At 41.6% G+C, this 547,606-nt stretch overlaps 20 protein-coding genes and 1 long non-coding RNA gene across 42 annotated transcripts; 8 read left to right on the top strand and 13 right to left on the bottom strand.

Moving 5' to 3' along the window:
- The first annotated feature begins 2,464 nt into the window (after positions 1-2,464).
- On the top strand, positions 2,465-11,526 carry tial1 (TIA1 cytotoxic granule-associated RNA binding protein-like 1). 3 transcript variants are annotated; one of them, XM_034609194.1, is made up of 13 exons: positions 2,480-2,670; positions 3,064-3,160; positions 3,381-3,479; positions 3,605-3,659; positions 3,749-3,836; positions 5,833-5,908; positions 6,177-6,285; positions 7,245-7,340; positions 7,471-7,555; positions 7,818-7,941; positions 8,208-8,254; positions 8,291-8,389; positions 9,014-11,526. In XM_034609194.1, exons 1-13 carry the CDS (start codon positions 2,642-2,644, stop codon positions 9,135-9,137), a joined length of 1,128 nt encoding a protein of 375 aa, XP_034465085.1. In that variant the 5' UTR covers positions 2,480-2,641; the 3' UTR covers positions 9,138-11,526. The 3 variants fall into 3 exon arrangements, with proteins under 3 accessions (XP_034465084.1, XP_034465085.1, XP_034465086.1); XM_034609193.1 differs by having other exon boundaries at positions 2,465-2,670; positions 8,208-8,389; XM_034609195.1 differs by lacking the exons at positions 2,480-2,670; positions 3,064-3,160; positions 3,381-3,479; positions 3,605-3,659; positions 3,749-3,836 and adding an exon at positions 5,093-5,376 and having other exon boundaries at positions 8,208-8,389.
- On the bottom strand, positions 10,288-17,429 carry pkd2l1 (polycystic kidney disease 2-like 1). Its single transcript, XM_034609185.1, has 15 exons — positions 17,077-17,429; positions 16,694-16,807; positions 15,673-15,800; positions 15,319-15,572; positions 15,009-15,233; positions 14,691-14,919; positions 14,433-14,603; positions 14,157-14,338; positions 13,950-14,070; positions 13,765-13,863; positions 13,561-13,682; positions 13,361-13,478; positions 13,083-13,216; positions 12,830-12,971; positions 10,288-12,655 (listed from the first exon to the last, which is right to left on the bottom strand). Exons 1-15 carry the CDS (start codon positions 17,363-17,365, stop codon positions 12,536-12,538), a joined length of 2,448 nt encoding a protein of 815 aa, XP_034465076.1. The 5' UTR covers positions 17,366-17,429; the 3' UTR covers positions 10,288-12,535.
- Positions 17,430-19,686: 2,257 nt separating this feature from the next.
- Positions 19,687-21,129, bottom strand: atoh7 (atonal bHLH transcription factor 7). Its single transcript, XM_034608508.1, has one exon. The coding sequence runs from the start codon at positions 20,537-20,539 to the stop codon at positions 20,108-20,110; it is 432 nt and encodes a 143-aa protein (XP_034464399.1). The 5' UTR covers positions 20,540-21,129; the 3' UTR covers positions 19,687-20,107.
- Positions 21,130-26,295: 5,166 nt separating this feature from the next.
- Positions 26,296-44,777, bottom strand: mypn (myopalladin). 7 transcript variants are annotated; one of them, XM_034608908.1, is made up of 21 exons: positions 44,543-44,777; positions 41,705-42,811; positions 37,254-37,429; positions 37,117-37,168; positions 36,556-37,006; positions 36,397-36,471; positions 36,169-36,310; positions 34,760-34,783; positions 34,229-34,345; positions 33,365-34,136; positions 31,241-32,311; positions 31,029-31,161; positions 30,029-30,106; positions 28,886-29,107; positions 28,643-28,792; positions 28,470-28,549; positions 27,972-28,098; positions 27,673-27,880; positions 27,365-27,530; positions 27,150-27,283; positions 26,296-27,058 (listed from the first exon to the last, which is right to left on the bottom strand). In XM_034608908.1, the coding sequence occupies exons 2-21, from the start codon at positions 42,808-42,810 to the stop codon at positions 26,880-26,882; spliced, it is 5,463 nt and encodes a 1,820-aa protein (XP_034464799.1). In that variant the 5' UTR covers position 42,811; positions 44,543-44,777; the 3' UTR covers positions 26,296-26,879. The 7 variants fall into 7 exon arrangements, with proteins under 7 accessions (XP_034464799.1, XP_034464796.1, XP_034464801.1 ...); XM_034608905.1 differs by having other exon boundaries at positions 27,150-27,530; XM_034608910.1 differs by lacking the exon at positions 30,029-30,106.
- Positions 44,778-45,338: 561 nt separating this feature from the next.
- cacul1 (CDK2 associated cullin domain 1) lies at positions 45,339-49,407 on the bottom strand. The gene is made up of 8 exons (XM_034609246.1): positions 49,077-49,407; positions 48,719-48,845; positions 48,492-48,594; positions 48,305-48,400; positions 47,670-47,772; positions 47,451-47,540; positions 47,113-47,251; positions 45,339-46,644 (listed from the first exon to the last, which is right to left on the bottom strand). Exons 1-8 carry the CDS (start codon positions 49,405-49,407, stop codon positions 46,605-46,607), a joined length of 1,029 nt encoding a protein of 342 aa, XP_034465137.1. The 3' UTR covers positions 45,339-46,604.
- Positions 49,408-50,078: 671 nt separating this feature from the next.
- On the bottom strand, positions 50,079-56,192 carry sirt1 (sirtuin 1). 3 transcript variants are annotated; one of them, XM_034609036.1, is made up of 10 exons: positions 55,748-56,138; positions 55,284-55,406; positions 54,890-55,125; positions 54,622-54,774; positions 53,944-54,091; positions 53,770-53,849; positions 52,395-52,578; positions 51,926-52,294; positions 51,737-51,895; positions 51,004-51,512 (listed from the first exon to the last, which is right to left on the bottom strand). In XM_034609036.1, the coding sequence occupies exons 1-10, from the start codon at positions 56,094-56,096 to the stop codon at positions 51,223-51,225; spliced, it is 2,091 nt and encodes a 696-aa protein (XP_034464927.1). In that variant the 5' UTR covers positions 56,097-56,138; the 3' UTR covers positions 51,004-51,222. The 3 variants fall into 3 exon arrangements, with proteins under 3 accessions (XP_034464924.1, XP_034464927.1, XP_034464926.1); XM_034609033.1 differs by having other exon boundaries at positions 50,079-51,512; positions 51,737-52,294; positions 55,748-56,192; XM_034609035.1 differs by having other exon boundaries at positions 51,004-51,509; positions 51,737-52,294; positions 55,748-56,141.
- Positions 56,193-57,519: 1,327 nt separating this feature from the next.
- On the top strand, positions 57,520-60,509 carry dnajc12 (DnaJ (Hsp40) homolog, subfamily C, member 12). Its single transcript, XM_034609325.1, has 5 exons — positions 57,520-57,844; positions 58,596-58,674; positions 58,969-59,108; positions 59,216-59,339; positions 60,065-60,509. The coding sequence occupies exons 1-5, from the start codon at positions 57,767-57,769 to the stop codon at positions 60,145-60,147; spliced, it is 504 nt and encodes a 167-aa protein (XP_034465216.1). The 5' UTR covers positions 57,520-57,766; the 3' UTR covers positions 60,148-60,509.
- A 3,623-nt stretch (positions 60,510-64,132) lies between these two features.
- Positions 64,133-65,739, top strand: LOC117775109 (cytochrome c oxidase subunit 5B, mitochondrial). The gene is made up of 4 exons (XM_034607968.1): positions 64,133-64,289; positions 64,869-64,939; positions 65,021-65,120; positions 65,518-65,739. The coding sequence occupies exons 1-4, from the start codon at positions 64,184-64,186 to the stop codon at positions 65,628-65,630; spliced, it is 390 nt and encodes a 129-aa protein (XP_034463859.1). The 5' UTR covers positions 64,133-64,183; the 3' UTR covers positions 65,631-65,739.
- LOC117775110 lies at positions 65,521-65,990 on the bottom strand. Its single transcript, XR_004616181.1, has 2 exons — positions 65,859-65,990; positions 65,521-65,823 (listed from the first exon to the last, which is right to left on the bottom strand). It is a non-coding gene; the product is annotated as an uncharacterized LOC117775110 (long non-coding RNA).
- Positions 65,991-67,204: 1,214 nt separating this feature from the next.
- herc4 (HECT and RLD domain containing E3 ubiquitin protein ligase 4) lies at positions 67,205-79,688 on the bottom strand. Of its 3 annotated transcripts, none has more exons than XM_034607966.1 (24): positions 79,599-79,688; positions 77,523-77,799; positions 77,280-77,439; positions 76,726-76,802; positions 75,779-76,000; positions 75,600-75,691; positions 74,555-74,685; positions 74,242-74,387; positions 74,031-74,107; positions 73,729-73,853; positions 73,531-73,590; positions 73,085-73,196; positions 71,629-71,818; positions 71,362-71,534; positions 71,140-71,259; positions 70,946-71,044; positions 70,592-70,759; positions 69,998-70,141; positions 69,642-69,808; positions 69,365-69,431; positions 69,195-69,277; positions 68,424-68,607; positions 68,223-68,325; positions 67,205-68,135 (listed from the first exon to the last, which is right to left on the bottom strand). In XM_034607966.1, exons 2-24 carry the CDS (start codon positions 77,746-77,748, stop codon positions 67,927-67,929), a joined length of 3,135 nt encoding a protein of 1,044 aa, XP_034463857.1. In that variant the 5' UTR covers positions 77,749-77,799; positions 79,599-79,688; the 3' UTR covers positions 67,205-67,926. The 3 variants fall into 3 exon arrangements, with proteins under 3 accessions (XP_034463857.1, XP_034463856.1, XP_034463858.1); XM_034607965.1 differs by lacking the exon at positions 79,599-79,688 and adding an exon at positions 78,681-79,020 and having other exon boundaries at positions 77,523-77,797; XM_034607967.1 differs by lacking the exons at positions 67,205-68,135; positions 68,223-68,325; positions 68,424-68,607; ... (9 more) ...; positions 73,085-73,196; positions 79,599-79,688 and adding an exon at positions 78,681-79,029 and having other exon boundaries at positions 73,685-73,853; positions 77,523-77,797.
- A 2,867-nt stretch (positions 79,689-82,555) lies between these two features.
- Positions 82,556-85,578, bottom strand: LOC117775106 (androgen-dependent TFPI-regulating protein). The gene is made up of 6 exons (XM_034607964.1): positions 85,281-85,578; positions 84,697-84,822; positions 84,511-84,612; positions 84,294-84,409; positions 83,152-83,303; positions 82,556-83,035 (listed from the first exon to the last, which is right to left on the bottom strand). Exons 1-6 carry the CDS (start codon positions 85,431-85,433, stop codon positions 82,998-83,000), a joined length of 687 nt encoding a protein of 228 aa, XP_034463855.1. The 5' UTR covers positions 85,434-85,578; the 3' UTR covers positions 82,556-82,997.
- Positions 85,579-87,056: 1,478 nt separating this feature from the next.
- Positions 87,057-96,280, bottom strand: fam83ha (family with sequence similarity 83 member Ha). 2 transcript variants are annotated; one of them, XM_034607962.1, is made up of 7 exons: positions 95,775-96,280; positions 93,977-94,428; positions 93,711-93,875; positions 92,395-92,519; positions 89,947-92,220; positions 88,185-89,907; positions 87,057-88,088 (listed from the first exon to the last, which is right to left on the bottom strand). In XM_034607962.1, the coding sequence occupies exons 2-7, from the start codon at positions 94,418-94,420 to the stop codon at positions 88,077-88,079; spliced, it is 4,743 nt and encodes a 1,580-aa protein (XP_034463853.1). In that variant the 5' UTR covers positions 94,421-94,428; positions 95,775-96,280; the 3' UTR covers positions 87,057-88,076. The 2 variants fall into 2 exon arrangements, with proteins under 2 accessions (XP_034463853.1, XP_034463854.1); XM_034607963.1 differs by having other exon boundaries at positions 88,185-89,871; positions 89,956-92,220; positions 95,775-96,279.
- Positions 96,281-104,529: 8,249 nt separating this feature from the next.
- mlh1 (mutL homolog 1, colon cancer, nonpolyposis type 2 (E. coli)) lies at positions 104,530-111,355 on the top strand. The gene is made up of 19 exons (XM_034609306.1): positions 104,530-104,802; positions 105,026-105,116; positions 105,489-105,587; positions 105,686-105,759; positions 105,904-105,976; positions 106,066-106,157; positions 106,252-106,294; positions 106,478-106,566; positions 106,683-106,795; positions 106,895-106,988; positions 107,076-107,229; positions 108,061-108,401; positions 109,401-109,540; positions 109,704-109,812; positions 110,293-110,356; positions 110,439-110,603; positions 110,695-110,787; positions 110,877-110,987; positions 111,075-111,355. Exons 1-19 carry the CDS (start codon positions 104,696-104,698, stop codon positions 111,228-111,230), a joined length of 2,208 nt encoding a protein of 735 aa, XP_034465197.1. The 5' UTR covers positions 104,530-104,695; the 3' UTR covers positions 111,231-111,355.
- Positions 111,356-113,766: 2,411 nt separating this feature from the next.
- lrrfip2 (leucine rich repeat (in FLII) interacting protein 2) lies at positions 113,767-134,218 on the bottom strand. Its single transcript, XM_034608442.1, is given in 26 exon segments — positions 113,767-114,023; positions 114,109-114,213; positions 114,310-114,389; positions 114,798-114,968; positions 115,195-115,327; positions 116,512-116,613; positions 118,367-118,459; positions 118,545-118,715; positions 119,572-119,643; positions 120,068-120,199; positions 120,562-120,603; positions 121,042-121,155; positions 121,436-121,507; positions 122,316-122,372; positions 122,522-122,575; positions 122,938-122,994; positions 123,764-123,880; positions 124,679-124,765; positions 124,768-124,893; positions 125,483-125,554; positions 125,755-125,793; positions 125,937-125,993; positions 127,279-127,338; positions 127,784-127,870; positions 132,570-132,730; positions 134,018-134,218. Coding segments are annotated over 25 exon segments (2,301 nt in total). The 5' UTR covers positions 132,660-132,730; positions 134,018-134,218; the 3' UTR covers positions 113,767-113,912.
- A 19,564-nt stretch (positions 134,219-153,782) lies between these two features.
- dact2 (dishevelled-binding antagonist of beta-catenin 2) lies at positions 153,783-158,511 on the bottom strand. 2 transcript variants are annotated; one of them, XM_034609223.1, is made up of 4 exons: positions 158,109-158,511; positions 156,659-156,791; positions 156,235-156,525; positions 153,783-156,103 (listed from the first exon to the last, which is right to left on the bottom strand). In XM_034609223.1, the coding sequence occupies exons 1-4, from the start codon at positions 158,382-158,384 to the stop codon at positions 154,215-154,217; spliced, it is 2,589 nt and encodes an 862-aa protein (XP_034465114.1). In that variant the 5' UTR covers positions 158,385-158,511; the 3' UTR covers positions 153,783-154,214. The 2 variants fall into 2 exon arrangements, with proteins under 2 accessions (XP_034465114.1, XP_034465111.1); XM_034609220.1 differs by having other exon boundaries at positions 156,659-156,773; positions 158,109-158,495.
- A 25,281-nt stretch (positions 158,512-183,792) lies between these two features.
- Positions 183,793-206,149, bottom strand: smoc2 (SPARC related modular calcium binding 2). 6 transcript variants are annotated; one of them, XM_034608922.1, is made up of 13 exons: positions 205,407-206,144; positions 200,087-200,249; positions 197,788-197,894; positions 197,439-197,538; positions 196,604-196,648; positions 194,296-194,376; positions 192,901-192,975; positions 191,314-191,500; positions 189,780-189,862; positions 185,709-185,808; positions 185,279-185,526; positions 185,045-185,082; positions 183,793-184,304 (listed from the first exon to the last, which is right to left on the bottom strand). In XM_034608922.1, exons 1-13 carry the CDS (start codon positions 205,482-205,484, stop codon positions 184,281-184,283), a joined length of 1,329 nt encoding a protein of 442 aa, XP_034464813.1. In that variant the 5' UTR covers positions 205,485-206,144; the 3' UTR covers positions 183,793-184,280. The 6 variants fall into 6 exon arrangements, with proteins under 6 accessions (XP_034464813.1, XP_034464812.1, XP_034464814.1 ...); XM_034608921.1 differs by lacking the exon at positions 183,793-184,304 and having other exon boundaries at positions 185,003-185,082; positions 205,407-206,149; XM_034608923.1 differs by lacking the exon at positions 183,793-184,304 and having other exon boundaries at positions 185,003-185,082; positions 196,613-196,648; positions 205,407-206,149.
- Positions 206,150-209,138: 2,989 nt separating this feature from the next.
- eif3s6ip (eukaryotic translation initiation factor 3, subunit 6 interacting protein) lies at positions 209,139-214,652 on the top strand. Its single transcript, XM_034608904.1, has 15 exons — positions 209,139-209,298; positions 209,806-209,836; positions 209,996-210,206; positions 210,326-210,405; positions 210,636-210,697; positions 210,809-210,878; positions 210,987-211,060; positions 211,339-211,510; positions 211,712-211,866; positions 211,951-212,121; positions 212,921-213,054; positions 213,373-213,546; positions 213,769-213,958; positions 214,147-214,227; positions 214,416-214,652. Exons 1-15 carry the CDS (start codon positions 209,257-209,259, stop codon positions 214,542-214,544), a joined length of 1,776 nt encoding a protein of 591 aa, XP_034464795.1. The 5' UTR covers positions 209,139-209,256; the 3' UTR covers positions 214,545-214,652.
- A 390-nt stretch (positions 214,653-215,042) lies between these two features.
- On the bottom strand, positions 215,043-372,591 carry cdh23 (cadherin-related 23). 3 transcript variants are annotated; one of them, XM_034608223.1, is made up of 69 exons: positions 372,516-372,591; positions 361,433-361,526; positions 355,634-355,708; positions 333,288-333,430; positions 333,031-333,078; positions 332,545-332,637; positions 306,340-306,534; positions 306,010-306,138; positions 302,460-302,538; positions 288,522-288,634; positions 286,429-286,617; positions 282,239-282,388; positions 280,693-280,851; positions 268,247-268,311; positions 267,320-267,557; positions 265,540-265,645; positions 264,843-264,970; positions 261,074-261,146; positions 260,014-260,130; positions 259,496-259,608; positions 259,162-259,269; positions 256,946-257,135; positions 256,485-256,630; positions 256,139-256,358; positions 255,437-255,589; positions 255,100-255,213; positions 254,295-254,443; positions 249,958-250,018; positions 249,476-249,624; positions 248,995-249,130; positions 247,517-247,905; positions 247,045-247,146; positions 246,889-246,891; positions 246,559-246,708; positions 245,588-245,716; positions 245,091-245,219; positions 244,635-244,862; positions 230,893-231,114; positions 230,688-230,807; positions 230,283-230,463; positions 230,061-230,194; positions 229,411-229,620; positions 228,890-228,997; positions 228,101-228,203; positions 227,637-227,762; positions 227,354-227,557; positions 226,668-227,126; positions 226,430-226,546; positions 226,106-226,330; positions 225,427-225,596; positions 224,522-224,659; positions 223,854-223,973; positions 223,289-223,466; positions 222,340-222,551; positions 221,753-221,947; positions 221,558-221,671; positions 221,329-221,458; positions 220,735-220,998; positions 220,493-220,654; positions 219,390-219,646; positions 219,203-219,300; positions 218,912-219,032; positions 218,742-218,821; positions 218,530-218,570; positions 218,354-218,414; positions 217,799-217,928; positions 217,494-217,613; positions 217,122-217,232; positions 215,043-216,803 (listed from the first exon to the last, which is right to left on the bottom strand). In XM_034608223.1, exons 2-69 carry the CDS (start codon positions 361,515-361,517, stop codon positions 216,462-216,464), a joined length of 10,107 nt encoding a protein of 3,368 aa, XP_034464114.1. In that variant the 5' UTR covers positions 361,518-361,526; positions 372,516-372,591; the 3' UTR covers positions 215,043-216,461. The 3 variants fall into 3 exon arrangements, with proteins under 3 accessions (XP_034464114.1, XP_034464115.1, XP_034464116.1); XM_034608224.1 differs by lacking the exons at positions 247,517-247,905; positions 248,995-249,130; positions 249,476-249,624; ... (26 more) ...; positions 361,433-361,526; positions 372,516-372,591 and having other exon boundaries at positions 246,889-246,944; XM_034608225.1 differs by lacking the exons at positions 215,043-216,803; positions 217,122-217,232; positions 217,494-217,613; ... (30 more) ...; positions 245,091-245,219; positions 245,588-245,716 and having other exon boundaries at positions 246,625-246,708; positions 246,889-246,944.
- vsir (V-set immunoregulatory receptor) lies at positions 232,191-243,665 on the top strand. The gene is made up of 7 exons (XM_034608226.1): positions 232,191-232,483; positions 238,184-238,600; positions 238,861-238,911; positions 239,003-239,113; positions 239,353-239,380; positions 240,154-240,329; positions 242,154-243,665. The coding sequence occupies exons 1-7, from the start codon at positions 232,402-232,404 to the stop codon at positions 242,189-242,191; spliced, it is 903 nt and encodes a 300-aa protein (XP_034464117.1). The 5' UTR covers positions 232,191-232,401; the 3' UTR covers positions 242,192-243,665.
- Positions 372,592-388,603: 16,012 nt separating the features above from the next.
- On the top strand, positions 388,604-434,776 carry plpp4 (phospholipid phosphatase 4). The gene is made up of 7 exons (XM_034609245.1): positions 388,604-389,121; positions 411,573-411,681; positions 417,385-417,475; positions 423,356-423,419; positions 423,582-423,706; positions 431,462-431,632; positions 433,025-434,776. The coding sequence occupies exons 1-7, from the start codon at positions 389,033-389,035 to the stop codon at positions 433,231-433,233; spliced, it is 858 nt and encodes a 285-aa protein (XP_034465136.1). The 5' UTR covers positions 388,604-389,032; the 3' UTR covers positions 433,234-434,776.
- A 39,708-nt stretch (positions 434,777-474,484) lies between these two features.
- On the top strand, positions 474,485-528,778 carry wdr11 (WD repeat domain 11). Its single transcript, XM_034608565.1, has 29 exons — positions 474,485-474,686; positions 476,188-476,299; positions 477,792-477,945; positions 478,193-478,366; positions 478,662-478,866; positions 483,542-483,707; positions 486,528-486,630; positions 487,333-487,531; positions 488,619-488,719; positions 493,177-493,353; positions 498,827-498,911; positions 503,020-503,126; positions 506,822-506,897; positions 508,437-508,545; positions 509,275-509,396; positions 510,132-510,279; positions 512,915-513,021; positions 513,607-513,721; positions 514,830-515,001; positions 515,751-515,859; positions 517,905-517,967; positions 518,319-518,384; positions 520,500-520,689; positions 522,695-522,790; positions 523,949-524,114; positions 524,401-524,498; positions 525,252-525,397; positions 525,952-526,031; positions 526,828-528,778. Exons 1-29 carry the CDS (start codon positions 474,601-474,603, stop codon positions 527,028-527,030), a joined length of 3,735 nt encoding a protein of 1,244 aa, XP_034464456.1. The 5' UTR covers positions 474,485-474,600; the 3' UTR covers positions 527,031-528,778.
- Positions 528,779-547,606: the final 18,828 nt, after the last annotated feature.

The following is a 547,606-nucleotide window of genomic DNA, read 5'->3' as shown; positions in this document are numbered from 1 at the left end:
TCTCTGTGTTAGACAAGGGAATCCCAAGTTTCTTTCTTTCATAATAAAAGATTCCTCCAAATAGATGTACTCAGACTCCCACATGATAAATCTTCTCCGAGGGAACTCAGTCTGCAGGTTTGCTATGATTTGGTACACAATTATGTAACTATGTGGTGGCAAGATACAGTGTGGGCACTGCAGTGACACCTCTTATGACAGATCTTAATCACAGGACTACTCCAGTTCAGCTTCATACTATAAGGGACATGTTAGTAAATCAAAGTCATCCTCAATTGGCTGGAAACCACCATATGGATTTGGACATTGCAGCTGAAGACATTTTTTTGGACAACTTACAATGGAGAGGAAACTTACAACAACAGAACCTGCATTGCATAGCCTATAGAGCCAATTTCTATAAGGGTAAACAGCATAGACATAATCTTCCAAAGTCCCCATGGACAGGTGTATGTAAAGGGATATCTCAGCTCCATAAATACTTCCCAATAGCAATAAGATAGGGATTTTATAGGTTACTGTATTGTAGTCACAATACAGTAGCCAGATTAGTATGTTATAGACTATATATCTTGTGTGTGTCTGTGTGTGTGTGTGTCAGTGACACAGTTACACAAACATTTCTTATTGGGATTTCTTTTGCGAGTGGAAAATGTTCCTGTCAGCCCGACATTGTTCTGTTGTATGTGTTAACATTTGATGCCTTTAGTCAGCGGAACAATTAATACAGTGATACATCACATTGACAAATGATCATCAGATTCATCATTCAGCAATGATGCGGAAGTTTCCAGAATATGTTCATGTCATGCTAAGACTAAGGGCATCTCTTTTGCAAGCTTGGCAACCAATGCTGACATGTATCTGTTAACCACTCACCACCTGTCATGCCTTGACCCTTCCCAGAGGGTGTTTTAATGGAGTAAACCTCAGTGTTATTCAACACAAACTTGAACCACAAATACTTGATGTGAAAAGTGACCCAAGAGAAACCTTTAGTGTTTTGATAGAAAATCTCTGAACAGTGACTCAAGAGAAATAAATATTGGTTTGATGAAATTTCAATGAAAGTACCTCAAAATAAAATTACCCGTCACAATATTTGTGGTAAAACCACAGACACTTACTAGAACATTATTTGTATTACTATCTTTGGCGCCCCCTAATGCTAGTATCAAAATGTTTTGCAATACTGACAGCAATGAATGCTGGGTATAAATATATTTATTGTGATAGATAGATTCAACAGTCTTAATGAAATATATTTTCCACATATTGTTCACAATTGTAATATTATTTTTCTTTACTCATTGTATTTCTCCCTTTAGCTGATATATGACAGTGGAAAGTGACAATAACGGGGAAGGAAAAAAATAGGCTTCAAATGTAGATGGATAGATAACATGTATCTATTCAATTTGTGTAAACTTTGACAGTTTTTTGAATTTATTTAGAATCTACGAATAAAATTTGGATTCTGATCTTGATTTGGTTTATTGTCGTTAAATCCATCATTCAACACTAACAGTTTGTTCGGTAAGAAAACACAGAACTTGTTATTCATATCAAAATGTGATATTCAATACGTGCTCACACTGTGGCCTTTACTCTGACACCTGAGCTTATTTTCCTTCCTCGTCCTCCTGCCCGGGTGGTGCTGGGAAAACAGGTGTTGTGAGTTCTGTCTGCCCGTCGAGGACTGAATACACCTCGCGGGAGCGCGCACAGCTACAGCGGAAAGACGCTGCCAGACATAATCTCTACGGAAATAAACTGTTTAGTCTCGTAAATTGAAGACGCATTTCCCCGCGATTGATCTGATTTGTCAATAATTCGGAGGAATAGTTCGCTGGCGTTAAATTGTGGAAAAATCCCAAACTGTCAAACTCAATAAATTAAAGAGTCAAAACAGCCCAAAATATTATTTGGTAATTTAAGAGGAGGATGCATTATTCTGCAAAGCAGATTTTCAGCCTGCTGAGATTTGCATCCCCTCATTTTCTCAGATGAGTATGAAATGTTCAATGTAAAGTCAAAACAGCCCAAAATATCAGCTGGAAATAGTATCTGAAAAACCAAACAAACGAGAAGATATTTTTATTTTTAAATAGTACATTATAGTAGAGATGATCACGTCTGGTATCGCCTTTCCGCTGTAGCTGTGCGCGCTCCCGCGAGGTGCATCAAGTCTCGGCGTGCAGACAGAACTCGAAACACCGGTCATTAAAAACAAGTCTACCCTTGCGGTCCACTTCAAAATAAAAGTCTCTCATTCAAATTACTTCCAGACATTGCAAAATGTGTTAATATGAGTGGTTATTATGTTCGATTCTAAGGCTTTTGTAGTAACTAATAAATAAAATCACCCACTAGAAACACAGCTATCTAAAATAAAGGTATAATTTCCTCTGATTCTGGTGTAACATGTTTTCTTTTATCTTCCTCACCCTGACCTCGCCTGAGCTCCTCATCACCCACGTTCTCTCGGCTCTCAGCGTGACGTATGTCCTGGCGCCCGGTTAGTTAGCTTCATAGCTAGTTAGCTAGTTGTTGTAGTTGACAGCGCACACTGGAGTCGGTAAGCGTTAGCTAACCAGCTAGTAACTAACGTTTCCTGCCCTGGTGACTGTCGGCATCTGCCATGGACGACGATAGCTACCCGAAAACCCTGTAAGTCATTTTATGTGTCCTTAAAGTGTCGTAGCGTTAGCTTCGCTAGCGTCGGCAGCTGGTAGCTAACTTAGCTAGCCGCTGTCATCACAGTCACGGTGGATATTATCAGACAACATTAACATTTAATGCTTTGCTAACACCAGGGTAATACATATAAAGTTGTTTAAAATATGATGTTTAAGTAAGCGGCGCGTCAACTGTACTTAGTGTATGTCAAGCTAATGTAAATTACGTCACATTGATAATTCATTATCGATGGTCACAAGCTAACTCCAGAAGTAATCTGTCTGTGCGTCACTTTGTCAGAATAGTGTCACTGTCTTTACCAGCTCTTTGTGGCCGGCATCAAACTGTAACAGCTCTCATTAAGAAATCATGTTCCTCCTCCAGGTATGTGGGAAACCTCTCTCGGGATGTGACGGAAATTTTGGTTCTGCAACTCTTCACCCAGATTGGACCTTGTAAAAGTTGCAAGATGATCACAGAGGTGAGAAAATGATGTTTAGGTTGTATAATTTATTTTTCTTGTGTGTCCCACCTTTGGAAGAAAACTCAAACTGATACAGTTTTAAAAAATCGGCTCGACTGTTAAGAAATGTGAATACAATGAAAATGGGCAATTGTTTTGATTTGCAGTCAGATCACGGTTGTCTGTAAAATTATGGAACACACATCTTGAGCTGCTGTGTTTGACTCTGTCCCTGCAGCATACAAGCAACGACCCCTACTGCTTTGTGGAGTTCTTTGAACACAGAGATGCTGCTGCAGCCCTCGCAGCCATGAACGGGAGGAAGATACTAGGAAAGGTAGGCCAACTTGTCTGATCTACGATGAAGAGTGAGGATAAGCAGGTCATTAGTGGTCAGAACTCCTCTGTGATCCTTGTTTTCCAACTCTGTCTTGAAATCTTGTCTGTGAACTCTGATTTCAGGAGGTCAAAGTTAATTGGGCCACCACTCCCAGTAGCCTGAAGAAAGACACAACCAGTAAGTAATCACTTATTGATTTCTGCTTCACTCAAACCATTGTATACCAGAGAATAATAAATTGTTTCTGTCCTTTTGTTTCGTTCTAGATCACTTCCATGTTTTTGTGGGTGATTTGAGCCCAGAGATTTCCACCGAGGATGTCAAGGCTGCTTTTGCACCTTTTGGGAAAATCTCGTAAGTTTTTACTGAAAGGGGATATTTCTTTATTTATGTACAGTGCAATAATGTCATTGCTACAATGATTTTGTTGGACAATATTAAGGTTATATTAATATCTCCTGTAAGCATATGCCAACTGGAACTGTGTTTGCATGCATATGGCATGGGTGTTGTCTTAAATGTAAATATAAACTATATATAGAAATTCAGACAGTATGCAAAATTATCATGATTTTGAACTCTGGACCACAAGAGCTGGCATCCTGAAGGTTGTTGTTCCTCAACACTTGACAAGATACTGTCTGATTTCAGATTAATTATTTTATTTTGGGTTAAAAACAATCATTGGGTTTTTAAAAAAAAACATTGGGACACCCTGTCATAGTGGTCAATGCTGAACTACATTGTACTCAATTCAACTCTTACCAAGGACCTTTCTGACATGTCAGCCCCTTCTCTCTCTCCTCATTCCCTCTCATTTAATGTCTCTGATGGCTATCCTATAAAAGCACTCAAGAATGACTGGCGAAACATATTCATTAACTGTAAAGGGGAAACAAAAGCTTGTATTACACAATGAGACTAAAACCACTGATCGATAATAATTAATCTGTAGAGATGGATGCCATTCAAATAAGTACTATATGGAGGCCATGAGAGAATAAATAATTAGGTAGAGAGACTGATATATGAGCAGGTGTGAAGAGGTCAATGGAAAAGATTAGTATTCACGAACAGCTTAATTTTGTTTCATTTGAATGTATATGTCACATTTCTATTATTTGCAAAAGACACCACATACATGCATGTAAACATAGTTCATGATAAACCAAGATACCTTTAAACTTCACGGGAAAGTAGATGAACTCAACCTATTTTTATCATACACACTGTTCTGTCATTAAAAACACTTTTGACAGATTGGAACACACTCATTTAAGGATTAAAAGTTATTGCATCCCAATTCCTATAGGTTTTCCAGTACTTATCTGTGGATATTTACTTGTGGTCTGTTTATTGTTTATATGTTTAACATGAAGTGTTAGCTTTTAGCCTACTCTTGCTTTTCCTTACACATTTAGGGTGTGGTAAGTAAACTTTGCAGTATGTCAGCAAAATGTAAGCTGTATGTAGAACCTGAACCGCTTTTAGTTGTGCGTCTCAGTGAAGTAATAGCACTTTGGTTATTTTACAGAAATGCTCATAGGATTGGACAGGAGCTTGAAGGCTAACAGCAAGGAACTGTGCACTCTGGAGACACAGATGTAGTTTTTCTCTATTTATTCCATTCTTTCCATATGTCATTATTTGTAGATGATATGTATTAACATGACTTAGCTTAGATTAACAAATTCCAATACTCAATGTATTCCTCTAAACCTATGTTTAAATTGTCTCATCTTGATTTGCATAGTGTTGTTTGTAGTGTAATGATCCTCTTCCAAAATTACTGAAAATGTCAATTTCTTAAAATTTGCAGCTCCCCAAACTCCATACTCCATATTGGTGGTAAAGAATTGACCAGGAAAAATAAAGAAATCTGTTAACAGGCCATGTATGCCGTTTAATTCCTTTTTTCTCTTTTGATATTTTCTATATATATATATATATTTCTATTTGAAGGAAGAGCACCAATAGCAGATTTTAAGAATGCATGGTAATCCATAGAATCTGTTCCTTTGTGAATTTAACTCAGTGTTGAGAGCATTGAACAAACAGTGGTGCTTAGAGGCAAGGATCCATTAATACATCAGAATTTTATTTATTTTTATTAAATACTGTAGGCTGCATGTATTTGTACTATTTGGTATTTTTTTTGTTTTGTTTTCAAGTGTTGCTTTGAAGTTACATTTGGAGTCAGTGCTCAGTAAAAAGTCATGATAGCTAATATACGTTAATGTAGGACAGAGTAGAGGATTCACAGTTCAGTGTGTTTTGCGTGGTTCCTTTTTAAGTTTGAAGCATTTCAAATGAAAAGTGCACTGAAGCTGTTTTTAACTTTTGCCTGCAGGGACGCTCGTGTTGTGAAGGACATGGCGACAGGCAAATCAAAGGGGTATGGATTTGTGTCCTTCTACAACAAACTGGTAAGGTTCCAGTGCAAGAACACAGACTGAAGGTTATTTCTATTTTCTGTTTATTATCTTACCTCAATGCATTCAAAGTCATTAAAATAAAAATTATTCACACCATAGTCACTAAAAATCATCTAACATTACAATTTACATCAACATTTTGAATATTACATTGATTTAAAAATAGTAATTTATATCTTGAGAACTGATTGTGGTCACTAATACACAATACAGAGGAAAGTCAAATCCAGTGGTGTAACTGTTTGATTTGGATTTATAGGATGCAGAGAATGCCATTGTCAACATGGGGGGACAGTGGCTCGGAGGACGCCAAATCAGGACCAACTGGGCAACACGTAAACCACCAGCTCCAAAGAGTTCCCAGGACAGTAAGTTTTAAACCCGACATTAATTGTACACCAACACAGGGAATCACACATTTTTTGGGTGATTGCAGCTCTTCTCATGAGGGTGCTGGTGTTTGCACACCCTGTTTGACTGAGATTTTCCTCACTCCCCTGTTAGCTCTGCTACAAATTACACCTTTTATCAGTCCCCTGACCTTACGTAATGCAAAGACACCAAATTGAATCCAGATACAATTCATAATCATAATTTTCAATTCCTTATCTGGTCGTATATGTCTCCAGTGTTGAGATCTGATAGTGATTCGATCGCTCCAGCTCATGTCACATTCTGCTCTTGTTTGTACTGGTCACCAAAAAATATAAGAAAAATAGATGATTGTACCCATCTGTGATGCTGTGATATTGTGTTTGCTTGTTGTTTGTTTGTTTGTTTGGTCTCATATTCGCTGCTTCCTCAGGTATCTTGAATAACGTGGGGATTAAGGGGAACACTGCATTGTGTGTACTGGTTATTGCTACTTTGCTGGTTTGGAACAATGATGCACGACTATTATATCCGCTCATGTAGTTGTTGTATGTGGATTGACAACGCAATTGCATTTACACGTGTCAATGCGTCTCTGACCAACTCCGCAAGTGTTTTCGCTAATCGGATCACGATCAGTCCTCAATACATCTTGGTCGCATTTACCCCTGTAGTTTCGACCTGAGGCAAGTGTATAGGGTTACAAAATGAGATAGCATTAACTCGATTTTATTTGACAATATTTTTGTACAGCTTTGAGAAGATATTTGTATACTAGCGTTCCAGAGATCTTTGGTTATTTTGTTTTTATTTATTTATTAGGACATCAAATATGGATGTAGATCATTTTGTCATATATTTCATTAAGCACAGATTTGACATAGGTTTGATTATAACCCCTTAAGATTGTGTATAATGATTTGAACCTTCCTTGCATGTTTTGTATTTATTTCAGATTGCTCAAAGCTGCTGAAGTTTGACGACGTATTGACTCAGTCCAGTCCACAGAACTGTACCGTGTACTGTGGGGGGATCCAGTCAGGATTATCAGGCAAGTGCCAAGTTCTCTGAGGAGCCATTGTTAGAACCCTTAGTCGTAGTAGTCTGAGTACTTGTAGAACACTGTCATCAAATAGCCACAGAACTAATCACATAAACCTGTTTCTGTTTTATTCCACCAGAACACTTAATGCGACAGACCTTCTCACCCTTTGGTCAAATAATGGAAGTCAGAGTTTTCCCAGAGAAAGGATACTCTTTCATCAGGTAGCATTTCAGTCTGTTACAACATTTGGCCTCTAGATGTCAACACAAACACTTGGCATGACTCAGTGACAGGCCAGTTAATTCCACTCTCAGTGACAGTGGCCTTTTTTGTCGTGCTTGTCTTCACCGCTGTGCTTTTACAACAGATCAGTTACATCAGAGTTTTAATGCTTTTATTTTAATTTATTTTAATGCTATTTTATTTTCTGAATTGCCTGATAGAAATGCTGGGAGATAATTTCTACTTCTTTTTCTTTTTAAGGTTTTCTTCCCATGACAGTGCTGCCCATGCCATTGTTTCCGTCAATGGCACAGCCATTGAAGGACATATGGTGAAGTGCTACTGGGGCAAAGAATCTCCTGATATGGCGAAAAGTCCACAGCAGGTAGGGACAGCAGGAAATCCTTGATGGTGGTTTAGATCTTTAATTAACACTGTCAGAGAAACATTGGTTTTTAGGCCAGACTATGACACTGATATATTATCAATCCCAAGATATGCTTGCGGAGTTAAAAGATTTAGCAAAATTACTTTTCTTGTATTTATATTATAATCATCTTGCAGAATTTATAATATTATCTGTTCCTTATTAATCGTAGAGGTCACATCTAATAGGACATATGTTCACCTTTTCTCCCTGGCTTCACTCAGGTTGAGTACAATCAGTGGGGACAATGGAACCAGGTCTATGGAAGTCCGCAGCAGCAGCAGCAGCAGCAGCAACAGCAGCAACAGCAGCAGCAGCAGTATGGTCAGTACGTGACCAATGGGTGGCAAGTTCCCTCCTACAGCATGTACAACCAGACATGGAACCAGCAAGGATTTGGAGTAGAGTGAGTTTTACTCTGTAGTGTGTGTATAAATAAAAAAAATATTATATATATATATATATATATATATAAATAATATTTTTTTCATTTACTATATTTATTTTCAGTTACTATATTGTTACCAATCTTGGAGCCCTTCAGTTAACATCTGATGATGAATTAGCCTCTGGGGTAACAGCAATATTTCCGTTGAAGACAGTAATTATCCAGGCCAAGATTTTTTAATGGTGTTTTAGCTCCAGATTACTATTAACAGTTATCTGCATATGAAATAAAGATAAATTAAAAAGCTGATAGCCGATGCATTCCAGTCAATATGTTCCACTTCGTTTGCTCTCTTCACAGAAGGGATTGGTCGAACTACAAACAGAAAACAGAAGGCTTCTAGCCCCAAAATCTTGTCCCCCACCTTCAGATTCTGCATATATATGTGATAAATCTGTTTATAGAGATTTCATTGTACAAGCTAGTAGAGTTACACCATTAAATACCTCTGAATCCTGACTGATGCTAACTCTAAGATATAAATGGAGGGCTTTTCCTGCATGCAGATTTATTTTAAAACACGGCTCATCTTTGTACACAGTGGCCACAAGTCATACTAACTGCTGTAATCATGTATTTCAGGCAGTCCCAGTCACCAGCCTGGGTGGGAAACTTTGGATCTCAGTCAGCCCAGGCTGCAGCCCAACCTGCTCCAGTAATGTCCAACTTGACCAACTTCAGCATGGCTGGCTACCAATCACAGTGAGCTGGCTCTAAACTAAGTGTAACACCAAGGAGCATTTGTGAAGCCTTCAGACCACACAGCACTCTTTCAACTGGACATCTTTGGTAACAGAGGGACAGGGGCCATATTCACAAAGCCTTTGTAGCAAGTAGTTGCTCCTGCGCTAGTAAAATGATTCTTTTAAATGACTATGCTAATTTGACTTAGAACTTCTTTAAAGTTTATTTGATGATAATTAAGAGTTCTGCTATGGAAAAGTGCTCTTGGGCGTCTGAAGTTAATCCAAACCACCTGACTATCTGTCCAGCCATGTAAATGTTTGGCCCTATGAAAATCATACCTGGTCTGTGACAAGAGGATTTGAAGCATTAGCATGTTTACAGGATAGGTATCCAACAGACAGACTCTTTGGTGCTTTTCCTCTCATCACATCATATAAATTGAAAAATTGGCCAAACCATAAAAAAAAAAGAGCAACACTTTTTCTAAAGATTATAAAATCCTAACAAAACAGATTTTATTCTGTGGAGCTAAAAGCACAGTTAACTACAAGCCATCGTGTTAGTCCAGCAGCTCACTGGAATATGATGAGGATTAAAATCCTCTGAAACCTCAAACTTTATAACATGTTAAACTATTAAACTATAGCAATATCTGCCCTCACTTTGCCAATATGGTTTTGTAATATTTCTGTGAAAATATGTTGGTTAGTTACAGACTCGTCAAAATATTTACTTGTCATACTTGGGGCATTTTTCTGTCATTTTATACGACAGAGGACAAATCCACACATGTCTTCATACGTTAATTTTTGTAATATATGTCAGTTTTTTAAAAGGCATACAGTAATGACAGTGTTGCACAGATCAAGCACGTATGATCAGTTATCATGAATTTGTGCAACATGATCTGCTTCAGTTCATACAATATCTATAAATTCAGTCCTGTTTGATACATTAATGAAAATGCTTTGTGAATAGAGGCCCTGGAACCATAGCTTACCTTTCCAGTACATGTGAAGAGACTATTTGTACAATAAACAAGGCTTTAAAGGAGATTATAGCGCAAATTATAGCGCAATGTGCTGTCTCTTGGGTAAATTTTGTGTATTAAAAAAAACGTTCACCTTCATGGCTCTCAAAGTAAAAACAATTATGTTTTCATGTTTTGTATCAGAGTGATCAGTATGTTCTTTGCAGACTTTTGATGGATTTTACTTTACACTGAAATGTAGCCTAGATAAGACTAATTTATAATCCTGTGTCTCAAAGCAAAGGCTATTTAGCACATGCTCTCTGTACAAAGAAAATATTGTAAAAACAGTGCAACCCCCAAACTTTGTAAATTTCACTGATTGTGTGTGCAGCTTCTGGGGCTGGTTTCCTGGAGGAATATTGAACTTAAACATTTTCTTCCTTATCCCTTCCTCTTGTTAACCTCAGTTAAATTAAAGTGATTTCTTTCTGATGGCTGTGAGAGTTTGCAAAGAACTGAAGACTCAATTTTTCACTAAAACCAGCCCCTAATGACATTGCATTATGTTTGACGACATTCAAAACATTTTCAGTGGCCCTGCCAAACGTTTACACACACTATAAATTGGGATTGTTTTAATTTATATAAATTTGGTGGAAGTGGAAGGTTTTCTAAATGTCATTCATTTGTCAGGGCCGCATTCACTTTTGCCCCTTTTCTTCATTATTTAGAAGAATATGTTCATATAGCCCAGGTAAACAATAAAAAAAAGAAAACTAAAATAACAAGAGGATTTCTCAATCACATTCTGCTATTTGGATTTTATTTACATATGTGCCATTCTGTACAGTGTACCACACTCCCTGTAAGCTCACTCTACTCCTCCTGTCGTACTAGCCAACATACTTGATAATGTTTTTGTTACTTTATTAGAGCTGGGGATGTTCATTTAACAAAACAGGGTCATGTTTGCTGAGTGTAAATATAAACCTTGATCACAGACCTTCATGAAACTTAATAAATAATGTACATACTGTAGGTAGAATGTTATGAGATAAAATGCCATCATTAAATTTCAACAATATTATTTATGCATAAGCCTTAATTGATGTGCTGGTAAATTCAAACTTTGTTATTTGCGGAGGCTCCATTACAGATCTAAATTCTTTTCAACCGTGGATTTCCCCATTTTTAAGTCTGTGTGCCATTTTCAGGACGTAGCAGGAGGCAGGTGAAGTTTCAGCTCGAACTGCACGCTTATGACACATGATGTATTTCTTGCTTAAAATAATGAATGTATTGGCAATTTGCTTTTATGACGATAATACATGTACGTTGAACAACAGAAGTGATGTTTGGTAATAAAGGATGAAAACAGTTTTCCATTGAACAGAAAATATCAAGTCACTTCAAATAAAGAAACATTTCAAACTGCTCATTGGTACATTAATTATACACTAATAAATTGAGCTTTACACATTAATTCACTGTAAAATTGTCTTTACAGGGATTCTAACAAACATAGTAACTACTATTAAACTCAGGTTTGTGTCATCTGAATGATTAATTGACTAGACAGCATGAGTTTTCTATACATTTGCACAAAAACTCTTCTATCCTTTTTATTCTGCAGTACCATTGGGTCATATGAAACCTGAAAGATGACAACCACATTTCTTAATATCCAGTCCACTGGCACAATAAATATGTTCCTGATCCAGACAGATTTTAATGAAGAGCTATAGATGCTGTCACTCATCACGTTTGCCCTGTTACAACATGAGGTTGTTGGAGCTCAGGAAGTTGATGAATAATTACCGACTGATCTGTATATGAACTTAATGAACTTAAAAAAATATATTGTAAAATTGTTTAGTAGACGTCTCACTAAACTACATGGGGGTGATAGTTTCTGAGGAACTGCAATAGAACTTTAACATACAGAAACATTACGTGACAAAAGCAAGGCAAACATTCATGTCCTCAGATGTAGAGTGGCATCTGCACTAATAATAGATTATATTGCATAACTTTTTCCTCTAGCCTACAGTTGAAATAAATTGATATTCCACAACACTTACAATATGCAGATTTACCTTCAGGCCTCACAGTGTACATTGTAGTCCTCTGTAAATCTGAGCTTTAACCACTCCATTATATAAGCTCTAGTGCAGGCACCTAGGAAGCAAATTCAAAAAGTATGAGTACAGTATTTACATGTGACCATAAAATGAGTGGCTGAAGGAAAGTGCTACATTTTGTAAGTCATACTGTCCGTCGTGTATTGTTCTTATCGCCTAATTGTTGTTTTCAAAGTGAAGAACTTTTACTTTGAATATAGAGAAGTTGTGAAGCACAAAATATTGTTGGTGTGTGACCCATATACATTCGCGTGTGTCAGCTGACTTCCAGATAACCAAAGATTTGGTTTCCCAGAGGGTTGATCACATATGACAGTCGTAAGTGGTGTTGGTACGAAGTGCTGGTCTCCTGAATGACAGATCGGCCTTCGTACCTCTGTCCACACAAACCAGGACGCTCCTATCTGAGGCAGCATCATCACTCTGGACAGGGTTAAGTGAAAATTAAACATTATTTATTTATTAGAAAAAGTTTTTTATGAGGTTAAGACATTTTCCTTATAATACGGCTACAGAGTTTAAACATCACTTTGAGTCTACTTCATGAATTTTATACAATGAGGTTGAAGAAAATCTAGAACTTATTTCCATACTCACATCATTATTGGTTGCAGACGGTTTCCCTGCAGTTTCGTTCCCATTGGTTTTCTCCTGTAATCCCAGTTTCTCCATAATCAACTCCATCCTGGTTGAGATGCCTGCCACAGAGCTTTCCAGTTGGAGAACCTGTCTGACCAGTCTTTCGTGATGATAGAAAGAAAATTCAGCTTTTGGTTAATGTCCTTTGAATGAAATAAGTGACTAAATACTTCAAGACATATCATAGGCAAAATGTAAAAACTTCTCCCACTTTAGAAATTGTTCCTGATCCACAAAGATTTGACCGGAGTGGTTCTTCTGCTCACTGGTGGTCACAGCAGGCTTCTCCGGTAATTCGTTTCCGTAATTCATTCCAAGATTGTTGAGTTCAGCGCTGAGAGCATCCTGACAAAAAATTGGAAAAGCCACTTTGAAAACAGCCTCGTCTGCATTTTTTCTTAATCTTTTTTACTTTGTCAAGCTGGATAAGAACTGAGTCAAAAAACTGAATGAAAGTGTTTTATCACATTTATTGTGTGAGTCACAAACCCTCTTTTCCTCAAGCTCGATTTTCATCCTTTCTTGTTCGCCCTCGTCTAGAATTTGGTTCCCATCGCAGTCAAACCGCGAGAAGGCTGCTGAAATGTCATGATCGGCATGTCCCAGCCTATGAGATCATCGGAGCAGTGAGGGTTAACTTTAACACCAACGCTAACACATGCCCTTCTCTTGAATATGTTGTTACTCACTCTTTCAGAGTTTCTCTGAAGTCCTTGAATTCAATTTCTCCAGATCCAGAGCGCAGTGCTTTCTGAACATCTGATATTTTCTCCTTTTTGAGTTTCAACTTCATAAATGTCTTCATATAGCTCTGAATTACAAGAATAAATATTTTTTGGTGTAAAATTGTATATTGATAGATTCTACTTTTACATTCAAGTCATCGCCTTTACCTGTTTGATGATGTCCGTAATCTGCAGCTGGTCTTTTTGGGATGAGAGCTCCTCCTTGACCTCAGAATATGTGTCGTTGATGATGGCCAGAAACATGTTCTGAGAAACAAGTGCATGGAGAAATGATGAGGCTGCTCATTTCTTCTGTTTTAAAGTCAGACGTCTTATAAAACGGAACCACTTACCAGCAGAACAAAGAAAACAAAGAACACATAGGTGACAAAGTAGATTGGCCCAAGAACTCTGTTGGCACGGTCGATGGCATCATAATCAAAGTCTCCGAGAATAATCCTGAACTGTGTGAAGCTGCGGGAGGAAAAAGAAAATAAATTCATGCTCATTCAGCCAATTTAATTCTTTCCTGTTGAGCTGTCGTGATTGACACAACTTACATGCACTTCACAAAGGTGCTGAAGGAATCAACCTCTGTCCCAAAGAGCAAATATCCAAGCTGAGCATAAGCGAAGAAGACAATGAAGAACATGATGGCGAATCCCAAGATGTCTTTGGCACATCTTCCCAGTGTGGAGGACAGCTGAGTCATGGTCTTATTAAAGCTGATGTACTTGAAAACCTACAAGGACAAGAGGAATACACACATTGTTCGGGATGACACCAAAGCTGGGTAACACTTCCAAGTAAGGAGATGAAGTTAAAGATGTCTGTACCTTGATCCATGCGAAGAACAAGTTCACAGCATTCATGTTGTTGTATTGTGTTTGCCAAAACGCCAGAAATTCAAAATCAGCATAGATTCCAGGTTGTTCCAGGAGTTTTCCAAGCAACTTGTCCACTTTGACGGTTCGGAAAATATTGAATACGATGGCAACGATGGCGAGCTGGGAAGGAGAACAATTTTCATATTTTAGGGCCAAGCTCAATCAGAGAAAATTACATGTTTGATTCAACACATTACATTTACTTACCATTATGACAACAATGTCCAGTATGTTCCAGATGCTTCCGAAGTAGGATAACTTGTGTATTTGTAGCTCAAGCATCTCTTCCACAACATAGTAGAGGATGAACACACAGAAGACTGTCTCACAGCCCAGGATGAAGTAATCCCAGTAGGTGATGTAGCGAATCAGTTTGACCGTTCTGATCTGGTAGGAAGGGATTGCTCCACCTGTGGCTGGGAATTCAACTACCAACCTAAAAAAGAAGCAGATGAAACTTTGATTAACCAATGACTGGGTACCAAATAATGGGTAAAGTTGCTGCTTTTACTTGTGCACTTTTACCTGATAACGCAGAACATGTTGATGTTTGCATTGTAAGTGGAGAAGTCGATGAAGACTGCTCTGGTTCCTCGGTCCAGCCATAGGTGGTCCACCAGTTCCGTCATTATGGCGGCGCTCTCCTCTTTGGTCCGACTCAGGTCTTGATAGTATCCTGCTCCACTGTAGGTGGTCAGCAAGCCCCAGTGAGAGGAGCCCTTGATCTCTTTCTCTTTGTGGTAGGTCCAGCTGCAGAGGAACAAAAGGGCATGAAAATAACCAAAGAAAATAGAACAGCACAGTGTCCCTGTAACAATATTGAAGAGGGGCTTACGCGGTGCCGTTAATGAGACCGAAGCCGAGGTCGTCCTCCTTCTTGTCATTGTAGACATCAAAACATCCAGTGATCTCATCTTGGAAGTCATTGTGGACCTTGCAGGAGTTGTTCTTGATCTTGATCTGCCTCATCCTGGGAACTCCCAGCAACATATTCTCATAGTAGATGAAGGACTGGTCTCCGCTCCCCAGTGATTGGTTATTATACCATTTAGTCCAGTAGAGGCCGTCCAGCAGTGGGCCTTGGGCATACTGTTCATACAACGACAGGGTGGATTCACACAGACTGAAACATTTTTGTACTTTGGCACTGTGATGACAATAGAGGAAATTAATTTGGAGGAAAACTCACAATCCAGAAGTCGGACATGGTGCCAATGGACTGAAACCTAACCCCACTTTCACCGGCTGTATTCACAAACAGGTCCGTCATGGCTTTAGTGTAATAGTAGGTGCTTGAATTGGTCATACCGTACGTCACTGAAAGACAACGTGATGACACTGTTAACATCCAATCACTGATTGCTATCGGTCTTTGCTCAGGCTCAGCTCTAAACGTTGCTCTATTGAGCAGTCCAAGATAAGACAGCTCAGAAGCAGACACGCAAAGCCTCAGTGAGGATTTGTTTGGCTGCTGTAGAATAGATCCAGATTAGAGGCTGTAATTTGTTTGAGGAGAGGGCACGCTGGCCTGACACAAATGGCCTAATCAAAGAATGTAAATCTAACCCAAACAAAGCAACAATAGACGAGGCCTAATGCTCTTATCGCTAAAAGGCAAGAGAGCAGTGTCCATGTCCCTTTCACTCCTAATGCTCAGTTGGACAATGGCTTTCAGGCAGAAGGATGGGAAGGGCATTTGTGGTAGGCATTAAAGCAGGGTGTATCAACAGTCCAAAGTGCCCTATACAGTAGCATCCTGCAGTGATCAGGGTTGCTGAAAACAATAGTTGATTGAAACATACTAAAGTAGGAATAAAGTACATAAGTACACAAACAACAAAGAAAATATTTAATTCACGTCATTGGGAACACTGTAATGGAGTGTTTTTCAAACCTAGAGACATATTTTTATTCTCTTTATGGGTAATTAATATGTTAAAATCGTATATTGGGGGGTGGTGTGTGGAAGGGATTTCAATAGGTAACATTATGCAAATTAAATCCAGGAGAGTATTAAAGTGTAAACCTAAATCTAATTTAACTATCAGAACTTAAAATAACATTTTCTAGACGTAGAAAGACACTTTCATATGTCATTAACTGGGTGGAATTACTTTCAAATACTGTTTAATCAGGCCACTGTTCGTAGTTTTGGAGTCAGTATCGATTCCTCACGATAGATGAGAGACAAACATGAGTAGATAACTTACAGAGGCATATGTCCACCAAGAACACCAGATAGACCAGTAACTCCCGCAGCGTGGTTCGGACAAACAGTTCCCTGTTGTCAGAGGTGTTTTCGGTCAATGTTGTGCCCCACAACCCTAAACACAAAATATCAATGTAAGTCATCGGTTATGAACTTTAGACCCAAATGTATTTTTGTAGGTTGTTTGTAAAGACCTGTCACGAATAGGGTAACTTTAACGGAGGAAAGCTGATGAAATTCTGTAAAAGACCTACTTTATTTAGTCAGCTGGACAGTTAAGACATTTTAATTAAAAAGAAAATTAAATATCAATGAAACTAGTAGTACAGTTAATATTCAGAGCGTAAAGTTAATGTTAAAGTCAGCAGAGTGACTTCTTCGTACCTTTGATGAAAGAGCAGCAGCCTCTTTGTTTCTTCACCAGACTTTGCTCGTTGGCTAGTGGTTCCTCGGGTGGATGCTGGAACGGGCTGGGGGTGTCCACTTTGTACATGCTGTCCATGGAGCCTTGGAAGAGAGGCTGAGGGTTGTAGATGGTGCTGACAGCTCGGGGCAGGGGCGGAGGAGAGCCACAGTAGCCCTGGTTCACCCAGGCACCATTGCCCAAGTTGTCCAACTCGCACTCCACCTGCCCAGTCAGGTGGCTGTCGGCCCGGTTGTTCAAGCACTTCATGCCGAGATCCGGTGGCGTTTCGACTGTATGAACTGCTGAGGTGTGGGTCAGAAGAGAAAGTGAATCACAGCAGTGTGGGCAGCTTCTGAACACCTGCTGGAGGGATGGTTATAAAGAGTCGGATGACATAACCTTTGTTGAGGGAGGAGCTGCTGGTCCTCGGCTGGAGCTTTTGTAGTCTTGACATTGAGCCCCAGTTAAAACACATTTAGGTGATAACATGGAAGGTGCTGCTGTAACGCAACATTGTGTTAAGATGTGTCCAGTTGTTTATGGACACATCTTAACACAATTTAACCGATAAGATCTCATCCTTGGCTGTTCCAAACTTAGGGATATTTTTAGATTTTGTTGTACATCCATTTGCTTTTCATCTCTAATAAATTATTTATCATCCCAAAAAATGTTATATAGATTTTATGCTTTGAAATACAATGAAATAGAACATAAAAAGGGCTGAAGTGATCACCTGTCTCACTATCAACCCCCAAAGAGCTGAAATGACAAAAAAGACATTACCAGATCTAAGTAGCTTAATTCTATAGCGAATATTGCTACAATATTACACATCAAACTATTAATGTGATGGAAATGTCTTGTAAAGAAGAGCATCCAGTCTCGTTGAAAGGCTGACTCACTCAGCAGTTAAGACATATTAATTTGTTTTACCCTCTCAGTTACTCACATGCTGAGCACATTGTTGTCACTATTGATGAACAACTCATCCACTAACACGCTCCTATTCAGGAAATCAATTAATCGCATGTCGATTATATTTTCTGTCACCAGCTGTTCACCACTTGTGACTGAATTAATGAAGAGCGTAATTGCAGTGTCAGTGATGGTCTCATTATGATTCCGCACTTTTGACTCTGCCCTCTATTCATTTTTGACATGCCAACTGTCAGAGAGCATTCATCAGGTATGCAAACACTCAACATGGCAGATGAATCATAAAAACCATCTGTATCTGTGTTTGGCATCGAGAACTCTGTTAGCATGGCCCCTTGAAACACTTAGCACATATGTATGTCTTGGCTAATATCAATAATTAATCAAAGAGATTAACTAGTGAATAGTTAAGCAATTCAAATTTGTTTATTCTGTGCAGCATTTTGATTTTAAACCAAACAGACGGGAAATTGAGATGATCTAAAAACAACACACTATTCCACATTTCACCACCCAAATCAACAGTGTGCGTGCGGGTAATGTAGTAGCAGTTGGACAGCACAGTCCATGCACTGCTGTGTGGGCCCTCTAGTTAATGCAAATAGAGTTTGGGTCCAGCTATGGCCCTTCACGCCTCAGCGGCTCTGAACACAGCCATTACACACAGCCATTAACACACAATAGAGTTTAATTTCTGCTCCCCCGCTGAAGCCATGGCAGGATCTGGCACACAGGCTTCCTTAATCTGCTGCGGCTTGTGCCACCATTCAAACTTTTTCGAATCTGAAACAATCACTTTTCAGTGGCTGATTATGCCATTTAAATCTGTAGCCGCGTGGCTCCAACAACGGACGGTGGCGGATCATATGACATCCTGGTTTATCTGTGCTTACACTGAACTATCCTGCAGCACAATTGAGTTTAACACTTTAAAAAGGTGTCACTTTTATAGGGAACATTTTAGAACAGAATAATTAATTGTTTGTACTTTGTCCTGAAAAGGAGTCTAATTATCAGTGTTTAGATTTTGGTTCCGCTCTTGACGCAACAGTGTCTTATCTCAGAGCCCAGGAGCTCAGGACAAAAGGCTGATTTATTCCCCCGGGTGCAGATTGAGGCAATGCAGCGGACATGACCTGCCATCGCTCCCACTGAGAACCTGACAACCACAAAACAAAGACGGTGCTGTAAAGTACACGTTCTCTGTGGTAACCCGTGTTTTGAGTCAAGACATAGGAGACAAGTGAGGGTTTAAATACCCAAGATCTCTAACTAGAGTTTTTCCTAAGATGAGGAAATTCTACTGTAAATTTTTCTGTTGAGTTAAAAAAAAGAAAACATGGAATATCAAGTTTTGTAGTATGTCAGGTTAATGAATTGCAAATTTAAATATTTTTGAGCAGTAAAGAGGAAAATTTTGTTAAAGAAGAAGGCTCATAATAGTAAGAAATACTAAAAACGAATACTTCACACTACGCAAGTAACAGAAAAGAAAAAAAGAAATCTGATATTTCACCATCATACTTATAAATGACAATAAAGAACAAAAGAAATGTTTTTCATATAAAATAGTAATTTTTATTTTGGATCCAAAACTATAATAATAACAAAATAGAGGTTTGCATGTGAAAATAACATCTATTTTTCAACTCTACAAACATTGTTCTTACACTTTGACAGAATAGTTACATATTGACTTTAACTATGCAACTAAACCACAATAATTTTCTCACAATCCATCTCACATTGCACAACATTTTAGGGCTCTATCAAAATAACTGATAAAAACACACCATTGTCTTCAATACAATCTAATGGTCATTAAAATGACACTAGTGCTACACTTTGAACAAAACGCTGCTCAACATGCGGCTGGGTTTCCTAGCAAAAAAAGACCACAGGCTTCAAACTTCAACAGAAACATTTTTGATTGTCAAAGAAATACTATATAAATTAAAATAAAATAAAATAATGCAATACACATGTATTTACTGTCTCCTAGATTGGAGGAGAAATAATTCACATTGTCACACGCAACATGACTGATTATAACCAACAAATGGCTGCAGTTTATGCTTGGACCTGATGTCCGTCAAACTGGTACGAGAACGATGACTGGATGTACTCCTGTTCCGTCGGGGAGTCGTACCTCATGAGGCAGGGGTAGCTCTCAGGCTGCACACAGTCAAACTGCAGGTCCAGCCACTGCCTGTGAGGAGCGTTGTGCCTCCTGGCGTCTGTCAGGATCCGGTTGAGGGCCATGATGTAGCTGAGGGCCATCTGCAAGGTTTCATACTTGGAGAGTTTTTTGTCCTGGCCCCACTGGGGGACCACTTTACGTAAGCGATCAAAGGCCGTGTTCAAACCCTCCATCCTCTTTCTCTCTCTGGCGTTGGCAGCCGACCGTCGCCTGGTGGTGGTCTCATACTTCTCCGGACTCTTGGAATCTAGTTCTGAGGACTCTGATCCGGAGTCGGTGCAGCTGGGCCGGCGAGACTTCATGATGTGTGTTTGAAGAATCAAACCGGTGACTGTCCTCGGATAAGAAAGACACAAGCTGTGAGTTGATAGATTTGTCAACGAAGTCTCCAGGTCTGTGTCAGGGTTCCTCAGAGGTTCTCCTCGGTGTGTTACAGCCTGGATGATGTCCAAGTTGTGTGTCCTTTGTGTTGATTTTGAAATGATTGTCACCCCAGATAGTGGACGGCCCAGACAAGTCCAAGGTGTCTGTGATCCTGGAGACAGTGAGGGAGCAGCTTTTATAAGATGGAGCAGATGAACAGGTGGCAGCAGGTGGGGTCCCTGCTCCCCCCTAAATATTGCTCATAAAGAAACACACCCATACAGACTCATAAACAACCACACCCACTCTTAACACACACATACACACACGTACACAGAGGCATATATACGCACACTCGATGCACACACAAACAAAACCTTAATGAAATTCCAATTATCTTGGGCTGGGCTCTCTGGCCGTGGCTTCACTCAGGGCCATGTGTCACAAACACCAAAAGTGCACCATCTGGTAGCTCAGCTCACCACAGCTGATGCTGCAAACACACTTTTAAAAGGCTGAGATTAAGGATATTTCCACCAACTTTGTTAAATCATTAATATTGGCCACAGGTTGAAGACTTCAATTTGAAAGTAAAGAGAAATATCAACAAATTATGCAATAAAAAACATCAGGTACAAGAAAAATAAATAAAACAGAAATGTTACTTAAAATGGCAATAAAAGCACTGGCATCATTTGAGCTGATTTAAATGTCACACTGCTGTGTCAAAGAAATTTGATTTTATATGAAAATATACAGTATTTCAGCACATTTTACTATTAAATGTTTTTTATAAGTATATATGCTTTTTCCATTTATAAATGTCATTTTATGCACGGTTTGGAAATTAATTTGGACTCAATCATTGATACATTTAGCCGTGTCTCAGAAATAAATCTGTAGATATCACCTTTTAACATTTCATTGAGTTAAAATTAATTATGAAATATTTGGAAGCACCTTGCCAATTAATTCATCAGGTTTTATTACATAAGCCACCAAGAAGTCCCCTTTCACTTCTCATGTAACGGGTGTCCGTGTGATAATAACCATAATCTGAGATTAGCCTGAGGCAACAGAAGTGTAAGTGTGGTCTGTAACCTGAGGGAGTTTAGCAGCACATCAGGGGATTATGAGCCTGCAACAATATGGACCAAGATGGTGATAAGATTACTGGGACATCAGAGGTTTAGAGCCTGGTCTCTGTGCAGGTGTACAGATATTACGTTCTGCAGAAATGTCTTCTACTTGTGAGTACTCTGGTTTGTATCAGTGAGGGTGTTTATCAGTGCTGGGCTACTAATGACTCACAGTATGTGGGATGCATTAATGTTCCTGACCAGTGGAGAGCACATGTGAAATAAATAATTGATCTGTGTAGTCGGCCGAGAAAATGAGACAGACAGAATAATTTGTCTGTCTGTCCTTTCCATCTGGCAACATTGAATTCTGTAATACAGGAGGGTCGTCTCCTTTGACACACACACACACACACACACACACACACACACACACACACACACACACACTGAAAACACACTACTTATTGTCACTCAAAAAGCCACACAGATAAGTTCCCTATGCTGCTTTAATCATGCTTTGCTGTTACGCCTCTGTAAATTCAATTTATTGATTATTATTTATTAATTAGAAACTGCTTTAAAACAACTGTACTTATTATTGAAATATTTTAAATTATATAAAACTAATTACATTTTATTGGATTTTATCCTCATACCTGGCCACTTTTTGGAGAGTAATTAATTTCTATTAACTTTATCCATTTATCTCTCAGATGATGTCACTATTGCATTGTAAATTAAGTTTGATTGTTATAAGATAATGAGCTTAAGAGTAATATAAAGTTTTTACAAAATACCCAACAATATACAATGTATACTGTAATTTACATGATGTTTGTACCTTATTATATACATAAGAATAATAATACTTAATAGTACAATGTAATTATATATATCACAACCTTGCACTATAAAAAGGATCCATTCTGAAAAAGAAGTACTTTTAATACTTAGAGTAACATATTTAGAATAATGCAGGACTTATACTGTGCATGCAGGACTTTGACTTGTTATAGAGTACACAGTGTTCCTACTTTTACTTAAGTAAAGGATCTGGATACGTCCTCTTCCGCTGCTGCTTTAATCTCTGGTGTCGTCCTTTGTCAGGACGGACACAGCTCCTGTCAGTGTGTATTGACAAACTGAAAGCTTGGGTGTAGAGGCAGGTTATGAATGATTAATAACTGTCAGAGGCCCTGAATAATGCCCGTCTCTGGTATTGGGTCATGCACAAAAGCTGATGCTGTCTGGTCATTTTGGGATGGACTGGTTAGCTGTGCAATTAGGCATATAATCCCATCTACCAGTTGGTTCATTGATTACAGATTGATGTAGTTTGCCAGCTGCTGCTTGTCTTGTCTGAGGGCCTCGTCTGAGACGTGGCCCGGACCTTCCGTGTCTTCCAATCTTCTTTTTTTTGCAGCAACCCCTCATTTGATTGGCTTGTCTGAGCGCTGATGGGCTGAACCATTCCCTCTGTCAAAAGCCATATGTCACAACTGAGGAGTGACCCGTCTGCTGTGGTGGAAACTTGTATCCTCATAAATCCACATCTCCTTATGGAGAAATAGAGATTAGGCTGCAAAGCGTATGTTTCAGTGTGGGAGAAAGTGCAAATCTCATTATCGTCACGGGATTACATTTAAATTAGCAGCTCGTACTTTCTTTTAATAAGCATTCGGAAATGTGTGCTGATATTTTGGTTTCAAATGTTTTGACTTTGATAATCAGAAGTTAAAAATTGCAACCAGTTGTGTTACTCTAGTCAAGTAGAGTAAATTTAGAAAATGTAAAACATAATTTAAAACAGGGAAATTATCAGTATCCATCAACTAGAAGTTCATAAATATGTCAATAATTTGCACTAAAATGTGTTGTATTTAAGAACCAGGAAAATTACATTAACTTTTACTGTGTTGATATTACAGTAATTAAGTGAATCAAACTTAGAAAATATAAAACATAATTTTAAACATAATAATATTCAGTATAAATCAGCTATATGCTTATAAGCATATACATAAAACACATCATACAGGTCTTATTATATTTGTTTCAAATGTGTAGATTTTGCTAATCAGGAGTTAAATTGCAACCCAATAATGTGTTGATACTGCAAAGCTCAAGTTGAGTAAACTTAGAAAATATAAAACATAATTGTAAATATGGTAATATTCAGTATAAGTCAGATATAAGAAAAGTATACGTAAACCCCAAACAAGTGTGTTCATATTTTACTTTCAAATGCGTACTTTGGGAATCTGGACTTAAAAATTGCAACGAATTACTATTATTGTGGTGATACTGCAAAAATCTAGTCGAGTGAACTAGACCCTAACCCTAACCCTTGAAACATGGTAATATTCAGTATATGTCAGCTTTAAGTTAATAAGCATACAGATATGTACAAAATGAAGGTGTTAATATTTAGTTTTTAAATGTGTAGACTGTAAAAAACCAGACCTTCAAATTCAACGACAGTTTCTTTTATTGTGTTAAAACTGCAAGAAACAAATTGAGCAAACGTAAAGTATAAAACATTATTTGAAACATTTTCCACAACACTGGATATTTCCTCCACAGATATTTTCTACTTAACACAGCACCAGTTAACAAGTAGGTCTGGCAGCTGGTGAGACGAGGCTGGGAGTATAATTAGGTCACGTAAGGTGAATGTAATTTTATGCCTATTTGAACTCTCTTCCCCTCTAATTGGACTGATTAGCAACACTTAATTGGCTTCTGAGCCCTCCCACTTGTTTTGAAGTGGGCATCAGTTTAAGCTAATAGGAATCTGATCAGTGAAAACAGGACCTCTATGATGCCAGATGAGTTTAAATGGCCTGATACTCTGGAAACTCATTATTTTCATGTGTGAAGTAAGATAAACGTCAGGAGCAGTGAAAATGGTGCAGAATGAATTGACATGCTGTCAGTGCAGCGTGCAAACAAAACCACTTGTTCCAGCAAAGCAAACATATCACTCACATTAATAAATAGAACTTTATTCTGAGGAAGGACAAAACTATTTTACAATGTGCAACTTTACATCAGGTGAATATGTTCTTTTTTTTTTTCCTTTCTCCAGTGTGTTTTTAAACTGACTTTAATTTATTCAATCATAGTCCATCAAATACATTTGACCTTTTGCTGTCATATGCGAAAGCAAAGCAAAGCCCTGTCTTTATCCCAAACCAAACTTTCTCTGACGATACATCTCATAAGTGTTGATGCAGTTACGGAGACAAAAAAATAAAATAAAGTGTTTCAGTGTTTCAACTACAAACCAAGAATTAGACTCTCCTAACAGCATACTAGTATCATGACTGTGAGCAGACACAGTGTTTCTATTTGTTATACAATACTGTGTGTTGGCATGCACATGAAAAACATGGTGCAAATCTGTGAACCTGTGACCAACAAAAAATAAATAATTTAGTTCAGTATAGACAGAATTCCTCCTTTAATGGAGCCATTTAAACTGATCTTAATGGCACATTCAAATGTCTGTTAAAATACGCTTTAAACTGTATCTGATTATTAATAAACAATAACTTATGACTACTCTATATAAACCTTCAAAGAAACTAGAACTACCAGTACAGGTTCAATGGCTTCAGAAGGTATTCAGACCCATTTCATTTTGCAGCTCTATGCAGCACTCCATCAATCAGGCTCTTATGGTACAGCACATTGGATTAATAGGCATTCGACGGCCTGCTTTAAGTTTGCTAAGCTGCTTTTAAATGTTCTCTGTCTGATGAGACACAAATAATTTGAGCAGAAATCCAAACACTACGTTTGAACACCAGTCCCTGCTCATCACCTGGTTGATACCATCCCTATGGTGCAGGATGGTGGTGGTGGCAGCATCATGCTATGTGTCTGGGCTTCTCAGCAGCAGAGACAGAGAGACTGGTCAGAATTTGAAATTGTAAATGGTCTGTATATATATAAAAATATATAGAGAGCTTTTCTAGTCTTATCAACCGCTCAAAGCACTTTACAGTACAAGCCACACACGCATTCATACAGCGCTACTATATGCTGCACTTTTTCTACCACACACCATTCACACACTACCAGCAAAGTTGTCAGGGCAAATTTGCGGTTCAGTATCTTCAGTTTGGGGTTTAGAATCTGGTCCAAAGACACTTCAGTTTGCCGAATGGAGGAGCCAGGGGGGGGATCGAGCCACCAACCGTCTGGTTATTGGGTCAATCAAACCTGCTCTACCTCCTGGACCACAGCCACCCCTTGTTTAAGGGGAGGACAATGTGAGACCGTGGTGATGTTTCACCTTTCAGCACGACAGTGACCCAAAGCAGCCAAGAAAATTCTGGGGAAGCATTTCTCTCTCGTCTCATCTCGTCCAGCTAGAGCTCAGACTTCCGCCCATAGAACATCTGTGGAGAGACTTGAAGGTGGCAGCTCACAGACACGTCCTATTAAATCTGAGCTTGAGAGAATCAGCCAGTAATAATGGGATCAACTGCCTAAATCCAGGCATGTAAAGCTGGACGTGCCCAAGATCACTGGAAACTGTAACTGCTCCCAAATGGTTATAATTTTCCTTTTTTTTTTTTCTTTTTTTATAAAGTTGTAAAAGTTTCTAAAAATATATTTTCTCTTTGTCATTATGGGTTTTAAGTGAAGATCAATGGTTAACAACATCAAATGTATCCATTTAAAAGACAAATAAAACAAAGTGCAAAAAGTGAAGGGGTGTGAATACTGTCAGAAGCCACTGTACATGTGATTTGCAATAAAATAAAACAAAAGTGGTGTTAACGCCACTTTGAGAAGAGGACTAACTAATAAGAACAAATGTTATGATCAACATTCAGCAACAACCGCAGCACTGTAGTTAAATATGATGTAGAAAACAAAACGTGAGAGAACAATATTCAACTCCACTGATGGCTCATGAGCTAAGACTTTGCAAATCCGTCATTTTTCTGCATGTGACTTCAGTAAATAGGAATGGTGACAAAGCCACTATCAGTGCTGATAGGTTTAACGCAATAATTCTTTGCCATTCTATTCTGAATGTACTTCACTTCATGTGCAAAAAACACAAATCACATGACAATCTGCTCAAGCAATCAATCCCCTTAAAGTCTTCTACTGTTTTCCGACCTCAAGGAGGTCACACATCCTGCCGGGACGCCTCAGAGTCCCCGGGCCGGTGTGTCGCTCACAGCTCCTCACTCTCCAGCATGGTTTCGGGAGGGGAGCTGGAGAACAGGAAGGGGCTGTTGTCCGACGTGGGGAAAGCAGACTTGATGTCGAGCCCCTGGTCGGTCAGAGCGGCGTAGCGGCTGCCTGTGCGCGGAGCTTTCTTCATGGGGGCGGGGATGCTCTGATGCCACTGTGCTGGAGTTGCAGCAGATAGCTAGTATTACTACCTCAAGTGTTGTGCTGAAAATGTGGCACATTTCTGTATCAACCTATACAGAATATTTACCATAGATATCAAGTCTGCAGGTGCAAGACACAATTCCAGCCTCGTTTTTTGCCGACACTGTGTACCAGCCGGCATCATCTTTAGTTGTTGGTTGGATGAGGAGACACACATATCCTGTGGCATCCTGGGTCATGCTGAAATGAATAGATAATGAAGAAATTTCATTACGTTGGGGCCTGAAACAGCTACAGGAGAACCATGGAACTCCTACTAACCTGATTCTGTCCCTAGTTCTAGGAATGGTGTCATTGTCTTTCTTCCAGAAGATGGCCGGTGGGGGCATACCCACCACCCGACAATCCAGCCTGACGGGAGTCCCCTGAGGAATACCCATGTTCTGCAGCTTCTCCACAAACTGAGGAGGGAGCTTCGTCTCTTTCTCTAAAGTGAAACAATTACTAGGATTATTGGAGCTTCAAAACTGGGCCCAGGAAAACACGTTTAAATGTTCAACTGAATCCTAAATGAGTATAATTCATTTTTGTCATTAACTGCAGGGTATTTGTCTGTATCTAGTCCTTACCCACAACATTCAGTTCTAGACTAAAGGAGCTCTGCCCTGCTTTGTTGCTCGCTATGCATGTGTATGTGCCACCGTCATTCTGCGTCAGAGGGTCAATGACCAGGGAGTGGATGCCATTCTCCCGCACCAGCAGCTTGTGGTAAAGGTCCGGATAGATCGGCCTCCCGTTGACCAGCCACATCAGCTCTGGGTTGGGCAGCCCACTCACCTATAAAACAAAGATGGCTGACAGTAAGGTCAGGCAAAAAAAATACCGTATTTTAGTGATTGTATTACAAACCAGGACGTGCCATACCTACCTTACAGTCTAATCTGCACAGTCTCCCCTCGTGAGCCAGCATGTCTCCTGGAGCCTGGAGGAAGTGAGGGCGAAAAAAGCGCTCCTGCGTTTGCTCACCTTCAACTTGTTGTATGCGAGCTCGTACCCTTTAAGGACAGGAAGAGGTGAGCACAGCACACACTTGGAAATTAAAGGTAGGGTTGGTGAGTTGTTTCTGAAACAATATTATTTGTTGAAATCCTCTTCACGTCCTGGTAGGTCCCTCGGCTTCGATCAGTTGTCAGACAGTGCTCGTTCATGTGTTTTGGGGGCGTAGCTTTGACAAGAGGGCCAATGGGAGGGGGTGGGATGTATCGGTTGCATTATTTCAAAGTGTAGCCTGCCGTTTCTCGCTATTCCAGGATTACCAACCCTAGCTTTAATCCATGTTCATCTTAATTGTAGTGCAAGTTAGTATTTTAACATCGATACACAGAGGAATTCCTCGGTAGATCCCACTGCACACACTCTTGCTCACCTCTGAGAGTGAATCGGGGTCAGTTGGTTGCGGGGAGGTCCCGTTTGGACGATCAAATGACCCGAGCAGCTGATTCGTCCCTGGTGATCATTAAATATCAAACACAGGTCAGACTTTGCTGCTGGAGAGAAGATGCAGACAACATGAACGGGAACCTGAGCGTGAAACACTACCTGTGGATTAGCTGCCATGATGGTGTAGTTGCCATCATCGTCGCTGATCGTGGACTCGATGTGTAAAGCGCAGGTCCCGTCCCCCTCTCTTATCTTCTTGTAATGGACGTTTTTCCTTAAGATCTGCTTGCCATCCTTGAACCAGTAAACCTGAGGAGGGACGCCCATGTGAAAGATAAATGGTGAGTGGTGAAAACGAAAGTGCATGCTGTCGTTTGCACAACACAGCTGTTGACCTCTGACCTTTGGAAGAGGGATTCCCACAACTTTACATGAGAAAGTGACAGGCACGTCCTCCATGGCCTTGAAGTTCTTAAGTTTCTTGTCAATTATTGGCGCGATGCATTTTCCCGTCGGAACGTCGTCGTGCTGCACCTCATCATCCGACTCCTCCACTGGCGTTCGCTCCAAGCGGAATTCAATCTCGCTCATTAGTCTCTGCTCAAATCTGGACACTTTGTACTCCTGGAAACGGAAAACCACTACATCAAAGCAATCGCTGCAGTCGGTGTTGGATTACTGCATGCACCATCTGCCTTTGTGTCTTTGTATCTCATCAAATGTCCATGAAAATCAATGAGTACAATAACATGCATGCAGTATATTGTACATAGAAGCTTAAAGCATTGAGATGAGCAACAAATAGTCTTTGGGAGCCATGAGACGACGTGCTTCTATTCAGTGGTCTTAAAGTAACAATCTCTATCTCAAATCTTAGAAAGGTACAGACTGTGACTTTAAACCAATTGATGACAAGGATCATGCTGTGGCATCTGTCTGACAGGTTCACTACTGGTTGGTAAAAAAACCCAAAATCTGCTCGTCCAACCAAACAAAGTAAATAAGGCTGAGGGTAAAACAGAGAACAGACAAAGCTGAAGTGTAGAGGGGAACTGCAGAGATGAGACATTTAAACACCTCATTTGATTCATGTTAAAAACCTCTTGGTAGCTTTTACATCTGTTGGCTAGCAGAATGATACAAGTTGTAGGAGATTATTAAAGTTTGTGAGATGTTAGGGACAATATGCAGGTTTATGAGGTGAGATTTTTTTCAGAAAAGTGAAATAAAACCAAGTGTCGTATTAGCCTTTTTGTGAAATCTAAAATGAAAATCGGTAAGATAGGGCTGCAAGCTTCAGAGGGAAAAGTGTAAAATCAGTTTACATATTAGCCTAGTGAATTAAAACACAATAGTATGTTTAGATTATTCATGCAGGTTATATATTAGTTAATAGAAGCTTGAATTCTTGATTAGAGTTATTTATTAATCATGGTTTAGATATATGAGAATATTGAAGGTTTTATGATCTCGGCCTGACACAGTATAATAATGACCCAGACAGCCTTGAGCAAAGCAGAGCTTGGGACGGGAAGATCCTTGTACCTCATCATAGTTAAAGACAGTAGCAGGAATTTTTGGTCCAAGGGGTCTGCTCGCTGTTTTCCCCTCATTACTCAGCTTCTATGAGAGGATAGGGATGGATGATGAACACTAACAGAGACACACAAACTCTACATACACACATATGCTGATGGAATAACACACAAGCTATTGTTACTCGCATGCAAATGTTGTTACAGTGCAATGACGCACAGTGATGAATAACCATGAATGACAGGGAGGGAGTGATGGCTGCTGCTCTACTGAACTAATACAAGTTATTAATCGGCTCTGAGTCGGCCTCAGTGATATTATGTGTCTTTATCATTTTACATTGTTAAATATCCAAAATGAATACACAAGAATATGGAGCTATAAAGTGTTATTAATTAATTAACTAAGAAATAATTACATTACAATACTGGGGAAAATGTATAAGTTTAACAGTAATTTGTGAAATGAGTGAACGATTTCTCAAAACTCATCCCATTATTATAGATCAGACTATATCGACCTATAATTTTCATAATGAATGTATCACAGAAAACTTTGGGGTTCCATAGGAGACAAGTGATACTGCAGTAGGGCAGAGCAAGAAAACTAAATCTCTAATTATCGCAGGATTTGCTCAGGCACAAAAAGTCACCTTTAAACCTAAAAGCAGACATTATCAATATCGACTGATATTGATTTTTTTATCTTGATATAATTTTTGGCCATATTGTCCAGCCCTAGACTGCAGTAAAGTCTGTGGTTATTAAAAAGTAAACTTTTAAATCCTTAAAAATTTGTGATCCATACCAATATGTCAATAAACTGATCATTTATTGATATTCATATTCATCAGTGGTCTAGTATGTAACTCAGCAGTGGTGTAACTGACTAAGGCCTGTGTTGATCATTTTTCTTGATAGGCTATTTATTCACAACTACATCACTGCAACTTAGAGAGTCAAAAAAGAAGCAATCAATGACAGCAGCAGAGCTCAAGACCAACAAATACCTGTTGATGTGCAAACTGTGGAGTATCATCTTTAAATCGAAGCTTTCTCTCGATGTCTTGGAGGAGAATTTCTCTGCTCCCACGAATGTCTTCATTTGACGGCAGTTGCACCTTGGGTACCTTCTTTTGTAGCCTGAAGAGACAGATGGGAAAAGTGCTTTACATCATGTGTGAGCGCAACAAACTCATGAGCACTGTCAGAGAGGACGTACCCCGTCGGAGCTCCCTTGGGCAGTCCCATTGAGTTTCTGGGCTGACCCAGGCTCAGCGACGGCAGGACGGAGCTGAGGAAGGCCACAGGGTTTTGGATTGGGCTGGGGGTGGAGCTGCTGGAAGTGGGAGAAGAGGCCTGAAGGGGCGACTGGGCTCGTAGGGAGAACAAGCTGTTGGGGAACTGCGCTGATCCCGGTGTGGGCGAGGACATGAGGGAAGGAGGGCTGGTGGGAGACTTCAGCACCCTCGTGGGGAAGATCCTAGGTAGTGGGGAAAATGGCGGGAGAGTTGGGGAGCTGGCTGCGGAGGAGTTGAGCTCAGCGGCCAGCTCATGGAGGAGGGGCACCGGGGATTCGGTTGGGGAAGGACTCCTCACTGGTGAGAAGGTCTGAGCAGCGATGAACTCTTTAGGCCGGGTGTAGTTGAAGGTGAAGGAGGTGGCGGTGAGGTTCATGAGGGAGGCGTGGGTGCTTCTAAGCAGAGGCGTGGGGGAGATGATCTGCTGGGAGGCCAGAGTTGGACCTGTGGGCACCGTGCTGAGCTTCGGTGCGGGGGGAGAGGAGAACTGGAACGTGGGTGTATGTTTGGCGAGAGCTGCAGCGGACAGGTTGAGGTGGGAGGCGTGGATGGTGTTCATCTGGGTTATAGTAGCTGCACTGAGAGGAGGAGCTGTGTTCAGCTGTGGGGGAGGTGGAGGTGACGTCACCAGTGTAGACATCTTCAGCTGAGGGAAAGATGGAGGGGAGCTGAAAGGAGGAGCAGTGTTGAAAAGAGGTGAAAAGGTGGTGTTGAGCTGTGGAGCAGAGGTCAGTGAGGGAGCGTTAGGGGTCTGCTGAGGGGGAGCTGTGGTCGTAAGTTGGGGCTGGAAAGATGGTGGATGGGGTTCGTGGTGCATTCTGGGTGACCACAGCGGAGCATCGTGGGAACTTGGGACGTCGGGCTCGACCTGGCTCTGGAAGGGGGGGTGGGACTGAGGCTGAGCGTGGGTTGGGGTTTGGCTCGGGGGTTCGGTCTCCTGCTGCTGCTCCATGAGGACTTGGTTGTGCAGAAGCCGGAGCTGGGCGGGTTCCCTGTAGGTCAAGCAAAACCAAAAAAACAGATCAGCCACAAAAGAAATGACACTATACATGGTGAGGATGAGAGAGGCTCTGTGCAGCGCTCTCATAAATTAAGTTCACACAGTAAACCCCTGCAGGAATGAGCCAAAGTCTTTCCTTTTATGGGCCACTAACAAGTAGACTACAAACATAATAATGCTCCTGCTCAAGACACTTTCAGCTTTCGTTCTAAATAGGTTATTTTATTAACATCAAATTAATGCAATTTGAATTAGACTAAACAAAACAGGAAAAATTCCCATATTTATCTTTGTTGTTCGCATGATGCAAACTAAGAAAGCAATAGTGAACAGCTGATCAAATCATGCAACATTTCATTTACAGCTTTATCTGAAATATTAGATAAACATAACTTACAGATAGAAAACACCATCCTTGGTTTTAGAAAGGCGGAAAGTCCACATCTAAAGTCTGCATGCATTCATTTATGAATAGCAACTGATTACAGCTGCTGGTTGAGCCAGAGGAGGAGGAACCTCCCACCTCAGCTCATCTACTTCACTGTGTTGTAGTGAACGCTCAGGACATGATTCGGATCAGTGGCAGATCCAGGATTCCTCTACATCAGGGGCCATAAAGGGGCCACAATTTACAAAGGGGGGGGGGGGGGGGGGGGGGGGGGGGGGGCAAACTATATGTCCAACATCCATTCACAATTCCTGATTCAGTGAGGTGCACATCTATGTCATTCGCTCTATCGCTTTGATTCAAAGCCACACGTCTTTGAATATATTTAGAAAAATGTTCCTTAGTCAAGCACATTGTGTTCAGCAACAAAGCTTAGAAAATAATAATTCCAAACAAATTCTCATATTTATTACCAGTATTGTTAGTGAGTAGTTAAAACAAAAGATTACTGGGGGTCAGTGGTCAATCAGATTTCAGCTAAGGCCCCTGCCCCCTGGATCCGCAGCCGAATTGGACAAAATCCTGTTTCCTCTCACTGTATTGCAGCTTTGTGTTAGTTTCACTGTCAGTCTGTTTTTTTTTTTTAACTGTACTCACAGTTTGGGTTTAGCCCGCACCGGGGGGGGTCCTTTGTTGGCTGAAGCCAGAGCGTCATCTTCATCATACTCAGTGGATGCTTCGCTTTGCTCTTCCTCCTCATCCTCGGGCAGTCTGAAGTGCACATGCCGACCGACTCTGGAGCCGGAGCGCGAGTCTCTATGGTTCGTCAAGGTGCCCGACTTAAGGCAGGAGTTCGGAGGAGGGTCGGGGAGGGGGACCACAACGGGGCTCCCATTCTGATGGTTTGGAGTCCCCTTAACTTTAGCACCTGTGTCAGACGATGTCAGCCAAGGTCGGGAGACTTCCTGCTCAGCTGGAGTTGCAGCACTGAAAGGTTTCAGGTGTGAGAACACCTGTGCACCGCTCTGTGGTTCTGGATGTGCTCCACTGGATATGGGAGTGTTCTGGTAGAGGTGGAGAGGATCTAAGTTTGGGGTGCTGCTGCTGTGAGAGTTCAGGTAGGAGGTGCTGATGCTGCTGCTCAGGCTGGAGGGTTCCAGACTGGGCAGGCTGGTGCGAAATGGGTCCGGACGCAACATGCTGGAGCTCTGGGGATCCAGGCGAAAGGTGCTGGTGTTTAAGGGATCAAGGCGTAACGTGCTGGAGACGAGTGGGTCCAGGCGAATGGTGCTGGAGTGGGGCTTGATGCTGTTGGTCACCTCTGGTTGAGGGTTGACACTGGGAGCTGATGGGGAAGGCTCTTGGATTCGACTGGGATCCACTGTTAAACGGCTGACAGGCCTCACCTGGTTGCTGTTCCTACCATTGCCTGATGAGAGTCCGAGAGATGGACATACAGACATTTTAGCGAACTTTTATAAGAATATATGGATTCGAATATATGATAACTGTTGGTGTTACCTCTGACCCTCAGCGCTGCAGAACTGGACACGGTTCCATACTTGTTGCTTGCTGTACAAGTGAACACTCCTGAATCTTCCGGAAAGACTTCAGCAATGACCAAAGTGCATACTTCCTCTGGAGGAAATGATAAAAAAAAAGGAGGGATACTCACATAATCAGGCTGGTGTTGTGCGACTGCTTCATATTCATTTCTAAACTAGAGAGCGTCTTATTGCAATGAGGAAAGAAGGATGAGTTGTGTTTTCTTTTTTTCACTGGGGCAGAGAGTCTCTCTGCAGCCCAGGCAGGTTTAAATGATCTGCCATGGTGGTTTGACACAGGATGAGAAACTGCCTTATATGGTTCAGAGTCAGGGAAAACCAGCTCTGGCTTATGTACAGAGGAACAGAAGCCTCCGCCAATGACTATAAACACTTCAGCACAGTAATATGTACACAGTGCAGCAGCATATACAGACAGACAGCTGCTTTAGGGCAGTCAACACTTATTTTATTTTGTGATACGATGAGGATTGCATGAACCACCTACCTGGTTCAGCTGGAGATCTCGGCTCTGGAATGGAAACAAGCACCCAAATCATTATGGATACTAATGAAGAGCAACCGTTTTAGTTTAAGCCTAATCAGCACTCGTTTCATTATTATTTATAAATATATTTCACAATCATTTGAAGCAACATGACTTCTATATGCTATTTTAAAATGACATTTAAGAAATATAATAAATTATTTTTAGAATCATCTGTTGATGAAAGACAAATATCTACTGAAGATATTATTAGAAGCCAGTAAGAAAGCTGCAACACAAAAATGGCTACAGATGCGTCCTCCCACAGAGATGAATGGTGAGATAAAGTGAGAGAATTACTTTTTCTTTTTTTAAATGTGTGCTGGAGAAAAGGATTGTGTTTGTGACCACATAGTTGGATCATTTAAATGTTATTATATGAACTGACATTATTTCTATCAGTAATCTGTATGAATGTGGATCAGACCAACATTTTGTTCCAACATGTTTGGTTGTATTTCTCTTTCCTTAAAAATGAAGTATAAAAAAATAAATATTTATGTCACAATTATAAAAATAATTTAGAGATGAATGTCAAAAACGTTGTTTTTACAAAATGACACCACTGACAGTATTTAATCTGCAGTGATTTTTAACCTTACTGAAATGTCAAAATTATTCATCTTTTAGTGGTCATTTAAATTTACACTACTGGACTGGATTTAATATAAATGAATAATACATTTTTAACATAGGAATTTGGTTTTATATCTAACAAGAAAGGCAATCAGAGAGTGTATATGTCCGCCCAACAGTCCCTTTATGAAACCACATTTAAATTCACTAGATTTCGATTTTTACTTGGATTTGCACCAAATTGCACTCACTCATAAAATATCAGTCCCTTAAACATGTCTGATTTTTTTTTATTGAGATCCAAGAATTATTTTCTGAGAAATCAAGAAAAACTTTGAAAAATATCATCTCATATCTCACAATATTAAATACAGTGAGAAATAAATTCCGGGATCAGCCCCCTGATCCAGATTCACACTGAAATTTGATGGGTTCTTTCATATCACATGCTTCCATCAAGTTTCGTGGTAATCTGTGCAGTAGTTTTTGCATAATCCTGCCAACTAATAGACAAACAAACAAATGAAAAAATTACCTCCTTTGCAGAAGTCATAAACTAATAAAGATATTTCTTTATCTGCACACCAAGAATTGTAAGAATTATTAAACTGTGAGAACACTGAAATTTGAGTTAAGCTGAATTAAACTCACTTATCTAAGATGCAGTTAAATCTTGACTTCTTGCATTGTAAAATACAAGGCATGTCCGATGTAGCTGCAGCATAAATAAATAAAATTAAAACTATATCAAAAGATAAAGCTGGCACTTTTAATATGTCAGCAGCAGAGCTTACTTTTCTGCAGGATCCTGAAAGCAGGGGAGTCCTCTATGGGTTTGCACTCTCTGTACCAGTCCACTCGGGGTGACGGTGTCCCTTTCACATGGCACTCTAGCACCACCAGCTGGCCTTCTGACACAAAGAGGTCTTGCAGGCTCTGGTATGGAAAAGACATGCATCAATAAATGTGGAGTAGGATATAATGGACTGCAGCAGTGTACAGGCTTTTGAGAATGGTCCTACCTTTGTGAATACAGGGGCAGCCATCACAGGTTGCCCGTTTAATCCTTGTAGATAGTTGAGGTTGGAGGTTTGACACTGAAGACAAAAAAATAGGTTGAAATATACAAAATGAATCTTAAAACAAACATAGTGAAAGGAGGTGTTTCCAGCTGTTGTTACCTCAGGTTGTTGTGTCTGAGTTGGAGCTGCCTGGACAGGATGCACTGATGGAGCCACTGGGATCAGAGGCAGGGATGAGACGGTCTCTGGCTGCTGGGTTGTGGATGTGACTGGGACAGACGCTGACACCTCCTGGTCTCCTGAACCTTCTGTGACCTCTTGAGTCAAAGTAGGAAACACCTGGACAGGTAACACTGTGGTCGTCTCCTCCTGAGCAGGCTGCGCTGAGGATGCCACAGACGCTTTGGAGAGCTCTGGGACAGAAAGCACTGTGGTTGTTGTCTGGACCAGTAGAGGAGGTTGATGAGTTGGTGGAGAGGAGAGCTCCTCTGTTGGTTCCTCTGTGGCTGCTGCAAGTTCAGGTGTCTCAAACTCTTCCTCCTCTACAGAGACCGTTTGGCCCAATGATGATGGTAAAGTTGCAGATGACGTTTCGGTTTTGTTCTGCAGCCTTTGAAAATCACAGAAGGAAGCAAGGAAAGATGATGTTTAGAAATGTAATAAAGATAGTTCCATTTATCTAATTCCTTAAAATGAGACTAAATAACAATAAAAACTCACTGGTCTACATGTTCAAGTTGCTGCTCCCCCTCAGAATCTGAAGAGGAAGTACCTGTAGGACGAGAGAACAAAGACATGTACACAGGTCGTCTCTTTTACATGTAAAACTGCTAATATGAAAAATAAAATAAACCTACCTTCGACGTAGATCTCTGCCGACGTGGAGTCAGTACCATAGAAGTTAGACGCAAAGCAGGAGTAACGTCCTGTATCCTCCTCGAAGGCCTCAGCGATGATCAGAGAGTGCAGCTCTCCGTCGGTGAGGATCTGAATGTCGGGGCTGTTCTCCAACTCCTTGCCCTCACAAAACCACCTGTGAATAAATATATAGCAGAGAAAACTGCTCAGTGCAACTTAAGCATCATACGCTTTTTCCAGTGCTACAGTTTAAAAAGGTCCTGTTATTCTTTGGAATAACAATAAACTGGAGTTTATAAACACTAGTGTTGCAATAGAGCTACGTTTTTATGAGTGAGTCCAAGTTTGTATCGTGTTAGAATGTGCACAAAGTGAACATATAGTATATTAGTATAAGCATGGGGGCAGCTGTGAAGAAGAAGAATATTATTGGCTAATAAACATGGGTATAAAAATGCACATTAAAAATTTTTATTTAATTGACATTGCAAACGATAATAAGCAAGGTTCAGGGTTTGTCAAAACTTGATACATACAATAGTAGTTGTCGCCTGTGGGTTATGCCTATCAATGCAAATACTTATAATAATACTGTTTGAGCAAGATTATGATGTGATTACAGGAGAATCACACTCTCACAGGACCAGTGAATCACACATGGACTGTTAGGTGGTGTGTATTTGTAATAAAATGGTAACATTCATTCAACATTTGAGTTTTCATCCTGTCCATATGTACAAATGGGTTATGAATCAAAGGAAAGACAACATTATGTCATGTCACAGTTAATGTTTGGGCTCCACTACTGTTGAATGAGCAGAAATTCTCCATGTCTGTGGGACTCAAAACCATTATAACACACTCATTTAACTGGGATTTATATGGGTTTCGATCTATGAAGGTCAAATCATTTGATTAACATCATTTTCATAATGCAGTTTCTCCACTTTTGGAGGTTTTTCCTTTCACTTGTCAGCCGTCTGTAACTCCCACTGTTGTGACAGAACTATTATTTCATTAGGGTATTTTAAGACTCTCCTGCCCTTGATTTACTATTTAAAACCCCGTCTTTTACACAGTTCCCTTTTCCTCATATTAACCTTCTGACATGGTTTCTCTGAGGCTGGTACTATGTGGCGTCTTTCCCACTTCTGCCATTCAGCTAGAGTTATGCAGGCCAAGAGGAAAAGGTTTTGATGAGCAAGGCCTATCCCTTTCCCTGTAAGACGAGACCCAACACCAGCACGCCACGTCAGTTCGAGGCCGCGTCGATGGACTGTTGATATTATGAAGGTATAGGGCACAACATATTACATCTATAGGCACTTTGAGTAATGTGTTGAAGTTAATAAAATGTGTATAAATTTAATTATCAAATCTGGGTTTTAAATTTGTTTACTTTACATATGAGAGATAGATGCAACAAGGATTCCTGGCTGGATTCCCACCAGGTTACATCAGGTCAGCAAACATCCTAGACCTAATGAATATTGCAATCTATAATTTTACTCTGTTAGTTTAGGAATAAATGAGCAAAACTGATATTAAAATATGATAAATTTCTAAGGTGGTATACGGAGGTTTGAGACCTCGGCAGCAGCTGTGGGTTCGAGTCCAATCCGGCCCTTTGCTACATGTCTTCCCTGATTCTTCTCCCCATTTCACACTTGCTGTCTTACTGTTCTATCAATAAAATAAGGCAAACATGCAGTAAACCATGATAAATGACAGCATGTGAGTCGGCCCGGCTCACAGTCTTTCTTAGTAACATCCCATGGAGGTTGCAGCTGGCCACAGTCTATTTTTTCATTGTAAAACTATAATAGTAAACTTTCTCTGTATCCTGACCAGCAACATACAGAGCAGCCTCTATGTCAGGGTATGTCTATTTTGAGAGGATGAGGCCCTGATGCTTTAATAAATCCAGCCAATAAACACACAGGAATGAGGCGATGTGTTACCCTCTGGCACAACGTCATTATGCAATCATAAATCATGTTCTGTGCTTTCATCGAGCTCAGATCACCAAGATCATGCTCTTTTTGTAGCAAATACTCATCATAGAAAGGGAATCCTCAAGACACAAACCAAGCGCCTCTTGGCTTCTCCACTAGTCTGATCTATAGAGAGATTTACACTCTCTGATACTTGCTGGAAAGCTGCTGGAAAGTTCATCCATGAATCTGGCTTGTGTCCTTTCTAATGAGTAAAGGTCTAAATTGAAAGCATGAAGTCGTAGAGGAGGTTGCTGCTCTTGTGAGTCAAAGCCCCCCCACCTCACTGCACCTGTCAGGGCTATTTTCCCTCTGGAGATCAGAACCAGAGAGGAGATTCCCCTGGAGCCGGGGAGCTCTGCCTGGATGACCCACTCACATACGCACAGACACTAAACATAGATTTAGAACACACACAATGTTATTCTGTGACACACCAGAGACAGCACTAAACTGGAAAATGATGGGAAATATGAACCCTGACAAATTTTGACCCCTCTAAGTCACAGTCTCACACACACACACACACACACACACACACACAAACACACACTAGCTGCATGGGCAGAGAAAACAAGGATCAATGAAAAATCCTCCATGTTTACAGAATCAGAACCAAGCTTGAACACGATTTTAATGAAGTGGAAACCATACAGAACGAACCTCTCCTCACTCTTTGCATATCAATGAGACGCAAGGTCCAAAAATAAACCATATCAACTTATACACCAAACTACTAAAACTGTACAAATCATCTTACCAGACTCCTCATGCTATCTGTCAAGAGCACGGTCGCTTCCATTATCAGACGAGACCACAGCTCGCAATGCCAGTCCAGTCTAAAAATGGCCGAGAGCTACATTCTCCCAGAGCAAGTATATGTTGGTGGCTCAACAATGTTCCGCAGGACAAACAAGCCCCTGCCCCTCTATAGTCTGACAGCTCAGCCTCACTCATCCAGGCCGCTGTCGTCCTGGGAGGGAAACTGCACATCCAGCCATGAGGTTTAATACATATCTAACGGATCTAACATATCTAACCCTGAGCAGTAACAAGAGAGTACACTGTGCAGTTGAATGAGTGGACTACTGTACGTGAATAAAGGTATCCAGTCATATGTAGGTACATTTTAGATGATCAATAATTAAGATGGTACCAAGCCCCCCACACTTTGGAACTGTCTGCCCACTGAACTCAGACACTCCACCTGTGTACTTCTTTTAAATCGCATCTTTAAACCTCTCTCCTTCTGAAAGCTTGGAGGAATGATTCATTTTTAACAGTTTTTATAGGTTTTATTTATTTATTTTTTATTGCTTTACCTCGAATGTGGCTAATGTCTTTTAAGCCAACTGTCTTGTCTGACTTTAAGGTTTTACTAGATGTGTTTTCCCATTTTTAAGTAAAGTGATATGTTTAAATAAAGGTTATTAATGTTGTTATTATTATTGTTGTTATTAATTAGTATTATTACTATTAAATGCCAACTGCAACTCTTTTTGAGAATGACAGAAAGACTGATGTGATAATTGTCCCTGACATATCACTGTCCACACACACACGCACACACGACATTCAGAATCAGCTGTTGGCTCTCATCACATGTCACATCTGTTTGTATCTCCCAAAGAAAAAGAAAGAAAACATTCTTCATCTTGACTCCAAACACTTTTTTAAATTATAGACAATTATCTGAAGCCTGAACACACCATTACTCATAATGAGTCACAAATGATTACATATTAGTTATACGACAACAAAACTGTTATAAGGTTGTTTCATCTGCAAAATGAATATACTAATACAAATTATATATTAAAGTGTATGCTTAAAAGTAAATTAAAAATTGCAATACTGCATACTAAAACTACTTATGCAGTGTGTCCTGCAGTGAAAAGCTCACTTAATGTGATATTTATTTGAAAATGTACTTAAAGTATCAAAATTAAAGCACTTTAATTCATAAAAATGCCACAGTGAGAGCTACACTATTAGATTTCCTATTATTTGATTATTGATACTTTTGTTTTAGTTTTTTTATTATGTATTTATTATTGCACTATTTTATTGTTGGGCAGTTAAATCCATAATGATGCATTTATTTTATAAGCTCATATGTTTTTGTGTGACTAGGTTACTAACGTAACTAGGTGTGAAATATATTTAGTAGTTTCTCTCAGAATTATTGTGGGATAGAAGTACCTCAGATTTATACTTGAGATCAGCACTGGAGTAAATCATTCATTTACAAGGTCCTGTGACATCCTCCCAAAACAAACAGGTTTCCTTCACTTCACTGTGGAATCTCCAGCTGACACGACCCCACACTGGGCATTTAGCCTTTCAATTACACCTTTTTCAGTGAAACAAGATCTGAAAGCCTGGGAAAGTCTTACTATTCTGCAAACTAAGAAATATGAGGACGCCAAAGAGTAGAAACGGACAGATTGTCTTACCGGACTTCAGGCATCGGGAGTCCTCTTACGATGCAGTCTAACTGAACCTTGCTTCCCTCTGCAACCTCCCTGCTTTTCAGTTTCTGGATGAAATGAGGAGGTTCACACGTGGGCTCTGCAGAGAAGGGTGTTTCTGTCAAGGCACAGGTTTCTGTCTCCTCCTCCTGTACCTCCTGAGAAACACAGTGGTACTGCTGCTCCTCAGTGACCCTGCAGTCCTGAAGCTCCACATGCCCGGTACCAGGGTCCAGTTGGACCTCTGGTGGTTGGCTCACAGCAGGACTGGGTCTCTCCTCCTCCTCCACTTCCACGGGCATGAGAGCACGCTCCCTGTTATCAGAGCCGAGGGGATCAACCGTCCCTTCGTTCTGGCTCTTGTTCTGACCCTTACTCCTGTGTGACTTGCCCCCTCTTGGTCGTGCCCGTTTGGAGCTGTTGGCCTTGAATAGAGAGGAGAGCTCCTCGATGAAGTCCGCTGCCTTGTTGAGAAACTCCTTCTTGGACTGGGTCTCCGGACCGTACGGCACGTTCCTCGCTGATGTGTTGAAGTCGTTGAATCCTTCACCGGAGTCCCTGCTGTTCCTGGTCATGTTGTCCAGCCCCGTGGAGGCTTTAAGCATCTTTCTGTCTGATGTGATTGTGTGTGTCGCTGGCAGTTCTTTGAACACAGGGGCAGGCTGGGTGAAGGGCACAGTGGAGGGGGCAGCAAGAGGAGCAGGAGATGGGTTTGGGAAGGGAACAGAAGGGATTGTAGAGGAAGATACTGAGACTGAGGAGATGTTGGAGGGGGTTAACGGTGTGACAGAAGCCTTGACCTCTGCCCTCTCCTCAGGATGCTCATGTCCGATGGCCTGGCAGGCCAGGTTCACACTCTTATCCAACTCTTCCTGGCTGAGGAAGGCGGAGAGGTCTGGCAGTTTGGGGTCATTACAGCCCACAGAGTCCTCAGCCTTGCCTTTGAGGGACCCGTAGATCTGAAGGCGTGTGGACGAAGCGTCTGAGCGGCTCATCTCGCTGTGGCGCTGCTGGGCTCTGGCTTCTGCCAGGTAGCTCTCTCTTAGGAGCTGAGCCAGTGACGGTGGCTGCTCAGGGTCGTTCTCCTGCATGCTGTGGAAGGGATCACAAGACGTTCAATTACAAATTCACTTTCCGTCTTACAACACATGCCACAGCTTTTCAGAATTAACTTCTACCTCCAAAGTACGTCAGTTGCAGATATTAAGAAATCCTGAGCAGTATATCACCTCTACTCACTTTGAATACAGCCTTTCAGTTTTGATCAGAGTTACAGTGATATGACATGATAAAACAGCCAGTTTTATTATTTGAAACCTTTGTTATCTAAGATTTACATTCAAAAAGCATTTAAAGATTTTTTATTATCAAACCTGTCACAAATTCCAAGCTACTTGTATCTAGAAGTTGATTTTAATACAGTACTGAAAATTAAACCAGTAGCTGCCTGAAAAATAGGACGTTTAAAATCTAAACACATATGGTACAATAAGTAGCAGAGTTGAACTGTTTCGGCAATTTATTGATTAATTGATCGAAAGGAAATTAGGTTGGCAACAATTTCAATGATAATGTCCTTTTTTTAAGTAAAATGTACAGGTTCCCCTGTTCCAGATGTGTAGATTTACAGTTTTCTTTGTATTCTCTCATAGGAAACTAAATAATTTTGGGGTTTAGAGAATTTTTCAGACAATTCAAGACGTCAAATTGAGTTCTGGGGAGATTCTGATGTGATATTTTTACATTTGTGACAGCAGATATAATTGCTCATCATTAATTGCAGCCCTATGAGCAGTAGTACAAAGTATGTTCAACTTGCAGTAGTTAGAATAAAATATAAATGTCCCTTACAGTCACTAACATGTCTAACAGACCTTTAAATACAACTAAAGGAGGAATGACGAATGTTCAGTAAATGAAAAATGCAATCTGCAACAAAAATAGTTGATTGAAACATGGACTGATGTTTACCTTACATATAACAAGTGTAAATATTAGAATTATATAAAAAAATTCCCTTGTGAAATACACTTGTGAAATTTAGAACATGAATACAGAAACTGTAGATAAAAGCAGGAGAGCAATGGTGTTTTAATTTAATTTTAACCTAATTTTCATTTGAACCTTAGTCCAGCCTTCCTCGAGCCGAGAGGGTGTCCGGTTCATGTGCTGACACCAGATCTGATTGGCTACAGGCAGGCTCTTTTGGCCCTGTCCGCCTTGGACCAACACCCGCACGACGTTTTGTCTTTGCACAACTTTTCGACGCAGTGAATGAGCAAGTTGTTGAATCCTGACATGAGATAGGGAACACATATGCTACTGACACTCAAATCAGCTCAATTAAGAGAGACAGCAATGCCCTTCCAACAGACCTGAAGCTGCAGCTGTTGTGTACATTAATCCTGTGCAAACAGCCTCCAAGCCCACCAAGTCATAGCTAATAATAGCCAGGGGTCAGTTTACATGAAGAAAATCAACAAAAAAAGCAGTGCCGCTCACCCTGTGTCCTTGTTATCATGACTCTGATCAGTCATTACACCAATAACACAAAGAGAAGTATAATTATCAGAAATGGGGCAGTGCTGGGTGAGGGAACACACAGTCCTGGCCCAGACACATGAATGGTCCCCTGGCTTAACACAGCATCCAGGCAGGTTTAGATAATTCAATTAAATAGGAACATAACATTCAAACAGAAATAGACTCACGCTTGACTGAGATTCTCTGAGGCTATACACAGCGTAATAGACTCATGCCAAGAGACCGCCAACAGGACACTGTGAACAACAATTGAATTAGTGGGGGGGTTTAGTGTTTTACCTTCAGTATAAACTCAGCTGGCCCCCCCGTGAAGGACTGGTAAATCCTCGGAGTGCACCTGTGCTGAGAGGGGCAGATTCTGGTCTTCACGTTTGCAGCCACCTGGGGAAATCTTGGAAACGGGCAGCTGCCCCAGCCTTCCTGGGTTCTCACGCACAGAGTCAACCTTGGAGTTTACAGGGAAATATGGAGCCGAGTAGCTAGGGTAACCCGTCACCGGTAAAAGTAGCAACATTTGTCAGTGCAGTGGTCGCAGGTTATTTTTGGGGACGCCTGGCCCATGTGTCTGGGTGTCATGCATGCTCATTGGCCGGGCAGCACATGCTGTAAAGGGATTCCTCCTCCAGTGGTCCGTCAGAGACCCTCCGTCCTACAGAATTAGAAGCCCCTTGTTGATCCTCTCAAAGACTAATGTTAACACAACAGATTAACAGTGATAATCAATTCTGAAACAATTGGATAGTGTAAAGAAAATACAGGTGGTAAAACATCCGGCAACAATTATCTTGATCCGAGGACTTTATGGTTTTTAGATAAAAAGATTTGTTCAACGGTTATTTGAAGCAGCATTGGAGCCAAGTAAAAATGTTTTCAGCTGTTTCAACGTGAAGATGAAGGATCTTGTTGCAGCAGGTTGAAGAGAAAGTGACAGGAGTTTTATCACATACATGCACTGACTCTGTTCTTGTGCTTCATTACCTTCATGATAATGCCTACTTATTGAAGGAAACATTTCTCAACATTCATATTTGAAATGTTGAATGGTGAAAAACAAAATCATCTGTGTCAAATGAAATGAATGAAATTTGTTTATTTGAAAGATGAGGAGAACCATCTCCAAGACCACAGATGGAAACAAAAAGCAAATCTGAGCATCTAGTTACACTTAAAACAGTGTTGGACCTTGTATCAAATACTTCTATTCAAGTAAAGCAAGAGCACTATGCAAAGAGGTCATGAACAGGCTACACGTGTTAGAAAAAATTTAATGCACAAGTATTCCAGACTCGGGTTTAAAACAATATTTGCATATGATTTGTTTAATTAAATCCTTGAAGCATCAGGTTCAGTATATTTACAGTTAATGGACGATTTTGGTGAGTTGTCAAAAAGAAAACTGAAGCACTATTAGAGAGTTCTCAAACACTATTGTGTGGCTGTCTACGCTTTCTGGCACTCTGTGTAAAGTCCTGGATGGGGATCCCTGCCACTCCTACATACAAGGCTGAAACAAACCAGTCACATTTAACGTTAGAATCGGACTTACATCTTAACAAAAGGGTCAAAACTTGTTAGTATAAAAAACCTAAATGGCTCAGTGACTCAGACAGTATACAACATTAACAATGTCAGCTCGAATTCGATGCGTTATATATATACATATATATAAAAGAAAAAAAATAATAAGTACTGCAAATCCTCTTTGGCGTAACTGGAAAGTACAATCCGGTTTACCAACCCAGTAAAGGCAACATGAAGAAGAGAATCATAGTTGAGGTCAATGACTTAGTTCCCATTTCTTTCCTCACTCATTTTTGTGTTGACTGTAGACACTGGTAAACATGGGATTTGTAGTATTAACATAAGGACAGTATTATTAGCAGCAATAGAAAGTCTTGATTAGCCCAGTTTATAGAAATCGCACAAGACACTTCCATGTTAAAGGTTAGGAATGAGAAACCCTCCATCCAGCCTATCTGCTGTCAGGACATCTGATCCAACAGACACCATGAAGGCACTGTTCACATGAGGAAACAGTCTGAGGACACACGGCAACATCCCACAAATACTGAAGCTGGATGCATCATAGTCACAGAGGAAAGCACCATAATGGAAGTCTGTGTGCTTGTGTTTTCTTTTAGTGCAGGAAGATTAAGCTTCTGCTCAACAACTCAACATCATGTTCTCTTTGTTCTTCACAGTGTGGTGTGACCTTGAGTCGAGAGAGATGAAACTGACACATTGTTAACATTGTACCTAGTGCAGTGAGCCAACTTGTGATAAAGACGTAGGAGGCACAGTAATCGTTCCGCAAACCCATGTGGCGACGCCGGTTCGGCTATCAGGAGTCCTCGCTGGCCCGCTTGCGAGACTGGTCCCCCCTGGAAAACAGGGAACAGTCCATTAGTGGTTTGAAGTAAAGTGCAATAACCAAAGCCGCCTTATATTAATGACCTGCGCCCCTGTCTGTTTGTTTGATTGTCAACCAGGAGAGAAGCAGAACTACTCAACTGATTTTCCTGAAACTTGGTAGAAAGATGGGACGTAGGCAAAGAAAGAAAGTTTTACATTTTGGCGTAGATCTGGACTGAGGGGTGGATCCAGGGATTTCTCTTCACTTTCTTTAATATTATGGGATAGGGGATTTTCTTTACATTTTCATAGATTTCCCAGTGAATAATTCATGGATCTTGATGAAACAAATCAGGCATATTTTGGGGACATTTGTCTTTTGACTCAATTCAAGGTGAATGTTGGGCCTTGGCGGAGGTTTGTGCTCTACTGATTCAAGCATTCAAGTTGAGACTGGGATCAGTTGATATGTGAAACTGAAGCCTTGGAAAACTAACCGTGGAAATCCATTCATGGAGAGCTCCATCTGTAGCTTCTGGTCACGAGCAGCGTAGTCTGACAGCAGAGACTCCACAGCAGGAGGGTTGATTTGGGGAATAAACCCAGAGAAGAGAGCCGGGGCCAACTGGGCCCAATCTGCAGGGGGAACCAAACAATCTGTTACACAGAGGAGCAAGTGTAGAGTAGCTGATTCTGCTGGAGGAATAAATTGAGTTTTGTTTGCTGTAGTGGAGGCAAAAAGATTGCATTAGCGTGAAGCTTAAATGACATCAAAGCAAATACATACAAAATCTTTCTGGCAGCCTTACAGATACAAACAATGAACAATGCTCACCTGGTTGGAGGCTGTAGAGGCCATTCACTACACTGGCCATTGTAGATGGCTGCACTTTAAAGGGCATGGAATAGGCTTCAATGAGAAGAGCTAAACAAGAACCAAAAAAACCACATCACAAATATATCAGAACTCATTTGTTTACCAAGGTGCAGTTTCTTTACAGATTCACAAATACAAGCAAAGCCGTCAGGGCTACAAATGAAGTAGGACACTCACGCATCAGTGTGTTCACATGTTTTTCTGCAACGTGATCAGCAAACAGCTTCATCAGATCGTCTCTTAAGTCTCTGTTCAGCTTTGACTCGATGTAGAACTTGTTCTGAAAACATTAGATATGAAAAACATTGAGAAGCCGGCATATTAGTGGATATGGGTAACACTCTAAGGTGCGCAACAGAATGTTTATATCATAGTAGAGGTGTTCCAATACCAGCATGGAAAAGGGCTCTTATAGCTTCAGCTCGGGCATCGGTGAGTACTCAAATATATGTACTGACCCAATACCACGTCTTTAAAATATATTAGTTTCACCCAGTTACAACTACAATCTTCTTTTCTCAGAAATACCTTCTTCTTAGCCATTCCAAGTAAAGAAGGCAAAGTGTACCATATTCAAGACTTCAGTGCCGAGGGGTGGCACTAGTGTGACACCATGATACCAAGCATCACTTCCATCAAGCGTTAGTAGCTTCAAGTAGTCAAAATATGATATACAAGTTATTATCTTTTTAAATGCAATGTATGGATTGGTACTCGGTATCAGCTGATACACAAGAAAACTATGGTATTGGAACATATTATAGCCCAAATTATACATTTATATTTGTTGAATATATAAAAAAGATGCATACCAAGTACATAAACACAGGAACTATACACTGAAGAGAAGCTGTGTATTGGGTCAGTGCAACGTTGAAGGTCTCAATGAAGTCCTCAGGGGTGCTGGCCTGCAAAATAATAATAATAAATGTGTGAGTTCAATAAATCCTTACTGTATGTAACGCATATGATAATCTGCTTATGTTTGGATTGACTTACTTGTAGACGTGTGGAAACGTGTTGCAGATGACTTGTTATTTTTGACGTCAAATCGTTGTAGAGCAGCTCAGAGTGCTGCTGACACACACACTTGTAGATGTAACTAGGAAAACAAAGTGGGATAGAATCTTAACCCACGGCAGCTTTGTGGATCTCTACAGGAATCACACACACTGTAGGAAAGGACACACGTGTAGCTCGGGTGTGCGTTTGTTCAAAGGTCTCACCTGTATATCTGTGCATAGGAAACAGAGATGTGGTCTGTGGGGTTCTGAATCAGCAGACGATCAATGGCCTTCTCCAGGTTTGGCCAGTGGTTTTTCCTGTAGTCCTCAACTGCCATGGCATTCAGGACTGTGAGCAAAGAGGGGAGATGCATGATGGGAAATGTACTGAAGTCTGGTCAAAGCCATCAGAAAACAGCACTGTGGGTGAAGACTCACTTTTAGGGTTAGGGTTTGGAATTAGGGGATGGATTTCTACTACGCTTCTCTACTGAGAATCAATGGAGGGTGATCAGTGTGTAGTGAGTGCAGAGTGACTACAGGACACCAGGCCCTGCTGTCTGTCCACAAGTCAACTTACGGAACTTGGAGGTAGAGTCGAGGGTGAATTTCCCCTCTACAGCCGGAGGCAGAGCCGCACAGTCGGTCTCGCTGACCTCGCTGCTCTCGCTCCCTGAATCCGAGTCCATGAACTTTGATCCCCCGGTGGTGGTGGTGCTGCTGCTGCTGCCGGACCACTGCGTCCCTCGGCGGCTCCCCGCTTCTCCCCCACCCGGCACCGGCTGCGGGACCGGCGTAACATCCGACAGACGGCTGCTGAGATACGAGCGAGCTTTACCGCTGCCGCTCGCACAATAGTTGTGGTTGTGGTCGTCTTTCACGTCCAGACTGTCGTCCTCCATGGCCTCCATGTTCACAACAGGACCTGCGTGCCGAAGCCTGGCGTCACCAGGTGACAGAGAACATGTCAGATAGCAAAATACCGATAAAGAGAGGAACTGTCAGGCGCGTGTGGTTGTGTCCATCTCGGTGTTGCTGTTGTTGACTGATTTTCTTTACGACATGTCGTAACAGCGGACAGCTGACACAAAGCAGGGGGGCTGCTGGGAAATGTAGTTCCAAAGACTGTGCCGATGAATCAAGTTCTCAGGCCTCATTCATGTAAACAAGTGAATTGTGAATCTTAACGAACCGACTTTTAACCATAGGATGTTTGTAAGAATAAACAAAATGAATCAATAAATAACTAAATGTACAAAAATAATGTCTTTATATACAGTATGCTGTAAACAGATTGGCTTGATACTACACAAGTAGGACGCCCAGATAGTTACATCATACTTGATTTTTCTTTTTCAAAGGTATTAGTCAGTGACTAACATGAAATACTTAAATATTGCACTGTACTGCTGTTATAAGCCAGTTCTCTCTGAATGTGTCTTTGAACGCACCATAGTGGAAAGAGGAACTGTCATGGTGAGTTCACGGACACGAGGTGGCGCAATGTTCCCGTCTTCTTGACAGCACTGAGGACTTTTAACTGTGAACAGGTGTATTTGACACAACACAAATGAGTGCTCAGTGTTTTTCATCCTTGCTTTTACTGAGAACTCCAGAAGAAACAACTATAATGATGTAAAAATGTCTCATTTCCTTGAACCGTAAACAAAGGCATAACCTTGTAAATGGCATGTGAATGTTGGTGAAGACATTAGTCCAACACATTGGCTCAAACATGTCTCATCTACCAACAGGAAATCTTTACAGGCAGCAGACTCCTCCGTACGAAGAAGGAAACCGATTAAACTTTATAGCCTATGAAAAAATGACAGAAGCAACACAGCCAGTTTTGTAAGGAGGAAATAAAAAGTGCCGCATTTCAATGTGAACACATTGAATATATTCCTAAGGCTTAATATGACAATGTAGTATAACTTTGTACAGATAAAATCATCTACTCTTTGATGAGTATGTCTCATATCAGAGTATAAAAATAAGAGGCTTGACCATAAAAAGTAGCTGCCACATATCTGAAGGAACACCGTGTCAATAGTTTGATTTTTTTTTCCAAGATGACAGGTTAAACATACAAAGCTTATGATGAAGTAGGAGCGTGTGGATTAAGTGTTCTTTGGTCTAAAATTAAAGTACTGTTTTTCCCAGCATTCACCCACGTGAAAACAGCAGAGCTGAACTGCTTGTATTGCGAGTCAGACTATGACTTCAAATAAACCCTCTGATTTATGTATGTGTCTGAAACTCATAGTACCCACTAGTTAGCAGGCAGTAGGTTTACATATTTACATGTTTCCCAGTGGTAACATAACCAACTCTACAACACATCATTTGATTACAGTTGACGTCTACGGACTGAGATTGACATGTCTTTGCTTGTAATTACTGCCATTTAGGAAATAAAGCTTGATCTAGTGTTGCATCTGTGTATGCTGCGGTAGATGAGAGCATCAGCTAAATTTAGCACATGGAAAGAAAACCTTGAAGACAAAACAACTACTGCATTCTATTTAGTAAGTAGCATACAGTATGAGGTTTCAGACACAATGCATGGGACCAAACAGGGCACAGAGAAAAAAAAAAAAAAACTTGATGCATAATCACACAAAGTTGTCACACAATTTCAACTTTATGAAAAATAATAAGATAAAGTCAAAAATATACGAAACATATATAGACAATTAGTGCTTTGTTGACTATGTACTTTACATTTAAAGGTGGGTGGTGCTTGGAGTCTTTTCAGAAGTATTGTCTGTCTGCACACTCGGTTTGGCCTTGTTGGCTATTGTGTGTTCTATTGTGTCTCTGAGGCACGTCTCGCCATCCGCTGCTAGTGTGTCGGACTCCTCTGGCTCGCTGTCTTCTTCCACCTCGTCAGCGCTGCATTCAGACTCGTCACTGTCGCTGCCACACGAGCTCGACGTCTCATCCTCAGAGTCGGAGTAAACCTCGGCGCCGTGGAAGACATAGTGATTTGGTGTTTGAAACAGGTACTCGCCTGCTGTGGGAGACAATACAATTTACTGATGTGAAATCAATATTGAAAGAAAATCTACCATTGTCTATCTAGCTTCCATCTACTCAGTCATAGGCATTTATATTTATTTGGATTGTAGCATGTATCTGAACAATGAATGAGGGAAAAAAAGATACTAAATATATGTAAAAGTATTTGTATGAAGTTTGGTAAATACTCTGGTCTCTCTACCATGGTCTAATGCTTACTCTCAAGGCGTTTGCTGATTGGACTTCTGTTGATTCGACTCATCCAGCATCGTCTTCGATATTCAAGGCTGGAGGTTTGGTTTTTCACATCAGCGGCCTCCTCTTTTGGTGTGTCTTCTGCTGGTAACTCTGACGACTCAGCCGTCTCCTCACTGGGAGGAGACGACTCAGCCATCTCCTCACTGGGAGACTGAGAATTTGGACAAGGCTCTGGAGGTGTAACATTATTATGAGCAGTCTCTGTGGCATTCAGACTTTCTGTCTCCTCTGAAGGCTTAATTGCTGAGTCTGTGCTGTGCTGCCTCTGCTCCTCCTGAGCTGCGTCGCTGGAAGCAGGCAAGGCCTCGCTTGGTGGCTGTTCGGGTAGCCGAGGGGGTTTCTCTGTGATCTCAGTGAGTCTTACAGTGTTGAAGCAGAGCTGCTCAAAGTCTCCAGCCAGTCGATGACAGAGCTCATTGACAATGACATCACAGTCCCCAAGCAGCTCCACGTCAAAGTTGAGGTGAGGCAGCTGTTCCCTATTGATCAAGACCTGAGGCACTTCATGAGGAATGGAGTCTGAGGAGGATAAATAGAAATCAGTTATAGATTGTATTCTCAGATTTACTGGTTATTGCGTGCACCTTACAGAAAATGTATTTATCTGATGAAAACGTACTTGGGATGAGGGCAACTGGTCGGACTTTAAGAGAAGAACCGATGACAATCAGGAGATCGACCTCATCTTTATCCTGCTTCATGGCTCTGTGGAACATTTCTGGAAGATTCTCGCCGAAGAAGACGATGTCAGGTTTCATGATGGCCAGTGGAATATCTGGACACCTTGGACAATGAGGGACAACCTGCAAGAATAATTTATTTTATCAGCAACAGGCCAAATTCCATTCTTACTCGGGTACGGGTCGCATATCTATAAAATCCACAGTACTAGCTAATGTCTTCAAAGTCAGGTGTACTGCCCTGACTTTACTTCCACTATTGACTCATACAGTTTTATAGTGATGGGTGATGTTAAATCTTTCAGGAGAGATGTCCGTGCACTGTATATCTCATTTTATTCTTTTCGTCTGAGATTATAAATAGTCAGTTTGACGTGGAGCTGACCACCTGGATGTCTTGTTTTCAAGTGTGTGCATGACATTACACCCAAATTGCAAAATAAAAAAAACAATTCACATGTACCGTCTCACAACTGCAGATATCTAGTTATGCAAACAGGTATGGTATTTGACATTTGCTGCTGCAACTACTGCTGCCCAATAAGGTGGAATTTAATGACATTTCAAATTTGATTGAGGATTATCTGGCCCACTACACGCATTATTTAAAGCATGTTAATGAGGATGGACAACCTGCCTGAAACACCTCTCTATAATTTAATTAACACCACAAACTTAAAAATGACTACAGAGACGATGATTGATGCTTATAAATCACAATGTTTAAAATGCACCATGTTTGGATATGAAAAATGACACTCAAAGAGATCATAATATATATTTAGGAAATCAACATGTCTTTTTGATGTAATAATATTATTCTTTTATTGTTTTATTATATTATATTTTTTTTACTGAAGAGAAAGTGATTCCTCAAGTTTTTTTAACATCACAGCTAGAGCCCATAACTTGTTTGACAGGTCAAAGAAGTTATAACTGTAAAAAGGGTTAGCTCATTTTAAGTTTTATATCTTAAATTGCTCCTTCTGATCATCTTCAACCCTGCATCAGTTTTAAAAACCATTGCCTGACTTCACAGATCTGTTTCTGAGGCCATAAAAAAGCATTCATTATTTTCTGCATTATCTCTGAAATGTAAGATGTTACTACTGGGCAACACAGTGTGTTGTGGATTTTTCCTCAATGGTACCTTTTTTGTTGTAATTGTTGCAGAAGTTGCTTAAAATGCAGTGTATGTATATCTGTGGGAAATACTTTATTGAAACTGAAGTGTCTTGTGACTTTTATGATGCAGTTTCCAATAATACTGAATGTGAATATGTTATACTGGATGATTTTGTAATAAATAAATACCTGGTTAAAGATGTCTTCCCTTATAGCCTCACAATCCACTGTGTGTTTACAGACGAGACAGGATGCAGTTGCGAACGACCCTGAAATAAAAGACACATTAATGGTCTTTCACCACCAACCTGGAGAGAAATGCATAGAAAAAAGGCAGGATTCGAGATGAACAGCTTCACTTACCATGACACTGGATAATCCGCTGAACTCCAGCCACTTGTTCTAATGTGTCGATGTTTTGTGTGTAGTTGCGCAGAAGCTTCCCTCGCTTGTCAAGCATAGATATGAATTTATGACAGGGTGAAGGCTGGAACTGACCAGGGTAGATCTCCTGTACGAAAGAGGATGCATTGAAATAAGTTTACTATAGTCATGTATATCAATCCTTTTCTACACTGTCTTTTTAAATCTTTTTAATATTTATAGCCTAAATAAGTTTAGTCTTAGAACAACAAAAAGGCCCTTTAACTTGAAACAAATATAACTACAGCTCAATGGATGAAGAACTATTCCTGCTCACTCACAAAGTTTAACCTTTTGAGAGCCGATTATTCTGGATTTTCAAAACCCTCATATGTTCTTTCCAACGAACATTTGTAAAATAATATCATAGATTTAAGGTAAACAACAACATTTTCAGCTGTTTCAGTAGCTTATTTCCCTGTATGTAACAAAACCCTGTGAAATAATAAAATGAGTGTGCAGATCCAAGTGAGTGTAAACTGACATATTCATGAATAAATCTGCACCAACATGAAAAGATTTAATTGAGCATATTAAGTTTTGAATGCTTAACTTCGTACCCCTGGATCTTTTGTCAGTGGCAATCAAATCATGGGTAAATGGACACAATGTACAAACCTTAGCAAACTTGAAAAACGGTCTTGGGTCCCGTCTGAAGTATTCAATGTCAAACATAGCTTGAGGGTCTGGAAGATCGGGGAAATCTACAGCGAGCCGGGCATAAATACCATCTCTGGAGCGAAAGTCCGGTATTCCACATGAAACAGATACCTGCACAAAAAGCATAAAAGCATGCTGATTTAATAGCATGGACACTGAAACTACACATTAAAAACACATTGTATTATAAATAGTACAGCTGTAGAATACTACAATTAACACATACCCCAGCACCAGTCAGCACAAGGATCCTTTTACTTTCATGTAGTAGCCTAACCACATCTTCCAAGGTGTTAATGTCCTTCCGCTTCTTTCTTTTTGGAGGTTCTGAGATGTTGATGATGATCTGCCACAGTGTCATGTCGTCTAAATCTGGTGGGAGCACAGTCTCGGGAAGCAAATCCCTCAGAATGGTCCTGGGATCGGTGTCTCTGATGTGTTGCTGGATGAAGCTGTATGAACCTGGGCAAGAATACAACATCTCAGCCTCACTTGTACTCAACATGTACATATTGTACCACTACCTGTAGATACAATGCGGTTTGCAGAGTTTCTCCAGTGGAAGAAGATGCTGCAGGGAAGGTTCATTTGCTAAATGCTTCAGAGATTCATGGAGTTACCTATCTGCGGTTGAGGGGTCCAGTCGCTGGAGCTTGCATGTGAGGATCTGTCATCTTCGTCGTTGTTGTGGTCCGGTGTGACAGCCAGACCGTTCGAGGGGAAATCAGCGTGCTCGTGAAAATCTGAGCACACAGAAATTCGGGCGAATTAACTCATAAAATCTAAGATAAGTGGTGTCGAACGTTAACTTCAGAGGACGTTAGTATGGAAACGGCTAATAAATGCTAAGCTGCTAACAAAGTTTAGAAAGGGAATAAGTTTGTTCATTAGTTTTCTCTCTGTCAGAAATGACTCAAAAAGTCAAAGTGTTGGTCAAGAGAAGAACTCGCCTCTCAACATTCACATATTCTACTTTATACCGTGAACTTCTCGGGAGTGTTCCACGTTAAGCTAACTCGCCGGTGAAGTTGGTCAAACAAGCTGATGTTGAGTCGCTGAAATAAGAAACGTAGTGTTGTCTCACCAGCTCCCTCCTCTGTAGTCCCCAGCACCGCGCTGTGGTCGAGCCTCACGGCGGGTCTGTGCTGCTCGGGGAGCACCAGTCCATTGTTGTCTCCGCCTAGCGCCGCCGCCGGGGCCTGCTCTGCTTCTACCGCCATCACCGGCTTCGCTTCCTTCTCTGCTGGCTGCGGACAATTCACCGCCGCCTCCAAGCTCTCTGTGCCCGCGGAAACACACGATAATTGGTCCACGTCGGCGCCTTTCAGTCCGCAGTCGGTTCCCGGACTCATTTTGGATCTTTTCGCGGCAGGTTCGTCCATTTCGGAGGCGCTCGAAAGGCCCGTTCCGAGGCTGCTCTCACCGTCCGCCATCTTCAGCCGCAGAGCCGCTGAGCCTTCCTCCCGGACAGCTGGCTCATTTGCATAGAGCACGTGACCCGCTCTCCACCAATCGTGACGGCCGGAACGTCCCTGGGTGACGTCGATGACGTAAAACCATAACAAAAATATTGCTGCCTTCAAAGACCGTCCGGTCAATTTCATTTAAAGGAGAAACGGAGCCAGAGAGCCCCCTCTGCTTTAGACCTACTCACCAGAAATCCACAACATTTTTGAGTATTGGCTGGTTTAAGAGGGAGAGAGAGAGAGAGAGAGAGAGAGAGAGAGAATGAGATACTGAGCGGGTCTATTGGCCTGCTCAGTATGAAGTATGGTGAAATCGTTCATCTTTGCAACTATCTAAAACATCAAATATTCCTTTGATATTTGACCACTGACACTGTCACTCGTTCCTTTGATGAAGGCTCCCATTGACTCCCATTCAAATTTTTTCCCGCTGTTTCAAAAGTCAGATCAAACCATTCCCGACCAAGCCGCAAGTTCTGATGTATTTTTTTGTGCATGTGCAACAAAGCCATTGTACAAAAACAATAAGCCCTATCTCTGAAATAAAAACACCATGAGAATCCCAAGACTTTGCTGAACGCACAGATATATTTTTTATTGGTGAGAGTGAAGAAATATGACCGTGGGAGCGAGTTACAAAAGTATGACTTCAAGGCTCCTTCCAGACATTTTCTCTCAAAATTTACATTAAAGTCAATGGACAAAAAATCAGACCAACTTCTGCTTTAGACCTCATAGAGCCAAAAGTTTAGGTCTGAAAGGTTTCATAAAGACATTTCTGCGAAGCTAATCCGTTGTATGACAATCATGTATGACAACCTCCATTTGTGGCTTTGAGAGCAGTTTAGGCACAGAAAAAATGGCTGAAATCAGTCATTTTCTCACTCGTTCCTTTGATGTATGCTCCCATCGACTCCCATTAAAAAAATTCCACAGTTTTTCGGAATTTACGAATGGTGTTTTGCCAAACAACCGTTTGGCAAAAGTCGTAGAACACCATTCCTGACCACGTTCTGATGTAGTTTTTGTGCATGTGCGACAAAAAGCGGGAGGAGTACGCTGTCGAAATTTGAATAATAAGAAGAAGTATTGAGAATAATAATATATGTGCAATCCATTGCATTACTGCACACATAATTAAAATAAAATAAGTCAGCTACATGAGAAATTAATGTAATACTAAACTAAAGTGCTAGTAAATAGTATTGATAATACGAATGAGTAATATTACACACGATATTGAACATAATATGAATATTACACATGAATAGTAACATCAATCTATCACAATGTCAAGCTTGTGTTTTCTAATTATTTAAACTTGCTCTATGCCATTGTTTCATTCCTCTCGCGAATCCGCGAAAGTGGGACTTTGAGCTGGGCACTTGAACGCACCACACGTCATATGGTTAAAAGGACAGCTCATTTTTCTCCACAACTCAGGGGAGAATTGAACACTTTTAATGTTTCTCCACCAGTCACGTAGCTCTAGCTGACAAAACAATAACAAGCTACACTTTGGCAAAATCATCAGTGAGTTAGCAGCAGGGTCAGGAGCCTATTAGTCACACAAGCTGTGATTCAGGGTGGAAGACAAGCTGCTCCGTTAGAAAACACACATTTCCACCAACACACTTATGGAGGCTGTGTTGAACTGCAAACCAGAGGACCTGGAGGATTACTACGGGTTACTGGGCTGCGACGAGCTGTCCTCGGTAAGTTCTGGCTGGTTGGTGGGTGGGTCTGGGCTCAGACTATTTTCTGGGTGACATAATAATGATGGTTCTAGATGTACAAACCAAAACATACGTGGTGTATGAGTTGGTAAATACAATGCTGGATGGACCCAAGCGACCGGCCACATGTGTGATACTGTACCAAACTGATCATGGATTGTGTAAACGCCAGAGAGTAGTCTGAACCCACAGAGACCTGTTGATGCTCCAGGAGAAGAGAAGGAACTCATGCGTCATCAATTGTTGAACAATTACAGTATGAGTCATTCATATTTCACTCTTCACCATGTGTAGGGACATGTAAAGCACGCACGGCAGTATATTTAGAATCATATAGTTATCAATGCAAGGTCTGACTGGAGCAGCATATATGATGACGACGTCAGTGCAGCCTAATTGTGATGATGATGATGATGATGATGACGATGATGATGACGATGATGATGATGATATTCATTCATTAAAAATGTTGTTGGCAACACTAAGAACGAAGCTTGTGTCATATGAAGTTAATGGTGCTACAAAATAAAAGGATCAATATACTTTTCAATAAAGCATAAAAAAGACCAGTCTCCTTTACATGTTTTATGTACAAAATTGGTTTGAATTCTTCAATTCTGAAAGTGAAAACTGTCCCTCCAAAATAGAATAAGTGACTGATTCCTGAAGTTGAAATGTTGACATTGGCAAAAGATCATTATATGTATTTGTTTATTTTGTCCCCTTTCAGACTGAACAAATTCTAAATGAATACAAGTTCCGAGCCTTGGCGTGCCACCCAGACAAACACCTAGACAACCCGAGAGCAGGTAAATCATGTTTGTGGAACGTGCTGTACCACACTGGCGTGTATTCAAAAGAAATTTATCAAATTCATACAAATAAATGGAACGCTTTGCATAGCCGGAAATGTGATTTGTAGACAAGAAGTACCCAACTTTAAAAACAAAAATGTTAATACCTTCTTTAATTATGTTTTTTTTATCATTGTATCTCACTTTTCTTACTTAGACCACAAATGCCTCTTTAGTTTCTGTCTTCATTTCAAAGCAGATAATGTTAATGGAATCTACTTGCCCTGATATTTTCTTTCTTTATGACAGTGGCAGATTTCCAAAAACTACAAGAGGCCAAAGAGGTTTTATGCAATGAAACCAAAAGGAAGAACTATGACCTGTGGAAAAGAAGTGGGGTTATGATTTCATTCCACGACTGGCAAGCCTTGAATGACTCTGTGAAAACTGTATGTAATGTCTTTTCTTTGGGACAGATTTACTTTAAAATACTGATATATATAAAATCTATATAACAAGAATTCCCACTGATATGATTGGTCCCCCATTTTTTCAGTCAATGCACTGGGCTGTGAGAAATAAGAAGGAACCGATGCTGGAGGCCTCAAAAGCAGAAAGGCCCGTCACTCCCCAAGCAGAGGACGTTCACTGTGAGCAGGAAGCAGCAGGGGTCTCCTCAAGTAAGTCACATTTCAAAATGTTCTCAAAGCATTAGACAGAAAAGAAACCCAAATGTGTTTTTATTCATAATACTTGAAGTGCAAAGTAGCACATTGAATAAAGTGAAAATACAGGTGTTGAAGTGGCCATTTAGGGCATAGATAACCTGGATTTAAACAGTAGCTTTCTAACATATTTATTTTCTGTACTTTAAGAATTCAGATTCCCTCTGGCTATGCAGGACTGATACCTACATACATGCTAATACATTTCATTCAGTTTTGCACATTGGTGCAGAGGGTTGCATTCATACCTGCAGCTTTTGCTCCAATGGACTGATTTTAACTTGGTTTAGAGACAAAATCCTGTTTTTTTATTCATTTAATCTTTGTTTAATCAGACAGTCTCATTTAGATTATAAATCAAAGAACAGGGGACATTCACAATCAAGTAATACCACTCAAAAATATAACTATTACTAGTATTTCAATTAAATATAAAATGTCCATGTGTAAAGGGTCACATTAAATGAAATGATTTCTATCATGTTGATCTACTGTGAATAAATTAAATAACTTGAAAGTGATTACATGAATTGTGTTTAATGTTCAAATGTATGTATACGTTTACTATATTTAATGAAATCACTCTTAAATTATTTGATTTATAGGTTTTATACCTAAGAATTAGGTGTTTGTACACCATGTCCAATGAAACTAACAGACTCTCTCTCATCGCTGTGCAGGTGATTACTGCCATCGGCGTTTCCGTTGGGCTGCTGACTCTCCATCCATTCTCCTGCAGAAGTTCAGAAACTATGAAATCTAAATATATCAACAGCTCACTTATATTTTAATGTGTTTGTGCCTTATTGTACTCACGTGTTGACTTGGGACCCTGTTCACTGTGATGTCACTGTTTGTGAATATGGTCTGGATCTAATTCCACTAAACTTGCAGGAAATCATTAACTCTAAATGTGTCTTGTTGCATATCTGTCGTAAATCTGATGTTGGGTATTGTCTTCTGTGATTATGTGAGTAATGTATGTTGTTATATGTCTTGCTGCTGATTATATTCATTCACACACAGTAGATGAATATGTTTATGCCTGATACTGATGTAATGTGTATGTTTGTGTTGCAGTTGGGTTCATAATGTTGGAAACATAAAAGTGAAACATGTCACGTACAGTTGTGTGTATTACTTAATTACTAAAATCATTATTTCTAATGGTATTAGAACATCCTGTTTGCTACTAGTGTGCATCTGCATGGCATCATTACACCTAACTGTGATTTTCAGTTGAACTATAGGACCACAAACTTCCACCTTTAGTAACTCTGAACTCTATGAGTTAGTACTTAGAAATATTTCAAAGCATCTCAAACCTTTGCTCTAATCATAAAATGAGTCAATGAATCTAATGAAATGGAAACTGTATTCCAAATGTTAAGTGTCAGAGGTCAATTAAATGAATTGTTTCCATTACTTACTGTATCAGTGATTCATTGTAAGGATCATTTAAGCATCGGTCTCAAAGTTAACTGTACTGCAAATGGCCTTAAATCTATAAAGGCTTGTTCTTTTTTTGAAAAAAATAAAAGTAGTTTAGTGGCTTCAAGGGCCTTGAAGAAATCAGAGATTACGTTGAACTAACCCACTATCACCACCATTAAAATACAATACAATATAATTGTATTATTTTAGTTAGTTACCAATATTATCTTCATCGTGTTCTACATTTGAGCATCAGACAGGCTACACAGAAATACCATCCATCCGTCCTTAGTGCAGCTTATCGTTTTGGGTTGCCAGGGATTGGAGCCAATTATACACTGAAAGTACACCCACACACTGTAGACTGTGCAGCACTGCAGGGCGTGTGGACCTATAGTTGGGCAAATAAACTCAACAGCACTTTCTCATTCAAATGGTTACAACACCAGTCACCATTACTACCGATCTTTATGTTTATTTGATTTTTTTCAAATACACTTACATCTGCTTTACCATAATTTTTACAGGCTATGTTAGTCTAATACACAACTTAGTATAGCGTCAGTTATTTATCTTTGAATCTGTATTTATATTTGGCCTCAATGCTCTGCCTCGGTTACCTGTGTCTTTCAATCACCTTATACTTCGAATATTTGTATTTTAAATATCTCCATTAGCACATAGTGCATTTTAATTTCCCCACTATGGGACTAATAAAGGATTATCTTATCTTATACTTCTTTACAGTGGCAGCTTTGTAGTAGTTCTGGTGGCGAGACTTTCATCTCACTGCAGTGAACTTATTCTTGACTCATTTTGGCCATTTATTATTCTTAAGCTCATCAGGTGGTTTACTGTTTTGTTTGCTACTGGATGCCTTTGTTTCCACCGGCATCAATAAACTATCTATCTATCTATCTATCTATCTATCAGTCCATCTGTCTATCTAACTATCTAACTATCTAACTATATATATATACATCCATCAACCTATCTATCCATCTATCTATCATGCATGAACCTCACCACCAGGTGTCACTAGCCTGCTTGCTGACGTCACTGCTGTAGAAGCTAAAAGCCCATAGAGAACACTCAGTTCTCGCCGGGTGCGGTGGCGCGCGCCTGTAATCCAAGTTACTGGGAGGCTGAGGCTGGCGGATCGTTTGAGCTCAGGAGCTCTGAGCTGCAGCGGACTATGCCGATCGGGTGTCCGCACTAAGTTCGGTATCGATATGGTGCTCCTGGGGGAGCCCGGGACCACCAGGTCGTCTAAGGAGGGGTGCATCGGCCCAGGCCGGAGACGGAGCAGGTCAAAGCCCCCGTGCCGCTCAGTAGTGGGATCGCGCCTGTGAATAGACGCTGTAGTGCAGCCTGAGTAATACAGCGAAACTCAGTCTTTTTTGACCGTTTTCACTCAACTCTATACAACGGCGACCAGTACCGTGTGTTTACGTGACTCCACGGCAGCTGTTAACGTTTCTTTATGTTTCCTGTTTTCATGGAGTAGTATCAGAAAGCATGGTCTCCACACTGCCTCCACCTGGAGGAGAGGAGCAACGACCTCCACACACACACACACCAGCCATCACAACACACAGCAAGGAGGGTGCGGCAGTAAAACAGAAACTGAAAGCCTCAAACAAATTCAAAATCATTTCAGGAAACGTTCATCTCATATTCTACAGTAACATTTTGAGAATAGCATTGTAGCAGCTCTAGCATTGTAGCAGCTCTAACCCTGTAGCAGATCAACCCTTTTTTAAATAATATTTAATTTAATTTTAGAAAATTCTGTGGGTTCTCTGTGGATTTTATACTTGGTTGGTATTAGTGGGTCTAATGTGTCTCAGAGGTTAGCTGATTGTTTGTTTTTCTAAAACTTGTATAAAATGTTAAACAATTAGGGCTTGAAGCATTAAAATACACCAGCGCATATCAGTTTGTGACGATACACGTTGTTATATTTTAATGCTTCAAGCCTATTGAAATAGAGGCCTTTTACATTTTTCAAACCACTTTGAGTGCCTAGACCTGGATTCTTCACGCCATTATTTTTGGACATAAGTTTTCCTCTAATTCTTCGACATCTATTCTCTTCCATGAGCACCAGTGGTTTGAGGGACCCCACGTCCTGTATAAAATGTTGTTGGTCATTCAAATAAAAAGGATTATATAGACTTGATCTAATGCCATCACTGACTGCCTTCCAGTGTCCGTGTCACACATACTGACAAACTCAGTGTTTTCTGAAACGCACACTTTTCTCTGTGTTTTTTTCACTGCATTTAATTTAAAGCTGCTACTATAGTTGAAAACAAACTATAGTGTATATCAGTTTGAAGAATATAATAAGATGAGATAAAAACAACTTTTTCAATCAAGTCCCAAAAAACTGAGTGAGGACATTTGGTAAAAGTTGGGGTATTTGACCAGTCCTCATAACTTCAGAAGGCTGTTTAAGGATGAAGACATCAACAACAACAACCAGTCTGACAGAGTTTAAATATGATGGTAACACTACTGCTCCTGGTCTCTCGCTCTCTCTCTCTTCTCTCCCCTCTTTTCCACCCACCTCTCTTCTCTTCCCCTATTTTCTCCACTCACTCCAACCGGCCGAGGCAGAAGGGTCTGGTTCTGCTAGACGTTTCTTCCAGTTAATGAGGGAGCTTTTTCTCTCCACAGTCACCAAAGTACTTGTTCATTGTGGGGACTGTTTGGTTTCTCTATTTTTAGGTCTCAACCTCAATATGTTATGATTTGGCGCATAAAATTGAATTGAATACCTTTTACCATTCGTTTTTTTGCCATGTATTTTGTGAAGCACTTTGTAACATTATTTAGATACCTGCTATACAAAAAGGTTATAATTATTATTATGGTTTTAGTGTTAGGTTAATAAACATTAGGTTAGGTTTACGGTAGGGGCAAGGCTTTTAGTTTTGATTGTTAAGTTTAGGGTAAGGGGCTGGGTAAGTATTTAATCAGTTATTAATTAGTATTAGTTAATGAGTGTCCTCACAACTATAGAAAGACAAGAATATATGTGTGAGTTTGTGTGTGAATTTCGAAGAACAAAATAAAAAGAGATAATGAAAAACATTTTCTATAAATACAATGAGAAGTGTGAGTCAATAAAACAAAAAATGAATGTGAGGAAATAACGTTTCTCTATCTTTATAGCGCTCAGCAGTATTTCCCACCTGTTCCTCTTTGCGCCGTCTGCTCATTGGTTAGCGCAGCCGCGTCTCCTCTGTGATTGGTCCGGGCGCCTGTCACTCAGACGGTTGCTGGGGTCATTTCAGTCCATCTGACAGCTGACCCCGCCCTCGAGTCAGTGTGGGTACCTGCGCGTGCGGAGCGGGATCATGGCGGGACGTCTTCTGCACCGGGCCTGGACAACATCACTGCGGATCAGGAGCAACGTGGCGGTCAGGCCGATACACCGAGCCGCTGCCCTGGCCTCAGAGAGAGGTACGAGTCGAGGAAATGAAATTGTGACAGCAGCAGACAGTGGAGCAAAAGAGAAAGTGACACGGGTCTCAAGTGTAGGAGGTCATGTGAGGTGAAGTATGGCGGAACAAAGCAGTATTTTTAGTTCACTGTACGGTCTGCAGTGTTAAAACGCTTCATCGCGCTCTAAGTCTGACTTGTTACTGCCCAACATGTGCTTTAGTTATTAAAGAGGTTAAAGATCATGGGATTTTATCACATGATATTAATTCACAGTGAAAGTATGTGTTGTTTGTGGTGTCTTTACGTGCTGTGAGGTTGTTACATGTCAGTGTGTTCCTCTGTGTGACTATGAATCCAGTAATGAAGGTCATTTGGACTTCAACTTGAGCACAGGCCTTTTTTTTTATTGACCCACCTCCTTTGGTTTGATGCCAGTATCCTGATAGGGGAGAGTGTGCTGTGCGTGTGGGTGGAGTCCATTGCAGACGTGCAGCTTTACTGGCATCCAACTGCAGGGACAATCGCACTGTAATAATGCGCCAAAGCACATCTATGTGTTTTGTATTGATGGAACCCTCTGCCGTGTTTGTTTTTCAGGAATACCAACAGATGAGGAGCAGGCCACTGGACTGGAGCGACGCATCCTGATGGCCCTTAAAGAGGGAAAGGTAGGCAGCTCTTCACACTCACACACAACTGCAGTGGGTTTAATCTGACATGTACTAACTGTCTTTAAATATAAACGACAGGATCCCTACAGTATACTGAAGCCCACATACTACCCAGGCACCAAGGAAGACCCTCAGATCGTGCCATGCACTGGGAACAAGAGGCTGGTGGGCTGTATTTGTAAGTTATGTATATTTAACACAAGAATGTCACTCAGAAGAGCGCATACCTCCGCCAAGGATCAACCGTCCCCCTATGAAATTGATTTCATCTGCACCAAATTGCACACACTCATAAATATCATTCCCCTAAACATGGCAGATTTTCTTTTCAAGAGCCGTTCATTATTCTATGTGAAATCAAGGAAAATATTTTAAAAAACGGCCTATTTTGATATGCAAAAGAAGTTTTTGGGGGGTTTGCTCCACATACTTTCATGGTTGAGTAGTTTTTGCATCATCCTGCTAAGAAACAAGCAAGCGCTGACAAAAACATCACCTCCTTGGCAGAGGTAATAAGTCTAATTTATGAATTCTCATGTCTATATTACAAAGCAGGTGTTTTGTATTCTCTGCAGGTGAGGAAGACAACACTGCGATTGTGTGGTTCTGGGTTCATGAGGGAACTCCCCAGCGCTGTCCTTCCTGTGGCACCCACTATAAGCTGATGCATCAGGACTTGCCTCATTGAAACTTAAAATGCAGAAATGGGACAACACAGAACTGTCCATGTTTGCCTTCTTCATGTGCATATCATTTAACATATACAGTTGATCATTAAAATGTAAAGCTGAAGTGAACTGTCTGGATAGAAATCTGTTGTCACATAAAGAACAGACCAACATTCATTATGCTTTGACAAAGGACAGAAAGCTAAACTGAGCCTTTTACGACCCTGAGGTCGTGTGAAATGTTCTACACATCGGTGTATGTGCTTTTATCTACTGTGCCTGTGGTGTGGATCTCTCTCCCTCTTGATCTGTTCCTTCTTCTTTAGCACCGGACAATCAGCGATCAAATGTCCACTTTCATGGCCGTAGAAACAAGCACACTTATCACGGGAAACTGGCGCCTGGCGACTGGCACTTAGGACTCCGGGGTGATTTTGTCTTTCACATAGAACCGCCCCATCACGGGACACAGATGAGGAAAACACATTCTTATGTGTCAAGGCAAATTCATCGGCCAACACGGCTGCTCGCGATAAGGTCAACACCTTTTGCTCATTTAAGTACACCACAATATTTTCAGGCAAGCATTTCTTAAACTCCTCAAGTAGCACAAGTTCCCACAACTGAACAAAATCCTTAGTTTCAGTAGCCTGACAGCATTTATCAAATATTGTGCTCTTTCCATGTGCAAACTCACCATAAGTTTGGTTGACAGTTTTTTTTACAGTTCCTACATTTCTGGCAATAAGCCTCAGGAACTAACTCATATGCACGGAGAACGGTCGATTTTACCACCTCATAATCTAGGTTCTGGTCTAGAGTAAGACTATTACAGACTTCCTGCGCTTTACCTACTAGTTTGCACTGCAACAATATTAGCCACACATCCTTAGGCCAGCGTAAAGCAGATGCAATACGCTCAAATGCACAAAAGTAGTAATCTACCTATGTTTCTCTAAGGTAGTAGTAGTAGAGGTTGTACACTTATTGATATTTCATACAGTGAATGATTCATTTTCAGCTATCATATTTGAATTCCATAGTAAAGCTTGCTGGACTCATCCGATGAGGATTTATTGTCTTTCCAGTGTTTAAGTTGGTATATTACATTGCATTTAAAAAGTTAATTGTTCTGAGGTAAGATTACTTTTAATAGTATTTCCAAATGCTTGATCCATCCATCCATTATCTATACCACTTATCCTTTTGAGGGTCACAGGGGGAGCTGGGGCCAATCCCAGCTGACATTGGATGTGGGGCGTGGTACAACATGGACAGGTCGCCAGAGAACCAACATTTATCCACAATCAAACATTCATACTGAATTCACACCGAATTCACACCTATGGTCAATATAGAGTCTCCAATTGACCTGATCCCTATCTGTATGTCTTTGGACTGTGGGAGGAAGCTGGTGAAAACTCACGTAGACATGGGGAGAACATGCAAACTCCACACAGAAAGACCCCGGCCAAACCAGGAACCTTCTTCAAATGCAGGAAGTTGCAATAAAGGATCAGCGGAGGTCGGTATGTGAAAATGCCATTACAACAATTTTTTATCCCCAAAGTAACTTGTTTATTTCAGTGGCTTTGCTTTGTTTTTTTTATTTGTGGATTGTTTTAAGGCTCACAGCCAAGAAATCACACTGTATCTAAAGCAAACACTTTGCAATGCTCTCAATCAAATGCCACAATAGAACCTAACATGAAGAGAGTTAGTTTACATTGTCTGGGCTCAAACATCAAATGCACAGGGAGTGGACACAACATCATTAACTCCTGTAAAATACAGTCTGAGCAGTTACTACACCGTGGAGATTAAAATGTCTTTATGTCGTCACCGTGTAAGGTTATTATTGATTTAACTCTGGTCATTTTGTGGCCACAGTGTTTGTATTTCATGTTTCTAAAATATTTGGGCAATGTTAAAAACAAAACAGTTAACAGGTAGTGCTGCTTCATGTCATCATATTTTACAGGCGTTTATGTTGCTGTCTTCATGCCCTGTAAAGTATATCCCAGTAGTTTGCTTCATCTTACTCGTCGTATCCAAACATGAATAAAAGAATATATACAAGAGCAGTATCAAATGTGATTCAACTTGTAATAAGCATCAAATACTGTGATGGCATGAAAAAAAAGCTGGAAAATCAAACTCAACATTAATATGTAAGCCTAAATATCCAACTCTATATCATTTCTAGTGTCATGTAGTTTCATCTTTCCAGCCAGTGTTCAAGTCTGTAAAACAATTTGGAAAATGTGGATGCCATCAACAGTCTTGACATGGAGTTCTAGGCATTTCTGTTTATTTTTAGGCAAGATTAAAGCCTTGGTTGTGATCTATAGCCTGCAGGAGCTTCTTTCGGAGTGTTTCTAGACTCATGTACTTGGGCAGGTCCAGCAGGTTGAAGCAGGTGTGGGCCACAGGTAAATAGTGCTCCCCTCCACCGGTGGGCTGGATCACCAGCTTCAGGTTTTTCATGCCCAGGATGGGTATGCGGTCACTTCCTGTGAGGAACACTGGTAAAGGCGAGAGAGGTTTCTGTTGAGCAGTTGAACGTGAATCATATCAAATACACACAGATGCTTATGGGCGGCACCACTTACAGAGGAACTGTTTTTTCTTCTCTAAAGGAAGACTGTGGAACACCTCCCAGAAGAGTCTGATGGTCGGATGGTCTGCCCAGTACTCCCCTTTGTATTCAGTAGTCTGAAGAGTGGAGACAAAAATTATTTGTACTTTTGACAACTTTGACAAAAAGGGGGGGGGGAAGACATATTTTTCTTCATCAATGTCTGAATTGCAACCTTTTCGAGCTCCGTCCAGTCATAGTTGGTGTTGCCAATGACCATGGCTTGTAGTTCGTTTGGCTGGAACAGCTCTAAGACTTTTCCACCGCACACTTTGTGAAAGCCTGCATAGAAGCACTCAAACAGAGGGGCCACGGATGTGTTGAAAACGTAGTCAACATAGGCGCTGACAAAGTCCTGCCTGGAAGAAAAAATGCTATATTTAGAGACATGTAAAATGCAGACAGAAATATGACAAATAGGAAACAATTCAGAGGAGGATGAAACTGTTATTCTCAGAATCAGCTCAAACTATTTACAGGTAATGATTTAGAACACTACCACAGAAAGCCATGTCTGTGTCTGAAAGGAATATTTCAACATTTTGGAAAAAAATGTTACACTTCAGTCTAAACCTGATTACGACTCTTTCGGTGACACAGCATATTTTTTTATGTTTCCATTTGAATTGAACATGTTTCTGACCTCTGCCAGTGCCTGCAGCTCTACCTACATTTGTCACCAGAACGATCTGGAGACATTCACACACACGTCATTGGCTTGGAAAACGAGACGTGAGGTTAGAAGCGACACTAACTGTTGTAATCAATGAGCTCCAGAGGTGCTGTTAGATGGATTTGTTTACCTCTGTACAGAGCCAGGCTAGCTGTCCCCCTTGTTTGCTTCCCTTCTGCTAAGCTAAGCAGCTACTGAGTGCTGCTACACTCTTACTGCTTAGCCATCACAGTGGTATCAATTATTCAAACAGGACAAGCAAGAAGACTTTACCTGTTTGATTTATTTACATTGACGTCTTCGCCATTCGGTACGAGTTCCAACACCTCTGTGGCCCCATAGTTGTCCTCAGTGATCTGAAAAAACAGACAGTGTTTAGTGATTTGCAGATACCAACTATTTAGTTTATACTTTAAGAAACCAATGTTTGACAATTATCTTACTGTGAAGTTCAAACAGAACGTTTCCTCGAGGTCATCTTCTGTGTAGTCCAGTAACTGTTGTAGACTCCTGTTTTTACAGGACACACAAAAAAAGATCAGTATCTGTCAATATCAGTTTATTGGTCAATGTTGAACACTGTGTGGTACTGTACAGTAATCACAACATTGAAAAATTCAACTTTAGCTGCCCCCACAAAAAGAACCAAAACTAAATAAAGTGACATCCATACACATTTCCTTGAATAGAAAACCTCAGACGACTGTTCCATGAACTGACCTTCCCACATCTGGCATTAGCTCTTTCAGGTCGTCAAGCGTCGGCTTCCTCTTCAGAAGCTTCTTGTAAAGGGCCACGGGGAAGTTGAGCTCCACTATCGTGAGATTGTAGATGGCCAGACCACAGATGACCCCGATGAGGTTGAACAGGTCAATGTCTTCAAAGGTCTGCGAGGGACAGATAGTGAGTTAGAACGGGGCAGTTTCTCATCGATCACATTCAGGTATTAGCGGCTTTGCTGTAAAAGATATGGTGATTAAAATACAACCACTTCAGTGTCTTTATTATGGGCATTCTAGAGTGCACTTGGAAAACGCTGCTTTATTACACAAAGGTGAATCATGCAGCAGAAGTACCTTATTTGAAAACCAGATGAGCCTGGACTCCTCGTAGTAACGAAACATGCCGTATTTGGGATCCAGCAGCTCTTTCATGATCAAGAGGAAGAACTCCTTCCTCACGCCTCCTGCATCGACCGCCTCTTCTCCTACAAAGATCACCTGCCATGGATGTCGCAAACATTAGTAGAACGGCAGTGGTTTTCATTGAATGGTAGATATTGTATATATCTTAGTAGCAAAGCAGTATAAGCTACATAATATTTGAAGAAAACAGACATCCATTCGTGACAGATTTATTTAATTCATGACATAAATCCATAAATAATCACTAAGATTTTTTTTAATATAGTGTAACTTAACTCATTAACCTGCACCAGCAGCTTGGGACCACTGTGCCCCCCAGTATTAGATTCTAAAGGTTGTTTGTGAATTTCCAGGGTAGAGCCACTTCAGCCAAAACTTATGGTTGAAGTTACACTTTAAAGGCTCCAAAGAGCTCAGGGGAACTTCAGTCAATAACAAATCTGTCACTCTGTACAACACCTTTCACAGACAGCACAGTTTTTCCTCCTTCATTACCATGAAGACATTAGTAATAGTTGCTTTTACCTTGAGTGGTTTCTTGTAGTCAACATTCTTGGACTTCCCGAGGACTTCCATGGTGTCTCCGACTATATTTTCCCTCCGGACGACGAGGATGAGGCACGGGTTGACAGATTCCACTGCTGGCAGGAACATAGAGCTGAAATTTTGCATCTGTGCCTGGTCCACTGCTATCTATCAATGCAGCGAGGGAGCGATGGATGATGAAAACATTTTAATATTTTCACAGGTACTATAAAGCAGTTGGTATGGTCCCAAATTACGTGACTGCACTAGATTCAGCTCCTTTACACAGAACGAAACCAAATCGATTGAAGGGGAAACCGCAGCAGATGAAGGTAGAATTTTTCTGTATATTACCTGCATCTGTATGACAGCATCAGTTTGAAGCAGAGTGGTCTTGGCTTGGGCATCAAACACAAAGGGATACCTGCACAGAGTCACCACACCATCATGGCCCTGAGGATACAGACACATCAAAAATTGATCATACTAATATCTACACAAAGACAAATATAATTAAGTGAATCATGGTGCATCTGCAGCAGACTCACCATTGGATACATCTGCCTCTGAATCCATGTGACGTAGTCGTTTCTGATGTCTATCAGGTCGTCCAGCTCATGGATGTAGAATTTGTCGTACTGAATGATGTGTCCGGCCCGTTCACTCACCTGAAGCATCAGGAAAATGGATCTTATCAAGTGTTTGTCACAGTCCTGCATGATTTAATGCAGGAATTTGACATGTAACATGGATTCTATTCCAGTTCTCACCACATGCAGGATCTCCAGGAATCGGAGGGACGTGTCCAGGAAACAGGTGAAGATTCTCTGCTCGACTGAAGGAATGCCCACCTTGTGCATCTGAAGCAGATACACCACCACCTCCTTGTACACCTCGACCAGCCGCTGGAAGACTCTGGGCTCAAACCTAGACCACCAGTTTCCTGACGCAAACAGAAGATGAAAAAAGATTGAAAGCAAAACTCGACAGAGAAACTGGTGCCTCATGTGTTGCATTTTAAAACATCTCCATCCTACCTAGCACCTTAAGTGGAGCCTCCTTCAGGCTGAGGAGCGATTTGGCAAACGGGATGGCAATGGTCACATAATTGTTTCGGTCATTGAAGAGAGGGCATTCTGGAAGAGTGAGGTAGAGTCTCAGGGCTTCGATGTCTGGAGGAGAGTTGCTCAGTCTGGGAATTAAGTGCTTTTCTAGACTGGCAGCAATCTGAGGGAAACATTGGAAAGATTATAGGTCTGTTATGATGAATATATTGATTCCAAGTTCCTGCTTGTTTCATAAACCGTGTGAGGCAAAGTCTAACAATGACATATTCAGGTGGGGCAGGGTGCAGCTCATAAAGTGGCTACTAAAACTTATTTTAAGTTAAGTAGAGTTTCAAGTTATGTTACTTCCCTGCTACAACAGACTGGGTTGGTGCTTGATCGAAACTACTTAATTTTTATTCTGCCAATAAAACATGACTAAGAGTGACGCCTTTGTCAGTGAAGGGGTGAGAGAAAGACTTTGTCTTCAGGCCTAAAAACTGCGGAGGTACTAAATGTTGTATAAAACCTCACAGGGAAAACACTGAGTGGAGAAAAGAGGCCTGAAATATCCATTTCAGATTGAGCATGTTAACAGTCTTAAAAGTGGAGTAAACTCTAATAACCACTACATTCCGTTTTAAGCAAAGGCGCGACAGTGGGTGTTTTTAAAAGGTAAAAACGGTTTAGTGACGTTACTAAAGGGACCAAGATATCCGTGCTACTCCAATGACAGTTACACATCTTAAAAAGAAATATTTTTGGAGGGCTGCAGATAAAAACTTCCTTATCAAAGCCAATGAGACACAGAAACACAAATTTAAGATGATGGGTAATATGACCTAAAATAGGTGATGTGGCATAAAAGTTGTTTGTGATATTTACTCAAATGTTTCCGAATCTACACTTGGGCTGCAATTGACGATTTCATTACAGATTAATCTGTCAATTCTTTTCTTGATCAAACGATAAGTTGTTTGGTCCATGAAATGTCAGAAAATGGAAAAAAAAATAAAATCTGTGTGTTTATCTGTGTTTCCCAAACACCCAGCCTCCTCAAATGTCTTGTTTTATTCACAAACCAAAGATATTATCTTTATTGTCATTAGAGGAGCAAAGAAACCAGAAAAAATGCACATACAAGAAGCTGAAATCTGAGAACTGAAACCAATTAATCGATTATCAAAATAGTTGGCGACGAACTTAGTAGTCGATTACTGATCAATTAATCAATCATTACAGTTATAATCTACACCTATAGTACACACTGTGATCCATTCAACATGATCCTACTTTTTCTTCCAAGTACATTAACAGCAAATATAAAAAAATATATATATATATATATATATATATATATATATATAATATGAATCCAGCAGTGTAATATATGAATAAACATAAATATGGTGCACCGACGAAAGGATTTTCGTTTTTGAACACCAACCTGCTGAGTTATCTCAGGGTGATCTTGTTGGATCGCTCTGTGAAACAGGATGCGAGCTGTGTTCATATCCACTCCTGAATATTTGCTGCTGGTATTGAAGTGATCTGGATGACTGTGGAAAAGAGACAGACAGTAATTAAGAGAGCCGACAGGTAGCCCTCCAAATATTCAGACCGCCTCAAATTATACCACAAGACTGCTGATTACAGCTCCAAATCAATGTCTCCTTGACAGTCTCAACAAACACTAGGTCTGACACTTACTAATAAATAGCAAGGACACCTAAATTTTGCTGTATGCTGGTGGTAAATAGTGTGAAGAAGGAGGATCAGATCAGTGAAGAAAATGCTATGGATCTGACAATAATGAAAACCGTTATTAGAGATGAACTAAGACTGTTGGACATAGATGTAGATGACACCTGACTTCATCTAAAATGTGATTACCTCATTGACAGAAAAGATCCATTGAGGCAGCTCGCTGAGGAGAACATGAGGTCAATCTCACTGAGGGAATCATAAAAGGCGAGTAATTAGTGCGACATTTTTCTGCAAGTCATGACACTTTTGCAGCTGTGAAAAATGACTACAATGAACTAACAATAACATCAATAAGGTGTGGTCAGCCATGGCTCTTGACTTTACTTGGAGATTTCCAGCGGGAGTCGTCCTGGGGAATGGTTCAACCATTTGTGTATGATATCTCCATTTAAGGTGCAAATCCGTCCGTGGTGATCTTGTTTCCTCACAGCATCTCTGCTCTGCAAGATCTAAAAAAAGATTAAAACCATTAAAAACAAGACCAAAGTCTATCGATTGTCCAGGAACAGGTCAAGCAGTTCAACTAATTTGTTGACAAGATTTAGACCAGTTCTAACAATTTATTATAAATGTGTAAGAAATGAATCATCGATATGGGAGAATTCCCTTTACTCCTGAACCCTTACATTGGCAGTGCAGTAGTGAGCAAAGCTCTGATCTCCTCCAGCATAAATCCTCTTGACACAACAGCCCTTCTCTGAGTCTGCGAGGAAACGGAATGAAAGCAAGAAATAAATGCGAGGGTAGTTGCGGTGGGACTTTTTCTTTCAGTCCTCTCGACCTGTAAAAAAATCACTTTGCCCAGATTTATATATATATATATATATCGTGTTTCACCTGCCAGTGCTCCAGCTACCCAGGGGCTTTTAACAGGGGCGGGGCTTTTCCTGTTACACGTGGAGCGTGTACCAAGTTGCCCGTTACCGCCAAGCCCGAATGAGTCCATCTTCCCAGAGGAGGGTGTGAAAGCCAACGTGTGCTGCCTTAGAATTAAACAATAATTTGATAGATAGTTGATTTATGACACAAAATTCAAGAAACACTGTATTGATCTTTTTTACTCATTCTTTAAAATTAAATAGATACATAAACACAAAAGAAATGGAATAATGTTTGAGATAAAATGTGACAAAATACACACTGACTTTACCTTCCGCATGAGATCTGCGTAACTACACTCCCCATGAGCTCAAACACTTTCCTAGGGTTGATTTCATGGTTTGTGGAGTTATGTCCAAGTTGTCCGTATCCGCCCGCTCCAAATGTAAACACACCTCCCTCCTGTAAAATCAGCAACATTTATTCTAACCGTCCCACAGATTGGCCTAATGTTAGCAGACACAGGAGATAGGACTGGGACAGACAGAAAGCAGGAACGATTAAGTCATGTTAATAATTTCAAAACAGTTATTACCCACAAGAAGTACCCATAATACTAAACTCCTGCCCTAAGAAGGATCCTCCACTGTGATGTGAACCCTCAAATGAAACAGAAACTTACTGCACTCTGGATACCTGCATAGAAATGGGCATTTTCATCCATCAGCCATGAAGACTTTAAAATTCACTCCTGCACAAACTACCACAAGGCAAAGAAAAGCTTCTGTTGGTAAAAGATAAAGGTGGTTTAGCCCCTAACACCCGAACTGCAGTGGTCACTTAAATGAAAAGACATTTTCATACAACTCTTTAAAGTTGTGTCTTTTATTCATCATACTAATTATGATAGCATTAGACCCCACCCCAAAGCTAGGGTTGGCAATCCTGGAGAAGCTAGGAAGAGCAGGCATCACTTTGAAAAAATGTAACCGATACATCACATCCCATCCCCTCCCATTGTCCCTCCCGTCCCTCTAGTCAAAGCTACACTTAATCGATGGCTATCGGGACGAGAGAAGATTTAAAAAAATAAGCTAAAACGTGTTGGAGAAGCAACTTACCAAGCCTAACTTTAATTTCTGAGATGAAGGGTTAGTTTCACCTTCTTTCATTTCATTTGTTTTAAGCCTCACTTCCAAATTTGTAACTTAGTAAAACTCAACTTGTTAAAAATCTGTCAACAGTGAAAGGTTGAAGCTGTAAAGCTCTGAAGTCTTTGAGATGTTGGCCTCGTTTCCCCACATCTCAGCACATTGATTCATGGTCGGTCACACAACACTGCAGGTCCAATAAATGAACAAAAAGTAGTCACTTACCTTGGTCAGTGCTGCTGTGTGATCTTCTCCACAGGAGATGTAAATCACTCTCTGAGACCTAAGAGACTTGAGCAGAGCTGGGAAACATCGATCTGGAAAAAAAAAAAAAGACATTCTGACACTTAGGTTGAATTAAGGGCTTGAATGCTCACATGTTCTTAAGGGGTTTTACCACCCACCATTAGTGTCATTGAGACCCAGCTGACCAAACTTGTTGCGCCCCCAACCAAACACAGCTCCTGAGAGCGTGAGGGCAAAGCTGTGAGCACCACCGGCCGATATCTGAGCAAAAGGAATGCCCTGCAGAGACTGAATGATTTGTGGCGTGGAAACGCTCTGTCCCTTTAATCCTAGCCCAAGTTGTCCATATCGACTCTGGCCCCACGAGAAGACTTGGCCTCCTGTGTACAGAAACATGACATTGAATGGCCTAACGTGCAAAACATAGTAAGCTGAATGAATAAATGTGTATGCTTTTGGCCCTGTTCAGACCTGGTATTAACATACGTCCTGAGAGATCTGATCACAAGTGGACAGCTCCAAGTTTATCTGTTCGAACCTGACATTAAAATGTGTCTTGAATGTATTTCCTGTGACCGCTGGTGATCAGGTCACACTTCCCTGCTCTAAATGCAACTAAACACATATGTCATTATAATTCACGAAGACCCAGTCTACAGATGTGTCAGATGACAACATTCGTGTGTGTCTGTTTGTCTGCGGAGTGAGAGAGCGCCATCAGGAGGGGCTTCATGAATGAATGGGCAGCTCTACTATGAAGAAAGATTTTATCCATTTGAAAAAAGCATCAGTCATTATGTGGTTGTCAGTGTTGATATTGTGGTGGCGGCTACAGACCAATCAAATATATGGACACTGAAAAGAGGAAAAATACTGTCAGAGGGCATCAGGTGAGTAGTTGGTCCTTCATATGTGGCCCAGGATGGATTTGCGTTCATTCCGCGATTTGTTGAATGTGGTCTGAGCGATTGGATCTCAGGAACCAATCAAAAAGCAATTTGGTGCATTCACACATGTATTCAGCGGTGACTGCTTGTGATCAGATCTCTGAGGACGGATGTTGAAACCAGGTCTGACCGGGTTCAGCGGTACAAACCATCCTCACCTCTTGAAAGTGCATGAGAGTGCCAATACCCACAGGCTACCTGAGTGATTTGTACATCTGACAAACTCTTGATGTTTCTGGCATTTTAGAGACAGAGAGATACATGAGCATTATTTATATGAGCCTTGTTTGAGTTGCAAGAAATAAACACATTTAAATACATTACATCAAACAATACTCAACCAATTTCAATTCAATTTTGTGTGTGTGTGTGTGTGTGTGTGTGTGTGTGTGTGTGTGTGTGTGTGTGTGTGTGTGTGGGGGGGGGGAAGATCCCAATAAACTGTTTCTGTGGATCCAGGAATTTACTTTCCCTGTTTTTAACATTGTGAGATAGGGTGTTTTTCAACATTGTCATTGATCTTTCTCCTCTAGATGAAAAACAATTTAGGGTACTGATATTTATGAGAGTGTGCCAGTCAGGGTTGAATTTAAATGTGGTTTCATACTGGGACTGTTGGGCCTTGGCAGAGGTGTGCTCTCTACTGCTCTGCAAAGCAGTTAAGAAAGACTTCATGTTGATCAGATATTGTGAAACTAGTGGCTGAACTCACCGAGGCACACGAACACATTCTTCCAGGTTATTTAAGCCCAGCTGACCATCTGAGCCCAGACCCCATGAAAAGAGCTGACCTTTATCATTCAGGGCGAGAGTGTGAGACTCTCCACACGACACCGCCACTATGATCTGTGCATCCAGGGCCACGACCTGTTCTAATACAAGACAAAGACAAATGTGTAGTGAATGATTTGATCAACTACTGTCACACACACAAAAAAAAACAAAAAACACCAACCTGGTTTCTTCCTGGACTTCTCGTGGCCCAGCTGGCCCAGGTCATTGCAGCCACAGGTGTACACTGTCCCGTCCTGCAGCAGGAAGGCTGCGTGTCTGCGGCCACACCCCACGTCACACACTTGCTTCCCGTGGAAGAACTCGCACACCCGCGGCTCCACCACGATCTCCTCGTCGATCCCCCCCAAGCCCAGCTGTCCGTAGGAGGCATTCCCCCAGCACAGCATCGTGGCTCTGCCCTTCGGCTGTGCGCGGCGGCAGGATCCCGTCCCGTCTCTGTGGAGAGCAGGGACACAGCTCGGCTACTGAAGCCACTCTCACTCATCCACTCTTTGAGCTGTACACTTCAGCCTGGAACACCTAGCAAGACAGCGTGATGGCTAAATAACCGCGTCCCGACAAACAGAGGCGTGCACAGCGGCCAGCTCAGCTTGTGCCTGTAGCCCGGAGTGATGCATAAAGTAGAGCATAAGCAGGATGAACTCGCAGATGTCCAGGTGATTTGTAAACAGCTTAGCCGAGTAAGCTACAGTTAGCATAACGGTTGTGAATGAGTAACGTCTGCCGAAATCATCCGATAACACCACTTCCGCTTTGGGCAACTCTAAAATAAAACACACGAATAAACGCGTGTATTTCTAATATCTTTGTTTAACCAACGTAATAATACGTCCAATTAATCTCACATATCATACAAAAAAAGAATTAACATGCTGCTTCTAAAAATATATATGAATTTGTATATAACATTCACACCGGAAGTACTATTCTTGTCCTGACAGGAGGTCCGCGGATACGACAGCTAGCATGCAGCTTGACGGTTCTGTGCCAAGATTAAAAGCGAGACGGGTCATGACTGATGTAACCTGCTCAAGTTTATTAAGCATTTTTGCAACGTAACGATATCCCACTTAGCGACGGTGGCTAACGATCTACAGATACATGTGCAGTGTAAGCGTAGCGACACGTGGTGACACTGACACAGAGGACCGATCCCCCTCAGCAGCGCAGTCACATTAGCAGGCTAACGCTGTTCATGACTAAATGAAGCTAACAGCTAACACACTGAAGGGGACTGTGTGGCAGCTCTGTTCTTCTTCAGTGTGAGCGGTTCAAAGTTGCAGCCCTTATAGCGGTATCGACAAATAAGCAATCTTACCAGAGCCGCCAGACCTGACAGTGTTAGTGTTCCCACTGTTAGCTTGTTAGCTGCTCCGACCGTTAAACACACGCGTCCCGGCGCATTTCAGCCGTTTTCTGGCAACTAGCAGCTAGTTGCAGGAATTCCTCCCCAGTCCCTCCAGTCCTCTGTCAACAACTGCTGCACGGGGCTGCTGCGGAAACCTGTCAAGTCACCTCAGCTAACGTCTGCATGTCCGGTTCTTCTTCTACAAATACAACTCGTGTGGGGTAGGACTGTGGGGCAAGACCATGCAGCTGCGTGCTCCACTTTCTCTTTATGATGTAAGTGTTGTGAGTTTTATCTGAATATCTTAGTTACAATGTGAAAGGTGGATGTTGTGCAGCGTAAATACGAACAGGGGGAGTTTATATTTGAAGGTTCGCCCACTCAACCGGAAGTTCTTTCGTTTTCTTTTTACACACTTGACATTTTGATGGCGAAGAAACGTCGCGAAACTTCCAAAGTGATCCGGATCCCTGACGTTAACTGTGCACACAAACTGTGTGTTCAAACACACACAGGCCACATGTGTACATGTTGTATGTAAGTGAGGGTGTGTAAATAAGAGGAGGCGTGAAAGTGTCAGAAATGGGAGTAAACTCATAAAAGTAGTTTTGAGGCTCGATATTCAACCAACACTTCATAAGAGTTGTGTATAAAGACCCACAAAAATAGTTGAATAGACCTATTGAAGTGTGTGGTGTATATTATATACATAGATTCAAATTCCATATTTAAATTTTTTAAAGTGCCTGTATTTATTATTGTTTACTTTATTTTTGTCTACATGAAAAGAAACATGGTAACACCACATTTTAGTAATTTTTGAAATGAAGCTTCATAATAAGAATATTTGAAACATCGATGTGGAAATATACAAGGTAAGGCTTAATTTTAATGGATAATAAAAGATGAGAAGACTGGAACTTCTTTGCTCTTTTCAAAGCCCACTAGTCAACCTGTGTCAGTGGTAAATACTAACTTCTGGCTCCCTCTAGTGAATTTGATAAACAAGTTAACTCCCTCGCAGTGTGTGCTTAAAGGGGACATATCATGAAAATTCCACTTTGTTAGTGCTTCTACACGTTAATTTGGGTATCTGGCATGTCTACCAATCCAAAAACTCTGGAAAAAAACCACTCGCGCGTTTTGTACACCGGACGCGCAGCGCAGCGCCGTTCTCAAGCGGGCAGCCGCCTGGCTGTTCACACGGGACACGCATTTCTCCGCGCTGGTCAGCCCCATAGACTATGTATATAAGGTCAGCTCGCAATTCTGCTTTCTCCGCTTGTTGTTGTACCCGTTGAATGTCGGGGTTCGGGGGTAAATGATGGTCTTCATAGCCCCCCCCCCCCCCCCCCCCCCTCTTTCTCTCTCTGTCTATCTGCTTGTGTGCTTGTAGTGGATGGGCAGAGGGGGACATTTAATTATGTGATTGGGAAAATTAAAACTCCAGGACAACAGAAAGGGAATACAAAGTATGGGATGCATATTTGATCATTTATATCATATAAAATATGTAATTTATATCGTTTAAAATCATGGGGGGAGAGGGGGGAGGGGGGAGCTGGCTCACTAGCATTTAAAGGAACAGGCACTCAAAACAGGTCACTCTGTGGAGGGCTGTTTTATACAGGGTAAAAAGGGTGCTGTTTGAAATGATCCTTGTGGTATTTTGACCAAAGTATGTTACAGACATTTCATTAAGACCCCAAGGAACCATATCAACTTGTGGTAAAATGGGCATGCTATGTCCCCTTTAACAAAACCGCACCCTCTGTGGTAGGTTGCGAAACTAAGTCATAGTGAATCATATCCCTTCCACAGTATCCGCAACTGGAAAAACTTATTCACACCCTTTACTTTAACAGATACATAAAATAAAAAAAGAATTGAAAAAATACCACAACTAAAACCATTTAAACAAAATGTACTAGTAACAAATCACAGTAATCTAAATGCTAAGAATATGGCTTTGGGGGATTATAAACTGTCATAAAATATTTTATTGAACAATTGACCTGGCCTGTAGCAGATCAAGGTAGAGCCAGACTGAACTACTTTTTAAACTGTTGGCTTGTTTATAACATTGTAATGTATGATATACTCTCTTTTATAACATAATCATATTTTGTTTGAAAAATCTGAATAGGCAAAGTAGATAAATGAACAAAACTATTACCATAGTCCTTCTTAAATGCACAGCCAGGATGCAAACGAATTGATGTTATCAATTTGATGAATACATATATTAATTGGTTATTTTTGGTTATACTTTTATATGTATAATCTGTATTAATCCTCAGTAATACTACATAAAGCATTTTATTTTATTTATTTATTAGATTGACAAAACAATATCAGGAAGACAAAAAAGCTCAAAGACACTTGACATATAGGATAAAAACAGAGCAAGCGGATAAAGATGAATGACGTTAAATATAAAATACACGTCATAATCACACATATAATGGACAGGCGGGGATTTATTTATTTATTGTATCTTCTCAATGCTGCATCATAGGTCATGGGCCAGTTACAACTCTTCTCCTTTGTTGGTATTTAAAGGTGACAATAGAGACATAGTTTAAACTGCGTAAACACTAAAAGGGACCTGTCATCTTTTCACAACATCAGCCCATCTTACGCAGACATTTACGTATCCTTGGTCTCGTGGTTAGCACCTTCCAGACTCGGCGCTTCCTGAAAATGTGGTGTGTCCTGTTGTGCTGGTTCTTCAGGGGTGTTTACCCCCGTGACAGTGTCAGAGCAGGAGGAGCACAATTGGGGCACATAAAGTGACAAACCAGCATATGAGCAGGAGGACAGAGCCAAGAGGAACAAACATGCTGCACTTACTCGGAGTAAGTTAATCACACCTTCATATATATCACTTCAGTCTTTTAGCAGAGGATGAGTATCCATGTTAAGTGTTTGTGTAATGAGGACTGTGACTGACTGTGTGTTTTTGAATTTGCAGATCATTGCTGGCCTTCTCTTAGTCATAATGTGCTTTTCAAAAGGACTTAAAGACGTGAGTTCACATTCACAGTGGTTATCTTGTACACGATGGAAGATTTTCTGTTCTAAAATGTAATTTAGATGAATATTTAGACATAAATCAGCCATAAGGAAACAGACAAACAAAGACAGCAGTGCGCCTGCTAAAGGAAGTGAGCACTGACGGGAAGAATGAAAGTGAAATGATTCATTATGTTCCACAGGGAAATAAACCTAAAAAAACACAGCTGCTGGAGTTCACCACCAACACCACCAACAACAACAAGAAGGTCAGTGATCATATACAGTTCAATTCTGTACTTACTTATAACAGTTATGAAATACGATAAATATCTGACTTCTATTTCAATTTATTAACAGAAGGATCTGAGTGAAGAGGACGTGCATTTGTTGGCCAAGATCCTCTCCCTTGGATTGGTGGATGCAGACCCCAACTATCTCCAGCATCTTAAAGGCTACAGAGACTTGCATGTTGGCTGATTTCAGCTCAAAGAAAGAAAGAAAGACAGACAGACAGAGAGAGAGAGAGAGGGACACAGCTGTTCCTGGAGATCTCAGTGGACTTGGGATGACATTGTATCAAGGCTGTTCATCATTGAGTGATGGATTATACCGCAAGTCAAGCGATTCTCGCAGATGTTTCATGATAAATGATGCGCATGCACTTTATTCAGGTCAAACGTGGCATTGGTAATCAATTAGGAATATTCTGCCCATTGCATAGAGGGGTGATAACACTGATGCTGGATCATCACTGCTGGTTTATTGCCTCACTAAAACCTGGATGTGGAAAGAGCTTCTGACACTTTATATTTATTACATTCTTTTTCTTTTTTTAAATCTAAAATTCTTTTGTCGGTGACACTTGCTTTATTGGGCCTGTTTTCATGTTTGAATTACATTATTCAGGGATGCTTTGCAATGATAAATACTGCTGGTTAGTAAGACAGACTATCTTACCATAGCTACAATTGGCAGACACATCTAAATGTTGAGGTACTGTTTAGTAACTAATGTAACACAATGGGAAGAGTCATAAAGCCAGTGAATATGTATTATACTATCTATTAAGATTTGCTCACATAAGCCACCACTGGTCAGACCAGACCAACAGATGAGAGTAATAAACTCAACAATGGTGTATTTGATTGTTTTATATATTCAACTCTTTATTTGTAAGAGCAAGAATTTGTAAATGCTTTGCTCAAAAGTAAGTATGTTCTTGCTTTGGAGGATTATTACTATATTTAAACATTTACATCCTGCAGAAAGTTACTTTGTTTTTGCTGCCATTTTGTTCATGTGCTTACCTGGAGAGACAGACAGACAGATAGGCAGACAGAGAGACAGACAGACAGACGGATTAGGTGCAAGTTAGCTCAAGTGCAGGTATTTGTCTCCATTCATGCGTGTCAAGGTCACTTACTCCACACGTGGCTGTTGAACTTGTCCCCCAGCAGGTAGAACAGGGTCACCACAGACATGTTAAAGAAGAAGAAGCCCAGCAGACCAGACGTGCTGAAGTGGCCGAGGAGGGGATACACCCAAATCCCTACTGACAAGTACACCCATATAATCCTGCAGAACGTTTTCAGAGAGAGAGAGAGAGAGAGAGAGAGAGAGGTTAAAAATAATAAGAGCGTTTCCTGGTATCACCGTATCTATCTTGTACTGTCTTGTCTTCACGGGCCGTGTACTGTTCTGTCTTGTGCAAATATTCACTGGCAGAGTTTCCACCCGTTGACACTGATGATTATGTCAGAAACACAATAAAACAAATCTTATCATCATCCAACAGTGTTTTTACTGTTTGCTGCACGAGACAGGTGAAGATCCACAGGCAGAGTCACAGTTTGTGAACCAGAAGGAACAGAGGTTCAATGCTATCAGCCTCAAACTGTTTGTGTTTTTGAACTATATATAAAGATGGACAACATGACTGCTGACCAAAAGTGGAGCCAAATTAGCTTGAATGCCCCCTTGTGCTTGGCTGCATTATACATAATAAACACTGCCTCCTCCATGTTAGAGGATGGGACATGGACCAAACTGAAATATGTCAAATAATACGTCAAACTGAATTTTCTCGAAAATGGCTTCTGTTATTTTTGGTAGTTGTCATCACACTGATGTATGTTCAAGTGTTTTCAGCTAAGTTTGGTCTTAATTAGTTATTCGATGCTATAATCATGGGATGAAATGACATGATCCTCCACGATCAGTACTGCACAAACTCTGGCTCCTAATGACGTCAAAATTGAAAATAGTGGCACCCGTATACTGGATATATAAGTTTTGTGCCTCCGGAGGAAGTGGATAAGACATGTTGTCCATCTTTATTTACAGTCTATGGTCTAGACAATCCATAGTAGAAACTCTGACACCCTGAGACAATGCTGTGCTTTTAGAGTCAGATGTGAAAAAGAGAAGGATTTTGTGTTTTTTTGTGTGTTACTTATTTAAGTAACACACAAAAAAAACACAAAATCCTTCCTTAATTGGTATTTACCAATTAAAGTTTGGAAAGTCTCATCATGATTCTGCTGCACATGCTGAGTCATCTCTCACCAAGATAAATAAGCCAAGCCCACTCCTCCTAACGCTGCCAGCGCGTGTTTCGTCTGTGGGTAGATGTGTGGCTGCAGCATCACTTCTCCAAGTAAAACGGGCAGGACAAACGTATGCTGAGAAAACAGTGGTGGAACAACTCATCATGTGTTTATGACTATATATATTATATCATATATAGTAATATTTAATTTACAAAGAAAGAAAGTTTACTGACCATAGCATGGTTTATCCACGGAGGGAAGAAGGTGTCGATAGTAGCAGGGTAGACTAACTCTCTGTCATAGGCAAAGATCATCCAGAAAAGCAGAACAACAAACTAAACAAATGCAGAGAAGAGAAAGTTAATGCATAACGATAATTAAAATTTTGCTTTTAAATGTTATATTTCTGTATTTCTCACCATGCCTACAGGGAAAGCAAACACAGAGAACAGGAGGTCTTTACATCTGCTCAGAGTATTCTCAGATTTTTTACCAGGCTGTAGATCGTTCACTGCTGCCAGTCCAAAGAAACACATCTGCAATAACTGAAATATAATCAAGATTATTACTCTTCATCATCCTTTTTACCTCAGTCATGGAGGTTATAGTGTTCTACTGCTTGTTTTGTTTGTCTGTCGGTTAATCAACAGGGATATAACAAAAACTACAAAACAGATTTCCATGAAAATTGTGGATATGGTATGGGTCAGAAAAAAACATTGTTTCTCTAACATTGGGAGATTTTTACACATTTTTCTCTGAGAGTAATTCATGGATCTAGGAAAAAATCATGCATATTTAGGGGACTGATATTTGTGAGTGTGTGCAATTTGGTGCAGATCCAAATAAAAATCATATCTAGTGAAGTTAAATGTGGTTTCATAAGGGGACTGCTGGGTCTCAGCGGAGGTATACACTCTACTGACAGTCCCTCTAGTTTATATTTGCAATATATATTCATGTAAGCAGATGTATTACAAGTTAATAGAGCTATTGTACTCACCAAATTCAAAAACGTGAGGTACTTCCAAGGTCCTCCATAAACAAAGATCCCTGCTGGTAACTCCTCTCCATCCTTGGCAGCGAGGGTCTTCACAACAAAAGCATACCAGCTGAATGCAGTGAGGTGATACACTCTCCTCAGGGTTGAAGACATTCTAACATAAACTTATACTGGTCCCCAACAAACAACCAAATAAATTGAACACAAGAGAAAAACTAAAACTACTCTTTAAAACTGTAGCTTTTCCCTTCAGTCGTGAGGAACCTCCAGGCAGTGCAGGTTCTTTAAAGATTAGTGTAATTCAGTGTGAGCTTATAAAGACATTTGTGAGCGATGGAGGCAAAGCAACACTTCCAGACAAGAGACCCACTGTTTCTTATGAAACATAGGAAGGAGCCCTTTGTTCATTACCGTCGCGCTGCAGCATGTGACTGTGGGAAATTTCCTTCATAGTGACAGCTTAATCGCTCTCCTGGTGTTTTGCAAGAGAAGCCCCCTAATGTTAAGTAAAGTAAAGATGATTATGACAGGAGAGAGGAGAGGAGGGGCACAAGTTCTCCATCTTTTCAATAATACGAGCTTGTGTGGTGGCAGAAAGTGACCTAAAATACTGAGGTGAGCATCACACTCAGTCCCACCTGTGTATGGAGGGGTAGAGATACTTACAGAGACCTAAATGAATACTTGAATATCCTGCTCAAGTCTTTATGAGCTCATAGGAACTTGAAAAACGCGTGAAACTTGGAATTCAGGCTAAAACCACAGTTTTGGTTAAGATGGTGAGTTTCTCATTCACTCGGTCTCACAAAATGCAGAAAAAAGTTTCAAACAGTGAAATAAGTTAATAATTGCACCTTTGGTTAAGATGGAGGCTGTCTTAATCAATCAGTTACATAAACAGCAGAAAAACTTGTTTGTGTGTGTTTGGGTCAAAACAGCTCTGAACACATAATAGTCCCACATGTATCATGTAATGACAAAAAATAACATTTGTATTTCTAAAATAATGCAAAGTTGTGTAAAGAGAGTGAAACTAGATGAGAAGCTTATGTATCTACAACCATGTTTTTGTGCTCTTGTCAACATGGTCACAGATTAGTGCTGCAGTAACATTTAGCCTGAGGGGGGTGCTAGAGCAAACGTCATTGAGGTGACACATTCATGAGACCTTAGTGTACACAGGTTGTGTAACTTTGGGTATGTTATAATGATGTAACCATATGTTTCTCCTGATGTAATCCATGTACATATGATTCTATAATATGTAGTTCATTGCAATCAACAAAAATATGTGCAAATATGTGCAAACTATCTGTGAAATGGCAAAACAACTTGCTATAAAAAGAACAAGGCCAAAGATCAACTCAAGAAAAGGACACATTCAGTAATATACACAGTAAATGACCTTCAATCATGTCAAACCAAGAATAATTTGAAAAGGTTTTTCATGTCTGCAGTGTTCAGAAATACATTAAAACAAAAGTAATCAGTTTCCACAAAAGTATATGATAAGAAAAGCATGGGTGTAAATAATAAGATGATGAGGCTGAATTCCATTTAGGATTCATTGTCCCTGAATTGTGCATGTTGGCTCACTGTCACTGTTATGGTGGTGGAATAGAATGGAAACATCTAATAACAACTAAAGTCACAATATCTGCTGTGAAAAACACAAATCATGATACTGTATGTTAATTATGATACTTTACTGATTTAAATGAATAAAGAACTTTGCTTTTGTAACATCAGGCACAAACGAGCCAGAAAAAAAACATATTTGTAAGAAATTTTATTTACAAATGACAAATGTTGCTGAGGACAGGCATCATGAATCAGGCGTCATAAACCAGTCACACACTCACAAGTGTGTAACTGTTGTACTCTACATACTGTTCAAATTCAAGGAGATTTCAGAATTTCAGGTATGACAGCTTTTCGTTTAAAAAAAAAAATCACTGGGTCAAGAAAAGAGTTGGTTGCAGCACAATACAATACATGACCTCATAAAAACTTACATATAACACATTTTCACTTTTGTGTTTGTTTCACAAATCATCTAAATAAAAATGTATTAACTTTCCTATGTAACAAATACTTTGGGTGATTTGGCTGAACAAGCAGGTTTTAAGACCGACATTAAACCTCCTTTAAGTTAATATTCTGTAGAAAACATACTGTACAATGTGTAATGATTAAACAGTGACACTGCAGGTAAATCATGTTTAAGCTGGTATTCTGCTTCAAGGGTTGAGTCAGATGACAAAGAATTTAAGTTACAGTTTATTTACATCAGAACAATAACCGCCTATCATGGATACGGGTTTACAGATCCACCTTTTACACAACTACATGTCAAAATCACCCTCCTTTGTTTAACACGATAGAGAAATACTATCATTCACAACAGTATGTTACAGTTTTACCAACTTAAAATCACCAATTTACCTAAACATCACATTTACTGTAAAAAAACAGCTGACACTTATGTCAGTGCTGTAAAAAAAAAAGGCAAGGACAGGCATTGCACTTTACCCATGCAGTCAGTAAAATACATTTGATCACACACATATTCTCAGTCCATGTGCTTTTCACACTGGTAGCAACGTGGAGCTTCCCCACAGTAAGTTGTCCTTTGGTACATGTCATGTGGCAGCAGGATCGTTTTCTTTAGTATCAGTTTCACCGTTTGAAAGTTTGGGTTTTTGGTGAGAAAATGTCTCGGCCATCATTCACACTTTTTTTACACGAGTTCACCTTCTTTCTACTTTATTCTCTTCAGCAATCTTTGGATACCAGTTAAGGTGCCATCTGGAAAAGATGCAGAGACATGACATTTCTTAACACAGATGCATCTAAATGCATTTAACTAGGTGAGGGTACCCGTGGTGTTGTGTGTATTCATACCTCAAATCGACTGTAAACTTTCCTCTCCTTCCTCATGCTCTGCATCCTCTCCAGCAGCTTCTCCTTCTCCTGTGTTGACTTGGACTGTGCTCTGCTCAGCGTCCCTCTCTCTTTCTCCCGCTTGGCATTTTTGTCAGCTTCATCTTCTTTCTCGTCGTCGGTGACAGGAGCCTCTTTTGTGGCCTCGTTCCTGCTCTGGCTGTTGGCAGAAATCTGCTCCAGGAGCAGCTTTGTGTCGTCTCGGAGGTTGCTGCATGCGAGCACGTTGGCTGTTGATGACTGGTAGCGAGACTGGCTGGTTTTCGGCTGCTTGGACTGTTGTGACGGAGGAACGGCTTCGGTTGATGTGTTCTCCGGGCAGATGTTTTGGCTCAATTGTTCATTTTTCTTTTCACTTCTGACAGACTCCTGCGTTATACCATTATTGACTTTGTTTTTGGCCTCGACATTCTCAGGTGTTTTCTCACCAGGGTCGGGCAAAGACCCTGAGTCTTTGCTTATTTCCCTCTGCTGGTCTAATTTACTATCTTCAGCAGGTTCAGGCGGCTCTGAAGGTTGGCTTTCTAAGGTCACAGATTCAGGTGTTGGCTCTGGCTCTGTTAAAATTTTTACAGTTGGGCTAGAAGTTTCTGCAGTATCATTTGAGTCTGTCGCAACCTGCTTTGGAAGAGAGAGTGTGCCTGAGGAAATGTTGGTTTCTGCTTTTTCAGCCTCAGGGGACAAAACTGCCCCAACTGACTCACTTAGAGGAGAGGAAGGGGATGGTGTTCCAACAGGAGTGGGAGTGACAGATCCTCTCAGGTTAAGTTCAGATGGTGGGGTTGCTTGTGTCAGTGCATCTTGTGGAGATGCTTTTGATGTGGACTGGGAAGCATCAGCAGTGATGTCTGGTTTGACAGGAGAGCATGTTTCTGATGGGGTATCAGGCAGGAGGTTGAGAGTAATAGTCTTAATTTGATCAGGGCTGGAAGTGGAGCTTTTCAGATCAGATACATTAGGTAGAGCTGACTTGGGTGATAAAGGGCTAGGACTTGGAGATGCGATATCAGATTTGACGTCCTCTGGTGATGCAAGAACCTCAGTCTTCTCTGCAGCAGTTTCTGATTTACCTACATCTTTTTCTGGAGGTGTGGGAGCACATGATTCCTCAGAGTTTGTCTCTGTGGTGGACGTTAATGAGGATGTGTCTGGTTCTACACCAGTGGTACATGTGTCAGGAGAAATTTCCGATTCCAAATTTGCAGAATCCACTTCTGAAGGGGTCTCAGAGGACGTCAACAGGGAAACAGACTCTACAGACTCAGAGGGTGTTGTTTCTGCAGTGGTTTCTTTAACTGTTTGTGAGGTCTCACATGGTGAGGAGCTGACAGATTCCAGTTCTTCCAATTTATCCGATTTTGGAGACAATATGCTGGATTTGGGGGTTGAGCTGGAGTCCTCTTGGGTAACATCAGAACATAAAGACTGTTCTGGAGTGGAAAGAGGAGCAGAGATAGAGGTTGGAGGACTTGGACGGATCTGTGCACCAGAATCTGACAGGATGGGATCAGAGGAAGAGCTTTGAACTGAAGGGTGAGAAGAACTGATCTCTGATCCAGTTGGTTGTTTGGATAGCGGTGCAGGTGAAACCTGTACTGGTTCAGGTATCTGGGTTTTAGAATCCACTGCAGCTGATACCTCCACTGAACTGGGAGTGAGAGAACTGGACTCTTTTGAGGTAAAATCACAGCTTGAGATTTCACTTTCATCTGTACCCTGTGCAGGAGAGGAAACATCAGCAGGTGCAGCGTTTGTTGATGTAGGTGGATTACTTAGGCTACTCTCTGGTACAGCAGGTTTTGACAGCTTTGAGTCTTCAAGAGAAGATTTAGTCTCTGCAGAATCCAACAAAGATGATGCTGGTGTGCTGATTTGTGGCTCTTTCTTCTTTGAATCAGTAGAAACTCCCGTTTGTTCCTCTTTACAGCTTTGGAAAGTGCTGGGATCATTTTCAACAAGACTATCCTGCTTCTTAGTCCCATCACTGGCCTCTAACGACAGACTGACTGATGACTCACACTCTTGTGCGGATACTGTTTTCCCTGCATCATCTGCAGTAACATTTTTTTCAGACACACCCTCAGATGATGACGTATTAGTCATCTTTTCTGGAGCAACTTTTGGACCAGGTTCCTCCTTTTTAACAGTGGTCTTGTTTTTGAGATCAGTTGGATTCATCTGAGCCTTTTCTTTGCTCTTTTCAGCCTCTGCAGCCTTTTCTGCTTTGCGCTCTGCTGCCAGCTCTTTGAAAAACATGAACCTTGCATCAGGATCATTCATATCTCTATATGATGAAGTGCTGAGCACAGATTTGGGTGATTGTGCTGGCAGCTCAGCATCAGGAGGCTCCAGCACTGCACTGTTTTCTGAAAGATCCTTTGAATCTTGTACCTTTGATGGATCTTTATCATCCGCTTTACTGTTTCCATCCTCTGTCTTGGACGTTTCTGTGGCTGAGTTATCAATAGTGTTTGACTTTATGTAACGGCTCCATTCAAAAGGTTCTCTCGCAGCAGATCGCCTTTTTCCCAAAACCTGTGAAATAAAAGGCAGTTTTGTCTGTTCTGCTTCGTTTTTGTCACTTTCCTCATCCTGTTGCCCTTGAGCGGTTTTGGTATCTTGAGGAGCGTGCTGCTGATCAAGTGAGCTGAATATCAGAGAGGATCGTAACCTGGAGCTCCTTGGTGTTGCAGCGTTGTACTTTCTCCGGAACGACTCCTCCCTTAGAAGAGGGGTGGGTTTGGGCTCTTTCAGTTCCACTTCCTCTGCCTTTTCCACTTCTGCTGTGGACGATGACTCTGAAGATGTTGGTGTGGTTTTGGTTTCTGCTGCCACTGCAGGAGGTTCATTGGGCCCTTTTTTAGGCTTCTCTCGCATAGTGGTTTTGATATAGCTTGGCATCTGACTTGCCCTGGGTATTGCAGGTACCTTAAACTCTCTGACGTTAGGGATTTTAGGAAATGTTAAATCTACGCCTGTAGATGTTTGCTGTATGGGGTATGAAGTCTCTTCAAAAGGGTCTGGTCCCTGAGGTGTTGCCATAGGCAGGCCTTCATCTCCCGGATTGTCACATGCACTGAGGTATGAGCTAATCCTCCAGCTTCTCAGCCCTCGTTTCACCGAGGGGTCCTTGCGGTCAGTGTTAGGCCCCCGGGAAAACTGCTTCTGATCTGTTGGGTTTGAGGGGGTGGGAGACGTTTCACTAGCATATGGCTGACCTAAACTCTGTCTTCTATGGTGAGGTGAACTTAACGGTAAATCTGCTGAAGGTAGTAATTTATCCGAGCTCTGGTCAAAGTCCAAATTTCTGGTGGAGGATAAATAGTTAAGCACGGGGTCAAAGCCATCAGGTGGTTGTATCTCTTGTGAAATAACAGGTTCAGAGTATTGATCTTCTGAATTAAAGTCTTGATTCCAGAACTTGTCATAGTCTGCTTCTGGTCCTGGTATAGGCGCTGGGTAGGGTTGCTGCCCCCTGTGAAACTGCCTTCCCTGGTTCTCAGGCTCCTGCACTCCCTGTTGCTGCAGGAACGGGTGAGAGAAACGACCCTGAACACCTTCAGCGTAACTGTGACGTTTGAAAGCAGGATTGTCGAGCATGGTTATCCTGGAGGGGCCCTGATCATAAGGCTGTTCCATGCGAGGTTGCTGGGGGGAAAATCTACCTGAAGGGCCCTGTGGGGCTTCCTGTCTTTTGAGCGGCATCAATCTCCAGTCCACGTCCATACGTTCATCAAAGGAATGTCTCGTCCGTTCCTCTAGATGACCAGTGTCCTGCGGTAGAAATTTCCTGGGCTCTCTGTACAGTGCAGTTCTTTCACTTAGGTATTGCCTCTTTTGTGAGCCAAAATCTTCCATTGGAGCAAGCATTTTTTCAAGCATCAGCGGCTGAGACTGAGCAAACAGAATCCGAAACTCTTCATCAAAGGTCGATACCAGCTTTCCTAGGAAAAGGTGCGCCATAGAGCGGTGGAGCTTCTCAAAAGACCACATGAAGCTGGACAAAAACAATAAGTGGGAGTTAATAGAAGCACTTCAATCCAGTTTTGTAAAACAAACAGATGCCAATTGAGTAAATCCATGAAACGCGGGGTTTTTTTTTTTTTTTTTACAAATGTGTGTGTCAAATTCTAGAGGTGTGGCTTTCTGTGACAACTTTTAATATCTTCACCTGTAGTTTCCACTCAGCACAGCCCTGCAGTCTGTCAACAGGAAGCGATTCATCATCTGACCCTTGAAGGTTTTCCCTGAGCGACATTGATACGTGACGCCGGACACTGTTCTCACACGTAGGAACTGCAACACACACATGAAATCACCCAATCATGACGCATATTGAGACGAAATAGCACATCTAGTGGCGTTATGTGTTGTTAATTACAATTCAAGCTAGGTGGCAGCATTGCATTAGCACAGCCTTTGAGATCAGGAGATAGAAAATGGCTGCATTTCAACTTCTCTTTTACAGTCATATGCAGTTACTGTGATTTCTTTGAATCTATTCGACTGTCTATATTCACTGTATATATCAGGGACAATACATATTTTTTAACATGAATGTGAAGTAAAGCAGGAACGTAGAAACATATATGGTTAAAAAAACTCCACATTAGTGCTACAGGCATAACCAAGAGCCACAAAACCCACAAAGTGAAAGCAAACATGCAGCAACTGACAAACACAACAACTCAACACACAAGACAAAACATCAAATGTCCTTATGACGGTATATAGTAAGATTCACATTGCCTGATGTAGCAACATGAATGTGTAAAAATTGTACATTCACTGTAGTTTGTTCAATAACTGTCCATCAAAATTGTGTAGTAAATTTCTAATAGTCAGGTCAGTTGGAGCTGGTGTGTACCTCCTGTATTTGTGTTTGTCATGAGTGGAGAAAAACCAGTAAGAGGTAACATAAGTAAAGTTCTATATTTATCTTAGTGGGCAAATAGACGCAAGAAAAGCCCAAAAGCAGCCATGTTTCATCTATGTGTGACTTCCACATTCCTGTCAGAGCCAGAGCCAGAGCCAGTTTATCAAATAAGAAAAACAGGCCGCAAATATGTAATTTTACTTCCCAAAATATTTGGGCACTATAGGTTTTAGCAAATATTGGTCAAACTATGTATTCGGTGCTCAAGTGAATGTTTACAGCAGCAACTCGGTGTACATGAAAATGTCTGTGACTACAATGTCCATGTTCGTCACAGTCAGTGGAGCAGTTGTTTTTGGAGCTTTATGACGCAGAGGAACCAACAATACCAGACTTAAGAAACACACAATACTTGCTAGTAGTAGGATCAGTTCATTCATGTTTTTTTTTTTCAACTTTTCATTGAATTTGTTTATAACAACAAAAATAAAGAACATCACCAGACATATACTTTAGTAGTTCAAAGTACAAATACGCATATTTTGTGTTTTTATCTGCTAGTCAAACTCTAGTCAAAGCTGTGATTAGTGAAGTAGTGTTAAAGGACTCACTTGAATGCTCTGTAGATCGACCCTGCAGTTGGTCACCATGTTGACGAAGTGGTGTGTGTTCTGCTCATCTAAAATGATGTAGACGGCAACATTCCTCATGGCAGCATTGAGAATATCCGCAAATATGTCAACATCAGTAAATATGTCCATCACCACAGCAATGACCTGAGAAGATAAAACCACAAACAAAACCAGTGTGAAAACAAAACTGGATGACTCAGTCTGTTTGGCATGAAGGTATCTCGTAGAGGAAGTGAGAGGCCGACCTGCTGAGCGTTCTTGATGAGTCGCCGTGCCTGCTCCTTGATGCTCGGCATGTCAGGCTCAGGGGGGCTGACCAGTGTGGTGATCTCCGTGGGCCCGACGAAGTGATGCAACTGAGGCCAGCCGAGGTCCAGACCCGGGACGTCCAGGTCCGAGTGGATCGGCCAGTAAGTGTCTGAGGAGCCATCTGCCCCGGTCTCCAGAAAGTGTTGTTCAGGGTGGTTGCTCTGATGAGGGACCTGAACAGAGTCCTGGATGTACTGAATCTCTGGCGTGGACAGGAAGTCCACCACATCGGCAAACTGGAGGAACTTATAGTAACCTTCCAAATCCTCCTCAACCAGTGAGTCGATAGCTAGGCGGTACTCTTCCCGATAGTGAGGAGGGAGGTAGTTGGGGTCCAGGGGGTTATCCCCAGAAGAGGAACACTGAGAGCGTCGTGCCATACTGAAGACTAGAGAGGGCGAGAGGAGACACAGTGAATGAATTATCTCGGCCAACAAGGTTGTTTTGTTCACTTGCTTGTTTGTTGGTTGGTTGGTTTTTTAATCAAGATTACACAAAAACAACTGGATGGATTTCCACAGAACTTGTTGGAAGGTTGCAGCAGACCCAGGAATTTATTTTCACTTTCTTTAACATTGTGACATATGGCTTTTTTTCCAACAGTTTCACTAATTTCTCAGAGAAGCAAAAAAAAATCGGGCATGTTTAGGGAGTGTGAAATTTGGTGCAGATCCAAATAAAAAACTGAATCTGAGGAATCTAAATGTTTAAACAAAATCTAAATTCATACGGGAACGGTTGGGCCTTGGAGGAGCAATGTGCTCTACTGAGTGCCATCCTTATTGAATATAGAATAAATCATTTCCACACCACACATTTGTTTCAGCTGGACAGTGTTGAACTCAATTCGAGCTGAAATCATCATCATCGTTCATCAAAAATCTGATCCTCAGTTACAGTGTTGAATAAGAATGCAATAAGAGGGTCAGATTACATTTTGAGGACGTCACCTTGAGCTCTGGGAACCAGCTATGGGTAGTTTCTGACACTTTATGAACCAACATACTAATCAGGAGAGAAAATAAACAATAATTGAGCATTGGCCCTAAATTAAATGTCATTGTTTATTTTCTTTGAGAAGATATTTCACTGTGACACATCATGTTGTCACTTTGCTCAATTCTATGGTTGAAAAATCAATGCTTCAAAGTTAATAAAAGCAACAAAATACATGACTGCAGTGGTTTGAGAATCAGTTTGACTATCTAATGGGTTTTTGAACGCTTTAGCCAAATGGAGATACAATGTCAACATCGGAAATTCTACAGCTCAAGCCTCATTAGAAACTTCTGAAGTCGGTAGTTTGAGCTCATCTTGATCTCAGATCTGCAAATTCCAGCCATTATCTCCGTGATCAGACTCGCAGCAGCAGCTCGGGGAGAAGCAGAGGAATCTGACCACAGGACAGATGATCATGGGTGCGGCTCCTTCTTCTCAACCAAATAACCAAAGTCTTCATTTGCAAGTTCACGTACAGCCACAGAAATGAGGGCCAAAGGAAACGACGCGCTCCAAAGAAAACACACGGGGGAAAAAACAGAAAAACAGGAAGAAGGGATTCAGAGAGTAAACTACCGACGGAACGGTTTAGGTGGAGGATAGAAGAGTTAGAGCAGGAATGTACTGACTTGTTTCCACAGATGTGTCACGTCACAGAGCTGAAACGCAGGTCTGCGTGGATCCATATGTTACACGTCCCCTCCTCAACTTTACATTCAGATCACACTGACTCACCTCAGCGATTCCGTGGATGTGTCAATCTTCTCCTCCCTCAAACTTCGAACCCGTCATCTCATCTGGTCTCTTCCTCCATGTTTTACTTTTCCTCCCGCGGTTGCGTCGCTCCTCGAGTCCACCGGGGACTTGTCGAAAGTGTCCGTGTTACGCCGCCTTTCCCCCCCGTCGTCACCAGCGGAACCAGTTTGCTGTCATGCTCGAGGCATGTTGGCGAGAATGTGCTAGAGACTCAGAGGCTCCCAGCGGCTCTGAGGGAAACTTCTCTGTCGACACACTTCGCCCCGCCTCGACCGGAGCTGTGCAGTTTGCGGAGTGTCCATGTTCCGAGTCCCGAGGCAGCGGAGCTCTGCACTCGGGTTACTGTCCCACCGGGGATCCACTGGTCTGACCTGCGGACAGTAAACCTGCTGCCTCAGCCTGTTTGGGTTTGACCGGTCCAACGCACCTCATTAAAGCTTCGCTCACTCATGTCTTATTCACACACTCACCTGTCCTGCACGTGTCGTGCACCAGGGGCGGATCGAGGATTTGTCTACATCAGGGGGCCACACAGGGGCGGGGCCAGGGGGGGGCGGCCCAAGTTCAAACCTGATTGGCCCCTGAAGTTCCCCTGTCCTGTCCTCAGTCTTACAAAAGAGGAAAAACTAGTCAATAACAATACTAACAATAGATGTGACAATTTGTCAGGAATTATTTTTTTCCAACCTTTTTTAAAGTTCACCCTGTGCTTGCAGAAGGAATAATTTTGTTAATATTGTCAATGATGTAAACAAGGAAAGATGTGCACCCAACCGAATCAGGAATTTTGCATGGATGTTGGACATATAATTGGCCCCTATGTGTACATTTTAACCCCTTAATGGCCCCTGATTTAGAAAAATCCTTTTTGTCCAATTATATGTCCAGTTTTTTACTAAGAACTATATAAATAAAGTGTATTATTATTATTACTTTTATTATCAACAAGTCATGACAAACAGCCTTGGGGTCCCAGACCCATAGGGTCCTGCAATGCTCCAGGTTAACCATGATTGGAGATTCTTTAAATGTCCATTCTTTTTCATTTTGCTTCTTTATCTGCTAATTTAATAATTACTTCTTTATCTGGTAATGGTTCAACTAAAGCGAAAAATTATATTTAGGTATTTTTGTGGAGGGGTCATGAGTTAAAATCTAAAATGGTGAACAGATTATGTGGTGTTGTTCCAGTCTCATGGACCACTTAAAGTGCTTTACAGTACGACTCAAATTCAGATACACATTCATATCGAGCTTCTTCTTCAGAATGCAGAACAGAGGTATCGAACCACCGACCTTCTAAATTATGGACAATGTTCTCTACCTCCATGGGGCAACGTCAGCTAATTAACCCAGTTGTGGTACTAAACCTTTTGTAAATGGTGACTCATTAAACAGTAGTTTGTAAAAAGGGTGGCACTCTGGCATTAAGAAATTATACCTAATCATAATTAAATAGATTTCTTACTATGATGCCGATGTCAATAAACCACAATGATTGCAGAGATGATTTCTCAGCAACAATCCTTTGATGGAGGTGACGTCTCGTTACACAAACAAAACAGCGGAGCAGCACAAAGTGACCAAGACAAAGCCTGAGTGAAAGGCTTCCTCTGCAAACATGGTGCCATTCATTCTTTTCTTCATTGACAATCTTCTTACAGTATTTACAGTAGAGGCCATTGACTGAGGTAATGACAGATCGGCTATGTAATCTTTACTTTGTGGTTTATTAAGAGTGTGGAAGCCTGTGAAGTTGGACGAGGGCCATGTATTCCAGGAAAAGAACCTTGTATCTCATGTTTTCTTAAACCCTGAAAGGAGAGAGACTAAATACATTGCTTTTCATTTAAGGGTTGTTCCATGCTCACAACTAAAATAGCCTGATCAGGATGGAATCCAATGTTACTGTAAGAAAGGGAAGTGATGCAACATAGCGGCTCGAGTGACTCAAAGACAATCCCTTATTGTTCCATTTAAGCACCACCCAAGGCACACAGAGGAGAAGTTGCACTAGAGGCATCAAAATGAATACACAGTCCATAGATAGTTGCTACACGACATACCATTCATCACTGCTCTCGTTTAACCCCTGTGGCTTGCAGAAAAAGAAATGCAGAGCTGGTGTCCTGGTTTTTGGTTTTGTGACTAACAGCATTTCATTATGAAACACACTGGAGCCATCCCCCTCCATAAAACATCTCCAGGAATGTATAATTTCATTGGCCACAGAACCTGATATGATTTATGTGATAACACAATGTCAAAATGAACCGTTATTGTTGAAGGGCAGCAGAGGCTTTGTATTGCCTGTGGTAAACAAATGGTAAAAAAAAAAAGGAGTTGATAAGATTCAAGCGATAACATTGTCTACATGGGGGCCTTGTAAAATAAGTCTGGCTCACCCAAAGTATTAAGATACAACTCATGCCTGCAGATTCATCCTGTCTTACTCTTAAGTGATGGGGTTGCTGCTCCACATTGAGTCATATGTACTGTTATAAAGAATATGATCCTGTTGACTAATCAACATGATCATCTGTAGATGTGACTAATGCAACCTGAGAGGTTTGGTCTCTAATGATCGTGCCATGTGTCAGACCCTCACCAGCTCCCATGTATCAGCTGGAACAAGCTCAGTAGATAACACGCTCTTGATGAAATATTTAATACTGCACTTGATTGAATGAATGTGACTCTGTAAACTTTTGTTTTAGTTGAATCGACAGTAACACAGCAGAGGGGGATATTTAAATTCAAGGCTTGAACAGCTAACAGAAGGAAACTGTATGACTTCAAAGTAATAGCCGAGCACTGATGCAGCTATGATGAATATAAAAGAATTGCTGAAGGTGTAGGGTGAGGCTGCACAGGTATTGGCAGGTTTTTCTTTCATGAGGGAACTCACTGTCTAAACTTGTCAAGTAGCAAAAAAAGATGATTTTTAGCCACGTTAGCTGTTTAACTCCATGACTTCAGCATAGACTGAAATAACTTGTTACAATTATTGTAAAGGTTGGCCATGAAAATGTGAATATATATTCATGTTCCCCAGACGATAAATCCCACTGAATGTGATGATCTCCAGACTTTTCCTCTACTACCAGCATGAGGTTGACAATGGTTTTGAATGAAATGTCTCTTCAACTATAAGATGGATTGCTCTTAAATTTGGTTCAGACGTTTATCTCCGCTCTCAGAAGAAATGCAGGCCTGACATCATTTGTTAACTTCGCTGATGGCTCAAATCTTCATCTACTTTGTCCAGTATTTTGGTTCAGGGCAAAAAATCATACCAGCCCCAACCTTACTTTGTGTTAATGCTAATTAGATAAAAATGCTACACTAAGATGGTGGACCATGTAATCATACATTTTCTAACGTCAGCATGTTAGCATTGTCTTTGTGAGCGTACTTATCTTAGCTTTCATCTAATTTTAGTGACTGTAGAAACTTGATCAACTGTAATTATGTGTCTGTGTGTGAACAAAGTAACTCAACAACACATGGACAGATTTTCACCAAACCTACCCTCTGGAGAAATATTATTCCAGAGGGTATCACCAGATGATAAACATTTGGAGCTGATCAGTCAAAGGACAAGGTCAAGGCGAACAAAATGTGATCCTCCAGGCAATTTCTTTAAAGATATCTTTACAAGTAATGATGCTTGAGAGACAAAACTAATGCTTGTAATGATCCAAAAAATTATTTTATGATAAATGATAAGTGACGTCATGTAGAGGTCACATCTTATACAATTACACCATGCATGGTTCCCAAAAAATTTGAGATGTCTCTGCATCATAAAAGGCTAGAGACAACCTAAAGCTTGTATAGATGGAAAAATATTCTCATGATCATAGGAAAGACATCATTGTGACATCAACATGAGGATAGGAAATAATGTCATATAAATTAGTAATTCATTAACTGTTGCAACCAATAACATAAGAGATGCAGGTTACCCAATCGTTTGTTGCCATAAAATGTCAATTTTATTTTAGCATTGCCTGATTCAAGTCTAACTTTACAATGTGTGTGCAGGGTGTGCATCACCCCTGTAACAATTTTAATTTGTATCTTTGGTCAGTAGAACTACAAACAGTTGCTCCTAAAGTACTTCAATTCTCCAGTGACCAAACTTTTTTATCTACCTGGGAGAGTTCATCTTTTGTTTATAGCATGGGGATTTTGTGATGGTGATAATAAGGCGAGAGCAGGAGGAGGAAGAGGATGAGAAAACAGAGGAAAAGGGAAGAGCAGCAGCTGGAGAATCTATTTCTGCACGCACCATTTGAGGGAGAGGAAGAGGAAGACTTAGCAGTTCTCGAGGAGGTGAGATCAGCCCGTCCTGTGGAGATGATGGAGCGGGAATTAAGAGGATGACTAATCTGCACCGTCTCAAACAAACGTGTCACTACACTTGAACTGGACTGATGACTTGCTCTAACACATAGTTAATACATTCTTATCAACCTGTGATTCAGCTGAGATTATGAAATTCGTACATATTTATGTATGAGTCAAAAACTACAGGCCTGCCATGATTTGATTTTAGATTTAATCTGACATTTAATCTGACATGATTTTATATTCAGAACGTGTGAGAGACTGCCCTCATCATAGAGGAAAGACAGGCTGGACTATATTTATCACTTGGAGAGGCCACGACAAATTCCACAGATGATTGTATACCTACAACATTTTGTGTCTCTAAGAGATGCTGTACACGATTCAGTGTCAGTGATCGCTGTGCAGTCTTTTGTCAGAGGAGGCAGGGGCTGTGAGCCAGAGATCATTACCTCGCTGGTTGTGAGAGGAGCAGATATAAACACGTAGGTGAGACAAAACCACACCAGTACAAACAACAGGCTCCTGTCAGTGTGAAATGTATGGACACACAGCAGCATGAAGGTGAGGAATGGTCCCAGGTTGTGTTTAAACCGAGGTGAGTTTGAATGGGCTCCTTTGGTTTAACATGTATTTGGAGGCCATGTTGGGTGGTGCACACTTTGCTGCAACTGGATACTGACCTCACTTCACACAATGGGTGTACTACTCGGCAGCAGGTGTGTATTTGTATCTGATTTGAATGGCCCTTTTTTCAGTGTTTGCGTATATTAAAATGTTCCGTGTGTAACTCCCATGTGATTTGTATCAGGGCTTATTTTCTCTCTATTTCTGAATCCACTTTAGTTACATTTTGGCTTTCTGTTGTAAGTGCATGCATGTTCTGAAAATTTACCTCAGGTTCACCAACCAACCGAACGGACAACAAACGTCCCTACCTGCCTCCCTCCCTCCCTACCGACCTACTTACCCATCTTTTTGTGTATACCTGTGTGTGAACAATTGCATTAGCTTGCACACTTGTGTGTGCCTGTCATCGGAGGTATAGCAACAGGAGAGGCCATCCTTTGAAATCCTTGTAACCTGAGTTTCAGTGACACTAAGAGAACATGTGAGCACAGCAGTGGAAAAAGCAGAAATATACTTTGTGCCCTGAGAGGTACACAACCAGTTCTGACCCCACCCAGCCTTGAACCTGCCATTTAACAATGTACATGTACACAGACTAGAGGGAGAACAGCTCTCTGCAATGACCTCATGATTGCTACCTTAGAGTAAAAAATATTAAAAAAAAAAAAGAAAACCGACAACTTTGCATTTTGCTATAGGCCTACTGTCTGGCTTACATCAACTTTTTTTCTTGCATGACCAGTTTCCACCTCTATTGTATTGTATCCTGTTGTATATCCTGCAGCTGCAGCACATACTGGAATGTCCTGCATTGAGACAAGGACACACGTCCCATGCAGGACAAACATCATATCCCCTCAATACATCTTTGATGCAAAGACACAACAATTGTGGTTGTTTTTCCTCAGCCGATAAAGGAAGCACTGGAGCAAGAGTGAGAGCCAGGGAGAGAGAGCGTGACCAATGTATAACCAAGGATGACATAACCAAAATAACAAAAAATAGTACTCTGTACTCTGTCACTGCCCTCTTTCTGGTTGAACCCTGTGGTTCAGGTGAAAAAGGAGCCTGCCACATGTCTGTCAGTGCTAAGCTGGCTTCCTTTCATACTTCCAGTGACCTTTCAGGTTGTGCTGTTTGCTTTACTGCTGTGTGGTTAGCTCGTTCGTGGAATTGAAAAGGTGTTGGCAAAGATCAGCACTGCAAAGCTGCTGAGCTACTAAACCATGCCAGGTTAGCTCTAGTGCTGCCAGAGGGAGGATTCATATGTGATGTACATTAGGTATGTGTAGATTAGGGGTTATCTAGCCAAGATTCTCTGGGTCAGGAATGTGGCCAGATTTACCAGATCAAAAAGGATATAACCGGTCGGAGGAAGGATGTTACTGCATGAGAAGATGAGTTTGGTCCACCAAAGTTTCTATGTTGTTTATCTGCTGCATTTTTTAAATCTTTATTAGGCTCTAAGTGACTCTTAACGACAGACATGGAGCCTGAAAATGGACAGTGGCTTTTTAAGGGGCAACCAGGTTACAGGTTGCCCCTTTTCATATGAGACACATTTGCTGTGTATAAACAAGGACTGTGGAATAAAATAAAATAAAGTATTTGTGGTTTTCTCAAATACAAACAGGGTCGACATTCTTTGTTTCACTCTAACATCCAACGCACACATTGAATGGAAAACGTAGGCTTAATAAAGACAGGTAGATCTCATCTTTTTAATTTTTCACCAGCTTTCTTCAGGTTATTTGTTTTTCTTCATGCAGGCACTTGAGGATAGTGTGTTGTGTTATATCTATCATTTAGCCAGAACCAGGTTCAGGTGGGACTGCATAGAGATTGAGACTCTCTGCCTGGTCACAATATCCAAACAGCGCCACTCCCTGGACAGCCTAGTCATAGCATTTTATTCTGTTGAGGTCATCCTCGCCTGAGGCCAAAGTTTAGCAACCTAGCAACATAATTTTGGCAATGTTACTGTAACAGTCAGGGAGACTAAGTACAGCACAGGCTTTTCTAAGCCTTATAAAGTATCTCTGAGAACATTTCTATTTTTGAAGATTTGGGATTTGGGACCACCACTTTTACGCTGAAAAAAATCCCCACAAAAACAAAGACCATGTGAGGTATGCAGAGACGGCAAGAGTCTGACCAAGTATGTGCTCTTTTGAAGATCACAGTGAATCCCTTACAAGTCAATGTGCAGAGGACTGTACAATATCTTAACACTTTACTCACACATTTTCATGTTTTTCACAGTTTTATAAGTAAAATCATGGGCTGTAGTTATAATTTTAACTTGAATATACACTGCATAATACTCAGTGGAGACCTTTTCTGCAGTGGTTAAACCCTCTGGTTGGAGTAAAGTAAATTTTCATGCAATTGATTTCTTTTGAGTGTTGTACCAAAAGATCAATACACCTGCAGTTTGGACTTTTCATTGTGTCAATGATAAACACTGCTAATATGTCCATATTGAAAGAAACAGTAAAGCATGTGACCAAAGGTTCATTCTTTTTTCCCATTGTTTTACCTTTAAAAAATCCCGTACTGAAAATACTATCGTTTTACATAAAGGCTGAAGACTTTCCTGTTTGCCACCACCTTTTATTAAATCATATAATTATCAAATTCTTGCATTGCACTGTTACTTTCATTCTATTCATTTTTATTTCAATTATTTATTCTATTCTATATGAAAATATTTGTAATTAATTTTAAAAGCTTTTGTTTCGTATGGTTTTGTTTCTTTCATGATTTGTCATGATGCCTTTTATAATTTATGTAACACAGATTGAATTGCCTCGTTCTAGAAATGTGCTGTACAGTGAAACTTGTCTTGTGTTATATACATATGTATATAGTTACTCTACAGCAGGCGTAGTTGTAAGGAGAAGTAATGTTCTGCATTTCTTCTTACATCTGATCTTTGTGCAGACTAAACAAAAACACCTTCCCTAAGGGGGAAAATTACTTTATCTTATCCTTTTCTATTAATAATTAGCCACTGGTCTATTGTTATTACTTTGTGGATTAAAGGTTCAGTGTGTAGAATTTAGTGACATCTAGTGGTGAAGTACCATGTTGCAGCTGCATACCTCTATCCTCACCCTCCCCTGTTTAGTTTGTCCAGACTGGACTATTACAAAAAACATGGTGGCCTCCGTAGAGAGTAACTGCTCCCGATGTAAATATAAAGTATTTAAATATAAAGGGCCCATTCTAGGGTAAACAAAACAACAATTCATACAATTTAGATGAAACACTACATTTCTGCCAATAGATCCCTTTGACCTAAATCTTACACACTGGACCTTGAAATTTGATTTTTTTAAAACAGCAGTAAAATTACAGTATTGGTGATTGTTAACAAATTATGTTTATGTGTAAAAAATACCAATTTGTTTTTCAATCGTTAGGGGGCGCTGCAAAGTTTATCGAAGGCACAGAGCTGCAGAATATTTACCAGAGAAGAAGACTATCAGTTGGGGCCCCGCCCCCACGTAGTCTCCCCGCGCTGTCATCAAAGATCGTGTATGCTTAAGAAGACGAATCACTTTAAGAGTAAAGAGCGGCTCAGACAAAAGTGTCTTTTCGCCAACCACATTTGACATAAAACGTGATTTTAGCCTTTTTCTGATAAAATAAAACAATTAAACATTTAAATAAATACAAAGCGTTTAATGGTCAATTTTAGCGAATGACAGAAGTGATATCTTCCGCTGACATATTGAGGGAGAGTGAGCCCTCCTACACGTCCCGTCTCTGGTCCCATGCTTCCTCCGTGCAGCCTGAGTTGTGTGATGCTACACCATAACTCAGGTATACAGGTGTTTGCGTGTTTATCCGCGTGCTCTCAGTCGTTAGCGGCCGTGTATCTGCTCTGAGACTCGGCGAGCAGCACCGGGAACATGGCGGGAGTCATCCGGAGGCTCGACGAGACAGTGGTGAACAGGATCGCAGCAGGAGAAGTCATCCAGCGTCCTGCCAACGCTGTGAAAGAACTGATAGAAAACTGGTAACTCAGCCCCACGGTCACAGTTAGCTCATGGTAGCTACTCAACTGTTAACTAACCAGCAGTTGAACCATAAAAGTCACGATGTCAGACAGGAGACAACTTTGTTTACATCACGTGAAGCAGCTCGACAACACCAGTAACTTAGCAACAGTCCTGTGATCTGTTCTGTTAGATACAAGATGGCTGTATGATAACGACAGACTGCGCTTCTTTGTGTTACAGTTTAGATGCCAAGTCCAGCAGCATCCAGGTGACGGTGAAAGATGGAGGACTGAAGACGCTGCAGATTCAGGACAACGGCACAGGCATCAGGGTGGGTGACAGGGGCGTACACACACAGGCTGTGGTGCCCAGGAGGGGGGCAGCGGGGAAAGTCCCCCTCTCATCGGAGTGACTGTAGAAGTAACTGCAAAGATCCTTCAGTCTGTCAATTCACCATCGTACTGACAGAAACTTCACACAGGAGAAAACAATAAGTGGGATATCTTCTCTGCTCTCATCAGATCTAGTTCAGATCTGTGTGTGTGTGTGTGTGTGTGTGTGTGTGTGTGTGGATATATTTAATTAAATTATTACTTCCCCTGTCATTGTGGGGTCAGGGGACTAAAAATTGTTCTGAAGGGGGGCATGCCAGAAAAAGTTGAGAACCACTGATTTCTGATTGGTCTGTTTTTCACTGGTGCAGAAAGAAGATATGGAAATCGTCTGCGAGCGTTTCACCACCAGTAAGCTCCAGACTTTTGAGGACCTGTCAGCTATTGCTACTTATGGATTTAGAGGAGAGGTGAGCAGCGCTGCCAGCTTTGAGCCCTGCCCTGCTGCAGTATTACACTGTCGGATATTAAATGCTGACATACTCATACTCTTTGTTCTTCGATGCAGGCCCTTGCAAGTATAAGCCATGTTGCACATGTTACCATAACGACCAAAACAGCTGATGCCAAATGTGCACACAGGTACAATATCATTTGAAATCCTTCTTCCCCCATCTGCTCTATTGCCTCCTTATTGAGATTACATGCACGTGATAATAGATCAAAATTGAGCAGGAAGCTGATGCTCTTGTAATGGATCTATTCTCTTATTCTGGTTTCATGCAGAGCCAACTACAGTGATGGCAAAATGAAAGGTCCACTCAAACAATGTGCCGGAAACCAGGGAACACAGATTCTCGTGAGTTCATTGAACACATCGCCTCTGACACACGGAGGGTGGTGGATACTCGCAGACCTCTGACAGTTCTCTGCTCTCCCTGACCGCAGGTGGAGGACCTCTTCTATAATGTGTCCACCAGGAGGAAAGCTCTAAAGAGCCCCAGTGATGAGCACTCCAGGATCGTAGAGGTGATCAGCAGGTTGGGGCTATATTTCTTATGTCTCCGAATTCCTGTATCTTTGTATCTGGATTTCTCCCTAATCTGTATTCTATGTTCTGATGTTGATTTGAAGGTACGCCATACACAATTCAGGAAAAAGCTTTTGTGTCAAAAAGGTGAGATGTGCCTTTGGTTTCATTTGTTCGTGCACAAAGCTTTTTGGGGATATTTTAAGGAGGTGAACTGACTACAACTGGCTCTGCATCACCAGAAAAAACTTTTCTTTTTTCAATTTTCTTTAATTAAAGGACAATGTTATTAACAGTCAGATTTTTACCGCCCTTATTTTCGTTTTGTAGCATGGACAGACTGTGGCAGATGTGAGGACTCTTCCTAACGCATCCGTAGTGGATAATATTCGAGTCGTGTTTGGCAACGCAGTCAGCAGGTATTAACCAACCAACCACGAAAGACAAAAATAATCTGCTTTGATTTTCTCTGTAGCTTTGATCTTTCTTCATCTTTAACTTTAACGGCATGACTGGCTCTGTACCACGTCCCCAGGGAGCTCATTGAAGTTTGCTGTGAAGATCAGAAGCTCGCCTACAAGATGAAGGGCTACATCTCAAACGCAAACTACTCAATGAAGAAATGCATCCTGATCCTCTTCATCAACCGTACGTATTGAGGAGATGTTAGTGCATAAGTAACTCATCGGCGAAGATAAACCGCTTAGCGCTTTGTTAAAATGGAGATTGTAATCTGTGATGTCTCAGATCGTCTGGTGGAGTCGAGTGCGTTGAAGAAAGCGATCGAGGCCGCTTACACCGCTTATCTTCCCAAGAACGCACATCCTTTCCTTTACCTCAGGTAGCTAACTTTGCCTTTATTTTTTACAGACGATTCTATAGTTGTTAAATTCATTTTATATTGACCGGGGCTTTCTGATCACCGCAGCCTAGAGATCGCCCCACAGAATGTAGACGTCAACGTTCACCCCACCAAGCACGAGGTGCATTTCTTACATGAAGACAGCGTCATCGAGAGTGTTCAGAAGCACATCGAGAGCAAACTGCTGGGCACCAACTCCTCACGCACATATTTCACACAAGTATGACGTGACTCAATTACTATTTCTGTAAATATACTGGTACTTTCACTATGGGAATAAGTGACATCTCCATTTGTAGTATAGACAGACACCCTCTGTCAGGCTACGTTCATACTACTGCGTTTTCATTTGAAAAAACGGCATTTGAAAACTAAAAAAATCTCTGTCCACGTGAGCTATTTGACTCCGTATCGATTGTAATCCTCATCCATATCACACTTGAAAACGAATATCATGTGACCACTCATGTACACTGGGCATGTGAATTCTAGTGTGAACAGGAAGCATTCTGTTGTTAGTTGCATAAAGAGCTAAGCTACAAATGAGAAGCAGCAATAAGTATCGTTGTAAAATGCAGAATCTAGCTGCACAACAGCTGTTAGTAAAGAGAACAGAGTCAGAAACGCTTGTGATTTTCCATGTTGCGTTCTACTTTGGTAGCTGGCTGTTTCTTTCTGAAAGGGGGTCATGTGACAGGAGCCTGACGAATCAGAGAAGGCTACATCGTGACTGAAAATAACCAATCAGCAAGCTGTTGTGAGTGTCATCGTTTCCAAACATACCAGTTTATCCCAGTCCAGACAAAAAAATTTTTAAAACTTCAACAGGGTGAGCAGGATTTGAAATCTTCTGTTTTTGCGGTTCTATAACTCTGGAGTAGTGCGAACGCCAAACGTATCTGTAGCAGAGTTGGTACGTTTTCAAACAAAACGCAGTAATGTGGATGTAGCCTCAGTTTTACATTGTAGCTATTATTGGGTCTTCTCTCCTTTCACAATGAAAACTTGAGGTGGTAGTTTGTGTTATGACACATACTCTGTGTTTGTGCAGACGTTGCTGCCAGGCCTGTCGATCTCAGGTGGCACGGAGGTGAAGTCCTCTAGCGCCACAGCAGATTCTACTGAGCGAGTCTACGCGCATCAGATGGTGAGGACCGACTGTCGCGCTCAGAAACTGGACGCATTCCTCCGGCCGAAAGAGAAGCCATCCCCTGACCCAGAGGCAGCTGGTCCTAGCTGCAAAGAGGCCGCGAACAAAACCACCCAGCCTGACGGCGCAGAGTGGGATGGGACGGGAGATGCAGATATGCTGGAGGCCTTGGCTCAGCAGGAGGCAGAGGTGCCAAAAGGCGAAGAAGAAGAAAGCAGTGTCGGCAGTTTTGATGCTCAAAGGTGATTGAATCCTTTTAATAAGTGAACCACGCCAGAGCTTCAGTTGTTTGGTTAGGTGGGTATTCAGCAGAGGATTTAGAACACGCATCATCACGAACAATCAAGATGTGGTTTGTGCAAGTCAGATCAGGGCAGGTCATGGGTGACTGTTTAGTGTGAGGATCAGATTAAGAAAGCAGGAGGAAGAATACAAACATAAACATGTATCGTCCCTCGTGAATCATGTCTCCACCTCCTTGTCAATCAGTAACTGATCAGAGTGTGATAACCTGCGGCTCACCTTAAATGAAATGCCGTCCGGCAGTCTGTGTTGTTAACAGATTTGAGATGCATGATTGGGCTTTGATACATTTTTTAAGCCCCACCTATCATTCATCGCTATTTTTATTATTTTTAGAAATAAACTAGTCACTGTAATGAACCCAAAAAGCATGATCAGCCTACGGCAGCTCTGCGGAGCGTGTTTTATCTCAGTGTTTGGTTTACAGCAAATAGATTTACTCTGGTTCGGTTTCTCAATAATCCAGATTTCTGCAATAAAAGGTAAAATGAAACATAGAGACAAAGTAAAGAACCAGCAGGTGAAGAGAAGTCAAACATCCAGGAAGTTAAAACCCAGATCTTTTTCTCAGTAGTATGAATCAGGCTTAAAGAAGAGGATAATTCCTGGAGTTGTTTTCCTCAGATGGTAACAATAACAACTCGGAATAAACGCTGACGCTGCTTTATATCTGCTGGATGTGTTAATTCTCTGCTGAATGAGTCATTCCAACTTCATCACGGAATCCATCTGCCCCCATGTGGCCAGAAAAGTAATAGCAGTCTTATCTCTACCTAAGATAAACATAACTCTTTCTCATTAGTTGTGTGATATAATGTGGAAACATCCACACAGCCTGTGAAGTCATGAAGTGGGTCAAGTGTCTGTAAACATGCAGAGGTCCCACTGCAGGAGGTTGGTCGGCTGTGTGTGAGTGTGTTTGTGTTATTGTAACCTAGGAAGCGACCGAGGAAGGAGCAGCAGCTAGAAGAGGAAGAAGACGCGGACCTGACGGCTGCAGCCACGCCCAAGAGGCGAGCCATAAAACTGAACAGCATCAAAGAGCTGAGAGCCGAGATCACTGAGAACACACACAAAGGTAAACACAACATGTATCATTATATAATCCAAGTAAACAGCCCTCATACCCCCTTTGTCTGAGCAGTTTACACAACACAGTTGACAAAATAGATCAAACTTGTAGACAGTTGTTTTGTTCTCGTGTGTGTGTGTGTGTGTGTGTGTGCGTGTGCGTGCTGCAGGTCTTCAGGAAATGCTGCAGAGCCACTCGTTTGTGGGCTGCGTCAATCCGCAGTGGACTCTGATCCAACATCACACCAAACTGTACCTGCTCAACACGACCAAACTCAGGTCAGACTCTGCAAACACAAGGCTCATTTCTATGGGATAGATATCAGGCCATAATCCTTAACTGCAAAAAGGCGTTGAATGTCGGTATTTGAAAGCTTGAAATCGAATGAAAGAGTTGATTTGCAAGCTTGCAAATGTGTGGGTGTGTGTTTTCTCTGAAATGACAGACTACAATAAGAGTGCAGGTCTAAGTCCACGTGCACCAGTTTTCAGATCACCATTTACAAGGTTTCAAACCGGGAAAACCAACAAATGCACAGGATTGAAGCTGAAAATGTGTCGAAGAAACACTCTAAAAAGAGTGCTGCGGTTTTGAAGAAGGAAAACTTCAAAACATGCAAAGCTTCCAAACTTAGTTTCTATCAAACATTGCGTTTCAACCCTTTGCCAGTTTCCGAATACAGCATGATTGTTATCTAACACATTTCCAATGTTTGAACCTGCAGTTTTTTATGTCTAATTCATTCTGTTTGGTCACAGTCAGGAGCTTTTCTACCAAATACTGATCTACGACTTTGGGAACTATGGCGTACTAAGACTATCTGTGAGTAAAGTCTGGACTGGGATGGTTGGAAAGATATTGTGCAGATGCAGCATATTTTTAATGACGTATTCTGTGCACTCAGACTCCGGCTCCGCTCTATGACCTGGCCATGTTGGCTCTGGACAGTGAGGACAGCGGCTGGACTGAAGAGGACGGACCTAAAGAAGGCCTGGCTCAGTACATCGTGGACTTCCTGAAGAAGAATGCAGAGATGCTGCAGGATTACTTCTCCATGGAGATAGACCAGGTCAGGTTCCAGGTTCATTTCTGCAATGACCATGACATGCTGCTTCTTCCAGATAGGCCATGCTTGTAACTATGAGTTTCATGAACTGTAGGAAGGGAACCTACGAGGGCTTCCTCTTCTGCTTGATAAGTACACTCCTGTCATGGAAGGTCTCCCCATGTTCATCCTGCGCCTGGCCACTGAGGTGAAGCCTTGTTCTGTCTCTCCAAACTTAGGACCAGATTGTGGACACCCACTGTATCTGACGTGTTCTGTCTCTGTGCTGTTTTACAGGTGAACTGGGACAATGAGAAGGATTGCTTCAGAGACTTCAGTAAAGAGTGCAGCATGTTCTACTCCATCAGGAAACAGTACATCCTGGAGCCCGAGCCCGGAGAGGAGCAGGTGAACACTTAGAACTTGTTCTGCTGTTGAGTACATGATACATTCATGACATGAAAAGACAAATGCGATGTGCACTGTTTGTTTCAGGATGATGAGGCCAACTCGTGGCGTTGGAAAGTGGAACACATCATCTTTAAAGCTTTTCGAACCCTCTTCAGTCCGCCCAAGAAGTTCAGCGAGGACGGCACGGTGCTGCAGATCGCCAACTTACCTGATCTCTACAAAGTGTTTGAGAGGTGCTGAATCTGATGATCACATCTGACTGGGAAAAAACAAACCCTTCACGCTGCTCTTTTAATACTTGATGTAACATTTGTGCTGTAAATAAAAACTATGAAACAAAACTTCAGATTTTCTTCTCAAAGTGAAGTAGAAATACCGCACTGCAGTTGTATGCCTCCGCCAGCCACTGCCGTTTCTGGGTACATATTTTACTTACTTATTTTCCAGGTAACTGTAACCATTACATTTAACAGAAACATAATCACTTCATCTTTGAGTCCAAGTGACAGCTGATCAAAAGTTGAAGAAATTCCCTCAAGCAGTCGAAATATATTCAAGAGGCCAAAAATGAAACAGCCACCCTGACCTTTGACCACTGAAATCAAATCAATTTATCAGTGTGTCCAAGTGAATTGTGCCAGATGTAATGAAATTCCTTACAGGCAGTCCTGATATGTCACATTCACAGTAACATGAGGCCACTGTTACCTTGACCTTTGACCTCCAGGCACCAAAATCTGTTCAGCTTTGAGTCCAAGTGAAAGTTGATGACATTCCCTCCAGCTGATCTAAAGATATTATGTTCAATAAAAACGTGAGGCCACCGTGACCTTTGACCTTTGGTTAGGCAGGATTAAATTCAAGCTCAAGTGAATGGTGAAAAGGAGAAGAATTCCCTTAAAAAAAAAAGGCTTTGTGACATCACCGTGACCTCTGACGACCAAAATCGAATCAGTTCATCCTGAAGTCCTACTGAATATTTGTACCAGATTTGAGGAAATTCCCTAAAGGCAAGATATCGCGTTCATGGGAATGGGACGGACGTGGAACCCGAAAACATAATGCGTCCAACCACTGGCTGTCTCCGGCACAGAGGCATAGAAACCATCTGCCATGATGCATAAAGGCTCCACTCGGTCACAGGAAATCCTCGCTCTGAATGGCCTATTTAAAAGTGCAGCGCCTTCACATGGTTTTCTGAAAGAGCGGGTTGGGACACGCTGCCAGGAAAAACAGAATTGCGTCATGATGCCCAAAATGTGGCAGAACACCAGCTCCACTTTTATTACTTTGACAATTTCCCCAGGAACTGTGAGGCGTGTGCAGCGTGGAGGGATCAGAGCTCAGCGTGAAGCGAAGTAAAACCTTCACTTGGAAATACCTTGTGGACAATTACAAGTTCGTAACGTCAGTATGGAAACTGAAGGAAGCGAAGGAAAAACCGTTCAACCATTACTGCTGTAGCATAAATGTTCCAATCTCTGCCTCAGCCACAGAAGAACTCATCTGGATACCAACGAGTTAGGAAGAAAAGAGAAAATGATCTCCTCTTCTATGTCAGTTATGTCTACTCCCATATTTAAATATACTGCATGTATATCCGCAAAGTACGAAGGCTACAACTGAACAACACTCACCTTATGTTTTGACAATGCACATACATACATTTAGTTTTTTGACTCTGACGACTTTGAGTTCAAGTGACATCGCATTCAAATTTGAAGGAATTCCCAAAAGACGGACTTATGAAATCATGTTCAAGGACAAACATGTAAATTGTCAGGTCACAGTGACCTGGACCTCCAAATTTTGATCAGATCATCCTCGAGTCTAAGTGAATGTTTGTGTCAGATGTGATGAAATTACCTATGGGGGGGGGTTCCTGATATGTCCCGTTCAAAAAAATATGGCAGTCACAGTGACTTTAACTTCTTATCAGTTCATCTTTGACAATTACCTGGGACAGACGGATGGACAACCAGAAAACATAGTGCCTCCCACCACTGGCTGTTGTCTATTCCATATTCAAATCTGGACCTTAAGTGAGATTAATAATAATAATAATCTGAAATATCACCAGGTATTTGAAATCTACACCCATATTTAAATATAGTGTATGTATACAGGAAAACTACCAAACCTTCAAATGAATAACATTCACACCTCATGTTTTGACAATACATATTTAGAAATATACACAGTTGTATACACAGTTCTGTAAATTACACATTTATTTTCAAGAAATCTTTTAAATATTTGAAAAAATTTCAATGAAACCGCAGCAGACAAAGTTGGTTCTATATATTTTCAGATGACGGCCGCACCTCTTCTTAAATACATCATTCTGTACCTGTTAAAACTATTATTGTTTCATGGAGCGGCGCAGACCCCCTGTCTCCTAGTGTGAGAAGGCACTTCACTGTGTGAGGGGAAGCAGAGAAGGTGCAGGGCTGGAGCAGCTGTGAGGGTTGAATAGTTTAAAAAGCATCATTATACTCATTCATGCAACTTATCAAAAAAAAAAAGAAAAAAAGAATAATAAACAAAACAATACAGCCAAGCACCCAGCCAGAGGGAAAGAAAATCTCCTGGATAACATGATGTAGTACAAAGGTCAGAAAAATTAAGTAGTGACAAGAGATCTTTCCTCGGTTGTATCTCCCAGCAACTTTAAAGTTTTATTTAGAGTCATTCCTCCCAAAACACTGGCAGCTCGCCAGCTCAAACCAACACTTCAGGGTTTTAAAAGAAAACAGACACAGTTCCGTTTTGTTTCTCTTCCTGTGCTACAAGTGTTTTTTTGGTTAGCTACAAATTTTAAAGTGTTACAGTTGAAAATGGAAATGTGCTCCAGATGCAAATATGGCAGTCAAGAGGTCTGAGGTGCGAGTTTAAGGGCTTCTGTGGTGACGCTGCCTTGCCTCACTGCTGCGACAGAAGGGCGTTCCTGTTGGCCTTCATCTTCTCAAGGCGCTTTACTAGGTGGTTGTTGGTCATCTCCATCTCCTCGTTCTTATCTAGAGCCGTGCGTAGCTGTGGGGGGGAACAGAGGAGAGTCATCACATTCAGCCTGCTGAGTTTTTCTCGCTGGGAAAAATAAGTTTTTCGGCGTCGTTACCTCTCTTTGAAGTTTCCGTTTTTCCGCTTTAAGTTCGTCTTCTACTTTCTCCGAGTTATCTGAAGCTGTCTTGTACCTGGACACTTGCCCTTCAAGTCTATTAATCTGAAAAACAGACACAAAAGGTTATAAAGCCTGTGAATCATGTTTCTTTAATTTAGTGCAAACTATCATGTGGTTTGTCGTTTCTTTCCCACTCACATTTTGCTCCATTGTGCCCATTTCCTGTTCTGCCTTAGAAAGCTTGAACTTGTATTCGCTCATCTGTCTGTTGGCGTCTCCTACAGAGAAAACAGAGACAAGCAGAGTTATTCACACATGAACTAGCTCTCAAATCTCGTTGTCTTTCCAAGTTGACATTTTCGTCTATGTCTTCTACACGAGTTTTTTTTTTTTTCAGTCTTGCGTCTGTTGCGTGTTAGAGCTGTCATTGTCAGCCGGAGAATCTCCTGCTGTATTCTAACATGGGCTCACAGACATTATCCAGAGGTTTTACAAGGGGGCTGGCAGGAGAATCTGCAAAGAGTGTCCGGCGCAACTGACTCAGACATTTGTGCTCTCACATACAGCCCCGCTGGATAATTTCAGGAGAATATCTGGAGTTCTGTGCATGTCTGATAGCAGCTCAGGTTTGAAAATAGAGAAAATGTTCATCAGTGTGTGGATTCATAATTATAAAACCAACTTACTCTGCATCTCAATAACGTGCAGGTCAGTACCGTTCTCCATCCTCTCCCCGTCCGTGAACGTACTGTCCACCTTCGAGTGTTTCTGTCTCTCTTCCTCCAGCTGATTCTTCAGCTTCCTGATCTGAGCCAACAGTTCATCCTTCTCCTCTGCCAACTTCCGTAGCCTGACATCTACACAACAGATGGAAACTATTTAGAACTGACGCAGTTTACTTTGAAAAGCAGAGTCAGTGTTTAACAATTGAATCCTGTTGCATATGCGTTGTTTGGACAAACAACAAATAGAATAACAAGATCACTCAAACGTACAAGGTTTTCTTCTCATTCCAAGCTTTGGTGAGTGTAAATACACGCCTCATCAGATCTGCATACTTATCAATCACATCCTCAGACTCACCCAGCGGTCCGTCTCCTGCAGACTCCAGCACCTGGGCGGCCTCCTGGGAGACCACAGTGATCCCCGAGGACACGGGCTCGTGGTTGACGTCTCCGTTCGGTGTGCCGTCTGGGATGATAACCAGCCCGTGTTTCTGTGGTGAGAAAAGGCCAATTACTGAGGAAACTCTGTTGCCACAACCTTTACAGTAATGAAGTTATAAACTGATGTCACTTCTTCCCATCATACCACCCCCACTAAGTGACCAAACAAACCAACAGCTGGCAGTCATGAACACATGGAGCTTTGATAATAAAAACAAAAGTTAAAATCTTGAACAGTAAAGGCCAGTGAGTGGTCTGTGGGTGATAACATGTATCATATATCCATATAACAAAAGTTTCAGCCCCTGACTTTGCCTCATTTAAACCTGAAGGCACAAAGTGAAGCAGGATGTGTCAGGATTCGTCCGCTCAAACTAACAAAGACAAAGACATTCTGTCTCTGTTCAGACATGTTTGCAAAAATACTTCCACTCTCATCACAACCATCTTTTCCAGTTAACTATGTGAATGTTGCTTCACATTGCTTCTTTAGACCTTCGGCAGTGTATAACTACATTCATTGTTTTTGAATGTTTGAATGTTGAATGTTGCACAACACCTCTGACATTTTCCTTTCTTTTACCATGTGTTTGCACAATAACAGATGCTGACTTGCGCATTTGTTAATACGGGAAGTTACTGTGGTGATGTCTATGAACAGTGACATTGAGAGCATATGTCTTTGAACAATAAATCCATTCATTTGTCATTTGATGTAGTGAACTGAAGTCATGGTCATCTACAGATCAATCTCGCAGCCCAGAGGCTAATTCTGATGACGAAGTATATTTAGGTGCAGATGACATTTTGGCTAATCTTTATTGACAGATATCTCCATATGAACGCAGATAAATCAAAAAGCAGGTAGTTGAAGCATTTCAGTCATTGTGTCCCACCTCTGCTGCTCGCAACACAGACTGTTTACCTGGAGGCAAACAAAGCCTCCTTAAATGCGATCAGTTAAATCTAGAAACAAAAACCAGAAGGCTTCCAGCCCTGAAATCTTGTCCCACAGATTCTGTATATTCACATGTTGAATCGGTTTACAGATGAACACTGCACCAAGAAAATATAGTGGGGAAATAAACAAAAAGGCAGAATTTAAAAGTACACAGTAACAGTTTTGATCAAATTCAATGGCTTCTACCCAAAATGAAAAAGTATAAAATGTGGTTGTTTGGCCGTAAACTCATTCCTCTAACCTTATGTCTTTTCTGGGACTTAGTGGACCTACCTCTCCTGCTTTGGCCTTCTCCTTGATGTCAGCGAGCTCATCTCTGAGCTCATCTCTCTCATTCCTAATGCAATCAAAGTACTCTTTCTGCCTCTCTAGGGCCTGGCCACACAGATGAGAGGAGACAAGAGAGAGAGAGAGAGAGAGAGAGAGAGAGGAGAAGAGGCAGAGGAGAAGTTGGATAGACTCAGACACAGACATGCAACACATGACACAGCAAAGACACGCTCCATGCACAAACATGCACTGTGCATCTCAAGCCACCGAAGAGGAGGAAGAAACAAACAGTACAAAACAGACGAGGTGACATGCTCATAGAAAATGATACTGGGAAAAGATATAGGACAGGTACAACACAGAGGCTGATAAGTTTACAAGGAGGGAGATTATGGATTTATTTCCTCTTAACTTTATTCAAGTGCGTGTTCTTTCAGTTTGAGAGCAAGATTTTGTAATACTTTCACTCAAAACCCTGTACTTGCACTCAAATAGCCCCTGCTTGTACTTCGATTTTCTCTGCTAATGCTCAAACTTGTGCTCAGATTGTTGCTTGGACAGATTTCCTTCGCTCCAGCTTCAGCTCTTCTCGTGCTCAAGCTGCTTCTGTGCATGCAGGAAACATATGATCTTAATTTTTTTAGCAACAGGTCAGTGAAAATTGCCCTCCATAGCCTTCTTATTACTTCTGCTTCCCGTTTTTGTGCTTGAATGGAAAACACCTTTATGGAACAGGAGTCCAGTAGATCGCTGGTCATTCTATTGGTTGGGGGATTTCAACAGAGCTAAAGCACAAGCAGGAACTATTTAAGTGAAATCAATAAGTCCTGCTCTTAAAATTAAAATCCATGGTCTTGAATAAAGATAGAAAAAAACAAAACATAGGAGATGATGTACCTCTGATTTTGCACTTTGTGAAAAGCTACATACTAATTATTATACTTCCATCATTAGGAGTCTGACTTCATGAACTAACAAATGAACTGATCCACACGTGGAACATGCATGTCATGCTTAAGAAGATATGTAATCCAAATACTTATGTTAACATAACAACCCTAAAGAAAAACATCTGTATTTTACAGGCTGTCCACTTGTAGATTTAACACAGGGCCAGTGCACTTGTTTTGTTAGCTGACACGGCAGAACCCAAACTGAAAACCCTGTTAATTTGACATGCAAAACTCCAAACTGTGAATATGGATGGGTCCAGGTATGTGCTAATGCCTAAGGATATCCATCATGCAGAGACAGCACGAGAGGTTAGAGAGCTGCACACGGTGTCTACAGGCTGAAAAAGTGCAATAATCTATGACTCTCGGTTTCTGTCGGAGCAGCCACATGGGGCCTCCTACCCCAATCTTTCTGTCCTTCCAGTTTATAGTTTCCTGCAGGTCAAACACCTCTCTGGTGAGGGCATCTAACTTAGTCTGCATTCGCTGGCTCTCCTGCAGCAGCGTTGAGCAGTAACGAGGTGACACAGCACAGGATAAAAGCAGAACAGGAATAAATTGAATGAAAGAAGACAAAAGAAGTGAAAATGCACATAAATACATAGAGATACAAAAATGAGAGATACAGACAGGAAGAGAAGAGAGTCATTTGAGGAGATAACACTGAGAGAGGAATGACGGATAGTGTTCAGAGTCACACAGGACAAGGAAACAGCTGAATGTCCCAGCAATAGACTGGGAGAGGACCTAGAGGCCGGCCAGTGCCAATCAACCCTTATCAAAGTTCCTGCAGAACAAAGTCTCCTCTACAATCTGCACCAACACCTTTCAGTTGATAAAATATCAAACTGATGTGTTCACACTGGCAGAAGCAGTTTGTTTTCCTAATGCATGGTCAGCCTTACCTCTATAAGCTCATCTCTCTGGCGAATTCCCTCCTTCAGTTCTTCTTGTTTATGCTGCAGGACTGTACATGTGTGCTTTTGCCTTTCTAATTCCTGAAACCACAGACAGAACTTTTCAGCCACAGCACGGCCACATATTTTGTAAAATGACTTTTCCTTGATTGATCAACAATGTCACCTTTGACTTTTCTTCCAGCTCTCTCCTCATCTCGGACGTTTGCTCCTCCATCTCTTCTATGACGTCCTTTAGCGTGTCGACTTGATAGATGAGGTTGGCTTTGTCGTTATCCATCTGGGCGTTCGATACCATGGCTTTCTTATACTTCTCCTCCACCTCTGCAAGTGACTCCTGATATGGGTGGAAGCCGGTTAATAAACAGAGTAAACACGTTTAAAGCACAGCTCACCTACATGCATCCAGTGGGCTTTCAGGTGCAACAAATTTAACACACCAAACATGCTACAAATATATTTTCTTATTTCTAAATGTCATTAGACATAATTCTGAACACCTTTTGTGGTATTTCACCATTTTAACCGCTCACTATGTGATGTCAAAGAGGTGACATTGAACAAACAAAAACAAGAATGCGTAGATTCACTTTGAGGAGTGAAACAAGGCAGAAGTGTGAAAAGGGGGATCTGACAGAGAGAGCTACAAGTGAACCAGAAACAAGATGGTGAAAAGTAATCTAGCTAAAGTGCTTCAGATGTATTCAATTCTACCAAGAACAAGCCAGGAGTCAGGTTTGTTAGTAAACTACTCATATACATGAGATAAAGGGTATATTGTCCTTTCTAAGAGAGCAGGCAGCTGTTGAAGGTTAATTGAGACGTCAAACTAAAGGGCCGACACTGAGGCTGGTTGGAAGAGGAGTGTTGAAATTGAGAGAACTGCTGTTATCTGTCAGCAGGTGGAGCATGTTGCTCTTCTTCTTCTTACACCTCTGAACTGTGGGAGTGCCTTCACTTCAGGCCACAACCAGTGAGTTGGATCAAAACAGGAAGTGAGGGAAGATCATGCAACAGAAAGGGTCATTACGCAATTCACACTGGGAGCACGCAGAGACACAGTTGTGGTGTTAGAGAGCTACAGGAGAGAGGGGGGCACAGAAGGGGTATGAGTAGGGTTGGGGGGGGGTTAGTGAGGCCATACTGCTCCCAGCGGACAAGAGAAGGCATGCTGCGAGCTCAAGCCCCTCTACCTTCAGCTCTTTAAGCCCTTGCATGTAACGCCCCTCTACATCCTGAATCTGGTCCTTTAGTTCATAGATATCCTGTAGGGCAGATGGAAGGAATGGATCGGGTGAGCTGGGGCGTCAGAGAGGGTAGGGGAGTATCAAGGAGAGATAACAGAGCACCCGTGCTTTCGTCTCAAAGACAGTCTAGCTGGCATACACATGACCACCCAGCTACGCAGGACACATGACACATCCAGACCTCCCGTGCATACTTGAAGAAAAACGGTTAAAGCAGACACTTAAAACAGCAGGGAGGAAGGCAATGCTGTGGAAGGTTCATTCATACACAGAAAAAGGAGTTTATATAACTGACTCAAACATAGAACATATGGGTTTTAAACATTTTGAGAATGTAATGATGACTAACAGAGAAAACACAGATTTACTTCATATAAATCACATTTCTATTTAAACAGACACATGTAGAAAGAGTCAACACTGTGCGTGTAGTTCCCCTTACCCTAAGCTCACTCAGACTGGTGTCAGCATCATAGACGCTGCCGGTGTCTGTGCTGCCGCGCCGTGACGAGGTGCCACCCAGTGATGCCAACGTGGCTGCTGAGAGGCCTGGGGTGGCACAGCGTGAAGACGGCTGCGGACGCAAAACGCCAGTCAGAAAAACAAAAACGCAAAAGTGCAACACAACTCCCAACATGTTATTCAACACCAACATCCGATCCTGCAGGGCTCTTAGTGATCCTATTCACATCCTCCTGAGGGAGGCATTGTCACAAACATGTGCTGAAGTGTGTTTTATGAACTTGACAAACGATTGCGTTGCCATAGTAACACTGTAATTCAGTAGTCAGTGTAAGATTTTACCTGTTGCTTTCGAGAGTTACATTCTTGATGAATTCTCAAACAGTGGTTTCTATATGTATATATAAACCTACTCTGGTGCTTTGTGAAGATACTGAATGAATTAAGTAAAATACATAATAATAATAAACTCACCCGACTGTAATCTGTATACTGCTTGTCGCATTTGTCATCCAGCTGCAACAGAAAAAAAATGTATTACTATAGAATAAGTTGCACAGTTTTGAGAACCATGCGTCCTGTGTGGTTATGCTTTGAGCTGAGTTCTTCACCTGTAAATCAGGGAGTTAGTCCTGGAGACGGGTTAATACGAGTCAGGGAGAAGTGCTGCATGTTCACAGATCATACACAGTTGTCAACCAGAGTGCAATGCTCAGGGAATCACACCAGTGTTAAAAATCACACATGACAAGTCCATGCTGTTACATCGACTAGCCTTATATCAGTCTACTCTTTTATAAGGTTATCAATAAAACATGACAGCAGGATGTAGGATGAGTTTTGAAAACCAAAAAGATATTTTTCAAATCATGCATCAATTATAAAAAATATTCAAACATTGTTGTTGCACTGCATTTGCCAATCCACTGTTGCGAGCTTGGTTTAACCACTTACAGCGTCCAGATCTGGAATGCTCAAATCATCGAGGTCAGACACAATACTGCCCCTTCGGTTGGAGCGGCTGAAATAATCAGCAGCTGACTCACTAATGTCTGAGAAGTCGGACGACTGCTTACAGGACACACAGGAGGAAGATGGTAGAGACATAGATGATAGGCAGAGAAATAAATGATAACAGGGACCAAAGTGTAAAAGTCAGTTAGGAAAAAAGGACAGAGGAAAAACATGACATACACAATGCAGCCAGAGGAGTTCATGGTCAATGCATTAAAAATGTATAATAATAGGTATGAAGGTGATGCAGTGACAGAATCGTTGAAAAATCTTTGATTATATCAACTACAATAACAAAACAGCTTGGGTCTAGATTATGTTCCCTACAGCTCACCACACTGTCCCTGCGGCCTCTGTTGAAGCGTTCCTGGGACACGCTGCTGACAGTGTCATCATCTGAGGAAGACTGAGAGGAATACGCACACATACAAGCACACAATGAGGCGCCAAAGTAAAGAAGAAGATGGCTGCATGCCCGAGGCTCTTTCTGACACACACGTCTTGTTCAAACAGCAATTCCTAGATGTTCAGTAGCACTGTCTGTTTAAAACAGGTTATTGGATTACTCCAAAGACTATAAACCTAGAAAGTAATGCCAATTCATGCAATTTGGATAATTTAGTCAACTGGACCAACTGGAAGCAAGTCAGACAACCCTGATTCAACACCTTAGCCTGCACAGCACTGCAGAAGAAATTCTCAGTTCACACGCTTCAAGGATGCTGCTCTCTTAATCAAGCTATAGCCAGTTTGGTATGAGAGGTCACAGAGGAAATGTTTATACAGACAACAATATTCTGATATTAACCTGATTAAAACAATAGTCTGAATAAGACACTGTCATGTAAAAAGTATTTTCTAATTACCTTAACACAAATAAGGTCATACTCCAAAAATTTTAAGAAGTTGTATTTTTTTGCTAAATTAGAAAGAAAACCTCCCAAATGGTAAAAACTGCAGCATTGTACACTAAACTATTTCAGCTCAGTTTAACATGTTCACCGGAAAAAGAATGGAACATCATAATCTAAATAGTATCTTGTTGAGAATAAGCTTAATACTCTGAATATTGGTGTCCATGTAAACATAGTCACCGTCAATATGAGGAAGGATGTGTGATGCAGAGAGGGGGGGGGGCAAAGGGGAGTCTGTCAGTGTCTGTGTGTGGTGTTAGCTGATATCATGCAGGATGGTGGTGGTTATAGGGTGCTCACCGCAGGGCTGCTGCGGGTGGAGCTGGCACCAGAGGAGTACCAGCTGTATTCAGAGGGCTGTGGATGGGAGGATGGGAGGAGGAGGAGGAGGAGGAGGAGAGGGAGGAGAGGATCGGTCAGGGGATCCACATCAAGTCAGATGTTAGGCCAAAGGCAAAACAGTATGCAGCTGAAACGCTGGTTCGACAAACATTCAGAAGACTCACAGCTCTTGAACTGTAGCCCGAGCCGTAAAGACCCGTGTTGTCACAAATAGAGGCCTGGAGGAACACGTGGGAGACAATGCAGGACTCAGCAAAACACGAGAAGGAGCATAAATCTTTGAGGCATTGGCTGAATAGGTTTCGTAGGAGGGCTTTCTTTGCAGCATGCAATAATATGAAACACCATTTCCAACATCAGTTTGTTTCAGTGGCCCTAGCTTCACACAAGCTCCTGTTTTAACTAACTAAACTACAAATTTCTGGCCACGCCACATGCTCAGACTGTACAGGAGCTAAATATAAGTGACTGGGGTATCCTATCACATGTATTTGGCCTCAGGAGAGGGGAAAGGTCTGCTTCTTAAGATAACTAGAGGCATGCAGAGAGATGCTGCCCACTCCAGTGAACAGAAACTGACCATACTGTGGCTGCGAGACAGCCCTGTACCCGTGGTGGAGGACGAGGAAGTGGTGGCCTGTGGAAGAGGAGGGGAGCGGGGAGAGGTCAGTTTAGAGGACAGAGGAGTGCTGTGGCGGGAATGTGAGGTGGAGAGAGATTTAAGAGCTGCAGCGGGTGGAAACAGGATGAATGTTTTGCTGACCCTGTAGCATTCAGAGTGTGGAAGTCAGGTGAGGTGACACTGTCCTTGTCCGCTGTGCTTTTTCCGACTATACCTTGAATAACATTTTTAAACTAACAATTTAGTAGCACTTAAATGGCAATTACTTATAGCACTTTGTAGTTTTGCTTTTTTGAAGAAATTGTACTTTCTCGATTCTTGTTGTTCTGGGTTTGTACCCTCATGGTTGAATGCACTTATTGTAAGTTGCTTTGGATAAAAGCGTCAGCTAAATGAAATGTAATGTAATGTAACACTGGTAGAACACCACTTTTGTCAGCCAGCTATAATTAACATGAATTCAAATAAACACAATAACTGTTTTAGAGTGGATAGATACAGTATCTCCTCAAAGGGCAGTTTTGTCTTTCTGCAACATAACTAGGCAACTCATTATATACAATCAGCATGTTTCTCCCTTAATCTTTGATACTTTTATCTCAAACAAACAATAGCCCATATTGCAGCCATATAACAACTATGTTAGCAATATAAATGTCCAATAAACTGAATCATGCAGATAGGAGTATGCTGTTCAAACTGGAGTCCAGTTTCATTGGGTGTCCTTTGACTACCAAATAAAAAGGCTGAAAGTTGGACAGGCAGCACTCAGAGGAAGACTGACCCGAGGCTGATAGGTGGAGGTGGAGGTGGAGGGCGGAGGCTGATAGGAGGAGGCAGAGGACAGAGGTTTGTTCTTGGTGAGGCTGGTGTAGTTCCTTTGATCATGGTACAGACCAGTCTGGAAGAGTAGTAACATTTGACCTCAAATAATGACCAACATAATGAATTTTAGTGTCAGACTAATATTTCTGATACATTTAACACAACTTGATAAACGATAATTATAGCTGTTTTCAGACATGAACTCTGGACAATGTCTGCACAATGGGTCAATTTGCCTTTCACATATGAAGAACACAGCATGAGGTTCTCCAGTTAGACGCGTAGGCGACAGAAAAATCTCTTTCAGGTGGAGGGAGGAAATATGCATAAAATGTCCACTACGCAAATCACGCGTTTTTGTTTACAGCATATCAACACAGACATCGGTTCTTATCCCCAAAAACTCTGGAGTCTCAATGTCTTTCCAAGTTTACATCTTGTCTTCTAGCGCTTGACACCTCTTTTTCATCCTGAGATGAATTGTATTCCTTTTTATTTTGTGCCCATCACATGTTTTAGATGTGATCAACACACCCCCTCGCGTATGGTGAATCCTCTGGCTAATCTCTTGCTGTGTTCTCACATGGGCTCACTCCCCCAGTATCTGGAGGCTGGCCGGAGAAACTACAGAGAATGTCCGGAAAAAACTGACTTGGATATTTGTGTTCTCACATACAGGCCCTCAGGAAAATTTCAGGAGATTGTCAGGATTTTTGTGGATGTCTGAAAGCAGCTTTAGTGTCTTTTTTTTTTTTTTTTTTTAATCAGGGGTTAAGTTGTTCACCAGTAGATCATCACCACCACTATCGTTAGTCTTCACTGCCTCCATGCTTGAGACTGCAGAGACACTAACACTGAGAAAAAAAACACTGACCAGCAGGTCCTTCCTCGAGGAGCTGGATGAAGCCTTTTTATGGCCATGAAGGTCATTGTACACAGAACTCTGTTCAGCCCAGAAAAAAGGAACCTTGAGTAAGTCAAATGACTGGAAGGAAAGCGTAGAAGCAGCAGTAATGAATTGATCGATATACGTGTGCATACAGTGGAGCGGGAACTCCTGAGGGCAGAGCTAGTGGAGAGGCTGTCAGACTGAAGAGAGAACAGGAGTCACAGGAGTTATGATCAAGTATCTGAGACATGCAGCTGGTTCTGCCCAGTCAACAAACGTTTCCTGTGTCTCACTAACACCAGGTTAGTTGTTCAGGTTAAGTAACATAACACAGCAATTGACAAAGCAAACCATTTATTTCTACACATCCTATCAAGGCCACACAGAGGGAACAAAAAAATTAGTCACAGACAGGACCTGCCATTACAATGACTGTGTGATGGAAGTTAAGTAAAGAGATATGATGTCGAAAATGCAAAGACAACCCAAAGATAAGCGTTTTGTAACAGCGGGTGCAAATGCAATATCAGCCCTTCTATGCTCTACTACTGGCAATGTGTTCAAGAGCATCTATACTGTTGCACATAACTCAGCACAGGTTGAGGGGAGAAAATCTGTAAGCTTTGACTGCTGCTGAGCAAACACTTTGGAATACAAGTTAGTTCTGCTTAGCACAATAAAGTTATCCAGAACTCTGGTTACATGCTGAGAATCAATCAATATTAACCTGTTGCCAGACTCCACACATGGTACATTATGGTCTCACACACATGCACACACACAACGCACCAGGGCATCTTTTCTACGGGAACTGGATCGAGTTGTACTAGAACCAAGGTCGCGTACTGCTGATGAAGTTGACTTCAAAGTAAAGAAACAGACAAACATTAACATAAATCTTCTCCAGGACAACTAAAGTATGGACTAAGCTCAAAAGAACATAAATGTAATACTGCTAAGTAGTGCTTACTGAACAAAAACTATTGCTTTCACACGTCATCAGTGTGCCCTTATGAAAGCCAAGTCTTAATAAAACAGGCAGGGGTGTATTATGTACGCACCCTGTAGCTGCGGACTGACATGACATCATCATCCAGCCCCTGTTAATGTGGAAACATGGAGTCACAGCAGAGAAGTAGACAGAGGGGTATGGGTGATGAGAGATTAACTGCAGGATTAAAGAAGAAAAAAAGGAGAGGAAATGCAGGAAGACAAAGAGGAAGTGTGTGAGGGAGATACAGACCCGGTGACGACTGCTGGACCTACTACTACTAGAGGTTCTGGCTTTTTCAGAGTCAGCCTGGAGTCAGGGAGGAAAGTTGATAAGAGTTACAGAGTGAAAGTAGAAAGGCTTCACAAGGGTGAATAATGTCACTGCAAAACAGTTGCTACGTAAACCCCAAACCATGCTGTACAACTTCTGTCCTCATGTTTATAACCAAATGGATAAACATCCACCACGGTTACTCACTTCAATCATAGCAGCAAGATTAATGAAAAACATGAATATGTTATTCTTCCGTATCTTAAATCAAGAGTGTGGCCTTTCAGTTTGAGAGCGAGACTTATAAATTTTACGTTCTGACTGGTTAATGTTTTCACTCAAAACCCTGCCCTTGCACTCAAATAGCCCCTGCTTGTGCTTAGATTTGCTCTGCTTGTGCTCAAACTGTGAGCTTGCATTCAATGTATTTTGCTGCTTGGATGGATATCCTGCTCTTGTCCTTGTTCTCAAATTACTACTGTGTGAGCATGAAACATCTGCTTTTGAATTTCTCCTACGAGCTTGGATTCTTTCTATAACAAGTCTGTCAAAATTCCCTAACCGATAGAATTTCAGTTTACCAGTGTTGACAAATAAAAAAGCGCCGGGAAGCCAGTGTATTAATAAAGCCGTAGAGGGTGGCACTGCATGAACCTGGTTAAAGTAACCGCCCATGCAAGTGCAGAACAAAAAAATCCAAGAGCAGAAGCTGGAGCACAGGAAATCAGCCCAAGCAAGAAATCATCTGAGTGCAAGTGCACAGTTTGAGCAGCAGCTATTTGAGTACGAACGCAGGGTTTTGAGTGAAAGCGTTACAAAAATCAGAACGGGAAATCCTGCTTTTCAAATGAAAGACCACACTGTTGGATGAAGATACAAGAACAGGTAATATGCAGCAAATTTTTGTCTCATATATTCTCATAAAAAGGCAACAAAACAGAGCACAATCTAGTCAATACAACGATGCACACCCAGATTAAATCCATGCAAAACCAGCTCATTAACCTTCAAAACCATCCACTATATATAAAGTAGCTGGAGGTTTGAGGATTGCAGCTAAACGTCCAAACTGCCCTGTTTCATGCAAATTCAGCTTCTCTAAATAAAGTCAAAGGCCATAGCCTGGTCTACAGATACACAGATTAGGGTGTCTCCAAAGCAAATACACTGCTGAGGCATATTTCCATAGTGAGGTACAGTGTAGTCTGTGAGTCAAGTGTAAACTGTCAGGGTTGACCGGGGCTCAGACACACACACACACACACACACACAACAGGCTGTTAGTGGACTGCGAGGCTGCAGCACGCGCTCGCTCGCCTACCATCCACTGGTGGATCTGACCCCACTTTCTGTTGCTACTGCCAGATGAGTGGTAAGAATGCTGGACAGAGGGAGGAAGTGCAAGGAAAACATACAATCATATTTCACTCTAAAATATGAAAATATAAAAAACAACATTGGGTGACATTTGCGACAGGAATAGACATGTTGGTCTGTGGATATCTGTGGACATGCAGCACTTATTTTTCTTTCTGTGGTTATGGTTTTGTATATGAACTCTCAGATTAATCTGAAAGTTTCTTTCAAGATGTAGAGTCAAACGCAGTCTCCTCCAAACCAGTGACAATGGAGGCAGATTGCAAAAACTGTAAATTATTGTAGCAACTGTCAGGAATTGAAGTAAAAACAGTAAAAAAAAATGGGAGAAAACAATTTTTAACGTTCATTCTACAGTTGATTTGCAGTTACAGGACATTTACAACTCGTTGGGTTGAATAATCATCACAGTGCTTCTTTGCCAGTTAAGTTCAGTTTGTTTTGTATACCTCTTTATGCTGCCGTTCAAGTTCCCTCATTCGAATATCCCTGGCCTCCGCCCTAGCCGCCCTCTTCGCTGCCAGCCTTGCCTCCGCCTGTGAGACACAACATGAATACACTTGTCAGCCATTAAAAGGAAACAGTTAAAAGATGGTAAAGAAAAACAAAGGCAATGAGTTCAACAAATCACACAGTAGAACATGAGTATATTTGGGCACTCAAGCCTTCCACTTCCTAAAAGATTGATTTAATTAAATTTGATTGACTGATTTAATTTCTTTGAAGTGACAGTATCATTATGAGAGCTCAGCTTCTTCCTGGAGCTAGAACCAAATTAGCCAACTTTTAGATGATGGCATTGACTTTGCAGTGTTGCTGCAAGGTGTGGTGTATTAAAACTTTTTAACAAATCCTAGAAAATTTAATTTATTTTCTCAGCTATGCACAGCATTAGAATAATATGTAACAATATAATATGTATTATTTAATACATTTCCTAGCACCAATAGCATACAGATTATACTTCTATAAATAACAAGAAATTGCATTGTGTTAATTAAGATACACTCATTTGGCAGTTTATTAGTGTGTATACTTCAGTACACTTTCAAAAAAATGATAACCTTGATGACGGTAGGATTTATTGTTGAGCTGTTTTTTTTAAACTATTTTAGGGAGGTTCTAATATCAACTTTATACTCATTTTGGAGGATGTACTTCGTAGTGCTAACAAGTGTATTGTGTTATACAAAGAGCTGTAAAGTCATTTAGCCTATACTCATTGAAAAACATTACTACCTATACAATAAGTTCTGTAAAATAAAACTCTCCTATGGGTGAAAAGTGAGAGGAGTCATGAAATAATTTGCCAGAATATGGACAGCAGCTCATTTTACAGAGTAGCTCAGCACAGGGAGCTAATTTAGGCGAGCCCCTACCCAGCCCTGAGGAGTCACACAGGTGGCTATGAGGCCAATCCTTCTATTGCACCCATATTACTAATTCCATACTATACATGCCTACAATTTGAACACACCAAAGAATGGCACACTTGCTCATGTAGCCCAGCCCTTTATCTGTGACTAAAAGACAGTCCATAAATACTGTGCATGCTGCTGTGTACTGTATCTCACTGCAGACAAACACTGTCAGCATTCCAGCAATTTCTTATCTGCGCTGCCAGAATAGACGGTGTCTCTCGCTTGAGCTGTTTTGCTAATAGCCTGGAGTGAACAAACATTGTTTTATATTGATGCTGAACGACCACCCCAAACTCAATGTTGTTTTTATCGGTACATCTAGTGTGTGACAGGGAAATCAATATCAAAACCTATAGTATGAAAACAGAAAAACACCCTTGTGGTGGAGGTAGACTTTAACTGTAGGAGGAAGTAACTTGTATTCACCTGAACGGACTACAGTTTTATTTAACAGGAGAATGATCTTGACATCCCAATAAGTGAAAACCATGACCCCGGATTGTACATACACGGGAAAGTTGAGATGATGAGTAAGATAGAATAATGACCCTCATATAAAGAGGCATTTCTGAACAGCTGATAACATATCATTTCATCATTGCTGAAGGTTATGGTCACGGTGGGGTGTTAAAACAGTATCAATAATTATCACAATATAATTTTCACTTAAAGTTTCTAAAAGTACAATATATTATATAGTATTTATGCATAATGTAAACACAGTACACAGGTCACCATTTACTTCAATTGTATTGGATTTGGCTGCAATGCTGTTTACCCCTGAAACTCAAAAAGTGTTTTGTGAACACTTCACCCACCCCTCTATCGTCATAGTGGTGAGTAGCTGCATGCATATCAATTTTGGGGTGAACTATCCCTTTAAAACCACAACATTCACTCAGAAGCAAAAAAAAAAAGACTTTGAACTTAAAATAATTAACAATGTGACATTTAATCGTAGTAATTATCAATATCGACTGATATAAAAAAATTGTATCTGATATAATTATTGGCCATATCTTCCAGCCCTGGTGGGACACTTTGTTATCGTTTCCTAGTGCTACTCTGAGTGATTTTGGAGTCTAACCGATGGTCAAAGAATGAAACGCGCTTTTCACAAGGTGAAAAAGGATGTGAAGTTGTGAATGTACAAGGGGAGCACGCAAATGAGAAAGACGGAGAGACGGCCGACCCTGTGCTGTGCTGCACCTGTTGAGCTGTCTGACAGTGTGACCTGCTCTGCACAGCAGCACAGCTGAGCTCTGTCTCTGTCCTATCTATAGCCTGGCCCATCTGGCCCCAGCTCTCGGACAGCCTCATCGTGTGGGGCTGGCAGAGTAACCTGAGCGGCTCGCCATCAAACGCACCTCCAGCACTATGGACAAATAGTAGTCCACCAATCGATCATGAGATCACCTGCAGCTTTCAGAGTCACTGAGACTGTGATAAAACTCAACTTATAACTGTAGATTATTTGAACATTGATATTATGGGTTTTGGACTGTTCTTTGGACAAAATAAGCAACTTGATCACATCTAGAAAACACTCTAGGAAATACTAACAAACTAAACAAGAGTACAAACTTATAATTAGAAAGCACAATAAGGCATCTCCAGCTTCATTTGTAAGATGTAAGTTGACAATTAGTACATTAAATGGAGGGTGCAGATAATTATATAAATGCCATTGAGTGGAATACTTTGTAAATGTAGATTTCTTTTATAATAACCTCTGTCAACTAACGATATCTAGCTCCTCAATATCAATAGATTTAATGGGATAGAAAGACTTACAAATAAGCCAGTACACTCATACTAAATGCACTTAAATTAACTATGTAATTTAAAGGACAAACCTTGAAAAAATATTAAAATTACATCTGACTAGTCCCTGGATATGTTGATTTCCTTGTGTTTAATGTGGTACTTTGAACAAGAAATACCTTTTTTTTATGTCAAATAAAATACAGGCTTGCATTATTGGGGTATTAAATTAGATCACACAGACAGTGGAGAATGTTCTCTGCAACATAAACTACTGTGGCATTTCTCATTGTACAAGTGACTTACAAATAAAATTATATGGACTATGAACTACAGTTTCCACAAAAACACACCCCCTCTGTACACTGAGGAAAGTCAATGATTGCCTTGTTCAAGCACCATTAGCTCCCTTAGATCCTAATCTGAGGCACATCGGGTATGAGATGATCATCTGATTCAAACACTGTCAGATTTGTAAGCAAGCTTCTGGTATCCTGGAGGACTGACTGCCCAGTAACGTAAGAGGCCGGTGACGGTTCAGGCTCAAATTCACAGTCATTCGCAGCAGTGATCCGTGCCAAGCACAGGCAGACAGGCTTCAACTTTTCTACACCAGGAACAGACAACGTGAAGCAGAAGCTGCACTGATTTGAAGGGTTGTCCGGGAGGGTGGTGATATGCAACAAGTTACACACCAAACTCCCTGCACAGTCGATCTAATCTCTAGTTTGCTCCATAAAGAGATTCAGATGTAGGACCTTACTGGGAGGGTCAGATGACTCATGTTTCTATGATCAGCCAGCATGACTATAAAGAGAGCAAATGGAGCCTTGTGCTTAGTGCCCGAGAATGAGGCACTGCACAGCTTTGAAACAGCACAGATAAAGTGAAGTGGGCCAAGACAAATATGAATGAAAAGCTGAAAGATCCAGAATTACATTTCCACATGTGAATGCAAGAAATCAGTTGACTTGATCAGAAACAATCTAAAAAAATCTGCAGAAAATGTGGCTATATTGCCTGTGCCCACCAAACTTGAAAAAACCCTGAAACTCTGAAAAATTATCTTTGCAAGCTGTGTTCTTAGCCACCACATTCTGAAAAAAGGCAAAGGAATGGCAGCTCTGCTGTGGAACAAAATGGAATAATCCCATGGCAAGTTGTTACAGGCCAGGCAGCTTCTCTGCTCTGCCTGTGTTTTCCCCCCCAAACAAAAACACTCTAGTCAATCTCTCTGTGGTCCAAACCAGCTGTCTCTCTCGCTCGGGCTGAAACACTAACAAGTAAAACCTGAATATCCACATAGAAGTGTATGTTTCCGAGGCCGATTTGCTGACACAACTTTGACCATAGCACTTCAAATCTAAATAATTGGTTGCGCAACAGGTTCAGTACACCTTTCTGCCAGTGGTTGACTAAACAGTTAGTTGTTTCAAAAGCAAACCTAAAGTCTGACACACGACACAACATCAGATCTATCAGAATGTGCACATGGTGATTATTAACATTCTAGCAATATTTTAAATTTAAAAATGTAAAAATAATATTACAGCTGATTATTGTTTCGGCAGGCTACTCTTGTCCTTTTTGTTTTTCATTGTCATTTCTTTGTTTGTCAGCAATTTTCGTTAAAAACTACTAAACTGATTTACATGACATTTTGCAGAGGGGTGGGCTGGGCATGACTCCAGAAAAAAAACACATTTTGAAGCAGATTGGGATAAACGGGAAGATCCGTGAATTTTTTAAACTTACTTTAACAAGGTGAAACAGGGCGTTAGCCTTGATGGAGATATGCACCCTACTCGACCTTTTAAAATCTGATGCTGCTTCCCACATCAACATCATAGATTTATAAATTCACCCTCAACCTATGCTTGAAGAGCCCATTATCTGGAGGATAAGTAAGAAAATCAGAGCTGGAGAAAATCTTATTAGCAATGATTCAGCGACACATGAATGGATCAATACAAAGAGAATATAGCCCAGGTTTATCCCAGTATTCTCCAAAACAGAGAAACAAGTTGTATGTGATTGGGTATGAACTTACCTCTCGGGCAATGCTACTCAAGGTCTCATCCTCCGCTGAGAACCGGTCTTTCAAAGGGGCACGCTTTCTACCAGAGCCTTGTGTCCCCATGTTGCCTCTGCAACTGTAGCTCTACCGATGATGTACGAGTCCAGAAAACACACAAGACAGTGCGTAAACACCTAGTGGGAAAAAAACAGAGGCAGAAGAAACTTCAACGTGGCCGTACACAAAGTCAAGTGTTGAGAATATTCAAACATAAGCAATAGGGCAGTGTCCAGTTTCAACTACATTTCACTGCTTTCATATACTCTAATCTCCCTAACAACTCATACACTCCCTATCTCTTACTTCCATTCCTGCAAAAACAGACAGTCACTCATGTATGGCACCTACAAGGGCTTTGGATAAACACTTGTGGCTGACATGAACCAGATTTAAACGTGACATGCAGGACCACTGCAGGCTTGTAAATCAGGATTTTGAAATAACATTCCAATGCAGGACAGCCAATGGGCTCCAGAGGAGGATGACAACAATAACCCCAACATCTGAAAAAGATCAGAACCGATGACTGCACTGATATGTCTGGTATTAACAGCTGGTATAATGGTGTTACTCATCACCAACATGATGGTGGCTGATGAACATTCAGGCATCGTAAGGTAACAGATCACAGACGGATCCTCAGTGTGACTGAGTGGCACAGACAGGGGGAACACGCCTAGTTTAGGACCCAGCTGAGTCAGAGGACCGAGCGAAGAATGAGCTCTGCTTCGAAACGTCTGATGATCTAAACCCCGTGGATTCTAGATTCTAAATGAACAGTGTGACCACCACAGAAACACCGAGTGTAACATCTATTCATTCATGTAATTATTGATCAAATAACAGCAGGTTGGTGCGTTATTGTTAGTTGACGTGAATCGAACCAACTTCAGCTACCACCACATTACTGAAACATGAACTTTTCCACTCACCAGCGAAGCTAACATTACTCTACCTGCACTATGAATATTAAAGACATTGTATGAGGAGTATAAGCTATGTTAAAGCTAAAGTTACGCCGGTGAACCGTGTGGTTAGCGTTAGCTTGCTAACCACACTAGCGTTGAAGTTAACTGAGGTTAGCCTGGTCCTGGTACGCTAACTACAAATGCTAACTAGAAATGCTAACTAGCACGTCGTCCTCCCGAAATTCCCATTTGAAAGAGTCCCCTTTAAATGTTATTCTTACAACAGTTCCAGTGAAGCTACCGCTGAACAGCAACGACAACAACCACCCACACGCGTCCTTCCCTCGGCGATGACCCTCAGCACCGAGCACAATCACCGGGAGCCGGGGCTAGCTCAACTGTTTAGCTGGCTGGTTAGCTTGGATAGCCATCAGTGCTAATCTCGACTCTCCGGAGAGACAGACGGGGCAAACTGGCACCGATCCTCCCCATCCCCAAAAAATATGACCTCACCTCCGCGACACCTTCTAGTAGTCCCCGATACAACCGAGGCGTCGTCCCGTCCGCGCTGGAGGTTCAGGGCAGATCCATCCGGCTCCTCTTCAGAGATCCGTGGTGTTTTTGTCCGCACTGACAGCTGTCATCAACCCGCCTGTCCGCCCTCCGCTGCCCTGCTTACCCACTTTCCACACGCCGCTCCGCTCCCAATGTCCCGGATGTTGGGAGAAATCTGGGCGTGATGGTGCCTTCAGGGACCGCCGGACAAATCCACATGTCAGGAGCTGTGGCCTGCAGGGGGCGGGAGAGAGGGCTCCTCCAAACACAGACATTTAATAGTTCTTCATAACCACACACACTTTCCAAGCTTTTAGAGGCTGACAGCATGGAAACTGTGCGCGAGTACTGACGCACACTGCTGCTATTACTGCTTCTATATTTAAACACACTACTGTAATACACAATGTGTGTGCTCCTGTTCAACTGCAGTCTGATCCCATTCAAACATTCATGAACCTCTCTCCTTCATGTATGTTGAGATAAACGTGTAAAAGTGTTTAACTTTAAATGTGTTCATAACAATACATGTTTAAAAGTGTTTAACTTTAAATGTGTTCATAACAATACATGTTTAAAAGTGTTTAACTTTAAATGTGTTCATAGCAATAAATGTTTAAAAGTGTGTAACTATAAAATCCATTAAAAAATGAATCTGTATGAACAGTGTCTCGAAACAGAAGTTTATAAAATTTATTTTTAAGCTTTAAGAACAGATTTTATTGTTCTTTTTCTTTCCCCACATTGTACGATTTTCAAATGTACAAACAATATGGCCCTTAGATCAATTGACTGTATGAAAAACAAAAAACAGAAATGAAACTTTAATATTGAAAGGTATAAGAAAGAAAGAAACTAATTAGAAATGAAATAAAATGAATGAATAAGTTAAAATTATAAGGGCTGGGGCTTGTCAAACAATATTCCTCAATAACGTAGAGAAAGTTCATTGCATTTTTCTTTTTCATATGTATAAGGAGTTTACGGGCTTGGATGTAAAATTTAAAAAAAATTAAATGCTTGGATTTGTGAACATTAATTTCTTTTGTTGTCTTTTGGCTTTGGATCCCCTCTTTCTTTCACTTCATGTCATGTCCTGAATTCATCTTAGTCTAAGATTTTTAGGCTTTCTACTTTTAGCTTTTCACATCAGAAAACTATCTATTTGAGATATTATATAGGAGTATATTTCTGACAAAATTACTGAGTAGGTTATTGGGAGAATATTTTCCCATCAATAAAGGGAACTTTATTTTTGCATATTTCAAGTTGAGGTAATTACAGCAGGCCTACAGCACCCAATTTTATTTATTAAAGCTGATATATTATTTTGTCACCTATATATGGAAGCCCATTTCCGCCACTGTGATGAAGAAAATAAAAATCTGTATCTCATAATTATGAGATACTAAGTCATAATTATGAGATAGTAAGTCATAATTATGAGATAGTAAGTCATAATTATGAGATACTTTCTCATAATAATGAGATACTAAGTCATAATAATGAGATACTAAGTCATAATTATGAGATGCTAAGTCATAATTATGAGATACAGATTTTTATTTTCTTCATCACAGTGGCGGAAATGGGCTTCCATACCTATAACATTGCATAAAATGTAAATAGTTTGTATGAGTAACTAACACAGATTCCTATTAGCCAGGTCACCAGTGGATGGACTGTGACTAACACACAGACACACACACACCAAGGACTGTAAATAACACACTCCACCCTCAGGGACTAAGGCACTATTTGTAAATGCATTTTTTGCACTTTTGTAAATATGGTTAATCTTCTGTATATAGTTATTTGCTGATGTTGCTTTCATCGTTGTTTTCACCCTATATTTTAATACAATTTTACACCCATATATAGATATATCTAGGAAAGTGAAGTCTCTTGCAACCTGAGTATGATAACAATAAAGATCTTGAATCTGTCAGTCTACTCCTGTATCGACTATATACATTTTGTCCACAAGAGGGCAGTACCGGATAACGAGTTCTTCTAGCTTGTTTTAAAATGGCACACTGTCACCACAGTAACTAAATAGGCCCAAAGAGAGAATTGAGTTTCAAAGAGTTTATCCTCATTCTAACATTTAAAGTTATGTTAAATAGTGTGACACATAAAGAAATTGCATACAGCTAAAGATAATACAAGTATTTAAGGATCAAAGACAGCTGGAATGTTTCTGTTTGTACTTTACTTGGTAAACATAAAAATAGAAGAAGAATGTCTGTTGCTAACAGTATGAACCCTTATTTATTTTTGTTTTTAGGTGGTGGAGCAACTATAAGAGGGATTTTCATTCAGAGGACCTACAGGACCTGCATGGGAATCCCCTGACTCACACCCATAACACAGGTTACATGGAAGCAAATACACACACACACACACACTCTGCTGCTGTTTTATTATTCTCCCTCATTACAGGAAGCTAATGACTGTTTTGACTCTGATCACCCCTCTGTTTGCAGCCATGCAGACAGGGTTTACTGGAGTCTTAACCCAAAGACACCCTCAGCCACACAGTCTCCATGCCACCACCCCATGTAAACTTTCCACATAGTCATCATTTTGAGCGCTAATTAACCATCTTTCACAGTCATGATGATAAAGGATCACATCTAAATAGACAAACATGTGCATAACATTGGACTCAGTCATGCGGCGGATGATCAAACTGCAATAGCAATAATTGCAAATCATTGCATTGCATTTGCCGTATTGACAGATGGGAAGGTTAAGATAAAAAAATGGAAAAGAAAATAATATTCAAAATGTTGTGAAATCTGCTGTTTGTCGCTGCTGGTTCTGTCTTGTTAATTTGTCTTGTTACAAAACGACCACGTGATTTGAATTTCTGCTGTAAGAAATGAGAAACATGCTTGCATAATGGACGGGCCATAACAGGGTGTTATGGAGAAGAAGGCCTAGAGGCAGCCAGACAGTGCTTAAGTGTATTTGTCTAGTTTTATGGCCCTTTTAATTCACAAACACTCAGCCCCTCGGCTTGTTTTCCTGGGATAGACAGGTGTGTACTCAGCTGCACCAAACCTGAAAATGTCTCCTCGTCTTGCTCTGCAGTATCTTTTGTCTTTGCCAGTGATCTCCTCATCTGTTACTGTCAGCAAGTAAACACGGAGCTGCAGCATGTGTTTTTGTGTGTGCACGAGGGTGGATTTGTATAATTTTGGATGCCATGCACCACCAGTCGGTGATCAGCGGTTGTGAAGAGCCTCCCACTGCGCTAACAGGCCTGAATGAATTGTTAGCTGTTCTGTCTGTAAGCCTCTGTCTCTCCATAGAAAGGGAGTCGAAACCATGGAGCCCCCAACTTGTAATTACCCCATGGAGGGCAATGCTGCTCCCTCTCCTCATCTCCTCTTGAGCTCTTTGAAGATGCCCCATAGGGAGTTGGTTGTAATCAGGACACATGACTCATTGATTACTCCTTTGCAGTCTTCCAGGAACACAGCACAAGAAGTGGACGCAGCAGGGGGAAGGCGGTCGCCTCCGAGTGTGCAGATTCTGGATGGACAGCATGGACACAAATTAGATGCTGTAAAGAATCGGATGTGCATTGTTATTCTGGTGGTTAGCTCAGTCGGCCTGTTAAAGTGGCTATTCATTAGTGTCTGGAGCGAGGGTGAGAGACCATATGCCAAGTTACAGTCTACAGGTTTCCATCGCAGCCAAACTCATTAGTGCACAGATTAGTCTACATGTCAGCCAAGAAGAGGAGGAACTAATCAGTCGATGCACCTGATGCAAGGGCTGGTTTAAATAACACCCATCATGCAAAACCCACAGTGTAAGAATTTCATATTGTAAAACAACATCCTTCCACCAGGTTTTGCGATGGTCCCTTCTGTAGTTTTTGTGTAATCCTGCTAAATAACATAACATAATTCATGGTTTTGCGTGATCATATAATCTTTGTGTATTATTTCTTACATGATTATGGCGAATATCATACACATTTAGTACAAAATGCTCACGTCATATTTTGGATCTGCCACTTTAATACCACATAATTATACTGCAAGCATGTGAAGGGTAGTTCTGCAAATAATCTGTTTAAAACTGGCCATTTTTACACAAGATGAGTTCTCATAGCTTTTCACGGGGGAAGAAGTTGAAGAAGGTCGCCTCTCCCAGAAACTTATAATTAGTAACATAACCTGTACTTTTGCTTCCCTCTCTCTGCCACGTTTCTTATATTGTTTTCCTACCGTGGATCTGTTGAGCGTCCTAAAACAGGGATATTTGACTCATTTCAAACAGCAGAAAAGCTGGGCGAAAAGGCTACACTGTATAATAACAACAGTGCAATTATCTCTAATTCGGTGAAACCAGATGCTGAACATCTGCATAGCTGGACTGGCAGGTCTCTTTAGAGGATGCTTCATTTAGCATTGAGAAGGACATGATGGGCAAACAGAATAGGCAAAGCGAGTAGACCATAAAAAGGATCATAAAAGATGTCTTTTGATGTTTCTGGGCTTGCACTCTGGACACCTGTGGGGTTGAACCCAGTGACTGGCTGTCTTATAAGAACACGTTAAGTCGAGGTAATTGGGTCATTGCTTGTCAAGAATCTGAATTAAAGCCTGAAGCAGCGGTGAAAATGTGTATTAATTGCATTGTGCATCAAAACCATGCAACAAATTCTATGATAACCACCTTTTTTAGTTAGAATAAAAATGTCAGAGAGATTTATTTTGTGCAACACTGTCTCTATGTGAACCTCTGCCTTCACCATAGCACTAACAAATACAAAATAAATACTTCTTCAGACAGCTATCATGAATGATAGATGCTATATGGTCTATTTTGATTGAATTGTCCTTTGGCAGTCAGGCGTTGTGGATGTCTTGGTTTTCTCGCTCAGGTCTGATGCCTCCTGCCTTCCCTGACAGAGCATTAAGTGATGTGGGGTGTGTCGTTCAGGCCTGTTCGGATCACAAAAACAAGAATCAGGGGAGCGTTCAGCTGCAGACTGTACACACACACACACACACACACACACACACACACACACACACACACACACACACACACACACACACACACACACACACACACACACACACACACACACCCAGGACATTGTTGATGACCACACCAGGGCAAAAGTCTCGGAGTGGCAGAATGGCCCTGCAGCAGAGAAGGTTCAAAAGCCAAAGAAGGAATGCTGTCCACTTATTTGTGGAGAGGCTCGTCGGTCACATTGTGTCTTTATCTTGTCAGAGATGAGGATCTTTTGTGCTGCAGATGACATGTTAGTGTATTTCCACTACTTGTTTGTCTCCATTCAAATTGTGATCGCTGGATGATAACGTTTTGAGCTCTTAAAAGTCTGCGTTTTTGTGCTAAAAGCAAACCATAAATAACAACAACTGTCATGCAGATAGTGTGTTTGTGTGTTTAACTTGTGTATTTGCGCGCCATCTTCTGCTTCTGTGTGTCCGCAGGATTTCAATTGATTAGTATTGTGTAGGGTGGCAGCCATTTAAGGGACTATAATTCTTTATTTGCCTACATTTAGCATCTTCTTGCCTTCCGTCTGTTACAAAGAGAAAAGTAAGCCTAATCAGGGTCTTCTTAGGGGGTGGGCTGGGCCTATTTGCCAATTGACATTTGGTGAAAGGGTGTTAGATGAAAAAAAGCACCTCACACCATGAGGTAGAAGCCTCACACCAAAACTCATTCAGACACGTTGTGTTTGTGTGTCAAGAGGAGCTTGTGTTTGTGTGTAAAGAGGAACTCGTTTTACCGCTGTCTGCTCAGAGCAGGACACACTCTCTCTGAGCCATGTGAAGTGGACTGATCCACAATACATTGAATTTATTCTTTCGCTTTTTTTATTTAAAAAAAATGCAACATGGAGAAATCTGCCTGTTCTTATTCGTTGTTTTGACAGCATGATGGCTGTAATTACATGGCCATCACCTGTATGTGGGACCTGTTATCTTCCCATTACCATTAGAATATCACTAGGTGGTTGCATTGCTTACCCTGTAATTATTTAAATGGGACAACATTATATAATATGAACTACAAGGCCTCCATGAAATGTCTGCTCTGCTTTAGAAATGTGTCTCAGACGTGGTTGCACAAAAGATGACAACTAGTTTTTGATCCAATTTTAAGGATTTGCCAATTTTCCACTCACAATTTGACAAACCTGATACATTTACATCATCATGAAAAACATCTGTATCCCATTTTAGTTGATTTGTAGGATAATATATATATATATAAACAGAGCGGTTACTGGTCCTTCTATTCCTGCACATTTATACCGACAGCAAATCAAGTTAAATCAGGACTTCTGCCAGTTCAGTGGTATGATGGTGCGGCCTGAGGCTGATTAAGTTGAATCGCTTCTTGCGTCACGCTATAAAGACTCAATCATTCTCATGCACTTTATAATGACGAAGCACTTCTCAGAATAAAGTGACCAATTTTTAAGATTAACGCTGTGCAGGAATGATGCCTTTCTCACCGACTTTGTTTTGATTGCCCCGGTGCATCCTTTGCTATCTAGCAGTGAAGGAGTTTAGCCTCCACTGAGTTCCCACAGCGCTTTTCTTTTTCCGACCACTTTGAACAAGTTAAGTAGAGAGAAGGAAAGAGACTGAACAACATGATGGCAAAGACAGGCTGTGGACAGTGGTGAAGTAATGGGTCCGAATCTAAGCCCCTCATTAGACAACGGGCTCATCCAGGGATGAAGGATGGGACTGTGCAGGGGGCTGCGATGTCAGATCCGCCATGCAGAAGTGACAGGGCACTGGGAATGTGCAATGAAGTAAAAGTCACATGACTGCTCTTTGAACTGATTTGCCTTTAGCTGTGCATTGACATTGCTTGTCACCATGTATTCACAGATTGCAGTTACTTATTGAAATGAATTCACATAATAGTTCCTGTACAAATATTAGACAAGAAAGGCTCAAGTTTTATTTGTGGTTTGTGATTAAAATTCCCTCAGTTGTACCTAAAAGCCAATTCTAATTATTTTAAGAAAACAAAAAACCAAGCCTATCCTCTGTGATGCTGTACACAGTGGTTTTGAGCTAAATGCTGACGTCAACATGCTGGTAAACTAACAATGAATTTGTTCATCATCTTAGTTTAATGTGTTAGAATGTGAATATAGCTAATTAGCACTGAATGAAAGGTGCAGCTAAAGGCTGATGGAATACAATTTATTTGCTGATATTTCTGAATATGCAACATAATGTTAACATGGTGTCGTTTAATGACAATCTAAGGGGTTGGTTTTCAAGGTTATTACAATTCCTGTTAAAAAAATAAGAATGTATGAACCAAAATTGATTCATTCACTATAGCTCTTGTGACATCTCACAGAAACATGATTTAAGTCAGTCGAGCACAAAAGTCACTTGGGTTAATCTTCAGTGGGCCATGAATGTATGAACAAAATGCTGTACAAATCCATCCAGTTTGAAAAAGATGTAAAATATTTCATTGGAAAAGTGTAAACCATGATCTGTTGGGAGGAAAAGAGAAGACAAAGGGGTGAGGTTCATCCTCTGTGTGTTGAGACTGACAAACCAATAGACATCCTTTGAGCTAAAACACTAGCATTGCTAAAATAGATCCAAACGTTATACATATAATGTTGTTGTTTTTTAGCTTGGGTCTATTTTCTCTTTGGGTTAAAGTGATTATTTAAATGTCTAAAACAAAAAATTATAATAAAATACGAAAAAAATAACCTTAACCTCTAACCTCTAACCCAATCAACATCCAAACCACATGTAATAATTCAGCATTAATTAAAAACAAATAGAGAGAGATAATCAGTTCCAGCATGGCATGAATATGTGTTCTCCAGTGGGAGCTGTAACAAAGCCACCATATTGGCTCTGCGTTAGAAACGGCCTCACCAGTAAAGATCTTTTCATCAACAGGGGAGCGGTCTTGCCCTTTCATTATGCTAAACACCAGCACACATCACTTCTTAATTGAGCTGATGTAAACAATAGGTGACTGACGACAGTTATTCCCCTGCCACCACTCCGGAGAGCTCAGTGGTGCATTAAGGATTTACAGTATAGCCCATTTACTTGTGCATATGCGTGCATGGTGACAAGAAGCAATGTTTGGAGAAATTGATCTCACACCTGGAAAATCCACTTACACTTCCAACCCAGATGGCAGTGGACTATATTAGCTGTTGTCGGGCTCAAACAGGTCAGATTACTGTCCTCTGGCCAATGCTTCGATCCTTCTATAAATACAGCCTGGTTTCCTGGTTGACAAATCCACTTATGGCACACAGAGATGTCCTAACGTCTGTTTCAGAATGTGCCAAATGGTGTGTCCTGCATATACTGATGTGTTGGGTGAGATAAGAAGCGATGGGGTGGAAGGGAACGAGTGGAGAGGATGATTGTCATTAGCCTCCGAGCCAGTACGATGGAGTAAGTGACATAACAGCTCAGTCCCTTGCACACCATTGTCATACGTGATTAGCTAACCCTCTCTGGGTGTGCTGGATCCAAAGACTCCTCTGTTGAGACCCGGCATCCTGTGCCTCACTGCTGGATCGCCCAAGACGCTTGGTAAACATGGGAAATACAAAACCCCTAAATACATCCCTACTGTGTTTGGAGGACTGCCATGACAACACAGTGGATCTCCCGGAGAGCTGGGGTGTTTGTTAGGTGGATACACACTGAGATATGCCCAGGCAGTGCCCTTCTATGCAAGAGCATGCCGTTTTAGCTCATGCACAGTCTGTCACACCACCAGAAATAAGAAGCTTCGCGCCGCAGGGACACACAATTTGTTTGAGACATGGAATCCACTCTTGGCTCTCACAGCATGCCTAATTCTGCAGGAATGTCAGGATAAAAATCTCAACCGAATGTAAGCACTCTAATCTGCTCTGTGGATCTTTGCACTGGAGTCTTGAGATAAGGCCAGATGAACTGCTCTGTGGGTTTTCTTGACACAGCGTTCCTGCTCTGGCCTTTATGTTGCATGGCTGAGGATCTCCAGACAGCTTTAGATTAGCTCCTGTCTTTCCAGAAACAACTGTCAAGGCTAATCTCCCCTGCAAGCACAGGTCATCTGGACGCCAGATCCACACAGAGCCGCAGCATCAAAGCTTGGCTCTCTCTCTCTCTCCCAAACTGTCTCCACCTCATCCTTCTCTTTCTTTTCATCCCTTTTTCGTCATGGCTTTCAGAGCCTCGCTGACCAGAGAGGAGGAAGTGCACTTCATCCACATCATATGCCCGTCCTGCAGAGGATATATTCACTGACATCGATCTCACTGAGGGAGGATATTCTTTTGATTGTAAAGGGTAGTAAAAAGGGATGGGCATTGATCCATCTTAAGCACACCCAGGGCTGATCAATAAAATAGATCCGCTGAGGAGCCCTGAGCGTGCTGTTGGCAGACTCTACTAAATGAGGCTTTCAGAGGCTCCGGTCTGAAGAGCCGCCTGCGAGGAGCCTCTGAAAGCCTAATGTCACTCTACCTGTCATCTTTTGTCGTATTTATTTAATGATTATGGCATTTGTTAACTGGCGCCACAAGCTAGCGTGACTCCATAATCCCAAATGAGGTCATATTGTGCAGAGTTCCCATGGAAAATACTATAATTGTTGTTTTGAAGTGGAACACCTCACCACCTTAGCATATGAGAACCACAAACCTATATTGTTGAAATTAGTGCTTAATCTAGAAACAAGCTGCTTCATACTGCGTCATACTAGTGCAGTGCCCATTGTAAACTTGCCTGTTTCCTTGGCCTGTTTTACTGCTCTGGAGCTACTTCAGAATTATTCCTTATCATTAGTTACAAACTGTCACAAATATTATATCACTTTTTTATTGTTTGGGTGCTGGACGTTAGAAAGTTAGAAAACTCTGTGTTCATCCTACCTGGTTTATCTACAGTGAACACTTTGAAGTCAATGTTTGTCATTAAATAGAATTGAATTTGCTTTATTAATTTCCATGTATGGTTTAAGTTTACATGATTTACTTGACTGTTGTTATTATTTGCTATTTCAGAGGTGTGTTCAGCAACCAACACAATCTTCAGATCCGAGGTCACAATTCTCTCAAAAGTAAAAGCTCTGTAATTCAGCTCGATATAAAGCATTGCTGCAATAAAATAAGTATTGTGCTTGTGGCTTGAACTGTCAAACAGGAGGTGACTCTGTGAATGTTGTTACCATGACAGAGACGACCACCTGTCGTGGGTCAGTTCGTCTATATATGTCTATCCGTTTCTGTGTCAGGCCAATGGGGTGAAATAAAAATAACAAAATGATCAAAATGATCCGGCTGCAATTTGACCTGCTGTTTGACCCAGTTGCTGACCGCTGCTGTAGTTGAAGATGTGGAAGAAGACTGACTGACTGGTACACTGATGCTACCGAGCACTGGTCGCCTTTTTAAAACATTCTTTTATTAATATTGAATGTATCACATGTCCAAATTGCACCAAACTCTGCACAGCACTTACTTGATACATTTTCATTTACACATGCCAATTGTGAAGCAGATTTGGTTTCCGAGATATGCATTCCAAATACAAACAGACATTTATGGAATTAGTAGGGAGATGTTTGAAAAACTCTGTTGGCCTCTGACTTACAGTACTTTGTACTACAACATAATAGCGATTGTGTTTTATGGCTCTTTCACACCCTTTTACACTGCTTTTATCACAACACTATCATGTACATTTGCTATGAATAAACATGTCATGTAACCACAGATTTTTATCAATTCACCTCTTTTCTGTGAAGTTTGTAGATAGTCGAGGCCTATCGCTTCCAACTGAGTGTATGTTAACTGAAGTTAGATAGAGTTTCAAGGATGCTTTGATGTTCAAGCTTGACCTCATCAGGAAACATGTAAAAACTCAACGCTCAAATCGTTCTTGCTCGTGTTTTGATACACGTGATCCTCATCTGTTTTGATTTGAATGTAAAACACATGCAAAAAGAAGGGAAAAAAAGGATGAGGGGTCTCAGTTGCAGACTTCTTCTGAGAGCCTCAAAATCCTCTGTTCTTCATGTGCAAATCCCTCAACCAACTGGCCTCGAGTGTCACCCTGGGTTGTCCTGTTCAAAGGGATCTCTGGGGGTCAAACCTGCCAGGTCAGCCGCTCTCAAAGCGACAGAGTTTACCCCTAAACTCGCCCCCTTCACTCTAAAAACACATGGGGCCCCCAGATAGACCCTCGTCCTTCCTAGCACTACAGTCCTGTGGTGATTTACTGCCTCGGTACACACCCCATATAAACATATCATCCTCATGTCATCATCCAGGCCTCTGGGGGGGGCGGTGGGGTCTTCTCACAGAGCTGTGGGCCAGATCTTAAAGATTTATCCACTTCTCTGCTGTTAACATGATGAAACTTTAGCTGAGGCCAGCGTGTGAAAGCGTTTCCCTCAGAAGTCCCTTCATCTTTGCCACCAGTGCATAAATCAAAATTTCTAATCTGGGTTTATCTTGAAGCACATTCACTGTCAGGTGTTAATGTTTATTTTAGAGCCATAAAAGGAAGTTCAGTTGCCGCCACTTTAACATATTTATGCCAGGAAGCAGTGGTGCTAACAGCCAGGATCAGATAAAGGGAGGCTGGCCATATGTTGGCTCTAGGTGTATCCCTGTGAAAACAAACTCTCAATCCATTCAAAATCAACATAATTAATGAAACAATAGTATTTTGCATTGGTTTCCTCTAAAAAAATCCTCCCTTAATGCCATTTACCCCGGCTCACAACAAGATCCGTTTCATGTCTGTAAGCCTTCCTCTTAAACTCTCTCTAATACCCAAGTAGAAAGGGTTAAGGCCAGCCCTCCCCCGGCAGTTGCTTTTGTGTCATGTTTCAAAGACCCATTCATCAGTATAATATACACAATGACAATTACATGCAGCATTTCATACTTTTGCCCTCTTCAGCCTGAAAATATAACATTTCACATGACATGTACATCTATTTCGGTGTAAACTGTCCCTCCCCTGATGATTATAATAATGTGCATGAATGCCAACATTAATTTTCATGTTCGTGTTAATTTTCATTCCAGTTATGATGAACTAAACTGGTCCTGGTGAGACTAATAGTGGCAGCTGTTTGAACTTGTCTGTTCTCATTGTGTTTCCTGTAGGTGCAGAGACTTGATAGCCCATTGGAGGATCAGTCTGTTCCCTGCATGACCCCCGACCCCCTGTGCAGAGAAAGGGGCCGGCCTGTCCAAATCAGTCCAGAGACAAGACCTCAGGGTGTCCCGCAAAGTGTTAGTGGAGCCAGCTGCAATTACATTTGTCTGCTCCTCGGTTTCGTATTTAAAAAAAGAAAAAAAGAGTACAATGCTTAACAGCGGGATGGAAAGGACGTGCACTGTCCTATATGTCTGAGTGAGGGTGTGTTGAGGACAGAGCCTTATTATCATACACAATTTCTCAGTGTTGAATCTTTTCCATTGCACCTGCGAGCTGGGACCTGTCTTAGATGGGGGTGTGCAAGCTAACCACTAACTATACCTGGGAGACGAAGGCAAAACAAACCAAACAGCAAGCTACTGACCCCAAGGAAATGCTGCAGTTTCCCCCATAACAAGCAATTCCCCCCCCTGCTGAATCAAATTTAATTGGATTGTCTCTCATGCTTTGGAGAAAATAAGAATGCGTATGGGATTTATTTTTTTTCATTTTAATTTAGATCATTATTTCCACACCGCTCTTGTTGATCCCACAATGCGAGGAAGCAATTAAAGAAAGAGCTAAACAGGATAAATTATGGAAATGAAAGAGGAAAGAAGAGGAGCCGTAAAATGGTGAGGTTTCCAGAACAGGGTGTTTCCTGCTCATAAAATTAATACAATATTGACTTTCTCAGACACGCCAGCTGAGCCAGCTGAGGATTTAACTGGAGCACATCCAGCAGAAAGAGACAATTGGGATCCTTTTCTCACATATATTTTTATAGGTGTTAGACGACTAGCGTCCATTAGGCTCGGAGCTGTAGGAAGGTGCAGCTTTCAAGTGGTCATTGTGAACCCACTCCCAACGGGTTTATGGCGTCTTGTAGAAGAGGAGCAGTCACACACGAAGGGCAGACAAATACTGAGGAGGTGATAAGTAGAGGAGATACCGAGTAAACTAAGATAAAATGCTTGTGTGGCTTCATGGATGAAGAAATATATACACACTTTTAGCAGACATAAAACACGTAGACATTGGTTTTCACCATTGAGGAGGTAAATGCCTGAGGAATTGACATGTTGGTAGGTGAGGGACTTGTTAGTGCAGCCATATGGGAGCAGCAAGGAGGGTGCTGGGGCAGGAGGGAGGTACCTGTTGGGTCCCATGTTCTCCTGTCACTCTGATCTTATCAGGGGGCCCGACCAAGAGGAGGACCAGCTGTCACTCTCGCCACTCTTTTGATGTGGTCCTCCAGAGCTCACACACACACACACACACACACACACACACACACACACACACACACACACACACACACACACACACACACACACACCACTTCAGAAGAGTTGAGGCTTGTTTTGTTCATAATGAGAACTGGTGGCTTCGCTGGTAGAGCCACTTGACAAACCCCACAGAGGGAAAAAGCAAGATAAGGCCAGATAGTTACAGCTCTCTGAGGATGTGTGGGGCTGGGGTGGTTCAATTTAGTTGTTTAGAGCCCGAGGCCTGACAAAAGAGAGTCAGTCCTCTGAGCTGACACAGGACATCCTGCTCATAAAACAGCCAGGACGTCCTCATGCAGACACTGGGACTGATAAAGAGGGGGAAACACCAGGTATTCTTCCTCACAAATGCACTTGCCACTGTTCCTCCCCATGAGCTCATGTCTTCTTCTGAATGCTGCACACTCCCGGTGAAGAACAAACAAAGTAAGCCACAGGGAGATTGTGCAGTAATTATTTTTGCTTACCCAAGCACGAAAGCTTGATCTGGCTAGTGTTGGCTAGACTGTTTTTTTTTAGTTTAAGACTCAAGTAGCATGAAAACGTTTAAGACAAAAAAACAAACAAGGTCAATTTACGTCTTTTCGGGGATTACCGGATTACTGCTCTTATTTTTTCAGATCCAACTCATTTGTATAATATTGTGGCTTGACTCTTTAAATGAGACCAAACGTGAGTCTGTTGTTTTCTGCTCGTCCTACTTTACAGTTTTCAGCATGTCGGCCTCCTATCAACACACACTTGACACTCATACTATCAACACAACAGTAATTTTAAGTGCTTCAGGCATGGAGGGATTCTTCAGGCCTGCCAGTCGCTTATATCAAAAATACATATCATTTTACCTCTGTCAAGGAGTTTATGTTTTCATCTGCGTTTTTTTGTGTTAGTTATTAGGCAATTATGCAAAAACTGCTCAACCAATGTCAATTAAAGGAACAATCCACAAATTTTGGTGCGGCTCTGAATCAAGGAGCAGATCCAAAGCATTTTTATATATAAGTATAAATCATGGATCTTAGGAAATAAAATCAGGCATATTTAAGGGACTAGGGGACTGATATTAATGAGTGTGTACAATTTGATGCAGCTTGATTGTATGTAAGGGGACGGTTGGGCCTTGGAGTGCCATTCTAGTTTTATTCCTGTTTTATGCCAATGTATTTGGCCCATCCCTTTATTAGGATTACAACATACCCATTATTTACAAAAACGTACATCTTCCTCTAGCATTACATGTTTAAAACATGTGGAAAATAGAAAGAAGTGAAGACACACGGTAAAAGAGAACCCAGAATTCCAAATCAACTTACGCTTACAGAACTATTACATAACTTTAAATTGACTCGATAAATCTTTGTTTTTCTCCCATCCAGACGTTGCTCTGGCTAATTTATAAGTTTCGTACTTCAAAGTTTTATACATATACAGCTAACTCAATCTTTGCACATCATCCATAGTTAAATAAAATCAATATCTTTTTATCTTACGAAACATATATTTACGCAGTTCATTTAAAGGCACAGTAGTAATTCAAATGAATCTCAATTTCCACATCATTTAGACAGAAGATAGAGCAGATTCGCTTTTCTTTCTCTAAATTAATGAATCATCCAAATTCCTCAGTCAAAGGTAAATCACTTTAATCCTTAATGTGACGTTTTTTACAGACATTCCTGATGCCCCCAAGATGAATCCAAACCCTTGATTGGTCCACTGATAGTAAACATGGTAAACATTAAACCTATTGAACATCATTGTGTGCATTTTAACAGGCTACCATTAGCCTTTAGCTCAAGTTTAGCCTCAGCAAGGTAGTAGCGTGGTTGTAGACTCTGTCTTGTTAAAATGCTATGTGGTATTCAGAATGAGAAAATGATATAAAAATATCCTTGCATTCCTTATTATATGATTGTGCTTCAGTAAAACAGATCAAATGAGATAAATCACTCTCTTTCTCCTATCACATTTATTGGTATTACGTTGTACAAGGCATGTTTAAGTGCAGTGTCGTCCAATTATCTCTCCTCACAGGGAGTAACTGATGTTGGCCTCAAAGGCTCCGACCCAAAGACTCCTTCTCTTGCATGCACAGTCTCTCTCTCTGTCCCACACAATTGCTTGGCAGGGGCGAATGCACTCACAATGCCCTCTGTTACTGTGAGTGCATGCTCTTTATACACTGCGAACTTTTGAACCACCTCTTGACCACAGCTTGAAGGGAGCTGAGACAATGGTTAGTAAACACACTGGAGTGAATGAAGGGATTAGGTATTAAATGACAGGATGTGCTTAAAGAGGAGCAGGTGGTGGTTGAGGAAAGGGCGGCTAAGCCTCGCAAGAGGGGAACATCGTGCATCTCCATGTGGATTTTTCTCTGCGTCTTCGTCGTCCTCGTATCGCTCCTGGTATTTCACACTTGTCCTGTGGTATCTCTTCCTGGTCATTTCCCCTCTGCTTTCTATCTCCTCATCTCTCTGTGCTCTATCTCTATTGTCCACCTCAACACAACCAGAGAAGCCTGCTCCTTAACTCAGGCCCCAGACAATTGACATTCATGAGGTTGGACATTCCGGTCCAGCCCCATTCATATGTACAGTAAGCCAAGGAACAAAAGCCACCTCACACACAGTGTAGAGCCTATCCCCCATGTGGGGGTCGCTGGGGGAGCTGGGTGAATCTCAATCGTTTCAATATAGACAAATTTACTAGGTTATTTATTTTTGAGGAAAATCTACCGTCCACATGACCTTGCTGCTGACCTTTCTCATGCTACTTAGCCAACATTTGGAAATTTAGCCAATTCCAAGTCATATCTTCCAGCTAGTATTTCATCTAAAAAAGTTATGATACCAAAAACTGCAATAATGTTCATAACTTTCATAGTTCTGACCGAAAACAACGTGTTTGCAGCCAATAGGGCAACTGAGTCTGTCTGTAACTTCATGTGTTTTTATGAGTAGATCTGATTTGGTGTGCATATATAACATGTCAAACTAATAATAATCCTTCTCGCCTCGCAGAAAAGTGGAATAGCATGACCCCTTCTCTGTGTTTCCAGGGATGCATTGTGGGTAAGGGGGCCGAGAGCTCCTCTCATCGGGGTGGTAATGAGTTTCTGAGCTTTCACTTGTCAACAGGGTAAATCCACATCTTATATCCAAAGCCCATGCAGCTCCAACTCTCTGTCAGGGGGAAGCAACATCGCCTCAAGGATATCCGGGGAAAAACATGAGAGTACGAGACACTGCAAGAGGACGATGTGATTATCAATGTAAAGAGAAAAACCAGACAGCTCGGTGATGTATTTTGAGACAGACTGGAAAGGGCTGGTGGGATTTGGGGTTTTGAGATTACCTCATGAACACGTAAGAGGAGAACCCCTCCTCCAACTGTGACCTAATGTGAACCAAGTCAAAGTTTAAATAGTGCCTGTCTGTGGCACCCCCACCCCCCCCAGGACCCCTTTTGTTCTAACTCCTTTTGCTGCTCTCTCTTGCTTTGGTTTGCTACGATTTTCTTGTTTAACAGATATCCCATTGTCCTGCATTTGTTAAAAATAATAAAACATTGCAAAATTCGATCCATTTTCATCACTCCATTCCTCGGATTACTTTGGATAGAACAATCTGAATGAAATGGTTGTCAATGAGGTGCGACGCGTGCAGAGAAGCAGAGAGGTTCGCTGATCTGATCTGTAATAAGATCACTGTCCAAAGCGGCTCGGTGGCATGCGATCACGGCATTACCTCTTGTGTTTACCTGTCCCAGTGTTATGGGGAGTTTGGCATGACATTGGGCCTATATATATATCTTGATGAACACTGACATGCATGCTATGCTGCAGCCTGATTAAGAAAGTGCGTGTGAAGAAAGCTTGGAGGGCGTGAGTGTGAAAGTCAATGAACAGTTTATTTCTACTTTTCTAGTTAAACCACTCACTTTCTGCACATTCTTTGCTTGGAAAGTGGGGTAAAAATAAAAGACGGAAAAACTGTAAGATAAGCCTTTTTTTTTGTGGATGGATAACCATCTGTGGAAGTCATCAAGGTTCATTCTTTGTTTTGGTTAGAAGACGTCATTTCAGATCTTTTATCAGCAGGTGTGGTGTCAGCGTCTATGATCTCGATTAGATGAGACCATTTGCCCATATGCTCTCATGTAAATGATGTCAGAGACACTTGAGCCCAAATCTGTGTAATGAGATCCTACCCGACATCTGCAGTCTTTCACTCTGACTCCACAGACATCCATGGGGAGTATTTTATAAAGCACTGTAACGATTACCTCCGCCCACTTTAAACCCCTTTAGAAGATCACCACCAAATCCTTTTTGCAGGTGTGCGTGCGTCCATTCACCTGCTGCATGTGTGATCCCCTAGTTTTCACTCTTCTGCCGTCGAGGTTATGTTATCAACCCTGTCTGTTTGTTGGTTGACTTAGTTTGTTTGTAAGCAAGATTACACTAAAACAACTGAACAGATTTAAATGGAACTTAGGTGAAAGGATGTTTTATTTTTTTTAAACTCTCTTTAACATTGTAAGAATGGTAGTTTTTCAACATTTTCACGGATTTCCCAGGATATTATTCACGGATTTGATCAAACAAATCAAGCATATTTAGAATACTTATCTGAGTGTGTGAAATTTTGTCCAGTCCCCTTAAATTGAATTTAAGGGGACTGTTGGGCCTTAGTCTTAAACATAGCACCCACTTGCACGTTATGTAGTCATGGCACTGACTGTGTACTGACTGTGTTTAATTTGACAAAAATAAACTTGGGCGGGGGGGGGGGGGGGACCAACTGACAGGCATGCTGAACATGGAGTAATACAAAAAAAGACAAGGCTATAGACGGCAAGGGTACAAAAAGGGCCCTGACCCCTCTATTGTGGTGAGATCAGAGATGAACCAGCTCTACAGCTGGAGAGGTCAGCAAACCCACAAGGTCAAGCCGACGCAGACCTGCTATACTCAACATCAAACACAAGTCCAGGGCCCGTCACGCTCCCTGTGAGCTGGGTTGAAAACTGCAGCACTAATCCCGCTGACCACTCGCTGTTGCTCGTACAGGGAGGACAGAGGTCAGCTGGATGTACAAATCACAATCATTTCAATCAATTGTGGCAACTTGCTCAAATTAAAATGCAATCTTTGATGTGCATCGGGTTAGTTGCCCTTTGGACCTGTCTGGAGTTTGATGAATAGGGAGAAGGATTGAGCTGAATTAACATATTCCCATTAGTGAGCCCTTTTATTTAAAGAAAGATGCCTTTTCCTCTTTGAAAGCAGATTTAATGTTTCTTGTTTGAGGAGACTCAGAGAGCATCTTGCTAAATGAATGATTCATGAGTCTTAAAAAATAATGGTCTCTGCAGTGGATCTACAGGGAACACAACTTCAAAGTGAAATTGGATGAAATGCTGAAAATGTTTGTCGGCCCTGTAAGCTCCTTAGTTGGGAACTTGAGGGTCACGGTGGCTGCCTGATGGGAGGAAATATTATTAGGTCCGACCACGGGAGCGAAGGCTAATGTTTGCAAGGACGGTCACCCGACTGCTCACCTTCACGAGTGGCCTTTTCCTCACCCCGTCTTTGAAAGAATTTTAATGGAAAGATACCGAGGCAGATTCTGGAAACGAGATTATTGGGGCGACTCTTTGCAGCTGCCCACCGTCTAATCTCCTCGTGACAGCTCAAAAATCAGGAGCCTCTTATCATCTGTCATTCCTGCTTAATCCCACGTGCCACGTACACCAACTGTTTGAAAACCTCAGATCTCAGAAACCCGAGCTCCCACCCCTGTCATCTTAATGTCTGTTTGTGAAACCGAAGGAGTGTGACTGTGTGCTTTAGTACTTCAGTGCAAGTATGTTGACTTACATTTAAATGTCTCACCCGCTAATCAAATACGACTGTCTGGGCCGATTGTTGAAGTCGCAACTTATTAAGCCAACAGCTGGGCAGAAACCAGATAAGGAGCTGTTAATACTGTCTGTGCCAAACTGGTCGTCCTCAGTGGGGAGTTTGTAAAGACATAGTGGACAGCTTTTTTTAAACACGTGTGATAAACAGTCTCCATAATAAGACTAATGAAGAAACACTGGGTGCTATTTATACCACAGTTAACTCAGTGGACCACACTCTGTCTGTCAGTCTGATTGTTAGAGAAAAGAGGAGGATGCATAAAAACTCACTGCAAACTGTCCCAGTATTGATTAAATACCAGTTTATTGTAATAATGTAACTGTGGTGGTTATAATCAATTAGCAAAATAAATCAACAGAAAATAAACAATTATTTGCGTAAAATTAAAAAGATTGCTTTTATTTTTCAGATACAAACAATTATATGACAGAAGTGTAAATGAAACGGTGGTTATATGCCATGAGAAACTTTCATTATAACAGCATAAATATTTACAAATTAAGTGTAAGTGTAATAATTGTGTTATACATGTTTTTATACAATGCACCATTTTCACGTTCAATAATCGTAAATTCCTGACTTTTGTTTTGTTTAGACAAGCAATCAGTGCACAAATGCAGTCCAGTTTTATGGCTGCTCTCAGTGATGATTAAGGGGGCTGTGCTAAGAGACCAGGTGAAGCTGAACTGTTTTCTTTCAGCCCCGGGGGAATGTCACTATACCAGGGTCATGACCTTCAGGGAGGCAGGCTGAAACCGCCGGATCTTCTTCTTCAGGGCTCGGGAAGCTTTGATCCGGCAGGCTGACGGCTCGGGGCGTGGGAGCTGCTGCAGGAGGCTGGGAGCTGCCGCAGCAGTGGGCCCCACAGCAACATCGGCCCACACCAGGCCTCCCTCCCCGTCCACCTGGTCCTCCTCGTCCAGCGACAGGCTGCTGTCAGAGTCCGAGTAGGACTGGGAGCTCTGGCTGGACTCGCTATCTCCGAAGCGGTTGGTGGTGTTGTCACTCAACTCCCCCTCGCTGCTTTCTGCAATGGTGGAGTGAAACAGGGAGGCGCATTCAGCTGAATACTCTGACTCACATCTGGGTGGGTAAAGGCTGGACATGTGGAAAGGTGCTGGAGGGTATCTGGCGTTCAGATTGTGGAGGAAGGAGTTAGAGGACATGGAGGTTTGGAAGGGACGAGGGGGACCAACCCACTGGCCTGGCTTGGCACTCATGCTGCGGACCATCTGCATGCTCCCTGGTGCATGACCATGGGGCTCTTTTGACCTCTGATGCTGAGCACATGAGGCCTGGAACATCTCCACATTGGACGGCCACTTAGCAGCTCCCTGCCTCCTCTTCCTCTGTTCTACAGCCTGCTCATACTCCACGCACTGATGTCTGCGGCTTTTGCTGGACTTCGTAACAGCGGGGATGGGTTGAGGCTTGGGATGGACCTTGTGGGTGTACATGACTCCCGGGCTGCAGTGGCTGGAGTCAGAGCCTGAGCCCTGTCTGCGCTCCTCTGTGTGACAGGTGGTACATTTCTGGGTCACTTTTCCCTTTCCGGCCTTTCTCTGCTCCCCCTTGGTTCCACCACTGGCCTCTCTGGTCCTTTCACCAGAGGAGTATCCATGCTGCAGCTTCGTTGCTCGAGACTTATCGCTGCTTTTTCTTCTCAACTTCACGGCTTTGGTTTTACAGTCTGCCCGTCTCACCTTGACCCTCTGGGATCCAGCAGGGACGAATTTGGCATGGACGAACTCAGGGGAAGCTGAGTGACCAGCGTGAACCTCAAAGACTTGACTCTCCTCTGTGCTGGAGCTGTGGGACATCACTGGTCTTTGTCTTTGACCCTTCCTCTCTTGTGGTCTTGACTCCACGTTATCCCCACATCTCCTCTCTGAATGGCTTTTCGCTACGCTTGCATATTCTCCTTGGGGCTTATCATTCTTCTTGAGGGTTGATGTGGTGACCTCATCAGAGCTGTACTCCTTCATGGCAACAGGATAGGAGTAGCGGTATGAAACCTCTTGAGTTCTCGCTGACTGTTTGTGGCTGGTGTTATCAGCTGGTTCCTGGCTGGAGTATGTCATGCAGTGTCTCCTCTGGTCGGTATCCAGTGGGATGATGTTTGTGGTCTGAACTGGAGAAGGCTTCAGCATACACACTTCTTTCTGAGCCACTTCATGGAAAACAGTTACAAACTCAGTGGGATTCCTGCGGTAGTCACTGTGCATCTGTAGAGTCTCTGTGCCCGATTCACTCTGGATTTTGCTCAAGCTGCGCTGAAGGAGCTTGTCAATGTAACCCAGGGTCTTGGTGTCATAGCCCACCTGTGCCCTCTGAAGGGTGTCAGATCCATTCCCCGAGGGTCCCAGGCCCTCTAGAAGTCCAGCTGTGGCTGGGTTGCCTCCATTGGAAAAAATTGGACTCTGCAGAGCCACGGCATGCAGGGGGCTGGGGTAGTGGTACACTTCAGTACCACTGCGGGACACCAGGTTGCTATGAAACTTGGGGTCCAGTGCAGAGGTCTTCAGGTTTGGGCACATGGAGGGTTTCTTTGCTTCCCCAGATTTGAAGTAGCTTGGACCTTGAGCCATCATCCTATCAAGATCACCTGAAAGGCAACACAAACAATTCCATGTTATTACACAGCAAAATACATATTTATTTGCATAGCAACCTCATTTGAATGTTTCCTATTACCAAACAAGAGACACTAAATAAGAGATTGAAAGATGTGATTACCTGTTGAAACAGGTCTTGGTCGTGACTGTTCAGGGCCTGTAGTGCTTGCTCGGATCCTGCTGCTGCCCAGATGGAGGCCCGTGGCCCGTGGAGGGTGGGGCTGAGCCGTGCTCTCATCGGCAGAACGTCGGCGGAAGACATCGACTTGAGATGGAGGGCTGACGTAGGAGTTAGCAGGGCTTAGTGGAAGGAGGAAAAGGCTTGTCTGGGACGATGACAGACATTCACTGTAAACAGAGGTGCAGGAGTTGGACAGGGAGCAGGAGCCGCCATCGCTGAGCTCATAAAACCCTAGAGAGATTGGGAACGATGACACATAAGTATTTATGTCAGTATATAACATCGTGTGATTGTAGTTTGGGTGTAGGCTTTATTACTTGCTATAAACAAGGTAAACAATTTGTGAGTGTGTGAGCCTCCACACCTGAACTTGGCCTGCTGTCACTCTCCAGCTGCTCGGTGGAGGCCTTGTTTACATCCAGCTTTAGCTCGCTGATCTGTTGGTCCAGCTGCTGCAAGTGCGACTTCAGGCCCACATCCTGTTTCCGAAGACGAGACTGTAAAACAGGCAGCACACAACATTTAGGCCAACCCCCTAAAACTATGTGGAACACAACCTAAACCAGACAGTAAAGTCTAATTAGATTTTCTCAGGAAAGAAGGGATTTATGCAATAAAGCTCTACTTGCAAACACATGCACACAATTACACAGACATTCTCTGGAAAAGTGGATTCACGGGCACATTTAACATCCGGATGTGTGTTGGCAACTTTATAAATTTATGAAGATGGGGTCTGTTGTCGTGATAAAGGATGCTCTAATGTAAAGCCGTCAGAAAAACAAAGGCGGCTCAGCTGTGGCTGATGATTAACCCCAGCAGGACACGGGGGAGCATGGAAGAAGCAGTGGTGGGTAACTCATTTCTCCCCCACAGCGAGGGCCTGGCCATTGTGTAAACTACTGGAGGAGAAAAGCTTGGGGGTTGGGACTGAGGAGTGTTTGCTTTGCAGCTAAGGCTGGGGCATTTACTGTTACAGTGGTTCTTAAAGAGAAGACTGGAGGGCATTGCCTGGAAACGTGTATGGTTTAATTAATGTTCCAAGTAAAGACATTTGAGTGACCTACTGTCAAAGGTTAAAACCTCTAGTCTACTTGTGTCTATCATTGTGATTTCAGGCTGCAGTTGCTGTATTTAAGGTGAACGTACAACACAATTGTCGACATCTTGTTGACCAAGTGTTTTTAATATATCCTTCAGTGCATGTGCCCAGTTCTGCAGAAAGTCAAGCATAGTATCTAAATCCCTGCGCTTCCTCTGAGAGCCCCTCACAGCAGCCTGCATGGAAAAAGCTCGTCATAGAAAACTCCACAGAGCCAACAGTTTCCATCACCCTGGAGCCCCTCAGGACTGTAAGACTCCAACTGGGCGTCTTTTACAGCAGAAATACCCACCTTTAAAAACACACCAACCTTTTTTTTTTTATTTCCTGGCATTAGTGGTTAATGATTGAGGCCCCCCCTCCCTCCCCACAGTCTACACACACACTGGCTACACAACTCAAAGTCCTCGTGAACCTTGATTTATGACACCTATCCTACTTCCTACCCCCAGCTGAGAGCATGAAAGTGTGTCTGGTAATAATTGAAGAGTGTAATGCACATGGGCATCAGCTGACGGCAAAGGACGGTGTAACCCAAGGACAATTAAACCAGTGTTAAAACCATCCTTATAAATAACAACCAGCCTGTAATAAAAAGCAGAAATACCAAGTTGACATCAAATTGCTGCACATGCACAATATATCAGAGGGCTGTTTTCACGACACTTTAAGAGTGTTTATGTTTGTTTAGTTTATATGACTTCCTTCCTACCAGCTGTTGCTTCAGGGCTGTCAGGGTCGCCTCCAGCCGCTGCTCCTCGGCCCCCATCACCGCCCTGGCTGCCTCCGGGCCTGCGTGCGCGGAGGTGACCGGCTCCTCTCGGTCCATCCTCAGCGCCCAGCTCACCATGTCGCCCTGTCTGTCCTTCAGCAGATGCAGCTCCTGCAGCCCGGCCAGCGCCGCCTGCAGCCTCTCCCCGACCCTGCTGCGGTCCACGCCGGCCGCGGCGCTCATCATCCCGGCACAAGACCCCTTCCTGCTCAGCATGCTGGAGACGAAGCTATCCGGACATTATCCCCCACCAAAAAAAAAAAAAACTGCTGTGAAAGTCCCAGCTCACGGGACGAGTGCTGGGTTGGTGGTGATGCTGCTGCTGCTGCGGCTGGTGTTGGTTAGTTTTTAAACTACCTGTTAGAATGAATGTTGAGCAAAGGCAGAGACACTAAGCCCCTCCCACACACCAAATGGTCTCCCTTCCTATTGGCTGCGGCCTCTGCGTCCCGATGAACATCTGGTTCTAATCCTGCCCATTCAGGTCCTCAGCTGCCCAGGCATGTTCTCAGCTCATCTGCATACGATGGACATGTTATTATGCTGTTTCCACTATTGTTGTTATGATTCCCTCCGCTGCTGAAGGGATTTAGACTGTGTGCTCAGCTTTGTGAAAGTGTAATACTCATCTCGAGGAAAGTAAATGCACGTTGAATGTTTTTCTCATCATCGTGACTTCATCACCAACCAAATAAAAATGTACAAGAACCGAGCTTGTAACCGCAGCTCAATGTAAAACCCGAACTCATAAAACACATTTAGGCTACAGGGAATAGACATGTGGCAGATAGATCACTTATCTTATTTCAATCAAAAGTAAATGAACTACTTCCAAACATACTGATTTTGTAGTAATTTTGCTTCGAAAACAGTCACTTGAAAGAAAAAACTGAAAAATCTATCCTGGAGATATGGACCAGTGATAGATGAATGACGCCCCCCTGTGGCTGTAAAGATTGCTACAGTTTCATGGCAAGTTTTGTTTTACTTCAACATCTAACGTATAAACACACGTCATTGCCACATCCCTTGACCAAGAGAGTAAATATAGTTAATCAGTTAATCAATGAAAAATGTGTAACTTTAGGCAACTCTACAGTTTGTTGACACACACCAAGAAGCATCAGACCACTTTAGTTCCTGACCCCACTGCAGGATCTTCACATTCAAGTCAATGCTTTGTGGCCAATGGAGAGAAATTAAACCTAGGGTATAACTGACTAAATATTCAACTGAAAACTTATTTTGAGAGTTTTTAAATGGGATATGTGTTGAATTATAGTATTCTACATAACATGCACCAACTAAATATCATGCATCATATCGCTCATGTTCATACAATGCTTTTAACTTGGTAGAAGAGAGGAAAGTGATATTTAGAGCTGACTATAATCATTGTAGATAAGATGTGGAAAGTTCTGTGTGCTGCTCAGTCAGATATCAATTGGTATTTATGAAAAGAATCTGATTAGAAGTTCAAAATTGGGTTACTATTGTTAGCATTCGAAAACACCTCTGTGCTTTAGGAGCTGGATTGAAAGAAAATCATTCAATGTTTCAATGTTACCCAATATTTTGGAAACTCCAGCACAACTTAAAAGAGAAAGTTTGAAAAAAAAGAATACCCCATTTGATTCAATGTATTATATAGTATCTATAGCTTTTTTTTTTAATGTATATATATTTTCAGCAATGATAAGTCTCTATGTTAGTTTCAAGTAAGAAATATTAACAGTCACTTAATACCGAGATTACAGGGGCCATGCACCTGTCCTCTTGGGGTCATGGGATAGTGCCCCATAGGCTGGTTCAGTAATCCATACATGAAAGAAATATGACCCTAACCCTAAATGTGCAGGGCCTTGAACCACACAACGTAATAATGTGAGGCAGAGCATCAAATCCTCCCCATTCAACAAAATAAGCCTAAATAATGTGATAAAATAGAATCAATGAAACTGATTTGTTGTAGGCCCATTGTTTATCATGTAATCATTAACTACATGTCTCATAAAACCATATCACTTCTCAATATTTTATCTTTGCTGTTGATGTTCTTAGTGGGAATCTCTGTCTTCTGAACAATATGACTCATAGGTCAGGTATTCATGTTCTTCCAAATGAGATAAATGAAGCTCTTGTGTTCATTGTCAATTATCTGATTACAAATAAATAAGGGAATGATTGAGCCCTCATCACGGGCCAAGGCAACATGAGGAGGGCTACAAACTATTCACCTACAGTGCTGTATGACAGGTTGGGAGATTCTTTCATGCTGATATCTGCAGCTATCTTGAGGTTGCAGTTCAAAGGAAATACCAAAATACCTGGAGGAGTGTACACCTGTACACACACACACACACACACACAAATACACACACACACACTCATTTACGTGTATCTTAGTTAAGAAACCCATTGACATAAAGCATTTCTTAGCCTTTCAACCTAACCTTACCATGTCCATGACATTACATTGACATTAATTTGAAGGAGACTTACTGTAACCTTGACCATATAGTTACCACTTACCTAACACTAACTCTTAACCTAACCTAAACCTAAATCTTAACCTTAACTTAAACCTAAACCTAAACCTAAACTTAACCTTAAACTAACCTATTATGGCGATTTGATACCATAAGGAAGAAAGTCCCCATAATGTAATAAACAGATTTAGGTTCCCACAACATGGACCACACACACACACACACACACACACACACACACACACACACACACACACACACACACACAAACACACACACAAATGCACACACATGCACTTCTCTCTATAGTTGTAACCCCAATCCAAACCTAACCTAACCCTAACCCTAAAATCAAATTGTAACCCTCAAACAGCCCATTGAGTTTGTGAGGACCAGCCAAAATGTCCTCACAACGTCAAAATATCCTCACAAAGATGGTTTTGAACGAAAATTGGCCCTCTTAACTACAGAAAGACATGCACAAGCACACACACACACACACACACACACACACACACACACACACACACACACACACACACACACACACACACACACACAAGCACACACAAAAACAACTTTAAATTATAGTTTAATAAAAAAAGATCTTCCTGTTTATTAATATGATCATTAAATGCAGTTTGATTAGTATTTTTGTAACTTAATTTTCAGTTGAAAACAATTGTTCAATGAATTTAAAACCATCAACTCTTAGACACTAGAGGGCAGTGTCACACTACTTCTTCATCTTGTGAGCTAAGTCTCATACTATGATATAAAATTTCCAGAAACTGTAAATTGAAACATTCAATGTTCAAAACAAAACAGTTTTACTCTTTTATCATAAAACTGATCATAGCATTTACAGATTTCTGCAGATACTGAGATAATCACTTGTTTACTCCTCCCTGATGAAGAGCATATCCTCATCACTTTGATGGGGCACTTTGGCAGGCCTCTCATCAAGATCTTCACAATGTAGCAAATGCACAGTGCATTGTGAAGCTCACTCCTCACAGGGATAGCGTCATGTCCTTGTGATGCTACTGGCACACAACACTGTATTGTGATGCCTGGATGTCCGTCTGCCCCCATCCCCTTCAAAGCACTTCCTCCAGGGTGACATCAGCTGGGGTGCCGAACGTAAAAAAAGGTGACCTCTTAATCAAGTGTGGGCTTTGTACAGGATTCAGCGATGCTCTCTCAACCTCATCCGCACACAAAAAACTTTTTACTTTGGAGGTTTATCCTTGCGTGGCTTCTTCTTTGTGCTCTGCATTCATCACCAGAGTTTCCATCCTCCCTCCTTCTTTTTTCCATCCACTTAAGAAATGATAAAGCAGCCGAATGTTGATAACAAAACAAAAGGGATCCCTTTTTTACTGTATCCATGAGCAGCTCCATTGGAAAAAGCTTTTGTACCTGCTCAGGTAGATACAGACGGGGGAACAATGGAAGATGCTGCCACAAACAGGATGCGTGGGATGGAAGTTGAAGGGGTAAACATGGTGTGTTGTCATATGTGGGACTGAGCGAGTGTGTGTGTGTGTATGTGTGAGAGACGGAGCCGCAGAGTGATTGTGTTGTCAGCTCTGTGCACATGGCAATGAAAACAAGCCGTTCACATGTAGGCATTATGAGCTTACAACTTCAAAGCAGCAAAATCTGATATCACACATAAGACACTCTGAAAAAAGGCAGAATTCCTCAGTTGGGTGTTGTTGATTTTGAGCCTTTTCCGGGGGTTTGTGGGTTTGCACATATTTCTCGGCGTGTGTTGCGTGTGAGGGGATCCCCATGTAGGTCCTCTAATTGAAAATCCCTTTCCCAGGTATTCTGTCATCAACGAAGGGAAAGATTTTCAGTGCTCAAAGTGACCTCCTGTGTGTGACAACAGAGCCTCCCTCGCTCTGCCACCTCGGACCACTGCTGTGCTACGACACAAGCATTGGTTGTTTAAATGAAGAAAGAAATCTTCTTTTTGATATAATTCGAAGCCAATAACAACACATCTTCATCTGCTCAAGCGTGACAGAGAGAGATTGTGGAGTTAGATTTTATTTCAGTGAGTTTTAAAGCAAAGAAGTGCATCTGCTCTTTATCTGCTGTTTTTTTTATAGAGATACTATATCCTTTTAAGGAAAGGCCCGTATTGAATTCATCTCTGTGGCTTTGGCTATTTTGAAATGTTCAAATAATTTTTAATGCCCCAAGTGATTTCTAATCTAAAAAGCTCCAACTGTATCTCACCCATGAGACATGTCAGGGATTCCAGTCGGCTGGTTGGCAAGTCCTCAGTCTGAAACCCTGAAGAAGCAAGAAGAATTCCCATTTGTTATTTTAAATATCCTGACTACAGGAACCATGTGAGACTTGCATACATTGTGAAAGTTCCCAGGGTTTTTAAATGGTATCTTGAGATATGTTCTGCTTCATAACAGGTAGCGCTTAGAGTTACTGTCAAACCTACTTGAGAGCCCAAGGCGCAGACAGTCGCTGCACAATCCACCATGTTATTTTCCAATTCATTCTCAGTGGAGCATTTCCAGGACTTATCTGCTGATGAAATCCCCGATTAGGGGCTTGTTTCTGTGGGTTTCAGCTTTGATTGAGAGTCGTTCATGCCAGAAAATGTTGAATGAACTGTCTAATGTTGTTGAAATTGTCTTCAAGGTTACTTAAATTAATCCAATAAGGATGTTTGATTAAATAATACAATGGAATATCCTTAAAATCTGTCATAAAATTGTAAAGTAGTTGTAATGTACCTGTAATGATTTTTGAGTCAGTTTGAAATGACGAACTAAAGGTTCAAGAAGGATTTTTAACCAGCATACTGTTTTGTTGGCACAGAGAGGCCTGTCCCCCCCCCAACGGTGGGCCTGACAAGCCATATCTCTCTGTCATCTTGTCCACCGTGAGCTGAACCACCTCTTCAGACTTTCAGTTGACTTGTCGTGCTGCATGAGAGAGACCTTTATGCCGTACGCTCGCAAAATTATCTCCTCATCAAATTTTATTTGAGCCGAACAAATTTTTGTTTATTCAGCCAGTGAGGGAGACCGGCTTCCTCACCGTACTCCGTTAAATCATAAAGACATCAGTCTAAATTATCTGATTTAGCGTTGCCTTACCTATTAATGCAGGGTGCTGCCTTCAGCCAAGTTCCAGTACATGGCCCATACCTCTTGTGTGACAAGCTGGGGGAGCTGTTTGGAAAATGATTTTCCCAATGTAACCTCAAGTGGTTTTGTCAAGGGGCACAGTGTGCCGCGCACAATTGCTATAAATGTGACATGAAGTTTTTATCATATTTATATGTTTACACCTGCTTCACCCACAAGTATGTTATGGAGGTTTGAGATAACTTATGTGTCTACAGTATAAGTGTCTGTTTGGGCTTCAGAAGGAGAAAAACAAAATTAACTAGATACAAGGCTGAAAGACATCATTTACCTGAGGACGGCTACATTTCAGGCATGGATGTAAAAGTGTCAACGTCCATACAAGGGAGACTTATCATGGTGGGTCTCAAATGGCCCGTATCTTTTCATAGGCAGGGAGACAGACGTCTGAGCTGTGTAAAACTTGGACATCGTACTTAACGGAGCCTCTCTGCAGAGCCCTGGAGACCCATGCTACTTTGCAGCCTCTGCTGAGGGGGGAATAAACCGAATTCCACATGTGCTACTAAAAGGAACACTATTACGCCAGTGCAAATCAGATTAAAATGATGAAATAGTTTTAGACTGACCACACAATATCACAGTCTCTCAGGATTTGCTTGCTGTCTTTGTTCTGCTTCTGCCCGAACAGCAGAACAGAGCAGGCACTTATTACTTCTACGTGGGATTTATTATTGCAGCTCTCAAGGTGGTACTTTGCTTTTAGACAGAATTGAGCAACAATCTCAGCATGTGAACCGAAGTGAGACCTACTGAAGGACACTGGCATTTCTTCCCCTGGTCAAAGATTTTCATTGTGCAATAGCGGTTGAGTCAGCAAGTTTTTCAACAACACGGCTGTGGTTCAACCGAGCCGCCAGGAGAGAGGCTTTGTGAAATTGTGCATAAAGAAGCGCGGATCTGAGGGCAGGTTTCTGTTTTTAGCCCTAACTGTTATTCCAGGGTTGTCAACGTTTGCCTCAACAACTACTGGATGGATTTGCATTAATCACAGATATAGGTGATGTGCAGAGGTTATACCTTTGTCATTCTGGTCATCCTCTGATTTTGTCTGCAGAAGTGCCACCATGAAGTTCACATTATAATTTTGAGTGGTATATCTCAGCAGCGATTAAATGGATTGGCATGAAATTTGGCAAATACATTGATGTTCCCCTCGGGATTAACTATAGTACCTCTGGTGATAATCTCTTTTTATTTAGCTCCATCATCAGGTCAAAACTTGATTGTGACTACTGAGTCCCCTTAAATTCAATCAAGATGCACCAAGTTACTCACACTTATGGGAATCAGTCCCCTTAACGTGCCTCATCCATTAATTATGGCCTTAATAATTGGTGAAAATGTAATAAAACGTCCTGTATAAACTTAATAGGTTGTTCCCTGATCCATACCCCCCCCCCCCCCCCCCCCCCCCCCCCTGCCCCCCCAAATTTCGTGGGTAGTTTTTTGTAATCCTGTTAAGAAACAAAGTCTTAACTGTACTTTATGTTGTAATTAGCAAGTGAACACACTAAAATAAAATGAAAACCATGGTAAGTCATTAGCTTGGTAGACTCTGACATGGTTTTGAGTCTTGCTTACATCTTACTCACTTTCCAGTAGCCTCATCTCTGTGTTTACAGAAACGTTTCTGTCCATAGACATGCAATTTATGACATACACACCCTGAAATGTCTTTTCCTTTTCCTTTTATTGGACCTGGACATGCAGACATTGTTAAAAATGTCAAGAACATCATTGAACCAAGTGTAGAGGAAACAATTGAAAACAAAGAGTCCCTTATCCACCCTCTCTTACGCACAAGCGGACACACACATTGAGAGGAAGCTTGAGCATCAGCGAATGGAAACTCTGCTGTCATAGAAGACTACAATACAATGTCAGCTGTTGTGTTCTTTGTCCCGTTTGCACTGTTTATGTAAGTTTATCAAGATGGTGGCAGAGACATAAAAGCTTAGTTTGGCTGCGACAGCTAAATCTGCTCTCCCCTGTCAGAAGCAGCTATTTGGACGGAGCATGTTTCTTCTTGCACACAGGAACCCCAGCAGACGTGGCTTTAGACATCCCACCAAGCTATCTCAGAGCAATTTGCAACACAAACTCCAGAGAACCAAACCTGCCTTGTCTAAACTTCCCTCATGTCTGATCAGCATCTGATTCTGGCATCATATCACCCTGAGATGAGTTTGTGTTGAAATATTCAAGCATCAAGGTTTTGGTTCAGAGGGATATAACCACAGGCGATACAGGCTGGTTCTGAAATGTTGTAACCTCCGACTCCATGCAGGTGTGCACATTTAAGAGGCCTTTTTTAATTTGCAGAATCACCTCAAGTTTTCCACCTGCAGTGTGGCGGAATTAGCCTTTCCCCTCCGGGTGCCATTATCTGTCTGTCCACACAATTGTTATCTATCAAACTAGGAAACACACAACCACCAGCACTCCCCTTCCCCCCCTTAGGAAACAGAACGAGGTGGGGCCCTGCTCCAGCTCTCTGTTTCCAACACATGAAATCTTTGCAGCTGAGCATTGATGACAACTCAATGTGCTCTGTGGCTTGTGACCGCCACCCCCTCGACCCCCAACCCGCTGACCCAAAGCAAAACAACCTCTCTTGCACTCACCAGGGAAACTCCAGACTCAGGTGATCCTGTGCCCCCCAGACAAGGAGAATTCCAAATGTGCGAATGTGGCCCAACTGAGGCTCATATCAGTTTAAGCCAGTTCAATCAAAATAACACATCAGAGCACTTTCATTTGTACAAGCGAGGAGATCAAATGCAAAGCCCTGTGCTGACCCCTGAACACTTGCTCCTGAACCCTTCACCCCCTCCTCTGGTGCGCTAATCCTCCTGGAGCCCGGCTCATGAGGCCCGAAGGAGATGGACCGAAGGAGGATGAGGCTGACAGCACCAACACAGCTGGCCTGATAGAGCCCCCACGCTGAGCTGGGAGTGGAAGCCTCAGAGAACCCACTGTCTCAGATGCGAGGGTCCCCCGTTGAGGAGGGGAGCTCACTTGTCCTGTCTGACATGTGCTCGCCACTTCAGAAACCACTCTCCACGGCAAACATTGTGTGAAGGCCAACAATCGCACATCAGTGGGTTTCATTAGACAAAGGACCACACAAGACTGTTGTTGGGTATTTCCATAAACACTGGCAATAAAAGGCTACATTTATCAAAGGCACCAGATTAAAGTTTGATTTTGCACAAACAAAGACTCTGGGCCGCTTTCCCAGAGCCACCATCGAGCAAAAGTCCAGTGAAAAATGTACCTTTTGTTTTTGAGATAATTCCCCACAACTTTTGCCACTTGCATGCGATTGTAGTTATGAGCTGACGTCTCAGGGGCCCATACAGGGACAGATTCACTGCAGAGTATTTTCTTTCCCATGACTGTTGTTTTTTTTTTCTTCTCATATACGCCAACTCACAAACATCAAATCAAAAAGTGTATCTGTCATTTAAGGTACAATACCTCCTCCAAACGGTGCCTGGCTCAACAATAGAAACATTTGCTGTGAATCTCTCCCTGAGGAGGAGCAATTATCTCTTCGTCCTATCAGGAAAAGAGTGAGGATTAGCAATGTTTGTAGCAAGATAATGTGCAGCAAATGTTTGCAAATTCCTCCACATCACTCCTCACGTATGTGAAGCATGAGAGCTCTGAACTGGACTGGCAGATTGTTAGAGACCTGTTTCATTCTGAATGATGTCCTCCTTTGACCAGGACACGACACCTAATACAGAGGGAGCCAGAGGTCAAGATGCGGAGCACATGGAGCCATTTATAAAATGTCAGAGAGAGGTAGTTGGGGGCTGTGGGAAAAGTTTTATCTGCTGGAGGGGCTTAAATCCTCTTTCTCTGCTTGTCCTCCGCTCTGAAGGTTCAACTCGCATTATGTTTATGGAAGTTGGGAAAGAAATCAAGGCTGTTCTGGGTGAAAGGAAGACATGAGGGATGCTGGAGATGTCATGTGCAGGGATGGTAAGAGGTCTCTGCTGCCTTTATTGGTCATATATTTCCCCTGAAAAGGCCTACAGAGCACTTATGTAAATCCTCCCAGCATCACATGTCAGCTCAGGTATTTGAAAAGGTACAGCCAGACAGCTATTTAAATCAGCGTCCCTGCTCTGAATTGATTTATCACTGTGTTTGGATGGCGAATAGATGTTGATGGAGCGACTGATAGCGTTTCTGGACACGAGCGAGTGTTGAGTTCCTCGACTGCCTCAGCCAAGATGTTGAGATGTGTGATTAGATGGGGAAAGTTTTGGGGTGAAATAAAAAAAATAAAACTCCATCGCCTCCATTTTCTCGTGGTGAAAAAGTTGTGAACTACAGGGGAGAGGCAGGGGCCAAGGCCCAATAATATAGCCCTTCTCTCCAAGGCCAGGTCTGACGCAGGGAGCCCGACACGCCGCAGGTTGGGACAGAGCGGGTCTGTGTGGCGAGCCAACCACAGAAACCCTGTCACCTCTCGGCTCGGCGTGGAAACCCCTGTGCACTGTCGCTGACAGCGTCCCACACCAGCCACATGTTGACTCTGTTAATTTGTGAAGCATCACCTGCATTTTGTTTCAGGCATCAAGATGTTTACAGACTATAACTGTGACCGACTTCAGAACTTTTAGTCAGCCAGAGGTCACATGATTGAAAAGTAAACTTAACAAATCTGTAAGACATTTGTTTCATAATTGTCCTGCAAATGTACAATGAAAACATATCATGTAATGCTTATGAATATTTTGGTGATGCTGAACGTCATTATAGGAATCATTACTTTAGTAGTGAACTGGTGAGAGGTACTGATGATCAGATAAAGCCTGGCTGCTGTGTCCTCCTTGTTTTCCATTAATAACTTCAGTTAACTGATGGCAAGCGGGGGTGTACACCCTGGACAGGTCTATCACATGGCCACAGGACAAACAACAATTCATGTTCACATTCATTCACACACATTTGGCACCAATTGTTTTATCAATCTACAGTAATGTCCTCTTAGGATGACCCATCTTCTACAAGTAACTTCTGATGATTCTGGTGATTCTCTAACTTGTGATCTAGCCCTGGTAAAATATTAATTTATACAATACATTTATTTATGATCACACATGTAATTCCCATCAATAGAGGTATCTTACAACCCAAGATGGTGAATACTCTCTGAACATGCTGGCCTCATCAACATATTGATGTCAGCATGTAGCTCAGAGCACTTCACACACAGCTGCTAATGTTGCTGTGTTTACAAATACAAAAATGACTTTGTGTACGACAAGAGAAAAGTTATATCTTGAATAAATGTAAATTGAGGGTGAAACGGCACTGAAAAAAACGTTATTGTGAAATGCAGCCTCAACGTGGGATAAAGGCAGTTTTGTTGTGATAGAATCTATCCCACATGCTGAAGATCCTGTGAGGTCCGGCTCACGTCAGATACCGCTGCCAGTTAAAACCACCATTTACTGATTAGTTCCTATCAGCCCTCTGTTTGACGGTGATGTGCACAGCGAGAGGCCTGGGTATCTCTCTGGGTATCTGAGCTATGTAAACTCACCGCTGTGGGTCATGGCGCAACAACTCCTTCCCCCGACCTGCAGAAGGAGACAGTGGCCCCGGTAAAGAATAACAGATCAATCTTACCGCTCTGGTGAGCCACAGATACTGTCATCACCGTGAGGAGACCGGGAGGGAAGTGCCAGGATGCCAGCTTCTTTATCAGGATGACTCATCGCTCACTCAACGGCAAGAAGAAGCAAGAAAGGTTGGCAAATATTTAGTGTAATAAAAAACATGATCAGATTATTCCATCATTGGTGATTGCCAAAACCAGGAAAGTCACGATCTTGTTACAACTTGTTAAAAATGATTTCATCTGCTTTTGTGTCAGTTTAATTGTACACGAACGACAGCATGTTGGGTGGTTCAGTTTCAGCGCTAAACTAATGAACACATATCCAGCTCAAAACACTTTACACTTTCAATATACACAAACGATTTGTACCAGAGTTTATTCATGTGATTCTGTTTAAGGTTTCCCAAGCTGTGAAAAGAGGGATTGTGCCACACACTCTTTGCACCGTAGCATCGAAAGGTTTCTGAGTTACGCTCACTAGACGGACGTGATGGCATCTTTTTTACAGGGAGCTTGTGTGGATGGAGGAGATACCCACGACTACAATCGAGAGCATGGAATAGGGGCTTTGCATATAAGCGAATAGGGGCTTGTGTTGCCAGGAGAAGGAATAAGCTCTACCCGCAGTAGGTTCAATTAAAAGTTGCATTCGGATGCTCTGAATAACTTCTTAAATTCTAATGAAAAAGTATTAATGACATGCAAAGACAAATATCAGGATTGGAAGCCGAACTGTGGAGCCAGACATAACTAAGTTACATATAAAAAGCCAATAAAAACTTAGTAAAATGAGCCATGAATGCTTTCTTGTGCCACCAAACAGATTATGCAAGTTATCCTTTCAGAATGCGAGGAGGGAACGAAGGCCAAGTCGTGTCAAGCCATCAACTCCTTTCGCCAGCTCGTCGCTTGCACGGTCCCCGCTGTTTGTGATTGATGACCGCGGCTTATACATGACCTGGCCCAGTGAGGAGCCTTCCCAGCACTGACCAACACCGAACACTGCAGGATTTCACTCAGCTTACATCATGGTTTTGAAGGAGCCATGATGTAGCCTCATATTTCTTAAATGTTGATGTTTTCTTGAGAGCAAATCAAGTCCACACCTTGATACAGTGGGCTCGCACCCAGAGTACTGTCTGTATGAGATGTCCGTTCTGAACTGGATGGATTAAGTGGAGAATTTAGGAAAACAGTTTTTATATTTCAGCTGGAGTTTGCCAGACATTCTCTCAAAGCTGCAACATAATCCACGTTATGATGTTTTTATAAAGATAAGCCTTCGTTCCGCCGCGTTCAGTCCCAGCATGGCAGCAGCGAGTCTCCATCTTCAGGTGCCAACTGTGAGTGTTCCACCTGATTTCATTGACAGGTAGATGGTTGCTTTTCATATAGTGTGATTGCTTCAGTCAAAAATATCGTCTCAAACCTCGTGTAACTGTCGGGTGCAGCCTCTAAACAAAATATACACACACAAGGAAGCATTTGTGGGTACAAATTCCAATGCTTACACTGCAAATGTTGTCTTTAATAATCTATCTACTAATTCCACAAACGTCTGTCTGTATGTGGAATGCATATCTCACGAACTGCTCATCTAAGTGACTTCACACTCTGTAAATTGCCAAAGGAAGTGCAGTACCCAGTTCAGTGCGATTTGGACAAGCGATACATTCAAAATGAATAAATACTGTATTTGATAAACAGGCGACCGGCACCCTGTAGCAGTCAGTGGGGGCGGGGCGGCATGCTAACACTACGTTCATGGACCGAGTTGAACGTGTCTTCTTTTACGTCCTTGGATACACTACAGCAGCAGCCGGCAACTGTGTCAAACAGCGGCTCGATATCAGATAATATGATTATTTCTGTTTCACCATATCGATCTGATACAGACCTTGATGGGTACAGATCTAGAGCTGTGACCTTGGGTCTGAAGATTGTGTCGATTGCTTAACAGTCCTCTGAAATAGATGACATGAAATGAAAGATATAATAACAACAGTTCAGTTCATCATTCAAACTTATATATAAACCACACACATGGACAGTGATGACCAAAATTCTGTTTCATTCTATAAAATCTTCCCTGCAGACAAACCAGGTAGGATGGACACAAAGTTTTCTAACTCTGCACCAAAGTTTTGACCATAATCTACGTTATAATATAGATATATAAAGAGCTCTGCACACAACGTCCAGCACACAAATAGAAACTGACAGCATATTGTAGAACTGTTTGAGGACAACTCACTAATGACAAGGAATAATCCATTCACACAGGACAAGAGAACAGCCCATTCCAAACAGGCTGGTTTACAATGGGCACTGCTCTAGTTTTAGTAAAAGTGGTGTCATGAAGCATTTTTTGCAGTGGAATTCTTTCGGTGGATTCATTTAAATATGACAAATCACTGGCAGAGGATAGAGACAGTGAAATAACAGAGAAGTACCGAGAGTGTGGGAAGGGAAGACAAAGTGAGAGAGAGTGGGCAGTGCCTCTGAGTGAATGTAGACCTAGTTATGCAGTGGGGGAAGTTTGAGCTCTGAATTATCTACATTGTTTGAAATCCCCATCCCTCTTGTGTCTTGGCAGACAAGGCGCAGGCCGGGTGTCCATGAGGGTGACTGTAAATGAAACATTCCGCGCTGGGTTCAGGACGGGGTTCCTCTTGACTCATCGTCCGTCATTGAATAAAGCTCACTCTCTGTAGTGAAGCAGCCCATTCTTCTGTGCACGTGGATCCTGGCGGTACATTTTCAGGGCCCTCATTGTTGAAAGTCCCTTAGATGCCGGTATCTCCTTAATCCACCTCTTGTGAACATCTGCAGCGATCGCCGCACAGCGCACAACTGTGGCTCAAGCATCTACGCTCACCTCAGTGACGCTGTAAACAACCTCAAGTGTCTTATCTTACAAAGTAAACACCTGCCTGAGCTTTGTCACTGACACAGAACAAGTCTCTTTGTGTTCTGCTGAAAATGAAGATGAACTAAATCAACTCAAAGCTACTTGTTCTCAGGCAATAATCCAACATTTGTTAATTTCACATTTATATATGTAAGGTCAGGTATTGCTGAGTGTTCATGCTCTTTCCAACAGCACCTTGCTTCACTTTTTGTGTAATTACACACATTTATACCTGGGAGCTTCCCAGCACAAACACCGCTGTTGAATACTAAGTGGCTGTGCAGGGATACTGTTCAGAGCCTTGCTCAAGGGCACTCAGCGCCGAAAGAGGAGAGAATAAAAGTCATTCAAAGATATTAAACTATGCACATTTGCAGGGATGACTTGCCAAGAAGTTTGTGAGTTTCTGAGCCTGACTCTTAATTTGCAGGTGTTTATGTAACTAATTCTTCATAATGCATTTTGGAGAGGAGTGAAAAGCTCTCCCCGGGGACTGAGCGGGCCCAGGTAGCCCTCACATCTGAAGAGCGGCCTAATGGAAAAGCAAACACAGTGATTACCAAGGCCCCTTTACAAGGCGCAGCCTGCAGTGAGAGTGGAGTGCTGCACCTGAACAAGCATGTGTGTTTATGTATGTGTGCGTGCACGTTCGTGTTAATGTCGTGCATGTAGTTGGAGTTGAATGTGTGTATGCAAAGTTTCTTCACTTTAGTGGTTTTGCCTTCTATCTATGATACTTCACTACACAGTTCAATTCTTTAAAAGTTATGTGCGCTGCCAGTTTTTGTATTAAAGATCAACTGTTGTACACTCTTTAAGATAATTTTTTCATGCAAAGAGATATTACCCGGATCCTGATTTCATTTTGTTTTCACTTTCTTTAACATTTTGGGGTGTTTTACAACACTTTCATTGATTTCTCAGACAATAATTCATGGATCTTGATGAAAAAAAAATCTGGCATGTTTCCATCTTGAAATTTTAGGGAAGATTTGGGTAAGATAACAACATCTGGATAGATGAAGATGGTCATGCTGGGAAATTACCTCATGTTTTTCTGCGATGACCTTTGTGCAACACAACTTAGAGTCAAATGGGGTAAAAGTTGTGAATCAATGTGGCTCACAGTCACGGGTCAAGCGGTGATCGATTCTAGAGGAATTTAAACTGTTGGCCTTGTAGGTGCAGGACCTGGCTAAACTTGCACATTAAAAGAGACCCATGCCGTCAAAAGTATCTTTACAGAAAATTAATGTTTTTAAAGAAGAAATAGGGAAAATAAGAGCATCCAATTAATTCAAATCAGGTATTATAACAGGAAAAACAATGGTCTGATGAGGAGACTAGCAGATCAACATAACAATAAGAGATTTGGATTAAATATTGCAGATAGATTTGTGCCTTCACTAAAGTAACAATGAACCATATTGCAAACAGCTGATTGCATCTCATGAGTGATAAATAATAATTTATGTTGATCAATAAATATTCTAAAGATATAATTTACAATATATTCATTATCTATTAACTTTTCTATTCAAAAACACACATTTTGTATTAATACTTTTATTATTTTAAAAAGATTCCCAGCTTGGCTCTCATGTGATGCGGTTGTGCCATGTCTCCTCAGAGACCACGGCTGTTGCACAGAGGGGCTTTCTCTGCAGCACACGGGCCCTCTTCACTCTGTGTTGACTTAGTAAATTACTTGGGATGTCAGGGCCCAACCACAGCTTATCCTCAGAGGGGGGAGGATTTGATGGAGGGTACACGATGTGGCTGCGAGACAGAAAAAAAAGAGTGTGAGAGAGAGGCAGAGAAATCATTGTAGAGGCCTGGACGCTTCAGGTGGAAGATAAATTGTAGACTGAGAATAAAAGGCCTCTCTGTCTCGGCAAAATTACATAGAGCAGTTCAGCTTCATGGGTGAACTGAGACTCAATGACATCTGTCATTGAGTAAAGCAGATTAAAGAACATTCAAAGTTTGCTTCTACAAATAAGAAATAGAATAGAATAGTTAATTTGGCTCACAAGCAGCAACATGAAGACAATAAGCGACTTTGGAACTTTCTAACAGTGCTCAGAGTTGGAAATAGCAAAAAAAAAACATGACCTGTTTTCGAGTCAGGAACTATATTATACAAAACATGTAAACCGGTAATCCCTGCATTATGATCCGCAAACACGTTAATGGGAAAGGGCCTTTTCACTGTGTTGTAATGTGTAATTTTCAAAACAAAGGTTTGTTGGGTGTTTCTTCTCTCCAGGCGGATGGAAGAGGCCAGTCAGAGAAAGAGAGAGAGAGATAGAGAGACACAGAGTCCTGCAGGGCACGCGGTTGTGTGGTATGCACGCCGGGCGCTCAGGGCTGTGCCTGTGCCGCGGCCTGTCTGCAGTCAGGCGAACACACTGCACACCTGTGGCCCCTCCGCTTACTCCTGTTTGCTTTGACACCTCAGATGTTGTCTCCTTCAACAACACATCTTTCATCCGCGCCATCCACCTCGTCACCACCTTCCCCCCTCAGCCATGATGTGAAGTCAGGAACAAGCAGCTTAAAAGAGTTTGATTTTCTCCTGTAAGATTTATCTTTTCTCATATTTTTCTGCTGTCAGAGAAATATACTGTGATAAGGAGTTTAAAATGTGTGCAACCTGACGCAAACCATGCTGCAGGTCTCCCTCTGACAGTAGAATTTCTTTTCTCTCAGCTCTGCTCCATGAAATGTGTTGAAATATGGGGTGAAACAAGCTTCTTGTTTGATTCATAATGGCCTGGTTCCATCAGCGCCATTCTCAGTTACCTCACACTTCATTGGCCTTTTTTTCTTCTTCTTCAAAATCACATTTCCCCCTTCATCTGTCCACAGATCACACTAAGCCTTTGATAGGGATGGGGGTGGAGGGTTGAGGGGGCATGGGAGCAACAGGGGACGGAGGGCGATGTGTGATTGTGGGTCGGGGTGTCAGTGGCTCCGCAGGACCTGCTGTGAAAGGATGTGACTGAATCCCTGGCCAACTAAAGGAGGAGAGGGAAAAAAAAAATCTCTCAAAGAAATGCTTTGTGTGCAATCATCAAGCCATGATAGTGCCACAATCGCCTTGTCTAATTTGTCATAACATGCTTGGCCATTTGCTGACATGCCTCGTCCAGCCTTTAAAGGGAGGTTTCACCACTTGGCCACACCTCTGCAGGTCTGTGAATGTGACTGGTGGTGGGTGAGAAGCAGGTCTGGGTACTAATGAATGGCATGTCATAACAGTGAGAAGACATTGAAAAAGACGAAAAGTCTCAATTTGTCTTGAAATTACAACTCTGTTACTCAAACTTTAACTTGCGCCCTATAAAAACCTTTTACATGATAAAATTGACCAAACTTTACACCATCATCATCATCATCATCATCATCATCATCATCATCATCATCATCATCATCATCATCATCACATGATTGTGGATAAGGGAACAGACAGGGTTGAGCATGAATGAGTTCAATGAACGGCGTTCATCTAACCCACTCAGACCCATAGCATCCTCTAAGGCGGTTTCAGTGGAGCTGCAGGTAGAACCTAAATCATGTTTTGGCTTTGCAGCTGTTGAAGTGGACAAGCATCTCTTTCAGTGGCATCCCAGCATGGAGCTCAGCTGATAACTGCTCCCCATGTCCCAACGTGACCACAAGTAATAAATCTACCTTATGTACCTTATTCAGCATTGACAAAATGAGGGAGGGGGATCAGAGCAGCAGGAGAACCATGTGCAGAGGCTGCAGGAAGAAGGAGGGGGCAAGAGGAAGATGTCATGTTCACTGCCTTACTTGCAAATATTCAATTTGGGATTGAATTTACATTTCACCAAAGCAAAGTTTGATTTAAATCCAATGGAAAGTGTTGCAGTGTCAAATCAGAGCGATAGACTCTCAGTAGAGGGCACCATACTTCAATTACAGATGTGGTGTTATGGAGGATTAATGGGGAAAAGAATTCAAATATGTGTTCAGCTTTTTTGTGAGCCATGTGATTTAGAGACGCATTAATCTATGTCTGTATCCTGGTTGTGTGCAGCGAGCGACTGGAGGAGAGTTACTTGACGAGCAGCTTCTCTCTGTCCCGGACTTGGAGCTCAGCAGTCAGACTCTTCCAGGGAAAGTACAAAGCCTTGCCTGGTGGTCTGCACACATGCCTGGATGATCTGCCCAAAACAGCCTGGATGGTGGGGTGGCACAGACACACCTGCTTTGTCAACACCGTCTTCCTCACTACTGTGGCCAAATGAAAATCCATCCTGTATAATTGCAAAGACTGTAAGGCACCATAGATTTGGAGCAGCCTGTGTTTCGGTAAACGGAATATTTAATCTGAATACTCAAAGTAAAGAAGAGTGAATTTGATCCGGGGGTGGAGATGTTTTCATTTCCTGTTGCTTGCTCCTCCACAATTGAACGAAGAGTATTTGATACATTAGGATGAACTGTATTGATTTCAATAGGGAAATGTGGTTATTGCATTAAGAAGAGGAGTTAAATTTAAAATATGTATATATATTATAAATATTATAATATAAAAAGTGAGAATTAAAGATAATAAAGTTAAAGAATGACTCAGCAGTGTATTAGTAGTATTCTGTACCATATGAAAAACCTACAGCAATGCAAGTGGCTCTGTCAGGCTACACACATTAATTGGAGTTGAGAATAAAGTCACAATATTACAATAACTAGAATAGCACTCTGTAGATTGCATTCCTCCGCCGAGGACTGTCCCCATAAATTCAATCTAGCTGCACTAAATGTCACACTTACATGGATACATACAGTGTTAAAAAAGTCTTAATATTACGGGGAGTAAATTGTAATATCACGAGAACAAACTTAAGCTATAAAATAAAGAGAATAAAGTTGTAATTTTAGGATCAGTATTAGAAGATCAACCTTGAGTCAGTTTTTGAGGACGGGTTCTCGTTGCTGCTTGTTTCTTTATTCTTTTTCTTTATTCTCAAAATATTATGACTTTCCTCCCAATGATGGAAGATTGTTTTCATTTGTTTTTTACTGTACTGAACAAGTCAAATTATTGATAGTCTGGCTAGAGGAACAGTCAGGGAATGCTTACATTGATTCAGATTCATCCTGAGGGTAACATGAATTTATGTGTGTATCATAGCATCCAGTGGTTATTGAGAAAGTTCATACAGAACCACAAATGGCAGCATCAAGGTGAAACTAGAGGAGAAATTAAGAGACTACCCACTAAACCAGTTGGGTTTATCCTCTGGGGAACATCTGTACGTCTCCACATAATTTGATGACAATCCACCGAGAAGTTGCTGGACACCCACATTTTAATTTATGTGCAGGTAGAAATATTTACACCTCACCTGTGTTAGGTTTTTTTCATCCTTAGCTTTCCTGCCGAACATCCACCTGGTTGCCAGAATGACCCGTCTCGGTCACCTCTGACCTCTCGGAGACTGGAGTCCTGCCACCTGAGCAGCGTGTTGTCCCCTGTTGCTCACCCCATGTTTGGATAGACTACCTGCTTCTCAAAACAAGACATGACAGGGCAGGTCACCAGAAGACGGAGCAAAAACAAAGAGTCAGATTTCACAGACACTCTATCAATCAAACATCTTAGCAGCACAATCGCACTCTCAGTACCTACAGGAATCCCAGCGGCTTCAAAGGGACGTGTGAGGGATTTTGTTTTTCCTCACTCCTCCTGAAAGTGGGATTGTTGGAGATCAGCAGCTGTGTTTATTGTCCTTCGTTGCTACTTGACGTAAGCAGAGGATGAAACTCAGCCTGTGTTGCATTTAACAATGTCAAATATATGCCCCATATAAATAATAGTGCAGGAAATTAATCCGTTGTCTTCCATTTCTGCAGAGTAATACTTAACGCTGCACAGCAAGCACGGACAGGCTCTCGTACATTCCCAAACATAAATTATGGCAGGACAAATGAATTCACCTACTGTTGCGTGTGTTACTAAACGCTGTCATGTCTGCTTTGTACACAGTGCGCTGATTAAATGACCGTACTGTGATACACAACTATTGTTCTGCTGTGAGGCTGATCTGTAACATGCTCAGTTTGCTTGCCTCGCAAAGCTCAGTATTGTTTTTTCAGATTCAGCTGACTCTTAAATCTGCTTAGGAAGGTGTTTGTGGGCATTTCTACTCAGAATCATGACTTTTTAGTGTAGGATGAATTGTGCAATAATCTTTATTCGATTATCTATGGGGATAGATTCCTGCTTTCAGGTGGTTTAGTATCGCTACCGGTTTTGCACTGAAACGCTCCAGAGACTATCTTTGGCCAAATTGTTTATTGATATATTTGCCGGTCCAATGCCGACGTAGGGAAGTCTGTTTTCCTCCTCGCCACCTCAGCCAGCCTGTCTCTCCCACCCACCCACCATCAGCCTCGCCGCGGCCGTGCACCTGTCTGTAGCAGGCAGCTGTGGGTGGGCGGGCCTTGGCTGACAGTGGAACATTCCAGAGGAGAAGTCACCCCGTTAATCCCTCGAGTTTAGACCCGACAGCCCCCCGTCCCCTCCCTCACTACCTCCACTACCCCTCGTTGCCTCCCTCCCTCCCATCGTGGCTAACCCTTCCTCGCCGCTCTCTCCTCTCAGCACTGGTCAGGCTCAAACGGGATACGGCTATGTCAAAGGTAGACACTGTGAGAATGAGATTAGAGGACGAGTGCCCCCGACATGCATGCACCCACCCTGCGGCTCCCAGGCCCCAGAAGTTTTAATCCCCCCAAATACTCAAGAATGAAAGCAAATATTCTTATGTCCAGGTCTGCGGACGTATTTTCAAGGGGAAATGTTGCACGGACACAGAATTTATCACTGTAAACTTGTGGTGGCTCAGCAGAGTCTTTAGTTTCACACCCTGTTACTATAAAACAATGAAAGAAGTTTAGCTAATTCTCATGTTGGATTTCCATTCTGTCTAGTGAGTGTGTGTGTGTGTGTGTGTGTGTGTGTGTGTGTGTGTGTGTGTGTGTGTGTGTGTGTGTGTGTGTGTGTGTGTGTGTGTGTAATTAGTGGGTATTTGTAGGTGCGGAGGCCATGCACACTTACACAACTCTGTCTCTTGTCTACTGGATATTTCACTCCTCTAATTGCCCATATCAGTCTCCCAGTATCACAGTTTTTTTTTCTCTCCCACTGTCTGTTCACTGTGATTCAAACAAGAGTCTCTTTATCACCCCGGGAAATTCTGATGTCAGGCCAGATCCTTCACTTGGCAGCCGCCCCATTCAGCTGGAACACATAAATGAGAAAAGCTGCACAATTCGCCCCGCGAGCGCAGAAGAAGACGTTCCCTTCAGTTTTCCCTCGACGCTGCAAACACTCTATCTCGAGTGGAACATTTTATCTTGCTCAGTTGGCTGTTTGGCAAAAACAACTAATGCTGTTTGTGTCCAGCTAAGGAAGGTTCATATGACTGTGCAAGTGGCCTGGACAATAACAGCAGATGGTGTGTATTGTACTGTTGATTCACTGTGAGGGAAAATATTAGCTGTCCTGGTCTATAGCGATGCAATGCCTGTTATAAACCTGCCTGTTCTCTTTTCCTGTGTTAATGCTCCAGACTTACTTCAGAAATATTCCTTATCATTAGTGAGTCCTCCTCAAACAGTTCTACAATAAATGGTCACTTTTTATTGTTTGTGCGCAGACTTTTAATAAACATTTTCTGGTACAGAGTGAAGTTAGAAAATGTTGTGTTCATCCTACCCGGTTTATATGCAATTAAGATTTTATATAGAACATAAATAGAAAATGAAACTGAAGTTGCTTTATTACAGTTCAGGTGTGTCGCTAACAAGTTTGAATGATTTACCCAACAGGTGCTATTTTGTCATACATTAATTCTAGCTATTTCAGAGGTCTGTTAAGCAATCGACACAAAGTTCAGACCCAAGTTCTCAACTTTTCAAAGTAAAAGCTTTGTAATTCAGCTCAATATAAAGTGTTGCAGCAACAAAACATACATTGTGCTTTTACTTTGAGGACAAACCAGTGTTGATTGTTGAGTGAATGTTGTTCAACGAGACAGAGATCTGTGCCTGTCTGTGTCAGTCCAATATGGTGGAATAAAAATAATTTAATTATCAAAATGACCTAGCAGCAATTTTGTGAGCTATTTGCCAACCATTGCTTTAGTTAATCTGAGTAGGTAGAAGAAGACATGCTCAACTCTATCCTCCAACTGAAGGCATATTGCCTCACCCCCCTGACTGGTCCAGAGATGTGGACTCCTGTTTATTACATTACATTTTTATTAACATTGAATGTGTCTAAATCGCACCAAATTCAGGACTGCACTTTCTCTGGCAATTTACAATACACTTGCCAAGTGGGAAGCCGATTATATGAATGGTTCGCAAGATATGCATTCCATATAAAGACAGACAATCAGAAGTTTGTAGAATTAGTAGGTAGATATGTAGCTGGTATAAGCAGAAAGTACAGTACTGTGCTTTTTGCCAGTTGGACCACACTCTTGTAGTTAGTAAAATGGTTCAGCTGTGTTTGCTTTAATAGAATAATTCAACATGTTGTGAAAAACGCTTACTCACTTGGAGAGAATTAAATCCTCATCTCAGTAAAGTAAATATGAAGCTACAGCCAGTAGCTCAGCATAAAGACTGGAACTACCCCGGGTCCATCTCAAAATTCCCCTTCCAGCACCTTGAAGGCTCAAAATAATAGCTTGAATCTTTGTATCCCTTTCGTTTCCTCCATACAAAAACCAAACAGTAAAAACATTCAAAAGGGTTGTGGTTTTCAGCAAACATGTGAGGAACTATTTCTTTTTTTGTCAGCCAGGAGCAAAAACTTCTCCAGGCTGCAAGTCAAAAATGTCCTGCAAAATACCTGCATTTTACACCTTCACTTTTGTGAGCGGTAAGATGTTAGAGGTGTTTATAGGCAGCTGTGAGTGTTACCCTTTGGACAGAGACAGGCAGACTTTGACCCTAGTTGCAGTCTTTCTGGTCTTTGCTAAGTTAGTAAGTAAAGTGATTAACTTTAATCAAATAAGAGCAGAAAGTGGTGGTACACAATACAAATATGCAATGAAAACAGAGAAAAACACAACACACAATACAAATGCATGGATTCAAACAATACAGTGCACAGGGTGAGACAAAAGCCAGTCTGAAGAAGTGGGTTTTCAGATACTGCAGAATGTAAATCTATAGGAGTTTTATTCCATAATGATAGAAAACGAGCTGCTGAATGGATCTTATTGACGGCAAAGACACAAGAGTGATATCAATCCTCTTACTCAGCATATTTAACAACAAAAAAATGTATATTTAAGGAGAGATGAAGATTCCTTCTGTGACAGCACCCAGTCCCATGCAACACTCAACACCCTGTTTTTCTTTTGCACCCATTAAAGCATCACACCACTTGTAGCAATTAATTTTCTTGAGTGTAATGACTGGCGCTGTCCTGTGGCGCTGGCTGGACTGCTGTGGTGCTTGGGCCACACCAGGGGAAGCAGTAAGAGAGCAAGAGAGAGTCCCAAGGTGCAGGCCGTCCTCGCTCTCTTTACCCTCAGGCCAGAGCCCCTCGAGTCAGGGGGAAGCCAAGGCCGGGCCAGCGGCTGAAGCCATGATGGCTTCTGACAGTAATTTCTTCATGAGTCCGCAGCCCACGGGGGCCTGCCAGTGGTGAGATCGGGTGCCTCCTCTTGCCCATTAAAGCACAGAAACTGTGCCCACAAATCCCGCTCAATGGTATCTCTGTGCTCGGGGAGTGTGTTTGTGCATGTGTGAGCGAGAGAAGTGAGGAAGCGGGATTGAGGGGACAGAGAGGGGGAGGCCTCGCCAGTCGTGAGACAGACCTGGCAACACGGCCAAAAGGTTTGGGCGCTTTTCTTCAGCTACCCCATCAGTTCAGGCAAGAGTCCAAGTCATCAGGGGAACATACTTGCAACCATGCTTTGTCAACGGGCCAAATTGTAAAAAGTGTTTACGTGCATCTCAGCCCAGGGGAGCTGAAATCACACATGACAAGGCTTAAGCATTGTGTTGGGTGGAGGTTGGGGCTTCAGTCGAGGGGGTTGGCTTGAGGTTTAGGTGAAAGTTGAGGAGTTTGCTGGATGAGGAGAGCGGCAGTGAGATGTAGCTTCTGTGCTGCTACACCTGTAACCAGCACGGCCACATTAACAGATTACATGGCTGTTTGAGAAAAGCAAATGTTGATCTGGGCTTGGTGCTAAAATCACCTTCAGTGAGACTGAGGCCGGGTACATGTGTGGACATTAGGGATGTTGCAAAATGAGCCAAATTTGGGGTTTATAATTAGAAGACTGCAAGCAACAAAAGGGACCACAAATTGTTTTAAATGCACAGAAAGCTATTTTTTTAGCTACATGTATGAGCTGGGTTTTTCATGGGGAAAGAAAGTTATATATCCCTACTGCTTCAGGAGATTTAACTTGTTGTGGATTGAGAAAATGCTTAAGAAGGCCAGAGGTTATCCATCTCTAATCCACCATCTTAGAGCAGACAGTCATAATCTCTCCTCTGTGTTCCCCTGGGGTGTTAAAACCAGACCATTGGGCTGGATTATACCACAGAACGGAAACCGATGTGTTAATCATAAGTTAGAGGCTAAGCCTGGGCGAGCAGGTCAGTCTGAGGTCAGTCCGTCTGCACTATAGGGGACTTGTGTGAAAAGCCACAGCTTACCACTTAGCAGCCCCAACATAATCAGGCAGGAACAATGTACAGTACTGTAATGTGCCAAGTCGACCCTGAGCCCCGTGTTGTAAAGAAAGAATGTATTCAATCCCCACTGACTCTTCAAGTGTACATTCTCTGCATACATGTAAGTATAACTTATGCAAATATACACACACACACACACACACACACACACACACACACACACACACACACACACACACACACACACACACACACACACACACACACACACACACACACACACACACACACACACACACACAGGCTCATACAGTGCCCTGTTAATGGGCACTCATGTGACACACAGCTGAGATTGGTCCATTTATCTGTCTTCAGTCTACATTGGACATGTGTAACGAGAGCAGAAATAAGTACCATCCGTTTTTCCAATTCCAAAATGTTGGCCTCAGGGGATCTGGCATGCTGTCTGAAAATTGGATGATACACGACCTTTGCTATGTATGACTAATACTTGGCTCCTAAAGTCAACAAGGTGCTTTATGAAAGACGCTGAAAGAAAACACAAAACAGCAAAGACATTTCAAGATTTATATAATGAGATGGAAAATATAGACGATTAATTGGATTAGAGAGAAACAAAGGAATTTGCTGACCTAATTAAACGTCTTAGACACATTCAGACTGGCAGAGCACAGAATGTATAAAAGAGTTCTTTATTTCTAATAAACATGAATACATGTGAACATGTAGGACGTTGTTATGATGCATGTTTAAAACATTCTTTCAAAGTGCTGTACAAAGCACAGGAACAGATGCTGTAGGTCAGGACGTGAGTGATGGAATGATCTAAATTATTGTAAGCGGTGTGACATGAAAAGTACAATGAGGGAAGGAGGCACAAAATGTAACATCAAACATTAAAACTTGTACAACTCTGAAAAGTACACTTTTTTTAGACACACAAAGGACACATACATTGTATGTGTTAAATAGTTTTTGTTTGTCAGGACATAAAGAGCTAACTACATCATTCACAGATTCAGCAGTCTGTTTAAATACCTTATTTCTACAAAGTGAATTTACATTTTTTTTAAAGTACAAAGTGCAAATACTATGGTTTCCATTATTGCCGATTGGTGAGGGCACGTTCTCCACGCAGGAGGGGGAAATCTCAGCGGCGACTTAGCCTTGCTTCTTCGACTGATTCTGAGGAGAGGAAATAAAAGTGGCATCAGTTTGAATCATTCACTTCTTTGTTTGCACTTAGTCTGACAACTTTTTTAATAATAATAACAACTTTATTTGTATAGCACTTATCTAAACGAGGTTACAAAGTGCTTCACACAATAGTCCATGGCAAAATTGAAGAATCGATTGTAATAAAAGATATTCTGTTCAGTCTAATTTAAGAGCCGAATCATGCCATAATAAGGTCGAGACCTTAAGTTTGTAGAGAAAACCCAACAGTTCAGTTAATGGCTGATGCTACATCCATATAACTATGTTTTCAGTTGAAAACGCATTTTCATACTAATGCTCCTTATCAGTTTTAATCCCTGTACACACTAACACACCTAAAAAAAAGGCATATTAAATTAACACTCATACACTGGGCATGCATGTGTCAGTGTAAACATGAATTGCTCGAATAATAGCTCATCTCCTATTGTAAAATGCTCAATTTAACACAACACAACACAACACAACAGCTGTTAGCAAAGACAATAGGGTCAGCAATGCTTGTAATTGATGATCAGTGTTGCGTTCTACACTGGTAGCCGAGGCTAATGCTTGAAGGAGGTCAAGTGATAGGAGCCTGACATATCAGCCTATGCTACGTTGTATCCAAACAGACCCAATCTGCGAGCCCTGGAGACAGCAGATCTGACCACCACTCTCTCTTACAGACATTGTATCCATTAGTTTGTGAGGAGTAGTTTACTTACTAGTTTACTGGAAGATAAGCCTTCTCCTGGTTTGGCTCCTGTGAAACAAAAAGTGATTTAAACCACACCAACCTTGATATGAGGAATACTGCAGGTTAAATAAAGCATCAAATCATGACCCCAACTTTAACAAACTCTCTGCCCTTCTGTTGTTGGTAGATCGTATTTGCTGTAGCTGTAGCTGTAGCTGTAGCTAAGCCATAGTTAGATATTAGTGTGTGTTATTCAGCTCACCCTCTTCTTTGGTCACCCCGAGGCAGCCCATCAGCTCCTGCAGAGAAAGCGCCTTGTCGTTGCTGATGTCACAGTACTCCACAAACTTCTTCACGCACTTCTTGGGCTTGGATTTCTTGCGCAGGAAGCGCTTGAAAGGCTTGATCTCCTTCTTCCCGATGTCACCACTTGAGTTTTTGTCCAGCTGACTGAAATACCAATGGACCACCCTCTCCTCCAGGGTGTGGCTGGGGTCAGGCTCGGCCATCCTAAACGACGGAGATCATTTGATCATCATTTTGAGCCTATAAAGGCTCCTCCATCTCTCTAGCCAGCTGTCTAACATAACTTACGTCACTGGAGTTCAATCAATTGTCATGGGTCGTGCAGTAATCAGCTGCAGCACACAGTACTTTACTTTTGTGCCTTTTGTAATAATGGTGAGACATACCTTCCGGCAGATGCAGGATCTGTGACGGCGTGCACCATGTCTGTCGACAGCGCATCAAGAACACTTGTCAGGAACTCTGTTTTCTTTGCCCCAGGACAGCCTGGAAAATAAACCACAGATACATGAATGACTGTGTGTGTGTGTGTGTGTGTGTGTGTGTGTGTGTGTGTGTGTGTGTGTGTGTGTGTGTGTGTGTGGGGGGGGGAAGTAAGTGCACACATGTGTCAGCAAACACAGAAAAATGCATTACAGCATTAAAACATGCGTTGTAAAGTGGAATGCTGCCGTCATAGGTGGCCTGAAAAAATGTTTGGGGAGGGGCGTCATAAACAGGCGGCGTCGTTTTTACGTGAGCAGCAGGTAAAGACGGCAGAGGAGAAAATAAACCCAAACAAGACTCTCACAGTTGTCTTTAACTCCCTCTCATAAAGTGTCAGACCTCCCCTCATCTGGAGCAGGAAGAGAGTTCCCTGCCAATCATCCCGGAGGCCCCTGAGTGGTTTTTGACAGCTGGAGGCACAGGAGATGTTACTGAACATTGTGTGTGTGGACAAGAGGCTCCATTCAGCGCCATTCAGAGACTTTCCTGAGACATCAAGGGATCAAATACTGTCCTGACAGACGCAACGTTACGTAGGAATTTATCTGAGGGGTCCCTGATTGACGGTATGCATCTAGACATCGATAGACAGCTGATAAAAAGTGTATATGGGATTCATATTCATATTCCCTATATCAGCCGCAATAAGTCCATAAATCTATGCGGTTAAATATATCATTAACCAGCAGACTAAAACCAAGAGAGAAGCATTACTTCATGCAGACTGATGGGAGGGGGGTTGAAATGAGTGACAACTGGAGTGGAATGACCCTAATGATAGTAATTGTAATTGGCAATGGAGGCCTGAGAGATTCCTGGATTCCTCTCCCGGCTCTGCTCTGCTTTCTCACAGTCCAACTTCCCTCAGCTATTCTGCCTGTGGAGGAAAAGACATTCTCTGCAGTTTGCTGTCTCTTTTATGGCCCAGGCCTGCGGGGCCAGATTCTCTTGTGTTGGAGATAATAGCATGCTTCGCCCCTCTCTAACAGGTGGCGACCAGCATCGGTGTAAACACCCAGCACCCAGCCTCCACTCCACCTTTCCCAGGTAGCACAGGGCTCTAGTGACCTGCACAGAGATGAGGACTGAAGAGTACACATGTCCAAACTGTTCCACGGCCTCCTTTGCATGTTGAACAGACTTGCACTTAAGTTTTAGTAGTAAGACCCTCCCAGGTCTAAGCCCAGTAAAATATCGGACCCACCTGTGAAGGGCCAAACTGGTGCCTTGCCGAGCCTCCTGTGGTAAATTAGTCTAGACAGTCACACAATTGCACCTTCAGAGCGCAAAGTGTTTTTATCTGGCTTGTGACTGCGGAGACATTTGTGGGATGGCAGTGGGGCTCGTTAGAAAATGAGTGTTTTTCATGGAGCACACATGTCCTCTCCATAACGCTGCAGGAATCTGAGCAAGTCTGCTGTTCATTCAAATGGGAAGCCATCAGGTGAGGCTGCAGCGCTTTCCTCTTGGCAGCAGAAGTGTTTCTTACGGGGGCGGGACAGATCGGCTTCTGTCTGTCTGGACACTGTTTCGCTGAGGGGCAGGACACAAATGTTCCTGCTGTCATTCAAAGGAAATTGAGTCTGGCCATTTTCCGTTCTGTTCAAGGCTGCGGCAGTAAACGTCTGCTGCCTTACTCCATAATGATTATAATTATGTAATGTCTGCGTTTGACAGATGCGGGATGGAGTCAAGTTGAGAAAGCCTCAAATCATTAAACTTTTCTTGCTGAAAATCTCAACATCGACTTTTCATGCACCTCCCTATTTCTGCTGCCCTTAGAAAGTTGGCTGGTAAGTGTGTGTTTGGATGTGTGTGACTGTCAGAGAGAAGCAGTGTTTTTCTATGGAGCCACATGGGGCAGAGCCCTGTCAGCACTCACAGCCGCAGCTCCCAGAGTCCGCCCCAACGCGATCCCATGAGTCTGCTCTGCAAAGAAAGCGAGCCGAACACTCCGCTCTCCTCTCCTGCTGCTTTCGGGGCAAGTTGTTCCTTTCTTGCCTCTCGCCCCATAAACCTCTCAACACCTGCGCTTCAACAGCAAATAAGCTGCGGCGACGTGAAGGCAACGTTTATAATTACCGCCGCTTCATACAGTAACAGGGTTTACAGCTGTTGATGCAATTGCTGGCAAAGAAAACAAGATGCTGTGTTTTTTTGACTGTGTAATAATGGGAGACCAGGATGATACGGTGCAGGTTTCCTTTAAAGCTTTAGAGAGCCTGTGTGTTTGTGTGAGCGTCTGTGTTAAGTGATTGTATGGCTGAATAAGTTGATTGTTTTCTGTTCAGCAGCGTGGGGTTTACGAAGGTGTTTTGGTGGGTTCAAGGTCTTTCTCACGGGATAGTTGTATTTTCCACCTCATTGCCACAACACACTTTCTGCTGACAGACACAGCCATTTTTCCTGCTCAATGGATCAGCAGTAATATACACCAGCAGTGCCACTGAACGGCAAGGACGAGGAATATATATTGGTGTAAGGAGCATTCATCGATGAGCCTCGATCACACTGTTTTATAGTCACCATACAGGAGACAGAGTGCTGCTCTGCTGCTAAATGCAGCACCTGCGAGCCGAGAGCCCAGCTCTGGCCTGGCAAACGCTAACATAAACAGTTATGGATGGGACTTGAACAGTGGCAGCCCTGTTCATATGCTGCTGGATTATTAACATGTTTACCAAACCACCGAAAAACTGCGGGTTTGCCAAGAGCCGCTCAGCTTTACACTGTGATTTGGCTGTAAGCAGCGCCCGAGAGCTATAACTCTGCTTAGCGCCGGTTTTATGACAAGTCATGCAATCACTGAAATTAAATATGATGATATTTATCATCTCGTATTTATAAGTGAAATGAAAATAAAGCTGAATGGACACCATTCACTGCATTGTAAAACACTGTCCGTGCAAGAGTACGGTAAGTGGAATGGGTCAAAGTTGAATATGGAAGAAGCTCAGCAAAATCAAGTGGACAATTATAACAGATAGTTTGCAGAAGGGTTCGTTTCCATATATTTTGTTGTTGAACAGCATCATGTAGATTGATATATTCCTTTTACTTCAATGGAACAAGCTCTTGCACCAATTTTATTTTGTATGGGACCGTAAAAAGCAGATTAACAGTTCAGACTGGGCTATTTTTAGTTGTGGAATAACAACTTGCAGTGCATACTTAGTTTTTTGTCATATTTGTTTGTATTTAAGAGAAGATGATTAAATACATATAAATGACAAGTATTTTAAATTTTATTTTTATAAATTCATTATTAAATTAATCAAATAAAAAATGTATTGTTATATTAATCGATAAAAAAATTATCGATATGTGCAGCCCTATTGTTGATTGTTGGTAGGAAACAGGAATAGCGAAAATTGGTTGTTTTGTTTCCATATCCAACCACTCCTCTCCTCCTAATCTTGCTCTTTCTATCATTTCTCAAAATCTGTGACTAACAATCTTTTCATCAATCTTCATTTCTAACCATTTGTATATTGGACTCAGATATATCTAAATCCTGACAAGCAAATCTAACACAACAAACACAGTCTCACCTGTGCCTATAAGCCCACCCCATGACCACCAGGCTCAATTTACTTATCTACCCAGATGTCACTCTGTCTATCACTACCTGTCTCTGGCATCCTATTATCCATTATCTCCACCTCTCCTCCCTGCTGTTTCTCCTCCGTGCTATCATCCCTCTATCCTCCATCTTCCGTGTCAGTTGAAGATTAATCCTGCCCCCGATCTGTCTCTGTCTCCTTGCTTATTGACCAGTGAGGGGCAGTATCTGGCAATCCTCAACTTGTTATCACGCATTTCCTTGACCAACAGTGCTTATAACACACACACACACACACACACACACACACACACACACACACACACACACACACACACACACACACACACACACACACACACACACAGTTGGAGGTCTACTGCTGCTTCACTGTGTGGTCTGAACCTACCTTGAAGATGTCTGCTTCTGTAATGATCCTTAGGTTTAGTTGGGTGGGCCCTGGCATTGCCATCACACTTTGGCTGCTCATACCTATAACATAAAAATACACCGTGTGAGATAGTACCAATTCATTCAGAGAGTAATGGGTGAAATAGATCGTCTTTAACAGTAATCTATGACAGAGAAATTCCATGTTTCCCCAATTACTCCCAAACAGTTAAATCTCGGGGATTCAAATAATTGTTTTGTGGCAAACCAGCGGCTGTGAAACAAATCCAAAACGAGGGGAAGGATTTGGGGCTGGTATGAGGACAGAAGGGGGGGGGGGATGGTGAAAAAGTGTGAGATAGAGGGAGAGAGGCGGACAGAGAGCGTGGGACACAAGGAAGCTTTCATGGCCTCCCTTGTAGAGCTGGTGGAGTCCAGACTGCTGCTGTGCGAAGGGGTGCAAAAGCTGGTCTGGGACAAGGAGAGAGACGGGGGAAAGTCCATGCTTCCATATGTGTGCTAATGTGCTGCCTGGCACTCTGCCTGGAGACTTGTTAATCTGATACCCAGCCTCGTCGCTCAATAAGAGAGCACCAGTGCCTCGCTCTGCCAGTCTGACTGACCTCTGACCTGCCACTTACCACACCACTGAGCCACTCTGTCTCATCAGCAGCGGAGCTGTCTGTCCGCATGCTAATGTAAGACTTTTTAGAGTCTACAATATAGATGATTCTTTTTGTTGATGAGAAGTCATTTTTATTTCTTTTAAATTGTGAATCTTTTTATGTTTACATGATTTCAGACCCTCAGATGAACTCAGGAAAGTTAAAGCTCTAATTTCTTCAAGGGTACTTTACTGCAGAACATATTAACTGACCAAGGGCGTGAAACTGGATCGTCCAGTTGAACAGCCTTTCTATCAGCTGGTCATTCTTCTGTGTTACGGTGGCTAATGATCACCTGCTCTGTGTAACAACTGTCTGGTTTGTTTCCCACAAAGAACCAAGCAGTAAATTCCAAGAATCTCCGTAAATTAGGGTGAAAGTACCATATAGATAAGGACCCAAGTAGAGCTCAACAGCAAGGTTTCAAAGGGTAAAAATCCCAATTATTTTCTAACTAGAAATTTTGAGTAGCAGCAATAATATTTTAACCATCTAAGGTCGACTTACCACAAGCTACGAGACTATGAAACCACGTTACATGCCCCTATTTTATTTAATTTATGTAGTACTACACAACCAACAATCCTCAGATGTAATAGCGATGTCTCCGATTGGTGGAGCTGGTTGTTACCATTGAAATGTTTACAAAAACCATGAAAATTGAGGAATTATGCTCAGTCTTGTACCTTAGCATTGTTTTTCCGTTTTCTATTATTATTTTTCTCTGAATCAAATGCTTTAAGGTTGCTATTCATACTCCAGGCTTAAACTGTTTGTATCAGGATTTTCTGAAATGTCAATGGAGAAAAAAAAATTGAAATTAATTTCCAGAACCGGAGCGAAAAAGTGGGTCATTGTTACGCTCTAAAAGCATAAAGTCTCTCCCACCTGGTGGAGGTCCCGGGGATGGGCCGACCGGTGTCCACGAGCACACACCAACAGTAGCCAGTGGAGGGGTGGCACTGGACCGGCTTGTACAGTCCTCCCAAGGCACAGTCTGGTACGAACACGGCGTCGTTCTTGTGCTGCCTCGCCTCCTCTTGGGCCGACTGCTGCTCCTGATCACACGAGGAGGCTGGAGAACGAAGTCAGAGGTTGTTTAAAGTCAACATCCCTGCAACACATTTTCAATTAATTCTTCATGCAACATATTTGCATCAATTGCTGTTTAAAAGAGAATAGAGGCCCACAGCTGCTCTCTCATTGCACTGCTCCCAGAGGTGGAGGAGGAAGAGTGAAAGGGAGGAGGATGAGCAGGAGACAGTGTGTGTAGACTGCTATATCAGCCCCCCGTGGCACTGTTTACGGACATTAACGGGCTAATGACTACTTACAGCTCCCTTTGCCCCAAGTTAAGTAAATATTTGGACACTCAACTGCCCTCTGTGGATGTGTGTGACGGAGAGGGAAAAAGACGGGACAAAAGCAGAGCAGTGGTCACTGAGGCTTTTTGCTTTCACACACCTACACACAGTGAGTCACGACCGCTGGGTAGAGTGAAGTACCAGGGATCTTTATGTTTACACATTCAAAATTCCTATGGAAAAATGCTTTATGAGCTTCACTGGAAAGACTGGGTTTTGTGGAGCCTCAGCAGGATCTAATCAGACGTTGTTTTTTTTCTTTCTTCTGTGCAGCAGCCTCCGTCTCCGCAGCGCAGTTCTCCAACAGAGATTTGAGTATTAAACTCAAGGATGGAAGTAGAGCTCTGCTGGCCATGAGGGCTTTCATCACCAATCCGTCCCTCTCTGTGCTGCTCGCCTCAAGGCTCGGAAGCTACTGTGGGATTATGGATATCCTTTTTCTTTGTTTATTTTCATTAGAGATCTTTAGCCACACAAAAGAGACCAAATGAAATGCCTCCCCTCTCCCTCCGCCGACTCTCCTCGCTCCAGTTCCTCCGTATGGGCTCTCTTTGTTGGGGCGGGTGTTTTTTTTTTCCCTTTCACCCCAATACCCCAAAGAGCACATGGTAATCAAAACCATCAATGCTGCATTTCTCCGGCTTTTTTTATTGGTTGTAAATTATGATAATGGGATTCACACAAATGCACATATGCACGCAGGGTTCTCGTCTGTGGGATGGCCTCAAAATATATGCATAAAAAGCAACATATTTCCTAAAAGTAGAAAAAAAAAATCCAGTGATCTGTGGAACATAAGCTCCTGCATGTGTTTAACAGGAGAGTAGCATGGAGCAGCTAAAAGAATGGGACATCCTGTGTTTGTGCCATGTGCTGATAATTAGAGATACACGGCAATGCAAAGAACCACAGAGCAGCAGATCCTCAAAGCCTGCTGCACTCCAACACCAAGATGTATTGGTTTCACATCCCACCATCTGTCCTTAAAAGACAGGAACAGCCTCAAACCATGATTGCTCACACAAGTAGGAAAAACAGAGCGTGCTTTCAGTTGAGGTTTGCAAACACCCGATCGCCATCATTAAAGGAAAAAGTGGTCTTTGAAACTCACATGGTGCTCTGGTTCTATTGTTCTGTCGGCTGCGAACCTGCTCCGTCCACAGAGTGGGGTACTGGGAAATGATGTCTGAAAGAAATCACCAGGACAGCTTTATTAGCTTCAATTGAAAACACACTCATCTTATAACCGAGCCAAACCTGGTGGTTCCAAAACTCACAGACTATAAAATGCACATCAAGGTTATCGTCTCTCAAACTGCTGGAGTGGATGTGGAGAGTGAATTACATACGACAGCTGGGAAAAGAAATATGGTAGCGAAAAGATATTAAGTAAACTATGACTATGAGTCTCCCCCAGTCTCACATTAACATGAAATCATAAAACACTGTAATAAATCTAAAAGTACTCAAATGCAACTTTACAACATGTGTTTGCTCCCATTCACAGTGATGGATCATTTTCATTGGATTTGAAAAGAAGGAATTTGCTTTCTTGTCTATTTTAAATGATGTGAATGTAGCAATAACACTTTCAAAAACAGCACTGATGTTTCAGCAGCAAAACATACTTTATGTATTAAAAGATAAAAGTACCCACTTGGCCGATTTGTTTCTTTCTGCAGATCATAGCATTGGATTATTGATGATGCATTAACATGGAAGTAGGATTTTAATGTTGCCGCTGGTTGACCTTGAGCTATATGCTGTTGGCTACTACCTCCACCGAGGAGGTAACGTTTTCATCTGCATGTGTTTGTTTGTCAGCAGGAATACACAGAGACTACAGGACGGATTACCACAGCACTTGGTGGAAGGATGTGGTATGGGTACAACTCATTACATGTGGTGCAGATCTGGAGATAGGTGGTTGATCCAGGTCCCCCCCCCCCCTTTCCCCTTTCTTCAACATTGTGAGAGTTTTAAAATATTTTAATTGATTTCTTAGAAAATAATTCATGGATCTTCATGGAAAATCAGGCATTTGAAGAGACTGGTATTTATGAGTTTGTGCATTTTGTGGCAGATCCAACTAAGAATCAGGATCTAGTGAATTTAAATGTGCTTTCAAATAGTGGGCCAAAGAGTGCCATTCTAGTTTCTATCTAAACAATACATCACATTTTAAAGATGTGTTTTTTTTATTAAATATTCTTACATGCAAAGTAACCATTATTTACAGCTGGTAAAGTAGTGGAGTAAAAAGTATGATACTTGCCTCAAAGCAGGGTATAAGAATAAAATACAAACAAACAATGGAAATAAGAAATTGTCCTCCTACATTTTGTACATAAAATCAGGTGAATCTTATCCATTTGAAAATGTTTAGCATCACGATTGAGGCTGTAGCTGCCTGTCTGCCAGGCTCCTTTTTCCCTTCAGTCAGCAGTGCCTCAATAAACACAGGCACAGTATCAAATAATGTTTTGACTGAAGTATAAGAGCTCACCTTCTTCATCGGCAGCAGGCTGTGGGTCCACCACTAGGCCGGTCTCATCTGCATTTAGAATGGAGAATATTTGCAAGGAGACTACAATTACGAAAGAAAGCTAGATTAGAGAAAACTTCACTATTGTAAGATTTGCACATTGCCCGGTCAAGAAGGATGGAGGCAGAAGTAGAGGTGAGGAGAGTTAGAGATGTGTGTGTGTGTGTGTGTGTGTGTGTGTGTGTGTGTGTGTGTGTGTGTGTGTGTGTGTGTGTGTGTGTGTGTGTGTGTGTGTGTGTGTGTGTGTGTGTGTGTGTGTGTGGAAAGCTGAAAGGGGTGACTCAAGAGAAAGGAAAGAGGAGGCAAACCAGAAGTATAGTGGTCATATATTCCCATGGCTCCACTTCATGCAACAGGGGAGATCATTATAACACACAGGACAGATTGAGGTCAATTATAACGAATGAGGAGAGGATGAGGATCAGTTGTCCCCGATGCTCTACTCCATCCTTCCATTGCCTGCATTTGTGAAGGTGGGTGACACACAAGGGGTGAAGGATGCAGTAGCCCAGTCTGAGACGGACCAATTAACAGTGGGAGAATCAAGCTCGGTGTTTGTTTGGTCTCTGTTTGTATGATTTGCGGTGGGAGGGAGATGGGGACTGAGGTTTTGAGCAGCTTAGAGTAAAACCACGGCCGTAGGTGTGGTTAACCTCAGTGTGGGTCACTCATTCTGCACAAAGTAAAGCTCTGTTAATGCATGAGTCAGGGCATCTCTAATACAGTAGGTGGAATAAGCTTAACGTCTTTTCTTAGGCAACGAATTCTCCATTGCAAAATCAGGATTTCACATTCAGTGTTTGTGGAGCCAGCCATTCATCTTCTCAAGTATGCTCGCTGAATAAAAACATATACAGTCATTGTGACTGACGGAGGCAGACATGTTATTACTCTGCTCACTTAACGGATGGAAATGCCATTTCAAAAAGTGTGTTTATGATTTGGATTTACTATAAACCACTAATGACCTCTCTTTGCTTTGCAGCCTTTTACATGACTGTAACACCTCTTTTAGCATCTGCCAGGAAACCCCCGCGCCATTTGTGGTCATACGGCTTTAGTTTTACTGCTGTTTGTCAGTCGTCGGCTGCGTACGATTCCAGCATGTGAATGAATTTGTCATTTCTTGGGTTCATGTTAAAGCATTTTATGTTTGACTTTACCAATATTCTGAAAATAAAAGTGCAGCAATGGCTGCTGTGGAATACTTGACGGGCTTCTGCTAAATCAGAATATTGATGCAATCACTGCTATTTTCAGTGCTGGCACACCACAATACTGAAGTTTATTCTGCTTTTCACCACCCTGTTTATTCAACCAGTTCAGATTGAACCACAACCCCCCCCTTCCGCCCTTATTCCCTCTCCCACCATCCTTCCTTCTCTCTCAGATTTTTGCATTCCCACTTGATCTGTGCGTAATGAGTTGGCCGGGCTCAGACAGACACTATACCCAGGACTGTTTACAGAGATAGAGGCGTAGACATAAATGTCACACCGACAGGAATAACCCATGTGACAAACATGAGAGGGTGAATACACACCCTTTCATCACATGCACACATTCCAACACACATACACAATCACAGAAGGAATCAATCTGAATCAACCCAAATTACACTTTTTTTCTTTCGGGGCCTTCAAATCAAAGTTAACATCAGTTAAACAAACAGTCTCTTAAAATGAGAGCAAGATATACAGTATCTGAGCGGAGTGGAGCCGGAGGAAAACGTAGTGGTTATATATCTGGAAGAGGGTACATGTTGACGAGGGACAGAGAGAAAGTATGGTGCAGGATAAAGTGTGAACATGGCTTTGTCTCTCATGACACTGTTGCTGAAAAAGAACCAGATGAGGAGAGATGAAGTTAGAGAAAAGTGTCTGATGTCACTGGTCCTCCATTCTGGCTGCTTCCTAGAAGTTTGGTAAAGATAACAGGCGGTCATAGGCGCTGCAGCTGCTGGCGGTGTGCATTAAAACTCACCACAGCCTCGCTCCTCAGACTTGTTAGTAACAGACTGCTTTTATATCAGCCTTCAGGCTGCTCGCACTCTCTTGAATTGACAAAATATTAGAAAGACAAGCTGTAACAGGCGACGCGCCCTGCACAGCTCCAACACAGATGCAGGAAAACACACAGAGATATAAATGAATACACACAAGTGTACATGCATATTTGGATAGGTACACACATGCACATGGACAAACATGAAAGCACACATGCAAGTATAAAGGAGTAAGTATGCCTCTTCCTTGAATTACCGTCTCACCTGCTTTACCTGGCTCTCTTGTGGTAGCTCTCTCTTGTTTTGATCCTGTAAAGCAACAGGTTCAAATTGATTAAAAAATCCAGCACCACTTTCTTTCATCTGTGAAAAAAGACAAATGATGACAAATCTTTGGCCTCAGTTTGTGGCACAAGAGCAAACAGTCGACACACAGAAGTCTTTTCTGACTTTTTATTTTAAAGTCATTCATTTTAATTGATTCCAGTCAATGGAGATGTATTTTATGGCATTTCTAAGCTTTATATACACAGCTGTAATTAAAGTACAGCTGGTAGTTACATCTACTGCTGCTACTATCGCTGCTTCTGGAAACTTCTCACTATTGAACAGTAGAAAGGCACGGAGACGCACAGGGACGACATGTGGCATTGGTTATTTGATTGTTTGGCAGACGCCATCTTCCAACAACACTTACATTCCTCACAGTTTAATTTTGTTGCTAAACTCCGCTGCAAGGATTTTCTACTGGGCTTATTTACACCACAGCCCCATGCCTTGAGCAATACTCAGTCCTCGGGTGGCCCTCAAACCCTGTGGCGGTCAGTCCAATCACTGACCACTTTCCCACTGGGCGAAAGATTACACCCCCCACACAAAGGGAATGGCATGCTATGCTGAGTGGACTTCAATTCTATCATCATTGCTTCACAAAGTTATAGAAACCGCATTTGACTACAAATCAGCCGATTTAAATACATTGGGCTTGCTGGAAAATTAGATGCCTGTAGTGTAGTGAACTGCAAAATATAATGTGTTTAGGTGTAAACATTATTAAAGTTTCCCATTGCAAGACAGGTTGAGGAATTATTTCACACACCTTGGCACCGAGGTTTTTTATTGGCCACTGCTGAGCCACTGATGGGTCGGCCATTGGGTGTAACACACCAGCAGTATCCAGTGTAGCTGTGGCACTGAACCTGTAATCAGAGCAGCATGTTAACACAAAATCAGCACATTATAAACCAGGGATGGCATTTGTAAAAAATGAATTGTGAAGGAACAGACTTAAAATCTCTCTAACAATTAAATAACAATTAAATTAAATCAGGAGAAAAGATCAACTATTAGAAGAAGTGGACTCATGGTGCAAAAAAATGTTCTACTCAGGCCTCCTAGTCTAGTGCAGTGCTTCTTATTCTTAAGAGTATTATTAGTGTTTTTTTTACCTCGCTGTATGTACCATCAGGGTTGCACACAGGCACAAAGACCTGCGGGAAGAGCTTCTTGGCCTGCTGCTCTGTGTACTTCTTCTCTGCTACACATCTGGATGTATCTGTGGAACGCCACAAATCACCAGAATCATGACACATCACAGAAACCTATAATTCAACCCACAGCTCGACTATGTTATCTTATGCTGCACGACAATGAAACCAGCATACGTAAGGAAGTCAGGAGAAGATGTAGAACCTCACAGATGATGAAGAATGAAAGTAAAATGCAGGGAGAGACGAAGAGGAAACAATTCAAGACCTTTCAGGGGCGGCAGATACTTGCTGTGGCTGGGAATAGAACCAACACCCCCGGTCTTATTAGGAGCAAGCCAGGCAAGCCTGCACAGTGCCTGGTGGTAAAGCCATTACTGAGCGAGGCAGCTCGTGCTGCTACTGTAGGACATTCCAGTCACCCAAGAAAAGGGCTGATGCACGGGGAAAACCTGACCCTTCCTTAATGTCTCTGAGTTTGTCTCACTCTCCTCTGAAACCTCGACCGTCTCCTCAGCTCAGCCCGAGCTGTCCTCTGAGGATTTCTTGATAGAAATGAAGGTAAGCAAGACTTCACTTAAAGTCCAAAACTGTAAGACCACTTTCATGTGAATGTCTTAAAGTTTGAATGAATGGGACCCCAGTGTACTCACTCATGGCTTTTCACATCCTTCTGTCAGAGACATACCTCATCCTGTCATTCCACAGCTGTTTTCATCTCACCTGACCAACTGCTCCAGCTGCTCAAACTCTCAGGAGATGCTGGGTTTAATGGGAACTCGTTGTGACACATTAGTTGCCACGAAGTGCTCATCTAGCAGGTTCAAATCACATTAGAGCACTGACTCATGCTAAGTTTAAAAACATTCACTTTGGTCAGGAGGCTGCATGTCGCTGGCATGTCTTTCAGTAGACTGTCCATTAGTCACATGCAGGAAAAAGTGTTCTGTTTTCGCTCAGTCTGGTGTGTGTGTGCGGTGTGTGTGAGTAGTGTGCGTGTGTGTCACTGTCACTGAAGAGGAGAGGGGGGAAGATGCTGGCTGTTCCGGATGAGGGGGAAAACAGCAAAGTGAGGAGCGTTAAAGTTAGCTCCGGTGGAAAAAACCCAAACCATCGTCCTTCTCCAGGGGGCTCCGACCAAAAAGCTGACTGGAAAAAATGACAGGACACTTGAATCATCTGAGCGCAGTGATAGAAAACAAATGTGGTGCCAGTCTCACCATCCTTAAACACAATCCCATCTCTGTGCTTTTAGGCAAGATCAGCCTTGTGGTTTATTTCGGTGCTGACACGGCTGCTGCTGCTGCTGCTGTGTCTTTCACCCCGGCCGTCCAGAAGCAGAGGGGGGTCCGAACCCTTATACACCCAATGTTATTGACACATACAATAAGACTTTCATGGACTCTCGTCCCTTTCAGCTTCCTAGCTGGAATCCTCCATTCTGTGTCCCGGCGCAGTCCGCCACATCCAGATGTCTGCTTAGAGACGTTGCCATAGAGACACAGCACGGGCATAAAATCGTGGAATGCTTTTCCATCCTAAGAGACTTCTTTTTAAGCAAACCCATTTGCTCACGCTCCCTGCATTTGTGATCTAATATTGTAATATGTGAGAATGGGGCATTGTCCCCAGTGTGTAGAGCAATGAACTAGTAGAGCTGGTGAGGAGGGTGGGGGTGAGAGGGTTCAGGGCTGCAGCATCGGGGTGTATGGGTCCTTCCTTCCATCCACCACTAACAATGAAGGAGTCTGTGAGATGCTTGACCTCACTGGCTCTCCTTCGCCTTTTGCTTTTCATCTCAAGTCCTCCATTGCTCACATACGTGTAGCTTTGCAGCTAGTATCATGAAAATGAGACCATTAATTCTTGTCAAGATATTTCATTGAAATGCCGTCACCTCTGTATAATAATTAGATCTCACAGAGCTGAAACCATTTCAAATCAGTGGGGAAGTTGTTGGTTCCATGACGCCCTCACCCATGTTCTGTTGTACCAAAACATGAAATCAGTAAAACAGATGAAGTATTTTGACTACTATGTGTATATTTCCTTCATCAGTACAAATAGTGTGAAATGATGAAACCAGCCAGGCAGCTAATCCCCCCCACCCACCCACTTTCAGCATGTCAACCTCACTCGTCCTCCCAGCACTCAAAGAATCAATTATGCTGAAATGAATTTAACCCACAAGTTTCTACTGTGACCCTCTCTGCACATTTGAGAGCGTCGGGCGGCGCTGAAGTGTGACTCGTGATCTAACCTTTGCATGGCCCTCGGATGACCTCTAGCTGGGGGTCGCGGCACTTGGCTCGGAGGAACTCGCATCGAGATGTGAAGGTCCTGCCGTCGGAGGCACATAAAGGTTTGCGAGGAGCTCCGGTGCATTCCATGTTGCACTCCTTATCCTGGTCCACCCGCAGGAACTGCATAAGTGTGAGAAAATAGTAGATAAGCAGAGAAAACATTTGTTAAACGAGCCATTTCTGCAAATCAGTTAGCTCTGCACCAAAACTCTCCCCGAAACAGGTGTGACTCTGGAGGGATTTATGAAGACAGAGGGTGGAGCTGCTTGTTTAAGGTCAAATAAAAAAACTAAAAAAACAGGTGTCCATCGCCATCCTTGCAAAATGTAAATTCTGCATTCAAGCTTTTAAGGAGCGTTCCTAAGCAGGTGCAGCTTCCCTTGATAAACACACTTTAATGCACTGAGATACAGCACAACACTAGGATTAAGGCGAGGCAGTGTCACCACAGGCCTGTCAGGGTGCAGTCATGATTTGTCTTTGTCTAAAGGGCTGGAGAAGACTGATGCTCTATCTTTTCTTTGTCTGTGCCAACACCTGCACAGGTATTCACCTGGAATCTCTCCTGAGGATGTTTTCCTCAGCCATGAAAAGAGTAACAAGGACGGAGACTCCTGGCTGAACGCATCGGATCACCTGTGTCAATGCAACCATTGTATCTTTCACCGTGGTATGAAATCTCCTCGCCAGGCCACACAATGAGACGGTGGCGGTGGTGTGTGTGGGGGGGCGGCAACAAGCTGTGACTGCTACAATGAATGAAAAAGCACTGAATGATAGAGTGACTGAATAAACTAGATGTCAGGGAGCTTTGTTCTGCTACAGTGTGAGCGTTGGGGCTTCATGAAGTTTGCGTGATTCAGTCAGTTCAGTTGAATAATGGGTAGAAAGGAGAAAACAAACGCTGTACCCAGGTGCTGTTTTCAGTCATATCCCAAAATAAATACCTCTCAAAACTCTTTTTGTCTCCTCTTATATTGAAATGCTTTGTATGTATGAAACCATTCAGTTTATGTTTTTGTTCAGTTCTTAGTGGATGCATGGATATCCCAAAATCTGCCCGAATGACCTCAGAGACTTTCCCTCTTTCACCCCCACACACATACAGTGGCACAAAGCAGAGAATCAAATTGCTTGAAGGTAATCCATAAAAAATCCCTTAGGAGTTATGAAAAGAAAGGGCATGGCAAGATCGAAGAAGAAAAGACGTGCATTGAGGAGGAGGGCGTGATGATCGGCAATAAAAAAATGTGTTGTGTCTGACATCCAACAAATGAAGTGGGAGATGAGGTTTGGTGGCAGCCCCCTGCCTTCAGACGAGGAGGGCTTCGGGGCTCCATGCACCTGGAAGACGGTTGGTAGGGAAGGAGGTGTCGCCCAGGGCTTTGGGGGTGGGAGGGGTGGGGTGGGGTGGGGGGGGGGGGGTATACAGCCCACTCTGTCAACCCTGCTCATAAATCTTCACTGGGGGATCAGAGAGGTGAGGCCCGTTCAAACACATCGGAGGAGCAGCCGCAGGGAGGGAAAATTAGTCTTCGGGATTGAATCAAATTTTTCAACAAGCATTCTCCTTCTCAGGCTTTTAAAAGATTTGTCTACCACAAATAACTTAGCATAACACAAACAGTATCCTGACACCGTAGAGCTGGGTGTTGCTCATAAGTAGAGCCTGTTTCCATTCTTTATCTTTTTAGTAGAAATATGAAGAGTTGGTAATTTGCTAATTAATTTGCATCAGGGGAAATCTAATGACTCACTCTCTTAAGCAAAGAAAAACGTATTCACCTTGGATCCCAAAAGTGTCCAAGATAAACACTAGGAAAAATTATATATACATTTTTGTCTAAAAAAAAAAATCAATTCCATATCCACATTACCGTCATAACCTGTAATGACAGGTCACAGACAGGTTGGGCACCACTGGCCGACAGTTAGACTGGGAGGATTTTCTATTAAAAGTTTTCTCTTTTCCATTGTAACTCAGTGGGGGAAGAAGATGCCACTTTGCAGAGAATCGCTGAATTTAAGCGGGATCGTTTTTGGATGACTTCATTCCTTTACTCAAGTGGTTCCAAGCAGAATCCAGATTGGCACCTGTAACTTAATAGAACTATATTTTGATATTAACTGTTAAAATATAAAATTGTATGATTTTCAGTAGATCTAGTTGAGTTGGATTCTCTAGTTCTCTTTGTCCTGACTCCCTATGACGTCCTCCCTTCACCCTCCACTCCGTCACTCACAGCTCACCCTTTCCCGTAAAGTCCAGCAGGCGTGACAGGTTGGTCTGAGGAAGGTTTTTCGCAGACGGCCACAACCTCCCAAAGCCAGTGACTGCTCTGATAGTGGCCAAGTGACTCCAGCCACACTTGGTGGTGGACCGCCAGCCTCGCCACAGCCCACGCTGACCACCCCAGTGCTCCACACCACACCAGCATTATCAGCATCAGCCCTTGCCAGTCAGCTGACTGACAACTCAAACAGAGTCATTGTGCAGCCCAGCATCCTACTAGATGTCCACTGACCGGCAGATAGCAGAGCGCCAAGTGCCTGCAGGTTTATGATGAAGCTCCAAGAACACAGCATGGAGACACACAGTTACTGTAGCCATGAAATCAGCCACCCATGAAATCAACCACCCAGATTCACTATCAGCCATCCAAGTCTTTATTTCTCAGTCAAAGATGGCCGGACTGCAGCAGGAGAACAAATAAGATGTGAAAACCAGTGAAAGGACGAAGCTTCAAGAGACTGTGATGTGTCGAGGACCTCTTCCTCTTGTGTCCTCTTAATGGTGGTTGGCTGTCTGCTGCAGCTCTTTGTGTGTTTGGCCTGTGGTGATGGATGGGTGAGGCCGAGGTAGAGCCCTGACACTCCCCTGATGTCTCATTCCAGCCTCTTCTACGCAGCAGCATCATCACGCAAAGCAACCTGGTCGAGAGTCACTGGATGTCCCTCACCTCAGCTACACAAGCTTCCCACCCTTATTCATCACATGAGTTTCAAACAAGACAGAACACATATTATGACTCAAATCTATTTATTGCTTTAATCCTTTTCTTGTCTACATCCAGACAGCTGCCTCTTGCTTTCTGTTTTCTTTTCTCTTTACTTTGCCCTCTTTTCTTTTCATTATATCCTCTTTTCTTCGCTTGATCTGTCTTGGAAGATGCTTTTCGCATCTGCTCAAATAATACAAGAGGTTGGCAAAGGAAGAAGAGACAGGCGAGAGAGGGCGAGACGGGTGGAGTGTTTTTTTTCCAAGACCAACCAGCATACACATCAAATCCTATTACCTCCCCTTGGCTCTGCTGCATTGTGGGATTGAATAGAGTACGGAGGAGGCGAGTCTCCAGCAGAGAGCACATTGTAGGCTGATAAGGGCCTTCTGGGCTGGGAGGCCCCCGCTTCCAGCACTCCAAGAGGCCCCTCACACCACGGCCCCGCAGGGTCAAAGGGGGCCCCAGCTGAGAACCGTGGCAAATGTGTTAAATGGCCTTGGCGGGAGTTTCCTGCGTTGATGCTAAGATGCAAAGGGGATCATTAGTTTCCAGCATGGTGGAAAGGGAAGAAAGTGACAGCCTTTAACCAGGCTACTAACTCAATCAAAGGAAAAGGCACTTAATTGCTGTGAAAGAGGTTAAAAAGAAAAGGAGGTGGTGTGAAAGGCCACGATTGGTCATGTGACAATAACAAAAGTCTGTTCGGGCAGGTGCACAATTATATGAAAGCATAGGGGGCAATGGAGCCCATATATTATACCAAATTTGCATTGAAGGTTTGTAAGAGGCAGCCAATGCTCTGTGCCCTCATCTTTTCATACAAAATTTAATATGTCCATAAACCATGGAAAAAGTCTGCTTTATGAATAACCTGGGTAAATTTCCCATTCATTTAACTGCCTGTTTGACCTAAAATATAACATGGGTACATTTTCTTAACTGATCACGTGTCATTCAAACAAGAAGCCATCAATCACTCATAAAGTCCAGTAAAAGTAGTGGTCTGGTGCTCCATGTGCTATTCCAATAAAGAAGGTCTAATAAACCACAGTGGGGAGGTTGGACACAGACACAGTTACCACTCAAACATGCAATGAAATAGAGAGGTTTTTCATTTCTGGAGTCATAGCCCACACTACAGACAGCAGCATTCGTAGGGTAGCCTATCTGCAGAGTAAATAAGTATGTAACACCTATGGCCATTTAATAAAGACACACTCCCATTATCTGAACTCAAACTATGCGTGTGTAAATGTATGTATCATGGTGAAAACTAAGGGGAGCTTATGCTCAGTGCCCCACTTACTCCCACATTCCACAACTCAATAGTGCCATCAGGGAGAAAGGATCTCCAACCCTTCGCCTGCAGGTTAACAACTCATGGCCATTTGTTTCCAGTTGGATATTAAAGCATCTTCACCCAGACCATAAATAACAGTGCTGGAGGAGGCGGCTGTCACTTGGACCTCTAAATCAAGGGGGAAGCCTCTGACAGTGCACATTCCGCTCTCTGTTATTCCTCCTTCACCACGGTACCTGCACTTGATCGTGGCAATGAAATTCCCCTCAGCTGCATGAGGATGCTTTTTCTCCTGAACTTTGAGGAGAAATGGGCATGATGTTTACACTACTGAAAGAAATGCCATGTGATTTTGTGCAGTAGACCCTCTGACACTGTCGGCTCACTCTCTTAAGAGCCACTGGTGCCAGAGTTAACGGGACAGAGGGGCGGTCAAGCAATGAAGCTGCCAGGCAGGTACATGATAACAGACCAGACTTCTCACAGGCAGGCTGGCATGCAGCTTTGCCATCTCAGAGACACTGTGCAGGTACTAATTTCCCAAAATGTTACAGTGAAAACCTCTATATTTAAGTTTTAATTCCATTTAAAGTTGAGCTTGAATTTCTGATAAATATGAAACAAAACTCAAAAAAAAAAAAAAATCTGAAATCTTAAAAAAAATACCTGGAGACAAATGACATCTAAAATCATCAGCATGGGTCATGTTAAAACTTCTGACATTTCTATGCTTATCATGATTTATATATATACACACATTTGTGATTATTAGAAGAAAAGCACCTCAGGATGACACAAATATAGGATGACCCACGCCGTGTTCATACTGACCATTTTTATCAGTGCGAATTTAACTTTTACGCATGGAATACGAAGAAAAGACATGGAATACGCCCACATATAGTTGATTTAAAAACAATATTTACACATGGATACGTATGATATGTGTTCAGGGAATTATGTGGCTCTTCCTACCGTGAGAGCGGAGAACTTTTGAGCGCGTCCAGCGCACAGTAGGCAGAGGAAGACCAGCAGAGGACAGACGCGCATCATGACGCAGCGCGGCAATAAACTCTCCAAATTACGCACGGTCCAAACTTCAGTCTGTGCTGCCTGGACTTCACCAAAGCCCAAAAACTGCTTCTGGAAGAGATCGAAAAGGTTCAAAAATCCTCAATAGTCCTTGTGAAAAAATGTTGCCAGTGCCGGAGCGGGGCTTGCTGGTTTATTTCACTTCGTCTCCTTGGATTCGTCTGCCAAAGCGTTTGTGTAGACACTCTCCTTATTTCTAGCAGTGCGATAACCCCCCCGTGTCCCTGACCTTTTCCCCTCCCTCGGTGTCTCTTCTCCCTCTCTCCAATACGACTTCTTTTCTCCACACCCCCTCCCCTCCACACTTGATTTTGTGGACTAGATCCCTTATCGGATGCAGGCAGCTCCCCGTCCGGTGGGTAGGTAGGTGTAGGTTTAGAGGGACTCCGTCTGCTGCTGGTAGCTGAGGCAAACACTTAAGCTATTCTTCTCTTTCACCCTTTTCCTTCTACTTCAAAACCACAACAAGAAACCCTTTCCCCTGGGGACCGTGTGATGAGGTTCTGTTGGCAGAGAGAGGGAGGATGGGATGAGACAGGCTACTGTCTGTTTCTAGAACCAGCAAGGATAAGAAACGCAGTCTGAGCTCATACCCTCTTACTGCTACACCCCCTACCCCCTGCACAACCCCCCGATTCCCTCTCCGCCTCATCCAGACAATCAAAGTTCTGCAAGTGAACACAAAACACAACATGATACAACTTGGTGCAAATTCTAAAAATAAATAAATGAATCATCTGCCCTTCTGACAGACTCACACACATTATAACACGCAAAGTAATGGACACCAAACTTATCGGAGTGGGGATTTTAAATAAAGGAATTAATGTGCAGGTTTGAATGAGCATGGTAAATTCATGCATGTCTTCATATGTCTACTAAACTGACAAGTCTTTATCGAAGCAGCAGCTTGCAACTATAACGCCACCTATGGGTATATACAGGTAGATACACATTGTTACAGTAAAATGAAATCGAGTTTACAGTAAAAACTGACACTGCATGTGTGCTTCTGTTATGTTTTATTCACGAGTGATGCAGTAAAAGTTAGGTCACGTTGTTTGGAAATTTGAAGTTGATGAACCGCAGCAAAGCGTTTGAGTGACTTACAGGCTTATTCGTCCGACCTGCTTACAATATGCCCCAGAACTTACCAAGGTGTGCCTGTAGCCCAGCCTTCATGCCTGGGGTGCTGGAGTCAGCCTTCAGATGTGTCTCACTGTGGAGCTTTTGGCTTTTTACCCGCATACCACATTTGATTTATGGGCATATGCCAGTGTTCTATTCGTGATGACTCCTATAATATGGGTAATTGTGACTTGTCAAACACTGGTGTAATTAATAGTCTAGCATTATGAGTTAATTTGTGGGAGGGAGATATCATAGACCCTTTTACAGCAGATAGTTTGACAGGTAGGACTGATATTAAAATGATTGTTTCCATTGAGGTGTATAGGCCCATGTGTGGTGCATACTGGGCCACACTGGCTTACACCTAAATGGAACAGAGCTATTGTTAATGTCTACACCTGTGCAGCCTTTCCTGTTACGACAAACCAAAATGTTTTTAATGTTATTAGTTCCAAATGTTGCCACAATGTCCAAGTTGATAAATAGCTGCCACAGTCCGGCTCTTTGCGCAGTGGACATTTAACTTTGCTTTGCACGGTGCCTCATGGCACACGAGGATAGGGCACAATGTTTTTATTGACAGAGCTAGGCCAGATATAGTTAGGGAGATCTTAATGATGGTTTCTAAATTGGAGAGGCAGGGAAGTAGTGTGTATTTGTTTTTATGGGTGCCAGCACATGTTGGGGTTGAGGTCAACAAGGTGGCGGATCGGGCTGCAAGGGCAAGTTTGGGCAGAAATAAAGTAGATATATGCAAGTGATATTTGGAATGATGGAGCGTCGTAGTATCATGTGAGAGGCTGAGTCCGATAGCACAACAACGCCACCTGGGGGGGAGATTGGAACCCAGGATGCACAGTTTCAAGGTCCCTCTCTGGACACCAATCAACAACGCGAGTTCTTACTGATAAGAGGCAGAGACGCATGTCCTTATTAACAAAGAATATTTTATTTAAACAACTTAAAACAGGATTAAAAAATGTTCTACATTACATTACTGTAACATTGCCATAAGAAATCCCTTAAAACTACAAAAGTCAGTCCAACCTAAAGGAAAGAACGGGGGATGTGAGCTGAGGCCATGTGTGGAGGGGCAGTCTAACCAAAGGGGGGGCAGTCTAACCAAAGGAGGGCCCAGGGGTGCCACCAGATACTCACCTCAGGTGCATCACAGCAACAATGGTGCACACACTCGTAACCCAGTGCTCTCACTCACATGCATCAACGTGGGGACCTCACCCGGAGTGCCATAGCCTCCCAGCAGGGCTGCACTCAGCTGCAATGAAACAATAAAATGGTAAATGGTTTTGTATTTATATATCGCTTTTCTAGTCTTGATGACCACTCAAAGCTCTTTACAGTACAGTTTTACATTCACACACACATTCATACAGTGCATCTATTAGCAGCACTTCGTTGTTCTATGAGGGGCAATTCGGGATTCAGCATCTTGCCCAAGGACACTTCGGCATGCAGATGGGGAAGACTGGGGATCGAACTGCCGACCTTCAGATTGGAGGATGACCGCTCTACCCCTCAGCCACAGCTGATAACAATAACTATTGTAGAAATTTAGAATATAACCATAAATAATATATCTGTAAACAATATATCTGTAAACAATATAACCATAAACAATATATCTGTAAACAATATATCTGTAAACAATATATCTGTAAACAATAGAACCATAAACAATATATCTGTAAAGAATATATCTGTAAACAATATAACCATAAACAATATATCTGTAAACAATATAACCAATAATGGTGTAACCCAGTTCAAACAAACACAGATAACAATTCAAACAAACTAAACAAGTAAATGCTGCCAAAAAGGAAGATATTAGATACCAATATTAACCAAGAAAAAACAGCAGCAGGTGAACCTAACACAAAGAAAACACAAGAATTAGCCAGGCTGACCATGCTGCATGAAAACACATTCAATATGGGGACGAGCACTACTCACCACCTCCAGTCTGGGGCCTTAGCCTGTGTCTCTCGCAGCCAGGACAACAGGGCACATGCAGGCTGGAATGGAGGCCGTAGATTTAGTGTGCAGGCCACAGAAAAGGAGCCTGGCAGGGTAGAGAGTCACCACAGCCACAAACCTGTACAGCCAGGGGCCAGGGGCCAGGGCAGCACACGGCTCACAGGAGCTTCATACAGCCGGAGGAGTCAAGGCTGGGGTTCATCACTGCTGCACATGTTCTCCCACAGCGAGGAGGCTTCACCACGTGTGCCAAAGAAAGGATGGAGATATCTATAGCAGCAGGCAAACTGGGGACTACAACATGTCTGTAACAACACTGCTCTGCGATAGGAAGTATCAAAGGAGAGAGCTGGGGAGGTTTAAACTGCAGTGATGATTCCCTGCCGGTGGGGGGCAGCAATACACTTAATAGTGCCTAGTCTGCCGGAAAGAAGAAGAACACGGTACACATTTTCCCATAATGCTTCACTGCCTGCTACGTTCCACTCGTACGTCACAGCTTCTTTCTTCCGTTTCCGCCTCTCCTGCGCCGGTTGCGTGCTTTAGCTGGGTTAGCTAACACATCACACGTTCTCCTCCTTTGCTAAGCTACGAGCTTAGAGCAATGACTACCCCCATGTCGTTCCACGAAGAGGAAGAAGTCAGGGTAAACAGATTCCTCTTACACATTTCAAACCTTTGTGATCCCAACACCGACACGCTGGTTAGCGGTAGCCTGCTAGCCAGCTAGCTGCATAGCTAACACTCCCGATAGAACAGTAGCTTGTGATGAGTTAGCATGATGTCAATAAGATCCGGGACAATGCATCCAAAGCACAGTCCGTGTGACGTCAGGGTAACGTTATGTCGCTTCTTATGTCCGGTAGATGATAACTAGTGTTTTTCAATGAGTGACCTGTCGTCTCTCCATGATGTTGTACAGACATGACATCTGCCTCTGGACCTGTTGTGTCCTCTATCCTTTGTAAAGTATTGCATGTGTCTGTATGTTCTATGTTTTGGATTCTGTCTGTGATATATAAAATAAATACTAAGTTAGGCAGATGATAACGTTTTAGACCAAACAAGCTGACGTCATCGATAAGGGCCTGTCTGACAGACAGATGTTAGTTTTTCAATAGTAATAAATGTGTGTCTGCTCTGTTTCCCCCAGTACGATCCTTATGACTGCGACCTGCACACTGGTGAGTGTGCACACGTCTCTCCATCCAAATATATGATGTCACATTTCCTGTATAAACTGTTCTCTACAGTCAGAACTCAGCTGCACATTTCTTGAATACTTCATTTAGTGGAGTGACGGTGCGTCAGTGTCTCCTCCTCACGCTCCCATCTCCCTGCAGGCGACCCGAAGGCCGACCTGGCCTACGAGAGGCAGTACGAGCAGCAGACCTACAGCGTGATTCCAGAGGTGATCAAGAACTTCCTGCAGTATTTCCACAAGACCACCTCAGACCTGATCGACCAGAAGGTTTACGAGCTGCAGGCCAACCACGTCTCCAGCGAGAGCATCGAGCAGAAGATCTACGAGATCCAGGACGTCTATGACAACAGGTAAATGCAACCCCCCCCCCCAACCCCTGCTGTGGTAATGTTGTCTATTTCAAGAGATACTCTAAAGCTGTTTGTGGACGTGATCTGAGTTTCTTATGTCTTGTTTTGTTGCTCTACAGCTGGAACAAGTTGACGGAGCGATTCTTTAAGAACTCCCCCTGGCCAGAGGCTGAGGCCATAGCAGCACTCGTCGGTAACGGTAAGTGTGTCATCCAGCATCAACACTACCATTTGTTTTTCCTTGTAGAAATTATTTAATGATTGAATTTTGTCTTAAGTCTGCAGTATAAATGTGTCAAAGGATCGTTCACAGAAAAATGAAACTTCACTCATTATCTACTCATCGCTATGCCGATGGAGGGGGAGTGGACTTCACATTTTCGCTGAACTATCCTTTTAATGTCAATGTTTTCCTCTCACCTCAAACAGATGCTGTGTTCCTTATCCTTTACAAGGAGCTCTACTACAGACACATCTACGCTAAAGTCAGCGTGAGTAACTGCTCAATACAAACTGACATCAACGTCCTCCTTCATTTCTGAGAAACCTGCTACAAACCCCTCTCCAGTATTAATTACAAATGTTGTTTTCTTGATATTCAGGGCGGGCCGACTTTGGACCAGAGGTTTGAGTCATACTACAACTACTGCAACCTCTTCAATTACATTCTCAGTAAGTTTCAACAACATGTGTCACATTTTTCTCCCATCAGTAATTATTTATCTAAAAGAGCCAGCGATGAAAAGCGAGTTAAAGGAGAATATTTCTGACTGTAAACAGATGCTGATGGCCCCGCCCCTCTCGAACTGCCGAACCAGTGGCTGTGGGACATCATTGATGAGTTCATCTACCAGGTATAGAAAATTATATTCTTCACGTTTCCTCGATTGACAAAACTTGCCCATAACAAAGAGACACATGTAAGAATTTGTGCTAAAATTAAGACCAGGTCAAATAGTTGAGCCCAGACATTTTAAGGTTGTTTTTAATATACGAGGAGAACCAGATAGATGGGATATCATGATATGTCTTTTAAACATGGCTCATAGGGGTAACTTCTCTTATCTCTTTCCTGTCTAAAAGCCCATAGACAGTGTGTGTAAATGCCTTTAACACGAGTACCTCTCTTCAGTTCCAATCGTTCAGTCAGTACCGCTGCAAGACGGCCAAGAAGTCAGAGGAGGAGATCGAATTCCTGAGGAACAACCCGAAGATCTGGAACGTCCACAGCGTCCTCAACGTTCTCCACTCATTGGTGGACAAGAGCAACATCAACCGCCAGCTTGAGGTGTACACCAGCGGAGGTGAGGAAGAATGTTCTGGAGATACTTGTTGTTTTAGGAAGTCAATAGGCTTCACCCCTTGATCAAGTTAACCAAAATAAGTTGCAGTGCGTAGTTCTTTGCTTTTTTGGAGTGAAGTCAACGTCAGCATATTAAGCTTAGGTAATATATGAGACATGTAGCATATGTGAAACATGTATGTGCCTTGTTTGCATGTTGCAGGAGACCCGGAGAGTGTGGCTGGAGAATATGGGCGTCACTCCCTGTACAAGATGTTGGGTTACTTCAGCTTGGTGGGGCTCCTGAGGCTTCACTCTCTGCTGGGGGATTATTACCAGGCCATCAAAGTCCTGGAGAACATCGAGCTCAACAAGAAGGTGAGACTCAACTTACAGTAATGGATGCAGAGAGGAACACGCCTGAGAACGACCAGTGATGAGGATTTGTTTCCTGTCTCTCAGAGCATGTACTCACGCGTGCCCGAGTGCCAGATCACCACCTATTACTACGTGGGATTTGCCTACCTGATGATGAGGCGTTACCAGGACGCCATACGAGTCTTCGCCAACATCCTGCTCTACATCCAGAGGACGAGAAACATGTTCCAGAGGTCAACATATAAATATGAGATGGTGAGTCAGAGCAGTGCTTTCTTTGATTGCAGGATCAGTGTTTCCCATTAATAGACCTTTTTCAAGGCAGCCATTTTGATATGAAATAGTAGGTAAACACAGGTTTTTCACATTCATTGAGGCTTAATCTCTGTCTTTCTGACTGACAGACACCCACTCAGCTGACGTCTAGGACCCGCTGCAATTTAATCCTTTATTAGTTTGAAATGACGCCACACTATCAACACCAATCACCACATAATGATCATTTGCCTCAATGAGTGAAACCTTTCTTTGTAGCTGCACATTCATTCATAATTCAGCTCTTCCTGACTCCACTCGCTCTCTTTCTCTCTCACTGACACACACAGTGTAATCGGATGCATTTGTAAACTCGCACTGGGTAAAAATACCAGAATAGGTCAGCTGGCGTGGTGCACTCGGTTTGGCTCAATTCTGTTGGCAGTAGGGATGTTAGGAGAACCGATACTCGTGTGTGTGTTCAAATATTCTTTATATAGTGTGTGTTGAAGTAAATAGGCTTTATTGTTTAGTTTTTTGCCATGGTATTGAAATGGGTATTGAGAATCGTGGAAATTTCATGGTATCGTGACATCCCTAGTTCAGTGTGGAGCGAGACTAATGGACACATTTGTATAGGAACAGTTCTTTGCCAAGCTTTTTGATCCATATAAACGGTTGATCACTTATGTTTCCACTGTATAAAGCAGAGAGCCTTCTCCTGGTTGAAAGCTGTCAGTTCTAAAGAGGATCTTTTCAGAAGTGCTAATGACGTCTTGATATTTTTATTCATTTACAGATTAACAAACAAAATGAGCAGATGCACGGTCTGCTGGCCATCGCTCTCACCATGTACCCCATGCGCATTGATGAGAGCATCCATACCCAACTGAGGGAGAAGTACGGAGACAAGATGCTGCGGATGCAGAAAGGGTAAGGAACATATTCTTCACATCACAGGGGAGCAAATGTATTTGATGAAGAGGATTTTCTCTGATTTTATTTTTGGTTTTCCCTTACTGGAGGGAAGTTTTTTTTATCTTTTCTGTTTTATCAAAGATGAGCATAAAAGTACAGAACAACGGTACAGTTTTACTAGGATACTGTGTATTTTCTTCTGGTGTCTTTGGGCCAACTGTAGCTTCATTTAGTTTGGGGAATTTAGTTCCATCTTTTTGCATCTTTCCCTGCAGTGCACTGTGGGTAGCAGGTGCCGTGTTGAATGAAGTGTTGTGTTTTTTTCCATATCAGAGACCTGCAGATATTCGAGGAACAGTTCAGCTTCGCCTGTCCGAAGTTCTTGTCGCCTGTGGTGCCAAATTATGACAATGTCCACCCCAACTACCACAAAGAACCTTTCCAGCAGCAGCTGAAGGTCTTTACTGAGGAAGTGCAGCAGCAGGCGCAGCTCACCACCATCCGCAGGTAGAGCATACTCTCAACTGTGAGCGGGTCCCAGTTATATATATATCTGTATTAGGTGGTATTAAAACTAAAAACATTTAGGATTCATGTAGTTTAGTTTTTCTTTTATCTTTCCTAATCTGGTCTTTCAGAAACAGTTGGATTATCTCGAGAAGCCTCTTGACTTGAATGTGGTTGCAGGATGTCTGTACACATCGTCTAAGTCTCAGTTTGTCCCCACAGCTTCCTGAAGCTCTACACCACCATGCCAGTAGCCAAGCTGGCAGGTTTCCTGGACATGACGGAGCAGGAGTTCCGTATCCAGCTGCTCGTCTTCAAACACAAGATGAAGAACCTTGTGTGGACCAGCGGCATCTCAGCTCTGGAAGGAGAGTTCCAGTCCGCGTCTGAGGTCGACTTTTATATCGACAAGGTGTGTAAAAGTCTGCTCAGTCTTTGATGCATTTCAAAAGATACAGTAGAGTTCAGATGGATCCTGTTCTTCTTACAGCAGCTCCACGTTGTCTCACATGTACACAAGCTGTGTATAAAATACATAATCTGAAAGGGTCACTGTTGCACGGTGTTTGAAGGTGTTCTATGTTTCTATCTCTCCCACAGGACATGATCCACATTGCTGACACTAAAGTTGCTCGTCGGTATGGAGACTTTTTCATCAGACAGATCCACAAGTTTGAGGAGGTGAGTAGTGATATGCATGTCTCTTGATGTACAGAAGGTTTGAGTTGCTTATTTTAAGGGATTACGTTTTTTTCCAGCATGGGAAAACTGGGTAATGTGACAAATTCTGTCACTAGTCTTCTTATGCAATCATTGGTTGGTAGGCTGCAACCCCCCCTACTGAAAAATAAATGTGTCTTTGCCTACAGTTGAATAAGACAATGAAGAAGGCACCGGCGGTCGCGGGCAGCACCACCACCACCGCCGCCGCCACCACCACCACCACCACCACCACCCCCACCACGACTGCAGCAAGCACAGCGATCAGAGCAGTGTGAGCAGCAGCGGAGTCGTCCGCCCCTTCAGCCTCTTGCAAGCTGTTTGAGAAATATTACTGATGGAAACTTTTCTATGTAACAATAAAAGGATGGAGTGATGTGCTAAAACCTCTGAGTTTGATTCTTTTCTTCCCACAACCACTAGATGGGAGTATTTACCAAGCCCTCAGCTTTGTGAGTTTTTGAAAACTTTTATTGTCAAGGGAAGCGCCATTTATAGACATGCAAGGATGCAGGTATTTCTGGCAGGTCCCACCAGAATTCAGTACACTAATATAATAGCCATATTTTTATTAGTATTGGTCTGTTTCTCTTGAAAGGTCTGCTCAGATTGGACCTTTGAGAACAATAGAAATCAACTGGAATCATCACGGGGACAAATATATAGTTTCATGGGTCATTAATTTGTCTCAGACTGTGGGTGTCTGCTTGGATTTTATTTTACTGCATCGGTTGCTTCACTGTTTCTGGCTCCTCTCCCACCAACTGAGGTCAGAGGTCATTGCATATTTCTTTTATTATCACTTCATTCAACAACATTTCCCAACACAGATCTCAGGGCTGGTGACAATAACGACAAAGAAATAAAAACTTACAAAATGAGAATATAAAAAAAATATTTTAAAAACACCACTCATCAGAAACTGTCAATTGTCATATAAAGGAAAATAGAACAACATACATGTGTCACCATAGCACGATATACACGTAGTCCAAACATCCAGAGTTATTCTTTTTACCTAATTTGGTAAGCCAGCATTTATCTTCAAAAATATCTTTTGATTCCATCACATTTTCTAGAAAATAAAAAAATAAAGCAAACGTTGACTCTTACTCCCTCAGTTGGCAGTGTAAAGTCTCTGTGGGCACGATGCCATCTTATTAATGTCTATAAAAACGGGATAATTCATATTTATTTAAATTCCATCAATAACTTCAGCCTTCAATATCAAATTAATCAAAACTGTTTTTTTTTTCTCTTTTTCTCCAGTTTGATATGATGTTCGTCCACCTTCGTTAATCATCTCAGGAAGGAGTCTTCTTGTGCACAACTGGTTCAGTCCATGCTAAAACCAGAGTAGGATCACGGTGTGAATGTTCACTACTGCTCTGCAGACTCGGAGTGTTTAGACTTTTTGCCGTTGATAAAAAGAAAAAAAAATAGTCTTTCACCAAACTACTGGCAACATTTTACAGTGGTTAGGCTCCTTTCCATCTTTCTCCTGGTGAAATCCACTCCGTAAGCATCACTGGGGGAAATATTCAAAGTGCTCTTGTCTGCATTAAATGGCCATTGATAACTCTTAGCGACAGAAAGTATCAAATACCTGAAAGAGAGAAGTCTTCTGTTCCAGCCTCACTCCTTCCGCACTGATATTATTATTTTTTTGCATTACAAAAAGTATTCGAACACGATCAGGAATTGTCTCATTAGCTCAGTGTTGCATTGATGGCCATCTGCTGGTCTGTGTGTGTGTGTGTTGGTATGAGTGTCTGCAGTCCAGGTGTCTTCAAAAGGAGAAGTGGGAATGAGGCACCTTCAGTTGATTTTAAGGTCATAGATCAACAAGCTTCTCCCACAGGGAGGGTTCATCTTTCTTTTCCACTTAGCTCTTTGGATGACAGTCGATGACACCAGTTGATTTTGTCTCGCTGAGGACCAGTGCCCTGCTTGATTTTAAGTTTCCTACAGGTCTTTTGAATGAGCCTTCTCTTGAAGCATCAGAAGTGGGACCATCTTCAACATGCCAGAGTCAAACCTCTGGTCTCACTGATGCAATGAGGTTGGCCGATGAGGTTCCCTAGACTACACACACTCCTCCTCCGATCCTCCCTTACCTTGGCAGGGTGGCGGCGTGGAGGCACAAGGACACACACGAGTCATGATGGCGCTCAGACCAGCGAGGCCTCGGCTAGTCATAACTCTGTGATCTCCAAGGGACTCTCTGACAGGGTGTCTCCGTCCTTGTGACGGTGCATCGGGGTGGACTTTGCAGACTCTGTGCGGGCGTTGCGCTCACAATAAAGCCCCCCGTCTGAATTCAGCGCCTCCATGGAACGCGCCAGGGCCCGCTGGTCGTCCTCCGGCAGGCTGTTGAGGTCAGAGGTCAGGAGGGTACCTGTGCTGCCGTGGACCACGTGCACACCTTCGGGACCCTTCAACTCGACAGGAAGCTTGTGCTTGAAGCGCAGAGTGCCACGCCCTCCGCCCATGCCCAGACACTCGTCCTCATCGTCGTCGAGGTCGCTCTGGATCAGCTTTTGAAGGAGAGGAGATGAGAATGAATCAAGCTTTCGATTAATAGCGTTTATATGGAATACAAAAGATAACAGGTTTGTAAGGAAGAGCCTGGAGGAAGAGCTGGATAGAGATACACCAGAGGGAAACTTTTCAGTAAGTTTGAAAAAAATCAGGTTCAGTAAAAGATGCAGTGAGACAATAGATTAGCAGAGAGAAGGTTCCACAGCAGCCGACAGGACGTCAGAATGGGAAATCAAAGGAAATCAGGATCAGTGTCCAGCGTTGCCAGAGAGGAGCAGTAGATGCAAACAGATAATCCGATCTCCCGAGCCCACCTCAGTGACTGATGAGATATCTCCCTGGCTGGTGGACACAGTCACGAGTCGAGCTGCAAAGAGCGTTTTCAGCCTCAGGTAGTCATCCAGGACCACCTTCAGCAGGGAACCCTGACACGACAGCAGTTAGGATCAACACCTCACACACTCTCACTGTAACAGTTGTTAAATATGGTAATCAGCAGGAATCTAATCCTCTGGATCTAAACGGCCTATTTAAAGTCCTCGAATCCACCTCTCCTCTTCTCAGGACTGACTGGAGGAGGTATCCTAATGATGTGATGAGGCTTGAGGGAGACAGTAGGTTACCAATGACAGAGTGATCATGTGTGTGAACGTTTCCCTGGATAATCTCACATGCAGGTGTCTCACCTTGATAGGCCCCTCCCTCATGATCTGGCCTAGTTTAGCGATGTTGTCGTACTCCTGAATGGCTGCTCTCAGGTAACGATCGTCCTCTGGCTTCGCTTGAGGCTCTCGACCGAATGTACCCTGTTGGAAAACACACTGGTTAGAAAATATTGTGAGGGTACAGCTGTGCAGTGGGGTCGACTCAGAGAGCAAATAATGTTCGAGAATACAGACTTGTGTAAGCAAAATATAATCTATGAACATCTTCAGAAGTAGTTGTGAGATATATATATATATAATGAACTCAGATTCCTGTTGGTACTGACATGAGTGCGTGCAGGGCTGTTCCACAGGTCCGTGATCTCACTCAGGTTCTCAGGCAGGTCGTCCTCGTGGTCAGCCTGGGCGGCCAGCTCCAGGTTACGGCAGAACGGGTCCAGCCACACGGGATTCGCCCTACGAAGGCAAATACAGTAGTATCAAACACAATATTAACTGGAAGAATAATAATGGTAAGATTTACAAAGAACTTGAAGTTAGATTGTGTTACAATAATCTTTTTCATTTCTTCTATTAGATTAGTGTTATAGGCTCTAAAGGTCAAACAGTAGACTAAAAGCATTATTTGAAAAAGTAATGTGTGGCATTTTGAGAAACGCATTACAGGATGGTTAAAAAGTTTATATTCTGGAAGTATCTCTTGGTTAAGTACTTTGACCTCCCAGAGTCTCCAATGATTCCTGCCCTTGAATCTTCAGACAAATAATCATAACAAGTGGAAAAACACTGAATGAAATTTTTCGGGAAAGCAACACAAAGTGATATTTGGAGGGAATTCCCTCGAGCGCCCTAGAGCTGTGAAAATGAAGCCGTTATCTCACCCCTCAAAAGAGTACTTGTTAGTGTTGGGCATGTCCAGGATATCCATTAGACCCTGGTTCCCTGGATGGTGCAGGACAAATAATTGTATCAGTACAACAGCCTTTCTACAGTTAACATGTTATACAGATCTTGTTACAGCTGGCGGGGCGGTCCCCTTAATGAAGCTTCCTCTCACCAGTCGATCCGGAAACGATGGCTTTCAGCTTCCTCTGGTGTCTGCACCACAAGAACACAGACAAGTCGAGATGATAAACAAGTTGATATCACTGCTCAGACTGGGAGCCTAAACCGCAGTCAATACCTGAGCAGGTTTCAAATAATTCAATCGAAAGAAAAATCGCATGTCAACACAAATGGCCCTTTTATAGAAAGCTGAATGATTCTTACACTCTACGATAATGCCAGTTCATTGTGACAAACAGAATTCCTGCCAAGCACAGCAGCACAGCCAGGATGATGATGACCAGCTGTCAACGAGAAGCAGAGAGAAAGTTTTAAAGCATCAAAAAAACATTCACGACAACCTGAGGGGTTCTGGAAGTCCGAGCCTCACAGACCTGGAGCGTGGAGATGTCGTCAGGGAGTTGGTCACTGACAGCCGGCTGAACGTCCACAACGTTGTACGTCCTGAACAGGCTTCTCAGCTGCTCCTTGTTCTCATCGATCATCTGGATCACCCTGCAACACATGAAGCACCAGGACACATGTAAACTCGTGTCAGAATAGAAGAGCGGGAGACTCCTACATATCGCTGTGAAAGTAGAGGACAGCTCTAATGTAAATACAGTCAGTGTTATCATGTAGCTCTGCAGTGAAAGATCTATTTCATGAGGGAAGGAACAGTCTACCTCTCAACATCCAGGATGGTGTTGGTCTGATTGTTGACGACATGGATCATAATGTCCGTCTGTGCATAATTCACTCTGCCTTTTTTGTCCACATGGAACTGAATAAAAGCAAAGTGAGACAAAAATGTCAGATGTGTTTACGACATACGCAAACAAGTTTAAAGCTTACAATGGAAAAGCTTTGTACCTGTATGTCATCTAAGTTGACAGTAGCTCCAGTGATGTTGGACAGCAAGTTGACAAAGTCCTCCTGGTTTTCTCGCACCAAGTCCGGGATCTCGTTGAAGACTATCTTGACCCTCTGGTCATCGCGGAGAATATAGATGTTCACATTGGTTGTTGTGCTGTGTCCGGCAAAGTCGCACGCCAAAATCTCCAGCTGAAAGTAGCCTGGATTGTAGGCGGTGAAGAGGTCGTAGGTTCTGATGATACCATCGGTCAAACCTGTGGAAATCATGGCAGAGAATATTGTCTCAGTATAGGACATGAATTTGACTCATTGCAAAGACAAGCTCTCAAAACAAAAAAAGTTAATACAATATGGAACTTTATTCTGTGTGATGTGTCAAAAAAACACACAGGGTTTCATTGGAAGATAAAGAGAATTACATAGTAGGGAGGCGCAGGCAGCAAAGACATGTCTATTGAATGACTGGTATTCGTTCTTAAGTCAGATTTGTGGAAGCCATTTCAGTTCAACTCTGCATTTAAAAAGAAAGCATTCAATTCAGATTCACAAACAAAATTGTTGCATTGTTGTATTTGTATAAATTTGTACATTTAATTTTTGTTTTTATACTTTTCTTGTGAACACATCCAATGAAAAACCAAAATTTCCTGTTAACAAATATCTCCTGTGTGTCCAAAGTCTGATGGGTTTTGTTTTACTGCCATAGAGCTCCAGCACTGTCCAAAAACTAACATTGAAAACAACCCCAAAAAGAATGAAAATCAGAACAACACATCAATGAGCCTCATTTGAGAGAAACACACAGACTCAAATACAAACTACTGAGACACAGACTACAGACTTTTCATGAGATTTGGTGACAGTGAAAAATATCAAATTTGATCGGCTTCACCCTTTTAAATAATGTCTAACCAGCTCTATATGAAGTTTCTTTTATTAAGTATTATGAGATATTTGAAGTAAAGGTGATCCTGGCTGCAGTGGTAACTACAGGTAGCTACAGTTTTGATTTACTTTACAATGTACATACTGTATGGGCTGTATATCTTCACTATATGTTTCCAGACACAATAATGAATACTTTAGGTAAAGACGCTCACCGATGGTGAAGATGCTGCCAACGTCCTCACTTCCGTTGCTCGGTGACTGGAAGTAACGGATGGTGACGATGTGGTATTGGACCAAGCTGTTGTTGCCTATGTCGTTATCTATAGCCACAACCTTGATCAACTCTGAACCCACTTTGGCGTTTGCTGCAACTCCTGGAACAGGGAAGCAAAGAAGGAGGGTTATGGTGTTTTTACACAATAGCACATACAGTCAATGTAAGAGAGTAGATTACCTGCAGTGTACTCTGCCTTAGTGAAGCGTGGTTTCTGGTCGTTGATGTCTTCCAGTTGGATGCGGACTTCCAGCAGGCTGGGGTCACGGGCAGGGTTCAGGGCTTTGGCTCGTGCTGCCCTCTGACCCCTGGGAGGAGTCCAGCTCCTGTTGCTGGAGGCCTTGATGATGATGGAGTAGACTGGGATCTCCTCCCGGTCCAGATCCTTGTGCAACTTCAACTGTCCGTCATGACTCAAGCCAAAGATGGCATCGCTGTTTCCCGCTGCAGGAAGACATGGAAACAGCTAACGTTCAGCTATCTAAAGCACTAAAGGAATCAGCTTCAAACAGAAAGAGTGAGAGACTGATATAATCAAACCTCCTCATTAATCCTTTCAAGTATGAGGACTTTAATGTGACAATGCATAACAGTCCACAACAGCTTCCACACAAACTGCACGGTCATGCCTAAAATCTTCTAGAATCACACAAAAACTTAGGCTAAAAGAATATAAATACATTCTCTGATGGGTAAAATATTTTCATTACATTTTCATCATGAACAGCATTGTGTGTCAAAGCATGTGGCCATGTGTGAAGACCACAGCGTCACCTGCAATGAAGTAGTAGACGATGGCATTGGTGCCCTCATCAGCATCCACAGCTCTGGTTATGTTCCCCACCACAGTCCCTGGGGGGGAGTGCTCAAGCACTGTCAACAACTGGTAAGGCAAGCTGCCACGCTGAGGTGCACACACACAAAGAACAAGACAGCAAATACAATTACACAAAATTAATAGAAGATCTCATGTACACATAACCCCATTAGAGCATATTCTCACCGGTGGTTTGAGGAAGACAGGTTCATTGTCGTCAATGTCCAACAGCGCCACCTGCAGAGGCTGTGTGGTCTCATAAGGCACTGGCTGGCCCATGTCACGGGCAACAATGATAAGCTGAGAGACATGTTTGGATTCAGTTAGAGACATACACAGTTACGTGTATCGACTGCACAAACTCACAGACAGTTGACTCACGCTATGGAGGGTCTGTTTTTCTCGGTCCAGTTTCACAGTCGTCGCGATGACTCCAGATATGGGATCGATGTGGAAGTTCTCCCAGTCTCTGTTGCCGGCTCCCGTCTGCAGGAAGGCGTAGCGGACCTCTCCATTCACGCCCTCGTCAGAATCTGTCGCATGCACCTCATACACAGGCAGACCGGGAGGCTGCTCCTGCACGGAGGGCAACGAGAACCAATGTGTGATTGTGTGAACAAACTGTGTAACTGGAACACTTTTTTTGGTGTTCATGTTCGAGGTGTTAAGTAAAACCACATGTTTATCAAATGGTAGAACAATTTATTAAAGCCGATAAATGTAGGGATCAGGTATCAATTCCTGATACTGAGCTTAAAATGCCGAATGACTCATTTCCTGAGCACCACAGCCGTCCCCAGTGTATTATAATGGTTCGAATAGGTCATACACAGGGAGGTTGCTCTAATAGGGATTTGTGAAAAAGAAATTAAGTGAAAATTAAAATGCTACGGTCCCACGATGAAGTGGAACACGCACGCACACATGTACCGACAGTGAAATACATCGAGACACATTACAGCTGATACCTCTGAGATATGAATGATGGTTCCATTAGCTGGCCTGACAAACACAGGTCTGTTGTCATTGACGTCTATGACTGTGATGATCAGGTCTGCAGTGCCCCACAGGGGAGGACGGCCCTGGTCGGTGGCCACCACAGTCAGGTTGAAACTTTCAGACGACTGAAGCAGACGGCGAGAACGCACCAGCCCTGTGTTTGGGTCCAGTGAAAATGCATCTAAAAGGAGAGAGGACGTTTATGGATCAAGGAAAGTTTAACAGTGACTTCAGGAAGTATTCAGACCCTGTCACTTTTTTCACAAGGCACTGCTGTAGATGGATTTGTAAATTAATACATTTGCCATGTTTACCCATACATATTTCAAATTTAAAATACATTATTACTCATTTACACAAATATTCCTTTATTATTACTCTATTCTACTTAATACTTTGTAGAAGTGTAATTCCATGTCAAGACAACAGAATTTAGGTATTGTATTGACTGACTACCTACGTGAATAATGACATTATACTAACAACTAGTGTGAAACAATGTTGGCAGGTTATCAAAATTCTGCACACTAGTTGTTGGATACAGTGACATTATTTACATAAGGTAAAAAGTAATTCCAAGATGGACAGTTGGGAGGCCTCAGTTCAACATGGAGTTACCCCAAAGTCTCTATGGCAACAAATACAGCTTCCAGGGTTCTTATTCTTTAAATGCTTTGCACACGTGGATTCGTAGCGCAGGTCAACAGAGGTCCTTGGAATTTATGGCTTTGTGGTTTTTGTCCTGACAGGAAAAGTGAATTGTGGCACTTACATACAAATGCCTCTCTAAACTGCATTCAATCAATGAATTTTGTCATATTTGGACCCCAATCCAGTTGTAGATGCATCTTAAGGATAATTAAAGCAAACAGGAGGCGTTGAGTGACCCCCCTGAGGCTTTTGAGGACATATTTATACCTGAATGTGGTCCCAACATGCTGTAAAGCACCGCTCCATTCTCTCCTTCATCCAGGTCAGTAGCTGTCACGGTGATCACAGACGTACCACTGGGCTCGTTCTCAAACACGCTGTTGCTGAACACTCGCTCTGAAAAGCGTGGCCGATAATCGTTGACATCGAGAACCGTCACCAGGACCTGATGTGCATCAACAGGCGGATGACGTATGAGGAGGAAGTCAATCACTGAACATTCTTGACACATGGTTATAATCCAGAAAAGGTCCTATTCAGGATACATAGTGGAGGCCAACTCAAACATCAGCATGTATCAGTCAGTAATAATAATCAGCTGATTTTTTATCACAGACAGAAACTTTAACTATGTCAAACAAGGTTCTTGCATGTTCCATCATTGATCTTCTGGTTTTTCATTCTCATGGAGTTTAGCCACTGGGAGCCACTGTAGATGGTATTCGGTGTTAATGTGTACTTACTCTGTGAGTGTAGATTAGTTAGACAAATATTCAAGCCAGACAGCGACGTCAGAAAAGATCATTGTATGATTACAATAGGTGATCTTTACCTGGATAGAGTTCTCACGTCTGTTGCTGTGGCTGCCACCGGGGTTGTCACGAGCGACGGCAGTCAGAGTGTAATGGTCCTTTGTCTCTCTGTCCAGAGGAGAGAGGATGTAGATCTCTCCCTGAAACAGAGGAGACGGGATAATTAGGAAGGAAGTACAACTACTGAGGGGAGTGATGGTTAGATCAAGACATTTATTCGGTGTGTGTGTGTGTATGTGACAGAAATGGAGCAATGGGGTTAAATTATTCAGGTCGTATTTGATCACATTCAAATTCTTTGTTTAAACTTTCATTTCCAAGTTGGATTCCTTTCTGTGTTGACACCCAGCACTGCTGGGAGAGAAAACGCTTAATGACGCCTGAATGCAGATCACTTCTTACCTGTCAGTAAATCTTCATCAAAAAATAAATGTCTGTGGACTTTGTTCACATGTGGATACTGTGCTTTAAAGATTATGAGCCTCTTTGTTTTGGCCTTTTTGGCAAAATCTCAAGCAATGGATTTGCAAACACTCTATAAATATCCTAAAAGAAGCAAACATTCTTCAGTCATGAATAATGAGATTGTTGTAAATTCTGATTTTGTTAGAAATTATCATTAGTAAAGTAAAAGAAACAGAGTGCAGTTATTTAAGAACTCTCTGTGTTGATGTACGGGTAAACTTACGGTAGATGGTTTGATAGCAAACTTGCCCTCTCCGTCTACCAGGCTGTACTCAATGACAGCAAAGAGGCCAGAATCAGCGTCTGTAGCACTGACACGAACTATGGTGGTGCCCAGGTTCACGTTTTCAAACACAGGCTCCTACAAACATAGATAAACAAACACTTTGGCTCAGAGACACTGAAAGAAAAAGATTGTTCTTAGATTATATTGTCAAACCAAATAAGTGGAAACTAAACTATCTAAAGGATATATGAACTAATTCATATGCTACACTACTGACCTAAAGTTGAGTCAACCGTTTGAACTGCAATATTCTCCATATTCCCAATATTTCACATGAAACTAGAATTACTGCACGGTGGTTATATGCCTCCAACAACCAGTGCAGTTTCAATCTACATACATTTTTTTCCAGACCCATGAGGTCACCATGACCTTTAACAGATTACATATAATCAATTCATCTTTGTGTCTAAGTAACAACTGGTTAAAAGTTGGATGAAATTCCCAAAAGCAGACTTGACAAATAATGTTAAAGAGGACAAAAACATGTTTTGTGAAGTCACTGTCACTTTAACCTTTGACCACCAAAATCATATAAATTAATCCATGAGTCCAAGTAAAGGTTTGTACCAAGTTAGAGGATTCCACAGAAGCGTTCCTGAGACGTGTTCAAAAGAATGGGACGGACGGACAGATAACTCGAAAACATAATGTTTCGGGCCACTGGCTGTTGCCAGCACGGATGCATGAAAACTACTTGACATAGAATAAAAAGTGGGAGGTGCTCCAATAATAAATCTTAAAAAATACGTATCTCATCAAATAAAACAGCACAGAAAGTATATATATATATGTGTAGTATACATTCCTGCTCATTTGTCTCTTAACAATCTGTTCAGTACCTGATATGAAGGTTGTAGGAAGACAGGGTTGTTGTCATTGACGTCCACGATGCGCAGATAAACTGGAAGCTCAGCTATTCTGGGAGGAGTTCCATGGTCCCTGGCCCTGATCGTGAAATTCAGCCACTGTACCTGCTCGAAATCCACCGTCTGATTGGCCACAATCTTACCTGAAAGGTTATTAACACAGTGACAGTTCAGTCAGACAACTCATGTTTGAAATGTTTATTGCAGCAGCAGAACATAGTTAGAGTTTGGCTTCTAGGCATCGACTTCATCACTTCTCAACATATGATTACATTGATATAAAAGGGAGTGGTGAGCTAATATCTTTAACCCCTCTGTCAGAGCCTACAAGTGGTTGCTGGGGTGTGGAGATGGTGAATCAACGGGCAGGGATACTGACACAGGGCAGCAGACTCCGCATTAGGAGGGTGTGTATGACAGAGAATTGTGAAGGCTGAAGCATGTCACATGATTAGAGCAACGCTCAAGTTAAATCCCTGAACTAGCTGGCAAATGTCGCTCCATTTATGGTTTTGATTCACCTGCTCTAAATCAGCATGGCAATAAGAAAAGAATAACACTATACATATGAAATCAAACTAAATGTAACTTTGGTTATTTTGAGAGTTTGTGATCTGCGGCCTTCAGCAGCTTGTTGCTATAGGGGTCATACCAACAGAGGGGTCCTCCAGTCTAACGTATCCCCCTCGGGGCAAGTGGAGCAGCTGGTAGATGACCTGGCCGTTGGGACCTTTATCGGGGTCCACAGCTGACACTGACAGCAGTGTTGTGCCCGGCTGAGCTCCTTCTAAAATCTTCTCTGTGAAGTTGGAAACGCCGAAAGGCCGGAAACGAGGAGCGTTGTCATTTACATCCAACACGTTGATGGTTAGCCTCGCTGAGAAGAGAGAGCGGCGTGTTGAGAAGAGAGACAGGGTGTAAATACGTTAATATAAATAAAACTGAAGATAGGTTTTGATTTGGGGAATGAACTCACCGTTGGGAACGCTCCCTGACTTGTCGATGACATCACTAGCATTGTCATGTACCGACACAATGATCTCAAACGTAGCTACCTGCTCTCTGTTTATCGGGTTGCGTACAAACACTGCCCCTGAAATTTTAAAGAAACACATATAATTATTGTACCAAAAGTAAGAGCATATTTAATCAATGTATTGACTAAAAGGCTTTCTAAACCAAGATATTAAAGGTGGGTAAGCTCCATGACTCACCAGTGTGTAAATCTATGCCGAAAGACTCCTGCAGGCCCTCCACTGGGTTGTTCCCATCATCCTTTGCCTCCACTGAGATGATGTAATACTCCAGCCGGGGATGCAGATCTTGGTCCTCAGCGGTCAGCGTGGCCACCACAACGCCAGGTGGTGTGGACTCATTGACGCTTATCATGGTCAAGGGCTCTGTAAAGCGGGGCCGTGAGTCGTTTACATCATCCAAGATGACTGTCAGGGTGGCAGTGCCCGACATAGGGGGTGTGCCACGATCTGTTGCCATGACAACCAGGCGGTAGGAACCACGCTCCTCTCTGTCGAGGGTGTTGTTGCCTACCAAGACAGCACCGGAGAGCGGGTCTACCACAAAACGGTCCTGAGCACCGCTTTCCAAACGGTACATGAGCCAGCCATTAGAGCCGGAGTCAGCATCAGTGGCGGACAGCTGAGTCACCACCACACCTGAAAGACACAGAGTAATGAGCGAGACGCAAACAAACAAGCATGAACAGGCTTGTATGATTGTGAATATGTAAAGCCTTTAACCCTGACCCTAATCTAAGTGTAGATAATCACAGGATGGGACTTTAAATGGGAATTACCTATACTTTTCTGTCAGTGATTATATATAAGTCATATTCCTCCCAGCACACGACTACACACAGATCATTTGGGCACAATCCACGCACCAGTGGGGCTGTTCTCAGGGAGTCGAACACTGAAACTGGATGGACTGAAGACAGGAGGGTTGTCGTTCTGGTCCAGGATGGTAACTGTCAGAGGGACGCTGCTGTTCAAACCTCCTATGTCCTCCGCAACCAGAAACAGCTCGACGCGAGGCTCCTGAAAGGCCTCGCGGTCCAACTTGGCCCCCCGACGCACAAGAATCAGACCTGGAGGCAGATACAGAGACATTACCAGCTGCACTGCAGGTTTCCTCTGTGTGTGCTTCCTGAGGAGTCATAATGTTACCAGTATTGGCATCCACAGTAAAGAGGTCCACTCTTGCTCCCAGCAGGAGATACTTCATGACAGCGTTAGGTCCGATGTCTTTATCCTGAGCCAGAACGGGCCCATTCAACACTGTTACTGTACTGCCTACAGGACGGGCAGAGACAAAGAGGTGACAGGAGTGGTAAAAGGATCAGGTTTTGATTTCTTTCTTTTTTTCATTTGGCACCTGTTGATGTGTCTCCTACCAGTTTGATAACTGATAAAATACAGAGTTTATGACTCTATGATGCTCACTGCATCTTCCTTTGAGTTCTTGACAACAACACAAACGTCATCTCCCCTCTCAACATTCAAAGTGAAAAAACACTAAAATGAGCCATATGCAAACGAGGGCAGGAAGTAGAGCAGACAGTGTTGCAGACAGTGTGTTTTCAACTCAGTGCTCTGACATAAGGTGACAGCCACACTAGCTTGGTTTGTACCTGCTGCAGAGTTCTCAGTGATTTCAGCCCTGTAGCTGGTCCTGGTGAATATGGGCCTGTTGTCATTCTCATCCAGAATGGTGATCACCAACAGGTCTGAATCCTGGTGAAGTGGGGAAAAAAGAGGGGGATAAAGAAACAATGGTGGTAGGAATGGATTAGGTGGCATAGCATGAAGGTGAGAATGTTAGTGGGGAAGAAAGAAGAAGTTAATCAGCCCACAAACTGTTTCACAGCACTTCACCACAGTGGAGAATAATAAGCTGTTTTCACAGAGCAGACAGTTCACTTGTTTGCAGCTCTCAGCTAAAACAGTTTCTCAACTTTTGCAAGATGAAACAAACACGTTGGAGCTTTGAGAGAAAAAACTTCACAACCACATTGTTGTTGATTCTCATTCTGTCATTCAAAGTAAATTGTGTGTGTTGGATTATTGTGAGTATGATATGGAACATAATGCCAGAAACCACAACATTGCTTAAAGATAGGACAGGTAAGGACAGAATTGTCCAATAAAGTAATGTAGATTTTTAAAATAATTTTCTGAAATTAGCTTCTGCTGTGGAAAATCAGCAGAATATCCTTCACATTTTATGAGTAATGTGTATTTATCGACTTAAAGCAATGACATGTTGGCTAAATTCACGTTATGATAAAAGATTTTGTAGGAATTGTTACATCTTGAGCCTAAAAATTCAAGATGCCACTGGCAGTGATTTTTCTGATTGTTTCAGTGGACTTTATGTGAACTGCCTGTGTGGAAACGGGTGAACAGTAGAGAGGGTTTACCCTGCGAGCGATGCGAGGGTTCTCAGGGTTGTCTTTGACAGTGATGGTGAGTCGATACTCAGCCACTCGCTCTCTGTCGAGCGGCCTGTTCACTTGCACCACACCTGTCTGAGAGATACAGAGAGGAGGAACCGAATCATGTGTGTGCTGAGAGTTCCATTATTAATATAACAATATGTTTCATCACAAATTAACTGCGGGTACAACCTTGTCATACTACATAATTCATCTTTTCAACCTTCCTTCTCTAAAGAACATGCAGTCTTTGTACACACTGTGATATATTTATGCTGCAAATCCATAAATGTGTATAACACCAAAAGCTGCTGTAAATGTATCTGCATTAAGGGTGTACAAGCGAGAAATGCTGACTTTACATAAGATGGAGCTGTAGCACCTGTCCCGTCACATGCTTTCCATTTCCAGGTTTCACTTATTTCTACCACCTGGTCCACCTTCACCACATCAGCAAGTTGCATTTTTCTGTTTCTTTCTGCTAAAACCACATCCATTTCTCTCACTGTGTCATTGATGTAGAAGGCTCCGTCCTGGTTGCCAGCGGTGATGTTATAAGTGAGCAGTGCGTTGCGTCCGCTGTCCGCGTCACGTGCTTGGACTCTGGCCACAGAGGTGTGTATGGAGGCGCCCTCGCTAACGCTGGTGTTGTAAGGCAGGTTCAGGAGAATCGGGTCGTTGTCGTTGATGTCTCGGACCTGGACCCCCACCACCACCTGAAGAAACCAGTCAGAGGTAACATTAGTGGTTCATGATAGGTTATGGTTAAGTTTTATGCCTCATTTACATGGCCTGTTTTTAATAAGTGTGAGAAAAAATAGGCATTTGGAACAAAATAATTAGTCAATAAGTTGATGTCACATTTTTAATTACACAAACATGTAAAATTACGACCTGTGCCAAACACTTTGTTAAATCAACACATCATGTTGAGCTCCAAGGCTCCTTTTAAAGATGAACTGTTTAGGTTTAACTACCATGTGAAGATTGTGGATCTGGTAGAGGAGTATAGTTTGTGAAAGTGGTATTAGTTATTCATTTGTTGGTAATCAAACAGTTCAGTATGCAGTAATTGTCCATGCAAGCCAAATTACAGCACAGGAGTGAAGTGAAGCTTGAAGATCCTAACTGTTAATATTTGTGTTTAAAGACCCACCGAGCTGTTGCGAGACGGGGTGCCCAGATCTCGGGCTGTGACAGTGATGTTGTAGAAGGCTGTGGTCTCTCTGTCCAGCTCCACATCCTTCCTCACCCGCAGCTCACCTTCCACTGGAGAGACCATGAACTCATCTGACAAAGAGAAAGAGAAAAAGAGGCTCAGAGGTACAGGATTTAATAATATATCACTATCCACACAGAAAAACAGTGCGGTACTCACTCTGGTGGTCTCCACCGGTGATGCTGTACTCCACTTTGCTGTTGAGTCCAGAGTCTTCATCACTGGCTCTGAGTGTCCAGACCCGAGGTCCTGGCTGGCCCTCAGTGACCTCGAAGGGTCCCTCATAGGCTTTGGAGAAAGTTGGCGTCACATCGTTCACATCTAGGACGTTGACGAGCACCTAAAAAGGGAGGAAGGACATTTTTAACACATTCATCAACAGAGAGGAGAAGTATATATTTATCAATTGAAATATTTTTTTTAAGTTGTTAAATAATTTCCTTTGTCAGTGACAAGCACTGGATTCTTGTGATAAGTTTAAACCACATATATTTGAAAGGAAGAGATCACTTTGGAAGAGATCACTTTGAGAACTTTGAAAAAGTATACTATTTGTATCATTACTGTTGTGCTGGATGTCAAACGAAGAGCTGGGTTTAGACTCTGGTCCGTTGCTGTGACAACCAGTGCATAGTGTCCATTGCTGATCTCGAAGTCCAGCTCCTTCACAGCAGTGATTCTTCCCTAAACACACACATCATACACAGGTGGTCAACATGTTGTTTTCTGATGTGTGTAACACCACAGTGTGCTGGTGTCCATGTCGTACCGTGATGCTGTTGATATGAAAGGTCTGGATCAGGTTGCCATGAGCGATCGCATATCGCAAGGTGCCGTTCAGACCCTCATCTGGGTCGATGGCTGTTACCGTGGCGATGGTGGCACCCACTGTGTCCGGTCCCTCGCTCAGCACGGTGACATACTCCTCCTCAGGAAACTCTGGGGCGTTATCGTTCTCATCCACAATGTGGACATTGATGGTGGTTGAGGTCTGTGACAGAAACAGCCAGAGAAAGACTTTTACAGCTGCACCTACTAGTTATGACTGACTGTGTTAAACTGTACAACATCTGTGCCAGCTCTGAGTCTGAGTCATTTCATCAACTCACTCTGGGGGGAAAAAAGGCAAACCATTAAATGTAAGTAAAGATGCATAAATACATGAGTGCATCCTAAAGGAAACCACTTTGTCGAACCACTGACAGATTCTCATACATAATCAGAAGTTAAAGTAGCATAAAGAATTAAAGGTTGAGTGTTGCTGCCGCACCAGTCAATGATCTGAGTTTCCCTTCCAGTGATACTAAAAGGTGGATCATCTAACAACTGATTATCCAAACATCACAGCAGCTTAACCTGATATAATATATGTTAATCCACTGTAACCAATTTCATTTGGATATACAAACCAAGCCAAACAGTGAAGGGCAGTGACTTTGCACATGAGTCACTTTTATATCGGTCTGGAGGAGTTTTGTCAATCCTGAGAAAAGATCCCTTCTGTTTTAGCTTGGAAAAAAATCTAATGGTTAACAGAAAGCCATCAGGGTTGGAAAGATATGGACATTAACCATATAATAAAAAGGATTTATCAGGCTGTATTATTGGAAGATTCAAGATATTTGTCAAACCGTTTACAACACAAACGAGTGAAAAATCTTTGTAGAGAAGCTCCATTACCAAAAAGGGTAGTAAAGTGAGTAGTAAATAAAGAAGAAGCAATAACTACAGATACTAGTACTACAAAACTATAAATAAAGTAATAATACAATAATAGAGCAGGAATAAACAAGGAGTACTTGTATGGACATAATGGAACATACAAACACACAATATGTGGAAAGTGTATGATCCAATGACTTCTTTGTGTGACTCATACTGGGGCAGGATTAAAAAAAAAAAAGTAAACCAACATTTCTGAATAAACTCTAAATCAAACTAATATTTATAATGGTTTTAATCCCAAAAGATAATATGCAGATTACAGGGTATAAAAGGTTAAATAAAGTTGTGGGGACTGGTTGTTCCACAGTCTCGGTCCTGGGGGGTGGGGTCAGACAGAGGAGTGTGACAGCGGGGGAGGAGCAGTTCTCACTACGGGCTTGTTCTTGTTGCATCCGCGCTGCAAAGTTCAGGAGGATCAAGTGAAGTTAGACAGAGACAAGAGTCCGTCAACAAACTCTCTGCTCAACGCTGAGACTATCCGCCTCGTCTCTGAGTGAAGGGAGAAGACGTTTGAACACAGCTCTGTTTCTCTGCGGCTGCACACAGAGACACGATGGAAGCGGGATTACTGTGTCGCTCAGCACTGAGCAGGATGAAGCTCGTGGTGTGGCTCTGCTCCGCACTGTTTTCTGCAGGTAAGACCACTCACATCCACACATCCACCATCATGACCTGAGGTTTCATCCCCCCCGACCAGGAAGTGTGGCAACCTGATCACACTTTTCTTTTGAGTGACAAACTCAGAGACTGATGGAAAACACAGTTTTATTAGTGAAAAGTGGAGTAAAGTGATTCTGTAAGTTTGTGTTGATAAAAACCAAAGTGCACAGAGACATAACAAGGCTGTAATAGAGAAGGTCATTTGTTGAATTGTTTATCAAGTTTCTTTTTTACCGATGTAAACCCTGTGATATACATTCATGTAATATTAACAGACCTCAGGCTATATCTTTGGTACTCCATGGTCTTAACTTGTTTTAGTTTTTTATGTATTTTTTATTTAATGGTTTTCAGAAACAGCTGCACGTCTATCCTTGTCTCAGTAAAAACTAGTTGTAGGGAACAGTTTCATGTGTCTCCAGACTTTGGTTTGTTGCTGTTGTTGTTTGGAGAGGGAACATCTGGTGTGAAGCTGTGTTAAAGCCCCTCCCTGGGGGATAAAGCTAACTGTAAATCCATTTTAAACCCACCCTGTATAACATAACCCCCAACTGCAGAGTGGGCCTTAATGTTTTTATAGTGGCACGTCTGAAAATGACCAGGAAATGTCTGGCTAATTTGAAACTGTGAAAAAAAAAAAGTCTCATCAGAAATGGTAGTAAGGAAGCCAGCCCTCGTGTGCAGGAAGAGTTTGATGAACTATCAGTTAAGTAACCCACATTTACTTAACAACACATTTACTGGATCTTTTTCATTTAATTTTCGAGTGTTGACGCCGGAGCTGCGATGAAGTGCAGACATTTTTTTCAAGGCATGGTTTGAGAGCTTGTCGGCATCTGACTTTGGAGGAGAGAGGAGAAGCAGCTGTTGCCTCCAGGGCGCAGAGGGCCTCACTTCAAACACTGAAACCTCGCAGAGGTTATCAGTTTTTGACTTTTGGATTTGGTCTGTTTAGATGAACTCACATGATAAATCTGTCGAAAATCCACAAGTGATGTTGACCGAACTTTCAGGGTGACTCAAATCCAACCAAAATTCTCAACATGTTCATGTTTCAAATGGAAAATAAGAGATATATTCAACATAAATAAAGTAAAATGTGTTGCCCGGGTTTAAAGCCTTTGATTTAGTCCCACAAAACTTCACAGCTCCAATAAAAAAGCTCCTAAAGTCTAATGTGTCCCTTCAACCCAGTGAACTCTTCTTTGTTTAGAGGTTTCCTTCCTTTCAGCCTCTGATGAAAACAGCTGTTTGTGCCACCAGCAATAATGGGTTCCTCCTCCCCTAAACATATCTTGAGATAAACACAATAATCGGTGCTGTGTTTCCGCTCAGTCGAGATAAGCATGGAAGGACAATGCCACACGGTCAGAACTGGTCAATCAAAAGCCTCCATCTCTGGGCCGACTACTTTCTCCTCCTGTTGTGTCTGAGCTGGTGTCCTGCATTGATTCCCCCCTGTCCTAAATGAATAAATCATTAGTAGGATCCAGCAATTAAAAATGGCTTCCTGGGTCAGGCTCATCGACAAGAACAGGCCTGTATGTTGACGTGCAGCAGCTGTGTGGGAACATGGTGCATGAGCAATAAGGAGACGGTGGAGGAGGGGGTGCTCCCTTCTTCTCTCCTTTTTGAGGGTATAACCTTTTTAAAGGTCTGACAAACAGTTGAAGATGAACATTTAGAACGATGAGTCAAAAAAAATCCAGGGACCTTCATACTTGTAGTGACGATTTGTCTTCCACACAAGGCTCAAGGATACAGCATTGACCACCACTGATAAAGCCATGACTCAGCTTCTAGTCACAGCAATAACATAATGTCCTTTAGTTTGTAAAGCTCTAAAACATTTAACTTCAAAAGAAACAGGACAACAATGCAGCTGTAAAGTGCAAAACCGGAACAACCCAGTGAGAGAGGAAGCAGGTGAGCTAGTGGATATTTAAGTAATTTTGTCAAAATTATGTCATAATCGCTCTTTCACTGTTTCAACACAATAAAAAGACCAATTTACACTTTCAAAATTACAGTGAAATGAAGAAACTCTGCTGTAATTATGTTGTAAATGTGCTTACGAAGCTGCGATGACACAACCCTTTAGTCACAGAGCTAACTTTATGAAGACAATTTAGAGGAAGATGAAGTGGAAGATTCCTGGATTAAATACAGTACATTAATTAAATAGTTTGCATATGTTGCCTCAGTAAATAATAAAAAATGATGAGATCCATGAACATGATTACCTACATCACTGACTAACCACTTCCTTTTATGAGCGGGAAGTGTCTCAAATTCCACAGTTAACACTTCCTATTGATGAGAAGATGCCTGAAGCATCAGTACAATAGAGGCTTCAACTGAAACTCTCCACTTTCTGTGTGTGTGTGTGTGTGTGTGTGTGTGTGTGTGTGTGTGTGTGTGTGTGTGTGTGTGTGTGTGTGTGTGTGTGTGTGTGTGTGTGTGTGTGTTGATGGGCTAATCTGGGATCCTCCTGCTGGTTTCATCAACACCCTGTAATGGGCTCATCATTACCATTACAGGGGGTGTGAAAAAGGGTGGAGTCTGAGGTGTGTGTGTTCGGGGAAGCAGCACTTTTACAAACACAGGTAGAGACTTTGTGCAAGTGAAAGGATACCAGATTAACCAGTAGGGTGTGACCAGTAATCTGTGTTCTGTTAGGATCTTTGTAATACAGAAGGATGGAAAAACTGAAATACTCAGATAGTCTAAGTAGCTGGTGCAGAAATGAAGACATGATTAATTAACACAGAGAAAGCTATATATGCTGCATGTCTGAATGGGAAAAAGAAAGCTGGCTGTCAAAGGCAAACATGTCCTTAACAGGTGGCATCCAGGGTTAAAACAAAGAGGGCCTGTTTCTTGGCCCTCGGGGGCTATCAGGATCCTGAGAACAGAAATCAAAGGAGGAAACTTAGATCTATAATCGAGCCAAAACACAGATGTCTGACCGCACTTTCTTACATATGAAGGAAACCCTGTATGTGCCAGAGAGAGCAGAGTGTGCTGTCTGTTTTTACCTGTGGTTGCAACCACATCAAGCTCAGATAGTGCTGACACTGTAGTAACACCACCCAATTGGCACCAAAGACGAATGCTAAAAGATCATACTCATTGTCTCTAAGAGTCCTTTAGTGAGGTCTGGTCATGTCAGTGCGTTATCCCAGCCCAGCAGTCAATCACATTTTGGCTCTTTAATCTGCAAGGTAAATGCATATTTGGCAGAAATCTACAGGGTGAGTAAGACCAGAGAAACTGGGGAATAGTTGTCAGAAAGAAGGGCAGAGGAAGGCAGGGCGAGTGTGAAACAGGAGAGGAGAAGGACTTCCCCTCCTATTGTCCCACCAAACAGACAGGAACAGCTACAGGGGCAACAGTTTCACTTTAATCACCCTCCCTGCTCTTCCTATTGCTTTTCCGAACACACAATGGGCCAGTGAAGAGTTCAGCTGCCCACCCAGGAACGTGGCACGTATACATCGCACTCTGTGTGAAACATGCATGCGCAGGATGCACACACACACACTGTGTATACAAACATGCACAGATAATGAAAAAGGAAAGGTCACTGGCTGGTCAGCTACTGTGTTTCTTACTCAGCACAGAGTGTAAATCAATCAAATCAAGGTTTTGACATTTAGACTAAAACTATTTATGTGCTTCCTCATTTATATTGTAGCTGACCCAAAAGACTAGTGCATGGCGAAACATCTGACCCCCCATTGGTTTGGAATCACACAGCTGCTTCCCCAGCTCCCTATGTGTTTTAACACCTAGCAAGGGGCTAGCAAATCTGTAACAGTGCATGTGTTTTGCCTTTGACAGTAGATGGGAAACACATCCAGTGGCATTGTTGCTAACTGGGAAATTAGGGGTGCAGCCTGCTTGAAATTTTGAGCCAATGAGAAGCTGTGCAGCAGCAGCAGCAGCAGCAGCTGCGGAGCCCTTCTGAGAATAGTAAGGAGCCACACAGGAGGAGCAGAGTGAGTTGTGTTCGCGTGTTGGGACGAGTCAGGAAGGAAGTCCACTCCTTAAATCCTGGCACTGACCAGTTACCCTCAACAAACACGCATGCATGCACTGTGAAATCTGTGATCAATGCAATACACTGTTGCATGTATAGTTCTCTTTTGCTGCAGTACACACACACACACACACACACACACAAGCTTCCTGTCTTTGCATTGCAAAATCCCACACAGCAAACTTTTACAAAGAATGGGAATAATCTATTTGAGTGGAGTAAAAGTTGTTCTGGTAGTTTACATGATGGTTACATGGGAGTCATTATTTAAGTGTGTCGATGCTGTACCGTTGCTGCGTAGTGAGGATGCATTGAATAGATTATGTTGAGTTTGCAATATTATGTTTTTTGTGAGGCTGAGATTGTGGCTTCAGGCTGCTGAGCCTGACAATATGTTTGTTATGTTGTGTTACTGCAGTGAAATAATCATTCAGAGCAAACATTAAAGAGTGTTTCTACTCGTGTGCACCACTGCTGCAGTAAAGTGAGAACAGGATGTGGTTAAACATATTCGTTTGAGGGTGAGAGAAGAAGAAGGTCTAATGCAACATATAAAGAAACATCTCACAGCTGTCTTTTCAGTTTCAAGAATGTACATTAAGTTATGTGGAGGATCCGTGTCAGTGAACAGTCCTATGAGAAAGAAAGGGCTATCTCACCACAGTCACAGAGCAATGATAACGTACAGCAAAAGTGGTGTAAGCAGTGATTTAACAAGACATCAGTCAGATTTCTACACAACCTTAACATAACATTTATGCATTGGCAATTGACTCTCTCGCTTTAGCTGTCCAAGAGGATCTCGAGATGTAACTCCCACAAAAATAAAGAACACGAAAGATGCAGCTGTCTGAATGTGCTTAAAATCCAGGAAGCATGTAGTGTGCACAAATAGAGCTAGGAAAATATTGGACAGTGGTTTTAAATTAATTTTACATTGGTACTGTGGTTATCTATGTTATGACAGGTGGTGCCGGGCCGGAACTTAATCCTACTCAATTTCAGCTGCAAAACCATTTGAAAAGATCTGTGATTTAACCTTCAACTTGCATGGTTGTATATATAACATTTGGATATCAGGCCTATAACCTTTTTAAACTGTAACTGTAAACCAATATACAACTAAATTGAAAGAAAGCTGGGATATTGTTGATGCACCTTCATTAGGTTTTCTACATTATTCAAAATTAAATTATATCACAAAACAAATACAAATAAAAGTTGTATCCTAGTTGTATGTAATGTATCATGTCCCTACTGAATATGAAATTCTGCTACTGCCATCATAATAAACCAAACATGTGACTGTAATATTTACTTAACTAAAAATACACCTTTTTTTCTTGTCATCATGTTATTTGTGTTCCCTGGGTTGAGCTTCTCATGCACTTCCCATAATTTCCACAGTAAACAAATCCCAGCTATGTCCGAAGGAAACTGGCAGACTTCAACCCGAACCACAGCGACAGCCACAAACCGCATCATTTCTAACCTGAAGCTCCAAGGTTACAGATTGGTGGAGCTGGTTTGAGGTTATGTTTAGAAAAGGAAGGACTGACTCTAACTTGAGAACAGTTGCGATAAACTATGTATGTGCTAACAGTATTTTTCCATATTTGCTTTCTTTCTCCAGCCAATGGGGAGTCGTCCCATGGCCACTCCACAATAGTCATTTCTGCCCCCCACCTCTACTACACCTGTCCCGAGGGTGCAACCGCCAAACTGGTGTGCGCCCAGAGAGGTGCTGCCTTGCACAACACTGATATCTTGAGGCGCAGCTGGCTTTTCACGCCCCATAGTGATCAGCACTGTTCGGGAAAGGAGGGCCCACGCCACACTACCTCCGGCGGTCATCCCCATGGCAACCACAGCTTGCCGGCAGGGTTGCAGTTTGGATATTCGGAGCAGATTTTCTGGGCGGTTCTGCAGAACGTGACCCACGCTGACCAGGGCCGCTACTGCTGCATGGTCCTAGATATACAGGTGGTAAATAAACATCCCTCCCTGCTGCAGAAACCCCACAGTCACATTCTCCTCCAAGTTACACCACGTAAGTAAATATTTTACTGTGAATGTGAAAATAGAATTTGATTAACTAACAGGGGAAGGCATTAACTTAACATGTCTGTTGCAAGTAGGACAAGATCAGTATGTTAGTTCCCCCTAAATCTATGTGATGTTGAATTACCCACTGTAGTTGACAACTATGTGCCTAAATGTCATATTCTATGAGCAGACACTGTTGTGTTAAACAAGCTATTTACTGTGATATACTGGATGAGAGAGGTAATGCATTCAATCTTTTTCCAGGGAGAAATGGACCTCAACATTGCACTGTCTGGGATCCCACACCATCTGGAGGTACATCACCTTATTCAAGGCTTCATGGCCAATTGATGGCTGGCCAGTTATTTCATTTATTTAACTCTCAGTCTCTCTGCTGCTTCCCCAGGCACCGTGCCAGTGGCCTTGGCCATAGCAGCTTGCATCGTGGCTCTGCTCTCTCTGCCTCTTATTCTGGTGCTTGTGTACAAACAGAGGGAGAATGCCCAGTCGAGCAGACGTATGTATGCACAAACAAGCACGCACGCACACACTCACATTTCCAGGTCGATTCTATGGATCAGATATAAATCTCTCACACTTGGTCCCTCATAGTGTTTGGCCTGACTCATATTTCCTGTCACTGAGGTGGATTGAGTGCATTTCGCACAGTAGGAATCACATCCAGCTTGTATCTGTAGTGCTCCGCTCTGTTTCAATTCATTCACAATGGCCCATTTCCCGTTTCCTCTCTACCAGGTGCACAGGAGCTGGTGAGGATGGACAGGTGAGTTTTCCCACACTCTACTGGGCAGCTGATCTCATTCATCAGCTTCACAGCTGCACTTTAGAATAATAACATTGTTTACATGGATATTCTGCCAGTATCCAGTGGTCACATCGTTTCTTTCACAATAGGTAGTTTCTGCCAAACAACTTTGATTACACTAGATGTTGTTAAAGCTCTGCTGGTAATTTGTAAGGACATTTGTTTTCTATAAATCTATATATAACTTTAAACATCAATGATTAATCACTACTTTAATTTAGAGACATCTATCTACTAATTCCAGAAATCTATCTCTATCTGTATGTGGCTCGCATATCTCTAGAACCGTTCATCTTATCGGCTTCACTATTGGCATTTGTATTGTTAAGGTCTGAAGAAAGTGCGGTGTCGAATTTGGTGCGATTTGGAGACGGGATATGAATGAACTTTGAATACAAATGTGACCAGCAGCTCGAAATCATCGACATAAGTGAAGTTGTCAATAACAAACAGCGAGTTTACGACAACAGGCGTGTTAACTTTATGGCTCACAATATTCATTTTCTGCATCCATTAAATAAACAGAAAACCTTATTCAAAGTCCATTACAGAGCCATAGACATCAGGGTTTAAAGCCACGCTTACTGCAAGAAATACATAGGAGCAACAGCCAAAAGCCTTCTAAATGTTGAGCAACACATAAGTGTTGCAACCGTTTATTGGGTAATTTTGGTAATTTCTTACTCATCTATATGCTTCCCTTTCTTGTGTGTGTGTGTGTGTGTATTCAGCGAGGCCCTCGGCCATGAGAACCCAGTGTTTCTCGGGGGATCACCACAGATTAAGACCCGCACCGTCTCTCAGATCATGGCCCGACAGTCCTCTGAGACAGGATGCCACCTGTTGTCTGAACCAGGAACCCCTCTCTCTCCTCCTGCACATGGGAACGTGTTCTTCCCAATAGAGGGTAGGAAACACAAAACTATACATCATGACGACACAATGGCGGGTTACACTAAAGGGAACACAATGTTCAGGCCAAGACAGAGAAATTGATACAAGGGACATATTATAGGATCGGAAACAATAGCAGTCTACAGATGAAAAACACTAAATCATTCTGCACAGGCTGAGACATACAGGTATCTAACCCATCTGTTTTGTTCAGCTTTTACCCGCTGGCCTCTCTCAAACCTTAATCTGGCCTGCCCCAGAACACAAAGAGAGCTGAGTATGAGTTAGCTCACTCTCAGGGGACATCAATTACAAACTCGATTTCCCAAAATTTGAGACACTATGAAACAGAATCCTTTGGACATGTATTCAATTTAAAACAGTACAAAGATGATTTGACGTTTTAAGCTAACTTCATTGTTTTTGTAGAAATATGAACTTTACGTCAGCAACCATTTACTTCCCTTCACATTAAAGTTTGATACCTATGTGGCATGTAACTATATTACTCAAGCACGTAGTTCGGAACAAACCTATTTCAAAATCAGTTTAGTAAAAGACTGATGCAATCACAGAGGAACCGTGTCTTTGCTTTTGCTGTAACATCCTGCATCGGTGTGACGCTGGCGGAAAGACACTCATACTGTCGTGCACGCTCGCACTCAAAACAGCTGGGCTGAGTTGACGTGATTAATAAAATATTCTGCGCTGGGACTTTAATTTCTTCCCACAAATGAAACCACCTCTTTTTGCTGTCATCATCTGAATACTTCTATTCTCCTCCCTCGCACGTCATTCTCCACCCATCAGCACTCTCATTTAACTCTAATGGCCCCTTCGACCGTTCTCTCAGACTCAACTTGAAATAATATTGAAGCATTAGTTACGGTGAAGGGGTTCAATCCTGAGTGTTTTTCTACCGATTCCCGGGGCACCTGGGCAGACATTCCAGGCATACTGAAGTGGATTGCCCCGTTTTTCTGGAAACACAGTCAAAGGACAGAAGCAGGCTTACTGAAAATCCACTCTGAACCATCTCAAATGCATTAATATGACCTTGAACAGTTTACTCAGCAAACATGGACAAGTCTCAGAAACACTGATTGAAGCTTGTCCTTTGACAATATACTTTATGTGAGAACTGACAAACTAAATCTAAAACTGGGCCACAACATATAGGATTATGGTAAATGTTTGAAAAACCTCTGCTTAAAGTAAATGATGGCCTCTCAGTTTAAAACGTTGCCTTTACTCTGAAAGGAGCCACAAACCTTGATGACACTGTTAAAAAAAAGAATACACATTTGTCAAAGTGGAAATTCCCTGCCAAAGGTCATTTCTTACACTAGTCTACAAATGTTATGCAGAGTACAGAGCCTGGTTTCCCATGTGAGGTTTCATGTTACATGGATAAAAGCAGCACTTCAGCTTTTCCTCTTCATCTTTTTGGTCCACTGACCTTAAACAGAGCGGAATTTAACCAGCAGCAGTTCCCTGTTATCTTTGACGTGTCGCAACTTAGACTTAAGACCGCCCTGTTCCGCTTTTTAACGGGTTTCCAGCCAAACACATTTTATTCTGTGAACTCTATCAGTCTTTGCGTGCGTTTGTACTTTTCAAAGAAGTAGGAGGTTTGGAAAGACAAATGCTGCCGTCTGTCTTTTGTCAACATCTGTCTGCATTTTGGGCAGGAAGTGAAATTTTAAATGAGCCAACTCCCACATATTGAAGTTTCCATGTCAGCACAAGACATGAAAAGTGCATTTTTTGTGCAGGCTGATATATGACCTGTTATTATTTCTTTGCTCTGACTGACCTGCACGTCTCTCTGTTCCAGACACCATTGCTGAGTCTCCAGACTTCCTGCAGATTTAAAGTGGGGGTGAGACCTCATTCACTGCTCGGACTGCTGGCCTGGAAACAGTCCTGCAACTCTCTTCCTCTTCTCTCTGCCTTCAGAGCGACGTTGCCCCTGTAAGCTGTCTCACAATAACCTCTGCTAGGAGAGTCATCTGTATATTGTCTGGACCGCAGGAGGGAATGAATTATTTCCACCTGCAACAACAGCTGGAGGCCAAAAGCGAACTATTGCTTGTGAGCACTTGTGTTGTGGCGGGGGGCCGGGTTTGTGTGTTACGTTCCATCTAAACACTGTCAAACAGCTTGTGGGCCAACAGGCGCCTCAGTCTGGAGAGGCCCACTGCTTGAGATGAACCCAGAGTGCTGAGGGTGAAGGTCCTGCGATATGCAGGGGTGGCATGTTGTTTGGTGCAGTTCAAACTTGCATGTGTAATTTGGCAGTTCCTTGTAAAATATAAGAACATACTGACCAGGACCCCCTGTCATGTATATGTATATGTACATCATGTGTACACGTCTCACTCCAGAGCTAATTTAATAAGAAATCTCAAACCAGACAGGGACTCCAAAACAACACAGTTTAACTGGATGTCTGATAATGACATCTCATCCCTGTTCCCTGTAACAAAGTGTTGTAATAGTGTCAAACCGATGGAAGCTCAATCATCAGAAAAGTACAAAAATTCTTGTACAAATGGACATGTGTTGTTTTATGGCATTACACTGTTTCTCTCCCACAAATGGCCTCAGCTTCTTACCCCCTCCCTCTTTGCTACCTCAGTTACTGTCAGCTCTGTTGCTTTAAATACTCTCCTTCCTTCCTGTACTCTCAGAACCACAGCACTTCACAGTGGCCTTAGGTATATGCATTAGGTGCTAAACATTTCAGTGAGTACAGTATTTAGGGAAAAAAACAGTTCTTGCTGATAATTGTTAATGAATGTTAGTCATGCTTGTGTACATTTTGATGAATAAGAATACACTGTTTATTAATGTTTTGTGAATAATTTTGTAATTTTAAAAATTTATTTTGGGATGTGCCTATGAATCTTCATTCTTATTTTTTGTGTGCAATGAGACTGTTACAAACTAAATATTATTTAGCATGTCTGATAAAAAATGGTCTTGAAATGAAAACCAAACAATCATCATATATATACATATTAAAGTCCATTAAAGAAGTCTGAGTGATTGTGTGAAACCACTGGTGTTTTTTTCATGTTGAGGTAAAATTTGAGCAGGTATCTAAACGGAAATCATCTTCTTTTGATCTGTTGCAGGTATATAGGACAGGGTATGATGTATTTTATTTATTTTTCTGTTGAAGATTTTCACAAGTAGTGTATCTGTATGTGTGTTTCATACAGTAAAAAGCTTGTATTAGACATACAGACAGAACAATGCTGTGAAAGCATGTTTGCTCTCTATATTGCATTTAACTTGTCCTGGTTGTAGCTTGGAAATAAAGTGAAGCTCTTAGACCTTAAAACCTTGCGTCGAGTTTATAAAATCACCGGTCCTTTCCACTGGCGGGTCTCCAAAACTATCACTACACAAGGACGTCGTGCACTTGCTGCCAAGGGAACCATTACAGTTGGAACAAGGTTGTTCCACTTGCGTGCCTGTAAGATGGTGCACACCAGAGGGAGACTGGCATTGAGCAGAGAAAATGATAAACCAATCTTAGTATCTTATTTTATGAGAGGAGACAGAGGGCTGGATGGGAGGAGGGGGTGCCTGGTGCTGGTGTCCTCTCACCATTGCTGTTTTTGCAGTCTTACATTAACTATATCATCTATTAGCCGCTACATTATTGTAAGTTTGCACTACCATTAAAATATTGTCACATGTGATAATGCATGCACCTGTAACACACAGTACTTAATATCTTTATGTTCATAAATACATTTAAAAGATTATTTAAATGTGGCAACTATTTTTAAACAGAAAAAGCGACAACATACATCTTCCTTCTTTTGGAAACACTATGTCTTGTGGCTTTCCTGTTTACAGATGAAGCTGTTTCCTGTTTCCTTCACAGCTCAACAGTTCATACTGTAGACGAACCAAACTGTTTGAATCATGTGTCTATTACACATCGGATTTGTATGTACATTGAATTAAAGCAGGTGGATAAAGAGACAGTAGACAGAGGAACAGAAGGTATGCTTGTTTGTAGTACGGTGACAGACCAGAAGAGGGTTGTTTAAGATGTGGTGCTAAATCACCCAAATGACCCCTGTGTCAAATTCAAGTCAGCATGACCAGATCTGATTAGATTAAGTATACGCTTTAGTAGAGGTTACTGCACAAAGAGGGTTTAAAAACAAATTATTTTTCATCATTATACCAAGCACTGGCGTAAAATAAGATTTTAGAACATGCTGGACGAGATATATTTTACAGCACATTATCAGTTAATCTGAAGTTGAGACAGATCTAGTTTACAATATCCTACCGACAGAGGTGGCGTCCCATCATCTTCCACAGTGACAGTAAGTCGGTATTCTTGCTGGCGCTCTCGGTCAGGAGGCGCTGGCCTTGTCACCATCTCTCCTGTCACGCGGTCCATGCGGAAGGTCAGGTCCTGGTTTCCAGCAGTAATGTAGTAAAACAACATGGCGTTGGGGCCAATGTCTTGGTCAGTGGCGATCATACGGAGGACTGACGTACCTCCTCCAACATTCTGCAATTCACATTGTAAAAGACACCCCAGTAAAGAACAAATACAAACCTGAGACTGATATTCAAATGTTATGGTACAAACTGAAAATCACCACATGTGCCACTATTAATCACTTTAATAACATGCCCAGCTTTAATTTATTAACTACACATTAACAAAACTACAGGAAGATGCAAATCCAAGTCAAATGACATGTAGATTATGTGCGATGTGCATGTTTGTCCCTACCTCACTTATGCTGACGTTGTAGCCCCTCTGGCTCTCAATGACAGGAGCATTGTCATTGATGTCCAGGATGTTGATGGTGAGGGAGTGGTCTGTGTGTCTGGGAGGTGAGCCATTGTCACTTGCACGTACCTGCAACAACATACACATGCATCGTTGTGTACTCGTATGTTGTGCTGAACATGTATGAGGACATGGGGAATACAATCACAAAGAGGACAAAGTGAGATCAGCTGTATTCATGTTTTTAGTGGTGCTCCTGGTACTTCTTATCAGCTTAAAACCTAAAAATGATAAATAATTTAATAATCACATGACTATGATGTCATAAAAGTCAATATATTTTATATGAAACACGTGGGACTCGTAACCAGTTAAAGTATTTGTGCTAAGGTTAGAAATCGAGACATGGTTGTGGCTGTATGCGTGAGAGCTATATTGCCACATATATTAATTATGTTGTGTAAGATGTCATTACTACATGTGGATTGCTGCCTGACCTTCAGTAGGTAACGGTCCACTGACTCTCTGTCCAGAGGAGCATTGACATAAACCACCCCGTAAGTGTGGTTCACTGTCTTGATTTTAAACACGTCCTCCATGTTGCCTGCCACCAAAGTGAAATTGACCTGAGAGAGAAAGAGAGTAATGAGTCAGAATAAGTCGACGACAATCATGTTTTCTTTCTTTTCTGCCAGAAAGAGAACATCACCCTCAATGCACCAGCTTAGGTTCAGCCAAAAGCTTTCATCATGAAGTTACCTGCAACGTATAATGAGTTTAAAAGTTGAATTTCAATGTGCAGCTTCTAAATCTTAAATAAATCGCAGCCCGTGCTAAAGAATCAATGAGCACATCCGAGACACCCACGGAGCATCAAAAACAAGAGCAAATAAATTTATGATTAAGAAAGAAAATTAAGAAAACATAAGCGAGAGACAGGAGGGGATGAGTTGGTAGAGAAAAAAAGCACAAATAAGGCATAAAGGAAAATGTTCTTCAGGAACTTAAGTGGATCACGACACTGACACGTCATAATTACTCAGCTTTTGTGAAACTGAGACAAGCTTCATTTGACTTATAATAATAATCACACAATATGAAAAGACACACAGACAAAAATGTGAAACATGACGTCTAAATGCGATATTATTAAATATATATATATATATACATATACATATATATGTATATATATATCATAATATTGTTCATACGTCTCACATTATTAATAAAAACTGATACGTTGCGCCACTTTTCACTGGAAGAACATATTTGTGTCATAAAGTGAATATGTTTGGTGCTATATAGCTGTGTAGAAGGTTTCCTGTCAAATCAACACAGGATGTGTCAGTTGCCCTATATAATTGCACTAATTAGTCTATTATGGCACTGTGGTGATGTTTCGTGCTGCAAGATCTAAAAACGAAAGTTATCTTTTGGATGTCCATTTTTCCCTCTCGACTCTCACCAGTCCATTCAGTCCGGCATCTTTGTCCCTTCCGAGTACGACTGCCACTTTTTTTCCCATGGGCGCGTTTTCTAGGATGTCCACTGAAGTATCAGAAGTGATGTCCAACACTGGGCTGTTGTCATTCTCGTCCAGAATGGTGATTGAAACCTGTTAATAATAGGTGATATCAAAAGTGGGCTCTGCCACACATCACTGAAATGATACTTACCTTCGGTTTGAGATTAATCAAACCAAGGCAACAAATCTAAAGATAAAAGATAAGCACTTCACATACTGCAAATAAACATATGTCATGTTGTACTTTATAAAAAGAATGTAAAGTTTTACCTTCTGCAGTCCCAATGAGAGATGCAATGAATAAAAGAGGAATGCCATTAGGTTTTCTACAACAGAATAGATACAACATATACTGTTATGCATTCAAAATTGAACAGGAAAACAGAGATGGGGCTTCAAATCCGAATTCACATTGAATCAACATACCACAGTGGAGTCCTTTTTAGGCCCTCCATCATCAGCTACAACAGTCAATGTATACATATCCCCCTTCTCTCTGTCCAGCAGACCTGTCACTGTGATACGGCCCTGAAACATCAAACACAGCAGCGTATCTAGATGGAAATCTTCCTAATGTGACAGAAAGTGAGCGAGGTAGGAGAGACTATGAAGTTTCATAGAAAACAACAAAAAGTCCCCCTGTCTAATCTATCAGAGAAAGACTTCAAAGCAACACGCTCTCTGATCAGCTTACAGTCATGCAGCAACAAGCGCTCGAGCTTAAATCACAGAGGAAGAGGTGTTATCAGACCACACTGAATGAAACACATTTGACAGAGGGTGATAGTCTGCACAAAATATAGGCAGGTACACTGTGTTCTTACATGTAATGTAATGTAATGTACACTGTGTTCATATCTTCATTGACCTTTCTTCCGCTGCTCCCTCTCTCACTCACCGTGACACTGTCGATCTTAAATAGGGCCAGAGCTGCAGGCGACGTGTCGGGGTCGAAGCGATAAGTCAGCTGGTTCAAGTTGTCGGCCGACTGGGCCTGCACCTGGACCACCTCTGTCCCTGTGGCGATGTTCTCACGCAGAGAGGCCTCGTAGCCGGCGGAGAAAAAGGCCACAGCCTCATCCAGCTCATTAAGCAGCGTCACATAGACTGTGCAGTAACCTCGGTGGAAAGGTGGGGCCTGGTCAGTGGCTGAGACATTCATTAGATAGGTGGTCTTGGTCTCGTAGTCCAGGTAGTCCACAGTGGTTACCAGGCCGGTGCTTACGTCCACCTCAAATTTGCGATCTGAGCCGGACACGAGGGCATAAGCGACAGCTCCACCATCACCTTCACAGGAAGAAAGAGGTGGTTGGCAGGAGATCACTTACAATAAACTTGTCTTTTCACGAAATCTAAACAAGGAGAAGAAGCCTTTAGTCGTTATTCAGCACAGCACTGGAACCAACTGCCAGATGGTTTTAGGAATACCCTATCCAATAACTGCAGTTATTAAATCAAAATAGAAAACTTATTTATTCACAAGTACCTTTAACTAAACTATTTAACAAAATTTAAGATCATAAAACCATTGTATTCTATTTTATTACTATTTCTATCTATTTGTATTAATTTACTTCAACCTATTTTTTTATTTATATACAAATATATCCTTTTAATTCTTTTAGCTCTTTTAATCTCTTTACCTCTTTTACTTTGCTTGAAAATTGTTTTAGACTTTGCTTTCTGATTTTGGATTGATCGATTTGTCTCTGTATTGTTTTTAATGTCACCGTACAGCAACTTGAATCTGCCTCTGTGTAGTAATGTGCTTTATAAATAAAACTGACACCTGCCTTGGCTTCTCAACTACTGTGAGTGTGTTAAATAGTTAGAGAGAATCATTGACATCATAACATTTTTACATTGAAACTATAGTTACGATTCTGTGTTCTATTTAGCACTGCTGTCGACACTCTGGTGGCTACATTGTGTTTATTTCAGTTTCCAGACAGCTCCAATGTTTTGGAAAATGTATCTCATAGTACCAGAGGCATCTTAAGGCTTCTGAAAAACACTTTACAACAGGGGAAGTGAATAGAGGAAGTTTGAACCCGTGGAGCAGAAGTTGCCGATTTAAATGTACGCTGCAACGTGTAGGACTTGTTTTTGTTTGCCACTGTCGTGTAACAGGGTATAAACAACTCTGGTCTGTGATGTGTCCCTTTGCAGTGGTGCCCACTGGTGTTGAGGTCGATGACCTGCAAACAACTGACTGGTGCCCGCAGAGCAGAAGTGAGCAGATGTTTAAACCTCAGTTAGCTCAGTTCTCTGTGTTTATGTTAAGAAAATTAACCTGAAGAGACAGTGAAGAGTCAATAACCATCGAAATCCCGTCCCTCTGCTGCCACCCTTTCATTGATCAGAGATTAAACTCACCAGTGTCAGGGTCTGTGGCCCGCACCACAATCACAGAGGTGCCGATGCCAGCCGTTTCCCTAAGACCCAAACGGTTGTATTGTTGTTGGGTAAACACTGGAAACTCGTCGTTGGCATCATCCACATAAATTATCACCTGCAGGGGATATTTGTAGCAGTAAATCAACTGTACATATTATCTTTGAGGATGAAAAGAGTCTTAGGGAAAGGGTTTGGTAATTTGTATCCACTCATCAAGAAATTAGACTGCAGACATATGATCCTAATCTGCGTCCCACATAAGGGGCTGGTTCCTCTAAAGTCCACATCTACCGAATGAAAATGTCAGCTGCTGGCAACAAAAATATCTTCCATTTTTAAACTTTGGAACTATTATACAAAGACAAACTACTTCTGCATACAGTGTGAAACACAGCAATTAAGAAGTGCAGGTTGGGCAATTTATAGCATCTCCACCAAACGAGTGCATTTGTCTGCTCACCCTCACGGAGCTCCTCATGCTGCCCTCGTCACTGTTGTAGGCCTCCACTTCCAACACATGGGAGCTGCTGGTTTCTCTGTCCAGAGCCCTGAGGCCTCTTGTCAGCAGCCCGGTCTGTCGGTCGATGCTGAACAGCTTGTTGCTGTTGCCTGCATGACATCACAAATAAGAGCATTAAACACACACATGCACACACACAGAGATACCATGACAGAAAGGGACAGTTTAAGTGACTTTATTACACATTTAACGATTGAATCTAGTCTCGACAGCTGCCAGTTGGGTGAGATAATTTTAGTTAATTTGAATGCACATTACTTTGTTTAAAGAACCCGTCATAATTGGTATTTTTACTTTGACAACATCTGATTTTTTTTACTCCAAGACAAGTGAAATTGCTTTGGAAACAAGTGGAATAATCAAACCCGTGTAACAACACAATTGGACAAAAGAGGACAAAATGCAATGACGGTAGGCCTTACCAGTGAGGACCCTGTACAGAACTCGACCGTTCTCACCCTGGTCTGCATCTGTAGCTTGAACCTGTACAAACACACACAAGCAGAAACTATGCACTTAGATATGTGACGCCAAAAACACCAAAATCGACAATGACTTACAAACACAAACCATCTGGCTCCGTACAGGGAAACAGAAATGTCCTTATTCTATCTTTACAACTGGTACAATTGCAGAGTTAAAACTTTTACTTTTTTTGGGCAGTTTGAATATTATGATGGCAAAATATGCAAGAGCCAATATTACATGAAGAGAGATTTGAGCAGTTGGATTTTGATTCCAGTGAGTCTGGATGTTCTGTGTTTACAGAGTGATTTTCCTAAGCAGTTACATGACAGACAGCACATTTCTTACGAGCTTTTTTTGATTTGGTGGTTTCTATTAACAGATGGACAACTCAGTAGACTTCCCCATTCACCACACATTCACTGGTGCCCAGTGTCTTGTTGCCACAACAACCCCATCATGGTTTGGCAGTGAGAAATTTGCTCGCTCTCTCACAGGGAAATCACCAGAAGCAGCCAAAAAATCCAAACCCAGCCCAGACTGCATGGCTCCGCAGCGTACACAGATAAAGAGTGGAGCATGCTGGGCTGCTGGTGAATGGGCCATGTCCTAAGACTGACTTCTGAATCCACAGAGGCACAGAGCCGCTGGCACTGGATGAGGTGGAATCAACCCACTCCACTGCGGATGTGTCAAAACCTGTGGAGATGCCTACAAAGTGCATATTCAATTGCATACAGAGACAAACACAGGAAAAATTAAGCACATGTATGTGCACTCAGGTTCACACAAACACACACAGTCACAGCCACTCACAGTCACTCTCTCTCTCTCTCTCTCTCTCTCTGCCCTGTGTGTCCTCCTTTGCTCTCTCTCGCTCCCTCTATGAAGAGAGGCCCAACTTCAGTCTCATTAGCTTTATAAAGAGATGTGGAGAGGAGAGGAGAAAGAGGAGGAGAGGGGAGGGGAAGACGGGAGAAAAAAGACGCTGGGGGTTCAGATTGGAGAGTGATGAATAGGGTATTACACAGCGGACTGCACCACTTAGGCCATACAAGGGGGTGTATAAAGTGTAAGAATACATTGTAGAGCCAGATGTTGTAAGTGTAAGAATGTGGAGTGGAAACACAGAGAGATTACTCGCTAAGCCTCTGCTTGGCTCAGGAAATACACTATTGTCTTTGGCTCCCTGGGATTAAAACAATAGTGAGATATTTCAACCATGAAGCTGTTACCCAAAATTTACCCCCTTTGCCTCCGTGTTCCCGTCTTCCGCCCCAGCATTTCCCCCACTGTCTCTGGGAAAGCAGCACTTTTAGGGGGGAAAACAAGTGTGTGGAGCCAAGAAACAGGTCTGACCTCAGTTACTGGGACGATTCAAGTTGCTGTTTTAAAGAGTCTCTAAAGTGTGAGTGTGAGTATATATTTTTGAGGGTTTTCTTCCAGGGTACAAAAAGTTTAAATATGAAAAACTAAATGTTAATAGTATAGCGTTTTAAAAGAACATAACATAATTCTTGTTTTTTTCTTCAATCTTGAGGCGAAAAGATTACTAACCATCTAATGAATGTCTCTTACAATGTGTATTTCATATCTGCTGTGAAGTTTCATTTGGACTGCAACTCCTAAAATTCACATTTTGACATGTGAGCTGCTTGACATGTGCTTGAGTAACAGCACATTGTCTAAGGGAGCTTGTTGAGGCTGTTACATGCATTTAGTTTAGTATGATGTATTTGGAGCATTAGTGAAAGAGGATGAACTGTCTATACCAAAATAGTTTTTTCTTCCACCATGTAGATAAAACAAATAATATATGGTGAAAAATACCAGATATCAGAAACAAGAGGCAGTAAAAGGCAAAGAAATCCAATAAGCAGTTGCTTGTGCTACTTAGACATTTTTGCAGAACTTGTGAGCGGAAAACTGGTCAAACTTTGCAAATGTGAATAAGTTAGACACAGAGGTTAAGGAATGACTTCATTGTTTTAAAACTAGCTGAGCAGTCAGATCTGGAGGAGCAACAATGTGGGGTGATAGAGAGGGAGAGTACCTTACAGCTAAGCTGCCAAGTTTAAGAGCAGCGTGCCTAATCACCAATATGTGCAGTGCGGTCCACAATATGTGTGGGTGAGGAAGAAAGTTTGTGTTTGAATAGATGTGTGAGTATGTGTGCGTGCAGTGTATGTACTTGGAGGCGCTGACTAATGAACTGACTCTCTAACGAGCCATCCTGCTCCAGTGGCCTTTTCACAGCTTTCCTGGCATTTGGTCTTAAAAATAATTTCACGTCCCACTGTGTTTCCCTTAAACCGATAAGCCATGCTTTGTCTACGCTGAATTAGGGACATTGACATTTACAAATGTTACTATACCAAAGATGGGGGCACACAGAATGAGGGGGGATAATTGGAGACTGGGGTAGAAGAGGTGGGCGCCGTGCATTTTACAAGGGGCATTTTAATAAACCCAATTTGTTTTACATTGAAGAAAGCCTGTCAAGCATTGACTGTTTTCTGGTCCTTGATTTAATAGCTACATAATTGCCGCAAATGCCAAACACTCGCCACATCCGCATGTGCATGCAGGCATTTCTGTGCAAATTTGCATGTCTGTGTCTATTGTGGTGTGCGTGTATGCATGGGTTGTAAGCCTTTGAAGGTGTGATCCCAATAAAGTGAAAATAAGCAACTTAATAAACCTACTCAGCTTGGTTGGGCTTGGCTAGTGAGGTAAAACATGGGATATCAAGAGAGCTGCTGTGGCACTTTGATAGAGGCTGATCTCACACACACACACACACACACACACACACACACACACACACACACACACACACACACACACACACACACACACACACACACACACACACACACACACACACACACACACACACACACACACACACACACACACACACACACACACTCACTCACTCACTCACTCCCGGGGCATTCTTACATGTACCTCCAATCTAATTTCCTTTCTCCTTTCAGGTCCAAGACAACATGAACACCACTGAGTCAGGCTCCAACTTCACCCTACCCTCCAACACAGAAAACATCACTCTGTCCAGCCTGACAAACAGCACCATCTTCTCCACCATCTCACAGCCTCCATCCTACTCTTCACACATCCATGACCCAGAATTCACCATCATGGTGGTGCTGGGCTTATCGCTGTTGCTGGCAGGGTTCGCCGCCTTCCTGGCTGTATGCCGGTCCTCCGAACAGGATGGGGACTCGGACGCGAGCTGTGGCCCAGGAGAGAGCTTGACCACTGGACGAAGCCGATCAAGTGAGCCCCAGCTCAAGGTGTGGAAGAGACTGGGCTCGTATCGGCGTTCGTACAACCTGTCTTTCAGACGGCCGCCACACCGCAGACCACATGAGCGGGAGATTATAAACGCATCGCAGTCACCAACAGGACAGACGCCACAGTCAGAAGCCGGCAAGGAGCCTCACCTCACTATGCCATGTCTATTTGACTATGTCACTGAAATCTGAGGCTGAGAGTTGACTGACTGCTCCCAAAAATGTGACACACTGTATTTGGATGAATGTGGATGAAGAGTAAATGAGAAGATTTTATTAATTTGAATTCTAGGTGGATGAGGTTTGCTACAACGTAAGTGCTAAAACGTAAGCCAATCAAAAAGACAGTCTGACAGGTTTACATGTTTTTTGAGACCGACCACTTTACCTTCAATATAGTAGCAAGTAACAGTGTTGGGCAAAGATGGTCTTTTCCCATCACCCTTCTGCAGTGTATCCACTGGAGGTGAATATGAATTAATCCCACGACTCAATTTGATTACAATTCTCGCAGTAAGGATTTGATGCTTCATCAAATCTGCCCTCGATTAGATTTGGTCTGATTAGATTGCATCCAAGTTTTTCCTAGGAGTATAACAGCAGTTTAACAGACACAGTGGACCCAACACGAGCCTCAAATGACAGCAGCTCAGCTTTATTATCTTTTTTTTAAAATAATTTTTAATTTTCACCAAACATGTTCAAAGTCTGTGGACAAGCGTTGTTCCTTTGCATCACTGCTAATAGTTCTGCTGCTGTAAACCCCATCAATCTGGTGATTCATGCAACTGAAGACAAACTATGAAATATTAAATAGTGTGATTTAATGTAGGTTTCAAAACATGACTTGTGAGCCAAACAGAGACTTTCTTTGTGTTTTTTGTTTTTGTTACGTGAAGAAATAAAGTGACTTTTAGTGTGACTGGTGAATGTGCAGTATGTTTCCTGATGTGTTTAGCATTATGTGTGTTTGCCACCTGAAGGACGCTGGTTCCTCTGGGCACACTCTCCAATATGCTGGTCTCATAGCTGTTTTGGAGGAATATGGGTCTGTTGTCGTTGACGTCCTGCACCTCGACAAATACAGTGGCCGTGCCTGTCCTCCGGCTGCCCGCTGGGCCGTTGTCTGTGTGCAGGAACATTCACAAACACATAAGTTGCAATCATTCAGGTTAATGCCAATTTTAGGGTTGATGCCAAGAAATGCAAAACAGACACAGCTTTCATTGGATGGCTGTACCAACATAAATGAAAAAAGGTAAAAATCTGCACATATAGAAATGGAATCGCTATGTTACATTAAACAATCCATTAATCGAGCAGAAACCTAAAATAGCATGTTGTAAAGAAGTAAGACTGGAACATCTTCGGCTTACCAAACCTTCATTTTTAGCTGCTTGTGAATTAGGACAATATATGTAAATCTGCTCTTTTGCACAGTTTTACATTATCTCAGCCTTTTTCTCCCCTCTCTTGTGTCTCTGGCCTCTTTAGCAGATAAGCCACTCTGACTCAATGGTTTCCAAAACAGGAAAACCTCAGAGTTTTTGTTCTTTCTTTTCAAACAGGAACAAAGGCGGTTGAGCAACAGTCTGAAATCACTGCAGATGTGCAGGCATAATTGTTTTCATCATTGCCATACACAAGTAGAATGGATAAGCTTTGAAGCAGCAAGAATACAAGCTCCATGATAAATACAACCAAAGACTATGTAAAAACAAGGACAGTAAAAGAGGATTGAGGTATTTTCTGTCATTTTCAAAACATGAATTCATGACACACCTATAGCTTCTACAATCAGAGTGTAAGCTGCCTGGTTCTCTCTGTCCAGGCCAACTACTGTCCGAACAACTCCGTCTCTGAAGCCCACGCTGAATTTACCGTCCTGATTACCATCTAAAAATATAAAACACAAACATATTTCCAAATGAAAATACAAACTATTATACACAGTGCAGCAGTAATACTAAAAGTAGCATGCATTGAAGAGGAGCTCACCTCATACAAATTTACACAATGATGGATGGATGGACAAAGGAACCAAACATGCACATAGTCCGAAAAACTGTACAACACTGTAGCCCACAAACACATCACACCTCCCACTGTGACCTCTGACCTGTGATGAAGTAGCTAAGCTCGGCGTTGAGGCCAGCGTCGTTGTCAGTGCAGCTGAGGCGTGCTACAATGTGGTCTCTAGGGACACTCTCCTTCAGGGAAACATTGTACACTCGAGGGCTGAAGGTGGGTGTCTCATCATTTACATCCAGAACTGACGTACGCACGCCGACAGACACACAGAGAGACATGAGGACACACAAATAGATGTACATGAGGACAAATAAGGCAGCAGGGTGGTGCAGAGTAGAAAGCCTTTCTGATGTTAGTGCTGTTCTGACTGACCTCTCACTTCCCTGTGAAGTTAAGCAAAATGAAAACAGTTCAAAATATTTTGATGCAACCGACTCATTTGATCCATTTTTGAGAATCCTTAATTTGAGAAATGCCAGAAATTGAAACTTATTCAGTTTTTTTAGTCCTTGTTCAGGATTACTACTATTTTCTATTATTACTACTACTTTACTTTACACCAGTCAAACCATTTAGGATTTTTCATGTTTCACCAGCAGGTGGTAGCATCCTTCTCTGCAGAATCTTGGGATGTGTCAGTGGTTAACTATATGCCATATTGAAGTAAACCCTCGCGTCACTCAGAATCCAATCACACTGTGGCTCAGCAGTTCCATACGTGGGATAATTTCAGTGAGAGCAAAGGGAAATCAAAGCCAGCTTCTCATCATCATGAGCCACAGACTCTCACCTGTGATAGTGAGGGTTGAGGTGGACGTGCGCGGGAACTTTCCAGCATCATAGGCGATAATCCTCAAATGGTACAGTCCAATCTGCTCACGATCCAGGACTGCCGTGGATGTGAGGATGCCAGTGGTGGTGTTCAGGTAGAAGTCGAGGCGAGGCATACCCATCTGTAAGGCCATTGTGATCACGCCATTCTTATCCTCATCCGGGTCCTCTACCTGGACCTAGAGGAGCAACATCACAGACAAAAATCTTTCAGTGCTCTTCTGACACTGGTTGGTGAAAAATAAACGAGCTATATTAATTCATGCTGGGTTTTAAATGCCATCATATGTAGTCTTATGTTTTACCCTAAAAACCGAGGAGCCAATGGACAATCCCTCTGGCACTTCCGCCACAAAGGGCAGGTTGAGGAAGGTTGGGTCGTTGTCATTAAGATCCAGCAGGTTGACAGACACCGTGGTGCTTGCTGTTGCACGTAGTGAAGGCGTACCTCCTAAAGAGGGCGACAGAGGGACATATAAAGTCAAACACACGCAGGCACACGCACGCCCACGCCCACGAACACACACACAAACACACGTGACAGAGTTTATTAGCCACAGTAAAAACTTTCATGGTCGACATAAAACTTGAGAAAGAGGCTAATCGCAGAGAATTGAAAGCTCTCTACTGAGAATGATATTATGCAATTTGAGCTTGCTTACAGATTGTTAAAGAGTTTCATGACTGAGACAAATTCACACAATAAAAGGCAAAGAGAGCTGAAAACAGACATGGACATACCATTACAAACATCCACACTACTCACGGTCGACAGCTGAGATGATGATGGTTCTCATGAGTGCTGCATCCTTGGGGTTGGAGCTTTCTCTGTCCAGGGTAACCCCACTGGTGCGAATCTTCCCTGTGCTGCTTTGGATGGTGTAGAAGGGGTTTTCTGGACTGATACTGTACTCCACTGTCCCATTTTCTCCATTGTCAGGGTCCACTGCCAACACCTGGAGGGGAAGAGTTAGGAAAGACCGTTATGAATATTTTCTTTGGCATGAGTTCCTCCTAACAAGAGGGAACTTGCTCATCCATAGCTCGACTATATAAAGTATAAGAATCCTCAAGTTACAGCGTATGGCTTAATAAAAGTGGATTAACAAGAAGACCTTAAACGATATGAGGACAGGAAGGATTTAAGCCAGAAAAGAGAAAGGGGGGAAATGATGAAGAAATTAATATGGGAAGGAAAGAGAACAACAGTATTTTTAATAATGAGGGTAATAGCAGTGAAAAGACCCAGAGCATCTTCACACATGCAGCCCATTCCAACTGCTTTAACACATCAGTCAGCTGAAAGAAAAATGGTAACGTCTCTTATCTGACACACAGTGGCAATGGGTGATGAATGCGTGAAGCCGCAAGCCCGACTCAAACACTGGCTGATTTCTAAAGAGATGATCAATTATTCAGTGCGCTGACTAAAAACGCTAGAAACTGGTTAATTGGTCATTAGAGGAACAAAGGTTTTGCAGGTATTTAATTATTAAGGGGACATAGTAGGCAGGCATCCCAGAGGACCATTGATTAGCAACTGCACAGACAATGGTAGGTGATATAAGATGTGGTGGAATGTCTCGCTGAAGCCAGTTGGACTGATCAATTCTGACCCGAGCGGAGCACATTAAAAGCAGGTGCGACAGTGCATTTGACTAGTCTTTTGAATTGTAGCTCTGGACTGAATTCAGATTGGCAGAAAAAAGAATCCGATTTTGAAATGAGGTATTAGAGGAGTCACTGTGTTTGTGTGTGTGTGTGCATAGGTCTTGGAGGTAGGCTGCAGCAGCGATGGTGGAGTGCTCTGAGATTTGAGTGGGCTGATCCTTGCACTGGGCACAGCTACCAAATTCATCGGCTCACTGGACACCTCCAGGAGGACTCAGCAGGTGGCCTCTTGTCACCATGGAAACACTGGCTGGGACAGGGCTACATTGGGGCCAATTACAGGACTGTAAGCCTGGGTGGTCCGATTTATTGAAAAATGGTCGGAGGGGCAACAGTGTCTGGCCACTGAGTGCAGGGAGTCACATACCATATGCATCACATCGCTGGATGCACCATGAATGAACTCGGCTGAAGAATAGGTACAAGAGAACAGGATTAAGTGGAAAACCTGGCGACATTTTAGCAACGCAAGGCGTGTAGCTCTCGTTTCTTTCCTCACCATTTCTCCATTCTACTTGCTCACTCTTCAAGATGGGGTCTCGATTCCTTCTCTGCCTAGCAGCTGAATAATTTGGGATGCATATGACTGCAGGCTACATTTTAATTAGCAATCGGACTCCCTTAATTACACTCACTGACGCCTCTTTAATTAATGGACAATCAAGGCTTAATTAACAACAACACACTGCCAAAGACACCAGCAATGAGAGAAGTTGGGGGTAATATTAGAGCTTTGTGATTACTTACACAGTAATAACTATTTGTTCATTAATAACAGAGGACTATGCATCAAGACGGTGTGTCTTCACCATGTAATTTCATGTACAGTCTGACAGTGAAGCTTATGACTCTTTGATCACTCTGCCCTGGAACAAGGCATTTTTATTAAAACCACACCTTTTGCCTGACTCAAAGAGGAATCGAATTGAGCCACAGACTAAAATCAATCAAAACAGATAAACCCCCACTAAAATACTCACGTTCTCTCTGCTTCACATCTGGGTAGAAAACTATAGGCAAACATTTCAAATAGTTGATTCCAAATGCTTTAAACACCACCCATCATACTCAAATTAAGTAACAAATTATTATTCTGGCATATTCATTTACGGCCCTGTGATAGACTGACGACCCCTGTCTCTCGCTCAATGTCAGCTGGGATTAGCTCCAGCCCCCCCGCGACCCTTAGAGGATAAGCGCCACAGCTAATGGATGGATTGATGTGTTCATTTGTGTTGTTCACATTACCATTTAATTAACTGCGGCAAATCAACCAGGTAAAGTTCACAGAATTGGGCGAGGTGCACTCACAGAGATAACGTCTGTGTTTATTGGGCTCATCTCCACTACATTGGCATGGTATGGCTCGTCCCTCCACAGGGGCGCGTTGTCATTGATGTCCAGGATGGTGATGTTCACCTAAACACAATAGGAGTGAGGGAAATAAAGGGAAATGGGAAATAACTTCTTAAAATCAGTTAAGCAAAACACTTTGGCCCATCATGGTTTTGTAAGCAGTAAAGATATATGTACAACAGAAAATAATTACACTCCAAAAGGAGTCTGGTTCAACAATGGAGAGCAAACTAATGTGTTCTGTGAGCCGTGTGTATGATCAGATGAATGATGGCTACAAAGTTGTTACCGTGGCGATGCCAGTTTTCTGCTGAGGGCCCACCCCTCCATCCACAGCTCTGACTATCAGGATGTACTCTGACTTCAGTTCTCGGTCTAGCAGGGCTGTGGTGGTGATCTCCCCTGAAACACACATGGAGTCAGTTCAACGATTTAAAGCACAAAACAACCAGAGCATTCAAGTGACAGATGTCATTTCAAAGCAGCTCTTCATGTCAGGATGAATTGAGTTAAAAGTCAGAATAGATAAAGTCAAATTTACTAAAAGCTCTTTTCAGTTTTCAGACAGTGGTAGAGATCAAAGTATGTGCAAAACCCAAATATAACTTGCATATAAGCAGTAGATCTAAATAAATAGAGATGCTTAATAGTCTGATGGAAATAATTTCACAATTGAATTCATTTCAACAGTATTGTAAAATGATTTAACAGTAAAGTAAAATGAAATCTAACATTTTTAATCTAAAAAAAATCGACTCTCAGAAACTACCCCCACTTGCACACACACACACACACACACACACACACCTGATCGCGAGTTGAGACGGAACTGAGAGGAGCCCTCCAGGGAGTAGATGAGTGAGGCCTGGCCAAACTCCCGCGAGGCGTCCAAATCAGTAGCATTCACAAGCAGCACAGTTGCCCCTGTGGATGGGAGGGGGGGATGAAGGGAGTGAGCCAGAAAGAAAGTTACAACTCACAGAGAGAGAGAGAGAGAGGGGGAAAAAAAACTGAACTGAGAGACAGAGTCATGGGGAAAATATATGAAGTCTAGTGAAGAGGGGAGACAGACAGGGAGAGACAGACTGAAATGGCATTCACAGAGCTAATTTCTTCGCCGCCCCCATCCACAGCTCTACTGATGGCCTGGCAGTGAGTGGGTTTATGGATTAGTGGATTATCAGCTTGTTTGGCACAGCCCATACTTGGCACAGTCCTGATCAATACCCGGGCAGGACGGGGGATGAGAAGCTAGCCAGAGCTGCAGGGCTAGCCCTGAGCTCAGCCTGGGAGCCCAAGCCTTAGGCCCTCGGCTCAGTCGAGCTCGGCCAAGCACTTTAGCCATAGTCTTCTAAACCTCAGCCCTGGCCTGAGCCGCTCAGCTATGTGCTCCTCCAAATCAGGTCCGAGACACAAAAAGTGCCCAACATCTGTCTGATGGAAGGGACCATCCCTTTCTGAGAGAAAGGGATGGTCAAATATCTCAATTCCCTCTAGCCACTGGAAACTAATCTATTGTCTGGGATAAAAGAGTCCTCTGACTGCATGAATAAGAATGAATATAGCAGCTAGTGAGTTTGCCTTGAAAAGTCAACATGCTGCATTCTGTCGGAGCATTTATGCAAAGTCAAAATAAAATAAGACAGTAGAGGCCAGAGGAAGCAAATGAAATAAAATATAAAAAAAATATACCCCCAAGAAAGCAGAGCTATTTGTCGAATATGCTAATAGTGAGGCAATTCAGGTAAGAGGAGAGTATATGTGCTCCTCACAATCTTTGAGCTGTTTGGAGTGTTTAAGTGCGGTGCTGGTTGTGCAGAGCAGAAAATGTATTCCAGAAACTGAAGTGTAACCCCAAATGACTCACCGGCAATAATGTTCTCTGGGATTTTGACGATGTAGGACGGCTTGCTGAACTCTGGTGGGTTGTCGTTTTCATCCTGGGGGAGGTATACATATCAACAACAGCTCAAATCAATGAGCTAAACAATGAGAACATGCAATTTCTAGAACTAAAAAAGGGTTTTGAAGCTGCCATCACACATTAGCACTGAAATTAATTTAGACACCGAGGAGCACAGAACGTTTTAACTAGTAAATCAGCGGTAGCAGTATCTTTTTAGATGATAACCAGTCAGTCGATAGAAACAGCAGATTACCCCAAGACCTGTAATGTGACAGGAATGAATGGCTACCACATGGAACCACAGCCAATGTTACACAGACTTCACCAGAGCATTTATGTTTCTCACAACCTCCCACTCATTGAATTAGACTCCATTTCACACCAACACATCCAGTTGTGTGGCTATTCGCAGAGAGGCTCCCTACTGTGTGAGCCGCTGAGAAATGTTAACACTTAAACAACAGTCACTGCTACCATTATCTGTCTGGGCTCTGTGTTACGCTGCTGCAAAGCATTGTGTGTGTGTGATGCTGCCAGCGCCTGATAAACCCCTGTGGTGTGAGTCACGACACTGTGGAGGACAGAGAGATGGATGCAGACACAGAGAGAGGGAATACAGAATTGTGCATATGTCTCCCTGTTGGTTTTTACAAGAAAAGATCTCTTCATTGTTTTACAGAGTATTTCTCCCTCATGTAGGATGTGTACAGATGTGCTTATTGTCCCTGCATATCAAAGACTGCTCCAGCCGGATTCATCTATTCTACTCTGTCATTTCTTCTTTTATGACCAGAAACTTACATGTATAATGGATGTCTATCCAGGGAAATGAGTAGAAGTATGTCTATGAGCTCTGCTTGCTCATTATGCTGTGTTTACAGTATCTTTGAAAAGATCAACATTCATCTTTACTATTTACAACAGAAAAAAGCAGACAAAAATTATTTAAAAAACGACACCTAAACCTTGTAGTCTGTTATACAGACTGTCGTCAGCAGTACAGATTTTGTAGGTTCACCCCATTTACATAACAAAAGATTTAAATGGATTCCATCAAGATCATTGCCGTTTGCAGCGTAAGATTTACACTGTGCAACAGAAAAACAATATATCTTACGGAATCTAATGATCCAACTTCTAGTGTATTTACAATACATTTCAAAAAGATTATACAAGAGTGTGCAGGATGTTTTTTTTCTAATATGTTCCCTAAATGAGACGGACAGGGGTTGCAAAAGCAGTGATACATTATGGTGGTTTATGTTATCGCTAATAGCGATTGGTACATGATACATGTACAGGATTGCATATTAATGGGGCGATGCATAGGCAGTCAACCAAAAGATTTCACATCTCTCCCTTCGCTTGTCAATGCCTCTGCTGCCCTGCGTCTGTATCACTGCCTGTCGATTCAGTCCCTCCACCAACCCAGCATCCACCTATAGGCTCTGACAGGGGGCTTAAATATATTTGCTCATCCCTCCCCATTACTTCATGGTAATAATAGGAAGTGATGAAGTCGGAGCCTAGACGCCAAACTCCAACTAATCCTCCTGCAATAAATATTCGTAACATGAGTTATCTGACTGAACTGTTGTAGGACAACAAAAAAACTGTATTCAAAAATGTATCAAAAGCTAACTGCACAAAACATATCCACTATCCTATACAATATATGTAACTAGTTAGGAACTTGTTGAAATGTTTCATGTTCATGGATTAATTGATCATTTGGATATAAATATGGAAAATCATGATGTGAGAAACAAATTAGACTATGTGCATGGGATGGTCACCATGAGAAAAGAGAGATGGCACATTAACAAGAAAGAAAGACACATTTAATTTTATCAGGTTGAAACAGAAACAGCAGCAATATCTTGTAGAAATAGGACCCACAACCTTGAGCAAGTCTTTAAGATATTAAACCATCTGTGTGAGTGTGTAGATGAGTGTGACTTTTTCCACTGCCTGGAAATAAGACATTTAGAGATAAGACTGACAAACCCAACTGGAAGCTCAGATAGCTGCACAGTGTGTGATAAAAATGCAAACAATGCTGCAGTCAGACATGAAATCAAACTGTTTAATTCAGACAATGAGGAAATACTAAAACCAAATATGGGAGTGAAGTGGAAGGTGTGAAACAATCCACTGTGATCTGGCTGGTCATATAAATCAACATTTAGACAAATAAAAACAACTTAGTCTGTATTCACAAACGGCTCCATAATTCCCCCTCCCAGTGTCTCAAGCCTCACACTTCACATCTGAGGGGAACTTAAATGAAAAGATTCCTGTAAAGGTTTGGAGATTGTGCCTTTGAACGTGGGGAGACTGCAAGGATTTTGTCACAGGGTGCGTCTGTCACAGCAGCAAGAGTCATTAAATACTTAAATACTCAATCCAAGCTTGATGATATATATATATATATAAAGAGCAAATTAAAAGGATTTAGGTTAAGACAAAAAAATTGTTTTTAACTATTTAAGCAACCCGAAAATAAAAAATTGTGTTACATCATTTGAAAGAGTCAAATGATTTTTGAAAATAAAAGTATTAACTCTCGCAAAACACACGGTAATGCTACTGAAATGTAAACACATTCAGCAGCCTGAATTACAGTATCAACAATAAATATATAAATACAGGCCCGACCCCCTGAGCCATAGCCGCCGTATAAATATATTTACCAGAGTTTACGGGATGAAGTTGCGTCCTGTGTCTTACCACTCTGCTGGATGCTTATCAGTTTCCATATTTACATTCTATTAATTAAAGATGAATTCAAATTTATTTATAACATTTAATATTTTAAATTGTATTTTTTCCAAGCAGTGCCTGGGAGTCTTTATGAAGGATTCATCTCGAAATCATAGAGCATGAAATGTTGAATACAGTTAAATCTGTAATGTACTTGACTGAGGGCCACTGTCATACAAGCTAATAGAATGTGTAGACAAATACAGTTGTAAATGTGTCTACAATGTTAAAATATTGTTCTATCAGGTGAACATGGTGATTAAATAAATTAATGAAAAAACTGGACATGTGCTCTGCTGGTTTTTGTTTTGGTCAGTCTGTCCTGACCCCTGTGACCTCTTTGTGAGAAATGGAGTTACACTGGACTGGCTGAGGTTTGACTCTAACACGGTTTGGGTTTCTAGGAAAATTCCTCCAACCCTCTGATCCATGTCAGTGACATTAAACATCAAACCAAAATCTGCTCGTGGATTTATATCAATATGATCAAGGACAACACAGTAATGGTCTCCCTTACAGGAAGTCTTCATGATTTTCCTGTAAGGGTGTGGTGATACTGTACAATATATACTGTAAACTGTAAACTCAATATAAACTGTTGTGATATGAACAAATCAATGTAAACTGGTAAGACATACACATTAAGAGTAGTTGGGTCTTTATAATGTGTTTTAAACCTCATACTTGACAAACCGGAGTTCAACATTTTTAATAGGAAGAGCAAACAAGGCTATATGTACTGTTAAGAGTTTGCTTTACTTTTGATCACAGTATGAAAACTATAAATATCGAAAGCTGATAATTTTGGGCTTGTGGCCTTAGGTTGGTGGCAAGTGTACTACAAGTGACAGAGATGTCCATGAAAAAGAGACAGATGCAATTGTAATTTTTGCATTGTATTTTAAATGTGACCATTTATAAATGTACTAAGGTTTGTGTGTGTGTGTGCGTGCAGTGTTGTACTTACTATCACCTCCACTGTGACAGAGACGGTGTTGTTGAGGGCTAGGTTTCCTCCATCTTTGGCCATCACTGTCAAGTAGATCATCCCTTTGGGAACCTGCTCGTAGTCCAGAGGCCTGGTCACACTGATCACTGGTGAAAGGAGGGAGAGGCGGACGCAGAAAATGGAGCTTTTGTATGTTGGAAATATTTCAGCAATATTACTTGGATGTGTGTGTGTGTGTGTGTGTGTGTGTTTGTAGAGTTGTGTAAATGCATCTCAATCTCTGTGTGCTTAATCAGTTTTGTAAATGTGTATCTGCAAATGCGAGCAAAGATTTGCTAATGCTTACAGGAACCTGCAAATGTGCATAAAGAATCTGTGTGTATGTAAACAGATTTGTAAACGTGTATAATCTCTGTTAATGTGTAATGTGATTTGCAAGTGTCTTGAGTTTTGTACATGTGTAGACAAATCTGTAAAAGCATGCATAGCTCTGCATATGTGTAGATAAATCGGTAAATGTGTACATTAAAATTAGTGGTCGAAAAGGCTAAGGGTTTAACTATTCTTCAGTTACAACTCAGTTGTCGTTTTTCACAAAGTTGTGGGTCGAATGACAAGCAACAACCAAAAGTATAGAAGTGTAAACAACTTAAAATGTGTCTAATGCTCAACCATATCAAATACTGTGGCTTCATGCTCCTGGAGGTGAGTGTACCTGCGTAGCCCTCCACCATGGTAATGCTGAAGTACTCGATGAAGGCCGAGGCTGAAGTGATGGTGTATGTCAGGAAGTTGTTGGGAGGAGAATCATCATCTGTAGCCTGTAGGTGAGCAGACAGGGGTGGGGAAGTGGGAGTGCCTTTAACATGTGGCTCTGTGACAGTCCACAGATAGAGGAAGTTTTGAGTGAGTGAGACAAGACTAAAGATGCTCCAGCCGGCAGTGCTTATATTTATGTGTGTGTATGTTTCCGCAGCATGAGTGCATCTGTGTGTCTGTGTATGAGTGCAGCAGGGGAGCTGGCAGTCAGTGATGACATATTATTGGATAGATTAAAGCTGATGCTAGCTATAAGTGACGCAGGCGTCAATACTGGATGAACACCAACTGAGCCATGACAAGCCAAGCGGGCAGAGGACAGATGAAACCATACTTCGCAGGGCTAATCCACAACAACATCAACAACAATGACGACGCCCCCTCATTATTCTCGAGTTGGCAGGAACTTAAAAATAAGTCCTCCGGCTGTGAGGAGGGTCTACTGGGCCTCACTGGCATCATTAGAGGCTGGACAGGTTGTCAAAACACTCACTTATATCTCTCCATTACACGCATATATCTACTCTTTGATTTGATGCCAAAATGTTGAGTAGGCGATACCTTTCTTTCTCACAACCTATTAAGCTGTGTTTTTCTCTCCAGACTGTCCGCTGTGATAAAGAAATATTACATTTCAACAAATAGTTTCATATTAGACTGTCATTTACCACTCAGAGGTAAGACGAGTCGGGGAAAGTAAATCAAATAGACGAGTGGCAAAGGAAGTAATGGAATCAGAAGTGTGAGAAAATGAAAAAAGGTTTAGTTGGAGAGCTTAAGCACAGTGGTAGGAGGCACAAACCTTGCAGGCATTGTTTGGAAAAAGAAAGAAGCAAAGTGCTGAAAAACTCTCTTTTGCTTTGTCTCTCAACACACCCTCTCCCATATATTTTAGCCCCTTTTCTCTTTCCTCCTCTATAATGCCTCTATACTGTGTGTGTGTGTGTGTGTGTGTGTGTGTGTGTGTGTGTGTGTGTGTGTGTGTGTGTGTGTGTGTGTGTGTGTGTGTGTGTGTGTGTGTGTGAGGTTCCAGGGCATATCGCTGACACACAGAATTGGGCGACTGCCTTCCCCCAGCTCCTCTCGGGCAGCGTATTAATATCAGCAGCGTTTAAGGTTAGCTCAGACTAATCAAACACAGTGAGCCAAGCGTTGAGCCCAGTCATCAGCTCAACTCCCTCAACGTGAACACAAGGCACCACGGTGCACTGGGGCAGGGTAAGCCACCGCTGCAGCCGCCGCCACGAGGGACGTAATAGTCTTTCTCTCCAGGGCGCAATCTGAGGAAACGCTGAGCCATTAGTTACCACTGTGCCTGTGTACCTTTGGCTTTTGTGTGGCAGTGAGTGATGGCCAACACACCAGAGTGACCTGTTCCTTTTGGATACAGTGCACACCCACACCCACACCCACACACACAGTCACTCCATAGTCAATCAGAGGAAAGATGGAAGAGCGATGCAGCAAAATCAAACGCTTGTGAGTTTGATGACTGGTGGTATTATAATCAATTGTAATCAGGTAGAGATCCTCAGTTGCAAAAGTGGTCTTTATAAGAATAAACTATATGGGAACACACTGTCATGAACAAAAGTGTTGTAGGTTTAATTTACTCTTAAATCAATAATTTACTCTACAACTATAACCATATGTGCATGTTTTTAATCACGTCTCACCCTGACTCGTGCCACCGGCTGTACAGCCTGCTCGTTCTCTCTCAGCGAGCCCACATATGCCTCCTTCTGGAAGAGCGGTGCATTGTCATTGACGTCCAACACATTCACACGGATCCTCCCTGTCGTCTCCTCGCCGCCGCCGTCCCTCGCCAGCACCGTTAGCGTGAAACGCCGCATCAGCTCGTAGTCCAGACTGGCCCGCAGAGTGACCCAACCAGTCTCATCATCTAATGAAAACCTGGACACAAAATCAGTAAAAGAACCATTGGATAAAATGTCTGTGGTTGGGAGGTGTTTCTGATTTTTATTTTTATTTTATCTGGTAATGAGATGTACTGAATAGTTTATGGTTTCTTAGAGGCTTAATAAAATGTATATTACAATTCATCACATAACGACTGTCATTCTAGTTAATGGTTTCTGTTATAATAAAGAGAAAAGCTCTTTGTTACAACAGTGTAGGTTTATATGTTTAGATAATACATTTAAATAAAATAAAAAAAATGTAATGATTATATTACAACAATGTTTTTCAAATGTTTGCATCAATTGGGGCAAACACTTGCATAGAAAGTAACTATAATAAAAAAATACTGAGATAAGAAATGACTAAATAAACCAAACAAAAACGTACAAGTTACAGAGAAACAAATGGGAAGCAACACAAATTGATACAGTGAAGATATTGAATTAATGGATTAAGTGATAGTATGTCTTTGTATGCGATTGTGTATATTTGTGGCTTGAAGAGAGCAGACGTGAGGAAAAGTGCCAGATATCGTTGCAGCTCAGCTGTCTCCGGCGGGGCTGTGTGGCTCAAACATCGCAGTGGAATTGTTCACAAGAGGCCATATAAATGAAAAATTAATGTGGTTGTATGTTTGTGTTGACTGTTTGAGTGTGTGTGTGTGTGTGAATTGATCTTACTGGTCTGGCTCATCACTGAAGTAGTAACGCACAAGCCCAAATGTGTCATCATCTCCGTCTGTAGCCTGTGCAGAGAATACAGGGAAAAAGAGTAAACTTTCAAAATCTCATCTTTACTTCCTGATGAAGGTTGATGAGAAATTCTGCTTTTGTTGTCCATCAGTATTTTATCCAGATTTTCATTTATTTCTCACATGCTTTTGGTTTTGTTTCATTTGTTAATTCTCTATGATCTTTCAGGAAAATGGAAAAAAAGGAAATTCCGAACACTTAATCGAGTTGTTGTCCACTTTAGTGAGTGATTATTTGTTTGCTGCTGTAAAAACTGAAGGGAGGGGAGTTCATGACATGGTTTTATCACAGGATGTTTCAGGTACAAAGTTCTATGACTTGGTTGATAATAAGTACAATTAAATTAGACAACTAGAAGTTTCAGACTGTGTTCATAACAGCAGAGTAACAGATATGTTTCTTTTTCATTTCATGTTCATGTAATTGTTATTTACTTTTTATCAGCATACATTTGAGCCTTTGTGTATTTGTGCACAAGCCTGTGTGGTAAACAACACTGTATTTACTGACATGGTGCACCCAAATGGCTGCATCAAATATTCTGTCATGACTGAGTTTCACTCCATTTCAAAAATGTGTCATTCTAACAGCTGTGTGTGACTGTATAACTTCATTTGAAGACATGCAAGCCACACTTCACTCTCTCAGGTGTTGACTGGATTAAATCTGATGGGAGAACCGATACATTTTCTTCACCCACATGAACCACCGCAGCCTTAAAAACAGCAACAGCTGCTGACATATGTTTTGTAGATAAAAAGGGTGTCGGAGAAATGCCACATAAAGAACAACACTTACAAGAAAACTTGTACATTATGAAATGCCACATTAACACCATTTGTCTTTTTAAACACATGCATGCGCATGTGCACACATGCACTGATGCGTACACGCAGGATGTTGTGCCAGAGCTGATGGATCGTGCCTGGAGAGGCTGTTGTAATAGAGTTTCACTTCAGTGGCTCTGCAGTCAGTTGAAGGGCCAAACTTGAACGTGTCTGCAGCCTGCTCTGTCAACCACAATGCTGGTCACTGTGATTCAGTGATGCCCTAAAAGCGACCTTATTATGAGGGCCTGTGCGTGAATGTGTAGCGCCTGTGCTTTTTTGCATTTGGCTGTGACTTATGCAAAAAAGCTGATGTTGTGAGAGTAGTGTTAATATGCATTGAAGAAGAGTTAACATGCATTGAAGAATTTGGCTGTAACTAAATGTGGATGTATGTGTGCACATTTACGTGTGTTCAAGAATATATATATATATATATCTGCCTTCTAAATCAAATGCATTGATGGATATGTGTGCGTACATCTGTGTGAGTGTGCATCTATGATTCCTCTCAACAGATGGAACAACGGCTGCAGCTATCAATGTTTTTTTTCCACCCCTCTAAAAATTACACCATGCTGTTTAGCTCAAGCCCGGAATTTCACAGAGAGCTTCCACCACAACGTTCTGGATAGTGAATCAGTGTTTCTTTTTAATGTCCAAATGGCCTTCACTTTGTTGTTAGGTGCAGCGAAGCACATCCTGCTCAATGAGCCGAGAGTGGGACGCTAAATACTTGTGAGGTGTTTGGGACCTTAGTCTGGTTCTTATATTAACCTTTGAGTTTTCATGTGTCGTGTCTCAATGACCGCATCATTTAATGCCACTCAACTGCTTCTTCCCCTCACTCTTTTTGCAACTTCCTGCCTCCTCCCTCTCCTCCTCTCCCCCCTTTATCTTTTCCTGTCTTTACCTCACCCTTCTCTCTGCATCCTGAGCTACGCCTGAGTCTCCACTGTCTCTTTCCACTCTCCTCTACATATCTCCCTTGGCACACTCTTCCCCCCTGACACCTCCCTCCCTCCCATGTGAATGACAGGCCCATAAGTGCTCCAATGATAGTGATGGGGGTGTTAGCGTGACAGCTATCGTGGCAGTGACAGGAGCCAGGCTCAGCCTGGAAGCTAATGCTGCCTCTGCCTCTATGGCCAAGCCCTTCACACCACGGCGACAGACAGACGTGGAGAGAGACAGACAGACATACAGAGAGAGGAATAAAGAAAGACGATAGCCACCCTACCCCCCCAATTCCCTTCATTCACTGCTCAAACAATCACCCTGACAGTACGGCACAGTCACTTTTCTAACTGCTCACCAAAGACTTTCAACTTTAGACACAGACGGCCGGCAGCAGATGGATGGGAGTGATTGTTCAGGGATTTGCAGTAACTTAACACCATGGGGTTGGGTCCTTGACACCCGGGTATGGGTACATTTGCCCCTTGTCGCCATGGTCGCTTGAACAGCTTTTTGGTTGGACAGTTGGACAGTGATGGAAAAGTTGATGAAGTGGGTTGCACAAAGAGTGTGTGTGTCTGATTTAATTAGGATATGACACAGAAATGAAAACTGGATGTGCCTCAATGACAATGATTCAACACATGATTCACAGGGATCCATAGTTTTCATGCCAAACGAGCAATGCTAATGGATTCATAAAACAGCGACCCTCCAAAATAACTGAGTTCAAAGAACCAACAGAACTATGGATGATGATGTAAATTGCTATTGAACACGATTCTACAAAACCTTGATGGTTAATTACCTGTTCTCTGAATGTCAAGTTACCAAGACATAATGGCAGTATGTGTTGTAGATAATTACTGGGCACAGAGTGCGGTGGTGAAAATCTGCAGCAGAACACTGAGATATCAGGGTTAGTGTTCTGATCAAAATCCAAACTAAGTTGTTAAGAAGTTTCTGCACAAAGAGTCAGTGAGCTGCTGATTGCCAATATAAACTCTGCAACCCCTCGGGACCTCAGGCAGTAACTACAAAAGAGAAATTAGTTCTCAGTTGACCAGTTTGGTTAAATGATGTGTTTCTTTCCATCAGAACGGAGAAGCCGGCAGGCAAACACCACTGTGGGTGTGGGTGTGTGTGTGTGTGTGGTACGGATGCTGGTGTACCTGCGTACCGGTGCATTCATATGTGTCTGCATGCCCGTTAATGCACGTCTGATGATTGGATGCATGTACTGAATGTCTTTGTATGAAAAGTATAGTGTGTGCATGGGTGCATATGTTTGTATGCACACATAGACAGAGACGCACATGTTTTCCAGGTTCATAAACACACAACCCAACCACTTACAGTATAAACTCTTATTATCACACTCAATTGATTTCAAGAGAAAGCGGAAATGAGTGCTTCCCCCTGTGGGTGACAGAAAGACAGGGGTAGAGTGTGTACACAGGTAGGCTGGGGTTGGGTTGAAGAGGGTACAGGAGTAGATTATCATCCCAGCTATCCTGTGGACAGCGAGGGAGGTTAAAGCTGCACAGGCTTTTCTATCTTGAGTGAGCTGGAATTTGAATTGATTGGCTCCTAAAATTGCTTTTTCTGCAGGAGCTTTGAGAGGCATGGAAAAGGAAACCAATTACTGGCTGTCAAAGACTGCTGTCAAAATAGAGATGACCCCCAGTCCAAACACAGGCAACCTCCCGTGTCACAAGCACAAGGAACAGATAACATACACGCGCACACACAAACACACACACCCCACCAGAGTGAAGATGTTCAGTTTATGACAATCATTGTAGGGGAGAAAATGAGGAAGACATGGTTGTCAGGTTATCTTCATCAGCTCTTCTCATGTGGGCTGTTGTAAAGGCTCTGTGTCGAACTCTCTCACATTTTCTCTATCCACGACAAGATCACAGATCGATTGTTACTAATGCTGTACAAGTGTGATAAGTTATATTCAAGCACCGCTTCATGTACACACTTTGCATATTGTACTGTACAGTTAGGTGTGAGATGCACAAAGCAGATCATGTGTCAGTCATGGGAGACATTAAGTGCTGTACACATTTGCATATTTAAGTTGTACATAATTTCAGAGTGTGTTTGGATAAGCAGTGTGGAAGTTTGCAGCTCCAGCTGCACTCACAGTCACCATGGGAGTCAAATGCAAATTGAGGAAGATACACACGTCCTCACAGACTTCGAATCACAGTTCTCGAACTCAGGAAAATAATTTTCTTCAAATCATGTCCGCTCGTTTATCATCAGTATGGGGTCTAGTAGAATAGATTTACAATATATATAATGTTTAAAATACCCTTTATTTGTCTCATGCCCAATGTACACTGCTGCAGTGCCTCTTATTACCCTCTGTCTCAATGGCTCTGTTTTAACGCTTGGCTCCCTTCCCAAAAAGCCAAGGCTGCTCTGATTGGTCAGCTGGCCCACTCTTTTGTGATTGGTTCAGCATGTGTTGGAAATGTCAGGCCCCAGAGGTCGGGAACAATAAACACCGCAGTAGGCACAGTTGCAATGGCATTGATTCTGCCAAACTAACTGGTGGGTTAATGTTACATGTTACAGTTGACGTAGATGGCTCATAAAAAAGAAAATGTGTTCAAGTACTTCAGGAGCAGTGTTTTATTTGGGAGAGGAGGACTCCCTTTACTGAAAACTTAATTCTTATTCAAGTAACTTAACGCAGCTTACATGAATAAGAAAAATCCCCAAACAGAATATGGGCACTTGAAGCATGCGCCACATTGGTAATAAGTCTGTCTTAAAACAATACCGTGATGCCCGTTTATACATTAATAAATGGACCATATTTATGGAGTGTTTTTTTCAGTCTCATAGACCATGCTTATCACTTTGCATTACAAGAAGCGTTGACCAATTAACAAACACATTCATAATTCTGTATTCAGCGCTTTCATTTTCCATTTTTTCTATTTCACACCAATTATACAGTAAGGCGTTCAGTCTCTTGCCCAAGAACACTTTGAAATGCAGACTAGTTAGTGGACAACCCTCTGTACCTCCTTGAGCCACAGTCTCTCTTGCTGTAATTATTCATATTGTCTACAGTGGCAGCAAAAAGATCCCTTTCTGACACTATTTCATGAGTACGACATGAGAAACAAAATCCACAGTCCTCATTCTGTCTTCTAAAGCCTCACATTTGCATTGGCTGAACTTTACAGTGCATTTTTGCACTGAAGCACTGTTCCCTCCTCCACTGGGGCTTCCACAGATCAAGTGGATTTAAATTATCAAGCATTTGGTTTTTAAAACATAGTCAAAAATTGTATTTGGGTCGACAAGTGAAATATATTACAGGTGTTGTCAAACAACTAAAGGTATGACTAAAAGGAAGAGTTTGAATTACATTTAAATGGTTTTTTTGTTTCGTTTTTCCACAGTGTTGGTCTCCCCTCTCCTCTCAGTGATTAATTCAGTCTCTGTTTCTATGTACACAAATTTCCACGGGACAAGAGCCTTTTTTTAATCTCTGATCAATACGACAGAACAAGACTCAGAGCAGAGCAGTGGCCTGGAAAAAGCACAGACACCATGTTGGGGCTATTCCGAGACGTGATGTGTCGTGTTAATGATCACATATCCTGAACAGCTCCTCACTCGGCACTCCTGTGACGAAACTGATGGGTGTTAATTTATATATTATCCTTAATTTTCATGCATATGCAGCTAAAGTAGAGTGAAATGACGCAAAAAAACTCCAACCTCTTGAGTAGAAAATAAATGATTAAAAAATCAATATCCCCTCAAAAACTTGGATCATATGGGGACCGATGGCATCTCTCGCCAGTTCCCCAGCTGTGACCTAGAGCACCTGCAGGGGTGGATGGGAGCTGTGTGTGTTTTTACTGCGGACACTTTAGCATAATGGCGGTGGCGAATGTACGTTTACGACTGCTTTATTTCTCTAAACCATTAACGAGCAGGTGGGGGTGCTCACAGCGACTGCTGCCTGCCGACAGGATTGAACAACCTGTTTCGATTATCTCCCGACTGCCCGGGCTGGCGAGACGGAGGGAGAGTAGGGGAGAGAGAAACAACTTTTTTAACAATGGATACTTTTGTGAAAGAGGAGCTCAATAAAGTGGAGTGGACGTCTTTACAGCACACACTGCCAGCTTGCAAGATAAGTTCTACCGTTTGCATGTGTGCACAGCCACTGCATAATTATACCAACCACATGTGAAACACTCGAAAAAACAGCTGTTACCTCTGGAATATGAAGAGAAGAGGAGGAGAGAGAAGGAGAGAGGACCGTATTGTGGGCATAAGCTTTAGATATTCTGAGGTGCCAGTGAAAAGGCTTAATGCAGAGCTCTCTCGTTGGCAGCCTCACTTTGCCGACAGGCCTGAGTCCCACCCCCCACCCCTCTCTCCCTCACACACACTCTCTCTCTCTCTATGTGTTCTCAGTGATGATGAAATGAGAGAAGCACAAACACAGGGAGGATGTAGAAAATGATGACGTACAACACAGAAACACACCGACTATAAAGGAGTGGACTGAACAAACATGGGCAGATGTTTTTGATATCTATGGTCGTGTGGTAAGGGAGCAGGGCTGAGGTCAAGAATATAATCACATACGGTGAACACTAGTGAACATTTCTTGGTTGTAAAGTTCCTCTTCGGTGGCCAAAGCGTCTCATACAAGTGCTTCAATGGAAAACACAAATACAAAGCTAGAACGGCACCCACAACGGAAGTGAGTGACAATGGATGATGACCATGAAATGAGCAGAGTTACTAACTGTGGTCAAGTGAGCCGTCGTTTGTGAAAACCTGGAGAAATCAGTCGACGCTTAAAATGAGATGCTTGTCTATTCAAGGTGTTACGGTACAGGTGCTTCAACCTCACATGACTCAAACATCCATGACATGACCATGGTAACTTCTTATTTCATTACTTATTTCATCAGTGTCAGTGCCTCACTGTTCACTTTCATTATGTGTGAACGAGGAGGCGAATAAATGATTTGCTTCCTGTTGTGAGGCAAACCGCAGTGTGGCATGTGTGATATATGTGACCGTGCCCTTATGATGATATTCTACTTTTCTGTGTTTTATGTCAATGGATCTTTATAAATAAATTTGGGTTTTGTACTGTTGGACACAGAAAATCAAGCTGTAGAACTCATCTTGCCTTGCACATTTTCACTATCTAAACATTTTTAGACTTAAGATTCATCCATTATTTTTCCATTTACGATGAGAAAATTAAATATTAGCTGGACCAATAGTCATAATTGCAGAGTATTTTTTTTCACTTTTTAATCTGTATAATCTTAATCAAATAGATTAATGGATCAGCAGCAGAACCAACTCCTAACCTCATGGAGACACTATATTCCATAACTCTTCTTTTCATCTCATTTGGCATTTGCATGTGTCTAAAGAGCCGATAGTGAACCCTGAGAAAGTTCAGACGTTTCACTGGCCTCAGCTCCAGCCTGTTTGTCCTCTGCCCTGCAAAACTATTCACATCCCGTCTCACAATGTCAAAACCCTCATGATAAGCCCCGCATTATTAACAATGATTCTGTGTGAGCTACCACTAGTGAGAAGGAGAGAGCTGGTCCTCACCCCTTTAATTACAATAATGAATTATAATTACTGTTGTGACTATTACCCCTGTCTAAACAGTGGCGGGAGCAAAACATCCTCCACTCTGTAATTTATAGCCTTCTGCTGTAAGCATTTATCATTGTGCCTTAGCTCTCAAACATACTGCATCTGCATCGGGCCCATAAAACACACAGCACGGCACCAGTAGGAGACACAGACCCAAAACCAAGAACAATGTTGAATCTGACATATTTCATTGAAGTAAAATCAACTTTGAGTAGAATGGTATAAGTAAAAGGAAAGTGTATTATTAAAACTGCGTGCATCCTAAACATACATATCCCCTAATGTAGAGTCTGATGGGTAGTGAGAGTTTAATCTGAGCAGAAACAGACGGGTAACCACGGAGTGAATCAATGCAACACCTGAAAACCATTAGCTATCTAATGGTAAAACAGACAAAAGGGGAAAAACAACAATAACCGAGGGCATACTATAAATAAGAAATGAAAGAAGACAAATTTTCTGAGAGCCAAAGAGAGAAAATCAGAGTGATTCCACTGATACGAGCAGCTGCTTGTGTCTAAAGTCTCCAGGGTAAGGAAGAGACAGAAAGAGAGAGTTGAAGCGAAAAGGACCCAGACAAAAGAGTAAATCACAATAAATATTTATAATGATAAGTAATGCTGCGGACCATAAATATTAAACAGCAACAGCCTCTGTGTGTTCGTGTGTATACGTGTGTGTACTTGTATGTTAAGCAGTGTCTACAGGGATGCAGGAGCCGGCACTGAGTAATGCATTGACTAACATTGTACATAAGCTCTGATCAGATGAGCTATGAATATTTACCCAAACAAAGCATTTCAATTGCATTATCAGATTGCTTGTTTGGCGTTTTCTAAAAACAACCGGGAACCAACAAGTATAATTTCAATTAGCATAGGTATAAAGTATTATATAAACATCTTTACATCCAAACCACCTCCTCCACGTTATTCATTCACTGCATGGATAAATTCTTAGAAAACAAAAATGTATCAAGATCTAGGAAATGAACCTCTATATCGTGGCACTGAGGGTCAAACACAACAATACTTTACCCAATATGACATTTCACAAAACATTTCAAAGAAACATGACGACATTTCACAAAACACAACATTTTCTTTCATGAAACATGTTGTGTTTTATGAACTGCTATGTTTTTTATCCTCCCTGTTTCCTCTCTGCATTGTCATTGTGCCCCTATGCAAAACTCTCTTTTCAGTATGGCCAACCTATTTTCCATGATGGTATTGTCTCAAACTGTCACCAGTAACAACATCAGTAATGATCTCGATATCCATGCTGCTTAAAAATCACGAAGAACATAAAGACCTTCAACACTAATTCAAGTAACAATTTCACAATTTGGGAAAGATTTTGAATCCCTTTCTGTCTGAGGGCTGACGTGAAGATTGATTCACTAAAGAATGGAAGCAGGGCTAAACAGACAGCTAAGCTCTGTCCAGAGATAGGAAGAAACCCTTCTACAGTAACAGCACATCAAAAGCAGCTCTCTTAACACAAAGTCAAAGCCCCAAGTTGTAGTTTCACAGGGAATTTTACAAGCATTAGCTTTAGGTGCAGGGAGGCGTTCTTAACTTTTTCCGCTTTAGTGTCATGGTTAATGCACCAACATGACAACTGATATCAATCTTCTAATGTAACTCTGGGCAAAAAAGCAAATGACAATATTTTCAAAAAAGGTCCAATATTCCTTTAATGTGTGTGTGTGTGTGTGTGTGTGTGTGTGTGTGTGTGTGTGTGTGTGTGTTGTTTATTGAGGAGGGCAGGCCAGTCCACAGTGAGAAATAAGAATAAAAGAGTTGTCCTCCCTTTTCGTACTACAGCGTAATCTGACCACCTCACATCTGACAGAGAGCACAGAGAGGCTCGTCTCCTTATGGTGTACTGCCCTGTTCACTGCAGTTAGACAAGCAGACAGTTGGAACTTGTGGAAGAGTGAAACAGTGAGACAGGAACATAGTGTCAGTGGAATGAAAAGGTGCCTGTCATTTGACAAATCAAATTAAAAAGCACAGGCACTGGAAGCTGTAATATAAAGTAAAGAATAAAGTGAGCTTGAGGTAAGTAGAAATGTAAGCCCTATAATAACAGAACCAGTCATTAGGGGCCTCATTGACTTTATCACAATTAATACTTGAGCTCAACATGCTCTTCTGCTCTTGGCAAGTGACATAATTTGTCCTTATCGGCTGGGTGACGGACAGGTTAATTTTCCTTTTTACCTGGTGCTGACTCACAGGAGCGGGTTGAAAGGTGCTCGCTGAATGTGATCAAGAACAGTTTTACATTTACGCACTCTATACTTTAAGATGTAGCCAGAACAGGTGATTTCATATAAAGAAGTATGACTGATCACTGACAACACCCCCTTCATCATTTCTTTCCTCGGCCCTCCTTTCTGCATGAACACTTTGAAGCAGCAGTTGACTTCTTTCTATGCTTCACTACAGACTTTACTAACTTTGTGCACAGATGCAATACCTTTTCTAAAATAAATTACTCATTATCCACACAAAAATGAGTGAAGCGGCCGCAGCTTGTTTGATCAGACTCCAGCAGATAAATAAACAATCTACCACCTATTGTCATTGGATAACAAACCTTGTAACTTACAGTCTAAATTACTAATGAACTAAATTATGACAGACCCACATAGGTAAACAAGTCTGTGCAAACACATTACTGAAAACACACACACCGGACACATATATATAATAAATAATCTTATGGGATAACAAATGGATAAAGGCCAGCAATGACCAATGACTTTGTCTGGTTTTAGCCTTGTGTTGACCTTGCCGGTGTGAGTGTGTGTATATCTGTGCGTGAGTGTGCATGTATTCATTTCAATTTTCTCAGCCCCAGATCCAAACACAATTATTGTGGGAACGTCTGTTTAATCTGTATTTTGTCTCCAGTGGCATCTCATAGGGCTTGTGTGTGTGTGTGGTCCAGGCATTACTCATGTTGTGGGGACCTAAATCTGCTTACAAAGTCACATTATGCGACATTGTCTTCCTTATGGGGGAAAGAACAAGTCCCTAAAACGTAAATGATAAAATTTTAAGTTGAAGACATGTTTTAAGGTTGGGTTAAAGTTTTAGGTTTAGGTTAAGATAAGGTTAGGCAGGTAGTACCTATGGTTAAGGGTAGAATAAGTCTCCAAGAAATCAATGTAAGTCACTGTAATATCCTCTGAAGCCACAGAGACACCACTGTGTCTGTGGCTGTGTATGAGTGTGTGTTTATTTCAAATTCTCAGCCCCAGAGCCAAACTGAGAGCTTAGTGTGGGAAATATCTGTTTAATCTGCATTTTGTCTCCAGCGGCATCACATAGGGCTTGTGTGTGTGTGTGTGTGTGTGTGTGTGTGTGTGTGTGTGTGTGTGTGTGTGTGTGTGTGTGTGCACATGAGTGCATGTCTGGCCAGGTCAGAATATCTAAACACTGATCTAACATTGTATAATCTACGAGTGCTGACATCCATGCCAGTGCAGTTCTCACTGTGTGCCGTAGCATTTCATTCTATTTACAGCCAATTCTCTCGCTACATTCAGCAATCAGGATTCCACGGCAGGCTGCACGCTCCTGCACGAGGCCAACATCAGCCTGGTCTTATCGGGTATTAGACTGCCCTGCAATCTCCATTTCATGAGCACCCAGTCTATAAACACTATTGATTTTCACACTGTGCTTTTTGCACTTGTATCTAGTGGATTGTAGGTGTTCTGTCACAGGAATGACAAGTAATGAATAATAATTCACAGTTATAGAAAAATGTTCGGAGAATTTTTCTGATCTAGTTAGAGAAGAGACTGCTGCTCAGGACGGCTACTGAGGGCGACTGGATGGTGAAGAGGATGAGGAGTGACCTCAGACACACGTTAACCGTGAGAAACTAAACAAAGACTAACACTGCTGGAGGTGATTAATCTACAATATTCTTTTGAAAATAATTCCTAAACCTTCGTTTTAATGGAGTCGGTCACGTCATTATAATTTACAGATGTGATATTAATCCATCCTAAAAAGCAAGACCTTTTAAGATTTCTCTGATAATAACATGATCCAATTTGAACTGATAGTTCTGTAATTCTATAATTCGACTAGCAAATAAGTTGAAGTGTATGAAACCTCATATGTGAGCTATGAGCTGCAATTTGAGAGTAATCACCAACTTTGACCCAATACAATCTGTGAATGAGTTTTTCTTCTGTTTATTTGTGCTTTTTTTTGAGGCACCTTAGCTTGAGTCACCATAAATCACAACTCATATGGTAAAGTCTCAAGAGAGTGCCGGGTCACATGGGGCACGCAAACACACCAAGATTTCATTCCTAACAAAAATACCGGCCTGTGGTTGAATGCATCCGGCAGCCAGTGCAGTTTCCATCTACATTACTTCTGTTCCCAGATTCATCACCGTGACCTTTACCTTTGACCTCTGAAATCTAATCAGTTCATCTGCGAGTCCAAGTGACAACTGATCAAAAGTTCAAGAAATTACCTCAAGATGATCTTAACATATCACCTTCAAAATAAAACTAACCATACTTTGTGAGGCCACCGTGATCATTGACCACCAAAATTGAATCAGTTCATCCATGAGTCCAAGTGAATGTTTGTACCAAATTTGAAGAAATTCCCTCGAGGCATTCTTGAGACATCACGATCACAAAAATGGGACGCACAGACGGACAGACAACCGGAAAACTGGGTGTCACTGGAGTGTAGGCATAATAAAACAAGTCCTTTAAATGTAAGTAGTGCAAGTCAGGCGTTATTGTGCTCTCTTTGGATTTCATTTAAATTTCTCTTTGCAAATAAATCACAAGAAACCACCCTGCGAGTAATTTATCACACTCGACTGTGGAAACACTGCACAGTGGTTTTCTATGTTACTCACCAGGATTCGTAACAGTGAGGTACCGGGAGGCGTGTTTTCAGGAAGGCTGATGTTGTACAGTGGTTTGCTGAAGATGGGCCGGTTATCATTCTCATTGATTATCTCAATGAAGATGCGGGCAAATCCCACATGGTCAGACATGGACTCATTGGCATAGAGCTGAGGAGAGACAACAATAGAATGACAGAGTGCAGCACATACCCCCACCAAGGCCCAACAGTCCCCATATGAAACCAAATTTAAAGTCACTAGAAATCTTTTGATCTGCACCAAATAGCACACTTACATTTCAGTCCCATAAACATGCCTGATGTTTTTCATCATGATCCATTAATTAAAAATTGTTAGAAAACACCTTGCAATGTTGATTAAAGTGAAACAAATAATCCAGGATCTGCCCTCTGATCCTGATATGCACCAAAATTATTTTTTCCTTGACACATGCTGCAGTTAGTTTATGTCTAATGCTTCTAACAAACAAACAAACACACCAAACAAACAACTGTACAAGGGTGAAAACATGACCTCCTTGGTGGAGGTAATTAAGATTTACTTATAGCTTCAGATATTACTACTCAGTCCAAGAGAAGACAACATATGTAAAATACTGGTTTATGTTTAAGAAAGATTTCACATTATTGGCTGGCATCCTAAAATCTGGAACAATTTGTTATTCTATCAAAGAAGTAGCTTTGGAGATCTTGGATTATACTAATCATGGCCCGCTCTGGTTCTGTAAACCACTCAGAGGTAAATTGAGGTGACAAAATACCAATTTCACTGTTCAAACAAATGTGCAGTGTTGAGAAAGTGATACAGCTACAGTCTGAATGAGCGTTGTGTCCAAACAAAAACAAGTAGCAAGAAACATTCAGTCTTGATGATTGGAAATCAGGTCCACAATTCATTCAAGGGCAGTCACACGGAAGGACACTATAGCTGCTTTGTCTTCAATAACTCAATGTTTGGTCATCGAAGGGAAATCTCCTTTTCTTAAACCATTTCCAGACATAAACAGACCCAATTATTCAGGATTTGTCCGGATTTTGCCTTTCACATATGGACAGAGCAGCAGGCGATTGTCTGAGTCAGTCACATTCACAACAACAGCTAAATGTCCGGAACATTTAGGTGAAGGGTGGAGGAGGGACATAGCGTATAAATCCGCTGGCGGAAATCATACATTTTAGTTTAACATTGGCATTGGTTCTTATCACCAAAAGCTCTTGAATCTTGTTGTCTCGACATTGTGTTGCAAGGTGACCTCATCGTCAGTGTCGTCCATGTTACGGCACCTCTTTTGTGATGAGTTCTCCGGACATTATGCTCCTCTTTTTTAACATGGGCTCAGTGGGACATTTTACACGAGGGCTGGCAGGTTATACTCCAGAGAATGTCCGAGAGAGAATATTTGATTTCACTAATCACACCTTGTGATTCGTTGCTGAGTGACAGGGACTGCATTCCCTGTCATGTTAATGTTCAAATGCACACTATGAGAACACAATGACACAGAGTTGAAAGATGATCGCAGTTTGAAACTCACAGAGAAGCTGTATCTGCGAATCCGTTCATAGTCCAGCTGCATGGCCACCCTCATCCTGATGTCGGCACGCCCCTGCACCGCTGTGGGGGAGATGGTGAAGTACTCCGAATTGTTTCCTGTCAGAAACACCTGGAACATGCTGTTCACCCCCTGCCGCAGGAAGGATAAGACAGAGAGAAAAGTAGCTGTTGAGAGAGAACAAGTGCAGTGTGCAATATATATTCTGCGTCTAAAGTACTAGTGATGAATATAGACGATACAATTTATGCTACAGAATATCCATGGAAGTTAACATCCTTTTAAGACAAAGCTCACAATTCATGACAGAGGTAGAGAGACTGTAAAAATACACAGAAAGTCAGAGCTGACACGACACCAAACCCCTGATTTGCACCAAAAGCTCCATTCACTCTTATCAGTTATGAGCAAGATGTTTGGTTTCTATCTCTGCATCTTTTTCGCAAGACTTCTCCCGTCCTTCAATATCTTTCTGCACATCCCCCAAACACTGTTTCCTTTCCCTTGTCTGTCTGTCATTCAGAATAAGTGTCAGAGGTCAGAGCTGTTTACAAAGTGGCACTTTAACTTTCAGAGTGCTATACACACACATCCATGCCAATAAATCCGCAGGGTTCAGTACATGACGGATGGGCCCTTGGTTATTATAAATCCCATACTTCTGTTTCTGTGTGTATTAATTTGCTGGCAAAAGTCTGTTACTGGAGGTGTTGAAGCAAAACCTTATAGAGATGTTTCAGATATCACTACACATGTGATCTGCTGAGCGGCACATTGCAGGGAAGGAAGAAGAGAAAAGGCAAAAAAACAAAAACATAAAAATTTGTGGTATGTGTTAAAATGTGTGCTGAAAATGTATATGACATGGTTAGACAGCAAAACAGATGTAAGAATCAATTTATGGCCTCGTATCATCTCCTCATTTGAATTCTTCTTTATCTCCACCTCATAAACCCTATGCTGCACCCACAATATGTAAATCGACATTTCTGCAACATGAAGCGAATCCCGATGGACTGCCCACAGAGATGTACACAGTACGTCCAACTGGGATGATTAGCGGTGAAGAAAGGTTGAAAATATATGATTTAATTATGGTGGTGTGTGTTTTATGGGAGGAAAAGAGGAGCTAATGTGATCCCAGATGACAACCATGACTATCTACCTCAGTACAGATACAAACGTCTGGGTTTTGTGTAGTGTCCTATACTATTTGTTGCCAAAACAATCTTATATTATGTGAGCAAGAAGTCATGTTCTGTATTACGTGTGACTGTATGGTCAGGTACATCTATTGTTTGATCAGTGGTTATATCAAAAACAGGAGCATCGACAAACCTCTTCTATCTTTCAATTCTCTTTCACAGAGAAATCCTCAAGTGCACAGGCATGATGAGTAAATATAAACGAAGTGAGGGTCAAAATGACATTACAGCTCTGAAAAGCCTGTAGCTGTCTTTTGCTGAGAAAACTGCTCTAGATGCTTCCTGTCTCAATATATAAAGCTGCGGGGCGGCCAATCACGCAGCCACTGTGGCAGAGAGAGGAAGACGGGTGCGGTGGCTGATTGGCATTATGCTGGTGGTTGAAATAGCCCCCTTGTTTTTGTTTTCATCTCTGGGAGAACCATTGTGGCTGATGACTCCTATTTAAAAGACCATCCAATATGCAGGGATGTCACCTCAAACTGCCCATAAACGTAATTGCCTGTCCATTTGCTCCTGCCTTTAGAAGCCCCCAATAAAAGCACCCTGTCAGATGCAACTGCCACAAAGTTTAGTGACAAGTTCCCGCAGCAAAAGTTTTTTAAGATCCTAGCCGAGCAGAAGGGAATATGAAGGCAGCGACAGACAGACAGAGAGAGAGAGTTAACTACCACTTGTGTCATCGTCTAAAAAATGAAACGTCTGCCTATAATCCCTCACACTTGGAAAAAGTGAGATTACAGCACAGGTGTAGCGGAGTGTGAATGAGTGTGTACTGGCACTGACATGCAGGTTTTAAAGGATCAAAACAGCAATACAAAACTGCAAGACAAAAAAAAAAAAAAAACGTCTCATGGATTTTGCTCTTTGGAATGGATGTATTCTCTATATGGCAGCCGTCTTAAAATGCAAGACTGGGGGAGAACAGGCAATTTCTATGTCTATGCGCACAATTTGAGGACACTGTATTTGACATAGTCAGCTTTTTTTTAAAGGTATTTTGCTTTCAATGAGCAGAAAGCTGTGGTTACTAATAGCACAGAAGGAGGGATTTCTAATGCAGCATATCGGTGAATCTAGTTTTGTGATGAGCTCTCTTAGCTGGAGATGCTGGAATGTTAGGTGACTGGGTACCTTTCCGGACTGAGTGGTAGTGGTAAAATGCTGGGTGCTAACCTACAGAGGGACCTCTAATCACATGCCAGGTGTCGGAGTCCTCAGCCCACCTGCATGCAGCGACACGCTCGCAGCACTCCCCTGTCTGCCGGCAACACGCCGTCCTCGGAATGAATAAACAGACTTGCCGCTAAATGCTCCTGCTATCGCTCCTTCAAGTGCTTTCTTTCTCTTCTGTCTGCTCATCTCGCAGTTTCTTCCTGCTCCACCAATTATTCTGACTTTTGGCTTTGCTTCGATGCAAGCTACTTTCTGCTCCTCTCCTCTCCTCATGCCTTTCTCGCTTTACTCTCCACCCTTTTCTCTATCCACTTGACTTGCAGTTATCTGTCAAATTCCACCCCGGCAGCTACTGTGCCTAAATCAATCAGAGTTGACTAGCTTTCGTCTTATCTACACCCTTGGTGATTGATTTTCCTCGTTAGGTATAATTTGATGCTCTATCCCATCTCTTCCAGCGCAAATTAAATTGTAGTCGAGTCCAATGCACTGGTGGGAGCGGGCATGTGCGCATAGGAGGAGAAGGAGAGAAAGAGAAAGTGAGAGACAGGATGGCAGAGCAAGCGTCAAGTGAAAAAGTGTTTGAGTTGCGTGTGTGTGTTGGGGAGTGTGACGGTGTGTCACCACATTAGGTTGATAGATCCAGCTAATGGGAAGTGACATACTGTTGTACACCGTTGCTGACGGTCCTCACACACACACACACACACACACACACACACACACACACACACACACACACACACACACACACACACACACACACACACACACACACAGCTGCCATGTAAGCAGTTTCATCCTGAGGTTCTTTTTAGCTGCTGCATTTATAGACAAGATGATTGTGAACCTACAGACAAAAACATCCCAACAACTAACATGTAGCAGTCTGAGCTGACTTTGTTTAAAGATCAAATTAAGAGTGAAAAGTGTCTTGTGTCACACCCAGCTGTTTGCCTCTGTACCTCCTTAGTCACAAACATCCCGTTGTTAATTCATGCAAAACTACCCTAATTTGTATTTAGGCTGATCAATTAAATATTAATCTGATGCACTGAAATAACAGCTGTATACTACCTTATACTGTATTTCACCATCAACTATATCAAAACGTCATTGCTCAAAACTATTACTTTTATCTTAAAGATTGATAGAATATAAATCAAAGTTTAACATGAGAATATGACTCCTGATATATAATACGATCCGCAATAGAGAAGATGTATAACTGCTGGAGTTGTGGGAACTTCGAAGACTTTGATTTAAAGAGTGCAGTCTTCCCTCAAATTGTCTTTGTCGGACAATGGACACAGGCTGCAGAGAGCACCTTAATCAGAAGTTTAATTTAATTTACATTACTTAAAGAAATAAGATATTTAATAAAATAATAAGAGTATTAATGTTAATTACAGACATGGTGGTGGGTACTGGTTTGAGGTTTAAGCACTGGATAAAAATGAGAAGCTACAGGCTGAATATTTTGTGAATCTTTATGTTCTCATAACCTCTGCATTTATATTCACAACCAAAATTAATTAATTTTCACTTTTATATGCAGTGAAGTGAATCTGGTACAGAGGAGCAAAGCTGCAACACTAGCAGGCTGAGGGGGACAAAACACAGAATACATAATGCTCTTATTCAGATATGGCTGCAGTTCAACTATGCTGTATCTGATGTTGATCAGATACAGCATAGTTGAACTGCAGCCATATCTGAATAAGAGCATTATCCTGTCGAGAAATGTTGTGACTGCTGTTAACTGTGACTTCCATCATGTGAGCGACTCACCTCATCCTTATCTTCAGCCTGGATGAAGAGGGGCAGGGCGAAGCCGACCTGGGCCAACTCAGTGATGCGGACTCGATACTCGGAGCTGTTGAACTTTGGGGCATTGTCATTCTTGTCAATTAGCAGAATGGTGAAGGTGGTCATCACTGTTGCATCTGATGGACTGCGATCTTCTTTCAACTCTGTGGCCTTATAGTGAGCAAGGGACGGGGAGCGGCAATCGTAGAGGGAGAGAGATTGAGAGAGAGAGAGAGAGAGAGAGAGAGAGAGAGACATGAGATGCATTTGATTGCACTGAAAATGTCATTTTGGATGGAGGTGGTCACCAAGCAATCTCAGCCAGGTATTTACAGCTGTTCATTTATTGGATCAATAGGTGGAAAGACGGACTCAAAGCAATCATAGAAATAGGCTCAAAGTGACGCCAAAAAAGGGGGCGAGAAAATGTACATCCACACATGCACACGCACGCACACACAATGAGATTTAGGAGAAAGGAGTCGCATTTAGAAGACACAATCGCACACACACACACACACACACACACACACACACACACACACACACACACACACACTCGGTCTCTGGCTGCCAGAGTATCAAAGATGTAAGGGGTGTAAAATGAAAAAATGAGACAGAGGTAGGACTGGGCAGGTGTGGTCCCTTTTATTGATAGAGTGGTGTCACAAGCAGTAAGAGAAGAGGCAGCTACAACATGCCTCTGCCTGGGTAATCAAGGAAGTTTAGCCTCTCCCGTCCCGATTCCACTGAATCATTTGACCGCGACCTCCATATGCTCAGCACTATCTAAGCTGCCTGAAGTTGAGAAATTTGTTGTATTACTATGGCACACCGCAATCAATAGCAGCACCACCTAAGAAAGCACAAGTAGAGAGAGGCAGAGAAAATGTAGAGGAAAAAAGAAAAATCCATATCTTATAAATACATTTTTGGGCGACATTTTTTCGTTTTCAGCACTTTCACTTATTCTACCTTTTTTCTATGTAATTATTGATTTCAATTAAGAAGATAGAGTGAGGCTGGGATATGTAAGGCAGAATCTCTTTTGTATTAAACCTCAGAGCCAGCTGTATCTCAGCACGCTTTCATAAAAATGTCATGCAACCTGCTTTTTATTAGCATTAATAGCAGCTGAATGAGGAAACACATGAGTGCTAGTGAGGCCATTAGCTGCTCTTTAAGGCCATTTATTGTCCAGTGCAGGTGCAAAAGATTTGACTAGACAAGCCATCAAAATCCATGTAACATTACAGTTACACAGCAAAAGGTGCTCATTTGATCGCAGATCCTTCCACTTTCATTTCACGCACCCTCTCACACCTGGTGGGAGCCACTCGGTGTGCGACACTGAAAGAGAAGAAATGACGGCAAAAGAGAAAGTGGCAGAGTGGACAAGGTGGGAAGATCTGTGGGTGGGGAGAGATTGAGGGTGAGAGCCCAGGACTGACATGCTAAAAAGCCAAGTGAGATAGATGTTAGGCTCAGTGGAGGGACAGAGGGATTTGGAGACTGCACCTGCTCCAGACAGACAAAAAGAAAGAACCAGAGGGAAGAACAAAGGAGCCCTAAGCAATGAAGAGCACTGTAAATCCTTTTCCTTTATCTTGTCCTCCTCCGCTCCCTCTGTCCTCCCTGGCTGCTGACAGTTAACTGAACACAGGCCTCTAAATGGGACATTATCATAGAATCAGAAACACAAATGCCTTCACTGAGAAGCCCAGTTAACATACTTAAACTGGGACATATTTGTGTGAAGGCATATTGACACAACATCTATAGACACATTTAATATTATTTAAATAGTATTTAATCAGTGTTGTACTGACCTTGAAATCTTTCTTAATTGGAACAGTGTGTATCGTCAAAGACTTTTATGTGATATGTTTAGTACAAGCAAGGGCAAAGTATTGCATTTAGCAGGTCCTTTGAGGCAGAAAGTGCATTGATTTAATACACTATCATATCAAAGCTCTCTCTTGATCCACTGGCGAAACAGATTTTCGATTGCTTGTCTGGGTTGTGACAGTCCCTCCACCCCCCCCCCCCCCCCCGCCTCACATTCAGAGGCTCACCTTGACAGTGAGAGTGAATCCTGCTGAGTAGAGTGGGTTTTCTCTGTCCAGCTGGCCGTTCACTGTCAGAGAGCCGCTGATGTAGTCCAGGGCAAAAACGCTGTTGGTGTTCCCTGAATGGATAGATGGAGAGAGAGAGAGAAACAGAGATAAGAAAGTCAGAGGGACAAAAGAAACTGGCGTGGTGGATAATTCAGCACAACCTCTGGGATGCAGCGAGGTGCGGCTGGAGAGGAAGGCGGTGGATGAGCAATGTGCATGTCTCTGTTTCATGCAATATGGATTGGGCTTTTGCTGTGCTTTCTTTTGTCTCTCTACCTGCCTTAGGCTGACCCACCACCTCCAACCTGTCCACACTCACCTTCCACTGCTTCCACTTCTTCATCAGCTACCTCCTCCCACTCAACTTCTTTAGGGGATGTTAGGGTCAGAGTCACTGTTTATTCACATCCACTGAACATATGTTGTATTGTATAAGTGTTAATTCCAGTTCAGTTCAAGATGACACTCTCAGTGATTATGAGTATGATACAAATCCCAAGAACAACATACACATCAGTTCATTACTCTGTGAAGCTTTTGAGGACCAGTAGGGCTTTTGAGCAAAGTTTTATGTGTTTTATGAATAGACACTTGTTTGTATTGTGTATATGTGTAAGCACACAGACAGCACAAAACTCCTTTTTAACTTCTGCTGATGGTTTATGTTATTCTGCTATAATATTGTGCAAAATTTGACTAAAAATAGTGTGTGCTAATATTGCAATAAAGGCAATGAAGAAGACAATTGTTAAAAAGAAACAAAAGCTTTTTTCAGACATGAACTCATGTCAATTGGGTCCGGACATTCTCCGGAGTTTGCCTTTTCACACATGAACAACGCAGTAGGAGACGCCCTTCTCAGACGCGTTCACAACACCACAAATCTCAGCAGCGTTCATGTGAGGGGTGGTGCAGCAGGCAGAGCTGTTTAAGATATTTGTACTGTTTTTTCTTTTTTTCATATGTAATTTGTTTTGAAGGGTCATCAACACACCACTCGCTGGTGGTGAATCCTGCAGAGGATCTCCTGTTGTGTTCTCAAATGGGCTCATTCTGACATCCTCCTGAGTTTTTACAAGTGGGAGGAGAAACTCAAATTATGAAACAGTGTATATACAAAAGAAGTGCATTTTCCTTTGTAATATCTGAGTAATAATAAGTAGATAAAAGCCAAAGGTATTTTAGGGAGATGGATATATGTCATGTATCTATCTATCAAGCTCTTCTCCTGTGGAGTCATCTCCCAGTTTCTGTTCAAAAAGCAGACCCCCCCTCTACATTTTAGAGTCAGCCTAAAACCTTCCTTTTTGATTAAGCTTATAGTTAGGAGCTTGTCTTTCCTCCTCTTCCTCTTCATCCCTTTAATGTCTCATAAATACATATTACTCTCTCTTTTGGTAGTTTTTTGTAGTTTCTCTTGCCGAGGGTTAAGGGCAGAGGATGTAACATCTTGTTAAGCCCTATGAGTCAAATTTTATTTAATGATTAGGGGTTATACAAATCAATGATTTGATTGATTGAGAATCATTAATTAATCTCTTTAAAATTCAGTTGATAAAACAGCCTCATTAAACCCTAAATTCAGATTCTTGCAACCATGTGTTTAAAACTCAAGACAATGCGAGTGCATACAAGACTGACTGCTGTGTTGCCAGACTGCACATTTCTCCTGCACTACATCGCTTCACATGGGCTGATGGATTGCATTAACTTTGCTATAGTCTGTGCACTTCTTCAAAGACGAGCATTTCAAATTATAAACGCTGCACTGTTCTCATTAACAAGTTTAAGTGTGCCTGATGTTCTCTATTCACTTTAATTATACAGGTTAAAATATTAGACTGAGACCCACTTGAGTCCTAAACTCATATACATTTCTAATTCCCCCACTTCCTTTTCAAATTACTGTCCTACTTGTTAACTTTCTCACCTCTCCTCCACTCTTCTTTGACACGCTCTCTCTCCCGCTCTCTTTTAGGCATCATGTGGCAGTTGCCTGCTAATTACACCCAGCAGATGGAGACAACTAACGAAAACACACCCAACTGCCATTTTCATTCCTATTCCTGGTCTGTGCCACATGTGTTGCCTGAGACCTGAAGCGGCCGCTGTGCAATCTTCTGACAGTATAGCAGTTCATGCATTTTAACACTATCAAAGCAATCTGCTCAGTGAAAGGCAAACAATGGAGCAGACAGGACTGAATGAGAAGACTCCTGATATTCAAGTCCACCTGAAAGCTCTGCTCTGACCAGCTGAGAGCATTACAACTGGTGTATGATAAAAAGGATAATGTCAGGATGAAAAAGAGAAAACATGCCTATTGAAGTCATTCAATGTCTAGATAAAAATAGATTGAAGACAAAATATACACACAATACACCACAAGCACCTAGTTGACTGATTGATTGAAGAGACCGGGAGTGTTGTGTTTTTAAGATAAAGTAAGAACCACACTGTAGTAGACATGCCAGGAAATGGAAGTCTTGTAATAAATATAGAGAATGGATATCATTTAAAAAAAACACATGCTGTTGTCCACACTTGTCCACTGCAAAATAAATGATTTAACTTAATTTACTTTTGTGGCTTTTTAAATTAATTTACCACTGATGCTTTGTCTGCCAAGTATTTTTTATTGCTGTCTATCTATAAGCATTTAGTTAAATCACAACAGGTTTAGAAATAAATTATATAAATGTTAGTAACATAAATCATAAATTTGGCTGAAAAAATTAACATTTTTAGGCTTTGGTTCAATCTTGTCATTTAGAGATTATTAAAGATGCACAGAGTAGAAACATCAGTTACAGGTCGAGGTGTTATTTAATTTAGTATCTGACAAAACGGAGCTTTCAACGCTAAGCTAATTTCTTTTTGAGGACTACATCCACCGACGTCCTATTATCAACTAATCAGCTTTTTGTTTCTGACATAAAATGATCATGCGTCTCTCTCTGAAATGCTCAAAAGCAACCACTGTTTTTCAGATCGTAAATGCAACTTTTTGAAATAGGCAAGTCAGACGTTATTCACATGATTTGGTTTCCTCTACTGTGATTATTGTCTTCATCACTGATATGGATTTGTAACTGTCTGCACATACAATCTCTTTTTACGACATGAGATAGTAAAGACTGACTTAAGTATGACCTTAAATATGTTAAAAGATTTTTTTCCTGCATGTAGTCACTTATCAGTGCATGTCACAATATTAAAAATATTGCTTTTTTTCAAAGTGCGCCAATTAGGAATCACTCTCTTTCTGAGAGTCTATAGTATTAGCTGAGGTCTTGACTCCAGAGAAACATGGTCAGATGATAGGTCTTCAGTGCACAGCGGCTAGGGTCAACAGATTAACCCTTGCTTGTGTTCCATACTCGCTGCTCTGTTATGCCCACTACCACAGCCTGGAATAGATAGGAGGCAACAACAGAACAAAGAGCACAGAGGGGGGGAAGGAGGAGAGGAGGCAGGCCGGCAGAGAGAGTCGAGACCTTGGGTAATTAGACTAGATTGAGTCCAAAAGGTGGAAAGAGGGGAAGGGGGCAAGAATGTTACTGCTACTGCTGATTATGTCCATTACATTATCTATTCAATTGAGCGAATTAATGAATGAATTCATCAAGGCATTAATTAGTGCAGTAGAACATACAAGGGATATTCCCCATTTTGTCCTATGTTCTAAAATGGGATAGTGTTCAGGTTAAAAAGGGGCTTGGAGGTAATGATGTCTGATCTACTGAGCAGGCAACACATGGCTTTCATAGTACTGCCATACAAGCCAGTAAATAATTTACCATTAGCCTCAGCGTACCCTCAACTTCGGCCTGTATCGTTGATTACAAGGCCAAAACACTTAATGACGCTAAGGTGCACAACGGAAGTTATGACCCTAACATCCACTGGTGGCCGCTAACACCTTCTAACATCTAATGGCAGATGGTAACTTAAATTGTGCAGAAGAATTTCAAACATACAAGGGATATTCACCATCTAGTCCTATATTCTAAAATTACTTATAATCTCAACATCATAAAACGTAAAAACATAATTATAATACAGACATGTTGGCACAGACACTCCAAGAAACAAGAAGATGATTAATAGCATTACATGTTCTCTTGGAATATGATGACACTTGGTAATCACTGCATTAACCTTAATGTAACTGCTAGGGTCAAGTTGTTTATTAGGTATCATCTGTGTCATCATAAGATTGAACATGGGGGGGAAAAAAGCCATTTTGTGTCATGCACCAATGAAAATAAGCTGACACAGCGTTCATTGCAACATTCCTCTTTTCTCCTCTGATTGGAGGGCCAGGCATGAGGTTGTTGTTGATAATGATTGGTTGTGGTGGGGGGTAATGTGCATCAGGGACTCTGACCCACTCCGTGTGGGCATCATGCTTCTAAATTGGTTTGTCAGCTTCAGTGGCCTGACTAGAATGCCAATCTATCCAACAGCCGCTCCTTACCCGGACAACTTGGTGCTCACCTGGCCAAGCAACGACTGACATGTGTACACACACACACACACACACAGACACACACAGACACACACTGTCCCGTCTTTCAACATACATGTGCAACAGCAGATTGTTGGTTTAACACATCCGTTAAAGAGGCTTTCCACTGACTGACCTACCCACCTTAGCTGTGTGTCACGTTTTACCAGAGAGACTGACTGAAATTACACAGAGTGACTCACAGGTCCCACTGAGAGAAGAAATATAATCATATTCTAATTGCTGATAGAGAGTGTTCTCCAGTGATCTGCCAGGACACTGCGATTAGACCCCAAGGGTGTGAAAATTGCTACACACACACACACACCAAATAGATATACAATCTCTATGATATTTGTGTCGGTGTTAAGGTGTCAATAGACAGATATTTCAATTCTGAAATTGCAAAGTGTGTGTGTGGGTGGGTGTGAGTGTGTGTGTCAGAGGGCAAGTGGTGCTAACTGGCAGAGTTTGATACTATGATGTGAGACTCCAGGGGGATTAGCCATGCTCTCACATTACCGACAGTATTGGACTGGAAAATGAGAAACCGTGTCATGATTCTGTCTACTGCAGGTTGCACACACACACACACACACACACACACACACACACACACACACATTCAGAAAATATTGTGGTGCAAGGAAAGATAATAAATAATCCATATAATTTGCCACTTTGAATAACCTCACTATTACCAAAGCTTATAGAAAACACGTCTATTGACAAACACATTCATTCTTCCGTCATGAACAATGAAGTGAAAGCACATTTACCGTGAGAAGCTTCCTCATTGAGATTCTCTCTTCTTTCAAAGAGCAAAACAGTGAATGCAAACACAGAGAAGGAAAATAGAGTGGCGAGAAATGAGAGAGAATACTAAGCCTGTTCTGTCGGGATTGCCCGACAGAACAGGAGAAACTAGGAAATTGAGCTGGTGAAGTCAATCGAACATGCAACAAGTTGATGACAATGACTTTTCTCCGAGCAATGAGCTTTTGAGGACAGCTGAAGAAGGAGTTCTCCAAGTGTAATCACCATGACTAAGCTCGTGACAACTGTTTTCTCTAGTTTGTGACAACGCCAAGGGGGCGCTGGAACATTCTTGTAATGTGATATGGCATCCAGCCAGTGCTCAGAGTCTTGGGGCTAAGATTTCGTGTACTTTGATAAATGTACACAAATTAGTGTCACTTTTAAGGATCACGCCTACAGGCAAATCATGTTGATGATGAGGGTTAAGTTATTGTCAGCAAACTTCTCTCACTCTCTCTAAATCTAAATGAAAAGCTTTTCACACACACTGTGCACGTGCTCATCTGTGCACTGACACACACCCTTCAGTGTGTGACAGCTACCAGGGCATATGCTTGTGTTTTTGTGTGTGTGATGCGGAGTGATAATGGCCCTGTGGGCGTCTTGCTATTGGCAGACGAGCTGCATTTCATGAATACTCAATGAACTACTTTCATCAGAAGTTTTTTTTTCAAAAAAAAGAAGAGGTTCAAGGACAAATATTCCAAGACAATGTATGACAGATGAAAGCAACTTTTTCGCCCAGGTACCAAACAGCTTGATGCAGCTAGTTAGATACGTTTCCACTGTTTTTGAGGAGCCCCGTTGCCTCAGCTTTGACTAGCAGCTGATCCTGCTGCATCTAGAACAGCTCCTGTTGATCCCCCCATATTTCTGTTGAGCTTGGAATGGAGAAGTGTTTCATGGCTACATCTACCTTGTGACAAATGATGTTTGAGTTTTTAAAGCAAGGAGCGTCGCACAGGATCCATGAAACATTTTTCAGAAGAAGTCGACTTTTTCTTTAAAGACTGTGGTGATGATGATGCAAACTGCATAAACTTAAAATACGCTGACCCCAAATATATAGGTTCAGTGAGAACCCAGCATTAACAGAAGGCTGAGTTATGATACAAATTATATTAATGTAATAGTGAAGGAGAAATTAACTTTCCCTCTAACTTTCAGACTAATTTATCTTATCTCTGTTACTACAGGGACTTGAGTAAAAAACATCAAGCATGTCAGAGAGGATGTCGGACGATTTTAGAAAATTAGTTGTTTTAGTTGAGTCTGTTTGTATGCGTGGGAAATGAGTTACTTAATGCTCATCTGATTCCTAGTTTGAGTACATAGATGTGTCAATTTGTGTGTATGTGTGGGTATGTCGAGAAAGAGAGAGAGAGTGCATCAGGAGGGGCTGAGTGATTCAATGCCCAACCTGCAGCTCTATTATGCAATAATAAAGTTTTACCTGAAAAACTCATTATGTGATGATCAGTGTTGACATTGTGGCCACAATCCAATTAACTTATGGACACTGAGAAGCTTCAAAATACGCTTAATTCATTGTGAAACTGTGGCAGGTAAGAAACATCAGCTGAGTATACCGTCCGTAATATGTGTCCCAGACCACCTCCATATGTGGTCTGAGCGATCAGATCTCAAGACACTTTGAGGACAAATGTGTAGAGCTGACAGATTTTGATTGGATCCCTCAGGATAGATGCAACTGCCATACCTCTACCTGCAACTAAACATGCAATGATGAGCAGGGAAATTATTTAAGGTTTATACTTTTGGCCACAAACATGCATCTTACAATCTCTTATCGCTGAGTAACAGGCCACTTGTTACAGCTCTTAAACTGTAGTACAGATCTGAGAGCTGCCTCTGTTGATCACTGATTCTCTACCTGGTCACAGACAAAAATATCGATCGACCATCTTCATGTCTCGAGCAAAACAATCAAACTTAGAGCTATTGATTGCATTGATTACAAGCTTTGATCTGTGGGCTCAAGATGTCTTACGGTCTTATCTCTTTTCACAAACACACCAATTAGCCACAACATAAAAGCCGGTTGTAGTGTTGTGGCTGATCAGTGTATGTGTGAGAATTCGTGTCTCTGAAAGTAGACTAGCGTACTTGGGATTTCTCTTCTATCTGATATTTTTCTTGCAATTTGTTAGATGATACAAAATCTGTTTTAGTACACTCTGTACACACAGCAGCTGGCTGGAAGACAGCAGCTGAGGAAATAGAGTTTGACATCTGGAAATGTGCTTGTTCAGAAGCAGATAGCTATAACGATAACATTTCTCAAAGGCAGCAGCACCCCCTTTATTCCACAAATAAACAGAAATAGAGGAGGACCCCCTCTTACCTGTAGATAACATTGATAATATATATATGCTGGGAATGTAATGTTGCTATAAATAAGTGTTTTCAAAAGGACATCAAACAATGAGACCAAGAGTAGAATGGAGGTTTTATTTTCTAACAGCGGTGTCTGTGTGTTGTGAAGAAAATCATGTGATCTCCGCTGTAGAGTTAATTTGACACTTCCTGCCTCTGTCTGCTGCACCCGGCTGCTCCACCTCTTGACTGAATAATGCAGAGGATTCGTTGCTGTTGAGAACGCGTCTGTGCAGAAAACCTCCCGCTGTGTTGTGCATGTGGGAAAGGCAAACCCTGGGTAAACTCCGTTGCCAATTCTCAAGATTTTACCCGAAGGTCATGTGTGAAGACCGCTTGAGTATATAGTATGAAGCATTAAGTGATTGTGACCATGTGGAGCATTGGCTGACTGAAGAAACCATGATTCGTTTGGATTAAGCAGATTCAAAAGAGGATATAAAAGATCAAATGGAGGAATACTACTGACTCTTATAGAGTAAGTCTTATACAGTAAATCATAGTCCGTGAGGCCTGGACACAACAGCTATAGACTCGACCAGCATTTGGATTGTGATCACTGTGCCGCAGAATGAATCTGCTTTCTCTGAGAGATTACATAGCAACAGGCCCCCGAGAGCCTCGGACCGTCTAATTGAAAACCAGGAGAAATCCCAGCGATGTGGCAGTCACAATAAGAGTTCCCCATAGAATAACAGGTGTGAGCCTTGTCCATATTACGGCGTACCCGCTGAAACGAGTTAGGCAGTCGCAGCGTGGAATCAGAGCATCAGGGTGCAGCACTACTGAAGGATAGAGATATGTTTGGAGAGGCAGACGAGGGGAAATAATCGCCTTTACTACTTATCGGTCTATCCAGGCAGGAAATGACGGGGCCCTACCTGTCTGACCTGTATGCAGGGAGGAGGGCCACTGGAGTTGTCTGTCTCACTCTGTGGCAGTGGCAGTCAGGGTGTTCACATGCTACCCCAGACAAAGGCCATGGAAGTCAGTGGCTGCCTGTGGCTACACTGTCTGTGTCTATGCCGTTGTAATATGTGCTCTCAATCCGCAGCCTCTGACAAACTTCATTCCACTGCAGGATTTTGGAGTAAATACAACTGAAAAATCAAGTTATCATCTTTTATCAATTTAGACAATTATTCTGCTCGAGTTGATGCAAATTAAAATCCAATGCAGGCTGATTCTTTGCTGCAGTTTTTTTTTCAACACTGAGGCGATGCAATGAGTAAAGAAGAATCATCTAAAAGGGGAGAAAAGGACAGAGATGGAAAAGGGCTTAAAATGGGATTAGTTGTGCTTCCAAGTGACAAAAGAGATAGAAACAAGCACACACTGATAAACAAGAGGCTGACATGAACGGCTTGGAGGATGTCCTTTTATTCAGTAAGAAGCTGGGCTGAGTTTCCTTCCGCTTGTCCTTACACTATTACTCCAGCACAGTAGAGAGGCCACAAACTTTAAACAACGGCTTAACTCTTATCCTGATGGACAGTAATACTCTTGGACAAGACTTGTTGGCCTCTAACTCCGCGATACAATCTCAGATAGACAAGCTCCTTTTACAAAGGTAAAGGTGACCGGAAAGAAGCTATTTTCATGTTTCTGAAGAAATATATTAGTTTTTTCCGTTTTTCTTTTACCTGTTTCCTGCTTCCATCTCTGTTTGAATTGGAGGAAATCCATCCAGATATGTGTGCAGGCAGACATCCTCATGTGAGTGTGTTTTGTGTGGACATTGTGCCAGACTGAGTCCACCTGGGCTTTGTGTCAGTCAGTCCCTGAGGTTGTTAGTAGCAGTGAGACTGTCTGCCTTGGTTGTGCTCGGGAATGGGTTTGAGTGAATAATGGCTAGTGTTTTAGGATCGTTTGTTGCTGGAGCTGTTGGCCAAAAGCTGTGTAATGCTTGTGCAAGGCCCTGTACATGTGAATACAAGCTCATCACACTGAAATTGGTTTTGTCTGGAAAAACACTCAAAGCTAGGGTTGGTAATCCGGAAAAAGCTAGCAAGAGCAGGCTACACTTTGGAAGTATCCAACTGATACATCCCACCCCCATCGGCCCTCTCATCAAAGCTACACCTCCAAAACACCTGAACGTGCACTGCCTGACAACTGCTGGAAGCCGACTGACTCCGTAACTTCTGACTCTCATCTCTGCCTCAGCTGTACACACCTCGCCGACTTGTGAGGACTCTGGTCATGCACGTGCAGGGTCCATGCAGGCAGTCAGGGCGGTTAGTGACAGACAGGTCATTTCATTTCATTCTGTCTGAATTAAATGACTTCTCTTGTTTACAGTCCTGTGATGGCCACAGACACTGGCTTTTTATTGTTGGTAATCAGGATGTGAAGAGCATTTCAACAAAGGAGATACAAAGTGTTTCAAAAACAACTTACCAACCCTACCATTGACTTTTATATTCTATTTGCCTATTGTAAAAAAATGTCTCCCTTACTATCAGGTGATTTTATTGTTCTAAAACATTTGAGGACTGGGGCCACGATGCAGATCACGATGGTGTAAGACTGTCACAGTAAAAGGTCATTTATTATTCTCGACAGCGACTGGAGTCATAGCAACCAGTGAAACAAGACTGAGCAAGCAGATATTTGATTCCCTCGCCATATGGTTACTGCTAAAAAGAGATACCTGAACACCTGGCAAGTTATTCTGCTATCCTCCTCCCTGCATTTCTTAATGAGCCAATTTCCAACATGAGCCAAAAACTATTTTACTTTTTTCAAACAGGAATATTTTGAACAACTGTAAAAACCATCACCTGATATAATGTTGGCAGTGGCCAAATTCGACTCACTAAATAAAATTGAATGGTGATAATTCGAAGATCCCATTTCTGTCACACAGGCCATGTGGAGATTCAGATCGGGGACAGTGCATTTTGATTCCATACGATTTTACATATTTGGCTGAATACTTGCAGCACCAGGAGAAAAACTAGGTAACAGCAATTATCATCAGGGTATCGATAACTTGTATGTAATCAGTGAGGATTTGTCACTGACTCTTCACAATCTCTTAGACCCATGATTTAATTTCAGTCCAGCAAGCCTCTCAGCAATCCAAGGCAACATGATTACTGCTGTATTAAAGAAGAAGAAACTATTTTTCCCTATCTTGTTTGCGTTAATGTTTTTACAGACACACAACACATGGTTAATGCTGCTTTTAAGTTTTAGGCTTTGATAATTATCCTGTAAATCACAATAGAGATTCGCAGGGGGCCAACATCATTAAGCACTAAATGCAAATGTGGATGGTGGATGTCACAAAAAAAGGAAACACGAGGAAAAATTATAGCAGAATCTGCAATAAGTATTTGGTCATAAAATCAATTTCACCTCACCGATGTTTGTTTATCTGTTTATTGTTTGTTTAGGGCAACAACCACTGAGGGCATGTAATTAAATCCTTATTTAATTATCCAAGTTAGGAGCGTTTTATACAAGTTTAGTAGCAAACCTACAGAATGCACAGAGCAGAATCAGGTTATGGGAAGAGCTTATAATGAGAGCAGTAGGTCAGAGGTCCAGTAAGGGACACATAACACCCTCTGGGCCAGGGATTTACCACCAGAGCCGCCCCCTGAATCTCCATCATCCAAACAAAAAATAACATCTGCAACATTGGAGGCAGAGCTCTGCCGTGATGTTATCGCTTGTACACATCAAATCCCTGATCTGGCCTCTCATTGGAGGAGGGAGGAGAAATCCTCATCTTGAATCCCACAATCATTAGCATAAATCACTGCTGCAATTAAAACCTCGTTTATCTTAATTACTGAACTAATGAGACGAGTCCCGCAGGAGTGAGCCGTGATCTCTGAGGACACTCGGGGCGAGGAGCAGGAAGGCAATAGAGGCGCTGTGCAGAGTCACACTCAAGTGTGCCAACAAGAATGCCCCCCTGTTAATCTGACTGCAGAACACATGGCAGAGACAGACACTGTACATATGTGCGAGTACACAGGTACAAGCACACACATGTACACATAGAAAACACAACACACACAAAATGTATCATCTGACAACCTCACCCTCCCACCTTTATCTCCTGGCACTGCATCACCCTTCAACTTCAATTATCTATAAAACTCATAATGATTTTATCAAGCCTACAGGCTTCATCTCCATAAGGGCTTAGTGCGGTGCTATAACTCTTGATTTTGCAACGAATGGGAATACATCGCACCACCTAATTAATGTCTTTTTAATGCTCTTCTCCTCTAGAGCTTAACTCAGCCCTTCAACTTTGCTACAAACACAACACACACAACAACACAACGTGTGGCAGCAGGCGGTAAGTAAGACTGAGTAGGTGTGTGCACTGAATGGGAGCCGAGTGTTTATGGTGAGCTCAATGAAGAAATGGACTTGGCTGTGGACTGATTGTCCGGACTGTACAGCAATCAAGTGCACACGTGCATTAAAGCACATCCCTTCACAAATAATACATGACTGTGCACATGTGCGCACACACACGCAGGGTCAAATTCCTTACTTAGGCTGTGAGGTCAAGCAGTGACTCAGCAGATGGCAGAACAATGAATATCTTTATCACCCAAAATTCCCATGGTGCACCAAGCTTATCAAGCAGTGCCAGCCCTTATCAGCCAGCTGGCAACACTGGAGGCACCGATGTCCTTCCATCCTGGCCATTCAGGGCTCGACAGGGGGCATGCAGAGTTTAAAGGATACAGTCCGCACACGGCTGTAATCCTCCCAGCGGGTGTTTATTTTCACCACATATTTCAGTGTTTCAGTCCTGAAGGATCTTGGCGGGATTGTTCGTCTTTCGGGATTGAAATGTTGATTGTGGTGAAAATAAACACCCTATGGGGGTATTAGGGAATATTATTAAAGCGGCGCATGAACTGCAGAGTCAAAACTGTTTGTGCTTTTTATCTTAATAAGAGTATGGAGTATAACAGAAGAGGTGAGCCAAAGCCACAGCAAGGAGAAGCTGCAGAAACGTGTTCAAATAATTCAAAAGAGCCACCTAATGATCATTTGTTGAAAAGAAAAAACAGAAGATAAATGGATCAATTAAGTAAATATAAGGTGAACAAGAGGTTGGTTTTCTGTAACATCTATGTCTACAATAAAGAAACATTCAGTGTCTTTAATAAACACAAACAACTCCAGGCACCCAGATATGAGTAATATTTTGAGTGAAACAATTTCTCCAGTTATGGAGTTATTTGATTGCCAAGGTTATGTCAAGAAGAATGTGTGGCTGCCATGAAGATAAAATATTAGAATCCGATTTAGGGAAACAGGGGACTCACTTTGAAAAAAAATAGCTCCACTGACAAGTGCGCTTTTCTCACTTGATGAAGACATTATTTTGTCATTAAGAGTTTCTGATTTCTTCATCCTACTAACTTACCAAAAGGACTTCCTGCATTTGCATACCATTACAGAGATAAGGCTATGACAAGATATGTACATGTTAGACAAAATCAAACTTTGAGCTCCTTGTCCGTGCACCAAGTTTCATGGAAATCTGCTCATGGGTTTTTGAGATATCCTCCTGACAGACAGACAGGTAAAGTAACTGGCAGGCACAAACATCTCATCCTTGGCAGAGGTAAGAAAACTCGGTTTAGGAGCATTAGAGCAGGATCAGTGCTACAGTCTTATCAGCATCATACAAACTGTAGCTACCTCTCTTCCTCTTTAAAGTTAAACACTCACGTATAATTACACCAACAGGTGATGGATTTTTAGGAAAACACCCAGCATGGTGATAATTATCACTAATATTTTATGATCTTTACCCAGAAAGCCTGTGTGACAGATGCAATAAAACAACCGTACACAAGAATCAACAGAGAATCATGAGATCATCCTCTTCTGCCAGGGATAACATTTGTCACTCTGACAAATTAAAATCCTCTTTCTGATGGCACAAGCCAACTTGTGAACGATAACACAAACTGAAGGCTGACTTCCACACAACTGCACCCAGCAGTGATTAATAACTGCTTACAGGCAAGTCTATTCTCCAATTCTGAGGTGCTGCTCTCTGCTGTTATTGATTGTTGTGCTTGATGAGACTTGTCTATTATTGCTGTGGGATTATGATAAGAAGTGATCGATTCCCCCTCTCTGTGCTGTAGATGTCAGATTGATTATGTGACTCAGACCTGAGATGATGGTGTAGCCGATGCCTCTTGGTCGGCCAAGATCCTGGTCAATGGCTGTTATCTTCCGTACTTCATGTCCCTGCAGAGAGAGAGAGTGAGAGAGACACACACATACTGTATAAGCTGCATGAAGTGTTCACAGTCAAATTTTTAAGCTTTTCCATAGTCAATTTTTAATCTGACTTGTTATCAGTGGCAAGAAACCTAGAATCATATTTTGTATAAATCTAACCTATAGTGTTACATTTGACAGTAAAAATGTTATATCACATTTTAAAGGTGAAAAATATAACATTTACTTCATTATAAATCTGATGATTCTGTATGGTAAGTTTCACATGCATTAATTCAGAATGGAAAACAATACATCTGATTTAACAGGATTTTTATATTAATTGAACACAATGACATTTTCATTGAACAATAAGAAACTGTCTCCCCCCTCTTTCTTTTGTTTTCTCTTCTTTATATTTATGTTATATATCATTTTTGACAAAATGTATGTACATACTGTTTGTTAAAATAATGTTTTTATCTACATTATTTTCTGTGTCGAGCACATATTTGCAATGCTTGGTTATATGCACGTTTGTGAATATAGTTGTAACAAAAAACCTTGTATCATAGTAAACAGCAATTGGCAAATGGAATTATCTGATTCATATTTTGGCCTTTGCAATTTGCATAAAATTATGATTGTGACTGTAACCATAGTTGTTAAAAAAAAGCATTTTGTCCTTTAAGGTTGTAATTAATGAAATCTATAACTTGCAGATGTAATTTCTCAGTCAGATTCATTATCCAGTCAACACCTTTTTTCCCACATAGGAAACCCAGTCAAATTTTTAACATAAGACGACTGGATTTCCATGTCTGAAAGGAAAAAAGGAAACAAAAAAGCATACGGCGTCACAGCAGGCAAATCAAACAGTAAATCTTTCATTATAGAGTGTGTTATTATAATTTCATTGGGGTTTATTTCTCCTTTTATTGTTTCAAAACTCTCCAGCTGTGCCAATGAGTCTCTAACTAGACAAAACCACAGTGTGACAGTTGAGAAAAAAAACATAAAAAGAAAGAGAGAAAGCTATTTGAAAAGTCTTTGATCCACTGAGCTTTCTCAGCCTTCGTGCCTCAATCAGACACGGTGGTGATACTTAAAAACCCCTGTGCTGCAGTGAGAGATGGAGAGACCCTCCATACTTCCGATCCCTCCCCCCCTTTAGCTCTCTCACTCACACCCAAGCGAGGCACCTCCCATTGATCCTGCAAATTGTGTCTGAGGCATCTTTATGCTCCATTTCTGCCAAAGCATCTCCTGTCATTGACCAATTACAGCAGAATCAATTACAAGCCTTTTAGCGAGACTGATTCACACCAATCACAAGCTGCGAGGGAAACACACAGGCACACACACAAACACACACACACACGCTAAAAGATTTCGGGACAGACTAAAAGAGAAATGAGGGACGGCGAAAGCGAATGAGGTGAAGAGCCGATGCTGAAGTAATATGAGCAATATTCTTGAGCTGTCCACACAGCAAGTGGAATATGTTCAATCAAGCGTCACAGATACAATCCTCATCCTGGAAACACACACATGTACACACATATGCCAGCGCATCTCCCCCAAACCCAAGACAACCCGCCTCTCCCCCTCTTCATCCTTCATTTCTAGCTATACAGTGCATTACTCCACAACCCTTTCTCCTTTTTCTCTCTTTCCCCTCATTGATTTGACAGCCAAATTGTGTTTGTCCTAGAAGGAGCTTAAACGTCAGTCCAAGCAGCATGGATTCACAGCAATAACAGCCGCCCTGTGATTTCATCTGAAAATAAATATATATATATATAATGCTTCTACTCCTTTGTCAAAGTTTTCAGTGGATGACGGGTTCATCGGCTGGAGAAAAAGAGAAAGACAGACACAGCGAAACAAACAGGAACTGAGAGAGACAGAGGACGACATAGAGGGTTTTTTATGTGTGAGTGAGTGTGAGTGTGTGTGTGTGTGTGTGTGTGCACACTCACACCTTTGAGAAATGACCTATGACAGTTATCCAAGTTTGATATCCCTCTACATGTAAATGTCATGGGCCTTGAGAACTGTTGACACTCGTTCTGTCACTGTACGCCCTCGGCTTATCACCACCAAACACTGCCTAATGGAGATGACACATGCCTGTTAGAATACTACATGAGGGCATTGGAAGTGTGTGTCTGTACGAGCACAGTGGCACAGCTGCCTTGTATTTCTGTATCTCACTTTTAAGCACTGTAGTTACCCTGTCTGAATCTGTCATAGGGTCAAAGGGGCTTAGTAACACATTTTGGTTACATGCCTGTTAGGACCTCGTCTTACATATAATTGGATTATACACTGCCCCCTAGGGTTAGAGGCAAGAGCTACAGCACTCCGGGGCAGTATTGCTGAGGCTTAACACTGCTTAGTTGCTGCAAGAAACCAATATCATCCGTTTGATGCAGCATAATGGCGCTCCTTTTAACCCTCTCCTCTTGATTCTTTGTCTAACTTTGCACGTTGCCTCTTCCTCTCTCTTGTTGCCTTCACTTATTTCACTCCAACATCTCTTTTTACCTCCTCAGCACCACCACAACTACCTCCTCTCCCCCCCTACTGTGACCTTCCTGGTGACAGTTGATGAATCAGAGAGTCAGAGAGACACCGAGCGTCGACTCCGTCATGCCCCGTTAATATGCATGCAAATGTAGCACTTGACATTTCTACTATGGCGCGTGCAGGCCGGGGAACGAGGGATGTGCGGTGTGTTTGAGTTTGAAAGGGGTGGAGGTGGAAAGGGGGAGGTGTGGGGGCCGGCGGAGGGAGAACAGAAGTAAGGATGTACAGTAGCATGCACCTTTGTGTAATTCCCTAAAGGTAAACATCAATAGCTAAACTATTAGCCACCTGAGAGCTGAGTTTAGAGGACGGTATTAAACACCTATTACAAACCTACTTGCAATAACGACATAGTAGGGCCATGTTTTGACCCCACTGCTTAGTACTTCATTCGATACATGGACTTCATTCTTCACACACACTCAGCAGTATGAGCACATGAGGGAGTGTGGTGAGATAAATCCTACAGCCCCGCTGACCTTTGCTAGAGGCCTCACATCCCAGAAGCAAGGTGTAAATCTCCCACAGTAATTACAGTCTCAAACACCTGCAGTCCTGTATGGCGGGGCCCTGAGGGCTGACTTGGGGGAGTGTGTGTGAGTTCCTTGGGGGTGGGGAGACTAAGGAGGGACGATGAAAGGTGAGACATCCAACCCTCCTAATAACTCAGACCTCCTCCTTTCACCATATTTCTCTCGCACCTGCTCCAAACACCGTCTGAATAATCACTGAGAGGATGACCGCAGGACAATAGGAGCCGGATATTTGCAATGAGGAGAAATATAAGAGAAACATGTTGGCAGCAGAGAAGGATGTGTAAGAGAGAAATGTACAGATTACAGGGAGTCGTATAAAAGCTGCATGGAGTGGACATAAGATATAACAGTGTAGCATCAAAATACTGACCAGGGGAACGTCCTCTTCTATGTTGGTGCTGTAGGGCAGATTAGTGAAAATGGGGTCCATGTCCTGGACATCGGTGATGGTGATGGCCAAGTTTGCAAGCCGGGACAGAGGTCGCGTTTTATCTTGATCCTGATAGAAACATACAAAGGTCAGTAATTCCCACATCCCCATGTGGAGCTGTGGTGCATTTGGATGAGGGTGCGGATTGATTATTGTAAACACACATGCAGCATGCTCTCTTCACTGAGAGGTGCAGGTACACAGAGAGGCCAGGTGTTCTGCTATGTAGCGCTAATGTACACAGAAAGCTTGTGTTATGCGTGTACTGACCGTGGCATTGACAGTGAGCTGAAAGGCGGAGGTCGCTTCGTAGTCCAGAGGTCGGATGACGGTGACGATGCCTCGGGCCCCGTCAATTGCAAAGAAAGGAGAAGGCGGCTGGAAGGAGAAGAGAACACTGCCCCCTGTGCCCTGGTCTGGATCTGTGGCGTTCACCATAAACACTGATTTGCCCACGGGTGTGTTCTGAAAGACAAATTCAAAAAGAAAAAAACACAATCAATGGGATTGAGATCACCAAACAGCAAGGTAGACATGATCCAAGCACATGACCTGATTTACACTCTGGTAGACTTTTTTCATTATTACACTCAAAAAGGTTCAGGATGAATATTAATATACTAAAGTAGAGACTGAACTTTTGACCTCTGTGTGGTTTACACAGAAGCCTTATGAAATAAAGAGACACAGAGGACTGTATAATTTAATCATATTTTTTGGAACACAGTGTCCAAGTTGCGACTGTGTATATTCATCCACATGACTGCAACTAAGAAGAGATTATAGGTTCATTTGGAGAAATAAAAGCAATAGCAATGATTAAGATGAAGGCTTTGATCACTCATCATTGGTTACTGGCCAGAAAATATCTGTCACACCTTGTTGTTCATTTAAATATAAGCATTGCCTTTATGTGTTATGCCCTAAAATTGCCTTGGGTGTCTAAAAGCTAAGCAGTAAGAAATATCAACTGGGCAGAGCACTGTTTGTCGTGGTCAATGTAGAAATCTGGCAAGGGGAAAAAAGAGAATGCCAAAAAAAGAAAGTGAGCACATTACAGAGCAGCAGTGGAGGAACATCTTCATTAATTGGAATTTTATCTTAAAAACACACACACACACACACACACACACACACACACACACACACACACACACACACACACACAGCCTAAAGATAGGACGTGGTAAACATCCAGGTATATCGCTGGAAAGAAACACCTGCACACAGACACTCACCTGTGTGCACACAACACACAGTGTGTGTTTTTGTTAACTGCAGGGGGGAGTGTGACCACATGGGGAAGTGAGGGTGCTGAACTGAGCTGAGTCCTGAGCCAAAGCTAAAGTGACACAGTAAGAGAGCAGTTGACCCCACAGTCTGTCTGCACTGTTATAAAGTGAGTGTGGAGGTGCATTTGCATGTGTATGTGTGTGTTTGTCTCTGTGTACATACTAGTTGTGGTATTGTCATGTCTAGTTGTAGTTTACCCTCATGGTTGAATGCACTTACTGTAAGTCGCTTTGGATAAAAGCATCAGCTAAATGAAATGTAATTTAATGTAATGTAATGTAATGTAGTTATGTCAGACACTGTTAAACTGTGTGTGTGTGTCTGTCTGTACACGTTTCTTTTGTTTAGACAGCACAGACATGTGTGATGCGTCTTTCTGTGTGTATGTATTGCTAATTTATTTCGCAAACAAAATGTGTGTGTCTGTTGTAGGTCATTTTGGGGACATCAGACTACTTAATTGTGGGTGGTGTGTGGAGTTGGGGATAAAAGAAGTGTCTTCAATTGGTAATTATGCTCAGGGTCAGGATAAGTCTTCGGGAAATGAATGTCCATGTTCCATGTGTGTGTCTAAGAGGTGCTGACTCACTGTCTTTCTGTCGAGGAGATGAGGTCGTCACCCAGGTAACACAACAGCGTAAGAGCAAGGTAAGGCTAACTGCCTCCGTCTATATGACTCTTCATTACAGCTGCCACACATTCAAAACACTCCCCTCATTTTCCCTGCTTCTGACATTCACTCCCTTGATCCCCCTCCCATTGGTCTCTATGCATGCATGAGCGGTGCTATAAACTGGTCTGTCTAACCGGATTAAGCTAGATTGCCACATGAGAATTGAGGGACAGAAAGAGGAGAGAGATCCAAGTAGAGAGCTGCAGGGGCAGAGGAAGAGAGCAACAGATGCCAGGGAGAGCAACAGATATCACAGGGTTCAGTTTCTCAACCCTGTAGTTGGAGCTCCCACTGTGTGGTGTGATGCCAACAGGGTTGCACTTAATTTCTGATATTTAGATGTATAGTCTAATCTTTGTGAGTTAAGTAGACATGTGAGTATAAGAACCATCTTTTGGTCAAAGTAAAACATCTTGTAGAGGGAGAAAAATAAGTAAAATATAAACTAAACTTAAGCTACATCCATACATACAATTTTGTATTTCTATGGATACACCTGGCTTCCACACTACTCTGCAGTTTTGGAGCTGCTAAAACAGAGAAGTTTGGAAATACTGCTGGCCCCGTTTTAGTTTGAAAACTCCAGGGCTGTGTTTAATTCTGGACGGGCAGACACAGACATATATGGAAACTATGATGTAGACACAACAGCTTGCTGATGGGCATTTTCGGTTATGACGTAACCTTTGCTTATTCGTCAGGCCCCATCACATGCTGGAAGAAAAGAACTGGCAGTAGCCTTGGCTACCAGTGTGGAACGTAACACGGATAATCATTAACAGGCATTGCTGAAAATATTGTCTTTACTAACAGCTGTTGTGCAGTTAAACTACATTTTGGAATGATACAGCTGCTTTTATGTTTATAGGATATGAGCTCTTATTCGAACAATCTGCTACAATTCTGCAACTAACAACCAAATGCTTCTTGTGTACACTATCACACACATGCCGAGTGTACGTGAGCGGTTACTATATATGTTTTTAGGTGTGTAAGTATGGATGGGGATTAAAACTGATACATAACCAAATAAAACTCAGCACAAAATGAATGTATACAAACAGCAACATTTGTTGTAATTTCTTCTCTTTCTTTGGGCTTCAAATCTCTGCGTTGAATTACTTGATTCTTTGTAGGGACGCATATAGTGTTAATGTGATTTTTTGAGCAACATGCCTCATATCTTATTGCCCAATGTTATGTTGTATAAAGGAAAATATCTAATATAAATTGCAAACCAAAATCTGAGTGGTAATCATAAAAAATCCTTGCTTTGTGTGTGTGTATGTGGCACTGGAGTCTGCTACATCAACTTTCTTTGGTTGTCAAGGAGGCAGCCAATATTTGAGCATTAGGTAAGTGTGTGTGTTCGTGTACCTCTCTATGGAAAGGGAGGGTGACGGAGGATGAGATGTGGATGTGTGGATAAAGTCTGTGAGATGACGTATCAAATTTCCCCCCTAAAGCATGTCAGTATCTATCTCTCTGCACAGTAGCCTGGGAAACAATGATTCATTAACGCCGCCCAGTGTCAAACGCCACAAGGTTTGGTAAATAACGTCACACGCTCTAATTCCAGTACATAAACACACGCATGCAAACAGATTTGAGTGTGCCACACTGTTCAAAGCAGCTCAACAGTTCAAAGCTTTGCCGGATGACCAACTCTCTGCAGCACATGTCAATGTGCCAGTGTGGTTCTTCAGAGGTTAGCAGGCTCGGCTGTGTGCAGCTGAACATCATCTTTGAGCTGCAATTACACTCTGGAGGCTCTTAAGGAATTACAACATCACCATTTTCCGTTCAACTTATTTATTCTTGTTTTCTTATTTTCCATTTATACCCCCCCTTGAAGGCTCTGAAGGTCAGGCTGCTCTATTTGCTACATTTTAATACTAAGAGAAAACCCTCAAGAAACCTATTCAAACAGTTGCCTTGGATCATCAGATCCTCATGGTGAATTCCTCTGCATTTCAGCAGTTCACCACCATAGAGAGAACTGCAGCCCGTCCGATAATCTGCTCATTGCAGCTCACTGTGGGGCTCATCAGAGAGCACAGAGCCACCAGACTTATAGTCTTCTGCTTGGCCTTTTCTGCCGTTCTCAATAGCCTCACCATCAGGCCATTGATTGGACCTGTGTGATGCCAATTATAAGTCATTGTGGGTGGCGAGGCGCAAAATGCTAGACAGTGAGTCTCTGTTTTTAATAGCCTATAAGACTGTCCAATCACCTCTCCATAAACCAGCAATGCAATAAACAACGCCCAGCAAGGACTGACCAGACCAGCGGCTGCTTGACTGGATACTCCAGGATGCTTGTTGAGATGCACTGTGCATGTCACTACTGATTCCGTCTCAAGTGCAAAAGCCAGTTGGTAAGTCACTGCTCATATTCCTGCATATGTGCCCTGAGTAGGGTTTGGTAGCTTTTGAATAAATGGGGCTATTTCCATTGGGAAGCAGAATGTTAAGTAGTGAGATGGTTGGAGAGGGATGAAGAGAGTTTCCTGCTGCGTCTTATCTGAAGTGCACTGCAGGAATCGCCCTCTTCTCTCTCTGAGAGCAGCTTCTTATGGAACGAGAGGAGTGACATACTCTACACAGAGAGAGAGAGAGAGAGAGAGAGAGAGAGAGAGAGAGAGAGAGAGAGAGAGAAGAGATAGATAAAGGAAGAGCATACTGTGTTTTTGACTTCACATCCCATTATGTGTTATAAGCATTTTTTGAGATTTAATTCAAATCTTTCAATCAGTGATAACTTATCATTTAACACACATTGTGCAAACTTTACATCCCATACAATTAAAAAAATATACATGTTTCACTATTTTGAACAAGAATTGGCTATTACACTGTCAGTTGATGTTTTTAGTCCTCTTTTATTTGATTACTATCAAAATATGGCCAGAATAATCGGCACACATCAGCATATCCAAAGTTCACATCAAGAAAAACCTGAAAGACTAGGGGCCCCCGCACCTCGCTGAGCATTTCAATCTGTCCTGTCCAGTGTACTAATGCCATGCCAAGCACACACTTTCTGAAGTGTGATCAGAAAGAATACACTACTACAGAGATTTTTGAAAATCATGGCTTATCTTAATCACTTCACACCAAACAAACAAGTCTCCTTTAAATGCCACCATATTTATGCAGTGAAGGGGGAAATAAAATGGCATCTGTTGGCATCATGTAATGTTTAACTCAGTCCACAATTGGCTGTTTTACATGGGAAATTATTGCTGACCATGTGGTTAAGTGGTTGCTATCTTCACATTGTGACAATCATGATCTGGAGGAGGCTGAAGGAACGAGATCATTTTTAGTTGATCCATGATATTTCATGAGTCTATATAAATTATTTTAATTGCGTCAGTATCTAATGTGCTGTTGATTTGCAGTAGTGAAGTTAGAATTCTGTGCCACTGTGTTTTGCGCTGTAGATGTCCAACATAGAATATCGTTGAGGCAGAGATGCTTGGAAGAGTGAAACACATTCCCGACTTTCCCAGGAGCAGAGTGGGCATCGTTGTGAACAAGTCAAGAAACACCATGATTCTTCAAAGAGCTGGCCCTTCAGCCAAACTCAGTAAATGTGCAAGAGAGGCATCAGTCCGGCAAGTGACCAACAACCCAGCGGCCACTGCAGCAGACCATCTGACCTTCTCTGCAGAGATGGTAGAGCTCCTCAGAGGGATGGTACCTCTGCAGCATAGAAAACCACTGGAGACAACTGCAGACCGATAATACACTGAGTCCGATGTGACAGAGCTTGATGTATTATTAAAAGGGAAACTGAAGGGATGTCAAGGAAAGCCAACAAATCGCTGTCAATGCTTGTTTTAATTACACGAGTAAGTGATAAATAAAAGGTCTGAACACCAACAGTATCTCCTACAGATGATACATCTGTTCATCACTTCATCATCATAGACATTTGCAATGAATGTTGCTATAATGAGTGTATGAATTCTTGAGTTATGAGCAACATTGTGTTTATGACATCACAGTGTCCTTGACCTTTGACCACCAAATTGAAGAAATTCCCACACAGCATCCCTAAGATATCACGTTTACAAGAGTAGCTGATACTGACACACAACCCGTGACACACAATGCCTCCAGCATTGGCTGTAGAGGCATAGAATGGAGAGTCCAATTACTTTCCAAACCCTCTGCAGGCACAAAAAGAACAAAAATGTCAGAAATGAGAGAGGGAATTACTTAATACAATTTGCAATGTGAATGAGAAAAACAAAGACAGCGAGAAGACAGACAGTGAAGGGAAGAGAAAGATGGTGAGAGCACAGTTGTGAGCGCATGTAATATTCTGTCACTAACAGCCATGACACATCTCTAATAAAGAGGGGACTCCCAATGTGCTTTTAACTCTGCCTACGGTCTATAAGTTTGGTTTTAAGCAGCTGTCTTTATTGACTGGGTCCAAGGGAGCAATCGTGTCCTTTTCTCCTGCGAGTCAAATTTCAGGTTCAACATAACAAGGAGACTTCTGGGGCTCTGGACCATCGAGGCTGGCCAGACCTCAGGACGACACGGCCATGCTTCTGTCTGGGACCAGGAGGCATGACGGGAGACAGAGTCCAGTGAGTGCTGGAGCACAAAGTGTAATGGATTCCAGTGGTTAAGCGTCAAATCTGACCTCTGGAGAGATCTCTCTATATTGCCATTGAGAAGACCCTCGTGATGCTGCCTCTGCTAGTTTACGCTGAACCAAACAAGCTGGCATATTGCCATCTCTGTGTGTGAAGAAGCCATTTGTGGTCTAATTCACTCAGGCTGCAGTGTGACAGCAAATTATAATCTCCAGGTGCACAAGCTAAAAGCCCCAAATTAGTGCATGATCTGTTGAAAAAAATGCAAATCACCCAAACACATCTCTAACAATGGGGAAGTAAGTACACTGCGATTGAAAGCAAAGTGAGAGAAGACAGCGAGATATAAAAATAGAAAGTTGTTGCATTCTACATAATGTTTTTTCTTAAAAAGAGCAGCCATTATCAGCCCAATGTGAAAGATAAAGGGGTAACAAGGAGATTATGAACCTCTTGCACTGGCAGCATGACGCTCATTTAAAAGCAGACTACAGAGGTAATACCTGCACTTTTCCTCATCTCTGAGGAAATGTAGATTGGTCTCCAACAACAATGGAATTTATGCCATAATGTACTTTTTGACAGGCATGGAGGATAAACACTTTTCCATTATAGCGGATTAGTATTTTTCTATTCATCTGCTAAGTGCATATAATGGATGGATGCATTCACCACCATTTTTTGACAATCAAACTCTGACTAAGTTTATTCATCAGCCAAAAGAATGAAATTAAACAGCAATACGATTCTGTATCCATGCCAGCATTGATTTTGTGCTCAGAAATGATGTATTCAACCACAGATATTCTAGTTATATGATCTACATTGCTGCTCTGCTTAAGAGTGCCATAATGGACGTGTGTGTGAAATTTGAAGATTACTTGACAAAAATTGCAAATGCAAAAATTTTATTTGGCAAAAACAAAACACTAAGCAGAGTCGACTTATCCCAAATCCCACCCACAGATATGCAGACGCAAAGGCTGAAAGAGCCACATTGGGCTCCAACAACTTCTGTTAAACTGGTCTTTGGTTGTTAGAATGCTCAGAGTTGAGCACCTACGTTTGTGTTTATGTGACAGGGATTGTTGTAAAAGTAGCTCAACTGAATAACACAGTCCCACAAGATTTCAATCAGTAAACCAGAATGGCATTATCTGACATTACTTTGAGGCATACACCATAATTGATAACAATTCTGTGGAAAGGGTTTTCCTATAATTTTTTCACTATAAGAATTGAGTTTGGAAAATATCTGCTGAAAATTAATTAATTGAAAAGACAAAAGCTTAAGAACTTTAGATGATGACATAAAAAAGAAAAGATGTATTGTTCAATTGATCAAATAATTGATGGTCGCCTGATGAACTGACCCACTAACTGAAATCACTTAGGCGAATCTTGTAGGTACATTCAGCCCTGTCGCTGTTGATTTAGAAATAAAAGTCAAAAATCTCCGCTAAGCTATTTTTGCAATTTGAACTCCAATTTACTTTTTGTCCCACCAGGTAAAGCCCACAGACTTTTGAGTAAAGTGTTCTGCTCTTATTTTGTCAGAAATGTTTAAGATGTGGTGATTTACAGGGGCAGTGCGGGGGCTCAGGCCCCCCTGCAGCTCACAGCTCCAGAGGCCCAGCTGTTCACTACAATAGAGCCATGATTACACCTACACTGCTCGCAAGGTTCTCAGTTCCTCCCCGGCTGTCTGCTCTCCGCTTCCAACCCAGCAGGTATGTGATTGTACCAGCTCCGCTCACACTCTCACTTCCTGCCTCTCACAGCCTCTGTCCCTCCATCACTGCTTCCTACATGTGGAGCCTTGTCATACTGCCACTAGTATTATTATTCTAACCTGGTCTATAAGTGAGGGAATGTATGAAGAGAAAGTGAATGAAGTACTTGAGTGGGAAGTGAGGGAGGAGACAAATGTTGACTAAAGAAGCTTTCAGCAATCATTGCAAGTCAAAATAATTCCATTTAGCCAGAAAAGAACCAGTATTTTACTTTTTTTCCCAGTAATATGTGAAAACAAAGGTAAAAAAGAATGCAAAGAGATGAAAACTGCACATGACCTCACCATGATGATCATATCATGAAGGTGAAACTGTGTATAGTAGGGAATCTGAAATTCATTATGTCATTACTAAAACAAATAGTTTCAACGTAGCCAAAAAAATACTTTGTATACAGCAAGTCATATTGAATTAACATAAATTAACTTTATTATCTTTATTATCATGCAGCATTTTGCCAGCAGCAGCAGTGTGAGGCAGCGACAAATATAGCAGGGATCAGTGAGGAGACGGTCATATTTAAATGGTCCGCCGTGAGAATGCTTGTGATTGGTTTGTGACTGAATGGACTACAATCAGTTGGCTGTCAGCTGATTACAGCTAGGGCGTACAACTTCCTTGTCCTGCATGAACTAACTCAAAGCTTCATGAGGTGCAGGACACTCAAAGGGGCATAAATGACTTGAATTTGAATTGCAGCGTGTCTATGGCTATTACTACTCTGGGAGCAGATTTGATCGAGACCTTTCTTTAAGGTGTTCATTCCGCATTCGGATTAACAACCTCACTGCATGTTATTAAGTACCACAGTGTGAAGAGACTACAACATGAGGGAATCTAAGTGAGACAATGAGGAATCCTAAGCTTTTAAACCTTGAAATGTCCATCTGCCTCCTTTTGTAAAAACCTTGGCTTAACCAGTTCTGTGTTCTAATGTGTCACTTTCAATGCTTAATTGCTGTTTAAAGACACAGTCCTTAAAATAAGGGTCTAATCAGCCATGTGCACCCACTGTATGCCTAGACAACAGTTTGACCTTAGGGCAAGAAAGACTTTAACATAACTGTTACCCAGTGCCAGTGGTTTAGAGGTTTATATGGGGTTCACTGAAACCACAATCATAACATGAGTAAAAAATAACTTGAATTACCTATATACCCCAGGATCATCTGGATCCATCAACATACAGTATATATTCTTAAAATATATACAGCTACACAATTACCTGGTGGATATGTAACACAGCCTCTCTAGTGTAAAATGGGTGATGATTTAACAGTGTGCAGCTTTGGGAGAGATGCTGAGGCAGGTGAATCATGAGAACGCTTAAATTAATCATAGAGGTGACACACAAAGCCATATTTCACATTTGAAATTAGCTTATCAATAATTCACTGCTATTGAAACAAGACTAAGTGTCCTTCATCTGCAAGGCCCCAGCAGTAAATGGGGGAAATTATACAAAAATGATTTATACTGTGCTGAAAAGTCAGAGTGTGGTTTAGCCTAAATAAACAGTGTGTGTGCGGAATCTGTCGTTTTGGTTGTGCACTGAGAGTGCACTGTGTGAGGACAGGGGCTTCAGGACATGCTAGATATAGCCAGATGTTGTGTCAAACACACCTGACACTATAGGAACAGTGGCTGTAGAGGGCTGCAGTCATCTTGTATGTACCTGTGATATTGCAGTGGGGCTGAGGAACAGGTATGAAACCTACCTCATAAAGCCCTTCAATCTGAGCAGCCCCAGTGGTAAAGCCTAGGTGGCTGATGCCATCATTGCAAACCTGATTGTTGAGTGGTATCTTGAGCTCAGTTTGAGCCAAGAGACAGGCTGCCTGAGTGACAACATGCAATCTGTTGATAGGCACGCTTATCAGTCGTTTAACTCCAATTGCAGGAATGATGCATTATTGGAAGAGAGATTGCGGTTAGGGAGCTTTGCTGTGAAACTAAGGGGTGGCAGGTGTGAAAGCATCCACTGTGCTTGGTTCACAACTCACTGACATTCCAGTGATTAGCCAGTTGTGAGAGATTTTCATTAAAAGGTGGAAATAAAACTTATAAAATAATATTTAGTTAAACAACTAGAAAACATGAAGGTGTAAAAACCCCTATTGACTGCAAATGGAGGTGAAACTTTAAACCAGACAATAGAAAATAACGCTCCAATTTATAAGTATGGGATAATCAGAGAAATCTTGCATCGAGCCCATGCTTGACTTAGTATACTCTCTTCCAACATTACAAAGTCTACCCTAAAACGTAGTGCAATTTGAAATGAGCAAGGTTTATGGAAAGGAGTGACGTCATGCAACATTTGTTGATCAGTCCAGTCACTGTGCCAATGAAGGACAAAGCTCAAAACTGCTTCCTCATTATCGTCTGAATACCTAGACTCCATTTAAACCTGATATTAAAATGTCTTTCTAGAAAAGATTTCAACTTGGTTAAACTGTTATGTGTTCTTAGTGTCCACGATGATATTTGATTCAGATCTGCTGGTATGGTTTGGTTAGTGCCGATGCGACATTATAGTGTTTGCATGTTTTTCGATTGATCTCGTCCTCACTCCATCCATCGGTATCTTTAATAATGTGATGAATGAGGGGAGGGCTGCTTCCAGTGTTTACTGGCCAATGGCATCTAGCTGGAGCTACCTCACTTTTTGAAACTGGTGTGAAAAAAATGTATATTTCCACCTAGTTGTTTTACATTGATTGACAATTTAAATTCCTTTACACTTGTGTTCATTGTGGTCACAATCCATCGGTGACCACATGCAGTGTTGGTTTGTCTGATCAGATCAATCTGTCTTCAATTCAATCTTTTAAGATGCACTTACAGCCGTAGTGTCATCACACACTGCCAGAATGCAATCCAGTCACCCAAAATGCATTTTAATGTCCGGTGTAAATGGAGTAAATGTTTCATGACACCCAAGTGCACGGCATTTGTTCAACACCTGCACAACCTGTCTATAGTTTAATAAGTTAACTGTTTATCTATCAAAGCATCATTTCATTATCTACAATGCTCTATTATGAATAGCTAGGCAAACAGTGGAGTTAAGGTTTATTCTTTACACCATACAGTTCCCTTTTCTGTCTAACTTGGGACAAAGAAAATCTGGTAAATACAATTTGGTCAACATGTCATTTCTTGAGCTGGCAAATATTCCCTTTGACTGTGTTTTTTTTCTGTACAACTCTGGGCTATTATTGCATTTCTGTATCTCTGTCCCAGACAGCATCAATCACAAAAAGCCACCTGGCTCTCCAAATCACTGTTTCTTTCTTTTCTTATTCCCTCCAAGACCCGAGGATTTCTGTGCTGTTGGCACCAAAACAGGGGGAAGTGTGAGAGGAGCTGATGTTTAACGATGTGAAAGAGTTACGCCCACTCTTTAAAAAGACTAATAGAAATGTCTCTACAAATGACAGGACACGAGAGCAGGTTGAGCTATCAGTATTTCCAATCTGATGCAAGTCTGTGTTTTTTATCCTGTAACTTTAGCACTTTATTGGATTGATCTTGCCAAAAAATCAATGCATCTTCTGACTGGATTGACAATACTGTTTGTATGCTCTTCTCTCACATGGCTACCATTCATTTAGCCATTACAGTAGAAGCCTTTTCCTGCCAATTCATTTGACCTCCTGTCCCCAACGAATTTCTGTTAAACTGGTCATAATAGACATAATACAACACGTATGGAGAAAGTCTTTGTGTGCTACACAGAAAGTGATGGCAAAAATGTGTCACATTATAACCTCTTTTCATTCCATCTTGCTCTTGCACTGCTTTCCTCTCTGTCCACTCTGTGACCTGGCTGAGCGATGGGTGATTTTCTGGAGAAGCACTCAGCCAACAAAATGATCACACCAACAGACAGAGAGGAGCCACTTTTTTAAAAATGTGTGCGTTTGTGTGTTTGAGTGCATGTATTCATTTTGTGATGCTTTCTGTATTTTTCAAAGGTCCTTTGGATTGGGACTTTTGTCAAGCGTAACTCGTTTGTCTAGCACTCTTTTACTGGCCCTAAGACATGGCATTTGGGTTAATACATTTGAAACTACATAGGTTACAGGATCTAGATAATGGTAACGTTGGAGGTGGTAGTGATGGTTAATACAAGGGGAGAGGAAATCAATATAGCCAATGAGGGGTCCCCTTGAGGACAGGATATGTGTTTGTGTGTCAGTGCGTATGGACAGGGTCTTTTATCTGCAGAGAAAAGAAACAAATAACGTCTTTATCTTCTGATCAGTCTTCTTCCCCAACTGACTAAACTTAGCCTCCCTGTCAGAGCTCATGGCTGAGTGGCTCCAAAGAGCCACGGCTGTTTGTTTAAATGTAAAGGTAGTCAGGCCGAGCACGCTGCAGGGATCCACAGAGACAGATAGAGGCAGATGGGCTGATCCCACGGGAGGGGTACAAGGACAGGCCACATCAGCAAGACCTGCACCCTCTTTCTACATGTTATGGGATGTTTTCCCCCTCAGTTGAGAATAGTCCAAGTTTAAGAGATTTTTATTTTAGCCTTTTTTTTTTTAAAGGTGCAACATGTAGCTATATTGTACTGGAGGTGCAGTGTTCTCATACTGCTCTGTGCGATTAAGCAACCTCCATTCAGAACTATGTTAAAAAGATTTAAAAACCCTTTTAAAAAAGGGTAGGCAACCAGTCCTCTCTTTGATGGCCTTGTTTTTTATTCAATTATTTATCGCAAGAATATAAATCACGTCTCCAAAGTAAAAAAAAAAAAAATCATATACTGTATATACCCAGAGCTGGGAGATGCACAACACTGCTATGGTCTTTATAGGAGCAGATGCTATAGGCTCCAAGAGCCACAAACGCTGCCTTGAAAAACAATAAGCAACAGATTAAAGACATATTAAACTGGGATAAATTTAGCCCATGTTCAAGGAATTATGTGATTAAAACGTGTAAAAAGGTATAGTCAGCAATTCTAATTCATTACATTTTATCCCAAATTTAGCAAACTAATGTAGTGCCTGTTCTAAACCCGTCTGTTTGGAATGGGCTGTTTCTTTGGCCTGTGGTATTGCTGGTTGAATAGTTTCCTTCTAAAATTGTAAAAGTGACCTGCAGTCTTTGAGCTAAACAAGTAAACACTCCACTTCCTTTGGCCATTAGCAAAACACATGCCAAGTGTGAAGCCGATAAGATGAAAAGTTCTCAATATATGCAAGCCACATACAGACGTTTGTGGAATTAGTGTGTAGATATCTCCTCTGCTAGCTCTGTGTGTGTGTGTGTGTGTGTGTGTGTGTGTGTGTGTGTGTGTGTGTGTGTGTGTGTGTGTGTGTGTGTTAAAATAGTCTGGATCTGTAAATGTGAATCAAAGAAAGTGGCTTGAACCCAGCCTCGGATTACTATTGTAATGTATTCTTTCCAAATCAGCAATACAGGACGTTTGTGCTCGTGCAAAGGAAACAGTAAAGAAAAACAAAGAAGGGAAGGGGCAGGGAGAAAACTAAAACATGCTAATGTGCTCTATAACAACATGTGATTGGCAGCATGCTCTCAGGCAGTCCCCGAATGACAGACACGAATGACGGATTGGCAAAAAAACACAGATGCAGCAGACGGTGGGATTTGTGAAAGGTAAATGATGTCTTGTCCTGATACTAAATTTTTCCAGTTTTTCTCCCCTTCTATTTAAAAAAAAGCCATCTTTAATATTGAATTAGAGGGATATTAGAGTGGAGCTGATGATCATAAAAACGGCTGTTGCCGAGAGCAAGACTGACTTTATTTATTTATTAAGTCATATTTTTTACAGTTCCCCATAAAAATGCCTTTAATCAGCCCACATATAATTTAAAGACATGGGGGAATCAGGGAGCAGTTGAAGCGTTTTTGTGCGTGTGCGTGTGCGTGTGCACGTGCGTGTGTGCGTGTGAGTGTGTGTGTGTGTGTGTGTCTGTGAGAGAGAGGGCAGCTTGTATGCATGTTTGTGTGCATTTTGAGTGATAAATAACCAAAAGCAGAGAAAGGAAGTGAGATCAACCTGCAGCATCCATCGACCTGTACAGCTTCATTAGCATCATGTAAACTGCTCCTGTACGAGGGAAATCAGCTGTGAAAAGGTACACATCTGCAACAACATTACAAAGCTGCATAATCCAATACTTAGTGGTCAATTTATGTAGCGGTGGAGAGGCTTTTTATAGCAGCTGGATTATGTTTGCATGCAGTCACTCACTGGTACAAGTGGTCTGATTTGAATTCACTGGGAGTAAGGGAAACATTCTTTGGTCAATTGCCCAGAAATAACATGGAGGGGAGAGATGGTGCGAAGGAGCGAGAAGAGATTTAGAAAAGAAACTCCCACAGAATATAGAGCCGAGCAACACACGAGAAACTGAATGCGGACGTGCAAATGTTTGTGTTTGGTGCCAACACTTGGGATTAAGGGTTGATTGTGTTTTAATTAACCTGTGAGATGTTGACATGTCACTCAGAACAAGTCATTGTACCAAAAGGAACACATTTTTTCTACAACCACCTAAAAATGTGACTTCTGACACTTTGAGGTTTGACAAAGGCTTCTTCAGATGTACAGTTTCTGACATCAAGGGGCACAGTCACTGGTGTCCTCTCTCATTACCGTCTCAACTATGGGCCACAACAGTTTGCCCACAACACCAGAACCAGACTTCCAAGATCCTTAAAAAAAGAGACCATATCGCTAATTCTTTGTATCTTGTCACTCTTGAAAGTATTTTCATTTGGCTGATGATAACTGAACATTAATAGGCATATTCCCCTAGTTTTGAAGTCCTTGTTCCGACTTGAGTGTGTCCATGTGTTTTGAAGCAGCAATGTAAAAAAAAACTAAAAAACATGGGCGTTTTCAACACTTTGTATTTGTGTTTAGAGCGTTTAGACAACACCTTGACACCTATTTCCAGTATTTGCATAGTAACAAATAGATAAGAAAGAGGATCAGGTGTGACAGGAGTATAAATTATTTAAAACACATGCAAGGTTTAAAAACAACAACTCTGTATTGGCTAAAAATGATGATGTTAGGCGCTTGTGAGAGATGGACATAAAGCCTGCAAGTTGAAAAAATGTAACATTTGATAAGATAACAGTTGAAGCTACTATTAGTGCTGATTATAAAATGATGTTAATTGGTTTATGATGACGTCAGCAACTTGGCAAAGTCAGCGGACCTTCTGAGTTTTTGTTCCGACTTCAAATTAAATTTTCAAGTGACTTTTAAAAGTCAGTCATTCATTTCATTTTAACACCACTTATGTACAATAATACTGAAAAAGCCAGCATGGTATTTATGTGAGCAGAAGCATGGCTATTGCTAGGATTAGATAACTTTAAGCCTCGCCTTTTGATCAAATCATTTCCATATGCCAATTGAACAACTGTTATTCAATCATTTATTATTTTAAGTTGACATATAATAACCTATATTCAGTTGCCATTATTCCTCCACTACAGAAGGATTATATAGTTTTGATTGGCACAATGTCAGAGAAAGCCTGCGTTCCCCTGCCACTTAGAAGAATGGATGAATATGTTTTTGAATGTCTTTCCCCTGTGCAGGGTTTTCTGAACTCTATAGTGGTGGCACCAGACGTGGCCTGTAATAAGAAGTCTCTCTTAATATCAGAAGAAATTATTTATTTTCTTGATTATATATATTTGCTGTGTAAAGCTCCTGGGAAAACACATAGTGATGCTATGTCACAAAGAAAATGCCACATACATACATCTAGTAACTACATTGATAGCAGGATTAGATGTGCAGGTTTCAGCTCAGCAGGTGATTGATTGGTTGAGCTTATTATATGTTCGCTTCACAATTAAACAAATAAAAAAAATCAGAGCAGCACATTGCAGTGCTGGAAAAAAAAAAAGAGTTGCCTGCACTGCTGTGGTTACGAAGTCTGTATAATCTGCAAAGCATCACATCATAAGAATACAGCACAACAGTTAAAAGTCACCTTTTATTTTAATTTGTTAGCCTTTCAATCCAAAAGGTGATTTGCTTTTTCAGGTCACAATTTTTCTGGATCATTTCTATTGTTTGTCTCAATACCTTCTAATTACAATTACAGCCGAAACCCTTTGGTTTTGAAGCTTTATTTAAATAAACATATCTTTATTTGTCCGTGTCAATTATCACACCTATAAATATGTAACAGCACCGAGTGTTTGAAGAAAATGACCAAGAGGAGCCAGACTTTCTCATCTCAGCAACATCACATGGGATTCGATACTCTGCTGTTTTGAATAGATACCCTCCTCTCTGCTTGTATCTCTGTGTGCCCTTGTTTTCCAGTCTTTTGTGCGTTTTGACCTCATTGTAAACTCTGTACCACTGAATCTCCTTGGTCAGGTAATCTAGGTCCACTGCGCTCTATATCAACGTCTCGTCCTATCTGTAGCCTCGGGTATGGGGTATCGCAAGGGCTCTACTTGATGTCTCAGGTGCCCCCCTCTCAACACACAGACATATAAACATAGACAAACACACACACACACACAACAGAAATGTACATGCTTCCTGCCCAATGCATAATTCACAGACTTCAACCAATTGCACACACATCTGACTACATATGAATATGTTGACTGCCTTTCTCCTGCACTATGACCCCAGGGGCCTTTTTTTCTCATGCATTATTCCAGTGCTTGAAGAATGACAGTGGTTACTCCCCAAAGTACAGTGTGTGTGTGTGTGTGGGTGCGCATTTTAACTCATCACTACTATCTCTGACTTTCAGCAGTGACCACATAGCCAGGGTATTCTTATTAAAGGGCTCCCTTCTGCTAAGGAACACTGATAGGACTGTGGTGTGTGATGATCGTAGAGCACTGGGACCTGTATTAGTATGCAGACATTTTTTGTCGCAACTGTAATTGCGAGAGAGAAAAAGATGAGAGGCCAAGAAGATGGCAGGAAGATCAGCCTAGTAGAAAATATAAGCAATTAGAATAAATATTCCATAATAATTTAAAGAAAAATTCCACATAATATCCTCCAAAAACTTTTAATCAACTCGTTGGGATGTGTCACTTTACAGCATATATATCTATATTAGCTGTTCTGGTCAATAATATAAGTTATCCCATCCGATATGTGATGTTTTGACAATTGACGACTATTAGATTACACTGAGCTCGGTATTTAGAATACAATCACAGTTTACATGTATTATGTGTGAATTGGAAGGCTTCATATTGGTGCATTACAGAGTGGTATTTCTATGGTATACTTATATAATGTTATGCTTGCAGATACTATAAATTCCACTCCTGTGTACTGTAGCACTAGATATTGCGAGTATGGGAGATACCAGTAGTCAACATAGGACAAAATATTTACACAAACCATCCCACTGATCTCAAACATCCTCCCTGAAGCCAGATTGCAATTTGAGCTTTATCTCAAACGCAACTGAACTGATCTGAACTAAATGTGAAAGTGACATAAAGAAATACAAACAGATCCGAGTCCTTACAGAGAAACCGCAGCACTACTGGGTTCCATTTGCAATCACTCTATGTAGCTCTGCAGCAGAGAAGAGCGGGGACACAGAGATAAGAAGCCAAAGAACTGCATGTAGGTAGAAGACTGATGTGAACAAGATGTAAAAAAAAGATAACTTTAGTTTATTATAGTGAATTATACCTGAGGTTTACAGGGTTTAAGCTGTGCGCCTGTTGTATGGTGATAGAGGAGTAACAAGCACCGGCAGCAGTAATGACACTAATATAGAATGGCGACATGTATAATTATCTCCTGCGTGAAGTGATCATTACGCGGCAAGTGGTGTTTTCCACAACAGAGCAAATATCCCACCCAGGTATTTCCACCATTTTATTCCCCTTTCATCTGTTTTTATCTCAATTAGTGGAATGTGGCATTTTCAAATGAGCTTACATCTTGTTGATGAGACATGGCACAACTTATGTAGTGTTCAACAGGAGGAGTGTCAGGGAACTGTCTGTGTTTTCCCTTTGCTCAAGTAACAACATTTGGTAATAGAATTTTATTGATTCATTTGTAGCAACTCCAGCGATTTCGCCTAAGGTTTGTATTAGTAGTAGCTCTTAGCTGCCTAACACTTTTCTTATAAAGTAGCCGTGCTACAATCCAATAGCCCTACGCCTGCCAAAATCTCTCTTTAACGCAATGTCTCAATTTCCCTCCCCTCTCTTGCTTCCTCCTCTTTTTTCCTCTCCCCCTTTAACCTACCTTTTCTATAAGCTGAGTCCTGGGGGGCACAGAGGAAAGAGTGGAAGAAATGGGAGGGGGGAGAGGTCGAGTGCACAACTCAATTATACATCAAAGTACTTCTGTTGGGGACACAACAGAACAGGGAGCCAAGGAGGAGGTGGAGAGGACGATTGTTGGGGTTGAAAGGCTTCTCTTCGGATGAGGAGGGAGTTGACGGGCTCCGGTTATCGGCACTGGTTGATGACAACAGGGAAAACCTGACCTTGATTACTTTAGGGAGCGGACAGAGAAGACATATTGACTCTTCTCTCTCTTTCTGACAATAAAACGGAATAATACAACACACCAGAGCCTCATTTCACCGTAGGATATCTCAACTATTTTTTTTCTGTCCAGGCTTGCTAATGAACAAAGTTAAAAAACTACCAACTTCCCTGTAGGTGAACATGAAATTACAAACTCAGTATGTTCTGCTGTACTCCCTGAGGAAAGGAGAGGCTACCGCACATATTTCTGTACATTTCCCGAGTTCATTAAAAACAAGATAATGGTATAAATTACATAAATGTTTTAATGAAGAATGCCATGAGCTTTCCTTAAAGCTTGATTACTGCTTACATTTTGTGGGGTTTATTTACTTAACAGCTAATTTCCTTTTGTTTTAATGCTCATTAATAGTTTTAGAACATTCATCGAAATCATTCATTGAAAAGAAGGCTTGTTTTTACGAGGTTTCTTAAACTCCATAGCAAGATAGTGAAGTGCAGAAACAAGAAACACGTAGACCAGTTTAAATGAACACTGTGAAACAATTTAAACTGGCATAAGGCAGAAAGGACAACAAAAGAAAACAAACTGCAATGTAAATTGTATCTGAAAATATACAGAAATAATACAAAGTGATTAGCAATGTTGTAAAAAATAAGAAAATAACATGACATGATACTTTCTACACTGCTTCTTCTACGAGGACAGGGAATGTAATCTCTTGGCAAAAGTCCTTGCAATGACATACAGATTCCTGTGTACACATTGGCTCTGTACATTGCAGCGTGTTTTCAAAGATTCAGTCAGAAAACCCTAAAAAACATATTTAAAGTTGAAAGCAGCAATTCTCTGTGCAGCCTGTTAAACTGATGGTACAGTATCATCCTGGGAACCACAGTGTGACAGAACGACCAAAATCACCATCCTCAATCTCCTCAGCTAGTTGGGCGAGAGGGCTTGTTTGTTCTTCACGAGGAAAAGCCAAACGAGACACTGCAAGACAACGTCAGATAGACTGGAATGACAACCTGAAAATGAGGCAGGGATCTGACAGAGATGGGCTGCGAGTGGGAGCTTAAACATCTGTTTGTCACCTTAATTAGTTTGAGTTATTTGTTGAGGTTGTCATGTATGTCTGCTGTAACATAGCTCTGCAAAACCTGTGAATTGAGGTGCAAATTGAACAGTGTGGCTAGTGACAAAAAAATAAATAATTAAGTAGCACATTTAATTACCAGATGAATCCAATACAGTCGTGCGTATTGTAATCTACAGCAAACTTTTGTATTACTCACTATGTATTGTGAAAAATAACTATGAGCCCTACTGGTACATTATTATACTGAACATTGAAAAATACCAACAAGAGGAGGGAAAAGTAGGTTGCCACAGTATTTCTTTTCCTGTTCGACTTTCTAATACTTCTCCATAATACATAATTTCTCTTTAATGCCTCTCTCCCTGCCATCTCGATTGTGGAAGTGACAGCCAAAATAGATTTGAGCAAATTGGAAAGGCTATAAAGCTCTATTAAGGAAAAATCGAGCCACGGTCTGAGGAACAGTGATGGGGAAAATCGAATGGGGAGGGAGGTGCATATTGAGACACCGAAGACAGAGGGAAAGAATCGTCATTTGCAGAATAAAGAATAAGAATTAAGGCATAATAATTTGCACAATGTCAAATGGAGTCGTGGTGAGGTTTAATGCACGACTTGTAGCTGAACACATTTTTTCAACATATTCATTTTTTCCCTCTTTCAACTGAACATTGTTCCCATAACCACGGCATCATACACACTGCAAAAAGCCCTGAGAGTTAGTGGTCTGTCTCCCCTCCTCTCTCCCACAGACATAAACACACAAACACAGGGATCTGCAGAATAGGGAAGGACTGACAAGATGCACAACTGTCTTCCATGCTCGCAAAACCTTGTCAGAATTCACAACTCTACCGAGGGAAGGAGAGCGCCAAAGGCGGGGTGGGGGTGGGGATGGAGAGGTGGGACCCACACACTTGAAAGAAAGGGAGAAAGGGAACGACAGGTTGATTTATTCAAAGAGTGAGGAGTGGGTGAATCAAACTTTAATGGCTTTGGGGAGTGCAAGCCGTTCTCTCTCCCCTTCAATCTTGCCCCTCTCGCTCACTCTTTCTCCCACCTTACCTTCCTTACTTCTCTCTCTCCCCTGCTCTCCCTCTCAGAAATACACTTTTCGATGGTCACTCACAAACAGGAGCCCTCCCGTTTTTGACAGACAAATCCACACCCATCTCTGCATAGCACGCAAATCAAGGTGCTCTTCATGCTCAGTGGAATAAAGTAAATGACAGAAACATAAAGAGAGGAAGAGGATGCGATTTACCTTCATGAGTGGCAGCGTACGTAATGCACGGTGCTTGATGCGTTAACCCCTGGACTGGAAAGGATGTGCAGAGAAATTGTTCTACAAGCCCGACATCCTCTTTGACAACTAACTTAAGCAGCCATTTAACCTGAAAGGCTTGTTGAGGTCTACAAATGAATCCTTGTTCGTGAAAGTGAATGACAAGACTCACGCCTTAAAGAATGTACTCTCCACACATTAAAACAGGCTGCAGATGTGTAACACACGCACGCACACACACAACCACCGGTAAAATGTGGAAACTGAAATTAGAGGACTGCTTCCGTTGGAAATATATGAGAACAAACAGCTGGTAAAACATCCCGGGCCTGTATCTAAATTGGCCATATGTACTCCCTTTGCACTGTGTAAAAAATTGTGTAGTTATCGTCTGAGTTAGATTAGTTTGTAGAGCATGATCATATATGTTCATCAGAAACGGCCAGTTGATAAAAAAAAGTTCAAACCTCCGAACAGATTAGTGTTTCAACACTTATATACCACTTATTTTGAATTGAACTCATGATTTCATTATATGGTATAAAGATATGATGCAGAGGATCTTTTTCACATGACATGACAAACCATATGGAGAAAATTCTTCAATAACGATCCCTTAAAAAAAAAAAAACACACAAATGTTGCTTCTCATTGGATCCTAAGCACTAAATCTATGTCGGAGAAAGTTATATATGGAGCCTGAGGTGAGTAAAATATTGACTGCTTCCCATTTAACCTTTTCACTTTATCCATCGTTTCCTCTCTTTCTCCCTAAATCCCTCCATCCCTCCCTATGGGGCTCAGGGTCTTAGTGTCAGGCAGAATTCTCTTTGAGGCCTGCGCCTGTCAACCAGCCAGCTCAGTAACCACTAGATTCAATTACACTACAGGAGAGACCAGGAGAGATGATACTGAAATCATCATTGGATAAATCCACCTTCTAGGAGGCAATGTGTGCATTTCTAAGTGTTTTGGGTTTCATCAAAAGGCTGTGTGTTTTTTGGCTTGTGTGCTTTGTAATTGAAGGGCGACTGTAGAAGTTAAGTCACAAAGACTTTACGACTGTAATTTCAAAATAAATATATTCCACTATAAATAAGACCAGAGAACCTTGCAACAACATCCATATAGTGTAGGTGCCGTCTAGGGCTAAAATATTTGTTTGTAACCTGGTAAACAAATAGCCTTTAAATGCTGTATCATGCCAAGATACGGGTCAGGAGGGGAGAAAAGATTAGGGACTGAATTTCAGCTTTCTAGGGAACAAAGGCAAAGAAGAAAGGGATATAACAAATTCATCTATGTCCTACCTGACAGAGACAGAGAGCACATCAAATAGCAGATGCCTTTGTTTTGCTGCCAGATCCCGCATAAACCACTAAACAGCTCATTCACAGGCGTAATAGGAGCTCTCAAATACCCTCTGCCAATATTATCTATAATATGAGTGCATATGTGTGTGTGTGTGTGTGTGTGTGTGTGTGTGTGTGTGTGTGTGTGTGTGTGTGCGATGCTGTTACGCTAATCAAGTCAAAATTGTTTGGAGGACGCAACAGCCAAATTTTATGAGCTAACATGATGCTGGTTTGAATTTCGCTCTCATACATAACTGTCCTCATAGTGACTGTGAGGAGTTGATGCATACATATAATTATCCAACTAAAAAAGTCACAATCAATCCCAACAACAATAGGACAGACGTTTGTTCATGGTCGTATGCTATGCTAAGAGCACAAATAACTGTTTTAATATTAATTAATAAGATCAGATGGGCTCTTGTTTCTATGTTTCTATTGAGGAACAACTTAATGCAATTTTAGACATAAACTCAAGAAATTGTCGGGACAATTGTGTTCGCACTTTCTCCAGACTTTGCCTCTCACAGATGAAAAATGCAGCAGGAGATTCTCTGGGTCAAATGCGTTCATAACAACAGTAGAATCTCCAGAACGTTCAGGCGCCTGGTTAACGCTTGCAGGAGGCAGGACACGATGTATAAATTGCACCTCTGAGATCACGTGTTTTTGTTTACAGCACATCAACACTGGCGTCAGTCCTTACCAAAAGCTCTCAAATCTCATCATTCCGGGGTTAAAAAAAACAAAGCAACATCAGAAACTTTTTTTAGCTTCAAACCAGACTAAAGTGTCTTTCTTTCTCTAGTTGCTTGACTTTCAAATAAGGTGTTTACACCATGGGTAGCCATTTCTATAACATCAGCAGGAGTTCATCACGGCTTTCTGTGGGTTAGAGAGGGACAGTGAGATATGGCTGATAGAAAATAGCAGCTGAGGAGGGATTTGCTCACTTGCCTGACAAACCTGATAGACAGTAAACAGATGTAGTTTTGATTTCTATCAGTTGGAGCCTCTTGCCTGTCTGCCAATAAATTTAATCCTTCTATGTGCTGCATTACAGCGCTGGTCTGAAGTCTGCTATACAATCTGTGCATCTGTGTTATCAAAGGTAGGATTCCACCGCACTGCGTATCTACTACAGGACAGGGATGAATGAGGAGGAAAATGAGATGGAATTTAAATTCAAACAAATGCAAAATGTGGAGGAACTCAACCAAAAAACAACAGACTTATACCTTTCTAAGGTCATGGGAAAATGTCTACACTATATACACAATACATTTGAACAGGCAGTATATCCAACAAAAGCAAAAAGACTGTTTGCATGTGTAGAACAGAAATCAGCTGGAGTAACCAAGCGAGTTTAACAGAAACCTGTTTGTGGTCAGGGGCAGCTATAAAACCACAGGAGATGGCACCTACTGGGCAGAGTTAGAGAAGTTGTGTTGGCATTTGATATCATCACAGAGGCGCTGGCAGACAGACGGACTGCCAGGGAGTGTGGGGGTCAGGCAGATGTATGTGAGGTGTGTGAGCGTTTTGGGGGGAAAGTTGTTCTTTAAAATCATTGATGGTACCACAGCTGATGAGACAGCAACTCTGTTTTCCACAGATTCTGACATTTAGCCAAACATTTTGAGTTGATCAACGTTGGGGGTTACAGAATAGCTGACTACCTGTCGTGTTTAGGGAATATGAAAAACACTTCTCTGTCACTGCATCAGCTCATCCATTAATGGATTTGGGGTTGTGGCCCATCTGCTGTTCGATCAAAACATTATTTCTGGTGATTGTCGTTGCTCTTTGAATTCAATGTCTGCTGCTGGCTGCTCGAGTGTGTGGATGCTGTAAATCTGGCCAGCTCATTAGCATTGACAGAGGGAATGCTAGCAGCCCACCTGCTCCCCTTCACCCTCTTTATGACTCTACAAATTAAAACGACATTCATTTACACTCCACCCCCTCTCTCCACACTGTACTGCTCACGTTGCCACTCACATTGCTTCAACTGCTCTCTGTTGAGTTGTGTCAGACCCATATTGATACAACTCTGCCTGTAACTATTCTTTTTAAATCTCATCATTTGAAACCTTTGTCTTTCTGTCATTGTTCCTCTTTTACTTTAACTATCCTGTCATGCCATCAACCTCTCCAATCTTTTTCTCTGTGCACTAAAGTTCAGCAGCATTATCTAGTAGCGCTGATGGGCCTCTAACCCCCAGTTACTGGGGCATGTCCAGTGAGTGACAGCATGATTGAGTGATGTCGCAGCATGTTTGCTTCGCCTGCTGGAGGTCAGTTAGTGTCACAGAGGTAATGAGGCCATAAAAATGCAGGTAACGCAAGTTGTGGTAAACAAGATAAGATGGAGAAAAGCGTGGAGGTATAGGACAGGGTACAATGAGGAAGAATGAAAATGAGCAAAGTTCCCACACAGCTTTAAGTGGAAGAGGGGGAAGGCTTTAATGAAGAGCTTTCTTGTACAGAATGGACTGTGCTGCATTGTTATAACAACACAGAGTCATAAAAATATGAATTAATCTGCAGTATCTCATTTATCAAGTAAGGCACACAAACAAATAAGTTCATAGAGATTTGTGATAAAAGACATCCCACCTGCATTAGTCTCACACTGTGCTCACATACACAAGCTTTGCATAATTTATTATGACTATGTTATGTCTCATTGTTACAGGCTGCAGCTGCTTCCAGTGTAAAGAAATGCTGTTGAATTACACTCACAGCTGTGTGTAGTGTTTGAGAGAATCAGATCTATTACCACATCCCACTGCCTCAAATAAAAAAGCTTAAATTTTATAAGCACTGAGAGAGCAGGACTGACATACGCAGTAATTCACTGAGTGATTCAAGGAAACTAGCAATATGTGAGTGACTAAGGGTCAAACACAGCTCAGTTTAATGGCTTTCTGGGGGCTAAACTGAAGCCCATTGTTTGCAGAGCTTGGAAAATCTGTATGTGGACTATAAGTGAGTCCCACACGACTGAGCCGTGGTTGCTCTGGCCTGAGAAAACCTTCCCTGGTGGGTGGTCTAAACATCCTCATCCAAACAGTCCTCCTTTCTCCCATTTATTTGCCTGACTTTATGGATTGAGAAGAGAAAAAGCCACTGGCTTTGAAGATTTGGTGAAGACTCAGAAAGGGGTTTGTGCTCAATATATACACAACAAGATATGTGGACGTGTGTCTGTTTGTGTGTGTGGATTTCAGCCCCTGTTTGAAGTCCTCCACTCCCCACTCTAGCAATTACTTCATATCAAGGATTAGATGAGCGAGAGGGCAAAGAGGAGAGAGAACGATGGAAATAAGTGAGAGCTGAGGAGGGAGGTAGAAGACTCACAGAGAGGACAGAGAAGAGGCAGAAACGAAGAGGAGAAAAGAGATTGAGGTCTCCACTGCAGTGAGTGTTTTTCTTCCCTATAAAGGAGTCCGTTCACGCTGAACATGAGCTGGAAGACAACTCCTCAAATCGTGGGAAGATCACAGCTGCAGAAAAAGCAGCTATTTCCAGGCCAGCAGAGACGGAAAGCAATATGAAAAGTTGATGATCAGTAGTAGTCGCCGTGCAATTACTACTGTTGCAACAGTCAAGATGGGAGGCATTTCATACATGCTTTTTCAGAGGCAAATGCTCGTTGCCCAAAGCCCATTGTAGTTGATTGTTTAGAGGGAAATACTCTGTCCTATATATGATTAATTTCATTTTTTTTTTTTAAATGATGTGCGGAAAGAGATCGGGTACATTTATTAAAAGTGCATCCAAACCTCTGATTTGCACATTTAGCTAATACCTTGAATTAAATTGGTTAATAATAACTGTGTCATCCTTACCTCTGGGATGTGGACGGTGTAGGGCTGCCCATGGAAGGTTGGAGAATTATCATTCACGTCTCCAATCTGGATGTTTACCGTGTCTTTGACAACCTGAGGGAAGAGACACCAAGATAGAGGTGATCCAAGGCCACCTCCACTAGTTACCTGGCGGAGCACCGTAATCACTGGAAATGTGTATTAGCCACAGCAAGCCAAGATTCAAAGTGAAAGAAAACAGGACAAGTGTGTGACAGATCACCCACAGGGGAGAGTAGGTTGAATGTCAGTATATTTCAGCAACTAAACTGTGTGGAGTGAGACAGGTGTCAGAATGATTACATGTGAGAAACAAGAGAAATAAGGGTGAGAATGAAAGCGAGCGACTCAGAGAGAGATGGACTGAGAGAGAAGGTCTCTGTGTGACGTGTGGTCAGGCTATATCCAGGTGTCAGCGTGTGACTGGAGGTGTCATAACTGCGATCACAGTGCAAATCTGTCTCTTACCTCTTGAATGTCACTCACGTAGAACTCAACCTGCATCTCTGACTTGGTCTGGTGGAGACACATCAGCACAAACTTTGCATGAACACGAGCAGAGCAGAAAAGCAGAAAAGCAGAACAACACAGAAATGGCACACTGGCCTCACTTTCTACCTTTTTTTTTTAAATTGTCCTTTTCTTGTGTGTAGAGTTTTTTGTTTTGATAATATGTAAGCGAGTGCAGTAGCTTGTCAGTATGCGTGTTTCTTTGCTGCTCTTACTTCACGGTCGAGCTGCTGTCGAAGCCAGACAACTCCATTGTCTGGGTTCACAGAGAAATACTTCATGGCCTCTTCTCCCGAAACCCCGTACATGAGGGGCTCCTGCTCAGGATCTGTTGCCTTCAGCTGGGCCACTGATGAACCTGCCAGACACAGAGTCAAAGGTTAGAGGTCAAGGCCACCATGTCTAACAAGAATCTGTTATGTGACCTCGTATTTATGAATTTGAGGAGCAACATATTGAGAGAGCTCACACTGTTACTGCGCATCCACTCAAATGCAATATTTTCTACAGTCCCATTAATCGAAGTGAGCCACATAAAAAGATATATCAGCATCATAAAAACACATCACTGCATTTTCTACATTTAAGAACTTGTATTGGATAAAACCTTTTTTTCTGTCACTGCAAATGCCACTTGGTTGGTTCTTAAATGAAATGCCAGTAATTGGCTACTCAGAATTCACAATTTAATTATTTGAAGTGTATAAAGATTACCTATTAAATATACACATATGGAGAATATAACAGATGTGCAGAATTTTCACAGGTGTCAAAGGCACCTCTGACAACCTCGTCTTTCAGGAAATAATTAGAAAGAGAGATGTCATAACTATAAAAACATACACCTACAGGACAGCAGTGTAACACACATCATCGTCAAAGTGTGGACTCTTATGTTGAGGATGAAAACAGTGTAAAAACACACAAACGCAGGGCACATTCTAACAGACCCGCATGTGAAAGGGTTGAGGAGTAAAGAGTTTTTAATTGGAGCAGCAGTGGTTCACAGGCTTCATTCATCACAGACACTAGAGCTCAGACAGGCTGGCTAATCAAAGGCAGAGGTGAAGTGGCATCAGGCTGGCTAATCCAACATGCTGGACAGATGTGTCGAGAAGGGCGAGGCTGAGGTTATAGGAACCACATAGAGGACAGCGTCAAGACCCAGCGACCCACAGGGACAAGGCTCATTACTGGCCGGGGTGAAACTGCTCAAGCAGGGTACTGTAAAGGACCGAGGGGAGGAATTGGTATAATCACACACAATGGATGTTATAAATATGTATATATTCTCTTTTCCATCCACAAAAGATTAACATTCAGACAGCTTAAATATGGACGTAGATCCCTAAACCCTGACTCTTAGGGCGGTTTCTTGACCAAGGTCCAAACCAAGGTTCAAGGTTATTTTTGGTTTTACATTGTAATTTAGGGAGTTAATTGATTGGTTTGAAGATGGCCGGTCGGTTTTAAGTTTGCATGTTGTATATCCGGCTATCGTATTTGCTAACTTTTGGTTTTAAGTCTGCATGTTTTATATTTGGCTATTGTATTTGATAATTTGTTTGAATAAAGTGCATAGGAAAAAAAGTAGTCTTTCTCTTTGAATGGAGAAAATGAATGAACCGTTACGCGCCATTAATTGTATTGCCACTGTAATATCATTATGGTATTACTAACAGTGAAATGAAAATCCCCCTTCTGCAGCTTTTTCTTCTTCTATTGTTTAATGTCTTAAATTCCTGCAATTGGTCCGGAAGTCCAAACTATCCCCCAAAAAATGTGTTATACTGCAAATGATCAGAACCATGATTCACTTGATCTAGAAAAAACATTTGGTCGTTTGTCCAGACAGTGGACTGAGGCCCCTTTCACACCTGCTATATTGTTTGGACTTAACTGGAAAGTCAGAAGGTTCGACACACACTAAAACAGTTAACATTCATATTAATAAATCATTTTATACACGTTCAAAACCATGACGACGACTGTTTTGGTTTTTACAGAGGTGTGAATGTGAATTTGAATACAATTGTCTGTGTACAGATCATACACACATGCAACGATTGCAGGTTAACTAACATGCGCACGCGCGCGCACACACACACACACACACACACACACACACACACACACACACACACACACACACACACACACACACACACACACACACACACACACACACACACACACACACACACACCTCTCCCTCCCTCCCTCCCTCCCTTCAGGAACTCGTCAGACAACAGAGGTGAAGCCAAACTAAATCAAGCCTGTCAGTTGCGCTCCAAACTGCTAAACACAACGACCAATTAGGCTTCACAATCACACACCCCTCTCATTTTATTAATACACCCCATTTTCCTATGAAAGGGTGGAAAAAATGACTAATTAATATAACGATTTATGAACCCCTCTCATTGCGTCTAATGAGATTTATGCAAATTTAGCTGCCTTCAATATGAGTTATAATTTGGTTGAAGACAGTGCAAATTACGCATTTTACCTCATAGTCATCAATAATAACAGATTTTTTTCCTCCTCCTTCTGGCCCTTTCCACTGTGGAGGAATTGTCTACTCCATGTGTGCAGACATACATTTGAGTGAAGGAATAAATGGTCATTTTAGACTAAACACTATATATGGGAGTCACAGTCTTGTGGAAGATTAACTCCTACTTTGGAAAAGACCAAGTCATTAGGCATATGAGTTAGATTCTGCTCAGATTAAAAGTATGCAGTATGGAGTGCTGCAGATGTGCTGGACCGAACACTAGTTTATCTACACCAGTCAGAGTGCAACTGTGACTTTAGATGGAGATGTGGTATTGCTCTATGTGTAGGAATTCCATTTAATTTATTGTTTTTTAGTGTTTCAAATTCCGTCAGGTTTAATTTCATCATCATTTTTTTAGTTTCCCCAAAGTTAAACGCAAACAGAGCCAAATTGATGAAAATATGTAAATAAATTAGGTAATTTGTCCTTAAATATGGAAATGTCTAGCCTATGACACACCTTAGGCATTACTGTCAGGAAAAACAATAAATCTGTGCATTTCGGTGAGGTGTAAAATATGTTAATGAAAAAAATGATGGGGTTTGACTCCTGAACAGCATTAATGAATGATGAATGAATAGTGTCATGTTAAAACTGTGGTTTCAAATCTGTTTTGGACTCTTCAGAAGTTCAGGCTCACAACATCTTAAAACTATGCTTTCACATTTTTGATAGATGTGTATTTTTCACTGTATTTGTATAAATGACAAGAGTTCAGTACTCAATTTGATCTTATGATTTAAGCCAGGATTTGGTTTGGGGCAGCACAATTTTAGTTTTAGGGTAAGAATTCGGAATTTGGGGAAAATGTAAGATCCGGGTAAACATAAGGGCACAGAGTGCTGAGTTTTTGTGTGTGTGTGTGTGTCCTCTCATGCTTATCTGTAACTCTGTGACACCGAGCCCTTTCCACTGACAAATGATACTATTTAGCAGCAAGTGATGCCAGTATTACTGTTATGAATGATACAGTGCACATTAACATTGCCCCTCCCCATCTCCTCTACTTTGCACCACTGCGCTCATGACAAGAGCGATGGGCTCGAGGAATCATCTTTCTACCTCCGATTTTTCTCTCCCATTGTCCCTCGAACCTCTTATTCTTGCAGCAAACTCAAACACTGCATCCTTGATGTTCCCTCTGTTTTCAGACAGTAAGGTCAAACCAGAGCGAAACAAAACTGCACCCATGACAACATCTGTTAACAGAACCAGACCATCTGCCTACTGTACTGGTCTTAAATGGTTAGAGAGAGCGTAGAGTGAGCCAAAAGTAAAAACATGAGGCAAAGCTGAATGAGAGTCAATTTAAACTACAATCATCACCTCTTGGTTGTATGTCTCCATCATCAGTGAAGGAAATATAATCACAACCTTCCCTTCTGTTCCAGGGTTATCATATCAGGGTTTATGCAGGTTTACACAAGTTCAATGTGAGACTTCAGGCCATATATAATGACATTTAAGACCTATGTCAAATGTCAGAGTCTTGGAATTACTTACACTTTCCCATAAATGAAAATAAGGTGAAGTAGCCGAGCAGAGAAAAACCCTTAAAACACCACTAGATCTCTCAAACTCCAGAAAGAGACAGCAGTCTTTACAACAGCCAAGCAGAGTGCACTAGTGTTTGATCCATTATCAATTCCACGTCGGTCTTGTTTTGTAGTTTTAATACAGTGTACTAATATATGTATCGTTCACTAAGAAATTTCAAAACCCAGTACTTAACATTTTAACGTATTTAAAATGCCTACAATTCTGATAAAAATGACTTTTAAGACCCTTTGGAAACCCTGTATGTTGAATAATGGCCAGAAATAAGTTTTTGCAGAACATCATGATGTCACAGTGAAGCTAACCTCTGACCTTTTGGATATAAAAAATAGCCACTTCATAATTGACTGAGATGCATTCATGAGACTGCAGGGACAGACAGGTGGCTAGAGATGAGTTAATAAATACACTTTATTTTCCAAAACACTGAAGAAAAAAACATCAGCAGTTCACCGTGGCCATGCTGAAAAAAAGCTCTGTCATAAAACATTACGTGACAAAGCATGGAGAGGCAGAAGACTGAGAGTGAGGGGGAGGAGAAGAAGAAGAAAAGTAAAAAGACTAGCTAACCTATACACAGCAGCAGCCACATGCTTTTCTCAGCCCAACCTTTTAGGAAAGGCACGGGGCCAATGGGGCCGCTAAATCAGTCGCTGGAAGACATCAATCCCTGCTGGATCAATAGGAGTCGCGCGTGTGAGACGAGGACTAGGCTCAGCCCTGCCCTGGGGCCTCGGGCTTGAGAAAGAACAGGGGCTATAGGCCAAAGCCCTGTTCATTATGTTGGTGACATCTCCAGACCTCTCGTTCATCCAAGCACTGATTCAGGGGGACAGGCATTGTCAGGACTGCAATTTCAGGCATGTTGTGAATTATAGCTTTGAATTTTATGGTACACAGAGGCTTAATGGGTATATGGGCAGTGTTCAGTACGCTGTCAAGCAAAGCATTATACGAAAAAAAAGAAGAAAAAAAATGAGGCCACCTCAAGACAAAGATTGACCGAGAGAATCTTGATCTTTACCTGCTCTGAATAAATACTTGATGAATTGTCTCGAGAAAGGGCTCAAGCCTGAGTCTGATGAGTCAGTGCGGTGCCACTCATGTTACCACACTGTCCATCCACTGACAAAGAGAGCCTTCAAACACATCAGCAACGCCAAGCTGAAGCCACGCTGCCTCACATCAATCACTCTCATCAAAAATTCACGCAGGCAATACTGTCTTCTGCTAACTGGCAGCATGAGCTCACTCAGTACACTGTCTGTATTTTGTCCCCTACTTTAAAGTGTATTGTCATGTGAAGAGAAATTTTACAGTATAAACTCTGTGGTGAGAAGCAGTAATGGAAAGCCTTCACATCTGTCACAGATGAGTTGTGATTATAAGACTGTGACTCTGTAAGCATAATGCTGTATACGTTTCATCATCTGATCCATTAGGTTTGGGATAACAGCCACGGCGCTAAAGAGTGAGCAAACAAATCCCCGTCCTGCTAATTGACCGTGTGCAATAACAGATTCCGTTTGTGAAGTACTGTGTTGGCATCTGTTTGAATCCATGCACTGAAAGATTGATGCAGTCAAACTGGTTGACAATGGTGCATACTCGTGAAGAAATGCGATTTAAGTTTGTTAAAGTGAGAAACAAGAATATAGCTGTTAAAGTTGTTCACAGTGCAAACATCAAATTAAACAAACATCAAATTAAACTATTAAGATACAAGGCGGAAGTGAACTATACTCGCCAATTAATGGATGAAGGGACAAACTATATGAAGGATATTTGTATTGATCAAGCAGGATGCAGCTCTGAGACAAAATCCTCCGAAGTCAGACCCATATAGGGCCCCAACTGCTTCAGCTGTTCAGACGTGGCTCATATGAAGCACTTTGAGGGTAATTTATGAGTGAGATTCCATCAGGAATTTAAGTCACTCTTTCAGGCTCATCCTTTTAAGAGATCTCTTGGGGGCACATGCATTAACTTCCTCACCCTCACTTCCACTCAAACACACAATAAATTAAACTTTATTCTCTTCCTTTAGAAATAAGATGGAAATGAGTTGAAATCATCTCATCGCTGCCTTCGCTGCCCACGGAGCTATGTGCTGCGTTAATGTCAAGACAATCAGGTTGCTTCTGGGAAGCCAGTTGGACGTGGAAATAAACCCAACAGATCTACCTGGAATAACAATAGACCAGTGGCAGGTAACTGAGTGCTTGGACCCCTATTTCCATACAAAGAGAGGTGTATGTGTTCAGGGGGCATCTTTAATAGCTGAGAAGAGGATGCATGCAGATAGGATATTTCTCTGTAGGATGAAGGCAGCCGTGGAGACTGACAGTAAAGCGTTTTTCCTCAGGGAGGTCAGTTAGACAGCCAGCAATAAAAGAAAAGATGGAAAGAGAGATTATGTTTATGGTCCGATTATGTTTTCAAGCCTTTTTGCTATGAATAAAAAAATGCCATTTCTTAAAACTGGCAAAACTGTTGCAGATGAGTACAATTGACCGACTAAATGACGTGCAAATTACAATTATGATCTTCAAATGACATTATATAGATATGTTATAAAAAGCCAATTCATCACATAGAAATCATTAGATTTTACTGGCTACTTTGAAATAAGTCATTTACCCTTTTCTATCAAATGTTCCTCTCATTTAACCTCTCTTTATTTCTTACTGGCCTTTTCTCCTTTGTGTGTGTGTGTGTGTGTGTGTGTGTGTGTGTGTGTGTGTGTGTGTGTGTGTGTGTGTGTGTGTGTGTGTGTGTGTGTGTGTGTGTGTATGACATCATGACATCAATAACTGTGATGGGGAAGAGAGCCAAAGACAAATAGTGCCTGGAGTCTGGCTTTAAGTGACTCCTGTGTTTCAACAACACACACCACGAGAGTCCTTGGGAGGCTGTGTATTAATCCAACAGATTTATGACTAAATCTGTCACGGATGGAAGGAGAACACCCTCTGTCTTTCCTTTAGCCATTCCTGAGAGAAATGCACACCTCCACGACCACACGTCCTGCTTTTAAATAAACTGAGACACATTGATAAAAAATGTAATAACACTGAAACATGTTTTAAGATATAGACACAAAGACACAGACTTGTAAATCACGTACACATTTCCTGAAGGTCATCCTGTATGAATGTCAAGTTAAAACTCTCTTAGGAAAAAAAATAAATGGAGATTTGCAAGTAAATCTTATGTTCAGTGAGCTTCTCTTGATGAGAGCGACAGTGAGTACAGAATAGTTTACTGTATGCACTGTATGGCTGTCTTCAACAGAGAGGCTATGGCTCGTGGTACGACTTAAAAAGCCCAAATGGGAAGAGTAAAATGTTGACAACAAATGGTTTATGTACCTTTAGCTTAAAATCAAAATCCTCACTGTGGAAAACAAAACACAACAATAAAGCGAGGTGTGGAGTCTGTTTTCTTTTGTTCTCCTAAGCTTGCAGAAAGGCAGCAAGATTTATCCAAGAAGTTATACAATGATGTATGTCATCAGAAATTATTCTCTGAACCCCTTATAAAAGTGTATTTTTTAAAAGGTTAAGCAAAACAAGTTACATAGTGGAAAGTCTAAAATATAGATTACGGGACGGCTTGAAGTGCACACAACATATCAGAACATTTGGTGATCAGAGTACATGTGAAGTTGACGCTGCCGTCCAGATATGAATCATCCATTTGCCCTTAATCCAATGAGAGCGATTCACCTCAGTCTAAAGTGAACTGAGGCAGACGAGGCGTATGATTGGATGTCCGGCTCAAGATTGGCTTTCTAATACACCCAAATGGCGAAATGATGTAAACACTGAGTGACAAGGCTGTGACTAACCAATCACATTGCGGAAGTCGGATGGACAGTGAAGGACATTAGTGGACAGTCATCCCACACAATGGTGTGGAGGGGCAGACCTGTCACTGCATATTCACACGCAGCTCCGTTCACCCCCTGATCACACAGGAAAGTTCTTTGCTCTTGTTCTTTTCCATTCCGTCCCATCACAGTCTTGCTGTCCTCCCGCTCGCTCTCTTTTTCATTTTGTCATCCTCTCGTCACGCTCCGTCCCGCTTGCGGAGGTCAGACAGAGGGACACAGGCAGCGCTGATAGGACTGGACAGGTGGCTGTGTGCTGCTGAGGCTTCCGTAGTGATGGCTGAGCCAGTCTGGCCTGTCGTCACAAACGCAAACACCCGCCCCAAACACACACGCACCCACCCTAAACTGTGCCACTTCTACAAAGGCGCCAAAACGTCCATCAGCACTGTCAATTTGGAACGCCTGGCCAATTCTTCCCTTTTCGTTCCAACTTCATTCCTTGCTCTTTTCCTCCTGTTTTACTGCTCACCTCAATTTTTAATTCAGTTATTTGCCTCCCTCTTTCACCCACCCGACATTGCCTCTCTCTGACTCTGGCCCTCTGCTGACCTCACCAGGGCTGACTGTTACCTGAGAGTGAGCTAAATCATGGTCGGGTAATGGAACATGCCACAGTCTATGAGAAGCCACACTCACACACTAAAACAAAAAGCCTCTCCCTTTTGGCCTTTTTCCTTTTCTCTCCGGTTTACATGTTTATCATTTGGCCCCTGTGTGAGTGAAATATAAGGCTGATGTTTTTTCATGTCAGCCCTGTGGATGGGATTGCTGCAGAATGGCAGGCGCTGGGGTCAAGAATGAGGCTGTGGCCACTCAGTTCACCTCCAGCCCTGGCTGTCATTGGCATGGAGAGTGAAAACAGGGACTCCTTCTATCGACAAATATAGCTATAGCAAAAATGTGAACGCTCGGAGAATCAGCAACCATATCCCTGTTTTGATGAGGAGATCGTGAAGAGGACAAAAGCATGAATGTTTCATCAAGGCATAAGAGCAATTTAATAGCAACTATACCTTCAGATTTATTTTTTCATTTTATTGGTTGCCAGGATTGTGTTACAAGTCATATAATTTATCTCACCTACTGATAACCTGACAGACAACGATTCAGTTTTTGTTTTATTAATAAAGGACTACAGTTTGTTCTTTGAATAAACCCCTTAGCTGCGTGCTGGCTGGTGTGTACACTGAAAAAAATGAGAAATTAATGGCTTTTAAGTAATAAGAATACACGAGAACAAAAAATATAGAAAGGAGTAACTGCCAAGCAAAATCTCTAGTCTCCCAAAGCAACTCAAGCAGCTACCAGTGCTGACTGACCAAGTCAAGGTTATTCAGAGTTAGCTTACTTGAAACCAAACATTTTCATTCTTATGCTTCTGACATTTAAACATGCTGAGCTAATAGCAGAATTATGTTGGGGTGTTATTAAACCAGCAGACCTTATGAGGGCCTTATTACTGCCACATGTACCGTTCATAGAATGCTGTTGTTAGTATGTTATTAGTTCCAGTTGTGATAAGACAAGGCAAAATGTGAAGCTCTACTCTCTTGCTAAAACCATAATACATTGTTATTATACTTATAAATCATCTCACTTTGGGTTGTCTTCTTTTTTTTAGTTACATGAAGTGTACTACCTTGTCTATACAGTAGTTATATAACAAAAAAAGCCCCACCCTGCCACAGCAATGTTAAAATCAGAACTTCCTAAAGAAAGCAGTTATAGGCCGTGTTAAATGTGCTGACAGTTAAAACATTTTCTCGTGCGTCTTTAGCAGTGCTTTGTTCCTGTGATGCTTCTGCTCATGTTTGTTTTTTAACTCTGCATTTTAGGTGAGTGAAAAGAAAGAGAAAAAAAACAGCATCAGTGGCTTTGATTTATTTGAATTGACAGGATGAATCCTGTTGCTGCAGCAGCCTATTCTGAAATAGCAGATGCTGGCCCTTGACAACAGCACAGGAACAACACAAATGGTTGGTACAAATACCGACCAGGACATTTTCCTCGAATGTCATTTAGAGTTAGCGTTAAAGCTGATCTGCTACATTGGTCAAGCTAGTGGCAAAGTTCGGCAGCAAAATTTCACTTCCCACTGTATAGCATTGAGGGCCTGTGCCTTACTAAGCATTTTGCCCGTCTCATCACATTTGAGTGGTAAAAACTAATGTAATGATTTGTTCCAATTTTCTCAGATAAACTATCAGGCAACGCTTCATTAAACTGCAAATGTACAATATGCAACTTCAGCCTCTAAGGGTCTCTTAACTAAAACAATAACACAAAGCTTAAAGCTTTGGTGATCAGATCCACAGTGTTGTTTCACAAGTCCAAAAGGTGTAAGAGTTTTAGAATTGCACCGTGCTCCGCAGGCCACACTAGCATGTTGGATCCTGGTCAGGTGCAACTAACTCCATACAGCCCAATGACTGTCCAGGCCAGGCCAAGGCCAGCTGGGCTTTATCTATATGGGCAGAGTCACTTGTGCATCTCTATCTTCCTCATCTCGGCTTCACTCTCTTGTATCCATCTGCTGTGAAGTTCCTATCACCGCCCCATTCCTCTCTGCCAATATCTATTCCCTTCTCAACTTTCACATCCCTATATATATATATAATTTCTTCCTCCCTAGCTTTTTCTCTCTCTCTCTCTCCTCTATTCCACCCCCCTTACTTTCTTTTGCATTCTCACTAGTTGTTTCTTTCTTTCTGTTGTCAGAACTGAACCCATGCTTCCCATGAGACGGGCAGGTAGTGGCAGGGACAGAGAGAAAGATGAATAAAAAGAGGGGACAGACATAGATACATGAAGAAGATGGTAACGGTCCAAAAAGCTAGGCTGAAAATGTGCTAAAGCTGACCAGCAGATGCAATGCAGACATGCCAGAGTCTAAAGTAAGTGTGTGTGTGTGTGTGACAGAAAGAGAGAGAGGGTAAATGTGTGAGTGTGTGTGACAAAATGCATGTGTCCAGATTGTTTGCTATGCCGCTGCCTTAATCTGATGTCCGGCTGCCACCGTTAAAGCTTTTTTTATCCCGTAACACACCACACTTGTTTTATGGATTATAAATGAACTCATTATCTGTAGCGCTCATTAGCTTCAGGTCCTAATTAGCCAAAATTAATATTGTTTCCTGACAAAGACATTGGCACTGGCAAATTGGCAATTGACCTCCTTGGTCAATCTGGAGAGAGGGACAGAGTGATGGAGGGAAGCATAAAAAACAAGGGAGGTGAGTAGGGGAGCTGGGCAGTGACAGCTGCTTTGGTTGATCAGTTTTGGACTCATCTCACACACACCCTACTCATCCTCTCTTACACTGTCCTGAACAAACTGTCTCCCTCCACCAAAAAGCAGCTACTTAAGCAGATGTGTACCCTAATTACTTTCTTCTAAGAACCGTGAAAGATTTGATTTAGGGGTACAATACAAGCAGCTCGGTATTTTGTATGTGTAGTTTGTGGAAAGTCAGTGGAAAATCATCAGCTAGAAAAACCGCACTATCTCGTATGCACAACGCCTGACAACAGAAAAGCCCAGGAGTTGTTTGCAACCGACTTCTCGCTGCAGACAAACGACTGCACAGAGGAACAAATAGGGGAGAGAAAGAGACAAAGAACAGGAACGTGTGCTTGGCGAGAGAGAGAGTGAAAACGAAAGACAGATTGGAAAGAGGACAGACTAGACTGCCTTATTCTTTAAAAAAAAAAAAGATCCGTGCTTTTAAGGAGGCCTGTTAAATGTCAAACACCTTCTTGGCTGTGAGATAAGAGAGAGGAGTTCAATTATACCTCACTCTCTCCAGCTCACCATCCCACCAGGGTGGAAAACCACACACAAACACAACACGCACAGTTTCACATGCTTTCTCAGCCTCTCACTGTGTCTACAGCTAAGCGCTAACATGCATGAATTTAGAAGACTGACACATATAAGACATTTAGAGAAACCAAATTGACAACATGCTAAATAAGCTATGAGGCTACATTTCCTCACCTCGCAGTGAATGGCGACATACTGGGAGCATAATGAGACCGTAACCAAGGTGAGAGGAGGTGAATAAGTGAGTGAGATCATTCTCCGCGGTTGGAGAAGACAGAGAGATTAAGACACCACAAAACAAAAGCAGATCTGCACCACAGACTGGTCTGTAAATGGGGGACATAGAGTGCAGTCACCCCACTTGTCAATTAATCCTATCTGGCACCAGCATGCTGGCCTTTATGAGAACAAATGTCAGCTTTCAAGACAAGGACGAGATAACCTTTCTTCATAGAATGTACACCAGCCTCAAGTGACCTAAGTTGATATTACACTGCAGGCCTCTAATTTAACACACTTTCTGTTACTGCCACAAGTTATATCCCAGCAAATGCTAATGCAAAGGAAAAGAACAAATTCAGCTAATATGGACACTAGACTCGCACCGTATATCAGGGAATGGGTTGCAAGTAAAGCAGCAATGTCTGGTAACAATACAGCAATATATAAATATATTTATATATAATATAAAGTCCCTCGTGTTGTCCTCGAGACCTATAACCTTCTGATTTTCAAAGAACATTTGGAGTTTTCCTGTTTTTTCTTATATATTTCTCTGTAATTGGAAAAAAGCTTTTTTTTATATGCTAAAAATACTTTCAGTGGAATCAAGACCTGTATAACAAACGACAGCAATATATTGCTTCCAGACAGGACACTAACCACCACATGCATGTCCGTCATCAAAGGGGCACAGATGAAAACATATGCAAGAAACATACCCAAACAGACTCACAGACACAAACACACATACACAGATACCCCCCCTCCTCCTCACTCCTGCAGCTTCCCTGCAACGAAGCAGAGAGAGGTGGTCGCTGATGTGAAACATCAATTTCCAGGTTAGCTGCTCTGTGTGGCTCAGGCAGGTATCAGCCGTGACCCACCTGGGCCAGATAAACAGCTGCAAGAAGCTGATCTGCCACCCAGCAATGCACCTTTCAGTGCTGGAGAATGGGGTAATGCGTGCTCACAAGCAAACAGGCGCGCACACACACACACACACACACACACACACACACACGCACACGCACAAACGTAAACAAATAGTAAAAACTAAAACAATGCATAAATATTAGTGATAAATGGATAAACAGCTAAAGAAAAATCATTTCAGTAAATTAATGTGTTTGTTTTTTAAAACATTTGTCCGAATGAGGTTGGAAATACACAAAAACAAATACACGTTGTGAAGCCCTTTCAGGTGGATGGTTTACCCTCTAAATACTTTGATCATCTGCTGGTACTCCTAGGATTAAAATTGGTTTAAACCTGAGGCGTCTCAAAAACGACACACACAGACACACACACACACACACACACACACACACACACACACACACACACACACACACACACACACACACGTCAACAAACTGGACTCTGAGACGATACTCACAATTTGGGGTAATGTAAAAAAAAAAAAAAAAGATTTGATTTGATGATTCTACATGTCTGATCTTTCTCTTTTACACACACACACACACACACACACACACACACACACACACACACACACACAGACACACACACACACACACACACACACCAGAGCAATTATGGATCAGTGTCTACCCCAGAAACAAAGGACGGAGTGACCAGCCTGGATGCTAAAAATCACATCGACGGACGCAGACAGAGTGCAGGCGTCATTTGGAGCCAAAAAAGAGTGTTAACCTGTATCAGTGTGGAAGAGCCCAGCTTCAGTTAGTCAGGTAATCTAAACGCTGCCACCATCGCAGTGACGCCTGTCAGCACAGTGCTGTGTGCCTTGGCAGCGCTGCTCAACCTGGTGTCACACCACATTCCCACAGACAATTTCAATTAACTTTTACAACCTAGAGAAATATCACACACACAGCCAAGGGCTTTTCAGCATGTTTCCCCATCTTTGTTTCTGTCTCTTTGTATTCTCATTCTATGTCTGGTCAAAACACAGGAAAACTTGAATAGAATGGGCCACACCACAAAAGTAGTTGGAAAGAGGATTGCTACAGTGTGAAGTGTCTAAGACAGATTCTCTGAAAACAAGTCTTACATAAGATGTAAGACTGTGCTGCTGAAACTGGAGACCATGTTGAACACTGATATATCACCTCCCCAGGGTGATGTTTTAAAGGTGGATCTATAAGCACCCAACAACGACTGCTATAAACTGTAAACCGACAGTATCAGCCAGTCAAATGTGAAGGTGCAAGGTCATGGTTGGGTTTCCCCTAGTTGTAATTCACATTGCAAGTGCCTAGTCAAGAGGCAGTAAACACAGTAAACTTGTCTATTCCTCCAGCTCCTGCCACATCAGATCACTGTCTCAGCCGTCACCTTACAGCTTCGCAATATCCTCAAAAGACAGAAATGGGCCAAACTGTTTTCAATAACACAAACACCAAAACTGTTGTTCAAACGACAAAAAATGTTTTCTCTACATGGAAGACAAGCAGTGATTGTAATCACCCTATAAAGAATTTTGTATGCCCAAAATTAAGTCTAAATATTCAACAAATTTTTATAAATATAGTTTACAATTTTATATATTACAATGTAGAAGGGAGTTGAAGAGTGCATACATCCGGCAAGGCTAACAGCCCAACTCACCATGTTAAAGAAAGAAAGAAAACAATGCCCGTTTACCTGGATCCGCTACAAAGTTTAATGGGTTCTTCCTTTGGTCATGCCTGGCCTCTCCAAAAAATGTCATGGTAATTGGTTTAGTAGTTTGTTTAATTCTGCTAACTAACAAATTGACAAAAAAAAAAAATACACTTCTCAACATGCAGTGAATCCCCCTCTTTGAGCAGGCTGTGTCTAAAAGCATGAGAGAGACATTCCCTACATCAGTGTGTTGCTAAAGGATAAAATGTTCTTACGAGGACAATTTACTGTAATGAGTTTTTGCTACACCTGCAAGAATTCAAGTTCAGTGGTGGAGAAGAAAAGTTAATCAACTTAATCTTTGAGGTAATTGTATATAAATATTACATAAATATAAATAGTTCCAATGTGTGCTAATTCATAGTAATTTTAGGTACGCAATTACATGGCTTCCATACTGACAAGTCCAAAATGTATAGTGCAAATGCATTATATCAAAATTGGATTCACTGTCATTGATTGAGTTCAACTTAGTTCCACCTCACTGCAGCAATAAAATTCTACCAACTACCCAACACATCAATGATAAAAATCTAATTATTGAATGCTTATAATACTAAAGTCTGAAAATGAGCTTTACTGTAAATTAATTAAATTGTTGTATTGATGTGCAAGCAAGCAAAACATTATCGGGTATGTCACTCACTTTGCAAAATCAAATCAAAAACACACCCTGAGAGTTCACACCTGTGTCATGTTGTCAACTGTCCATGCAGTTTGCTTGTAGGCATATAATGTCACCACACCTCAAGTTAACGTAGCTGATTAGAAATGCAAGACAGGTAAAAAATGAGACCATACAGTGACAGGGGGCAAAATACAGACACCACCAACATCACAATATACATTTATTTGCTACATGTGATCATCCTCACTCATGTGGAGGTAGATTGGCCTCGAAAAGATAGATCTTACAAGAGTTTTATAAATGCATTTTTGAAGGATGCAAAATATTGTCAAACAAAGTCCCCAAAATATCTAGGAATAATTTATTGTAAATATCTTATGTGTGCAATGTGCAGTGTTTCTGGAAACCCAAAAGCAATGTTGCAGTGAGAGGCCAGAGTATTGTGATTTTTTGCATGGGCCATAATAACACTAACACATCACGTGCCGGGTAAGTGCAGACAATATAATGCAGTACAGCGTCATGATGGATGGTGTGTTTGCAGACACCACTGAACCGTGGACCCCATTATTTCCTGGGGGGAGGAAGGGGGAAGCAAGGCACCATGGGGGAGAGATAAGGCATGATTGACTAAACCAAAACAGAGGTCCCTCATGGATGGAAGACTGCTGGCATTATTGGGAGCCACTGTGGGAGTCAATGCAACAGCTCAATGACAGCAGAGAGCTGTCAGAGGAAGTAAGAAGATCAAATGTATCCCCTTCCTAAAATGAGGTAGGCGAGGACTCTTCACATGGAGAGAAAAAACTTCCAGTCATTATGAATATCTCCCGGACACGTTTGGACTCATCTCCTGCTGAGATCAGGTGGTTCAAACCTCAACACAGAGGGACACTTCATTTCTGCAGCTGGTAGATAGGATTTATACAACTAAGATAGACCGGCACAGACAAAGAAATAGTCACTGGCATACACATCCGCCAACTCAAACTCACAGTGACAGATGCAACAGCCTTTGCTGGAGATGCAGAGAAGGACAAACACATTGAATTCCAATTTGGCTAAATGAGGGCTGAAAGTAGGAGCATCAACAGGCCTGTGTGCAAACAAATCTAAAGCATGTATGCTGCAAGAAAAGACAGCCCTGAATATCAGTCAACATTCAACAACACCACATCAAATATTGGAGGGACTGCCCCCTCCTCCTCCTGACAATACCCTGATTACCACTTCATTTTATCTCTGCTCATTGGTACTTATTTCTCTTTTTATGTTTCTGTTTCTGCCATCTGATCTGCAGCAGTGGAGAACAGATAGTATTCTATTCGTCTTTTGCAGAACAATCTGCCAGTGAGGTAAAATTTGAGACATTTTTAAATGTCAAAAAGAAGGTTCCCACTCATTCTGAATATTTGAGTCTAGACTTCCACTCCTAACGAATAAAACTTAATATCAAGGGGAAAGTTTTAGCCCTTGGGCATAAAGCAATGAAGGAATATAGCAATTCTCCACATGTTTTATGTTTGTTTTTCTTATGTTAATCTTATGTCAAAATTGATGGATGAGGTCCCGTCATTGCTTTTGGATATTTTGTTGCAGCAATTCTCAGCATGTGTTGTTTAACACATTCTTTCTTGCCTTTCCAAATAAATGTCATATTTACTAACACTGTTCATATAAATCACTATTGGTCATGTATCCAAAAGTAGGTTTATTGAGCATTAATGATCTTCTGCAGGAATAAACTTCCACTTGATGAGTTTGACACATTCACACACAGAAACCCAGTACAAGTCTGATTTGTTGTTCACTGAGCACCACCACTTACCATGGCTGCCCCCAAAGAATCCAAATGTCGTTACTGGGATATTTCAATGATTAATGTCATCTAGATTTTCAGATCCAGGTACATATTTACCTCAACGTATTTTTGATATTTGTATTATTAATATTTAATTGTTTTTCCATAATCGAGTACTAAATTGATGACAATGTGTCTGAGTGAAATAATAGAAAATAGTGCAATGGGGGAAATGTATTGATGTTAACAGAGCGAGTTTTCTCTAAATCTGAAATGTGTTTTATCGCTCATTGATGAAGCAGCTCACGCCCAACAGATCAAAAGGGGCATGCTTGGCTCTACTCAGCAGTCCTGGGTAAATCAGCCGATTTGCAGCGAGATAGTCGGATATGTAGGAGGCTCTACCACCAGGTAAAGGTCTGACCAATCAATTGATCTGCAGCAGAAAAAACTCCTCCGCTTAGTTAAAGGTCCTTTATCTCCAGCCAAGTGTCATAAACTGGGAATCAAATATGGGTTCTCAAACACTAAAGGCAAAAGCCTCAAACCAATATTTGCAGCCTTTAACATAAAATGTTCAACAGTAATGTCTTCTAAAAAGTGTAGCGATACATCACATTTTATCACATTTAAGTTGATATAGCAAACCAAAGTTGCCCATTACACATCTAGCAGTTATGGACGACCATTAGCTTTTTATTTGGAGTTGTGTTTCTTGCCAACTGGTAAACAGAAGAGTCACTTCTTTGTACTCTGTTTTTGGTCTCCATCAACACCTGAGGGAAATATTTGGCTATTTCCCTATAGGTAGGTGTGGGTGTAAAGGTGTATTAAAAACAATAAATACAAAGCAACACAGCATAGATAACAGCCAACAAAAATAAATATATTGTGCTCATTATGTTTCACAATTTCATAATAAAATAGATTATTAATGTATTATTATTTTGCTGTATCCTTTATGAAATTGTCAAATTATAACAATTATTTTATTGAATTATTATCTATTTTATTTTAATTGTAGAGCAGACATTGAATGTTTAAGAGGGGGTAGCATCTCTGTAGTGTTAACTGTGTCTGTCTGCTGTTTGCTGGGGCGTAGGTACTATACGGTGGGTGTTTATGGCTTTTTAGATAAAAACAGCTTCTTGCAACAGCTAAAAACAACACAGTGGAAGCAGTGGGGAGTGGCAACAAATGTAAATGTACAGACTGGCTAGCTATACAATGAGCCAAAACTCAATATAAAGCTCAAAGCAGTATAGAGCTGCATAATTGGGTGATGAGTCACTGTAAGTTCATCACTATGACCGCGTTTACATTTTTTCCACTTTTTTATCATGTAATTTGATACATTCTTATTGTAAAATATCTGTAATGATGGCTTCAACAAATTATTGCATGTTGCACAATTAAACACATACTTCATCCACAGTGGATTCGTTTAGTTCCTCAAAGGGATTACTGACAAATGTATTGATTAAACTGACTAACTTCATTGAACTCAAAAATATTTATGCTTCGTCACAGGCAACTTTGCTTTCAAATATTGGATGAAGCTTCAATATTGGGATGCATTTGTCCTATCACGATAAATGAGTACTCACATCAGCAAACCATAAATCTACAATAGCTAGCAATAGTTATGAATGCTGCTTTGTTTATGAGGGCGGACAAGGCGAACATCGTCAATATACTGAATCAGGAAGCTGTGAAAGAGAGACAATATCCACAGGAGGCCATAGTTGATGTAGATTGCGCTAGTGAGCCAACAGTGGGGAATTGGCTGGGGAGAGAGTACGCCGACATTATCAACACGTTTAGAGGAAGGCTTTAATAAGTCGTTCCTTGGGGCTACTTCCTTCTCCTTAATTGTTATTGAATTAGGAATGTTACGGAGCTAAATTAAAAGTGCAAGGTATTTATTGTGGCAGGAGAAGAATGTGAGGGAGCAAAGGGGAACACGGAAACAGAAAAGGAGAGAGAATAAGTTCTACTTGTTTCCCCGGTATATTTGGCTAAAATTCTAATGCACAGGAAAAAAAAAAAAATCTAGCTGGCAAAAGAGCCCTGCCTCTGAAGCCTCATTTCTCTACAATCTTAAAATAATATAAGTAAGAAAATATACTGTAAGAATTAGAAGAAATAATACGGTTGATTAGGGCTCATACAAGAGGTGGTGTTCTGCCTGGTTATATTGAAACGGCTAGTTATGCCTTTTTGCACATCTGATATGTTACATTATCTTAGGGGGGAAAAGGGAAAATTAGTACCATTTTGTTTCCACTATGCCTTTCTGTTGAAAATGTGCATATGGACATTAATGACTCACAATGACTAAAATGACTTTTATTCATGTAATGAATAATGAATACAGCCAGAAACCTCTGCTCTAGAATGCTTCTTACTTTCTCTGTTAAAAAAAGAAGAAGAACTTGAATGTACACAATAGCTTATCCCCTACAAATGAAAGAGTTGTAATAATGTTTGCACAATTTAAACTTTTTAATTTCATCAGACAGTGAGGCCTTATGCTCAATTGGCATAAAATAACAGATGAGCAGGAACCATCCCAGCAGAGTGTGGAAGTTTCTTATATTTAACAAATGTTGTGTTCTTTCCACAAGTTAATTACTCAGTAGAGAGCTTAATCTGCCGAATCAGGGCAAAGTGGATTAGGAAATGAGAGCGTTTAATCAAAGTGTTCTCTCAGTCTAATTACACATCCCATTTCCTGACAACACATACTGTTATCTGCCACTGCATTTAAACATCAGCTCCTCTGTTTAGCTACCCCCCCTAAGAGTGAATGATCCCACTGCCTGGATGTGACAAAAATACATGAAATGTAAACACATCAATGCACTCAGTGAAATATTCTTATACATATTGAAATAAATCATTGTATCACTGCAGCATTCAACATAACACTAATGTAGCCTAACCACACTTCCCAGGCATTATCCAGGCAGTGGGAACTCAAGACTCCTCTTAGGTTTATTGGATCAAAAAGAGGTTGTTGTTTGGAAGACAGTCAAAATGTTGGACTCAGAGGTAAAAGACAGCACATAAGTCAGAGGTGTGTTCATGCTGAGTGAGGGCCTTCTCCCATTGTGTTACATGTGCCTTTAAAAGCACACATCTGTGCAGCATCACTCAAGCACTTTGTGTTGGTTCCTGAACCAAACCCCTTGCTGGTGAGAGGAGGAGACGGGTGGGCGCAGTCTCAGATCAAATATCCATGCTGTGTTTGGATGTGTTCCCTCTACTCTCTGATAAATAATCATGTGCTCCTGCCTGCCATACGAGCTGAGGCGATACTGGCTCCAAGGTGATGAGCTGAAGTCATTGATCTGCTGCCTAGCAAGGCCAAAAGTGCCACAAGTATGTGCACATATACACGGACCAGTTTTAACTGAGGAAAGACTGCATTCTAATCTCTAATATACAATATCAATAGCTCTGTATGTGCCAGTCAATTTGTTATTAGACAAAATAGCACAAACTGGTGTCACCTCACGCAACCTGCAGACACGTACCCTATGATGTTACATCATCAACAAGACTTAGCCAAACAACCTCAATGGTAACTGAATGCGACCAGTCAAGGTGGCTGTAGAAACCTGATCACTGTGCTCAAGTCATGTAGTTTGGCTTTCAGTCAGTCTGACAGGTGCTCATGTATGCTCTTCAAATTTGTGGTAAAATAAAATAATGGCCTAACAAAATATAGAGGATGGTCTGAATCTTTGAATATGATTAAACCACATCCATTGTGGCCTGAAAGGTCAATTTAACAATCCTTTATTCTTTGGACAATTATTGCATCGAACCTTGAGATGAGAAAATATGTATTTTTAATCTGCTCTTTCTTCACAAATCAAGAATAAGAACGATTTTAGTACTGAAACTGTTTCTGGGCTGAGTGTTGGATAGTAAGAGGTCTGAGGAAACGTGTGCACGTAAAGGACGTTATACCATTTTTCACTATGTAATATAGTGCAAACTATAATACAGTATCGTACAAACACACACAAACACTTGACTCTAGTGTGTGCTTGTGTGAGAGAGACAGAGAGTGTGTGGGTTTATGAATTAGGGGGCCACCTATACGAGGACATCTGCTGAGCTAATAAACAATAATCTTGACAAATTATCACTGTCCAATCACTCAGGCCGACCTCATGATCACACCACTGAAGAAGCCATCACAGACCGGGCCAGGGACATGACTGACAGCCCTCTGGACCGTTGGAAGGTGTTGCTGGACTGAAGCCCAGAGGACACAATGATTCATGGGCAGAGGGCAACCTGGACAGAGTGGTTAGGGGAATTAGCAGCGCCACCCACCAACACACCCATGCCCTTCATTGGTCAGAACACCAGCTGACTGAAGAGATGGCCCTCTGCCAGAAACTGCTTAGTGCTGCTGGACAAAGATGCCAAACCAAGCAACTATGAAGGCAATGTTGTTTGGCATGGTGATGATGATGATTTACAGTGGGCTCAGTGGGATACTGCAACCTTTCCTGGGTGCAGTACAAACCATTCCACTCAGATGATAATGATACAGATGATGCTGAAGGCAATGGTTGAGTGGGATAGTGATGCTGATGGACGCTTGGTGGTGTTTTTAATGTTCATGACTCCAAGAAAAAAATGTGGTGAAGATTAAAATGATACGTTGCCTGTTCCTGTGACATGTAACCAACCGACGATTTTCAGGGTGTAGACATGGATAAGCAAGCGCTGCACGATTTAGACCGGGAGTGTTGACAGACTGGCAGAGTGTAAAGGTCATATGATAGAAAAAAAACAATCTTCTAGAAAATCAATCCAATATTACGGATTTTAATTCCAAGTCACTGACACCCTCAGAGATGATGAAAGCTAGACATCTCCAAATTGCCCTGTCAATCACTGTGACCAACAAAAATGACAAAAAATAAGTAAGAGGAGGGAATAATAGATCCTGGAGGAATCTGACTCAACCGTGTTTGGTGTTCATACCATAATCCCCAACCACCCCTAACAGCACTGGGACACAACATATAAGCAAGCTTATAATAGAGTGGAGATATCAAATCTGGCTAAACTCTTTCATCTAAACATCAACAGCTGGGCAATATATCCAGGGCATCCAGGGTTTTTGTGACAGCTCAGCTATACTGTATATTATAGAGACTAACTCAAATGACCAGGAGTTTCCCTTGCATCCATACACACACCCTGATAGAGGACATACATTTCCATCACTGTCAGGGTCTATTATGGCATCTCTCTTTTACTTGTTTTTTTACTTTCAGTTTGCATTCAAGGGATACAGACAAAAAAACATTTCTGTGCAGTGAAAAAGCCATTCACACAGACAGCTTGACAATATAGAGATGTCAAATACAACATGCTGACAATCCACAGAGACTCACCGATGGGCATGTCTTCATAGATGAGAAGGTAGGTCGAGAAGAAGTAGTTCAGGAAACGTGGTGGGTTGTTGGAGCCTGTGATGAAGAGAAAAAGGATGAACATCATTCACATTATAGCTTGAAATTATTTATTACAATTGTTTAAGCTGTTAAAGCCATATATTGACTATCATGTGTATTTATTTCACATAATTCAAACTCTCCCTGGTACTGAAAGCTTTTTCACATGTTGCTCTTGGTGTCTGATTGGTCTTTTGTGCATAGGAAATGATGCAGCAAACAACAGTTTACAAAGTTGTGGAACTGTATGGAAATACCATAAATATAACTGAAAAAGATGGCATCATATTGTGCATATCATGCTAGTGCATACACTCTTGTTCTACTGTTTAATGAACACAGTTTACACACTGCTTCGAAAAAAACAAAAACACATTGCCTCTACCTCCACAAGGGGGCTGTAGCAAATTCATTCAGTGTATTACACCATAGGAGGGGTGGCTTACCGTAAAAAAAGACCAGGCAATATTATTAGAAGCTTTCAAAATGGAGAGATGTCAAGTACTAAAGGAGATTGATAAAGAGAAGCTGTTGTGATCATGTTAACTTTCTGTCTGTCTTCAGTCTGTATTACATGTTTCTGAAGTTATCCACGCATTAAGCAGGATTATTGTTTTTGCAGAGCAGACTATTACCCATCGGCCAGTTTGAAGACTGACATATTTAAATATTCTGCTCTTCTGTAATTGTTTTTTCCGATCCTACTCTACCGACTGTGTCTCTGTCAAACATACTTCTGCAGCACATCAATTACAGAGAGACAAAAACGCTTTGCTTCAATATCAAAACAGTGTAAGCAGTGAACATCTATTACACACAGAGCATTGTATTGTTGTCAGTTTTATGGATTAATATTTTCAGGCTTTAACTTGAACAAAATGTTTACATGGTCTGTCTGTAGTCATTTATGCCTCAAGAGACCATGACAAATATTCATAACCATGTTAAATCTTTAGTCTGAGAACTCATACTTGTGTTTTTTTGCTTTTTCATTTGAATGACATTCAGATATTTATTTGGATCTGCATCAAATTTCACTAACTCATAAATATCCATCCCCTATATATGTCTGTTTTTGATGTAGAACATGACGCAGTATTGGAAAGAAACAGGGTTTAACCGGGTTTAATGGCATTTAAAGAAACCTACATAAACCTGCTAATTTCTTTAAAAAGAGGTAAATGTTGAAATAAGTGGATCCACCCCCTGATCCGGAGAAGCACCAACATTTAACTGGTAGACCCATACCACATCATTCCACCAAGATTAGTGGTAATCCATTCAGTAGTTTTTGTGTAATCTTGCCAACTAATTAACAAACAAACAGGGATAAAAACATAAACTCCTTGGCGGAGGTAATAGCAAATAAATGGGGACTACTCATTACCTGAGTTTGTTTTAAGAATGTACTTTCAGGGTTAGGGTTAGTGGCCTGTTAAAGGGGACATAGCATGCAAATTCCACTTTGTTAGTGCTTCTACACGTTAATGTGGGTATCTGGCATGTCTACCAACCCAAAAACTCTGGGGAAAAAACACTTGCGCGTTTTGTTATGGTTCCTCTAAGTCAGAAACGTCATGCTTGAGCGACTCGATTGAGCTTCCTGGGTTTTGTGTCGTAACAAGGCACTGGAAGTCTCCCTACATGGCCTTGGCCCACCCCCCCACCGCATCCCCCCCGCCCCCCACACTCGTTATGCCGGGTTTACACCGGACTCAGCGAGGCTGCGAGGCAGCGCAGCGCCGTTCCCAAGCGCGCAGCCGGGCTGTTCACACGGGACGAGCATTTCTCCGCTGGTCAGCCCGCGATTCACTCACATGTGGCATTTGTCTGGATCGTTGGGACTGGGAGGCTGCAGCAGTTGCTCGGGCACGACCGCTCGCTCTCCCATGCGTGAGCTGGAATTTTTGTCAGCGCCACACAGCCAGCAGTGTGGAGGACTTCCGCAGTGTTCAGCACTACTGTAACACTGGCCAAACACACCGAGCCCCCCCACCTGTTACGCCGGGTGTACAGCGGACGCGGAAGCGCCGCTGCAAGGCAGCGCCGCTGCGAGGCAGCGCAGCGCCGTTCTCAAGCGGGCAGCCGCCTGGCTGTTCACACGGGACGTGCATTTCTCCGCGCTGGTCAGCCCCATAGACTGTATATATAAGGTCAGCCCGCGATTCTGCTTTCTCCGCTTGTTGTTGTACCCGTTGAATGTCGGGGTTCGGGGGTAAATGATGGTCTTCATAGCCCCCCCCCCCCCACCTCTCTTTCTCTCTCTGTCTGTCTGCTTGTGTGCTTGTAGTGGATGGGCAGAGGGGGACATTTAATTATGTGATTGGGAAAATTAAAACTCCAGGACAACAGAAGGGGAATACAAAGTATGGGATGCATATTTGATAATTTATATCATATAAAATATATAATTTATATCGTTTAAAATCATGGGGGGAGAGGGGGAGGGGGGAGCTGGCTCATTAGCATTTAAAGGAACAGGCACTCAAAACAGGTCACTCTGTGGAGGGCTGTTTTATACAGGGTAAAAAGGGTGCTGTTTTAAATGATCCTTGTGGTATTTTGACCAAAGCATGTTACAGACATGTCATTAAGACCCCAAGGAACCATATCAACTTGTGGTAAAATGGGCATGCTATGTCCCCTTTAAAGAGTTAATGCTCGTCTGTGTTTGGGCAGTGTCCTGTGGTGTCAGAAGCGAGTGTGGTACAAGCTGTTTTGTTGGGAAGATCAGGGAACAAAGCTGACGGTCTTTGATCAGCTGAGCTGGGCAGCAGACCACAGAGACACAGGAGTGAGAGAGGGGGAGGCCAGCCTGTTTGAAGTGAGAATGCTTGATGGAGTGAACCGGTGCTTTGAAAGAGAAAGCTTTTCATTCAGTCATGTGCCTGTCTGCGCAGAAGAAGATGCTCATCTCTGGCTTGCCAGCGCAGCTCTTGGTGGGTGACAAGGACACGGAGCCCACTTCATGGGTGGTGGAGAGGAGCATCTCATCTCCATTTGTGGCTTAATTACTGCATCAGGCTTATATAGTGGAATGCAGATAGATAACAGCTACAAAATAATCACAGGCATGATCATCAATCTAATTTACTGGATCGCCAAGGTAATGCTCAAGAGGAGCACAGGGTCAGTGTGCTAATGGGTTACTTAGAGAAAGAAAAGGAGGGGGCCAACACAAGGTGTGAGATTAGAGTGGGAGGCGAGAGGGAGGACAACTCAAGAGATATGAAAGTCTTGATCAAGTTATTGTGCTTGATGGAAAGAGGTTGTGGCATTCACTTAATAACTCTCCCGCTGCTATTTTTGTGCGAGTTGTTTGTGATTGGAGGTGTCTCCTGCCCGTCACCGTGAAACAGTTACCGTAGCTTTTGCAACATCATGAAGCTCTCACTCTCGAGCCCTCACAGAGACATACACAGCAAGGAGGCAAATATTTTTGAGTGCGTTTTAGGCTGAACAATAATGTTGAGACATAATGCAAAACAGATGAAAAGAGAGCCGAAAAAAAGGAGAGCAAGAGTAAAGGAATGGAGAGGGAAGAGGAAAAAGAAAAAAAGAAAATAGACCAAATACAGAGGCTGAAGGAAAAGGCTGTACAAAAAAAAGGGAATACATGATGTGTAGAAGGTAAGACAGTGAGACAGAAAATCTTTTCAGGCTGTAAATAATGAAGAACGGAGAAGTGGGAGAGGTACTGTGAAATTCTGCTATCAAATCTTACTATAGCCTGGAAGCTATTCATATTTTATCAAGTCACTGATAAGTACACTACAAAAAACAATTTTATTTCCCATCCTGAATTTGACTAACAAAGGATGTTTATGGCCAATCGCTGATGCCACAGTGATGATTCTTTATTCTGGGATGTTTGACCGACTGACAATGACCCTTTTGAATTATTCTGCTTCAGATTCACACTGCTGCACAGATTTACTACCAGAAAAAAAACTCTACTTTTTACTTTCTGCCACCAATAAGCGACACAGGCATAAATGTTGATAGGTATTAATGAACATTAAAGCTGGGGTTGGTAATCCTGGTAAAGCTAACAAGAGTAGGCTACACTTTTAAAAAAATGCAACCGATACATCCCAGCACCTCCCATGAGCCCTCTAAGTCAAAGCTACGGCCCCAAAACACATGAACGAGCACTGACAACGGCTAAAGGCTGCTACACACTAGAGGCTTTTTAGCTCTCGACCAATTAAACACCAATTTGTTATCTTATAATCATCAGAACGCACACACTCGATTTGGCCAGAACGTAAGACCACACACACTTGCTGTTTGTAAGACACAATTTCACAGTGGCCAATTTTCTTCTTCAGTTTTTTTTAGGCGCACTACCGCCACCTTCTGAACAGGAGTGTGGAAACCCTCGTGATTGAGGGTGCCTTCAGAAGAAGAACATACATGGAGGAGGACCGAAGTCGTGTGTCTGAAAAAACTATGGATGAAATCATGGCTGAATTGACTTATACATGTTGCAGCACAAGCTTGAGGTTAGTTGAAAATGTATTGTTGTTTTTAGTCACAGCTGTTCAAGTAAGCAACTTCCGGTTGGTGACACTTCCCAGTCAGCTCGCTCTCATTGACTATTTCAGGTTTCTGTTGGAGCCTATTTGAGCTAGGTGAGGCTCCGACTCAATCAGTAGCATCAAGATTATTTAGTAAACTCTTCACCCTTCAGGATTATTTGGGCAGATAATCGACACAGACTCACCTAAGGTCAGGAACACCCCCGCAATTGTCAGAAGGGGGAAATCAGGTCCTAAATCGGCCCGATTATCCTCTGTGTGCAGTGTGCAGAAGCCTTAAGTCGACTTTTCTGTGAGTTTTTCATTAACTACTGGCTATCTCTGTCTCTGATGTAGTGGTGTTTGTCTCTCCAAGTGAAGACTCATGTCATATGCAGTGAGAGCAGAGGCAGGGTGCACACAGGCAGGCATGTCAGTTAGTGACAGACAAGTACACCAGCCAATCATTTCATTTGGTCCAAATTTTCCCTTTTTTCTTTTTAGTCAGAAGACTTAATTGATGGCTATCAGGAAGTGAAGAGAATATAAATTACCAACGCTTCCTTTAATCTTGGCTTTACAGTTGTATAAATCAAGAGTGTAAATGACTTTCCTTCACAATCATAAAAATATGTGCACTGGTATATACAATAACTGTCCTTTTATTCCAAAAATCATAGATAAAGCAAGGGTAAGTCCATATAATAAAAGCCGTGGAGGGCGGGAATGGATGAACCCGGTTAAAGAGTAACCGCCCGCACGGGGCGCTCTGAAGTTAAGCGAACGCGCACTCAATGAGCCTGGGATCATTTCATTCATTTCATTGGTTGACCAGTCGTCAACACTACACCTGGCATTCTATTGGTTGGGCAGGGTTGTTGCACAAAAAAATCCAAGAGCAGATGAGAAATCTGAGAGCAGACGATTCACAAGTGCACAGAAAGCAGCCAGAGTGCGGAGAGAGGCTGAAGCTGGAGCGCAGGAAATCCGTGCAAGCAACAATATATGTGAGTGCAAGCACACAGTTTGAGCAGAAGCAGAGCAAATTTAAGTGCAAACAGGGGCTATTTGAGTGCAAGGGCAGGGTTTTGATGAAAAGTAATACACAATCTGAACATAAATTCAACAAGTCATGCTCTCAAACTGAAAGACCACGCTCTTGAATAAAGATAGGAAAAAAGCTCCATACTGTTCTCTCTTAATAGTCAGGAAGACTCACCTTCACACACAGAGTGGAGAATGAGGAATGGAAGAAGGAATTTGGCAAATGTCATCCTGCCGCCTAAATCCACACTCCACGACATCACCTGCACCTGAGGGAACAACAAATACAGAGTACAGTCACAGTTATTTGATTGGCTGATTATCAACATCGCTGTTTCAGTCTAGCCACAAAATGTCCAAAGACATTTCAGCTCCTTTGCGTTGGGTAATTATAGTGTAAGTAAGCAGATGTGATCGGTATAATTAGATGACAGGAAAAAGATTCGCTAAACACCATGTTTCAAGCAGGTGTTTTCTGTGTGTGTGTGTTTGCTTGAGGGTGGGGTGTTGGGGTGAATGCTAAATTACAGCAACAACTCATTTACAGTGCTCAGAGCTCAATACCATAATCAAGACGTTGCACTGTTAATTGTCTGATGAAACAGAACTGTGTCCTGTGCAAAAAGGAAATGTGTAAATGGCCTTTTCATGATGTAATGGGGCTGCTTCACTGGACCAATTATGAGGTCAGAATAATGATGGCAAACAATCACATGTGGAGAGCACAATGAAGATTTTTATTGCATATCCATTCACAGGTATTTACTGCCACTGTTGGAAACCTTCAAAGACAAACTAGTTAACTGCAGCTTTATCACCGATATCTTAATCTTACATTCTTCTAAATATGTGCTCTATGATATTTCCCTCCTTCTCTTCATCTCCCTCTTCCCGCTCCCTCTTATTCGTTCCTCTCTCTACACTGTCACCACATGTCCCAGCAAGGTCTCATTGGTCAGCAAACCCATTCACTGGCAATTTAATTTTAAATGGTAATGTTTCTAAATTCCCTTTCTCCCCCAAAGCCCACTGTGCACCAGCTCATGGTAAACCTGTGCTGAGACAGGTCCGCTTGTCCTTCAGGTATATGTGATGGTAGCAAAAGCTGAATAAACTACAGAAAACCAGTGTGATAAGCAGTGAAATACAATACATTGCTTTGTGTAGCTGCTTGCTGTCCCTGTCGCTGTGTTGCGATTGCAGATGTACAGAACGTGGTGAATTCAATTCTAACAAAGCAGCTGAAATGTACAGGTGAGTGAGAAAGAGAAGCAAGGTAAAGAATAGACTGTCATTGCTTATAGTATATAAATATACATGTGTGTATGTGTGCGTGCGTGTTTATATTAGCTGTGCATGTGTGTCAGTTTGAATAGGCATATTTGTTTTCATTAGGATTCTTGTTTCCTCAGCATTATTGCATTTCACTTTCTGTAACAATGCAACCTGCATGGGTATTTCAGTTACTTATTTTTTACTCCATTTCCTCCTCATCTCCTTTCCTCCTCTGTCTTTGCTTATACTAATTCATTTTTCTCTCTAGCTGGGCCCTGAAAACTTTGTCTCCACCTATATGCCCTTTCCTCATTTATTGTCCTCTGAAATACACAAGTGGTCCTTTAGTGAACGATATTATATTGACTCAGTAGGAAGCTCAGATAGAAAGCTGTTGATAACAGACAAAACAGAGTAAACATTTATACAACTTGGCAGAATCTATTCCCTTTTCTCTATTATCATTTTCTGTGTATCTAAAGTGTTGCACTTGGATACCCCTGAGCAATTAAAATACTGCCATTATCCAACCTATAACTACAACACAGAAAGCAACAAGACCTAAGTCTGCAAAGTCTGTTTCCTGTTTGATGATCTGTGTTAATCAGTCTGGAGGAAGATCAATAAAACTCATCTATACTAAAATAAATAATATTTTAAACTCTGTTGAACAAAAGCACATTTCACTGAAAATTTGTTTTGTCTGTACCTTGTGCATGATGTCTACTGTTCTAAATAAAATCTGACCATCCCCTATTGATTTTAAACAGAGAATCATTGGGTGTCATTGGAAGGATCATCACTGTTGGTACAGGATGTGGTACAATTGGATGCCTTTAAATTGAGTGATATGCTATATATATACACAGTATATATATATTGCATTACACACACACACACACACACACACACACACACACACACACACACACACACACACACACACACACACACACACACACACACACACACACACACACACACACACACACACACACACACACACACACACACACACCACACACCCACTCCTGTCTCTTCACCATCTTTCATCGAAATGCTAAAGGACACTTGTGAGATGACAGAGCAGTGAATATGAGTGAGGGATACAGGTTAAGACGTGTTGAGATTGAGAGAGCTGAGGCAAACACAGCATTAGGATCGCTGCTCTCACCAAGCGAGGATTTAATAAAGAACATTCTCACATAGACAGCACCACCACAAAGTTACAGATGCACTGTACAATAAACTAGACCACTAGGTGGTCACACCAGTCTGCATCTATAACCTATTTTTTCTGCTTCCAAGTAAACAGCAGCTCTGAACAAATTACAAACATGACTGTTATTGATAATAATGTGCTGAATATTTTATAATAGATCTTTTATTTGTAGTCAACATTTAATCGTTTCTGTATATAATATAGGTTGATTTATTATATGCATAGTATTTATTTAGATTTCACTTTGTCTCTGCTGACCGGTTGTTTTTTGGGAGAACACAGCAGTATTTAGCCAAGTTTGAAGATCAGTGCTTAAAATTGTAAAGACAGTAATTTTCCATTTTTACTCTGTGTACTTTGCTAAGATACATGTGTTGGCCGAGGTTTATCCTCCGCAGTTTTCCGCAACTTTACCATTTTCTATTACTGAAAGCAAGTCTTTAACTTTGCATGAAAATTTAGAAACTTAAAGAGAAGCATTTTTTTTCCCAGAAAGACTGTATATTGTTGTCAGTAGTTCTCCCATTTTGTATTGATCTGTCCAAAGTGTGACCATATGCAAAAAGGACATTGTTTCCGAAAAAGACTAGTGAGTTTGCTAAATATCATTTAGTATCTTAAGCACCACAAACAGAAGTCCATTTTGTTGGTGTATGTTGGCAGCAATCACCTCTGCAGATACTGAAAGTCAGAGTCCCAACAAATCAAACTATCTGCATGCCAACATAAGACTCACAGCTAAGTGGAAAAGAATTGTTTCTGTGACTTGGGTGAACTGACCCTCTAAAAGCCTGGTCTGCTAGTTTGGTGTTACTCAGTTGACTATATTCATAATTCCTCTATTGTTATGTTTTAGTACCACTTAAAATGACATTATTGAAAATTGAATTTTAATTAGTTTCTTTTCGAGTTTTTACAAGGGTGACTCAGGCTATTGTGTGACCATACAATGTGGCACACAGTATGTACCACTGCAATCACTTCAGTATCAATGTGGTAAAAGGAGAGTGGAAAAGGTGAGGGCTGGCAATCAAACTGTCAAGCACACCAGGAACAATGGACCCAGTGCTGGCTTCTTTGATAGACTTCATATGAACTATACTTAAACTGCAGCCAATTTCTCTGATTATTCACTTCATTTTTCTGACATTTAATATTAAACTGAAGAAACGACAGGCCGGCTCAAATGAAAAGTAAAGAAACTTGTGTAAGCACACACATTTTAACATAAACAAACGTAGCAATTGTTTTACAAGGAGTTGTCCATTAATCAATCAATTCTTAAAATGATTCTAGGTTTTTAAATAAGACTCTTAAATCACAGACTGTGCCTTTAAGAAATAGAGCAGGAATGCTATTGAGCATAAAGCAGACAAATTAAATTAAATTAAACTCCTTGAGGTGGAGGTAAGTTAATAATTAGTGAAAAAGCATGATCTCCCAGTCAGACAGTCTGAAATGCTCCAATTAATCAGTTATGGATGAGAAGTTAAACTGCTGAGGACAGGGCTGAGCCAGAAGGGGCCGCACTGTCCCACTCAATTGGATATACTGTCACCATTTATCAATCTCTCACTTTCTTTAGCTCCTTCTTCACTTTGTCAGGGGACCTTTAAACCAGCACCCTCATCTCACCCACTTCCATTTCATTTGCATGTTCATGGGGAAGGTACGCCACATTAAGTGCTATACCAAACCAATTAGCAGCGACTACAGGCAAGTTATGAAACCCTCCAAAAGTGAGTCTACATCTGCGCTGACTTTACTTGTGCACAGTGCAAACCATATAGTATTTATAAGGAAGGGCAACATGTCGGCTCCCCAAAAGTGAAGCCAAAGTGTCCCGATCAGGACCTTGTGGCTGGCTGCTGTGTAGGTTATAAACCCTGCCTCTTGATGTTAGTAGGTAGGACATGGACCAAACTAAAAGTACATGGTAAATACTTTATCCTCTACGATGGTTTCTGTCATTTACAGTTGTTCTTATCATTTTGATGTTTGTTCAAGTGTTCATTTTTCCTAGAAATTTGGTTTTAATTACTTATGCGATGCTATAAAAACAATGTCGTAATTGACAGATGACCCTGACTCACTGACTCGTGAAGTTACGACAGTACCGTATAGACATAGAGAGGAGACTTAATCTCAAAGCATGCCGCATACTTTTTAGCTGAGTGTGACTACAAAAAGTGTTACACAGAGTGGGAGTGGGGAGAGTCTGGTTTGAGAAAAGGCCCAGAGTCACTGCTAATCCTCTTCTCATCCCTCTCACCCACAACATCTCGCACCAGCCTCTCACTCTCCGTGTGCCTGCCTTTTTCTGTCCGTTTCCCTTTGTTTTTCCACTCGTTTTAGTCATTTCAGTCTCTCTTTCCTGTTCTTGGTTTTATCTACATTGGCTCATGTCTCTTCCCCTTTAATTTAGCACACAGCTTGGATTGTCCATATATATTTCCGGTAGTCATTTCAAACAGTTCTTCTCTGTACTGAGCTTTGGCACATAATTATGTCTCCAGTGTCCTGATGTAAAATGTCAACAGAACAAACACATGTCTTCTGTGGGCAATGTATCTGTTGTGTTGTCTTTTTATGCGTGAGTACAAGACAAATTTGACTACACTCGAAGACTAATGTAACAGTAAATTGTATCTTAAGTTTCTTTAGGATAGCCTTTGTTTAGGTTACAAGACCTATAATTCACCTGTGATAAATCACTGTCTCACGCATGGGCAGCAGGATTTTAAAAACCAAAACTATGTTGTGTCCATTAAATTATATCCAATGTTTACACCTGTAATTCTTGTCAACATGCCCTAAATCCAGATTTAAAGTTGGACTATTTTAAGGCTGTAAATGACTCTTAGGAAAACATTCAGCTCCCACTGGGCAAAGCTTAGGGTGGCTGAGATCCAGGTCTATTTAATGAGTTGTGGTTGTATAGCTTATCTGACAGTAATGTGTGATTAAGGCAGTGTAAAGTGAAGAGTAATATCTGGACCTGCTGTGCTCTCTCCAGAGAGAGCCTGCCTGCCCACATGGCTGTATCTCCCATCTTACAGCACTCAATATTATTGATTACATGGCAATTGTGTCTGACTTGCCTTAACCTCAAAGGCACCCTGCTCCGAGTGAGTGGTGGGCCTCAGCCGGCAGCCAAATCTGGATTATCACAGCAAATCAATGGCAGATTTCTGCCCACACTCTGTCCTCATGAAAAAGCCATCACTCATTAGCACAGTGATCACAGACAGATTAGCAGGCATTTGGCTTTGTCAGGGTGGAGCGAGGGACAGCACTGCTCTGATGAGCTGAGTAATGTCTTCTTTCCCGCCCTCCTGATCTCTTCATCTCCAACATGACATGACTTTCTGAAAGACTGACTCAGCAAACCTCACTCACAGGATGTTATTTGGACTGCAGAGCATGTAGTGCTTTGAGTGGAAATGTTAATCACACTGGCACTGTGAATTGATGCTGAGTAAACTGTTGACTTGGACCAGGTCATATGTAGAACTGCTTGGGCTGATGATGTCCCACTTTCTAACAAAAGTAACTCTCTCTCTCTCTCTCTTGGACAACAACACACATGTCAAACAAACACAATGCTAATCACCGCATGGTGGTGGTTTGTTTCCAAAGTAGCAACCAAATCTCAACAACCATATAAGGAGTCCTCTAACTTAACTTCTTGCACACCTAACCAAATATTACTAGATGATTTAAATGTTAATGAATTGGAAAATATGAGCTTCAGTCTCAGCAAAATTGAAGCAGGTCTCTGCTGATAAGCTTCTTCAGAATATAGCTCAATAAAATATCACTTACTCTCTGTCCTGCCAACAGAAGATAGAGGACTATAGGACACATGCCAAGACAAACTCTGATATTCCACTGGAGATGCTGCCTGCATCTTCTTTGATCCTGTATGAACTGATAGTAAAGCTTCACAAAACACTGTGGGAGAGACAGGGCAGCTTACACAGACCCTGGGGAGACAGTAATTATCAGGAGCAGGATGGGAGCGCTGCGAGGTGCCACATAACTGCACCCGGTCACAAAACTCTTGAGCAGGAACAACACACATACACACCCCTGTCTGTGTTGACCAACACCATGATGTGGGTGTATATGAGTGACATGGGCCCTGAGGAAGGGCTGGTGGTTGATAAGTGTTGCTTGGGAGTACAAAAGGTAGCAAGAAGCCTCCTGATATGCAACATACTGAGACACTGCAAAGTAGAGGAGTTAATAGGGAGAAGCTGTGTCTGCAACATGAAACCACAATTAAGACTGATTAAAGATTGATGGTACAGTGATGTGAGGTAACATGTTATTGACACTTCATTCTGTGGAAAAGTTACTATACTTTAGTTCAGTGTATGTGCATAGTGCTCAGGTAACATGTGGAAACCATAGGGAAGCACTTATTTACATAAATTACCAGTCCTTTATGAAACTACATTGTTAAATTCCCTCAACAAAAATTCAAAGAAAAAAAGTCCATACTTTCCATTATTTGTACAGTATATGGGATGAATGTTGTATTCCTTTTAAAACGAGAATTCTTGGCCAGTACGTTACAGTGTCAAAGTTGAGAGTCAAATGTAGAAACAATAAGTCACAGTAAATGTTTGTTTAACCCTAAATGGCTCATTCTGTTACTGGAACTGCTCACCTCCTGGCCAGAGGACATTTGGATACATCCGTCTCATTCATGTTATTTGTTGTCACACATGTTTAGACAACACTGATCACTATTGGCCTCCATTGTACATTGTACCCTGCTCAATTTAAGATTATGACTGAGCAGATAAACTACTTTTATGGATCTACTATACTACAATTTTCCAAAATAGTAAACTACGATAACAAATAGGTTTTATGTTACTTTGCAAAAGAACTGAGACAAAAAAGAAATCACTACATTTATTAATTAAATTACTTTAACTGGTGTAAATAACAAAAAAAAAGAAGAAAAACAGGACATACCAAAGATCTTACAAAAGGTGTGTAGGAGGTGTAGCATGTCTGCTGCTGCAGACCTCCTCTTTGCCTGAGTGCAGACTGACAAAACAATCTCTGATTTTAGGCTTTTAGTGGTTTTGTGGACAAATAGTAGTGAGAACATAATGATACACTCCATGACTTTTTTCTCTCATCCATCTACTGATAAAAACAGCACAGATCAATATGCTGTCATGTCTCTCTTGTACTCTTCTCTATTTGTATTATACCGAGTCCCAATGTTTTTAGCTTCACCCCTCTTTTTCCATGCAGACGGTCTCCAACAGTTTTTATGAGACAATGAGATGTACCATTAATGAGATCTCCCTGTTTTACACTGTGATCACAGCATTAGCATGCAATTTGTCTCAATGTATTTGCCTCTACTCTCCACTACCCTATTATTTTTCTTTCTCCCTCACTCACACATTATGCCACTAACCAAATTTAAAGCCTCCATAATGTGGACTGATTGCCTCTTCCCCAAATGTTTATGTTTGTCTTAAATGTCTGTTTCTTAGCCAGACTTGCTTCTCACTTGGCCATTACCCGCTGCAATGAGCTTGGCAAAGCTGTCCCAGCAGAGACGCGTGTGTATATCAGACAACATAAACACAGACAGCTGTGTCAGAGGGCAGCCGATAGGCTGTAGAGACTCATTCATCTCCCTTTGTCTCTCTCTCTGTTAGGACACAGTCATTCCACCCCACCAAAAGCTGACTGTTTGTATCTCAGTTGAAAGATCAAAACACACCATTTAGTAGCTCCTCTTCAGCACAGATGACCTTTGCATCTCAACACTTCACCTCCCTCCTCAGCCCTGCCTCCCATTTTACCTCAGCCACATTGTCTCTCCTCCCGTCCCCTCTCTGTACTGTCTCCGTACCGTTTCAGCCCCACTTCAGGGCATCATTCATTCCATGCTTAAATACCAACAACAAGGATTTGTCACACAACAAAGCTGCCATTAAATTGCATTTTTGTTTGTTTTACATGGCATGGTTTATTTCCAGGAGCGAATATGATTTGATATGGTAAATTCAATTGGCTTAGCTATGAATCCCCAGTGTTTTAACTGTAAGAAAAGAAAAGGCTCCATGCATTCCTTGAGGAAATTTCAATTTCCAGATTTCCTGCATAATGGTTTCACATTTACACAGTGATACTGGGATTAGTAGGAACGGACTACGACAGGATTATTATGGATGGCTGGGTTTACAACCATCTGTTTATGACATCTTTACAATGCAGGAAGTATGAATGATCAGATCGTCTGAGCATTTTCCCCATCATTTTGAATTCAGAAAAGCATGGCTACACATTCATTACAGCTGCAGGCACAAACCAACAGTTCACCTGTAAGGCAACTTTCTGAGCAAAATCATGCTCTTCCTCTTCTTCTCTTCGACCTTTTCTCTGCAGTTGTGCCTAACTGCCTTGGCTGATTAAATGACCACACACAGAGAGCTGGGTGTAGAAATGGGAAAAGTGGAATGTGTACAATGATCACGATCAGAAGTACCAGGAATGTTGTGCAAGCATCATGAGCAAAAAAAGCGGAAAAAGCAGAAAACGAACATTCACAGTTCTGTGTTAAAAGCCATCATATAGAGACATGTGCTCAAACCATAGTAGAGCATAATTCCAAGAGAAAAATGCATCACTGTATAAATACAGTTGCAGTTAATAAATATTTGCCACAGCAAACGGATAAAGAATATACTGTATGTATACGTGAGGATTTAAATAAATGCACAAAAGCATAAATGACCAACTTGAAAATTTACACAGGTACACAGTATAGACTTTTCAGATGCTTTCACTGCCTGTAATCAATGCCAACACCTTTCCCAGAGGTTCCACTCCATTTCCACAGATTGGCTGAGTTACAAGAGTTATGACAAAACAACAGGAAAAAATGAGATGCATCCTTTTTACCATCTACCACTTTTACTCTCTCTGCACTGTCTTCTTGTCCTTTCTGCTTTCTTCATCCTTGACCATCTTCACACTTCTATCCTTTCTTGTCCTCATACCTTGCTCTGCTGCCTGTCTGAGACCTCATAGGATTGTCCAGAAGCCACTGTATCTGCAATTCATTCCTCTATCCCTCATATTGGGTTTCATTTGAGCCTGTCAGTCAAGGTTTCTGTCAGATATGGACTCTCCATTTCAGAATTTTTTTTCTTCCTTCTTGTATTCTCAATGAATTCAGAGAGATTGACAGACACTCCGAAAGGGCAACTGTCAGAGGCATGCTCTCCCCACATATTGCATGAAAACCGCAGCAGTTTCTCACATACATAATATAAAAGATCTGATTCTTTTAACATGGAATGGTTAACTAAAAATATATATTTCACAACTTTGGCACCATATGCACATTTTTTGCGTATACTTTGACTTTGTAGCAGCACATCAGCACATTCCTCACTGGTGGATCCAGTGAGGATGAGTGTGAACCTGCAACATAGGATTACTGAGGCCAGAATTTCCATGCAGCATATTTCAACAGTGGTGACAGCATTTCCTCTGGGACAGAACAAGCTTGATCACTCCTTCAATAATCTGACAATATCACATTAGCCTTACTCAGAGTGAGAAAAAATTAGGAAACTACTAGTGATTTTCTGCTCATGGGTATGTTTAATGTATGCCCACAGTTCAAGCTGTAATGAATACTAATTGGTTTCATCATTAGGGCGTTCACATATTGCACTAGTGAGGAGCATATAAAGCAACAGTGAGTCAAAGCATTTTCTGATTTTAAAATATTATGATGTTCACTTGCTTGTTAGTTTTGACAAATCTTAAAGTGTTTTGCTCAGTCAATTAGCAGTTTTCCAAATGTGGTAAATCAGCCTCGCTAGGATAAATATAAACATCACAAAATAACTAAACTTACTGATGTGGTACTTCAGTATGTAGTAAACCTATTTCGCATTTAATTGTAGTTTGAACAATAATAACCAAAATCATCTGCAGTGCATTTCTCTGCAAAGGTGTTGTCGCCTGAGCTCTATGGAGCACCATGACATAAAATATTTAACAACTGGAGTTGCTGCATTTACAGTGTAATTACAGGGAATAGCGATAATCTGATTATTGTATTATTAACAGTAAGATTTTGAAATTGAGTGGTATTCTCCTTTAACCCTTGTTGACTCGCCATGCCGCGTTCAGGTGACACATGAATAAATAAGTGGGCACCCAGGCGCTTCCCAGCAGGCACCTCAGGAGTCGCGCGGGCTACCTGAGATAACTCTGTACACCTGACACCTCTGCATAAGCATGCACAGCACCTCACATTTACTGACTGCTTAATCACTCTGATGAAATAACATGGGATGGAGAATCAGCAACAGTTGGAGTGGACCATTAGAGGAGAAAGCACAACTTGAATGAAGTGATCTCAGAGGAGATTTCACGTTTCTCATATTGTCCATGGTGCTTCCAGAGAAGTGACAGGTCATCAACGCATTAATCAACCATTATCCATCAATCAACTACTTCAAAAACTGGCCATTCGTGCGCAAATTCAAAACGCGATGCACCACACTGTGCGCCAAAGTGAAAGAGCACTACGCGTAAAAGTCACGAATTACGCACAACTATGGTTGGTAGTAAATATTACACTACACAATAAAAAACATCCTTTATGTGATGAAAGTGCTCTCTGCCGCAGTCCTCCCTCTCACATTATCGCGTCACTATGAACTTATAGCAGGGTGATCATGTCATTATCATATTATCCTACCTTCCTCGTCCGTGTCCGTCGCTGGCTGAGCGCCTTTAGATTCGATTGCCTGTCCTGCTGTGATGCGTTACCAAGTATCTGCTTCCCCCTCTCTTTCTCCCTCCCTCCCTCCCTCCTTCACTCCTTCTCTCCTCTCTCTCTCCCCTGTTAGTTTTACTCTATCACTACCGACGCCCTGGTCGTCGCTAATTTGTGTTACGAACTAGCCCTGCAAAACCCACCAGGCGCGAGATAGAGCTTCACATGTGCGCAACTGCCACACGATGTCCCGTAATGTTTGCTCGCCACTCGTCGGAAACCAGGTTTAAACTCCAGCAGCTCCAGCACTCACAGATTCAGCCCCATAGCCTGAACACGTTGTTCCTCAGCAGTGTTATTCTATCAGTCTCAAAATACTCTCACACACAAATTCTGTCCGTGCATGCAATCTAAAGTTATCCATATGTTTCCCATGGTCCGGCTGCATATGTGTCAGCCAAAAATAATGACACTTCCACGTGTAGACAAATGACCTGCAAGCTTCACGGAAGAGGCTGCATTCACTTAGATTACAGAGATGTATTTATGAGCATCATTAATAAGCTTATCAACTAATATATTGCATAGATTAAATGTGAAATTCATCATTTACCACAGGGTTCATGGATGGGAAGAGCGATGGTCAGTGTGAGACCACCACCTAGTGTTATAAATAAAAAATACAAGCAAAAAGCCAAACGTAGACAACCTGAGACACAGGGTGGAACACAGACAGGGAAATGCCCTGATGTCTGCTATAAATTACACAGCTTCAGGATCCTGCGCTATGATTTTAACAGGGTAGCCATTAGCCAATCTGAAGTTAGTTCAACATAAGCACATTTCATCAGAGAAGCAAATGATTTGACTTAAAGTATCAATGACAGGATTGGCACAGTGTGTCCTTACTAACTCCTTCAAGATCTCTGGTTCCTGAAAGCTGAACTGCTCATAAATAAGCTTTTAATCTGCACCTCACCATGAGCACATGTCAGTAAATTAGTGTTCAGTGTTATTGTTTTTCTTGAGGATGTAAAATGTTATGCAGACAGTAGGTTGATTAACTTGTCTTGGTCTTATAATTAAAACCTTTAGGGTCTTTTAACAGAATGATTATGGTCTGTTTTACAGGTTAAAGACAGTAAGATCTTTCTAAGGGGCAAAAGATGCAGGACACCGCAACTGTCAAAATACAACAGCTGTTTTCTTCCTTTAACTCAGAGGCCACGGGGCTTCTAGATGAGAATTGTGTTACAACATATCATTTCTTTAGTAATATCACTTGACTATTTGTATATGCAGTCATGTCAGTTTTGTGAACATTTGTGAGTTGAGTAAGTTGTTCTTTGACCCATAAAAATGAAGCAATTTGACATACAGTAGGAATTGATATATGTGTGAATGTGAAAAAGAGAATTCAAATGTATTTAATCTCACATTTCCTTAAAGTGTAGAAGTGGGAAAATAATGTCTGAACAAGATTTGAAGATGTAAAAATCACCTACCCAGTGGAAAATATGATTATCTGCTTTAAAAGTTCTTTCCACTTCATTCTAAACCAGGATAACACTCTTGATATCAACGACTTCTGTTTTTATTCATACGAATGACAGATATTTGTTCCTTTGCCAATAGCTGAAAAAAATCTGTACAATTCATGAGCTTTGGGGAAATATCCTGCTACTGAGGAACAATCTGCTCACCTCTTAAAATCCTAAAAACATATTTCCTGAGCCAGTCCATAACTGAAACTGTGACAGTTATACGGTGCATTCCTGCTTTATCAAATTCAGTTATGTCTGGATGACAAATGGTGACCAAACAAGATGAAATGAGATTCTAATTTACGTCAGAAAAGAGCAGTAATACGCTCCCATGCTGCCAGTTTTTGAACTGTGGCTTCTAGCACCCACACTGTGTGCTGTTAGAAAGGACACTGATCCCTTGCTGAGGACAAGACGCCTCGCTCTGTAAATATCACCGCTAAGAAAGAGACTCACTGAGGGGAAGACACTTTTTTTTTTTTTATATTAGATGCTTAAGCGCAACTGAAGGTGCCCACATACGGAGGTGGTGTGAGGGAGCAGACATACTTTCAAATGAAAACCAGTTTGAACTTCAATACTATAGGATATTATATAGTTTGCAGGTAAACAGAAAAAATATTCGACTCACAATGACTGCTGGTGTTATGAGGCCTTCAGGATGTAAGTGGTACAGCTACAAGCCTGAAAATGCAAACAAAAATGTGTCATAGCTGCAAAATCAGTTCTTCACAAGTTGTAGTTATTGAAACAACTGATAAATTACCTAACAGAAAAAAAATCTGTATATTTGAAATGGGAATTTTACATTTCTTTGCACTGCTGTATCCTGCACCTCAGTACTTGTTCTCAGTACAAGTAACATCAATATCAAATACTGTGATAAATGCTGAGAATAAGCATACTTATGAAGAGAGAATTGAGAACTTTGAAGTCATAAAAAGAGATGAGATATAGGCTACAATGAATCAAAGTGATAATTTGCTGCTCTCTGGTGGATATTTCACTCAACTGCAGTTTAGTGTTGCGCAATGAGGTGCCAATCAAATAGCACTGAAGTTTTAACCATTTTGTTTTAGGCCCAAATAAAAAGGGCTACAAGATGTAACACAACATCAAAAATAATAAAACTACAAGAATACACACAATAGTAATAAACGTAGAGGCCAACAGTGTCTGGTTTCATGACACTCTCCCTTCTACTTTGCACCAACGTATGGATACAGATATTGTTTATTTGACATATTGTTAAGAGGACAGCGATATTTCAACTTTGGAGATATTATAACTTTGGATTTTTCCCTGCTTGGCAGCCAATGCAGTATTATTTTTCACCTCCTACACACACACCATCTCTGATCCCAAAAGCTTGCTCCAAGACAGAGCAGTTTGCGGAGTGAGAGACATTTAAAACTTTATGAATATCAATGTACGATGCAAATAGTTGCAAATACACACAGAGACAGAAACCATGTTAGGTAATTGATAGTTGGTTGGTAATGGGATAGCATTGGAATGTGCAGTGTAGGCCAAACTTACTGGAAAGCTACAACAATGACAACCTCATTAGCTAAACTGGCTATCTTTCACTGCCATTGTAAAGGTAACCAGTTTGGTCTTTTTGTTTTACTCCACTGTATCAAACATGTACGATAATGATCATATTGGAATGATAATTTTGCCCTCTGTAGGTTTAATTTCCAGAACGTACAATTATCCCAACTTTTCGTACCTGCAGTTTAAATAGGCCATTAACCCTATGTCTGTGATTACGCTTGTTTTGATGATGTCTGTGATTATGGATCATGTGTCTGTCTGTGTTTTAGGCATCTCTTCTCACGTGGCGTCTTTCCAGCCAATAAAAATGCATCTGAATATTTGCTTTGTGCTTCATGAAAGTATAATTAATTTATAAACAATTCAACTGTTGTGTCTGTGTCGTTATTGATTTCTTAGACATGACTCATGTACAATAATATCCCCCCCAGAATTAGATCATTTCAAGCCTCTCTGGTATGATACTTGAACATTTCCCATCTGGCAACGCAGTTCAAACACATGGTTCCTTGTCGTTAGTGAACAACCTAATGTTCAGTGAACCTGCCAAAGTAGTAACAATGGCTAACAACACACCTGTGGACCCTGAGAGGAAGGTAACTCAGCCAAACTTTCTCATAACTAACACCATGTTTATGCTAATATTGGTAAATGCTCAATTAGCTGAACAGGAGTTATCACGTAAAATAACCGTTATCATGTCAAGAGTGTAGCCTGGTTAGCATTAGCCAACAAAGCTGCTGTTTCCTGTTGTGTTGTTAGCAAACAGCTTTGCCTCAACAACTTTATAAAATCTTCACCAAAAAGGTAAAACCTACCTTTTAGTGTTTGCTAGAGGCCTGTTGGTATTTGGCAAATGGCTGCTGTGACTTTTTAAAGTGGCTTTGCAATAGTTCCCATACGTGGCAGCCATGTTGGCTCGTCACAGCAGAAACACACAGGTGTAGATAATGACAGCAGTGATGGCTGTGTTCTATTTCGATGTGTCAGTGGACTTTACACGTGAAGCTACGAGGAATTCACTTGTATTTGGGATGGAATGCTGCCATTATATATAATAATAACTGTGTGTGTTGTAAAATTGTCCCGTTATAATACTGCAAGTGATTTCCTCTCTTAATGACCCTGTGGAATGGGTGGTATTTAACTTTTATATAAATAGCCATAATGGACCAAAGGCTGGCTCACTTGAAATAGCACAAAAAAATATTCTCGTAAAATCTAAGTGTGTAATTATATCCATGTAAACAGAAATGTCAAGATGTTGCCATTTCTCTATGTGTAATCCTTGCCTATCTCCAATCTTGCATTGCTGGTTTATTGTCAGATTTATGGTCCTAATATCTGCAACTTATTTTTATGAAGCGCCATAGCAGTGCCAGAGACTTTGTATATGCTACAGCCTCACAAATCATGATAGTGGTGATTTATATCAAATATTGTGATTAGGTGTTCTGACTATAAAGAAGATTTGCAGAAGTTTGATGAAGGTCCCTCTTAGGGTTTTGGCTTTGTGACAGTGAGCAGATGTCCCAAAAAGTTTTTCCCCTTTAAACTAATTGGTATTCATTTCTAAAACTGCAAGCCTTAGAGGAGACCTGTAGCAAAACATGATTGAAAACATCATATTTATTAGAGCCAAGTATGTGTCCTCTGAACCTCCTTCTGACATCAAGCAGTTGTAGCTTTCCGCATCATGTGAGCGAGGTCCTTTTGTGTTTTGAGCAATGTGGTGGTGTGCTAATGACTCCCCAGCTGTCATCTGGGAGAAGGTGGTGCCAAAATGTGCAGGAGGGTGAAGAAAGCTCAGCCTATTACACTTGCGCCACCATGGCAGACTCCCTTGGCAGTCATGAATACCTAGACAATTTCTGGCCTAGGTTAATGTGCACCCCTCTTAGGGACAGTTCCCTAACACCTTTGGACGGACTCACTGCAGGACCGTGCCAAGTAGCAATAGGCTTGCAGTATCCTTCCCAGTGTCCCATCATTCTTCTCTGCTAAAGGTGTGTCTTCTGTCTGCTCCACAGAGCTGCTCATGCAGATACACTGCTAAGCTCCTTTTAGTATTCAGGAAAGGCTATTAGTAAGAGACAATGGAAGTATTTGTGGTGGCAAGAGATGATGTAGAGGATGAAAAGAACAGTAGTAAAAAGAATGAAGTGATGATTTGCATGGTGAGAAGTTTCTTGTCACTCCCTGAGTTGGTGCATTGATATCAAATCTCTAATGATAATCACTCACTCTGAGGTTTCAACATTTTTTCCCCTGTTGAAAGGATTTTCAACAGGGGAGAGGGTGTCAAACCTTGTTATGCCCTATGAGGCAAATTGTGATTTGTGAATATGGGCTATACAAATCAGATTAGATTGTTTGTAATAAGTTAGAAAGTCAGACATTGTTCAACGAGTCCTGACATGATTATAGACTTTATATAAAGATGGATGACATGACAGCTCCCCAAAAGTGAAGCCAAAGCCTTATGATCACCACCTGGTGGCTGGCTGCAGCATAGGTCATAAATCCTGCCTCTGTGTTAGCACATGGAACATGGAACAAACAAAAAAGTGAAATTACATCTTTCTCAAAGCTGGATTCTGTCATTTGAAGTACTTCTTATCTCTCTAATGTGTGTCCAATTGTTCATGTCTTCGATCAGCAGCTCCATCCCCCAGTTAATATTGCTACTACTGAGCAGCATCTGGCCCCAAATGCACAGAATGTCAACATTTGAATCTGTGCTCGTCTTGGCTTCATTCCTGGAGAGTGGGATGAATTGGAGACACGTCATCCATTTTCTCTGCAGTCTATGGTTTTAACATGACAGGTAAAAGACCTGCAACACATGTTTCCACTGAAGACATTTTTGCATGTAAGAGCAGGAAAAGCACAAGCGTAAATTATGGATATAATGATGCCTGAATCCATTAATGCTATCATACCTTTGCTTTTCCTTGCCAAAATTATTATAAAAAGGCCTATTGTGTCAGCCACACTGACATTATAGGAGGGAGGCAATATGAAACCTCACATTGAATAAACAATAATTTGATAATAATTAAATTCTAAGAGCAAAAAAATCCAATAATATTTGTGTAGAATCCCCTAATTAGTTTTTCATGTTTCTCATCTGCATGTTGAAATGTTTGCATACAAACTAAGGAGAAAAAATATTTCTTTTATAGAGAAAGTGTTGAAGGAGATAAATACGGTAACTGATGGAGAAGAAGAGAGTGGGTAAAGCTGACTCTGGGTTTCACAGCCGGTGGCTGCATAGGCAAGCTGGACTTCAGTCAGTGATAGGTAACCCAGCTGCCCTCCAGTTTGTAACATCCAGCATTGCAGAAATGTAAATTAGAATCCCTATGAGCTTGATGAACATTTGTTTCTTTTAAATTCATGAATAACAAATACCTGATATTGAGCCACGTTATTTTATTCCCTTTCATTTTATTACCCTATTTGCATTACACTCAAGTATGTGTGCAACAACATAAAAACAGAGCATTCTCAAATGTGTGAACTTAGCCTTGTTTGCTATGACAACCTAATGCGTGCTCAGAGCTGCTTTAATGATCAAACAGGCCTCAAATACAATGACCCCCCGATTCTAATGAGGCACTTTTTGGCAAGAAATTGTGAAATCTTGGAGTGTGGCACGGATGCACAAATGTATTTCGCTTTTTTTTTAAATAGAGGAATCTACATCAGAGTATAGAAAACTAATTTCTGACATCAAAGAACTTGTAATAGAAACGATCAAACGACTTCTTGCATTTCAGAGTTAATTGCACTTGTACTGTCTAATGTCATGCATCCTGTAAAGCAATTTCCGATTTCATTCAGTGTATGTGGAATTGGTTGAGGCCTTGTATGGGCATGTGGAACATAAATCACCTCTAAAAAGCATGAAGGGCAGTAACTTGATGCTGTTTGTGATGACGGGGCCTTTGAAACTGAAGTGGCTGACCATGCAGCAGGAGAGTAATACATCTGAGTTGGGGTTTGACAGACTTAGATGTGATAACAGATGGCAGGTTGAGTTCCCATGAATAACAAGGAGCAGGGTAGACCTTGGCTTGTTTCTTTAGAATCATATTAAAATAGAATTACTCTGTGCTGTTTGGCTTGAAAGTAGAGATCGTAATTTGCTCAGAGGCGAGAGGGCGCACATAGCTGTGTTTGATACTCACCCTGCTTCTTCCCTTATTTTACCTTATTACACACGCTCAGGCATCCCATTCTTAATGAAGTTTTACCATCGCCGGGGACTCAAAATTAGAAACACACTTCCGCAATAACTTTAATTGGACTTCTCTGCAAACACAGTGCTGTTTTTGTTTGCCTTTCTTTGCTCTTGGTTTTACCTTTGTGTTTGTGTGTGCGTGTTTATATTCATTCAGTTTGTTCAACCTTTTTAAATGAGGTTTATAGGATATGTTTTTGGCTTTATTACGGAGGCAAATCCAGTAGATAAGTGGAAACATGGGGAAAGAGAGGGGAGGGTACGACCTCTGTGAATAACCTCTAGAACACTAAAGCTAAGCTTATTAGCTTAACATATTAACTTATTATATGATATTATACCATATGAAACTGTGCCACCTTGCTTTATCTTCTTGACAAAGTGCACCTTTGTTAAGTCCACAGACTGTGTAATCATGCACAGTATATAAAGATGGACAACATGACAGCTTGCCAAAAGTGAAGCCAAAGTGTCTTTGTTGCCACCAGGTGGCTGCCTGCAGTATAGGTCATAAATCCTGCCTCCTTGATGTTTGTGGATGGGACAGGGACCAACCTAAAAAGTCAAGTACTCGTCAAAATTTTTTTTGTCAAAGATGGTTTCTGTCATTTTAGGTAATTTTAATCACACTAGTGTTTTTTCAAGTATTAATGTTTCCATTAAGATTTAATTAATTATTTGATTCCATAAATACAAGACAAAATATCATGATTGACAGCAGAGACTAACTCACAATTGGTCAAGCATATATATCCGCTGCACCTCGCTACGGCCGCTCCATCCCCCGATAGCAGACACTGCTTCAAAATGTCTAAGATGGCAGCGTTCCTATCCAGGATATTTTGACTTTCTGGATAGTGGGAGGAAGTGGAGACAAGGCATGAACCTCTAAAATTACAAAGCTTTTAGCACAAAGCTAGTGTCATGGGGCCTTGTTAGGATTTTTCTGACCCTGGTGTCATTGCAGTTTCCCATAGGTGATCATAGAATTTAAGGGGGTTCTCACAAATTGTCTTTGCTCTGGACTTATGTCATGAACCGTTCTCAGGGACCCCCTCTCAGCTCGGGGCCCCAGGCAGTTGCCTGCTTTGCGTACCCTGTTGCAATGGTCTTGCATACAGATAACTAAATCATTTGAAGTCCCAGTGCCGACAGTGTCAAACATTACTGCATACAAATACATTCTCAGGGCCTGAAGCAGCAATTAGACTCTAGTGACTGGTTGAAGGTAATAGCGGCGTCATCACCGACCTTTACCGAATTTGCAATATCACCGAACTGAGATAGGATTCAGGACCTGTGTTGTTCAATAAATTAGAGAATCGTACTGTTTCTCAATAAATGTAACGATGGACAACAGGAGACAAAGGCCACTTGTAGCAGCTGTAATCAGTCATTTCTCAGAGCACTTTACTTTAGTGTTCTTAAATTACACTACTTCCATCCAAAAATCCATTTTAATGTGTCTCTCTTCCCTGCTTATTAAAAGGAATTGAGATGTTTCTTTTTTATGATAGTTTGGAAGGTAAAATTATGCATTCAGACCTCAGACAGAACGATCACAGTCACATGAACTGAAGCAATTTTACTTACCAGATCTCAACGTAAGGCCAAGGACATCTTGTATAATGAGAATGTCATTAGACAAATTATACTTTACATGTAGTATGCAAAGGGTCATCTATAAGCACAAGCTAAAATATCACTTTGATGTTCAATAATAGAGTTAGAAGTCCACACACACACACACAGGCACATTTTCAGTTATTTCTCTGTATCTGAGCCAACCTCTGCTTATGTGGATTGATAATGTTGGTATTTTCTCGGCCTTGCAGATTAAACTATGCTAACAAGACAGTCAGGGTGACCCTGCTATTATACGTTTCATTTATAAACTATGATGCAAAGTCATTATTGCTTAGATTGCAGTCCTTGGTGACTGATTTTCTTGTATGAAAAGTGCACACATAAAAATGATACTCAGGAGAAATGGTGAGTGCACAAGGCACACAACACAGGACTTGAAACAGATTTACGTCCTGAGGCCTGCAAGGTTTTGATCATGGATCAAAAGCATTGTGATGAAAGATGTGGGCGATTTCAGTACAAATCGTAATAAGGTAAACATGTTGTGTTTAACACTTTTGATATTTAACATTTCATTAGAATTTCGAGTAATAACCCTGTCTCCTAAGAATTACCCACAAGCATTGGGGCAGCTGTGACTGCTGAGGTAGAGTGGGTTGACCCCTAACCAGAAAGTCAGTCTGCATGGTGAAGTGTGCAAATTGCCCCTGACGGCTGAGCTGAGTGTATGAATGGTATGTGACAGAAGTATGTGTGTGTCTGTCAATGGGTTAATGTGATTTGTACTGTAAAGCACATTGAGCGGTTGATAAAACTAGAAAAGCATTATATATATATATATATATATATATATATATAATATATAAATAAAGTCATTCAATCAAGAACATTTGTCTAATCAGTGATTACAGTCGTCAACAAAATCTTATTAGGAAAATAATTGTGTTCATAACTATCATTACTTTGGGGCTTGTTTCTAGTTGTCATGTGGATGGCGGAGGGTTGATGTGGTGGATGGGGCTGACAGGAAGGTGTCAGCTGAGTGAAAAGTGTCTGTGGCGGCACTTTTCACCTGCTTGAATATGATTTGCCGATCCTAGTCAGCTGGTAGCCAGGCAACCGGTGAATGAGTTAGTGGAGCATGAATTAATTAGGTGATAACAATTATGAGCAATATATCATTTGGATTGTTTAGAAAGTTTGGTGCATTTCACATTGAGTATTTTTCCCATTTAAAAGAAAGCAATACGTAGGAGTGATTAAAATGAAATAAAAAAAATGTCCCTGTTGTCCTCGTGTATCCAAAGTGAGGTTGTGAGGTTTTCTTCATGTAGAAGTATACTGTACAAGACATAATGTATATAATTGTCTAAATTCCAATAGAGAGTGGTGGCAGGGTGACATGGCCATTGAGACGTGGAGAACATGATGTGGAATCACCAGTAAATCGTAGACTATGTACTCAATAACAAAGCAGCCCTAGGTGAATCAATACATTTTCTCACTCAACAAGAAAGTAGGCTACATCTCAAGGGTAAATCAATATTTTTTCTCTTGCCCTTATTTAAATAAAGAATTTTGGATCTACTCTAAAATCTCAATGATTTTTTTGCTTTAGGTGTTTAAGGGACTGATCAATGACAATATTGTCACTTGCATGAAATTATTTGCTTATCAGGGAAGCTGCAGCACTCGAGCCAGTCATTAGGAGAGAGGTCACACTTTGTATGTGTGTAAATGTTGTCTGTAAATAACAGCACGGGAAGACTGTGTGACTGTTTATGGACATTTCTTCGCAAACATCCTCAACGTGTTGCGAGCGCGTGACATGAATAAACCAGCCCTCCAAAAATCTGCAGTGATTCCAGCTCTCTCGGCTTTCCCTCATCGGCTCAAAGACAAGAGATGTATCCATGCACCCAGAAGTAAAGCCATCTCTCTGCTTTAGCTGTCCAAGAACTCACATTACTGTTAGAAATTATGACACAAAATAACCCACAGTAGGCCTGGGACAGATAAAAAGAGCTGAATCTTCCTATTCTTGTTGCGGTTTAATATTTCAACGCAGTGTGTCATTTTCAAAGGCAGAACTAATTGCTGACATTAATTATTAATTTCATTTTTGGCATTAGCACTGATCAGTGTGATGATGATCTGATTAGTCAAGCTGTATTATGCTTCGAGACACAGAGCAAGATCGTGAGGGACAAAAGTCTCTTTTTAAAAGGAAAGAGATATTTCTTGAAATCTATACATTTTTAAAATGATCTTTATATCACCTGACTTCTCATCTTTGCACCTGTTTTGAAACATTTAACACATAAAATGGACTGTGAAAAGTCTGATTTTATACAACAATTTTCTAGTCTTAACAGCCACTCAAAGCACTTTACAAGTCACATTCGCCTGTATGCACCTACACCTACATTCATACAGTGCCACTATATGCAGCAGTTTTCTATCACATACCATTCTAACACTGCTGAACAGACTTCAGGGTCAATTTGGGGTTCAGCGTCTTGCCCAAGGACACTCGAACCACCGACCTTCTGATGAGTGGAGGAGCAGCCATATCTCCTGAGCCACAGAATCAATGTTAAAGACAAACAAAAGACATATTTCTGTATCCTCACTGTGATACTTCACATGATCAACCACACATATCTTACTCGGCTGGATGATATTTTTTTGTATTCCATGTGTCCAGGTACAGTAAGAGAAATACATCCCTGATTAGACAGAGGTTCACTATTTTCTCTCAGCCAAGGCCCCGCTACGAGATGGAAAATATTCTGGAGGCATATGTACCTTTACTAAGGCTATTTTTTTCACACTTCTTGAAAGAGCAACACAAGAGAAATGTCTTAGAAAGATATTTTCGCGAAGTCAACAGAATTCCCACATCATCATTTTAATGGATGAATCTGGAAAGTTCTCAGGGACCCCCTGACAGTGTGCCACAGGCACTAACACCCAACTAAAAATACGGTCTAGACTCTAGAGAGTAGTAAGCAGGAACCAATCAGACTCAAAATGACTTGTATGTCAGGACCTATTGTTCATTTTACTGCTGCTAATCAATATCGTTGAGTGTGTTGGATGTGGAGAAAAACCTCACCATGGCGTGCTTCACAATTTATGAGAGCTTGTGACAGCTGACATTTTAATCTCAATGTGGTTTGGTCCACTGAAGCTGTTTCACATCTTAAATTGAACCCCTGTCTCTCATTACACGGTGTCGACATCTTTGTCGGACAGACGGGAGGAAAATTTGATTTCAGCACAACAGGTCAGGGCCTTCCCTTTTGTTTAGATATGTCACATTTAAGTAAAAAGTAATATGTGTCAAAAAACTACAAAGAAATTGTAAGCAGAATGGAAACCTGCTTCAAGCCAAACGTTTGATCTTCATGTGGGGCAGCACTGTCACCTCACAGCAAAAGGGTTCTTGTTTTGGCAGGGGCATTTTGCATGTTCTCCCCATGTCTGTGTGAGTTTTCTCCGGGGACTCCAGCTTCCTCCCACAGTCCATAGACATGCAGATAGGAGTTCGATCAATTGGAGCTTTTAAATTGACCATTAGGTGTGAACGGTTCTCTCCATGTCAGCCCTGTGATACTCTGACGACCTACCCATTTACTCCAGCCCCACCACAACTCTCAAAAGGATAAGCGGTCAAGATAATTGATGGATGGTCATCATGTGCTATCAGTTAAGTGTTTTCACCATAAACAGCACAGTATATCATGGGAATCTTGTTGAGCATTATCTTAACCATGATCTCTAAAGAAATAATTCACTTAATTTTGCCCAAACCAAATCATAATTTACTTGAAGTGAACTTTGGACTCAGGGTCTTCTGTAATTGCAGTGAAATGGTGTATTGATCTCTCTCTGCTCTTTGCTTTGGGTGATTAAAAAAATCCACTCCCAGGCAGTGATTAAACCAGAGTCTAATTCCAAAATAAATTGAGTTTAACATATACTCTGGATGCAATTAGCTGGTGCAGCTCTCTGTCTGCCTACCCAGCCTTTTTAAACCACACTGTAGGCTATGTAAAAAGAAAAACAGCGTAAACAGAAACAAAAGATTAGCAAAGATTAAAGAAAGGTTACAAAAACATTGTGTTGTTTGGCAGAATTCGATTTTTTCATGCAGCGTACCTTAATAATCATTTAACAACCACTCCAGATTGAGCGTGAAATGCCCCGCAGTTTGGTGGAGCAAAATTTACATGAATGTAATTATTTTCCCTTCATAATTGAATTTAGACGTTTATGTAACTTGATGTTTTCTTAAATTTCTTGTACCCCTAACTACTAACTTCAAATTAAGACATTTTATTAATTTCTCCTCTTACAATTGAAATTAATTAAAAAAACAAAAACAATTAAACAGTGTTTCTGAATTCAATGCACACGCAGCTACAGCTTCACTTGGTCTGTGATGGTTGATTTGGAAAATTGTATTACTATGGGTCCCTTATTCACAAATCACAATTTGCCTCACAGCAAGTGACAGGTAAAAATCTGTACATCCTCGACTGGAGCAAGGAAAAACTACCCCTTGAACGTATGTGTCCTCCTGGATTGAAACTGGGTGATGATTCCACATATGCACAATAAATGTATGTAAAATGGATACATTCCAGGCAGAGAATGAACAGGTGACGGTTTGGCTATACTTTTCTAAAAGGGATGGATGAAATCTTGAGCTAAATAGCAGTAAAAATATGACTCCTTATCTTTTGAACGGTTTTGGGTTGCGCTGTTTGTGAAGTCATTGCACAGATGATTTGGACAGAACCTTTTCTCGTTATCTGAAGTTGCCAAGAACAAAAAACACCAAGTTCATGAAGGTGATAAGATGACAAAATTGTTTTTGGATGACTTTCCCCTTTTATTGAGAGTGCCACACTGTGGATGAGGGATGCCTCACGACGCCTACGATTCTGAGTATGTATCTCTCCACTTTGGGGATTTGTTGAATAATAAGACATGTTTGACAATTTTGGCTTGAGTGATGAGTCAGATTTTTAGTTGCTAATTATAGCACTACCAGTGGATAAGAAATAGTGGCGTTCTTCTTTCTGCTGTCTTTTTCTGAATAAAAAAGGTGAAAATAAACTTCAATTCTTTCAGATATACATCTTATTCATCCCGGGATACAATGTTCCGCGAAGGAGTTTGCTATCACATGGTGGGTTTATAAAGCAGCATCAAACTTTACACTCCCTTAGGTAGATCAGCATGTAAAAATGCTGCCCACATTCTACCATAACTCTGTATATAAAACACGAAAGAGGAATGTTTTCCTATAAAATCTGACCAAGAGGGCAATGAGACGTCCAATAAAGTCTTGAACTCAGGGAGCAATGGACCAATCCCTCTGTAGCATGATGAGTCACTCTGTCGCAGAGACTATCCTCTACAGTGAAGAGTACATGCGCCCGTACCCATGGAGGTGATTAGGCGTCCTCCGTAACGATGCATTCAAGGTTGATTTATTGAAGTACAATCTACTTTAGAGTGTGCCATATGTCTAACTTTGCAGTGTATTCACAACCTCGGGGAGTATGACTCACGGTGCACTCTGCAGAGAAGGAAAAAGAAATCAGGCATGCAGGTCAAGGAAACATAGAAAAATCTAATTGTAATTAAAGTAGAGATGAAAAAGAAACATATACCTCTCTTACATAAATCTTACAGTAGGTTATGTATGTTTTTTCACAACAAAGAACAAGTCGGCTTGGTGTTAACCAGAGAGACCAAAGTGATACTAAGTGATAATAATTACGTTTTTATGTGGTTCTGTGCGGATGCTCCCTGACCGGAGTGAATCCTGACAACTGTGATGCTGGGAGTTAAAACCTCGTTGATAGCTTTAAAAAAACATGCCACGCTCTCTTAAAGCTGAAACGTCTGATGGCTGCCAGGAAACTTTGAAGTTGGATCTCACCCCCCAACCTGCCACTGTCTCTCTTCTCCTCTTGTTTTGTTTTGCTCTTATTAGGGAGCTGGCACAGACTTCAGGCACATTAGCTCGAACTCGACTGCACGAAACAAAAGAACAGATCAAAACCTCTGTTGTGTGTCTGGGTGTGTGTTTGTGAGTGTGTACGTGGGTCATCTTAGTAACTATGTTGCTTGGATGCTCTATTAACAACTAAGAATACACTTTTTTTTTTATCAGTGCATCTGCAGTCAGTCTCCAGCTTGCCAGGCCTCTGACCTAGAAAGGCAGCAGAAAAGTTTTTGGGTCAGTGGCTTTTTTCCATGATGGTCTCTCCCTCTCTCCAGTAACACACATGCAGTAGCCCTACATACACTCAGACACACAATTACACACATCTTGGACTGGCAGGTAACGCAAAAAGGCCAGTTTTAGAGGGCATCAAAAATTCATGTGAGTGTATGAAGTGCTGGCTAGGTTTCCCTGCGCTCAGGTATGCTGCTGCCTGTGCTCCTTTATCACTGTCTGGCTGTATGGGCCCAGAGGCGCTGGATTTCTTTGTAGTGGTGTGATTGGAGAGTGTGGGGAAGGGCCAGCAGGGAGCAATGGCTCCCCCCTGAACTAGCCTTCTCTTGGCACAGTAATGTAATATCATGCATCAGGCTGAGTGTTGAGGCTAATGCCTCCGTTGATGGATTAGTTCCAGCAGCCGTTAGATGGTTGTGACAATGAGCGCATACCCATGGCCGCGCCAAATGGGTGGTTCTCTGCGCTGTTACTGTCACATTTACTGTGACTGCTTCATTATTTATGAGGATTTATTTGTGCGGGAGCAATGTCTCTTGCCTTCAGATGAGTCAAGAGGCATTTCAGTTCATAGCAGTATTACATTACTGGACACCAGGGCTGAACTCAGTCATCTGGTTCTGAGGTCCTGTTCCCATGTGATTAGAGAGAGAGAGAGAGAGAGAGAGAGAGAGAGAGAGAGAGAGAGAGAGAGAGAGAGACTCACACACTTGGTAGAGAGAGAGAGAGAGAGAGAGAGAGAGAGAGAGAGAGAGAGAGAGAGAGAGAGAGAGAGAGAGAGAGAGACTCACTCACACACTTGGTAGAGAGAGAGAGAGAGAGAGAGAGAGAGAGAGAGAGAGAGAGAGAGACTCACTCACACACTTGGTGACGCTCACTGTCTCTCCCTCCTTACTTTGCTCTCTTCCATCACTTTCCCTCCTCTCCAGCTCACAGAAAACTCCAGCCCACATCCCACTTACAGTAATTGATTGATGGAGTAGCTGGGGGAGACTTTGACTCGATAGAGGAGCAGGTTGTCAGCCACACAGTTGCAATAAAAAAGAAAATCGCCCGAGGTGCCTGAAACAGAGGCACAGTAGGAACGGAGACGGGCACCGGCGAGAAGGAGGAGTAAGAGGAGGAGGAGGAGGGCAGACTGCTTCAGCTTGGCCGAGTCGCGATGGAGACGCGCGGCATGAGTGATTAGCGAGCAGCCGCTTGTGGAAAGCACAGGTTTGGTCAAGGTGGAATACAAAGTGAGGATCATCCAGAAGTTACCGGAGCCGCATTCATTCCGTGTCAATACGCGGATTATCTGACAATCATGAACGTGCCGCCTCCAGACCGCAGGAAAAACATGCGAGAACTGGCTTTGGAGATTGGTATCCGAGTTCTGCTCTTCGGAGTTTTTGTGTGAGTACGACAGAGTTTTTTTTTGCTTCCTGTTCCCTGAGAAATGTAGTGAGGCTTCGTCTGCAGTGATCCCGACAGTGTGTTCAGTTTCCTGCCTGAGGTTTTCCATGTGCTTGGTGGTGTATTCAGGTTGTTTAGCCGCGGTGTGGTGCTGGACGAACAGGTCTCTGCTGAGCCGCAGTTCAGCACCATGGACAGATCTCTATTAAACCGCTATAGGACGGCGGACACACGCCGCGTTAACAGGTTGTAAAAAAACAAGTTGAATATCCGGCAGCATTTTACTTCATGTTATAAATCATCACGTGTTGCCATTATAGGACGATAAGCTCATAATGTTATTTTTCATTAGAGATTATTAAATTGTTAGGTAAAGAGATCGATTCCATAAGAAATTGTGCTAGAGGGGAAGTCTCATTAGGTGATGTTTATACAGAGTACTTGTACATGACACAGTGAGAAGGTTGTTCCTCACATGTGCAGCCTTTACAACTAACATAATATTAACGAGTAATTGTTTTTTCTAGCCTGGAGGCATATTAAACCTCGTTTGCACCATGATTGTGTTTTTTATTAATTTGCTGCTTAATGTGTTTTTAAAAAAGCTGAAAGGACTCACCTTGCTTTGGCTTTCACAATATCTCTGAAAGACAGAAAACCAAAAATCAGCCCATGTGATATGGATTGTGAAAACTGCCTGCATATATATATATATGCACATTAATATTGCTATCTGGTGTAGGTCTGCTAAAAGGGATATACATGATGATGCTGCACATTTACAGTGTCTGACATGGGCAAACTCAACTGGAGGGATCTGACCAAAGAAGCGATTGAGGCATATTGTTTTGTTTGTGTGTGTGTGTGTGTGTGTGTGTGCGAGCGTCTGAAATATTCATATTTCTTGCTGATTTGCTGCAGCATGTCAGTGCTGGAGGCCATACTCAAAAAATTGAAAAAAACAATTTCACAAAATATCATATCATCAACTAACTGCTGTACTCTACCACAGAAGCCTCAGCCACAAAGTCCTTGATCACCGTAATGAATTGAGTTTTACTACGCACATTTCCTCTTCTGTAGTCTGAACAGAAAACTAAGGCTAATAAACTGTGTTTGTTATGGAGCCCTGTCTGTAAACTCAATCTGCTTTAAACTCACAGCAGTGCCCCTAAACTGAGATTCATTTGGTTACACAGTGACATATACAGTATATACTTCTCGTATGTGACCACGTACAAACACTTAATGCAACAGTCTTCATGTTTAAACACACGCACACATGTCATCTTGATACCAGAGTCTAGACATTTTCAATGGGGCCTGGATAGAGATAAATATTGCTGTAACAAGGAGCCCTAATTCCATTATTCCATTCTATTAGTCCAAAGATGCATCATTTCACTCTGATATCCTTTACTGTTTATAAATAATGTTTCAATCATGTATCTTGACAGAGGGATCTTTTGCTATCACACATTTCTTTGGGGCTGGCAGTAATTGTTATGTTGAGCCCAGCAGATCAGAGAGAGTCGCCGTCTGGCCCTGAAGGGCAGCAGTTTTCTGTTCTTTTCTCACCTTCAAGCCTGAGGTGAAGGCAGGATAATTGGGGTCAACTAGAATCTGTAGGTTTCTTCACTGGAGGTGTAAAATACATTTTTATTAAGCTGTCACTTTTTTTGTGGAAGTGTAGTCCAGTGTAGTTTCATTTTAGGGAAAGAAATAGATTTATCTGCGTATCTGAACCATTAAGGCTCTGTCTACACTGCAGATATACTTTTAAAAAAATCCCTGTCCACACGACCTTCATTTTACAAATAATGTCCAAACGCACAAAAATCACTGCAAGCGACAAATGCTCAAACACGCGTGCCAGTAAGTGGCGATAAAGTCTACATCAACGATCAGCCAAATGCCGGACAAGAACATTGTTAGCCTGCTCAGTGAGCTTATTCTCCTGTCATATTTTGTTGTTTTTAGCGCTGGGCATGTGCAAAATAAGCTGTGACATCATGATTTCCCAAAGGCTCTATTTAACATGTACACAGGTAAACAGAAAGTGTAGTAACAGTTTTTCTAACAGGTTTTGAAAATCTGAGTTTTAGTGACTTAAAACACTGTTTGCATGTGGACGAGAGGCCCAGACGCATAGAAAATGTTTGATTCACAAAATATCCACATTAGTTTGGACAGGGTTTAAGACTCAACAAGAAGCTCTTAAGAAGATAAGAATGCATCAGAGAAAGATATTTGGTCAGAAATCTAATGCAAAGTCTGACCATTTTTTAGTCTGTGATACTGATTGAATAATGCAGATTGTAAATTTAATACATACAACTCATTCTCTGTAGACTCACCCACACAAACTGAGAGCCATGAATTCTCAGTTTATTCACATTTAAAGTTTTGCCAAAGATAAACTGCCTCAGAGGGAATATTGCATTTCATTTGTGTGTGGTTGCCAAGCTGACCTGTCTGTTCCATGCCTCAGGAAAGTGCACTGACCTCAGCAACAGGCCAAATATAAGATGTTCAGTTCAACCTAGAGTTATCAAATCGCGAAGGGCATTCTGTCATCATAGCTTGATAGTCACCCCCGGAGCCACACATCACTCAAAAGTAACACAAAAAATGTAATCTAAATGTAAATGGATCTTTGACATTTAAGCGGAAAAAACAAAAGCGGACAACTAAATCAGAAATAGACAGAGTTTCTTTCTGCAGTCAGCTACTTAACATAGAAAGAAAGGATAATGAGATTGATGCTATTTCACTTTCCCTTGTAATCCAGAGCACAACAAGCAGGAGCTTAGACAAATACCAAGAAGTAATTTCTTCCTTGAGTGGTTGTGTTGAAGAGATCATGATCTCAATCAATCAACCAGCTCAGTGTTCAACTTTCTGTGTGTTTTGTTCCAAAGCTCATAGTTGGACTTTTGAATAGGCAGATTAATTCCATTAAATATCAGATTATTGGTTCCGTGTAGAAGAGGAGATCATGACAGTGGAGGGTAAACATGCGGTTAGAGAGCTCTAATTTGAGATTTAACAGATTAAGGCCTGAGGCCGAACAAATGGAGACCAAAACCCCTCTGTGAACTCCAATCAGCGCAATCTGAAAGCTTCTTGATGGAGTGATTGGCTGAAGAGAAGGGCTGCGTTTTTTTGGGCGGAGGTACACAACAAAATATAACAGATTTGTTGTCAAACAGTTTGGGCCTGCAGCAGCATGGACAATTTTATAGCAGAGTTTCGTTGGTGATATTTATCTTAATTTCAGCAGTGCAATGCTGTTTACACTGCTGTTTGCATTGTATAAATCATTGCTATTTTTAATATTTCCTGGTGTCTATATTGCGTGTTTACTTATTTATTGCTTTTAACTTACTTACTATCCCCGTTGCTGATATAACAGCAAAAAAGGGAAAAGTGTTAAAGCATATACATGTAGTCTTGCAGAATATCCAGTGTGTGATGGGTTAAATACACTGGGACACTGACAGTATGTTCGGGATAATGTTTGATAATAGTGTTGGGCTCACTCGTTTATTTGCAGCCCTGGGACATCGTCCAGAGCCTCGGCATGTCTCAGAAATCCTTGTGAGATGTTGGGAAGAAGTAGAGGCCTTAGCCTGTCTGAGAGTAAGCGGATTGTGGAGCTTGCACATTAGGGATGGAGGCTCTTGCGCTCTGGTTTTGTGGAGAAAATCTCTTTATAGAGAATTGGTTACAGAGTCATCGGGACACATTGTGTCTGTGGATGATATGAATAAAAATGTACATGTAATATTGGAAAATGTTGGTTATTTGTGTTATAGTTATTTGATTGATGATGAAATAAAATGTAGCTAAAAATAAAGGTGTAATCCTTCAAATTTGTTTGGCAACAATGTCCATGATTCCACCAAGTCTACTTTAATGATACTGTACAATACAACTTCTTACAGCGGCTACTTCCTGAGAAATGAAACAGGAAAGCAACAAGTATAACCAGTGTAACCAAAACACAGTTATATTATTAGAATAAAGAAGTCCGCTAGAAAAGATAACAACCACAATGTAAATTCATTCTGCCCAGTTATCTGCACATTAAGCCTTGGTGGAGATGGTTGCTAAGGAGTTGGATGAGCACAGCCTTTCACCTGCAGCTCTTCAACCACTGTAACAGCTCACTGGGACTGCTCCTGCCTGCTCCATTAGCTCCTCCATTGCAAACTAACAAGGCCGTGGTTCAAAAGCTGTTATGTAGCTATTGACTGTGAAAGGTCAATTTGCAAAAGTGGAGACATGGTTTTAAACTCTTGTGGAACTGCTGTAAACAACTGCTTTTAATGGCAATTTGTCAAATTCTGCTTGGAAAGACGCTCACTCAGTAACGACGCATTCAGCGGACCAGTGGTGTTTATCACTCAGTCACATTTATTTACATTTATAGGGCTGCCCCGCTGTTGTGTTTCAGCCAGAAATGATCCACTAATTTAAGAAAATGCCCAAACTTACAGTTGCATTGTTGTTGTAGATGCATTTCTTTTTTATAACTGATCAAAGTTGACACTAACAATGGTGACAGGATGTCCCAATTGCATGAGCAGTAACTTAATCCAGCTCTGGTGTTGTGTAAAGAGAGTGAGCAGTTTACAGTGAGGCTTATACCACATAATGAAATACAATTCATACAATTGAGCTGGATTACATGCATGCATTGTTTCATGTAAGTCCCTCATGCTTTGGTAGGCAACCGAATTCAGAATGTCAGACTCAGCCATGTCCAATAAAAACAACAATGCAGAGAGAGATTGATTAAACTGTACATTGAATCTGACTATTGCAGATATAAAGTGATCAAAAAGGGGGGTTTGACTTCATCTTAAAGATTATAACTTTACAGGAACATTGATAGTGGTAGTGCACTGACTCGGATGTACATATTCATATATTGTTGTGACTTAATTTAACTGATGTTTGTCGGAGGGGTTGTTAATAATGAATATGTAAAAACAGCTAATGTGAGAAATATTGAGTTAAAGTAAAGTTTTATATTTCATCTGAATATTTGATTTATGAAGTAGGTACAGGAAATGATTTAGAGGCCAAATGCTACATTACCCATAATGCTATCGGAGCAGAGAGTGGAAACGGCAATGCTGTGAGAAGTTAGTTTGTTGTTGCTGATAGCAGACAAGTGTAAAGGATTCTCTTATCACACATGTATTCATTCGATTTTGTTCTCAAAAGAAAATCTCTGTTTTAAATCTGGAGTCTCGTCTCGTCATTTTGAAAGAAGCTGGGTTACGCTATGATTTACATGTTATCCTAAATTCAATCCACAAAAAGCTAAAAGAAGTCTCATCTCAATGCTGCTGATCGAGGAAGTCCAACATGCACACCAGTGTTGCTCCGTGTTTCCTCACACACACACAGTGTTGCTTCTCAGTTTGCGTTCGAGCCTTTCCCTTCTCTTGTGCTCATGAGTCATTTGCCATGTGTTTACTTTTCTTTATTTGTGTATTCTCTCTCTTCATTTTAATTTAACCATCAGCAGCCTCTGAGGCACATAATCACAGGTCATCCAATCCGCAACCCTCATTATCTTAGAGATGAAGAAAACAATTTCGTTTACAGGCTTCACAAGTAAATTTGGCTGGAGGGACATGAAAACACTTTCAAACCGGATGCTGGTGGGATTAAAAAAACCAAACAGTGTGACCTCTAAGATTTGTTCATTTTTCAATCTTTGTCCTAAGAGACAGTAACCATTGTTATACTTGATCATGTAAAATCAACCTGATTAATTACTCTGTCCACTCGGAGCTTATGAAAAGTCTATTCATGGATGTTCAATTAAACTAAACAAACAAATGATAATTTGACAAGTCACAGTTGAAAGCCTCAATGATTTCTGTGTTTTCTGCCAGATTTGATGGGTGTGTGTGGTGAATTTAGTATCTGAAAGGTCAATGAAAAAAGATAGAATGATATTGCAATATCAGATGGATTAAAAATGTACAAAAGGCAGAGGCAGATAGAAGATTTATGTGACAAGAAAACTGGAAAAAAAAGAAAGAAAATGATCAGAATGGAGGTATTTGTGTTTAGCAGCTGGACAGAGGAGGGGAAGCAGAGGAGGGGAGGAAAGTGAGGATCAGCAAACGCTGCAGGTGATGTGGCAGAAATAACTGTGATTCCAAAGACAGCCAAGGCAGCTGACTATCACAGCAAGACCAGGGGTTCCCTGACGGCTCAGTATGTCACTGCTCTAAGCCTCCTGGCATTTCACTCTCCACAATCAATTGATCAGCTCATTATGTCTCGCCGTCCCTTCTGTCATCTATCCAACCTTATCTCTTTATTTCTCTGTGGGCAGCTCACCGTCTGTTCGCTACACCGGTTCCTCTTAAAGGAGTACACCAAGGTTTTTTTGCCACGTTCCTATTAGTCAACCAATTTATTAGACGATGAGAATTTACTACAAAAAGTTACACATAAAACGTCTGATTCTGTTGCTAGATCGTGTTTACCAATAACAGTGGTGACAAAAAGACTTTGTTTTCTGTGACCTGGTGTTCATTTCCTGTTTCATACTGATAGCCAGTGTTGTTTCTTTTATCCATGACCTTAGCTGCATATTTATCATTAGAACCATGATGATAAAATTTCTCCACCTGACTATCATGCGAGATTTCCCAAATTTGAACAAGATGGTTATTTTTACGAATCCGCCACGCTTCCACAGCCTCAATGGTGTGCTTATTTTTGTTTCCTTGACGACGAAGGTCAGTATACACTCACTGATGGCACTCCCATATGGACTGTATTCTTGTTACTATGACGACAGAGGTCTGGTTATGTTGTATCTGAGGGTAGGGATGACAGACAACCTGCATGGTCACTCAGGGTGGAGGATTTATTAGAATGTAACACAACCAATCGATCAATCAAACTTTAATTGTAAAGCACCATTCATGTTAGTACTTCACAATTGACTGACGAGGAAAGAATAAGACAAAAAAATGCAGAGAATAAAATACAATGAAATATATTTTAAAAGCCATATTAATAAGAAAATCTAAATATATATAATAAATCTATAATAGGGGAGATAAAACTTTATAAATATAAATTAACAGATTCAAATTTAATAAAACTGAAAGAAGAGAAGAGAAAATATTTCAGGGAAATTTTATACAAATTGTCTGGTTTGATAAATCTCATGTTGTTCATGCTATCACACAAACAAGAGAACGACTGTCTACTCACTAAATGTGTAAACTATGCCTATATGTTGTGTCACCTGGTTTACTATGGCTGCTGAAGGTTTCCTAACTACGACACTTAACATCTTTATTAGCTGAAAGCACTGACTTTCTGAGAGGACTCACTTCCAGGCTGCACTTGTGTTGCAGAGACTTCTGGGAGAATTCATTAACCTCAGGAGAGAAACAAATTAGATTCAGATAAAATGTATTGTGAACAGAGAAAATAGACGTTGGTGCTTATAACGCCAGGTGCTTTGGATATGAAGGAGACTTCCCAGAGAGCCTCGACGCACAAATTCAAGACTTCTAATGAATGTTTCTGATTGGACGGTTCAAAAGATGACCCAGTATCCAGAGTTGAGTTGGTGCAGGGGGGTGGATTGGTCATTCAATGATTTCAGCACTGAACTGACAACTGAATGACAGCAGGTAGAGAGAACATTTTAAACTTTGACAGGTGATTGGCTCAATGCGATTGTGTCAGGTTGTGATTGGATGGAAAGAGTGAAGGCGATAGCGAGAACTCTGCATCTGACTTAAGGCTGGTTTATAGTCGCTGTAGTGTTGCTGGTGCGATGGTGCACCTTCACAAGCCTCTTTACAACTCGTCCTGCAGAGACCACAGAGGCAATCAAATAGTGCTGACATCCTGGGAAGAGATTGCCACTTCACTTGGCAGATACAGGGACGCATTTTTCCGGCGAGTCTGGAAGACCATGAGAGATCGCTTTGTTAAAACCAAAATAAGGTATTCTGGCAACACAGGGGGCAGTCGTGCTGATTCTGGTGGAGCTGAGATGGCTGTGCCAAATCATCAAGCACAGAGAGCCTGAAAACAATTTTGATGGTGTGCATCATTTTACTAGGCAGCCTACTTTGCTTAATTTCTTGTGTCTTTATCCACAGCCTATTTTCTTTTTACGCCCACTAGTGGTTCGGATCATATTGCAGCGCGTTGACCATAAATGCCTCTGTGCTTGCGTATAGTTCGCGTTCTACGTAGTCTCATGTGAACAATGCTTTAGGACACATGTGCAAGAACACAGCCTTCATGACTGAAGTTAGCTTTATTTTGTAGAGCTGCATTCTTCGTCCTAAATATGAATTAATTTCCAGCCAGTACTTATATCTTTCATTAGAAATGAGACAAGAATTAAACAAAATTTTATTGATGAAATGTATCAATATCAGTTCCAAGCCCAGGAGATGTGAATAATTGCTACAGTATTATAGAGATATAGTGCATGATATTTTATGTATGGTTGTTCCTGTATTTACTCTATTTGTCTCCAAATGTTCTGTAAAAATTCACCATTAGCCAGTAGAAGAAGAAATATCTGAACCATGACTGCAGCTCAGTAGCTGGACGCTGAGTTGGGGGGGTGATTCTGTAGACCTTGAAGTTGTAGACTCAGTGTCGAGGCAGAGAGGAAGATCCCCTCACTGTTTTACACCTCTTCCCATCACAATGTCTCGCACCTCACTTTTCCCTCCACAGTCCCTTTCTCAGGTATATTCTTAGATCTGCTCCGTTACTGTCGTTTCTTGAATCATACTCTTACCTGTACAAAGACAGAAGAGAGGCTGAGGAGATGAAAGAGCCTCCCTCCAACTGACACACACACACACACACACACACACACACACACACACACACACACACACACACACACACACACACACACACACACATATTTTGCAGTCCCTTGGCCGAGAGCTCAAAACAAGCAAGCCCCTTTCCTTCTGGAGAAGCCTTCATCGCCACATGTCTGTATGTGTGTGTGTGTGTGTGTGTGTGTGTGTGTGTGTGTGTGTGTGTGTGTGTGTGTGTGTGTGTGTGTGTGTGTCCCTCAGGCCCCTGGGTTCTGCTGTCAGACCAGACTCTTTCCTTGATGACTCCTCTGTGGTTTCCTTGAGAAATGCACTCCAGAGTGATAGCTCAGTTTTTTGCCACAGCACAGGGTGAATCATACATATCATTCAGACCCTTTTCACTTTTTGTTACACTGCATTGTGTTGTGCAATCAATTTCAAATTAATTGAAATAGGCCTTAATGACAAAACATATACATTCTATGTACCACCAGTGTGTGGCAGAACCCAGTAGTTTTACGTGTGATCAAGCCATCATTCACTTCAAACAAGCTGCTGGTAAGATGGTCCTGAGGGAGCTGATATGCAGGGTTAGTGACATTATTCTGTCAATTTTCTCACTTTGAAATATGTTTGAAATATGAGAGTCTTAGCTGAAGAGATGCACACCACATACAATCCAAAACCACATGACTACATCCAGGTTTCAGAATAAGGTGTTATAGCAAAGCATATACCAAATAGATACTGTACATGTAAGATTATTGGATTACACCCAAAGGAAGTTTAAAATGTGCTACCTATGGATCTTATAAATAAAATAAATACCTATAAATTGTGAGAGAAAATACTTTATTCTTTCATTTGAGCTGGAAAAACATAAAATAAATAATTTCTGAATGTAACTGGTACATCTGTGTCCAGGATATTTGTTTGATTTCATCAAATTAGATATTTTCACGTGTACATTTTTTACATTTATACACTGAAATGTCCCCCATAGAGAGGATGAGGAAGAAGTATGTAAAGGGCCCATAATAGGGTACAGAAAACAAAAATCCATACAATTTAGATGATTACACACTAGGATTATTTTATATTCAATTTCTGCCAATAGATCCCTTTATTACACACTGAACCTGTAAGAGTACTTGGAAAAGTGTGTACAGTGTAAAGTCGACCCACACACATATTTTCTATTATTTTGGGCTAAATCGAGCTCTATCCAAGACTGTGTGGGTGTGTTTAGACAGGGACTGACTGACAACTCCCTCACTCTCCTGTTAGCTTTGATTCCTTCAACATTTATATCAGTGCTTGGAGTTTGGTGACGTCATGTCCGGCCACAGAATATCTTAAAACACCAGTGGGTGTACAGGGTCTGTAAGTTATACCACTAGCTATACACTCAAAAAAAAACTTTTTGTAAACCACATTTAAATAAATTTGAAAAAAGCATCAGGTTTGATCATTGGTAGCTATGAGACAATGACAACAGGGACCAGCTTGGATGGCTGAACAGATTTAATGCAGTGGCTGGGTCCCACTCTGTGATTCCCTGCTGATCCAACTTTTGTCTGCCAGCATGACTCCTCCCTATTTTTCTCTGAAAGAGATAAAAATCAGAGAAAATAAGAAGACGCTTCAACGTGCATTGTTGTGCATTGTGCATTGTTGGGATTTATCCCTGTAGTTATTTAGTTTGCTGAGTTCTTCCTACTGTGGGTATTGTCCATTTACACATGTTATTTAATATTTTTGCAAGTATGACAAACAAATCCTTCCATGCTTCATCCTCTTCAAGAAGATAAGAAATTGAAATGAAAAAGGTTTATTTTCTGGAAAGACACTCCAAATGATATCTAAACTCATTCAGTATATACACTTTACAGATCAGCAGATGTATTTTACAACATTACAAATCCATGACAATACAACATCACTCTCTAAAAATGTTTCTGCTTATGTGTAGTATCTATCTTTGGTTATGTCAGATGTTTGCATGTGCTTGAAAAGATGGCGGCTTGTATGTTGCTGTGCATTACGTGCACATTGGCTTCGGAAGCTAAAAGTGAAGCTCATACTAAAGTGTAAATTGTTCCAGTAAATTTGATTTTAATTAGTTATTTGATGCCTGTTGCACGAAAAACAGGCTGAAACGTCATATTGAAAGCTTAGAGTAATTTACAATTGGTCAAGCCTGTGTATGGGTGGGACCGTTAAACTAATGATGCCAAAGACACAAGAGGGCGGCACCTGTATTGAGAATACGGAGGGAAGTGGACATGTGTTGTCCATAAAGATGGTGAAAGATAGGTGAACACTGAGCATTACAACACTAATGTCAGCCTTATGTCGCTATCTGTTTCCACAGCTTCACAGTTGGTGTGAGTGATCAGGCTGTTTCTGTTTAATTCTGTCCTGCTCCTCTCCTATCTTTACCCAGTTTCTTACTATGACACTTACAAATTTACCTTCATGCCCTAAGTCCATTAACCTACACGCAAGCAAAGACACACATATACCCAATAATACTATAAATATAAAAGAAAATAAATAAATAAAAAAAGTAGCACTTTTTGGTGTTTTTTTCTTATTTTTTCATTTGTCACCGGTCTGCACCTTCTGTTTAGAAACATCGGGTGTTTGGTCTGAGCTGATCACAGATAAATCAGCGTTTCTCAATGTGTTTTTCACGCCCCCTGTGGGGGATACAGACTCATGACAGGGTAGGTGCGAATTAATGCTTTGATGTAGAATCCCCCCCCCCCCCCCCCGTAAAAATAAACAAACCATGCTTCAGATTAGAAATGGTGTTCAAACAGAGACTCTGTGGAGACATATTTGATGGGGATGAAAAGAAACAACAGACACCGCTTCTGAGAAAAACAAGGCAACCGAAAACCAAGTCAGGGAAACACAACAAAACCGAATTTGTTTTTTCTGTTCACGGTGAAAGTGGTGGGGGATGAGAAGAGACCAGTGGGTATTTTATGTCGGAAAACTCTGCAGGAACATCCCTTTGTAAAAGCTGCATCGGAGAAACAACAAAGCACTGACGGCATCATACATAACCATGCACAGAACTGTCCAGTGAAAGAAACCAACAGCGGAGGAGCTCATGCCCCCGCAGCTTTGGCTGTGGATTCAACTACGACAACACCACATAATTGAAATCTGCCCTTCTGTCAATCACACACACTTATGTGACTGATTTCAAATGACCTTGAAGAAGTCACTGACAAAACTGAAAGACAAACCTTCTACAAATGGATGAGGCTGCTGACAGATTTGAAATATGCTTGTATATTGCTTATGTTAACTTGAGGATTTTCTGTTTCATAAGTGTACTCCAATTAGAGCTGGGTATCTTCAGGTTTTTTACGATGCAGATGATAAATTGATACTTTAAAACGGTTCCGGTGGTTAAACGGTGCCAGAACTGATACTTATTTCTTTAAAAAGGGACAAAACTATGGTCGACGAAAAGAACAGCTTTTTTATTGCCAAGGCAAATTAGAAGTTTAGATTGAACATATTTAGTTTGAAGTATACTCATACTACAAATATACAAATGTAAATTGGTGCAAAACAAATATACATAACATCATCCCATAATGAATAAAACAATAATAAATAACAGTTTCATATTAAACAGGTTTAAATGTATCTCACCAGGTGCTTCTTTGGGTTTGTTGTGTTCCTCACTTTACACAGAATTGTTTTAAAACGTTTTGCTGCACTTCCCAGTGTCGGAATCCTTTCAGTTATGACTATGTTGAAGCACCGAAATCAGCTTGATCTGGTCCAGTAGGTACCATGTGTGTAGGATCTGATGCCTGATTGGCAGCTGATTTCAGTGCCCGACATTAATCCCAACAGAGTGATAGCTGCTGAGCTCTTTGGGCTTCTTGACTGCTACCTGTTGAATGGAAGAATTGTGTGGGTGTTTGGACGGATGGTGCACGGACCACGGCAGGGAAAAGGAAGGGTTCACAGGCACTGATCAAGAGCCACATGTGCAATGGATGCACTGTGTCATACACAGAAAAGCTCCAGTATCAGAGCAGATTAACCTTGAGCTAAACGAGGTTGACTGATGTTGTAAGCATGGTTTATTTAAGCACGGCAGTTCCCCACACAGTTCCTGTCTGAGCTCAGAGAGGAAACTTTGGAGGAGGAGCGTTTGTTTGACGTGCAAGTTAAGTGACAGCCTCTGGTGAAACTGGCCTATTTCAGCGATATATTTGGAAAGCTGAATGACTTAAATCCACAGCTTCTAATAAGAGACAAGCACCTTCCTCACCTGACAGACAAGATCAGCCTGTTCACTCAGAAGCTGGAGAAGTAGGCCATGTGACTTGAAGTACTGATTCCTTCGAGAATCCGTGCAAAGTTGATTGTGGAGCTCCCTCAGTGATTCCACATCTGAAGGAGCGTACATCTTCTCTGATGTGATTCCTCCAAAAATACTTCAGTGCTCAGTCTATCTGGGTGATAGATCCATTTAATGCATTCAAAGCACCTGCTGATTTCAGGTCTGCAGAAGAGGACTAGTTCATCGAGGTGACATCTGACTCCGACCGGAGGCTGAGATTACAGCTGAGACTCTGAGTGGAGAGGCAACATCCTCTCACAGAGCAGAGGGGAGAGGGCTGTGAGTATTTGGCTTCCCTTTGCCACTTCCTATTTCTGTGAGATGGGCTTATCTGCTTTTGTCTTACTAAAAACAAAGCACAGATCTAAGCTCAACACTGAGCACGACCTGAGAGCGAGAAGCTAGTCATCCAATTTTGATCAAACGTGCAGCGTACAACGATTTATTTCAGCCTCTGATGTATTTGTAGACTCTCACTAATCTTATCTTTATCATATATCTGCCTTTGTGCATTTTTTAGGACAGACTGAAACTCATTGTTTTTGTTTCAGCAAAGTGATTATGTGTCTCTTCCCTGCTCTCGCTGTCCGATCAATAAAGGCAAAATGCCCCCAAATATGTATTTTATTTTTTGGGGTCTATTTTTGTAATCATAGAATGATGGGTGATTTCGCAAAATTTGAGAAACTTTAAGTGAAAGTTGCTTTTTGGAATATTGCCGTGGTAGTGAAGGCATGCATTTTTTTCCCCAGTGTAAATTATTAAAAGTACTTGCTGAGTGTAGCCTATTCCCTAATATAACGGTCTATTAAGTCAGGAGGGCTGAGTCTCAGTCAAGGCGGTGGAGTCTCCGCTGCTGCAGGCCAACTTTGCTCTTGTTGAAGGAGGCGGGGTCTAATCTTACCTACTTGCTCTGATTGAATCGGTGAACCAGTTCCCCTCTCGTTAATAATACATTTTTAAAACTATAAAAAACAATGTGAACATGGAATGCAATTCATTGAAACAAATGTAGTGGAGTACAAGTGATAGTACCTGAAATATAAATGTACTTGAATGAAGTACAGCTATGAAAAATGTACTCAAGTAACTTTATATAAATACAAACCATTTAACAAAGTATATGTACTTTGTTACATCCCACCACTTTGAGCGGCTAAATAGCACGGAAAGAGCATCCTATCCCTCTGTATCCCTGCACCACCAGAGCTCGGCCTGGTATTTTATTCTTTCTGTCCCCTTTAGCCAACTTGAGAAGAGACCTCTCCGGGGAATTCGGTGCTGGCAGAGTGTCACTCAGCATCTATCTCACTCCCCTCCTCCCCCACTCCCTGCCTCGCATGTGACAGGACCAGTGCTGTGCATTCCTGACACACTCGGTCAAGAGCCTGACTGTAAGCGCTAACGCAAACAGAGACGGAGCGAGCCGGGGATGTGACATTTATTGGACTCGCAGGATTCTGACTTGCATTGCATAATACATAATGGATACCTGTAGGAAAATACTTAATGTCCGTCCGTACATTCCAGTAATTTTATTTATTTAATATGATTACATTAAAATGCTGTTTGCTGTCATTGAGATGAAGATTTTAATGTGATTTTTTTTCCCCCGAGAGCAGGTGGCTCTACATTTTCTTTTCTACAGAGTAGCGATGATTATATTGGAAATGGATATTAGAATTGATATTCTTCTCCTTAGAGGCACCAGACCCGCAGTCCCCAGGTCTCAGTTCTGTCTCCAAGCTTCATCCCATTGCTATAACCAGCCACAAGGCCTCACCTTCAGGCCTAATACCTTCTGTTTCCTCACTTTTCCCTGCAGTCCGGTCCTTTTTCAGCCAAAAAGGTATAGCCTGAAATGTAGGATTTCAGTTTATGGTAATCTGGCAGGTAGATTAATGCTATAGCCTGATTTAAACGCACCTTTCTAAAAAGAGCAGTTATCTCCCAGCAAACAGTCAACACCCCACATAAGCACCCATTAGTCGTCAAGGCAGCAGTGCTGTGCTCTGGTCCACAGGTCCAATAATGAATGAAATAAAGTGGCATGATTAAATCAATAACGTATCCTCGGTCTGTCAGTCGCCTCCCTTCTTTTTCCACTGTGTCCCGTTCCTAATCGAATTGCAGCAGCAGCGCTTTATTAAATCACAGATATCCGGTCATCTTTATTTTAATCGAGCCATGCCAGAGAACTTAGATTTGATTTTGCAGGAATAGCAATTGCAGGATTTATTTTTTTCCTGTGTGGAGTAAGAAATGGAAACTTAAGCAAAACCTTCCAGCAGTGATGAGTGTGTAAGTTGTAGATTTGTGATTAACTGAGACTCACCTGCTGCGGCTCTTATTCATCAATCATTGCAGATTTTTCCTTTTTGTAAGTGAGAGCATTGTGACAGCACATTTCCATGCAGCTCTGGGAAAGCTGATGTGCACTGTGGTGATAACATATCCATTTAGTGTGTTTCTAATAGACTGCAGGTAAAAATGTGCCTTTGAACCACTACCAGGCTTTTTGAGTACACTTCTTCATTGTAACCCAATACAGATTCAAGTGATGTAACCTCATGGTCGCTTATTATGATAAGTGCTATGAGTTTTGACAAATGATACAACACATGTGCCAAAAACGTGTATTTTAAACAGAGTTGAACATTTTTGGGAAATTATTCTCTCTTTTTTTTTTTGTGGATGTGAACAAAATGTCAAACTACTCATTGTACATTCATTTAGAGAACTGAGAAGGTTAGTAACGCTGTCGGTACTGTTTTAGTTTGAAAACTCCAAGGTTTGCTTCGTAATCTGGACAGGCAAAAATTGAAGCATTTAAAAACACTTTGCTTGTACTGATTCTGTGCTTATATGACTCGACTAACAGCAGTGAATGCAAAATGTTGTAACCATGTACTGTCAGAGTTCCACCTCGTCGTTGGTCCAAGGAAATTTCTCTCTCGTCTTTCTTTTCACCATTGCTGTTACACAACCAACTGCAGAGTAAACAATCTGCTTTCTGTTTACACCAGCATGCACATGACCAGTGCATGTGGAAGGTAACGTGATATATGTTTTCTATTAGTGTGGAGAGGGATTATTACTGATGCTGAGCTGAAATGCTCTACAGATAAAGATTTGTTACAGAGTTCTTTACTCATCAAAAATATAAGATATCCCAAAATAAACACAGAGAGCTAAACGTTTTAATACAATCTTCTAACTTAACACATACTGTTGATAAAGCATGACTTATTTGATAAGACTAAAAGTGTATTTTGGACATATCCTATCAAGGTCCTTACATTTTTCTGATGAATTTTCTCATTAAAAACTAGCTTGTGTTATTTTTGGCTATTTTCTGTTATCCCACCACTGGGACATAACTCAGCCAGGAATCAAAGAGCAAGCAAACAGTCTGCGCCACCATTCTGTCTCTTCTTATGTCTTCCCACTTCTTTTCTCTCTCTTCCTCACTGTCATTTCTACCGATACGTATTTTTAGATATAAAACATATCAAGTCCCAAGCATTGATTTGATGGCAAGTAAAAAAGGAGGAATGGAACCAGTGGATGCACTGAACAGAGGAGGATGGGAATTTCCCTCAGGACTTAACACCTGTAATCCTGATGACTTTTAAATCTTATAAGTCACTTTGCTGTAGCTCCCTGCCATTTGATTAAATAACGGGAGTAATAAGAAGTGGGTGACATGTGGATGTTATGATGATCGCCTACCTCTGATCTGATGGGAAAAATCATTTCACAGTGTGTCCCAGATCCGGCAGATGGTCCGCTCTAGTTTTTTTCCCCTCTCAGTCCCTACACTACACACACACATATTTGCACACACGCACATCTTGCTCCTGTAGCTCAGCTGCACCTCCTGAGAGTGGAAATGCAATCAAACGTAAGTGGACACAATGCCCTGCGTGCTTTTGAATGTGTCCCTGGATGGCAGCAGGTGCCCTAACAGTCATAACCTGTGAACAGCTCTGGTGCAAAGTGCGACAAAGTGAGGAAATCGGCTTAACCCCTCAGCACTTACCAAGGACAGGTCTTGCCCTGAGCTAACTTTAAGGCATCCACACAGCAGCTCACAGTGCGCGCTGCTTTGTGCCTCTGTGTTGCAGACGTTTTAAAGCTCCGTGATCTTTTCCATTCCCCTGAGAGGTGAAGGTCACCCGGGCTGTCTGCTAAGTGAGAGGTGCTGTGCGAGTTCTGCTCTGTGGCCTCCTCTACCTGAGGATAAATGCTGTCTTATAATGGCTCTGGGCGTTTGGCTCCGGCTCAGCCAACCCCTGCTAGCACGACATAATGTGATCAGTATTGATGAAAACGCCCGGCTTCTGTTTCGATGTATCTGTGATAGGCTGATGCAGGAATACACCAACACAGACACATCCACACAGAGCCAGCCAAAAGATTACTTTCAGACTTAGTTTTGTTCAAATTAATCCAATAAGCTATTCCATTCATCTGTATACCTTATTGCTTCACAGCATCTCTAACTAATTAACTTTTTTAACTTACTGTCACGATGGCACAGCAGACGGTGTTTATTCCCAAGGCCACAGCCACAGATTCTGCCCACTGTGCATTGTAAATCAAGAACTTTCAAATTAACTGCTCGTATTGTTCTTGATGCTGTTGAGTGCTAAACTCTACGATGTGTTTCAGCAGGGGAGAGAGAGAGAGAGAGAGAGAGAGAGAGAGAGAGAGACTCACTCACACACTTGGTGACGCTCACTGTCTCTCCCTCCTTAAAGGAGGAGAGGGGAGATCTTGAGAAATAATTCAGTTTTATTTCCTTGGCTGTGGCTGTGCAAGACAGATTTAGAATATGCATCTAGTAGAGATGGATTGGAATTGGTGATGATAAATTGGCCCAGTTACAGAGCTCCAATGGAGAGGAACAGGGAAGAGACAAAGAGATAAAAAAGTTCCTGAGTTGGAAAAGGTCAGATGTAAAGTATTAAAGCCAAGAACATAAAGTAGTCATGTTTGCTCTTTGTGGAAATTAACGTGGAAAATTCCGACATACCCTTGGTCCACTGAGCACAGAAAATGTATACTCAAAAGTTTTGGTGCCACCATCTTGGAACTTCTCACAGCTTCAGAACTTCACAGATTCATCTTCAGACCTGCTCGGTTGTGGATGAATATATAACGCTGGAAGCCTCTATGTGTTTGCAGAAAAATGCCTCCAAACAAATCAAACACAAGCTGTTGAAAACTGTAGTTACTCCCCTGGCAGCCAGCAGGCAGTCCTGTGTTCTGGGCCTTTTGTGTATGGGCACGTAGAAAGCTCATCTGTTTTGTCCAGAGATGGTCAGAGGGCCACAAGTCTCATTGGAGCTCTGATGACAGTCTGTCTTTGCAGAAAAACTGTTTTCTTCTTACACTTTTCTTTTCTGATTGTGTATCTTTGTCTCTTCTCACTGTCTCTATAGGCTCTGTCATTTATTGTACGGTAAAGGGTTGCAATCTCACAGGTTTTAGGGTTGGAAACAGGAGGTTGGTGGATGTAGGGTTTTTCTAAATGAGGGGCCATAGAGGGGCCACAATTTATAATTATATGTCCAACCTCTATGCACAATTCCTGATTCAGTAAGGTGCACATTTAAGTCATTATATGTTTAGCTCCTGTTAGCTCTATAGCTTTGAGCATAGCCACACATCATTGAATAGATTTTGAAAATAGTTTGTTTAATTCAAAAAGCAAGGTATTGTTAGTAAGTAGCTTGTTTATTGAAACCAAAATAAAAGACTACTGACAGGACAAATGCAGTTCAGAGGCCAATCAGATTTCAGTAGGGGCCAGTGCCCCCCTGGACCCTGCCCGTTGATCCACCCCTTGTTGGAAATGAGGAAAAGAATGAGGAGCAAATGTAATATAAATCTTTTGATGATACATGTAAAACCTCTTATGGCTGTTAACCAAATATTTTTACCAGTCTAAATCTGCCACTTCATCTCACCCTCTCTGCCTCTCTCTTTGAATCAATGTGATTACAATTATTTCCCAGCAGGGTAACCTGGACTACATGCAGCGTATGTCATTACCTCTCCAAGCTCTACTAATGTGTCTAATCCACATTGTCCTTCCTGCTTCACACAGACAAATGCATCCGCTGTCAGCAGCCTGTAAATGATGCACTTCCTACTGATTTCATCTCGGCCTCTAAATTACAATAAAATGAATTCCCTGGAAGAGCAGGCACTTCCATCCACAGAATCAAAGATGAACCCTTGATTAATTCCAACTGTGTGCTTGAAGTTTGGAGCCTGGAGGCCTTAAAGCACGCCTCAGCCTTATTGGAGTTTTTCTTTTCATAACATTTTTTTTCTTTAGTTGCAAAAGAAAAGATGAGTCAAAAACTCAATCTGAATCCTTTGAGGGCAGTATTGATTTGATCGAGGAGATTTCATACAAATTCTCCAAAAGAAGAGGAATATTACTTCATGTCCAAAAGGCATTTTAATTTTGAGTTTATGAAAGTGATCATCCCTCGCAAACAAAGGGATGGTGAAAGTATCTGAAAATACAGTTCTGCAGTGAACAGCTGGATCGTTCCCAATTACATTTCTTCATGGCAGGTCAAACTATTTTTCTTTGCTGCTTTTTTTAGCTGTTATTGTGAACATTAAAGATCATTAGCAGTCAAGCTTAGGTCTCAACAACCAACACAAAATAGTACTGTATATACAGTATATGTAGAACTAACGGGATTGGTGGGTTATTTTTTTCCACCAATTCTTTAACATTGTGTTTTTCACTGTTTTCCCAGGCGATAATCAATGGATCTTGATGAAATCAGGCACATTTAGGGGACTGATATCTAAGAGTGTGTGCAATTTGCTGCGGCTTGATTGAATTTAAGTGGACTATTGAGACTTGACTGAGCAATGTGCTTTACTGATTGCTTTTTTAGTTACAGAAAGTCAATGCACTGACTGACTGCATTTTTTTTCATAAGGCAGCGAGTTTGTGCACACGACTCTGAAACCAAGGCAAATATTATGAAGATAAATTATATGTATGGTTACCTTGGGGGGAGAGGAAGCCTCAAACTCATTAAGACGTTCCGGGTTGGATGCAAGATAAGCCTTAAAGAGTGACTGGTAGACCACTACAGTATTAAATTACCTTGAAGCTGTGTGTGTACGTGCGTGTGTGTACGTGTGTGCGTGCCTGTGTGTGTGTGTGCGTGTGTGTACGTGTGTGCGTGCCTGTGTGTGTGTGTGCGTGCGTGTGTGTGTGTGTGTGTGTGTGTGTGTGTGTGTGTGTGTGTGTGTGTTCTATGCTCTATGCTCTATGCTCTATCTGTCCGCTTTTAATCCTTGGTACAAGAAAATAACATCCTCTGTCACTGATGTCTGAACAAGAGCTGAAGAGAGAACAAGCCAGGGAGAAATGGGGGTAATTCATGAAGGGTACTGTGTGTATCATTAGCGCAGTTTAATTTATTGTGTGTGACACATGCCGTAAATGTAATGCAGCTGAAGTGAATCATGCACACGGGCGCAGCAAGGTGTAAAATGAGCTGGTACCGATTAGGCCGCTCCCTTGTGAAAACATCGTGACACATAGTTATCAGCGGACCAACAAACAGACTTTCCACACTGGGTAATATGCTACATGTCTTTGACAGCGATAAAGATATATCTGATATTTGTTCCTGTAGCTTTGAAGCAAGGAGGAAATAAGAACATCTGTAGTACACAAATCCGTATGATTTTTTAATGTGGGAAAGGTTTGTAGAAGATTTGTGTGTCTTTTGAGCCATCGGCCTCCTCCACATTCCTACAGTTGGATTCACACTGAAAGGCTGCACAGGATCCAGGAGCCAGTAAGCGGCTTCAGTGAAGCAGACATGTGATAAATGTCTCGCTAAAGGGCATGTAGTTGTATAGGGAGAGCATTACTCAAGCGCTATTTCCCCCCAGATTGAAACTGTTCATCTGGGGAAAGAACTGCTGGACCCAAAGAATCCCTCCACAAACCTCAGGCAGCTGCCCAGCTTTATTATTTAATGGGTTATTTGTTTGTTTGTCTCATCCATGCACCCACTAGTTGGAAATCACTGATCTAGAATAAAATAAAATGATTGAGCTTAGAGTGTATTGTATGAACATAACACAGTGAGTGTGCCATTGGCAGGGAAGCTGAGGAAAGAACCAGAGTTAGATTCAAGTCCTGCAAAATGCAAACAATTTAAGATATTTTCCATTTTAAGGCCTTAAGTTATTCTCTGGATTCCCGAGCGAGCAGCACTTTTCTTATCTTTTTAACCTAAAATGGGCTAAATCTTCAGTTAATCACTGTAAGGCACACACACTCTGCGAGATCAGAATATCTGTATTAATGTTTTGCGTTTTGCTGCTAGCGTCCCATAAACACTGTGAGTTTAATGGTTTAAATATTTTGAGCTCTCTGTGGCTGAGGAGGTGTCTCGCAGCGCAACTGATGTGCAACAGAGCAACGTACTGAATGTTTCAACGTGCAGTGACAAAAATACTTTGTTGAGACAGCAGAGAATGAGGTTGTATCAGATAGGCCTCTGGGCGGCCAGGCCGGGCAGGAGGAAGCAGGAGAATGCTAAGTTCTTCTTTTGAGTGTGAGACAGCAGCATTGTTATATGAAGTCCACCTTTTCCACAAATGTGTCTTTTTATACTAATGGAAGAATCATCATGTCCTCTTTTACTGAGCCTACAAATGCATAGCACGGCGGTCCTGAGCTGTTTGAACCACTGGTGCGTCTGGCCAGAGAGGATGGGGGACGTCTCTGATTGGTAGATGATGTGGTGGTTTAGTTCCAGCACGGATTTTAAAATGAGCGCAGCTTTTCAGGTTCCCAATCATGAGCAGTCGCTGGTGGCAGGGGGCCTCTCACCTTTGATTAGAGGGTGTTAACCTTATCAAATATTATGAGGTGGAGACATCTCAAATGGTTGACCCTACATAAACACTAGGTTAGGAGCCATGATCAACCCATAAATGTAGATTTTTTTAAATAAATATGTTAATAAATGGGATATTAACATCAGCATTAATTAATGAAGTTTTTAAGTGTGCAGAATCACTTAAAGAAAAATGATATTGAAATAATCACTCATATCTCAAATGTATACACATTACATGGTATGCTACTCTTTGTATAAGCCTCCTCTGAATGTCCAAAAACAAGTGACTGATCAGTGCACATTTGTTTTTCTTTGCCACAGATTCACAGAGTTTCTGGAGCCGTTTGAGAGAGTGATTCAACCGGAGGAGCTCTGGCTCTACAAGAACCCTCTGGTTGAGTCAGACCACATTCCCAAGAGGGTCATGTTCGTAAGTACTTGCTATAATTATGCATTCCTCTTATAACAAACTTGATGGGTACGTCATTATTCAGCCCAAAGGAACCATATCCGCTGCTTAGTTGAGTGAGGTGACCTCAGTGAGGTGCAGAATCTTTCATTCAGGAAAATTGTCACTCTGCTTTCCACCGTCAAGGTGAGGCTTGAATCTGATAGAGAGCTATGGTGATTGGTGCCTCCAATGTAAATATAATCTCTTGGACAGAAATCGCTGGTACAAGGTTAAGACGGGTTTCAAACGGATACAGCAGGGAATGAAAAATACATTTCGTCTGGCTCAAACTGTAAACACTGAGCAAATAACCCAAAACATCTCTTGGCAAACACTGTCCAGCACATATAGGAGCGTCTGTGCTGATTTTGTTCTCAGCCACAGTCCCAAGCTTCAATGCATTTAAGATGCAGCACGCCGGTGATTACGGAGCTCATTGTTGTCTGACTCAGATGCTGCAAATTTGATGGTCTCATTTTCAAAGGGTGATTATGGTAAAATATGACAACACAAAGGATGCCAAAGTAGAAACAGTGGCTGTAAAACCTGAAATACTCACATACATTTGAACTTTTCCCAACTGCTATCAAAAGTCTGCACCTTGTAATGACACATCATTTCTGGGAAACAATTTGAATATCATCATTTAGGAGATTCAGTAGATAGTAAAGACATTTGGGAGATGGGATTATTTACTTTCTTGCTGTTCATTTCATGAAAATGTTCCTCCAGCTCTGATGTCTCTGCAATAAGTAGGATGTTAGAGCCAGGCAGAGATTAGTTTATCTCTGCATATAATACACCAGCAGGGGTAATAGCTGGCCTGGCTCTGATCTATCACATTCCAGCATGGAGGAACCAAATGCAGGCAAAATGCAAAAAAACTAAACAAAACAAGCTTACAGTAGCAGAAGGAATACAAGGAAGCCTTTAAAAATGTAAAAAACTCAAAAAAACAAAGGTGGAATTAGGAAACATGGCAAACAAGACCAAACTGAACCACAATGAACAGACAAACTGACAAAAACAAAAGAGAAACAGAGACCAGACTATTTCCAAAATTACTCACTGATCACTTTATAGTGAATTTGCCATTTTGTTGTGCTGCCCGAATGATTTGTGAAAAATGTTATACCTTATATAGTGGATTCATTGTTTTCCACAGTAAATCATGAAAGTGTTGAACCGATGGTCAGCAACTGAGCAATATTCTGTATCCCATCATGCATTGAGCTTGTGGCATTGACAGGAAGACAAATGGCTAAGAGACGAGAGGAGAGAGGGGCGCACGTCTCTACTCTATGATTCTTATCCTTATTCCCTTTAAAAAATATCTGAAATACCGTTAAGATAAAGACAGGTTAAAATTTACGGGATTTTCACAGACCGATTTTTAAAATCGTATATTTTAGCTTTTGTCGCTAATATTTGCGCTAAATATTTCTTTTTTATTATTATTATTTCTATGATGATTTTTCAACCAAAAACACAAAAAACAAATAGACAGTACAATATACACACTAACACTGATAGCCAAAAACAATTCAACCCTATATATCAATATATATATATCAGTACCCTTAGAAGTCCGCACCCGATTCGCCAGACTTTATCCACGGGTCAGGCATAAAAACAGCTATAGAAAATACAGAAATAAAAAAAAAGTCATAAATGCCACCTCAAATGTAATTTATCCAGCTCTAACTATTACTTATCAATCAGCATCAAGGTGCTTAGACTTTCTAAGTAATGTTGTTGATACTGGGACTTCGCAGCCCCCACATATACACATTTGTAGAGCAGTTGCAGTACTAACTTAAAGACGGAAATAGTGACCGCTTCAACCTGATTATACAGATACTCTCAGCGGAATGTGCTCCACATGAAGCAGAGCTGTAATATCTTCTAAATGCCTTTTCTGTCTTGGAGCTCAAGGGTAGTAATTGAGCTCTGATAAGAACTGCATTACATGCCCTATACTCCTGACGTATAATAGATTATTTTTTCCAGTACATAAAACAGCGAGTTAAATGATCTCTCGCAGGTTTAATACAGAGTTGTTATGAGGAGTCTGTAACTATAACGTCCATGGATCTCTGCTGATGACAGGTCTCTAAATAATGAGTGTGAGACAAAGCCTTCCACCCACATGCCTCTCTCAGAAAATACTCCCGGTGCTGACAGGCAGAAGTCAGGCTTCTTTAATGTCATCGCTCTGACTGTAGCCCTGAAGGTGTGCAGAATTTATCTGGCCATTAAAAATAGTCCGTGGAGGGGATTTACACGATGCTCCGTTATGACTTACTCTGACCTTTATTAAGATATTATACTGTTAGCCTGTGTTAGCCTGTGTTAGCCTGTGTTAGCCTGCTCGCAGTCAAGAGAGGGTTCATTCTTTCACTATGGGAGTGACAGAAATGTTCAATTCCTCCATTCAGTATAGCTAAAGGTGACATGTTGGAAAGGTGAACCCGAATGCAGAGCACAGACTCGAAGCGAGGGTGGTTTATTGCAGCAGGCTTGAGAAATGAATGGTGAATAAAGGGTTCACCCTACTTTCCACGTTCTGTGTCCGCTGAGATTTTCATTCTTGTTCCGGTTACAAGTAGATGCCCGCAGTTCTATTAATACTAAAATGAGGATGCGCGTTGGTTTGTTGTTCCAAGCATGCGTACCTGATCCCAAACTCCAGTCCATTCCAGTAGGTGGATATATTGTACCTGGAGCATGCACAGTAATTGCATACAGTCAGCATGGTCACAAATGTTGGGCTGCACGCAAATATCCATATACTATAGCGGACCTCAGCAGATTGGCGAAAGCATAAACTATGAATATGCCTTTAAGGAGTGAGGGCTCCAGCAAGCAAAGGTGGAGGACAGAGTAGAAAAATGGGGAGCCAGAGCTGAGTGGGGAATGAGGGCTGAGGAGCTGGCAAGCGTGGAAGAGGCTTGGGGGGAGCTGGAGGCTGGGAGAAAGGAGCAGGTTCTGGACTGGTGAGCTTGGCAGGCACAGAGGTGGGCAGGCAGACAGGTGTGCAGGAGATGGACAGGAGGCCCAAGGAAACAAATGTTTGAACAGGGAAATACATGAGGGGACGAGGTACCAAGCACTATAGGGGGGGTAATGAGTGCTTGATTCCAAACTGGCAAAGAGTGGGTGAAGAAGCGAGATGAGTACTGATGGGCTGGCAAGCTGAGGGATGGTATGTGTGCAGGCAGCAGTCACATCATAAATCATGGCTAAAGGTTGCATTTGTACAATGTCAACCCGGCTATAAGAATTATTAGTCTGCAAATGAAGTGCCTGAAAATCAGATCTCATCTCCATGCAATCCGTTCTGTTCCCATTTTATGCAAATTAAGAAAATTGATTGAGAATTAAATGTAATTGACTGCACATTATATACAGCGGGGCGCCCCACAAGAGCTGTAAATATTATATTATAGTCCCCCCTCTAAGCAGGCACTTGGTGAAAGGTACAGAACGTTTAATGGGATTTACACAGATAAAGATGTCTGCTATTTTTGCATCTACATAAGTGAGTGCTTCTAGAGACACACTGTGGGACATATAAAACATTGAACTAACTAACGTATTGCAAGTAATATTTTACTGTTACACTGATTCACATACTCTATGTAGCCTATATATGTGTGCGTTCAAGATGTGAAAAGATGATAATGAACCTTAATGTCATCTGCCAAAATACATCAACTCATTAATTGAATTAAAGAAAGCTATGAATAGTCTTTAAGTGTGAAATCATTGCCATTAAATATTATAGACGACATATTTTATATTGTCAAACCTTTGGAGATGCTTTTAATCACCTCAATGTGTTTCTATGGCAACTCAAATCAAATCCCCACGCTTTTTTCTTCCTTTGGTACTGGTGCCATTCAGGATAGTTGTTTCACCCTGAATAAATTCTGAGATGTGAAAGTCTCAACCTGACAGAGAAAGAAGTGTTTGTTTCTCACTGGGTTCCTTCACACCCTCAGTGATAAAGTAATGGAAACTGTTGTTACTGAAAGGTCACAGATACCCTGGCAAATGTGATGGATGCTACGAGATCCCAAAATGCAGCTTGTTGCTTCAATCCATTTGGTCTGGAAACATTTTGATGTATTTGATCCTGTGCTCTGCAGACAGCCATGACTGGAGGCATTATGTTTTCTGGTAACACTGTCTCCTCAAGATGAAATTTCTATACAACCGGACTGCAACACAACTAGACTAGACTTGAATGCACTAATTGTAAGTCGCTTTGGATAAAAGCATCTGCCAAATGACATATAATAATAATAATAGACGTAACTGTAATCGGATTACATTATGAGGATATGTTGTTAATTTAGGTATTTGGTAAGTAGCAAATGTTGATTTTGAACATATCAGCAAAATGTTGACATATGATATTTTTTCTTGCTACATTCAAACATCTGATCATGCAACAGAATATCCACCAGTAGACGTGTGGGGATTAAATCATTATTACCTCTGCCAAGGAGGTTATATTTTCATCTGTGTTTGTTTGACAGTTAGTAAGATTACGCTAAAACCACTAGAAGGATTTCTACAAAACTTGGTGGAAGATTAATGTGTCAGGGAAGAACCCATTAAATGTTGGTGTGGATCCAGTATTGTGAGATAGACATTTGCGTTGATTTCTCATAGAATAATTCATGGATCTTGATGAATAAAATACAAATACAAATCTGGATCCAGTGAATTTATGCAATTCTAGTCAAACCTTTTAGTGGCTATGTTTAGGCACTCAAGGTCAGGAAAAGTTAAGTGACTTCAGACACAAGATATATCCCTAACCTAACCAATGTGCTTTAGTTGGTTGAATTTAATTCAAACTCTGGATGTGAGCCCCCTGGTGGGTAAGTTATGTGCCATGTGCGAATCCACCCCAACCACCTCCTGTGACTAATAGATGTAATCGGTTCCATTCATTTATAACAACATGTTACTTCTGAACATAGTCCAGCATGCAATTGCTGTAAAATATATTGTGTGTTGCAGTTGAGATGTATAGAAATGTAAACCTAAACTTGACTGGTTGGTATCATTGTCTATAGCTACACTTCAAACAGTAGAAAGTCTACATCAGTTGACATTTTGCCCAAACATTGGCCATGTCTTCAGGACATTTTAGATTATTTAATTTAAAATTGAAATAGCAAATGTTAGTGCACCTGTGAGAGTGAATCCAAGTGTGATTACGAGTTAGTTCTGAACAACTTCAAGGGCAGGTGCTAAATGAGTTTCTTTGGCAGAGATGCACAGATTTACACAAGGCTCAGCACTAATTCACCGTGTGTGTCGTGATAAAGAAATGGAAACCCAGCCTTCACCTCTGTCGCTTTAATGAAAGAAAATATCCTGAAATAGGCCAGAAATTAATTTGGGGGGTCTGAATAATTACCTGGGTGCAGAGGAGACCCACATCTACTATCAAGTGAGGGAGCACAACTGTACAATAAAGAAGCTTGTTTGGCCCATCAATTTGCCTTGTTAAAATTAACTCAGAGTAATGGATCATCTCATTCCTCAAAGCAAAAATTACTTTTAAGATTAACCTGCAAAACAGTCCCTGTGGAATCCTGCAGTGCATCTTCTAAAGTCACAGTGATAACTGTACTTTTATTTTTTGTCTTGTTTTCCTCACAGGCAATTTCCTTTCTTACCCCACTGGCGGTGATATTTGTGGTGAAGATAATTCAGAGGACGGACAAGACAGAAATCAAAGAGGCATGTTTAGGTACGTGGAGCCAGTTTCATTTCATTGTTTGCTTGTTACAATCTTGTTGTGATTTTCTTGATCTGTATTATCTTTGGTCTTTTCGAAGCTTTACCTGAAAACATGAGCTAATTGGTCACCTACAAGTACTTCATTGTGCTTAATGGTGCAGATCAGTCAACATGGTTCCACACAGGTGTCAGCGTTATTACAGCATCCACTAGTACAAAGTGTGGTTCCAGACGTTAAAATTCCTTTCATTGAGATTTTGATTATCAGCCATAATAGACTTACCACAAGCTTCAAGATTGTGAATCAATGTCATATGCTCCTGTAGAAGCAACACGTCAATATGATATAAATATATCTATAAATATTCTTCATGCCATTATTTTTGGACATAAATTTCCCTCACATTTTTGAACATGATATAAACTACATTTAAAAAAAAAAAACATGTTTTATTTGCTGTGTCAAGGAGAAGTATTACACTACCCACAATCCTCAAGTTTAAAAGCAACTTCTCAGATTTTGTAGAGCTCACTGTTACCATGGAAATGTCGACCACAACCGCGAAAATCATGTCAGCTACAATCTGATTGTGTCACATTACATATACCACAGAGCGACCATGACCTTGCTTTCCAACATGCTGTGTTTTGAGGGGAGGGAATTCGCGGATATGGATCATTCCCAATTGTGTATGGGATGTGTAGTTCCTTCACTCTTAAATTATTTGTGTTTACACTTGTGTACCTTTGCCTTTTTTCTGTTTTCAATATTTTGAACTGATTCAAATGTTTTATGGTCATGATTCATCTCATAGCAGGACAGCCTGGTTCCCAGCTTAAAGTTGTTTTCATGTTTTCTGAATCGTCACTGGAGAAAAATCAATGGGAAATTGAGATCCCTTCTAAAAGTGGGCGGTCACTGTTACGCTCTATTTACATCCGTTTAAAAACTTCATGCTACTTGTTTAGCTCTCAAACAGCATCTGGACATTCCTCTCACTATGAATTTGCCACTTGCCCTGGGATGAGAGGCCTCTGAAGGCTTTCGGCACATCAGAGAGGATTAAGTAAGTTTTACAAAAATCCAATTAAAGAGACACAGAGATGAACTGGGTGGAGAGGGGGTGGTTTAGAGTATCAGTGTAGAGATTACAGTGCTGGGTAGAAATTAACAGAGAAGCACTTATACAAGGCTTTACAGGAAAACATCACCCAGGAGAACAAAGGGGGGAAATGAGCCCATTATTCTTTCTACACAATCATGGTTTTGAATGTGTATTTGACGGCTAGATCTAATGAGAAAGAAAGATCATAAAAGCAGTTTTTTGGCTGGCTGTGCAGTTGCAGCTCATTTTTAACTTCCTACAGACCAATTTATTTTTCATTCCGAGCTGAAATCCCAGAAAATATGCTCCTATATTTTATTATCTTTCAAAGTTGTCCCTTAGATTCCTCTTATTGTTGAATTAATGAAACAAAACTTCAAACAGATATAAGCTGACTGGAAAATACAATTCAGACAGAAAAGTTGTTTACTGTGAACAAACTGCTTGGCTGGATTGACTGGAGAGCAGTGGTGCAGGAATTACTCAACATTTTACTAAAGTAAAAGTACAAATAAATAGACAAAACATGTACTCACATAGAAGTAAAAGTACCACATTAACTGTTCTACTTGTGAAAAGTATTAAAAGTAGAGGTGCACTTACTGAGTGCAGTCTTTTCCCGTAATGCAACTGTCCACTACATCATTCTCATTCTGTGACTACTGTGTATTTTGTTAAATACAACAATAGTACAGACTTTGTCATATTAATAAAGAATGCTGCTGATGATGATGCTACTGAAAACATTGTCATATGAATTCATGGCTGAGTGCTGTGGCCTCTTCAGAATCCCTTTCAGCTGTTTCTTCACCAGTGATCCTGCTGCTGATGGAGGCGGGGTCTAATGTTACCTGCCTTTAAAACTATAAAAGATCTGAAAGTGGAGGAGAAGGTTTGCTAATGGAGTAAAAGTGAAAAGTTGCCGAAAATAAATTGATTAAGTAAGTACAGAAAACTTTAAAAAAGTACAGGAATGAAGTAAATGTACTTCGTTACATCCCACCTTTGTTGGAAAGTGCGACTGGCGGTTGATCCTGTAACCAGACCAGGATTATTGATAGAGAGTGAGGAAGTCAGCAGGACAGGTAACAGGACCAGGAGCGACGGTTGAGGTCAGGATACAGTACAGCATCTTGAGCTAGTGAATGCAGGTGGATCTGTGAGCTGGGCCATGTAGGATACAGGCATGACTGGCAGGAATCTGAAGAACAGGTAAACAGGAGAGAAACCCAGTTTACTAAAAAAAATAGCAGGAGCGTGTGCGGCATGGGTGATCAGACGATCTGGTGCGGGAGGGAAGCACAAAACATAAACGCAAGGAAAACAAGGTGAGGTAAAACAGGTTCCCATAAAGATGACATCAATTTAGAGTTTGAGTTAGATTGTCACCCCCTGCTTCACCCGTAAGACTTGCTTTTTGCTAGCACACGGCGTTTATTGTTTCATACAGAACATTCTGCTATCACGTAAAAGTGAGAAGAGCACAATGTTCCTTTCATTAGATTGTCTAATAACACTTTATTATTCCCAAACTCCTGCTGCTTAATTGCGTGATTATCTGTCAGTCACAGGATATAATGAAGCTAGTTAGTCTAAGTTTGATTATATTTTCTCAAAGGCGACCCTGTGAGAATGGTACTGAGATGATTTCGCAGTGATTATTTTGGATTTTGGTTAAGAAACATGAAATATATTGTTTTTATCATCTGAATGGGAGATCTCACAGCACAGAGTTTTATTGTTTGATGTGTGCAGCGGGAGCAATCTTCTGGTTAGTGAGCTAATGAAAGAGTTTCCAATAAAAAAGAGTCTGCGTGGTCTCTGTATAGTGCGTCGAAAGATAAAATTACTTGAGTGTTAGATGGTCCCTGCTCACCTGCTTTGTTCCATTATCTAAACTGCTTATGCTTTTGAGAGTCGTGGGGGGAGTTCAAGCCTCCCAGCTGACACTGGGCGAGAGGCAGGGTACAGCCTGGACAAGTGGCCAGCATATCGCAGGGGCCAACATACAGAGACAAACATGCAAACTCCACACAGAAAGACCCCCGGCCGAGCCATGAGGTGTCTCTCACCGTTCTTTTCCCCTTTGAGAGAAGAATCCTCAAACTAAATGAGAAAGCCTTTCATTTCCTGAAAGGGTGCCCCCCTGCAATCACTCGTGCAACCTCTGAGGTGCAAGTCCATTGGATGTGACCAACCTTTGGTGGCCACTGGCGCAGGCGCGGTCCTAACACAGCACAGCACAGTCCAATTTGGCAAAGAGAGTGTCGCAGATTGAATAAACTATTCGGAAGACAAATGCAGTATCAGCATATTGCATATTGAGGTGAGATTCAAGAAGGGCAAATCACATCAGCTCCTCTCACACCTAGTCCATGCAAGATGGGAGGCACAAAGTCGCAAGATAAGAATCAATGTATGCCATTACTGTGTTCGCCGTTCTTATACATGGTGGCACGGTGGTGTCGTGGTTTGCACCGTTATCTTACAGCAAGAAGGTTTCCTGTTCGAATCCTTATTTGGCTTCCATGCCTGTGGAGTTTGCATTTTCTCATGTGTGGGATTTCTCCAATTACTTTGGCTTCCTCCCACAGTCAAAAGACTTGCAGACTGGGGGTTTGGTTAATTGTCGACTCTAAATTCTCTGTAGGTGTGAATGTGAATGGTTGTTTGTCTCTGTAGCTGTGCTCAGACATGAACTCTACGTAACAGATAAATTCTATTGCGGGTGTCAAGCATTTTATTTACAGCACATCCCCACGTGCGTCGGCCCACCACCAAAAGCTCTTGAATCTCTTTAGAAGTTGACATCTTTGTCAGCGTCTGACACCAGTTTTCCATCCTTTCTTTTTTTTTCAGTTTTGCAGCCGTCGCATTTTTGAAAAAACTGACACGTACATTTGCATTTTCACACACTCTGGATGATTTCAGGAGATTATCCAGAGTTCAGTGTTTGTCTGAAAGCAGCTTATGTGTTGGCCCTATGAATCTTTCCATTGCAACCCTAAAAGGATAAGTGGTATAGATAATGGATGGATGGATGTTACTTTACAGCACCTCAGACTTGCTCATAATGAGCCGATGATGTCTCTTTTATTAGACAGATCGGTTATGCTACTCAATCTAACTCAACAGAAACTGGCTAATTTCTGCGTGTTGTTGATACTGTAACAAATCTTTGCCTGTTGTGGTGTTAATCTTGTTATTATGGTCTGTTTCTATCAAATATTCCTGCCCTGTATGTAAATAGAAGTGTACAAAAATAAAAAAGGAAGCCTAACGGTGCCAGGAGTTTTATGAATATGCAAACGTGCAAACAGGAGGGTCTGCCAAAACTGTGTCAGTGCCACTGTCGGCGTCGGGCCTGCACAAAGCTAATTAAAGCTTAAATGAGTGAACTTCCCAAGTCTTGACTATACGTGAGAGGATGCAGCCGCAGCAGTGGTTTCACAGGCACCACACACGACTTGGATCTGACACAGGGAACACATTGCACTTTAATGACCCATTCTTGAACTGGTCAAATGGAACATGTACCATTTGGGTTTCCATCTGAGCTGCACACAGGCGTTCCCCAAAATAACAGGATGTTAAATATCGCTGATGCTGGGTTCCTCTCAGCAGCTCGGGGGGATAATAAATTTGAGCACTGGCGACGTGGGGTGAATTCAATTTGCCTGCAGACTACTGGGATTAACCTGTGAGGGCAGGCACTCTGGCTAATGATGAGCCCGCAGTGGTTTGCTTCATTGCTAATTAAATGAACGTACGGTTACGTGCAATGACTACCTGTCAACCAAGCGTACCTGTTTCCTATTAACAAAATTGAGCTGAAGCAAATTACTTCACACTTTTTTCACAACTATTTTCTCCATATTAAATATCTAATTGATGTTTACTATTGTTAAACTACTTTTATCTCATTTTGGTGATAAACTTTTTCTAAGGCGCTGTTGAGCACTGTTAGCTCACAGCTACATGGTACCGGGTTCCAATCCTGGTTTGGCCAGTGAGGGTCTTTTTGTGTGGAGTTTGCATGTTGTCTGATAGCTGCATGAGTTTTCTCTGGGTACTCCGGCTTCCTCCAACAGTTCATAGAGAGGAAATGACAATGATAGAGGTATGGCCACTTATAATGATAATATACAGAGGTAGCCCTCATCCATGATCCTGCATCTGCAATGACAAATGCACAAGGACTCCGAGGGAAGAAGTCAAGTCAGTAACATTGATGAAACATTAATGTGATGAAGAGGGAGAGGAGGAAAAATGAACTTTATCACCTATCTTGTTTGGTCTGGACCTTCTGACTTTTGAGTTTACTCCTAACTAAAATAACATCAACATACCAACATTTTGTCGGACTAAAAAAGGTGGTCTCAGTGGATTGTTTACAGTGTGAACATTTTTTACCTGGATAGGTTTGGCTGTTTTGTGTGTATATGTGTGTGTTGTTGTGGTACTTGCACTGTGTTTAAAACATTCTTCCTTCCCTTGCTGGTCAGAGATCATGAAATGCTGGTTCGCATATAAATCCGATGAACCATCCGTCCATCTGCCGGGGAAATTCCCATGAAGCTAATTAGCTGCCTTATTTGGACAACATGTCAGAGGAGTGGGTAACCTGCCAGAGCCTGCACTGGACTGATAGTAAAATTAATACCTTTACTACAGATGTACTGTTACTCCAGCTGAAAATGCTACGTCAACCTGTTTCACTTGTTTTAATGATAATCCTCTGAAGTGTAAGATGTTAATTTGACTGTGTGTTTCCTCTCCTCCAGCTGTGTCCCTGGCTCTCGCCCTGAATGGAGTCTTCACAAACACCATCAAGTTGATTGTTGGCAGGTATGCTAAACAAGCTGAAGCACTTCACAGGCTGATTTGGAATGTTAAGCAGTATCCTCTGAATAATGTATCTTTAAACTTTAGACTAGATTTATGTTTGTTTGACAGGGAAATGGAATGCACTTTCTAGAATTGACTACATCTTTTGTTTTTGATTTCCAGGCCCAGGCCCGATTACTTCCAGCGCTGTTTCCCAGATGGACAAGTGAATGTGAAGATGCTGTGCACCGGGGAGCCCGATCTGGTCTCAGAGGGGCGCAAGAGCTTCCCCAGCAGTCATTCCTCCTGTGAGCATCAGCCAGCTGTCCACACAGATCACTGCCAGCACTCGCAAAACAATGTCAAAAGATATCAGAGCTCCCAGTCATTAATACTGCATATGAGTGTAGCTATTCACTCAGTGTGATGTCCGTGCTCCGAGCAATATTTCACACATGTGGAAAATGCTGACTGGGCGTCTCGGAGGTGTTTACATCACATTTCAAAGGGATGATCTTGTTGCTGTCTCTCTTCAAAGGTAATTGCCCCACGTTGCAATGAGTTATCGTGCAATTTACACATCCGGAGGCGGCTTGTTTAGATGGTTGTGGGTGTGGTTGATTGAGCCCATCATATTCAGTCTTGTGCACTTGGTGGATGTGTCAGTTTCATCTGACTCCCTGCTACGTTCAGCTGTGCAGCCCCATGCGGGCCAGGCGACATCTTTTGGACCATATTGCTTTCCAAGCTGTTTTCGCTTGAGCAGCGTGCTAAATTATTCACATGTTTTCTCTGTTGTCCAGCAGATGAATGTAAGTGGTATACAGGGAGTGTCTGCTGTGTTGAATAAAACTCTCAGCAGGATGTATACAGTGGTATATCAGGCATGTAAAGACTGCATTCACGAAAATACATCACTTATTGGCCTTAAAGCATTTAACATAAAAGATACTTTTGAAATTATTATTTTTTTTATCTTGGTCTGTTGAATATGGACCTCAGGAAACTCCACCAACAGTAAAACGATTGCAGTGGAATTACACCGAACCTCCTGCGATCTATTATGCAAAATGCAAAATATATCTTTATATCCTCCAGTGAGCTGTGCTCCGACTGGGGCGCACTTTATATTTATATTGTTTGCTTTTATTCAAAATCCCTATTAAATTTCCTCTCTGGATGCACATTCGCACTTAACAAGTTAATTATGTAGAATTCATAAACACAGCAGGAAAGTGTAAATAAGCCTATAGCTGCGTCCGACTGAAGCATTGGAAAAGCCAAAATCCATGTCGCTGTGAAGACCCTTTTTTTTTTTATTCCATATTCTAATTATATCGAAAATGTTATAGGGAAGCTAAGAAAGAAGTATTCTTAGGAGGTGGAGGGTGTATGTGTGTGTGCAGAAAACCCAGTGCATGTGAAATGGTGTGTGAATGTGTTTAATTGTCATCCTGCTGTGAGTGTGTCTGCCTTGAACTGCCCTTTAAAAGGCTTCAGATCAAAAATTGGGTTATTTGGTCTTCGTGTGTTATAATAAGATGGTAAAGTACTATAATTAGTGAGATGGTATAGCTGGTCAAAATTGTCATTGATGTTGAATTTCATTGTCTGATACCAAATTGTTGTTTTCGCACTTACAGTTGCACATGTTCAGCTTTTCAGACACCTGCTTTCAGGAGGAAATGTTTTTCGAGATGCTGGCTGAATCCCAATAGAAAAAGCAGAGAGGGGACATTGCTCTGTAATTCACTACAGCACGGTGTACGGATTACATACATCTGCAGGGCAGCTCTAACAGCCTTATGTTGCTGTGCTGTGCTGTGAGTGAGAAAGTGATTGAGGGAGCCGTGCAACTGGGACACAAGGAGCACCCATATGGCAGCGCGGCCAGGAGAAAGAAAAAAAATCCAATTTCCTGTCCGCCTCCTTTTCACCGGGACAACACTTTTTGGACCATGCATAAGTTACAGAGCTTTTAACCAGACGAATGTGGAAATGGACAGGGAATAGGGCCAGACAGATGACGAGGGTGAATGCAGCCCTATTTAAAGTGGTGTCTGGATGTAATGCAACATCTACTCTGGCTGGTATGAAGCCCAAGGCACAGACTATGGGCAAAATAAGCTGTTTTGCATTCACAGACACACTCACAGATCCTCCCCAAAGAATGCTCATCTACGTGGTAAATAAACAAATCATAACAATTAGCTAGGACGAAAGTATAAATACACACCCAACTTCAGAGTTTGATTAGGGCTGTTTTTTTAAAGCACACACTATAAGTGTGAATGTTGATGTCAGTCACACTATAGTTTTCCAGGGCTTTATTATATTTATGCCTCAGTGCTGGTGAAAATATCCGGAACACCCATAGGGAACCATTTTATCTGAACAACACCTCAAGAGAATCCTTTCACTCACGGATTAACCAATTCGATTTTAGTGGTCAAAGGTCACGGTGACTTCCTATGAATCTGGAGAAAAGATGTATGTCGAATTAAATATGTAGAATTAAACCAATTTTCAGATTTCGATCTCCGACAACTTTTTTATGCTGCTCATTCTCTGTGATTTCTTTATTCACCTCATAGCAAAGTCACAGAAATTGGAGGAGACTGGTCCCAGAAGGAGAAAATCAAACTCCTTCAACAACATAGGCAGTGGTAAAGTCCCTGAAGCAGGCCCTCCAGCATCAGCTCCAGATCGCCTGCTTCTTATTCATATTCTCACCATCTCTCCCTGTGCATATTAAGCCCATTAGATTTGATCAATTAATAGGTACTCTTAAAAACCATCTGCCAGCTTTACCGTCTACATTCGCTCCCATGAATAAAGAAATCCTCCAGGAAGGACCTAATCAAATTGCTAAAACTATCTACATTAAGTAGCATAGCCTGGAATGTCTATCATATTAGTTCAGTGTCTGGGGAGAGAATCACTCTTCTGCAAAGTGATCTCTCATGTGTTTACTCACTCAGGCCCTCAGTGTGTCTGGAGTGTGCACAGAGGTGGAGGTTGAGGAACAGCTTGAGTAGGAGTGCAGCAATTATACGGTGCTAATAATGAGCTCCTGCTCAGCTTTTGTATGTTAATGGCTCAAACAGGCTCAGTGCCCGAATGGTTGGTTAATATGCATCACTTTTGGTCCGAGGGGTGTCCCATTGGTCCCTACAAGGGTCAAAGGTCAGAATAGCAGGGAGAGAGTGGGGAAGGCTGGGAGATGGAAACCAGTCACTAATGTAATGTAATCAAAGACACACGGACCTGCCCAGGAGGTCGGTGGTTCACTGACAGGTATATTTCATCAGAGAGAAAGGGAAGAAAGTTATGGAGACAGATAGTTATTATCCAACTTCCGGACTTTGCAGTGGCTTTGACCCGAGCATTGTTTCGGGATCTGCAGCAGAATCCTGAGGTTTGAAAGAAGGATTGTGTCCTTGGTGGGTTCATTTTTCAAAAACAGGTTCAACAGAACATCTCCTAACATGCTTTGTTTTTATTATTTACAGTCTGCTGTGTCTCTTTTTACCACCCAGTCCCTATCTCCATTTATTCATACATCTTTATATAGGGTTTGCTACCCTGCTGTAGCCCACTCACCCCGACTTACTACACACTAAACTAAACACATTATACAGCGCAAAGAATCAATTTATGTAAGTAATTGTATCAATGAAGTAACCAAAGACAAAAAAGTATTTTTTTCTTTTCAAATTTACAGCCACATTAGCAGTTATGTGAGGCTGCATAAGTACCGAGTTATAAGTACCGTAGTTGCTAGTAACAAGTTGATAATTCAAATCATTCCGGAAGTTACTGTAAACCATCCTTTGGAAACACACGTCTTTAGTAAAAGTCCTGGCAATGCTTCGGACATGTGTTCAGTGATTTTCTTTACAATCCAAACTGAAACTAAGTTATGTCCATTTCAGTTTATCATGCTGCTCTGACACTGCCTTTATAGATCACATGCAACCAACTTTATGAAAAAAGTATATACAATAAAAATGTATCAGATTTGATGATGATTCGAATTAACGGGACAAGGGGTCACACAAAATGATAAATTATTAGTGGAGAAAAAATAATAATCTTGATCCAAACTCTGTATTGTCTACATGAGTCTTTTGGATGGAATTCCATGTGCCTCAGATATTTTTCATAGCTGCTCACCCAGTAAGAGGTTTGATGAACCTTGGTTACCTTGGTAACACACAGGAAATTACCGTGTTATTAATCATATTTTCTTCTGAATGAGAAATTGCCCCCAGTCACCTTTCTTAATCTTTTTATCAACACGTGTACAGAAACCCCCCCCATATCTTCAAAATTTGCAATCATGCGTCTTTAGTTACATCTTCTTAACCATCTTTGAGCTTGTTTTGAAGATGAAAAAAGCAACTGCACAGCTGATCACTCCCATTAGCCGTCTTTGTTTAGTCTCAAGGCTTTTAAGTGCATGAAGTGGATTTATTTTGATGTTGTTTGTTTCTCATTGTCGTCCTCCTCCCTGTCCTCTGGCCTTCTGGGACTTCTGCTGCCTCCTGATGAGAGACCATCAGTTGTTCTGGGTATACCTGATATTCATCGCATAACCTTACTCCTGCAAATATATTGAATGAGTTCATTATGTTAATTTCACATGTAGAAATGTGTTTGTTTGTCTCTTTAGATGGTGTGGGGAATCATATATTAGCTATCCCCTGCTCATGTATTATGCATATCACCAAAGCATTTCTATTAGTGTAATCCAAGTGATGTTGTCTCACCATGTCTGCAAATATATTGTCTTATGCAGAATGAAAAGAAGGCATTTGCGTTTACTGCTACACTGCACCATTATTTCTTATGATACCTTTAATAATTCAAATGCAATTTTGCTTGGTTCAAATGGCAAATCTGTGTTACAGCTCTACCTAGATAAAGAGGAGCTAACAAAATATTGTATAGTTTCCATTTCCTACATCTTTTTTGTATTTATTGATTTCCACTCATTTTTGCCATTGACGCAAATCATCAGCTGTTTTTTTTGTGTTCTTCAATGAATTAGCCTAATTACTAATCTTGACCTAGTTTTTAATTTAAACTTCAGTTACAATAGCTCATATTTGAAGTAATATATTCTAATGCTTCACAGATTCACACACACTGTGTTTCTGTGGTTTCTTCTGATGCACAAACACTCTGCTCACAGCGTAACTGGGACTGTGGGTGAATAAATGTATTCACCGTCTGAGGGCTTGTTGACCTGCCCTTCGGCACGTCCCTGTCTTCCTCTCAAGCATGCTTGGATAAGCTCCAGCTCCCCTCACTCCAAATGACAATGGGGGAGAGTGGGTATCTATGGGATACCCACTGGGTCCTTGCTTGATCCTGAGCATTGATTTACTGTCTTTCATTGGTATAAATTATAGTTATTATATTAGTGATGTGGGATCAGCAATGCAGAAACTGTAAAAAGGTGTCTTGGAAATGCCCTCATGTAAAACTACTGGGAATTTTCCCAATTTACAAAGTTCAATCAAAACACTGAATATGTCATTCATAGATAATTTAGCCCCTTCTTGCCAAATGAGTTATGTAATTGTCTTAGCTATGGTTAGAGCTGTTAAAATAATTGTTGAGTGAGCTGCTGGGTGATTGGAAATGTGAGGAGTTCGCTCAGAAGTCAGATGATGGGCAATGAGGGATGCTGCGTCTATTACTGCATGACTTACTGTGTGGTGTTCATTGGTGGAAATAATATTCAGATCCTTTACTGAAGTGAAAGTACCACACAATAACACAAACTAACAGCTAAATTCTATCTCTGCATAAATCTTGTTAGAATGTTGGATTACACTGAAGAGCTATTTCGCAAATTGCCATGTAAACTGTGCTTGCTCAATAGCCAGCTGATTCTAAAGATTTTTTCTCCATCAATTATTTAAACCCAAAAAAGGTTCAAAAATCCCAGTTATCCTTTGAAGGGTTAGGGTTACGGCTGCGATGTAGAATCCTGGTGCCAGCCACCACAGGACTCTTTTCAGTGTCTAGACATTGGCTGGTTGGACGTGTTTGGGCGGCATGTAAATGATCAACAACATATTTGGAAGGACCAGTCGTAATTTTCTGGCTCTGTTGTTATGACCCATCTCCACACCCTTCACCTCTGACTGTCCTCGATATTCTTAACCTGCCCCTTAACAATCATCACTCTCCATGCCTTAACCCAACCACATTAGAGGCAGGGCGGAGGTGAGTCTTTATTTCAATGCCTAATTAGCATTTTTGATTCAGTGCAAAATTTGAACATTTGATGTATAAATGTCTGTATCGTCCACGAATGTCAACTCAAAAAAAGTATAAGGATATTTATGTTGTTAGTTTTCATATTAAACTTGAGGGACTATAAATAATTACCCTAATAAAAAATCTATTGATGTGTGCATCTTAAAATATAGTGCTTCATTTTAGAAAAAATATAATAATAATTAAAAGTTTCCCTTTTCTCCTTTTTGTCAACTAATTTTCACTCAATAGTCTCAACCAACTTTCTAACAATTTCAACACATCTTAACAACTGAACAGCTCTAACACCTGCTAGGTCTGTGAGTTTCCTGGGTCGCTAAACCAGTGCTGCAAAGGCTAGAAAACCTGCGACGGTCAAAATCTGTCAAAATTTGAAAATCCTCAATGATTTATCGGCTATAGGTCTGTGATGGTGTCTGGTTGTGGATGGTGACCCCATAACGCTTAAGAGTGACCCTATGTTGGTTGGGTAGCAACAACAAAAAAACATACAGTTCACCACACATCCTGTTATAGAATCTCATTAAAACCACACACTAAATTAAGTCCTGACTGAAGATCGATGTAGAAGTATACTTCATAATAAAAATGCCATCAGGCAAACTTGCATCAGTTATTTACAGCACCATATAAATATTTCTTTTAAAATAAAAATCGAATGTTAGCCGATCCCAGCCATACCATACATTGATGTAAAGTGCCTAATGGGAAATGCACAGGTGTTAATTGAGTCATCTGTTGCTCCCTGACAGCAGAACCAGCCCTGAGACAGCAGGACGTTCATCTCTCCACCATCCTGCGTCTCTATCTGCAGGCTACACACGTATCATACCACCCTAAGTATTCTCGGCCAACTCGTGGGTTGAGTGACAAATGGGCAGGTGATGGGTGCTGGAGTGCGCTGTGTGGTCCACTGCTGCGGTAAACTAATGACCCCCGTCTCAGCACCATCTTTTATGGCTCCATCACACAACGTTTAATTCACACAGTTGGACAGCCGCTGTTTCTCTTACACTAACGACCATCAGCTACGACCCCCTAAAGCACAGCTCGGACAGCAGCTCGCTCACGTTTGTTTCTCGGACTGGGCCGTAGTGTTCACCCTGACCTCAGGCTGTCTCGCCTTTGTTGGGCCTTTTTAGAGGATGGCTATTAAACTATGTACCAACTAGAGTCCAGTCTTATCTTTATTAGGCAATGATTTCAAAGGGAACCTAATCTAGTCCAGCGTGTTGGCTCAGGGATGCTCACTGCTGCCACGTACACACTCCACTTTGGAGTAAATGCTCATTGCTAAACAAGTCTCCTTCAGTGTGTGGGTTGTGCTTTGTATGTGTGTGGCTGTGTCTGTTTGTCTCCGCCTGCTCTCAGGCACCTGTCGCACACACTGAATTTAGTGTGGAGACTTTTGCCTGACAGACTGAAGTTCCATCGCTCAGTGAGCTCACCTGCGAGTGGCTGGTCGGGGACACGCTGCAAAACTCCCATCTGCCTCCTTCGTTATGCTTCTTTCTGTGTGAAATGCTCTCTAATGACGATGTAGATGTCCTTTCCATTGGTGATTTCACCCTGTTGCAGACTTGACGGTCACACGGGGTGATTGACTTTGACAAGACAGTCCCTTGCAGTTTATGTCTTTGCCGATGAACAAGAGGATTGGTCACAGACAGGGGGAGGGTTTATAAAGTGAAGGCTAAATACATACATATATATGTTTAATTATCACCTCCCTTGTCTTCTTTCTCTTTCTCCCTTTCTTTCTCCGTCAGTTGCTTTCTCTGGTCTGGGCTTCACCTCCTTCTATCTGGCGGGGAAGCTGCAGTGTTTCACGGATCAGGGTCGAGGGCGTAGCTGGCGTCTCTGTGCCATGGTGCTGCCCCTCTACAGCGCCATGATGATTGCACTGTCCCGGACCTGTGACTACAAACACCACTGGCAAGGTCTGCCCGACAGCTCCTCCTAAATAAGAGTCAGATGAATGCTGCATGTTCTTAACTTACACACTTTTAAAGCTTATTTTAATCACACGTGGCTTAGGGCACTTTTATAATTATTATATAGATCATTTATAAAGCAAACTCCTGGTGATGCCTTATTTTAAACAGCTACTTCAATCACACATATTTTTAACTTAATCAGCATGACCGATGAATTCAGGGAGGGCCCCAAAACAATGTAGAGACTCCTGCTTATTTGCCCAACAGACTGAAAATTGCATTCGATAAGAATGTCAGTCTTAGCATAATGACAGTTTTTGATTTCCTGAAAACTGCCTCCGATGACAGTGAGGTGGCATTTGATTCAGCAGCCTGGGAGAAAGGGACAATTACAAGCTTTCATATCTGTTGTGGAAGAACTGGAGGGAGACTGGGAGGGAATGAGGGAATGCATATGTGGGTGGTGTGTGGGAGGGAATATGTGGCGCGACAGCTCTGTTATATGGTGTTAATTAGTTTCAGAGAGCCATATGCTGCTGGTGAGCTGGGCAGCTACAAAACACAGAATTCTTTTAACGACTATTCATCAAAAGCACAACGCAGGTTGGAGTTGCAGGCGAGCGGTCCACTTTCAGAGTCTTCCTAGTATTTCTTAACTCGGCACATACTCATTCTGCTGCCTCTCACAGGTTTGCTGGGAGATCAGCTCCAGTGCACTTGAGAGGCCTCAATCTGCACTGAATGTAAACACAAACCTGAACTTCCAATCACTGTCTCAATGAGGCCACCAAACTAATACATTGCATCAAATCATATTCTATTACATTCAGCAGACAGGGGGTCGATGAAACATTCACAGAGCAGGCTCATCCATTGTAGAGTTCTCCGACGTGGAAATCGATGATATACTATATTTCATTTCCCTCCCTGAAAAGAGACAATAAAAGGGAGGCCGATGGAAAATGTAATTTTGATATCATGAAAGCGTCTATTTCAGCTGCTCCAGCCACCAGCTGGCCATGTCATTTTGATCTATACGCAGCAATATAGGCTTAATAATCAGCCTGGCACTGTGATAGTATGTGATGTATCACGGCTTAAAGGGAGGTATAATACAAAAGTGTTGGGTGTAGATGACGGAGTGACAGACACAGCATGTCCAAAAGGCAAGCGCTCAGTGGAACAGATTCATCATTGCACCATTTAGTCTGCTGCCGAACTCTAAACTAACCAGGCATGATGGATGCTCACTGAAAAGCTATAGAACAAATTCAGTAATTTGTGTAATTAATTGTGTTCATTCACAGCGCAGGTGTTGTTCCGCTGCCTCCACATATGCTAAAATTAAACATGGATGCACATCTTAAAATATAGGTGTTTTGGTGACTTTTGCAGACGCCTTTGTCGGAGGAGTGATCGGTTTGCTGTTTGCGTACGTCTGCTACCGCCAGCACTACCCACCCTTTCTGCACATGGACTGCCACCTGCCTTACGCCAGCCTGGCCAACGCCGCCCACGTGCCCTCGCATCCCCCGGACGACCCGCATCCCACTGACAATGCCACCACCCTCCCCCTGGAGGGCTTGACTGAAGGTCCAGTATGACTAGTGGCCACCACCGAGACTACCCCCAACACCCTCACGAAGCCAGCAAGCCCACCTCCCCATCCCTAGTGACTGGCTGGCTCTCGTACACATTCAAGTGGACATTAACACCTACATCTTCATACAGTTACGCTCAGTCTCGGTGACACACATTCTTTTCGTGTTTATTCTTTTAAATCTGGCTCTTGCTCAGCAGCCATGAGAGTCTATATTTAGATGTGATGTATGAGAGGAGCCTACGAATATGGGACATCACCACTGAGAGGGAAGAGAGAAAAGCATGTTGAAAGCCTGAAGAAAGCGGTCTTACTAATGGCTGTGAAGGAAGATAAAAATAAAGCCAGTCTTTGCTGGAAGTCTTCGCCTAATAAGAGATGTGGCTGGCAGCTCGTTTTTACGCTGGAGTACATTTAATGTTTTGCTATTTAAGGACTGGGACAGCAAGTTGGGGGTAACCCAAGAAATCCCATTAAAATGTCACAGCAATCAAACCATGAAATCAAACCACTGTAATTAAACTAATTAGATATTGTGTGTTTGATGGCACAGTAGGAAACAAATTATAGAATCTGAGAGCAATTCAGCGACATTGTGAGTGTTTCAGTTTGACTTTCAGACCCTGTATTTTCAGAGGGAGCAAATGTAAGTACATGGGGAACTAGATTCATATCTTTTCATTTGTAATTGACCATAGTAACATAATTAAAGATATTGGACAAATAGATTATTGGAAATTAGCACTGGACTGCGTTTTTTCCAACCCTTCTAAAACAACTAATCCACCTTACTTCATTTTTTAAAATTTCCTTTAGCTTTCCTGTGCCATCCTGGACCCACCGATCCAATTTTATTTCTTCACAAGCTCTGAGTTTTGCACGTGTTCCCTGGGGTTGCACAGGGGTGTGGAGCCAAATTGTTCCTCAATGAGTGCAATCAATAAGTGGCAGGTGGGAATGGCATGGCGGAAGTGTGTCTGGACAGGCACAAACTCCAATCTGATCCTGCATTAATCCTCATTAAGGGAGGTCGGCCACCGCGGCTTATGAGGACATTAGGACTGTATGAGGTGCCCCACGGACTGCCCAAGCGTCGCAAATGGCTCTCAGCCCACTGCGGTCCCATAAATGGACAATCTCACATTCAGCAGACGTCAGACCAGAGCCCGGACAGCGCTTTTGATGTATTATTCATCCATTAATGTTCTGGTATTTAGGAATATTCCCAGCCTTAATTTACGGACACTGCGTTGAAACGAAGCAAACACCAAAGATTTGTAGCTTATTTTTTTCAGCTCGGGTCGTAAGTACCCTCTTATGTTTTCTTTTGATCAAACATGAAGCATTACTGGTTCCCTATCATCAGAAAAGCAATTTGTAGCCTCTCACAAGTTTTGTTCGAAATGACGGATCATTGTGTTGCCTTAGTTACTGTGTCTGTTTTGCCATTGCTGTGACATTAATGGGAAGCTGCCTGGTCATCTTATCTCTAAACCCACCAAGCTACAAAGGTTATTCTTATTTGCTCATTAAAGTGAAAAGGGGGGGGGGAAACAACATCAAAACATCAAAAGGATGTTTGAGTCTAATCTAGTCTTTTTACATGTTTGTGTAAAAAGCATCAGTGGAGACTTGTACCTTCAGCTGCAGTTTGCTTCCTGCGCTCGTGGCACAGGGAAACGCAACCAAACACTCACTGCGAACAAAATTCCTTTAAACATCAGTTACTGAAATCAATGAAGCCTCTATCACTGATGCAACCCAGTGGCACGTTCTTAAAATTGTATGTGTGTGTGAGTGTGGGGTTGTTTGCAGTACACCAATGCAATATCGAATGAAACTTTACAAAGAACGAAGGGAGGAGGTGCTCGACTCTGCTCGTCGGACTCTGGACTCGAAGTCACCGAGGAGTGAAACTTGGAAACTGACTGTGTGGTTCTGCCGAGTCTGTCAGCGCGGCCCTGGATACCAGTGACGGAGAGATTTTGACGTCTCGAGGCAGATTCGGGGATGAAATGATTGTGACAGAGACGCATTATGTTCTATAGACCTGCATTCGCCTGACTCGGCAGCCTGGTGTCCGTACCTTGTCATTAGTTTTCTCCTAGTAGATGTTATGTATATTGATAAAAAAAAAAAAGTGTTGTTCAGAAATCATGTCTGTAAGAGTATTTTGGCTTTGGTGCTATAGATACTTTTGTAGCAGTAGGCGTTACTTTTTTCAAATGGTGGAAGAGTAAATTTGAAATAAAAGTTTTCTACCTAGAAAAAATATATATATAAAACATAATTCTGTTTTGTTTTTAGTTTTTCAAATCAGATGTTCAGAGGTACAAGAAGTAGTAGGGCCATGTTGAAGAAAACAATACTGAGATTTCGAAAATAAAGTCTGAATATTATAAGGAAGAAATTGGAATTGTTGCAATAAGAATAACTTGGTAATATTATGAGAAAGAAGTTGCAATTTTATAAGAATTAAATTGTAATATTACATGATAAAAGTTGAAATTGTAAAGAATGAATTTGGAATACATTTACCTTAAAAAGTGGTAATTTCACGCAATTGTATGAGAATAAAGGTAGATTATTTTGAGAAAACTGCTATAATTATACAAGATAAAGTGATATTACGAAAAACGTAATTATTGTACCAGAATAAAGTTATTATATTACCAGGAAAAAGGTGGAATTTTACGAGAATAAAGTTATAATATTACCGTGATCTCAGATTTCTTCCCCTCAACTTGGCCCTAATACACTGCTGTATAAAGGACACCACTGCTTGTGAATTATTTCCAACCATTTCACCATCCCAGAGACGGGATGGGATAAAAGTAACAAAAAAATATTATAGAATGATGAAATTCCAGATGTCTGAAGAAAAAAAGCGTGTAAGAATTATGAATCTTTTTTCATGGCATGCCGGTTCCATTTGTGAGAAGAGAGTGTTTTCTATGAATAAGCATGTCTTGCCTTGAGAACTCTTTGAGCTGTGTTTTGCTGTTTCTATACTTTATGTACAATAAAAGACTGCAGCTGTGTGAAACGTGTCCGTGAAGAAAACAAAAGGAGCCTAATGTATCTTGTCAAAGTGTGACCGTTGGAGTCTGCATTCGTTGTTGCTACAGGAACTCTGAACTGCTTCCCATGCACCCCACACATCGAAACAAATCGCGGTCTGAGGATGTTCGTGTGGAGACGTTCCACCCTGTCATCACATCATAGGTGTTACCACATCGGTCCTTATTATATGCAAGCGGACAGTCTCACATTGTGCGGCGGCAAACATTGGAATGAGTTGCGTCCCATGTTCATTTTCAGTGAATTTATGCTTCAAAGGTCCTGCTGACAGACTGCTGTGTGTGTGTGTGTGTGTGCGTGTGCGTGTGTGTGTGTGTGAATGGAACTGTGTTCTAAGTGTGTGTTGTGACTTTTCTTGCATTAGTTGTGTTACACTCTTGTTTAGTGAGTTTCCAATAAACATATGTATGCTTAAGACTGCCTGATGCTTTTCATATGAGTAGGATTCAACCAGGCGCTGGAAACTTTCTACAGTCTCGAGAGTAAATGAGTGTAAAAATACAAGACAATTACAAGGCCAAAATATGAGCTTCCATATTGGTTTCCTTCCTTTATGTTCAACATAAGCAGAAATATTTATAAAAATCAATGAATCTGTTGATAAGCATGCTTTATTGAAATATGTTGATGTGCTGACAGACTAAAACCCACTTTAGAACCTAATTACAGCATTCTAATGGGCTGAAAAGCACAGAGGTACTTTAATGGTAATAATCATAATAACAATAATAATAAAAATAAATTACAGTACCTTTCTAGATACCCAAGGACATCTGACAATATATCATAAATAACACATGAGTAATAAAAGTAAAAGCAAATGCTGTTATCAGACCAGGAGGCACAGACACCTAACAGTACATATGTGAAGAGTGACTAGAGGTAAAACCAAAAGTTAAAATCTTATTAGTGAGGAATAGATGAGATGTTGTGTGTGTTGGACTGATCTGATCAGATGAGCTTTGATCAGTCCAATAGAGTCTGATGTGAGGCGGCAGAGTTCCAGGGTCGTGGTGCAGAGCAGCTGAAGGCTCATAGTGAGTTTAAATGTGGGGACGGAGAGAAGAGCAGCCGAGGAAGAGCGCGGGGCATGTGGGGATGAAGAGGGTCCGACAGATGTGAGGGAGCCAGGTTATACAGGACTTTAAAGGCAGTAGAACTTTGAGCTAAGTGAAACACACTAACATGCTCACAATAATAATGCAAGCATCCTTAGCACATTACCTGGTTGATGTTTTCTCATTGGATCTAAATGTAAAGTATAGCTGTGGCTGATTGAAGTACTGTTAACCTGCAGGTCATGAAACTAAACAGGTTATTTGACAAATTAAATCTAAATCTAAAATCTGAAATCCAGGCGATCACCAAAGTTATTGCAATTCATGCTTTTTGGTTAATTAGGTTCCCAGAAGTAGCCGCAGAGTGAGCGCTCCTCTCTTTCACACTTCTCTCCAGGATTAAATCATTTGACCGTGTCAGGTCGTACGGTCTGTTCGGGGAAGATGTCTGCAACAGATACAGGCAGCTCAGGACCTGGACCCTGGATTACTCTGAGGCTGCATCCACACTAATACAGAGTTTGACTTTTTTAAATCCAGTTTCATAATAATCTCCCTCAATCTTTGCTCCTTATCAGCAAATATTTCCATTCATACTAAAACACCTGAAATCTCAAATCACCAGTCAGGTGCACGGCGGTGGAAGCAGGAAGCAGATTGTCTCTGCAGTTGGTTGCTTAGTTGCCAAAAATACTATGAGCAAGACGCAGCAATGCTGACAAGTAAGAGCAGGGATTTCTCTGGGTCAACGAGTTGGAACGGTTACTTTATCTGCTCTTCCAAACTAAAACACAACCCCAGCACTGTTTCTAAGAGTCTTTGCTTTAGGTGCTTTAAAGTTTTGGAGTAGTTTGATCACCAGGCATAAACAGATATAAAGTAATACGTATTAGATAGAGATGGAGGCGGCCAGCGGAGGCGAGGCGCTGTCTGCGAGGTGCCAGATAACGTTATCTTCTGCGATGTAAGATCTGTCCTTGGTTTTTATATCCAGTGTCTGCAAAAGTCCTGTTGCATATTTATTTAATGCATTGCACGCAATAGCTTAAAGGGATCATTTTGAACCCCGTTCAATAACTTTGCAGTTCAATAAAACAACAGTTTGATATTCTATATGAAAAAAGGAGAAAGGCATTGAATCCAAATCTGTTTTGACTCACATAATTCTTTGCCGGGCCCGGCACGATATAATCCAAGATTATTTCTTCTGCTCTTTGTCAGTGCATCAAGCGTGCAATCAGATTGGTGTTTTGTTTTGAATGTATTATCAGCTTTTCTGCTTTATTACACAGAGACGGCAGAGTGATGAGCAGAGTGAGAATGCAGAGGACCACATGCACTAAAGGGCTCGGCCCGGGATTTGAACCACTGCAGCATAGACTCAGCTTCGTTAATGGTACACTCTTACTACCTGGCAGGGGTGGATCCAGGGGCGGGACTGGGGGGGCACTGGCCCCAGCTGAAATCTGATTGGCCCCGGAAGTGCACCTGTCCAGTCAGTAGTCTTGAAATTAACTTACATTAATAACATGAAAATATGACAATTTATTAAGATTTTTCTTTTTCTTTTCTAAGGTTATTTGAAGAACACAATGTGCAAACCCCTTTTTTAAATATATTAAAGAATGTGTAACTTGTCTCAAAGCTATAGAGCTTGTGCACCTTACTGAATCATGAGTTGTGCATGGATATGTGTAAACTGTGGCCCCTTCGTGGCCCCTGATAGAGATAAATCCTAGATCCGCCACTGCCTGGGCTTCCTGACAATGTGTTTTCTGCCTCTGACTGAACAACTGCGACAGTATGCCAGCTTGCATACCAAATACATTACTTTCAAATAACATCAGTAATTTGAAAAGTCATTTTGAATGGCTCCCAAAAGGAACCCCTGAAGGCTTTTAACCCACATGGCCTTGTTCCTCATAAAAACGTCTTCCTCTAAATAAGTCAGAGGAATAAGATCAATACGGTTGCTGCTCAGAGACGTCGTGCCCTCTTCAGGGCATCGGTAAGCCGTCGTGATTGTGTCTATTTTCAAAACTTGTTAAAGTGTGATGATATTTGCAAAGCGCTATAGGCCTGAAGGAGGGCGAGGGCAAAAGGAATGGAGGGAACGCTTTCAAATATTCACTCTGCTGATAGAAAACATGCGATTGATGCATGATTTCTGGGGAAAACCCGTCCAATCAGAGCCAGGAAAGCTGCAGAGAGCCTGGTGTACAGCCTGAAGGAGCCTGGCTTCACCTCACACACACCAAATATCGGATCTGTTAGAGGTGACATAATTCATAGGCAGGAAATACATGACCTCATTGTGAGCATCTTTAGAATAAATGATTGTCAATTGTCCCACGAGGGAAATATCACTTATACATTATTTGGGGTTGACAGTGAAAAACGTTATATTTCCATGGCACACTTTGTAGTTTCACACAACAGCAGAACACCCACACAGCAGCAATTACTCATCTCCAGCCACGGCTGCTCCTCAGCAGCGTTCCCTTTGAAAGCTCACAAGAAAACACGTGCTGCGATATCATGCACGCCCCTGAGGTAAATGATCGACAAAATACAATTTACCTCGGGAGGTGAAATGGAAGCGAGGTATGTGTGTGAATGATTCGAGCGCTCAGTCAAAGGCAAGTCTGTCATCGCTCTGAACATCCGTATTGTTTTCCTGTGAAGGGCAATTCCGCTCCTCTGGATGAGCGCTGCCATAATCCCAGTGAAATCAACCTGGATCCAATGCATCAACAGTCAGCTGGCACCTAATATCACTTAACATTGCGGTGCCCTTCAAGACGCTGAGCGTGTCAGCCCTCCATCATCCTGCCCAGTGTTTTCACAAACCTGGGGTCGGTCCACATCGTGAAGGAACAGGGATCGTTAACATGGCAATTAGGTTTTGTTGATGCTGATGCAAGATACTAAACAATTAATGGATATCAGACTATAGGTTTTCTCTCTAATGAGAATTTTTTATCAGATGGCATTAGAAAGGCCCTGGACTGGAACACACTTTGAAGATATGCTGATAGCAGCAGCTGGATTTAATTTAAAAATGTTCATTTGGTTAATGTTCGTGTTGACAGGGTGAAAATCTGAACTGCTGGCAGAACGAATGTGTCCACAGAAGAATTAAAGAGCAACTTAAGTGTCTCTTCCTGGAAATTCGAAAAAATTACCTTTAGAAACCAGTGCTGGGAGGCGGGGCTAAGACCTGCCAACCTACCCCCCCATCTCACTCTCCCCCACACACACAGACATTATAAACACACACACATACAAGATACCAATTTGGTGTCAGCCTGGATTTAAAAAAGAACGCAGCTTTTTCAACATTCCCACTCGAGCTGTCTTCTCTTCCCACAAGCGCTCGCCGGTGGCAGAGCGGCGCCCACCTTCATCACAGGGTGTCAACCTTTCCAAAGATATGTAAATGTCATGGCAAAGAGACGTTCCAAATGGTTGACTCTAACCCTGAAAGGACCAAGACAGTTTGAAACACTATGTGGCTTTATGAGACATGTTCAATACCATAAAGGTAGATTTTTTTTTTTTTGAAATGTGGTAATAAATGTGATATTAAAAAACCATCATCAAAGAACAGTCATTTAATTTAGTTTACAGCTCAAAAAACAGGTATACGTGAGCAGATTCTCTTTAATATATGAAAACACACTTATCTGGAACAACTAAGGTCCCCTCCAGACATGTCTGAAGAAATATATAAATACACTTAAAAATAATTTCAGTTTAATGTTTCATAAAAAAGGTGATTAACTCTTAAAATGACTGAACCTCCTCCATTAGAATCATGTGCGACAAAATAATTGACTATTGGATACAAGATGTCTCCTGCATCACAGAAAGTCCGTTCTCAGTGTGTGTGCCAAGCAGACGTCTAGTTTCACACCTGTGTGAGTCACTTCTTGGCTTCCAAACTAGATGTGATGTTACAAATCCTGCCTGCAGGTAACACTGCAGATTTCAGGTGAGCACAGACAAACTTTTCCATCCTCAGCTGAAGAATCTGAAAGCTGCCTTTCAGTGTCAAACTCATTCTGCTCGGTGAAGGCCAAACATACAAGAGTTACCCGGGGTAACTTTAGTTTCTCTCTATTGTGCAGTAAGTGATAATGTAGCCATGGTGATATATTGTTTCATTACAACACAAGCTTTAAATAATAAATCCCTTTTTCTCTCCCACTCCAGCCTATAATTTGGTGTCTTTAGTTTGGGACATTTCTTAATAATGAATGTGGATCTGGATTCCGAAGGAGATGGCAAATAAAGGAGTCAGATTGGCTCATAATTAATGAAGCAGACAAGGAATGTGGAGTTTTGACCAATATCTGAAAAAACTGAAAAACTGCTTTGCTCTCTGCACGTCAAATAACTGAGATAAAAAATGTTGTAAAGGGGAAAAATCTTTCACAGTAATGACTTTCTGAACGGTGGCTGTTGGGCAAGAAGTGTTTTTGTGTGTTTTCTGTAGTTCTCTCTCAGATCGTGTCGGTGCTTATGATCGGCCCAATCCACAGCCACACGAGTCAAATAGATAATGACGTTCACATTGTCCTGTTATTTGGATTCAATATAGGTTCATGGTTTCACACACTCTCATAACTGTAACACAGGTTTTATTTGCAGTCACAACACAACCAGTCATTTTTGGTTTAAATCCTGTTCATTGCTAAATTTTTGTCTCTACACTGTTGTCTGAATGAGGCGTGCATATTTAGTTTACGCTGTTTGGTCCTTATTAGTTGTATTCATTTTGAATTGATTCAGTTTCCTTTCTAGTTTGGCTAAATGATGTGTCTGAGGGTGGAGCCTGTTTAGAAACAGAGGACCAGTAAAATGGACAAGACCAAGTGCTGCATCTGCATTGGGGCGGAAATGGGGTTTTCTTGATTTTGTTTGGCCCTATCATTTCCAAACAGCCTAATTAAGAGTTTTGTTGGCTCAACCTTTGTTAATCCTCCCAGTTCACTACTTCATTTTCTCATTTTTCATTTCTTTATATTTTTTTTTACTTTTAGGTGAAATAAATCCCATCTCTTGAAAAGTAATCCTCTGCTCATTTGTCCTCTAACTGTGCTGATTCCCGTCAAAGGCCTGCAGGTCTATTTGTTGATTATATTTATTATTCTATCAAGAGCATTCAAAATCCAATGTGCATTGAAATGATGTCATCAGGGTTAAAGAGCCAAATGTTATATTGTTATGAACATATATGAAAACTGTATATATGTACAGTAAGGTAGCATCCACAATACAATTCAATGCAACCAAACATGAACAAGAGCCGAAATGGAAACTGACATTCATAATAGATCAATAGCAGCGAGCAGACAGATGTGGATGTACCTTTCATGCTCCTGTTCCTCGGGGTGCTGTGCTATATCGCACGGCTCCTGTGATTTCTGTCATGTCGGCCTCATTAATACACAAACCACAATTCTGTAAAAAGTGCAGCATTGGCTTGTAAACCCCCTCGAGGAACTGTTGTGATTGGCACTCGCGTGTTCTCGTCTCTTAAATGCTCCGTGCTGATTGCACTCGTGTCTGAATCGCTCACAGACACAGAGCAGTCAAAAAGTCGACGGAAGACAAACACACTTGACTGGAAGAACGCGAGGCTATTTCCCAAGGGAACGCTGTCAAACGATTATGAGAGGGAGTTTGAAAAACTTCATGAACTTGACTCTTTATGCTGCTGTGAAAAAGGAGCGTTCGCGTCTGCTCTGCATAGAAAGGTATCCAAACATCTGCTGAATGGATCGATCGGCCCGTGCAACATCTGAGAAATATGACTTTGAATCGTGTAATTGTCAGTCAGGATCGGTTTCTACACTTAGAAGGTCAGAGTTGCTGTTCTGCTGCTTCGTAATGAAGGCCAGCGAGTGAGTCGAAGCCAAAACACAGAAACTATTTGATTATTTACTCACTTATTTATTTGACACCAGAAGGCAGCTGCAGTGTGAGCAAGCGTAACTCCTACTCAGAATTACAACCCTTGCATCTCTGCTTACACCTTTGACATTGTTGTTTTCTGCCTAATCGATTCAAAAGTACACTTTAATTATTTTCTTTGACACTGTAACTTTCCCGTCTACCCTGGTCTCCCACTCCCACTGTATTCTGTCGCTGACTTTGCTCCATAGCAACGTCTTCGTGTGTGTTTGTGCAAAAACAGAACAGCTTTTAATATTAATCTGAAAAAAACGACTTTATGAGGGTCGTGTTGTTTTCTGTAGACTTTAATACAAGACGGGTTACATAAGTTGTTTTGCTATTTTTATGGTGAAATCCTTGAAAATCACGATGTAACCAGAGCTTCTTAAGTTCAGAGGTGCTATTCCCCGGTGAATCGGCCCCGGCTCAGGCTCACTCTGAAGGACCTTGTTACACCCCCCCCTCTTTGCTGCTGCCGCTTCAGGACCGCTATTGAAGGCTGAGGTGGGAGCTGAGCTGAGTGACACTCTGAGGGAACACACCCAGTCGGCTCAACTTTTCAAGCCTCACACTTGTAACCTTTCACAAAACTTTCCCAAAGTGTGAAAGTTGCAATTTCCAAAGGTTTCACAAACTGTCTCTGAGGTTTTTTTCCTTTGCGCGTTAAATGCTTTCATCTGGCAGGTGACCTATACTAAAATCACAACTCATCTAAACTTTAAAAAAGAAGTGAAATTGAGTGTATTTTATTTCCTTTTGGCTGAAATACTGCAGTGGACCAACAGTGTCAGCACCACAGACACACTTCTCTCCCACAGCCGAGGCCACAGGGACACGTTCCGGTGGAGAGCGAACGGATTAACCAAATTATCTGCTCTGCACCATGGCCGGCAGCCACAGGTGAGTGCATTATGCTCACAGCTACTGACCCAGTTGTCAGCACTTTCAAGAAGAGGAGGAGCAGAGGAGCACTGCGGTGGCTGACAGTTGGCTGCTGACACGGGCACAGCTTTGTTTTCATGTAGTTCATCAAAAAGAAATATGTTGCACAATTCTAGTATAATTGTTTTTGCCTTGATCATTTTTGAGCTACAGAAGGATAAGGATGTGTAGGAGAAACATGCCGGAGCTTGAACAGAAAATCGAGGAAGATGGAAGCGCTGACAGCTTAGTAGAAATAAATCCACATATATTGCCGACCGCTGTAAAAATAATAAAACATATTTATTATTTATTAATTTTAATGTTCATTTGATCATCTGGAACTTCACATTTTGTTCTTTTTTTTTTTACGGAGAATTACAGTTAAATGGAGGTTGGGAAAATACCTTCGATTTCTGCTGACTGAAGTCAAATGGGCCAGATGCACGTTAGACTTGCACGAGTTAATGGGCGATCTACAGATGGGCAGTATTGACCGTGTGTGTGAGGACCCACTAGAGAGCGGGTGACACTGGAAACTACTTTTCATTTTCCCAAATTGTATGAAAAGTCATTTTGCACGCTGATTTATTTTTGGAGCTGCATTTCAAAATGACACATCTGCTAGTGGCTCCTTCACAGGCTGTAAGACCTGGTGAAATACAACAGTTAACTTATTATTATAGTAGAAAAGTTATTTATTCACTCAAACGCATTTCTTTATATAATCGTATCATATATTTTTTACCCAAGGATGTTACGTTTTTCCCTGTGTTGGTTATTTGTTTTTGAGAAGGATTACAAAAAAGTTTGGGAACGGATTTCCACGAAACTCGGTGTAAAAATGAGACAAAAGCCTGAGAAGAACCCGTTCAGTTTTAGTGCTGATGCAGATTTAGGAGCTGATCCAGGATTTTCTTCTTAGCAACTAGTGCCGTGTCTGGTCTGAACCTGCCTGTTTGGAATGGGCTGTTTGTTTGGCCTGTGGTAATGTAGGTGCAGCTTTTCTTTCTGAAACTGTAAAAGTGACCTGCAGTAATTGAGCCGCCGCCAGTAAAGACCAACAGCAGGATTCACATAACTCCAAAAAACCCTGAAGTTGCTCCACCGCTGCTGCACAAAGAGCTGTTCACCGGTTTATTTAAAACTCAATGAAGCTCGAGTCAGTAGAGCCTCGAACTGGAGAATCAGTTGTCGTTCCTGTTGCCGTGATCACCGTTGATGAGTCCCAGCCAGAGTCGATGCTACAGGGTGCTGGTCGCCTGTTTATTCAAAGTTTACTAAAATTCAACATGTGACCAAATCGCATCAAATTCGACTGTGCTTCCTTGGGCCCTTAAAAATACACATGCCAAGTCTGAGGCTGATAAATTATTAGATAGATCAAGACAACTCTCCCACATCAGCTTCTTGAAATCTGTGTTGAGGGTAAAAGTTAATGGAAACTGAACTGTTGACTTATCTGCCATCTGCAGACTTCTGAGCTGAAGGTGTCGCAGGGAAGATGGAGAGTTTATCTGAGCTCCACCTCAACCCGATCTCCCCCCACCTAACCCCCACAACATGTCAACTCTCTGCAGGTTTCCTCTTCCTGATGACTCTGTCTGTAGTGTGTGTCTGCTGCACATTCATGCAAATATTCTCACAATAATTAGCCGTGACAGGTCTTTTGAAATCTCTCACAACAAGCTTGTAGACTTCTGTGCGTACACTTGACTGGTGTGTGTCTGTAAATCCGTGTGCATCGGAGAATTAAAAGAGCTGAATTGAGCGGGAGAGAAGCCCAGTGTGGAACAAATAAATATTTCATGACAACCAAGTGCTTTCGACCCACACGAGGCAGGGATGGAGATGCTGACTGGCAATGCTAAAGAGGAATACAAGCCCATGCAGGCAATCCAATCTTTTACACCCATAGTGGCTGTGAGGAGATATTGTATGTTAAATTAGAATTAAAATCCTCGTAGTAGATAGCAGAATTGGTTTTCAGGATTTATGTCTTTTAAATTCAATACACCAGCTGAGGCAAGATCTGCACTCCCCTGCGTTTACCACATGCTCGGTGGAGAAATTGGAATAAAAACTACCTTTCAGCTCAACTGACAGAATTGCGTTTTTCTATGTAATATACAGTAGTCTGTGTTTTTAATGTTGTAGAATGTTTGTGCTTACTGAGGTTGATGTTAGAGCAGGTGAACTTGACTGCATTTCACCTGGTACTGTGCTCACATGGTTAGTTCAATTAGTTATGTCACACATCAACTTATATATTCATAGAAGATTTACAACCCATCTGAAGTTTTTAAATATTAATCCATCTGTCCATCACAGTGCAAAGTAAAAAGAGAACAAATTACAGATCCCCTAAAACTTAGAGTTGGCAGTCGGCAAATGCCCTGATATTCATCTGTTCTGGCTCGAGGAACATGAGAAACCACAGGAAGTCGATGTATTTACTGACATTCCCATTCTGTGGACAACGCATGCGTGTCTCTGTGCATGCTCACACATACGTTTCACATTAGTGAAATGAAAGAGAAAATAAATCTGTAAAGAATAACCTGATTGTCAATACGAGGGAGGGTTAGGGGCATCAATGACTCAACAGATACGATAGCTCATCGCAGGTCAAATCTCTGCGTCACAACGTCCTGACCACTGTCACTCTGACACTGCCAAACAAGATGGTGTTACCAATTACCTGTGCAGGTCTTGTCCTGAGTCATGACTTTAATCACAGCTTATGTGATGGATGCTGTCACCTCCTGTCGCTTGTTGCATCATTATATAATGACTGGATGTCAGAATCAAGCTGAAAGAGTCCTGACAGTCGTGGATCAAGGTTAGGTGAGTGGGCTCGCCCGTCCACATAGTCGCTGTTTTGCTGGACCAGCTTGCAGGAAGAACATGTGGATGGGGAGATTGAAGGAACAGTGCCTCCCCTCTCCTTGACATCCAGGGATGAAGTGCCCTTGAGCAAGGCGCCAATACCCCCAATTGGCCCCAAAACACACTGCTCACACACTGGAGTGCTCAGAAGTTGTAAACGTGGGTGTGTGTAAACGTCCCCGGCCAGTAGAGGATTCTTCTTCTGTAAATAGTCATCGATTATACTGCAGCTTAATATCAAGTGACAGGAGGCGACTAGCTTAGTGTATCATTAATACTGGGAGCAGGTGGGAAACAGCTGTTGAGGGTTTTCTCAACATTGCAGTGACTATAATTGCTTAGACACCATTAGTCTGACTATTATTAGTCTGACATTGAAGACATTTTTTCATTCATGAAATTTGCATGAGTTGCTTAAAGAAATTCCATTCATATTCCTGATTACATGTTACAGAGCCGAGTCTGATTATGACTCATGTGAACAAAACTTGCATCTGATTATTCACACTTGAACACAGGGCATCATGCTGTATTTCACAAAATGCTGTGAAAACTCTAATAGGATACATGTCGTACACATAATGCAACAAGGGTTTAGGATGCTTTTATACATTACAGTACATGTTAACTGGCTGATGCTTTTATCCAAAGCAACTTACAATTAGTGTATTCAACATCTATGAGGGGCCATTTTTTTTGGGGGGGGGGGGATCAGCATCTTGCCCAAGGATGCTCCGGGACACATGGGCTGGGATTCGAGCTGCTGACCTTCTGGTTGGAGGACAACTGCTCTGCGCTGGTTGATAAAACTATCTTGCTGCTAGTTAACTAACACTTGGTTAAACCAACAGCTCCTATCACCACCTCAGGATCATGATAGTTGCTGCAACTTCTTACCCCAAAACACGTGGGCGTCATTTGGCATTGAGGCATGTACAAGTCACTGTTTGTGTGTTTTCCACATGAATTTCTTCGAGGATAAGAAGCAGCCGGAGAATGCAGCCATGAATTAATTCGATCTGGGAAACTGTTGAGAGGCTATATAACATCCCGATGCAGAATCAACTTTGCATTTAATAGCACTCAAACAAGCATGACTACAAGGAGCCTGAGATTTTTGTGTTTTATGAAAATTGCTGCAAAGCCTCATCTTGCCTGAGGCATGAGAAAAAATCTGTCCCTGCAACAAAAGTACCTTGTTTCATCCCTATAGCTCCACTGCCCCAAGGCTCCCTGGAGCTCTCTCTCTCTCTCTTTCACTGGTTAAGATAGATATCTGATGGATTGAGAGACCTATACATTTCACAACGAATCTCACTGATGAATTATAGATACATTGTCTTTGTTGTTGCCTTTCAAAACAAAGCCGCTAAAGAGGGAACAGAGCAAAGATAACATCCGAGAAGTCTATTTTGGAATTAACAAAGGTGGAGAGATGTGTCGAGCAAAGGGAATCAACACTCAGGATAAATATTTGAACTATCTCCCGTCTTTCCTTTTTTAGTCATTTGTATCTATTTAATTGGCTTTCAGTCCCTTTTCTTGGTTCCAGCAGATGAATCTCACATGAAAAGGATCCTGTACTTTTTCCTCTGAACACCCTGTGGTGGTAAGTTTGTCAAAGAATTTACAGTCTTTTCTTCCGCTAAGGAGACCGGTGGGGTTTGTGTGTCACTTTGAAAGAAGGTACTGTACTGTAGGTCTCAGCTTATGATTTTCTCTGTTAGATGACTTCTATGTTGACAGACTCTGGGATTTGCTCAAAAAACCTTAGAGGGATGTCACAGAAATTATGTTTCAGAATTGGCGTCTTTGACTGTCTGTGGCCCCGCTCAATTCAGCGGCTGCCTTCTTCAGAGACAGCGCTCTACGCTGTGTGGTCCATGGAGAATGCCTCCTTCGTGGGCCACATAGACTGCACAGGCTGAACCGAAATGAGATGGTCTGATTTACAGAGATCCAGGTTTTGGCAGCACTAGCTCGTACCAAACAGGGTTCTTTATTAAAAATTGGACATCTCATTGCTTGCCGGCACCATAACTTCTTTGAAAAATGGTTTGTCACTGAAAAGCAATTGAATCCTGTGATAGGTTGGGCTGGGAGGGATCCACAGGGCGGATGCTTTGTTTCTCAAGAAATGAAGGACGCACTTGTCGGCCACATTTGAACAAGTCTTAGAGACGGGACAGCCTCGTCGCGCCACTACGACGCAAACAGACCTCAAATGCAGCCTCCGAAAGATGCAGCGAACTGAATTGAAAAAACAGCTTGAGTCATCCGTGTGTTATTTATTTTTGCATCATGGGATAAACATCAAGTGAATGAATGAATGTGTCGGGGCCAGCAACACTATGAGCAGGAGTTCACACATTTAATTGCCTTCCCACCTCCAAAAAAGACATTATCATTTTATTATAACTATAGATTATTCAGGTGACAGAAATGTATCAGGTTTGTTGATATTTAAATATTCATGAAGTGTCTAATGGCGTCGGTTTGTTAATTTTATGCACAGACACTCACACACACACACCCACACACAGTGGAGTACAAGCAGTCGGCCAGCCCTCTGAAGTGGAGATGATGTGTGAATCTGGGGCATGCAGTGAACGATGTTCGGTGCTGATGGGCATTGGCGCTGCCGCCCTGCCAAGCCCACGAGACGCCCAGCTGAGGAGAGGGGCTGCAGCTGGCCTGGATGAGGTTGGCCATCAAGAGTGACGGCGAGCTGGCTTCAGTCAGACGAGGAACACACGGACCATCCAGGGACACTTGGAGGATGCTGATGCTGCCGTGGTCTCTGTGACACACGCTGTGACCAATGACTGTAGCTCTACCAAATATAGATGTAGGTTTTACATTCAAAGCATCTGGTGTGAGCAGTTTCATAACTTTCTCCTGCTACGTTCGCCCCTGAAGGATGAGTTTGGGCAGATTTTTATGGGTTGTATATTGGCTCAGATTTATAATTTGTTAGAAGCTGACGTTTTTTTACGTCTGTGAGGATCGGAACAGTCGAACAGGGCATCTGGAAGAGTGTATTATGGATTCTGATGAATGTTCCACCCAGAGTCTGCTTGATTCATAACGAAGATGTTGGTAGAATTTCTATGTTGTGTTCTGAATGGTCAAATCTCTGGGAATGACTTCTCCCTCAGTATCTGCAAAAGGGAAAGTTGATGTAGGCATGTAAATAGTCCTGCTCCTATGATGGTTTAAATAGTTCTTTATTGATTTGAAGATGAGCAGCATGGTGGTGTGGTGTGTTGTGGTTTCCATATGTGGCATCACACCAAAACGATTCCCAGTTCAGATCCCCGTTCAGTCAGGGTGTTTCTCTGGGGAGTTTGGTTTTGACATTTCATGCAGGTGGGGGTTCTTCTGCTGATTGTGTGGTTTTATTTAATGGTCAACTTTATAGAAGAATAGAGGAAGAATTTAATTGTTTCTCCTCACCTACTTTCTAACAGTGACGGCCACATTATACTCAGTGAACTCTTAGATCAGTCAAGTAAAGCTTCAGAAAGAGATTGTAGAGTGAAAAGTATTTTTAATGTTACTGAAGTTTGTTCAGATTTTGAATAAAACGTAAACTTTATTGGAATTGACAGCTGAGAGTAAAGTGAAAGTAAGGATAGAATAAATAAATAATAGGTTTATAATTACATTATAAATAATTGGTTGTATCCATCTCAAAGGAACTGGCGTTAGAAAATGGATACTGGCAAAAATACAAAACTGATTTTGGCTCTTTTAATTTCTGGAAGTAACCAAAAAGGAAAGCAAAGCTGTTTGGGATAATTTTTATCGTTGAACTTAAAATTATTACGAATTCCTGAGTAACAGATTAGGTGAGAAAAAGAAGAGTTTGTTTTATGGGCAGATTAAATAAAATGAATCCAGCTAATGCTGAAAATAATGATCTCACTTCTAAGCAAGAAATTTATGATTCTCAATTATTTCATGAGCAGGATCAATGTGCAGGATTACTCCTTTACTTAGAGTAAATGCTGGTATTACTGAAAAAATAGTTAAAATGGCAATTGATCAATTTGAGCTCAGTTTCCCACACTTGGCTTACATCCATAATAAAAACCAACCCCTAAGACCCAACAAATGATCATTGAATTGCTTTGAATTAAAAGGAGGATACTTTTTCTATAGAATTCATAATGAGCAACTGTATTTCTATTAGGAAACATTTTGTCTGTTGGTAGATGAAGAAAACAGCGTTCCAAAGAATATATTGCACTGACCATATCTATAGTTCATGCTGAATACAAGGAGGGCAGCCTAATGTGAGTTGTTTCACAGGTTGTCTTAAAGCTTTGACTGCATAAATCATGACCTTCACTACATGTGTGCAGGTCCATGATCATACAACAGGTTGGTTTCTAAATCCATTTGGTGTGAGAAAGGGGGAGGTGCTCTCTCCTGCATTATTTACCACGGATACGACAAAGTTCACATGTCTTTCTGGTTCAACACCTCTGTCAAGCTGAGTGCTATGAATACGTAGGGCTCACTATAGATGACCACGTTGCCTTTGAGGAATAAAATAAAATCCTTATCAGATTCCACAGGTGGGGCGCTGGGAGCTGACCTCGGATAAAAATCCTGTAAAAGTTTTAAACTGCAGGGGTCTGGGGATGTTGTCAGCATACAGAATGTGACGCTGTTCAGTGCAGAGCTTTATGCTGTTTTCTAATTACTCTGAAATTTGAAGTATGTGGTAGCATGGGATGGGAACAGTAGAAAAGGAAGATCAACATACTAAATAACAGATGGAACACAAATTGAGGGTTTTCAAATAATAATTCCTAGTTTGTTTGCATGTTCTGTCTGTGTCTGGGTGGGTTTTCTCTGGGTAATCTGTCTTCCTTCCATAGTCCAAAGACATGCAGGTTGGAGACTCTGAGGTAGGTGTGAATGATATCTATATTGATGGATTATTCTTGGACAGAAGAGTTTGCAAAAACAATCCTGCATGGTAGCTTTTCAATAAATATATCGAAATAAATGAACTAGGAGCAGTTTGTTAGTCTCAACCTGACCAGAGGTCTGTGTGGTGTCTTACCTCCAGCAGTGAAAAAAGAGGAAAGCGTCTCCTGTGTGATGTGGTTGAAAAGAAAATGCACTTTTGTTCTATTATCCATTACATCACAACCACAATTTTGGATATATGTTTTTTCACAACATTTCTGCTCCATTTCCTGTTTGTTTGATGAAGACTGATGCCTTAAGAACCTATTTTTAGCTCAAATAGCTCAATTTGTGAAATGTTAGATTATTACCAACAGTGTATGTGAGTGCTTTATGTTTGATGTGCCAAAGGCACAGATATGGCTGTGTTGTGTTTATAGCTGTAAGAGCAGGATTGTGTTGTTGTTGTTGTTTGGGTTGTGTATGTTATGTATGGATATAGAGCCCCTGAAGGGAATTACACTACTTTTGCATTATCTCACAATACTTTTGTGCTTCCTTGCAATACTTTTTTCCTTCTATTCCTTCTAACCCATATATGGTAGGGGGCGCCTCAGGCCACATCTTTCGCTCTGAACCCGTCCAAGAGAAAACTGACAGAGTCCGACCCAAAACCTGACGGGCATTGTGATTCTTGTGTGTGAACCCAGGCTAGTAAGCTGCACTGAGTTTGTACCATTGCTCGTTTTCTGCTTTTACAGGCACGTGCAAAATAAAAATCTTCCCAGCCGATGTGGCTGACCCACCCCAAACCCCAATATAATTTTGAAACGTTTGAGAGAAGTCATGAGGCTGGCTGAATGAGCACCTTTTGTGTACACCTAACAGGAGAATTGGGTTATGTAGACTGCATGTTAAGTATAAGACAAAAAACGTCTTTAAACATTAATAAGGGTGTTTTGTAGCTGTATTTATCCATGGATTTATCCATCCCAACAAGATACTGAGATTTGTTCTGGACTTAATGGTCAGCGGTATTATCTGGTGACAGCAGGCATGTTTACAGATACAAACTTGAGCAGCCAAGTACATCTACAGATGGATCTGAGCCAATCTGATAGTGTCTGAGATTTATTCAACATCTAAGAACAGCTCACTTGGAGTGTGGGGATCACAGAATGGAAACAAGCCAGTGAGACGAGTTTACAGTGAGGTGAATCTTGTTGTTTTGTGTTGCCAGGGATTAGAGAATGTGAATGTTTGACAACCCAGCAGGATTTTCCCACTATGCAAAGTTTTTTGATATCTTCTCTTTAAAAGTAATTTAAAGAAGAATTTGACTTCCTGTATTCCCTCTGTTAAAGCAACATGCTGGCCAGCACAATTGGATTAATCTCTGCTCTCCCCTCTTAGGGCCGTCATTCCTGCCCCCCCCCTCACATCCACTTGCAGATCTGTCGCTCTTCCAGACCATGCACTGAGCTGTAATAGGATAAGGCCCTGGGACACTGTCTGAGATTGTGGAAATCAGTGAAATATTCTCCTAAGCTGTGCTTGGTGTTTGCTCACAATAGCAGTGACCATACAGCACTAACCAAGGGTTTAAGAAAGGAAACAATGGATTGGAAGTAAATGTCTCCTCTAATTCATCCCCCATATGGAAAGTGCCACAACTTGTGGGACTGTGCACATATCAGGGAATTGTTCGGTATGAAACTTTGAGAAAGTGACATTGTTAAAATAGAACCGTCAGAGCGTGCTCACTGTGGTCTCCTGTAAAGGTTATACAATAAGAAAATAGTTCTCTCCAGTTCCTGGACTTAACCCTCTCTATGTCCCTGGGGGAATGGAAGCATATTGCAGTAGATTTACAAAGTTAGTGGACTTCAGCTGCTACAAAAATACAGGAGGTCAAAATAAAGCATTCCAGTAGTGGCATGCCTCCTACACAGTCAGGTTAATTGCTATGAAATCTGGTGCCTATAACAAGCTTTACCTCAGAGAGAAGCAACATAGACCCGATTTGATTCCTCATTAAAAGTTTCCAGCTTTATCACTTTAATACTATAGTATTAAATTAACTATAGTTAATATAATTACAGAACTCAAATTAACCCTAACCCATGTTGTTGACGATTAATTGTGCATTAATCGTGGTGGACAGCATGTCTGCCTGTTGCCTTGGTTACTGCTATGTCAGTGGTTAATGGGATGCAGCTCCATTCCACCAGCTTCCCCGGTGTTGCTTCATGTGCTACACTGGTATTCCTTATTATAGTTTTTGGAGAAAACATCTCTACAGTGTTTGATCTTTAAGATAGTTACTGTCGAGTAATAGTCAATGAGACATTGAACCTGTTCTGAACGCATGTCTCTCAATATGTTTGCCTCAGTCTATTTCCCAATAAGAGCTCTTTGTTAGCAGCAACAGACAGTTTACTTCGGAGAAAGGAAGGATGCTCAGTGGAAGCAATAGCTTTGTTTATCCACTCGTTTTCATTTGGGCCTGCATGCCTCCCATCCATCTGAGGCGCACTGTGTAGAATGAATGAAAGATGATGCCTTCAAGCTAGTCGATGGGCTGCTGGCTGCTGAGCGCACCTACGTTCATTACCATATAATGCAGAAGACGGATCGGCTCAACACGCGGGGCTCAGGGTTTTAACCGCTTACGAGGATTCATTAAATATGCATGAATCATAAGAGAGATTTACAGATGATTTCCTATCTATGAATATTTAATGCTTCTTACTTTGCCATATTGCATTTGATACACCTCCTCTGCTGACCACTATGAAAAACAGGTGGCTTTTTTCAGCACCCTATAGCCTTACTGTTAAAAAAAAATTGTCGTAAAAAGTGCCAGTTTAAAAATGTATTGTAAACCAAAAATATACTTTAAATTTTATTTGGTGATGTAAGGCTTTGTTTTAACAGTTAATATCTTCACTTTAAAACCGTGTATGAATAATACATTTTATTTTGAAATTAAAGAGCCACTGAGGCTGCCTCTAACACCCCAGGGTCATTATCACTAATTGAAGCCAATTACATTTCAGGCTGTATGTGAAAATGTGCATGGACATATCTTTGATATATCCAAGCACTTGTAAACAGGGTTGCCTCTGGCAAATATGTCTAATACAGTCTTACAATAATAAAGATGCAGCTGCAAAGACATTTTGACAGGCATTTGCCTAAAGCACATTCAACGCAACTGAAGCTATGAACATAATCCAATAAGGCACTTTAAGGTACCAGAAAGAACAAAAGGGAATATTTTTATGCTTGTTTCTCAAATACACCTTCATGGCAGGGTAAAACATATCAAGGTGAATAAAAAGGATTTGGGGAATGTGTTAAACTTAACTCTTATCCTGCAGTATTAAGCCCCTGATCTTCGGAGTGCAGAACCTGCCCAGGTTCACGGCTGAACTCAGCACGTACTCCTCAGCAGTATTTCTGACTTTACACTCATCAGTGTGCATTGCTAATCTTCTCATTCCACAGCCAACCGGATTACCTGACTGCTGATATGTTGAATAAATCTCCCCCCCCCCCCCGTAACCTTGCCGTGTGAATTATCACAGAGCCTTGTAGAGTAGAAATAACCAATCACTTCTGGTCTATAGAGCCTGTCTTTGTGTCTCCTTGATGAGAAACAGTTGCCAGTAGCTGATAGGATGACATTTGTCTCAGAGTGTGTTGCATTCAGCCCTTCATCAGTGTGTGTGTGTGTGTCCTTGCCTTTCACTTCCTGTCTTACACACACACACACACTCACACACATATAAAAACATGTTGGCCTTGCTCGTTCGTCTCCCTCACTATCTACTGTCAGCCCTGAAAATGCAAAAATTCAGAATTTAACCCAACAAGTGCAAAACGAAACGTTGTTTTCTTTCCTCCTTTTGTCAATTTCCACTGTTCTGCTCCAGTTGGTACAACAGTTAAATTGCTGCTCATCAGAGGAGATGCAGCCGCATGGTGTCCCAGGTCCATCGTATTCCCCCATGTATGGAAAACGACTCCACTGTTAGGACCAAGAGCATTAAATGGGGCTGTTAGTGAACGTACAGTGGAGACACTTAAAAACCCAATAACACCACATAGAGACAGACAGTTTCAGTGTTATTCTCTATAGCACCCATATAATGAAACTATTTGTTTTCCAGTAAAGGATGCCAGCTCTAACACACAAAGTTCTGTCATTGGCATGGGTTCTCAAAAAACTAGGACTCACTATATGCATGGATGATGATTGAATTGTGATTCAGTTTACCAAAATCAGAGCAACGAGTAATGTCATTAAATTTGTGAGGCTTGAGGAGGCACTTTTGAGACACCACAAGGGAAAAACACTGAGATCTTGGACTATTTCACTTCCAGAACGTGTCTATTTTCAGACTAGTTAATGATCCAAAATACTCATTACAGTGTTTTCACTGCGCTTTGCAAATTAGCATTTGTTGATTTCACTTACGCTACAACGCATATCTGTGAAGGCCATTTTCTCATTAGCCAGAAATCTTCAGATCAGTAAGTTTTATTTTAATTTGATTCCAATTTATATTCGGAAGATTCTTACAGAGGTGTTTGTTCATCTTTCATTCATAGCCTGATTTAAATAACACGGTAAACTCAGAAACAAAGTAAAAGTGGATATTTCATCTGTTTGGCTGTATTTTGTGATTTAGTGATAAAAAGAGACAACCCCTATTTAACGTTCACATTTAATTATACGAGAGGTCGGGCTGTTCGTGGTGCCCTCGCTCCTCTCGTCTCTGCCGCGAGCGAGCACAATGCATTATGGTATATGCTGCTCGGTAAGTGACCATCGGATGTGCTCTACATGTCATGATGCATTGTGGGAAACAATAATTGCACTATATAGGGTATAAAAAACTGTACAAAAAATTCGGGCACCACTACAAAATGGCGAGCTTTAGTGCACTATATAGTGATTAGTGAGTGATTTTGGACACACCCCTAATGTCCTAATGTAAGTAATCAGCAACTTCCCCTGTGGTTCAATGCAGGAATTATTACCTGTGGAGAAGTGACATGTAACAAAAGAAGAGTAGATAAGTGTGGCAGTGGAAGTAATATGTTAGCATGCTAACATGCTCGCAATGACCAGCAGATATAATGTTCACCATCTTACATTAGCATGCTAGCATGTTCACATTTGCAAATGATGAATAAAAGTACAGCTGTAGCTGAAGGGATATGGATGTCAAGGAATCGTTAAACTGGATTTGTCCTCAGCAGAGTGTGCATGTGTGCACAAAGTGTCATGAGAACCATTAGCTGGTCGTTGCTGCACCAGTGGGCCGACCAGCTTCTCCACTGGCATTTCCATCCCTATAGAGCCGGCTTGCTGACGTGACTCTAGAGAACATGTTGCATTTTCCTACAAAAGGTTTGAATTTTTCACCCTAACATTTTTTTAAACCAGCTGCAGTGACAGGACATCCCCGTCTAATTTGAACTTTGTAACGACTCCTCCCTCCACTGACCATCTGTGCTTCTTCCACTGACACTGGTTAAACATCCGACTCAGCTGTGGTCATTGTGGGACCCTACTGCTTTGAAATGTTTTTTTTTCCTCGTGCAACCCACTTCCTAATAAGTTGCCAGGCTCACTTTAATAAGGCGCTCTGCTGAGATGAAACACAGACGCATATTTGCTGATGTGTACAGTGCAGGCGGCGTAGGGGAAAAGATTTTCTTATCAGTCCTAGCGAGCAAACACATTCAAACGGCACTGCTTCGTGTTCGTCTGCCTGAAAGTGCAATTTATTTCATCTCATCGTGATAGCTGTTTAAAATTGCAAACTTCTTGAATAAGAGCATTTGCGCAATGAATTATTCATATAAAACTCCTATTTTGGCATGTTTAAGGGCAAAATCTAAAAAAATATGCCCGTCTGTGTTCATTTCTACTGACTGTCTCAGCCACACACCCTGTCTTCATATGTTTTCATCTATTAAAAAGATTATGCACCCAGTATTTTTAAAGTCCTGTACGCAAAAACACAAATTAATTTCACACTGAACAAACAATCAAGTCAAATCTGCAATTGAAGATACTTTTTATGATTTAGTTTTCAGAACACAGGAACTCAAAAGGCCCTGCTTAGAGCCAGTATTTGATTTTTCTCTTCTGAAACATGGCGGTGCATCATTAAAACCAAGCTAAGTCCAATTCATGCTTCTGTGCCGTAGTTACAAACATAGCCTACGCATGAGGCCGAGCATTCACAGTTGTGCGTAGGTGTGTGTGGTTCGTGCGGCAATTACACGGCCGAAACGTTAGTTGCAGCGGAGTTTCTATGCTGGTGTTTGAGTGTCTTCCAGTTTCCGGTCCTCTTGTTCACAAATTCTCTGGCGATTCTGTTTACTTCAGAACAATGGCGAGTGTTACCAACCGGATCATTTTAGAGTTGGAGCTGATAGATGTTGAAGAGTTATTACTTTTTTTTTAAAGAACAGCAGCAAAGAAAAGACTCAATTCAAAAATGGCGGCGAGTCTCCTGGAAATGCGATGCTACCAAGCGGACCAATCACAGATCTTGTGTTCTGCGTCGCCCAGACGCGTAGTTCCATTTTTCGGGTGGTGCAGGTCAGGGCATGACGTACGGCTCTGCATAGGGTACACGTCGTAAGGCTACGGCTTGGCTTCGACGCAGAAGCATGAATTGGACTTTAGATATGGAGGCTCAGTCAAAAGTAACGAAAACACAACCATTCTTAATTTCAACCTATATTTTGAAGAGAACAAAATAATGAATGTTTCTTTCAATAGATCCCTCTATTTGTTTAAAGGCGCAGGAGTTATCCTGCGCCTTTAACTGTTCTTAGGTGTTCTGATTGATTGGAAGTCCTCAGAAAGTCTGTCTTTGAAAGGGTAGGGTTATTGATTCTGTGGTGGGGTGTGGGTGAACATAGTGTGCGGCAGTAATAGTATTGAACGCAGTCCCAGCCTTGACTCACCTGTGGGCCGTTGTTCTTTCTCTCTGCTTCTTGTCCTGCCTTGGTTGTGGCTGTTGATGGTGACACAGGTATCTGGCTGACATGATTACTTTTCCCTGCCACAGTCACTTTCTGTTGCATGCTGTCTAAATCGACGGCCTCCATTCCAGCCTGCATGTGCCCTTGTTGCTCTGGCTGTGGGAGACACAGGCTAAGGCCCCATACTGGAGGTGGTGAGTAGTGGTCGTCCCCATATTGAATGTGTTTTCATGCAGCATGGTCAGCCTGGCTTACTAATGTGTTTTCTTTGTGTTAGGTTCACCTGCTGCTGTTTTGTTTTACTGCTTAGTTTTCATTAATATTGGTTTTGTTCCTTTATGGCAGCTTTATGTTACTTTATTGCTGAATTGTTATTTTTTATTGTGTTTATTTGACCAACTGGGTTATACCGTTAATGGTTATATTGTTTATGGTTATATTGCTTTTAATTTCTACAATAGTTTTTGTTTCAGTGCAGCTGAGTGCCACAGTGCTGGGAGGCTATAGGTCCCCACGTTGATGCATGCGACTGAGAGCACCGGGATATGAATGTTGTGTGCACCATTGTTGCTGTGATGCACCCGAGGTGAGTGGCCCTGCTGGGCACTCCTTAGTTAGTCTGCCTCTTCACATGTGGCCTCAGCTCACATCCCCCATTTTGTTTAAGTCGGGCTGACTTTTAAAATTTTAAAGGATTTTAGTTTTTAAGGTTTTGGTAGTATTAGTAGTTTTAGCCTAATGTAATAAAGTAACATTTTAATCTTCATCGTTGCTGTTGGCATTTTTTGTTTGTCTATTAACCCCTTTTTTCTCTCCCTAGAAGTTCCAGCCCCTCCTATCCAGTTCTGTTGAATCATTGCAATAAAATATTTGTTGTTGATAAAAAGAACACGTCTCTGCCTCTTATCAGTACGAGCTTGTGCAATTGATCGGTGTCCAGAGGAGGACCTTGAAACAGTAGATCCTGGGGTGCAATTCCTCAGGTGGTGGTGTTGTTGTTCAAACCAAACTGCCTCCCCACCACAATTCCAGAAACAGAAAGTGTTGCCATCTTGAAGTGCATATGAACCCAAATCTGAATGTGCTTCAACACCCATATACAGTGTAGCGTAAAGAGTGCATCAACAGCTACAGTATGCACGTGTTGGACGTAATGTTTTATTCAACAGTCTCTTGAAAAGAAAAGACCTAAGAACATGTCAGTTGGGTGAGAGACAGTAACTCCCCCAGTCAGCAGAATATTCTGACAGTGAACAGTTCAAGCTGAAGAGATTCAAACTGCTCTCCTTTGTTGTCCAATAGTCTTCGTCAAGGCAGAAAATGTGGGTTAAATTGATAGTTCATTCCTTTTGATGATTTCACATTTTGTTTCAACTTCTTTCACATCAGCCTTTCTGCTCTGGTATTTTGGACACTTTCCATGTTTTAATTAATTATACATCTGAGAGAATTGAGGTGCCTTGACACAGATTTATAAAGGACAATCTGTCCTAGCTATGGATTTATTGCACTTGCACTTGCACAAAACATTGTCACATAAAGGTCACATACAGTCAATACATATCCCCTCATATGTTTATTTGCCATTTTAACTCCCACCAAATTGCAAAGTCATCCAGCCCCCTGAATCTGAAAGGGGATTATTAGCGGCAGGGCACCGATTGTTTCTTGAATGATTGTTACTGACATGAGCTGCAATCAACCTGTTTGCAAAGGAAAATAAATCCATCACCTGTTCAGACAATAAACAACAATCCCATTTCCTTCTCACCTAAAACCGCCTTTTGAATTTCAAAAGATGGAACACGGTCTTTCAAAGTGTCTGGTGTTTTATCACCTGTTTTGTGACGGCATTACTTTCCAGGATTTATCTCTCAAACTGCATGCGTGCGGAACTATAGAGTTTTAATGTGAATATAAACAGTTTTAAAGTTTGAGGTTGAAGTTCAAACCAAGATCTTCTGCACTATGTGCTCCTGGTCTCGTCAGTGTTCCCTGTCTACGTGGGTCAGGGCTCAGTCCGGTGCCAGTGGTCGGGACGTGATCAAACTTTGCCATTGTCTTTTCCACACTGTTGCACTTTATGTCAGTCACCTCCCCTCTCCTACCTCCTGGTTACTGCCTCAGGATCACTGCAGTGGAACCTGCTCTCATCTCAAAAGTGAGGATGATTTATTACTCATCAGCACCCACACTCTACTCGTCACTGCTGCTCTTTTAAGGGCTAGCGTTGGTTGGAGCATGTCGTCAGAGCCCAAATCAAGGGATTGAGAGACTTTGATTTCATCCAAGTGTTGTGAAAATCCTCTAATCTTGGTTGTTACTGAAACTGGTTTTGGCTCTTGGCCCTCATGGAGATGAATGACCTTCCTGCTCAAGTTAGAGAGCTCGAAATCCCCTCTCATCCTCCCTAATAAGCAGTTAGGTCATCATTTAGTCATGACTGCATAACATTATTCTAATGAAACCTCAACCCTGTACTGACTCTTATGACTCCCTTTAAAAATGAATCCCTTTTTGAACATTTTCATGGTGCTTCTGAGATTGCAATAGTTCGGGCTGTACAACAAATTTCAAAGCTGTTCCCTGTTTTCTTGTTGATATCTCAAGAGAAGAATTTAAACAAAAAACTGCAGAACAGATAACTAATTTGATTTTATTTATATTAAAGAGATCCTGCACACTTACATTTGCTGTAAGCTAAATAATATGTCCTGTGGTGGGTTTTTTCCGTTTATGGGTTGACCATGGGTCATAACGCCACCTAGTGTTTCAAACCATCTTCGACCTTGTAGAGCCTCTACAAGCTTACATAGAGTCCACTATTTGGGACGTCTCTACATCATAATATTAAAATATATTTTAAAATGTTAATGCCGTTTGATCAAAATGTGTTGGCCCCCGGCCACTATCATCAGCTCGTGAGTGGAATCTCACTCTTACAAACATACACACACACACACACACACACACACACACACACACACACACACACACACACACACACACACACACACACACACACACACACACACACAAACACTGAACCGCTCGGTGTACCAGCAGTTCGAATGGCTCCAGGCGACTGTGGACTTGGCCGTCAGGAAGCTCTGGAGGCGAGAAGCCTCGTTTTCATATGACATTTCTAAATGTGTGTGTGCTGCTATGGAGTCATCGCTCATGGCAGGACAATCGAGATAACTTAGCTTCAGCAAAAAGTGTCATCGTGTGTGTGTGTTGGCTGGGGTAGGCAGGTGTGTTTTTGAATTTCCAAGGAGATTCACTTCAGACAAAACTTAAGATTGAAGTTACACTTTAAGTCTTAAAATACAGTATCTCAAGGCATGTCACAGAGTCAGGTAAACCCTGACCCTTTCAACCAGACTCAGGGTGGGGGGGCATCGGGTTTTATTGGTTGTGGAGGGAGGAGAGAGAGGGGGTAGAGAAGAGAGCTATTTGTATTCAAGCTCTTTACAGCTGGTTTGGTACAATGGTAATAATTATACTTATAGGTGTAATAATGTTACAAGCAGTCCCAGACAATAATATACAATTATTAATAATGATGAGTGTTGAGTAGCAGTAGCAGCTCTGGAATCTGCAGATACCTGCAGAATGAAGACAGGGGGAGAGAGGAATCGCACAAACTGTGGGAGAGAGATATCAGAGAGTTAATGACACGGTGGTAATGTGATATAAAAGCTTGTGGAGACACAGAGAGAGAGAGAGAGAGAGAGAGAGAGAGAGAGAGAGAGAGAGAGAGAGAGAGAGAGAGAGAGAGAGAGAGAGAGAGAGCGAGAGAGAGAGAGAGAGAGAGAGGGGTGCTCAGCGTGTCAGGGGAGGTCCCTCAGCAGACTGTGTCTGCAGCAGCATAACTGAGGGATGGTTCAGTGCTCACCTGAGCCAGCTCAAACTATATAAGCTTTATTAGAGAGGAAAGTTAGAAGTCTAGAGAGGGTGTCGGCCTTACTCGACACAACGTGGGAGCTGGAGACAGAGACCGAAGCCTCTGCCTCCCATTATACTAGTAACCAAATCACCAATAAGAGAACAGTGTCAGCAGATGAGACACGTGTTTGATAGGTGGTGTGGGATGAAAGAGTTTAATCAGCGCTTACATCATGTCCTTGAGGCTGGAACTGTTTACGCACAAGATGGACATGTGGAAGGGAGAAACCAGCTCTGCTCATGAGCTCTGCTGGGATCTCATGGATTATTGTTGAAGGGTGAATAAGGAAAATGGTAGATTTGGAGCTGAATATAAAGTTGATGAATGGAAGAAGATGACTGAGTGACTGGCGGAGCAAAGCATAATGCAGTTACATAATATTGAAACACAAAGGTGAGCTTGATCTTGGAAGCTCTATTGTAAAGCTTTATCCTTGGTTCAGTGATTTGCATGGTAGCAAATGCTGAAATGTGAGGGCGAAAGTAGATTTTAGAGGGAATTGGAAAGGAGATTATGGAAAGCGTGTAGAGAGTGTGTCTCTCAATGACATAGTTATAGCCATGATATGATTAGAGATGCAAGTGTGTCTGGTTTCCTGACAGTGTTGTGATTCACATTGTAACCATGATAAAGGTCTCCTGCCTTTAACAAAGTATTTATTTTAACTCGGCCTGAAGCCAATCCAAACAATTCTAAAGCCTAACCATTGTTATTGCCTCTTGTTTTACAGTCTCTAGTTCCATTTATAAATGTTTAAATTTGGGCTTAAATGTATAAATGTCGAAATAAATACCAATCAATTTCCTTTTCAGTTTTGGCAACAAAAAAAAAGTATCTGACACTATATACATTTTAATGCTTGGGTTAGTCATACTTTTTTTCAAATGAATGTTTAGATAGAGAAGTTGAACTACAGGTTAAATAATAATAACATCTACACTTGAGTCAGAGAGTGAAGTCAATGTGTTATCAGCATATAGATTTTTGCCGGACTGGCTGAAGCACTAAGGGCTCGTAGGGTCAGGAACCAGATCCATAGTGTAATGCATTCAGTCAGGCCTGCAGGTCATTTCATCTGGATCTGACCCGGCAAAGAGAAAACTTCAGCTCTGACAGGGGACAGCGCGAGACAGAGAACGAATAAACAGCCTTAAGTGAAGATAGACACAAAATAATGTATTCTTTTCTTTCTCTGTTTATCTCTACCTGCCACATATATTGTCTCACACACTGGCATAGACACAATCACACTTGCCCCAGAGCTGGCAGTTGATATTGATCAGTCTTGCATTCTTGCTTTTGGAAGGTGATTTGTAACTTGGGTAATTAGAAAGTAACTGGAAGTGCAGCGCATGTGATTCTAACCTTTACTTGCAGCAGGGAACACATGGGTGTAGCCTACGTATGCACAGATTGGTATGTGTATTAGTTTACATGGGAAGGAGAGGAGGGTGGCGTGCAGAGAGAAACAAAGTATCTTGTTAAATGTGGATTTCTGGCACTTTCTTTTCTCCTTTGCAGGTGTCAACCTTGAATCCTCCTCTGTTCACTGTCTGCTTCGTCTTGACACTCTCCCTTCCTCCACACTTTCACTCCCTCCATTGAATTCCCTCTCAATTCAATTGCGCTTTAAATCTATATATCATAAAGCCAACACGATCAATACCAGTAGTGCCAAAGTGTCGGGATACAATTAGATGTTCCTGAGATAAAGGGGAAAAAAAACATTGCTGCACTCTCTCTTTTGCTCTGTCTCTTCTTCTCTTCACGCTCTTTGTCTTTCTTTGCCCCCGTGTAAGTGTAGCCCTGGCAACAGGGTCTTGAGTCTCGCCACTACCAACAGCTGTATATGTTGCCAGAGATAAACGTATTATCTCTCAGGTGTAAGAGAAATAACTCTGTAAAAATGTCACCTTGTAGTGAGTTTAGACCCCAGAGCCGATTCACATCATCATGAGGTCAGATGAACTCAATTTAGTGTGAGTACAATGATCAGCAATGTGCATATGCCCAACACTGTAAATGAATGCATCACAGCTGTACTCTTCACCTTCACCAAAAATCATGAACGCAAAGTTTAAATCAAAGAAAATTATAATGATTTTTGCATGAATGTAAGCCGTCTTAAACTTGTCGTGTTGCTGGAGATTTATTTGCGTCATCACGACATTAAGCTGGTCAAATACTTTCAGAACTGCTCTCGTGGCCACATCATTCTTTATTGGTGTAACTAATAGGCTTCAGAGCCTCGTCTACTCTGCATATTGAATATATTCCTGCTGTTTTACCGAAACATCACACACCCGGGGTTTAATCCATTTAGCTTATACGTCTCCCGGGAGAGGCTCATTTTCTTTAACAGCATTTCGTGTCTGACCGTCCGTCACCTTGTCATTTATTAGACATTAATAAACATCGAGAGGGAGGCCACAGCGAGAATAGTAATACGTTATGCTGACAGCTGTATCAGCATATGGGGTTTGTGGTGATGAGGCATTAAGTGCAGCCAGGAGACCAAAGGGACCACTAATGGATCTCTCAGCATCGGGTTGATGTGACACTGTGTTATCATTACATAAAATATTCTCCCCACAGGTTAAACATCAATGCACTTAATTTTTGCGTGTTTCCCTGGGCACCTTGGTCAACTTATGTGAATTCACTGTCATCCTTCAGTTTCTCTGTACTGTCTTTGGTGAGTGCTCAGTGGTTTGTTGACTCTTTCCTTGTAATGGTTTCATGGTTTGAGTCTGAGGATAATGGTTCAGATTGAGCTGAATGACCAGTAATATGCAGAGTTTAATTGAGCTCCATTCCACGCATTTTCTACTATTATGAAAGAGAATGTCTGTGCAGGCAGAGAAAAACTTGAAGGGTTCACAGATACAATTTAATAAAAATCATAAAAAACATGAATATAGATAAAGATGTGCAAAATCGTCCCCTTAAATTGAATCAAGCTGCTCTAAATTGCACATACTAATAGATACCAGTCCCCTAAACATGCCAGATTTTTTCGTCAAGACCCATTAAGTATTCTGTGGGAAATCTGTGAAAATGTAAAAAATATAAAGCCCTATCTTGCTTATTCATGTGGAAATCTTGGATCTGCCCCCCTGATCCAGAGCCACACCAAAATTTAATTTAATTTAATTTAATTCAATTTCTTTACTGACCTTATACCACTTCCTTCCATCAAGCTTCATGGATATTTGTCCAACAGCTTATGGGAAATCCTACTGAGAAACAGACAGACAAATACAGATGAAACTAGGCGGGAGCAGTGAGAGCACGTACCTCCACCGAGGCTAATGCCATATCTTGCCATCTCAAAGCAGTGTTTCCCAATAATTATCTAGACTGTGACGGCCCGTTATATGCTAATTTGTTCCACCAGTTTTATAATAAACCCCAAAATAATTTGTTACACTTCTTACATAAGAGATCTCAAACTTGGTGTTTTGCAGGATTCGCAGGATTGTGTGCAGAGCTCTTTGCAGCACTATGCTCTTTCACATGCTGGCACTATTGTCCATAAAGGTGCTACCAACCATGCAGACAGTCAGACGTCATGGTTTCACCTGCAGTTGTGCGCGTAGTGGCATAGAATACAGCTCTTTCTTTCATGCGAGAACTCGCCTGTCACTTGGAATCTGTTGCACATGAGAGAGACACTTTGTGCACGTGCATGCATGGGCATCCCCGCTACTGCTATAGATTGAATAATTGTCCTTGGAGAAGGTAATAATCTGTGTCAGCACAAACCTTAAGAAGCTATACAGTGATGGACATGGAAGGAGTTTCTCTAGAAGAGTAAACAACATTCTTACAAACACAGTTTGACGCTGCTCCCGAGCGCCGTCGAACTGTTTAGACTTGGTGACTGTGAAGGCTGTTTCATATGAATCCAGTCAGTGAGCCCTGGCCCATCTGCATTTATTTATGACTCCCACCTTGTTGATAAAGGTTTTCACTTTAATCGGTCATGGATGTTGACTAAACAATCTCACCTCAAGGGCCATTTGGTACCTGAGCTTTTGATCCCATCAGTGGTTCTTCATGAGGAGATGGAGTCATGTAACTTATTTCCAGCAACTTTAGATTCCATTAAGAGTTCAGGTGACATGATTAAAAAAAAGCTCAAAAAGAGGTGAGATTATTTTGTCAACTTGTTTTTCATGAAATGAATTGAGAACTAAATGAACTAAATTAAACGTGTCTTCCAAATGCAAACAACACAACTATGCTAATTCGCTGACATTATCCTACAAAAACACTAATTTATCCCTCCTACTTTAACTGCTCTACAAAGGCACTGTACAAATAAGTGACATGCATTTGCACTCAGTTGATGAAAATTACTTCTCTGCATGGGTAATTTTTTGACCATTGTAATGGTGGAAAATATCTATTATTGCACACAATAAGGGCACTGACCTCTCTCAGGCTTTTAAGGCTTGAAATGATAATACTCCGTGATGAAGCTCATTATACGATTACAGTATATTGTGAGCCAAAGCTAAACTGGGGCCAGTTTCTCTATAGCGAGGGAGAAATGGATGTTGAATCGTATAGATGTTCCCTGAGGTTACAATTTCCTTCTGCTTCTATAGGAAAACGGTCACATAACCTTTTATGTTATATGACCTCCATGTCACTCCGCATTCTGCTGTATTCATGATGAATGAAACAGATCCATTATGTATGATTTTCCTTGTGTGAAGACATTATGCAGCCTGAGCATAAAATGATGTCTCATTTTGCCGTCACAAACCAACAGTTTAGAATCAATTCCGTACCAGCAGAAGTAATAGAGACAGTGCTGCCAATTACACAGATGACAATGCCTTTATTACACGACTCATTCTGGCTTTCATTAATATTCATGTGGCAGATGTTCGAATGCCTGGATGATAAAAGTAAATCAGGAATCTCTTGTGGGGATCTCTCATCTCAAAGTGTGACATCATAACTCATTCTGACATGCGACGCAGTTACCATCAAGCGAGGCAGTTTGAAATATGGAGGAGAGCTGTTAACACATTCCGGAGGAGCGATTCAAAGGACTGGCTCATTCATGTGGATCTGACATGCGTCATGAGCAACAGAAGGTCTAATCTGGTCATGAGAACATTAAAGAAAAACATCACCGAAAATAAATAACTTGAACCTACCGTATGTTTTCGCCCCTGTCTTTGTGTCTGTATATGTGCGTGTGTGTTTACTTGTTTTTGTTACGTCTTTAGGACCCTAACTATAAACACTGACCTTCCCAGGACCAGTGGACCTCATGAGGACCAAAGCCTGGTCCTAATGAGGCAAAACAAGATTTCTGAGGTCCTGGTTAAGGTTAAGATGTGAATTGTGGTAAGGTTAAGGTTCGGGTTAGGCGTTAATTTGTCCAGGTTAAGGTTGGGGATAAGGTTTTGGTTAAGGTGTGCACAATGAATGGAAGTCAATGCAAATGTGTATTTTCCAAAGAATCTCTGCATCCTATAGGACTGTCGAAACGACCTAAAGCTTAAATAGACCTTATATAGTGGTAATCCACAAACCTTTGCAGCCAATAACATTAAAGACATAATCTACTGATAAATTAGATTAACCAATCAATTAAAACATGTACTCAGACTTTTTAAAATCGTGTGGAAATGTAAGCTATATTATTTCTTGTAAAGCACAACACAGAGCCAGGGGGTGGGGATCAGTAGAGCTTCTCTGAATAAATATACCATACATGCTGTGGATCAATAAAACATGTCGACATGCTCATAAACACATGACATACGAGTGGATACTGGGGCTGGATATACAGATGGGGAAGTGGAACTAATGGAGATATTTCACACGGCTGACAGGCAGCAGTCAAGTGCTCTCTGTTTTGTTTTTTTAGTTGACCCAAAGTGTGATAATCCCTGTTCTCCATTATGGAAACTTCATTACACATTGCCACTCAGATCCTTAAAGCTCCATAAACTTAAAGGCTGCAAGAAGAAAAACAAGAGAGAGAAATAATGGACTGATTTATTACATTTCACTCTGTCATATAATGCCTGTCCTGTGAGGGCAGACTATTCAACGCTGCCTTTACAGGGGAGAGGTGTGACACTGATGGAGAGAGTTGTTCATCTTGCAAGTAGATTTTTATCAGGAGTTCATGGAGACCAAACCAGAGATAAAAAAGTGAATATTGGTCTTCTGTTTGGCCAGAAGAAACAGTTCCCTGAAGAGAAGTAAGTCTCAGTCATTTCAGCAGATTCCCAAATGCAAATTGTTAGTTTTCATGAAGATTAAATAAAATAAATACATTTTATAAAGGTTCACTAACCCTAAAATGTTCTACATATTAATCTTCTCAATTTACTCTTCGCAGGGGAAAAAAAGTGTATTTACCAAAATGTTGAACTGTTCCTTTAACCAACTGTAATGGAAATTGACATATTGTCATGTAAGTCTGTTCTATAATGTGTTTGCTCACATAAGAAATGCTGCACATCATTTTCACTGTTAGTTTCTGCTTTGTTCCAGAGAATCCACTCTGCTCGGAATGACCTTGGACAGCAGAACTGGGAGAACAACTTAAATCCACCCTCCAGTTAGAGTTGGCTCTGTCTTATCAGTTTCTTATCACTCAGGATTGTGTTAGGATGCCCCCCAGGCAGAAATCACAGGGCGTAGTTTGCTTTTTATAAAAACTTATCTGACTGTACCTCCTTTGTCTGTCTGCTCCGACACCTGCTGAATGACTGACCGCTTTGCAAATTCTTCAATAAAGCTCACAAAAGACAACTTGGTCTCAAACAACTTTTTTGAATTTCCTCCACACAGGTAACCCAAACCAAAATCTTTCTCCAAGCCAAGTCAACCTGACCGTGTGGGGTATAATAATTAGGTTAAATTGGATGTGTCACCATTTTGGAAATGCATAGAAAATGTATCCTGCCTGTAAAACAGATCAGAAATCACTTAAATGTGTAATCATGGAAATTTCAAATTAAGTAACTGTTATTTATTTGCCTTTTTTGGCCAGTAACACAACTCTCATGGGACCCTTCAATGTCAATATATTGGTATATATCTAACTCACTTAAAAATTATAAAAGCCTGTTTTTTCAGGTGAGGTTTGTGATGCAGTTTTCTACCTCGAAGTGGTAAAAAAAAATGACAGCTGCAGCTGGATGTGCCTCAAGAAATCTCAGAGCTATCATCTGTAATTGTATGTAATAGAGACACATCAAGTTTGACAGTAAATAATAGTTTGAGAAAAGACATTTGTCCCTGGACACATGTAAACCACGGGTGTCAAAGTTAATTTGTACATGATTTCAGATCATTTACTTACCAGGAAAACCCAGACCCATCAGTCTTAGAGAGAGAATATGACATTTTGGGAACTGTGGTTGGTAGTAGGCTCTTGCATTCAGATGATAAGATCAATGTGAATTTCATTTCTGTGCTAAAGTTCCTTCTCAGTCCCTCACTTCCTATTAAAGTCACACTTATACCGATAAATGTATCAGCTCCACTGGGGGAAGGCAGCTTAAATGTGAAATGCTTAAATAAGATCTATTCGACAGTGTTCCCACAAGTTTCCAAGCAATGTTGGGTCTGACATTCTCAAACCTAAAGGCGATGAAATATCTCATCATGAGTAGATTTTTCCCATACTGCCTCAAACTCATTCTTTTTCAATTTATGCGCAATACCTGATGTTACAATGTAAATCATGGCTACAGTATGAGATGAGAGGCTGTCCAGGAAAGAGGACATGATTCTTCGGGTCACTGCAGACAGAGACTGACATGCTGTGCCAATAACAGTAAGTTGTGGTGAGAGATAAAATTAGCTGCATCTGAATTTACACTCACTTACTGAAAATATCACATTTATCGGCAATATATATATCACTTTTAAGCAGTCAAAAATTATATTGTCAACCTTGGAATTCTTGATAAAGGAACCAGCTACATGTCTGACAGAAATTACACAAATGTGAGCCTCCTTGGCTAAAGACAGCAGGCCTGCGGTTATTATGATGGATGTGAAGATTCTGGATGTGTACATTGTGCGTGCAGGAAACTGTGACCACGGGATTTGAAAGACAGTCAAACATGGGAGATGTAAAGTGAGAAGCAATCTTGAGTCAACCAACTGACAATTAACATGCAAATCAGTATAGAGCTCCAGGGAATTGTTAACAATAACCAAGTGACACAGGCCGCTGTGAAACATGCTCAATAGTCTCCCGGCCACATACAAGAAAATTGGAATTTCTTTTCCGTATATATATGGATCTATATGTTGGACTTGAAAACTGCACACACACCATAGGGTAGAGAATAAGAATAATTGTGTATGCTTAGATGCGTCTGCCACATAATGCAGCGTGTAAAAGACGGTGATGCAATGAAAATGTAGAGGGCAAATGTTTTTTGCATCTCCATCTCCCTGTAGAAAATTAAATGAAAATGTTGATTTGGAAAAACACCATTAGAATGAATGCATTTGCAAGCAGTGGACCATAAGTGATGACAAATTAATCAAAATATTTTTACATCATGTGTCAGTTTCTCTAGTGCCTCTAAAAGGAGAAATCATTTTAGCCGACAAAAACACTTCATGGGCATTTCAGTCAAACTTAAGCAAACTGTGTTCAAGTGAGATTTTATCCAACTGAAAAATAACCGTCTGGAAGGATGCAACAACATTTGCAAATTTAATGCACTCATACTTTGGTAGTGTGTGTCAATCAGGACGTAATGAGAAAAAACAAAACCCTTGACATTAGAAAAACCTTGTATCACAGCCCATAAATAAATCCTCCACTTAAAATGTTCAGTGTTGCCGGGACTGCACCAGAAAGGTTTCGGTTTTTAGTCCGTGATTTTGTAGGATTTAGTGCAGGTGTTGAATAACTGCATTGTGCAGTAAATGTTTATGAGAAGTTTTATTCCATTTAAATAAAATTGTAAATAACACACTTGATAGTAGTAACAGTTGTTGTTTAATCAGTTCTGTCTTGTTATTGTCTTGTCTTAGTCATGAAAATAAAGGTTGTTGGTGAAGATGTTTATAGTTATGTTATAGTAATTTTGTAAACTTCAGTGAACTATTGAAATTAAATGAAATCACCACTAGTAGAAACTCAATATGTCACACAGTGTGGGACAGAAAGAGAGCAATTTCTGGTGAGAAATTTATGAGAATCAATCAGACAGTCATCTGCCAGTTAATGGACGACGTCACTATGCTTTATGTCTCTATACTTTAAAACAGAGGTGAGGAACATTTTTCCTGTCAAGGGCCAGTTACAGTTTTACAACATCCTTCACTGACCATACTAAATCACCGAACACATATATCACACTAACCTCTCTGATGCCATGGCTGGAACTGCTTCTCTTTGACAAGGCGTCTGACGTCAGATGGTAGTGATGATGACGATTACACTCACAGCTAGTTTTAACTTTCTCAAACAAATCCTCACCTTTGGTAAAACCATGCACACCTTGCAAGGAAAGTAACTCCACCTTTCTATCAAACTCAGCAATGACCCCATTCAAAGAAATAGCTAGTTGAGTGTTATCTGTTATGTCTTTTGTTTTCATTACAGGCCAAAGATTTTCTTGTTGAATTTCTTGTAGTTTCCGACTGTCTTTTTTTCATGAAGTTTCAGCTTCCTAGCATTTAGCTTGTTCACTGCCAAACTACAAAAAGTCAGAATGTGGTTTATGTGAAAGCTGCTTGTTGTTCACACAAACTCTGCCAAAGAGCATCAACTTTATCCAAGTGCATTGGTCTTTGCAATCCATTCGTTCAGATGTTTTTAGATGTAATGACTTTTTCAATTGTCTTTTTCTCATCACTGTGAACATGTACCTGCAAACTAGGCACACTCACTCTTCTTTTGCTTCAAAATACATTTATATGTATTTACTTCTCTTGGAAAGTGTGACATTCCACATCTAATTTTATTTTCTTGAGACATTTGCCGTGATGCTTGCCAATGAAAACACGTAACAGCTACATGTGTGTTGCCTTCATATCCTTCATATTTTTATATTTCTGAGTTACTTTTTTGTATTAATGAATTGTCATTGTGGGCAGGATCAAATTGTCTCTCCTAGGCCCTGACAAATAAACTGACTTTCTATGTTCCACTTTATTTAATATTTTCTGCACCTTTTTACCTTTCTGATGGCATGACTATATTCTCTTTGTGCTGCTCTGTATGCTTTATCTCAGTTCACCTTCCTCAGTAAAGAGAATCTCAAATTTGAAGGCTAATTTCTGCCAGAATGTCACAGTCTGTCATAATACAGGAACAAAAGACTTTTGAAAAGTGTTTCACGTTGCTATTTTGTCTACTTTTCAGTTTAATTGCATTAACCTCTCCTGTTATTCTTGAACTGAGGATGTCGTATTAAGAAAAAAAGTATACAGAACTTTGGACAGGATGAATGTGTCATATGGCTTTGCAGATGGTGAGAGACGTTTGTAAGGTTAAGTGCCTGATGTGGACACAGTTCTTTCCCCAGTGTAATGTCTGTGTGTTCTGCAGCTTGTGTCAGGACTACTGTCAAATAAAAAGCTGAAAGTGTTTCAGATTCTGTGTTGCCAACAGATATATGACTGTATTTTTATGTTGCACAGCTGCGGTGGCCAAAAGCCAACCCCCTGCTCTACTTTGTGAGATGTTTCCAAGCCAGTCAGATGACAATAAAACTGTGGGACATTGCTGTTTGTAGCATCTGCTCCTCTGCATCCCAGGGTGCGTGGACTTGTCTGTGACTGACAGCAATTACACAGCAAATTGGGATGAAAACTAAGTTGATGGGACAAGTGTTTATCACTGGATTTTATGAAAGATTCAATAAGCTGTGATACAATTGTATACGGCAAAGTAAGAGTTGTTCTTACTTACAATTCTTTTTTGTATTTATTTTTTTTGATTTGTGTTGATATTTTTTTTTATACAGCTTCTGAAATGTACCTCACTGTCATCTTAAACACTTAAAAATGACTTAAAACTAAATTATTACTTTTCTGCTCAAATTTTCCATTTTCATCTTTTATTATTTTGTGCAATATGATAAAATATAATTGTTTATTTGTCCGTTTTTTATTGTACAGGGAATTTTTTTATATTTTAAAACAAGCTAATCGAAAATATGATGCCACCATATAATGAAACAAAAAAGTGAATAAAAAACAAATTGTTAAGTATATTTTGTGATTTTTGCTAAGAAAAATTACAGTGTGAAATTACCATCTATTTTCAGCTTGAAATTGTATTTTAATTATTGGTTCTTAAACGTATTTTCTCGTCTTGTCAAAGAACATTTTTGTCTTTTTAAGAGAAACGATCATTTTAGAGAACAAACGTGCAGAGAAATGTGACTGTCAGCTGTGGAACCTTGTTACGCTGGGATTTGTTCCCGCACGACGTTCCGTTTAGAGACACCGTTTCACTTCCTGTTTGAATTCACAACAAGAGCCGAACCGCTGAAGCTAATTCATTTGAGCAGCTTTTGCTCAACAAACGTTAATGTAGCATAAATATTTACAGACAACAATGATTCCTTACACTGTCAACATCAAACTCGCGGCTCGGACGTTGACTGGCACTCTCAATTTGCAGAATAAAACCGCGGTGGATTGGTGAGTACTGCAGCTCAGCCGTTAGCATCATGTAGCTACATAATTCAGTAAAGATGTGCAGAATGACATATGTTGTTGAGGAACTCTTTCAGTTTCTGTGCTTTTCGCTCTATTGGTTCCTCGTGTCGCTGCTCATACAGATGACAGTGTTGGCCGAGCCCGCTAATGGAATTTTTTTATTCAAAGAAAACAGAAACATGCAGGAAATCTAGTGTCATGTGATGTGATGTGACATTTCGCTGGGCCTGATGAATTCCTCGAGCCTCATCTTGTTATAGTAATTCCCTTGTATTCTGTGACTGCTGCGTGACTTCATTTAAGTTTAGGTTAAACTAAGCTTAAACAGCTCAATTCCTCATGCATGAAGCAGAGATATTATGCTCACATTGCAGAAGTGGAAACAGAGACCTCTCACGTTGCATGAATTATCTTTGACAATGTGTAAGGAAGTATAAAAAGGCACATACTATGGTATGGATGGTGTTGTCTTCACCTGCCACCTCTCCAAAAATATTTCTGCTATTATTCCCACATGTTAGTTTACGGTCACACACTAGATCAGCATTTGTGTCAGCCTGCTGCACCAGGACTCATTATTTGAAGGTCTGTGTGAACATGATTGTATTTATTCAATAGCTCAGTTGCAGGATTTCATGTGGATTTGACTTGTGATTTTTTTTGGGGGGTGTGGATGTGGTCCAGCCACACATGATATTGTATGGACACTGAAAGATTAAAATCAATATAGACATGAACTCAAGAGAAGGAAACTGTTATTCAGAGACAGCTGTTAAGTACTTGCACCATATTCATCAGGTCAAATGGGAGCATTGTTTGATATTGTCTAATAAACCATATGTAGCATTTTGAAATTTGCTATGTATGGTCTTGCATGTGGTCGGAAGAACTTTAACCTTCCTCCTGCATCCCTCATCAATTAGTTGTCATCCCTGTCTGTCAGTATGATGGTTGCTTGGTTTGTTTTTGAGCAAGATTACTCAAATACTACAGGAAGGATTATCACTAAAACATGATGGAAGGCCATTCAGCTTTGGTGCAAATCCTGAACAGGCATGCTGATTCAGGATTTTCTTTTTACTTTTAGTTAACATTGCAAAGTATGGCGTTTTTCCACTTTTTCGTGAATTACTCAAGAAATAGTGCAGATGTCTTTCTGAAAAAAACTCTATAAACAGGTAAACTGTTGTGCACATCTGAATAATATCTGGATTTTGTGAATCAAAGTAATTTTACAGACATATTTTTTTTAGGTACTGTTTGGTACCAAATATTCCCTTCAACTATATCATAGAAAGGATATTTTCCCTGTGTTTGATGTTACTGGTTTACAGAAAATGTCACTGTACATAGTATATGTATCTGATGCCATACATGTATATGTGCTATGGTGATGAAGTGGCCATCAGCCTCGGAGGAAGCCTTCTGGTTTGGTCTGATTCACTCCTCCTGTCTCCTTCCCTGTGACTCTCCTGCACTGTAGGGGTTGGCAGGGGCTGATAGCTCAGGGATGTCACTCCAGTATCCTCATCATCGACCCAAAGACATCCCAGACCATTCAGGTTCTAGAAAGGCACAAAGCCAACGTGGTCAAGGTGAGTTTTCATTTGTGTGACTGTTTAGTTCTATGCTGGACTGCAACTACTATTGTTTTTATTTGATCACTCTGTCAGTTATTATCTCATTTAATTTATCAATGATTTTGTCTAAAAGTATTGAACATATGAAGAAAATGCCCATCTTAAGCTCCTAAAACCCCAAAGTGAAGTCCTACTATCAAAACCCTGAAGTAATTGAATTTACACTCAAAGAAACAAGAAAATAAAAGCAGCAAATCATCCAATTTGAGAATCAGATTTCAGCTAATGTTTGACATTTTTGTTTATTAAAGGGTATTTCAACTTTTATTTATAAAACAAATATCAAGGACTTTTTTTCAATTAACCAATCAATTAATATACAAAAATCTTAGCCGTGCTACAAATTGGCTACAAATTACAATTTCAGGAAGTTTAGTGGTTGGACAAAAAAAAATCAAGGGCACAGAGAGGATATGACAACTTAATGTAGTTTGAAAAGTGTAGTTTAAAAATGAATGTAAAATGTTGACCTGAATATTTTGAAAAGAACACACAGGAGGAAGAAAGAATTTCTTTCACTTATAGTTTCCTATTTACGTCAAGTCAGTATATGTGGATGTGGAGTGTGGTTTGTAAACTCAAATATAATCGGTCGTCTTATACTCTTTGTCTTTTTCAATGTGTGAGCTTCTTGTTGTGTTTGGTTTTCCAGGTGGAATACAAACTTGCTGATTAAGTAATAATGTACAACTCAGTGTTAATTGGCACCATTTTGTGACCTTGAGATAAGTCGGCTGAGTCTCCGGCAGACAAATTCAGCTCTACTTCACTGAGAAGCCCACACCAGGAACACTGATAAAGGTTGCTGCGTTGATGGAGAACCTTATTGTTTGTGTACGTGTGTGTACACACATGCTTGTGTGTTAGGGTAGATAATGGGCAATAAATTCTACAGTGATTATCAGTCCCGGGGCTCAATCCAAGACTCTCATTCCTCACTCGGAAGCACACTTTAATCTTGTAAAGCTCCACCGCAGCAGCAGCAGTGGGCCATTCCTCACCACCAGGCCCGACACAACGCTTGCTGGGAAAAAAAGAAATAGTAGCTACAGTAAAGGGTATGTGTATTCATGAAGAAAAACATGGACATAATCAATTATACTACTAAAGCTGGCTCCGGAGTTGATTTATTGTAGAACTTGCATTGGTTTCACTTTAGTTTTGTGTGTATTTGGATCTGTATCTTATGTCTCTAGTTTCCTGAATCTTTCTATCCTGAGCCCACATTTTTCAGTTATTAGTGAAAATGTGTAAATTCAGTTTTACAAAAAAACATCCTCCGGAAAGATCTACAGTTAACTAGAAGGCTGTTGTTTTATTATTCAAAGTCATCATCTTCCATTTCAAAAATATGCTGTGACCCTCACCTTAAATGAACACCAAATCAACACACACACGGATATTTGATACCAGTAACTTAGCATAGCATGTGTTTTGTGTTTTTTAGGTGAAATGGTCCAGAGAAAACTATTACCACAACCTGAGCTCACCCTACTGTCTGCGGCTGGCCTCTGGAGATGCCTCAGGGAAGATCATAGTTTGGGACGTGGTCAGCGGGACTGCCCATTGTGAGATCCAGGAGCACTCCAAACCTATCCAAGGTAATTCCCCATCACGCAGGCTTGAATTAACTGTTTTTGTCCCTTAGCTCGGCACAGGATTGAGAATTTTCTTTGCCAGCTCTGCCAAGGGGAACCTTTGAGCTGCTGCTTTGTTGTTGGCTATTTGTTTTCATTAAGATGCTCTTACTGTCACTCCCCGTCTCTCCTCCTGCTGCACTGCACAATATGTCTCCATCTCCTTCATAACAAGGTTTCTCGTCTCTGACTTCCTCTCTTTCTCTGTCAGACTTGGAGTGGTTGTGGAATCAGGATGCATCTCGTGATCTGCTGTTAGCCGTCCACCCTCCCAACTACATCGTCCTGTGGAATGGAGACACAGGCACGAAGCTGTGGAAGAAGAGCTATGCTGAAAACATCCTCTCCTTTTCTTTTGACCCCTTCGATCCATCCAACATGGCATGTAGGTGAACCACAAAATATGACTGCCTTAATTGAATCAGTTTCATTCTCTTTCTTGTCTCTGTGATTTACAAATCATCAAGCTCAGTGTTAGTAGAAATCCGATACACTGCATGAGTACCTCTTATCAGACTCATAGTTCTACATCTAGAGAGATGCATGTTGAACAATTTATGATATCTCATTTTCCATACTTAGTATAAATCAAAAACAAATATTTTCTTCAGTGACACATACAAACAGACAATGTGTCCAGTTGTAATCTTTATCATGTTTTTCTACTCTTCCATTTGCAGTACTGACCAGCGAGGGAATAGTCTTTATCACAGACTTTACCCACTCCAAGCCCCCAGGCAGTGCTGGCAAAAAGGTGTACATCGCCAGTCCGCATGCAAGCCCCGCCCACACCAAACCTGCTCCCGCCCCCGCTCTCCCGGCCCCTACTGGTGCCAAGAAGGCTCTCAACAAGGTCAAAGTGCTCATCACCAATGAAAAACCCACGTAAGAGCGACTAAATTAGACTTAACTTCCCTGACTGTATTAGAATGTTTATATTGTTTATAGTTTGGTTTACAGTCACACACGTGCAGTTGTATAAGCCTGTTGCACCAGAAGTTTTTTAATATTCACAGCATCATATCTTTTATAATTAGTATGCTGTGTGGAGATCTAAAAAGTTTCCTCTAAGAACGAGGCCTTGTTTACACTACTGAGGATATTTTCCCCTCTCATTTAAAAAGAAAAATATCTGTCCACACAATCTTCGCTTTACAAAATCTCCCTGTGTAGGCGAGAACACAAACGACTACAAATGCTCAAACAAGCATGCTATGCACAGCAGCTTTCTAAACCATTTCTCTTGGTGCTCTGTGCTTTCTGTTCATGCATGATCTCAATTTAAAATAAAATCAGAGAAAAGCTTTTCTGCCAGTGAGCTTTTGTCACAGCTATTTGACAGAGAAAATGAAATAGAGGAGAAAATGTCTCAGAATGTTGAGGAGGACCCTGATTACGAGGCATCCTCCTCTGATGAGAATAACCTCAGTGCTGATCCTCCTGTTGTCTCTCAACCACCAACAGACACGTTTCCTTCCAAAAATGTTAAGTTATCAAGGTCCCGTTCCCTACTTGAATCACAGGGTAGAATTTGTGGTGCTAATGTAATCGAAACGGTTCCAGGCCCCAGTAGATATGCTGTCAGCCATGTCCAGGACAAAATCAGCATTTGTTCTCTTCATAACATTTAAGAGGGATATATTTGAGATAACAAGGGGAAGGCACGTGTATGGGTACAGTTGTAAAAACTTGGTTGCTCATTTTGGCAGTAGTGTACAAATCAAAAGACGTATCACCAACAAGCTGTTGGAATATACTATATGGAATAATACTGGAAGGGCCAAATTGACCACGAACATAATATTTACTGACTTGGTTACTTTCCCTGATAATAGAAAAAGTTTTTCTCTCCAAATGGTATAAATAACAGAAAGAATTACTTAGAAATAACATAAACCCTAAAAACAAATACTAAAAGATCTATATTTCCAATTTTAGCAATCGGTCAAGTTTTGCATATTTTTCAATAGTCGAATAATCTGTATTCTGGATGTATTATGGGGTGATTGGGGGTGTTTTCTATGAAGGGCTATTTAAGTAGTCAACAAAGAAACATTAATTACCGGAAACATACATTTGGGTCACAATTTTGATTATAATAATTTTCTGGAGGTTGTTAATTGCTGGGGGCCAACATAACCCTAAGGATAAAAGATGTTAGTAAATTTGAGGATAACAGTAGCGTTAATTTTCAGTTTGCATGTTGACTAGAGTCTCAAAAGCGGAGGAGTATTTTCATTGAGCTAAATATCCATAATAGTGGTGTCTAGGTAATCTAGGTGTCAGTATGTTGGATATGAGCCTTGTATGCAATTTATTTCTCAAACCATTTTAAGGATCTGTCTTACATCATATCAGTTTCAGAACAGTCTCACACAGCCTGGTCTGCATTTTAAGTGAAGTCCCTCACAGTTCTACTTGAGCAACCAGGATTGAAGGGCATCGCTCAGGGTCAACACAGGAGTTTTATTCATCAGACAAGGCTCAGGGCAACTTCAGCTATGAAATGTAGTGCCCTTCACCTGTGGTGAATCTGCACCTTTTAAGCATAAATTATATCATATCCTTCACGGCTGGAAAACCTTTTTAGGCACTTGCATGTGTCTTATTTTATCAATCAAAGTTTCTCTCAAATAGATACGAGGGTATTATACAAACTGAAAGATGCGACATCGGGGAGCAGATTAACTTAACAATGTGGCATTTCTTGAATAAGCTCTCAACTTGTGATGCTCCCCCACCTCGTCTTCATCATGTGAGGTGACATGCTGACAGTGAATCGTGACAGCGAGTCTGTTTGTGGAATGACATGACACTTAAGTGTTTATCACACCCGGGAGATTTCTCTCTGGCAGAAATAACAGGCTCCGTTGTGTGAGCATATGATGGATTGTGGGTCTTTTTTTTTTTTTTCATTTTCTGATTGAGTTGCGTAGAAGAGCGTTTGTTTGTTCAATTCTTGTGCACAACATGTTACATTAAATTCAGGCAGTTTAAAACTGTCATATTGGTAATGTTTAAGTAAGTGATAAATGAAGCTAAGTGTCAGGGATTGAAGGGAAAGATTAATGACCTGCCACCTGCTACTACATTGTTTTATAACAAAGAAACACACAAAGATGTAGCTTATCAAAGATTTTATAACTTAAACCAGAAACTTTTTATACTGTATGAGTCTGATGGATCAAGGACCGAAGCCTTGTTTGATGTGCTGGCAGCTTTCTGCCTGAGTGGTTGTGACTGTCAAACAGGCTTATTTATAGCAGCAGCACTCCGGCCTATCTGTCCACCCACCCAGCGAGCTCTAATAACAAACACTCCATTAATCTTAACTTGTCTTTATTTCCTCTCATGTCTCTCTTGTCATGTCCATTTAAGTCCTTGTGTCTTCTAGTATTAGTACGTGACACACCCCTTCCTTCACCTTTCACACGGTGGTAATTGTTCTTGCTGAAAATGCTGTATTCCTCCGGGCTGCTTTGTCTCTGTGTCGGGTTTGGGTGTTTATCATGTTCCGTGTTACAGTATCTCTCCTCGTGCTCTGTCTGCCTCGGGTTGATGTATCTGCTCTCCAAGACTGTTATCAGAAACTCGTTGAATACAGTACTTGATCATGCACATTAGAGTCTAATCAGGCAGCCATTAATCTGGCTGTTAGCTAGCACGGATCTGGTCCCTTTATCAAGATGACAGAGAATTTTTTTTTTTTACACTCACACAATCCAGCATGCCTGTTTGTAAACACGGATACAACACCACACTTACTGTATCCAGAGTATTACATCAGCAGTTTGTGTAGATACTGTTTGTATATAATTGGGTATCAACTAATCTAACTCAACTTTTTTCTTCTCTCTACCCCAAACACAAACCCACACACACAAATAAACACACACTCACACATGCACACAGGCAAACGCAGACAGGCTAAATGTATGAAAATGTAATCGGTTGGAAATGTTATAGTCAGTAAAACATTAGAAGATGAATGAATGAATCAATTAATTATTGTCTCCGACGTAAAAGTTGTTATCCCATAGATCGCCAACACCTGTGGTTACCGTGGTAACAGCACATGAGGTTTTCATTACTACAGGAAGTCTGGAGGTAGCAAACGCTGCTTTTGTCGGAAGTGATGTAAGATTGTTTTTCTGGCAGACATGATCCCGCCGACATGATCTGACCAAAACAGTCACGTGACACTTGCAGTTATAAGACATTGAGAAAATACACAGCTTGCCCTAACTTTAAACTGAATAATGATTCCTTGATTTACATGTGTAGATTGGGAAATGAAAAATGTGTGTCTCAGGAGTAAAGTTATAGGCAGCACCTACTGGTATTGCTTTTTTACGTCAAACTTAATCATTATATCAGATCGTTTGTATCGTGATGTCAGCTTAAGAATCGTTACACCCCTATTACATCTGAAGGCCATGTGCACATCCACACCAAAGTTATGATTTGCGCGCCACAATCAAGTAAGTTTATTGTGCATTGTCCAGACATCAGAAGCTGAAGTATCTACATAATGTATAAACATTGTATCAGATGTTGATGTCATTTCCCCTTATTTATTTAACATGATCAAAGAACCGAAGCGGGATGGTTCTTTTTAAACTCCTGTCCTTTGAGGTAGTCCTGTGCTGTCAGAACCATCTGGTGTGTGTTTTCGTGTGTTTGTATGCATTACATGTAGCAATGATTAACTATGTATGATCCATTGAAGGCCGTAGCCTTCATGCTTTATTCACAGCGAAGAGAGGGAGAGAGATGGGAAGTGTGTGCTGTTTGGGAAATTGGACAGCTGAATATTTTTGAAAGTGTTTGGGGTAATAGGATTTGTTTAGTTTTTTTCCTCAGTATTTTCTTCTTTCTCTGTGAAGATCTGTTGCTTTCTTGATGTTTCGCCTGTGGTGGCTCAGTCGTCTGAGCCTCCATCTCTGCCTCGCCTGACTTCAGTGGGCTGGGAACTGTGTGATTTAGCTCGGCAACTGCTAAAGGTTCCTGTATTCAGTCCATTTTATCTGTTACTCTTTCCCTAACACGATAATGATCTCCATTGTGTGATAAAGTTTGTTTTCTCCTTTATTTGATCTTACTGTGACCTAGAGGAATGACTCTGTAGCAATGAGTCATGGCCTTGGACCCTCATGCATTCTGAGAATATCGGGCCTCTGTTCCTTCTTGACTGGACTGCAAAGTGTCTCTGACACCTTTGTTGTTATACTGAGAGATCAAAACGGGCTGCTGCTTCAGATAGTAGTATTTGTAATTAGTAAAATGACAAAGTAAATTGTCATTATGCAAAACCAAGACAGGGGACAAAAGTAGAAAATGCCAAATCCTAAGAAATTTTTAACGTATTGAAGATATAGTCATCTCATTTGTTTATCTCTTTTATTTATGAAAAGATACATTATTGTTAAATATTTGGCTTTCCCTTTCTGTTTTACATGCCAGATGTTTTTCGGATAAGAACACAACCTGACACTTAAATCAATTTCCCTTTCTTACTCTGTGTGCATCCCTGTCCCTACTCTCCTGTGTGTCACTGTAGTGCGGAGGCGGTGACGTTGAACGACTGCCTTCAGCTGTCCTACCTGCCGTCCAAGAGGAACCACATGCTGCTGCTTTATCCCAGAGAGATTCTCATCCTGGACCTGGAGCTCAGCCAGACGGTGGGCGTGGTGTCCATCGAGCGCTCCGGGGTGCCCTTCATTCAGGTGAGGTGCTGTTTATGTGTGTGGGAAATTTCGTTTACATAAGGAAATCAGTAAAAGAGTTGGTGGAGATTGCAAACCTATAAGAAATACACTGACATCTCAGTTGGTCTAAAGTGAGATAAATGAAGGGATTCAGCAAGAATCTTTTTTGTAATGGATAATTCTTCCAGGAAGTCAATTTCCCCTGCCCTAGATTACAAAGTTCTCTGCTTTCCATCCTCCCTCTCAGTGATCATCGTCAAGCTCTGACAACTGTAACTGCACAGTCCTTAGCTACAGCCTAAAAAATCCTCACCAGCCTCTGTATTATCTGACTTCTGCACCTTCTTGTATTCACATTCAGCTGCACTGGTGACCTTTTAGGTGCCAATTCCCTCCGGAGGATTTGTCACAGGTCCAGAGCGTGTAACAGAACAGAAACGGCCTTTTAATGTCACTCTGTTGATTGTGCTATCACTCTGTGTCTGTGAAAGACTACTGTAGGGCGTGTCATTACACTGAGTGGTTGTTGAACTCTATTTAAGCCAATATTCCTTTCTAAATGTCTAACCTTGACATTCATGCCTGCATGCACTTGTATTGGCCAGTTTACTGTTCCCTAGTTTCTCAAAGTGATCCATCGACATTTTCTCTTTGTGTGAAACCTGTTTCATATTCCGACTCCATAAATCAAACTTTCCTTGGGTTGTCAGTGATCTTGTTTTAACAAAGATACCCACGGTTAAATAGTACAAAGGAAGAGAACAAGTCTTTGTAGTCACAGAGTAAGTCCTAAAGCCACAGAGCCGGAGTAAAGGGGTATTACTCAGCCTCCTGGGCTCTGTCCGACCAACTCCCCCTCTAAGTGTTATGAAGTGCTTGTCACACAGCCAATTTGCATGACTGATGACACAGGTTTTAAATACTTAGATCCAGGCTGCACTGTAGAAGCTCCAAGGGAAGACAGAAGAATATCGACACACACACACACACACTAATTTATACTACATACTGAGAGACTTGTAACCGGTGACAAAAATTAAGTTGCGACTCTGTGTTAATGCACCAAATTGTTTTATTTATTTGAATTGCATTGTTTAAAATTGTGTTTAGTAATTTGTGCACCTGCACTTAAAAAAAGTACAAGTTAAATACAAATAATGTTAGGGTCGAGCATCTGGGTAAGATGTGGCCCTGTGGTGACATAGTGAGAAAGACAAAAATGACAAATGGAGGAAAGATGAGAAACTGAAAAATGATCTATAGAGAATAATATTTGATTTTTAAAACGTATGGATCAGCTTGAAGTCTGCTGTTAAAGATTGAACATGGGAACAGGATCACAGCCATGCAAACTCACTGTCTCCACCATCGCCTGTCTGCCTGTCTGCCTGTCTGCCTGTCTAATGAAGTCGATTAGTACATCTTAACTTTCATCTCAAAATGTTTGCCCTCTACAAACATTATACCAGGTAAATTCAGGTGAATACCACATGTGCTCAGTTGTCAACATGATGACTGATATTGTTTTTCTATTCTGTCTGGAGACTGAAGCAATCGATTACTCTGAAGATTAATGGGCATCTATTTTAAACAATTGATTGAAAAGTCACTTTTCAAGCAGAATCCCATGTTTCAGCTTCTACAATTTGTAAATTGAGTTGAGAACCTTGGGAATTAGGACACAGTCCTTTTTCACACTTTTCTGACATTTTTTATCGACTAAAGGATTAATTATATAATCACATTTTTTAGATGATACAAATTATAATTAGCACCAGTGCTTATCTTGTCTATATAAGACAGGTATAAAATAAAAGTTAATTAATCCAGTCACTCATCTCTGACATACAGGTAATAGCTTGATTTGATTTATGTTTACATTTGTGTACTTTGGACGAAATCAAACAAAACCATACCTACAGATATTGCTAAGGGGAAAGTGTTCAACACATCAGTCTCCATTTTAACAATCGAAACACATGGAGCAAGTGTATTCAGAGCGTGTATAAATCAATTTCTAGTAATAAGAAAAAGGTTAGGCTAGGTGCATGGTTTAATATCTCTTAATCGTGGGTTTGTATGGGCATAATATGCAATACACCATGGGTACTCATTAGGACTGTCAATCCTCTATAATTCCGTTTGAATTTCATTCCTTATATTTAATATTCAAATTATATTCAGATTTTTTTAATGCAATTTTGGTTTGCTATACCAGCAACAATACACCTTTCACCAGTGGGGCACTGTCTATATTTGTAGAATATGTCACAGAGACATGAAAACATAAAACATCAGTTGAAGGGCATCTGTTTTTCTGGTGCGTGTTCTGTTTTCCTGTCTCTCTCCTGTTCTTGGAATGAGTATAAACAAAACCATTTTGTTTAACGACACACGCGTGAGAAGCGCAGCAGATCAGTCTGCGCTGTCATTTGCTACATTACGTTTTTATATCCAGGTATGTCTTGGGGAGGACAAGTCCGAGCTGCAGAGCCAACTCAAAAATACACATTTGAACGGTAATCATAGCATTTGAATAGTAATGATTTTTGTAATATTCAAATAATATCTTAGACTCCTGAGATTAATTCTAACAGCCCTCACACTCATATGGTCCAAAGTGCTTTTTCCATTTAAATGAATGATGGAGGGGGGGGCGTGAAAATAACAGCTTCTTCAGTCTGAAACTAGCAAAGACACTTTACAAAGAAGACACTGGCTTGTGTTTGATGCTGCTTTGTGCTCGGTGTAAGATGAGACCTTTCAAAAAGACTGTTTGTAAACCTGATTGTGAAAACGCACATCATTAGCTGTTCCCCTGACTCTCCCTGTGGTTAGGTTATTCCTTGTGCTCAGCGGGACGCCCTCTATTGTCTCCATGAGAACGGTTGTATCACCCTTCGAGTGTGTCGCTCCACCACCACTACAGAGGAGGCAGCAGGTATGAAAAGTCTTCCCAGAGACAAACACACACACACACACACACACACACACACACACACACACACACACACACACACACACACACACACACACACACACACACACACACACACAAGCTAGTGGCACTGTACTCACTCAGAAACCACTGTCACTCCTGTCAGCATCTATTCAGCCAGAGCCTGTAGCCTTTCTCCATGCTCCAGTGGACATGTGGCCTTTTTCTGTCTCATTTATCTTTGGCTTAGTGCTATAGGCTGATGGGACCATTGTGTCGCTGAATCCCTCTCACTCCCTGCTATCTACTCATCTTTATTTTTTCCTGCCATGTCCTTTTTTGAGACTCTCATGCACTCCTTTATTTTCTTACGTCCTTTCTTCATCTCTTGTTTCATTAAACCCTTTTTTCTAACACACAATACTCGTCTTCACTGGTTTCTCAATCCTTCCATCCATCTTTCTCTTCCTTTTCCCTTCACTCAATGTCCTCCTGCAAATGTTCTCTTTTTTTTCTTTTGTTGACCCCCCCTCCATTCATGTCCTCACCTATTTGCTCTGATTTCATCTCATTCTTTTTTTTATCTCCCACCATTCCTCTTTTCCGCTCTCCCTCACTGTCACCTTGTCTTTTCCGACTTTTCTTCCACTTTTATCTCCTCAATGTTTCCCTGGATCTCTCTCCATCTCTCTTTCTTTCCCTCAGACCCAGAACAGAGCGTCCAGGAGCTCATGTACGACCTTCGCTCTCAGTGCGATGCAATCCGAGTCACCAAGACAGTCCGGCCGTATCGCATGGTTATCTGCCCTGTCAACGAAAACAACGCTGGGCTCATGGTCAGCGACGGCAGAGTCATGCTGTGGGAGCTCAAAGCTCACACTGGCAAGCCTGCAGCCAATCCTAAGTACGTACACACACACACACACACACACACACACACACACACACACACACACACACACACACAGAGGAATGCAAACAATTCTCTCATGTTACATTACAGTTTTGCAGGAAGAAGCTGAAATTGCAGGAACAATTAATGTTCAAAAGAGTCACTACTTTATAAGGTGACTTAAACTGACTTAAAACTACCTAATCCTCTGACCTACATTTACTCTTCTTACTGACTGGTGTAGGAAGGGGGTTCAGAGAGTTTATAACATTGATGAGCCCTGCTTTCCTTTGAACACTCCCTCGATGCTCAAGGAGACGGTTTTCTCTTTCTCTCTTAAGTTCCTGCTTCCTGTGTGAGGTTGAGAGAGGGTTGTCTGCCTGTGAGCAGTCTAATTTGGGCAAACAAGACAAATCTTCTTCAGAGAATTATTGAGGGTTGGCACACTCTTCCTTTTTGTCACTCTGTGATGAATTGTCTTATTATAGTCTTTTAGAATTTATTTTCCATGAGTCTCAGACATGTAGGTTCTCTATTTCTGGTCTGTTCAGATGATGGCAGTTGCCTTTCACACTGCGATAAATTGATATTGATTCAAACATTCTGGTCTACAGTCTTCCTATTGGAAAGATAACAAACCCGAAAAAGAGGTTGTGATCCAGGTTCAAAATGCCGACGTGAATTATAATTCCCTCAGTGACATGGTGTTTGTCACAGTGTGCTGAGAATGCACAGATGAATTAAGATGAGTTATTTATGGGGAAACCCTTCACTCTGCTGTACCTGTTCAATTTTAGGTCAAGCCACCAGTGTATCAAGTGCCATCAACAGTCATGGAAACGTTCTTTCTAGGAATCATATCTGTTCTTTACTGAGCAGCAGCTAATCAATACAAGGCATCAGTACACGACTTACCCTCTATGAAATCTGCTGTGTCCCTTTGGGTCAGTTATTTATTAAGAAGCAGATCACATCCATCATTTGCACAAACAACATTCATTTATCATCCATTCACTTGCCTTCAATAATGCATGTGCGCCTTGCTTTCATTTGAGAGAAAATGTTTTTAATTAATATTCTCTCTCCCTCTGTTTGTCAGTTCGGGTCTGTCGCCGCTCTACTCCCCCGTGTCGTTCTGTGGAGCTCCGCTGGGTCCAAACCAAAAAAGGATTCAGGATCTCTCTCTTAACAGCATGATCGGTACGACTATACCCATCACTATCAACACCAGACATGTTGACGTCTACAACACATATTTCACACTAATCACTTCTTGTTGAAGCAGGGGCTTTTTTCCTCTCCTTAGAAAGATTGCTTTTCTAAATTCAAAAGATTTAGAGAGGCATACAGTGTAGACTATACATATTTTGACAGTTGCACGTTATGCATTCTTTATACTCTCTTTCAGCACCTTAACTTGATGTATAATAATTTAGATTACTTTAAAGAGCAGAGTCTATACTTCTACTTGGCTGTATTAACTTCAATATATAATCAACTGTAATGGTGATAGAGCCCCTGTAACACACAGTGCCAAGTGTGCAAGGGTTCTAAAGCAATTATGTTTTTGTAGCTCGTACATTAAACAACTCACACGTGGCTCAGAGTTGACTGAGAACTGAGAGTTGCCATTTAAATTGAGGTTGAGGTCTCTGTCAATATGACGATTTAAAGATGTGACCACTGCAATTCAATAAGATGATGTAGTAACAAGGTTTAAAAAAATAAATAAGACATGTCAAATGTAGTTGGGTTATTTAAATCAATAGTTGGGTATTTTCTAAACAAGCAGAAGGAAAAAGCAGGAAAACTATAAAATTACAAATGGTAGAACAGCGAGCACAAGTGTTTTGGATGAGCAGAAATTAATTTTTGTGTTGAAGAAAAACCCATTTATGACGATGGAGGAATGTAGGCGCACTTGTTGTCAAACATCAAGAGAAGACTTCATGGCCACGACCTCAGAGAATTCACCACAAGATGCAAACCCCTTTTAAACCTCAGAAACAGAAACACACAACAAGACACTGGTAGAGTGGTGGGAAAAAATGCTGAAGACTACTGAAATAAAATTCCCCTCAGTTGATCCGCAACTAGAGGAAAGGGGAGCTCATGACCCAATGCCACAAAGTCCCCTGTCAAACGGTTCTGTTATAGCTCGGGCATGTACGGGAGGCACTTTGGTATTTATTGATGATTTCCCAGCTGACCAAAGCAATAGTAGGAATACAGAGGTATACAGGAGCTTTCTGTGTGCTCAGATTTAGCTGAATGCTCCATACTGTGAGAACATTTCATCATTCAGCAGAACAATGGGGTTGAACATTTGGCCAAAGCAACCAAAGAGCTTATCAGGGTGAATAGGTGGAGTATCCTCAACTGGCCGAGTGAGTCACCTGATCTCAGTCGGATTGAGCTGCGTCGCACTAGGTGTGGACCAGGCTAAAGGCATAGAGAGCCCACAACGAGCTGAAGAGCTGAAAGTGGCTGCAGTGAGAGCATCATCAAATTAACTGAAGTCAATTTTAATTATATAGCATCAAATCATAACAGAAAAAATCTCAGGGCACTTCTCACATATAGCAGGTCTTGACCATATTAATACTTACAGAGACCAAACAATGCCCACCATGAGCAAGTGTCTTGACAACAACTTCTTTTTGAGACGAACAAACCTTGAGCAGAACCACAGGGTGGACGACCACTTGCCTCAACCAGAGAATACAACGTATCTGCTGATGTTACTGTCTTTGGGTATTTTCCACAAAGTAGAAAATATGATGATTTTGTTTAGCTTCATGTGCTTCATCTTTGAAGTTTGTTGAACACAAAGCTTGACCACTATATGTTAACAGGGCTATATTTACCACACAGTTTTTTCCATACTGATATTAACCTGCTCCAATTAACACTGAGACACTTAATCACTTAAATGTAGTTTCCATTTTTTCTATTTCCAGCTGAATGTGCCTAAGTCCAGAACCTGAACAACAGTATGTGTGACACTGCCCACTGTTACTCTGTGGAATTGTGTGTACTTAATATACTGTATATGTGTGAATGTGTGTTCATCAGGCCTTATTGTATCTTTTATTGTTCCTCTGTGAGCTGTTTGCGTGGGCCTCTCCTTCACTCTTAGCTTTAATGAGTGACTACTGGTTTCTCCTCTGCTGCACAGCACAAGCCAGAACGATTCCCCAAGCTGAACGGCTCGGAGGGGTCCCATGGGTGCTGGGCCGTGCCTCCTTTTCACTTTTATCTCTTTACCATCTCATCCTTTTGCTTATATTGTGATTTTCTCTCTAACACATGCTGGTCTTATTCCCTTACACACACTCTCTCTCCTCCCTGTTGATTTAGAAAAGACCTGCCTATCAAAAGATGAATGTAGGTATACAATAGTAATGAAATTCAGGATTTCTTTTATTTTTATTCTTTTATATTATTCAGTTGTATTCAACGAAAGTTTGAGAGTGGAAGGCCTTGGGGAGGTGGAGCACTAGTATTTATGCTGGCATAAGAGGATTTTGCCATCTCTCCCCTTATATATACACACACACACACACACACACACACACACACACACACACACACACACACATACATGCACGCACACACACAAGCACACACACGCATTACATGCACATACAGAGAAATTGAAGCCAGCCATTGCCTAAAGCAATAGCTCTGTCTGACATTTGCTGACTAAATCTCTTGTTATGAGGCAATGACACTGACCTGCAGGATGCTAATATTTTATGAAAAGCTATCTTGTGTTATGATGTGATGCTGATTGGCTGACCATAAGAAAAGCATTAGGCAGACCGGTTATTGCCACATGCAAGAAATGTGTTCATTTGCCTTCATTTTGTATTCTCATTTGTTATACCTTTTAATCTATTGTTTCTCTGGTTCCAGTTTTTATTGATGTGTTACCTTGTTTGGAATTATGTCCTCGTCTCATTTAATTATAACTTCAAGCTGTAATGACGCTCAGTTAGACAGACAATGTGTTCCAATGTGAAGGAGGCTGTTATGGTGGATGAATTGAAAACAAAATGGATTTTTCCACCAGTGCCGGTAACAACACTAAGGTTGTTGCACCCTCAGAGGATGACTGTCCATTAAATGGAGTCATTAACAGCCTAATTGTGACGGGCACGGTCATCAAAATCCAAGCTTCAGTAAAACAGAGTACAGGTTCAAGTATTTCAAATAAAAGTTAAAAAAATGAAAGGATCCGAGGCTTATATTTACATTGAATATAATAATATATAACAATAATAATGTTAAGTTTTATGACTGCACAATGAGAGTTAGCCTGCAGGGGCTGTGGTTCAGGGGTAGAGCGGATCGTCCACCAACTCTCTCTCTCTCTCTCTCTCTCTCTCTCTCTCTCTCTCTCTCTCTCTCTCTCAGCTGATGTTGATTTGTTTGAAATGTCGCCACGATATCAACACGAATGGAATGAATAGGCGTGAATGGGTGAAAAAGTGTACTGTAGAGCGTTTGGGACATTCATCAAGACTAGAAAAGCTCTATATAAAAACAGACCATTTTCTTAACTGGATGACACCTAGAGAAACTTCTCTGGCGTAATTGTCTCAACTCAGCACTCCCTTCTTGAGATCATCAAAGATGGTAAACTTGCTAACAAGCCACAACTTCATGAAATACCGATTCTAATCTGCTGGCTCCCAGCTGCAGTCAAAAATAATGTGAGTGTTTACATTTCAGCCAGAACAGAAGAGCTTTGGATTAGACTGCTGAGTTGAAAGTTTGATTTGTAAGAGTGCTAATGAGCCCTGTTACAAATATTTATCTAGAATTTAGAAAAGGGGAAATGAGAGATAACTGCACACTTCTCTCTGTGCTAAAAAGATTAGATTCTGGCTTTTATCTGTATCAGGGTATGAATGACAATGGATGTGGAGGAGTAACACCTGCATGAAATGAGGACACCATGCTGGTCTCATGTATATGCAGCTTCATCTGGAGTTGTAGCAGGAGCAATAATGATGCTGTTTAATAGTTGATGCTGTTGGTCCTTTAGCTGTAGTTGATTAGTTTGTGTCTTTGTGTCTGGTTTTATTGGCTTTTTGTCATGTCTTTGTTTATTGCACTTCAGTAGTGAAATAGAGTAACCTTTTTCTAATACACATTTATTATTTCCAATACACAGTTTGCAAACAAGTGAATTGTGCACTGGTGTGGTCAAATATACTGCAGCCAAGTTTTAATGAAATGTCCCCACGGATGGTTGCATCAGAGTAGCTGTCTGAATCCTGTCTTTTTCTTAATGCCAACTTATTCAGCTGCCAGACATATCATCTAAACTGGATCAGCTTGACTAATTTCACTGTACACTTATATTTTGTTGGACACGGTTAAATCAACACATACATTGAACGGCAGTGAAACCAACTTAAAGCATCAATAATGTGATGTAAGTTGTAATGTTAATTTATTGCAAATTGTATGAACTTGGTTGAATGGCCCTCACTCATCTCCCTCAAATTTTATTGTTTTGTAATTTTCTTTACAGTGCTATAAATTCGTTATTTACTGTGTAAAATATGTTCTAATTATTCCATTAATATAAGTCTATGGTCAAAATGTCCACCTTAAACTTTCCACTGCTTTGGTTCTATCTGTAGGCCAGACCTTGATTGCTGGTGAGAGTCTTCCTCCATCATCCAACCAGACGGAGGTCCAGTTAAAGTTCCTGCTGACCGGCCTGCTGTCTGGTCTGCCGCTGCCACCGTTTTCCATTCGCATGTGCCCACCACTCACCACCAAAAACATCAACCACTACCAGCCCCTGCTGGCTGTAGGTAGGTAATAACGCACCTCTGACACATACACTCACAAAACTCTAGAACTCAAAGAGGAGCAAGGCACTATGACTGGCAGGGTTTTGGGAGCTGTGATCTGCCCCATGAGAAAGCTTTAGGTAGTAGTTTGGGCAATAATCTAAACTGTCTAAACCAAGATATGGGTTTTCTCTGGCACTGTCGGGTTAACAACAATTTTGAAAGAATTACACAAACATGGATGTCAAAGTATTGAATAAGATTGTTTTCATCGTCAGTGTTTAAGTGTTATAACAGCAACAAAAACACAATGGAATATACAGAAAAAAGATGATTCTGAATATTAAATACCATTTCTGCTGATGAATTCTGCCCCTAAGTCCTATACACTGGACCTTTTAAATGATGGCTTTAATAATTAGAGCAAACTATCAGCTTGGAGTTAGAGTGTTTTTCAAACTTGCTGTTATTGTTCTAAACCCACTTGACATATTTGAAATGATCTTCCTCGAGTTTAAAAATTAAAACGAATCTGACTGTGCTCTCAGCAAATAATGCAAAAGGCATAGAATTAATCTCAAATATCAGCCTCTGTTATTACTCCCCCGAGACAGCTGCAAGGCAAGAGAGACAGTGAAGCAGAGAAAGTTTGGATTTATTTGTTTTTGATCAGCATTGCAATTTTCATCAAAAGCTGTTCCCTCATCTTCCCCACAGTAATGATGCATACAATTACAAAGTCTGTATTTAAATGGAAAACTAAGAGCATCATTTCATATAAAACGTGTCTCTGTTTTTGTCTCTGTCTTTCCGTCTGCTGCTCAGTGTGTGTATGCACACACACTCCTGCCTGTGCACCTAAATTCATTTTAGGCACAGGCATACTGCTGTTCTCTCCCCATCGAAGCTAACCTTCAGTTTAGTTGTCAAGCTGAAAAATAGGCTACGCTCAGTCCCCTGATGAAGACCACGTAAATTAATCATACCTCAAAGATATATTGCCTCCTTTAGATCCACACACAAGCAGATGAATAATGACACCTTCAACCTACTCATCTTACAACCATTTTCACTGGGTGTCTTTGTCTTTCTGACATGTGCAACATGTCCACAGTGGTGGAACACCAAGACCTCTTAAATTCACTGGACATTATTACATAATAACTACAATAGTTCTAAAAGGCCTTGAGGGACAACTGCTCCACCATTCTACCTAAAGAGCTGTGGTTGTGGCTGTATTCCTAGGTGAGAACATGCTAAGTCAACCCAATTAGTATGCAAAAGACCACAATATGGTTTGAGGATGCATATTTGTATTTGCTCTAACAATGGCGCGATAGAGTCTGTGGGTTTTTAGCAACCTAACCCAGTAACCAAACTGCAAATCCATCCCTCATCATCTATGCTGCTTATCCTTTGAGGGTCGCAGTGGGGGTGGAACCAATCCCAGTTTACATTGGGTTAGAGGCGGGGTACACCCTTGAAGGGTTGCCAGCATATCACAGGGCTGACATATATTCACACATACAGGCAATTTAGAATATAGAAATTGACCTAACCTGCATGTCTTTGAACTGTGGGAGGAAGTCAGAGAACATGGAGAGAACCCACAAAGATACAGGGAGGACATGCAAACTCCACACAGTAAAGCACCAGCAGGCCGTTTAAACCCAGAACCTTCTTTCTGTGATAGCGCTAACCACTGCACCACAGTGTAAGAAAAAAAAATTAAAAGAGATAAGTTCACAGTTAAGAAATAAACCTGGATTTGAATCCTTGTCTCCTGGGTATACGATCTGGGTTTTACCCAACCACCCACCACAACTTCATCCATATGTGCTTTTTGTCGTTCTTCATACTACCTCACCTTCCTGCCTGAAGCCTTTCAGCAAGAAAGCTTTCAATACATTGGTTTAAACAGTGCACTAATTAACAAGCTTCCTTCATGCCACATTAGCTCTATTCTTAGTATGTTCTCGGCAGCAGACACCGCTCTTTCAAAAGCAGCAAATCCAGAAAGTCTGTTCAGTCAGGGACCTGTCCTGTTTCTAATCAGAATGTGACTCTGGAGCGATTACAGTAGGACCACTTCCTACTGCAGATGGTGTGGGGTTGACTTGGCATAGCTGGTTCCCAGTGGCCCTCAGAATCTAAAAGTAGAACACGACATCCCCACGGTTGTCTCTCGCAGCATTATTGAAATGTGCCTTGTGTTGCACTTGCTGAATGCCGGCCACTAAGTGTGAAAGACTGGATAATCACAGAGGAGATTTTGATGAAAGATGCAATCTCTACTGAAAAGTGAAGGGTATGTCCTGGCAATTCAAAAGGCAAAGTATGTTTAATTACAATAGCAGCTTGAGGCCAACATATTTCATTTATAGTCAAGTTCTTATTGTAGTTTTGTTAGGAATAATTCCTGTGCTATTACAGTAGAGTCACACTAACTTAAGAAAGTGTCATATTTGGAGTCTTGAAATCTGGTACTTTACCTCCTGTCATGCTTTATAAATTGGAATACGTTCCTGGGTTAGAATTGCAAGTGTCACCTCCACAGTAATGATGTCTAGGCTGGTTCTGTGACAAGTGTTCTGGCAAGAGATGGCATCTGTCACCTCTCCTATATACCAAGACCCAGATGATACACCTTATCAGTAAATCCCTGTGTGAGTCCTTAAAAGTTACAGCTCAGTTTCTCTTTTGGATTCTGAATTACTCTACATTAGGGTTTCTACCATTCGGAATCTGTATAGGTTTACTTAATGTAGACTGAAACAATCTGCTGTAGATCGAAACTTAGTTAAATAGAGACTATTGAGTGTCAGCGATGTGACACCAGTCAGAAGAACAACCAAGGGAAACCAAGTTTTTACACTTTCCACTTGGTGCAAATAAAGGCAAGAGATGAGCTCACTTCTGAAGGTGTGAAAGCACTGGGGGCTGAAATTGCCATCCACAGTTTCATTACAGTGAGAAAGAGGGTAGGAATCCCCGTGTGTTTCTGTTTTCTCTATTTCTGTTTTCTACTTTTCCCATCTGTCAGTCTTTCTTGCACCTTGCCTCCGACAGGGAGGTTACATAAACGGTGCTACCTGCCTATCTGCCCAGAAGCACTGCTGTCTGGTCTCCTGTCGAAAAACCTGTAATCTGTATGAGTCGTGGCAGCTCCATTACAGATAGTTACAACACCTAGAGCCTTCCTCTCAGTCACCTGTGCACAAACTCAAACAATCCAACATCCTTTTCCAATCATTGGATGGCAGCATGACTAATTTATTTATCTGTGCTTTGCCCAACAGCTATTCTGTGCTGCATTGTTTGGATTTGATGGGAATGAAACAGCACTATGAGTAGAATAATGTATCAACTCAGCGGAAACATACATTTTTCAATTGCAAAATGTGGGAAATAAACATCTACGCACTGACATTCAGGCAGCTAGTGAAGCATGCACTTCAAAAAGCAAAACAATTATCCGATGGACTGATTCACATTCTCAGCTCCACTGGTCTGTCATTGGGAATATTAATTACATTTGAAGTCCACAAAATATTCTATATAAACTCAAAGCCTTTAGTTTAAGTTACAAATTTACTTCTGCTTCACTTCCCGGTCTGTACATGACCCTGAAGCCAGCAGCCGGTTAGCTTAGCAGCGGCAAACTGTGCTATGTCAAGTAGTAGTTCCCCCCTTGTAAAATGACAAACTAGATGTGTTTACACTTCAGTTTTGGTATGGATTTAAAACAAAGAGTATTCAGAGAGCTTTATGGTTGGGCAGCTCAGCTAACCAACTAAACAACTTTTTATTGGAAATGTTTTCCTAACCTAAAGCGGGAAGATTTGTTTTGTATTTGTCTCGTAAAAACATAGAGAAAAAACTGCACAACTGTCAAATACTGAGCAGCATTCACCATAATACGAAAATTTCTTATCTTATTTAATAGCCTGTGTAATGACCAGCTGACCTGAATTATAAGGGAATTTTGGCAAATAATGATGCTATTTTCCATCATATTTCAGTTATCTTTTCCAGAATCACAATGACATCTTCTTAAAAATAGTCTCTTCTCCACTTCAAGTAGCAGGCTGCGTCTTTTGATCACCTTCAAACAGACGTTATGAAACAAATCAGGGAAATAAATATCTACTGTATGTTTATCACAGACAACCCACTTTTTGTTTGCCCAACTTCCTCCTGAAACTTCCTACAGTCACACTGCATGTCATCTATCAGCTACTCAGGGAGCAGGAGCACACACACACAACACACACACACGATGCATGCGCCCATGTGGCAGTGCCTGTGGGCTCTGCCTATCACTACCTCCAGATGTTGTGTCAGCATGTGGTTGTCATGCTGTCGCACGGTGCAGACTGAGCAGTACTTCGCAGAGGGACTGGCACATCAGCCCAGTTCCATCACACTCAGGATAATCATAGATCTGAATGTCCTGCTGCACCTGCTGGCGATCATTACAGAAATATATAGAAATCCCCCAAACGTAGTTAAACACTTTCTAAACACCATGAGAATTGGCTTTTATTTGCCTTCACATCTGCTACAGAGTTGTGTGCACCATGCTCCTGAGTTGAGTAGTTGTTTTAATGACTTCATGTCCCTTTCTTAAGTTATAACCAAAGCTGTTTTGTGCTATTTTTAGCTTATTTTTCCGATTAATGTAAATCTAGCCAATGGTATTATATAAACGCATAAGAAAATCTTTTCTAATCGTTTAACGGAAACGTCCTTATACTAAATAGGATTAGTTTTCTATGGTTCAGTGCTGAAAGTGTAAATAAGGGCTTCTTTTGCATATTCTTCAAACATGGGCTCTTATATAGTCTAGTAGAGGAACAAAAATGTGACATCACAAATCCCCAGAGGATGCAAAATCATTAACTTTTTAATTTTAATACATCAAACGAGCTCCTTAGTATAAATTTCAGTCTGGATTTAAACCAGGCCTTTGCTAAAAAACATCAGCTTTCCCTGCAAATTTTAAAACATTTGAGTTTAAATCAATTTATAGTTGGAAACGTTGCCCACATAAGAAGTATTCAAAAATAATCTCAAAGTAGGTATATCCTAGATTTTCTCTGGTATATTATAAACAGTTTGTCAACATTTGTCAAACCTTTTGATCAGTGTCAATGGTCACATGCAGTATTAACTCAGGAGGGGTTAGAGTTGGAGGTAGAGCTTCTGTGTTACTTCCCCAGCAGTGGATGGACAGTGTCCGTAGGCTGTGAGTTGGATGAGTCACAGATTGATGTGCTGCCTCTATCCCCACCTTCTGCATTGCAGGGAACACATGTGGTTGTCACACTGACGTGTCATCTTTCTGAGCCCGCTGGAGGCGAGATGCTGCTAAGATAAGAACATGTCTTGCGTGTGACTTCTCGTCTTTCTGTGTCATATTCCTCATTCTCTGCATATTCCTCATTCTCTCCCTCTCTCTCTCTCTCTCTCCCTCTGTTCCTCTTCATCTCAGGCACCAGTAACGGTTCTGTACTGGTCTATAACCTGACCAGTGGTCTTCTCCACAAAGAACTCAGTGTCCACTCTTGTGAAGTCAGGTAAGATTTTTGTTTCTGTGCAGAACTTTTACATCGTCCGCACACTAGCTTACCAGTGAAGTGTGTGCAGTCGTGCTGCTTTTAAGAACCAATATTTGTAAAACGACATTCTAGCATTTTGGATGAACCCCAGTGGCCAGTCACTCAGCTCAAGGCGGATTGATTCTTTCTTTTTTTCTTGATTGTTTTCAGGCTCATTAAAGTTAGTGGAGGCAATTGGCACTCACATAATTAGAGTGCCACCATGACAACTGTTGTGTTAAAGAGAAGTAATTCCCTGGCCTTCTTTATAAGGGTTTTATCTGCATATCTTAGAGTACTTCAGCTAAGTGCAGTACTTTTGATTTGAATAATTATACAAGCGCTACAAGAATACGCGTAATTCAAACAGATATAGAGATGGTGGTTAAATATATGGCCTACTGTATATTATCTACACGTAGAATGCCCACATCATACTTTGCTTTTATATGCAAATTAAATCAGAAAGACTGAAAATGTTAATGTGTTGACAAGTGAAAGTCTGGGGATGGTCTCAGAAAAACCCCGGCACCATATACTGTGTGATCACACCAGAGCATATTTAAAGAAAAAAAACAACAACTACGTGTGAACACCTGCCTTCATACATATACTGTATACCAACAACTAACTGAAAGGTAAGTTTGTTTCCTGAAGTGTGGGTGATCACACACAGAACTGAGATGCACTTGAAAAATGGGACCGGCTTTGCAAACTGTGCAAATCCATTTATCACAACAACCCAATAAATTGCATTACAAGGCCCATAATGCACTGTGTGTATGTGTGTGTGTCGACCTTTGTGTAAGTGTGTTTGAGAGATTGTGTTTGGAGTAGAGGGTGTTTTACATTTGCGATGCCCAATTTTATATACAGTATCAACACATACTGCTGATGTTACACTTTGGGTACAGCCAGTATGGTGTTGTATTTGCCCAGTAAACACTATACATACTATCCATCCGTCCTTTAGTCATTTTGTTTATCCTATGAGGGAACAAAAAAACATACCATTTCTGCCATTTCACAATTAATTTGGAATAAATCTCAATAGGAGCGTCACCCTTCACTGATTTCCACACAAGGAATACAACACACTCTCTTATCTTGTTTACCAAACCCAATTTTCACAGCATCCACGTTTCTCACAGTATAGACCTGCTAGACTTGTCAACCTCGGGTGTTGAAAACTTTAATGTCGTGCTCTCGTATTACGCATGCTGGCTCGATGGAAAACCCCGGCGGAACACAGTCATTTTATTAGTTACACTTGTGTTTTTCCTGCTATGACAAGTCACAATATTGCCTGGGAGGAAAGTTGTATTTATTACACTGTGAAATGCACGCTGAATATTAATTAAATTTTCATTTGTCACATAAAACAAATTACTTGACTCTTTTGTACAGTGAAAAATGGGCCGAATATTTAGGCTTCTCCTGTAATGTTCTCTTAACCTCCGAACACTACACCATTCTCTCAAGTAGCTAATTAATGAACCTGTCAATCACACATCGCAGGGGCCATTCAGGGACAAGCAATCTTCATTATTAGACAGCATCCTCCTTCTCTTCAATACCAAGCATTTGAAAAGGGAAAATAACAACTAACAACATCAGTAATATTGAACAGTTGTTGATGACATTTCTTGGAATCAATGATGAGACCACCAACACAATTAGGAGCTTTTTAGTTTGGAAACTCTGCCTGATACAGATCGAAGCTATTTATAAAGATAAATTGTTGAGATTCTGCTCAATACTGCATATGAATGGGTCATGAATACTTCAGTGCCAGAACCTCCTGCAAAAACACCCTATTCTCTTTTGCCTATTAATTTTTAAGTATTTTTTCTCTTGATGTGGGCTGGCAACAGGGACTGTGACTGACGAAACAATAACTCCATTCTCTATGATCCCAAGAAGAGGTGTTACCACTGGGCTAATGGAGAAATCCAGCCGGGACAAAACAATACACTATCTGCATCCATGTTTGTGCTGCGAAAAGTTATTAAAAGTAGTCACTTAATTTGATTGGGTTTTTGTATTCTGAAGAACTCAATTATTCCAGATTAATATGGTTTTCAGGACTTTTGTGATTGTGGTTGCTCATTACTCATAACAAGCTGACCGAAGCAATATCACAAGTCAAGTTGCAGAGTTATAGTTTTTGAAGTTCGTTTACAACTAGTGCAGTGCCCGCTCTAAACCTGCCTGTCTGGAATGGGCTGTTAGCTTGGCCTAATTATCTGGAGCTGGTTCAGAATTATTCATTTTTCATTAGTGAGTCCCCCTCAAATAGAGTATAATGTCACTTTTTATTGTTTGTGTACTGAACATTGTGTGAAGAGCTTTTTACAGCAGTCTAGGGAAGTTATAAATCTGCAATGAAGATTTTATAGTCATTGTTTTTCTTAAAATGAAACTGAATATGCTTTATTACTCTTCACGTGGGAATTATGTACAAGTTTGAATGATTTACCTAATGGGCTGTATATTTTCATCCAATACATGGTGGCTATTTCAGAAGTCTGTTAAGTACTCAACACAATGTTCAGACCCAAGTTCACAACTTTTCAATGTAAAAGCTCTGTAATTCAGATGGATACAAAGCAAGTGATTCTATGAACGTTGTTGCCGGAGATCAGCATCCTCGATGTTCGACCCTCGACAGCTGTCCACACTGACTGCATGGCACTGTTTGCCTGTTTATGCAAAGTTTATCTATCTTAAAGTCCCAATTCAACACTGCACTTCCTTGGGCCCTTAGCGATACACATGCCAAATGTGAAGCTGATAAGATGAATAGTTCACGAGATATGTGAGACAAAGATTTCCTGGTGTAGACAAAACAGATCCCTCAACATAGAAAGTAGTTACATATTTGACCTAAATCTGGCTTTGTTTCAGGGAGGTTTTGTTTAATAGTTAACTCTTATGTCCTGCTGTGTTTCTGCTCTATGACCTGGTTCATCATGGTGCGCGTGGCGAACCACACTGAAAGGAGATGAAGTCAGAACGCTGAGCCCCAAAATGCAACGGCCAAACGTCAACAAAGAGCAGGGCTGCGCGTGATTAGTTAGTATTCTCTAATGAGGAGTAAAACTATTTCACCAGGATTAATTAAGCTCGAGATTGAATCATTAATGCCGTTAAGAGATTGATCGGGAGCAAACGTGATTTGTTTGAGCAGAGCCAGGCTTTCTTTAATGAGAGAAGTTGGTATCCATGAATGTGAAACTCCAGCTTACTTTAATGAGCTATGCAACACAAGCACAAGTTACTTGAAATGTCTGTAAGCTGTGTATGTGTGGAGTAAAAGGGAGTGATTAGGCAGCGGATCTCTCTGCCTGGTTTCTGGTGTCACCGAGGATTTGAAGTACAGTACATGATGCTGAACTGCTTCTCATCTGCTTGTCATCTCTCACTGAATGCTTTTGTACCCTGTGCTCACATGTGGCGCCTAGTATTTTACACATGCAAGCATTTGCCCATTGTTTATTTGCTTGGTGTTGCACTCTGCTCTGGTAGATTTGAACCCCTCGCGTTTTTGAATATCGGGAGGGCACGGAAAAGGACAAATAATGGAAAGTAAATGAATAACATAACAAACCCACTCAGACATTCATATCAAAGCAGTGCCATCAGATCAGGGCCGTCTCTGTAGAGCGCCGCTGTTATGTCCGCTGCTGTGACGTTCAGCATTAAGTTCAAAGCTGTGTGTTTTGTGCGTTGGGAAGAGCAGAGGTGCTTATGGAAATGAGTCCAGCAGCCCTTGCCTGATCACAGTCATGCCAAAGGAGGCCTGGCTACTTAGCATCTCATTTACATTTAGTGGGGAAATTGACTAATTAATCATGTGGCTATTTACCATCTCATTAGAGTGGAGTGTGTCTGTGTGTGTGCTCCCTGAGCTGTGCCCACCTCTAGAAACATTTTCATATCACACACTTTTTTTTACACCGTGCTAAATTAGAAGTAATACCTTGTCAGGATGTTGCGGAAGGAATATTTCACAAATAAACTGCACGTATGGGATAGCAATATTATTCATGTAAATAAAACCTGAGTGTGTGTGCTTATTCCGCAGGGGGATTGAATGGGTGAGTCTTACCAGTTTCCTATCCTTCGCTACTTCTTCCCCCAACAACATGGGCCTGGTGCGAAACGAGCTGCAGCATGTCGACCTGTCTACTGGTGAGAGACACACACGCACACGCACCACCTGAGGGTTACCATTATCACTTTTATGTTGGTCATGGTTCTTGATATTTCTGTTATGCTCACGACTCTACACTAACAAAGAGAATAAATACTCAACAATAAACAAATAAGCACTTCAGTCCCTCTCTCTCTCTCTCTCTCTCTCTCTCTCTCTCTCTCTCTCTCTCGCTCTCGCTCTCGCTCAATGTGATTCACTAAAGCATTGGGAGTATTGTTGTTCCACCTTTGTTGTTGGCAGCCCAGGTAGTCACAGAGCAGGATTAGAAAAAATATGGGCCGCTATTGTGCTGCACATCACACCTCTGATTTCACAACGCTGCATGTTATCTAAAATCGCACATGGGGCGTTGATATGCCTGTTTAATTGGTTCAGTGTAAACAAGCAAAGGGGACGTATTGAGGGATCTTTAAATGATAATACAGTGGGATCTCTAGAAAACAGGGACTGTTTTTGTTCACCCCCAGGAAGTACTTACACACTCCTCCAAATTATGGTCCAAACCAAACAGTGTTAGGGTATCACCAAGGGAGGCCAAGCTCCGAAAATGAGATCCTATCATGAGTTCCCGCAGAGCGACATACCTTGCCTGAGCTCCTTGATGGGTCTATAGAATTACTGCAGCAGCAGTAAAGTCTTTCTGCAGTATATACAGTGCTATGTTTTCTGTGCCAAAAGTTGGAAAGTAACTTTAATGTGATCAGTTGGATGCGATGTTGGATATAAATAATTGATGAGCACTTTTATCATTTTGCACAAATTTCAACTTTAATGGGCGGTTTGAGAATTTTGCATGGACACAATAAAAAAATATGGTCAGAGTAAGGAATCGGTGGCAGAGCCTTTATCCCCAATTCAATCAGGCCAACGGTGAGGGTAAGTCACTTCTTTAATGAGTCTCTCCTAAGCTCTGGAGTCATCAAAGTTAACAGTCCACACCAATAGCTTTGGTTATAGCCCCATACACTTCCCAGCGCAGACATACTTAATTGTTTTTCCTTCTAAGTTCAAATGAGTTCAAGTGAATGAAATCCCCCAAGATGGTATTTATCAACCTAGGGTTAATAGATTCCAGGGGTCGCCAGACAAATAAAATCTACTGATCAGGCTTTTCATGTTTAACAAAGCGGATCTAACCAGTTTTGTCAGATATCACTTGAAACCACAATATATCAAGTTTTTTGTTTGTAAATCAGGAGGCCACAGAACACAGCATTGTTGCAGCGGATCAGGGACAGAGGAAAAAATCATGTAATGCATCAAAATCTGCAGTGCCCAGAGCACGTTCAACAACACGCAGGTGCTAGCTGTTAAAAATAAACAAAACAGAGCTGTCATCAGAAATTCAACTTGAGTCTTTATTTCTTAACATTTATTTATCAGAGCATTCTGAACAATCACTCAAAGTCAGTGAAGGAGATGCACAGAAACAGCTGTTTATGGTTTTCATCTCTGTCATCTCTGTCGAACACCTCCACCCTCTCCCTGCCTCACATTGACGGTCCCTTCACGTCCCTGTCGTTTCCCTTTTGTCTGTAGATTGATCGCTACAATGGAGGGAAAGGAGGGCTGAAAGATCTATTTACAATGATGAAAAAAAAAAAGCAGGCTAAGAAACTCCATGTTCTCTGTCCGTCTATCAATTTGCCCTGCACCTTACACCAACACCCCCTAATGTATCCAGACTCATTTCACCACTTCACAGCACAAACTCTTGGTTAGCTGTGGTGCTTAGGGTAATCATATGCCAAAAATATTCAGACACCAAAAATCATTAAACCACTTTCCAGCCTACGGTGCATCTAATGGTATATGTGACAAAGGAGTTGCAGACATTGATTGGTGATCAATGTGTTTGCATGCGGGTAGTGGGAGAGGTTCAGAAGCCCCAATGTGATTATCCTGGGGGGTTTGTGACTAGAAAAGGTTAAGAACCTCCGCTCTCGGCTGTCCTTGACTTGGAATGCAGCTGCTGCTCGTGGAGATAGGCTGTATGGATTTAGATGTCATGGCTCACATGAAAATATCAATATTTTTTAATCTGTCTGTGTTCAGTGCAGAGATGCAGGAGGTCTGGGAGGTCTTTGGTCTGGTGTAGAAACAAAATGAAAAGGAAAGCAGAGGGAAACGGCTTGCTACGTTCAGTCAAAACTGAATTTCTCAACAACTCAAAGATGTCATATTTGCAATTTATTCTACAGGAAGAAATGAGATGTTCATATTTAACAAGCATATAATGCTGAACCGTAACAGATGGAATCAGTTGCCTTTTTTGTCTGCTTATTTGAGTAACAGATTTATTCTTACCTTATCAGATATTTAATGTTACCTTAATTTGAGATGCTATATACCATCCAAAATTGCTCCAACACCTTGATGTCATGGACCACATTCAGGAAGACTGCAGGCAGATTTTCACAGTTTTGTTTCTGTTTCTCGAGCATCATGCTCGTTTGCAGAATCTATTCAGGCAAAGTGAGCATATTTTTGCATATTTATGTCCTTAAATAAAACAAATAAAAGTAGGTTTTTGCTATAAAAGGTTTTTTACTTCAGCTGTAAGAAAAATCCATTACATTACAGCTTGAGCATTTTTCTGATAAGATTTGAGACTCGAGGATGGAAAACAATTTTCCTTGCTCACCTTACTCAATGCTGGTGATGTCTGGTCTGTGCAGAAAATATAGCAGCTTTTCTGAATGGACGTATTAGTTATCTGGGAAACAATTTTTGGGTGCTGCACTAACCCGGGGGATGTTGGGCTTGAGACATGGCAGTAGATCCAGTTTGCACAGCCTCCTGCACGTTTGTATCATGTGTACAAATATAATTACCCCACTATTTATACATGCAAATTCGTAGCTGGTGTCATCAGCTCAACACTCGAAGGTATTTCTCTGATAATCTTCCACAGAAGGTGAAGAGCATAAAAGTTCAGACATTACTATGTTAATTAGAAAAACAAAGCCTCTTCCCTTCACATAAAGCAAATGAAGACATTTTTACCCCGTGTCTTTATTGATGCATTTTGCTGCACCATGAATTGTGTTTCAGACCTTGGGTCGTATGTGTGAGTGTGTGTTAGAAACAATACTTGACCCTTTGTAATCAGCACACACGACCCCTCCCACTGTGTGTAGCTGTGCAAACGTTAGAGGATATGGAGGAGACGGCTGCATTAGTATGGAGTGAGCCACACGTCCCCAAAGTTTTCCCTACACCATATGCTCAGCTATTTAATTCCATACAGGTACACGTCCGTCTCAACACACCTGTTGGAGTTCACCCCTCTTCCCCAAGCCACCACAGGCTGCTCCGTTACTCGGACGTTTCAAACAGGCCACCTTCCAAAGTGTCCTCCAGAAAGTCCGATCAGCACTTTCTTGTGCAAACACGATACCATACACCTGAAGGGCATTCTTGTTTTGTTTAAAGGGGCACCTTGACACTCTGCATAACGTCTGGTGAATGGTGAGAATAAGTTGTCTGAAGTTTGCTCTCCCCCCTACTTCGGCAAAGAGAGATGAAATCAGGACGCAGCAGAGCTAAAGTGAAATGAGATGAAACAGTCTTTTCAGAGGTGTGAAGAGAGATACTGTCATCTGTGTTCCATCATCACCTCCTGTCTGTCACTTACTCTCTCCCTCTCCGTGGCTGCTGTGTTTTCCAGGCAGATGCTTTGCATTCAGAGGTGAGCGAGGAAATGATGAGCCACCCATTGAGATGATTAAAGTGTCCCACCTCAAGTGAGTTACCCCCCCTTCACCACCACCACCACCAACAAAACCAGATACTAACAACATCACACAATCTCTAATGCTTTTACCTGAGACACACACACACACACACACACACACACACACACACACACACACACACACACACACACACACACACAATAAGGCCAACTGTACTTTCACATACTATATGAAATATTAACCCCCACACAGAGCCCTTCACCTTACTGCCTGGGGCCATCTCACCTTTGTCTCTCTCCTATCTTTATCCATTTGTGAACATTTAATTCAATATTTATTATGGTTGAAGGGAGCCTACGTTTTTTTTCTTTATTGTTTGACTGAAATTCTAATGGTATTCTGTTGAAAGAAAAGCACAAATCTTTCATTTCAGTTGTTTGTATCTGATTGTCCCCAAAAACCTTCAGCTCTTCATTCATATTCATGTTGCACGGTGTTCCTGATGGTGACTATTTTCTTCAATCGTTTTTGTGATATTCATAAAAATAAAAGCGCTTGTCTGCATTTACAGTCATCACACACTTTTTGAGAAATTAAACTATAGGCAAGGTTATCAGATACATATTCTCTGTCATTTTTGCTCGGTTGATCTTGATGTGTTGGAACTTTACTTTCTTTTCCAGGGCAACATATTTAAAAAATGCCAAACTATCTTGGTTCTTGCATTTTTTGATGTATATTTAGAATAAGATTAAGCTTATAATGTATCATATTGGAAAGTGACACCTTTAATTATTCTTCCTAGAACAGATGAAAACTGGCACTTGCAGTTTTTTGCTGTTTTGCTTACCCAGAGTAAAAGGTAAAATGTGCTCTGGAGGCCATAAAAAATGGTTGATACACAGGTCATGGCCATGCAAATTATATATTTATATATATATATATATATCACAAACAGGCTTCTGAAAAATTACAAATGACTGATGCATTAGGGAAATAGTCTGATGTAAATTGTATGATGAGGTGCAAAATTATCTTAAAAGCACATCACAAGCTAAAAGGAGATAAAGAACTATGTAATTACTGGGCAGTGTATCATCTTTGTTTTTCATCTTATTACCATTTTATTTTTAACAAGGCATTTTGCCCAAATCCCACCTTATAATTAAATAAGGCCTGGGGTTATAGTTACAGGGAGCAAGAGGGTAACAAGGGTTTACACACTGAAGGACATGTCACAAGTCGGAATGTATGATTCGTGCTAGAGAACATTTTTCTTCTTCTTGCTCTTTGACTACAATAAGGGCCTCTAACAAATACTACAATATGAAAGAGACAGTCAAACAGAAGAAAAAAAACACATGAACAGAAAAAATACCTGAGCAGGTAAACATGAACTCATTCTGTCACTGTCAGTCCTGGTAATCTGACACTTTGCTGACGAAGTAGCAGCTTTGCATCCAACGTTTAGACATCCAAGATAAATGGCAACCATTTTTGTCACTAGCACAAGAAATCTTATAGCGTGGGTTGTGCACAGTTTATATTTTTGAGACTCAATGTGTGTGTTGTGATGTCCGTCCTCAGACAGTATCTGGTGGTGGTCTTCAGAGACAAACCCCTGGAGCTTTGGGACACCAGGACAGGAACACTTCTGCGGGAGATGGCTAAGAACTTCCCCACTGTCACTGCTCTGGTAATGATGAAACTACATGCAAATAAAACCTAGATCTTTAACAATCTTTCATTCAGAGGTGCTGTACATCGAGAAATTGAGATATTAAGTTGACTTTTTTCCCGGAAAGTGTTCAGGTTAATGAAATGTAATTCCCAGCTGCACATCTGCAATGTTTTCAGTTACGTAATCACTTTAACAAAGCACAAGGTTAATCGTATTGTCTCTTTTCCTTTGGTAATAGTCTCCCATACTTTTAGACCCCTTTCCCTTTTTGTGTTTGTGTGGCCCATTTGAAAGATTAGTCTGCAAATTTCAGTAACCTCAGCAAAGAACAGAGGTTTCATTAGGCCGGAGAAATACTCATAAAAAAAGAGTTATGCTGGGGAAACTTCGCAGTGGGGCTTTAAAAGCCTCCACAGGGCAAATAAAAATGCCAGTAACAATAATAATACATGCCGGCCTCCCCCAGCCCCATATTGCTGTCTCATTTCCATATTGATTACAACCTTGAGTTAACCAGGCTACAGCCACAGTGCTCCGCCAGTTAGGATGACTGCATGGATTGGGGAAATCAGCTCTCTTGTGTGTCTTGGTCTCATTTATGTAAGCATCTACTGTAAATGCAAATCCCTTCCTTTTCCCTCCTTCCTGTCTCTGTCCGGGTTTGTTCTTATGTCAGCAAATTTGATTGTGTCTGGGTCTTTGTCTGGCTTTGTCGCTGTAACTGCAACCTGTGTGTATAAACAGGAATGGTCCCCGTCCCACAATCTGAAGAGTCTAAAGAAGAAGCAAATGGCAGCGAGGGAGGCCATGGCTCGGCAGACGGTGTCAGACGCGGAGCAGAGTTGCGTTGAATCCTCAGTCATCAGGTCAGCATCATAACGCTGAAGGTTTTGGTTTTGTTATGTTAGAAAGCCATTTATCATAGAGTGACATGTTGCTTAGTTGAACACTCTTATGCACATTTAAACAGTATAACTAGTCGTGGTAAAGGTGGAAATCAAATCAATCGGAGGTGGAAATGATATCAAAGAAGCCAATAGCGGTCAAAAGTAATACATTATTTCAAACCTATTTTATACACCTTTTTGAAACTTAGGTGGCTCAATGATATGGCATGAGTTAAAGCTATTTTGTGAACAATTAAAATTAAATAAAAAAAGTCACAGCAATTAATGACACAATTTTTGATCTCGTCTTTGTTTTAGTCTTACATACCCCCACTACTGTAAGATTAACTCAATTCAAGTTTTCGACAGCACCCATTATTGGTGATCATTAGTATATTTTATTAATATCTAGAATCCAGAATCACTTGTTAACTAGATTTCACATGAGTCACAACGCTATAGACTTTATGTGATTATATTGTTTTGATGAAGTTAATTGAGCCTCTCTCTAATCTTCCTGCACCATAGTCTGGACACTGCACAGCCCTCTCTGTGGTTAAACTACCCCTGTTTGGATAGCAATGCCCGAGGGCAAAATATCAGTTGTGAAAATATCAAGATGTCAAAATATTTCACACTGGAAAGTGTTTTAAAAAACTGACATGTTGTGCTTATCTGAGAAGATTGTCTCTTTGTGTGATTTCCCTGCTACAGTCTCCTACAGGATGCAGAGAGCAAGTCAGAGACCAGCCAAGCCATCTCAGCCAGAGAGCATTTTGTATTCACCGACACAGACGGGCAGGTCTACCACATCACCGTAGAGGGCAACACAGTCAAAGATGGTGCACGAATTCCCCCTGATGTGAGTCTAGAGACTATGTGTCTGTTTTATGTCTCTCCTTTTATGTCAGTGATCCTTGAACAAGGCTTTTCCTACATGCTCTATATCTCTGTCTCCATTCAGTTTAATATTTGGTTAAACCCTTCTGCACACAAGATCTGAATCTGTCTCCTCTCACGACTTTTTCCTCTCCTCTCTTTGTATCAGACTGTTATCTGTCTAATCTATTAATCAATACTTTCACTCAGTATTTTAACGTACGCTGTCCTTTGTACAAAAAATCCCCACCACATCACATTTTTTAAACTAATAAATCCTGTTTTCATCCTTAATCTGTCATCTTTTCTTCCGTTTGTCTTCTTGCATCCCTCTGGCATTGTCATTATCTTTTTTGCAATATGCACTATTCTTCCTTTTTTTCAAAGAGAATGAAAATAAGTCTTTCACATTCATTTCTTTGCTGCTTTTGTGATCAAGCATCTGCATTATGTCAGAAAATAAACTCCTTTTTGGAGCTCAAAAGAAAAACTACTTCCTGGTTGTAAGCCAACATCTGCAGTTTCCTCCTCGATCAAGTAAAAGCCATCACTCCCCCTCTGCATCCTGTGTCCTTCAGTTTTTTTTGTGAGGCTTGTGTGGGGGATGATATAGATGCTGGCTTCAACAACAAAAAAGTTGCCAACTTCTTGTGCAGTAATAAACTGCATGGAATCAAGGTGAAGGTTCAGCTTAAGTCTTTATGTTTTTGGCAGATCAAACTTTCTTTTCTTTTTTTTTCAAGAGAACAAACGGCCAACTGAAGGTGTGAGATGTGGAGTGTTTCATCAGTTTGTCCCAGATACTGCATGTTTTCTGTACGAGTTCAGATCGTGACTCAGACTCGGGGAGAGAGAAACTTTCACTGTATTTACTTGAAAAGCATCTGATGCTATGCAAGTTATTAATTTGCTGTGAGAGAAAAGTGGCCACAGGATGTTTTATCTGCATTTTGTTACATTAGATGTCAATGTGTCACTACTAGCAAAGATCTATTTCAATTTTTTTTTTAAATACAGTATTACAGCTCTTGTATGCAAAGCCTTTTATGAAGGTTTTGGCTTCAGGAACATTTTCAGACTCATTATCTCATTGTGACTTGTTATTGTGTCGGGGTGAGTCATGCTATAGAGTGGGAGGAACCATCTGTTATTTGTTGTTGATTGTTGCATTTTAAAAATGTTATACCTTATCACTAACTTTTATTTCTTTTTGTTACAATTCAAGATTGTAAAAGTAATCTAGCTCCATACAGTATTTCCAAAGGAAAGCCACTTCAGTATATCCTTTCTCAAGTCAATATCTGTGCAGCGAATAGAGCAGTAAAGCAGGCTCTCTTTTTCTTCGCTCTCTACCTGCGTACCTTCACCCCACACTGGCAGACACTGGAGGTTTACCTGGGGATTTCAAAGCCTTATCTCCTTGACGGCTGCAGATTCATAACTCAAAGATTTGCATACCCCAAAGCTTTTACAATCCGTTCAGGATGATAAAGGATCTTCATATCTCTGTCAGAAAAGTAAATGAAACTAGCCTAAAAAGTTTTGTCCTATCGCCCACTGTGCTCACGCTGAAGGGGATCTGACACATCAGCGTTCTGTTTTGTTGCACTGACCTAATTATACTCAGACGGCGTGCTTGTTTACGACTCGACTGTTGAAGATATTTTCATTTATTTTCCAGTTTTCATCCACACTCAAACTTTCAGTCTTACGGAGTACGGCTGTCAAGATATCTGATTCTCACAAGAAGATTAGCATGTCAACAATATTATCATGATTCTTACAGAAAGTTTGAAAAATAATAACAACAAAAACTATTTTGGAGGCGCTTGATTGATTCACACTATAATATTTTACAATACCACAATACCACAATATCAATCATTTGAAAAATGATAATAACAATAATAACAGTTATTGTCAATATTGGGACATCTAGACACCCCTACTGGGGAGTAGGAAGATGTTTATAGTCGAGGATTAAAGGGGGTGTCATGCTGTTGGGATTACACCAATTTGTCTTGTATTTTTTTCCTCAATCCTTTAATTATTCTATCATGTAGATTAGAAGATAATCATTGACTTCAGTTGACTTTTTAAGACAAAGGTTTTCTCGGTACTTCAATGATTCAACTACAGCAACTCACTAGTGCGCCTCGTATAGAGTAATCCTCATAGTTTCAAGAAGGCATGATGCTTAAAGGTCCAGTGTGTAAGATTTAGTTGTAATGGATTTATTGGCTGAAATTGAATATAGAGAAATCCTAATGATGTTTTCACTAGTGTGTAATCAATCATCTAAATTGTATGAATTGTTTTCTTACCCTAGGATGGGCCCTTTTATATTTAAATACTTTACATTTACAACTGGAGCGGGTCCTCTCTACAGAGGCCGCCATAGTATTTACAGTAGTCCAGACTGCAACTTCACCACTTAATTTCACAAAATTCTACACACTGAACCTTTAGAATTAAGACTTGCTCTAAAAACTGTTTAGGTTCATGTCAGTGTTTTTCAGATTCTTGAATCTTTGTGCAGTGTACAAATGTACAGCTCTCCTCCCTTTGTTCTTTTTTGAAAAAAATTCTGTAAAATTCTTCCTCTTCCTGTGTTGCAGGGAAGTATGGGCAGTATCGCCTGCATTGCCTGGAAAGGTGACACATTGGTGCTTGGAGATGTGGACGGTAATCTCAACTTCTGGGACCTCAAAGCTCGTTTATCCAGGTGACAACTACACTCTACTGTATAATGGGTCACGGTGTAATAATAAAATGTGCAACAAAAAATGTTCCTGTACAGAATGTCAATGGATTGATTATCAAGATAAGCATGTTAATGTTTAACTTTAGAGTTGTGTAGAAGAAAATAGGTTTGAAAAATGCAGAAAGTCTGTAATCTCAAAATATCATAATATAAAATCAGATATATCATAATGGTTTTGATATAAAACATGAGGCATTGCAGTAAATTCTGTGAATTTTGACAATTCATTTGAACGCATAGGACAAGATGGTGAATAACCGTTGTGTGTTTGAAGCGTCTCCCACACTAGTTTAATAAGTTGCCAAACACCAGCAGATGTTAGCGACCACCAGTGGATGTTAGGCACATTTCATCACATGACTCCCTCAGGCCCACAACAGGCTGATCAGACCTGGGTGTGTGTCCCTTACATCTTTGGGCCCAGTTGGGATCGGCCCTTCTGATCCAGAGCCATTGGCTGCAGCGTTCTGCAGTCCCTGATGTTTCTTTCATGGTCTGGTGCAGGGAGATTAAATAAATCAATCTCAAAATAACCAATGCTTTCAGGGGGATCCCGACACACCGTGGCTGGGTGAAGAAGATTCGCTTTGCACCAGGGAAGGGCAACCAGAAGCTGTTGGTCATGTACACAGATGGAGCAGAGGTCTGGGACACCAAAGAGGTGAGGCTCCATGCACCAGCTGCTGCCGGTGCCATAAAATTGTGTTTTTTTTATTTGAGCAAAAAGCCTGCAACATAATAATATGTGGGGAAAAATTGTGAAGTGGTCTGAATACAGTTTGAATGCACTGTAAAGTCCCAGCATACATCAACCTGTAAAGGTTCATATACACAAGTCTTAAAAGCTCTCTGCTGACATATATAGGTTAAACCGTAGAAGGATGGATGGTCCTAATTTCTGTGAGCGCTGTGCACCCTCGCTCTCTTTAACTTTGTTTACCAGAAGTTATATAGAAAGTCCTCCCTCTGTGCAGTCTTCATTTCAACTCATCTAAGGATCCCTCTGGCTAGTTCACACTGCAGTTTATCACTTAAGTCTAATGCCATGACTGGGCTTTTCTTTTTTTTTTTTGTCTTTTGTATCCACACCGTAATATTTGTTAGCTTACCCAGCAGCAATGAGTGTTACAAATGGAAGAACAGATGAATGTGGACACAGAACAATGCTCTGGTGTATTAAGTGGTGCAGGGTGGAGGGAGATGGTCCCAACGGAGCACTATTTTCTAGATGGAGGTGATGTGCTTTTCTTAAGAGGAGCCTAGATAAGACACAGTTTTCCGTCCCAAGTCGTAAAAACGAAACAACAGATGGATCAAGCTGCAGAGGGAAACGAGCAGCGGCTATAGAGCAGGAAAGAGAGGGAGAGAGGTGGAGGAGCAGGAGAGAATGAGGGGAGGAGAGGAGGTGCAGGAGAGATTTCCAAAATGCTTCAGTGCTCTGCTGACAGCTGGGTTGCACTGACTCCCATACATTCACATAAAATGCCAGAGAGGGAGGTTTTGGAAAGGTTTATCCACTGACTCCTCTGTTCTTTATCCTGCTATACACAATGTCAATAGGTTTACAGTAGCACTACATTTTTGCCATCCTTTGTTGTTAATCCATTAGGCTTTTATTGAACCCAAAAATCATCCCATATTGTGTCTTTCTCCCCTTGAATTTGGCTTTTTTCATATCCTACCAACTCCCTGGACTCTTGCAGATGCTGTAAACGAAGCCTCAAGGTGACAGTTTGAGTTGAACTACCTCGACCCCCTCTCTCTTACAGGTTCAAATGGTCAGCAGCACGCGCATCGGTCGCAACGTGAACTACCGCATCCTAGACATCGACTGGTGCACATCAGATAAGGTTGTGCTGGCCTCCGACGACGGCTGCATCCGAGTGCTGGAGATGGCCATGAAGTCCGCCAGCTACAGAATGGATGAACAAGACCTGACGGGTGAGCCGGGGATGGAGGGAAATAAAAATAACATTAGCTGCTTTCGCACATCCAATGAAGTCCAGGTGATCTCATGACGTTCAGAGAGGCTGAATGTGAGAAGGTAAATGTCCAAGTGAGAGGCTCTGGACTTTCCCCGCAGTTTTTACTAGGGGGCTGGCCGGAAAAACTTAATGAGCCGATGTGAGAATACAGCAGAGGTTTCTCAGCAGGATTTACAGCGAGTAAGTGACAGCCACTTTTGACGGCGTTCCCAACACACAAAAAGAATAAAAATATCTCAGGATGAAAAAGCCACACACGAAGAAGACACAGATGAAGATGTCAGGAGAGCTTTTGGTGATGAGAGCTGACGCCGGTGTCGATGTGTTGTAGACGATAACGTGCTCACCGCAGCAGAATTTATACGAGACATCCTGCCTCTCACTGCTGCACCATTCCTCACCTGCACACACTATCGAGATTTCTGTGTTGTTATGAACGCGACTGATTGGAGCATCTCCTGCTGCACTGTGCATGTGTTACAGGCAAACTCCGGAGAAAGTCCAGACCTAATTGTGTGGACCTCCTCTGGAGTTGGTCTGAAAAAGACTTAGAAAAGAGAAAAGGAGACGAGACATAGTAGATTCTTATGTTGAGAGAAATTATTAGCTTTTTAAGATCCATAATGGCAGATGATAGTGCTCTTTGTGATGATGGCTGTTAACAGCTTAACATTCTGTGTCTTGGTTTGTGGGGAACATGTTCAGATCCAGTGTGGTGTCCTTACCTGCTGGTTCCCAGAGCCGCTCTCACCCTCAAGGCATTCCTTCTCCTGCAGCCCTGGTCAGGAACCTTCACCATGGATATCACTCAAGTGTAGGTCTCACCTCTGTTTAATTATCTATCGGACATGTGGAAAATTGCTGGTATATATTTATTTTTCCCCATTGCACAAAACACATTTTAAGCTCTTTTGTTAGCTGTGTCGTCTACAAACACAATAACACAAGTGCTTGTTACAGTATATGGATGTCAGTGCCAGCAGCTATAGGGATTATTCAAACTGAGGATTTTTGCTCATGCTGGTAAAACAATGTCAAGAAAAAATTCAAATAAAGATAAGGGGTGATGATACTGATATCATACAACGGCAGTGGTGATGTGTTGATATCATTGACAATCACACTTTGCTTGAAATAAACGCTATATGGACACAAACCCTAAGCAAGCTTATTGAAAAATAAAACATTGTGGTGTTAACGGACTATTTAGTGCTGGAGATGCCCTGTGCCAGTCTGCAAGATAAATATCAAGGCTGATCATTGCATTTTGAAATTAATTGTCTCGGAGATGTAAAGTCTAATCAAGTCTAATCCTCAGTTGTGTCCACCGGCTGTAAAATACAAACCCAACGGGTACTTATCCCTGAAGCTAAATCAAGTAGAGCAGCTCCTTGATAGAGGCTAGTAGTTTAAATTATTGATATCCAAACAGCATGCATTAGCATTGAGCAGAGCTGCTATAGGTTAAACTGCATTTAAACTTACAGACTGTATATTGATGATTCTTTTCAACTTATCTGCAACAGTTACAGGCGGGCTTCAACAGTATGTCATGCCAGGTTCCTGAACATATCTAAATCAAAATCGTTAGCTTCATGTAGAGCTGTTATCGGGCTGATTGGCCTTTTGTATTAAAACATATTAGTCCCACTTTCAGCAGATATGGGATCATGGTCAAAAGTTGGTAGTGCCATCCTCGTTCAATATATTAACTTTTGAGGCAAATTTTAGGTTTGAAGCAGTTATTTCTAGTAATACATGAAACAGAAACTTAATTGTGAATTCATTCATTTCAATCATCAAGTAGTAGGATTTGCATAGATATTTTTTCTCATACAACCATTTTAAGAAGTATTTTTCTTCAGTTATTAGGTCTTTAAGTCTCCAAGTAGAGCCGGGCCATTGTTCTTCACACAGGTCACACTTGAATGTCTTTTCCTTAAAACAGCAGCTCACTGTGTGTCTAGGTTGGCTGTCATGTTACTAATGAGGTGCACAGTCATAACAAACAGCCAGGCTCTCTGTGTCTCATGCAGTCTGGGAGAAACCTCAAGATTTTCTGGAGACGGATCAAGCGGAAGTAGTTATTCTTAATACCGATGCATAAATGAGATCAGGCTGATGAGCCGTACGGTAATCTTCCCCTGACTTCGCTCACAGAGGCACGAAAACAATAAGATGCATACTAAGTGGAAACAATTAACAAAATTTGAAAAACAATTATTGGGATCTACGATGTGAGTCTATTGCCATGCGAGAAGATGTTGGTGTTAATACACCCTGTGAAGGAGGACAGCCTTCAGAGTTAGACAATCTCTCCTCTCCTTGATGTATCAAGCACCAGTAAACTGCCTCTTCAGACATCTGGGTCTCCTGAAGCTCACTAGGCTTTCCATCACAACCATAACATATGGCAACCACCCAAGCATTTCAGTTTATTAGCCTTCATCAAAAAACACCTTTGTAAACAAGTCAACATGGGAGCCAATAAAGACCGTCCTCAGAGACGCAAAGTATCTCTGTTTGTTCAGACAGCTACGGTGCATCTGTGTTTAACTGTAGCCTGGTGTAAGTGTGCCCCATTTAATTGAGCCCTTATAGTGCAACACTGCTTTCTTTCATTAACCACACACGGCTGGCGGCTTATCATGACTCAGGCAGCTACATTAGCAGCGGCGCGAAAGGTGCTACCTGACCTCAGCGTAAATGTAAGAGTAGAGCAATCTATTACTGCCTGACACCACAAATCGACTTCTCTTAACAAGCTGGTTCTCAGCTTCCCATTTAATATCAGGTCAGGTTTTATTTTAGGAAGAAATGAGAGGAGCCATTTGACTGAGTTTGATCCTTCTGTTTCAGAGACTACACTGAGAAAAACGAGATAAAAGGTCTCATCCAGGAGCAGCTCAACTCTCTGTCTAAGTGAGTCATTACACTACTGCTGTGTCTTTTAAAGGCAATTACACACTGCAGCTCAAAGTGGAATATTTGATATTGTCATAATTGAAATGTCAACAATCACATGTTAATTCATGAGTGTGTATGTTTGCCATTGTCTTAGTGCCAAATGTCAGTTTTTGTTTTAATGTACTTTTGGATTGCAGTCAGAGTCCCCGCGTCCTTTGTGTTTAAAACAGCAGGCCCAAAGAGACATGTACTGAAGTCTGTGGGTTCACAGATAAGAGAATCTCCTCTCACAGCCACTCTGTGCCTGCTGTGTTTGAGAAGTGCAATTTATGGGTTCTGATTGTAAGTCTCTGATTGGCTCCCCAGTGATGTGAAGAGTGTGCTACAGGACCCAGAGTTCAGTCTGTTGCAGCGATGCCTCCTGGTTTCACGGTGAGTCCCAACTCCACATGGAATAAGCCGCAGTTTGCTGTCTGCCCTCATGGCACCTTGTTCAGGAGGGGTAACAGGAACCCCAGCTCAATTATTTTGTTAACTTTTGAAGACTTGACATGAAAGTGAGACTCGCTGAGTTCTAACAAATGTACAGTTTTTATAAACTGTGAGATAATAATTAACATTCAAACCCTGATCCAATCTGGTATTCACATCTGACTCTGCTGGTCCACAAGCTGCAAGCACTACAGGTGTGAACCCACCTAAGATGCATTGAGGACTGATCTGGGCCACATACTGTATGGTCACACTGTTTAAGCAGTGTGTACGTAAACATGTCCTGGGCCACATTGAAGGACCAACTACTACAATTTACATCAATAAAAGCTTACATCATTGTAGGACTACACATTGATTCACATATGGTCTTTCAAAAACAACAATGACATACATGTGTTTATGTGTATAGAGCATGTGGACACACTTACTTACATCAGGTGTGAACTGTTGTACATCTGAACAGGGCCCTAGAAGTGAGATGGGCCTTCAGGATACTAACACTCATCATAGTGTAAAACACTATACAACAAGAGGGGCAAATCAAGTGCATACCTCCACCAAGGCCAATGCCCTATCCCGACCTGTCAAAGCAGAATTATCTGAACTGTGGCAGACTGCCATATTTTAATTTGTCCTGCCAAAGTTTCATAATGAGCCAATTTGTCATCTCATTATAACAAAACAGATCTGCAACTTGGTGTTTTGCTCTGATGATGCATTGTATAGTTGTGTGCAGCGCTATTTACAGCATACTCGCTCCTGCTATCGTCCATTAAGTTGTTGCCGTTCGTGCAGACAGTCAGACCTCATAGTTTTAATTGCAGTTGTGTGTGCACTCGCAAGAGTTATGCAATGCAATTGTCTTTCACCCTTTAGGCTGTGTACCTGTCACTTGGAATATGTTGTGCGAGAAAACAAGTGAAACTAAATTCCAGTATCCACCCAATTATTCCTCTCTGCAGCTCAATTTTATGGATTCTTTCCTGAGCCATTCTGCATCCTTCCACAAGTCTCATGGTAATCTGTCCGGTAGTTTTTGTGTAATCCTGCTAACGAACAGACAGACAAACAAAACATAACCTTTTTGGTGGAGGTAACAATGTGACAGTGAGCACTGAAGCTGTTTATGTTTAACAGAACACATGTTAAACTTGTCTTTGACTACATAACGTCTTCCTGTCTGTTTGTTTGAAAGCTCAGGCAGGAGTTTGGTTTACAGGGAGTGAGGCTAGTTTTTTGCCGTGTCAGGGATCAGTGATTGAACACAATATAATTCAAACAAGCAAGACATAATTAGATAGTTTGGAAAGGATTTTTCTACAGAAGATTGTCTGTACTGTAATTGTATATTTTCATATCATCATTCGCTCCTTCACAGCTGTAATGTAATGGGAAAAGATAAGCATGCTGATGCAAGATTATGATCCAAATGTGCTGTTGAATAATTTAGTTCTAAAAATGTCGAGTTATCAGCCACAGTAACAGGGCTTACTGTGCTCTCACTGTACAGCCGTTCTTTCCACATCTCCACAAGAAAGCATGACGTGTGAGAGCTTTTGTCAGCAACTCTGATCTCAGCTCTGCTCCACTTCTCATTTCCCTCAAGCATGTGGAAAATCTAGAACAGCCAGTCTGAGCAGAGATGCAATACCCCCCCCCCCCCCCTTCAATTTGCATCCTGTTATTAAAGCCACGAAGTACCTGGAAAGTCCTACGGACCGTTTTGGGACCATGGATGCTGTGACCGATCTCATGTCTCTGCATCTAGCCGTCCAAGTTTCCATGCTGTTCTTGACACGGCAAGGTTACCTAGCAACAGCCTGTGCAGATATGTTAAAGGGGGGTAAACGACACAAGAACAAGCAGAGGGAAGTGGTGAACGGGTGGAGAGGAGCTCGAAAGAGCGAGGCGTGGTCTAAGGTCATAAGTGAGCAGATTACTAGGAAAGACCAAGTGACACGTTGATTCAGGCTTTACAGTTTGACTAAATTCTCCACAGAGAAGCCTTATCTACTCTGAGCCCAGCTGATGTGTTGTTGTGGTGAACCGCAGGTTGTTCGGGGACGAGTCAGACCTTCACTTCTGGACGGTGGCATCCCACTACCTTCAGTTGTTTGCTCAGGCTCGTCAGCTCAGTGTGGCCACAGCAGACGGTCAGGCCCCGAGTGAAGGCATCCCGCCATCACAACAGAACCACCTGGACATTTGCCACGACGTCCTGTGTGAGAGCTCGTACTTTCAGGTCAGTAGAAAAAAAGAAGAGGACAAAGTGTTTATCTGTTTTATTGCCTTTTCTTCTCCTTGGCAGACAGAGACAATAGAGACAAACACATGATCGCAGCAGGCGACGTTTAAAAATACATTCTCCCAAGAGTCCTTCAGACACACTTAGTATCTTCCAGTCAGTCCCACACAAACACACATACACCAACACCCTGTCCCTTGTTACCCACAGTGTCAACAACATGGTCACGCAGTACATTCTATTATTAAAGACATTGTGCATCTCCTCTGTTGTCTCACTAAACCGCCGTCTTCAAGCGACGCAGCTCACACTTTTAAGCCTCAGAGGTCAAACTCATCGTTCACTTCATTCCTCACTACATTTAATCCCCCTGACATTTTCCCTCAATGATTTTAGCCCACACCAGGATACACTCAATTAAATAAAACACCCTGCATTGTTTGTGCCGTATCATTGCTCGGATCAATGCGTCTCGCTGATGACACCAGCGACCCGGCATTGAGGGACCTTGTAAACAATACCCCGAATCCTCTTTATTTATTTTTTTCAACTTTAATTATCGACCTCTCTCGCTCCAAAGAGTATTAGAAAAGTTTCTTCCAAAGATGCCTATTGATTGGCCCTTCACTGCTGTGTCTGGCCACATCACTATGCCGCTTGACACAGCACCGCACTGGACAAAGACATCCACCTTCATGTTTTGATAGTGAATGCAAAGGTTTTGTGTCCAGGCTGGAAATTACTTCTGTGGACTTAACTTTAGAAGAGTAGTTTGTAAAAAATAAATAAAAAAAAAAGCAAGTGGGAAAGTAATTCTTAAGATTGCCCACTGCACAAGTGAAGACAGGCATTCCCTAGTTTCTGTTTTTTTTCCCCCCACAAGGCTCTGTCAGGGCACCCGAGGGAGCAGAGGAGAGGAGAGAACGTTTTCTTTCTTTGATGAAACACAATTAGCCAGTTAAGAAAAAATGTCAAGTAGCTTTTAGCTCTCGCTGAAGTTTCAAACTGCCGAATGAAGAGGGATTTCACTGATTTCAGTCAGTAGTTGTCCTGTGGAAAAGTCTCAAACTAGCTCATCGTTTTTTATTTCTTTTTCAGGACGTTTTATGGTCATGCACCATTCTGTTTTTGTGGAAGTTCTACTCCCCGTTAATGAGGAACCACACAGGGATCGCAAAGTTTGGAGTTTGAAAGAGTTACCCAAACATTCGGCAGCCTCACTCGGCTCCTGTCATCATAAAGCAACTTCAGTTGCAGCAGCATGTCTGTAATTACTAATAACCACGACTCCAATACAGAGCACACGACTCTGAAGCTACTAAACTAATTTGGTATCTCTGTGAGGATTTATGCCCCCGGCTGTTACACACAGAATAATTCATCATTATAAAAGGTACAAAAAAGCTTCTGTGGCAGATAAAGATACATAAATGTTCACACAGGCAAACATACACACGGCGTATGCAGCTAGTTCTCTGCTATGCAGTTATCTCCTCCCTCATTATATCATTTTCCCTCTCCAAACTGATAAGCTCATATATTTTAAAGCATCTATTGCTGTTTTAATGTTTCATGCTCATCCTTTGGTTCAGTGAAAAACATCTGATCTCTCATCAGGGACTATGAAGTGAAATAACGGGTATAAATCCACCAGTAATGAAAGTCGGTATGGGAGGCACATGCACCAGAGACACTGAAAACTCCTGAATATTTTAAAGACTTTATTATTATAGTCTCCATGTCTGGGCTTTGTATTCTTATAATTCTTCTCCAAACCTTTTTTGCTCATCATCACTCATAAAATGTCCTTATATAAGCTATGTATGATATGTGTGTAATCTGTGTATCAACTGATGTCATAGCTCTCACACACACACGCACACACACACACACACACACACACACACACACACACACACACACACACACACACACACACACACACACACACACACACACACACACACACACTCTCAAAACTACCTTTATCTCTGCTCAACAGAAGTTCCAGTTGGATCGGGTTCACCTGCAGGAGGTGAAGCGCACCAGTTATGAACACACCAAGAAGTGTGCAGACCAGCTCCTCCTGCTGGGTCAGGTAGGTACTACACTACCACTTCACATTCTCTTGAGCCTTATTTCAGACTCATAGGTAAATATCAGTATAGAAATAAAATAAAAAAACAAAAAATAGAAATAAAACACTTTTCAGCTTTGCATGTGAGGTTGGGTCACAAACACATCATTATTTGCCGCCCAAAGCTTTTTCATTTTTGCTTTACTGTAGCTGCACCACAAGTGTGCTGTGTAGAATGAAGCCCAATAGGCTCAGAAATAATTGTTTAAACATCATCTCGACACATAGGAAATTTGCATGCCAGCATGTTTCCTCATGCACAGTTTCTAGCACTGACGTTTCAAATTGTTGTCACATAAATCATTCCTGATGGTGTGACCCAAATATCTTCCCTTGTTCACTACATTTAGTACCTGGTCTTCCATAAAGAATAAAGGAAAATGTTGCTTCTGATCCACCTTGGTTTTACTAGTCATGAGAACACTCTCTTTAAGGGTTGAATTTAGTATTGTGCTGGACACCATAACTTGAACATACTCTGAGAAGTTGCTGTAAGCCAGCAGTGCCCACACACGCCTGTAAGGATTCTACACATATTGTAATGTATCCTCACACATAAATGCATACATTCTTAGTTTCTGTTTTCAGCTGTCACATCTTCAAAAACATAATGTAACACAAATTGCACGTTCTCTCTCCAGCTTCCTTTTTTGCAGCGTTCACACTATGTACTTCCCCTTTTTCCTCACACATACACTTCACACTCCTCAGCTGTGCGTATTGGCATACTTGTAAATAGGTCATACCAATGCTGTGCAGACTAATGAAGCAGGATGGACAGTAAGTGCTGCCTCTGTCCTCGCCGGCATCTCAGCCTGTGTGGACTGGATTCACTTCTCTCCCCTCTCTATGTCGCTGCTCTCCCTGTAATCACAGGCTGCAATCAGGAGGCTGTTTGTTGGAGGCGCAGTCCTCCATTAGGGAGACGGGCAGAGGCCAGGCCGTGCTGACCCCAGCGTGAGCTTAAGCCTTCATCTACCCCAGATGAAAAGACGGATAATAAACAATAATTCCTCCCTGCAATCCTGTCCTGCTTAGCTCACACAGTGATTACCTGGCCAAGCCACTAATGCCTTGTTTCTCTTTGTTACCTCAGTGATCTCTTTGTTTTGCTCTCAGACGGACAGGGCGGTGCAGTTACTACTGGAGACGAGCGCCGACAACACCAGCTACTACTGTGATTCGCTCAAGGCCTGTCTGGTGACCACCATTACCTCCTCAGGCCCCTCACAGTCCACTATCAAACTAGTGGCCACCAACATGATCGCTAATGGCAAGCTAGCAGGTAGTTTTACGGTATATCTGATACTGGTTGGCTCTCTCTGCTCCACCATTATAATGAATGTTGCTTAGGCTCTTGCAGCTTCTAAATATGTTTAAATAATGAATCTACCTTTTAGGCCTTTGCAGCAATTTTGAACCTGAAGCAAATGACAGTCTCACCAAGGTGTAACTTTCAGTGTATCGAGAACCAACTCGACTTGGGAAGACCTGCCACCGCAGGTAGTGATAGGCCATCACTCCTCCGTGTCTCATCTTTGCACATATTCTCCCCTTTTACTGTTTGTCAGAGGGAGTACAGCTGCTGTGTTTGATTGACAAGGCAGCCGACGCCTGCCGCTACTTGCAGACCTACGGGGAGTGGAACCGAGCCGCCTGGCTGGCTAAGGTAACTCAGCACGACGGCTTCCATCAGAGGGAAACATCAGATACTGTGTAATGTTTGGACAGTTACTGAGTGTGTGGGTATGTGAGGGGTGGGGCGGTGGGTGCAGATGGTGTCGTGCTGCATATGTGTGTGTTTCAGTTTTTATATTTTCTGCTGTTACTTGAAGAAGATTTTAAATAATCTAAATATAGAGGTTAATTACACATAGCAACTCGAATGGCACTCAATAGAGCGCATAACTCCGCCAAGGCCCAACAGCCCCATTAAATTCAATCAAGCTGCACACACCTCAAGATATTAGTTCCTTAAATATGGCTGTCTTTTCCATGAATTTAAGAATTATTTATAAATCATTCCCTGGAAAGTCAGTAAAAATAACAATAAAAAATGCCTTATCTGGCAATATTAAAAAAAGTGATAAAGAAAGAAAAATTCCTGGATCTGCCCCATGATCAAGATCCTTACCAGTATTTACTGGGTTCTTCTCTGACCCATTCCACATCCTTCCACCAACTTTCCTGCTAATCCGTCCTGTAGTTTTTGTGTAATCTTGCTTAAAATCTTTCAAACATGCCAACCAACCAACAAACAGACGGTAAGTACAAATAGATCTCGGAGTCACAGCCAAGTTATGGACATTCAAAGCTGCCCAACCTTCCAACGCTCTTGCACTGCACATATGAGTTGGTTTGAAAGTGTATGTGTAAAGCAGCTGGAGTTTGAGTTCCTTGCCTGTTGTGTGTGTGATTCCAGGTGCGTCTCAGTCCAGCAGAGGGCTCAGACGTACTGAAGCGCTGGGCCGAGCACCTGATCTCCCCGCAGGTCAACCACAAGTCCAAAGCCATCCTGGTGCTGCTGTCACTGGGCTGCTTTTACAAAGTGGGAGAGATGCTCCACAGGTAAGAACCAGGACCGATGATGTCATGGGCCTACTGCATATATTTAAATATATATTTAAAAGTTGTGCATCGTCTATGACTAATGTTTCGAAAATGAGAAATACGAACCCGAAAGATTCTCTTTCTTTTTAAAACTTTCATCTTTTTCTGAAATGTGTTTAGCCTGTGATTTTTCTGCCTGACCTTCCTCTTCGCTTGCGTCCCTCTTCTTTCATCCACAGTCATGAGCACTTCATTTTGTTCCTCTTCTTCTCTTCCTGAGTACAGTGAAGGACACTCCGCTGTAAATTAAATAGTGTGACCTTATATCTTTTACCTCAGCATGGCTCTGCTGTTGGTCGGCCCATTCTCCTTGACAGCTTGTGTTCTGAGTTTCCTCCAGCAGCACAAAAGCTCTCACAGAGAATTGAAGAGGCCTCATGATAACCGGCTTGATGGGTGCTTCAGGATCACAGACATCATTGCAGAGATGATGCTGGTTTCTGACAATAGTTCTCACATCCTCACCTACCTGCCTGTCTTTCTCTTTCTTTCTCCTTCCATCTCCCGGGCAGCATGAGGCACTTTGACCGCGCCGCCCTCTTTATTGAAGCCTGTCTGAAATCCGGGGTGATGGAGGCCAATGACTCTTCCAATATCCTTTTTGAAAACCCCTGACTGTACTTCTGAGCAACCTCTGACCAGCGTTAGCTCGGCTGCTAACTCTCTGCTACAGACGTGCATTGGATAGCAGAGAGCTTTTATCACAATGAAGGTCAACTTAGATGCTTCATGGAGCACATGGAGCTAAGTTTCCCTTCTTTCCAATAGCTCATATCCCTTTATTGTCACAGAGTGAGAGAGAACATTTACATCCTGCACTTTGAAGACGTATCACACCTGACATAATATATATGATATAAGGTTATAAGAAAACCAGCCGGCACAGTACCTGCTGGTCAGTCTGTGCTGTTTGTGGTTATGGTCTGACTTGTGAATATGTTTATATTTACACCGAAAAGAAAATGACACGGTCTCACACTGTGATATAATGGTGATTATCTTCTCAACAAAGAAATTATCTTTACGGTACCTGCGGTATAGCTACTGTATGTACACTGAAGACCCCTTAAGGCTTGTTCACTGGTCAGAACTGGCTTGTGGCCTCTTAATAACATCTGATTTATAAAGACCAGACCAGAACAGAAGTGTGTTAAAGGCCAGCCTCCCCTGCAGGAGCAGACCTTTCCAAGAGTGATTTATCAATTCATTTTCTTTACCATTGTAATTAGCACAAACACAGTGAGCACAGGCTGAATACACTGTTCGTATATTATACATAATATTGAGAAGTGTCTCTAGTGTTTAGCGAACCCTCACTGCTTTAACTTCTGATCTCAGAGAGGTCTGCTTGACAACAGTAGCAAGTTCTCCTTAACCACCATTTGCACATAAACTCATCGAGGCTGCGTTTTTGGACTATGCCCGGCTGCTCCGCTCGCTGGGCCTGCGGGAGGGTGCTGCCCTGTGGGCGTCACGGGCCGGCAGTGCAGGGGAGCAGCTGATGGAGGAGCTGTTCCAGGGAGAGGGAGGTGTTCCAGAAACCATTCTTGGCGGAGAAGAAGTCAAGCTGGGCCAGGAGAGCGCTGAGTGACCTCAAGGACGGGCGGGCTGGGAGATCACGGATGGCGTGCACATTATCGCAGACCAAGTGTCCGCCATTCATTCTAACTTCAGCAACTTAACATTTGTGAATGAACTTTGTGTCAGCATCCAAGGGAATCGTGATCATCATCTCCACACCAGGAGAAGGAAGAGCTGTGCAGAGTTTCCTCCATGTGAAGTTGTCAGTTGTCTGTGACTTTTCTGAGTTTCTTAACGTTTGGTATGAACAGTGTGAGTTTGTGTGCATATATGTGATGCATGTAACAGCCCCAAAGGAAACACCCTTCTTTCCTGATTCCCCCCAACAAGTGGAGTTAGACACATTGTTGTTATTCACCTTGATATCGGTGTGTGATTTCGTTGGTTAATTAATTGAACTAGATTCATTTTTAAATGGTTAAACTTTCTTTTTTGTGCCCGTATTGATCATTTCAAAGTACTGTTGCAGCTCTGCAGGTTCAATTAGCCTTTTTGCTGCTGAAATTAAATCTGGTAAATTTATCCCAAATTAATAAATTAACTATTTCATTTTGAAAATGCACTCCCCCAAAGCTACTGTGACTGAATTCCAAAATTCACTCTTTGCTTTTTCATTTAGCGAAAACCAATTGAATCTTTATAAGAGGCATCTAAACAGACACATAACAGAGTGGATGTTTTCTCTCCAGCAGGTGGTGACTGACCAAAGCCCCTGCAGATGGGAAGATAGTGAAATTACTGAGCCAGGCTGCCCTGCGCTCATTACACATTTATTAAAATATTATCTCCCGGCACACCGAGGAGAGAAGAATCTGACCGCTGCCACCTAAGAGATACCATTTAATTAGCTTGTGTAGAGTTCAGCTCAGTTAAATAGATGCTGATTGTTCATTAATCCAAATTGAGGTTTTCTGTGCGTTACAAGACGAGCGGGCATAACGCGTTGTAACTCATTTGACCTCTGACGGATCGTTTATACACAAGCAATACAAAGTGCTGCTCCCACTGTCACTCGTCACAATCACAACACCTGACGCACAACAGCAGTAGTTTAGACTCGTGACTCCTGCTCTGCTTTTAATCAACACTGTACATTCTACATCCAGTGATCTTTAAAATCATCTGTATGACAATGCAACAACTTTAGTGATTGTGTGTTTTTTTGTTTTTTTAAAATTGCCTTGTAACATGTTAAGTTGTCCTGAAGTGAGACACTAACTCCATCCACAGGACTTTTCGTGCGTTATTGTGTTTCATAAACACGTGCTGTTTCTCTTCTGTGTTGCGTTTTTACCCCAGGCACTGTCACTATGGCAACCCAGGCTTATTTTCATGGTGGGGGGGATATATATGCTGTTCCTGTAGATCCATTTCACACAGCCCCACTAACGCACTATAGGATCACATCGAGTCAGCCTCGGGTCACCTGGAGTTAAGCTGGTGCTGTGTCTCTTTTCCCAGTAATGCAGTATTGTGGAAGCAGCGTGTACTTTACGTTAGGATTAACACGTGCTGCTTGTCTTTGTACTAAAAAGGAACTTGACAAAATGATGCTGTTCAGCGTGTAGACGGGTGAGAAGACATTCCTCAAACAGTATGTTTTGTAAGAACAAGTCATTGTAACGTTAAAGCCTGTTTTCATTGTTCTCTGTTCATTGTTTACACAGTGATCCTGATGCTTTAAGCTATATAAATATTACAAGAGAAGAAAAGATATATGTATATATATATGGATGGCAATAAAATCAATATAATTAACCTGAAGTTTTCAGTGCGTTTGCTGTCTGAGGATGTGGACACACGGGGGCGCTGTTCGCCCTCGGTAGCAGGCAAATTGGCTGCCGCTCTTTGCTGTTTAATGGCTGTCACGAAGAAAAGACATGTTTCATCAAGTGTTCTATGCAATTATCCTCTTTTAATTTCAATGCAGGTAGATTGAATTTGAATGTGCATTCATTCATCAAAGTGTCCTGAAAGTGAATTAGCTCCTGCATGAGCTGCTTCCGCAATTAATTACTTCTTTTCTGGCTCCGGAGGAGGGCCAACAGCTGGCTTCAGCCCGCTGCCCAGGTCCAACCGTTTTCACCCTTTTCTTTGCCTCAGATTTATTCATCGACGTGTATTCTGTTTCTCCTCTCACCGAGAAGAAAAACAGTCTGAAACAGAAGGCCGCACAAATGACTTGGTTGTGTTCGTTTAATGGCTTAATGAATAACTGCCGGGGAGCCGATCCAGCCGTTATGTTGGTCATCAGTATGCAGGGCCTCGCTGCAACATTTCTCTTCTGTCCCTCTGCTTATACAGGCTACCACCCAGCTCGCCAAATGGCTCTGATAACAGCTCCCATCCAGACACCCTCACATGCCACTTCCCTTTCCCCCCCTTATATGTGCTTTATCCCTCCTTTTTTTTTTCTATCCCCCCTTGCTTTTCTTCCACTTAAAGAAAGCAGGCGGACGTCGTGCCAACTCGTGTTCTCGCTGCACCCCAACCTCCACTAATTTCCTGGAAGACTTGTTTCCATCTGCTACTTGGCTTTCGCCTCTCGGTAGCCCTTCCTGAAATAAGACTCAAAGCCGAGTCAGAAACACAAGATTAAGTGTGTTTGGATCCAGAGCAGCGAGGAGCACTTATGTTCACTTAGCAGATGGAAATCGCTGGCCCTCGCCGCTTCACGCTACATATGGCGAGAATTAACAGCCGGCTGCAAATGAATCGTACTCTGTAGTTTCTGTCACGCATTCTCAATCAGATGTATAAGCAGGCGATACCTGTAGCAAAGCGGAGGCAGAGCCGCCTCTGCACAGTCTGCGTGGTGCAGACAGTGAAGTACAGCAGGTCATCCAGTTCCCATGAGCCTGTTCTCGGGGGCTGCTGACAGACAGCGTTATCCAGGATGGGCAGGTCCCGGCCTGCTCGCACAACTGAAAACCCACTGTCTGTTACCCCACTTTGTTTTCCTTCATCTCTCTGAAGGTTACCACCGAGTTCATCCCTCATTATCTCTGTAATTATCCCATCTTCCATTGTTTTCCCGACACCTGCCCGAGACATTTTAGAGCATTCTTCAGGCAACTCACACCCCAGGTAGTGGAATTATTTTTGGGCTGAGTGTGTGCTGCGCTCATGAGAGTAATTATGTGTCTAGGTATTCTGATTGTTGTTTCACTCTTGTCCTTTTGACCTGAGTTGAAAACCCAGTGAAACAACATTCAATTTACATGTTTTTTTTTGTACTGACCTGAATCCAACTCCCATGTTTCTCATCCTTAAAGCCAAATAGTCCATCTTCTCCTCCTCACTGTAATTATGGCTCACTTTCCTCACCTTTCTTCTCTGTTATCACCGGTTTCTTACCCCACGGGGGAACCTGATCTACACGTGTAAAGGTCATATCCGTTTCTCTCACACGATCATCGTCACCCCTGCATCACCTCCCGCTGCCCACATGTGGGGGTATCACCTGGCGTGGAAGGAACCCACAGGCCTGATACCATCTAAAATATCTGCTGCCACTCATCAGATTGGTTATAAGTGACTTCCCTCCCTCCTTCCTGCCCCTGCTATTTGTCGAGCTCCCTCTTCCCCCCTGACGTCTGCAGGCTCTGGTTGGCTGCCGGGGCAGTGCCAGGGGCCCCTGCTCGGGGGGGGGCCTCAGGTGATGTTTATGTTGAAGGTATTCAGGCCCCTACCTTTATCAGATTCCATTTAGATGGATGTCACAATGTTCAGCAGACCATGGCCTCACCTCACCACAACACCACACTGCATTTGAGAGAGAGTTAAAGCGGGGATGAGGGGCTACACCGGGGGGGGGCGGGGGGGACACACAACAGGATCTCTGGAACATTACCATGCGATGACAAACTCTTATCGAGCCCCGGTAATGACTCGAGGACAGGGTAATGTTTTCAAAAGCTCCCTGCTATCTCTAAAACAGTTCTTTTGTGGCCTCCACGCGTGCATGTTGCGAGCAGGGCTGCTATTTACAAAAGCAGAGAGGAATCAATGAGCGTATTGTGTCAGGAGCACGGAGCGGCCTCTGTTACAGCGTGGTGTGCTGCTCGCTACACAATTCTACACCACTAATCCCCTGAGAAGGATCACTGTTGTGTGTGAGTGAGAAGGAGACAAATGATTCGCAAACAAGGTTATGACTCGCTCAGACGGGGGGGGAGAAATTTCCAAACCCGTGAGCGGGAGGTTTATCTCATGATATTATTAATAGGAAATCCACTCTGCTATGTCAACAAGCCAGAAAGGCATGGTTGAAAGATCTCTTTCCAAACTGTTGTTGATGAAGCTTAAACCACATCCAGACCCTCTTGTGTCTGCATGTGTTGTAACGTGTAAACAACAAATAGACTCAGCAGAGAGGTCCCATTAAGGGCTGGGAGGTGAATTCACAGCAGCTCAACAGTAACGTTGCAGAAGGCGACGAGCGCTAATGATCAAATACCAAATCAAATGTTAGGAATGAGAAAAGGTGTCAGGCCTGCAGACACAAAAGGGACCCAGGGGGACCCAGGGGGACCCAGGGAGACCCAGGGGGACCCAAGGGGACCCAAGGGGACCCAGAAATCCAAGCTATGGCTGCGGTCGATCCCCAAAATGTGTGTGTTATTGTGTGTCAGTGACGGGCCATGAGGTAATAGAGATGCCACAGATGCCCGCGTTACAGCGAGGCCATCCCCGGGCTAATTGCCACTGTCCTTTGGGAGATTAGAACAGGGGAAGGCAGGGATGATTATGAAGGAAATGGCCTCTTATAAGCCGCTGTACGCTCGGCCAGCCGGGCCCAGGGCTGCACAGACGACGGTGTTGCCTTTCATCGGAGGACAGTGGGAGCCAGGAGAGGATGTAAGGGATACCTGTTCTGCAGCTGACCCATTTCCTGTATTGTTGTGTATATGTCCAAGTGTGTGTGTGCGTGTTTATCCGAAGGTGTGTATGCCCCTGTGCAGCCATGAATATGTGCTCGTTGCTTAAATGTACAGAACGATCCCACTTTAACTGCCTCGGCCTCTTTCCTGTGAGCGCAGGGAGACTTGTCCCGCTGTGTGGGTCTCTCTCGGAGCTGCGTGTTTTCGTTTCTAGTCAAGCGGAGTATGTGTGCTTCCTCTCCGCCGTACTCCGACCGGACACACTGGGCCTGTGTGTGAGAGTGGGCCTGTTGGGGGGGGGAGGGGGGACACACTGGAGGATCAGGAGCAGTGGGCTGTTATGCTGTGGCCCGTGCAAGCCCACACTCTTGGGGATAACCACGTGCTATGCTGCCAAAAGCCAACCAGGTCCAGGCTGAGGCCTTCTCCAGTGGTTTTTAAAAAGGAAAACATCCGCTGCACTGTTAAGTCGAGACGGCAATTCATCATAGAAGAGTCGTATTTACAGTGCAGGGTACAAAGCCACGAGCTTTGCTTTACGGCTGCGACTCTCGACTGCGTTCAGCTGAGACTGGCTCTGTGTCCCACTTGTGTTCTACGAATTCTAACCATGTCCTGAGTTTATAGCCGGATGCATTCAGAGTAAAGGAATGACAAAAGGAGGTTTGGGTTTCTTATGTCCCACATTGAACGATACCATGGAAACAGAGTTGTTGTTTTCAGCTGCTTCATGTAACAGACGTGTCAGTTTCAGTAACAGTTTCAAACACAAACACAAACACTTTTAAAAGTAGTAAATCCTTTTCAATTCACATTTACTCACTAATTTACTAACATTTCTGTAAATGATCAGATTGGCAGTGTATTCAAAATTGTAGTTTGATAATAATACTACAACATAAATAACAGTAAATACATTTTCGCAATAATAATATGTGTCAATGCGAAACGTTATTACACTATTATTACATACTGTATACAATATACTGTACTTTGCATTAGTACAGAGCTCATAGGTTTACTCTGACTCCACTGGGGGGCAGCAGAGGTCTGGGAAACGTGTAGAATCATGTGGTGAAGCTTCCTGCTGCAGCTGCTCTGCAACTCTTCATGTAGAACTCCGAGCTTTAGGATTCACCTCTACTGTCTATAGATGAATGAGAACAGTTACTACTGCAGGCACAACTAATTAAGATGACAAAATATATGATAATCTATTTAATTAACTTATCTAAACTAATTTTAATATGTTTCTTTTCTTATTTATCGACAAAGAAATCCCATCATCATCCTGATAAACAAGAAATGCTGCATGTATTTCAGTAAACTGTTGCTTTATTCATCTTATTGATGTAGTCACAACACACGACTTCCCTCTCCCACAGGACTCCTAACTAGGCCGCACAATCTTTGTCTGAATCCTATTGAAAAGAATCGCATTCCACTGTGTCTGCTGCGTGCTTCTTGTTAGCCGAGGTGTGTGTGTGTTAGTGGGTCACATAGCGAGAGGGAGCCAAACAGAAATTGCAGGTCCATTTCATAACAGCACACTGTGTGTTTGTGTGTGACGGCGCCGTGTTCCCTCTATCGCTGAGCCGATCTGACACCAGCAGCAGCACTTCTGCGTGATGCGGCCTAATCTGGGAATCAGCATAGCACCTATTTCTTATAACCACTGCTCACACATCTGTGGGCATGTGTGTTTGAGTGTGTGTGTGTGTGTGTGTGTGTGTGTGTGTGTGCGTGCAGGGAAAGCTCCTCTCAGGTATGCCAGGTTTCCACTTGTGATAAGTTTTGGGAGGTCACTGCTCACCGACACTTCTACTCGAGCTCTCTGAGGAGTGATATTTGATGCTGGAACAAGAAAAGGCACAACACAGAAATACATCTGACAGGGAGAAGCGAGAGAGAGAGAGAGAGAGATTGGACCGAGGGATTGAAAGGTTAAAGTGATGAGGAGACAGGGAGGAGGAGGAAAGCAGGATGACAGGAGAAGTGGAGGGAACGGTGGACGAGGGAGGGGCAGGGTGCTGACAGTGTTGTGTTGGAGTTATGTAGATGTAATCCCCTCTGATGGGCAGGTCAAGCTGCTGAGCACAGAGCCACTGCCCAGCCCGTGAGCGCACACATGCAGGCGCATTTTTACCAACACGAGCATGTGCGAGAGGCATGCTGTGTGCGGCGTCTGTGCAGGTCCAGTGTGCATGTGTGTCAGTTGAGCCCCTTGTTGCAATCTGGCGAGCCTCGTGAAAGGGGGAGGGGGACAAAGGGTAGATTTTCTCCTCAAGCAGCAAGGCCCGGGCCGCAGAGGAAAGAGAGATGGATCTTCACCAAATGCCACCGTGGGCGAACTAATGCCTGCTTTGTTCACCAGGGTAATTCTATTATGGTAATGGAGGAGGAATCCCAGCTTTCTTCTCCTCCTTGCTCCATCCCAGTTCGATGCCTTCTCTCCCCACAACCCCCCCCTCCCCGCCAGAGAGCTTCCGGCACAAAAACACAACAGTTAAATGGCCCCGAGAGGCCCCTGAAAGATTAGATGCAAAGTCCTACTGCGACATTTACTGAGTGGTGAAATAAGCTCTTTTTTTATTCCCTGTCACTGATATTTATCTGTGTCCAAGGCAGTTAAATGACATGACAGACTTATTCGTCACATTTATCAGTTGGTGATTATTTGTATCATAATAATGATGTTCTGCCTGGTTGAGATAAACAAAAGGTAGAGTGAGCGACTTTCAAAGATTTGGAAATCCTCCATGACACTGAAATGCCCCTCCTCCTGTCAATCGTCTTAAAAAATAAAATGATCAAAACTAGTCTCTTACCAACATTACTAACAGCAGATGTGACAATTCAACAAGAACACAATGTGATTCAATAGGGAACAATTAAACAAATATATTCAATTATTTGTGGCTTTGAATCAAAGCTACAGAGCTGACAGTAAACAAGGAATGACTCCAATGTGCACTTTACTTAATCATGAATTGTGCATAGATGTTGGATCTATAATTGGCCCCTAATGGCCCCTGATTTAGATCAATGCTAGATCCTTCACTGTCTGGGTGTGCCATGCACAGTGCCATGCTGGGAGGAGGGTTAGTGTGAATGTCAGGCTGGACTCTACATATCCAGTAATGTTCACTCCAGTGGGACCAGCCTCACTCTTCTTTGGACAACACTCCACCACTTCACCCAGCAGGCCCCAGAGACCCTACTCCCTCCAGCCTGGGAACAACCCCAACTAGTAGTCCCCTTAAAAATGTTTTTGGTTGTGCACTGTGAGTTGCTATGAATTACAAGTTGGGACGTATGGAAGGAAAAACATGGCAGTGATAAATCTAAAATAATGAAACGAGGCTCTAAGTGGAACCAGGAGGGCTCTGCTGACCCAAACTCGGGGTAACATGATAGGCCTGCGGAGTTGCTGGAGGCAGGACTGCTAACCCAGCTGGACCTGCGGGTACCTAACCTCAGCACAATGTGGATCTCATTGGAGCCCTGGGAGACCAGCGGCAGGTCACATTCCTGGCCTTCAGGCTGACCCTGGGAAAGATGGAGCTACAGTGGTACAGGTCAAGGTGTTGCTGCAAATTAAAGTCTCGATGTGGCCGTGCCGTGTCATCTCTTTGTTTTCCTTTTCCAGACTCTTATGAAGAGTTGTGGACCTGTGAGTGTTGGAGTGATGGGAAGGAGAAGTTCAGCTTTGAACTATGATAAGTTATTGCTCCAGACAGGATGAATTAATTACCTAACTAATACGAATGTCCTGTTGCCTTCATGTTCTCCTGTCTGTCCAACTATTCATATACAGCAAAGATCTACTTTTTTTTGTACATGTGTACAGATACTGTAACTCAGGACTGCCCTGCTGTAATCCCCTGGGTGTGTCACGGCTCTGAGTGTATTCTGAGGCTGGTGTGTGTGTGAGGGGGCCTCACTACTGTGCAGCCATAAAGGGCAGCCTGTGCACATGAGCGATGGAGCCCTGCGCCCCGACTGAGGCAGAGTTGCTTTTTCACTCTGAAGGCGATATAAATTCCCAGCCGGTAATATAACATGTTTGGGTTGGTTGCCGTGTGCGTATGTGTGTGTTTGAGAGAAAAAAGGTAGAGCAGGGCAGAGAATGAATGGCTCTGTCACAGAGAGGCCAGCTAATAAAGTGGGTGGTTGAATTGGTGTGTGTGTGTGTGTGGGGGGGGTGATAAAGAATGCTTCTCGTCTTTCGCCCCTTCGCCGTGGGTTGTCATCAAGGGTGAATTAGTTTTTATGCTGAGGCGAACGCAGCCAATAAAGCTCCGACCACTGGTCAGGTCCTTTCCAACCCCCACCCACGGCCACCACCACCTCCACCACCCCCGCCTGCGAGTGGAAATTGCATTGGCCACGGTTTAAGAGACGCATGCGGCTCGAGTTTCAGCGCTTTTGAAGTTTTCATCGTCAATAAATTGCTAGATCAAGCAGATTAGTTAAGTGTATTTTGGCTCCTTTTCACAGCTGGGCAATCTTTTTTTCTCCGTGTGTGTGTGTGTGTGTGTGTGTGTGTGTGTGTGTGTGTGTGTGTGTGTGTGTGTGTGTGTGTGTGTGTGTGTGTGTGTGTGTGTGTGTGTGTGTGTGTGTAAACACAAAGATGTGGTTGTTCTTGGACTCCACTTTTACTTTTCCAGAGTTCTCCTCTACGTGCTGACTGATCGAACAAACAAAAGCTAATTGCTTAGAAATTCAAGTTTAGAAACAGTGGAACATTTGTTCTTTCTGTATTTTTCTCAACATTGGAGTAGCGTCCATCGAACTGGAACTTTTAGTACTATGAACTGTTTCCCTACTTCTCTGAGCTTGCAGAGTTTGCAGTCTTCGTTTGCGCTGTTGCAACAGAAACTGTATGAATCTGTATTTTATCTTGAGATGCAATAATCCCAACATTTTTCACAGCAGGTCTGAGAGATGTGTCACCAGATGGATGAGCCTTTAAGCTACTGTTAAAATCCACGAATACAAATCTCTACAAGCACAATATATCACTCTCCGATGGGGTTCACTTGACTGATATCAATTTTCGACCCTGTCCAACGCTGACAGCCGCATTCACACATACACAGTCCGTTCTTCATCGGGCGAACAGCCTCGCTTTATTCAAACCAGGGTAACAGCTCAATCCCTCCAGCTCAACTCCTTTCCCAGTTCTTTTTTTGGGGGGGTGGGGGGGTGGGGGGGGGGGGGGGAATAAAAGAGGGGGGTGTTTGGGCTGATAACCCCTCTCCAACACCCTGACAGTGGGAAAACAGCAGTTCTGCAGCAGGGCCTCTGGATACAGCCGCAGCCCAACGGACTGCATGGTCACCCCCAGCGAGGACCCAGAGGACGAGGAGGAGGAAGGGGAGGGAGATGGAGAGCATGAGGGTAACAAGCAACAGGAGGTGTGGTGGCGTTGGGGTTGATAAAGAGTAAGAGTGAATGATGGAGGCCGAGCTGAGAGGTGGCGTTATCTGCTTGGTCGTATGTTTGACAGACTCTTTCTTTCTCCCACAATCACTCACCCTGTCATGTGATATCAGTTTGCTCGCTGTGGCGCCAACTTGTTATCAGGCCCACAGAGGCCAAAAGGTTTGTGGGCATTGGAGTTATCATAAATATGCATTACTACATACCTACTGTATGACTGCACTGAGCTCCGCAGATAAGGCGAGGCTATATGCTGACGTCTTTTTGATGTAGCTCAGCTTTCCGCCCACTGTTGACAGACATAGCGAATACAGAGGGAATGGATGCCTGCAAAATGAAGGAACTTTGTTGCTGATACACACATGCAGTTACTCCTATATATATGGGATGTGCTAACAGGGAAAGGGTGGACTCCCGCCGAGCCCGCCGCTGCACAAATAAACACCAGTCCAGATCCGTAAACGTGTGGAGGAACACCATCTGTCACCATCCTGCATCACCCCCATCAGAGGAGGAGGAGGAGGAGGAGGCAGAGAGGATGGATGGAGGGAAGCGTGAGCCTTAATGGAACCCAGGCAGTCACGTGGTAGATAACAAATTTCACAACAGGGAGTGAGGGAATACCATAATGTGAAGCAGCCATCGGAGAGGGGGGGGGGGGGGGGGCAGTGGCGTGCAGCTGCACTGACCACTACAGCCCCGGCGTTGCACTCGCAGCCACTGCCGCATGCCCCGGCTCTGCAGCTGCAAAACTGAGAGAAGTGTCTGAAGGGGGGAATGTGTAGGAGGCTTTATCTCAGCGTGTTGCAGCACGATAGGCCCCCACGGTGTCTACCTGCCCATTAATCCTACTGTATGCTTCAGGTGGGTACTTGCTCCCAGCCATAGTAACGCAATGTATTGGTAAAACGTTTATGGCCACCCCAAAGCAGGATAAAAGTGGCACATCACTTACTGCTGCACACTGCTGTCAGCACAATTCATGCTGGGACAGGTTCACTCAGCCAACATGGTGCAACATAATTGTGGGAATGCTGGGTTTACATAAGGGATTGAGCAAGGCTTCTGAACAGGGGAAGCTCTTGTTGAAAGTGACTGATCACATTTTGCTTCACAATACCAATAAAATCACTTCTCACAGATGCTTCTCTGGCTTTGAGACTTCACTGGATGAGGAGAGAATCAACCATAAACTAATATAAATGTGCTTTTTATATGTTTTTTTTTCATTGTAATCGTGTTTTCATTGCAGTAAATGTATCATATTAATTACTTGGGAACATTTCAAAGTGACAGTGTTCCCCAAAATAATGCAACACTTTGCTCCAGTTACAGTACAAAATAAGCCTTTGAAAAAAAACTAAAACATGCTCCTCCATCCTGGAAGCCAGCTCTCAGAAATGCATGTCTAATCTGTTTCCATGTAAATTTTGACAAATGAACAGAGACATGGGGGTTTAAGGAGTCTTAGCGTCTATAGACTCCACAGCTGGTCGGGCTTGTTTGCAGATGTAGCAATGCGGACTCCTCGGCCTCCTCTGTATGTTCGTGTGGTGCACGGCTGAAATGTCGCAAGAGGAGTGGGAATGGATTGAGCTCCGTTTTCAGATCATTCTTTCACTTCGCAATCCATGCGTATGCCTCATTGCGTAAAAGCACAGGCTGTTCATGAAAGCTAACGTAAATACATCCATGGCGGGGGGATGCTAATGGCGACTGCTGGCCGGGAGTTCTGAGAGCCAGATAAACACACGGGGAAGACGGGGAACCGGACGAACGTGGCAGCCCCGGGCGTGACCACGTCCTCTGGGTACAGACGGACCATCACCAGCTCGTGTTTGTTGGTGTCTAACGCTTTGTGCCATTTGAAATCCCCTTTGTGTCAAGCCAGCGCTGACACACAAAGATTGATGTACCTTTGCACTCGCGTACCACCCCCACCAGCCTCCCTCCCTTAAACATGTTTTGTTGGAGGTAAACCAGTGAGCATGTGTGTTTTTGAAACCCACACCAGTGAGAAAGGACGGACCGATGTGTTCCAACTTTAGATAAATATTTAATAATCCAAAGCCAGGCCACACCAAACGCATGGTGAAAGATCAGACTGGAACAGAAAACGCACGCAAAGTCCAAACGAGGGGAAAGAAATATATAAATTTGTTTTATTAAAGTCATGATTTTTTTTTTTCCCCTCCTCAATTTGTTTCTTTTGTCTGGATTCGTCAGTTGTCAGCTTCAAAGCCTTGGCATGGCATCCGACCACTTGGAGAACAAAAGAGTCTCTGCATGTTGTCATTGTGAGAGTTTGCTGCCCAGCTCTGGTGTTTGTGGAGACATTATTTTATGAGGGGGTCTGCTCATGTGCATATTTTCTCTCTGGGTTCGGCCGGTCTCTCTGGATCTTGATCCTCTCCTCAGCTCTCTCTGCTTCTGTTTGCTTTCTCCTGGCTCGCCCCATTTCCTCACGTCATGGCCCAGTGATGCTCTTACATGCGACACACACACACACACACACACACACACACACACACACACACACACACACACACACACCGTCCCTCCTTTTAACTTGATTCTCAGGAGTGTGTTTGTTATCGTTCACCAACCTTCCAAACAGGAGGACGTGATCCTCTCTGTGAACCTGTGTGTAATCACTGTGTAAATAAAGACAGACAAAGGTCCGTGTGGAGCTTTTTCACAGTCATTTAAAAGTGTCAGCTTTCTGTGAACAGATGTAAAAATCATGCACATACAGTATCAAAATAGTTCATACCTCACCCATGAACGGCCTCCACCACCACCTATATCGTTTCCAAATGCTTGACTGCAAGTGTGAGCACATGCATGTTGCAGCATCCATACGAGCCCATGGAGGTGGGGGTCCTAACTTCTTCTCTCTTGGTGTCTGTGTGCGTTTGCTGCGCTCTGTCTGTCAGAGCTTCAGAATCGGGGGTCAGCACATGCTTTTAATCAGACAATCTCCAGCTTTGCCAGACGACCCTTCACTGTTCCCCCTCCTCTCCTCTCCTCTCCTCTCCTCTCTCCTTCTCTCTCTCTCTCCTCCTCTCCCTCTGTATCAGATACATTTTCTCTCACTTCTGCAGAGGGAACAAAATGGCTCAGTGGCTCCATCCTGTGGTAGATGTAGATCACACAAGCCGTAGAGCCTCAAAGGCTTCTTCTAGTGGCGGGACGTAACCAAGCACATTTATTCTCACTGCAGCTCAGAGGGAGATGATGTTGCTTTTTATTCCACAGCAACAGCGATGTAACAAAGACCTGTTAAAAAACGAAACCAGTGGTTTCCACTCCCCCTGGTTCGTAACCCTTCACAAAGCAGCAGTTACTGCCACATTTCAGATGTTTATGATTTGTAAGCAGTTCCACCAAAGAGTGATTCCCCCTCTGAACCTCTCACATGGTTTCGGTCAAACTCTCCAAAACTAGAGAATATTCCATAAAATGAAAACAGATTGTATTACAGGACTTTGCCCATGTTTTTCCCGACTAACTATCACATAGAGAAGAATAAATCAGTTCCATTTTGACCAGCAGATTTAGTACTTTTACTTCTAATGCTTTAAGAACATTTAAATAATAACAGGCCTGTATTTATACAGTGTTTTTCTAGTCCAAGTACTTTACAGTACAGTTCTGCCGTCCACCCACCCACACACACACACACACACACATTAATTCAGTGCATTCATGAGAGTGTCTCTATCACACATCACTCACAGACTGTCGGCACAGACATTAGTATTTTGCAAGGACACTCCGGTCATGAGAAATGGAGGAGCAAGGGATCAAACCACCGATCCTCTGTTTAGTGGACAACCCGTTTAACTCTCTTAACCGCAGCCCTAACTGTGGTGTTAGCACTTTCACTTATATAAAAGATCTTTGGATATCTTCCACAGTTATGGGTATCTTGCAATGATTTGTCTCTTCTTTCTTTCTTTCTTTCTTTCTTTCTTTCTTTCTTTCTTTGTTTCTTTGTCTAATGTGGCACAGAGCAAGTCCCAAAGTGCTTCACAAAAGTGCAGCTGTTAGAATTAAACAAGAATCAGACAAAAGGCATTAGCACACATAAAAAAAAAAACAACAGCAGGAAAAGGCCAGTTTGACTAAATGAGTGTTTTGAAGGCGTCCACAGAGACCACAGATCTTGTGTAAGTAAGAAGGGTTTTATTCCATAGTGTTTGGAGCCATGGCTTCAAATTTACATTTTCCAAATATCTTTCCTTACTGTCTCGCCTGCTTGTCCTATTTTACTGTCTTGCTGTGTCTCAGGTGAGGATAAGTGACAGTTGGAGTGACAGGCTCATTAGGGCTTCATTACATGGCTGCTTGGACAGGGGGAGGAGAGAGGCCCGGGAGACGAGCTATAAAGCAGGACAGGCTGGCTGGACGACCCCGGCAGGGCCCAGGGCTTCTCCGTGCTGCATGTTCACTGAGGACCCCCGCAGGCGAGAGCACACCTGGGCCAGGTGAGGGTTTACCGTGGAGAAGGGCAGTGGGTGCACGTTTACCGAGAAAGAGGGGGGCAGATTCCTCACATTCAGCCCAGGAGGTAACCCTAAGGCTCTGCTTCATACTCGCTCAACACATAACATGCATGTCGACATGCATGTACGTATCTACAGTACACGCACACACACGCCGTCTGCCGAGGGTATTAAAGCAAGTTTAGACTTTCCAGCAGGTCTTCTCAACGAGAAGAAAACAGAGAAAAGAGTGAAATTACTTTTTTAAGCTTGAATAATGAGCATCAAGACAGGACACAGGTTGTGACATGAGCTCCGCACATTTGATGTTTCAGGCTGCTCCTCCTTGAACCGCACCGCCCCTCCGAAATCCTGTCAATCGTGGAGAAGCCAGAGGTGATTATTACTCTGCCACCGGATTCAAAGTTAAACACCTAACAACAAACGTCAGTCAGTGGTTTGTTTTCTTGGGGGAGAGACTGAGAAATGTATCTGGAGCCGCAGTGATTAGGGCGTTCAGAAACCATTAAGTAGTTAAATTAAGTGGTTCAATGGAAGCCAGGTTTCTTGTTGTTTCTGCAGCCTTTGTGGGCAGAATCAGGTAACAACTCTGAGCCGAGTAAAGACCTCAGTCAAATAGTGTTTACACAACTCTGGGTTTGACGTATTATATTTGTGGAATTTAGTTCACCAATGTAATTAAAGTAAGGTTATTTAGGCCACTTTAGCCTGCTATTAACATATTTTCCACTGGTTGCAGTTTAAAGGTCTGTAAAATAATGTGTCAGGCTGAGGACAAAAAAAAGTGCCTCTCTATGGTGTCGCTGTCCACTGCAATGTGTAGAAAGTACTTCAGCCACAGTGCAAAGTACTGATAGCGATCGTGTTTTGTGTCCAGAATCCTGGGAACTTTCCGTGCGCAGGTTTCAGCACCTGTCCCACACTCCTTGCACTTCCTCGGTGTGATAGAGGAGCCAGGTTGAGTCTGGAGGGACCTTATTGAAACAGGCTGCACCCCGAAATCTGTGCCAGTGAAATATATCTTAATGAAGGAAATGTGGCTTCACTGGGAGGCACAGCAGCCACAAGTATGCAAGACTGCACAGTTAAATGTAGTGTGAGTGAGTGGATGAGGTTGGAATGGGAGAGGGGGGCATAAAATGTGTGTTAATGTTAAACGTGTGTGTGTGTGTGTGTGTGTGTGTGTGTGTGTGTGTGTGTGTGTGTGTGTGTGTGTGTGTGTGTGTGTGTGTGTGTGTGTGTGTGTGTGTGTGTGTGTGTGTGTGTGTGTGTGTGTTCGTGCGTGCGTGCGTGCGTGCGTGCGTGCGTGTGTGTGTGTGTGCGTGTGTGTGGCTCTGTTCCTTTGCACTTACTTAATTTCCAGAAGATGTTTAGGCTAAAGCCATTTTTTCCCATTACGCTCAGAGGAACATTTAAAAAATTGTGTATGCATAAAAATCTTTTGACTTACTTACATATTGTGAGTGTAACTTTTCTGAGGTCTGTTGCATCACCTGCTGTGTTAGATAATTGATAAAGGGATATGTGTGGCAGCTTTGTGTAAACATGTAAATAAGCTAGTGATCAGTTCACTGGAGGTTTCAGGTCCTTATTAATACCCATAAACCCATAAACCCCCAAATGTTCTTAGTATCACATGACAGCATTTTCCCCTCATTTTGGTTCTAATTATTTGATACAATAAAATGTGAAATGTCATGATTGACCGCTGAGACTGACTTGCGATTGGTTGAGCGGGGACCTCTCATCCCCCGATCGCTACTGCCCAGACTCTGACTCCAAATGTACAACGTGCCAGCATTTGTATCTGAGATATTTTAACTTCATTTCTGGATAGTGGGGGGAAGTGAGATGAGTTGTCCAACCTAATGTACAGTCTATGATCATACATCTGATGTGTTCACTGACTATAAAATGATATTCTAAAGTAGTGAGGATTAGCCTTGAAATGGCCTACGAAAAATAATTGGTACATTTACAAATGTACACACAGCTGCTTATATAAACATGTTAAACAGGCCAGACGCTAATGCTTAACTATTATGTATGTATACGTATGTATGTATATATTTATATATATATGTATATGTGTGTCTGTATGTATACTATGTCTGTGGGTCTGTATATGAATATAGGTGTAGGTATATATACAGAGGGGCGTATGTATATTACGCTCTTCCATGTGTTACATTTTGACATTATGGGGGAAAAAGTCTTCATCTGATAAAATGATGGCTGCTTGTGCTATTCTATTTTATCCTGTTTAAAAATTATGGTTTTCATCTACAGTGCTGTTCCTCTTGCCTAAAAAAAATATTTCAGATTCATGGTTTAAATTTCATATGTGGTGACTTAATTGGACATCCCTAGTTGTGTCCCATGACTGAGACTGGTGTCACTTATTTCGAACCAATCAGGGGGAAATCCCTTAAATATTTAATATGAGCTGGTTTTAGAATTTGTATCTAAACACAATGACTCTGTCTCTCTCAAAGATTAAGTGTGATTTAGCTCCGATTACAGGCCAAAAATCATAGAGGAAATATGAACATAAACAAAGTCCACAATCCCTACTAACAATCATCCCTTCTTTCTCTCTCGACCCACTGCTTCATGTTCCATTTAAGCCGTGAATACATAACCACTCTCTCTCTTTCCTTTACTGCAGCAGTTTCACGTCCCCATGCTCAGATGTGACCTTTGACCCCTGGCGGCAGATTGACTCTCGATGGCAGACATCCTGGTGTCTAACGCTCGTTGCTCCGCACATTGGTTAAGTCACAGTCGTTTCCGGGAGTCGCTGTGGCTGAGAGAAAAGAGGAGCTGCATGGAGATGGATGATGGATGGGAGCATCATCTTGGCCGAAATTAATATCGACTTCCCTTTTTTTCCCATCCTTCATCTGCTTGGGAGACTAGTGGACGCCTCATCACTTCCTGCTCTCTTCCTCTGCTCATTACTCTATTAGTTATTAATTTTTCTCTTTGTACAGAGCGACTTGGTCCAGTCGGTGCACTGCCAGATGCCTCGTTGCCGGTGACAACCATGACTAGAGGCATTATGTCTGTCGTCTGTCCATCCATCCGTCCGTAAATTTATACATTTCATTATCAGAAACGCTTTAATGGATTTTTTTCTTCACAAACGTTAACTTGGACTCAAGGATTAACTGATGTTCTAAGCTCAAGGTCACTGTGACCTCACGTTCTTGTGAGCGCAATATTCGAAACGCCAGTAGGGAATTTCATTACACCTGGCAATAACATCCACTTGGACTCAAGGATGACCCGATTAGAATTGGGTGGTTAAAGGTCAATGGTCAAGGTCACTGTGACACAATTCTGGCCATAAATCATATGCGAAATATGACACAGTTCAACACCAATGTCTGATAGTATAACCTGAAGTGATTACATTTTATTTTTGGTTTCACTGTGACATCATGATATTTATGGTACACCATAACTCAGCAACAGAAGGGGAGTTGGTGAGCACATCGCAAGGTGTACTGCTACTTCACAATGATTTCTGTATATTAGAAAGTGGTTGATTCATGCATTTTCTCACAGTGGCCACTTATCCAATGACACAGTGTTCCTCTGTGAGCGAAACTGGATACACGAAAAAGAGAGTAAATTAAAGACAGACTGCAAAATAGAAACATATCAGGCAAATCAAGCTGACATTCAAAACCCATGGCAGCCGCATCACTGGATATCATAGCGCTATTTGGTGAGATGATAATTATGATAATTGTTCTGTGAACTGTAGAATTGCAGGGTTGTAATAGTCGCTCTCCCCACAACAGGAACTACTAGATCTCTGCACTGGCTTGCCAAAACCACAGAGCTTACACAACACTGAAGATGACAAGACGGGGAGAATGAGGGGAAGGGGTGAGTGAAACAAAGAGTGAGGCATGCTATAGGCTCCCTTAAAGACTTTCATATGTACCGTGCCCTGCATGTTTCATTTTCAGTGCCTGTGGCTTGGCTGCCTCTCAAGGAAATTCAAGAATAATTTCCATGATGTCGAGGAGTAGATCTATGAGTCTTCAGATCATAGCATTCTGTTAGTCAAATGTAGTTCTTTGATTCTGACCTTTCCTACCTGTCATCCAAGTGTTTCAGGGAATTATTCAGTTTCATGGCTGTAGCTGTGCAACAGTGGCTGGAAACCTTTTTCCTATCACCTTTTTTTTTTTAATTCTTCATAACATCCTTCACTGACCATGTTAAATTATTGAACACATATCACACCAACTTCTCTAATAAGATGGCTGGAGCAGCCTCTCTTTGGCAAGGTATCTGATGTCAGATGGTAATGATGCTTATGCTATTTGAACAAAGAAACTGTTCAAGCAATTCCTCACCTTTGGTACTGCCATACATGGCTCCCAAAGGCAGCACTTCCTCCAAGTTATAAAACTCATGAGTAATTCCATGCAGAGAAATGGCTAGTTGGGTGGCATTAATTGTGTCTGTTCATCGCAGGCCAGAGAGAAAAACAGGACATTCCTTGTAGTGTCCTTTGGTGTTTTTTCAATGTCTTGTACCAGATCAGTAAACCGCTCTGCAATGACTCTTCAAGACAAACTGACACTTTGGAACAATTTTCCTTTGGCCCATGCTAGTAGGTCCGCAGAGGTGGTGCTCCTTTAGAAATTCTCCCCCGGAATGAGGTCTCATCTTTTAAGCTATTAGCTTGTTCACCACAAAACTTGCCTGCATAACATTATCTCTGTCAGAATGTGGTCTTGTGAAAGCAGCATGCTGGGCACTCAAACTCTGCTGAAGAATGTTGACTTTATTCAAGAGCATTTGTCCTTGCAACACATCCAGTTCAGCCTGTTTCCAGCTGTAATCGCGCTCTTTTTTCTCCACTGCAAGCACGTCCTTGCTACATGGGAACAATGTCTTTACTGCAACAGAAAAATTTACTGTTTGTCCATTTCTCTTGGAAAGAGCAACACTCCACATCCACTTTTCTTTTGGATGTGGATGTGATGACACATAACATTCAAGCTACGTGTCTGCTATGTTCAGCCTGACCATGACAAACAGCCACATGGGACCACCATGCTCCTAGACTATTTTTTGTCATTTTCTTCTTTGCAAATTTTTTTTTCTGCCAAGACTATTTTTTGTTGTTTTTGTTTTGTTTAGTTGTTTTCGTATTTTGCATTTATGAATTGTCTCTTGGTTTGGATCAAACCGTCTTGTGGGCTATACATGACCCAGAGGTCAGACGTTCCCCACCCCTATTTTGAAGCTCATTTTGTTATATAAAAAAATTAAATATAAACATTTTGGAGAAGCTACGTGCTAAAACTTGATAAACACCAATTCATTCATCAACTAAGTACTTCTCGGTACTTGTTTGCAGATGAAACTTTGAACAGGGCCAGACTATTTCCCCCTACACTCAGTCATACTGCTGCCCCCAGCTCATCTGCTCCTGGAGTGTATGCAAGAACAAATGATGGCGAGGAAAGCACAGTTTTAGGGTTGATGCATGTTAAAATGATATACGACACAGATGCTCTGAAAAGGCTCAGCACCAGGCAGGATGTCTATCCACTAAGTTGAAAGCTTTGTCTGCTTTGCACGTTCCAAAATACCCTTCCACTTCACACACACACTCATTATTTGGAGTTAGATAGAGTTCTGTCTCTTTTCTTTCTAAATCCCCTCTTCATATTCAGTGTCCTCTCTCACTCTGGCTAGCGTCTTGTTTTTCCAGAGCTCTC

This window comes from Hippoglossus hippoglossus, chromosome 15, assembly GCF_009819705.1.
Source record: "Hippoglossus hippoglossus isolate fHipHip1 chromosome 15, fHipHip1.pri, whole genome shotgun sequence".
Taxonomy (NCBI): domain Eukaryota; kingdom Metazoa; phylum Chordata; class Actinopteri; order Pleuronectiformes; family Pleuronectidae; genus Hippoglossus; species Hippoglossus hippoglossus.
The sequence above is the reverse complement of the archived record's forward strand: the minus strand, read 5'-3'. Positions and strand labels throughout refer to the sequence as shown.

Bases quoted from the DNA above. Each gene is read 5' to 3' on its own strand.
- tial1 (XM_034609193.1), top strand. From the start codon at position 2,642: ATGGACGACGATAGCTACCCGAAAACCCT. The intron at 5,909-6,176 runs GTAAGGTTCCAG...TTGGATTTATAG, and splicing joins TGTCCTTCTACAACAAACTG to GATGCAGAGAATGCCATTGT. The intron at 7,341-7,470 runs GCAAGTGCCAAG...TTATTCCACCAG, and splicing joins GATCCAGTCAGGATTATCAG to AACACTTAATGCGACAGACC.
- pkd2l1 (XM_034609185.1), bottom strand. From the start codon at position 17,365: ATGAAGTGCTTGAACAACCGGGCCGACAGCCACCTGACTGGGCAGGTG. The intron at 15,234-15,318 runs GTAAGCCCCTCT...GTTCCTCTGCAG, and splicing joins GGTCTCATTAACGGCACCGC to CTGGACCTACCACAAAGAGA. The intron at 13,864-13,949 runs GTAAGTGGTTCC...CTTGTTTCTCAG, and splicing joins TTGTTTTCTTTGTTCTGCTG to AACATGTTTCTGGCCATCAT.
- atoh7 (XM_034608508.1), bottom strand. From the start codon at position 20,539: ATGAAGTCTCGCCGGCCCAGCTGCACCGACTCCGGATCAGAGTCCTCA.
- mypn (XM_034608905.1), bottom strand. From the start codon at position 42,810: ATGCAGGAGAACGACCCTGAGCAGCCACCGTCACTGGCTCAGCTCCTA. The intron at 32,312-33,364 runs GTGAGTACAGTT...CTTGACCTACAG, and splicing joins GTGCGGGCTAAACCCAAACT to GGAACCCGCCCAGCTCCGGC. The intron at 28,099-28,469 runs GTGAGCAAGAGT...CTGTCCTTAAAG, and splicing joins ACCCCGATTCACTCTCAGAG to GGTACGAGCTCGCATACAAC.
- cacul1 (XM_034609246.1), bottom strand. From the start codon at position 49,407: ATGGAGGCCATGGAGGACGACAGTCTGGACGTGAAAGACGACCACAAC. The intron at 47,773-48,304 runs GTATGCATCTTT...TAATGTTTTCAG, and splicing joins TTCCTGTGTTTATGTACTTG to AACAAGTTCTACATCGAGTC. The intron at 47,252-47,450 runs GTGAGCATTGTT...TTCCCCCTGCAG, and splicing joins CCTCTACAGCCTCCAACCAG to ATTGGGCCCAGTTGGCCCCG.
- sirt1 (XM_034609033.1), bottom strand. From the start codon at position 56,096: ATGGCGGACGGTGAGAGCAGCCTCGGAACGGGCCTTTCGAGCGCCTCC. The intron at 55,126-55,283 runs GTAACTCCATGA...ATTCTTGCCCAG, and splicing joins GACCCCTCAACCGCAGATAG to GTTCATACAGCTTCATCCAG. The intron at 51,513-51,736 runs GTAAGCATTAGA...TGTCTCCCACAG, and splicing joins AATCAGCAAACGCCTTGAGA to CAGGCGAGTACCTGTTTCAA.
- dnajc12 (XM_034609325.1), top strand. From the start codon at position 57,767: ATGGAGGCTGTGTTGAACTGCAAACCAGAGGACCTGGAGGATTACTAC. The intron at 57,845-58,595 runs GTAAGTTCTGGC...GTCCCCTTTCAG, and splicing joins GCTGCGACGAGCTGTCCTCG to ACTGAACAAATTCTAAATGA. The intron at 59,109-59,215 runs GTATGTAATGTC...CCATTTTTTCAG, and splicing joins TGAATGACTCTGTGAAAACT to TCAATGCACTGGGCTGTGAG.
- LOC117775109 (XM_034607968.1), top strand. From the start codon at position 64,184: ATGGCGGGACGTCTTCTGCACCGGGCCTGGACAACATCACTGCGGATC. The intron at 64,290-64,868 runs GTACGAGTCGAG...TTTGTTTTTCAG, and splicing joins TGCCCTGGCCTCAGAGAGAG to GAATACCAACAGATGAGGAG. The intron at 64,940-65,020 runs GTAGGCAGCTCT...TATAAACGACAG, and splicing joins TGGCCCTTAAAGAGGGAAAG to GATCCCTACAGTATACTGAA.
- herc4 (XM_034607966.1), bottom strand. From the start codon at position 77,748: ATGCTGTGCTGGGGGAATGCCTCCTACGGACAGCTGGGCTTGGGGGGG. The intron at 75,692-75,778 runs GTGGGTGGTAAA...TTTTTTTTCCAG, and splicing joins GGGTCTCAATGACACTAATG to ATCGATGTTTCCCAGCTCTG. The intron at 68,608-69,194 runs GTAAAGTCTTCT...TTTTTCTTCCAG, and splicing joins AATGTAAATAAATCAAACAG to GCAGGACTTTGTCAGCGCCT.
- LOC117775106 (XM_034607964.1), bottom strand. From the start codon at position 85,433: ATGTCTTCAACCCTGAGGAGAGTGTATCACCTCACTGCATTCAGCTGG. The intron at 83,304-84,293 runs GTGAGAGATGAC...AACGTTCTGCAG, and splicing joins GGCTTGGCTTATTTATCTTG to GATTATATGGGTGTACTTGT. The intron at 83,036-83,151 runs GTAAGTGACCTT...CTGTCTCTCCAG, and splicing joins GTTCAACAGCCACGTGTGGA to GTAAGCACATGAACAAAATG.
- fam83ha (XM_034607962.1), bottom strand. From the start codon at position 94,420: ATGGCACGACGCTCTCAGTGTTCCTCTTCTGGGGATAACCCCCTGGAC. The intron at 92,520-93,710 runs GTGAGTCCTTTA...TGTGTGTTGCAG, and splicing joins TCGATCTACAGAGCATTCAA to TTCCTACGTGTGAGAACAGT. The intron at 89,908-89,946 runs TGCACAGGGTAC...CTCAAGCTGTGA, and splicing joins CCTGCTGATGTTTCCTCTCC to TTTTACCTCAAAAGAGTCCA.
- mlh1 (XM_034609306.1), top strand. From the start codon at position 104,696: ATGGCGGGAGTCATCCGGAGGCTCGACGAGACAGTGGTGAACAGGATC. The intron at 105,588-105,685 runs GTGAGCAGCGCT...TCTTCGATGCAG, and splicing joins CTTATGGATTTAGAGGAGAG to GCCCTTGCAAGTATAAGCCA. The intron at 110,604-110,694 runs GTCAGGTTCCAG...CATGAACTGTAG, and splicing joins TCTCCATGGAGATAGACCAG to GAAGGGAACCTACGAGGGCT.
- dact2 (XM_034609223.1), bottom strand. From the start codon at position 158,384: ATGCTGAGCAGGAAGGGGTCTTGTGCCGGGATGATGAGCGCCGCGGCC. The intron at 156,526-156,658 runs GTGTGGAGGCTC...CAATCTCTCTAG, and splicing joins TGACAGCAGGCCAAGTTCAG to GGTTTTATGAGCTCAGCGAT. The intron at 156,104-156,234 runs GTAATCACATCT...GTTGCCTTTCAG, and splicing joins ACCAAGACCTGTTTCAACAG to GTGATCTTGATAGGATGATG.
- smoc2 (XM_034608921.1), bottom strand. From the start codon at position 205,484: ATGATGCGCGTCTGTCCTCTGCTGGTCTTCCTCTGCCTACTGTGCGCT. The intron at 197,895-200,086 runs GTTAGATCACGA...GGCGTTCCACAG, and splicing joins CATCCGAGGGCCATGCAAAG to ATACATCCAGATGTGTAGCA. The intron at 185,809-189,779 runs GTAGGTTCAGAC...TTTATTTTCCAG, and splicing joins CAGAAGCAGACATCTTCAAG to GCTGTCCTGGGGCAAAGAAA.
- eif3s6ip (XM_034608904.1), top strand. From the start codon at position 209,257: ATGACTACCCCCATGTCGTTCCACGAAGAGGAAGAAGTCAGG. The intron at 209,299-209,805 runs GTAAACAGATTC...TGTTTCCCCCAG, and splicing joins ACGAAGAGGAAGAAGTCAGG to TACGATCCTTATGACTGCGA. The intron at 211,867-211,950 runs GTGAGACTCAAC...CCTGTCTCTCAG, and splicing joins ACATCGAGCTCAACAAGAAG to AGCATGTACTCACGCGTGCC.
- vsir (XM_034608226.1), top strand. From the start codon at position 232,402: ATGGAAGCGGGATTACTGTGTCGCTCAGCACTGAGCAGGATGAAGCTC. The intron at 232,484-238,183 runs GTAAGACCACTC...TTCTTTCTCCAG, and splicing joins CTCCGCACTGTTTTCTGCAG to CCAATGGGGAGTCGTCCCAT. The intron at 239,381-240,153 runs GTGAGTTTTCCC...GTGTGTATTCAG, and splicing joins GAGCTGGTGAGGATGGACAG to CGAGGCCCTCGGCCATGAGA.
- cdh23 (XM_034608223.1), bottom strand. From the start codon at position 361,517: ATGTCGTGGAGTGTGGATTTAGGCGGCAGGATGACATTTGCCAAATTC. The intron at 231,115-244,634 runs GTAGGATATTGT...TTTCTGTCACAG, and splicing joins ATGGGACGCCACCTCTGTCG to ACCTCAACCACCATCAATGT. The intron at 227,763-228,100 runs GTACAAACCAAG...CCCGTCCTGTAG, and splicing joins CACTGAGAACTCTGCAGCAG to GCAGTACAGTAACAGTGTTG.
- plpp4 (XM_034609245.1), top strand. From the start codon at position 389,033: ATGAACGTGCCGCCTCCAGACCGCAGGAAAAACATGCGAGAACTGGCT. The intron at 411,682-417,384 runs GTAAGTACTTGC...TTTTCCTCACAG, and splicing joins TTCCCAAGAGGGTCATGTTC to GCAATTTCCTTTCTTACCCC. The intron at 417,476-423,355 runs GTACGTGGAGCC...CCTCTCCTCCAG, and splicing joins AATCAAAGAGGCATGTTTAG to CTGTGTCCCTGGCTCTCGCC.
- wdr11 (XM_034608565.1), top strand. From the start codon at position 474,601: ATGATTCCTTACACTGTCAACATCAAACTCGCGGCTCGGACGTTGACT. The intron at 476,300-477,791 runs GTGAGTTTTCAT...TGTGTTTTTTAG, and splicing joins ACAAAGCCAACGTGGTCAAG to GTGAAATGGTCCAGAGAAAA. The intron at 483,708-486,527 runs GTGAGGTGCTGT...CCCTGTGGTTAG, and splicing joins CCGGGGTGCCCTTCATTCAG to GTTATTCCTTGTGCTCAGCG.